The sequence below is a fragment of the Furipterus horrens genome, unplaced genomic scaffold, assembly GCF_987537825.1.
Source record: "Furipterus horrens unplaced genomic scaffold, mFurHor1.1.pri manual_scaffold_5, whole genome shotgun sequence".
NCBI classification, from domain to species: domain Eukaryota; kingdom Metazoa; phylum Chordata; class Mammalia; order Chiroptera; family Furipteridae; genus Furipterus; species Furipterus horrens.
The window spans coordinates 182,858,126-183,365,796 of NW_028327175.1; the positions used below are offsets into that span (position 1 = coordinate 182,858,126).

Sequence of the window (507,671 nt, forward strand, 5' to 3'; positions counted from 1 at the left end):
CAAGAAATTGAAAACTTAATGTGAAATAATAATGAAAGAAAACTTCCCTAATTTGGTGACGGAAATAGACATACAGATCCAGTAAGTAGAGAGAGTTCCAAACAAGTTGGGCCCAAAGAGGACCACACCAAGACATAGCATAATTAAAATGCCAAAGATTAGATAAAGAGAGAATCTTAAAAGCAGCAAGAGAAAAGCAGAGTAACCTACAAAGGAATTCCCAAAAGACTATCAGCTGATTTCTCAAAAGAAATTTTGCAAGCAAGGGACTGGGAAGAAGTATTCAAAGTGATGAAAAGCAAGGACCTACAACCAAGATTACTCTATCCAGCAGAGCTACCATTTAGAATTGAAAGGCAGATAAAGTTCTTCCCAGACAAAGTAAAGCTAAAGAAATTCACCATCACCAAACCATTATTATAAGAAATGTTAAAGGAGCTTACTTAAGAAAAAGAAGATCAAAACTACAAGCATTAAAATGACAACAAACTCACACCTATCAACAACTAAATCTAAAAAACAAACTAAGCAACCAACCATAAGAGGAACAGAATCATAGGTATGGAGATCATTTGGAGGGTTATCAGCTGGGAGAGGGAAGGGGGAGGATGGGGGAAATGGTGCAGGGACTAAGAAGCATAATTGGTAGGTATAAAATAGACAGGAGGAAGTTAAGAATAGTATAGGAAAGGAAAAGTCAAAGAACTTACACACATGACCCATGAACATGAACTAACGGGGTGGGATTGTTGGAAGGAAGGGGAGTACCAGAGGAGGGAAGCAAAGGGGAAAAAACTGGGATAACTGTAACAGTATAACCAATAAAATATATATTTTTAAAAAGAGCACAACAATCTGAAATATCAAAAAAATCAAAACATTATTTTGAAGTTTGATCTGTGGGAACAAAAATAAGTACATAAATAAATAAATTTAAAAAATTTTAAATAAATTACATATGGGAGAAAAAAGGTGAGGTAGAGGAGGAACTAGTGGCAATAGAGAAGAATCAAGGAGTGGTCAGAGGTAGGAAGAAAAGAAGAAAAGATTTGAATCCCAAAATTTAGGAGAAAAGATAATTTTAAGAACATGTGAGCAAGTGGTTCCTGGATTTGTCTTACATATGGATGTGTCTCAGCATTATGTTCTAGATCTTCCTCATTTTGTCCTGTGCATTATCTAGGGTAATCTTATTCATTCATATGACTTCGATCTCCACCTACATGCTGATTTCCAAATCTCTGTCTCCTGCCTAGACTTTTCTCCTTATCTAAACCACGTATGCTCTGTCTACTGGCCAGCTGTCCTTGAATGACCTCCAGGGACCTTAAATTCAACACTTCAAAAAATAAATTCAACCTGGTTAGGGAGGAAAATAATTGAGGGGAGGAGATATTTGTAGATATAATGCTTGTTAAATGCCCAAACTAAAAAAAAAAAGAAAAAGAAAAAGAGAATCTCAGATTGAGTGGGTACATAAAGGGCAAATCAGGATAGACAGAAACATCTAATTCTCGATACATTAGAGTAAAATGAAAGAACATCAAAGAGAAAGAGAAACATCTAAAGAGAAAGAACAGCTCTTCTATGAAGGAACAAGACACAGATTGACCCTAGACCTTTTAAAGAATCCAGAGAAGAGAGTAGTAGGAGAATGGAAGTAGGGGTCAGAAAGGAAGGGGAAAAGAGAATAAAAAATTAATACTGGACCTTGTAGGCGTCCCATAAATTTATCTCTATGGTGGTGCAACAGAAAAACCACTCTATTTTGGGCTAAGTTACCTCAGCTGAAGTCTCAACCCGCACTCTTTGGGAAGACAAAGCTAGGTAAATGGTGGACCCCACAGAAAGTGGGCAGCTGTAATTTTGAGAGTCCAGTTTCTGGGCTTCAGTTGCACACGTGGACCCAGTTTCCCATCTCATAAGCATGTACCATCAGATTCAGGTTCTCTCTCTCCTCCTCAGTGCTAAGTAAATACTAACCAATTCTTACTCATCCCCCCGCCCCATGTTTCATAATCTTATTTTGCATATTTAATTAGATTAATTTTATATTTCAGTCTTGAGATCACAATCAACATCATGATTGGACTTTTAAAAAATATTTACAGAACACCTTTTTTGATGAAGTTAAAATAACCAATTGCTATTTATTATGCGTTAGATATCATGTATACATTATCCCATTTAATTTTCACATAACTTTACCAGGTAGGTACTGTACTATTATTATCCCTATTTTAGAAATTGGGCAACTGGGGTAGAGAGTTGAATAATTTGCTCTATGTCATTCACCTAGGAATCAGGGTCAAAGGAAGCAAGTAAGACCTCAAAACCAACAACCTGCATAACTGCTAGATCTTCCCAACGTCTCAGGTTCACTTTTCTTGTCTGCTCCTATCCCACAGAGTTGTGAGGTTCAAGTGAGATAAGATATGTGACAGCCTTGGTTCTCACGCCATCCCCCCTGCCCCCGCCCGCCTGCAGCTGTCTGAGAGTTTCCCATGACAGTGGGGTACATCAACCCGAGCTCCGAGCTCCGTTTGCCTTGATGAGCCCTAGACTCACAGCTGCGAGATAACGACTGAATTCAGTAATTTTTTCTTCCCCCTATAAAACAGCTCCTCCTTCCCTAGGACTCGGGAGTCGGACAATTCCCTGCACCACCTCCTCCCCGCTTACTAATTCCCTCAAACTTCTTTGCTCTCTGTCTCCTCATGGTTCTCTGAGCGACACCGTTCTTACAATATACACCAGGGTTTCAATTTTATATGAAAAATGGCATATACAATTTACAAATATACAATTAAAATGCAGAAATTTTACAATTTGTAATAATGAATAACAGCATGAATACAGAATGTACAGATTTCAGTCACAAAATTTAGTTACTTGAAAAATTTTCACTGAAAAATAACATGCTGTAAAGTTCACAAAGCTTAGGTGTGCAGCCCAATCTTTCCTCAAGTAAAAACTGCAAAAAACTGCAAAAAAAAAAAAAAAAAAAAAAGGAAAAATAAATAAAAAGTAACCACCATCCAGATCAAATTTAAAATATTACCAGTATCTCAGAAGCCTCCTTCTAGCAAATGGCATATGCTTTTGAGTGAAACCTAGATTCAAAGCTTTCACTTTCTTCTTGTGTTTTTGGCAAGTTACCTAATCTCTTTGTATCTCGGTGGAGCCATCTGTAAATTGAGGATAATAGTACCTCATAAAATTGTAAATGTAAACCGTCTATCACTATGCCTGAAGATAGCAGGTCTGCAATAAAAGGTTAATTATTTTCAGGCAAATTCAATAGGCGCTCACGAACTCCAACTTCCTGCCTTTCAGTTACTTTTGAAAGTTGCTCTTACTCGAATTGCTTTTCTCCTTCTTTCTCGCCCCGCCTACTGCCGTAAATTGCCTTCCAGAGTTGTCGTAAAAGGCTTCTCCCCGCCCTCCATGTGGCGAAAACTCAATCACACTTGACGGCACAAGGTGGCTCAGCCGCAAGATGGCGGCGCTGGCGGAGGAGCAGACGGAGGTGGCGGTCAAGTTAGAGGCTGAAGGACCGCCAACGCTGCTACCTCCACAAGCGGGGGACGGCGCGGGCGAAGGCGGCGGCGGCACTACCAACAACGGCCCCAATGGCGGCGGTGGGAACTCTGCGGCGGCGGCGGCGGCCGGCGGGGATGGTGGGACCCCCAAACCTTCGGTGGCTGTCCCGGCTGTTGCCCCAACGGGGGCGGCCCCGGTGCCCGCCGCTGCTCCGGAGGCCGGCGCTCCCCACGAACGACAGACTCTGCTGGCGGTGCTGCAGTTTCTACGGCAGAGCAACCTCCGTGAGGCTGAAGAGGCACTGCGCCGTGAGGCCCGGCTGCTGGAGGACGCAGCGGCGGGCTCAGGATCCCCGGGAGAGGCGGACGGCGCCGGCGCCGAGGCGGCTAGCGCGCTTCTCAGCCGGGTTACAGTCTCGGCTGCTGGCCCTGCGGTCCCCGACCCTCCGGGCACGGGTACTTCGGGCGCTGCCGGGGTCTCGGGCTCAGCAACAGGTCCCGCGGCTCCGGGAAAAGGTGAGCCTCCTGATTCCGGGGAGGCAGCGCCGGCACCGAGGGAAGCAAGCCGGGAATGCCGGGGCTGGCGGGCCTGCACCTCTGCGGGCTTGTTTTGAATTTCCTGGGCCCGCCTCTAGGGCCACATGCCCGCCCCTTTCTCCAGTGCGCCGGCTGCGCAGTCAAACCCTCCTGGTAGAGCTGTCAGTTCCAGCGAGAAGCCGAGGAGAGCTGTTGAGCACAGGGATGCACCGGGAAGGATGGCTCGGAGAGCCGGGACCTTCAGGGTTTTGGTCTCCTTTCCTCTTACATGGGCTCTTGAGCCTTGGGCAGGTCTGCACGAATACTGACAATATTTGTGTAGTTTTGGACTAGCATACGTTAAGTACCACAGATACTTTAGGTTCTATGTCTTAATTCTCACAGTTCCATGGTAAGGTACACATGACCTCTGTTTTAGAGAGGAGTAAACAAGCTGAAAAAAGCCAAGGGACTTGCTTCGGGACTACACAGCCAGGGAGGGATGGAACACAGTGTAGCCAGTGTTTCTCAAAATAGAGGCTAACTACCTTGAGTGTTAAATCTTTAGGGCAATGCAGATTACTGGGCATCACTACAGACTTAGTGAATCAGACCCTGTAGAAGTGGATCTGGAAATCTGTAATTTTGAATAAATGCGTCCAAGCTATATGGCAAACTTTGAGAACCATTCATTTGGGAATAGGCGTTGGACAGACCTGGGTTCAGATTGTGCCTCTGTTGCTTTACTTGTGCGATGCTGATTAATTTAGTCTTCCTAAGGCTGACTTTATTTCCCTCTATTAAATGGGTTATTGTGAGGCTCAGGTATAATATATGTAAAATGACTAGCATTGAAAGGTTTATGCCTACCCACCCATTTCTGACAATGGAAGGCCCCGTCCTTTTCTCAACAACTGCTGTCACAGAGTCCATGCAGTAAAACTCATACACAATATAAGGTGTCGAAGGTGATCCTGAGCCAATAATAAATGCTTGTTGAATTAAATTATCCGGTGCAGAGCCTCTAGCCAAATTAATCTGTATTTGTGAGACCTGATCTTTGCAGCATTACCAGAAGTGAAGTATGAATACTTGGCATTGTAATCCATAAACAGAAATGTGAGAAATGTGATTGAGAGGAATTTTTTAAATTGATTTTGGAGAGGGAGGGAGAGAGGGAGGTGGAGAAAGAGAGGAAGAGAGAGAGAGAGAGACAGAGAAACATTGATTGATGTTCCACTTATGTATACATTCACTGGTTGATTATTGTTATGTGCCCTGACCTGGGATTGAATCACACTCTTGGGGCATGGGATGATGCTCTAACCAACTGAGCTACCCTGTCAGGGTGAGAAGAATTTTTTCTGAATGCTGAATTTTGTGAATGAAATATAAGACGGATGAATTTTTTTGCTGGCTATTTTGTTATGCTCTCTCATCTCTTTAGAAACTTGACCTATATTTTAGACCATAACTCAAAAACCAGTAAGGAAGAAAAGAAAAGGCCATCAGAGTAACCAAAATAATTTACAGCATTTGTGCAGTAAACGGCGTAACAGTACTATAATTGCAACTTAAAAATTTCCAACAATAAAACAGATTCCATTGACACATGTACCCTTGTTTGGTATTGCTCTGTTACAAATAAATACTTGTGTTGTCTGCCTTGAAATGGTGTTTCTGGAAATTGTTGTAGGCATATCTTTTGGAAATACAAATAAGGCATGTCCTTTCGACCCTTAAAATGTTTACAGAAGTGAGAGATGTACACATATGAAGTTAACACAGGATAGGATGTTACAGGAAAGTTATAAAGTACTTTAGCTTAGAGAACTGGGAATGTTACTGCAGGGCATGGTTTAGTGGTGGTGGGTGCTATTTGCACTGAGCCTTGAGAGAAGATTGATACAGTTGTTTGATTTGCACATACCAAGTTTTATGAAATTTGTCTTTAAGGTAGCTCTAGGAAAAATACTGAATCTTTTGTTATTAATTTGAAAATTTTGTTTTAAGATGGACAAGCTGAAGGAGTTTCGAATGGGTGACTAAACAAAGTAAAAATTCCATTAAAAGATATGTAATGGTGCCCTGGCTGGTGTGGCTAAAAGGACTGAGCGTTAGTCTGCGAACCAAAAGGTTGCTGGTTTAATTCCCAGTCAGGGCACATGCCTGGGTTGCAAGCCAGGTCCCTGGTTGGGGGTGTGTGAGAGGCAACCAATCGATGTATCTCTCGCACATCAATGACGTATCTCTCATACTGATGTTTCTCTCGTTCTCTTTCTCTCTCCTCCTCCCTCTAAAAATAAATAAAATTAAAAAAATAAATGAACTGATGAATGTAAAATAACTGGACAACCGATCCATGTTTCTCTCTAAACTCAATGAAAAAAAGTTTAAAAGATATGTGATTGTGTTGGGGAAGAGAGTTTGAGAGTAGAGAGACAAACATCAGTCACCTCTGGATCTTAGCAAAACAGCCCTAGTTATTTGGTGCATATTAGCTCATTTTCTTGAAAGCTGTTTTTCATTTTTCAAACAGTTGGAAGTGTAGCTGTGGAAGACCAGCCAGATGTCAGTGCTGTGCTGTCAGCTTACAACCAACAAGGAGACCCCACAATGTATGAAGAATACTATAGTGGACTGAAACACTTCATTGAATGTTCCTTGGACTGCCATCGGGCAGAGTTATCCCAACTCTTTTATCCTCTGTTTGTACACATGTACTTGGAACTAGTCTACAATCAACATGAGAATGAAGCAAAATCATTCTTTGAGAAGTATGTGAATTTTTATATATTGTATATATAGCATATGTGTGTATGATGTATATACACATGTGACCACACAAATGTAAGATTGCAACTCAAAAAGTACTTATGAAGGAGAGGTACCTGATGCTATGGGGAACCTAAAATAGGGGAGGTTTGATCTAGTTGGAGAAGTCAGGGAAGGCTCCCAGAGGAAGTAATGCTTGAGTTAAGATCTGAGGATTGGGTGGGAGTTAACCAGATGAAGAGAAGAGGAAGAAGAATGTGTGAAAGCTAAGTTCTGTGGCTATAGGGATCATGGTAGGTACACGGGTAGTATGGCTGGAGTGGAGTATGGGGGTGGGGGATGGTACAACATGAAATAGAACAATTGGTTAGGAGCTGGAATAGGCAGGTTCTTGGGCCACGTTGAAGGTCTTTGTTTATTCTAAGAGTAGTAGGGGGTGTTATTGTATAGGATGAGATTTGACTGAGATTCATTGAAAACTCAAACATAATGGCATAAATAAAATATCCCAGGAGCAACAGGAAGCTGTGTTAGGATTAGCTTAGACTGAGAGTGACTGAAGACCCAAAAAATAGAGGCTTAAATATGGTAAAAATTGTTTTCTTTGTTTCATGAGGTTAAGCAGTCCGAGACTGGCACAGAGCCCTTGATTAGCATGGACCCAGGTGCTCTCCGTCTTCTTGCTCTACCATCGCTGGCATGCAGCTTCCACCTGTGGCACATGGTGGCTCTGAGCAATCACACTTTCTTCTTTTTCATGTCATTAGTCAGTGGTCACACCTATCTACCTGGAGGGTAGGAAGTGTGCTGTTACCTAGATGTCATTGTGCTCAGTCAGCCTGTTCTGTTCAGGTGTTCTGTTGTGGAGGAAGAAAGAAAAAAATGGATATTTGAAGACAGTGAAGTGTCTCTGCTTCAGAAGTCATTGAAGGACCATGTCATTCAATTTGTGTTTTGAAAGGACCTTTATGCAGTGGGGAAAACAGGTGGTGGGGAACAGAGTGACTATGGATTGACCAGTTTTGGAGTTTATTGTAGTGGTTCTCAACCAGGGGTGATATTACTTGACAATGTATGGAGCTGTTTTTAATTGTCATAATGACTAGGGGGAAGAGCAGGTGACTTGGAGATACCAAATGTTTTGCTTTGTGTAGGCAGGCCCAGTTAGCAGAGAATTGTTCTGCCCCAAGTGCCAGTAGCACCCTTATTGAGAAACAAGAGACTAGGGCGAGCGAGGTAGTGTTGGTGAAGGGGAGTGAACATATTAGTGATGGGTGGGATATGGAGGTGAGGGAGATAAAGATATTATTATTATTTTAAACATTTTTTATTGATTGTTTTGAGAGAGAGAGAGAGTCGTTTTGTTGTTTCACTTACTTATGCATTCATTGGTTGATTCTTGTATGTGCCCTGATGACAGATCAAACCTGCAACCTTGGCATATTGGGACAACACTAACCAATTGAGCTACCTGGGCAAGGTATTTTTGATAACCAGTAGGTTTCTGGCTCCCTTAGATGCAAAGGAGTGCCCTTCACTGAGGGAGAAAACCCTAGAAGAGGACCTTGTTTGTCAGGTTGTGGAAAAATCTTGAGTTCAGATTTGAATATGCCTTTGATTTTTTAAGAGATGTCAAGTTGATCGGTGGATGATATGTATAAGGCTCTGGAGCCCAGAGGAGAAGTAGGAACTGGAGCCATAAATTGGAGTTGTGTGTAATATTGATGGATATGAATGAGATTGTCTGGGTATGAGAGGGGTTGGCCTGAGCCTTAAGGATCTCTGACATTTGGAGTAGAAGAAATATAAAAGAAGTAGAAGAGATATAAAAGGAGAGGCCAGAGAAATAGGAAGAAAACCAGGAGAGTTAAGTTATAGAAGCCAAAGGAAAGACATGATTAAGAAGTGAGGCAGTGATCTGAGATTCCTGCAGCCTGACCCATATCTTCTAAAGGTTTTCATCCAGGAAAAAAAATGAAGGCAGTGCCTAAAAGTTTGAAGGAGAGCTCTTTAGTAAAGCGATAGACCTTGATGCCAGGACTTGTCAGATAACACAGGTAGTGATAATAGAGGAATAATAAAACTTGGGACTCCCTGCCTCTATGCCATTGTATGTATTCATTATTCTACAATCCTAATAGAAAGCGTATAGAGCAAATGTTCTATAGTTCAGTGTTTTTGAAAAAAAAAAAAAGTAAGGCTGATGACAGAACTTCTACCCCAAGCTAACTTTTCTTATAGAATTGTCAATAAACCTCTTCTTTTCTCATGGTATAGCCATCTCACATAGGAAGCTGGATTATCATAGGGCACTCCCTGCCTCCTCGTTATGACAGTTCTCAGTCCATGCCTGGACCCAGTGCTCAGATGAGGTTATGGGCCATGACTGATATCAACACTCAGAGGCTGAGATTTCTACTATCATTCAGATCTTAGAAACTCTCAGCTCATGTCTTGACAAGTCATAATAGGGTAACACAGGAAACAGTTTAGGAATCTATTGGCAATGTGTCTATCAGAGCTAGGGCCATAATACGTTTAGTCATTGTTTTCTAAATGTTTTTGCATTGTTTGCTGCTCTTATTGAATGCCAAATAATGTTATTTAATTTTATTTTATTAGGAAAAGTAAGATTTGTATAAACAAAGGTGCACTTAAACTTACTAATTGTTACCACGGCTGAAAGCTTTATTTAATTGCCTTTGGTAATGGTGCGTAAATGGAAGTGCTCGTTCTTTGGGATCAACATTTCTTTGTTCTTTAGTGATATTATTAAAGTACTGATGTTTAACAATATGTATAGTATTAAGAAAATAAGAAATCATTAAAAATGGTGGTTTTATGAAAAATCCATGTATTGATTATTGTTGAGAGGTTGGATGATAGGTACATTGAATTCATTATACTAATTTCTACTTTTGTATATGTTTGAAATTTTCCCATAAAAAGTTTTTAAAAGTGAGTTTTGAGAGAACATAAAATTTGTAAAGCAAAGATTCTAGAATTTTCAAATGTTTACCAGTTGTGGACATCATATCTTTCATTTGCTTGTGATTTATTTCAAATTCTCTTAATGTTTATAGTACATTTCATTAGAGAGTTAAATTGATCATTTTTAGGATGAATTCAGAAACTGAATTGTAATCATTTTGAAATAAGTCACTTCTGATCCTACAGCTTAGTCCAAGATTATTCAGACACGTTGAATATATTCTGGTATGTTTATAAGTATATGGGGGAGAAGCAGATCCCTTAATGATTACATTGAAAAATGACTTTTTAAAATCACTGAAACAGGTTCCATGGAGATCAGGAATGTTATTACCAAGATGACCTACGAGTATTATCTAGTCTTACCAAAAAGGAACACATGAAAGGGAATGAAACCATGTTGGATTTTCGAACAAGTAAATTTGTTCTGCGTATTTCCCGTGACTCGTACCAACTCTTGAAGAGGCATCTTCAGGAGAAACAGAACAATCAGATATGGAACATAGTTCAGGAGCACCTCTACATTGACATCTTTGATGGGATGCCGCGTAGTAAGCAACAGATAGATGCGATGGTGGGAAGTTTGGCAGGAGAGGCTAAACGAGAGGCAAACAAATCAAAGGTATGGGAATAAACCTAAGAACTATATAATGCAGATTATGAAAAACTGTAGCATTTCCATCGACACATTTTTCTTACAGCTAGTTTGGGAATAATTTTACACTGTATCCTAAGCTTCATGTTCTAACGATGGTATAAATATCAGTGAGAGTTGGGGAATGGTTGCATTTAACAGAACCCTGACTACAGTAGCTGAAACAACTAAGGCTTTTCTCTCACATAAAATGAATTACAGGGGAAGGCCCTCCTGGGCTGGCATGAAGGCTCCACAGTGCCATCAAGGACCCTGGCTCCCAGTTTCTGCTCCGTCATCTTTAGAATGTGGCTCTCGTCTTTGTGCTCACATGTGACTCTTGCAGCTCCAGCCTTGCAGCTGCATCCCAGGAAGGCAGAGGGGGAGGACAAAAGGCATATCCCTGCTGAATCTCTCCCTTTTAATTAGGAAAACAGTATTTTTTTCAAAAATCTTACCCTGTATGTTTGTACATCAGTTGGCCAGAATGACATTATATGGCCATTCCTAGCTGCATGGGAGCCCTGGACAGAAATTATTTAATCATATTGCTGCTCCAACAAAATCTGGGTTCTGTTAATGAGGAAGAAAGGGAGATTGGCTAGACAAGTACAGAATCTGCTTCAGGGTATAAATTACTATATTGTAATTGTGATTCATCCTGTCAAGATATGAAAAGGATGTATTAATGAACAAAAAATTAATTAAAAATTAATTTTTAAAATGCTGGCTCTTTTGACTTGTAGGTATTTTTTGGTTTATTAAAAGAGCCAGAAATTGAAGTGCCTTTGGATGATGAGGATGAAGAAGGAGAAAATGAGGAAGGAAAACCTAAAAAGAAGAAGCCTAAAAAAGATAGTATTGGGTCTAAAAGCAAAAAACAAGATCCCAATGCTCCACCTCAAAACAGGTGAGGAAAACACCTCAGGGACGTGTGTGGAGGTATAAGTTATGCTTTACAAGGTCCTGGTTTCTTAATAATTTCCTGTCTGTTTTTCCTTTCACAGAATCCCTCTTCCTGAGTTGAAAGATTCAGATAAATTGGATAAGATAATGAATATGAAAGAAACCACCAAACGAGTGCGCCTTGGGCCAGACTGTTTACCCTCCATTTGTTTTTATACATTCCTCAATGCTTACCAGGTTGGTGATGTAATCAGGCAATTTCTGCCTGGAAAATCGTGTAAAAATGGTGATACACTATTGAAAGAAATGTATTAGTTAAAATGGAGTTTTCTTATTTAAACTCTTGACATAAATATAGCTTAAAGACAGCTGTGGAGAAAGGAGAATTGGGCACTGCTATGAATAGGTAGACGGCTATATTTAAAGGACTTTAGCAACTTGTAGATTTCAGAATTCTGCGTGCATGTGCCCCTGGTTTCACTGATCAGATTCTTCTGCTAGCCTTTGAGGAGGAGGAAACTGTAGTTCATCTCTTTTGAACTTGGTTTAAGTACTTACATAAACTTAGTATTTTTTATTAAGAATTCTATATGTCTTTATAGATTCTTTATAATAGGCTGCTGAGGATATATTTAGTAAAGTGCAAAAATGATTAACATTTGCTTCATGTTATGCACTCCAAATTTGGAGGGCTTAAAAAAGGGATAAATGATGACATGTTCTCAGAGTGAGTGTTTTTACATAGTTTCATAGAAGAATGAAATTTCAACTGATCTTTTATATTAGAAAAATAGCTGTCATTCTCTAAGATGTTATTGTAATTTTCTCTGCTAAAACACTATTGTTTAGTATAAAGCTTCTTCTTCTTTTTTTTTTTTTTGGCAGGGCCTTACTGCAGTGGATGTCACTGATGATTCTAGTTTGATTGCTGGAGGTTTTGCAGATTCAACTGTCAGAGTGTGGTCTGTGACTCCCAAAAAGCTTCGTAGTGTCAAACAAGCAGCAGGTGATTGAGATGACCTGTCAGGATGTCAACTCTTAGTTTACACTAATCTTGGTTCCCATGGAGTGTATACAAGAGATTGTGATCTTAGCTGACTCTCACTTGTTTTTACTTTAACTCAAAATGCTAACATTCCCAATAGCAAAAAGTACTTGCAATGGCAATCAGGGGATTGGGGTGCTAGATGGGTTTAATTTCTCTGGGCCTCAGTTTTCTCTGTAGAATGAGTGGATTAGGCTAAAAAATTCCTTAGGGTTAAAAATCTAACATTTTATGACTGATTGCTTGTGAATTTTAAAAACCTTTGAGGTAGCCTTGACCAGTGTGGCTCAGTTGTTGGCTGGGGATCATTCCATAAGGCAGAGGATCGATGGCTCGATTCCCAGTCAGGGCACATGCCTGGGTTGTGAGTTTGGTCCCTTGGGGATGTGTGAGAGGCGACCGATTGATGTTTCTTTCTCACATCAATTTTTTGCCTCCTCTTTCTACCTTCCTTCCCGTTTCTAAAAATAAATAAAATGAATTTAAAAAAGAGAAAAAAACCTTTGAGGTAAATAGTGGGAAACTACTGTTTTAGCCATAAAAAATGGCTAAAGAAGAGTAAGATCAGGATTTCATTTTAAAGAAAGTATTTTTAAACGAGATAGTATTTTCAATCGTTTAGTACTGCCATACTTTTATTTTTGTGAAATATGGTGATATAGTGGATATCCTGACTTTTAGTCTTAGTTCCAACACTGAACAGCTGTCTACACTCTGGCAGATTATTAACTGTTCTGAACCTTAGTTTCCTTTACTGTACATTGGGGTAGTATCACCTAATTTAGAGGCATTAGCACAGTGGGTGACATGTAGGAGGGACTGTTCCAATGTTAGTTCTTCTTCTGAACTGCGATGTGATTACCTTAAAATGTTTTAATGAATGTACTTAAAAAAAATTATTTATTTTTAGAGAGAGAAGGGAGAAAGGGAGGGAGAGAAACATTAATTGGTTGCCTCTTACACGCCGCCAACTGGGGACCAGGCCCGCAATCCAGGCATGTGCCCTGACTGGGAATTGAACCGGTGACCTTTTAGCTTGCAGCCCGGTGTTCAAACCACTGAGCCACACCAGCCAGGGCTTAATGAATGTACTTCTAAAAATTAATATTTCTGGACCATTTTAGATCTTAGCCTCATAGACAAAGAATCAGATGATGTCTTGGAAAGAATCATGGATGAGAAAACAGCAAGTGAGTTGAAGATTTTGTATGGTCACAGCGGACCTGTCTATGGAGCCAGCTTCAGTCCAGATAGGTAAAGTACAAGCAATAAAAATTGAGTACTGCTGTATTATATTGAACTTATATAAAAGTTAACTACTGGAAATATTATGCAAATGTTAGAAAAATTTGTTAGAAAAATATAATGGTTGCTTGTCAATCATTGTCTTCAGAATCTTCCTATTTGCTAATTCATCTTGGGTGTATAGGATAGCAACTTAATGTATACCCAAATTTACAGACTCAAGATGCACAGCTTCAGGGTTTGCTGGTTTTAAAAATTAGTTTTGGTTTTGTATAACCCTTGATTTGAATTGCTTCTTTGGGTTCCCATTTTGGTTTTGTGGCTACCGCTATCTTCCATCATCTCCAAATTTATAACAGATTCCTGACATTAAAGGCTTCTTAGCTATTGAAGGTTTATCTTTGCATAATCTAAAGAAATAAAGAAGATACTGAAAAGGGAATTTGAAATTCATAAATAGGTATTTGCCTGTTTTTCATGATCTCTTTAACATTCTGTAGAAACAGGGGAAGGGTGTTTTGTATTCATCATACCATTTGTATCTTACTTGGATAGATATTAGCTTCTAAACCCATCATGATTTTCATCATTATGAGCCTTTGAGAATGAGGTTTTTGTTATTTGATAGGGTTTAGCCAGATTATACATTTTTACTTGAGGGAAACTTGATTTCAGTGGAAACCATAATAGTTTGAATAGTTTAGCTTTTGTATTTATCCCTGAAAAAGGCAGAATATTACTCATGTGTCTATAGTATTGTTTCTGCTTTTGTGTAAAAGATATTTCCTTTTAAATTCTTATACAACTCATACAGGACAGGAAAATAGCTTCATTTTAAAATCAGAGATTGAGTTTTAAGTGACATTGACCTTATTTGACTGTAGTTTTTTGTCATTATTCCTTGATATTACTGTTTAAAAAGAATTGTAATTTTCCCAAGAGATTCTTAAAAAAATTAAACCTCATGCTGTAGGTGCTCAGTAGACATAGAATGTCACAGCTAACATTAGTCTGGTTAGTGTTTTCCACTCAATTACTGTGAATTCATGTATAAATTAAAAGTGAGATGTAGCATGTCAGCTATATTTAATGTACAGAAACTGGACAGGTAACTACAAGTTATTCTGGGAATCAATTATTTTCTCTTCTCTCAGGAACTACCTACTTTCCTCTTCAGAGGATGGAACTGTTAGATTGTGGAGTCTTCAAACATTCACTTGCTTGGTAGGATATAAAGGACACAACTATCCAGTCTGGGACACACAGTTTTCTCCATATGGATATTATTTTGTGTCAGGGGGCCACGACCGAGTAGCTCGGTAGGTACATTGTGACCTTACAGCTGAGTCCATTCAAGGAACAGAATGGTTTCTTGTTGGGAATTACAAACTCCAGCTAAACTCATTTTCACTTCTATTATTCAGGATCAACTTTTTGAGATCGTCAGCATTTACAGGTCCTTATTTGAAAATGAATTTAGGAAAAAAGTATTACAGTACTGTCTATAATTATGTCTATATCAAGAGTCTTGAGTTGTTTTTCTCAAGTTAGCTAATTGACATACCTTCCCCTGCCTCCCATTAGCTGTTTAACCTTTATTATGTTTTATAGATACATATATGTATTTTTTTCCAATTCTATCAGCTGTTTAACCTTGCCTTTCACTACTACTATAGTACCTCTGGTTCTCTGTCATCTCTTTAAAAGTTCAGGATGAGGTGGTTCAGGTTAGAAACTATGCGGTGGCCAAAACTTCTATGGGTTAGACTAGGATTTGGGTGGGATAGGAGAGGAGTCAAGTTATAGAATTAAAAAATGTTTGTACCAGATCAACTTTATTTTCTTAAGAATGTTAGTCTCAATCATTCCTTCTTTCCCTTAGGTCTAACTAGTGAGGGGGACCCATTTGGAATTAACATTTCACATGGATATTTATTTTGGATAAAATTCGGTCATTTCATAGTCAACTAATCGTTATCTTTTACTCTTACTAAAAATTTTAAAAGGCTCTGGGCTACAGACCACTATCAGCCTTTAAGGATATTTGCTGGCCATCTAGCAGATGTGAACTGTACCCGATTCCATCCAAATTCTAATTATGTTGCTACGGGCTCTGCAGACAGAACCGTGCGGCTCTGGGATGTTCTGAATGGAAACTGTGTAAGGATCTTCACTGGACACAAGGTATTTTTACACCTTCATTATTCCAACATTATCTCAAAAGGTTGCTTTTGAGATAAAAATATTTAAAAATTGAACCACTGACACATACATTCTCGATACCATTCATACCACTACACTAAAAATTCTTATTTTCTTAGGTATTTTTAGTCCTACTATTGATTCTTTCCATGGACTTCTTTTCTAGGGACCAATTCATTCCTTGACATTTTCTCCCAATGGGAGATTCCTGGCTACAGGAGCAACAGATGGCAGAGTACTCCTTTGGGATATTGGACATGGTTTGATGGTTGGAGAATTAAAAGGACACACCGATACAGTCTGTTCACTTAGGTTTAGTAGAGATGGTGAAATTTTGGCATCAGGTAAATGGCTAGAAATGGCTTTGTGGGAAAGGGTAATAGTATGTTAAAAGGAAACAATGAGTGTTGTTAACTGCAAAATTAAGTCCTGCTGTTTTAGGCTTTGCTTGTCCTTAGCTATGATTCCAGGCTATTACCGTACATGTATATTGACCTCTCAAGTTATGGTCAATTACTGCTTGAAATGCTCCTTTATCAGGAACAGAGTTGTTAATCAGGTTTAGATTTCTCACCAGAAATATACAGTAAATACTTAAAAATGTACTTGGCAAAATGTCAGAAGCTAAATAGTAGATGCTACTAAATTGTTTCCTTTGACTTACCCTTAGGTTCAATGGATAATACAGTCCGACTATGGGATGCTGTCAAAGCATTTGAAGATTTAGAGACTGATGACTTTACTACAGCCACTGGGCATATAAATTTACCTGAGAATTCACAGGAATTATTATTGGGAACATATATGACCAAATCAACACCAGTTGTACATCTCCATTTTACACGAAGAAACTTGGTTCTAGCTGCAGGAGCCTATAGTCCGCAATAAACCATCGGTATTAAAGACCTTTGGAAGCTACTGTTTGGAAAAGGGAGACTAAAAGCAAATACCTCAGTGATTAATATTTAAGCTACAAAGAATGTTTTGTCTATATGGATCTGGAAGTATGCTGCTGGGAAAATCTGAACAGGACAGTTCCACGTTTCTATAGCAACCACATTTAACTAATTTCATTAGTTGAATAAGAGGTATTATGCTCGTGGAGAGGACATTTTTGGTGCTTTGGAATGTGTGGAAACTATGCATTTTCTGTTCAAATGCTGTTTTAATTTATTATGTTTAGAGAAAAATTGATTTCAATAACTCATCCTGCTTCAAGATTCAAATTGAGTAATATAATACCATCTTGAATTTCAGCTGAAGAATTCTATGAGCATATTATGTTCCTGCTGTAAAAAATGTAGTTAACATATGGCACTCAAGTACTATGTTAAATGATCCACTATCATTTTTGCTTGGCCCATGACTAGTGGAATGTATGTAACTGAGTAAGATTTAGATGAAGTACAACCATCTACTGAATCTGAATTTACACTTGTCAGATTTTGAGTGCACCCAAACACTATAAATTGGGTGAAGAAACTTAGGTTCCATGTTCTACTTCAGCTAAAATGGCTATACACAACCTTGTACACTTGAAGTTAGACAGACATTTCAGTTGCTTACCTCCAGTACTGAGCCTTGCTTTGGGAAACTAAAATTCAGACCAAGTCACTGCCAGTTTTTTTGCCTTTGTTGCATTTTGTACAGTTTTTATATTTTTGATATCTTGTAAATAAAGACAACCAGCTTTTCCAGGTTCATAATTTATTGTACAAATTGAGTATCACATGATGAGTTGACTTTAGCTTCTCCAGGCATGGGAAATTAACAGATGAGGTACAGTTTAGAATCCTATAAAGAAAGCAAAAATAATTCAAGCACAAACGTGTTCAACTCTACTTTCAAGACACTTAGTAAATTACCAGTATAGGACTATCCACGAACTCCCTGAAATTGAAGGCAAATTCATCAAATTCTCAAAGGAGTCAGTAGACTCCCCACAAATTAAGGTATATCTCAGCTTTATACAATTTAACCTAATACTCCACCTTTAACAAAAGATCTGCCAACAATTCAGTATGATCCTAAATATATGCTACTGGAAAAGTCAAGTATATAAAGTAACATTTTAAACAGAAAACAGGTTAGTTATCTAGTATGTAACTATTATTTAATATCTGGGAAAGATTTTTTCATTTGTATACAGGGGCTACAGAGTTAGGAGGTACCTAATAGGGGATATTGAGCAAAATATATTTGTCAGGAATAAGTCATGGACCACTACATTCTGGGATTATGCAGTCCCTTAAGGATTGGAAAAACTTTTAAAAAATTATTTTTTTAATTTAGTTTTTTTCTATTACAGTTGTCCCACTTTTCCCCCCATTGCTGCCCCCCCCCCCCCAACCCAGCCCACCCCTTCGTCCACAGTCCAGATTGGAAAAACTTTAAGAGCAGAGGGAAAATTTTCGGTTTGTGGAGAGCTCCATTAGACCTGGATTTGGGGTTTTCTGCACATCATCTACAGCCAAACACAAATACTCAAGCGTAGGGAAATGGGGTTGGGGCCACTACAAGAAGAAAAGGACAGAACTGCTATATAAAAACTTACAACTCAACTACAAAACAACCTGAAACTTAGCTGAATGGAAGTCCTACAACTAGGAAATTAAGCAGTTCCTCTTGAAGGGTGCCATTGCACTTAACTCTGACTCACTCCCTCTGAGCTCCAGCGCTGGGACAACAGCTGGAAAGGGCACCAGGGGCATTCAATAAGGAACTGAATTGTCTGGCATCAGGGAGTGAGCTGGGGCAGGGGGGCAGCTTTCTGCCAGACAAAAGTGCTGGCAGAGGACTTTGTTCCTCCCCCCACCCTTGCCAAAAGCTGGCAGTTGGGTGCCCTGAGTCTCCATTAACCTGGCTCACTCACAGTTCACCCTGCCCTGGTGAATCCCTGAGATCCTGCCACATAGAATTTTTGGGCCCACCCAAGTCATCTAGTGGTTTTTCCATATGACTGGCCTGCCTTGGCTAATGCTTCCGATTCTCCTAAAATTTCTCAAACTGGCCTCAGTGTGCCCCATACTTCTTGCTAAGTGGCCTCAGGTCTGGCCTTAGCAGCAGCCATCTGCAGATTGCTTTGTAACTCATACTGGGTGCCCAGGGCAAAACACGGGACAGCTTCAGACCATGTTGAAGCATCACTAAACCACTTTCACAAGCAACACACTCAAGGGGCAGATTTGGCAGACACTAGAACTCTGCTGTAGTTGTGCTCTGTGGGGTGGGGGTCCCTGCACAGCTGATTCCCGAAGGAGGTTGGAGGTCCGTGATTGAAGTCAGTCCTTGCAGCTGAGTGGCCTGGGAATAAATCCCTGCCATCAATGTGCCAGTAACAAGGCTCAACTACAAGAGGAGGGTGTACACAGCATACACAAAGGGAACACCTTGAGTGCCAAGCTTGGGTGATCAGGGAAGCTGTGCCACTGGACCTTATAGAACACCTATTACATAAGGCCTCTCTACCAAGCCTGGGAGATGTAGCAGCTCAACCTAATACATAGAGACAAATACAAGGAGGCTGCAAAAGTAGGAGACAGACATGTTCCAAATGAAAGAAGAGAATAAAACTCTAGAAAAATAAAATGGAGATAAGCAATCTACTAGATGCAGAGTTCAAAACACTGGTTATAAGAATGCTCAATGAATTAGAACTTCAACATCATAAAAAAATGACATAAAAACCATTAAAAAATGAAGGATACACTAACTGAAATGTGTAGTTTACAGGGAAATCAATGGTAGAGTAAATGAAGCAGAGAATAAAATCATTGATTTGGAATATAAGGAAGTAAAAAATCCAATCAGAGTAGCAAAAAAAATAAAAAAAGAATAAAATAAAATGAAGATAGTATAAGGAGCCTCTGGGACAACTTCAAGCCTACCAACATTTGCACCATGGGAATGCTGGAAGAAGAGACAGCAAGAAATTGAAAACATATTTGAAAAATGACAGCAAACTTTCCTAAGCTGGTTAAAGACCTAGACATACAAGTCCAGGAAGAGCAAGCAAGATGCAAACAAGTCCCAAATAAGATGAACCCAGAGTCCCACATCCAGACACATCATAATTAAAATTCAAAAGGTTAAAAACAAAGAGAGAACCTTAAAAGCAGAGAGAAGTAGTTACCTACAAGACAGCTCCCATAAGCCTATCAGCTGATTTCTCAACAGAAATTTTGTAGGCCAGAAGGGACTGGCAAGTAGTATTCAAAGCGATGAAAAGCAAGGACCTACAACCAAGATTATCCAGCAAAGCTGTCATTTAGAATCGAGGGACATATAAAGAGCTTTCCAGACAAGGTAAAGCTAAAGGAGTTCATTACCACCAAACCAGTATTACATGAGATGTTACAAGGTCTAAGAAGAAGCAGCAGAAGGAGGGGGAGGAGGGGCAGGAAGGGGAGGAGAAGGAGGAATAATAAAAAGAAACAAAAGTTAAAAAAAAAAGGGCAATAAATATGTATGTATAACTATTGAATCTAAAAAACAAAATAAACGAACAAGCAGAACAGAAACAGACTCATAGATACAGAGAACATTTTGATGGTTGCCAGATGGGAGGGGGGTGAAAAAGGTGAAGGGACTAAGAAGTACTAATTGGTTATTACAGACTAGTCATGAGTATGTAAAATACGCATAGGGAATGTAGTCCATAACATTCTACTATGTATGGTGTCAGATGGTACGAGATTTATCAGGATGATCACTTAATAAGTTATATAATGTCTAATCACTGGGGTGTACACCTGAAATGAATATGTCCACTGCAATTGAAAAATAAAAAATGATTAAAAGAAACCTTGAAACTAGCACACTAGGAAAGAAATGATATATATTTGCAACTGATTTTAAAAGTTAGTTAATAATTATTACATAAAAGCTTATACAAGAGAAATAAGGTCTTCACAAAGACAAAAGTCCCAATTGTTAAATGGAAAAAAGCACATTAAAAAATGTTAAAATACAAATGCAAGAAAAATGTACTTCATCAAAAAGATTATTTTTACTCATCAAATTAGCAAAAACCAAAAACTGATGTTCATCAACATTGGCTGGGACAAGAGAGACAATCTCTTATAAAGCTGGGTGCCTCACAACCCTTTGGGAAAGAACTTCAGCCTAAGAAACAATCATAGATACAGACTTCACCTCATGCTCAAAAGTGTTCATTGTAATGTTATTTATATTAAAACAATCTGATAAGTGACAGATTTCCTCTGTAAAATAAACCATATATCCACAAGCACTCATGCATTCAAATTATAGAGAACATATCCGAAATAAGACAAAACAGTCATTAATCATGGCCAATGGAAACCAAATAAAATACACAAGAAAGAGCTAAACCAAAATGGTAATTAAAATTGTCAGGGTACTGGGACAGGGGTAATATTTTTCTTTTTTTTCTTGTATGTAATAAATTTTGCATAATGACAACGATTTACAGACAGGAAAAAACTGTTAACATCAAAATGGCTAAGTTCCATACAAACTTTTAAATGTCAACTTTTTACCTTTTATGTTGCTTTCACAGCTGGATTTTTTTTGGGCTTTAACTTGAAGTATAAAACTAGCAAAGCAATGCCTCCATATGTGGCCAGTACACACTGAAAACAGAAAGGAAAAAGTAAAGAGGTGTTGCTGTCACACTTATTCTAAACTATAACTGCTTAAAGGTATCATTAGTACTTACATTCATTCTACCTGTGAGAGTGTAAGAGTTGAAATATTTTTTGATACCAGTGAACTGGAACTGAGCATCAGCTTCTGGACCTGCCATGATTTCAAGCTTTTAAAAAAAAGAATGCAACAATTAATTGGTTTGGATGCAATTTTAAAGACATTTTTTTTAAGTTTAAAAATGTAAAAAGTTGCTGCATATAAATATTGTAAATTCTTATGTATGTCTTGCCCAATACAGCAGTAACATATAGTGGAAAAAGCCTTGCTGATGAGAAACTTTTGGAAGGAGGACTTTACCCTGGTTACTTTTACAAAACACTCCAGGATGTACATCAAATCACTTGGCATAGGAAGAGAACACAGTGGTCTGTAAGTCCATCCTCTAACCTAATATTGCTTTTGATGTTTTCATTCCTGGCTCTATCTATACCATGGTACAATGTAAATGGAATTAATCAGTTTTAAGACTAGTTCAAAGTTACATCTCGTGAAACTACAAAGTTTCACAGAGGAATAACCGCTAACTAAACAGCTCAACTTACAACCCTTCTTTTTACAATTTTTCTTATAAATAATTTAATACCTCCATGGGAAGGCAGAGAAGGCCTCCTTTACTAAATGGAGTTGATAGATAGTAGCTGGTGGTGTGGGGAAGCTGGAATCCTTATTCCTTATATCAAAAATAGGTAAGATTTAAATGTAAATATCAACAGTAAAATTTTTAAAATTCTGTTAGAAAATGTGGGCAAACATTTTAATCACCTTAAAAGAAAATAAAAAGGCAAAAAATAAAAAATAACCTCATGACCAAGAAATGTAAAGTGACACCAACATTTAACAGACTGGCAAAGATAAAATTATGATAAGCAGTAGCAGAAAGATAGTAGAAAATAAGCACTTCCTCTGTTGCCTAGAGTGTAAACTGGTACAACTTCCTAAACTGCAATTTTGCAGTATCTATCAAATTATGAAATTAGCATAACCTTTTATCTAGCTGGTTCATTTGCTCTGGAGGTATTTACCCTTAGAACTATTACAAAGTGGAAACATGTTACATGGTTGAACAATGGTGACTGAAATCCTGTTTACAAAAGTAAATTGGAGCCCTAACCAATATGGCTCAGTTGGTTGGGCATCGTCCTGTAAAGAGAAGGGTCACCAGTTCGATTCCAGTTCAAGGCACATGCCTGGGTTGTGGGTATGGTCCCCAGTCGGTTTGGGAGGCAACTGATCCATGTTTCTCTCTCACATGTATGTTTCTTTCCCTCTTTCTCCCTCCTTTTCCCCTTTCTCTCTCTCAAAAAAAAAAAAAAAAAAAGAAAAAGAAAAAAGTAAACTGGAAAAACTAAAAGTCCACCCACAGGAGACTGATAAATGATGGTTTCTACTGGAGGAAATAAAATGTGTGTAGGTCTTTATTTATGTATTGACATGGAAAGATGTCCCCATGTAATGTAAAATTTAAAAAAAAATCCTATTTCTGGATATTGTATTATAGAGCACATTAATGGTTCTCAAAGTCTGGTCCTTAGGCCAGCAGCGCTGGAAACTTGTTAGAAATGCAAATTGTCAGGCCCTATACCTCAAGCCTACAGAATCAGAAACTCTGGGGCCTAGCAATCCATTTCAATAAGCGCTCTTAGGTGTTTCTGATGCATGATAAAGTTTGAAAAACACTGTAGTAGCAGAAAACAATGGAAGAATATAGAGCAAACTTTTCAGAGGAGTTCCATCTATAGTACCGATGTATTTTACAGAGATATATATTTCTCTTCTGATAAAAAAAGCAAAGGCACATTCAAAGATTATCAGAACAATGCTTGAAAATTCGTATGCATGACCACCTATCTACCACGACCGACGCCACGCCGAGTCGATTGGCAACACAGACGAGCCGGTCGAGGTCCGGTCGAGATTGGTAGGCAGTGGCAGGGATACAGCTGGCTCTTGATGAAATGGAACAGGGACAGATCTGTGAGGAACTCGTTGCTATGGAAACTGGCACTCTCCTGTTTACCATTCAAAGGCCTTCAGAGGCATTCACGTGCACAGACTTGGCAATGAAATTTCTGAACAAGTGACCTTAATTTTGAACTGTTTCAAGAACGTTCTTTGAGCAATGAAGGAAATGCAAACGTTCTTGGGCCCCCTCAGTGGCCTTTGCCTGCCCATCACAAGCAGGAACATCTCTATTAAAAGAAACCTTTATGATACACCTTTATATGAACTGTTTCATTTTACTAACCTTATTAAAGGCACCCCCCCACCCCCGTTCACCTTAATTTTTGATTCTAATAGTATTAGGCAGGTTTCCAGGAGAAACCCTACAGAAAATAAGGATTTAACTTTGTCAGATTATTAACTGATAACCCCCACTACCTGTACCTAACAAAAAATGTGTGGAGGATGTGGTGTGCAACTGAAACAATTTAAGGTGCTTTAAAACTCCCTCTACACAAAACGGGATGAAGTCTGATGCTTGTGATAGCCCACAGAGGACTAATTCTGACTGAAGAACCTGGCATAGGAAATGCAATATCGTCTGGGTCCTAAAGGAAGACTCTTGGGAGGCTGAAATGGAGCAGGGAGTGGAAAGCATGGTGTCGCTGGTGAGATAAACAATGGCAGCAAAGCCTGGAAACACTTGGGTCTGCACCTTTCAGCAAACTGCCGGTTACTTTTTGGCAAAGATCCGAAACCTTTGTGATAGAGTGCCCTTTATGGAATAACTGAACTGAAACTGGCTTAATGAAGGAGAAAATTACCTCAGAATAATGGTACTACTTGTTCAATGGCAGCCTGTGGGAAAGTCTAAGCGTTAGAGTCTCCGCTTTTGTTTGTCGTTAACTAGCGACAGCTATCAAACAGAATTACTCCTTCCATGCTTTTCTTCATCTGTAAAAGGGGTTTTTCAGCAAAGGCCCAAAGTGATTGATTGCCCTAGCTACTGTCTGTTTCTCTGTCTGACCGGACACCTACCTGGAATCGCGAGATCACGAAGTAAAGGAGGCAAAGGTGAGCGAGAGGCGCTCAGGTACCAGAACCAGCCTCCTGCACGTCAAGGAGTTTACACTTCTCTATCCTGGACTGCCTCCTAGGAAAGGCCTTCTCGTTGATCGAGTACGTTGGAATCTAAATCGAACCCGCTTCCCGCGGGCCTGGAGAACAGCAAGGGCCCAGCCACACTCACCCTCGTTCTGACAAAGGCCGCAACACAGCTAAGGAGGTCTGGCTGGCGAGCTTCCCTAGCACAGCGCAGTGAAAACAAGCTGCTATGGGTATACAGAGGAAGCCTAATTCAGCCAGAGGTAGGGTCCGAAGCTCAAGTTCTCATCCAATATCACGTCACCAGGTGACCTTGGAAGACACCCTTCGCTGCGGGCCTCATTTTTCTCCACTGACAAATGCAACCTCAGGGCCTTCGGGAGCCATGGGAGCCTTTGGGAGTACCTATTAGCCTCTCCCCAAGACCGCCCAGCCCCTCTCCGAACTCCTCGCATCTCCGGCCTTGTGATCTCAAATTCCTTTTCCATTCCCACCACCCTCGCCCCCCAAAGGGATGACCTCGCGGCGTTCCCAGACTAGTAATGGTCGGATCTTGGTTGGCACCGCGAAGCTGTGGCGCGAAGTCTGAGACCGGGCTCCTCTCCACACCCACCTTCCAAAAATCACAAATTCCGCAGGCTGTGTCCTTCAACGTACGAAGCTATACCTCGGCCCGCCGGAAGGAGCCTCCTCCCCCGCACGCGTTCAACCGGCCTCAGCGGTTCAGCCTTCGGCGCCGATTGGCTACGGCTCGAAGTCCCGCACTTCCGCTTCCTGTCTCAAAACCTCCTGCCCCAGGACCCGGCATAGTAACGGAAGTAGGGCGTTGCGCCGGCTCACGCTTCCGGCAGAGCTCCGTTGTGCTTCGGGTGTACGGGTCTCCGCGTGTGTGAATACTGTTGGCACGGCCCCCGAAGTTGAGACTGGCTGGCGTCGCGAAGCTGGTGAGGCGAGGGCGGGGGCTATAAGGGTGGGAGCCTTGTGGCTTCCAGGTCTGTCCAAAGGCTGGGTTCCCTGGGACTCTGCCATGCTCCCCGCATGCTGGGTGAGTGATTCTACCGCCCCAACCCCGCTCAGAAGCCGGCTGTGCTCAAGTGGCCCGTGTAACGTCAGGATCTGTCCCAGGATAGCAGCTTGAGTCCCTTTTTTGCCTCTGGATCGCCTCTCTGAAGCTCCAGTTTCCCTTCGCCTGAAATGAGAATAAGGATCAGATTCTCAGCAAACTAGTCTCTGCACATGCCTATATCTACGAAACAAGATATCGTTTCCTGATCGTCGACTCCCTCCGTCGTCACCCCTGCTACAGTCTCAAGCCTTTCTAGATCCTTATTCCCAAGGCTCTCAGGACCAACCCCTCCTGTCTTCCGTTCTCACTTGTACCAAGTTCTGGTTCTCATGGTTTCTCGGTTGTACTGCAGTTGAATCCTATCTGGTTTACGTTCCTTCAGTTCTGTCTCTCTTCCTGTTCAGTCTGTAGCCTGCGGTATATTTTTTCTTGAATATGTTATGTTTTTTTCTGATTTTAGCAATCATTCTAACTATGTAAGGCTCTCATTGCCGAAGTAAACATATCTAATTCAAGATCTTTCACGAAAGGCCTAATCTTTCTTTTAAAATTTAACTCCAACTGTTATGCCTTATTTGCCCTGTGGTCTAGTTGAACAGTCCTCCGGAGAAATGTGACAGCAGGCTTTTGAGCAGTTGTGTGATAGACAGATTGCTGGTGCTCATTGAAATAATTGGCTTTTCCTGTTTCCATGCTTTTTCTCACATTCCTTCTGGTTTTCCCTTTTCATCTATCAAAATTCCATTAATTTAACATTTAGCCCAAAAGCATCTTCTTTAGGACACTTGCATCCTTTACTGAAACCCCATCACTTCCTCTGTTGATAGTTTATAATTTGATTTGTATTTTAAACTACTTGCACACTTGTTTAATCTTCTTAGAGGTGTTCATGTTCTTTGAAGATAGGGGGTTATTTATTCCTTTGTGTATTTCTGACTTAAATGTAGTTGCTTAATTATGTTTACTACAGTGAATCTATAACTTCTTCCCTTGAAGCAAAATGTGTGGATTGTGATTTGGAAAAAGACCATTGGAAAGATGAATTGTGGATTATTTGGGGCCTGGCATCAAATCGTCTATTCCTTGGTCCTGAATGCTGTCTAGCACATTGATCACAGCCTTTAGGAAATCGGACGCCAAGTTTACATGCCCTGGTAACTCTTTGCATTAATTTTAGGAGACCCAAACATGACAGCCATGGAAGAAAGCTTCCCCCGGGGGGGTACAAGAAAGACCCACAAATCAGAGAAGGCTGTTCAGCAGTCAGTTGAACAAGACAATTTATTTGATGTAAGTGGTATACTTGTTTGGTAAGAGTCATTGGACACTTTCTCTATAGTATTGTGAACAATGAGCCCTGTTTGAGAATTATGTTCTTTTTTTCAGATTTGTTTCTTTTTGAAGTCTATGTTTATAAATTGAACATGTTAGAGAGTCCAAGCCACCACAAGACTATATCTTTTGAAGCATGGCAATTAGTATTTGAGTGTGCAGTGCTATTGTTCCTTATTCTTAGGAACTTTGTGCTGTGTTGATACAGGATGGAGAGAAAGCATTAGATCATTGGGGTCCTTGCTGCCATGTATAATGGTCAGAATTTGCACTAGAAGTCATAATTTTCACCTACAGTAGGCTGTGTTCTAAATGCTAGAGGGGAAGGAACTAGCATTAGATTTTATGGGTTTATGTCTATTTTATGTAACCTTCCCAACTGTGCTGTAAAGTAGAGATCTTCGTTCTATCTATGATGAGGAACTGAGGCTGAGAGAGGTCATATAATTTAGCTGAAACCTCACAGCTTATTGTAGTGGAATTGGAAGTTCACCATTGGTCTTCATGACTCCATTTTCCATTCATGCATTGTTCCAAATTGCTTCTTATTTTGGGGTCCCCCAGTGTTCATCCTAAGTCAAGGGAGGAAGAATGCTGGAGAGAAGGGGCTTTTGAGAACACAAAGGGCAAATTTTGGGCAAGAGGAGCATTGGGGTAGAATGGGAGAGTTGGGATTGAAGGAGGAATTAAAGGAACATTTGGGAGTTGGGTGGAGTGGCAGACTAATGGAGCGAGGTGACAGAGAACCTGAAATTGGAGGGAAAGGCCAGGATTGCTTCTTTTCATTCTTTTCTTCCCTTTAGATTTCTACTGAAGAGGAATCCACCAAAAGGAAAAAGAAACAAATAGGGCCAGTAAAAACAAAAAAGTTGAAAACCAAAAAGAGAGAAAGCCACAAGTCTATAAAAGAAAAGTTTGAAATCCTTAGTATTGAGGTTTGTTAAAGTTTGATTTTATTTTAAACAAAGTACCTGGGTTGATTAAGTTTGTATATGTTCTTCCTTCCCCCTTGCTTCCTTTTTCCTATTATTCCTATCATTTGTGTGTGTGTGTGCGTGTGTGTAGCTTGTGTCTATAGAGATTCTTGCAGTTTGTGCTCAGAATTGAACATCACTTCCTTCTATTACTAACTAATGCCTGGGATCATGCGTTGTTTTTGTTTGTTTTTCTTTTTAGCTCATCCCATTGATATTCTCATGGGACTTACGTTTTAGTAGATTTGTAGGTTAGAACAGGCAATAACTTTAGCAGCCACGCTTGTATTCCCTCATGTTCATAGTCACATGGAACTGAGTGGTGGTTGCACTTTTAGACCTGGCTGTGCTTCAGACTGCCATTATCTCCACTGGCCTCCATCCTTCATTTTGTTGCATTGGGTTGCTTGGGATAAACGAAAAGGTTAAAGAACCCTCCAGTACCCTAGTGCTGCTAACACTGTTCTATAATTTAGATCTTTTATGGTGCTTAGTCAGATGTTTTAAGTGTATTGATATATATACACACATATGTACTCCCTGTAACTTTTGTATGTTAGAGTTGAGACCAGAAGCTGGAGCCCCACCCCCCCATTCCCGCCCCTCACCATTCATTGTTCTCTTCCCTCTTGTCCCGATTTCACTTTTTCTCTTCTAGTCCCTGTGTGAGGGGATGCGGATTTTGGGTTGTGTGAAAGAGGTAAATGAACTGGAACTGGTGATTAGTCTTCCCAATGGCCTCCAGGGGTTTGTGCAAGTAACTGAAATTTGTGAGGCTTACACCAAAAAGCTGAATGAGCAGGTGGCACAAGAAGAACCTCTGAAGGTAAGGGAAATAAATAGTACACAAATAAGTACAAGATTACAGAATTTCTGAGTGCTAAGAAGGAAAGTTACAATGTGCCATGAGAGTTTATAATAGGGATTTTTTTTTTTTTTAATAAGGGGGTTTTGACTTACCCCAGGGAGCCTGGAAGACTTCCCAGAGGATGGGATGCTTGAGCTGAGATCTGAAGGAAGAGGCTCTACTAGAGAAAGAAGGAGGGAGTTCAGGCGGAAAGCGTGTGGTATGGAGCAGAGAGACGTGGCTGGAGCAGAGACAGCAAGGGAGAGTGGTGTGGGATGGGGCTGGAGAGCTGGGTGGAGGCCAGACCGTGTTAAGGATTGGTATTTAATTCTAGAACTAATGGCACGTCCTTGGCAGGTTCTCATTGGGGTGGGTGACATGCAGACAGCATAGAGAACAAATTGGAGAGGCAAGAGTAGTAGCCTGGAGACCAGTTAGGAGGTTATTGTTGTAGCCCAGACTCTGAGATGATGGCAGCTTGGGTTCAGGATTTACTGAGGACTGAAAAGGTGAAGTCACTGCTCAGTGATGTATTGGGAATGGGTGTGAGGCGGAAGTGTCAGGGATGAGTCCTAGGTTTCTGTTGTCCATGATTTGACAGATGTCCATGGCATTCTGAGATAAGAAATCCTAAAAGGGGACCTGGATTGTGAGAGATTATGATTTGCTTTTTGCTCTGTGGAGTTTGAGATGCAGAAACAAAAATGTGTGAGACTTCTTTGTGTAGCCGGTAATTGAAGCTATGAAGGGGGAAGAAGTTGCTCAGAGGGAGCAAAAATAGGAAGAGAGACTAAAGACTGAGCCACAAGACAATACTGCATTTTAGTGGCTGAATGAAAGGATAGTTGCTGTCAGAAGAAGAAGGAGGGCCAGATGGAGAAAACCAATGAATAAAAGGTCTTGAAAGCTGGGGAGGAAATGTTGAATGAAGGAAAGAGCAGTCTCCACTGTGAAGTTCTTTTTAAAATTCATGTAAGAGAAGGACTGCAAAATGGACTGTTGGATTTAGTGAGATGGAAGTCATTGGCGATTTTATTGGGAGATAAAGTAATGGAGTGAGGGTGGGATCAGATTACAGGAAGCTGAAGAGCAAGTAGGAGATGAAGAAGTGGAATAATAAATATAGACAACTCTTTTTTTTAATTAAGTGTAGTTGGTATGCAATATTATAATAGTTATATTGGTTTCAGATATACAATGTAGTGATTTGACATTTTTATGCCTCACGATATGATCACCCCACTAATTCTTGTAATCATCTGTCACTGTGCAAACTTATCACAGTACTATTGACTATTCCCCTTTAGCTTTTTAACACAACCCCCACCCCGTCCCCTCAGTAACCATCCCTTTAGTCTTTGTAGACAATTTTTTTTAATTGATTTTTTTTAAGAGAGCGAGACGAAGGGATAGAGAGAAACAATGATTTGTTGTTCCACTTATTTTTGCATTTGTTGGTTGATTCTTGTATGTGCCTGGACCGGGGATCGAACCCACAATCTTGATGTATTGGGATGACACTAATCACCTGACTTACCTGGGTAGGTCTGTAGACAACTCTTTTGACCAGTTATTATGACAACATTTTGACAAGATATTTGGAGACTTTATGCTGAAATTCAAGACTGTAACTTGGCCACAGACCCATCTTCCTTTGTGGGCAAGCAGTTACTGTCTTCATCACCTTTTGGAATCTGAAAATGAGAGATCACTGAGCCTGAGCTGAGCAGTGGGTTCTCAGTTCAGGAGAAGGATATGTATCAGGGCTTTCTCATTTGTATTTTGTAGGACCTGGCCAGCTTGCCTGAACTCTTCTTTCCTGGGATGCTGGTGAGATGTGTGGTGAGCAGTCTGGGCATCACAGAGACAGGCAAAAAGAGTGTCAGGCTATCTCTGAACCCTCAAAATGTCAACAAAGTGCTGAGTGCAGAGGCCCTGAAGCCTGGCATGGTATGTATGTATCTGGGACCAGGGAAGAGGATCTGACAACATTCTTTTGCCCTGCCCTGCTCTGTCTCCTAGGGAGTGTCTGGATCACTGTTTACTTTCATCCTGTTACACACAGGGGTGGGTCTCTTCCTGAGGGTCCTTTGAATAGACCTGGTAACCTAATCATTTTACCCTGGAGGGGAGAAAGAGAAAACAAGTCAAAGATTTGCTGGTAACAAAGAAAAGCTTCCAAGGAGCCTTAGCGGGGGACTTGCTGATGGTGAGAAGGAGTTCCTTGAAGTGCCTTCCTTACCCAGACTTCTTCACAGGTTAAGTTATTTCAAAGGCCATCTAGCATTTGTGGGGAACGCTTGAGGGTTGCTTGCCAAGAGAGACAGAGTAGATGGGGCAATTTGTCTATCATCTATACTAGTGGACAGCCCACCACTGATTCTCTCCATCCTCAAATTAATCCTGGCTCAGAGCCTCCAAGTCCAGTAGGTACAAAACATTTAGATAAGTTACACTCATTCAAGTACTCTTGTAGTTAAGAGGAAGGAGATCATCATGACCTTGTAGTGTTCTGGTAGAAACAGTAGATGTTGGGTCAGGCTCTGAAAGTTGGGTAGAAAGGGGAATAAAAGGAAGCCAAGGTTCAGGAAATGTCATGACAAGTTGGAGAGCCTGCTATATGACAGGTGCAGTTTTAGACCCTTTATTTGAAGAAATTCTCACAGGCACCCTGTGAGGCAGGTAAATATCCCTCTTGTATATTTGAGAAAGTGGAATCAGAAAAATTTAAGTAAGTTGCCAAAGACCAACTAGTAAGTGTCAGAGCCTGATTTGAATGCTGCATTGCTTCCCATGAAATGGTAAGGATATTGGCAAGATTTTTTTTCCTTTTTTTTTGAGGTCTTAGTATAGTGGTGGTTAGAAAAGATATGATGACAACAACAAGGGTGGTTCTGTATTCTCAGTCACGGTGCTAGGAGTGACCTTACAGGGCTATGTCTCCTATCTTTTGAAAATTCTCCAGGAGAGAGACTCCTCTCTGTCATTCCATTATTCAACTGTATATAGCACTCCTCACTGTCTGGAAACCATAAAATCCTTGTAGCCCTGGAGAATTAAAGTTGATATCTTTTCCTCTTTTATCCTCTAGTGGGACTGAGGTTTAAAGTTAAGTGGGAGGGGTGGGATTATGGGATAAAGTGTTGATATTGATGGTGGGAACATACATTTTGTAATGGATGTTTGTTGTACCCATTAACTTTGGTTTTTGAACTTTTGGGAATACTCTCTTCCTCCAGCTGCTCACAGGCGCTGTGTCCAGTCTGGAAGACCATGGCTACCTAGTGGACATTGGTGTTGTTGGGGCCAGGGCTTTCCTGCCACTGCAGAAAGCCCAGGATTCTATCAGACAGAAGAACAAAGGTGACGAGAAGAAAAGGGGCCAGTGCATGGTAGTGAGGTGGGATGTGGGGGATTATACTATTTAAATGCTACTTTGGTGAGTAAATTACAGAATGGCAACCCTGAAGATTTTGCTAAGATCAGTGGTTAATGCTAGATAGGAAAGGGAGTATGTGGGAAGGGCCAGGGAGTGGCAGGGTCTCGCTAAGATCTGATGGGCCATTTTTACTGTTACTCACCAAGAAGATTCCTCTGAAGTTTGGGCCTCTGAACCAGCCTTCTTCTGCCTTTTTGAAATTTTCATATTTAGTGATCAATTGTAGATCAGTTAGGGTCACTGCACTCTTTTCTTGTGGTTGGTCCCTTAGAGATTGGGAACATAGGGAGTAGTAGATTGTAACTGGGCAAGTAGGCCATGGATTATCATAGGTTTTGCCAGAACCCAAGTTAAAGGTCCTTCTTATAGGTGTTTTTCATTTTGGGGGCTGGATGTACAGGTGCTAAACTGAAGGTGGGTCAGTACCTGAACTGCGTCATTGAAGAGGTGAAAGGCAGCGGAGGAGTTGTTAGTCTGTCTGTTGGTCATTCAGAAGTTTCTGCTGCCATTGCTACTGAGGACCAAAACTGGACCCTTAATAACTTGCTACCCGGACTGGTGGTCAAAGCCCAAGTACAGAAGGTAAGCTGTTCATGGTCACTCCTAACCTCTAAAATAAAAATAACTTTTATTAAAGTAGTACATGCACAAAATCTAAGATTGTACTGTTCAGTAGGGTAGCCACTGATCATGTATGGCTGTTACACACATGAAATCTAGCCAGTGGTACATGTTGAAATAATATTTTGGATATATTGGTTTCAGAAACTATTATAAAAAAAACTTCACCTCTTTTTTGCTGTTTTTAAAATCTGCCTGCTAGAAAACTTAAAATTAGACATGCGGATTGTATTATTGTTGATTAGAAAAGTCAAATGGTATTAAAAGACTTAAAATGAACTATCCCATTCTTTCTAACCTCATCTTTAACTCTTAGGTTATCTTTTGAAATTTACCTCCATATTTCTAAGTTATAAGCTTCTGCTGGTACCTCTTGGTTTATCAATAGTAGGTATTGAGTTTTAACTTCTTATCGAAGTAGACAAAGATTTGCCTCTTAAATTTCCCTTCCCCTGCCCCAGCCTTCCAACAGAGATATATTAAAAGTTTGGTTAAATCATTATTTAGTGTTTAAGTAATTATGACTATGTAAATTTTGTTTATTGCTGAGCTAGGTAATTAATATACTGTGGCTATTAGTTGAATAGCTTTTTTCCTAGAGTTGATAATTAGCTTTTTTTTTGGTAATTTGCTAAATTCTCTTCCTACTTATCACTATTTCACGATATGTGGTCTGGTTTGCACTCGTCCTATGTTTTGAGTCTGGTACAATTTTTGCAGAAAATAACTCGCCTATTTTTTGTAGAGATTCCTGATTTTAGTCTGTGTACCTCATTGGTCTCTTTTGAGGTGCTTTTCATCTTAATTCCTAAATTTTGAGGGGCACTCTGAAGAATGAATCGCCTTACTCATGGTCAGTGTCTTGCTCATTGATTTTAGAGTGAGGAGAATGGAGAGAGAGAGAGAGAGAGAGGAAAAGAAACATCAACATGAGAAAGAAACATTGATCGGTTCCCTCTTGTACGCACACTCTGACCAGGAACTGAACTTGTAACCTAGGCATGTGCTCTGACTGGGAATCAAACACGTGACCTTTCGGTTTATGGGATGACGCTCCATCAGACTGAGCTGCACCAGCCAGGGCCAGTGTCTTTCTTTTGCAAGCATTTGAGTTTTACCTTCTTATTCTGGGCAAATCACCAAGTTTGCAACACTTTGTCTGAGTTGTCAAGCTGGCAGTTAGTTCCCTGAGGATCCTTGAGCAAAGTGCCCTCCATCCCACTGGGAAATCCTGAGGATAGGATTGATGTTCTCTCATTCTGGAAGGGAGGTGAGCTTCCTGAGTAAAGACACAGGCAGGGCCAGGAGTTGTCCTGCCACTTAGTGTTGTAGGAAGAAAGATTGCTAAGGGTTAGCTGGGGAGGAGAGATGTGGCACTAAGTGTTCAGTATGAACAGTAGCTCTCACATTCTTGGTTCCTTCAGAGAGAGATTTTTCATAACATGTTCTGTTTATTCCTAGGTGACTCCGCTTGGCCTTACACTGAACTTCCTCACGTTCTTCACTGGCCTGGTTGATTTTATGCACTTGGATCCCAAGAAAGCTGGAACATACTTCTCAAATCAAGCAGTAAGTAATGTTGCACCTATTTTTTTCTTAATTCCAATTGTGTTCCAGTCAGCTCTCCAATATCACAGTTAGCTTCAGGGCAGGTCCTAGGACTGCATGTGTACAGGTGTATAGGGAGGAGGTGAGGGGAATAAAAAGTGTTTGGAAGGATCACAAGAAACTGCCAGTGGTTATCTCTAGGGACTGAGATTAGAGAAGGAGCCTTTGGAGGAGAAGATTAACTTTTAGTTTTTATTTCATATTCTTCTTTATGGTTTTATTTTATTTTTTTTGGTAGTGAATCTTTTGCTTTTATAATTTAAAGTGTTTCAAAGGAGTATTTAACAGGAGAGAACAAAATATATGTTTAAATAGAAAAATGTGATTTAAAAAATACTAAGGGTATAATGGACCCAATTTTGAAAAAAATTTTAAGGAATACACTTGGTTAAAATACTGAATGGTTATGCAAACAAGTCTTAATAGTGATTAACTCTGGGTGATTTTTCTACCCTTATTTAAAGGATCAAATATTCTACAATTAACATGGATATTTGACAAGAAAATTCCAATATATAGTATTCAGAATATTTTTTATCCTAAAGTGATTTATTTTTTTGTTTTTATCCATGCTAATGGATACTATAGAAATATCTTTGTAAAAAAGTTAAAATAGGCTTTTTCACCACCTAATGATAATACTATTAACATTTGTTGAACCTCTTTCTAGTAATTATTTTCTTCCTGTAGTCATATTTTTGTATAGAGTTGAGACATTTTGCATGCTGATACTTTGTGATCAGAGCAGGCTGTTTCAGGTGTATTTCAGATGAGCCTCTGTTGTAATGACGCCTGCCCATGGTTTCTGTTAGATGTGCATTATTGGCCTCATAGCCTTGAGTAAGCCTTGATGTAGTCGGACATAGTTCCTCTGTGACACTTTGTTTGAATTTTCTGCATGCTGCTTGATGCACAAGTCAATTTTAGTACTTAACATCCATGACCTGGTCAGCACATGGAATCTTGCCCTCCAGAAGCCTGCCACAGGGACCTTAGCTCCTGTGTGCCTCCTCCTGTTCATTATGTCCTTTCCCTTATCTAGGTAAGGGCCTGCGTCCTCTGTGTCCATCCTCGGACCAAGGCCGTGCGGATGAGCCTGCGCCCCGTCTTCCTGCAGCCTGCGCGCCCACTCACCCGGCTCTCTTGTCAGCACCTGGGAGCTGTTCTGGATGACATTCCTGTCCAGGGCTTTTTCAGCAAGGCTGGGGCCACTTTCAGACTGAAGGATGGGTCTCTGGCCTATGCTTGGGTATGGAGTCTCTCTCTTTCTCTTTTGTTTTTAGTATATTTTATTGATTATGCTATTACAGTTGTCCCAATTTCTTTTCCCTTTGTTCTCCTCTGCCCATTTACCCCCCTTCCCTCCAGCAATCCCATCCCCCTTAGTTCATGTCCATAGATCAGACATATAAGTTCTTTGGCTTCACCCTTTCCTGTACTATTCATAATTTACCCCTGTCTATTGGAGTCTCTTTGTTTCATTGGGGTCTTATCTCTAGAAGGACTGTAGGAACACATGGGTCCTTTTCTGCTTCCTTCATTCCTTTACTAGTTTCCTATTTTTGACTATTCCCTCAAGTGCGTCAGACTGTTCATAGGGACCGAACAATGCCTGTTGGTTATATTAGTACCTAGCAGATGCTGGGTATAAGAATGAATTAGGATCTATACCAGGGCTTGGCAGAGTTTTCCCTAAAGGTCCAGATAGTAAATATTTTAGGCTCGTGGGCAATATGGTCTCTGTCCTAACTAGTCAACTCTGTTGTTATAGCCTGAAAGCACCCATAGACACTATGTAAATAAATGTGCACGGCTGTATTCCAATAAAACTTTAATTTACAAAAATAGGAACCAGCTGTGAGCTATAATTTACTGACCCACGATCTAGACTCTTCTCTGAAATAGAGATTCTGCAATGATAAAGAACAGTTTTTTTAGTTAGAGGAATTATTTTAACAGGTTACCAGAGTACTGTTTTTGTGGTAGGTGATAAATGTGTTGTCGTCTTGGTATGTTTTAATGTCTGGTTGCCTCAGATCTATTGTCTCTGGCTTATCCTTAATCACTGTACTTTGTAGCTCAGCCATCTCTCTGATTCTAAGAATACCTTCAATCCTGAGGCCTTCAAGCCAGGAAACACTCACAAGTGTAGAATCATCAACTACAGCCAAATGGATGAACTGGTTTTGCTTTCTCTGCGGACGTAAGTGTTGCCAGCGCGTGGGGGATATGGAGGTGTTCTCGTGGATGTGCATTCATGTTTTCTTCTGGCCTTGCTTGGCAAAGGTTTCTTTTCTTGCCAACATGATTTTAGTAGCCCTGAATTTCAGGTACCTCTGCCCTAGTTTATTTAATCTTGTATTTCCTTTTCTTCTAGGTCTATTGTTGAAGCTCAGTACTTCAGATATCATGACATCAAACCTGGGGCGTTGGTAAAGGTAAGACCTCAAGCATCTAGATACTCCCCCAGCTTCAGACTTTTTTATCTCACAGGTTAACTGTCACCTTGTTTATCCTCAAGTGAACACATTTCAAGTCATATTCCTTGCCCCTCTGCCTGCTACTTGGATCTTTTTTTCTTCCCTTGGGTAACTTGTAGTTAATTTCAAGGTAAGGTCTTACCAGTACCACCCAACTACAGAGGCGGTAGTCATAAACCCTGGAATTTGATGACGTTTATTAGACCAGGTCAAGAGTTAGTCCTATGATAATTAACCTTCCTGGGATATTAGTAAGAAGCCAGTTCCAGTTGCCTGTCCTTTTCAACCCTAAAGCCCCAATTGAGCAGCTCCCCTTTATTTTTTAGGAGACATGGTCCCCTCCTTTAGAGAATGCATGTGTAAGGCAGACAGAAAGAACATGCTCATACAGAAATATGTGAAGGTTCCCATAAGTAAAACCGACTGCATGCAGAACAGTGTGGGTTGGGTGCTTTACCCCTATGAGATTTGAAATAACAGGCACAGTTAGCCCAGGAGCCTGGGCTTTGAAAGAGAAATGTGACATGCTTTGTTGTAAGAGCTGGAGGAAAGGCCATTGTTGAGGTGTCATGGCGTCTTTTCTAGGGCACAGTGCTGACCATAAAGCCGTACGGGATGTTGGTGAAGGTGGGTGAGCAAATCAGGGGCCTGGTACCTCCCATTCACCTGGCTGACATCCTGATGAAGAATCCAGAAAAGAAGTACCACATGGGGGATGAAGTCACATGCCGGGTAAGCCTCCTGAAGAGTCTGTTGGGGATTTGGCCAGATGGGAAGACAGTAATGCTTTTCAGATGAAACTTTTGCCCTTTTCCACAAAATGACCATGTAATGTCTTCAGTGGTATGCCCAGCATTGGGAAGAGAAAAGTGACTTCCTGTCCTTGAGAATTATGCGGCATGATTGACAATTAAAATATCTATACATAGAGAGAACACACCAGTGTGTGACCTGTTGCCACATGGTTTGGTGCAGAATATGTATGTACTCTGATCATATCTCAGAAAGGGGAGGTGAGGGTGGGTTGGGGCAGCAAGAATCGTTGATAACAGCAACAGCAGCTACCATATAACATGTATTCCGTGCCTGTTGCTGTGCTAGGCACATGAAATTTGTTATTTCATTTAATCCTTAAAATAATCCTGTAAAGTAAGTACTGTCATCCTTATTTTGCAGGTGGGGAAATTAAAGTTTAGAAAAGCCAAGTGTCTTGCCCAAAGTTCACAGCTAATAAATGACAGAACCAGTTTTTACATTTAGTTCTATGTAACAGTAATGTATCCTCAATTTCTGGCGGAGGTGGGATTTGACAAGATGGGTAGGATTTTGAAGGTTGAGGAGGAGCAAGGGGTGTGCCAGGCACCAAAATAGCCCAAACAAAACTGCCAAAACTGAGTGGTTTGTTACAAAGGCTTGAATCTCAAGAAAAGCTTTGTAAAGTTGTGCACTTAAAGGTGATAGTACATAGTACTTCTTATTTTCATTTTATTTCATTACTTGTTTTCATATTTTATTATTATGTTTTCTTGTTTTCATTTTATTTCATTATTGTTGAGTCAACAAAGAGATTGATTACCCATTGGCACAGTATTTTATGGTTGTGGGGTCAGGTGGCTTAGAAGTAGAGGAATTTCTCTGCCCTCAAGGAGATGACTGTCTGAGGGATGAGGGATGGTTGGATCTCCCAGTCTTAGTTTACAGCTAATACACAATGGTAAGTTGGTCCAGTCATTCATTCTATTAGACAAGATACTAGTGGTCCAGGAGGAACGAAGGCAGGTAAGTAACTGACAAGTCCGTGGAGGTGCAGTGAGGTGATGAGTGTGGCTGCAGACCCAGGAGGGAGCTTGTGTGAGGCAGCGCATTTGAAATAGAGATGGTGACTCCCTAGACTGGATCCAGCAGGAAGCAGAGAGGGCCTGCAGCTGAGATTATTGTCGGAGGGAAAGAGATAGCAGGTTCTTAGGGACTGACCACGGCATTTGGGTTTAGGGGCTTGAAAAAACCAGCTCAGTGGTTCCCTTGGTAACGGCTAACTTGATGACAGCCAGTATCCTTTTCCTTAGGTTTTGCTTTGTGACCCTGAAGCCAAAAAGCTGATGATGACCCTAAAGAAAACCCTGGTTGACTCCAAACTTCCTGCCATTACCTGCTATGCCGATGCCAAGCCTGGTCTGCAGACACATGGCTTCATCTTCAGGGTCAAGGACTATGGCTGCATTGTGAAGTTCTACAACAATGTGCAGGGACTGGTACCCAAGCATGAGCTCAGTGCCGAGTATGTCCCTGACCCAGAGAGGGTCTTTTACTCTGGCCAGGTAATCCTTTCCCTGGACAGGCTCTGACCCCATGAACACATTGAAGTAGTATAGAGAGCTATTTTTTAAGGGACGAGGAAGAGAGCATATGGGAAATTGGGCCTGAGCCAACTAGGTGGAGGAGTTGGGAACAGAACAAAGAGAAACCCTTAAGGTTTCAACGGAAGCTGGCAAACTAACGGACCTCAGGCCCATAATCTGGAAAAAATTAGTCTTTACCTGTAATACATCAGAAGTTGTTCTGAGGCCACTGCCACCACCAGGGGGCGGTGCTATAAAACGAGAGACTCTGAGTATGTCTAGGAAAAATAATTTTTTTAAATTTGAGGCTGTACCAAAAATTTTATTTGTGTGTTGCTTTCACCTGAGAGCTGATGGGGCGGGCGGGGGGTGCGGGGCGGGTGCAGTTCTATGTAGCTTTCCGTACATTTCTTTTCACTGTGTTCTGATCTGATCCAGGATCTGGGTGGATCTCTCAAGGCCCCTGCAGCGCTGGTGGAGGACGCCTCGCTCCAGGGTTAACCAGGCCTGCTGGGAGGAGTTAGCTAAGCAGGTGTGGTTTCCCATCAGGTGGTGAAGGTTGTGGTGCTGAACTGTGAGCCATCCAAAGAGAGGATGCTCTTGTCCTTCAAGCTGTTGAGCGACCCAAATAAAGAGCATGCAGGACACAGTCAGAAGAAAAGAAAAACTATTAACGTTGGGCAGGTACACAGACTTCTCCAGACAAGTGGTTTCGTTTACTGTTGCCCAGAGCAGGGTGCCACTGCCACAGGGGGCCCTGGAACCTGTGGAGGGGAAGGATCAGGTGCGGGGAAGGGGGAGTTGTTCTTTCCCATGTGTCAAAGCAAATGGAAGTTGTCGGGAAAGTGAAGCTGTGTCATGCTGTGTTTTTTCAGCAGTGTATACTGCTGCCCTCTTTCTTCTCTGGTTCCTAGGGCCACACTGCACAACTGTCTGTCCTCCAGGGCCCCGGGGAGCCACTGGGAGAGGGGTGATGTGAATGCCCTAGTGGGTCCTGGTGTGCATGTGTGCCTGCTGGGTCTGGGGACGGCAGTGTGGAGTGTGGAGGAAAACTCTGATCTTGACCTTGCCGTGATTCCTTGTGCTGGAATTTGATGCCTCTGATTTCTGCCCCACCCAGATGAGGTTGCTCTCTGTGCTACACAAGTGCTATTTTTTTTTTCCTTTCTGTCTCTGATAGTTGGTGGATGTGAAGGTTTTAGAGAAGACCAAAGATGGGCTGGAGGTGGCCATCCTGCCCCACAACATCCCTGCTTTCCTCCCTACGTCTCATCTGTCGGACCACGTTGCCAATGGCCCCCTGTTGTATCACTGGCTCCAGGCTGGTGACACCCTTCACAGAGTGCTGTGTCTGAGCCAGAGTGAGGGACACGTTGTATCCTTTGATGGTATCTGGAGAGCCATGGGAGGTAGAGGAGTCACAGTCACTGTTAGGGGAAAACTCTGGGTTGGGCTGTGCTCTTAGTTGGAAACTCCATGGAAAAAGTTGGCCATTTGACTACAGAAATACTTCCATAAAACCAAATCATTGAGCAGGCCTGCACTTTCCCTGTATTTCCCTGGTGGAAAGTTAAGAGTGGGATTGGAATCCAACCAGTGGATGCTGGTGGTCAGGACAGAGTGGGGTCTAGGGTGTGGGGGAGGTGGTATAGCCTGCCAGGCCCAGCAGGATACTGCCAGTAGCACATCTGGCCTTCTCGAGGTGCTCGGTGCTCACCCCTTGGGCTGGAATACAGTATTCCCTCACTTATCATGGGTATTACGTTCTAGACCCCCCCACAAAGTAGGAACCTTACATTTATTCTACACTCTTAAACCTACGTAACTAACAACATACATATACAGTACCGCAAAATCCCGCGATATAGCAAAAAATCCATGATAACTAATTAAATATAATATTTTTAAAAATCCCGCGATACAGTGAGGCCATGATAAGTGAACCGTGATATAGAAAGGGACTACTGTAATTAATAAGGTAGTTGTTGGCCTTTCCTCCTTTTCCTCCCTGACCCCCTCAAAGGAATCTGGGGCTTAGAATGTTCACTTTGATCTTGGTGTGTGGGTTTTGAAGGAGATACATTGCCTCTTTGCTCACAGATTATAACATCTTCTTACAGTGAAGGTAGGCAGAGGAGGTGAAGTAGGGCTGGTTAGTGTGAAGGCTGTGGAGGGTTGTGTCAAAGCCAGTCTAGCTGCCAAGCTGCGGGGAAGAGCCATTCCTGCTTTGGTTCCCTCCAGTCATCTGGAGTTACGGAAAGGGAAAAAACTGATTCTTCAACTTGACCATGCTCCAGAATCACCTGGAGGGCCTGTTCAAACAGTTTGCTGGGTCCCACCTCAAGAGTTTCTAGTTCATAGGTCTGGGGTGGTGCTTAAGAATTTGCATTTCTTATAAGTTCAGGTAATGCTGCTGCTGCTGGTCTGCACACTTAGAGAACCATGGGGGTAGCAGAGGGTATACAGTAGAAAAAGGTGGGAGACATGGACATTTCATCTGCCCTTTCTGGAATATTCCTTGATGGAGTACCACTAGCTCCTTTGTAGGAAGCCAGCTTTGGTCTCCACAGTAGAGGGTGGCCAGGATCCCAAGAGCTTCTCAGAAATCCACCCCGGAATGCTTCTCATTGGTTTTGTGAAGAGCATCAAAGACTATGGTGTATTCATCCAGTTCCCTTCAGGTCTTAGTGGCCTGGCCCCCAAAGCTGTAAGTTGAGCTGCATGTACAAGGTCATAGGGTCATGGAACTGGAGGGCTGATGGGAAGGAGCAAGATATGCTGATCCCTGGAATAATTTTCAGGGGTATGATATAAAGGCTCCTGGCTGAGGGGGCATGGAGCCGAGATCTAGTCCATGCTCCTCTTGCCCAGCTGTGTCCTCCTGGAGGAGGGGACCCCTTTTCTACTTCACACTCTTGTTTTTATGGAAGGGGTGGTGCTGTGCTCAGAGAGGGCTGGGGGAACTTTTTGGGTCCTGTCTCTTACCTTTCACACCCCTTTCTGGGCACGTTAAGTGGGTTGTCTTAATAGAGACTTGTTTTCCTGTTTTCACTTTCTGCCCATTCATTTTAGATCATGAGTGACAAATTTGTGACCTCCACAAGTGACCACTTTGTCGAGGGGCAGACGGTGGTTGCGAAGGTGACCAACGTGGATGACGAGAAGCAGCGGATGCTGCTGTCTCTGCGGCTGTCAGACTGTAGTATGGGGGACCTGGCTGCCACCAGCCTCCTCCTCCTGAAACAGTGCCTGGAGGAGCGGCAGGGCGTGCGCAGTCTCATGAGCAACCGAGGTGGGAGCAGGAGGGCAGAGGATGAGGGCTGGGTGGGCAGCATGCATTGTAAGCTATTGCCTATCTGTTCCCTTGCGTAATTGGGCATTCTAGATTTTGAAAAGTTTTTGATAGACTTTTCAAGATGGGAGTATGATGCATAAAATGCACAAATCATTTATGGTGCAGCTCAGTTAATGTCTTTAAAATGAATGTGCCTGTTTAACTACCATGCAGCTTCAGATAGAGGTCATTACCAGCATCCCGGAAGTTCCCTTGTGCTCCTGCCCCATCCAGAGTCAAAATTTCCCTTAGTTCTGTGGCCTCAGGTTTGCGTTTGTTGTGAATCTATTCACCTCTTCACTTTTTGTTCCTTTATTTGCCAAATATATGGTGGATGATAAAATGGAACAGGGACTTGTTAGAAGACTTTGTGAGGGATTATTTTCTGACCATCCTAAGCTTTGAACAATTGTGTAGGATTGTTAGAATGGTAATGGGATTTGGGAATAATAAGCTTAGGAGGGTAGATTCCAAACAGAAAGAAGAAGATTCAGAAACCAAAGGAAAGTATGTGTTTCTGGTACTTGTTGGCTATACTCATGAATTATGGCCAGGTAGGATTAGCAAGAGGCATAGATGTCTCTTTCTGTGATAGGAGTTTTCATGGGTATTGAACATTTTTACTGAAAGTGATTTTCCCTTCACAGTGGTCCGAATGCTTCACTGTCCTCTATGTGGTAACACATTTTCAAAGGAAAAGAACAGTAAGAATGTTGTTTCTTCTTGCTAATCCCTGTTTTTTTCTTTGGGTCTTGGGCAGACTCTGTATTGATCCAGACGCTGGCTGAGATGACCCCAGGGATGGTCCTTGACCTAGAGGTGCAGGAGGTGTTGGGAGATGGCTCTGTGGTATTCAGTGAGGGCCCGGTGCCTGGCCTGGTTCTGAGAGCCAGCAAATATCATCGGGCAGGTGAGTGCTTTGGTCTTGTCCGCCACGATTGGTGGCAGAAACCCTTTGCCCATTCCTTCCTTTCCTGGATACAGATTTCCAAATATATAGGGTAGATGAGCTGATTCGGTAGAAACTTCTGGTATGCCAGTCTTGTGTGAATGCAAATCAGGACAACTGACAGCATTTAAAGGAGGTTTAGATATGAATCCTTTTATTGTTATAATTAGGTAAGTCTAGTTTTATGTATCAGGTTGCATAAATTAAGGCACACCTGAATTTGAATCATGGGAGCCAGGCCCTCTGTGTGCTGAGCCCACACAGGCCCAGGACATGTGTTCTCTTTTCTTTTTGTGCCTGAGAGTCTGCAGGGCTCTTGGAGAGATGCTGTCTCCCTTCCCCCTGCACTGGGTGGTGCTCATGTTGTGTTTGGTTCTTCACTGCAGGGCAGGAGGTAGAATCTGGCCAGAAAAAGAAGGCTGTGATCTTACATGTTGACTTGTTGAAGTTGGAAGTACATGTTTCCCTTTGCCACGATTTGGTGAATAGAAAAGCTAAAAAGGTAAATTTGCTGATGACTTTAATTTCCATGCTTTTAAAGGCATTATACACCCATTCAGCCCCACACATTTTGCTCAGAAATTCTAACACAAATGCTTGGAGATGGGTTGACCTTATGCCTGGTTTTATCTGTGTCATTCCCAGTTTATACCTCTCATCCTGGTGCAGTTATTACTGGCACCAACATTCATTCTGGCTGAGATGATACATTTTATGGTCACCTGTCTAAGGGCCAAGCAGGTGATGGGAATGAGTGAAGCGGGGCAGGCGGTTTACAGGGAATGGTAACAGTAAGGCCCTGACAGCCAGCAGAGGGCGTGCCCTGCCGCCAAGGGACCCAGATCATTCGTTTCCATCTGGGTGGTGTTGGGTGGGAGCATCTGGGTCTGGTGTTGATAAATCTTTGATTTTTAAGATCAAGGCAGAATCTGGATTTTTATTTGAAATAAAGAGTGGAGAAGGTTGAAAACCCCTTTTAAGAAATACCATATGACCCAAACAAAACATGTCTGGATAGCTCTGACCTCCAGGCTGCTCATTGATACCCTCTTCTGAACACGATTGTATGAGAGAATTATGGGTTCTAGCGAGATCTCAAATTTAGTAGAATTTTTTCTCTGGGTGATATATATATTTGGTCATTGTCTAAAGTACTTATTAAGCACCCAGTTGAGTAGGATATGGTATAGAGAATTACGTATGGATAATCCTTGACCTCTAGTTGCTTGTAATTTTAAGACTTTGAGAGACAAAGAGAAACAGAAAAGAATACTAACCCCTCACTAAGTGTTCTAGCAGGTCCTTATTCCATTTCATCATCCAAGTGAAGCTGGTACATATCAGAGCATGTGCACAGCTTGGAATTATGGGAAAGTTAGGCTAAATGCCTTGCACATAGTAAGTTCTCAGTAGTGACTATTTGTTGAGTGAAAGAGTCAAAAAACTGTGGGGAGAGCTATAGGACTAAGAGAATGGGGAGTCATAGTGTTTTAAAGCTGGAGTGCCATTAGAAGTCACCTGGTGGATTTCACTAGTTCTAGGACAGGACCTAGGACTCTGAATTCAAACAGAGCAAAAGCTAACCCTAGGTGATTCTGGTGTGGCACTCTGAGTTTAGTCAAGGCACCTCAGAGTACAGGAGGGGAAAGTGAGGTCGAGGAAGTGAACCCAGACTGGCCTTGGCTCCCCTGGACACCAGAGGCTCTCCCAGCCCCACCCACTGGGTGTAGCCCTGAGTATTTGTGCCCTGTAAGAAATGGGGATGGTGGGTCTCCTCTGTTTTTCAGCTGAAGAAAGGCCGTGAACACCAGGCGATTGTGCAGTTCTTGGAGGAGTCCTTTGCCATTGCCTCCTTAGGAGAGACTGGCCACCTGGCAGCTTTCTCCCTGACTTGTCATCTCAATGACACCTTCCGCTTTGACTCGGAGAAGTTGCAGGTGGGACAGGGTGTGTCCCTAACCCTCAAGACGACGGAACCGGGAGTGACTGGTCTTCTTTTGGCTGTTGAGGGGCCAGCTGCTAAGAGGACCATGAGACCGACCCGGAAGGACTCTGAGACTGTCGATGAGGATGATGAAGGAGATCCAGCAATGGTTGTAGGGACTATAAAGAAGCACACCCTCTCCATTGGGGACCTGGTGACAGGGACTGTCAAGTCCATTAAGCCCACCCACGTGGTTGTGACCCTGGAAGATGGTGTCATTGGCTGTATCCATGCCTCCCACATTCTAGATGATGTTCCAGTGGGCACATGTCCTACTGCCAAGCTGAAAGTTGGGAAGATGGTCACTGCCCGAGTGATTGGTGGGCGAGACATGAAGACATTCAAGTATGGAGGCTGTGGGGGGTGGGTGGCTTTGAGGCAAGAGTAATGGTAGTGACTGCCTTGTAGGGAAGCTGAGAGACCAGCTAGAATGTAATGTGCCTAACAGGCTGCCTGACACATAGTTATTGCTCTGTATGCATCAGCAGCTACTGTAATTAATCCTTACTTTAGTTATACTCATTTACTTTAAATCTTGTTACAATATGCTGTTGTAGCAGAAAACTTTGCTACAATGAGAAAAGCAAAAAAGACTTCAAAGTCTAGCCAATAACTTGCATTATTAATTTCAATAACTACCTGTGGGATCTTCAAGAAGTCATTTATTTTTTCTGGATCTTAATTTCCTGATTTTCAGAATGTAGGAGTTGGAGTATATAGTCTGTAAGGAAAGTTATTTTCAGGGTTTCCTATGAAAATCCTGAAAGATCAGATGAGCCAGCTCCTTCACATGTAGTGCAGAGGATGGGAACCCTCAGGCCTAACAGGGCACCAATGGTGGTGTGGCAGGTGGCTTTTTAAGCTTGGTTTGGTGGGGAGAGGAGAGAAACTGATCTCCAGAGTATGGTGTTACAGAGGAAAAGAGAAATGATTTGACCTTATTTGTATCCCCAGGTTTCTCCCAATAAGTCATCCCCGATTTATTCGAACCATCCCGGAGCTGAGTGTTCGGCCAAGGTGAGGGGACTCCCGCAGTGTGGTCTCGTGGAAGGAGCTCTGGGCCTTGGAGGCAGGAACCCGAGTTCTCGTCTCGGTTCTGCCAGGGTTGTGACTGGCTTTGCCTCCCTGTCCAGGTTGACTTATTTCTCTAGTAGGGATTTTTGGCTCTCAGAGGGCTAGTTAGTGGGATTATATGAAAATTAATGTAAAAGCTGTATTCGGGGCTTAAGTATTATTTGAAGCTTGATAGCGGTTCTGTTTGTAGGCATGTAACAGAAGAAACGATTCTGCTCAACCCAATTTCCTAAATAAACAACAGATAGCCAAGAATACCTGTTTTCTGAATGCAGACTACTACTTGGTGACTGGAATTTTAGATCATGCTCTAGTGGATTCTACATAGGTGTGTCCTAGGAGGGATTCTGTGTAGAGAAGAAGTAGGTAGTAGTTCCGTGTAGTGGTGGGTCTAGTTTGCTGGGATCATTTTTTCAGAGGATCTTTAGCATTTTGATCCATGGACCTGTCTGCTGTGGCTTCCTCCATGAAAACAACAACAAAAAGCAAGCCTTTCAGGATTGACAGGCCGTCAGCGAATGAAGCTGGGTACATGGCTAGTAACGGCCTGCAGGGTCTGCCCTGGGACCTGTCCACGTTGTAAGTCGTAAGTGCCTAGGGTTATTATGGAAGGGCCTCTCAGGTGGCTTGGTCCGTGTCCTGAAGGGGTCGGAATGGAATATTTTTGAGAAGGCTTATGTCTGAGGCAGGGAGATAGTCCTGGGACACTGAATTCCAAATGCTAGCAACACTCTTGGAACTTCAAAGTAAGCCCTTTAATTCCAAAACAGTGAGGTTTGGTGGAGCATACATTACTCTTTGTTTAATTTCTAGTTTCTCTAGTTTTGTAGATTTTGATTGTGTCCCCTTCCAGTCTTTGTTTTGGGGTTGGGGGAAGAGACCTCATCACATTAGTCGTTGTATAATGTAGTAGCTTCACCTCTGAGGCATGATGTCTTGTTTAATTAAGGGTTGAGGTCAAGTAGTTTATTCAAGCTAAGCGTAAATGCCTTGAATTAATGAATGTTGCAGGGGAACCCGCTGAGTGGTTTTTGACCTCCTCATTAACTGACAGTGCTGTTGTTAGTTAATGGTCCACCCTCCTGTCTGAGGAGACTTGCATGAACCAGAGTGGTGCTGCTTGTCTGTAGCAGTGTGGGCGAGCCAGGAAATAGGTGCATGTATTGAGTAGGTGGGGGCTGGTTGTTACAGTAACAGAAAGATGGACAGATAGACTCCGGCACACCTGCCACCTCCCCCTGCGCCCATGTTGCATTGTTACTTATTTTAATCAAGGCCTCTGAGAAACATAGTATAAACGTAATAGAATTATTGCCATATTTCTCTAATGTTTATGTTTTAAAATATATATGTTGAAGTCAAGAGGAAAAACATTTAATTAATGATGTTGACTTATTGAAGAAATATAGTCATCTTTATTCCACACTTAAATGCTCAGCTCTTGTGCGCAAAGAGAATGCCATCTGTACTAGAGCTGAGTTCAGGGTGTTGAGGGTCGCTCAAGATGAGATGCTTCCCGCTCAGTTACTCTTTTGTAGGGGCAGAGTTAAGAGAGCAGAGCATTCAAGTCTTAAAATGTGTGTATCTCTGGAATGTGTGCTGGTCAGTGAGTTTTCTCATAACATTAATTCAATTAGGCCAACCTTCTACCCCCCCCCCCCTTTTTTTGCAGTTATTCTGTAGGCAGGCAGTTTAAAATTATTGTAGGAAAAGAAAAAGGATAACACACACGTGTGTGTGTGTGTGTGTTTTCTTCTTTGTGGGTTTTTGTTTTTTGGGTTTTTTGGTTTATACCTATTTTCTCACAATTCTGATAGCTCACAGTCTCAGATAAGGCAGTAGCAGGGTTTGTTCATCTGAGTCCTCTCATTTTGAATTATAGATGGCCGCCTTTCTTTGTCTTCCCATGGGGTTTCCTTTGCATGTATCTGTGTCTTAATCTCCTGTTTCTTTTATTGTGTTAAAAATACATAATATAAATTTATCAACAGTTTTTAAGTTTATGTCACAGTATTGTTAGCTATATGCACATTTGTCATCATGCATGACTGAAACTATACTCAGTGATCAACTCTGTGTTTCTCCCTGCCCATTAGCCTCTGCTTGTGTTTCTCTGAATTTGATTAGGTTAGACACCTCAAATAAGTAGAGTCACGCATAGTCCTCTGTGACTAGCTGATTTCACTTAACATAACGTTCTCAAGGTCCATCCATGTTGTGGCATTAGCATGATTTCCTTCTTTTTGAGGCTGAATAATATTCTTTATCCGTTCATCCACTGATGGACATTTAGGTTGCTTCCACACTTGGCTGTTGTGGATAATGCTGCTCAGGATATGGGTGCACAGATACCTCTTTGAGATCCTATTTCCTTTTATTAATATATATTGGATTGGCCAACAAGTTTGTTTTTGTTTTTGTTTTCCCTTAAGGTAGCGGTATTAGCGCTTAGTTGTCTTTAACTTCATTTGAAATAACTTTATTAGATTGTGTTTGTTTTGTTGTTGCTGAGCTTTTAAGGATGCCAGGCATATTGCATTAAGGCCTGCTCTAATGACCTCGTTTTAACTTAATTACCTCATTAAATTTCCTGTCTCCCTATATAGTCACATTCTGAGGTACTGAGGGGTTAGTACTTCAACATATGAATTTGGATTGTTGGGGGTGGGTGGGTATAATTCAGCCCATAACAGGCATTTCAGGTCAGCTATTGAGTGAGTACATTTTTTTCATTCTAAGTACAGAAGCATTAGCTGGGCTGGGTTAACTTTCAGACCACATCCTCCTGTTGCTTTTCTGAAAAGAAAGAAAATCAAGAAGCTTAGGGGACAGAGCCCTGACTTCACCTCCTGGTTCAATATCATAAAATGAGTTTAATAATATCGACTCTGCCTGATTCATACATGAGAGTGTTGTCACATTCAGTGAGAGATTATTTGTGAATGCAGTTCTGCTAACTATAAAGCAATAGCTTAAAGTATTGAGAGAGAAGTGAAATAAGTTTGTTTCCTAAAATTGTAAAGATTGTTGTAGGCTACCTACCTTATAGCTTGTTCATACCTAGGTGAATGAAATGGGAAAGATTAGCTGTCCTGCGGGTATGGTGAACCTGCCCTTGAAGGAGAGGAAGAGGGGGTGGAGGGCCTGTGTGAGCTGGCGAGTCCTGTATAATGTATCCATGGCCACTTGGTGGGGGGAGGTGGTTTCAAGCCAGAGGCTCATCCAGAGTGTGGTTTACTCTTTCCATTGCCTTTCTGCAAACAGTGAGCTGGAGAAGGACGGCCCCACTGCACTCAACACGCACTCTGTTAGCCCTCTGGAGAAGATTAAACAGTACCAGGCTGGTCAGACCGTGACTTGCTTCTTGAAGAAGGTGAGTAGTGCATGCCTTGCAATGTGATGCCATCCCTTTCTCAGAAGAAAAGGGGAAGCTGGAGACAAGGGCCATGAACACTAAGCTTTGATTCTGTGTTTGCCACCATGCTGGTTTGTGGCAGAAGATGTAAGGCTTCCCTCCTAGAAAACTTTCTGGTCTAATTGAGGAGCTAAATTTACAGCTTACAAACAGCAAATAAGAGCTCACAGTTCAACATGCTTATAGATTAATTGGACAAGATATAAAGAAAAATACATCATACAGCAAAATTTAAAATAAATGCACTATTGGATTTTAGATACTTGCCTTTCATAAAGTTCAGATGAGACACAGAATGATATTGGGTGCCAGATTGTGTGTTCTAACCCCCAGTGGAACAGGGGTTCAAAAAGGGAATAGATCAATGAGACTTGTACTGGTTGGGATATATTGGAGAGAAAGTGGGACTGGGCTTGATCTTGAGGAATGATTCCTTCATTGTTGCCAGATTCTTCTTCCATAGGCATCCATCTGAGCATGTCACTCGTGCTGGATCCCTTTATTTACCTGTGTCTGTAGATATTCATAAACCCCAGATGACTTTAAGGCTCTTCATAATCTGATCTCATGAATCTGGTGTACCAGTCATGCTGAAAACCTCCTCTTTTCCCCTTCTTGTCTTTATTTCTGTACCTGGCATTCCCTCTATTCCTATTGCCTACAGTCCTTCAGGGTGCAGCCCTTCTAACCATCCCTTATTACTAATTCTCCTATATATTCCCATAGCGTATTGTACTTCCTCCATTTTGCTTGCTGCTGTAGTTATTTGCATACTCAATCACTTGGCTGTCTCCTTGTCAGGAGGGCCTGGCTTTTATTTATCACTATCATGCCATGTGCATAATAGCTCTTTGATAGATGTTTTGTTAAATTGACTTGAAAATTGGAATGTGTGTTTAGAGTAGAAGACTGTGTAAATAGTGAAAGATCAAACTCTAAATTGGTCTAGATGTAAGCCATTGGCTCCTGAAGCTTGTTGGCAGTCACTGGGCACAGCAGAGCTTGGTGGAGGCTGCAGAGGTCAAGGGGAGGTGCTGCTGCCTGAGGGCCTCTCCAAGGCCTTCCTTGCCTCCTAATTAGCTGAGCACCAGGAGGGTTGCACGTCCTGCTGAACTAGTGAAGGCTCTGAGCTGGACTCTGAGGGAGCCCTGTGAGAAGTGGAAGTTGGGCAGGGGCAATGAGATGTAGGGGTGGTTTCTTGGAAAAAATGTAGAAGTACAGCCCAGTGATTTTAGGAGAGTATATTTTAATGAAGGGAAAAGAAGAAACGCTTGTATTTGTCTCATTCCATGTCCCCACCTGTTTTTTTTCTCCTCAGTACAACGTGGTTAAGAAATGGCTTGAGGTGGAGATTGCCCCAGACATCCGGGGAAGAATCCCTTTGTTGCTAACTTCTCTTAGCTCCAAGGTCAGTGTGCTCGAGGTCCTGGGGAGGGAGCCCAGGCTGCCTCAGCTTGGCTCGGTGTCTGCTGTGTGTTCACAGTAGGTGCAAGGAACCGTACACTTATTCAAGGATTGGCTTGGAAGATACTTGCTGTGGAGACTTAAATGTTTGGGTAAATGATAGACCTTTCTTCAAACATCAGAGGAGTTTCTATGTCCTTCCAGGTGCTGAAACATCCAGATAAGAAGTTCCAGATTGGCCAGGCCCTGAAGGCCACCGTGGTTGGCCCAGATTCCTCCAAGGCCTTCTTGTGTCTCTCACTCATAGGTGTGGCAATGAAATGGGACCTGGTCAGGAAGGGAGGGGGTCAGACCGAGTGCGAAGGGGTCTTTAGTTATTGCCCAGGTTGAAGGATGCCTTTGGCGTTAGAGTCCTCAGAAAGCCTAAAGTGCTTGGTACCTTCTTAGAACTATTTCTCTTGGAGCTTTATTCTTTGACTTGCATTACTGCATTACCTTCACACAGTTGGTTTTCCTAGGTCTCAGTAAGGGTTGTCTACTGCGTGGCCCTGGGATTTTTGACTACATGGCATGGTCATCTGGGTCTTCATGATTGTTCTGGTCCATTCAGGCTAGGTACCTCAGGTCTGGGCAGCTTCCTCCCTCCCCAGCTGGTGCTTGGTGAGCATTCCAGCTGCTCTCTTGGCTTATTTCCTCTTCCCTGAATCAGGTTCATTCTCCTACCAGGTCCTCACAAGCTTGAAAAGGGGGAAGTGGCTATGGGCCGAGTGGTGAAGGTGACTCCCATGAAGGGGCTGACAGTCTCCTTCCCCTTCGGGAGGATTGGGAGAGTCAGTATATTTCACGTGAGTGACTCCTACTCAGAGACACCCCTGGAAGACTTCACTCCCCAGAAGATAGTCAGGTAGGCTGTTTTCTTCCTCTTTTCACCTATTTGTGGATTGTGGTTTTTTCTTTTGCTTTTTTAAATTTTAATTATAGAGGTAAAATGTGATTATGTACCGGAAAAAGAAAATTGTATAGAAAATGAAGATTTCTGTGGCTTCTCCTTTTCTATACAACTTTTCACCATTATACACTTTGGATTCTATCTTTCAAGACTTTAACATATATATAGGTATAATTTTCCTTTGTATTATATAATATAATATACTATTCTACAACTTGCTTTTTTCTCATAGCAGTTTATTGTGGATTTTTTTCATTTCCCATGCCAGTATATCTAAATCAACCTTGTTCTTTTACCTTATTTTTAACTTTTTTTTTAGTATCCTGTTATGTGGTTTTTAATCCTAATTTATTTAAAATTTTTTTCTGCTGATGGACAGTAATGTATCTTTGCACATATGTTTCCGTGCTGGTGTAAGTATATCTGTGAAATAAATCCCTATAAGTAAAATTGGTCATATGATATACTTTTTGCCAATGTGACATTCAAAAGGACTGTTCTAACTTGTATCCCTATTGACACTAAATGTGACTGTCACACCCCTTTCAACAGTGAATATTCTTATTTTTTGATCTTAGCCATTGAATATATAAGCAAAAATTGATCTCCCATTTTAGTATGCATTTCGCATGTTTGGATTGTCATTTTTCATGTTTATTGACTGTTTACATTAGTTCTGTACTTTGCTTGTCCAGGTTGCTTGCTCATTTTTATACTGAAACATTCATCCTTTTAATTAAAAAACAAAACAAAACCAAAACTGATCTGTAGGTGCCCTCTGGAAAAGAATGGTAACTGTTTGCAGTTGAGGGGTGATCTATTTATGAACCTCTTAGATGTTCAAAAACGAACCTATCTTATAGTTTTAAAACCATTTTATAGCCTGAATAAACAAACCAGCATTGAAGAGGCAGATTTCAGCTTGGTACAATAAAGACTTTTCTGAGAATTGGTGAGCTAACAACAGAGTGGACACCTTCAGGAGGCAGAGACTGGAAAGTAGTCATTTCCTCTTTCCCATCTCAAGTGTCACAGCCACCAACACCTGCCTGAACTCTCAGCCACTGATCAGAGCTAAACAGCACAAAAACATCCAGGGCCTGGGCGAAGAAAACAAAGGAGTCAGAGAGAAATCCAGGATTATCTCTGCTTTTTGTCTCTTGAGGCTTACAGATGCCGGTGTGAGTTTTAGCAAAATCCTTATTTTAAATAGATTTATTTATAGCCAAACCTAAGTAGCTTTATTTAGTAACATTCAGTTATAATTCCTTCATCTGTCAAATGTGGGTAATAAATTAATCAGTTAAAGGTAGACGATCTCTTAAGGCCTTTTCCTGCTCTAGGGGTTATGATGCTGTGTTATAAAAGGCAGACACCTGTTGTGAGGAAAAGTTGGACTGTACTGTTCCTGAGATCATTCTACTGCTAAGATTCTATACTTTGTGACTTTGGGCTACTAATTTCCACTTAAGATGAAATAAGTTTGGAAACCCAGCCAAAGAGTAAACCCTGCTTACTTCCTGGCAGCCTCCCTAACTCAGACCTCACTGCTCAGCTGCGCCGAATCTGCAGTAGTACCTCGGTCATCCCCTGCTCACGGTTTCCTGTGGTCACTGTCTCTCCCCTGAGATCACACATTCCCAGGACCTGATGTAGGGCTGGTCTTGCCTCCTAAATACTCACTATGTGACTGCGTCTGCCAGAAGGCTTTTTGTGTCTCCGCTTATTTTCTTCTCCCAGCACCTCCTTGGGTAAGAAAAGTAGGTAGTGTTATTTTTACCTGACAGACTAGTAATCTGAGGCTCAGGGAAGTGACAGGACTCATCCCGAGTCCCTCAGCAGGTTTCAGCAGGATGAAGAACGGAGCCCAGGTCACATGTCTCCATGCTCTTGCCTGTTGGTCAGCCTTGCAGAGAGGAAGCTGAAGCCCTTTGCTCTCCCCAGAGATGCCGAATGTGAGCATTTCCTTCTCTTTTGCTCTCATTCCAGGTGTTATGTCCTGTCGACTGCAGACGATGTATTGACTTTGTCGCTGCGATCGTCCAGGTGGGCTTCTGTGTTGCTGGGACAAGAGCAGGAAAACCCACTTAGAGGACAGAGGAGAGGCAGGCTATGTGGATCTGACATAGTCTTCAGGCTTCCCACCTTTCTTCTGCTCGTCCACTTTACACCGTACCCTCTTTTTGTACAGAATAGCTGAGGGCTTTCAGGTTGTTAGAAGAACCTGTCTGCTAGACTCTTGTTGCCCAGGGAAAGGTTCAAACAACCAAATGTAGGTACTCAAGGTTGCCAGATGGCAGCCCTGGGGAAGGGAGATTTTTAGTGCCCAGGGTTCCATGGTAGAGGTGTGTCATGAAGTAGACTGGCCTGAAGTCAGCTTGTTTCATGGTTAGAAATGGGTGTTGATAAGGCCAAGGCTTCAGGTTGGAGGCTTGGTCGGCCTCTCCCTGTTTCTGCATGGCCAACTTGCAGACATGTGTCCCCGGCTGGCAGGACTTCAGGAGAGAGTAGGGCTGCGCCCTGTAGCAGTGATTTTCGACCAATGTGCTGCAAGAGTTTTTAAAACATGCACTACCTGACTATTTAGTCAGGGGCACTGACCTCTTTCCCTTAGATTGTCAAAAAAAACTACAATAACCAACACATAGCTGTCTGGTGTGAATGAATCAAAATTGTACCTATTATTTTTATCAGATTGGTAAAAAATATATTTTTTGGAGTGCCTCAGAATTTTAGTACTTAGTTTATGGGTGCCATGAGGTGAAAAAGGTTGAAAATCGCTGCTCTAATCTTACTGGCAGGTCCAGAATCATATTCTTACATGTAAAGTTTGTATCCCAGGTCAGCTGTGGGGAGGATGGGAAAAGCGGATTGGAGGTATGTGTATGTAAGCCTTTTATTCCTTTAGGACAAACCCAGAGACGAAAAGCAAAATCACAGATCCCGAAATTAATTCCATTCAGGATGTTCAAAAAGGACAGCTCCTGAGGGGCTATGTGAAGTCCATCCAGCCACACGGTGTGCTCTTCGGGTAAGTGACGTGGAGCCTGGGGGCGTGGGCCAGGCCCGAATGCCCGCCATGCCTGCCCTGGTTTGCTGTCTTCTCCGAAGGGCGTGGGAAAGAAGGAGAGTCCAAAGGTGTCCACCAGTTTTTAAAATTCCAAGTTGTTTTTACTTTTTAAAAAGTTTTGAATTTTTCTTAGTGTGTTGGGCAAAGAATATGAAGTTCCATTTTCAGTTTTAAATACCTTTTTACTCTGCTTAGTGTTTTTTCCAGTTTACAAAGCAAGCCCCCTTTAATCTTTTGTTTTTGATTTTAGATTTATTTTTTATTTTTTAAAATTGATTTTAGAGAGAGAATGGAAGGTGGAGGAAAGAGAAATTGATTTGTTGTTCCATTTATTTATGCATTCATTGGTTGATTCTTTTATGTGCCGGGAATTGAACCTGCAACCTTGGAGTATCAGGATGATGCTCTAGCCAACTAAGCTACATGGCCAGTGCCTTGCTTTATCCTTTTGAATGCCGGGAACTTACATCTGTCATAAATCTCGGTCACAACTTGGGTCCCTGGGAAAGTGGAAGCACTGGGCATGGCTGGGACTTTGTTGTTGTCATGACCACAAGACCCTTCTCTCTTCTGTCAGCCTCGGCCCCTCAGTTGTGGGTTTGGCCCGGTACCCACATGTCTCCCAGTACAGCCCGTCCAAGAAAGCCCTTTATAGCAGATATCTCCCCGAAGGGAAGCTGCTCACGGCCAAGGTCCTAAGGTAGGTGCCTTCCCGCCCCACCCCTCTCCACCCCTCTCTTTGGGAGCCCTGGGCAGAAATTGAGAGGAAAACTTGAGTAGAATGGCTTGGGTAGTGTTGGGAGCAAGTGTTCTGATGAACAAAGCCCCTTTGTAACGTTCTACCTCAGCTCTTCAAAGCGGCTATGGAGACATTTCTCTGCATAGGCACCTGCTGTTGGGGACAAAGTAGGGAAATGTCACAGCTGTCCCTTGTATTTTACTGCTAAGCCTGGGAAATGTGCAAATCATTCCTAAGCATACTGAATGGATTCCATGGCAGGTGGGGAGGGCCCGGGAAATTGTGGGTCATTGAGGAGAGGAAGGCCTGGGCCGTTGCTATGCCTGTTAGACTCCTGCTGTCCTCATTGTCTGGCCCCCCTCTCTTCCTGTCATAGTGTGAACCACCAGAAGAACCTGGTAGAGCTGTCATTCCTTCCTGGTGACACAGGGAAGCCAGATGTGTTTCCTGCCTCCCGAGGACAGCTACTTCTAAAGCAAGGGGAGAGGCAAGTAGAGGCAGAGGAGAAAGACCACAGAGAGGAAAAAGAGAAGGAGAAGAACCAGAAAGGGAAAGAGAAGAGGGAGCAGAAGGGGCGGGAGGAGGCGCAGATGCCCAGCAAAGAGAAGAAAGAGCCCCAGAAACCTCAAGCGAAGAAGCAGAGCAAGCGGCTGCGCCAGGAGTCTGGCAGCGAGCAGGTGCGTCCCCAGGGAGGATGGCCTCCCTGCTATGAAAAGGAGAGCAATTCAGAAGCCAGCGGGGCAGCTGTTTTGACTTGAACTGAGAACAGTGTGGGTTTGGAAGCCGGGAACAGGGTGGTGCCAGGAGGGGCAGAGGGGGTGTCGTTGCCCTGGGCTGCCCAAGGGTCCTCCTGGGCAGGAAGGATGGCTCAGCATCTTCCCACTTGCCATGTCTCAGGAAGGGGTAAACAGGAAGCGAAAGAAAGCTGCTCCGGCAGAGGAGGAGGACAGTGGTGTTGAGGTGTATTATCGGGAAGGAGAAGAGGACATTGAAGAGATGAGCGTGCTGCCCAAGGTGAGGGGGACAGCATTGAGTGTGGGGTACGGGGAGCTGCTCGGGGCCGGGGGGTTTGGGGCAGTCTTTAACTCCTGCCTAGGAGCTGGGCTCTTTGGCACCATGTGCTTTCTCATGTCCTGTAAGAGATGAAAACATGGGGCTGCCAGTTTCTTCAGTTGGTCGTGAGCTCCCTGAGGAAAGGGACCCTGTCTTACCCCTAGAGTGGGTTGCATAAAGGAAATTATAACCAGATTAAATTCTAATTTACTGAGTGAAACTGGATTAAATTAATGGGGTATGCAGGTAAAGAGGAGGCTTCGCATTCACGAGCCTGAGTCCCCTCTGCAAAGTGCTGCTTGAACTGAGGACTAGGCTTGGAAGTGCTTCCCAGACTTCAGGTGTCGTGCTCCTTCCACCCTCAGAACATATGTCATATCTGTCCTAGTTGACGGTTATTTTATACAATGCATATGTTATTTTGTGTGTGTGCGTGCATACACGCATTTTTAAAATGTGTTACCTAAATGAATTTATTTACAAAGGACGTTTTTTGTTACTACTATAAATTTTCCAGGTGGACTGGAGCCTAGTCAGGCCCTAGGTGGAGGGGAAGTTCTCTGAGCATGGTGGGAGTCCCTGTTCCTCCAGGAGGGATGGGGCTGGGGGACAGGGAGCAGCCTGAGCTGAGTGCTCTCCTCACACACCTCCATGATGCTCTAGGAAAAGCAGACCAGACCAGCAGAACTGCCCCGGCTGCAGCTGTCTTCCGGCTTCATTTGGGACGTGGGACTAGACTCTCTGACCCCAGCCTTGCCACCTCGAGTAGAGAGCTCAGACAGCGAGGAGGACGAGAAGCCACAGCAAGCCACGGTGTCGTATTTTGCAGGGCTTTGTCCTTTTTGCAGGGACCCCTTGGTGTCAGTCTCCTGTGCTCTGTCCTAGCTTGTGGGTTTCTCTTCTGGTGGGGTGGGACAGTCTCAGGCCAAGGAGTATTTAGAGCTTGTGGACTGCTCTGTGGACTCTTGGCTTCTATCACAGACCTGCCCAAGGTCTGAGGAGCTGATGACTTACTTTTTTGCCTTTCATAGAAGAAAAGCAAGAAGGAAAGGGAGTTGGAGAAGCAGAAAGCAGAGAAAGAGCTGTCCCGTATTGAGGAGGCGCTGATGGATCCTGGGCGACAGCCAGAGTCAGCAGATGATTTTGATCGTCTTGTGCTGAGCTCCCCAAATAGCTCCATCCTGTGGCTGCAATACATGGCCTTCCACCTGCAGGCCACGGAGATCGAGAAGGCCCGGGCTGTGGCCGAGAGGGCTCTCAAGACCATCTCTTTCAGGTCTGGGCTTTGTGCCCCTGGTTTAGCAAGGGGCCTTTGGACAGGAAGGGCCATGTCTCCCCAGTTTGCAGGGCTTGCCACCTGTGAGTCATTTTCTCCTCGGCAGACTGACAGCACTTGGGGTGGCTGCCACCAGGGCCCCCAGGGGTTCCTGGGCTCTCTTGTAAATGTGCCATCTGTGAAAGAGATCTGCTCATTTATATTTTATAGTCCTCTTCACTGAAACAGCTAGGGGTCACATTTACAAGAGTCTCTAATTTGAATAAGGTGCCCAACGGGGAGCACAAGTAGAACAGGGAACATACTCTCCACATACCCGGGGGGGAACGCTGCAGGTGCCCATTTTCCAGGCAGAGAGGAGAGGGAGTTTCCTGAAGGCTAATGAAGAGGAATGTCGATCCTTTTTTTTTAAAAAGATTTTATTTATTTATTTTTAAGTATATTTTATTGATTATGTTGTTATAGTTGTCCCAATTTCTTTTCCCTTTGCTCCCCTCTTCCCAATACCCACCTTCCATCCAGCAATCTCACCCCCCTTATTTCATGTCCATGGGTCATGCATATAAGTTCTTTGGCTTCATCTTTTCCTATATTAACTCCCCCCTGTCTATTTTGTACCAACCAATTATGCTTCTTAATCTCTGCACCATTTCCCCCTTTCGCCCCCTTCCCCTCCCAGCTGATAATCCTGCAAGTGATCCCCACACCTATGATTCTGTTCCTGTTCTGGTTGTTTGTTTAGTTTGTTTTTGTTATTTTTTAGATTCAGTTGTTGATAGTTGTGTTTGCTGTCATTATTAATGTTCATAGTTTTGATCCTCTTTTTCTTAAATAACCCCCTTTAACAGTTCATATAATAATGGCTTGGTGATGGTGAACTCCTTTAGCTTTACCTTGTCTGGGAAGCACTTTATCTGCCCTTGCATTCTAAATGATAGCTTTGCTGGATAGAGTGGTCTTGGTTGTAGGTCCTTGCTTTTCATCACATTGAATACTTCTTGCCAGTCCCTTCTTGCCTGCAAAGTTTCTTTTGAGAAATCAGTTGATAGTCTTATAAGCACCCCTTTGTATGTAACTCTGCTTTTCTCTTGCTGCTTTTAATATTCTTTGTTTATCTTTAACCTGTGGCATTTTAATTTACGATGTGTCTTGGTTTGGTCCTCTTTGGGTCTAGCTTGTTTGGGACTTTCTATGCTTCCTGGACTTGTATGTCTATTTCCTTCACCAATTTTGGGAAGTTTTCCTTCATTATTTTTTTACATACATTTTCAATTTCTTGCTCTTCTCCTTCTGGCACCCTTATGATTCAGGTGTTGGCATGTTTAAAGTTGTCCCAGAGGTTCCTAAGCCTCTCCTCAGTTTTTTCAATTCTTATTTCTTCATTCTGTACTGGTTGACTGCTTATTTCTTTCTTATGTTCAAAATCATTGATTTGAACCCCGGTTTCCTTCTGTTCACCATTGGTTTTGTGTGGATTTTCCTTCGTTCCATTTAGCATAGCCTTCACTTCTTCCCTTATGCATTTGCCATACTCAAGCATATCTGTCATGTCTGTGAGCATCTTTATCACCAGTGTTCTGAACTCTGCATCTGTTAGGTTGGCTATCTCCTCGTCACTTAGTTTTCCCACTGGAACCTTGATCCGTTTCCCCTTTTGGGCCATACTCCTCTGTCTCCTCATCTTGACAGGGTCCTGTGTTTGTTTGCCTCTACTTCTTAGGTAGAGCTGTCACATCTGTTACATTGTAAGGGGCAGAGCTTTAGGTATTCGTCAGTACAGGGCAGCTCATTTAACCATGTTGTGGCGCTGTATGTGGGGGAGGAGTCTGAGAGGAAACAATGCCTCTGGCTCAGCACTCACCCCTTTTCTGGGCACTTCTCTCACTTCTGTATGGGACTGGTGCCTCTAGCTGTTGCCCTGACTGTCATTCCCAGAGTGGGTGGGTTTGAAGATGTTCTAAGATTGTGGGGACCCTTTAAATAAGCAGACTCTAGTAAGAGACAGGCAGTATCTGCCTCTGCCCCAACCCCCACTGGTGTGCACAGTCAGAAGCAGTGGGGCTTTATTTTCCCTGGTGCTGGAACCATGAGCTGTGCAGTCTGGTCTGGTGCTGGGAGCGCTCCCCAGGTGTCCCTCTCAACTTTTATAAATGTTCGACTGCACTTTCCGCTGGCCTGCTGCTGCCGCCGCTGCTGCCACTACCACACTGTTTCCTCTCTGCCCTGGCTCCGCCCCTCCTACCTGTCTGGATGAGAATTTCTTCTTTATATCTTTGTTTGCTGGACTTCCATGCAGCTCAATGTTCTGGAACTTCTGGTTGTCTCTAGTTTTGAGGTAGTTGTATTCCTCCTTAGTTGTGGAGGGAGATACAGCCTGTCTGTCTAGGCCTCCATCTTGGCCAGAAGCCCGACACGATTCTTGGAATGGCGAGCCTTTACTTCATTCTCTTAGTTTGGGGAGAGAATCAGATTAGAGATTCTGCTCCTTCCAGCTCACATCTCAGGCCTGTTTGAGGTTTGGTAGGCTTCCTTCCTAGGAATGGAGGTAGAGCTGAGTATAGCCTCTGTTGAGAGCCCCAGACCTGGCAATTGGAGGCTTGGGGTTCTTGCTGCTGTGCAAACTGCAATGGGACAGGGCCCCTCAGTGCCTGTACTTGAGGGTGGGCACTGAGGACTTGGATACAGCCTTGGAAGGAGGAGGGTGTTCCCATTGACATGCCTGGAGTGGAGTGGGGTGAGGGGCCCTTTGGGCTGAGACGATGGAGCTCATGTGCTGACCGCTCTCCCTCCAGAGAGGAGCAGGAGAAGCTGAACGTGTGGGTGGCCCTGCTGAACCTAGAAAACATGTACGGCTCTCAGGAGTCCCTGATCAAGGTCTTCGAGAGGGCCGTGCAGTACAACGAGCCTCTCAAGGTCTTTCTCCAGCTGGCTGACATCTACACCAAGTCAGAGAAATTCCAGGTAGGAGTCTGGGCCAGGCGGCCCGGGGCTGGAGCGTCCCCAGCCACTCAGAAACTGGCTCCTGGGGTCACAGAGGCAGCATGAAGTCCCAGGGAAGAATCCTCACGTCCTGGATCCAGTCCTAGTCTTAGGACCTCCATCCAGGCACAGGACCGGCAGGGAGACCCCCTGTCGCACTAGGGCTCCCTCGTCTCTGTGAGGCTGCCCACCCTCAGCAGCCAGAGCCAGGCCTGCGTAGTGACTGGAGTCTGTGAGCCTGGGTCTGGCTTCTCACAGCGGAGCCATTGTCCCCTCTGTCATATCACTTTCCTCAGCTTGCCTTGTCTGCCCAACAGGAAGCTGGAGAGCTCTACAACCGGATGCTGAAGCGTTTCCGGCAGGAGAAAGCTGTCTGGATCAAATATGGCGCTTTTCTCCTGCGGAGGGGCCAGGCGGGGGCCAGCCACCGTACGATGCAGCGTGCCCTCGAGTGCCTGCCTAAAAAAGAGCGTGAGTGCTCAGTCCTGCCTCTCGGCTCAGTTCCTGAGCACGTTCGGCTCGCTTATGTCTGGGCACAGGGATGGTGGGTCCTCTCATCTGGGGGTGGTGGTAGGAAGCCTTGTTGAGGTTACATAGCTGTCTGTATTTCTGTTGATTATGTGCTCGTGAATATAATGCATGATGCATTTCAAGAACTAAACTCTGACGACGGAAGAATGAAAAGCAATTAGCATTAATTCTGTTGCCCCTGCCCCCCAGGAAGTAGGCTGTCTGCAGTGGGAGTCATAAATCACTGCCCATCTGTGTATCTGGCCCTAAATCCACCTCAGTATCCCTCTTGTTACTGCCTGTGTCTTGGAACCCAAGAGCATGGAGTCAGGAGTCAGACTCAGCCCCTGTAGGACATGGTGTTGTGATGAGGGGTCAGTCTGTCTTGTGTCTGAGCTGTCCTCTCCCTGCAGATGTGGATGTGATCTCCAAGTTTGCCCAGCTGGAGTTCCAGCTGGGGGATGCAGAGCGGGCCAAAGCCATCTTCGAGAACACACTGAGCACCTACCCAAAGCGCACAGATGTCTGGTCTGTCTACATTGACATGACCATTAAGCATGGCAGCCAGAAGGAAGTCCGGTGAGAGGCTGAAATCCCTGGGGGGTGGGGGGTGCTGGGGACATAGGTCAAGTGGGTGACTTAGCAACCACAGCAACTCCCAGCATCTGCAGTTGTCTTATTCTATCTGGAAAAACAGCTTTGACGTGACACATGGCATTCACTTGTCCAGCTTCTTTTTCTGCCTAGGGCCAGCCTCTGGTCAGTCAATGGAACCCTGGGTGGGATACCTGGCTGCTGGCCTGAGAGTGAGGAGTCCTGGGTTTCCCTCATACTTCACACTGCCTGACTCTCACTGTAGAGTGTTCACAGGCATGCTCTCACTGTGGTCTGCCAGCATCCCTGCAGGCAGGGAGCACTGGAGATGGGGAGCCGGAGGTCCGGGAAGAACCCGTGCCTCACCGAAGCCCACCAGTGAGTTCTTAAGTGGAGCTCTTCTCACAGGCGCATGCCTCGTGTGTGTCCCATCCCAGTAGCTTTGTCCTGATTCACTGTGTGACTTCAGGCCAGTTAAGTCCTTTAACAGCTCTGGGTGCCTGTGTGCTCACCTGGAAAGTCAGGGTGGTGTCATCTCTCCCAATTGGCAGTTTATAGAGGTAGTAAAAATAAAGGCAGAGGCGGGGCTGCTGGGTACAGAGGGTCTGCTCCAGAGCCTTAGAGCAAGTGGGGAAGGTCAGCTGGGAGTCGTGTGCTGGGGGACTGAGAGGCAAGTGCTGCCCTGCTCTTCCTCACAGGGACATCTTTGAGCGGGTCATTCACCTGAGCCTGGCCCCCAAGCGGATGAAATTCTTCTTCAAGCGCTACCTGGACTATGAGAAGCAGCATGGCACCGAGAAGGACGTGCAGGCGGTGAAGGCGAAGGCCCTGGACTACGTGGAGGCCAAGAGCTCCTTGTTGGGGGACTAGCGGCAGGTTGGCTCCGGGCAGCCACTGTCCCAGGGGCCTGCAGCCAAGCCTCAGGCACCCTGCAGTTGAAAACTGTGGGCTGAGGACTCAATATTTAAGTGCTGTTTTTTCTGCAGCATCCTTGGGGTAATCCTGTTAGGATAAAAAGACATTTGAAATTTGAAATTTTTTTATAAATTCCTTTTTGTTATTTTGCTTAAAGTAGTAATTTTGTATTTTCCTTTTCTGAAACGGCTCAGTTGTTGCAGGCTCGAGGAAGGCGGAGGGTTTCTCTTTCATGGGTGTCCCGGGGGAGCAGGAATGGAAGGGCTGACTCCGGACGATCTGTGGTCAGGATCTCCCTTCAGCCCTGGCAGGCTCTTGGTCCAGTCGGGGGTCAGCAGGGGCCAGGGAGCAGGCCCACTCTGTCACATCTCGGTGTCTCTTGGCATTCTGTTAGCCTCAGCTCAGCTCAGCCTTGTACCCTTTTGTGGAGGCCATGAGTTGGGACAGAAGGACAAAGCAGAGCCCAGAAAGGAAAATTGGGTAACCTGGACACCTGAGAGGAAAGCCTGCCCACCTAACCACTCCAAATTGGTGCCTCATGTGTGAAAGGGGGTTAAAAAGTCCTACGAGGAAGGGTTTTGTCGGTGAAATAAGAGCAGGTACCATGTATGTTGCCCAGCAGCTAGGAGGCTCAGTGAGGACCTGGACTGTGTGCGGTGTAGCTTTGGGGGGAGCCTCGCAGTTTCTCTTGTGTCCCTTCTAGCTCCTTTGGGGAGAGGTTGCTGGGTGGAGGGTACTGGTTTGACTCAGTGGTTATTCCCTGAGGCCTGAGGGAGAGGAGACAGGACACGGCCGCCACACGCACACCTCCCTTCCTTGTAAAATTCCCAGAATGTCCCTCTGCATCATTTGATAAGTAGTAACCCTGTATGTTCCAGAGTTCTTGAAGGCCAGCACAGACCTAGATAGTTGTTGCAGTTCTTTTTTGGCCTGGTCTTGAGAGAATTAAAAAATGTTCTTTGGCAGAGTTTTAAATGTCCTGAGAGCTAGAGAGCCTTTCCGTGGGCAGTGACTGAGTCATATGCCAGGAAGCAGACCCGGGACGAAGAAGGGCATCGCAGGTTTCAGAAGCGGTGGAGGTGTTCAGGAAAGGGTGGGCATGGGAGGGAGAAGCCGTGTAGGATCTTCTGACTCTGGAAAGTTAAGCTGAGCTTCCCTCTAAGAGTGGCCAGGCTCCCTCTGCTCCCTCAGATCAAATCAGACTCCTGAAGCCGATTGCTAAGAGAGCATCAGCCCCAGAGCTTACCCATGTGCGGGAACACCTGGCCCTCCCGGCTCCCCTGCCCACCCTCCTGTCCATTTCTCTCTTTCCTTCCCAAAGAGATGGGATTTTTTTTTTTAAGTTCTCACCAGAAGAATTTTTTTTTTCCCCTATTGCCCTTAGAGACAAAGGGAAAGAAACATTGATGTGAGAAAGAAGCATTGATTGGTTGCCTCCTGAATGCACTCAGACCAGGAATCGGTACCTAGACTGGGGATTGTACGCCCCCCACTCCCCAATTGGGAATAGAACCCGCAATGGTTCATTCAGTGATGAGACAACGCTCCAACCAACTCAGCCACACTGGCCAGGGCAGGAGATGGGATCTGCCGCATGACCACCAGTCTGCTGTGGCATGGCCCACCCAGTTATACAGACACCAAGCTAGTCCTTTATAGTCAGAAAAACTTCATCAAAAATGTAAATATAGAAAATAAAGCCAGTAGCATATATTGAAGGGCAGCTTCCCAGCTGAGCACCACTGAGCTGGGTGTGCATGTGAAGTTAGACATAAATTAATTGCATGATATGCTATACAGTGAGCCTACTGGTGAGTTTCATTGTCACCTAGCTCCACTGGCCAGGGCTTCTCAGCCTTGGAGTCCCACCAATAAAAGGTCATCCATATCAAAGGATGGGTGTGGCCACTAAGGACCAAGTGGCTGGTGGCAATAGGAGAGGGCATTCCGTCAGGTCTGACTGCCTTCCTGTCAGAACTGACCACATTGTATAGTAGCGCTGTCCTCTGTACCCAGATCACTTGGTTTCTTTCTCTTGGCCTGTTTTTCCAAAACATCTGATGCTGATGTGAGCAGGCAGTGGGGTTCAGCGTTGGACTAAAGACTCATGTGCAAAGAGTGTGGGAACAGGGCCCTTAGGAGACAAGCAGGGCCATCTCCACATTGTCCGGGGCCGTGCCGTTGCCCGGCAGACCCTGGGCCCACTTGTGCAGGCGGCTGTAGAGCGGGAGGCCCTGGTTCTCACGGTACAGATAAACGCCGGTGATGGCATTCCACTGCGGCCGCGGCTGTGTGCCTTCCACGGGGAACTTGGCCACCAGCTCCTCATCTTCCTTGTTGAGCGCCACGAAGCCAAAGAAGCGGCGCACGTTGTTGGCGGCCAGCACCCTCGAGTGCACCTCGGCGGTGCGCTGGAAGAGCTGGTCCTCGTTGTTGCGGTACTGGGCCCAGTAGGCCTCCTGGCGGTAGCTGAGTGGCGAGCAGTAGTGCTTGAGGCACTTGATCAGGAACACCAGGACGGCCACCACACCGATGAGCAGCCACCCGAAGAGCTGGCGGAGAAGGGGTGGGGTGAGGAGGGGCAAGTTGCTGCCTATACCCTCACCCACCCCGGATGAAATAGGGGGTAGGCTGGGCTGACCCTGGGCCTCAGAACCGTGAAGGTTCTGCTTCTGTGAGGGAAGCAGGCCCTTCTGGTTATAATTTCACTGCTTTTTCCTCACTCTCTTGGCACTCACGCTTTCTCTGTTCTTAGACTTTGCCTCTCACGTTTTCTGTTGCTGTTTCTTTAGTCCCAGACCTCCCTCTTCACATCACCTCACCACATGAAAATCCAGCTCAAACTGCCAGGCTCAGCCCAGACGCCACCTCCAGGAAGCAGTCTTGCCTTCCCTAAGTCCCTCATGGCCTGGTTCTTACATCATCACTCTCTGCCCATGTGTTTCTCTTGAACACTCACTTGGGCGTGAGCCTGTTGGGGGCCAGGGCAGTCGAGGTCATCTTTGTTTCCCCATTTGATCCTGTATGGAGATCTGTAGGCTTTTAATCATCAAATTTTATTTCTGTCTTAACATCTCCCATCTCCTTTGATGCTGTCTCCAACCCTGTTTCTGTTTGTGTTTCTCACGGACCTGAGAGGAAACCTCTTTAAAAATCTTGGGCTCCTCCCTGTTTCTCCCTACCCCCCTGCTCCTCTTAAGTTAAGGCTTCCAGCTCAGTTTTCCTGTTTCTGCCTGCATCTCTGCCCCTGCCTTCTCTCCCTGACCAGCCTTCACTCCTTCAGAACTAAGCCAAGGCTGAGGCTCAGCTGGGCAGCAACTGCTGTGTCCTGACTCCACACCCCGTCCTGGCTCCAAGGGCTTACCTTCATGTCAGCAATGCCTGAGGCCAATTCATTGCTGGCTGGGGCCCTTCCTGGGATAGGAAAATGCTCATCCCTGGAGTCAGGACACACCCCACTGTCAACACATGGCCCATAGCAAATGTTTCACAGGCTCGCAGGGGTTTGTGCTCAATCTAGCTGGAGTATCAGGCTTTAGGCTCAGTCTGAGCCAGAAGAACATTCCTTTTAACACTTAAAACTCCTTTGGGACTGGAATTATCTCTTGTCCCACAAGGCACTAACCCATAGGTTATATAGCTCTGGTGCCTGATGCTGATAATCCAGTGATTTTCTGAAGACCTTGGTCCCAAATACCTCCCCACCAGCCTCTACCTGGGAAAGAAAGGCGGCTTCCCTTTGCACTGCCTTACCTGGGACTCATACTTGAGCCTGCGACTGACCTCCTCCCGGAAGCCTGACAGGTTGGCAGGGCCCTCCCCGCAAGGGAACTTGGCCAAGATTTCTGTGGCATGGGCTGGTGGGAAGCCCTCTTTTCCAGCCGTGAGCGAGGAGGGGTCCACAAACTCGCTGAGAGCACAGACGTAGGCCTCACCGCGCAGCAGAGAGATGACAGACCAGGTGATAGGGGCCACGGCCGCGCGGCCCAGGATGGAACTGAGAAGGAGGAAGTTGGGGGCAGCTGAGCAGTTCTTGGTTCTCCGGTACTGGCACTCCGTAACTAGGTTCCAGGTGTGGTTGTTGAGGATGACGCCAATGAGAAAGAGTGCCAGGGCGGGCACCCCGATGGCTGTCAGCCCGTACAGGTAGTTCCTGGCAGGGGAGCAAGGGCAGTGGAAAGCCACCATGGAGAACAGCTCCTGGCTGCCCACTGTGCCCAGTGCCACCAGCCCATTGAAAATCATCACATCCTTGCTCTTGAAGAAGAGCGATAGAAAGCGGAAGTTCTCGACGATCAGGGCTGCCATGGCGATATGTCAGCTAGGGTACCGACTGACTGTAGGGGTGGAGACAGGTTACCAGATCCGATAGTGCCTGGCGAGGCTAGGAAGGAGTGCAGGCAGGTGGGCACCTGAAGGCAGGGCATAGTCTTGTCATTTTATCATCTAGAGTGGCTGGCCTGGTGCTCCCTGCAGAACGGAGATAACTGATAAATGTTTGTCTCTGGAAACAGGGATAGAGGGGATCTTGGGTGGCCAGACTGGTGAGAAAGGGAGGAGACCTGGGGAGCCCCGGGGCCTGGGGCGAATAATGGTAGCCACAGTTCACTGAGCTCCTATTGTGTGTCAGGTGCTTCACACTCCTTGTTCCCCAGCCTCACAATCCACATTGAACTGTCATATCCCTTGTGTACCTGTGGAAGGTGGAGGCTCCCGAGGGGGAGTGGCTGAGATTCACACTCAAGTCTATCAGCCTCAGACACATAGGCTCATGCTGCTGCCACCAGATTCTCGAGGTAGGGGTTAGGGAGGACCCCGTGGGGTTAGGGGTGACCCTGTGGAGATAAGGGTGACCCCACAGGGTTAGCGGTGAGCCTATGGAATTAGGGATGACCCCGTAGGGTTAGGGGTGACCCTGTGGCATTGGGGAATGTGGGGTATTGACTGGCTTTCCCTTTGGGGTTCCAAGCAGTGTTAATGTGCTGAGGAACCCAGGACTGTTTGGAGGATGTGTCCTCAAGGCTTCTAGCCCCAGGGGTGGAAGAAGGTGGTGAATCTGGTTCAGCATCCCTGGAGTTCATAAGAGCCTTTTCATTTTGGAGACCTCAAGCTCTGGACTGGTTTAGGAGATCCTGACTCTCAACATGCTCATGACTTTCCTCTGGGCCTCAAAGGACCTGGAAGATGGAGCAGGGTGAGTAAGGCTAAGTGAGTTCACCAATGCTCTGTACCGAGCTGTGAGAGCCCTGGAGAACCTCTCCTTTCCCTATCCAGCAGCCTCCCAGCAGCCCTGTTCCTTTCAGTGGTGCTTGTGCGGGCGGCCTGCCAGGAAGTGGTCGTGGCCTGGGCTTCAGCCATGTTCTGCCTCAGCTCCCTTTTCAGGCTCCACCCACACAAGCCAGAGACAGCGTAGGGTGTGGCCCCATGTGTCCTCCCCATCCCTGGGATGAAAAACAAAAGTCTGCAGGCCAGATGCAGGCCTCTGAGTAGTGAGGAGGGGTGGGTAGCTAACAAAGGCGAGAAGACCAGCCCATATTCCCTACTAGGCCTCCCCTACACCACCGCCCCTCCTGGCTGCCAGCTGGGCCAGGGCAGAGCTGGCTGACCACGTGGGGTATCAGGAGCTGGAGGAAGAGGACGGATCTAACTCTCCCCAACTCACAGCCCAGGGGCTCCAGCCTAACTCCCTAGAAAAGGGAGTTTGTAATATTGCTGGGTTTGAATGGGTTAAAAGAAGCCCCTTCTCCCTCTTTCTCTTCCCCTCTTGGCTTCAAGGTTCCTAATGAGCTCTCTGTAGGGGACCCTGGGTTTATAAACTGCAGGAAGTGGGGTACAGGATGCCGGAACACTGGTGGGCTGAAGAGGGACCTGGCTAGCTCCTGAGACTAATGCCCTTGCTCCCCAGGCTGGGAGTGGGACCTCCAACAACAGGACAGGAGACAGGAGGCTGGGGGAGGGGCAAGGCTAGCCCCTGCCCCTAGCGGAGTTGGGGGGGTGAGGGGGGTTAGGGGGCACTCAGCTAGGAGCCTCACTCCTGGGGGCAGTCCCTCAGGGAAGCCTCTGACTGGCTCTGCCATGCTCCCCTGCCACCTGGCACACCCTAGGGAGGGGCCCTTCCGTACCTGGGGCAGCCGCAGGCACCAGTGAGTGGCTTTGGCCTCCTTGGGGCAGGGCTCTCCGCGTGGCACTCAGACATCCCAGCTGGGGTGGGGAAGCTGCTCTGCCCGAAGTGCCCTCCAAGACCACTCCCGCTTTCCTTCTGCACAGGAGCAGGGCTGGTGGAGTCCTCAGAAAAGTTTAACTCCAGGAAATAGGAGGAAACAGCAGATGGAACTTGCACACCAGCGAGTGGAAAACATCCCCCGGGCCAGACAGAGGAGGGCGGAGCAGCAGAGGGCGGTGCAGAGGAGAGGAAGTTGGGGCTCCGGTTCAGCAGCTCTGCCTGCACCCGGCTCTGCCTGCCTCTCTGAGCGGAGCTGCTAGGAGCCTGCCTGACAGTGAGTGCTCTACACCAGTGGGACTGGTTCAGGGACCAGGCAGGGGGCCTGCGGGAGAGCTGGTCTGGGCCTGCCCTCCCAGCCAATTTCAGGACCAGCGCCCATGCTTGACAACCCACCTCTCCACCCGGGAAGGGTGGAACGAAACCTCCACGGGGTTAGGGCAGAGATGCTTTCAACCTCCGAGTGGTTAGGGCAGAGATGCTTTCAACCTCCGCGGGGTTAGGGCAGAGATGCTTTCAGACTGAAGCTGAGCCATAGCAGGATACGCAAGGCTAGGCCTTCCCCTTCCCCCAACCCTTCACCCCCATCCCCACCCCTCTTCTGGACCCTCTCCTCAGCCACGGACTGGACACGCCCTTGCCCAGCTGCATCTTCTAGCCAGACTTCAGCTAACTCCTCAGATACTGCTTCAAATCTCAGAGGACTGATGACTGAATTCTGGAGTCTAGGGATTCTCTGAGGCCCCATGGCAGAGCTCTGACTGGTGGGTGGGAATTGCAAGGAGGCAAGTTTTTGAGCGAAGCCCTCTATCTTCAGAGTCATCCAGACTGTCCTGAAAAGTGACCATGGGCCCCTCACCCCATCGGTGGGAGTGTGCAAGCTAAGGCTGAAAAGTCACAGGTCAGGGATTCTGAAGAGGAGAGTCTTGTCCAAGGACAGGCTGCATGACTCCTAGAGTCAAGGGAAAGACCCCAAGGCCCCCATCAGCTCTGTAATGCTTGCGGTTCTATAGCTGGACTTGTCTGTGTGCAGGAGGGAAGGGAAAGGGACCAGGTTTTATTTTGCAGAACCTACCGTGCGGCAAGCACCATTCCAGATTCTCCCTCAAAACTGATCTCCCTTTATCCTCACCATATCCCGACAAGCAGATCCTTTAATATCCATTTTACAATAGGTACACTGAGTCTCAGATGGATTTGATGACTTACCGTAGGTCCTACAGCTCTAGTGTTTGGATCCATGTCTGCCTGACCCAAAGACTTACTCTTCGCATTTTTACTTTCCAATATCTCCTGGCTGGCTCTTCCCACTGGAAGCCCCACCGCCAAAACACACCTGTATTACTCATCTGAATCCTCCCCTTTATTCAGGGTCTAGATCAAGTCCCACACCCTAGAAAAGCCTCCCAGTCCAGCTTGGCCTATAGGGATGGCCCTCCTCCCAAATAATTAAAAGGAGAGAGACTGAGTTTCAGACATGGGAATAGAAGGAGGGGTGCATAAGAAAGAATGGAAATCATTAAAACAATGTTGTAGGGTTCAAGGTCAATATGAATTCTTAGATGAGTGGAACTTTCATCTCAAAGATACGTAAGGGGGCAAGCAGCCCATCTTCTTGGCCCTGTTTCCTCCTCAACAAAGATGGTTCCAGTTCCTACCTCTTAAGTCCAGGGGGACGAGGAGGTTAAGCCCACAGGTTCAGAAATCAACAAACATGTCAGCCACACATACCAAGTACCTACCACGTGCCATGCCTTTTATACACTTCACTCATTTAATGGCTTATGACAACTCCATGAGGTAGGTGACCTCATCTCCATGGTACAGATGAGGAAACTGAAGCACAGAAATGAAGCAACTGGCCTAAGGGACACAATTTGTAAGTGCTAGAGCCAGCACTTAACTCAGTTCTGTCCCGCTCTGGAGCCTTGAGCTGTTTCCACTCTAAGCAGCTCCGCTTCCACCCCTCTACCCTCACCCCTACCTCAAAGCAAAGCCCCTGAGCATTTTAGAGCTCTCAGCCCAGGAGCTGGGGGCTTCAAGAAAATGGGGACTTCAGCTTCTGTTTCTAACTGCTCAGGCCCTGGGCATGGTCTGATTTACCCTTGAAGGAAGTGTTAAGGTAATCAGTGTGAGAACCTTTCCCATGAGAAATCCTTTGGTCTGCGTGTGTCCCCTGCAAAATTCATATGTTGAATCCTAACCCCCAAAGGAGGAGTGGAATCCTCAAGAATGGGATTAGTGCACTTACAAAAGATGCTCCAAAGAGATCCTGGGCCCCTTCTGCCAGGTGAGGGCAGTGAGAAGGCACTGGCTGTGAATCAGGACGAGAGCCTTCCCTAGAATGTGACCATGCCAGTACCATGGGCTCTGGCTTGCAGCCTCCAAAATGGAGCAATAAGTGTCCTTTGTTTAGGACCTACCCAATCTGGGATATTTTGTTAGAGCAGCCCAAATGAGCTAAGACAGGAAGCCCTTTGTGATTGGGGCTAAATAAATGTACAGTTCACCGTGACAACTATTGAGTGTTCTCCTTGGTGACCACATACCCTGGCTTCTCCCGAATGGACCTAGCTTCTGGCACCTGTGGGTCACACCAGGTGAGGCTGGGTGTCATGTCTTTCTGGCTCACCTTGGGCCACTCAGCCTCACTAGGGAGTTGGGCCAAAAACTCAGAGGACTCCCGTTTCATGAGATGGCTGGATGCATCCTCACTCCCTGAGCATTGAGCATCAGGAAACAGAGATCCTAAGTCACCAGCGAGTGAATGCTGGAGCAAGGATGTCTGTAGACCCTGAGCAGAGATTGTGAACCAGAGATAAAATGGCCTGGAGGGGCTGGGGAAGTGGGAGCTTGTCCCCTCCAAGCCAGTTTTGAACCTTTTGACTAACACTGCTCATGGCTCCACTGTCCACTTCCCCGGAGCCACCCAGGGCAATGTGACAGATGCAGAGCAAGGTCCCCTTCCATCTCCAAGTTTCCAGCCTCGAATGTGCAGGTGAACGCCTGGCATGTGAGTCTGCTCCAGGGGCCTACTGCTCAGCACCTGTAGCCTTCATTTTCCCATCTGGTTTGGGGGTCTGAGGGCCTGTGGGCTGAGACCCCCAATTCTTGCCTCTTCACCTGGCCACAGCTCACACTTTGCTGAAGTAGGTGGCCACCTCCTTGCGTGGAGTTCGGGGTCCACCCCCAGCCCAGCCATTGCCCATCAGCGGTTCCTCTTGGCCCAGCTGCAGAGGCGGCTTGCACTTGTGCCAGCTCGTGAGCAGCCTGTTCACGGCGCCTTGATCAGTGATGCCTCGAAGCTTCTCCCTCTCCTCCTTGGCCCCATCGGGGGTAGCCGGGGCAGCTGAGTCAGCTGGGGCTGGGGCCAGCACCCCGTGTGTGTGACCCAGCTCCAGGTCATGGTTCATGGCCTCAAAGAACTGCTGGATACAGACCTTGGCGAAGGCCTTGGCATGCTCTGTGCACGTCTCATCGAAGAGCTTGCGCTCAATGTCAATATAGTGGGACCAGTACTTGCTTTTGAGGAAGGCGGCCTGTGTGAAGCAGGGCCTCACAGAGCGCACAACAAATGCCAGCAGTGTGGTCAGCAGCACAAAGGACCAGCCCAGAGCCTGCAGAGGAGAGAAGAAAAAGTCAGCCAGGCCCTGGGCTGTGTGGCTCAGTGGGTTGGACGTTGTCCTGCATACCAAAATGTCGCCATTTTGATTCCGGGTCAGGGCACATGCCTGGGTTTTGGGTTGGGTTTGGTTCCCAGTCAAAGTGCATGCAAGAGGCAACCGATGGATGTTTCTCTCTCACATTGATGTTTCTCTCCCTCTTTTCTTCCTCCCTTCCCCTCTCTCTAGAATTAATTAAAGGAAGGAAGGAAGGAAGGAAGGAAGGAAGGAAGGAAGGAAGGAAGGAAAGAAGGAAGAAAGGAAGGAAGGAAGGAAGGAAAGGAGAAAGGAAGAGAAAGAGTCAGCTGGGTACTGCCCCTCCGGCACCCCCAGCCTGTCCGCACTGCACCCCCACCCTCATCATATCACACTCTGTCAGAGTAAGTAAAATGTGCTTTGTTGTAGACGTGGCACCCAACACACAGCAGGTAACTAGGAAGACCCTGGAGTTAGCTTGCCTGAGTTTGGATCCTATCTCTACTACTTACTAGCTGATGAGGAGTAAGGTGACTTTGGTCCTTCAGTTTCCTCACCTGTAAATGGGGCTGGTGATAGTACCTATGTCATAGGATTGTTGTGATGGCTAAATGTAATATTAAATGTAGCACAGTGCCTGGTCCATAGTTAGTGCTCAGTAACTGTTAGGCACTGTAATTATGTCAATAGGTCCTTGCTGACCAGGCCTCTTCCTTCAGGAAGCCTTCCTTGACCTCCCCAGGCCACAGGGACCCTTCCTCCTCTGAGTTCTGTATCTCTCTGCTCTCTCCTGCTATTGTCTGCTATTCAGTCGCCAGCACTGAGTGCCTCCTGTCTGTGGGCTCTGAGCTGGGCCTGCGGGGTCACAGAGACAAATCGGACAATCACCCAAACTCTGTGAAAAACAATATTGAACATTTAGGTGCTGGCTCTGCTCTGTCAATAACTCCCTGTGGTGCACGGATCAGGATGCTCCCCCAACCTGAGTTACACAGGGTCAGCCCTGAGTTACACAGAGAAGCATTTGGTCAGATCAGGAGGGAGGAAGCAGAGCAAATCCAGATGTCTATAATGGGTCTGGCAGAGCAGACATCAAATGGGGAGCTGTGGAGCATGTGTTTGCAGAGGGGGCTCCCCCTATGCTGCTCCCTGTGGAAATGTGGGCCCTGAGGGCTGAATCTCCAGAAGTTTCAAATAAAGCCAGAAATCTGCTTGTTATGTGAAAACTTCTGTTTTTTAGATGATGCCAATTAATTCTAACGCTGAATTTTTAATTCAGCCTCTGAAGGCCAAATGAAATATGTCTACAAGCTAGGCAGCCTGTCTCCTGGAGCCCTTTTAGGTTGTGATGTGATGTGAAGGTCAGGTGCAGGGAAAGACAGGACACACACGGGATGGGCCTTTGCATGGTGTTGAAAGAACACACTGAACAGTCACTTCCTCCTCGAACTCCTTTTTCTTTCTCCTCGTGCGTCCTTCTCCCCATTTTCTTTCCTGTTTTTCTTTTTTCATTTGACCCTCCTCACCAAAGGAGTAACAGGTTTTTAGCAAGTTGCATCTGATTGCCACAGATGCGCATCTGTGTAATCCTCCTTGCTCAGAGAGTTTAGCAGGGGGATGATAAAATTCCGAAGCTAACACTGAAAAAAATATCAGGCTGAGAGACAGCTGCCCCAGGCCCTGAGGCCTGGTACAATGGGACATGGGCCCACAGGAGAGAAGGCACAGGTTTGGGAGGGAAGCGGAGTTTGTATCAGACCCTCAGAGTGTGTGATTCACATGGGGGCGTCCGGTGGTGGTGCAGGCTTTCAGCTGAGTTCTAGGCTGGAGAGAGGGAGCTGGGGTGTCTGAACTTGCTGGAGCAGAGTAGACATGTCTCTCCCTCCCTTGCAGGGCAGGCTCAGCTCCAGCCCACACCCCCGACAGCCCCTGGACCACAGGCTGCAGCAAGGACAGGCTGCCCAGGTTGCCCTTCCCACACTGCAATGACTGCAGGGGTGGCCAGAGGGGCTCAGGTGGGTGAGTGCCCAGAGGGGCAGAGGATGTGGGTGTGAGAATGGGGAGACCTGATCACTGAATTTCCCATCAGGGGGCCCTCCAACCCTGCCTTTAGGGCACATCTGAATAGCGCAACACCCTCTCCCAAGCCCTCTGTTCCAGGGGCACCTGGACCTTCAGCTCCCACTCCCCAAGCAGGGAGCTGCCATCTGGGGGCATTTGCCAGGGAAATGTATCCAAATGGTCCATCCACCCACCGGCATCACCACCACCTAGCCTGAAAGAAGGAAAGGATGCAAATTTCCCCAGGCTTCCAAGCTGGAGCTCAGGATGGAGGATAGGAGGCTGGATGTACCATTGGGTCTGCTCTGGAGACCTCAGGACAGGGCACATGGACTTAGGCAGTCATAGCAGTTTCCCTAGGTGGCTCTGATCTGAATAAGGACACATGGCCTTCAGAAGCCCCTGCCTCAGTTGCGAAAATAAGTCCATGCCCCATGGAGCTCCATTGAGGGGGAGCTCCAGTCTGTTGGGCAAACATGACTGTTCTTGGGGAGGCCCCATTTTGAGAGATGGGGTAATTAGGCCCTTGCAGAGAGACCCAGATCTGTGCTAGGAGACCTAGCCCAGGGCCACCTGTCCTCCTCACCTGGGAGATGCAGCGCAGGTAGCGAACGGCCACCTCACGGGCTAGCAGCCAGTCACCGTCATAGATCTCTGGGCAGGGCACCCGGGCCAGCAGGCGGGCGAGCTCTGGCGGAGGCAGGCCAGGCACCAGGCTGCCATTGCCTAGCACAGTCACGGGCACCGCAGTGCAGAAGGCACAGAGGAAGCACTTGCCATCGAGCAGCGTGACAGCCACCCAGACAACGGGAGCAATGAGGGCGCGCTGGGCCATGGAGCAGAACATGTAGCGGAGCACGGCGGGGTCCTTGGCCCGGCGGCCCGGCGGGCGCTTCCACTCCTCAGCCAGCATGGACACGTTGTTGTTCAGCACCAGGCCGAGCAGAAAGAGCACCAGGGGAGGCACCAGCAGGATGCCGGCGCTGTAGGCGGCGTTGTAGCCAGGCAGGCAGGGGCAGTTGAAATCGAAGGCTGAGTATATCTGGGCACTCGCCAGGGCCATGATGCCACAAATGCCATTCATGAAGGACTCCTGGTTGGACTGTAGGAACTGGAAGACCATCCGGAACTTGTCCATTGTGCCCCCCACGGGACCTGGGGGCTCCTCCCACCTCACCGCTGCCTCGTGGATAGGCCCTGTAGCCCACTGTGCCCACGGGGTGCCCACCTCATGGCTGAGATGGACAGAGCTCAGGGCAGTGGCTGAGGTCACTGTCTCTTTGAGGAACCTTCTAGTCAGATGCTGGCTGAGAGGCACAGAGTGGTCAATCCTGTGGGTGTAGCCAGGGTTCTGCCCCGCCCCTCCTGGGCCTCTCTCTCCACAGCCACCTCCGGCACAGGGAAACTACCAGGGACACACCTGATGGGGACAGTTCTCTATGGGTGTGGGAGACAGGCAGAGAGGTTCAGACACAGAGTTGGAGTTTGGGGCAATTCAGGGCTGCTGCAGAGGCCTGAGCTTCTGAACCTTGTCCCCTGGGCTCCTCAGAGGCATGTCACCTTCCTTGTGCCCTTCCCACTGGGTCTTTCTTCCCTGCTGTATCAGGGTCCAAGAGGACTCCTCCATGGGTTCAGATGGTGATGGTATGATGATGCAGCGACGGCAACAATAGTGGCGGCTGTGATGGGGGTGATAGTGGTGGTGCTGGTGATGGCAGTGTTTGTATTGGGGATGGTGCTGATGGAGGTGAAGGTGGTGATGTTGGTGATGGTGGTGATGGTGGTGATAGCAGTAATGACAGCGATGGTAGTGATGATTTTGGACACAATGGGAATGGTAGCGGTGGTGGCAGTGATGATCCTGTTGGAGATGAAGCTGGTGATGGTGGTGATAGCAGTAATTATAGTGATTGTGGTGATGATATTGGTCACAGCGGGGATATGGAGGGGGTAGTGGGCACAGTGTTAATGCAGCATGGCATAGAGTAAAAATCCCTGAATTTGGAGCCAGAGGATTTATATCTGAGAGCTTCCTGGGTCCCCTACCGACTGGGCAGGGAGCTGGGCCTGAAAGCATAATGCAGGGGCTTTCACGTCTGGTTTGCTACTGTCTCTGCGGGTGTCTGTGTGTCTGTAGATTGTGGATGAAAAATCCTTTTCTGGTTCCGCCTCTTGCTTCTCCTCCCCCAGATTAAAAGATAAAGGGGTAGGGTGGTGGGGTTTTTTGCCTGGAGCTCAGGTCTCCAGAGTGTCTGTGGGAACCATCGAAGTGGGGCGGAGCTTAATGGGCTTCCTTTGATGCCCACCAGTTCTCCCAGAAGAGCAGGTCAGACCCAGTTCCAACCAGATGGCTCCTGTCTGGGGTGAGAGGGTGGGGCCGGCAGGGACAGGCTGGCTCCATGGGGTCCACAGATCTGTGCGTCCCTATGTGTGCCGCGTGTGTTCACTGGGGCTTTGGGCCACAGCATCTATGTATGTGCATGTGTGCATGTAACCACGTTAGTGGTCTGTGTGTCTCTGTGTGACTAACTGGAACTTGCATTGACTGGGCCTTCCTGTGCCAGGCCCTGTGCCAGCACTTCACATGCATTACCTCATGTAATCCTCATACAACCCTATGGAATGGGTGCATTTGTCCCCATTTTACTGAGGTGGGGACTGAGGTTCAGAGAGGTTAAGTGACTAACTGAAGTTTACACAAACTAGAAAGAAGTGGCGGTGGAAGAGGGGGCAGGAAAGTGTTTTTTGACCTTTCTCTTCTGGCTGAATCAAATTCTCCTGTTCTACTAGTCTGGGTGGAACAGTTGCTGTGTTACAAATAGAATACAGGTGGAGAAGGATATTGCTCTTTTCAACCCTCAGGCTGGGCCTGTGGCAATGGGAGCCCCTAGGCCCGTGGTCTCTGGAGGACCCTTTCTGGGGCTCCTGAAGGGGCACTTATAGAGGGAGAGTAGGATGAGGGAGATCCAGCCGAGGACATGCTGCAGTGTCAATGTGCATGACTGACAAGGGGTCCGAGCTGCAGCAGAGCCTGGCTCAGTCCCAGGTGGGGAGTGGTGGGGTGGGGAGGGGTGGTGCAGAAGTCCAAGGGCCCAGGATCCCAGGATCCCAGGAGCCTAGGGGCCCAGTGGACCCGGAGCCTAGGGGCCCAGGGGCCCAGGAAGAGCATGGCTCCAGGGAGCCGCCTGGGATCTGTCTTCTCCAGTGGACACTATTTGTAGCTGATGTGCCTATTAAGTGTTCCCTAGCTGGCTGCACAGTGCCTGCTCTTACCATGTATATGCTGTGCAAATTCTAACTCCAGGGTTATTCTAAAATACTTGAAACAGCTTGATTGAATTCTAAACCTGTTATCCTTATTATTACAAGAACCTTGTTTAGAGTTATTGAAAATAAAGGATGAGTGCTGGGGTATGTACATGCCATTCAGACTGTTGTCAACTTTTGAATGGTTGTAAAAATTAGTTTTAAATGGATTGCCTACTTGGGCCAAGTCTTACCAAACATTTGAAGAGATCATTACCAAAGAGTGTTGAGGGCGTGGGTGGTGGGCGAAGACGGTCAAAAGGTACAAACTTCCAGTTATAAGATAAATAAGTCTTGGCATGTAATGTACACCATGGTAATAATGCTGTATTGTATATTTAAAAGTAGCAGGAAAGTAAAGCTTACAAGTTTTCATCATAAGAAAAAAACATGTAACTATGGGAGGTGAAGGATGTTAGATTTATTGTGAGGATCATTTTGCAATATAGACATATATCAAATCATTATGTTGTACACTTGAAACATAATCTATATCAATTATATCTTAGTTTTTTAAAAAGAGCCTTGAATAGGATCTGCCTGTGATCATTTCATAATCTGATGTTAAAAAGTAGTACTCATGGAAGCAAGCTCAAGTTTCTCATTTTAAGAAGCCTGGGAGATTTCATTTGGATGTGTTACACCAATACAGTATTTAACATCTTTTCTGATACTTCACACTACATCTTTCTTATAATTCTATAAGATAAAGAAGACGTAATCGTTTTTCCACTGAGCTCTGTAGAGATGTCTCCAAATTCCTCCCATTTGCCCTGGTGTCCTGTGTCCATCAGTGTTGCTGAGCACCAGCATGTGAAGAGTAGGAACCTCTGCCTCTGAAGGATGCGGGCCAGGGTCAGCACTCTGTAGGGGAGAATGTGAGGGTGGTGTCTTGAGCAACAGCTGAGGCCAAAGCTGTGTCAGTGACCACAGAAGGGACACAAGGCTGCCAGGGGGAGATGCCTTAGCAATCACCCCTGTACTTGTGCTGTCTCCCCACTGGAATGCCATCTGTCCTCACGCTGCCCACCCGAATGCACTTTAAGGCCCTGTCCATTAGCTGAGTATTTCTTTCATTGAATAGTCGACTTTTTTTCTTAGCAAGAAACCATGTTACAGAGTGGATATAAGAGCAACCTACTTAAGGATCTGGGCTCCTGTCTCTACCCTGCCACATACTATCTAGGGACCTTGGCCAAATAATTTAACCTCTGGGTGCCACAGTCTTTGCAGCTGTGAAATGGGGAGAATAAAAGAGCTTACCTTTCAGATTGTCTTGAGGATTCAGTGAGTTTTGCACAGTGCCAAGCCCACAGTGAACTCTCAGGAAATGATTATTATAACCTGGTAATAATAATAATTATCATTTCTGCACCTGAGCTTTACTAGTGCTCTTTGAAAACGTGTGTTAGTTTCCTATTGCTGCTGTAAAAAGTCACCACACACTTAGTGGTTTAAAACAACACAAATTTATTCTTATAGTTCTGGGGATTGGGAGTCTAAAGTGGGTCTCAATGGACTAAGAATCAAGGAGCTGGCTGGCTGTGTTCCTTCTGGAGGCTCCAGGGGAGAATCCATTTCCTGGTCTTCTCCAGCTTCTAGAAGACACCCACGTTTTCTGGCTTGTGGCCCTGCATTGCTCCAGCCTCTGCCTCCATCGTCACATCTGACTCTGACCCTCCTGCCTCCCTCTTCTCAGGACACTTGTGATCCCATGGGACCCGCTGGATCATTTTGGAGAGTCTCCCCATCTCCAGATTCTTAACATCATCACATCTGCAAAGTCACTTGTGGAGGTCACACATTCACAGGATCTGGAGATTAGGAGGTTGACCTTGGGGGCCCCTGATCCCATCTGCTCCAGGAGAGGTTTCGGGTAGTGCATTCAGCACTGCTGAGCATGGCTGGGTGTAGATGGAAAGCAGGACGTCACGGCCCTGCTCAAACTTCTGATGCGTTGGTGGCAAATTCACTTACAGCCACCACTGTGGCCCTTTGCCTCCTGCTCTCAGGAGTGCTGTCCTGGCACCCGCCCCTGTGCTGGAGGAGTTAAGTATCATGAAAAGCAGCATGCAAAGGGGCCCTCTGTGGAGCGGGCACCGGACCTTTAGGAAAATGTCCAATTTGCTTAGCAGAGCAGCAGTGTGAGATGCTCAAGTGGGCCCTGCTCCCCTCAAGCCATGGAGGAGCGCCCAGAGAGCAGGGCAGTGGGGAGGCAGCAGCCGTCCGTGAGATGTGGCTGCTGGGCAGCTCAAGTACTGTCAGGCTGTGTTACCAGAGGTGTTAGGTCTTCACCTAAGAAGGATAGACATATTTGTTGAATGAATAAATGAAACATGTGCTGCCCCTTTCCCGACTCTTTGCCTTTGTTCTTGCTGTCCCCTCCCTTGAGGTGCTGTGCCCCACCTTCATGTCTTCTCTACTGTCAAAACCCTCTCCATCCTTCGAGACCCATTCAAATGAAGCCTTCTCTGATCCCCCAGCTCGGAGCCAGTATGCTCCATGCTAAGTCCCTGTGGCGCCTGGCTTGCCTCTACCATATCACTTAGAGCTTTTGCTTTGAATTATAATGATTTCTGTACCCATCACTGACTCTCTCTCTATTAGACAGCAAGCTCCTTGATGGCAGGCTTTACCATTGTGTATTCTCTCTTCCCTAACCCTAGTACAGGGCTGTCTATGCAGTAGGTGCTCTGTAAGTGCTCCATATCAGAAGGTGAGAGTATTGATGGCCATCAATGGCTTTTTACTGGCCCAGATGCTGCATCCTTTCAGCCCAAAGGCAGGCCCCTGTGCCTCCTTTCCCTGGGCTGGGATCTCACCAGTGCTGACCGGGCATCTCCATGCTCTCCCCCCTCCCTCCCCACCCAATCCCTGCTAACACTTTGCCTAAATCTTGCCTCACCCCAATGCCATTTCTGATATTTGCATGGCCTAACCACAGCAGGGTAGGTGGGGGGAGGCTGAGCTGCAGGGATTGTCTGGTCCTACAAGGTCCCTTGGCAAGAGTCCAGGAGAGCAGATATGGCTAGCCTGATAGGGAGGGGGCATCCCCCCTAGATAGACTGCCTCTAGGCCCTGAGGACCAGAGAAGCATGGGGCTGCAACGTTTGTGCCGATGAAGGCAACAGTGGGATGTGAGAGAGAGAGAGAGTGTGTGTGTGTATGTGGTAAATGAGTCATTAGGTAGGAGCAGGGGCCCAGAGGAGTTCACAGGCTAGATCTTCCCCAACCCTTCCTGTTAGGGCCACCAGACACTGAGTGGCAGATTTTTTGTTGTTGTTGTTTTTCCAGCAAGATCTAACCCTGGTGTTTCAAGGGTGTTCATCCCAGAACCAGACCCCACATCACACTTGGCCCAGAGGTTCTGAAACACTGGAACTCACCAAATCATCTTGCTCAGCGTGGAGATGTCTAGGTCTGCCCCCACCCTGATTTGCAGATCTGGCCCTTCCACTGTACACCAGGGGAAATACTCGCCAGGGTGCCAGCTTCTTGCTGAGGGTCATGGGTAGCTACCCCTGAAAATGCCTGAGGGAGGAGGCAGCCTTACAAAGAGATGCTGAGCTCAGGTGTCAGGCTGCAGCTGGTGGGGAAGGTGGTGAGTAGAGAGGAGGGGCAGGAAGCACCTTCTCACTGATGGTGGGCAGAAAAGCTGGGCTGAGAAAGGAGCTGCACCTCAAAAGGGGCTGCACCTTGAAGGGGTCTGCACCAGGCAGGGCTGCTCAGCCTTGGCCTGCTGGAAACAGAATTGGTGGGATGTGGTAAGTTGGGGGCTGGAAGCGTGAGCCCTCCTGACAGTCAAAAACAGAAAAATCTCATCAACAGGGAAATATAAAGCTATTTATGTGCAATAGCCAGCAAGAGGCACTAATCAGCACTTTCAAGAGGAACTCAACGAGCAGAGCTTGCTAGAGCTTCTCCAGAGAACCATGGGGGAAGCGGCAGGAAACCCAACCAGAGCACTGAAAACAAATACACAGGTGAAACTATCCAGAGGGCTGACTAACACAGCAGTTCAGAACAGACTCTGGAGCCAGACCTCCTGCGATCGGATTTCAGCTCTTACATGGGTGACCTTGGGCAACTTAACACGTAACCTCTTTAAGCCTCAGTTTTCTCCTCTAAAAAATAGGGCTAATAATCATTATATTGCATTAGGTTGTCATGAGGATAAAATAAGTTAAAATACAGGGTGAATAAAAGTAGGTTTGCAGCCCTGACTGATGTGGTTCAGTGGTCTGGGTATTGTCCTGCAAACTGAAAGGTCACCAGTTCAATTGCAGGCCCGGCCCCTGTTTGGGGGGTGTGCAAGAGGCAACTGATTGATGTTTCTCTCTTTTGCTTTCTTCCTCCCTTCCCTTCTCTCTAAAAATAAATAAATAAAATTTATTTTTAAAAAAGCAGGTTTGACATGTACAATGAGGTAGGATTGACTGTGGAAGAAGGGGTGGGCTGGGTGGGGGGAAGCAATGGGATAACTGTAATAGAAAAATAATAAATGAATCAAAAACTGAAAAAAAGTAGGTTTGCAGTTATATGGAAATAATACAAATAAGTAATACAATAATAAATAAATAAATAATACAAGAATAAACTCATAACTATAAACCTACTTTTGCCCACCCCTGTACATAAAGAAGTTAGAACAATGCCTGGCACATAGTAAGCACCACATAGACATGTGTTGTTGTTCTTATTGTTATTATTATTTAGAATCTAGAACCCAAAGTCCATGGCAGACCTATTTAAGATTCTTGCTACTCAGAGTCTGGTCCTCTGACCAGAATCAGCAGTACCACGTGGGAGCCTGTTAGAAATGCAGCCTTGGAGCCAGTCCTGGATGCACAGAATCAGAATTTGCATTTTACAAAAGCCCAGCTGAATGATGAGCACATTCAAGTTTGCCAAGCACAGCTTTAGAGCAGGGGGCAGCCACACCCAGAAACGAGGCTATTTGGGGGAAGGAGGCCAGCAAGGGATCGGCTGCCCTGCCTTGGGATTCCCGCAACCTGGAAAGCCCCCAGCCCTGGTCAGCACTGACACCTGACGTGGGGACACTGAGGGGCAGGGGGCTACACGACGGTTTGCGGGGCTACATGTCGGTTTGCTGTTTGGTGGGACAGCTTGGTACCCGGGACTAAGGTGAGGGCGCGGTGGCTGAGGCTACGCCCCCAGAGCCTGGGAGATGCAGCAAGATCGAGGGGCGGTTTGCTGGAGTACCAGGTGCTCAGGAGATGGTTCACTTGCTCTTGGCTGGAGACTGTGCGCAGGTGGGCCTTCCCACTTCCGCCGTCCACACCCTCTGCGGTCTCTGAGATCTCGGGGGGCTCGGCGCCCCTGCCTGCGCTCTCCCGCCGCAGCCCCCGCGCCTGCATTTCGCTCTGCATGCTGGCGAAGAAGTGCAGCACGCAGCGGTGCGCGAAGTCCCGCGCATGCTCACAGCACGTCTCGTCGAAGAGCTTCTGCTCCAGGTCCACGTAGTTGCTCCAGTATCTGCGCTGCAGGAAGATTGTCTGGTCAAAGCAGGGCCTCAGGCAGCGGGCCAGGAAGGCCACCACGATCAGCAGCAGGGTGATACTCCAGCCGATTGCCTAAGAGGGTGGGGAGAGCAAGGTTAGGTGTGGGCGTGGCAGGCATGGGTGTTCCAGAGTCTCTCCCTTCATCCATCTCATCCATCCTTCCTCAGATCTATTTATCTTCCCATTTAGTCTTCCGTCCTACCAACCACCTCCAACCATCCTCCCTTCCATTCACTCTCTCATCCTTGCATCCACCCATCTACCCAGCTATCTCTCCACTCCATTCATCCAGTCATCCATCCTCTCATCTGACTATATATCTATCATCTTCATATCCAGACATCCTCCCAACCATCTTTCCGTTGCCCATCATCCATTCTCCTATCCAGCCAACTATCCTCCCATCCATCCTGTTCTAATGCTCATCCTTCCTTTCATTTATGTATCCAGCCATTCATGCACCCACCATTCATCTTCCCAACCTTTCTTTTGGAAACCAGAATATATCACCCCAAAGTATGCCTCTTTGCCATAAAATTATTTTGACTGAAGACAATTAAGAAGCAGCAAACATAAGAAAAACTCTCTCTGCCTTCCTCTTTTCTGCCTAAAGGCAAGATGTAATTCTCCTTTTATGGGAGACAGACCCTTACCAGCCCAGAGACAGCACCAGAGGAAGATGCAAACAAACCTTACTCTGTTAGTGAAGACTAAGAACCTCCATGTTTCCTCCCACAGTCTTACCTTCCCACAGTGTCTGCCCCTGGAAGCCTAAAACCGCTTTCCTTTGTCCTGTCATTTCTCTACAAAGGTACTGCTCTTCGTTGAAGATGCTATGTAAGCCAGAATTCTAAGCTACCACTTTGAGTTAATCTTTGGTTTACGTTTCTCCCATGTTATGTTCACTGCATGTGTTAATAAATTCTTTTTGTTTGTTAACGTTTTTTGTTATCACCTCAGCCGAAAACCTAAGCTTGGAAAAGGTGAAGTTCTGCCTTCCCTACACTCCTTTCCATCCATCCATCATCCTTTCCACCCTCACATATATTTATCCACCACGCCTACGCATCCATCTAGCCTATATTTGGGGAGACCCACTCTTTTCTCTCACAGAGCTCACACTTAAGTGGAGGAAACAATTAATAGGCGATGACAGGCTATGTGCCATGTTGAGGGATGTAGAGGGAGTCATAAGAATTTACCCAACTTGAACTTGAGGGCTCGGGGAACAGTGAGGTTTAGGCTGGGACCTGAAGGAGGAGTAACAATGTATAAGATTTGGATAGTGAACAACATTCTAGGCCAAGAGTGAGAAACACCTGGACGTAGTTCTCGAAGCCTGGAGACTACACCTGGCTGACTCCTCTCCCTCCTCCCTGCTCACCCATAGCTATAGTGTCTTCAAGGCCTCAGTTAAGACCTGGCACAGAGACATAGCTCCTCTAACACAAACAAAGATAATCTTTCAGTCGGCCTCTCACGGCTTCCCCGCTTACCAGTGTAAAATACTTGGATGAGTATTTTACACGCAAGGAGCACTTCATGTGCCTGATAAACTTACGACTGAGTCAGGACTCAAGCCCTGGTCTGATAGAGAATTCCACGCTGTTTCCAATGAACTAGTGGAGCCTAGAGTGTTTAAGCCCACAGGAACTGTCATGGTGAAGGAGACCAAACCTCCCTTTATTTTGCAGGAGAAACTGAGGCCCAGAGGGAGAGTAACATGGCCAAGGTCACAGTCTCAACTAGGATCAACTGCATCCCGAGCACTTGTCCTCTCGACATGGCACCACACATCTGCATTTGTCACCAGCTTGTCTCAGCTCCGTGAAGGGATGGGGTCATGGTTTTATACTCCATAGCTCCAGTGATACTGGGCATGTATGGGTTCATGTAAATACTTTTGGAGGACGCAGCCCAGCCTGGGTCTCGGGGCATGGTGGTGGTGGAATCTGGGGTCTGGACTGGAAATGGGGTTGGGGCTTGCTCCCAGGATAATGGGGTTGACACTGTGAAGAGCCAGGCATCTGGGGAGAACCTGCATTGTAGGGGGTGGTTAAGAGGGTCAGGAGTTATAACATGTCTATTCAGGTCCCTGCCCTGCCTCTTCCAAGCTGTGTGACTTGGGCCTAGTGAACTAAACTCTAAGAGCCTCCATTTCCTTATCTGTAAAATGGGATAATAATGATCGCATCCACTTCATAGGGTGTTCTGAGAACTAAATGAAATAATGCTCAATCAAAGGTATTTAGTATCATTTCTGAGGGGTGGGAAGAATGTGTGTATGGGGTAGACAGCGCAGTATATCTCCAGTGCTTTCCTGCCATCCAGCCTCCCAAGGGTGGGCTTAGCTGACTCCTGGAGGACATGGGTGCCTGGTCTCTGTCCGAAGTGAGTCCACATTGATGACCAAGTGCCCACTTCCTAAGGCCCAACAGTGCCCTGTACATATATCATGCTCCCGATCCCCCTGGGGACCCCCTGCTCCTTGGTTGTGTCTCCAGCAGTGGGGAGGGGCAGCGGGAAGTCACTTGTACCTCCTTACCACCCGGAACCCATGTGAGATATTTGGGAGGGTTGGGAGAGGACCTTCCAAATTACCTGTGACAGGCACCGCAGGTAGCGAGACACTGCCTTTCGAGCAGGTCTGTCCTTGACCAGCTCATCTTCCTTGCAGGGCACCTTGGCCAGAAAGAGCTGAACCTGGCTGGGGGTCATGTTGGCAAAGTCCAGAAACTTTTCAGGGTCCACAGAGCTGCTGAAGGCACACACGAAGCACTTCCCATCAAGGAGGGCCAGCAGGATCCAGACAAGGGGGGCAGCCAGTGCTCTCTGCAGCACAGAGGAGCACATATACCTGGGAGCAGAGGAGAACAGGGTGGGTCACAAAGGATAGCTGGAATTCAGCTGAAGCAGGAGAGCTATAAGAGAGATGCAAAGATGGACTTCCCAGGGGGGCTGGGAAAAGTACTCATAAGCTCATCAAAGGAATGGCTGCAGCTTCCACAGCAGGGGGTGCAGCAGCTGAGGGCAAAGAGGAAGGTAGGCTGGGGGCCCTGGGAGTCCCAGGACTGCGACACTGGGGTGCTGGAGGTTCTTCGTGCTCTAGGCCTCACAGCAGGTTCTGCTCGTGCCCTACCCAGCCAGAGGCATCTACAGCTTCCGTGATAGTTCGTGTTCATGTGGAGGTCTGAGGGCCTCCAACCCCAGCAACCTCAATCTGCCTGGTGAATGAATACCCCATCTTCCTAGACCCTCAGTGGGACATTTCTGAGATGTGTTTTACCCACTTTCTCAGGACTGAACCCCAGCTGCCCGCCCATTATCGCATTCTTCCAGGAGTCTGCTTTTGAGGGGAACCTAAACTGAGACAGCCCTGCCCAGTCACCCTCCCTGACATAGCACCTCAAATGCCCCCTCCCACCCGAGGAACGCACCTCTGACTGTCCTTGGGTGCCTTTCCTGACCTACTCCATCCCTCTCGTGGCCTGTAGTGGGCATTGGTCCCAGGATAGGAGCCCAGTGGAGCTGCAGCCACTGGCTCTCCAAGAAGAAGGTCAAGGGCACACTCAGTGCATGTGACCCTCCCTGTGTGGCTGGACGACAGGGGCACAGAGGCCCCAGGGAACACAAAGCAGAGGCTGCTTGTGCACAGGATGCAGAGGTTTCCAAGTTGCACTGTACACAAACATAAAATGGTACATGCTGTGCATGTGCGTATGGCCTACCCAGCAGTGAATTATAAATCCCCTATAGGCAGGGGTAATTCTAGCATTTACTATAGGGGCAATGTGGTCAGAAGGTGGAACTGAGGGCTTGTCATGAAGTTATCTTACACACCCTTGAGGACATCTCAGTTGTCCATGTCAAGCATAGGGTAGGGAGAAGGTTATGAGTGGGTGAAAACCCACCCAGCCCCTCTGGCCACTGCCCACAGGTCTAGAGCACTTAGACATTTTGTTCAAAACACTAAGGGCAGTGGAGTGATTTGTGCTTTTTCCCACTGGTGGGAGCTCAGCCAAGTTGCTTAACTTCTCTGTGCCCCAGGTCCCTCATCCTTAAAAACGGGTCCCCTATGAGAGCAGACCCGGGGCCAAAGTGAGACTTCAGAGGCTGTGCACACCCGGCACTCAGCACAGAGCTTGACACCGAGTGACTGGTCAGTGTTGGCCAGGGAGCAATTCGAATCGCTCAACTCCATCAATTGGTTTTGATAGAGGGCACCCACCAGGTGGGAGGCTCCGAGGACACAGCCCTACCAGCTGCCTTGGGCAGCTTATGGGAGCGGGATGCAGCCTTCAAGCCAGTCATGCCTCTCTCTACACGCAAGCGCTCTAGGCATGTCACAGATGGTCCTTCATGCATATGGTGAGGTATAATCAATCCGTGGCCAGTGTGACAATGTGACCTAGGTAATTCTGTATCACTCATCTGTCTCTAGCATTGGCCACAGAAAGGAGACAAATGACAGGATCAGAAATATCTGTTTTCAGAGTGGAAACTGCAAATGGGTCTTGTAAGGTGATGATGCTTTAGTTGGGGAAAGGAAGGGCACACTTGAGAGTGATTGTGAGGGCAGGTGAGGAGCTCTGACAATGCCCATGGGGGTCATCCTGGCTTGGGGGTCACCTGGCTGTGTTTCTGTGGGTGGGGGAGGGTAGGGTCTGGAGGTGCCCCAAGCAATTCCTATGCAGGTGGGGGACCCTGACAATGCCCACACGCCTCTGGGTGGTAAGGGACTGCACCTGATGATGCCTGGGTCCTTCCTCCGGTGTCCCGCGGGCCGGCGCCACTCCTCCACCATCACCACGGTCTGCCGGTTGGCAAGGAGGCCGCAGAGGAAAAGGGCGAGTGGGGGTGTGAGCAGCAGGCCCAGGCCATAGAGTGCGTTGTAGCGCGCCAGGCAGGGGCAGTTGAAGTCGAAGGAGGAGTACAGCTTGACAGTGACTGCGGCCAGCAGCAGGCAGACGCCATTCATCAGCGACTCTGAGCTGGACTGGAAGTGCTGGAAGAGCATGCGGAACTTATCCATGGCTCCCACCTGATGGGTGGGCAGTGTGGGTAGGGGGTGGTGAGGCTTCAGCTGCCTTCCTGGCCAATGCTGGGGGTGAGTCTGTGCCCCCAGGAGATTCTTCTCTTCCAAGGGCCTGGGGAACAAGGAGGAGGTGGTGCCCAGCCCCTAGCTCAGCTTCTGAGGTCCAGCTCTCCACAAAGGCTCCGATGCCCAGTCCACTTGTCCCCAGTGCCACTCCCCTTCTCTCTGTGACCAGCCAGCCCAAAGCAGCTCTAGGCAAATGCACCCTGCCCTGTCACTCCACCCCTCCCCAGCCCATTCCCTCTTCTCTTCAGGGTGTGGGTGCTGAGGCCTGGCAGTTGGTGGGGTGTCCTGTGGGGGATAGGCAAATTCTGGGTATGGTAAGGCCAAGACACCGATGGAGTCAATTTATATTTTGGGGGGCTTTATCAAGAACATGCCTTGATTCAGCTGATTCCAGGAAGCGTTCATGTTGATTTTCACACTGGGAGGAGCCAGGAGGGGCCCCTTACCTTGCCCAAAGATGTCCTGAAAGAGAAAACGCTGGAGAAGAGTTTAAACCATTTCAGCGTTTGCTAATGAAAGGTGTTGGAAAGGGAAGGCCTTCCAGGCAAAGGGTGCAGGTGTGCAGCTGAGAAGCAGTCTGGTGTGGCCAGCGGTTTGGGGTTGCCGAATGCAGTGTCAGGCGTGGGTGCCAGGAGAGGGGGCTGGAGGATCAGTGGGTGCAGGCAGCCTTCGGCTCCATTTTATTTCATTGATCTATAGGTCTGGCCACCAGCCGGTTCAGGTTTCCCTACCTCATACCTCTGCTCATGTGTGACCCAGGCTGCTTCAGCCTCCATAGCTTGGCATTCAAGGCCCTCTTAGCTGTGCCCAGATGCATCTTGCCACCTTCACTGAAAACCCATGGCCCCTCTTCCCACCTGCTCTTCAAGAGGCAGCTCAAGTGCAGGGGGTGGAAAGAACAGGGCTGGGAGCGTCTGAGCAGCCCCCTCTCCCAGTCTAGTCTCAGGGGAGTCTCCAGAAAAGAACAAGCACTGCTTTTGGGAGAACATGGCAGAAAATTGGGACAGGTCTCACCCAGATTTGTTCAGAGCCCCAACCTCTCACAGTTGAGACAGAGCTCCCAGGCCAGCCTGGGGCCCTGGGCCCTGCAGGGGGTGGCATGCTGTGTGACCACACTGGCCCTTGCTAGGTGTTTACTGGAAAACACTCCAGCAGAGAGAAAAGCAAGGAGGAAGCTCACCACACCTTCAAGAAATATCTCAGGGTGAGGGGGTGGCTTCACATGAAAAAAAATCTGTATTTTCTAAATTGTCTGCTTTTCTAATAATGATTTTTTAAAAAATTCCCAATAAAAGTCATAAAATATTTTTACTGGAAAAACTCAAAAGGATTAAGGAACAAAGTAAAAGGGGAGGGGATTACATTTGTTGCCTCAAGCCCTGGACCAGCTAAACCAGGAGAGGCAGAAACAAGGAGAGAAAAGAAGGAGAAACTTGTTTTACTCCTGTGTGTGGGAAGATACCACCTTGTAGCTCTGCTGCATGGTAGTACCTTAAGTCACAGTTTCTCAGTCCCCCACCCCACCTCAGGAGTCTGCAACCATGTCTTTGTGGGGTCTTTTCATTCTGGGGAAATTTTTAAAATTCACATTTTATTTTAATGATGACAAATCTTTTTAGCAGTCTTAAACAGGTATTAACTTGTCATTGAAAAATCTTTGTAGAGCAGGTCTTTGTTTTATTTTTCTCAAATTAGAGAATTAGGGATATATGCTTGGGGGTCTTCTAGATTTTCTTCCCTTTAAAAAGAATCTGGATAGCCTCGGCTGGTGTGGCTCAGTAGATGGAGTGCTGGCCTGCGAACTGAAAGGTCGCCAGTTCAATTCTCAGTTGAGAACCAGGTCCCCAGTTGGGGGCACGCGAGAGGCAACCAATCAATGTATCTCTTGCACATCTATGTTTCTCCCCCTTTCTCCCTCCCTTCCTCTCTTAAAATAATAAATAAATAAATAAATAAATAAATAAATAAATAAATAAATAAATAAATAAATAAATAAATAAATCCTGACAAAGAAAATAAATGAAAGGAATCTGGATATTATTTGAGAAACATCGGCGTTAGTGTTCTCTGAGTTCCTGTGAAGGAGCGGGTTCTTTAGGACTGGGTGCCCCCTGCTGGAGAAACTCAGAGCTTGATGTGTGAGTCGGGTTTGTGTTGGGTGTGTGTGTGGTGTGTATGCACCTGTGGGTGCGTTCATACACGTGTGGCATGTGTGGCGTGTGTGTCTTCAGGAATTCAGGTGTGGTTGTGTCTCTTTTTTTATATATAGTGACTATACTCTCCCCTGAGGTTTCTCTTTCTCTCCGTTTTTTCTTTCAATTTAAGACATTGGATGCCTGTCCCACTTCTTGCTCAGGACTGGGAGGCAGTTGTTCCGCCCGCCTAGCAGAGCAATGGTGCCCTCTCTGTCCTGAGAGACCTGACTGTCTTTCATCCTGATGAGAGGGGCTCCTGCGGGATCCATGTGACAGGCCCCTTTGGTCTGTCTCTGGCAGACCTGGGGGAAAGCAATGTGGCGCTTATGTGGGCTCCACTCGGGTGACTCTAGAGAGCCCTGTGGCCCCTAAGGGAGGCTACCTGACAAATGGCATTGGAATGGCTGGCTAAGCACTTGGGGAAATCTTAAACTAAATCTCTACCTCATTCTTTATACCAAAAGAAATTCCAAATGGTTCAAAGACTGTAATATAAAAACTAAGGTTATAAAAAGTCTACAAGGAAGTATAGGGAAGGCTTTTGTGAATAGAACCACAATTCTATAGCTATGAAGGAGAAGGTGGATAAAGTAGGCCTCAACTTCTGTGGGAAAAACGCCAATAAACAAAGTAAAAGCAACACACTGGAGAAAGCTATTGCTACACACATCCCACACAGAGGCCCATTTTCCTTAATTTGTAGAGGGAGCATAGAAATCAATGAAAAAAAGGTGAATAATCTTAGAGAAAAAATGGTCAAAGGATGTGAACAGGCTATTCACAGAAAAAGAGACAAGTGGCCCCCAATCCTGCAAAGATTCTAACTCTCATTCATAATTAAACACAATCTAAATAACCAGGTGCCTCTTAAAACTCACCAGCTTGCTAGAAACAAAAAGGTTGGTAATATCCACTATCAATGAGAGCTTAGGGAAAGAGCCACTTTTATATTCTGATGGTAAGTATTCAAATGTTTGGGGTTTCTTCTAGGATAATTTGGCAATATATTTAAAGCAAAATTTTAAATACACATGTCCTTTCACTAACAATTACAAAGCTCTGTATTGACCCAATGGATAGATATGCAGAAGAGGCCAAAATAAACTGAAAACAACCTCTGTTTCATCCACAAGGGGCTGTTTAAATAAATTATGGCACTGTCATAAAATGAGGTCTATACAGCTACTAGAAGAATAAGCAAATCTGTGTGTGTTTATTTGAAAAAAGCCTCTAGATTCTGATAAATTACGAAAGCACAGTTTAGTACACATAAATATGTAAAAATGTCAGTATTATGCATATACTTTTTGCAAGAGATATGGACAGTTGCTACCATTGGGAGGTTGAGGAGAGGGACTGTTATTTTCTTTCCATTTTCTATCTTTCTGTGTTGTTTGACTTTTCAAACAGTGTGTACATATAAATTTTACTTTTAAAAGGTCAACAGAGGTTATCTGGGCAGTGGACTTATGAATTAAAAAATACATTTCTATATATAAATAGATACATAAGATTAAAATAAGGTAAAAATATTATGACTTACACAAAATAAAATGGCCAAGTTCAACCCTGAACATTCTTCCACACTTAAATTTTTGGTCTTCATCCCATAGATTACAGAATGCGGAACAATTTTCTTGGTTTACAATACATTTCTAACTCCTTTCTCAGAAGAAGAAACAAGGTTGGTTTTAAAATATTATTCCACCTCCCCTTTTTTATACAATTAACAGGCTATAAACATGGATTTTCTGACTAAACCAAAATGAAGTTGTTTCCAGACCCTGCTGAGGGGGGCTGAGTTTTTTTTGGTGTGGAGATCCCTCCAGGGGTGGTGTTGGACACTGGATGTGGGGCCAGATACAAAGACTTGTAGTGAAAACAGGGGAGTTGCTCTGGGAAGAGAAGCACCCATCCAGCTGGATTTTCTGAATTTCATTTCTCCATAAATACCAAAGTCAGAATAGCTCTAGGGTCCCTTTTCCCCAGATGCCTATGTGCACCAACTCATAAGAGTTCTGAGACCAGATGTCACCCGTTGTGGTGTGTAGATGCAGAGGCATTTGCGGGACGGTTCTGGAGTGGGTGCGACAAGTCCCAGCTCGGAGGATGATTGTGTGTTCAGAGGGCCAAGCTAGGGAGCAGCTCTCTTGTTGCCCACACATCGTCAAGGTCAGTCCACAGAACAACAGGTAGGTATTCACTGGGCATCTGCAGAGGGCCAGGGGCAATGCTGGTGCTGGGCACACACAGGTGCTCACATCAGGTACAGATGCAGAGAGCAGTGTCTCAGTGTGAACTAGAGGGCTCTGAAGAGGACCTCGACTTGGCCTAAGTTTGGGGAGATCCTCCCTCAGTCCTGGGAGAATCTCTGTTGGTGGGTTTGACCTTCTTTGGTTTAGCCACCGTGGTGGGGAGGGCTCCTCTGGAGATGCAATTTGAGGATAAAACACGAGGTGGCCTTAGTGAAGCAAATATGCCCTGAAGATAACATCTGGGTGGCTAAAGAGTAGGGCTAAGTTCCTCATTGACATCTTTTCTTTACCAAGGAGTAGCTAATGGAAGCTATAAAGATATGGTTCCCCCAAATGCGCTTTTATTTTGAAAGAGGAAAAGAACAACTTGTAAACATTTTAAAGGTGTTTTGATTGATTTGAGGGCTCTCCCCAAAAGATTGCCAGAGGCTAAGGGGATTCTAGTGGAGTTCTAGCGCTACCTAGCGGTGGTTGGAGAGAGAACTTGAGAGGCAGGGGAGGGGCGTGGAGGGATCGTGGTACACAGGATCTGCTGAGACAGCTTTCCACAAGCTACCCTCACCAAGAAGTGAGGCCCCCTGAGGCGCCTTTGGGTGAAGGTAAGACCTAGAGAGCGCTGCTGGGACGTCTCTTGGAAAAGGAGGATAGACGTGAGATGCTTCACGGGCAGCAGTCACGGGGACATGTCTGTTTCCTATTCTGGTTCTAGGGATGGAGGGCATTTGAAGTGACCGAAAGCTAGTGGCCCCCCTGGAGATGTGCCTCTTGACTCTTATTTGTCTTTCAACTTTTGCCACGAAGGAGTTTTACATTTTTATGTAGTCCTATTTATCAGTCCGTTCCTTTATGAAGGATGGTCTTTGTAATCTTCTTAGAAAGACTTTTATTTTTTGCCAAGTAGAGGTCATATAAAATACCTATGAGAGAAAAGGGGTGCTGGGGTATTACCACCACTTTGAGCATTCTTCCTTGATTTGTTTTGTTATCTGCAATCTCTTTCATGTTCATTAGTGGCCGTGTGCTCCCTGGCTAACTTTCAGAGAGCTGAGCCAAACTCCTGGGAGTCTTAAGGGTCTCTCAGGTAAAAAAAAAAAAGGGGCTCATTTGGGAACTCAGTGAGGACACCTTGCCTGCACCAGGTGTCTTCCTTAGCCTGGGCACTTGAAGGACTCTCATTCTGGGGCAGGTACAATATCCCAGGGGTTTGGATTCAGGCCATCCTAGGACTGTACCTTGGTGCTTTACTTACCAGCTTCCAGGCAAGTTTCTTAGTTTCCCCAAGCCTCAGGCTTTTCATTTGTAAAATGGAGATGATGTTCATAATAATAAAATAATAATAACAACAATAATAGTACCTACTTCACAGGGTTCTTATCAGGCTTAAATGAAATAATACAAGTAAAATGCTTAGACCAAGGCCTGGCAAATATAAGTAAGTGCTCCATAAACATCACCTGTCACAGTGGTTGCCAGAAGCTGGGGGGAGGGAAGGATGAGTAGGTAGAGCACGGAGGGTTTGTAGGACCATGAAACTACGCAATGATACCATCACGGTGGATACATGGTATTGCATACACATTTGTCCAAATCCAAAGAACGTACACCAAGTGTGAACCCTAATGTAAACTATGGACTCTGGGTGATAAACACATATCAGTGGAGGTTCATCAGTTGTAACAAATGTACCCCTCTGGTGGGGGATATTGATAATGGGGGAGACTATACCTGTGTGGGGGCAGAGGGCATATGGAAAAAAATCTTTATACCTTTCACTCAATTTCACTGTAAACTTAAAACTGCTCTAAAAAATGAAGTTTATTTTTTAAAAAGGATTATCTTGCCCTCTCCTAGGGTGCACACACACTCTGACTAATGATTCTCAAATGTGGCATGAATCAGAACTGTCTACAGGGGAAGGGACAAGGGAAAAGGGGGAGATGGTCAATAACATGCAGATTTCCAGGCCACACCGCAGGGCCTTCTGGTTCAGTAGATCTGATGAAGGTCATTAATTGATCACACTGGGAAATTGCTCCATATGGACATGTGTTCTAGTTAGAGGATGTTAATTGAAGAATGCCTGCAAGCTTTCCCAGGGAAACCTGGACACCCAAGCAGGGTAGTCACACTGGAAGGTAGGGCAGGACATGGCCATGCAGGGAAGGGGAACTCTAGCTCCTTCCTCTGCCCCAGAGACAGACTTACTCTCTGGGAAGCAACCTCTTGGTCCAGGATCAATTGAAAGACCCCCAAACACTTATCCTTGGAGCTCAGCCTTATCAGGTCAAAATATGACATCCCACATTAAACATAATTTTCCTGCCTTAAACATTTTGAAAGGATTTTTATAAATTTGGCTTTTTGAATCATTGGACTACAAGGAGCTCATTGAATTTATAACTGTTTTGTTTCTAAGCAATCATGCATATAGTGGCTTTCTTGCCAAGTGAGAAAAACCTACTATTGTCTTTAAACATAATGAAATATATACTCATTTAATGATTAATGATGTTGACACAACATTAAGTTTTGTAGGCAAGTAAGTAACATTGGTGAATTTTGATTTTTAAATTTTCTTATCATAATTTGGAATCAATAATATATATCTATATATCTATATCTATACCTATATCTATATCTATATCTATATATATATATTCTGAGTCCTAAGAAGGTGTAAGTCCTGGGCCTATAGTGCCAACGGATAAACCCCAGGCCTGATGCCAAGCATTCCTAAGGTTACCTCTAAAAGGACAGGGGGAGGTCCTTGCAAGAAACAGAAAGGAAAATACCCAACACCAGGAAAAGGACCATGAGTATCCCCTAGGAAACTTGTGTAGTGACTTCATTGGAGTCGAGCATCCCATGACCCATCCTAGGGTCTCTTGCTCACTGATCTTTTTACTGTCTCCATAGTTTTGTCTTTTCCAGAATGTCATATAGCTGGACTCATACAGTACGTAGCCTTTTTAGATTGATTTCTTTCACTTAGTAACATGCATTTAAGGTCCTTCCATGGCTTGATAACTCATTTATTTTTAGCACCAAATACTGTTTCATTGCCTGGAGGTACCTGTTATTTATCCATTGACCTACTAAAGAACATCTTAGTTGCTTCCAAGTTTTGGCCTTTATGAGCAAAGCTGACATAAACATCCATGTGCAGGTTTTTGTGGGGACGTAAGTTTTCAGCTCCTTTGGGTAAATACCAAGGTGCTCAATTGTTGGACTGGATGTTAACAGAATATTCAGTTTTGTAATAAAGCACCAAACTGCCCTCCAAAGTGGCTGTACCATTTTGTATTCCTATCAGCAATGAATGAGAGTTCCTGTTGCTCTATATCCTCGCCAGCATTTGGTGTTGCTAGGTTCTGGATTTTGGCCATTCTAATAAGTGAGTATGGTATATCGTTGTTTCGATTTGCAATTCCCTGATGACATAAGATATGGAGCATCTGTTTATATGTTTATTTGCTATCTGCCTATCTTCTTTGGTAAGGAGTCTATTAAAGTCTTTGGCTCATTTTAAATTGTGTCATTTTTTTAATTATTGATTTTTAAGAGTTCTTTGTATATTCAGTCTTTTATCAGATATGCATTTTGCAAGTATTTTCTCCTAGTCTGTGGGTTTTAAAAAATTCTTTTGACAGTGTCTTTTGCAGAGCAGAAAAATGTAATTTTAATGAAGTCCAGCTTATTAATTATTTTAGTTTATCCTTTTGGTGTTGTATCTAAAAAGTCACCACCAAACCTATCCATGTAGATCTTCTCATGTCATTTTCTAAGAGTTTTATAGTTTTGCATTTTACATGTAGGTCTGTGATCCATTTTGAGTTAATTTTTTGGAAAAATGTAAGGTTTGTATTTAATTTTATTTTTTGCATGTGGATGTTCAATTGGTCATGTACCATTTGTTGAAGAAACTATTTTTGTTCCATTGTATTGTCTTTGCTCCTTTGTCAAATATCAGTTGATGTCTTTGATGTGGGTTTATCTCTGGGCTCTCTATTTTGTTCCATTGATCCATATTCATCTATTCTTTCACCAATCCACACAGTCTTGATTACTATGGCTTTATAATACATTTTGACGTTGGGTAGTATCGGCTCCCCAGTTTTGTTGTTCTCCACTATTGTGTTGGTTATTCTGGGTCTTTTGTCTCTCCAGACACACTTTAGAATCAGTTTGTTGATATCTACAAAATAACTTGCTGGGAGTTCAGTTGGGGTCCATTCAATCTCTAGAACAAGGTGGGGAACTGACATCTTGATGATATTGAGACCAACTGTGTGTTCTGCCCTAAACTTAGCCACAGGAGGTTGGAGATGGACTGAGGTACCCAAAAGCATAGGATGGGCTCTCCCATGGTGCTGGTGAGGACACTGCACCTCACACAGTGCCAGGCCTACAGGTAATGTTCAATAAATGGTCATTGGGGCAATGAGCAATGCCAAATTTCAAAGCACCTGGGATCAGGACAGTATGGTACCCATTCCATGCTAAGATGAGTAGAACAGACTCTCATCCTTCAGAGGGAAGACCTGGCCTCAGGGACAACTTTGTGGGAAAGGTACTGTTGAGAAGGGAACTAGTCAGGTGAGCTGGTTTGATCAAGGCTCTTTGGCTGACTTAGGTGGCTTATTGATAGGTTAATTCACTGATTTATTCATTGATTCATTGAAAGAATATTTATTATCAGACACTCTCCCCCCTAAAATGTCTATATACCCCCTGCAGTTCAGGCAGGATAACCCTGTATAGGTTTTCTGATGCCCTGATAACTATGGGCTGGGCCATGGGATGGCAGGGGGTGGGGGTGGGGGTGGGGGTCTGTATTCTGGCTAGGGATGGTTGTAGCTGCTTCCTATTTTAAGGTTAGTTTCTCGACATGGAGCAAGGTGTCATACTATTGACTAGGGTCACCTCAAGTTTAAAGAGGTCCAGCTTGGCCTAGATGAACCCCACTCTTGCCTGCCTAGTGGGAGATCATCCTTGTGGCCTTTTCTGGGCTCAGCATCCCGGAGGCCAGGGAAGGAAGAAAGCAGACTGTCAGTTCAATTATTATTTTATCAACATGGAGATTCTTCAAGACTTAAACTGACCAGGGAGCTGGGGGAGTGAGAAAGAAGGGGAGGAGAGAAGCGAACCAGCAGGAGACAGGGCAAGGAGCAAAGGAGGAGAGAGACAGCCAGGAAACCAAGAGATAAACAAGGGTGGAGAGAAGTGGAGAATGGCAGAGAGAAGGGCAGAGACAAAAGGAGGGAGGGGAAGGGGAGCGAGAGAGAGAATGGAGCCAGCCAGAAGGGAGAGAAGTGAGGGAGAGAGGAGGGAGAGTGGAGGCCAGAGCGGCTGCTGAAGGGGCCCCTGCTGCTGCTCGCTGGGTCCTCGTGTCCTCGCTGGTGTGAGACTCAGAGCACTCACACGTGCACACACCCAGACACCCGTGCACACACGCGCAAGCACGTGTGCTGCACTCACACCCATCCCCTCCCGTGGGCACCGCCTTCAGAATCCACGCTACTAGGGAGGTGGGGTTGCCACAGTGACAGGTGCTGGAGCACCTCCATGTGGGTATTAATAGCTTCCTTTGAAGCCAGCAAAACTGTGACTTCATCCAGCCCCAGACTCCCTGGCAGGTTCCTTTTGCCTCCTCCTTTCCAGGATGGGGCTGGGGAAGGCCCTCAGGGCCACGCGGGCTACTTCCTTATCTGCTGGCAGCCACCTTGGTGAAGGATGGCTTGAAGGTCTATGGGCTTATTCTGTGCGAGTGCATGCCTGTGCGTGTTGAGGGTGGGGGGTTGGTGGGGGGAGAAGGTGTTAAGAGTTCTTTGCTCCCTTGAGCTGGGTCTAACCATCGCCCCTCTAGTAAAGGGTTTTGAGGCACAGGACCCCTCATAGGGGCCACTCTCAGCTTCTCTGAGGCCCACGCTGTCACACTGCCTTACCTAGGTCTTGGCCTGGCCAGAGACTTGCATCCTGTTGACACTTGACAGTGGTGTCCCCTCCCATAGCACATAGGTCCCTGGAAGGACTGGGGCCAGGGTCCCAGTCTCAGGCTGGAGCAAATTCAGGGCTGGCACTGCCCGGTCCTGGGGCCTATGCCGCCTCACAGTTTCCACCACAGATGCACTGGCCTCATCCTTCTCAGTATCCCCTCAACCCCCCTGGGTCATGGGAAGTTTCTGTCCTGTCCTAAGATCCTTGCCTTGGTCCCTAATGCCTCTCACCTTCCTGTGAGGCCCCCTGGGATCAGGCTGCCCTGAGCTACAGAGCCTGTGCCTGCCTCTGGCCCTCCCTTCTCTTTGACCTTCTTCATCACTCCCCTGCTTTGCCCCAGGTTTAGATCACGTGGGACCTGTGACATCTCTGCTGTCCTCTACCCCCACCATCCCTGGTCCGTGTTCCAGCTCCTCCTCCCTGAAGGGAGGGTGGGGCGCCAGCAAGGGTTGAGCCTCCCCTCAGCCCTGTCTGCTGTCTGCAAATGCTACCAAGGGCCTCACTCACACTTCACACATGCTCCAAGGGAATCAGTCTCCTCTACACAGAGCTTTCAATTTATTGTGATGCCCCACAGCAGCTCCCAGTGACCTCATTCCAGCAGACTTCAAGGGGCATATGAGTGTGAGAGCGTGTTCATGCTTGTGTAGAAGTGAGTGTGCAAGGGAGTGTAGAGGTGTGTGTGCAAATGTGTGAGTGTAGTGCCATTCAGAGCCCACGGATTTCTGACGCATGAGTCACTGGTTGGGAGCCAGCCTTAGGAAGACAGCACCCCTGACCTGCCACGTGCATTCTGCAGCTGGCTGGGCACAGGATCCTGGGCATCTGAGAGGCTAGAGGTGGGGGAGGGGGCTGTCTTTCCCTCTAGACCCCAGAGAGCAGCTGTCATGGATATTTCTAGCTTGCCTGGAGTCCCAGACATTTAAGGATGTGATGCCTACAATGGAGTGGGGATAGAGAGCAGGGGAGAGGAATAAAGGGTGGCTCAGAGGCTTTACTCCCAGGGATCTTAGTGGAGTCCTGTTGGTAAGCAGGGGACTTCATCCATCTCACAAGTAGTTTTTGATAGTCTGTCATGTGCCAGGCACTCTCTTAGGGGCTGGGGACGTCATGGTGAATGGCGTTGACCTGCCCTCTCCCCTCACAGAGCTGACGTTCTAGTGGAGGAGGCAGAACATAAACAAGAGGGAAAGGCTGCTTTCAAACGAATTCTAGAAAATGAAACAGAATAATGGTACGGAACGTGACTGAGAGTGGTGGGGTTCTTTAGCTGGGGAAGGTCAGGAGGTGGCACATGGCCTCATATGGAACCCTCATATGGAGATTTGAGGGAAGAACCTGCCTGTTGTCAGCCCACGTCCTCGTTGATCCTAGATCAAAGTTGTTGAAGCCAGTCAGAGGGCTAGAGGTGACCTAGAGGAACCAGAAGGCCAATTCCCTCTCTGGAGTGGGGAGTGGGGAAGCTTGGCTCATCTACCTCTGACCGACTGAGAGATGGAGATGCCCCACGTGCAGGTAGGAGAATGACTCCCTTTTCCCTTCCTGTAGGCTTCCTGCTAGCAGTGTTGAGCTATAGGATGGAAGAGTCACGTGAGCAGGCAACTTGCTGAAGCCCCCATCCTCCAGGAAGCCTTCTTTGCTTTAGGCCACAGAGGACACCCCTCCCCAATTTTTACGCCTGACAGAGGAACTCAGTTCCGAATCGGTGGTTCTATGAAGATTTGTCCCTGAGATCTGTTTCCCCAGCTTGGCCAGCGACCTAGTCTTCTAGGTTCGGTCTGTAGTCATCCACAGGCCCCTAACACTGTGTGTCCAGGAACGGGACAGCCTGGGGTTCTTGTTCTGAGCCCTTGACCCTGGAAGATCAAGTGCTGGGACTCCGAATTTTACTGCATTTATTCAATCATCCATTCACTCACTAAAATATTTTTCTTGGGCGTTTGCTGTGTGCCAGGCCCTGTACCTGGTGCTTGGGAAACTAAATTAAAGAGCTACCTCATCCTGCGCCTGGCACCCAGGGAGCTCAATGCTCTCTGGCTGTATCGGTTTTCCGTTTTAAGACCGCGTTCCACTGTTCGTGAGAGGAACAAGCCCAACGCCTGAAGCTCAACCTTTGTCTGATATCTAACCCCGACCTGGGCCCGGCACCCACCCCCCAACCCCCACCACGGGCGCGACGCAGACCTTCTGGCAGCCGGGACGCACGAGGAGCGCCGAGCCACATCTGGCTGAGCGGGCGCGCGCGTGTCACTAAGACGCTCATTCACCAGCGCAGCTGTCACCATAACAACCGGAGCGAGGGAATCCCGGCGACGGCTGGGGGAGAAGGGCAGGGGAGGCAAGGGCGGCAGGGGCTGGAGCGCTGTGGCCGCAGACCAACTACCAAGGGAGCACCCAGCACGCTCCGCGTTCCACGGAGCCCCGCTCCTGGCAGACCCGCCGGCGAGAGGGCGCCACGCACGTCGCCGCAGCAGCCGTCCCCGCGGGCGGGGACCAAGCCTGCCGCTGAGCTGCCAGGCTGCGGGGCAGGCCGAGCCTCTGAGCACCCGCGCCGGGAGCCCTGACTCTATGGCCCCGGGGGAGCGCGCGGGAGCCACCGCACCGCCCACCACCAGCCGGAACCCGAACACCAGCCGGAGAAAGGGGGGAGCCCCGGGCGCCACCGGCCCCGACCCAGGGGCCCGCCCGCGGCCGCCTTCCCAGCCGCAGGCAATGGCAGGCAGGTAGCCGGCGCGCTTGAGGACTCCCTAGGCGGGCAGGACCCGCCGAGAACCGCCGCACCCGGAGAGAGGGAGGAGAGGAGCAGACCGCCCGCCCCCGGCCTCAGCCTCACCAGGGCCCTCCCCCGGCGGCGCGCGCCTGTGCGCGCACACGCACTCGCACTACACCTCCGCTCCTGGCCAGCCTCCCCTGGCCCCAACGAGCGCCGAACCCCCTGGGGCCGGATGCCATGGGTAACAACTTCTCCAGTATCCCCTCTCTGCCCCGAGGAAACCCGAACCGGCCGCCGCGGGGCCACCCTCAAAACCTCAAAGGTAAGGCTCCTCCGGGGCCGGGCGCAGCTGGAGGACTGAGGTGCAGGTGGAGGGGCTGGGAGAGATAGGTGTGGTTGGGGAGGACGGACAGGTGCCACCTGTTGTGCGTATTTGGAGGCAGGAGATGTACATCTCTCTGGCCGTGAAGGTGGGCTGGGGTTGGGGGCGGCCTGTGGTGATGGTGGAAACCCGGGAGGATGGCGTTCCACGGGGTCTGCGCAGTTCTCCCTGCCAGTTCTGGGAACGTCACTGGAGTCCCCTTAGGCCGTGATGCTTGTCGAGCGTGCAGGCTCAGGAAGGGCATTTGCTGGGTGGATAGGGCAGTGTGGCAGGATGCTCAGGAGGGCCAGCTGTGCTTCTCAAGGGAGACATCAGTCTCTGTTTTCATCTGCCCAGGGTTGGAGAGGTCACGCTGGAAGCACTAGTTGCATTTCCAGTTGGAGGGTCTTATAGGTAGGTCCAGAACTGATGGACTTTGGGGTCCTCGGCAGCTGTTTACTTTTTGCATCCACTGAATCAGCTTGGTTTGTGGTTCCCCCAAAGGCCAGATGTTCCATTGGAACCCTAGAAAGGAGGGGCTGGCTGGGAACCCTGAAACATTCACTAGGAAAATCTTTGCTCTCCGAGTCCCTGACCCCCTCAGCACCCTCAGCAAGGCCCTAGGCCCAGTTCTCCGCCCTGCAGCTTCCAGTGCTGTCTCTGACCTTTGGGTCCTCGCAGGCCCTCAGACCTTACAGAGTCCCTTCAGGAAGCTGCTTTCCTATCAAGCTCAGAACCGGCCAGCACTTGTTCTGGACCTTGTGATGACTAAGAGCCAGGAAGGGAAGCCCTCTGGCTTTCTTTCGCAAAGAACAATCCACTTTTTCAGCCCCCCAGGATATGAGAAGGATAATAGTGAGGTCCTTTGACATAAAGCATTGACGTTTGCAAATAACTTTTATGTAAGCAGGGAAACTGCTTTGGGCAGTCGGCAGCCCCAGTCAGACCCATTTTACAGTTGAGGAGCACCAGCGCTTCTTTCAGGTTCCCAGGGCCGTGGAGAGGCAGAGCGAGGCTGCAGACCTGTATCTTCTGACTTGGAATTCTGTCGTCTCTTTTGCTGGACAGTTAACCTTCAAGACTGGGGGAGAGGAGGAGAGACAGGACCCTGTCCTGCATTCTAACTCTAACCCTTTCAGAACTTTAGTTCTTACTTGGCTCGGGAAAAATCAATGAGTTTGTTGTGTCTTTCTGCAAATTCATATGGTGGTACATGTCACGACCTTTTAAAATACCATATTCATTGGCCTAGTGATTCTACCTAGAGGAACTGATACTTGTCCACTAGGCTGAGATGTTCACAGCAGTGTTATTTATAGTAGGGAAACAACCTAACAGTCCTATGATCATGGTGTATCTTCTTGGGGGAGTATTATGCAATCTCTAAAATGGTATTTTTGAAGAATATTTGATAACTTGGGAAAATGCTGACAGTAGCAGGACAGTGAAAAAGCAGGATACAACGTTGTGTAGACTGTAAGGTCCCAGTTTTGTTTAAAAAGAAAAAAAAGATATGAATGCCAAAAAACATCAACAATAGAAAGAAAGTTTCCAAAAGGTTAACAATGATTTCCCCTAGGTAACGGGATCATATAAGATTTTTTTTTCTTTTTAATATTTTGCTCATTTCTGAAATAAAGTATTATTTTTTATAATCAGAAATGAAATGTAAGTATAATATTAGCATGAGCATTGGAAACAGATTCCTAATGATGGAGGGAGCTGTGACGTCATCCAGTTAAGCAACAAGTGAGAAGAATGAGCGAGGAGGATAGTGATTGGCCCAGTTACTCAGTGGGTCAGTCAAGACAAGGTGGCCAAGCCAGGCTAAGTCCTTCAAGGGCGGGGGTTAGCTGGGGGTCAGCGAGTTGACTTGGTGCTTTAATGCTCGCAAAATGCCCCCAAAATATCCTGCTCCATTCTTGACCCTTGGGAAGCCCAGAGAAGGCCTTAATAATTGCACCACTTTTTACCAAGTTTGCAATTGTGGGGATGTGAGGTCTTTGTGGCTGGGGTCTTTGGCAAGGGAGGGAGTGGGCAAGAGAGGGTCGGAGGCTCTCTCACTTTCTGGACCCCACCTCTAGCTCACTCCTCTGCCTGACTGCCCACTTATCTGGCTTGGGAAACGCTCCTTCTGCTGCCTCCTTGGCTTGCAGGGATCAGTTCTTCTTTCACGGGAGTCAGTGGTGGAGAAATTGTATCCCAATAGTCTCGCTCTCCCTGCCCATCTCCCTTCAGGCTTGATGTACCAGAATCCACTCCCTCCTTCCCCCACCCACACACCTACTGGAGCTGGTCATGAGAATTTTGATTTCACTTTTCAAAGCCTGAGATGGAGGATTATAGAGCATGTCTCCCACCCTTCATCCAGTGTCTACTGATCCTCCATCTCAGCCTGACCTGTCCCCACCCTGCTAGAGCCATCAGCTCCATTCTGTGATGGTGTTAGTGTTCACTCCAGATTCCTTTCTAACTGTATCAGCATCGATCTGGCGGCTCCTGTGTTCTGTCAGCAGTCCTCCAGAATCCCATTCCCCTTTTACTGGATGTGATCCGAAGATGGTCCACCCAGAGTTCTGCTGGGATTCTTCTTCTATGCACCCTAGTTCATAGAATTCAGCTCTAGTTCTTAGCAGTGTCTATCTAGAAATTTCCTGGGGGCAGGAAACTCTTGATTTTTTTCTTGTCCTATAATTGCAATTCTCTATTGATTTCTCAGCACTCTAATGAAAACAGCTGGAAGGGGTTTGCTGTAATAGGGACCCTGGGACTCACTGGAGAGCTAAGAATAGTTTGGCTGTCAGACTGACATGAAACAAGGCCTGTCCATTACCTTTTGGGTGGTAGACTTTGATTTTCTTCCTGGAGATGCACTGACCTCACCCCGCTGCTGGCAGTTCCCACTGGGGACTGAACAGTGTTGGTCTCGGAGTGTCCAGGGGAGAGGCCCAAGGTACAGCTCTGGGCTTAGGACCAACAGACAATTGTGAGGAGTTGCTCCCTGCCTGGCTCAGAGGGGAGGGCTCCTGACATCCCTGCGCATTCACAGGCTGAAAATCCACTTGAAAAGTCAAGGCTGAGGGAGGGAATGTGATCAAATGCTGGGTTGGATGGTTGAAATCCAAGATGTGTGTGGGCAGAGGTCAGACAGACATGGGGGATTGGGGAAGGATTTGAGCTGGACATGGAGGGAACTGCAGAAACTGGGGAGATGGCAAAGGGGTGCAGCAGGAGGCCTAGGGTGTAGGGAGGAGTGCAAGGGAAGGGACAGGCAGCAAAGGCTTGAAGGTGGTCAGGAGTGAATGTTGCATGTACAGTATTCTCAGTGGTGGGCATAGGGTGACGGGGCAGGGGGTTCATGCTTTACGGAGACAGATACAGAGAATAAGGGTCTTTCTCCTTCCCCAGCTCTTTCCGAGTGCCTGCCTGCTTGTGCTAGGTGTTGGGGGAATGGTAACCAGAAAACCTTTGGGGAGGGCTCCTCAGCCCCAGTGGTCACCTATAGATAGGGATTGGATGGGCCACCTCCTGCCTTTGTGGTAAAATTCACATAGCATAACATAATATTCACCATTTTAACATCTTAAAGTGTAAATTCAGTGACATTTAGTACATTCACAATGTTGAGCAACTACCATGTCTGTCCAGTTCCAGAACATTTTTATCACCCCAAAAGGAAAGCCTGTGCTCACTAAGCAGTCACTCCCCTTTACCCCCTCCCCGGTATCCCTGGCAACCGCTTTCTGTCTCTGTGGATTTGCCAGTTCTGGACATTTCATATAAATGGAATCATACTATATTTGTCCTTTTGTGTCTGGCTTCTTTCACTTAAGCATAATGTTTTCAAGGTTCATCTATGTCTTAACGTGTATCTTTTCTTTTTGTGGTTGAATAATGTTCTATTGTATTGATATGCCACACTTTGTTTATTCATTTGTCAGTGGGTAGATATTGGAGTTGCTTTTGCCGCTGTGGAGATGTGTGTATAAGTTTTTGTTTGGACACCTGTTTTCAATTCTCTAAGGTATATACCTAGGAGTGAACCTTCCATCTCTTCAAAGCTACTGATTATAACAGCCGCAGAGAGATTGTCCTCTTCCAGCTTTGGCTGGGTGTGACACTGGCTAGACACCTGTTGTTTCTTTTATTTTTTTTAAATGTGTTTGATCTTCACCTGAGAATATGTTTTATTGATTTTAGAGAGAGAAGAAGGGAGAAAGAAAGAGAAAAAGAGAAACATTTATGTGAGAGAGAAACATTAATTGGTTGCCTCCCATAAGTGCCCCGACCGGGGTCGAACCTGCAACCTTTTGGTGTACGAAACAATGCTCCAGCCAACCAAGTTACCTGGCCAGGGGAAGACATCTGTTGTTTCCAGAGTCTCTTTTCCATGCCAACTGAAGCTCCTGGCTGGCAGAGGGAGGGGCCTCTAAAGTCGGCTGGCTGAGGAGCCATGATTCTTCAAGGTGGGCAGTGAGCCCTGTGAGCTTGTCTGCAGTCCCTGAACTTCCTCACTGCTCTCTGAGGGTAGGGTTCAGGGTGTATCCTCTCAGGACAAGGTCATAGCCATTTTCCAGCCTTCACATTCTTACTGTTACTTCCCTGATCTGCATCCTCCTCCCAGATATTGTAATAGCTGGCCTTTCTGCCTTCAGTTCCTCCTTTGGTGCAGCCAGAGCCATCTGCCTAAAGTATTCCTTTCATCATGCCCCTCCCTTATACTCAACCTTCAAGGTTATGACCGGGATGGCTAGAGTCAGATATTCAAGGTCTCCGTTATTTGGCCAACCCACAGATATTTCCACAGCCCTTGTCTGGCCTCCTTCCTTGGCTGTCATGACACTGACAGGTTAGGTGAGCTCATCCAGCTTTCCACCCCCAGTGTTGCAGCAGACAGACCTGGGAGAGGGGGCTGGAGGCCCTGCTCTGCCATCCCAAACTTCGGAGAGGCGGGGCTGAGACAGCCCCCTTGTTGAACCCTGAGCGTCTATTCTGACCTTTGAATTCTGTATTGTTAATCATAACAGTAATATTTATGGCTACTGTCTATTGGGCAGTTACTGTGTGCCATGCACTTACGTGTAGATTATTTGCATTAATATCCTTCTGGCAACCTACCGGGGGAGGTATCATTGTCAGCATTTTATAGATGCAGAAAGAGAGGCTCAGAGAGGTTAAGTAACTTACCCTAGACTACACAGTTAGTAAACTGATGGAGTTGGGATTTAAACCCAGGTCCTTCTGACTTTAGAGTTCACTATTGTGACCAGTGCAGGGTGGGGCAAAAGTTTATGCCTTTCTTATGGAAAATAATACAATAATTAACAAATAATAATATAAAAATAAACTGTGTTTCACATACTCACAGCTGTAAACCTACTTTTGTCTCACCCTATATACTGTTCTGCCCCCATAGAATTCAGTGTCGTGAATTCTGTCTTCCACCGTGGGAAAGAAACCGGGGAGCAACCTCCTGTTCTCTGGACAGAGCCCTAGAGGAAGGAGAGGGAGCAGCATTGAGCTTTTGATGCTCCTTCCCAGCCCATGCCCCTTACCCCTCCCTGTGGCGTTTTTAGCCTGGTACACCTGTCAGCTAGTTAGTTATCAGACACTTTCCAGGGAACCTTCTGTTTCTTTGGGCCAGTGTTTCTCAAAGTGAGGTTTTTCTACTGCCTGTATTGACATCAGCATCAGCTGGAAGCAAGTCCGTAATGCAGGTCCTTAGCCCCCAGGCCAGATCCACAGCCTCAGAGTATTTTGGGGATGGGGCCCCCCAAACCTGCATTTTTAACAAGATCCCAGGTCATTCTGATTTACTATCTTGGGAGTCTGGGGACTCTCAAGGCTGTGAGGCCTCAGAGCAGACCCACGCTATCCCTCCTGCAGTGGGTGAGCTCAGGGATCTCAGAGGAGGGGAGACTGGAGTGGTGTGGGGAAGATTTGCAATGGAGCTGCAAGGGTGTCTCACCCAGGGGATGACAATGCAAGGTGTGTGCAGGGACCATGAGCAATTCCTCTTGCCTGGAGTGTGGGTCGCCAGTGGGGAGATGAACAGATCAGTCTCTGAAGGTAGGCTGAGGCCAGAACCTGGAGGGCCTTGGATGTCAGGATGAATAGTTTAGACTTTATCGGTAGGCAGTGGGAGCCGTGGACAGCTCTTGAGCAGAGGAATATAGTGATTTCATTTAAATAGCAGCAGCGGCGGCGGTGGCGGCGGCGGCAGAATACAGGCTGAGGGGAGGAGGGAATGGAGCATCTTGTGCAGCTGGGAGGTTAATGGGAGCTTCAGGGCTCCTACTTTAGGCCATGCTAGGAGGGTTGGGTAGGGCAGCAAAGCAGACAACCTCATCTGGGGTTCCCATGGGTGAATCTGGATGCATTCTGACCTATGGAGCCCAAATCCTGATCCTAGGCACTATGCTAAGTACATTCATGCAGATTAGTTCCTTTAATCTCCCCATTGGTGTGAGGTAGGGATTATTATTCCCATTTTATTGGTGAGAAAATTGAGACTAGTGGGTGTTAAGAATTTTATCCAGAAACCCTGAACTAGGAAATGGCAGAGCTGAGATTTCTACCCAGGATACCAAAGCCCACAAAGGAGAAAATTGTTCTTGGGGGGAATTTCTGTATATGGGGGACCTCTTTTCCCTCACCCTCTGGGATGGTGTGTGCCTGCTTCCGAGATGTGCACAGTGAGGCCCAGGCATTGGCCCTAAATCACAGAGCTCAAGATGCAAGCAGGATGAGCACGAGTGGCAACCAAGGAGGAAGAGTGGGGAGGAAGGAAGGCAGGAGCTGTCACTGCCCTGGGGATGCCTCCACCCTGCTGTGCCAGTTTCCCAGACCTATCTCCTGTCCTTCTGTGACTCTCATTTCTGATCCTGCACACCCAGGAGCTAGAGGATGAGGGGCTGCTTCTTGCTGAAACCCGTTGCTTTGGCAACCCTGGCCAGGATGCAAGTGGTCTCCTTGGTAACACCTGGGAAACCTGCCTGCAGGGACGGAGAGGAGTTGTCTGGCCAGCGGTCAGGCGGGTGGTGCAGGCAGAGCCAGGCCAGGCCACTGAGAGCTCAGGCTTGCGAGGAGGCTCAGGCTTGTGGAACGGCCTGGCTGTCTGTTGGCCATTTTCCAGCAAGCCAGAGTCCATAGGTCCTCGGGGACTGCCTGGTGAGACCAGAAGCACTAATGGACCAGCCCAAGAAGTGAGGGTGGTAGGGGTGAGGTGGGAACAGGATGTGAGGGGGCGACCAGAGCCCCTGAATGACAGATCCAGCTACAGGGTGTATTAAAAGATGCTTATCAGCGGTCACTCCCCGAATCCCACTGCTTCAGGAAATGAGCAGGTGCTGACGCCTGCGGGGGGTGGGGCTGAGAGAAAAGACGGGCTAGGAGAGGAGGAGGAGGGAATAGATGGAGTTGCTGGGAAGCAGGTGGGAGGCCTTGGCTTTATGCTCTAGCTGTGGTTCTGGGGGTAGTCAGGGCTCTGTGCTGGGCTCGTGATTAAAGCTCTCCCTGAGTGAGGTTGGGGTCCCAGGGATGCTGTGATGGAGAGGGCTCCTTCTGTTGTTTAACAAGCATATATGGGGCTGGCCAAAACGTTCGTTTGGTTTTTTTCTGTAGGATAATTCTAGAAGGGCTTAGCTGTCTTTTAATGTCATTCAAAACAATTTTGTTAGATTGTGTTGTGACAGCTGCCATATCAGCATGTGTTTAATAGAACATCAAAATTGGTGAATTTTTGTGTGGCCATTTTAATATTGAAGATGGGAGAAAATAGGCAACATTTTTGGCATATAATGCTTTATTATTTCAAGAAAGGTAAAAATGCAACTGAAATGCCTAAAAAGACTTGTGCAGTGTATGGAGAGGGTGCTGGGACTGATCGAACATGTCAGAAGTGATTTGAGAAGTTTCTTGCTGGAGATTTCTCACTGGATGATGCCCCACAGTTGGGCAGACCAGTTGAAGTTGATAGCAATCAAATCGAGACATTAAATGAGAACAATCAATGTTATATCATGAAGGAGATAGCCAACATACTCAAAATATCCCAGGCACTCAAGTTATTGGTGAAAATGAAAAATGTGTTTTATTTTATGGAAAAAAACTTAACAGAGTTTTTGGCCAACCTGATACTAAGCATTGGCGATGGGCCAGATGCTGTCCTAGGCATGAGGATGCAGGGGTACACAGTGCAGATGAGGGTTCACGGCCACAGAGCTTCCCCTCTAGTGGGGGAGGCAGGTGGGAACAACAATGACAGGAACAAAAATGAATCAGAATATGACAATAATTGCTACCATGCTGTGTTCCAGAGCCTGTGCTATTATCTCATTTAATCTTTAAAACAACCCTGTGAAGTCAGTACGATTATTAATCCCATTTATGCCTGGAGAAACTGAGGGTCACATGGCTGGTATGAGGTAGAGCTGGGGTTCCAATTAAGAGCGCTCTTGATTTTGGATCTCTCTCTCTCTTCCCTAAAGCAATCTTTTTATTTTAGAACAGTTTTTGATTTACAGAGTTATTGCAAAACAGCATAGAGAGTTTCCATATACCCCATACCCTGTTTGCCCCATTATTGACATCTGACATTAGTATGGAATATTTGTGACAATGAATTAATATTGATACATTGTTATTAACTAATGTCCACACTTTGTTCCGATTTCCTCAGTTTTCCCTAATGTTCTTTTTCTGTATCAGGATCCCATGCAGGATACTTACTGCATTATATTTTTAGTCAACACATTATATATTAGGTCGTCATGTTTTCTTAGACTCCCCTTGGTAGTGACAATTTCTCACACTTTTCTTGTTTTTGATGACCTTGACAGTTCTGAGGATTTCTGGTTAGGTATTTTGTAGACTGTCCCTCTATTGGAATTTGCTGCTCTTCTCATGATGAGGTTTGGTTATAGGTATTGAAGAGAAAGACTGTAGAGTTGAAGTGCCATTTTCATCACATCATATTAATGGTACATGCTATCAACATGATGTTGACCTTGATCGTGCGGCTGAAGTAGTGCTTGTTAGGTGCCTCCATGGTAAAACAAAAGATACACTCTTCTCCCTTGTCCATATTGCACACTTTGGAAGAAAGTCCCTATGTGCAGCCCACACGTAAGGGATGGAGAGGGTTAGGCGCCACCTACTTTAACTGCCCCACTCAACTACTCTTTAGTTACTCACCCAAGAAGTTATGTTTGGATAAGTGGTGTGAGAGAGAAGCCTCGGGAGCTATAATGGGGGAACTGGACCTGGTCTTGAAGGTCTGGGAAGGTTTCTTTGGAGTAGTGATCTGCAAATGAGCAGGGGTCAGCTTCACATTCCTAGAGAGGGTGCTACTGACATGTTGGGCATGAAACTATTCATTTAGCATCCTTAGCCCTGCCTTGTAAATGCCACTAGTCATCTTAAATGTCATTGTGACATTAAAAAAAATAGTTTTACCATATTTCTAAAAGCACCCAGAGGGGGCAGTACCACTCCCAATTGAGAGCATTGAGCTGGGTGTAGAGGGCACTGGTGAAGGGTGTTCCTGGTAGGGACCTCTCACTTCCCCAAATAGGGGAATTGACTTGCCCAAGGTTATACAGCTGGATTGGACCAGGTGTTAACAAGACCTCAAGGCTCTGGCTTGGTGGACAATGCTCTCAGGAGCTGGCAGAAGTTAACTCTAGGACACTCTTGGGAGCCAGGACGAATATGATACGCACCCCATCTGTGATGTGTACTGTCCTGAGGGGACCTACTGAAGGGCTTTAAACAGAAGAGTGACAAGATCACTTACTTAGATGTCTTAGGAAGCTCTGGGGCAAGAGAGGAGCAGGGGAGGGGCCAAGCAGGAGGCTGCGGCAGTCCTGCAGGGGAGAGATGTGCGACTCCTTCCAGGGTAGGGCAGAGAGCAGAGAGGATGCAGATTGATTTGGGAGAGCCTCTAGAAAATTCTGGCTCAGAGCGGCTGGGGGTTTAGCACGGAAGAGCTTGGATACACTGGGAGGGTGAGCCTCTTGGCAGGTCAGCAGTGTGCATGTTTCCAAGAGCTATGTCCTACCCCAGGCTGTGAGGTATTAGAGCCAGGAGGAGAGACAGGTGAGGAGGTAGGGCTGGCCCAGAGCTCTTGGCTGCATCCCTTCCCCACCATCAATAATTAATGTCCCCTCTGCTTTCCATAGGTGGCTTCTTGGTGGGCAGAGGCAGGGCCACATATCTGAGGTGTGATGTGCATCTGACATTTGCTGTTCCCGGAGCTAGGGGTCTTCAGTCCCACCCTAGCCAGGCTTTCTCAGGTGGCTCCTCGCTCCCTATGGGGCAGGTCCCTTGCATACACACACAAACCATAAAAGATGGCCGTAAATCAAATGGGACAGGCCAAGGCTGCTCTGGTTTTCCCAGAGTTAAGATCAAAGCCCCAGACCCTCACCCTGGGGCTCAGTACTTGTTAAATGATTAAACTGTCAAGGGAGAAGAAAGCTGGAGGAACTAGATGGATGGCCGTCCAGTGAAACAGAATGCGGAAAAATGGGCCAAGAAATAAGGCAGCAGGTGTGGAAGGGGAAGAGAGGAGAGAAAAACAGCTGTGTGCCCTGGGCTTTGACAAAATTGTGGTATATTTAAAGCGTACAATGTGATGATTTGATATATTTATATTCAATACATTGTGAAATAATTCCCACAATCAATTAATTAACACATTACTTCATGTAGTTACTATTTTTTTTGGTGAAAATTCTTAAGATCTACTCTTCATGTATACAATACGGTATTGCTAACTATAATCACCATGTTGTACATGAGATCCTCGGAACTTAACTGATATTTTACACACTTTGATCAGCCTTTACCCATTCTCTTACCTTCCAGCCCTTGGCACCACAATTTCACTCTGTTTCTGTGAGTTCAATTTTCTTTTTCTTCTAGATTTCACATATAAGTGATACTATACAGTGTTTGTCTTTTCTCTGTTTTACTTCAATTAGTATAATACCCTTCGGGTTTATCCATGTTGTTGCAAATAGCAAGATTTCCTTTTTATGGCCAAGTAATATTCCATTGTATATATACCACATTTTCTTTCTTCACTTAGGTTGTTTCCATATCTTGGTTCTTGTGAATAATGCTTCAGTGAACACGGATGTACAGCTATCTCTTCAAGATAGTGATTTTATTTCCTTCAGATATATACCCAGAAGTGGTATATTGCTGGGTAATGTGGTAGTTCTAGTTTTAATTTTTTGAGGAAACTCCATACTCTTTTCCGAAATACTTGTTCCAATTTATATTCCTACCGACAGTGTATAAGGGTTTCCTTTTCTCCACATCCTCATCAATATTTATCTGTCCTTTTTTGGTAATAGACATCCTAACAAGTGTGAGATGATATCTCATTGTGGTTTTAATTTCCATTTCCCTGATGATTAGTGACATTGAGCACCTTTTCATGTACCTGTTGGCCACTTGCGCATCTCATTTGGAAAAATGACTATTCAGGTTCTTTGCCCATTTTTTAATTGAGTTATTAATTTTTTGCTATTAAGTTGTGACAGTCCTTATATATTTTGGTTGTTAACCTCTTATGAGATGTATGGTTTGCAAATATTTTCTCTCATTCCATAGATTGCCTTTACTTTTGTTGACTGTTTCCTTTGCTGTGCAGAAACATTTTAGTTTGATGTAGTCTCACTTGTTTATTTTTTCTTTTGTTGCCTGTTCTTTGGGTGTCAAATGCCAAAACTTGCTGCCGAAATCAACGTCAAGGATTTTTCTCCTATTTTCTTTTAGGAGTTTTATGGCTTCAGGCCTTATGTTCAGATCTTTAATTTATTTTGAGTTGCTTCTTGTATGTGATATGAGATAAGGGTCCAGTATAATTCCTTTGCATGTGGATATGCAGTTTTCCCAACACCATTTATTGAAGAAACTTTGAAATGTTCGAAATTGCTTTAGCTATTCAGGGTCATTTGTGGTTCCATACAAATTTGGAGATTGATTTTTCCATTTTTGTGAAAAATGCCATTGGAATTTTGATAGGGATTCCATTGAATCTATAGATTGCTTTGGGTTGCATGGAAATTTTTAACAATATCAGTTCTTTTAATCCATGAACCCAGAATTCTCTCCATTTATTTGTGTCTTCTTCAGAGTCTTTTATCAATGTTTTCTAGTTTTCAGTATACAGATCTTTTATTTCCTTGGTTAAATTTATCCCTAAGTATTTTTTGTTGTTGTTGATGCTATTGTAAATGGATTTATTTTCTTAAATTTTTTGGATTGTTTGTTGTTAGTGACTTTTTGTATGTTGACTTTGTATCCTGCAACTTTACAGTTGTTTATAAATTCCATTGATTTATTTATTTTTTTTGGTGGAGTCTTCAGAGTTTTCTACGTAGAAGACCATGCCATCTGTAAGCAGAGACCATTTTACTACTTCCCTTCTGATTTGAATGCCTTTCATTTATCTTTCTTGCCTAAGTGGTTAGGACTTCTATTATTATGTTGAATAGATGTGGCAAGTATGGTCACCCTCTCCCGGGCTGGGGCTGGCAGATGCTTTGGGGCCAGGGAGACCAACCAGACATTCTGGTGTGGAGTCAAGAAGATGAAGGAAGTAGTGGAATGAGGCTGTGGGTGACCAGGATGCCACTCCCATGGACATTTCTGCATCAGAATGGAGTCCTCCTAGAAATGGGGGTTCTGGTTGCATGGCATCCCTCTGGTTCTGTTATAGAACAGAAAGAGTCTGTCCATCTGCCGAGAGCAGAACTAGAAACTGAAAACACCGAGAACTGCAGTAGAGAAATATTGGCTATTTTATTGATGAATGTCGCCATCCAGGAGAACGAGAAGTGGATGCTCAAAAGCCCAATCTCCTTGATGCTGTGTAGGTTACAGATTATATAGGGTGAAAGCACCAGCTGCCATAGATTTGGGGTTTGAGGTTGTGCTGAGAGCTGTTGGGTCAGAAGTGAGGTAAGGGCAAGGAATCATTTCTTCAGGGCTTGAGGACAGCTCTGAGATCTTTTTTAGTCTCACGGAAAAATAGCCAAGGGGTCTTTCTCCCTTAGGGCTCCAGAGCTGAAATACATCAGGATGTTATCTGAAGCCTGGAAGAGGCCCAGACCATGTGACCATTAGTTAGGTTGTGTGACCATTAGTCAGGTGGTGTGACCATTAGTCAGGTCCCGGCCACTGTCTTCTGCTGCCTTGGGGGATGCTGATTATCAAGAGGAAAAGGCTAGGTCTCTGGGGGAAGGATTGCTGGGTGTGGGGGAGGGGAGAGAGAGGGAGAGGTGATTCTTAGAGCTAGGATTTAAAACTAACTTTAATCCAAGTCACTGCAGAATGTGAAGGAAACCGTTTAGGGAATTTGGGTTTCATCATCTGGTACCCAAGTCGAGGGTGTGTTAAAGAAACAAAATCTATCACCACCTGGCTTATTTCATTTAGCATAATACTCTCCAGTTCCATCTATGCTGTCGTGAAGGGTAGGACAAATACCATATGATCTCACTTATAAGTGGAACATAATGAACAAAGCAAACAAATGAGCAAAATAGAACCAGTGACATGAAAATAAGGAACAAACTGACAGCGGCCAGAGGAGAGGAGGGAGGGTGATAATGGGGGAAAGAAGAGGAAGTGTCTAGTCAAGGAACAAGTGTAAAGGACCCATGGACATGACCAACAGTGTGGGGACTGACTGTGGGAATGACGGTGTGGAGTGGGTGGAGCAGGGGAGCGCAATGGGGAAAAAATTAGGACAACTGTCATTGACCAACAATTTTAAGAAATGTTTTAAAAAACTTAAAAAAAGAAAAAGAAACAAAATCTAAGCCCAGAGCAGCTGCTGAGAAGTTTCCCTGAGATTCAGGGCTTGTTCTGAAACTGGGGGTTTACTGTCTGGTGCTAAGGTTCAGTTCCCACGGCACAAGATTCTATTTTGAGGTGAAGGTGCCATTTCTGCAGGCAAGATTCTGGCTTGGTATGGAGGTGCCTGTTTGGGGGGGTCTGAGTTCCATGTTGGGGTGACGGTTCCATTCCCGGGGAGAAGTTTTCACGTCAGGGTCCAGGATTCATGATTGCAGTTGAACTTTGAGTCTTGGAGCCAAGAGTCCATTTTTGTGCTCCATAGCCTAGGATTGGGTTGAGGTTTCCTTCTTGGGCTTTGGATTTGATGATCAAGCTGGAGATTTTATACCTTGGGAGGAAGGAAAGAGCTAGAAAGTGCCTTTTGCTTCCAGAGAAGACTTTCTGGGACTGGCAGCAGAGGGATGGGCCTGTAGGCTCACGCATTGATGATTGGAGGCCTGAGTTTCATCCCTGCCTGGATGTGAGCCTGAGAATAATTCACTTTAAGTTCTAGGTCTCCCGCTGGAAGCTTGGCCAGGTAGTGGTATTGACTCGCAAAGCACCATCCAAGTTAGTTTGATCCTCCCACAATGACACTAATGATGGGCTCCATAGGCACTGATGACCATTGCTCCATGAGCTAAATCCATGATGACAGCGCTCAAGGCGCCCTGGGCACTGCCAGCTTGGTCCAATTAGTGCCAGTCGGATCTTAACTTGTGCTGAGGGGCCCCTGAGGGGAGGGAGCACACGCTGAGTGGGACGTGTTAAATCTGGGTCCCTGGGGCTCGGCATGTGGCTCCGGCAGGCGGGAGCGGGGCTGGGCCAGGCCCACAGCCTCCTCCCCTGGTGGGCACGCTCTCACATGGCCCCGGCAGTGGGTGTGGACATGCCGTAACTGTGATCTGAAGGGCCCTGGCTCTCTGTGCTCTGCGGAGCAGCTGCGATGCAGAGGAATTGTTGCGCCCTTGGACCCCGAGACTGGTTGGTACCCAGCGGAGAAACATCTGCCTCTACAGAGGGCCACCGGCCTACTCTCCTCTCCCATTTCTTTCTCCCGTTACCTCCGTGTGGATGCCCCTCCCAGGGAGCCAAGTTGCCGGGAAGAAGAAATTCCATTATGTTTGTCCCGAGCTTTTTGCTTCGTGTCGCCCTCTGTCTCTTCCCCCCAGATTCTGCTCCAGCTCTCCTAGAGGTTGCTGAGACTGGTAGTGTTGGCCCTATTTCCTGGAGGTACAGTGGGGTGGGCATTTCCAGGGCACCCTTCTTGTTGCCTGAACCCACTTGCTTAGGGTCACACAGCTGGCTGTCGGGCCTTGAATGGGTGCGGCTGCTGCCTGGTGGCCTCCTAACTCCCGTCCACCCCTATGGCAGGTGGACTTTCCTCTTTTCTTTCCACACAGAAAACAGCGGTGAATGATGTAGAGCTGCCAGGGTGAGGCCGTGCGGGGGAGTTTCCAGCTCAGGGGCAATTTCCTGACGTTCCAGAAGAACTTCTCCTTTGGGACAGAGCCCCTTCCCTATGAGTCAGGACATTCAGCACCTGAGAAATGGGGGATTTTTCTGTTCCAGGGATGTAGGGTGGCTCTGTCTGGCTCTTCAGGGACCCCCCAAATCCCACTCTCTGGGTCTGGCCACGGTACATGGGAATCCTATTGTGCTATGGAAACCCAACCCAGATGTTGAACTCTGGAGTTCCCCAGGGACCTCCGGGTTGACCTGGCCAGTCAGTTGTGTGTTGAATATGAGGATGGAGGAGGAAAGACAGGCAGGGTAGGAGGCAATGTGGTTGAGGCATGAGAAATGGAGTCAGACTTTGTCTCTGTCACCTGTGTCTCCTGGAGCCAGAGGCCTAGCTTCTGCATACCCTAATTCCTTCTTGGAGATAATGCTTGACTAGTAATAAATACTAAGTATTATTGTCATCAGTAGGTTCAACCTTCAAATCTTGGCTCAGACATCACTTCTACCAGGAAGCCTTCCCTGACCACCCCCGCTAGATGAGATGGCCTCTGTCCTCTCCCACTGCTGTCCTGTGCTCTCCTCATGGCACTGATCATAGCAGTTGTCAGGGCCTATTTACCTGTCTGTATCTTTGGTTGCCTGGCTTGGTCACTGCTGCATCACTCCCGTCAGTGCTCAGCACAGAGTAGTCACCTGACAAATATTTGGAAATGAATGCAAGAACAGGCTGATTCTGGGAAGTCAAGCTTTTCTCCTACAGGCCCTCAGGGCTGCTACAGTCCATGTTCTGTTCTTTGTTGAAATGGCGTTTCCTGAATACCAGGCTCTGGAGCCAAGACAAAATCAGGTGAGAGCAATAAGGAACCTTCGGTCCACTCATTCATTCCCCTATGGCACAGATGTTCCTTGGGTGTCTCCCAGGTGCCAGACCTGTGCTGGCCTCTGGGGACAGACATGCCTCTGCCCTCATAGCACTTATAGTGCTGATAGCTGGGGCTGAGTGAGGTTGAACAGGAGTGGAGTCAGGGAGGGCGCCCAGGAGGAGGCATTGGTTTAGCAGAATGGTGGGGAAGTTTGGATAGATATGGACAGGCTTTCTCTTGGGGGTGGGCAGAGACAGATGGAGGAGGCAGAGCTGCCTGTGTGCACACTGTGGCCAGCCTGGCTGATGACAGTGTGGTCTGAGGGTACAAGGACCTTGACTGTCAGGCCCAACACGGATTCAGAAGCTGTGGGTGCTACTGCTCCTGGCTCTGCCATCCACACACAAGTGACCCTGGGCAGGTCATGTCCCTCCTTTAAGATGGGAGCTGTGATGCCTGAGTGACTCAGGGTTGTCAAACCACAGTGGCAAAGAACTCTGTGAAAGGACATGGGCCAGGTTAGCGGGGGTTGGAGGGGCAGGGCCTGCAGGGTTAGGCTAGAAGGCAGGCATGTCTGGATGGGGGTTCTGTGGGAAAACAGGAAGGCAGTCCTGCTTCACTTATCTGTTTTGTAAATAATTAAATCCTTATCTCAGGTGTGTGGTGTTCACACTGCAGGAGGCAGGTGTGCAGCCAGCCTGCAACAGGAGCTGTATTGTCCAGGAAACGGCGGAGTCCCTTCCCTCCCCTTTTCCCTCCCTCCTGGCCTCCTGGTCATGGCAGGTGGGGGTGGGGGTAAGAAGGAACCTTCTAGGGTCTTCTTGTCGCTGGCTGCTTCACTACTTCCTGCATTTCTTCACGTTCTCGTTGTCGGCTCCCCCTTCACATTCCCGCCTCGGCAGACTCAGGGGACCGCTTGCCCCTCCAGCCCAGGCCCCCTGCCCTGCGTGCAGTTACCCCGTGGCTGCCCTGCATTGCTGCCTGTTGAAACCCTTCTCCCTCTCCAGCGGCCCCTCTCCAACACCCCTATCTCCACGAGCCTGACCCCCCAGGTGTGCCGAGCTCTTGAGGGGCCTCAAGGGTGTGCTGGCCGATCCCTCACAGCAGGCCCCAGAGACAGTCATTTTTCCGCTTTTTGTGCTTAATCCTGAGAATGTGAAGTCTGTTTAGTCTTGTCCAGCTAACATAAACCAGCCGGAACTGGGCTGTGGCCGCGACTATGCTGGAAGTTCCCTTATTTGGAGTGAAATTCATTGTTTTTCACTGAGAGACACGGGGGCTTTAGGGAGGCCTGAGTGGCCCCTCCAAAGGTCACTAAGGTGCCTTAGTGTAAAGTGTAAGGAGACCAGTGTAAGGTGCTGGTGACACAGAAGCTGGCCCTAGGACACCAGCCACACCCGTGCCTTAGGGATGGAGAGGGCCTGGAGTCATGTTGTCCAACCCTGTCCATTGACGGGGGAAAAACTGAGGCTCAGAGAGAGGGGACCTGCCCAGAGTCATGGGGCAAGTTGAACCAGATGGAGATTCCTGGCTCCCTGGCTCTCAGTGTGCTGCCGTGCCAGGGCGCCTCTGGCCTGGGAGCTGGTGGGAGTTGGGCTGTGGGGTGGGGTAGGGGCGCTAGGGCTAAGCACAGAAGCCTGGGGCAGTGAACCGAGGTTGGGGGCATGAGGGAGGAGGCAGGGGAAGAAAGGAAGCGGGTTGAGAGGTTCAGGAGATGTGGCTTCTTGTCCCAACTCTGCTGCTGTCACTGTGACTTTGTGTCTGGAGTGCCTTCTATCCCACCTGTCCCAGAGGCTTGGCCCCTTTTTTTGCACACCTCTTAGGGTGGGTATCCAATGAATCGAGGTCAGGGAGCATGTCTTACCTGTGATGGGCTGTGTGACGGAGCTCACTACACAGGTTACGAAAACCTGGGGTTCTAGAGGGAGCAGGAAGGGTCTTGGCAAGGATAACATCAACTTGTGTATTGGGCACTTGTGCCTGAGTGCCCAATAAATACTGTGGGGAGTGGGGCCAGGAAGCAAGCAAGCTTCTCCAGGCCTGCCCAGAGCTCTCTGTGGCCCTGTTTCCTTTGCTCTGTCCTGGGCCCCATCCTTACTTAGCTCCATCCCAGGCCCCTGCTCAGATTTCATCAAGTGCATGCTTAGATAATCTCTCTAGAGAAAGTTCCCATTTAACATTAAATTATTATTTTTTTCTTATTTATTCACTCATTCTTTTCACAGAGAACACCCCGCTGAGACATAGTAAGGTGTAACTGACCAGTGCAGAGATTCCTGAGACTGGAAAAGGAAAGAGTGCACGCCTGAGAAATCCTAAGTGGGAGGCCCCTGGTGCTGCGGAAATCAGGGCAGGAGACATTGCGTGGTTTACTGGGAGCATCCCATTCACTGCTCTGTTAACAGTAGTGCCAGTACTAGTATCCACGGTTGTTTATAAAGGGACATTAGTCATCTGCTTCCTCGCGCTTCGGGAGGCGTTCATTTACAAAAGATCACCTTGTTGCCGAGAGAAAACCACCACCTAGTGAAACATTAAACGTAGCATTAAAAGTGGAAGGAAATGATACAGGGACCAGCATCCACACTGGCCCTTGGTGTCTTGGGGCAGTGGGAGGCCTTGAAGTTCTTAGATTTGCTTTATGGATGGATCAGGGAGACCAGTTATGATGGGAGGGTGGCTGTCTGGGGGAATGATGCCAGAGTCTGAACTATGATTTTGGGGAAAGAGAGGAAGGGACGCAAAGGAGACACAGAGGAGGTGTGCTTGGAAGCACTGGGAAACGAAGGGCAGGATGGTAAGGGAGAGGGACGAATCCAAGATGGTGCCCAGATTTTTCAGGGGGCTGGTAACATGGTGATTCCATCAGGGACCCAAGCAGGAGAGGCGGTTGGAGGGGAAGATGGTGCCTTGAGTTTTGGGATGTGTTAGAGGAGCCCTGAGACATTCTGGGGGAGATGTTGGGTTGTCAATGCCTGGTGTGAGCTCAAAGCTCAGGGTAGAGGTCATGGCTGCCACTCATTGTCAGTAGTGGGTGCCACTTAGACCTTGAGAGTGAATGAAGGGCCCCAGGGTGGAGAGGATGAATTTGTGAAGGAGTCATCGGAAGAGTTCAAGGAGAACCAAGAAAGGGCAGAGGCCAGAGAGGCCAAGGGAGGCCATCGGAGTAGAGTTTAGAGGTCATGTGATGACACAGAGCAGTGGTTCTCAGACCTTAATGGGCGTATGGAGTGTTAGAAGCTTGTAAAAATATAGGTTCCTGGGCCCACTCGAGATAATCTGGTTTTAGTAAATCTGGGGTGAGTTCTTGGGATCTGCTTTTCTCCCCACATTTTTAAGTATATTTTATTGATTATGCTGTTACAGTTGTCCCAGTTTTTTCACTTTTCCCCCCTTTGCCAGGTAACCCCCTTCTCTCCAGCAATCCCACTCCCCTTAGTTCACGTCCATGGGTTGTGCATGTAAGTTTTTTGGCTTCACCCTTTCCTATATTATTCTTAACTTCCCCCTGTCTATTTTGTACCAACTGATTATGCTTCTTAATTCCTGCACATTTCCTCATTTCTCCCCTTTCCCCCTCCCAGCTGATAGCCCTCCAAATGATCCCCATACCTGCGATTCTGTTCCTATTCTGGTTGTTTGCTTAGTTTGTTTTTGTTTTTATTTTTCAGATTCAATTGTTGATAGTTGTGATTTGTTGTCATTTTAATGTTCATAGTTTTGATCTTCTTTTTCTTGAATAAGTCCCTTTAACATTTCATATAGTAATGACTTCGTGATGATGAACTCCTTTACCTTTACCTTGCCTGGGAAGCACTTGATCTGCCCTTCCATTCTAAATGATAGCTTTGCTGGATAGAGTAATCTAGGTTGTAAGTCCTTGCTTTTCATCACCTTGAATACTTCTTGCCAGTCCCTTCTTACCTGCAAAGTCTCTTTTGAGAAATCAGCTGATAGTCTTATGGGAATTCCTCTATAGGTAATCTTCTTTTCTCTTGCTGCTTTTAAGACTCTCTTTATCTTTAATTTTTGGCATTTTAATTATGATGTGTCTTGGTGTGGTCCTCTTTGGGTCCAGCTTGCTTGGGATTCTCTGTGCTTCCTGGACTTGTATGTCTATTACCTTTGCCAAATTAGGGAAGTTTTCTTTCATTATTTTTTCACATAAGTTTTCAACTTCTTGCTCTTCCTTGTCTCCTTCTGGCACCCCTATGATTCAGATGCTGGTATGTTTAAAGTTGTCCCAGTGGTTCCTAAGTCTCTCCTTGTTTTTTTGTGTTCTTGTGTCTTCTTTCTGTTCCAGGTGAATGTTTCTTACTTTTGTTCCAAATTGTTGATTTGAATTGCTCTTCCTTCCCATTACTGTTGGTTCCCTTATATATGTTTTTTATTTCACTTTATATAGCCTTCACTCCTTTATTTTGTGGCCACATTCAATAATTTCTCTGAGCATCCTGATCATCAGTATTTTGAACTCTTCTTCTGATGGGTTGGCTATCTCGATTTTATTTACTTCTTTTTCTGGAGTTTTGATCTGTTCTTTCATTTGGGCCATATTTCTTTTCCTTCTCAATTTGGCAGCCTCCCTGTGTTTGTTTCTCTGTACTAGGTAGAGCTGCTTTGACACCATGTTTTGGCAGTATGGCCTAATGTAGTAGGTGTCCTGTAGGGTCCAGTGGCACAGTCTCCCCTCTCACCCAAGCTAGGTACTTGAGGTGCATCCTTCATGTGGGCAAGTACACCCTTCTCTTGTAGTTGAGCCTTGATTGCTGTTGGCAGATCAATGGGAGGGATTTACCCAGGCCAGTCAGCTGCAAGGACAGGCTGTGACCACTGACCACCAACCTCCGCCCTCTGTGGGGGATCAGCTGTGCAGGGGCAGGGTGGTGGTACTCTGATGTGGTGTGTAGCTGTCCACTGGGTGTGCAGGCTCTGGGGTTTCCTGAGTGGCGCAGGCCAAGGTCAGCCCCCAGCTGTGTTTTGCCCGGGGCACCTTGCCTGAGCTATGAAGCAACCTGAGATGACTGCTGCTTGTGCTGGGGTTGGAGATTCCCAGGTGAAGCCAAGCCATGAATCCAAGCTGGCTGCTGCTAGTGCTGGGCCTGGGGCTCACTGAGGCCAGCTGTTGCTTGTTTGATAGTTGTGAAGCAAGAGCCAAGAACCAGCCATTTATATAGAAAAGCAGCTTAGGTGGGCCCGTAAGTTAGCCAGGTTGATGGAATCTCAGATATGGCACCAGTTCGTAGGCTCTGTGAGGGAGGGTTTAGAAAAGAGACAATGGCCTCTGCACCCCTTAATGCCAGACACTTCAGTTTCTCCCTGTGTATCACTGGTGCTTTTCAAGCTGCTACCCTGGTGTTGGAGCTCAGAGAGAGTGAGTCTGAGTAGGTGAGTTCCTGTGTAGATTCTTTAAGGGGAACTGCTTGGGGCTCCAGCAGTTTCTTCCACCAACCCAATCCCCACTGATTTTTGCAGCCAGAAGTTGTGGGACTTACCTTCCTGGCACTGGAACCCTGGGCTGGGGGGCCTGGTGTGGGGCTGAGATATCCCTCCTGAATTTTCATCCACCACACCTGGGTGAGAGACCAGCCTGTTCAGCATCTGCGCCCCTCCTACCCGTCTGGATGGTTGTGGTTTCTTTAACTCTGTAGTTGTCAGACTTCCATTCAATTTGATTTCTGATGATTCTGAGTGACAGTTGTTCTGTATTTTAGTTGTAATTTTGATGTGGTTGTGTGAAGAGGTGAGCCATGTCTGCCTACACTGCCATCTTAACCAGATCTTGAGATCTGCTTTTTAAAAAAACTATTGCAGGTAATACTGGTGTGAGGGATCCATGGACCACCCCATTGTGAAACACTCACCTGGGGTCAGTCAGGGCTGGGTTTAAATTTTGACTCTTGGGTCTGGAACTTGGGCAAGTCCCTTGAACTTCCAAATCTCAGTGTCTTTATCAGTAAGTAGGCATACTAGTTCCCCGCAACAGGGCCATCATGTGCATTAGATGAGGTCATCAGTGTAGGTCCTAAGGCTCAGGATCAAACAGTAGGTGTTTCTTGCTTATTACTAAAAGTTGAAGATGGTGAGCAATAGCACAGGGCAGGCTGCTGACCACACGTCAGCTTAATGGGGGTGTTCACCTGCCCAGCATCTGGGCCCTGGCAGAGCTAGCCCCAAATTTCCATCTCTGAGGTGTCTTACCTGAATTGATAGAACTGGAGGCTCCTGGTTTGTCTAATCAAGTCCACAAAAACTCATGAATCAAGTCAGAAGTCAATATACTACTTCTTGGTGAGAGACTTACTGTGACATGGACTGGGCAGTGTGCTGGCTGTTGGTAGCTTCTCCCCGTGCAAGAGGCTACCCCCATGCTGGAAGAACCTGGCATCCGGCCTGGGAGCTGGGGACATAATCTGAGGGTTTAATGCCTTCTGAACCCTGCCCAGGCCACTCCACCGACAGGGAAGTGCCTGCCAGGTGGAACCAACAGTTGGGCCAGCCTAGCAGTGCACCATCTCCCTGGCTGTGCTCCCATGGGCCTCAACGTCACTCCTCTTCCCTGATTCCTTGGCATCCAATCAATACATCTTTTCTTTTGGTTTGTTAATACCCCCAGTTGGATCTTTTTTAAGTCCAAGCAGGTCTGGGGCTGTTTCATTTCTTGAGGGTAACTTTGTTGCTTTGATCCATGACCAGCCGATATCATAGATTAAGTGTGGGGAAGGCTCATTGCCAGGTGCCATGGGGAGCATCTTATTGTGGCCCTCTCTCCACTTACTGCTTATGCAGGTTTTCGAGAAGGAGGGAGTGATTTAAGTCAATGATGGCCCCTCCAGACACAGAAATACTCTCAATATTATTATGAGGTACTGTGATAAAAATGTCTACCATATTTTAAGAGAAAAGAGCAAATTGCATGATCTGCATAGTGTGCATGGTATGATCCTATTTGTATTTAGAATATTATATTTTTCCTTTCTTCCCCCTCCCCTCCCCTCCAACTAATATTTATTCAGTGCCTACTAAGTGCCAGACACTTTTCTAGGCACTAGGATAAAGCAGTGAACAACTTATCCTATCTTGTGGAGTTACATTCTTATGAGGAGAGAGAGATTAAAAAAAAAAAAAAAAGGTGCCATATGGGATGTCAGATGGTGATAAATGCCATGAAGAGAAGTAAATCATGGGGTGTGACAGGGCTAGGGATTATGAGTCTGGGGCGGGGCAGTCAATGGATGTGTACATTTTGAATAGGTTGGCTAGAGAAGGCCCGAGAGCATTTGAAAATGACCGGAGAGGGGTGAGGGAGTGAGTGATGCAGATATTTGGGGAACCACTGTCTGTTCTGGGGCTTGATACCTGGGTATCCATCTGCACACCTGCTTGTCACTCATCCTTCCCTTTGTACAGATACAGACCCAGGCAGAGTGGATGCCCACCTAACAGTTACCAGTGGCCACCTCTGGGGAGTAGGTTGGGAATGGAGGGGGGAGGGGATGGGAGGCTTGTAATTTTTTCTCAATACTAGTTGGTACTATTTTTTAAGATTAAAAAAAAAAAAAAGCATGTACTGCTTTTATAGTTCAAACTTTAAAAATGAACTTGTATATATCCCTGCCCTCTCAAAAGAGAGGGTGGTCTACATAGTCAAGTCCCTGCTTTGACAAGTTGTATTCAGGAAGGAATGAGGTCCTTGGTATAAAATAGCCAGTGGTTGTTTAATAAAGGTTAAATTCCTGTTCCCTTCTCTTAATTCTTCCTGTCAGTGCCCAGGACAGGGCTAGGTGTCCAAAAGTGCATAATAAAAATGGGTAGAATGCGAACAAACCATGGATCACTTGCCTTATTGGGAGCCCTTGGGAGTCAGTTCCAGGGCTCCACCTCTTATGCCTCTGGGGGCTGTTGGGATCTGGTTCCCGACTGTAGAGATTAAGGAACCCCTTTAGGAGTTACCTAGAAGACCCCCAAATCCTCCTAAAGCCTGTGTGCGGTTTGGACCTCCTGTCTCAGAAATCACACTGCACCCTCCTCATTATTTCTGTCATCATTTAAAACTATTACCGCCACCAGCAACAGGTGCTTTAATAACAGTTCACTGATTAAATTAGTATACGAATAATATTAATTTTTGACCAACATTTCCTCATTTTCCCCACCCCTCAGCCCTTGGCAACTACTATTCTACTCTCTGCTTTTATGAGTTTGACTTTTTTACATTTCACATAGAGGTGAGATCATGCAGGATTTGTCTTTCTCTGGCTTCTTTTATGTAGCATAATATCCTCTAGGTTCATCCATGTTGTCCCAAATGGTAGGATTTCCTTCTTTTTCAAATCCCAATAATATTCCATTGTGCATATATACTACATTTTCTTCATTCATTCATCCATAGACAGACACTTAGGTTGTTTCCATATCTTGGCTATTGTGAATAATGCTGCAGTGAGCATGGGGTGCTGATATTGCTTCAAGATAGTGATTTCATTTCCTTTGGCTATGTGCTCTGAGGTGGGATTGCTGGATCATATGGTGCTTCTATTTTTAATTTTTTGAGGAGCCCCCATGCTGTTTTCCATAGTGGCTGTACCAATTTATATTCCCACCAACAGTGTGTACAAGTGTTCCCCTTTCTCCACATCCTCACCGGCCCTTATTTCTTGTCTTTCTGATGGTAGACTCTTGACATATATAAACTGTTATTTCACTGTGGTTTTGATTTGCATTTTCTTGATGATTAATGATATTGAACACCTTTCCATATTCTTGTTGGCCATTTGTATGTCTTCTTTGGAAAAATGTCTATTCGCGTCCTTTGCCCATTTAAAAAATTGGGTTATTATTATTTGCTATTGAGTTATTTAAGTTTCTTATATATTTTGGATTTTAACCCCTTATCAGATGTATGGTTTGCAAATATTTTCTCCCATTCCATAGGCTGTCTCTTTATTCTGTTGCTTGCTTTCTTTGCTCTGCAGAAGTGTTTTTGTTTGATTCACTCACATATGTCTATTTTTGCTTTTGTTGCCTGTGCTTTTGGGTTCATATCCAAGAAATAATTGTCAAGATGAATATCAAGCTTTTTCCTTTTCTTTTTGTTTAGTAGTTTCACAGTGCCAGGTCTGTTTAATCCCCTTTGAGTTAATTTTTGTATACAGTGTGTGAACCATAGAGTGTACAGTAAGTGGAACCATACAGTGTTTGTCATTCTGTGATTGGCATATTTCACTTAGCATAATGTCCCTATGGTTCATAATTTCATAATTTTCCATGTGGATATGTTTTCCCAGGACCATTTATTGAAGAAACCATGCTTCCCACATTTTGTGTTCTTGGCACTGTTGTCAAAGATCAGTTCACCATAAATGCTTGGTCTTGTTTGTGGGCCCTGCTCCATTGGTCTGTATGCCTGTTTTTATCCTAGTACCATACTCCTGATTATTATAGCTCTGTTATAGTTTGGAATCAGGCTGTGTGATGCCTCCAGCTTTTACTCCTCTTCCTCCAGATTGCTTTGGTTTTGCAGGGTGTTTTATAGATCATATAGATTTTAGGATTGTTTTTCTATTTCTGTGAAAAATGCCATTGGAATTGTGACAGGATTTGCATTGGATCTGTAGATTGCTTTGGGTAGCATTTTAACAATATTAGTTCTTCCAGTCCATGAATACAAGCTATCTTTCCATTTATTTGTGTCTTCTTCAATGTCTTTTATTGGCATTTTCTAGTTTTAAGTGTACAGAGATCTGTCACCTCCTTGGTTAAATTTATCCCTAAATATTTCATTCTTTAAAAAACAATTTTTATTGTTGTTCTATGACAGTTGTCCCATTTTTTCCCCTGTTGCTCTCCCCCGCCCCCCCCATCAGTCCCCACCCTGCTCTCCATGTCCATGGGTCATTTATACTAGTTCCTTGACTAAACTCTTCCCTTTCTTTCCCTCCTTCTCCCCTCTCTGCTGTGTGGTCACTGTTCATCTGCCCTTTGTTTCCATGCCTCTGGTTCTGTTTTGTTTGTTTGTTTGTTTTGTTCATTTTAATTATTTTTATGACATTGTAAATGGGATTGTTTCCTTAATTTCTTTTTTGGATAGCATTTTGCGGTTGTCTTGCCTACATGTAATTTGACAGCATTTGGGGAGGGGGGACAGCCTTTAGTGACCCTTCCACAGCATTCAATGAAGTGTATTTTTATTTTTAAAATAATTGTGGTAAAGTAGACATAATGTAAAACCTAGCATCTTAACCATTTTGAGACGTGCAGTTTAATGGCATTAAGTACAGCACTTCCACATTGTTTGCAGCCATCAGCCACCCTCCAGCTCCAGAACTTTGTTCATTTTCCCGAATGGCAACTCTGCCCCCATTAAACAATAACTCCTTATGCCCCTGCTGCCGGCCTTGGCAGCCCCCATTCTACTCTCTGTCTCCATGGGTCTGAGAACTCTGGGTATCTCATGTAAGTGGAACCATGCAGTGCTTGTCCTTCAATGATGGGCTTATTTCACTTAGCATAATGTCCTTAAGGTTCATCTGTGTTGTAGCATGTGTCAGAACTTTCTTCCTTTAAAAAAAAAAATTATTTATCTTTAGAGTGAGGGGAAGGGACAGAGAAAGAGAGGGAGAGAAACATCAATTGGTGGTTACCTCTCACAGGCCTCCAACTGGAAACCTGGCCCACAACCCAGGCATGTGCCCTGACTGGGAATTGAACTTGCGACCCTTTGGTTTGCAGGCTAGTGCTCAATCCACTGAGCCACACCAGCCAAAGAAATGTTGATTATTTTTTTATGTGCTTATTTTCCATCTGTGTATCTACTTCGCTGAAATATCTGTTGAAATCTTTGCTGATTAATTTTTTTCAGCTTCATTGAGATATAATTGACATATAACATTGTATAAGTTTACGAGGTAGGATGTGTTGATTTGATACATTTTTATATTGTGCAGTGATTACTGCCACCATTAGCTTTCCCCTCCATCCTGTAACACAGTTACCTTTTCTTTTTTTGTAGTGAGAACATTTAAGATCTACTCTCTTGGCAACATTCAAGTGTATATTGGAGTATTATTAACTATATTCACCATGCTGTGTAGTAGATCTCCAAACTTTTAAATTGTATACCTGGAAGTTTATACCCTTTGTTGAGTATCTTCCCATTTCCCCTGACTCCCAATCCCTGGTACCCACCACTCTACTCTGTTTCCCTGAGTCTGACTATTTTAGATTCCACACCAAAGTGATACCGTATGGTATTTGCCTTTCTCTGCCTGACTTATTTCACTTAGCATAATGCCTTCAGTGTTCACCCAGCTTGTTGCAAAAGGCAGGATTCCTGTCTTTCTCGTTGACTTTTTAAAAAATTGGGTTATTTGGCTTTTCTTTTTCTTTTTTCTTTTTAGTTTTGAGAGTTCTTTATATATTCTGGATTCTCTATTAGCTATGTGTTTTACAGACTTTCTCCCAATCTGTGGCTTGTCTTTTTGTTCTCTTAAAAGAGACTTTTTGATGTTTTATATGTAATAGTTAAATAACTTAACATTGTTTCCTGGAATACCAACCAGTCATAAACAAGTTAAAGGACAACTTCCCATATGGAGCATATAGTTTGGCTGGAGGGTGCAGAAGGCTATGTGGGGATACCAGGGAAGAGCCAACCAGTTTTGAAGCTTCTGTGTGCTGTGGGCATCAGTCATAACATTTCCCAGAGGGAATGGAGCTTATCATTATGGTTGAGGCCCCGTTTTTATTTGAAGTGGCATTGTGTCCAATGAAAAGACTACCTATTCAGCTTCCCTTGCAGCTTGGTATAGACATGTAACTACATTCTAGCCAGTGAAATATAAATTATTAATAGAATTGTTGGGTGGACTTCACATAAGCCTCCTTTAAAGAGGGGCAGCTAGCTGGTGTAAGTCCTCTGATTTTGGGTTTCCCTTCCCTCTTGCTTCCTGCTTGGAATGTGGACAGGTGTGTGGAACTTCAGCAGCTATCTTGAATCATAAAGTAATCTCAAAATGTCATGTGCAATGGAGCAGAAAGATAAAAGAAGCCTGGGTCCCTGGTGACTGCAGAGCTGCCACAGTTTTACTGTACATGAGAGAAAACGCCTTATGTGTTTAAAATTCTATGTTATTTCTGGTATTTCTTACTAGCAACCAAATGCAATTCCTAAAGAAATTTGGTTAATATGGCAGTGGGTACAGGAGAAATCTGCTGCACACATGTTTATATCATTGAGGTTATACTGTGAGAATACTTTTATTCCTGCTTTTCAAACTTACCTGTATCATTACTACTGTTTTCTCCATGATCACAACCATCTTCAGCTTTATTGTCCTCCTCTTCATGTTGTTCTTATTGTGAATGATAATCATTTTCATTATTGTAACAGTCGTTGAGAGGATTCACCTCTTGTTGATGGAGGGTTGTTCGTGTGTTAAATATATTTCTCCTGTTAAATACTCCCCTGCAGGGGGGAGAGGGAAGGGAGTCTGAGGGAGGCTTTGTCATTGAGGAACATCAGTGGTGGAGTTGGTATTGGAGCTTCAGTGTTCATTGGGCAGAAGCCACGTCAATCATTTCTTCCCTGAAAATAGCCAGCATGGGGAAAAACCCCACATGGGGAAGCCCTCCAGGAATGTAAGTGAAACAATAGGAATGGACTTCAGTCCTCTGCCAGGCTTGGCTGGTGGGGCAGGTCCAAGTCAACAGTGCCTGTAAAGAAAGGCAGAGGAGATTAAACTTGATGGTGTCAGAAATAAGAAATGATTGAAGATTCCTGAGTAGGGGTCTAGCATGGTTTGTGTAGGAAGGATCAGGGAGGGGGCAGAGAGGACTCAAGAGTGGGTAGGCCACTTAGGAGGCTCTCGTGGTGGTCCAGGCATGAGGTGATGATGGTCATGTGTTAGGTGGGTCATGTATAAAGCAGTTAAGCAGGTGCTAAGCAGTTAAAGGGGATGAAACATAAACAACAGGTAGATAAGTAGATAGGTAATTAATCAAATCATCCAAGAAAATGCCTGTGTGAGGAAAAACAGAGAGGAAGTGGGGAGAGGCTGGGTGAGGCATCAGGCCCCAGCGCCCGTGTGGCCCTGAGGAAAGAGCTCCAGACCTGGGGATCCCAGGCAATTATGATCCCCATGGTGGAAGATCTATGTGGGGGACGTCTGGGGTGAGGATAGGAGGAAGGTGACTGCCTCAGGGTTGTCATTGCAGGTAACAAATGCTGGCTTGGCCTGGCTCAGTGAGGAGCTGCACTATCTTAGCTCATGGGAAGTTCAGGGGTGCACGGACTTCCAGGTTGGTTGAGTCAGGGCTCTCAGATAGGGCCAAGGATGGGGTACTTTCCATCTCTCATGGGTTGGCTTTCCTCTGGACTGGTAGTGACATGGAATCACAACCAGGCACAACGGTGTTGAAAGGAAGAAGGACCTCTCTCTTGTGTTTTTTTCTCAGGAGCAAGGAAGGCTTTCTGAGAGGGGTCTCTGTACATTTCCCACTATGCTTCATTGGCCAGAAGTGGGTAACATGGCCATTGTTGACCCAATCACTGGCCAGGGAAATGGAATCTTTGTGATTGGTTTCTGTTGGAGGATGGCAGCCCTCGCAGCAGATTAGAACAGCCTGGAGAGTCCTTAGAAGAACCCATGCCTGCCCCCACCCTCCCCCGCCACCCCGCCCCACCAAGAGTTGCTGTATTAATTGGCCTTTAGAGGGACTGGGCATCTGTAGTTTTATAACCTTTTTAGGTGATGCTAATGCACAGCCAAGGTAGAGAACCCCTATCATCTTGGGGTAGATTAGATGCTGGGGAGTCAACCACTTGTCCATTACTGTCACTTACTAGTTTTGTGTGGCGTTGGCAAGTCACATCACTTCTTGGAGCCTTGGTTTTCTCATCTATAAATGAGGGCTGGCAATAGCTCCCTCTGGCAGTTCCTGGGAAGACTGAACGGACTCTTGGACATTTGTAGACTTTGCAAACTCTAAGTCACTGACACCTGAAGGATAGTTTCTCATCCTCCTCTTTCAGTTCAGAGGGAAAATTTAGCTTCTGCGCTGCCTGGAGCAGCCAGGGTAGGGATTTCTCCTGAGCACAGCTTTCTGCCATTACAATTAAAAAACGAAAGAGAAGGGAAGATGACAGACGGGGAAGCCACAGGCAATTGCAGTGGCTTTCCTGTTGGTGACGCGGGCTTGAATGTGCTGCTGTAAGTGGTTTATGCAGACGAGTTGGAGGGGCTCTTCTCCTGCTGCCTTAAGCCGGGAGAGGCCGGGAGGGAGCCCAGTGCATGTTTGCAGCATCCCCTCCCCGACGTCCTGCAGTGGCTGTTGGGGGCTGGTGGATGCTCTGCCATTGACTCCAGGGAAGATGGTCAGATAGGCTGTAGCTCCTCAGTATTCCAGGACACGCCTGGCTACTTGGGTTCGTGGTTGTGTCTGCCTGAGTGAGCATGGGCTGGTGCTGCCCATAGTACTGAGGGAACAAGGAGGGCCACCTGGGAGGCTGTGAGGTCACGAGTGAGGTGGTCTGTTGCTTTTGGGTACCACTGGGTCCACAAGTACGTGGGGCATCATGGCTGGGAGGGTGCCCTCAGGTCTGAGGCCTGGAGCCTGGAGAAGGGGCAGGTGGGAGCCAAGTAAAGGCTACCCACCATCAGCCCTGGCCCCTCTGCCTCCCACCTCCTCCCTGTTTTTCTTGCTTGCTTCATAAAATATGCTTTAAGCACTACCCATTGACTGCCATGTTGGGGGCTGGGGATCCAGAGATAAAAAGCCACCTGTCTGCTCTCAGGTTGCACCCGGTGTTGAAAGGGGACCCTTGTCATCACTGCTGGGCTGGGGCTGAACAAAGCATTGGACATGCCTTGGAGAAGGATGGTCTGGTATGCCCTGGGCATTGGGATGACCTCAGAAAGATACCTCCGAGCTGAGCAGTGAAGGTGAGGTAGGAGTTTCTGAGTGACCAGTGTGGCATGGGGCATTCCACGTAGAGGAACAGTGTAACATGTGCAATGTGGCCATGTCCTGGGACACGTGGTTCATGGGCATGGAGTGTTGATACTTGGGGTGGGAGGTGAGGCCACACACGTGGGCTGAGGCCAGTTCACAGAAGACCTTGAGTGCTCCCCAGTGGAGGGTGGAGTTTATTCACTGTGGGCTATCTGAGCTGGGCAGTGACTCAGCTGGATCTGTCAGTCAGACAGGTCAGCCTGGGAGCCCTGAGGAAGAGGACGGGGAGGCCAAAGGCTGTTGTCAGAATCTTCCCGATCAGGGTGATGCTGGTGGCCTGATCTGTGCAGTAGCCAGGGGATGGACTGGAGGACAGTGACTGCCCAGGTGGGGGAGTCCAGGCTGACACCAGACTTCTGGCCCGGCTTGTTGCATGCAAAGCAGAGACCACGTGTGGGACCTTGGGGCGAGGCCCATGCTGGGTGGGGTCAGGAAGAGGACTGAGAAGCAGTGACACCCAGCTAAGAGCGTGCTGGCTCACCCTTGGTTTTCCACCAGACCTGGGTGGAAACAGGGTGAGAAGGAGAGGCTGCTGCTTCACACAGTGCAGTTGTTGATTGCCTCTCCCCCGAGGATTCCCTCCACACCCCTGATTCAGCGAGCTCCTGGTCAGAGCTAAAGGCACATGAATCCAGGGCCTCCATTTTACAGATGTGGAAACTGTGGCCCACGGTCACACCGCAAATTATGGAGGTGGCATCATGACTAGTAACAACAGGCTATTGTAACCCACCTCCCTTAATTGGCGTTGAGAATACAGCTCTCCTCTGAGCAAGAAGTAAGTTTGTTTGAGCAGGGCTGAGGTTGGGTGGGGCATTTGTTTTAGATAGGAAGGGGGTTCCCTGGGGGGAAATTCCTGCTTCTATTTGCCTATCCCTGCTCTAACACGAGAGCTGCATTAACCCACTTCCTGTAGCTCTAACCAGCCCCCCTCCCCACCCCTGGGAGGAAGGGACCTATGCAGACTAAAAGAAACTGCCCTTCCTGAGTCTCCCCAACCCCAAAAAGCCTTCCCACACCTTGGCTGAGTTTGACCATGGGCCACAGGACCTGCCTGGATCCCAGGAGTCCTGATTGCAGGGAAGGCTTTGTCCTTTCAACGTTGATATTGGAGAGCCCACCCTGTGCCTAGCTAGGGTCTCTGGTAGCTTGTCTGACGCTGGGCTCTAGCAGCTGGAGTGAGGAAAGAAGGGAGTGAGCCACCCTGAGGGCTGTGGCATTGGTGGGGAGGAGCCTGAGTGAGCTATGTCACTGGAGAGACAGGAAAGGAAGGTGGGAGCAACAGATGAACATACACATTAGGAGATGGGTGACTCCAGGGAGGAAAATGGGTTTTCGGTCACTGCAGTTGCCCTGTGGTGGCTGCTCTTCTGGGGCTGTCCTTTTGGCAGGAGGACCACAGCCCCAATAGCCACCTTCAGCCAGCCACACCTGAGTTCTTGCTCCAGAGGGAGGGGAGGCTGCCACTGAGCCACCCACATGCTCATGGTCCCCAGGCCTTTAGGGGACCGTGTGTTGGGGGGCTCCCTGATGATGTGATGTGTGATTGTTTGGGGTAGGGGTCAGGGACTCAGTCTGGGCCCAGGGCTGGAGGTGTAGTGGGAGACAGGGCACGGAGTTCCTCCATCAGCTCAGTGGTCGTGAAAGCCACCAGCCTCTCCTGAGAGGCCCTGAATGGCCCCCAGGACTCACAGAGGCCTCTGTGCCTGGAGCCCCTACCCTCGGCCCTGCAGCCGGTATGGCCAGTGTTCACCAGGATGCAGGTCACAGCCCCAGGTGGTGGGCACAGAGCTGGCATAGTTCAGTGGCTGGATCTCAGGTCAGCCTCTCAGCTGTGCTCTGTGAGGAGAGAAGGCCCTGTCTCACAGCAGCCCCCCCCCCCCCGACTCTTAAAAAGGACCTGCGGTCCTCTCTCTTCCCAGAGCTTTGGTAGGTTTGTGTCTCAGGGCCCCTGGTGGCTGGCACCCCGCTGCATTACTCCCCCTTGCCCTTTGGACACATAAAGCTCTGGCTCCTGGAGCTCAGATGATGCTCTGGCCTCTGTATGGAGTTCAGGACTGTCTCATCAACAGCACTACCACGGACAGGGCACTGGCTGTGCATCCCCCCTGAGCATACTGTGCGTGTGGACTCATTTCGTCCTCAGCAACCCTGTGAATTAGGCACTGTTGTCACCAACCCCGTTTTTCATCAGAGGGGAGAGAAACTGACTCGGTGTTAGAACCAGGATTTGAACCCAGGCATGTGACTCCCGGGCCAGCTCTTAACCACCACCCAGGCAGCACCTGTGTGGATACAGTCAAAGGTGGCAATGCACAGCAGGTGGTGTAGGCGGATTGCTGGGGTGTGGCTGCCAGCAGCCCTACTGGGAGGGCCCCGGCCCTGGAGGGAACTGCACCTCACTCTCTTGTGTCCCCTGTGCCATTGTCTGAGCCCACGTGTTGGAGTAAGAGGTCCCCGCAGTGGGCAAGAGGCAGGGCCAAGAAGCAGAGGTGGGAGCCAAGTCAGATGGCCCTGGGCTCTGTCATCCCTCAATAAGTCAGACCTGGGAGGGCAAGGAAACAGGAGAGCCCCCGGAAGCTGACTCCTCAGAGGTGGGAGGGTGGGCTGAAGTGGGGCGGGGCTCCCATTCTGGGGGTGGTTTCTGCTGGGCTCTGGGCGGCAGAAGAGGTGAGTTCCAGGAGGCCTGGCTGAGCCATCTGAAGGTGTGTGTGTTTGTGTGTGTTTGTGTGTGTGAGAGAGAGAGAGAGAGAGTGCACTATGGATGGGCTTGGGTGAGGGTGGCAGAGGAGGGATTTAATCTGCTCTCGGCTGCCAGCTTTTTTCATAATCCAGCCTGCCTGGCAGGATCAGTCAAGTGTGTTTACTCATCTCCAATGGCTGATGGACAAGGCTCATGTCTTGCTACAGCCCGTGTCCTATCTGTCCCCTGCATCACCTTGGCTCTCCTCATCTCTCTACCTCACCTGCCCCGTAAATGTTTCATTGTCCACCCTGCCTGACCCTCCTCAGCAAGGTTATAATTTAGGTCACTTATCACTTGTGACTTCCAGTTTAAAGTTCAGTCTACCGCCAAGCAAAAACAGGGCACTAACCAGGAGACAAGGGGTGATGTTTAATCTGCTTACTTAGAAGAACCTACTGTTCACTCTGCAATGGTATTTGCATAAAAGGCACATGCAGTAACACAGGCAAAGCCTAGAACAGTGTGACTGGCACAGGATAAGTGGTGCTGAGCAAGTGGAGTCAGATGATGATGAGATGGTCACGGTCTTTTAAAGCTGGTCCTCCCTTTCCTCTCCTTGGTGCAACATGTATACTTGTACTATACTCATATCCCGGATCCTAAGCCACTCCTCTCTGAGGTTGGGGTAGCCATCTTAGCTCCTGTGGGTTCTACCTGGGTTCCCAAGTTCTCTGAGTCTCTGGACAACAACATCGACAGCAATGGTTACTATTACTTGTTGAGCCAAGCACTGGGCCTCAGAGAAGCTCAGTAGCTTCCCCTGTCATGTGACAGTAGAGCTTGCCTGGCAGGACCTCATGGCCAGAGCTCTCAACCTCCATGGGGGTGAGGTAGGCACATCCATCCACCCTTCCTGGCCAGGGACATAGATCTTATCACAGGCAAATGTTTGCTTCCAGCTGGGGGCTCTGAGGGTGTGGGTCCCGTCTGGCACACTCTGTCCTGGGAATTGAAACCTGGTTTCTTCCTCATTCTGGCCTTTCTGCCTGGTGTGGATGGTGACTCCCGGGTGGTCTAGTCTGGCCAGGATGACCCTGAGGCCCAGATCTGGGGAGCAGGAGTAGGTATGTTTGTGTCTGGGATGGTCTGAGAAAGGGCTGCTGGGCACTGGGCCCACGGCCTGGGAGGGGCGCCCAACTCCAGGCTGTTTTCACAGATTCCCTTTCGGTCTCCGCCCCCGCCTCTGCACCTGTTGTATTCCCATCATCCCAGGCGGGCGGCTGGCAGCTGTCACTGCTGGGGCACCTGTCTCAGCCCAGAGGACGCCCTATGGGCGCCCTGGCTCCAGTTTCCCTGCAGCATGCAGCGCATGCTCTGTCTCCCTCTGATTTCATCCTCATCTCCACGCCCACACTGCTCTCCTCCGGACTCCAGGCGGCAGTCTCCACTCTCACCCTGGTTCCAGGCATGACGGGAAGCTTTGAAAGGGTGTGCTCCGTGCTCCCCATTCTCCAGCACCGGCCCAGTCTAACAGGGCAGGGACAATGGCCCTGGCAGCCTGGCCTTAAGCCCCATATGCCAGGTGACTCATCAGATCAATCAAATTAGCCCTTGTTCTTGATGAAAAGACTTAACAGCAACCAGGAGCTCTCCCCCGGCTCCTCCAGCAGGGCCACCTCCCCTCCCCGACTTCCCTGTATGGCCCGCTCCAGATACCGGTCCCCTCTGCCCTCCTATAAAGAGAACTTGTCCCCTCTCCTTGTCCAGCCTTGTCTTCCATGCCTTCTGATGCCCTGACCTGTAGGTCATGTTACGCACCAGAAGACATTAATGAGCTCTCCCCACTGAGCAACTGTGGGAAAATCTACAACTTCCTAGGCCTCCTTTGCTATACCTGTAAAGTGGGTACATTATTTCTTGGCCTGCCTGTAGACAGTGGCCAGACCCAATGCTCTCTTTCTCTCTCAATTTATTCTGTATTTATCATGGCATCTGGTAGAGAATAAAACCAGAGAGAGGGCCTGGTTTGGAGGTGACGTGACGGGGAGGCCACCAGGGTGGGCTGCCTGGGGGCTACAGGGGTTGGAGGGGCAGGCAGACAGATTCTCCTGAGGGATGAGGTAGGATGCTTCCTTCAGCCAGCCACGGCCAAGAAAAAGGGCAGAGAGCAGACCCCAGTCAGGTGTGGAAGAGCTCACTTGGTGCAGTCTGTCCCAGCGGGCACAGGGGATTCTTCGCCACCAGCGCCACGCACAGCATGCTGTAGACGTGACACAGCGCCTCTCCGGTGGGTCCCACGCCCAAGTCAGTATTCATGACAGCAGTGATCCCAGTGGGTGTCTCATAGTAATGGAGTTTGTAAAGGCTACTTTGGAAGGCCAGAAAGCCATCCTTCATGTCTAGTGGGGACATTTTGCTGACAAATGAGCACCCCGTACATCAGTGTGAACTCCTCTTCCCTGGGGGTCCCTGCTTGCTTCTCGTGGGGCCGCTTGCTGTAACGCAGACACACTCCATTTTGGTCAAACAGGTACAGATTGTGGACAGTTATCTGCAGGACGCAGATTGTGAGCCTTGTTCCGGGACCACCCACCCTCTCTGGGTCCCAGTTTTCCATCCTGGATCCCTCCAGCCAGACCCCAGGGCTCTCTTGAGGCTCCTTTCCCTCAGAGATCTTGGCGCCTCTAACTCTGATGGTTTCTATTGTCCGGTGAACTTGTTTCGTGTTCTGTGCTGCAGTTGCTGGCTCTGCCCTAGACTGAGTCCTAAGCAGGCAGGCTCGGCTTGGGGCTCCAGGTGCTGGACCTTGGGTGCTTTGGATAGAAAGGACTTAGTGAGGAGACAGTTGAGCTGGGTAGCCCACCATGGAGACCAAGATGGCCCCCAAGAGGGAAAGGGGTTGGCAGATGGGAGATGGCAGAAAGAAGAGGAGAACCCTGGTGGTGGAAGGGTTTGGGGAGCTGAATGGGTTCAGAGAATCAAGGGGGCAGGGGTTCCCTGGGTGGGGCCAGAGAGCGGATGCAGCTGGGGGGCTCGCCAGGAAGGGAGGTATTTTTCTGAAGGCTGGCAAGGTTTCTACCAGACCAAGTGCTCCCCATGGCCAGACCCAGTCCTGCTTTCTGCCTGTAGGCTTTGAGATATTGTAGTCCTCCTCCTGTCCTGCCCAGCTCACGGACGGTCTGCCTTCTGCAAGATGTCGGGATGAGCCACCTGCTAGTGGACAGGAAGTGCGGTCTTATGCCAGTGCACAGTGTCCTCTGCCTTCATTTAAGCTCCATCCCTGGGATGCTACCCCCTGTCACCTGGAAAACTCCTAGGCTCTGCCTTTACATAGAACCCTTCTGATTCCTGAAAAAGAAGGTCCATTATCCCCTGTTGTCTTATCCCCAAGCAGGAAGTTCCCTGCCCTATGACCTTTTCTGTCTAAAGTGTGAGTCTTCACATCAGACAGATCTGGGATTGAACTCTAGCTGGTCTTGCCTTCACTGTAACCTCTCTGAGCCCCAGTTTTGTAGCCTGCAGGATGGGCAAGATTATAATCCTGCAGGGATGTTGTGGGATTGGGTGAGATTATACTTAGCATGGTGCCTGGCACACAATTAAGTGTTCAATGAATGGTAGCGTTTACAGCTTCTCCCTCAGGTTTGCTTGTAGAGTCTCCATTCCCCTTTCACGTCCCTTCCCCCCTTTTCCATCCCCTTTCACATCCTTTCATCCTTCTCCTTTTTTATAGAACAGAATGCTGAAATGATTCAGCCAGTGCCAAAGGAACCTCATACCTTGATCCCAGCATGGCTTCTGCTTGGCTTCTGAAGGACGGAAGTTGTGTCTTGCTCACCAGTGGGCCCAGAGTTTGGCACTCAGTGAATACTGAATGAATGAATGAATGAATGAGTGAGTGAGTGAGTGAATGATGTAGGTCAGCAGTGCTCTCACCCCTTTTAGTAACAGAATTCTTTGGCCAAATGAAGTTTTATGAATTTCCTCAATAAAGCAGAGAAGGGGTGCAGGGCCGGCTGCCACATCACCCATAGAAGCCTGGACACTGCTCTGGGTGGGGGGATGGGGGACCCCTTAGACACAGGATGTTGCCACTTCCTACTTAAATTGGGGAAGTGGCTTATGGAAAACAGGACGTAAGGAAGTCTCCTACAGACAGCGGTGGGGTGCAGGCCCAGGGGCCGCCCAGACTGCGTCTAGTCCCCCGCTCCACTCTCACTTAAGTGGCCATAGTGAGGGTGCCACCCACCTCAAGAACTCCTGGTTAGCTGAGCCTTCACCCTGCCCCTGCCCCTGCTTGCTTACTTGCCCCAGTCCTGTTTCTGGAAAATTCTGTGCCATCAGTTCCATCTGTGAGGTATTTTCTGAGCACTTGCTCTGTGCAGGCATGACGCTAGGCCCGAGGAGAGTGTGGGCAAGTCAGGGACAGGCCCGACCCAGCTGGAGGCCACTGCTTCCTCCCCTGGTGTCTTTTGCCTCCTCCCATGCATTCTCCACACCAGATGGCATGGTGACCTTTTTGAAATCCAGTCTGGTCTTGTTGTCTTCCTGTTGAAACCTGTTAGAGGTTCCCTGTTGCTCTCAGAAAAAAAAGGCCCGTTTTTAACCCTGCTCTTCGAGACCCACCTGCTATGTCTCCAACCTACGTTGGCTTGCCATTCGAGAATTTCCCCAGAATTCCCCTGCTGTCCCTGTTGCAGCAATAGCAACCTTGCTTCTCAGAGGCGTGGGGCTCGCTCCAGTCACAGGGCCTTTGCACATGCTGTGCTTACTCTCTGGAGCACTCTCTCTTCAATCTACCTGCAGAACACAGGGACGTGTCTGCTTCTCCTTCACCGTTGCATTTAGGAAGGCCTATGCCAAGCTCCCCAGACCCTTGCTCCTTTGCTTCAGAACACTTTTCCAGGACTGTGATGATATTCCTTAGTGAGGCTCCTTGATAAATGTCTATTTCCCTCTGGACTCTTAAGTCCACAAGAGCCAGGGCCTGTCTGTTGTTGATCATCATTGCACCCCCAGTGCGTAGCTTAGTGTTTGGCACAATAAATGTTGGTCCCCCTGAATTGTTGAGATGTACCCAGGAGAAGCCGAGGCAAACAGACAATGCCACAGCTAGGGCAGAGTAGGATGAGGATTGGGAGAGGCACAGCTTGGGTTTGGAGGAGAGACAGGCTCTGAGAAGGGGGACTTACTGTATATCCGGGGCCCTTGGGGAGGCTTCCCAGAAGAGGGAAGACAAGGCTGGCCATTGGAGTGGATGGTGGGGATGGGCCCAGCCAAGTGCATTAAAAGGCAGGTGGGATGAGGGGGGTTGCCGCTGCTGCTGCAGGAACAGCCTGCAGAGCAGCCTCTTTTTGCCTCAATTTCCTCATCCATAGAATGGGTATAAAAATGCAAGCTATTTCTTAGGGTTGCCATGAGGATTGAACAAGTTAATGCATGTAATGTGCCCAGCACAGCCCCTCATGGTGCCCAGGCCTCTGAGTTCCATCTGATAGGGGGCAGCCCCCCCTCTTTCTTACAGCTTCTTCCCTAACCCTCACCCCTCTGTCTCCTGACCTTCCTTCCCTACCCAGTTCTTACCCTCGGAACCTGTAGAGAGCCTGGGACTGCGATATTGTCTCACAGACTTGGGCTTGAGTCCGGCCTCTGCCTCTGACCTGCTAGGTAAACCTCAGGCAAATTCCTGAGCCCCTCAGAGCCCCGGCAAATTCCTGAGCCCCTCAGAGCCCCCAGTTTCTTTTCTGTAAAATGGATGGAGCAGTGGCCCCTGCTGCCTGAGTGTAAATCGTAGTGCATGCAGTGCCTGGTGTGGCGTGAGCGCTCAGGGCACAGTGCCTCCTGTTTTAACGGCGACTTGAGCTCCCAGTGTGGCTGCCTAGGGCTACAGGGACCTGCCTTCCCTCTGCTCTCTGCCCTCCCTGTCTGCACCCTTCCCTCTCCCCCAAGTGTGGGGCGTTGGGTCCCGCATCTCAAGATCCCTCCAGAGGCTGCGTGATCTGTGGCAATGTGCGTGTGCTGAGTGTGTACATTGTGAGGTGTGTATATGCCACGTGAGTGTGTGTCTGGTGGGCAGTAGGCGGCAAAGTGTGTACCGTGGTGAACACTTGTGAGTGCTTGTGAGCCCACGTTTGTGTATATACATGTGACGTGGTATAGGTGGGTAGTGTGGTCTGAATATATCGGTGTGTGTTTGTGTGTGTGTATGTCCAAAGAGACAGTGTGGTGTGGGGGTAAAAGTATGGATTCTGCGTTTGCACCCCAGCCCTACCACCTTCTAAGGAGGTCACCTCTTTATCTCAGTGTTTTCATCTGTAAGGTAATAATAATAATGGTACCTAAGGATAGTAACAATAATACTGATCTCCTCATTCAGCCCAAGGGGCCCAAAGGAGTTAATACTTTTAAAGCACTTGCAATAGAGCCTGGAAGAAGATAGAAGTGGGGTCAGCATTTTGTCATTAAGCTCCACTAGCCAGACTGTCAGCCCCTTGTGGGCAGAGGCAATGTCTGTTTTGCTCACCATGGTACCATTGCCTCACCTGGTATCTGCATGTAGTAGGTACATCATGACATGGGAACAGCTGAAGGCCTCAGTAAATGGTGAAGTTGTGTGTGTATGTGAGATAAGGTGTATGATAGGGAATGTGCATGTGTGTGCATGTGTGTACATGTGTGTGCATGCACTCAGGCTGGGGCATCTCCAGTGCTTTCTGGAGCTGGCTATTTCAAGAAGCCTCCAGTCTCCTCCTCCTTATGTAAATAAACAGGACAGATCCCATTGCTTGTACCAGCGCGGGAGCGGGGGGAGGCTCTGGGAGTGGGTGGAAGCTGGGAGGCAGCGGTGAGCCGGTGAGCCTGGCCACAGTGGTGTGCATGCCTGTGTGGCTGGCCTAGGCAGGCAGCCTGCCGTGTGCGTGTGCGGGAGGGAGTGCGGGAGGGGCAGGCTCAGCCCTGCCATGCGGGCGGCCAACCGCAGGGGAGGAGAGGGGGCAGGAGGAGGGGAACTGGCAGCCAGGGCGGCTTGGTGACGAGGCCTGCTAGCCAAACGGAGGTGGCTGTGCTGCCTGCTGCCCGTGATGGGGGGACAGATCACCCGGAGCACCCTCCACGGTAAGGCTCCAGCTGATGCCTGGGGATCCGCCCACCCCCAGCCTGGGGATCACCTGGGGAGCCTAGGCCTGAGAGGCGCTGGGGCTTGAAGTCCCCCTGCTTCTTCACTCCTTGTGGGGTGGAGGAAAGCAAGGGGGGGGGGTTGGGAAGAGCAGGCAGGTGGGGGAGGCTTTCCCTGGCAACTGGTAGGAAGTTAAGCAGCTGTGTCTCCCCACAAAGTCTCCTGGTCCTCTTATCTCCCCGGGGTGCTGAAAAGCCCCCAAATGGGATGTGAGGTCCTGGGTGTCCATACCCACCTTTCCCAGGACTGGGGCCAAGCAGTTTGACATCTGGAGGGACCTGTTTGTGGATCCGGGGATGCACTGAGTTCCATGATGGAGCTGTGGAGAGGTGTGTGGGCACACGCAAGTATGCATAGCATACGTGTGTGCCTTTGCTCATAAGTGTACATTAAAAGTGACTATGGATGTGTACCTGTGCCGGCTCCTCATAGCGTGTGCTCTGCTGGGGAGGTCAGTGAACTTCTGAGCCCTGGGGTTCATGTCCACGGTCAGACAGAAAAGATCGGCGAGTGGGTGAAGGGGTGGAAGGGAGGAGTGCTGGCTGGCTCCCTATTCACAGGGCTCTTGCTTGCCCAGCTCTTGTCCCTTCATCCACCTGGCCTGAGGGCTGTGATCTGGGGAGTAACATGGCTGCTGTGGCACCATAACCAGAAGCTGGGGTTCCTATAAAACCACCTGGTGCCAGAACAGTGAAGGCTGACCTTGGGGAGTCCCTGCCACACTCCCCTTCTGGGCCCTTCTGCCTCCTTGGACAGGGCACTAGGGGATGGGGCAGCCTCTGTCTGCTGAGTCTAGCGGGCACTGAGGAACCAGGGGAGGCCCAGGAAGGAAGAAGGAGTGGCAAGCCGTGGCCAGATTGGTGACCAGGTGGTTTCCCTCTTCTAGGCTCTGGACTTCGAGACAGTAATTTCTAATTAAAAAAGAAAAAGTCAGGGAAAGAGATACGGGAAAAGCAAATCATTGGCTCTCCTAAAAGGAAATGAATTTTGTCCTGGGCCTAGAGGGCTAAGTGACAGATGGAGGGCCCTGCAAGACACATAATCCAGAGCCAGCCAGGGCCAATGCCAGTGGCCTGGGCCTTGGCCTGAGACGGGCTGGCTGACCTGGCCCTGGCCTTGCCTGTCTGTGGGGTGGGGGCTCCTCTCAAGGCCCATTGGCCCCAGCAGGGCCTGTTGGCACAAGGGCTGAGGCAGACTGGCATTTTCCACTGGAGTCAGACTGGGCCAGCCCATGGCCTGGGAAGGACAGGAAGGCCCTCAGGACAGGCTCAGGACACAGCACACTGTCCTCTGGCTGCTTTGGAGCACAGGCTTCAGAGGGGAATAAGGACCCCAAAACCACCCCAGATGGCATATGGCCGTCAAGAGCTCATGCACAAGAGTATCAGACAGACATGTTGTAGTGAAGGCAAGTGTCTCCCTGAGCCTTGGCTTTCTCATCTGTTGATGAGATTAATAATAGTACCCTCCTCGTGGGACAATTGTGAGGACTTACCATGGGGAAAACCTAAAGGGCTGGGAAAGGCATTCTGAGGCCAGAATCATGTTCATTCCCTCTCCCCCGGGGACAGGAGGACAGCTTGAGTGTGCTGAGAACTAGGAGTTGGGCATCCAGGCTGGGTGGCCCTTGGTGACTGCTAATGTCCCAACTGCTTTGGCTCCCATTCTTGCCAAGACTACCGTCCTTAGTCTGGGTCTCTGATGAGCTGGCCCTGGCCCCTGCCTCAGCCTGCCGTCACCACGAATAGGAAATGGCAGTTGGGGGTTGTGGAGAAGGGGGTGTTTCCCTGTACCCACATCTGCATGCATGTCCTCGCATGTCCTCACCCATGTCTACGTGTACCCATACCTGTCCCAGTGGCTCTGGTTTCACTTCCTTCCCTCTGGGAGGTGAGTTGGGGGAAGTGGGAGATGCAGGGAATTTGTCCCTTCCTGGGGCTCTCAGCCCACAGCCTGCCTGCTGAGGACATGGTGATGCAGTTTCTAATTGTATTCTGCCCGTGGGCCTCAGGGTTTGGTTTGCTTCCGCTGAAGATGTTGGGTTGCTGGGTTACAGTGAGAGGTGAGGGGGAGATGACAGAGAGTAACCCCATGCTGTGTGTGTGTGTAGTAGGGGGAGGGTTTGCAGACGCATCTGGCTGTGTTTCTGGTGTCTGCAGATTGCGTGTCTGTGTTGTAGGCCTCTCTGTGTGATATGTATTTATCTGTAGAGTATATAGGGATTGAGTGCTGTTCTGTCTGCATTTCCATGTGTGAGCAGCCACCTTTGTGGGACTCTGAGCCTGTGATGTGTTCTTGTTATTCCATAGATGTCTGTGTTTCTGCACAAGCCATGTGTCTGTGTGTGTGTGCATGTGTGTGTGTGCGTGTGTGGTGGGGCTGCTGCTGAGGAGTTGGGCTCCTCTGGACCAACCTGGCAGGGGACCCATGGGAGAAATTAATTCCCATTTGAAAAATGGTTTTGGCACTTACATGCTTGATTTCTTTCATTGTGCAGATTTCCAGAGCTCCCCCATCTTGAGGGCAGATTGGGGGGTTAGGAAGAGCACAGGGGGAGGCAGCTACAATACTGGGAGCCCTCCCCTCCCCTCCTCTCCGCCCTCTTCCTCCTTTTCTTCCTTCTATGCCCGCCCCCCAACCTAGGGCAAGGCACTGCCCCGTGGCTGAGGGGTTGATGTGATGAGTGGGTGACAAGCATATACACACCCAGACATACATGTCACCCCAGATTGGATTCTGGAGGAACAGACCTGAGGTGCTGGGGTGCAGGGACCTGAGTGATTGGGTCCCACACTGTCCTGTCACAGAGGGGCTGCTGTGACCTAGAAGGAAATGGCCGGTAGCTCAGAGGGAAAGCCAGGCCTTGTCCCTTCGGCAGCTGACTCCCTACTTCTCCTTGGGTTCCTCAATTCTCAAACAGCAGGGGAGAGGGCATCAGATGGATTTATGAGATCGGGGATTAGCATAGAAGGAGCTGTCTGTCTCCTGGCAGCAGCTCCGGAGGCCAAGGTGAGCCTGGCAGGTGTGTCTGTGAACACAAGCACACATGCTCACCCCCCTCCCCGCCCCCACTGGTGCGTGCGGGCTCCAAGAGGGCAGGGGTCAGGTTGATCCATCTCTGTATTCTCTTAACCCAGCGAGTGTCTGGCACACAGTGGCTCCAGTGGCTGCTTCGTCAGCAGGTGAGAGGGCAGAGTGTGGGGTACAGGCCCTGGGCCTCTGGGTCCCGTGGCAGTTGGAGCTGCAGGTGGCCTGAGGAGGCAGATGAGAGGGGGCCGTCAGGAGCCCTTCGGAAGGTGTGAGACCTGAGACCAGGTGAGGCTGGTGGGCTGGTGTTCCTGGCGAGAGTTTGAATCCTGCCAGTTCCCTTATCTGTCTGAGTCTCAGTGCACTTCTCCATAAAACTGGGGGTGCTGGAGTTTACCTGGAAGGGTTGTAGAAACGAGTGAGTGAGCTGCTGGGCATAGGGGCAGCACATGTACTTGGTAAACGGATGTCCAGGCCCGTGTGTGCTTGTGAGTGTGTCCGCCACATGCATCTACCTGGCTGCCTCCAAGGACCAGGACTGCATCTTCTGCCTCTCCAGCCCGGACAGAATACTCTGTGGGTGCTTGTGTCTGCTGTTAGGCACGCATGTACACGCGAGTGAGTGTGGATTTGTGTAAGGGGAACTAAAGTTGATATCTGCACTGTGTGTGGATTTGTGTGACTGGGACATGCTCCCTGTCATTCTCTCAGGCCTGGCCTGGGGGCTTTGGGAGGCACTGTGAAGAGAGGCACAGGGAACTGAACCCAGAATAGTTCCCATCTGGAATCCCCTCTGAAATCTTGGGGTGGGATGGGAGAGTGGGAAGAGGAGGACAGTTTCCCTCCCAGCAGCAAGGATATTGGGAGGCACATCTGTATGCACATCTGGCTGCTGGAAATATCAGAGACTGGGATGTCACAGAGGGAGTGAGAGCGGGAGGCTCAGTGTGGAGATTAACTTAGCTCTGAGGGTGCTGATGCCACCCATTCCCTGCTACTCGCCTTTGCTCACCTTGTCATCATGAAGTTGCTCAGTTTTCCAGGGAGCAGCAGGACCTGCTGTTTGCATAGCCGGGCACACTGGGGGAGGTGATGGGGTGCTTATACGGCCCCTACCCCTAAACGACAAGGGTGTCTGTGTGGGAGCTGCAGGGGTCATGGAGAAGCTGACTAGGGTGCGGTGGTCATGGAGGGGAGAGGGCACTGAACATGCCTGCCAGCTTGCGGGGGCCCAGGGAGGGCATGTGTGCAGTGAGACAGACCTGAGTTCAGAGCCAACCCACCACTGACCAGCTGTGTGACCCTGGGCCGGTTATTACCTCTCTCAGCTTGTCTCCTTATCTATAAAATAGGTCTAGTTGATACTGTATCTGTTGCTGCATAACAAATTACCCCAAAAGTTAGTGGCTTAAAACAACATTTAATTATCTCATAGCTTCTGTGGTTGGGAATCTTGACACGATTTAGATAAGTGTCTCCAGCTTCCTATGTTGTGAGGTTGCGGTCAAATCATTGGCCCAGGCTGTGGTCTCTCCCATTTGAAGGCTTGCCTGGCCAGGGTGCACGTCCAGGCTTACTCCCATAGCAACTGGCAGGCCTTGTCCCTCCCCGTGTGGACCTCTGCTCAGGATTACCTTACAATGCGGCACCTGGCTTCCCCAGAGGGAGCAACCCTAGAGAGGCAAGCGTGAGTAACCAAGACGGAGGTTGAAGGCATTTTATAACCCAGTCTTAGGAGTGATGCCTGTTACTTCCGCTGCTTTCTGTTGGTCAGAAGCTAGTGGCTAATCCACTTCACCCTCAGGGGAAGGGGATTACACGAGGAAGGGCACGACTGCCAGGTGGTGAATGAGGGGATCATGGGGGCCATCTCAGAGGCTGCTTCCCACAGACACCTTGCCTTTCAGGGATTGGGAGGGGGTGGCCAGGTTGCACATGAAAGGCATCTGGTGCAGCGTCTGATGCACAAGAAAGAAACCAACCCTCAAGGCCTTGCTTTTCTCCTTTTTCCCACAGGCAAGTGGAAAGCTACTAAAGGTTTTTGAGCAGGCAGGGCAGTCATCAGGCATGTAGTGTGGGGTCTTGGTGCTAGGCAGTGAAGGAAGCTGTCCCTTTAGTTCTCTCTTACTTTGATTTCTCCACAGGACACCAGAAAGGGAAGGGTACAAAATGGGTGCTCCTTGGACACTTTCCAATTGATCAGTAGATTGAAGAACTGAATGGTGGCAATTCATTCAGTAGCTTTTACTGAGTACCTGCTATGTGCTCTGAGCTGGGCACTGGGGTAACAGCAGGAAAGACAATGGCCTCTGTCCTCCAGAGGCTCACAGTCCATGCAGGAGACGCACAAATAACCCCGAAGGCTTTTCTAGCCTGAAAGTGGCCCTGAAGAACACAGAAAGTGATCTGAGTCTCTTTCTCAGCTGTCCCAAGAATGGCAGTAACCTGAACCCCTCTGGGTATGGGGAAGATAAGTCAGTGCAATGTATAGGGGGGGGGGTGCCCTGGGACACTTAGTTCTGTGGAGAAATCAGCATTGAGAAAGGCTACTTGGGTGCTGGGTGCTTGTTAGGGTGTGTAGGGTGCCTGGAGGTCCATAGGAGGGCCCCTGACCTAGTCTAGGGTCGGAGAGACTTCTGGGAGGAAATGAGGTTTGCCATCAAGGCCTCAAGGATGAGTGAGAGAAAGGCATATATGGGTGAGGAGGAGGAAGAGTTCCCAGCAGAGAAATGGGCTCAGGTCAAGCCTGGAAGCAAGAAGCAGGTGAGGGAAGCGGGCTCCTTGAAGAAACCCAGAGAAGTCACATCTACCAATGATCCTCTGCTGCCCAAGCCCTCTCCCTACCTGCTCTCCCACCCTTAAATTGGCTCCTGAAGTCTTGCCACCAGAGAGAGCCTTGCTCAATGAATGCATGTAAGCTAGTCCAAGTCAGGACCACCCTGACAGTCTGGGATTAGGGCGTTTGGGATAAGAAAACAGAGGTATCTGGACTGAAGTGAGCTGATCATTTTCTTTGGTGGTGATGGTTGCTTTTATGTGGAAAATAAAAAAAACCTTGTGTTGGGATCAGGTGTTAAAGTTTGTAAAATTCTTTCACATCTGTGAGCTCACTGGGTCCTCACAACAACTTGGAGAGGTGGGTAGGGTAGCTAAGATGACCCCGTTTTACAGAGACACACATCAAGGTCCAGAGAGGTAATGTAACTTTCCCAAAGTCACACAGCAAGTCTGTGGCATGGCCAGGATTTGAACCCAGGGCTGCCTGCCTCAAGTGCTCGAGGTCATTGCTCCGCCCCACTGTCCAGAGAGTGAGACGATGCTGCCTTGTGAGGGATGCAGCCCAATTCAGCCGGCCTGCAAAAACAGGGCTCTGCCAGAACGGTTCTGGGGCAGAGCTTGGTTGAGGGCAGTGGGAAGGTCACTCTGGAGGCTACATTTTGTCTTCCCTGGGACCCCATGGAGAGACAGGAGTGTGGTCCAGAGCTGGTTGAGGGTCACCGAGAAGGCTGACCAGGCCTGTGTCTGGCAGCACATAAATGCCCAGGAGGAATGGGCTGTGGGGACAGTTTCCACTGTGTCATCAGCACCCCCAGCTGTGGAGGGTGCCCCACTATGGCTCCCAAGAAGCTTTCAAACCTGTCACTAAGCAAGGGTGCTTGGCTGGGAGCTCTGCTGGGAGCCAGATGGCAATATTGGGGCTTCCCCCAGGCCCAATACCTTGAGGCCTCAGGCTGGGACTGACTAGCACCTCCTACATCAGCCTTTCCCCGCTATACCTGCTGCCTTGGACTCAGGGGGAAAATGAGTGCTGGTATTAGTTGCTGAGTAAGGTAAAGGACCCTGAGCATGGCATGGGAAGACCAGGGTTCAAATCCCAGCTCTTCCACTTAATTGCTGTGTGACCTCGAACAGCTTGGTCAACCAGCCTGAACTGGAATTCATTCTTCCATAGGATGAGGACCTTAAGGGGTCATAGTATATATCAAAGTGCAGGGAGGGGGCCCATTTGGATGGCATAGGAAAGAAGGCCTGCCCCCAGCTGGTCCTTGGTATCTGAGCTGTTCTCAAGATTAATTCTCATTTTGCTTTCTTTCTTCCCCCCACCCCAGATCATAAAGTCAGCTGAGATGGAGAGGGGGAAGAGAGCAGAAGCAGGGGCACTGGAGGTTGGGGTGGGGACACCTCTGGTCAGGGCTGCCATGTTAGACACCTTTGAGGACACCATTCCTAGTAAAACCCATGAGAATGGTGCCCCCTGGAGGCATGCAGGGCAGAGCCTACGTGGCTACACATGGGGCCTTGGCCCTTGTTCAAAGAGAAATGATGTGGCCTGGGCTGAGGCCATGGCAGAAGGGAGGACAGGAGTGGGCAGGGCCCAGGGGTGTTTATTTCTGTGGAAGGATTGGCAGGTTGGGTGCTGGTTGCTCAAAGACTCCACTGGGGCCCGGAAGCATGGTGGAGCTGGAGGGTTGGGGTCAGGAGTTCAGCTGGGGCTTGCCAAGTCACAGGTGACCATGGCCCACGGGCAGGAGATGTCCAGGAGGAGAGAGGGTTTTCACATTGTCCCCACAGAGGTGGCTTGGTGACAGCTGTTCACACATAGAGCTTGAGTACAGAGAGAAGGAACTGAGGACAGCTCCCGAGTCAGCCCCTGTCCCCAGGGTTGTCCTGACAGCCTCGGAGACCATGCTGTGGGTGGGATGAGGCAGGGGACTTTGCAGGCCCAGGAATCAGTGAAGGTGCTTTGCAGCTGCCAAAGAACTCCCCTCTTCCCAGAGAGGTCACGGAACAGCACGCCACTTCACAGACGTGGAGGGAGCTTAAGGCCGAGAGTGGTAGGACTCCCCCCGGCTTGGAGGCTCCTGTTAGTCCAGACCCTTAGCACTGCCTGCGGTGGGGTGATGGGGGCTGGGCTGGTCAGAGATCCTAGCCTCCCTTTCCTGCATCTAATGAAGACCTGGTTAATTAGTGGTCATTGTTATTCTTTTGAGGTGTAATTTATAGACAATAAAATTCACCCTTTTAAGTGAATAGTTTGGTGAGTTTTGACAAATGTGTAAATTGTATAACCACAACCACAATAGGAACACTGAACACTTCTGTCACCATGAAAAGCTTCCTTTGTGCTGCTGTGTGCTCATCTCTCTCCGTCTTCCCCAAACTCTGACCCTTCTTCGTGTTTCGAATCAGACCCAGGTAGCCTTTTGAGTCCGGCTTCTTTCACTGGCATGCTCTTGGAGTTCCTCCTCCTGTCCGCCTTACCGCAGAGTGGTGTTTGCTGTGCGGATGTACCACGTTTTATCCGTCCACTCACCAGCAGAAGGACATCTGGGCTGTTTCCAGTTTGGGGCTATTATGAATAAAGCTGCTTTGCATTTATGTACTGGTCTCTGTGTGGGTATGTTTTCATTTCCTTTGGGTAAGTGTCCATGAGTGTGATTGCTGGGTCGTGCGGTGGGTGTTTAACTTTATGAGAAACTGCCAAGCCATTTCTCACAGTGTCTGCACCATTTTGCTTCCTAGCAGCCCTGGGCGAGGACAATGCGTGAAAATATGGTTTGCGTTTCTGTGTCTTGGTAGTAATACACATATCAGAGACAATATAATATTGAATATAATAGAATGCTGGTGTGCTACATGTGATGGTTATAGGTGGTCCATGAATGAACATTTGTTTCCATATTTTACCAACTATGACCATATTTTAATGTGCATTAAAAAAAATATACCCAGCACACCAGGCCCATGCTTTCTTGGCTATTACTACTAAATGTCCAAACACAACCTTGCAGTCAGATCCCCTGGGTTTGGCACCTAGAGCTTCTCCCTGCTTGATGTGACCTTGGGCAGGCCACTTAATCTCTCTGAGGCTCAGGTTCATCGTCAGTAACAGGGGCTACTAATGTCCTTCCCTACCTCCTAAGGTTGCTGAGAGGGTGAAACCAGTAAGTGTATGTAAAGCTCCTAGCTCATAGTCTGGCACATGTCAGCCCGTGAAAAGTTGCTGCCATGATTATTAGATGGGTATGGCCTGCATGTGATGGGTGTGTGTTTTATGTGCACTGTTTTGTACATCCATGTGTACGTGAAGCCAGGCGTGTGTGCACCGTGCATCTGGAAGGATGTGATTCCTGGTCTGAGGAATAAGGGAAAGGATAAGTCTCTCTTCCTTCTCTGTCTTCTAGGGCCTGAGTTACCCTCCTGTGCTCACAAGTGTATGTGTACACTCATGAGCGTGCATTTTGAGGTCATAGGTCTGGGTGCACATGGTGCCTCCAAGGACAAGGGTTCCCCTGTCCCTCTTCTCCATGTGTTCTGCGGTCAACCAGGGTGGCTGGGCTCATGCTACCCTTGCCCACCCCACATTGCCCCTGTGGAAGGGACACCCTGGGAATGACCCTTCCAGGACGTGGGTCTCTGGTCCCTGGGTGACTCCACTGTATTTACTCAAAGCCAGTGATTTCTATATCTTTACCCAGGGCCTCTGGGCCCCTGAGCCCCAAGTGGGATGGGTAGGAAGAAGGGGATGGGTAAGAAGAAGGGGAAGCATTTTGAAGGAATCCGAGATCCTGCAGTTGGTCCATGGATTGGAATCTGAGCAGAGGTTGGGAAGGGGGTACCCATAGAAGAGGCTCTAATCAGCTGCTGGGCTCAGAAAAATTTTTAAAAAATTGCTTTATTGTGGTATAATTGACACACACTAAACCACAAGTATTTAAAGTGTGCAATTGAATGGGTTTTGACATACACATACTCTCATGAAACCGTCACCACAATCAAGACATTGAACACATCCGTTAGCCCCATTGTCTCCTTGTGCCCATGGTAATCCCTCCCTATCTCTCCCCACCATTCCCAGGCAACCAATCTGCTTGTTTTCACTATAGCTTAATGTACATTTCCTAGAATTGATACAAATAGCACAGGATGGAGGGAGAGGAAGGGTTTTGAAAGAAATGGAAGTCCTGCAGGTGTATGCATTTTTTAAACTGGCTTATTTCATTCAGAATAATTATTTTGAAATTCATCCATGTTACTGCCCATATTAGTAATTCATTCCTTTTTTATGGCTAAATAGTATTCCATTGTATGGATGTACCACCATTTATTATCCATTCACCCAACAGGTATTTTTTTTTATGCTTTCATTTCTACATATGTATACATCCCTAAACAATATGTAACATTACTTTTTACCAGAAGTATTTTTTTGAAATTAAGAGTTAAGCTGTGCCTGAGGCTGGCATATGGGGTGCCTCTTCCAGGCAGGGCACCTATAGCCAGTGCCACCATTTGCCCTTCACTTCAGTTGTTCTCTTCCCTGGAATGACCTCCCCTGCTCTGCACTGTCCGGGGCCCACTTAGCCTCTTCCAGGTAGCCTTCCCAGACTGGGTCTCCTCTGAGCAATTCCAGCCCTCACTGCTTGATGGTTTTCAAAGCCCTTGAGCATTGTCTGACAATTCCAGTCCTGTCCCCTTGGTAAGAGCAAAGCAGCAGCCACCCCCATCTCCCACTTCATGGGTCTGGCACACAGGAAGCTGCTCCGGAGAGGCCTAGAGGTTGAGCCGTAGGGTATCTGGTTGGTCCTGGACAGTGGACACTGGTGTCTGGGGCCCTCTGGGAAGGAGGAAGCAAAAATGTAAAATGATGCAAAGTGATACAAATACAGCCTGGACTGAAATCTGGGAGGCCTTCCTCCTACTCTCTTCCCTCCCTGTCTTTCTCTCCTTCCTGGAAACCCCTCCTCCCCTTTAGGGAGCAGCAGGCTTCTGGGCAGGCCTGATGCTAACCACACTTTCTGCATTATTAAATTCCTGCCTCAGAAGACCAAAAATTGAAACATCCCAGGCCTCTGTCATATTTTGTGGCTTTCTGCTTCCCCACCTTCATCTCCCCCTCCTCCATGTCTCTTCTCAAGATGATGGGGTGAGCCCTGGCTGGTGTGGCTCAGTGGATCGAGTGCCAGCCTGCAAACCAAAAGGTCACCAGTTCAATTCCCAGTCAGAGCACATGCCTGGGTTGCAGACCAGGTCCCCAGTTGGGGGCATGTGAGAGGCAGCTGATCATTCTCTCCCTTTCTTTCTCCCTCTCTTCTTCTCTCTCTAAAAGTAAATAAATAAAATCTTAAAAAAAAAAAGAAAGATGATAGGGTAGGAGGGAGCTGCCCTTTCTGATGGATGGTGCACAGATCTTAAGGAAGAAATAAACATACCCCCAGCTGCCAAGGCTGTGCATTAATGCTGCTAGTGATGCTGATATATGTCTTAGGGCCACAGGGTAGAGGACACCCATTGTGCCAGAGAGGGGAAGTGACTTCCCCATGGTCACACAGCCAGTCTGACAGACACCAGTCATCTGACACCTTGTTCTATGTTCTTTCCTCTTTTTGACTTGTCTCCTGGACACCAAACTCACCTGTTTGTAAAGTGCCTTTTCCTTGACCAAGCCCTGTTCCATACCCTATCCCTGTCTGTAGAAGAAAGAGCTGTAGCTCCCTGGTTAGGGGTTCTTGAGTCAGATCTGATTTCTGTTAGGAAGTCTGAAGGAAGAGGCCACCTGTGTCTAAGATGCAGACAGGGCAGGGTGAAGAAGGAATGCAGCTGGGGTGGAGGGAAGTGGCCCTGAATGAGGGAAGGGAAGGGCGTGGTCCTGGGGCTGCAAAGCCTGCCCCACCCACTTTCCTGGTCTCCAGTGGCAGCCTGGCCTTGTCTGTCCAGCTCCAATGCCTTCTCCTCCTCCTCCCCTCCCCCAGGAGGCCTTCCTGAGAAGACCTGCCTGTATGTCCTTTTGGCACTTATCACTGCCTACCATTTCTACTGTAATTTCTGTCCACGTCTTATTTTCCTTCCTGACTGTTGGCTTCTTGAGGACAGAATCCATGTATGTTTCATGCCTATATTTTCAGTGCCTAGGACAGGGCTTGGTATTCAGCAGATACATGATTAATATTTGTTGAATAAAATAAATGATGGCAGTAGTGAGTGGCAATGTATGGCGGTAGATCTTGGTAGTAAATGCTGATTTGACACAAAGGTCGATGGTAGAAGGTAGATGGTCGTAAATACTAGTGAGAAATAGATGGTAGTTGTTTTTGGTTATGGTGGTGATGGGAGGTGATGGGTGAAGGATGAGGGTAGATGGTAATGGGAGGTGATGGGTGGAGGATGACGGTAGGTGGTAATGGGAGGTGATGGTTGAAGGATGAGGGTAGGTGGTGGTGGGAGGTGATGGGTGGAGGATGAGGGTAGGTGGTGGTGGGAGGTGATGGGTGGAGGATGAGGGTAGGTGGTAATGGGAGGTGATGGGTGGAGGATGAGGGTAGGTGGTGGTGGGAGGTGATGGGTGGAGGATGAGGGTAGGTGGTAATGGGAGGTGATGGGTGGAGGATGAGGGTAGGTGGTGGTGGAAGGTGATGGGTGAAGGATGAGGGTAGGTGATGATGGATAATAAATGGTGGTAGATAGTGAAGTGGGAAATAGCAGTGTAGGAGGAGGCTGGTGGCAAAAGGTGGCAGTGGTGGTAGGTTGCCATAATGGTGGAAATACTGGGCAGGGGGTGACTTCTGCTTACGTCCCATCTGTCTGCCCTTCCCTAGGAGACCCTAGTCCTGCTCTTGGACGGCCAAGTTCTCTGACACTGTGGCTTTTATTTATTTATTTATTTGCAGACTCCATTGGAGGTCCCTTTCCTGTCACCTCTCACCGATGCCACCACAAGCAGAAGCACGGCCCACCGGTACTGCCTGGCGGGGTGCTCCTGGCCACGCCGCTGCTCTTCCACCCACATACCAAAGGCTCCCAGATCCTCATGGACCTCAGCCACAAGGCCGTCAAGAGGCAGGCCAGCTTCTGCAATGCCATCACTTTCAGTAACCGCCCGGTCCTCATCTATGAGCAAGTCAGGCTGAAGGTGGGGCTTCCCTCCCCACTCTCTGTCGCTGCATCCCCCAGACCTCTGAACTTTATCCGCCCCCCCCCCCCAGCCCCAGCACTGCCTTCTGTTATAGCCACTGCTGTGCCCTGCACCTCCTTTCCTCTCTGCTGCCGCTTCTGCTCTTCCTTGCCCTTCTTCCTGTTCCCTCTTCCTTACTCCTTTCACAATCTTCCCTGCATGGCAAAGAAGGAAGCTGGGAGGGAGCGGCCATGGACTCTTGCTCTTGCCAGACTGGTGGGAAGTCTCCTGGGGAGGGAAAGGAGCCCAAATAGTGGGCAAGCTGGGCAGTGTGATTCTCCAAGGGTATCTGCTTGGGGGTGGTCTGCAGCGAAGGGCACACTCCCTTCCCCTTGGGCTCGCTGAAGTTGGGGAGAGGCTGGGCTGGGCTGCAGGCTGTCTGAGGCCACCCTGCTACCATCCAGATCACCAAGAAGCAGTGCTGCTGGAGTGGGGCGCTGCGCCTGGGCTTCACAAGCAAGGACCCCTCCCGCATCCACCCTGACTCACTGCCCAAGTACGCCTGCCCCGACCTGGTCTCCCAGAGTGGCTTCTGGGCCAAAGCCCTGCCTGAGGAATTTGCCAACGAGGGCAACATCATCGCCTTCTGGGTGGACAAGAAGGGCCGTGTGTTCTACCGCATCAACGACTCAGCCGCCATGCTCTTCTTCAATGGGGTCCGCACTGCCGACCCGCTCTGGGCCCTGGTGGATGTCTACGGCCTCACGCGGGGTGTCCAGCTGCTTGGTGAGTGCCTGCTCTCTTCGGCCCCTTAGGTGCAGGGCACACATCTAGGTGTGATTTGAAGGGGAGCTTAGATTCTTCTGGTTGCTCCGGGGCCCCCAGCACGGCTCCCAGTCCAGGATCCCTCCCACCTCGCTACGCTTGTGCACAAAGACTCTGGGAACAAGTGAGCCCATTGGCAAATTGGCTGTGTCTCCAGAAGGAGCCTGCATGAGCTTCAGCTTTCTCATCTGTGAAATGGGTTGGTGGGAAGAATAAAGTTGGTTAAAGAGGCTGCAAGTAAAGTGCCCAGCACAGTCCTGGGTCCCACGTGAGGGCTCTGCCAATGCCTGTTCTTCTCATCTCCCACCCTGCAGAGAAAAATGACTTCAGAGACTAGAAGCAGTGCAGCTCTTCTTTTCAAAACACCTTTATTTGAGTAGAAAAGATGGGGTAGGGGGAGACTCTGAGTGTAAAAACAAGTAATCGTCAGAAGTCTTTCTGTTTGTTAAGTTCCAAAAACAAGGAGGCTGTTTTTATTAATTGACAGTTTAGGAAGTTTCTGGTTTTCAGTTCAATAAAGGTGTTTTTACATTCACACAGACATGCTAAGGCCCTTCTGGGTCTCAGCAAGCGCAGCTGAGAGCTCAGGCTGCCCAAGGATAACCTGCCTTTTGTTCCTTCTGTGACATGGCTTACCTGTAGGGCTCCTCCATGCCAGTGACAGAAAGGGCTACAGAGTCAGGCAGGCACTGGCCTCATGCTATTAGTACAGCTAGTGCTCTGAGACCTCAGTTCCCTCATCTCTAAAGTGGGGGTAATGATAACTCTTTCCCGGGTTCTTTTGAAGGGTCAAAGAACTGAGTTATGTGTGGCTGATGTACAGTAGGTATTCAATGACTGTCACTCACCCCTACTCATCTTGGAGTGGGCGGTGCTTAACCTAAGGTTCAAGTTCAAGCGAGCACCTTCCTGCTGCTCTGGTGTCCTCAGGGCCCCACACTTCAGGCCACTGGGGTCCCAAAGCTTGATCCTGTGCTCCAGCCTGGAAACTTCTGTTTGAGCCTCAGTCTTCTCATTTGTAAAGCAGTTGGGAATACTATGACTTAGCCCAGGGCTTGGCCACATGGTGGGAAACAGAAGAATGTCTCAGTTTTTGAGGAAGTCAGTCTTTCTCAAGTTGTGGGGGTGGGGGGTAAAGGAAGAGGGGCAACATTCTTGCTTTCCCCTCAGCAAAGACTGTCCTTTCTCATAGTCCCAAAGATCAAAATCCCCCTTGGGCTTCAAGGCCCAGCTCATAAGCCACCTCTTCCCTGAAGCCTTCCAGGGTAGGATTCTCTTCTCCGTTCCCCGTGTCCCACCGCATGGCCCCTGCACTTCTCTATGTGCTGAGGCATTGACCGAGCCTTGGTACAGCCATATGTCTGTTCCCACACCAGATGGGGACAGCCCTGAGGGAGAAACCTGTGTCTCAACCAGCTGGTTCCTCTCCAGAGTGCTGTCTTGTGCTGGGCGTGTGGAGGATGCTAGGGAGTATCTGCAGGGTGGGTAGGGAAGAGTGCTGGGGTGGAGAGATGACTTTTTAGATAAAGGTAAGGATGTGGGGGTTGCTGAGGTAGACCCAGCCTTGCTCACAGACAGCCCAGGCCCACGGGAAATTAGGGAGGGCAATGCAAACACGCCAGCCATTATCAGAGCATAACATAAGACAGTAAATCGCTAACTGGTATGGTCATAGGGTCCCCTCCATCTGCCAAGATGGTTTCTCTCCAGTTATGTCATTTAACCTCTCAGCAGCCAGCCTGGAGGGGGTGATTTTTTTATCCTCATTTGACCGGGAGTGAATTGAGGCCCAGGGAAGGTCTGGCTTGCCTTCGTAGGGATGTGGCAGAGGTGAGACTTGAACTGGGTGTTCTGATGCCAAAAACAGTTCCTTTCCAATTACCCTCCAGTGGGTTTAAGCATGAAGGGAGGCAGGAAGTCAGAGGAGGTGGAGGTCAGTGAGGGAGGATGGAGTCCAGGAAGGCTTCTTGGAAGAGGAGGCTTAGTCTGGGTCTTCAAATTCCAGGACAGTGGGGTGGCAGGGCGGGGATGGGATAAAGGTAGTGGGGATAAAGGGGACATGCCAAGTGAGATGGGGCTTCCAAATTTCAGAGGCTGAAGGAGGGGCCTGGAGAATAATTTGAAGGGCTCCTACTTGAGGCAGAGCCTAGACAACCGACCTGACTCAGTCCCATTCCCCTCTTTGACTATAAATGGGTTTTCATGCAGCATTTTTAATTTCATTAGGATTTCCCGTCAGGCTCCTCTCTGTACACCTGATAACGCTAAGGCCCCAGCTGATTCCCGTCCCAGCTGTAAACCACCGTAATCCCGGGGCATTTTCAAACACCGAATATGGCCCCTAAATTCAATTAGCAGATTAAAATATCTTCATTTTGTTCTTCCTTAGTGGATTTTTAAAAAAGATACATCCAGGATATCTCTGGCAGCTGGCATGCGGCTCTATACCCTCATTTGGTGCCCTGCCCTCTGGGTGTGCCCGCTGGCTGACACAGTCTCGGGGTCCGTTTTCCTCCCTCTCCTCCCCACTGTGCATGTCCCCCTCTCTTCTTTCCTGCCACTTCAATGCACCTGGGTCCTCCTGAGCCTCCGTCCCTCCTCTGAAGACATCCCTCTATCTTGGTGGCTCTGAGGATGGGCCTGTCTTCCCTGAGGTGAGTGTCTTCCACACAGGTTCCTCATCTTTAGAGGTTTCCTGTCAAGCCTGTCCCTTCCCCTCCTGCCTTTTTCTGGAACCTGTGGCCAAAGCCCTCCAAACCCCACCTGGCCAGTATCTGCTCCTCAGACCAGAGACACCCTGGGGTCCCTGACATATAGTAGGTTCTAAAGGTAGGCCATGGATGGATTGGCATCTCCCCTGACAGAGTGGAGGCAGGGTTGCTGTCTGTCCCTGACAGACACCTCCAGGAGGGCACCCCATCCCCAGCTCCCCACCATAACTATAACCTGAGGCCAGTGGGGGCTATCCACTGGCACCCACGCCATAGCCCCCGGCCTGCTTCAGGCCTTCCAGGCGCCTGTATGCAGCACCCTTTTCCCTTGGCGCACCCTGGCCCGAGCCTGGCTGGTCTCTCTAAGAATAATAGCTTCCTAGCTCCAGGAAGAAGGACCTGCCAGCAACTAAATAAATACAAGTTTTATGGGGTAATTAATATAATACTTGGAAAGATAAGCTCCTTTCCCAGTTTTTCAAACCCTCCTGCTCTTCTCAGAAACGTTGGCTTCGGAAGAGCAGCCATGGGTCATGGCAGAAAGCTGGTGAGCCAAGATCCACTTATAGGGTGCTCCTGAGCACCTTTCTGTGACCACCACAGCCGAGGCACTATACAGGGGTCGGGGGAGACACAAGAATTGGAAACCCCTCTCCTTGAAGAGTGTTTATGTGGTGGTGGGGAGAGGCACACCATATAACTGTTCTGAGGTGACCTAAACCCAGTCCTGCAATTAGGGGTATGGCTGAAGAGTAAAACTGAGGTGGGGGTGGAGGGGGTGCAGCTTGGAAGCAACCCAGGAGGACTTCCTGTAGGAGATGAGTTTCAAGTCAAGAACCAAAGTAAGTAAAAAGAATGGACTGGTTGAGGAGGAACAATTTAGGCCAGACAGGAGGGGTGTACATAGGCACTAAGGCAGGGTATTAGCAGTCACTCAGGGAGCAGATCCTTCAGGGGAGGGGGTGAAGTGGAAAGGTAGTGGGGTGGCTTGTGGAGAATGGATGTGTACAGGTGAGGGAGTCCATGAAAGTCATAACTTTCCAGCAGCTTCTGGACTGTCAAGTTTTTCAGTAAGAGGAAACGTGGCCCAGAGATGGGGAGGGGCCTGCCCAAATTCTCCCAGCCAGTCAGAAGCCAGGCTGGGCCTGGATTTCAGATCTCCCAGGCTGATCTGGGCATAGGGTCAATGTGAGAAGATTTATTGCCACATCAAAGTGATACTGGCTGAGCCCTGGAGGGCATTAGGTGGGGGCTCCCAAGGGTGTGTGGAATTCTGCTTCTTCCCAACATCTGTCTGAGTTCCCAGGTGTTGATAAAAGACCTCACCTTCCTACTGAGGAGAGAGATGTACAGAGACTCTCAGGGTTAGCTCTGAGGGTCAGGCTGCTGCTGGGCCAGTCCCTTGGGTGGCGGGCCAGCCTGGCTGTCCTGCAGGGAGAGGCTTAGGCCTCTCTGTAGATAGGCCGTGGGTCAGGTCTCCCCTCCGGGTGTGCCCAAGCTTGGAGGCATAGAGTGTGAGCCATCTCAGGCTGGCTAAGGACCACACTGCCATCTGCGGCTTCCGCTTCTCAGGCTAAACCAATATTTACCTTCAGCTGTGGCTGCCAGGGGCTGAGAGGCAAATATTAGTTTAAGGAGCCTGAGCCAAGCTCCTGGGATGGGAAAAGAGCTGAGGATGCTGATCGCGATTTCTTTCTCTTTGATAGTTTTCATTTCTTCTTGATTCAAAAATTATCTTGTTGTCCCTTCTGCTTCAGACTCTTCCAGGTACTTTCTTTCTGCTCACCCCAAATTCTGCCAAATATATCAGGGCCCCAACCCAAACCCATCCCTCCACCAGGAAGACTTCCCTGACCTTCTCTGTTCTGGATAACCCTTCCTTCTCTTGGCCATTTGAAGCACACACAGGTCGAAGTGGTATTGGCAGTTCTGCATCATGCCCTGCTCCCCAAGGACTGCATAAAACCGCTATGTGTATATAGTGTAAAGAAAGTTATTATTGTATCCATTTTGCAGATAGGGAAACAAGGCTCAGAGAGGTCTGGCACTTTGCCCAAGGTTACACAACTTGGTAGAGCTGCACCTTGAGCCCTGGAGTGTGTGCTATATTATTTCCCAGCTTCTCTAAATATGAGTCCATCTGGTCTCTCTATTAAGTCTAGATTCCACCAAGTGTGGGGACTGTGGCTCTCCTTTGTCTTCTAAAATAGAACTTACGAGAGTGCAAACCATCAGGGATCAGCTGCCTACATTAGGTACAGATAGGCCACCAGGGTCCCAGCATGCTTGAAGAGGGGCATTGGGTTGCCCAGCATCTTGATTCGGTGGTGAGGATTGGGCTGCCTGTCTTGCAGCTCCGTGAAGGCTCCTGAGGGCTGTACGTATCTGGTTCTGTTGTTCATGGTATACTCTAGTTTTCTACCGTAATGAATATATAAAGTGCAACCATATATCATTGCCAACATTGAATTGTTTCTAATGTCCAGAAATGACAATTTCATATGTTTCCACCTAGTATTTCTTTGGCTCCAGATTTAGCTCCTTTAGGACCTTGGAGAGATCTGTAGGAGAGGGGCCGGGGCCTGAGGGACAAAGCCCTCATTTCAGAAGCAGGACATCTGGCTGAATCAAAACTTGACTCAGCCACATACTAGCTTTTGGCAAGTCTCAGCTTCTCTGTGTCCCAACCACTTCATCTATTATTTGTATATAATTTTACACGCACCATTTACGTCACAGATAGCCTGTGAGGCTCACAGATATGTAAAGGTGTTTACACAAATGGGAAGGGCTATTGTTTTTAGGTTAAAAAGGAATACCTAATTTATAAACATCACCAAAATAGACAAAGCCCCAAGTGAGTTCTCTCAGGGGAAGAGGGAGCCTTAAAACCAAGTCCCTATATCTGAATGAAAGTCAAACCATGAAATCTAAATTGTTTCTTGGACCAAGATCTATGGTTCTGCAGCTGGGTTCCTTGGAATGCTGGGGCTCTACAGAGGCACTTCTTTGGTGGCTGAGTGACAGGGCTCTGTGGCCACCTCTTAGACTTCAACCGGAGCTTTTGGCTCCATTGGACAAAAGGATTCCATTGCTTCAAAAAAGTTTCAGAACCACCAGATCGGATGATTCTGAGACTCTATACATCTAAGATTCTATGGCTTGAAGATTCTATAAATCTAGGAGTCTATGACTGGGACATTCTGCCCTGCCCTCTATGAGCCTCAGAAAGTGTGTGTGTGTTTTCTCCTAGCTTTCCTGTGGTTGGATTTATATGGAGAGGGTGGAGGTGCATGTGGGTTCCGGGGTACTTCCCAGAGGGGTGGAGAACCCCTCACCCATCCAAGCCATGCACCCGCCCTCATGGCTCCTTTCTGTGCCCGGTGCCAGATGGAGATCGGCAGGAGGATGTTTATGGAGCCAAACAGGGGCAGGCAGATACCCGCCAGCCGGCTTGGAGGCTGCAGGCTGACCCGTGGTTAAAGATTATCCAGAGCTCTGGACGTGAGAATCTAAACAAACAAGACTTGGGCTGATGGCAGGCCCTGCTTCAAAGGAACACCCCCCCGACACCCCCGCCCGCCCGCCCGCCGCCACTGCCTGCCCCTCAGGCCCTCTGCACTACCAGGCCCTGCTTTGGTTATACCCTGCACTGGCTGTCAACACATGGGAGGGCCTGGGGGGCCCTGCGTGAAAGCCGGCCCCAGTGCCCTCCGCCTGCCCCTCCTCCTTTCCCTTCCTTCCTCCTCACCACTGGCCTTGCTCAGACGATTCTATGGGCGTTTGCTAACACACTTTTCCCACCCGAATGCCTCTCACTTCTGTCCATCAGTTTAAACCGTCTTGTCCTTCAGGGCCGAGGTCAAATTTTTTTTTTTCCAAGATGCTGTCTCTGACTCACTCTGAAACAGGAAGAAGGACCTCAGCCTCAGCTGGAAAAGGGATATTTATCCTAAAAGGGACTTTTATCCTAAAGAAGAGAAGGCTCCTTTTCCTTCTAAAGGGGACCCCAAGGAGTAGATATAGGGCCACATATGGATCCACACAAGGAGAGGTGTCTAATAGTCATAGTTGTTCAGAGGTAGGAAGGTGGCGAGCTCCTTGTCCCTAGGGGCATTTTAGCCAAAGCTGGGTGAGAATCTGGCAGAGATAAAATAGATTTCCTCCTCCTTCTTTAAGGTCCTGTCTAACCCGAGATACTAAGAATTTTTGTAATGAAATTGTATTCGAATATTTTCATGCCTCTAAGCTTTCAAACTATCTAAGGGCTACTGGCTCTCCAGGGCCCAGGTCTTGGCTTCTCCCTCTCTCCTTAACCGCTGCCCAGGGTTGTGCACACCATGGGTCAGTGTGCTGGTGCCGCAAGGGGAGAAAACCCCTGGCCCGGGCCTCCCTGCCCTTTGCAGGGCCTTCTGTTTCTGCCCTGCCCAGGGGATCTGCAGAGCCACCGCCAGGCAGCAGATTAGGCAGAAGCTGAAGACTAACAAATGCCTTCCTGAAAAAGGGGACAAGGGAGGGGGGCCAGCTTAGCAGCTTCTCCCATGGCCTTGTGCTGCCCCTCCCCCCATCATAAAACCTCCAAAGTGGGCAGCCATGTGTCCCAGACACAGATTACATAACTTGTTGCTTCCAAACGTGGGGCCATCCCACTGCTTGGGGTTATAGGTTGCCTGTCTGGTTTTTTCAAGCTGTCTCTCTGGGCTCAGTCCTGGGATGCAGTTGGTCCCATGGTGTTCTCCCCTGGCTTTGGGAGTGGGGACCCTTCCCTGACCTCTGACTTGATGTCAGCTCACTCAGCTGTGACCCTTGCTGTTCCTTTGGAGGGGGCTCTGGCCAGCTCTTCAATCTCAAGTTTCGTCTATTTCAGGGCTCTGGCTCAGTTGGGCACACCGATGGGATTGTTATTTTGGAGCTTGCTGGCGGCCGGCAGCTGCTCCTGACCCCAAGGGGTGGAGGGGATGGGAGAGAAGACATAGCTGGGCTGGGCACTGGCCCCAGGGATTCCGTTTTTAGCTGTTTCCCAGCACCTCCTAACTCCTGCAATATTTCAGACAAGGTCAACACTTCCCTGCCTCTTCTCCTTTCTCTCTGTCCCCTACCATTTCTCCTTCCTTCTCTTCTTTCTCCTCAAATCTCCACTTGTAGCTTCTCCTTCCTGGTCTTCAGTCAGCAATGTCATTGAGTGATTTTGTCTTGGGTATCCATAGTGACTGCTATAAAGTCCTACATCAGGGTCCAAAAAGTTCATTTCCTGAGTGCAAGTGGACCTGACTTTGGCTGGTAAACTCACCCTGACCAAATACTAATATCTGAATTTATCAAGGACTCAGGAACCAGGGGCTTCACATGCTACCTCTGATCCCTGTAACAACATTGAAAGGCAGGTGTTATTACCCCTGTCCTCTCCATGAGGGATCTGAGGAGGAAGGTTTCTTCTCCACAGGCCACCAGTCAAGTGCTAGATCGGACATTTAATCTTGGGTCTGGGTCATCCCAAAGCCCCTGTGCTTTCTTCTGAGCTGCTTGGCCTGTAGAAGATAATAGTGTCTCTGATATTAACCTAGTAATTGTTATATGGCAGGTGTCTACTAGGTGCCCCGTGTACCTTATTCCACTTCATCTTCTAATACTCCGAGGGGAGTATTAGAACACAGATTTTGTACCAATCAGTAAATGCTGATTTCACTGCTGAAGAAGAGGGGCCTAGAGGTTAAGCTGTTTACCCAAGGTTGTATAGCTAGGAAATGGCAGAGCCAGGATTTGAATTGAAGCTGATGACTTCAAAGTTCTTGCATTTACGCTCTTGTCTTGTTTACCAGTATATAGAGACTGGTTGCTAAAAAACCTGAGCTACTCTTAAGTTGCATTATTAGAAGTACAGTGTATTTATCAAGGGAGATGATGGCCACACTGCCTTGAGCTGGTCAGGGCACATCTAGAATACAGAGTCTGGTTCTGTTCATTTTCTAACAGGTGGGAAGTTATGTGAGGAGTTGGAGTATTCCCTGAGGATCGTTGTCTTCAGTATGGGGCTAAAGCAGCAGTTATAAACATAAGGAGGTATATTTTAGTTTAAGAGAAGGAAACACTTTTTAAAAGTCCGAGTAACTCAACAACGGCACAGGTTGCCTGGGAGATAGTGAGCACCCAGTTGTGGGCATATTCAAAGCTCCGTGGGCTCCGACTGATTGTCCTGAGTGTGTGGGGGTGGGGAGAGGAGTGCGGGGTGCACATGCGTGTGGGCCCCTGTGACAGCCTTGTTCCTGTAGGCCCTCGCTGGGCATCTCTGAGCCACTTGCTTCTACCTTACCCAGCTGTCCCTGTTCCTTCCCCTCGGCCTCGAGTCCTCAAGGCCACCATCTGGAATCCCTGAGGGGTTGGGGAGCAGGGACCCTCTGTGGTCCAGGTCAACCCACAGCCTTCCCCAGGCCCCCACTTTGTCTCTTGTGCCTCCTCCTCCTGCTCAGGCCCTCCTTGCCTCTGCCCCTCTGCAGCCCCCCAGCCTGTCTGCACCATCTCTGTCGCAGAGTCAATTCACTGGAATAATTGCATTTTCCGGTCGGCTCCCTTCTCCTTGCCAAGCACAATGCTGGGAAATCCCAACCAGCCAGGCCCCAAGAGGCTTCTCCAGAGAGACAGGGCACTTGGGGGAGGGCCTGGCACCCTCTCCTTGCTTCAGCACGAACAGCACTGTGCCTGGAAGGGGCAGGGGCCTGGGTGGGAAAGAACAAAGACAGGAGGCTTTAGGGACTGTCTCTAGATTCAGCTAGAGCTGGGTTCTGGCCTCTGTTGGCCATACTAGTCCAGGCCCCCCAAGTCCTGCTCTCACACCAAGCTTCCCAGCCATCTTTACCGCGTTCCTGGAGAGAAGCACAAGCATAATTTCTCCCATGGGGAGGCTCAGAAAAAAGGCTCCCAGGGAGGGATTGGCCCATGATGTGGCCCACGGTGGCATTAGCCAAATTTGGGAACTCCCACAGAAGGGGTTCAGTAAAAAATGAGGGCTTGAAATGAAGACTGTGGCATCGGGAGTTGGACAGACCTTGCTTCAAGCATGGACCTGCCACTTGGTGGCTGTCACGAACACCTCTGAACTTTATCTGCACAGTGGGAACACCTCCAAGGGAAGCTTTAAGGATGAAATGCAGGGCTAATTCATTGTGCACAATGACTTTTATTATAAATTACAGGACTCCATAAAGGTGGACATAACACAGCCATTAAAAAAATATGGTGTTAGCTCTGGCCAGGTGGTTCAGTTGGTTGGAGCGTCAACCCGTATACCAAAAAAAGGTTGCGGGTTTGATTCCCAGTTGGGGCACATACCTAGGTTGCAGGTTTGATCCCCAGTCAGGGCGCTTGCTGGAAGCTACTGATCGATGTTTCTTGCATCGATGTTTCTCTCTCTCTCTCTGTCCTTCCCTTCCTCTCTAAAAGCAATAAAAATGTATCTTTGGGTGAGGATTAAAATATATATAAATATAGTGTTAGAAACATAATCATTGGCATGAAAAGGTATATAGGACATAGTAAGCAGAAAAGCTAGCTTTGAAAAGGGAATCTTTGTGGCATTGTTCTTAGTCTGGAGTCCATGGCCATGGATGGCTTTATGTGATTCATACATGCTCTAAAATTATCCGTCAAATTTAGGGAGAATGTGCATTTTTCTGAGGAGGGCATAGGTCAGAGTTATCGCATTTTCAAAGGGATTTGTTACCCATACAAGGTTAAAAACTACTGGTGTTTACATAGCATGATTCAATTTTTGCATTAAAAAAATGTAAGCAAAAATTATTTTGAATAAAAGACTGCAAGGTCCTGCATCCAAATATTAATAGTATTTTTCTCTGGATGGTGGGTTGACAGGCGATTATTTTTTTCTTTTTGCTGAACTGTCTTTTCTACAAAATACAATCTGTATGACTTGTATGATTAAAAAGAGACAGGTTTTGATTTCCTTTTAAGTCACTTTCAAAAAGGACAGCTTGGATAAACTCGCTCAGTTTCTCTCAGCCGCAGTGTCCTTCTGTGGCAACAGTAACTTCAAAAGGTAACTGTTAGGACAAGATGAGACAGTTTATGCAAAGAGCTGTTCTAGGGATGTCAGCGGTGCATTGAACACATTTATTTACTGCTTGTCTACGAAGTGCTCAGGCTGTTCTAGCTGCTGAGAATAGAGAGAGGGCTACAGGAGTTAAAAGTTAAAAATATCTTTTATAAGCCAAACTATTTAGAAGAAATCATTTTAAATTTTGTTACTGGGACCCCCATATTTGAGTCCCTTTGTGCATAGTGGCCCAAAAGAAATGCATGAGCAGGAGTTTGCAGTATAGACCCCAGTGGAGTCTTAAGTCACAAATTATATAGGGCAAAATCACAAGACAGGGTGTGTGAGTGAGTGAGTGAGTGTGTGTGTGTGTGTGTGTGTGTGTGTGTGTGTTAGGGAGTTCCAGGTTGTGCTGGAAGCTGATTGGTTGTAAGTGAGGTAACCGTAATAAATCCTTCAGGTCTTGAGGACAGCTTTGAGCTCCACTCTGGCATCCCTCCGATTTCATGGAAAAGTTGCTGGCGGGTGTTTCCACCTTAGGGTTCAGGCGCTGAAACATAACTTAGGTCAAGATGTTATCTTTAGCTTGCCAGAGGTCCAGACCTGTGACCATTAGTCAGGTCCTGTGTATTGTCTTCTGCTGCCTCTGGGTTGAGGGGAGAGGCTATGTCCACAGAGGTGTGTGTGTGTGTGTGTGTGAGAGAGAGAGAGAGAGAGAGAGATGATTTCTAGAGCTGGGATTCAAAGCTAAATTTAAAGTCATAAAGACCCTTGGTTTCAATTTCGGTGTCTTTGCTTCCTGCCTTAATCTTTTGCTTAAGCAAATGGATGTTCTGCACAACTTTGGTTGCCTACTTCCTCCTTAGTCCTTAGCGTTTTCAATGCCTTTAAAAGTCTGGTGTTTCGTTGGTGAGTACTTTAAAAACTAGTTGGAGGCGCAGGCAATGGGGACTGACCCCTTTGTGGCCTGCCTGACGGTGCCGGTCTCTTCCCTCCCTGGCCACAGAGAGCGAGCTGGTGCTGCCCGACTGCCTGCGGCCGCGCTCCTTCACCGCCTTGCGGAGGCCGTCGCTGCGGCGCGAGGCCGACGACGCGCGCCTGTCGGTGAGCCTGTGCGACCTCAACGTGCCGGCGGGGGAAGGTGACGAGGCCACCCCGGCCACCGGCTGTCCCATCCCGCAGAACTCGCTCAACTCACAGCACAGCCGCGCGCTCCCCACGCAGCTCGATGGCGACCTGCGCTTCCACGCGCTGCGCGCCGGCACACATGTCCGGATTCTGGACGAGCAGACAGTGGCGCGCCTGGAGCACGGGCGCGATGAGCGCGCGCTCGTCTTCACCAGCCGGCCCGTGCGCGTGGCCGAGACCCTCTTCGTCAAGGTCACGCGCTCGAGCGGCTCGCGGCCCGGCGCGCTCTCATTCGGTGTCACCACGTGTGACCCCAGCACGCTGAGGCCTGCTGACCTGCCCTTCAGCCCTGAGGCCCTGGTGGACCGCAAGGAGTTCTGGGCTGTGTGCCGCGTACCCGGGCCCCTGCACAGTGGCGACATCCTGGGCCTGGTGGTCAACCCCGACGGCGAGCTGCACCTTAGCCACAACGGCGCCGCTGCGGGCATGCAGTTATGCGTGGACGCCTCGCAGCCACTCTGGATGCTCTTCGGTCTGCATGGGGCCATTACACAGATCCGCCTCCTTGGTGAGTGCTCCCGGCCACGTGCCAGTCTCTTCGACAGCACCCTGGGGCTGGCCTCAGCTGCCCTCAACACAGCCAGCACTGAGCGTTTCCTGGAAGAGAGAGGGGGCGACCCTGGTAGGGGAAGAGAGGGGCCAGCCTATCACAAGGAGTTGCCAGACAGCCACAGACACTAAAACGAGTTCTGGGTGGGACTCCATGGCCCTCAAATGTCACCAGATGCACCCTGGGGATGGGAGAAAAGCGTGGAGTTTTGAGTTTCACGCTCAGAATCTGATTAACCTACATTCCCAAAGATGTATAATACCATAAACAGGCCAGGTACACACACTCTGGTGGCCACTTAAAATGGAAAAAATAGTGTTTCCACCAGCAATTAACTTTTTGGGGCTCAGTTTCCATTTCTCCCAAATGATAATAAAGGCTTCAGCTTCTAAGTTGATTGTGTGTCCAAATAAGAAGAGGTTGGTGTATCAGTAGCCAAATGCCTGTGTAGGGTGGTGCCGGGGTTGGAGGCCTGTGGGGAATCCTTGGCAGAGGGCCTTGGAGGACATGGGGCTGCGGAAGTCTGAGCTTTACTTTCCGGGGTTTGAGTGGACAGACTTGGATGTGGGCTTGGGTAAGCCATGTTTCCCAGAGTGTCCTCTGGGTTAGTTGTCTATGGAAAAGGGCCCTTGGGTCAAAAAAAGCTTGGGAGATACTGAGTTTTTAAAAACGGCACTTCTCAGAGCCTTTAGTATGCAGTGTGAATCTTTAAGGTAGGAGTGGTAGGGGTTATGATGCACAGTCTTTTGAAACCAATTGGATCAGAAACCTTTTTTGCACAAAGCAGCCCCTGGAATCTCTTACCCCAGAGTGGGCTAGTATTCATGCTTTCCAAGGGCTGGTCTGCTAATCATTTGCAGCAGACCTGGCTGGTTTCATTAGGCTCACTTGGAGAACCCACTCAAGTGCAGATTCTTGAGTACCTTCAGAGATTTTGATCCTGTAGATCTTGGATAGGTACTGGGCATCTGATTTTCTTCTTCTTCTTTTTTTTTTTTTTAAAGCAAGTTTGCTTAGACAAGTTTAGAGACCCCTGGGCCTTACAGCCCCCAACCTACACCTCACCCCAGGGGGCTTCATAGGCAAGATAATGTGTGTATGTGAGTGTGAGTTACACTATAAGATTGGCATGCTGTGTGTAGGCACATGTGAGTAACTAAATGCATACGTACATGTATTTGTGGATGTAATGCTGTTGGTGAGTGTAGGAGTGGGTGAGCAATCAGATAAAATCAGTGGGAAGTTCCTACTCTGTTCCAGAGACCAAATGAAGATGACGTTAGAAATAAATTTAAAAAGAAATGAAAAGCAATGAGACTGGCATGCTAAGATGTTAGGATTGAGGGAAGATAACTCAGGAAGGAATGGAAAGAAATCAAACTGGATGAAAGCCATCAGGAAGGAAGGAAGTTGGGGGTGAAAATTCAGGATAGAGTAAAAAGAAATCGGACCCTGTGCAGGAAAAACATCAGGCTGAGGTGAAAAGATATTTGGCTAGACTCACCAGAAGCCACTGCTCCTCAGATGAGGGAGATGACATAAGGCCAAGGCAGTCTCTTGCCTCAGCACCATCTAATAATAGATAAGTAGCTTTCCGGTGAGGCTTCTGTTACCCAAAGAGGCTTACTAGACCTGAGCAAAGGAGCAGCTTAAAAAATAAAAATAAAAAATCAAGACTTAAATGTCTCAAGAGGTAAGTGGGTCAAGATGGGTGTTCAAGAATAATCATTCAGAATTCAATATATACTAAAGAGAGTGCTCTTTAGCTGCTGGAGAATTGGGTGTCCTAACCGGCAAATTGGTGTGAGGGGATCCTGACTCTCCAAAAGAAAAACAAATCAGTGACAATGTATGAAGCATAACTGTTTACCTTATAGAGGAATGCTTTGCTTTGTTGAAGCCTAAGTGAACTAAGAATAGAAGACTATTTTTTTCACTCTAAAACTATAGCCAATTTCATAGTTAATGGTGAAACACTAGAAGTATTCTCATTAAAGTCAGGACTATGCTAGGGATGCCTTTCATTATTGTCTGGAAAATGCTAGGCAGTGCAATAGGTAAGAAAAGCAAGTAGGAGATATGACTTTCTAAAGGAGATAATAGTTAACTTGAAAACTATTAACACTAATAAGAGGAATCCTCTGGATATCTAATGAATAGTCCTAGAAACAATGACTATAAAATGGATTAGAACAGATAATAATAAAGATCTCATTGAGTACTTCCTTGTGTCAGGCATTATGTTAGGGGCTATGGGAGAGTCACAGGTAAATAAGATTTCCTGCTCTTAGGAAGCTCATGGTTTAACTATAGAAACAAAGCTGCATTCCTGGGCAAAGGACAAATAATACCCCAGAATCTGTGGTGGTTTAATCCTTTACATATGGTGTGTGTGGCTGGTCAGCACTGAAGAGAATAGTATGGTTGTGGTGGTGGTGGTGGTGGTGGGGGAACAAGGCTTCCCAAAGGAGAGGAGTTGAGGACAGCCCCAAGAGGCTCCTTGGATTGTTAGTTCTTTGTGGGCCAGGGCTCTGTGGGTCTCATTCCCAGTTTTATGTATACACAGTATATGGTACCTGGCAGGCCCTAGGAGAGGCCTTGTTGGAGGGAGAAGGGAGAGGGGAGGGATGAGGAAAATAAGCAGAAGAGGGAGAGGTGTGAGGGAAGGAGGGAGGGAAAGAACATGGGACAGACAAGTGTGGGAGGTGGTGAAGGGCATTTCAAAGGTGCCAGTGCAGAGGAGAAGGTGGGTGATATCTGGGGACAGTGAAGGAGAGCACAGGGCTCTGAACAGGAGGGTGAGGCTAGGGCAGAAGGGTCATTCTGGGCTGGAGGAAGGTGACTTGGTTCTCTGGTGTGGGAAACCTTGAAGGTCAAGGGTGCATGGGGGAGGGTAGAGGTGGGCATCTGGGCAGGGGGCTTGTCTGGAGACAGCTGATGTAGTAACACCAGAGGACACGTGGCCCTCCAGTTTGTGGGTGGGAACAGAGAGCTGGGGCAGTGTGCGGAACCCTGACCTGAGCCCAGTGACTTTCTCTCTTGGGGACCTCCTGGAGGGGCAGAGACCCCAGCCTTCTCCCAGTGGGCCTCTGAGCTGCTAGTGTATCCCTCCTTCCCCTTCTGCAGGCTCCACCATCCTTTCCGAGCGCGGCATCCCATCACTTCCATGTTCTCCCGCCTCCACGCCAACCTCGCCCAGTGCCCTGGGCAGCCGCCTCTCTGACCCCTTGTTCACCACCTGCAGCTCGGGACCTCTGGGAAGCTCTCTTGGCGGTAAGTGGGCCGGCCCCTCCAGGTCGATGGTGTCTGTACCAGACCCTCTAACCTGAGACGCTGGTGGGGGAAGGCAGGCAGCCTGTGTCAGGGCTGGGGCCCTGGAGGAGCTGGAGTGTGTTCAGCGAGCCCTTGTTGGGTGTGTCCCATCCTGTCCCTTAGCTGGGTACCATTCTCCAAACGACATTTTTTTTTAGCGCACAGGGAACACCAAAGGATAGGACAGGTGGGGCCTGCCTTAAAAGATTTTGGGCCCCCTTTCTTCCTCCATCTCTCCTCTTTCTCTGTCACTGCTTCATGGACACCCCGGCCCCTTGTCTGAGAGCTGAGGGGCCAGCAGTGGGGCTGCCCAGAGCACGTCCCTCCCCTCTTGTGTCCAGGAAGTTGGGCTGTCGGAGTAAACAGGTAGCTCTGATAGGGGGTAGGGGGAGCAAGAAGCCAGGGGTCTTTATTCCTGTGAACCCGGGACTGGGCTGGAGCAAGCCTCCCCTTGACTGGTGCCCTCTCACTCCCAGGGACAGCTCCCAACTCACCGGTGAGCCTGCCCGAGTCGCCCGTGACCCCGGGCACAGGCCAGTGGAGTGATGAGTGCACCATCTGCTATGAGCATGCAGTGGACACAGTCATCTACACGTGCGGCCACATGTGCGTCTGCTACGCCTGCGGTCTGCGCCTCAAGAAGGCTCTGCACGCCTGCTGCCCCATCTGCCGCCGCCCCATCAAGGACATCATCAAGACCTACCGGAGCTCCTAGCCCGCTGCGGCGCCCCGCCCCGCCCCGCACGCCCGCCACCTCAGACTTCGGCCCCGCTCCAGCCGACGGGCAGACCAGCGGGGGCCCTTCTCTTCTTCCTCGTCTTGGAAACTCTTTTTCCTTCCATATTAAACCTGGGAAACTGAGGCCCATGAAGGTTTGGGGAGGAAAGGGGTATCATGCAGGGCGGTGGGGGGCAGAAGCGAATCGCCTGGCAGAAGGGAGGGAAGGCGCCTACACTTTGTCTGCTTTCCTCTTCTCTGCACCCAGCTCTTCCCTTCATGCTGGGGGACTAAATTGGGGTCTCAGCCTGTCCTAATCCTTCCCCGTGTGGGACCGACCTCTAGGAGGTCCCTCTAGTCCGTGTGGCAGGCACCTTTGTGAGAATTAGAAGGTGTGCCCTTTCCTCTGGGCAACTGTGGCCCTGAGGCAGGGCACGTGGCGGGGCTGGTGGAGTGTGGCCTGGACATCAGCTCCAGTGGCTCCCTCAGCCCGCTGCCCTTGAGCAGTGCACAGCCTGCTCCCCAGCAACCCTGGCCGGCAGCCCCTGGGCTGCTGCCTTCCTCTGACCTGCCCCCACCTTCGTCCTCTCTTCCGGGCCCCTGCCTGGCAGCCAGGGAGAGAAGACCAGCGACTCCCTGTCACCATGCAGGCTGCCGCCTCCAGGCTGCGCCGCCTCCCACTCGCCTGGGAGAGGTGGACGTGCAGGCCGCGGATGGCTCCAGGTTCTGAGCCCCTGGCCCCGTGCCCTGGCAGAGATGCGGAGGGCCCCATCCTGGTCACAGCCTTTCTGCCCCAATCATCTCGCCCCTGGGGTGGGCTGGAGAGCAGGGTCTGTCTTCTGTCAGGGTCTCTAGGAATAGTTTGCATCTCCTCTCAGTGACCAGTCCTCCTGCATCTCAGTGCCGGGTGTGGCCTGGCTGATGCTGAGCCACTGTAGGGCCCTGGGCTGGGGACAGGGAGGTTTCCTGGAGTAAGACCAGGCCTTTCTTTTAATTTATTTATTTGGGTTTTTTTTTTTTCCCCTTGAGAGGGGGTGAGTTCCCACCCCTCAGACCCCTGAAAATGATGCCCTGGTGTGCAGGATGCCTAGAGGGCGGGGGGTGGGCAGCATTTCCTAGACTCCAGCCCGAAAGTCCCGTCCGTAGTTAGCTGTCTGTGCTTATCATGAGTTAGAACTCCTTGAAAAAGGACTGAATTGGGAGGCCTCTAGGCAAACTGTGTCCGTTTTACACAGAGGCAGCTTGAGACCCCTTCATTCCCTGGGGCTGGTGGGTCACCCGGAGCCACCAAGTGCCCTTCCACCTGGGGCTGGAGCAGGGTTATTCTAGTTGGCTCTACTATGTCAGGAGGCCCAGGAGCTGGGAAGGCTGAAGGAGGGGAGTGTGGCTTGGGCCAGGGAACTGGGCTGGGGAGCCTAGTGATAGCAGACAGGGAACCTGTTCTTAGGAAAGGCATTCCACCCCCAGGAAAGATGGCGGGGGTTGGGGCTGGGCCCCAGCACCTCTGAGTTCTTCTCCTGGTTTTGGGTGGAGGGCGTGCCCCTCTGCCTAGGCTACAATCATCTCTGCCCTGCCCGCCCTGTCCGGATAGGCCATGGGCTGGGCCAGCCCTCAAGAGCCTTGGCCTGGTCTCCCCTCAGCCTCCCAGCCCTCTGCCCCCTCAGATGCCTTTTTACGTCCATCAGAGACCACTTTTCCCTGTGGCTGGCAGAGCGTGGGACTCTGGACCTGGCAACTGACCAGTTGTGTGGTCTGGTTAGGTCAGAGAGGTCCTCTGTGCCTCAGCTGCTGCCTCTGCCAAAGGATTGTTTGGGGAGGGGGACGACTTTGTGACCCTTAGGAGTTCTTTGGTGAGGGGCTGCTGTGAGGTGGGGTGGGGTGGGCCAGCAGTGGGGGTCAGGATGCCAGGACAGGCCTTTGTCCTTGCCTTGCAGTGGGCCTTTGAGAAGTGATAGTTCTGCTATGGGTCTCCCCAGTTTCTGGCCCCCGGTGACCCCTTCTATGGGGGTGGGGTGGGGGAGGTGGTGGCCCCATCTAGTCAAGGGTCCCATTTCTGAGGCAAGGCTAGGTCTTAAGTGCAGGAGCTGCCTGGCCTGTGGGTGGGGGAGAGGAAGCCATTGTCCCATTGTCTGTTAGCACAGGGTAGTTGCTGCCTCCTTTGTGAACTTGGGTCGCTGTGATTGTCAATAAAGGTGATTTGTACCAGCCTGAGGGCTGTGCTGTGCTGTGTGGACAGCTGGGGAGGGAGGGCCAAGTGTGTGTGGTGTGTGTGTGAGTAGGGGGGTGGGGGGGCGTTGGTGCTAGAGGGCTGGGTGTCCTGGGTATGGAGGGGAGTCAATCAGGGTTGACTCCCTGGAGTGGGGAGGCTGAAGCATGGCCTGGGGCTTGGACCACAGGGGCCAGAATGCCAGGTGAGCCTTGTAAGTTGAAAGGGAGAAGCCACTGCCCTTTGGTAGCCTCAGGTCCCTGGGCTGTTGAGGTGCTGTGTTTGTTGGGGCAGGAGCAGCAGGAGTCCATAAGGCTGAGCTGGCACCAAACCTGGCCAGCCACCCTGTGGGCTGGCAATGCCACCTAGGGGGTAATGGAAGGATGACAGGACCTAGGTCAGCAGGGATGGTGCTGATCTCAGCAACGGGGTCTCCCCGTCCCTCACCCCTGCCCCTCAGCTGAGCTCCCATTGGTGGGTGCTGACGCCTATACCAAACAGATGGCTCAGCTGGGCAGAGAAGGGAGGCCTCTGGCCAGATATCTCTAAAGATCTCTGGCTGGCTGCAGAAGCTGGAGTGGCAGAGAGGGTCTAGACACAATGAGGACACTGCCTGCCCAGGATCTGCCTGGGCTACATCAGGACTGCCCAGCCCTGTTCACTAGAGACCAGCAAGAGTGGGGAGGGTCGGGGGCTCCAAGCTCAGGGACCAGCTTAGGCCGGCTGGATGTAGGTTTGGCTGCCCCGCCCCACGCCCCCAGTTCTGCATCACTTTCAGAGCCCTGGCACCACTGCCCAGAAAGCTTCCCCAAGGTGAAGGTGGTGAAGGGGGAGGAGCTTGAGCAGCATTCTCACCAACAATGGTGGGAACTTACCTGCCCCATCCCCCACTGTCCTCAGAGGGCCCAGATCCTGTAGTTCATTCTACACTGGCGATAATTTTGCCATTCAGCTGGGTGGGTTTTCTGGCATCAGGGAGAATTAAGGGGTGATTCTGTTCAGTTAAAAAGGCCAAAAACTTTATTTAATTTTCAGGGAAATACAAGAAGATGCATGTAAACATAAACAAAATACAAAACAACACAACCCAAATCTTACAGTCTAGAAGCATGCCAAGACAGAGTATTTCTGCAGACCAAAGAGTCCCATCAGAATGATACAGGACACCTGGAAAGTTGCAGGTCAAGGGGCTGGGTCTCTTCCCCAAGGACACTGCATTTTTGTGATGAGAACAATTAAAAACAAAACCCACTATTAAAAATATCAGAAACATGGAGATCGTTTAGCACCACCATGGATCCTGGAAATTTGTTAGCACTCAAATTGACTGCACCGAATTCAATGTCCTTTCCTTCAGTTTCTCTGCTGAGGAGGAAAGAGGGAAACTCCTCCAGACCCCCAAGGAGCCCGCTAGGAGCTGGGAGGGGTTTAGTGGACACCATGAGGAATTCTCCGAAGTTCTGACGCCCAGAGACATCTAGCAGTTCACATGCAACCACGCAGTCCACAAACCCACGCTTCGGGGACCTGCCATTCACGTCTGCGTCACTCGGAAGTCACCTTCCTGCGGACCTCAGTGACTAGCAGTGAAACCCTTTCCCATCCTACGTCCTGCATTTAAGAAAAGCTGTTGCAGAGAACGAGATGCATATTCACGAATGGTGGCTGTTGACCCTTCTTTCTTGGAAACAAACACTTAAGAGCAGTGTGCCTCGGTCACAGGCCACTAAAAATGAAAGGCCACATTCACGGAGGAGTGCGCATGGGTCCCGTCTTCTGAGTCACATCAGTGGGGCAGGCTCAGCAAACTGAATAACCACAAGTATCCTCAGAGATACCCGAGAATAACAGGTCGACAGAGGAACAAATGAGGTTGCCTTCCTCCCCGATAAGCTTGATGGTATCTGGACCCCGAGGTTCCACTTTGGGGTTGGTAAGGCCTGACTGCATGACCCATTTGGTCACTAGTCTCTGACTCAAGCAAGTTGAGAGGCTACAAAGAAAGGTGGGCAAAACCAGCTGGGAACTGGGAAATGGATGAATATGCTGGAGCCAGGGCCTCCAAACTCAAATACGGTTTGTAGCTGGGGACATCCCCTCTCCGCTAAGTAAATCAATGACCATTAAGAACCTGCTGGGGACCCAGCTTGTGGCACAAGCAAGTAGTCGTTTCCTCTGGCCAGCTTCTCTTATGGCCTCATTTTGGGGCTTTCCCAACCTGCTCTGGCTGGACCCTCGGGTGTTGAATCACTAAATTCCCTCCTTACCTGCTTGCTGCTACCTGAAACATTCAGAATCAACATGTTCCTTCTTTTTAATAAAGACAAAACTCAAGACTCCAAACCTTCTCTCAGCCTTCTCGCTTCCCTTTCTGCCTAGACAACATCCTCTTCTGGAAGCTGCCTTCCCAGGGAAGGGACGGTCAGTCCCAGACATCGCAAACATGCCACACATGCACATACTCATGTTGCCAACATGCGTCTTCTCACTTCCAACATGCTCGATCCATCCTTTTGCTTTAAAACACTTCTTCCTTTCTCTCTCTTACCTCCTGAAGTCCAGCCCCATTAGCCAGGATGGAACTGGGGGCAAAGGAGGAATCTTTAGTGCAGGGACCCATTCTCTAAGGCCACTAAGTTCTAGGACTGGTATGGGAGAGGGGGCTCATTGTCAAGGTTGAGTGCAAATTTAAGATTGAAAAGACAGGATTGGGGTAGGGGAATCTCAATCTTACAGGCAAGTTGGGATTAGGCCTTGGGAGATAGGGCCCTCTACCCAGTCAATAAGCTCCAATGTGCCCAATTTCTTGTCTGGGAACCCAGGTGCACAGGACCAGGGGGAGGAAAACAGAAGGAAAGCTAAAATCAGTGGGACTCTTTTTCCTGAAATGAGGCAATAGGTCATTGACCTCAACCTTCTCTGATCACGGAGCATGAGAGCCACGGAGGCTACCCCAAATAGGGATCATGATTCAGGCAAAAATCTCAGTAAGGTCAAGGGGAAATACTGCACACCATTCCCATGCTGTCAGGGCCCGACGTCTAGACCGAGGTGCTGATGTACCTGCATGGGCAGGTCTGCCGAGTTCTTGTCCTGACCAGCCTGACGACCCTCTGAAACACAGGAACCGAGGGCCAGCAGCTCCTGTGTTACGTGGAGATTCCCACTGGGACGACACCCATGGCACGGGGTGGAGCCAGGTTGCTGCGTAACAACCTGCAAGCAGTGACCCAACTGAACCGCCTCAGCGCCTCCATGCCCAGCGGCATCTCTTCTGCATCTTTATTTGGGAGCCTGGGACAATGGCCTAGGCTGCTTCTGCTAGATCTGTTAATGCCAGTGTGAAGTTTCCAACTAAATACTTAAAATAATTACAACAACAACAAAAAGACACATTGCACTCTCCAGCCAGAATTATGTGTGAGAAGAACACACACTTGCTGCCAGAAGCTGTGAGTCCCATGGGGCCTGCCCAATGCCAAGGACTTGTACAATGGAGACAGCTTGCCCAGTATTTTTCTTCTCTAACCCCATTTTATTTAGTTCAAGTGGGAAGTTACCAACACTCACACATGTGTGCACGTGCACACACAAACACACATGATTTCTCAATAGCACACGGCCCTCAAAAAAGTGAGGGAATCTTAATTCTTTAGCTATGTGGGTGGTTCTCTTTCCAGAGAGCTCTGTGTCAAGGTTCTCAAAGATTGTACATAGATGTATACACTCCAAGGAGAGACACCCACTCATGGGGCCCCAGTCCCACTTGGCATGTAGATCCACATTTGTACAGAAATTCACCAAACGGAAGGGATGGAGCAGCAAGCGTACAGTACTGGAAGTGGAGGGGACAAGCTAGCGAGGATGTCCTTGTGGCTGAGGAGCAGAGCTCCAAGGGCTTGGACCCAGAGACTTCCCATCCTGCTGCTTTCTCTACCTGTGCCAAGTTAGGAGGTTGCTTTGGTACCTGTTGTGGGCAGTTCTGTCCAGATGCTTCTCCAAGACCCTCTGGGGACTATTGGGGTGCTGAGCAGAGGCGGGGCTCGCTCCCGGGCTGAAGTCATTGAGATGAATGGTGGCCCAGGCTTAGCACCGGGCCCAGCTGCAGGCTTGTGGGAACTGGTGTCTCCCTGGGATATATAGGGCTGAAGGCACCCATATCCCCCCCCCAAAAATTTGATTATATCTAGGGTTCCTGCCCATGAACTGGACTTGAGGTTACATAGTATTAGAAAGACTCAAACACACACCCAAAGGATCATGGCCCAAACATCAGGAGACTGGGGTGAGAGAGGGCTGCTGAGAGTGATTTTTAGGAAGTCTTTCTGAGCAGCTGGCTGACAATCAACGGAAATGAAAACAAGGAACAGTTTCTGGATGTCTTTGCTCTGCTCTGAGGGCTTGGGCCCCAGGACATCAAGAGCCCCATGCTACTTCCCTGAATTCCTTTCTTCTGGGTGGATGACACCCACCAGAAAAAGGGGCTGCCCTCTGGTGGGGACCCCTGTCATCTTACAAGGGAAGGGGGGAGGAGGGGAAAAAGATCAATACCCATGAGGCCACCTGTCTGTTCCACAGCACTGACTTCTCCCAGCAGCCCAGCCTCCCTCTGCCAACAGACTGGGCCACTGGGTCTCCTTCCACTGTCCCCACAAGCCCTGGCATCCCTCTTGATAATATTGCACGTTTCTTGTCTCTCAGATTGTTTTCATTTTCGGTTGAGAATGCAAAGTATTTGGAGGGACTAGGGGAAGTGAGTAACCTTACAGAAATAATATATTAGTTAAATACAAAAAAGTAGGGGTTACCTTATCTTTTTTCCCTTAAAAACAAAATAAACTACCAAACCAAGGTCTAAACTTAAATAGTTCTACGCCTATTCTGCAAATACTAGTAATATGAAAATAATGCTTGACCAAAATTCCCTTGTCTTTTTTTCCTTAGATGATAAGAGTAGTAACATGCCTTGCTGAGGAAAGCGATGGATAAATGCCAGTAAAATATGCTGCTCTAACATCTGAAAGTGATTAAAATGATTCTATATAATGCCTTCGTCAAGATGGAGAATCGAGGAGGAACAAAGAGAAGCTGTTGGGGCCAGGCTGGGGGTGGATGGGGCCAAGGGCTGGCAAGGCAGGGCGTAGCCACAGCTGGGAGCAGATGGCACACCTGCTGTTCAGGGCTCCCCCTCCCAGCTCTCTCTTGCTGCCCCCATGGTCCCTCGGCTTAGTGGAAACCGCATGGTGGGGCCAGGAAACCCAGCCAGGCCCACTGTTATAAAGTGGTTGAGAGATGAAGACTTTTTTCTTTCCCTTGTAATAAAAGAAAAAGTCTTTCAACGAAAAGAAAAAGCACCAATGATGAATCTTCGGGCATTATATAAACCTCAATAATGACCTCAGAAGGGCTCATTATGATTAAAGTTGCAGTATACAGCCATACAATGTCATTTCACATTTTCAATCGCAACTAATGGAAAACTCGGTTTGGACACTGCTGAGATTTCATTTTTCTTTTTCCTTTTTGAGTCCGATCTGGTTTTCCTCCAGATGGGTCAGAGCCACAGGCCCCTCCCTCCTCCACCTGCTGCCAGCAGTACCCTCCAACATCACAAAGCAGCTCAGTAGCTCTAGGGAAAGGCCCTCTCGCCCTGGGCAGGGCTAAGAGTCCAGGGGCACGAGGCCTGGCATCCCCTGGCCATGTCTGAGAGGGACTGGCATGCACCCTTTTTGCTTCAAGTATTAATATTCTCTTTCGGTTTGCAGGGTTTGTGCTGTGCTGTGAATTAGGGGGTGATGGTGAGGGGCGAGGGGCGAAGATGGGGCACGGCAATCCCTGTTCACTGCCCAGATCTACACTCTGTCACCAGGTGGCAGCGTTCCCCACTTTGCCTGGATGCCTGAGCAACTCCCAGCCATCCTTAGGGCTGGATGTCACAATGTAAACACGATGACCACACAATAAACTATAATGGGGGGTGGGGAGGAGTGCAAGCATTGATGCAGTGGGAGTCTGCCATCCCACTTAGCTATGTGATTTTGGGAAAGTCGTTTCCTGTCCTTGGGCTGCAGTAACAGGAGGGGATGGGACGGAGTGGCCTATGAGGTCACTCTTAATGACCATCACTTAGAGCACTGGGGATCAAGGAGAGAAGGTCCTTGGGGGTTTGGGGGAATGGGGGCTCTGGTGGTGGTAGGGAGCCCCAAAGGGCAGTGCAGACAGTGAGGAAGGGCAGGGAAAGACAGGCTCTGGGGAGCACCGGGGTCCAGTCCAACTGAGATGCTCTGTGCTTAGCAGATGCGTCCTGCACTCCTTCCTGGCCTGGCTGTCATGTGATCGAACTGGCTCAGTGCAGACATCTGAGGAGTGAGGCCGCTGGGGCCCTCCCCCTGGAAGATAGCTACGTGGAAGGTCCTTTAACCCGACAGTCACTCTACTTTTAAATTTATTTTAAATAATCATAAATTACTTTTTTTTTCTTTTAATAAATATGTGCTGCTTAAAAATGAGAAAAGTATATACTGCATCTTTAAGTAATGCACTTTGCTCTCTGGGTTTCTTTCCATTCCACCTTATTAAAGTGCATTAATTAAAAAATAATGAACCACTTCTTTATCATTATTGTTCAAAGAAGTCCAAATAATATTAATATGAAGACACTAAACCACTACCATTAGTACTGCAATCTAGCAGATTAACTCAACATCCTGCTCTATTTAATACTGTCCAGCAGAAGAAAATAACTAATTTCAATTTTAGACAAACTCACAAACAAAAGGAAACAAAATCTCACCATGGCCCTTTAACAAAGAACACGAACAGTTTGCTATAGCTGCCAAGCCTCAGTGTAAGGGATGGAGGAGGGCTGGGAGACCCCAGGTGAGGTCTGGAGGGTTGGGAGAGGGAGGATGGGGTGCTGAAGGCACAAGACGCTAGGTCCCATGCTCATCTTCAGGCAACATGTACTTCCTGGGTGGGAAGCGGGGATGGAGAGAGGGCCTTTCCTCCTCTGCAGGAAACACCAACCCTTAGCCCAGGATTCTGGCAGCTGAATCTGGCTGTGAGGCCTGATCTGTCTGAAATCAAAGGCACGTGCGGAAATCCACTCCCAGCAAAGGGTGAGTCCTTGGGAAGCCGCTTTGGCTTCAGGAGGGTCCCCTCTGAAATGTCAACAATTGCAAGACCGAAAGTTGACAGGGGGCTTTAATCTCTCGCTTCTCTCTTCTTGGGGGCACTGCCCCTCGGAAAGTTCGGGCCAGCTCCTGGCCTGGGGTCCTCTGTCTTCTTGGGTATCTGGGGCATCACTTGCAGGCTGGGGGGCAGCTGGTGGTGTTTGCTCCAGTCTGGCCCAGGGGGCCCAGTGGGGTCCCCTCAGCCCAGGAGCGGGGGTGATGGCTGCTTCTCCATAGTTCATATGCAAGGCTTTCAGTCCCGCCCGAGTGGGACAACACAGAACAGCTGTCACCCAGCAGCCTGAGAGCCACTGTCCCTCCTGAACAAGCCCCTCCCCCCTCCTGGGGTTGGGCTTCATGTGTCTGGGACCCTGGGCTTTGCCAGCCCCAGTGCCTTGGCAAGTGCCGAGCTCCGGTGCTGTCCACACAGAGGAAACCAAATGAAATGACTCTGGGGGAGCATGTGAACACAAATAACAACCAAGCTCACTGCAGGAGTACGACAGAAAAGCCCGTCCATTACCCATCCCATCCCCCGTGAGGCTGACTGTCCTTAGGCCCCCAAACAACCCCTAAAGTAAGAACAAAACCCAACGAACAAAGAAGCCCAAAATCAATAAACCTCCCCCAAAACATGCACAAGAACCGCGCACCCAGAAATGTCCAAAATAGTCTGTGCAGACTGTGAAGAGACCCATGGCGCTGCCCATCCTCTCTGTACATTGGGCTGGTGGTCCTCCATGGCGCCCCGGGCAGGGCGGGCTCTCTTTTCAAGGTCAGTGATGGCTAAGATAGGTGGTCCCTGCTGGCACCTGGGGAACTACTTTTTCTTCAACTAACAGACACCCACGGTGGCCTGGCCAGGGATAGGTGGAGCTCACAGGACATGCCTCCAAGCCCCACAGCCAGTGGTGTCTTCCCGGGGTGGCAATCCCTGGGAAACCAGCACAATTCACAATTACAGATGAGGACAATACAGGGGCCACCTCTGGTGACAAGATGCCAACAGCTGGAACTGGGCTAGGCCGGGGCAGGGCACGGGAGTCCCCTACGACCACATCTTTTCCAGAATTGTAGCCAAGGCACAACTGGGGTTTCCCACATGGCCTGACCCAAAGGGCACCGAGCCCATCAGCAAAGTCACCACAGTGTACATGTGGGGCTCCGCTGTCTCACCCCTGGTCCCAGGCCTCATGTTCAAGGTGGGCCACCACTGGACCCTCCCTTCCAGCTGCGGAACAGCCTGGAGGGGAGTGTCCTTGAGGCCACACATGCTGCGGGGTTTAATGTAGCCCCCCCCTCCCCCCCTCCCACTACCCCTTTCCCTACTGTCTACCTCACCGCTCACCCACCCTCAGGCTGGAAGGACCCACGCCCCCCCATTAGTTCTTTTTCTCCAGGTAGTTGGAGGGCACCCAGCCTTTGAAGGGCTTCACCCCATCCAGGATCTGGCAATACCACCAGCCATTGGGGTTCCTCTCCAGGACCTCCATGGACACCCCCTCCTGGAAGCCCGCCGTCTCCTCGTCCCCCTCGTAGTCCGCGATTGAGACATACACATCTTTGAGGTTGTTGTGGATGAACTGGGACTTCTCGATGGGCTTGGGACGCACAGGGGACACAGGGATGCCATTGCGCTGGGTGGGCAGCAGGGGCGCGTCCGAGCCCTGGCTGGCGGCCCGCTCGGCCAGGCGGCCCTTGGCCTCCGCGGCAGCGGAGCGGGCGGCACTGAAGGAGGAGTTCCGGCGGACGCCTCGGAGGCCGTCGGTGGCTGTGAGTGATTCGTTCCTCCGAAGAGCGCAGGACAGGTTGTTGTCCTTGGGTGGTGGGGACACGAAGACCGACTGGGGCCTCACTGCCACCTGCCTAACACCATTCCTCATTTTCACCACCCCAGCACCCGAAGTCTTGCTGAAGCCCCCGGGGGGCTTGGACGGTATGGGGGGCGTGGCCCGCTTGCTCTGGTTGACGGTGTTGAGCGCCTGAACCCGCTTCTCGATCTTCTCCAGGCTGTCTGACTTGCCATCCTGCTTGCTCTTGGTCGCGACTCTGTCTAGCTCTTTGCCAGAGGGGTCAGGTGGCTCGTTCTCACCCAGCACCAAATAATGGGAAGGGGCCCAGCCCTCCAGTTCCCCAAACCTCACATACCACCAGCCACTTTCCAACTTCTCCAGCACCTGCACCTCCACACCTGCGGGGAAACTGATCTCCGAGTCTTGGACCTTCTGGTAGGCACTACATGTTGTGTAGGAGGTGGCCTGCCCTTCTCGTCCCTTCTTGGTGGGACATGGGGACGTGGCAGCTGGGAGGGTGATGATGTCAGCTGAGCCTCTCCTAGACCCCTCGCTGGGACCCTCGGAGGCTGTCTGGGGGGGCAGCTCTGAATCCTCACTCTTGGATCCCTTGAGACCTCCCCGGAGCTGGCCTGTGGGTCTCAGCTGGCGCCGTAAAGTGCTGATATCCATCTTCTCTTGACTCTGGGACTCTGCTCTGTTCAAGAATGGCTTGGGCCGGACCGATGGCTTGGCCCGAGCACAGGTCAGGCCTGCCTTCAGGTCAGCGTCCTTCTTTGCCCCGACCTTGGGAGTGCCACGGATGCCTGCGTCCGAGGCAGAACGGGGCTTCAGGTCGCCGCTGTGCTTGGACAAGGAGGAAGAGGAGGAGGAGGAGGAGCAGGTGGTATTAATGGTGATGGACGAGGAAAAGGAGGCCGAGGAGTGGTTCTTCCCCAACTCTGCCTGGGCATTTTTCTCTGCCTTGAACTTTAGCAGCGAGGAGGATTTGGGAGAGTCTGATTTGGGGGAGTTTTTCCTGGCAAGGGACAGAGGGGAGCCTCCTGGGGAGTCACTGTCCCGGGAGGAACGTCTGGCTGACAGGGTGTCCTCTGCACATGGCCGGAAGCCCTCATTCTCATAGATGGTCTCCTCTTCCGGGGCTACGTCCTCTGAAGATCCGCCGACCCTGAAGCGGGCCCGCTGCAGTGAGGGGGCAGGAGAGGGCCTGTGGGGCTGGGCGGGTCGCTTGTCCTCCATGCCTCTGTCCTCTGCAGGCTCCTCATTCAGCTCTGGCTCTGAGTCAACGCCAAAGGCAGGGATGTCATACTCGGGCTCCTCGTACTTGAGCTTCAGTGGGGAGTCCTGGTTCTCGCAAGTGCCTGCCGGACCCTCCTCAGCCTCCTTGGGCTTGCTGGGGGGCGCTGGGGGGGGTACCTTGGGCCGGGTCAGTGTGCTTGTACGGCGGCTCAGGTTGGGCTTTTTGCGCTTATCGATGTAGGATGCGGGGGCCCAGCCCTCCTTCTCACCGATCTGCACGTACCACCAGCCACCTGAGTTCTTGTCGATGACCTAGGGGGAAAGGGGTGCACAGGCCAGTGAGTGGGGAGGATTACTGGGACCCTGTGATGTGCCAGGCTAAGAGCACCATACTCTGGCACTAGGAGACAGTATCTCCATTTCCAGATGCGCAAACTGAGTAGGTGGCCCAGGACCCAATGTAGTAAGTGGTAGGCCGGGATTCTAACACAAGTCTCTGTTACCTTCTAGTTGAGGGGGGCTCCCACTGTTCATGTCTTTCTCCCCTGGTCTTCCAAGCCTCTGTCAACACCCTGGTCCAGCTGGCACCCTGGCCGACCACTGCTTCTTCCCCTAAGCTGCTATACTTGGAAGAGATATTGTTCCCAGTCCCTACCGAACCCAACTTGCCAAGGACCCACATGTATAAAAAAACTACCATTCCACCACTCCACCACTGCCATCCTCCTCCACCTCCAATATTGCGAGGTCCTCCCCTGGTGACCCTGGAAATGGTTTCTTGGGTCAGAAGAGAATGGGAAGACACAGGTGAGTTGAACTAGGAGACATGGCCTGACTGAGGCCAGAGCCTCCCTACACAGCCACGCCCTGTTGTCCCCACTGCCTGTGGTCATTTCACTGCACGTGGAGTCCCACTTGAAAAGATTTCCCTGGGTTGAATGGGTTTCCTATGGGAAGGATGAGGGGCTTTTAGTCATTTCCATGTTAGTATAAACTAGTTCAAGCAGCTTTTTTCTTAATGGCTATTTGAGACTGGCTAAAAGCCAGGTGTGCTGTGGTTCATTTGGATTGGGGAACAGAAAGGGGAGATAATTTTGTGTTGTGGAACAGTCCTGGAGGAAGAGGTCCTGGGGAGGGGAAGGGGAAGAATGAAAATATCGTCCCTGGGGGAAGAAGGGCAAGGAAAAGAGGACAGGGACTCCCAAAGGCAAGCCCAGCCTGAGGCCAGACCTCTGCAATTGCCACCCAAAAAGAAAGATTCTTCTTCTTCCTTTTGCCCATCCTTCACCCTTGCCCACCCCTATACCTATAAGTCAAGCTTAGATACATCCTAAGTATGATAGTTCTGTGACATTACAAGCTTTGCAGGTTCTTTCAGAAACCTAAGCATCGCTGAGAGAATGACTTCTTGGGGCAATTGAGTTCCGAGTTCCAGACATGGCATTTAAAACGTTCACACTGCGGATATCTTCTTCAATAGGCAGAGCCTGCCCAGTTCATCTCCTGACAGGTTTACATGAATTAATTGGATTTAACTCCATTAGTACACAAAGCTGCTCAAGAGAAACAACTGTCTTAAATCTTTTGTCTTCTGGGATGTCATGCTTAGCACCCACCACAAAGTAGTTCCATGAATGCTAGGAGACAGGCCAGGAGGGGGCGCCGCAGGGTATACTGCCCCCGTTTGCAGAGAGAAATCATCGGAGCCTGTGGGGAAGAGGAGCCTGTGGTGCAGACGTGGCCAGAACCTGGCTCTCTGGTACCTTCCTTCAGCAGCCTGGACTATGTTCTCCCAACAGCAGCACTTCCGAACGTGCTGGCCCCGGATGTGCTCCTGGGAGAGAAAGTGTGCCGGGGCCAAATGGGCCTGGGCAATGCTGCCTAATCCAGTCCCCTTGTAGAGATTCACAGTGGCATGTCCATATCACGGGCTCTGAGAAGTTATGCAACTAAAACGGTAAAACTGGTTGAATTTCATTGAACCCACTGTCCTCCAAACTTACCCAACCACAGAAGCCCCTTGTCTCATGGCACCTGATCACTGTCTCCTGCAACATGCTTTGGGAAATGCTGCTGTGAGGGCGCACCGTGAGCACTGGGTGCCAGCCCTGAGTGCAGCACTTACTAGCTCTGTGGGTCTTGTTTCTGCATGGACCCGGCTTGCCCCTCAGGAACAGTGCCAGCGAGACAGAAAAGGGAATTGCAGCAGGTCTTCGACCAGCCTGAGTTAAAACACCCCTGCCCCCTGGCTCAAGGCTCACCTCTGCCTTCTGTCCACCCCGAAAGCTGATCCCGTCAGAAATGCACGACTGAAATTCGGCGATGGTATAGTACTCCACCTCAACAGAAGGGGGCTCTGGTGGCTTCGGCAGCTGGAACCCCTGCATTAGAGAAGGACTCAGTGAGCGAAACCCACCTGATCAGAACAGGAATGGCAGGGAGTGTGGCAGTTACATTAGCTGGACGGCAGCTGACCCGAGGACGTCTCTGTCACCTGAGTCACTCTCCTGACTAGGATTTCTAAGAATATCTCGGATTCACTTGAGATTTGTCTGAGCCTTCAAAATGATCACTCAATAATTTCTACCCTTTCATCCCTGGGGGTCGAATTTTCTGAAGCCTCAACAGCTAGGTACCAAAATGAAAACTAAAAAACAGAGAAGTCATTGTAACAAAGTCTGTGCACACTGCCTTGTGGGGGAGGACAGCCACTTCCTTAAATCTCAGGGAGAAGGCTGCACAGGCGACGTCCAGCTGTAGGGGCAGAGCTAGGGGACAGCCTTCTCTCCGCGTGGGGTGCAAGTGTGAGGGAGTGTGGGGCTGGGTGAGAAGAGCCCTTGGTCGGCCATCACAATGCTGCCACACATCAGGCAAGACAGAATAAAACCCGGGACCCTCTGCTCTGTGAACCATAGAGCACACTGGATAGCCTGAATGTTTTTCAGGTGTTAGCACATCAATACCTAAACGCAGCATTCAAGGACACTTAGAACTTGGCCATGGCCGGTGACTTGTGAGCCTCATTTATTTATTTTACAAACGTTTGCTGTGTCTACTGGGTGTCAGATGATGGTCTAAGGCACTGGGCATCCAATAGTGAACCAAAATGATGACCCCTGTGCCTTCACGGAGCGGATATCCTAGCTCACCTGTTGTCTATTCCAGCCACAAGGTACTCTGTGCCTCTCCATTACTCCTAGTATGTCCTGGTATCATACAAAGGGGTTAAAACAAAACATTTTTCGAATAAAGATGTGTGTGTGGGAGACCAGGGAGGGGTAAGTGGCTGTATTGTAAGAAGAAGACCTCGAAAGACCTCTGCCTTGCAGCTGGGCACAGGTGAGCTCCAGTCCCAGCTCAGCCATTCATTCACCAGCTGCATGACCTTGCACTTGACCTCTCTGAGCCTCAGTTTCATCATCTATAAAATGGAATTAAAGCTGGGTCATTAAGAGGATTACTGAGATAATGTAAATATTGACTTCTGGCCCAGCCAGGGGCACAGGAAGAGAGAAGCCAAAGCTAAACACTCCTGCTGAAATGCCACTCTGTCCTCTGCACCTTCCTTATTTTCCAAGGCTCAGCAAGTCCTGATTCGGCCAGTTATAGCTCAGCTGCCTAGGCTCAGAGTGAGCAAAGGCTGGGAAGAAGCTGGTTTTGAGGGACTGGGTATGATTCAGTCAACATTCCCTGCCCTGGAGCCTGGCCCTGCAGCCGTGCATGTGAGCAGATGTGGCCCAGCCCAGACGCTGGGCCAAGTGGGATTCAGCCCGGCCTCACTGGAAACAGCCGCTCTGCCTCACAAGCCCTGCATTTGGTAAGTGTGGAAGGAATTACCCCATTCTTGCCAAAATCAAGTCTGCCTGAAAGCAATTAGCTGGGGCTGAGAGAAAAGGCAGGAAAGACGTCGCTGTCGAATTGTGCACCACACAAGGGGAAAAGGAGACAGAAACCCCACTGGGGCGGGTGGCGAGGGCAAGCACGGTCTCATTTCCAGGGGCCAAATCTTCAATAATCCTCTTTACTGAAGGCACTGCTGCTATCCCCTCCCCTGAGGAGACGGCACTGCTCCCAGTAACCCTTGCTTTCAGCCTAAACGTGACTTCAGAAACCTGTTTGCATGCAGTGTTGCAGGTAGTGCCTTCCATAATCCCAGCCAACACAGGAAAGGGACACCTGACTGCCAGCCTGCAACACCCATTGGCTCATTTCACCCTTACAGCAGCCCTAGCAAATGGTCGGTACCACCCCATCTTACAGATGAGGACCTTGAGGCTGGTGGAGGGTAAGCACCTTGCCCTGGGGCTGGCTGCTGCTAGGTGTCAGAAGTGGAATATGAAATCAATGTCTGACAGGCACAAAGCCCCATTCTTTTCACTGTATCCCATTTCCCTCGATAAAAGTTCTGTTCTGGGGCTCTCGGCCTGCCACCAGCATCACTGCTGGCCCAAGCCCAGCACCCTGCGTGCACATCTGCCTCCTTGACAGTCTGGCTACCAGGAAGCCCCACCAACAGAAGCCAGGCGCCCCAGCAGCACTGAGCATCTTTAAGCTCCTGTATAAGCCAGTCCAGGCCCTTGACAGCCCCCAACCCCAACTCCTGGAGGATGCTCACTGGTCTGCCCTTCATCCACCACCTCCATCAGACATTCCCAAGCAAAGAAGGCAAAGCTGAAAGGTGTCCAGGCTTACATGGACAGCTGCATTTCAAGCCCCTGGCAATGCCCCGGCCGGACACCCTTGCCGGCCAGTCTAAATGTTTATGTCTGCCAGTGCAGTGGCCGGGATGGATTTATTTAGCTTTGGAGTGCAGAGTGTTTTCAATTATAAACGGTCTAGCTAGTCCCCCACCCAAAGGTTGGGATCTGCAAGCTTCCCTCTCTGCCCCCAGCCCCACACAGCTGGAAGGCCCAGTGGGGCCCTGGGAAACCTCTGGGCCAATAAGCTCTGCATGGAGACAGCCAATTAACAGGCTGCTACAGCGCATCCCCAGAAAATGAACAAAACAAGGAGAAGCGATATGGCACACATACCAGGCTGGATTCTCTGCGAGGTGGGGGTCTTGTCCTTAGGTTTGGGGAACCTAAAAGAAAAAGCATGGCTTAAAAAATGCCAACCAGACCCTGAGCAACATGACCTGTTCCTGCCTTCCCTAGGTGTGACTGCCTCCCGACACTATCCCACGGTCATGGAGGACCCATGTTCTCAGTCATAGAGGCACCAGTTGGGCTTCCTCAGCAGGAAATCATGGACCTTTAAGCTTCCTAGGCTCTGTTTCAGGGGGATCGACAGGCCCTCTGCAGTGATGTGCACATTGCTAAATGTACAGACACAGGGGAGGCATGTTTTAGGAGGAAGGGTATATAGCTTTATCAAAGTATTGGGTTGGCCAAAAAGTTTGTTTTGTTTTTTCCCCCGTAAGATGGCTCTAGTAGCACTTAGTTGTCTTTAACTCCATTTGAAACAAGTTTGTTAGATTGTATTGTGACAGCTGTCACATCAGTGTGCATTAAAAATAACATCAAAATTGGTGAATTTTTGTGTAGCCATTTTAATATTGAAGATGGAAAGAAATATTATGCCAAAAACGCAACTGAAATGCAGAAAAAGATTTGTGCAGGTATGGAGAAGGTGTGAAGTTTCAAACGATGCTCCATGGTCAGGTAGACCAGTTGACGTTGATAGCAATCAAATTGAGGCATTAACTGAGAACAATCAATGTTATACCATGCGGGAGATAGCCAACATACTCAAAATATCCAAATCAATAGTTACGAGTGAAAATGAAAAATGTATTTTTTATTTTATGGAACTGAACGAAATTTTTGGCCAACCCAATATATAGATTTTCAAAGTGTGGAACAGAGACCATGTCTATTTTGAGCTCATTATTAAATCCTTAGAAGCTAGTACAATTCTAGGCAAGAGGAGAGGCCCCCAAAAGATTTCCCTACACAATGGAATACTACTCAACTATTAAAAAAGAAGAAAATTTTACCCTTTGCGACAGCATGGATGGACTTGGAGAACATTATGCTAAGTGAAAGGCAAATACCATAGGATTTCACTCATATGTGGCATCTAATGAACAAACTGAACTAACAAGCAAAATAGACAGATTTGTAGATAAAGAGCAGGCTGACAGCAATGGTGGGGGAGGTTAGGGGGTGGGGGGATGGAGCAAAAAGGAAAAAGGACTCATGGGCGTGGACAACAGTGTGGTGATTGCCGGGGACAGGGGCGGAAGCGGGGTGTTTAAGGGGCATGAATGGTAATGGGAAAAAATACAATAAAAAAATTTTCCCAACTGCCTGCCTAAAAGATTTCAGGCACAGAGCTAACTTAACCAAGTTTAGAATAGAAACAGCTTTCCTCCAGATTTTAAGTCTGGCTGGATACAAACAGAAGCTCGTCTTTCATAATAGAGAACAGTTTAACCCTCAACCAAAGGCACTGTGAGCCAGAGATGCGTAGATTCAGGGAGATGCGTAGATTCAGGGCATTCCAGAGAGCGGGGTTTCTCCTGTAAGAATGAAGGGCAACCCTGAAGAATGCCCCTTAAAAATATGTGTGTACAGAGAGGTAAAGCTACCCATCCAGGTCTCGTAGGTTTCTAGGAGTTGGTGAAGGCAGTTGGGAAGGTGGGGTAAGGCCCAGGACGATGCCCCTCTGTCTGCAATGTTTCACTGCCCGGGGACTATACTTATCTACAAAGGGAGCATTCCTGGCTCTCCATTAGAGGAGGGAATGCTAGCAGCTTCTATACTGATGTAATTTATCTTCAGTGGAGGGTTTGGGAGGAATTGCCTCGTCCACTCCTGTAATTAGCATGAGACAAGTTGACGGAGTGAGGCTGGGGTCAGGGGTCCATCTATATCTCAGGAAGAAAATCACGTGGGGGTCCTGCATGCCCCTCTGGCTTTCCTTGCAGCCCATGCCCACTGTGTAAATAGCTTTGCAGCAGCAAGGACCTGGGGCTCGGCGAGGCTCTTACTGATCTGGGCCCTCTGAGGGGCAATCCTGGCCACGGCCGGGGAGCTCTGGGCCAGCTTGGACACGGTCCTCTCAGGAACCACCAGGGCGCTGCCATTGGAGGCGTTGCAGAGGATGGGCAGGCTGATCTCTTTCTTGGCAACGGGGGCCTCTGGGCCCTCGCCTTCGGCTGGTGGAGTCTCTTTGTCCCCCGATGCCTTTTTGTTCAGCAGGTTGCTGATCTCCATGATGTTCCCAATGATCTCCACTGGGCCCGCCAGGTTCTTCTTCCGTGCTGGCAGGTCATCCTTGGCCTTCTTCAGGTAGGATGCTGGTGCCCAGCCTTCTTTGCCCAGGTATCTGTGGGGGAGGTGTGAAACATGGGTCATCAGAGCACTGAAGCCTGATGTCACTCCCCGCTCCCAGGCCCAGGCTCCATTTGGCTTTGCCCAGCTGAGCCTTTTCGACCATGCTCAGCAGACACTTGGCAATCTAATAGCTCTGGAAAGACCTGGAACTGAGGGCAGGTGGAAACGATACCTAGAACACCATTTCTTTCTGTTTCCTGGTTCTTTGCCTGATCCCTCTTGGTGTGAGTTCTCATACTCTGCCAAGTCAGGCAAATGTGGAACCTCTAGGTTAGAAGAGTTCTCAAATTTTGGGTTGCCTGAAAGGTAGCCTTCATAACTGCCTGCTACTCTGCAAAAAGTATAAGGCAATTCTGGAGATAAGAAATAAGAAGGTGTCTAGAGCTAAATGTCCTATTGAAAAGGGACGTATTATCAGAGAGGCAAAGAGGTAGCCCAGGTAAGTTAGAAAACCTGAGTTCTGGTCTACAGTGCCTTGAACAAGTCCCTACCCTGGAGCTCAATTGTTTTCTCTTCAGCAAAATGCAGGGATAGAGCACAAACTGCAAAATTTTATCCAGAAGGATGAACACATTGAGACTGAATAGGAAGATGTCTCTAAAGAAGAGTGACTGAGTGGAGAAAGTATCTGTATTATGCAGAAATAGCAGAAGGATCAAGTTCACAGAACAAGTTCACAAACAGACCAACACTAAAGGGGACATTTCATTTTTAACTTATTGATTGACTGATTGATTTTTTTTTTTTGAGAGAGAGAGGGAGAGAGAGAGACAGACAGAGATATCTATTGTTCCACTTACTAATGCATTCACTGATTGAGTCTTGTATGTGCCATGACCAGGGATCGAACCTGCAACCATGGTGTATCTGGACATGCTCTAACCAACTAAGCTATCCGGCCAGTGCAAAGGGGACATTTCAAATTAGTGGGGCAAGGATGGATTACTCAGTGATTGATCTGATTATCTAGTTAGGAAAAACAAGTGAGACCCTGGCCTCACACACTATAGCAAAATTAAAAATGCAAGTTGTGAATACTTGCCTAATCTTGAGGGGCTAAGAAAGCCTTTCTAAATGGTATTCTAAAAGCTGAAACCATAAATGAAAAGACTGGAGCATATGACCAGGTAAAATGAAAACCTTTGGTATTGCAAAACAAAACAAAATGAAAATAAAACCAAAAAACCAGGAACAGGAGTAAAGGCAAAGCATAGGGCTGCCTTAATTTTAGATGGCTTCTGAAAACAAGCTTTTCCCTTTTTTCTTCCATGGTGTTGAGCTTCTACCCCACCCACTGGGAGCTCACTTCCTAGTCCAGCAGTTGTCATTGCCCCTGAGTTGGGTTGTAAGGTCCCTATCTGCTCGCTGGGACACATCTGGCTAGTTGGACTGGCTCCTCCATGCCAGATGTGTGACAATTCCCCTCCCCTGCCTCCCTATCAGACCTTGTTTTGCGGCACTCCTTAGGTGGAGAAAAAGAAACGTGAAAGTTAAAGTTTCTAGCGATGTGTCTTGAGCTTTGCTGACAGCTCAGGTAGGGGCAGCTTCTTACATGCATGTCACAGAAACGTGCAGGGGTTGGGGCAGGGCGGGAGAAGGGAGAGGCCTGTTTGGGGCCTGGAAGGCAGACATCAGTGAACAAAGGGATGGAAATCAGGGAGCAGACACACAGCAACACAGAACTTCAGGGCAGGGTGCAAACAACTAGTTGAGATGCCTGATCTTACATAGGAGGCAACAACCAAGGCTCAGAAAAGCAAAGCAAGTAGCAGAGGGTCACACAGCCTGCAGCCGCATCTGGCTCAGAGGCTGCTACTCCTCCCATAGGAGAGAAGAGGGTGAGGAACCTGCTGGCCGGCAAGTGCTCTGCTACAAGCGCTGCTGAGAGATGGGTCGCAGTGCCCTATGGGCGTGAGGGCCAGGCTGGCTCCCTGCCCCGAGTGCTCCCATTTCAAACCTCATGTATTCCTTCGGTGTTACATGGATAAAATTAGATTCCAGGCGGAGAGAGGAAAGGGGATGGGGAGCGGCTGTGTGTGTGTGTCTGCGTCCAGCTTTGCTCACATCTGCTTTCCAGCTCTGGAGCATGGAATGACTCCAGAGGGAAGCAAACTGGAAAACGAGAGATGGAGAAAGAGGGAGAGAGTGTGTGTGTGTGTGTGTGTTGGGGGGTGGGTGGGTGGAGAAGAAAGACAGGAAATGAGGATCAACACAGAGCCTGGAATGTTGGGAAATGGCATATTTAAGGGGGTGTCTGGCAGCCTTCTTAAGGTGGAAACTTCAGCAGGGTTTTCTCAGTTGAAGCTCCCGCTGGCTAGAGGGCTGGGCCCTGGGGACAAGAGTTGACTAGAAGAAGCAGTGCAAAGTGGCTTTGTTGGTCATTTTAGAAAACTTAAAAAACCAAACGAAACAAAAAGCCAGCAGCTCTGTAAGATAACCTCCAGGCCAGCGGTTCAGGTGTCCAGCCTGCCAGAACGATCGCGGGCCTTCCTACGCCACACATGTGGCTGTTGGGTGGGGGGTTCCCTCTAGTTTCCACTGCTGAGGGAACACGAACATCTAGGGGCAGTGGCTTTGGGTAACACATGTCCAGGCACACAGTCCCGACCCACCTAACAGGGACACCTCAGCCCTTCTGACTGACATGCATGGGGTCAGGGCAGCTATGTCCGGTCAGGTCACACTAAGGTTCAATCCCGAGGCCAGTGACCTTCATCCTACCCATTAGCACAGACCATCCCTGGTGGCTGGTTGGCTGTGGTCGGAGCAGCCATGTTGTGAGTGCCTGCATCACCTCAGCCAAGCCTGGCCCCACTGTGGGAGACAGCCTAGAACGTGCATCCTGCCCACAGTGGGTCTAGGGGTCCTGGGTGTGGGGGGCTGGCGAGGTAGTCCCCAAAGCCCACAGATGTGGGACTGTCTCTGCCAGCCCGGTTATGAGCAGAAGAGAGAGAAACTGACTGAGCAAAATCATCACCCCTGGGTGGGTCCCAACAGAACCAAAACATGTCCTGAGAGCAAGGCTCCCTGAGGGTGGCGCTGCCTTGAAGGACCGGGGCAGAGAGGACTGGAGGAGCAGGACATGGTAGGGAGAGGCAAGTGAAGCCCACAGGGTTTGTTTCCAAGAGCATTGGGAAAGCTCCCCACCCCCCTCCCCTTTCTCCCCAATAGGGTTCTCAGCTGGGAAGTGTGATTAGGCCTTGGAGAGGGAAGGGCAGGAGGAGGAAGAAGCCTCTGAACCAGGCCTGGGCTCAGGCCTCACTTTTGCCTCAGCTCTCAGAACTATGTGGACCAACACTGCAGAGAGGGACAGGCTGGGACAGAGCCGGAGGGCTGATCCATGGGCGGCCTGCTGGGACCTCAGCAAGGCCCGTGGATGCCAGCACTCCAGGCGGCCTGAGCTGCGGAGCACACCAGGCAGCCAAAGCTGGACGCAGAAAACCACACTCAGATGTGCTGGACCCTCTTGGCAGCTGCAGGGGAAGGTATTGCACCACCGCCTGCAAGCTGAGCTGGGGCCCCTGTGCCCCGCTGGCTGCAGCTCAGGCTCCGCTTTACGTGTCCCAGGACAGAATCTGCAAGATGAACAATGTTTGAGCCGTTTGGCTGTGCAGATGCAGCGTGGCCAAGCCTGGACCGTGGGGGCAAAGCTGCCATCACTATCTACTCGCCATCTGGTGTCCCCGGCCACTCTGCAGTGTCTACCTGCTCTGCTGCTCAGAGCACCTTGCTTCTCTGCTGGGGCTCCTACCTGATGTACCACCAGCCCTCCAAATTCTTCCTGATCACCTCCACAATGACGCCCTTCTCAAAGCCAATCTCGTCCTTGCTTTGGCTGCTGTAAGGCTGCACGGTGACATACTTCTCCTCTGTGGGTGGCAGGCAAAGCAAGAAAGCACCATTATTTGAGGTCGGGATGTGGCTCCTCCCTCCTGACTCTTCCTGCCCCTCCACCCCACATGGCCTTTGCAGAGCTGGTTGCCAAGGTGCACTGGGTAACCCTCTGGCTTTTCCAGGGAAGGGAAGAAAAGGAACCAGGCTTCACTGCTGCTCCCAGTGTGTGCCAAAGCCAGCCAGGGCCTCCGGCGGTCTGACAAACCCTGGGCAACATACAGGCTCTCCCAGCCTGGGGACAGTAGCCAGGCTGCCAGGGCCTGGAGTCCTTAGGGCCTCAGAAGCTCTCTGAGCTGAGGGCAGAGTTAGGAGGAACCTGCCCTTCATGGGGAATATGTCAGGAAGTCTGAGACCAACCTTAGGTGTTCCCTGAATGTGCCACACTTCCGTCTGTGTCCTGGACTTGCCCTTCTAGCCCTTCTCCACCTCAACTCCTTAAATCCTTCCTGTCTGGTCTTCTGAATGCTCCAGAGCCCTGTCCTCGGTGAAGCCTTACCTGACTACTGATCTGACCACCTGATCATATAATTTCCCCAAGAGGATTGTGGGGAACACACATTCAATGAAAGAGGTTACGTGTGTCTTGTTAAGATGAGGGTCCCACAGCCCAAGGAGCAGTGGCAGTGCTGAGCACAGCCCAATCAGGCAGGAACCCCGGAGCCCTGCCTGAGCCCACATGCCTGTGCGTCACCCGGAGGACTGTACGCCAAGTTCTCCACACAGTGTGGCAGATCCCTCCTGGGAGCTGTCTGCTCTGGCCTTGCAGTCTGACTGTGAGCCTTGTTCAGGGCTTCCCAGGCACTAGGCAAGAGCCACCTGTGGGAGCTCAGGAAAAGCTCGGGAGGGCAGGCAATGGGGAGGCTGGGTCACCTGCGCCTTCCCTGGTTCCTTCAGCCTCTCTCCTGGCAAGGGGTCCTGCTGCCTCCACATGGGTCCTTGTTTACGCTTCCAGGGAGGTGATTCTTCTGTGTCTCCTGGGGGCAGCTCTGCCCGTCTCCAGGAAGCCCCTCGATGGCTAGCCCCAAAGCTGGCTGGCCACAGAAACCCTGCCTCCTGGCGGAGAGCCTGCTGAGGAGCGCTCAGGCCTCAGGAGGGAGTGCACGTCCCCACTGTCACCCTCTAGGGAAACAGGGAGCAAAGTGTAGGCGGGGAAGAACTGGCCATCTGACCATGCACCCTGAACCTATGCTACCTTCTCTGGTGTGGGTGCCACCCAGCAACACCCAGCAGGAGCTCCGAATGGACCACACAGTGCACAAGTGAAGGGGCAGGCGGGGCTGAGCAGGGGAGCTGAGTGGGAGGCCTTCTACAAGCTCAAAATAGCAGGATGCTGGCACAGGACACCAGCCTCTAAGACGCCTGCCCCTCACCTCCCGGCTCCCAGCTGTGATAATCACCCTGACTCCTCAGCGGGACCCTGGCGGGCGGCCTGCCAGAGCCTCTGGCAGCAGTGTGGCAAGGGGCAGCTGCCACCCCAACCCTCTGCGACAGGAGGGTCAACTGTTCACTCCTCCCTGGATTATCGGGGTCCTGTCTGCAGCCCTGTCCTGGGCTGAGATAGCAGCTCCCTTTGGGACGGAGGCAGCTGCCCTGCCAGGCTGTGAGGATGGAGCCGATGGGCTGCTGGCCGAGTCTGAAAGGCTGCCCTAAGGCAAAAGGTGGGTGACAACCCATGGGAGTCTCTTCTCGACTGCAAGCCTTTCTCAGCATTGACTAGCTGCTGGAAGCTTTCGGATTCCAGGGCAGCCATGCTGGGGAGAGCTGCCAAGACCGCCTGAGAACCTCCTTCAGCCAGATTCTGACTCGGTCTTTGAGAAGTCCAGAGTGCTACAGGCCAACCCTCCACGCTCCTGCCTGCTCCTGGTCCCGCTCCATTTTCCAGCAGGCCACGGTATATCCTGGCCCCGGCAGTGGCCCGAGGGGCAGCGCCAGGCCCCGGGAATCTGGAGTCCTGAGGTTAGGGTGAGGCGAGGCCTGCAGTCCACATTTTGCCTTTGCTCAGCTGGGCTATTTTTAAAAGCTTGTGGTTCAAGCAGGAAGCCATCATTAAAGTTTTCCTAGGCAAAGTGGCTTTTGCAGAGAAAAATTATAGTCCCCCTTGTCTTGGGAAGATCAGAGGAGTCCTGCTGGGCCACATGGCAGAGGACCAGGCCTAACCTGTGTCCCATGGGCTCAGGCTCTGGAGCTGCCAGGCCCACGCACCAGCCTCCACAGCGCCCCCCCCCGCCCCCCCCAGGGCGTGCAGCGCTCAGGGGACAATGCCCTGCAGGTCACAGAACTACCCTGCTGTCCCCGACCCTCTTGGGGTGGGCTGAACCAGTGATGTCAGTTTGACCCAGGAAAGCTGAGCTGCTTCTGCAAAAGGCCCTTTTCGTGGTGGCCCTGGAGTGGATGTGAACCTAGGTGTCTGGGAGTTGATGGGCTCCTAGTAAGATACTTGGCTGGCTCAGAGGCTTGTCCTGCCCTGTAGCTCTGTAGGTTCCAGGTGATGACAATTCAGAGCCCCAGTTCCAGGCAGGGCAACTCTTCCAACTGGTTTGTCTGGGGGCTCGGTTTTCTGCCATGGTTGGCTCAGACGGCAGGGGCATGAATTATTGCCGGGTGAGCATGTGCTACGTGGGCCTCAGGCCCCCAGCTCACAGGTTTCCCCAAGGGAGAGGCAGAGCTCATCTCTCACAGGACTGGGGCCAAAACCCCACCTGGGGACCAGATGGGAGGCTGCCCAGTCAGAGGGAAACGGCCTCAGGGGGTGGCTGAGTGACTCAGGTTGGTTGGGGTCTCAAGAGATTCCCCTTTGGAGCTGGGTTTGAGGGAATGGGGGCTAGGAGTTCTGGGGGTGCACCGCAGGGCTTCTGAAAAGCACTGAAGCCATGGTCACTCTGATATGCCACCTGAGGAGGTGGCAACCCCGCCGCAGGAAGGGCCGACCAGGCCAGGCCGCCTACTGGGTGAGTGGGTGGGTGGCTGGGGGGAGGTGGACAGGCCTATTTTGGTTTTGGAGGCAGGGGCTGGAGAGCCCTGCAGTTTCCAAACCACAGACGCCTCCTCTTTCCAAACACTTTCCCCTCCGTCAGCAGTCTCCCCAGCTCCCCTCCTGGCCCCCACAACTTACCCAACCCCACTGCAAGGGGCCTTTTGATTCCAAAGGCCTGGTTAGCTGAGGGAATGGGGAGTAGAAGCCCCAGGGAAGCGCTGCTCTTCTCTTGTCTAGTTAGACATGACCCACTATCTGACTCCCCCCATCAGCTTGGCTCTTTGCAGCAGAGCGTCTCCTAGCCAACTTCTGCACGTTTTTCTTGGCTGCCTGATTTAACTTAGGGCTAACACTGGGAAATAGTATTGTTTAGATCTTATTTAAGAGAGAAAAAGAAGTTGTAGGCTTGTATTTGTATCCTATGGGTGACCGAAGAATTATGTATTTGGCTGGGTATTGTGTCTATGTCTATATGATATATGTCTGTGTCTGTGTGGCATAAGTGTCATGTACGTGAGACTCCATGAAGCTGCATGTGTACTTGTGGTATCGCTGCAGAGCTGGCTGCATGTGGCCATGAGCAGTTTGTGTGGCTGTTATTTGTGACAGTCTCTGTGTGGTTGCATAGGTGGAATCATGGATGTGGATCCACGAGTGGCTGTGTGCACAGGCCCGTAGGTGTGCAACTGTGGGGTCGGCTGTGACAGTGTACTGACCATCAGGGCTGTGCATGGGCAGACGCTCTGCTGGTTGCACGCATCCATGTGGTTGTAGAGACAGGGCTGTTTTGGGAGCTCAGTGTCTGATGGTGTTTGAAGCAGATGCTGGAGGGGATGGGGAAGACCGAGGCTTTCTCCCAGCCAATGTCTCACTGTCCTTTGCCACCACAGCTTGGGGCTGTGTCCCAGCATGGTACCACATCAATGCCGTCCGCCCATCCTAGCTCTAGGTGCTTTTGCTTTACATTCCACCTGTTCTTGCTGTTTCCACGATTTGGCTCCTGTTCTGTGCTAGCTTTCAGGGTTCCACCCATACTCCATCCTCAGGACCAGCTAGGCTCCTCCCAGCCAGGGCTCTGGGCCTGACACTAAGCCAGCCACAGGCAGTGGCCACCTGAGTACAGACTTCCTGCTGCCTGGGGCTTGGGGGATGATACCAAAAATGGTCCTATGTCTGTTCAGGAATAAGCTCTGGGGTGGGGGTGCAAGTCACCGGGCATCTCTGCCATTCCAGAGAGGCCAGCACTTATCACGACCCTTCCAACTATGCTGTCACTTCCCGAGACAGGAGAAAACTGGCCACCCATGGTGGGGGCGCTCTGGAGGTGTGTTGGGGTTTGTTCAGAGGCCCCCATCCCCTGTGTCCCAAGCTCCTGGATGTTAGAAAGACCCTGAACCTGCAATGTCTTGGTTCCTGATCAGCCTGCGTGGCAGACCAGGGGCTTCCCTGGAATCCTCTTGGGCAACTGCCCCTCCCCTCAACCCCAAGTCCCAATGGCTACTGCTGGAGATGCTGGGGGCTCCTGGCTGGGCCTGACACCAGAGGGGCCAGGCTGGGTCTGGCTCTTGCTCCGTTTCTAGTTTCTTGGGAGCTGGCCAACAGAGATGGGTTGTGGGCTGGTCCTTCTTCCTACTCTGTTCCTAAGTAATGCTGGAACAGCTTTTGCCAAGGGAGCGCCTGCTCACAGGAGGAAGGCAATGGAGGGAGGGAGGGAGTGAGTGAGTGAGTGAGTGTGTGTGTGTGTGTGTGTGTGTGTGTGTGTGTAATGGCCCATGAAGAGATTCAGAAACACTCAGTTCTCTTAATCTGCAGTTCCCAGGGCAAGTATGGCCTTTCGTTGAGTCCAACTGCCCCCACAACCGTGTCTTAGGTCCCACGACCCCCACCCCCCAGACACTGACAGAAGCCAGAACCACCTCCAAGTGCCATCCCAGTTCCCAAGCAGACCCTGTGCCGCCTGCCACCTCCCGCCCCCAAGCTGCAATAGGCGAGAGAAAAGTCAGGCCAGTGGATCTGGGTGAGGAGGTCATAGGGCAGAGCCCGGAGAGGAGAGGGGTGTTAGTGAGGGAGAGGAAGAGGCGGCAGCTGCAGGGGGGAGAAGCTGGCTCCCGCGGTCACCTCGGCTGTGCTGCCTGTTGACCATCCCGCCCAGGGTCCACCGGCGATCCAGGCGCCGCAGATGGGCCTTGCGTCTCTTGGACACTGGAGTGAGAGATGGCGATGGAACACGCGGCCGACAGGAACAGGCGGAGAGAATGGAGATGAAGATGAGATGGGATGGGGCCGGAAAGGGATGAGGAAGGGAAGGTTCATGCTCCCAGGCCAGCGGCTCATGCCTGCTGGACGGGGGCACATCTCACAAGTGACATCATGGGCATATGGGGAAAAATTCAACCAAAGCCGAAGGGTATGCCCCTGAGCCATAGACTGGCCGAAAAATTAGAATCCCAACACCTCGGAGGTGAAGAGGGTCCTTGGCTCCAGCCAGTGCAAGGATGACCCTCTGCTGCAGCCCCTGGGAGAGGCTACTGCTCCCGCCATTGCTCGGCAGTGCTGGTTCCCAGGGTGGTGGGGGCCCCGTCACACTGGGACTTACAGCCCCACCACCCACGCACTCACCAAGTCCTGCTTGGGAACCTGCCATCATGAGCCAGGCACCGTGTGTGGAAGAACACACGTGTCCAGGGGAGACTTGGGGCCCCTTCCTCGCGGGGCTTATAGCTCTTACTGTTCTGCGTTCATGTCTCCCCTTTCACAGTAATCCCCACGGATTGAGTCTGTTGAGGGCAAAGACTGTGTCTCTGCATCCCCAGGGCCAGCTCAAGGCCATGCACACGGCGGACCTCTAAGGAATGGTGCTGAGGGAAGGGCACACATGGGCGGGGGCCACAGGCCTTGGCTCTGCTTTCTCCATGTGAATTCCTGATGACAGAAGCTGCCTCCCCAGCTTCTCACTGCTCCAGACCCCTTTTGTCCAGACCATTCTCTCTGGGGTGACATCCTGCGCTGGTCATCTGGTCACTTCGGCACAGCTCCTGATGCCCCCCCACCCCCCGCCTTCCTATGGGACACCCGGTAGCACAGGCAGGCACCAGCCCAGGACTCCAGGGTGCACAATGACACTGTAGGAGGAGGGTGCTAGGTTGCCCAGGTCTAGGGAAGGTAACACCTGAACCAAACGCCACCAAAGCTTCTTGGGAAATGTTTGGTTTCCTGGAAGGAGGACAGTGGCCTGTTTGACCTTACTTCTTGTAAGCAAGAGGCTTGGACAAAAGGTTAGGAGGTATGGATTCAGTCCAGGCCCCATTGCCAGGTTACTCTGTCCCCCTGGGCAGACTGCTGTCCCTCTCTGAGCCTCTGTTTCTTTGTCTGCTATTGGGGTTGACACCACCTGCCCTGGCGAGAAACAAGGCAAGGGACTGAATGAGCCCTGGGTGAGACCAGATTGGGAGGAGCGCTGATGGCTTGAGCTGTGAGGGAAGCTTTGATGGGATGAAGGCTTTCAACTTCTGTCCACAGGGCTCAGGTGACCTATGATGGCAGGGCAACGGGGCTGGGGTAGAGATGGCCAGAGAGGGGACCAGGGCGGGCTATCTCTACCCCAGCCCAGGTGAAGCCCTGGGTCTCTTGACAGGGTACTGAGCACTGGGCACTTCTATAGAGTTGGGTGAATATGTCCAGATGTGATGGTGGAATTCACAGCTGCCCAAATGTTGCAAGGAGTATTGGCACACAGGTCCTATCAAAAGCATGCAGAACAACCTATTTTAAGGAGGGTCACTGTGGATGTGCGCGCGAGCGCGTGCACACCCCACTTCTGAATGTGGAATCTGCAACTGGTCACTTGATTCTTTGTCAAAGCCAAATCCTCTACAACCTGCTACTGCTTGTTCTGGGCCAAGCACCGTTCTTTCTTCCAACCAGGCCAGCATCTGTGCCCACACGCCTCTCAGGCTCTTTCCTGCCGTGGACTTTTCTGCCCACTCGGTGTCCCATTCTTCCATCATTCACCCAATTATCTCCACTCTGACATTCTTGGTACAGCCTTTCCAGGGAGGGCTCCAATGCCACATACACATCCTCTTAGAGTTGCTTACAAGCAAAATGCTCCGCGGAGGGGCGTGTGGCCCATTGCTGAGGACCACCGGGCAAAGGAGGCCAGCCAGGGCTGAAGCCTTACAAAGACAAGCATGTAGCTAACCATTTTGAAGCCTCAGTTCCGGCATCAGGAAAATGGGGATCCCAACAGCGCCCTACTGGGGTAGTGGGGATGGCATATAAAGGACCAGCTGAACATCTGGGAGCAATTGTCCCCAACTTTTTGGGCACCAGGGACCAGTTTTGTGGAAGACTGGGCAGGGGGCCGGCTCAAGTCCGCCTGCTATAGGTGGCGGGTTGGGGGAGACAGAGGCGGAGCTCAGGCCTGGTTCCTAACAGGTCCGCGGCCGGGTGTTGGGGATCCCTGCCTGGGAGTGAGCAAGACCTCAGTATACTCAAGGGGCTATTATTTCTGAGGCCCCAGGATGACCCTCAGAATGTGGAACCGGGTAGGAGTTGAGGCCTGATGACGGCAGACACACTAGACCAGACCCAGCTCAGGGGCCAAGACCATCAACTGCTGCAGAAGTGCAAAGGGAGCAGGGGAGCGATGGGCTGAGACGGGGTGCAGGCTCAACTCCAGGGCTTAGGAAGCAGCCAGGAAGGACTGAGCACCTGGCCTGAACATGCGAACCCTTCCTGACAGGGCCTAGTCCTCAGAAACCTATTGCAAGGTGTACGCACATTGCAGGGGCTGCAATCCTGGCCAAGGGACTGAAACAAAGCATTACAGGAGGAAGGGTGGGGCTTCAGTCGCTCGCCAAGTAATGGACATTTATTTAGGGGAAGGATGAACAGGGAGCTGGCGCTTGGCGGGCTGCTTATTTTGGCCCAGGCACTGGGGAAGAGGGGGGCAGGGGGGAAGGCCTGGAGGTGGCCTGCGCCCCAGGTGGCAGGCCTCCATCCCTGGCTCTCAGACATGCCCATTTGGACAGTTCCCACTGACCGTTAGGGCAAGCGTTCCTGCTGCCAGCACATGGGAGGTTTGGAAGACATTAGGAGCAGGCAGCCGGGAACTGGGGTGCTTCACACTCGCTGGGCTCTGGCAGATTGCTCTGGGGAATACCTGAGTCCATGGACAGGCCATCCAGGCCAGTGCTGGCCTGGGGGCAGGCTCTTTGAAACACAACTAGCAAGACCCGGAAAACCACATTGGACCAGAGTTCATCAGAGAGGCTGATGGTGCAGGGGCTGGAACCTCCCCTCGGTGTCTGCGATACTGAGAAATGACTAACACACCTGCCCTCCGCGTCTGACTAACACACCTGCCCTCCGCGTCTGCACCTCAGCTAGACTAACAGATACCAGAGCAGAGGCGTCTGAGCAGAACAACACGTACACAGAAGTTGTGTGCACACAGCGTCTTGGGGATGTTGCTGCACAGGGAGCACAGTGTGGGGTGGGGGCAGGCAAAGGCGGCTCTCCGTGGGGTCCCCCAGAGGCACCCAGCGGTTCTGGGGAAGAGGGAGCTTCAGGGGTCTAGACCCAAGACTATTTTCCCAGTCTCTGTCCCAAAGGTGCCAAACCCTGAGATCTACACCCCAAGGGAATTTCCCCATTAATTTTAGCCCCACAGGGGGGCCAGCAGAGACAGAGCTGGGATAGGAGGGGAGCTTGTGGGTCGTACTGAGAGAGAAGGGGCTTAACATGGTCCAGATCTCTTCAGGTGTTCTGATGGTTTTAGGGAGAAGAGTTAGAAAGCTGCCTCCAGGAGGAGCTGGACTCATTCTTGGGACCAGGGATGGGGTGGGCACCAATCCCTGGGGATCCCAGGGGCAGCTGGCTCCCCAAACCTACCTCATTACCCACCCCCGCAACCTGCAGGCCCTTACCTTCCCCAGACTTGGAGGTGTTGATGTCTGAGTCGTCTCGAGTACCATTCTGGGCCTCTAGGTAGGTGGCAGGGACCCAGCCCTGCTCCTCAGAGGTGCTCACAAACCACCAACCTGCAGAGGGGGACAAGAGAGAATAGGGCCATGAGAACCCAGAGAGGCCTCGATGAGGAGGGGAAGGCACAGAGCCAGCCAGCCTAGGAGCCTGGCAAAGGCCTGGCCCCCGTCCAACCTTGAGGAGCCTGTGCTTGCCTAAGGAGGAAGATACAGAGCCACATGCTCCCTGAGAAGGGGGTCTGACGGACTGCGATGCCCACTTCTTCAAGTGTTTGGTGAAAAAATTTAAAAATGGAAACAATAATATGCCCAGTGTGTGAAAGTCATCTTGTAGGAAAGGCCAAACTCAGAACCCATTTAGGGTCTGTAGGTTAGGACCACTGGCGTGGCCTGGAGTTAGGCCTTTCTCTGCTTCAAAGGTATCTAGGGATCAGTGCCTCATGGACACCTTCTCACGGGCACCGTTCCCGTCCCTATCACGGGTCAGTGGCATTCCCACATCTGTGCTACTCACAGCTGCCCTTAAGTGTGTTGACATTTCAATCACCATAAGTGGGCACTGCACCCTGGAGTGACCCTTGACGGTCATGGCCAAATGACAAGGGCCCATTCATTTTTTTCCCCACTCATTGGTTCATTCATTCATCATTTAAACAAACGTTGACTGAGCCAAGTCCTCTGAGCACCCAGGTCATCAAAGTCTGCTGAATGCCTTCCTCCCTTCCTAGTGGGTACTTGTCACAGGATCCTGTCTTTGTCCCCAACGCATTCTGATCCTTCTCTGTCCTCAAAGCAATCTGGTACCAATGCTTTCCTGTCCATGACAGAGCTCACCAATTCCAAACCTGTACTGTTCCTTGCTGAGACCCAGGGCTTCAGCTGGGCAGCACTGAGGCCCAGGAGGGGGCACTCTGGTGGCTTCCCAGGCGTTCCCAGCTGGCCTTGGCACTGGGGGGCGGGGGGTGTGTGTGTGCAGAAAGCTGCCTGAGGGCTGCTGCAACAATGGAGGGGGACAGAGGAAAACACCCCACCACTGCACAGGACTCAGAAGGCAGGGTCATCTCCTAGGTCTTCAACTAGGTCCTCACTGCCCTGAGTGACAGGCCTGGGACAGCAAGTAGCCTGGCATCAAGTCCTAAGTGCCCACCCTTTCTGGGGAGGTCAACTGTCTGCAGCTCTGCCAAGCCCCTGAAATGCTGTAACATCTGCATGGCACTATAATGATGGATACATGTCACTGTATGTTTGTCCATACCCACGGCATGGACAGCCTGAGTGAACCCAATGTAAGCCTAACCTGGGTGATCAGGACATGTCAGTCAATATATGTTCATCAGTAGTAACAACGCACCACTCATGGGAATATGGATCCCATATGTGAGGACATGGAGCTCTGCACCTTATGCTTGATTTTGCTGTGAACCTGAAATTGCTCTAAAAAACCAAAGTCTTAAAAAGAAAAAAGGAAAAGAAAAATCTCTAGGTGAGGGGTTTGGACTCTGGAGGCCCAGGTCTGTCTGCTGCAGGGGCCTTAGCTGGGTCACCACCCTCTGGAACCTGGGATAGATGCCTTCCTCCCCGCTCTGCCAGATGTAGGTCAGTTCCCTTGTCTTTCCCCCATGTGAGATGGGTGGGGGTCACTTTCATTATACCCACCACCACTTGCACATTCTGGGCCTGCCAGCCACGGGGCCATGGAGTGGGCTGCTTAGATCAGCATGTCCATACTCCCTGGGGACACCATGGTGTGGCTGCAGCTCAGAGAGTCTCCAAAGAAGCCAGCGGGCATGGACTTTGCAGGGGTCTCTGCCTGGTATGTCCTCCCCTTCTTCTCTCAGCCTCTCAGGGAGTACTTTCAGGAACCCCCACAGTATCTGCCAAGAAGACCCAGCCCCAGCTATTCTTCTGCAGAGCCCAAGTGGAGGTCACAGAACAGGGACTCCCATCTCATAGGGCTTTCCGCCATGTGGCTCTGCCTCCTTCATCTTCTGAGTGGTCTGTTATTCCCCTGAACATTGTAATGGCTCGGGGGCTTTTTCAGGAATTGATATAGGTGCTTGATAATATGAACCGTAAGTCCTACATAAACTAGGAATCACAGGAGTATGTGGGAAGAGATGGCTTGAGAGCTAAGTCAAAACAGAAGGAGCAGAGTTGCAAGGTAGAGAAAATCAGTTCTGATTAATATCATTTGAGCTCTGGGTTCCAGGTGTCCTACAGTGACCTTTCAGGGCTGTTTAACTTACCAGAGCAGGTTTTAATCACTGGAACTAAGCTAGTCCTCACTAATGCCATCGCTCTCCGGCAATCACCAAGGTTCTGGATCGAAGGTCCACCATTGTGAGTCAAGTCCATGTGTGACTGCTACCACAGACCTCAGCAGAGGATGGAGCCCTCCAAGGCATGCTGGGTAAGCCGTCCTAGCCCAAATTCCCACTCACCAGGGCCATCCTTGAAACTGGTCCCTGGCTCCAAGAGCCTCATAATCCCAGGATTTAGGCCTCTTTCCTGCTGGTGGCATCATTGCCCCTCCCCCTCACTTCACCCTTTGGGAACCCTTCCATGTACATTCTGCTCCTGCCCTTCCCCTAGGAGCCCGGAATCTGGGATGGAGGGACGGGCCTGGACTTGCGGGCACAGGGAAACTTCTGGGGCAGGGCAGGCATGGCCCTCCTCCTACCTCTGCTGCACAGGCTTGTCACAGAGCGGGAGCTGGGCAGAGGCTTGCTGAGGGGCCGAATGTGTGGACGAGATGCCTACTGGGTGGGACCGTGTGATGCACCTCACACTGCCTGGGTGCCCCACGGATGTGCCAGGCTACCTCGGAGTCCTTCCCACCTCAAAATCTTTGCTGCACGAGAAACTTTTGGGAAGCCTGGGCCACATTATCAGCTGATCGTGAGCATCTCCTCACTCGAGGGCAGCAACTTAGAATCCTGCTCTACCCCCAAGACCTGGGGCTGAGACCCTCATCATCTTCCAGGTCTAGTGGTCCCTGGCAACCTTGCCTGAGAACACTGGCCTGGCCTTCTTCCATGCCAGCCTTAAAGGGTGCAGTGCTGGGCTATGCGGCGTCAAATCTCAGGTCACCTGCTGCTGGCTTGGCCGTGGGCACCTCCACTGAGCAAAGACGGACAGGCTTGAACACGGCCCAGGTGGGCATGGGTGAACATGGGCAGAGGTGCCCACCTCAGCTCCATGCAGACCTCCCAGGAGCTCTGGCACATGTCACACAGTTGGACATCTGTGGGAGGTCTCCCTGGGGCTGTACCCACCCACGGCTGCTGACAGGCCTGTCCCAGATGCCAGTAGCTCAGACGTCAGTGGCTGCAACCAGGGCCCCAAAGTCACTGCTGCTCCAGCAAGGAACAATGAGAGCCTGAGCCCCTGGGCATGGCCCAGCTGGCCAGGGGACTCTGGTGTCAGCCAGTGCCACGGGTCTGCCAGGCTCACCCCCAGTGCACACGGAGTCCTCTTCCCTTTGGAGCCTGGAGTGTTTTGGGTGTGCGAGGGGGAGGTGGGGACAAGGCTGTGCCTTTCTGAGAATGTGGGGGATAGTGTACGTCCGTGTACATATCTATGTATACCTGGAACAAAGGTGTTTCTGTGCACTGATTATACACGATGATGATTAGGGTTAGACACTGAGAAGAGCACACGGGGACAGGCACTAATTTTACACATAATACTGAATTTAATCTTTAAGAATCTTGTGCAATAAATATTACCGTCACCATCATCCCCATTTTACAGATGAGAAAACTAAGGCTGAGATAGATGACAATGAGGAAGAGGTAGAGCTGGACTTCAAACCCAAGCAGTCGGCTCCAGGACCCGTATTCTTAACCACCACAGAGATGGTAAGGTACATGTGTGCTGTGCGGTAGAGGTGGTTCCTTGCGAAAGTGTGTCCCTCCATATTGGCACTTTACCTATGGGCCTGCCTGTGAGTGGGTATGGATGCACCACTGGGCATGTGCTTTGTGTATATACTGTGAGTAGAGATGCAGGGTGGTGTGTACCTGAGTGTGGGAGTCCAGGGGAGCGTCCTCTGGGGGTGGAGGGTGATAGTTAGGAATCTGGGGGGAGAACAATTCAAATTCACGTCCTGGCTTGAGCCTTCTCAGTTGTGTGATTATGGACAAATTACTAAACTTCTCTGCGCCTCAGTCTCCCCTCTATGATATGGGTGTAATTAATGAAGCTGACCTCCCGAGGTTGTTGAAGTGAATAAAGAAGATACAAGTAGCTTAGCTTGGGCCTAGCACAGAGTAGGAGTTCAAAAACCCTACACTACTATCAGCATGACTGTGGTTGCTTGTATCCTCCTAGACGAAGAGTCAGCACCCATGGGTGGCCAGGTGGCATCTGGGCCTGAGGACTGTGTCAGGAGTCCGCAGTATGTCTCGGTGAACTGGCCTGGATGTGCCTGTACCCTCCCTCCGACCTCTGGGGTGTGGGGCTGCCTTCAGGGGCACCAGAAGAATGGAAGGCACTGTCTTTTGCAACTTGTCTTGTTCTTTTTTCTCAGCTGATACGTGACAGCAAAGCATGCTGGGAAATGGGGCCCAAGGGGAGATATCCCTGGGATTGCCCTCCTTGCCCAATATGTCTCAGAGCCATCCTCAGACTGGCCCCTGTCCTTCCGCTCATACAGGTCCCCAGGGCAGAGATCCTGCAGCGCCCCTATCCTGCCCTAACCTCATCTAGGAAGCCCTTCTGAACCAACCTTCTCCAAACCCCAACAGTCCAGACAGTTGACCCCACGACTCAGAGCTGCGTGTACACTCTGAGAATTAGTCTTGTTTGGACAATAAATGACATCCATGTCCACGTGTTCTCTAGGGCAGAACTGAGCTTGCAGGGAGCAGCCTGGCAGATGAGGACACAGCCTAAGTTCTGGAGCCTAAAGCCCGAGTTTGAACCCTGTCCCTGCCACTTCCATGCTCTGTGTCCTCTGGAAAGTGACTTAATCTTCCTGAGCCTTTTTTTTTTTTAAATTTAATCCATAAGATGGGAAGACTACCTTCTACCTTGCAGGTTAGGATGATAATTGGATGAGATAAAGAACAGCACCTAAGGTCCGGCACACAGCAGGCGCCCACTAAAGGAAAGCTATGTGCTTTGCTGAATGAAGGACTAAAGTCACAGGATGTGAGAGGTTAGGTGGCCAGCTCTTGTGGATGCCCAGGGACCAGCCCAAGCCACCTCTTGTACTTTTTTTGTCCCCAGGAAGACGGGTCCAAACTCCAAGCTTGGAGTTAGCCTCTGCTAACCTTCCTCTTCCATTTGCCAGCCTCTGTGCTTGGGAAAGGAAATTCAGTGAGGTTTTACTAAAGGAATGAACTCTGAGTGGATGAGGGGCCACTCCTGTGCCCAGTTAGAGGTGGCTGTTTCCCGACTGTCAGCCAGACCTGCTCGCCTTTTCCTGAGAAGTCATCCTGGTTTCTAGCTGGAAGGGGAGCATGCTCTTTGGGGGACGGGCAGTGTGGTAGAGCAGGATGGTAGAGCTTGCTGGGAGACCCCTTAGTACAGCCCTGCACTGCACCCTGTCCTGGCAGCCATGCTCAAGCAGGTCTTCCCACCTGGGCTGCCTGTATGCTGAGATGCCCCCTTCAGACAGGGCAGGAGAGGGGCTACCATGTCTATTCCTTTGACCAGGAAACTTGTAAGGGACGCCTGAGAGAGGAGCCCATGCCACTGAACATGCAGGAGCAATCTTCACTGTGGGGTCTGGGCGTGATCTTTGGAGTTGAGCCCTAGACCGGAGAAGCTACCTGGGAGAATCCCAAACTGGCCAACCTACTGACAGCTGCCTCATTCTGGCTTCTCCTCCTGTGAGGGCCATGCCTCTGCAGCGCCAGAAGAAGAATGTCATTCAGCCAGGTTGGCTGAGAGGCTAGGGCCTGGCCCTTTCCAGGAGGCAGAGGCCCAGAAAGAACAGCAACGTCACCTGTCACAGGAGCCAGCTCTGCTCCCTGGGCCTCCATAAAAACCTACTTCACAATGGCCCAGAAGCTGCGGGAAGAAGGCGCAGCACTGTGGGGACCTGACCAGCCCCTCCAGCTCAGGGCTGGAAGAGGGCCACCTATCCCAGGCAGGGAGAGAGACCCCCTAGCCCCAAGAGAAGAAGCTCAGGCCCAGAAGCCAGACCCTTTCTTTCCATGCTGAATGTGAATGCCCTCTCAAATGGACTCAAAATTAGGGCTTCCCAGCACTGGCACTGGTGGAAGGATGGGAAGGGTAGAAACAAAGAGAGACAAGGAAGGAGAAAGAGGATGAATGGTCTGGGTGGGTGGCTGGAGGCCTAAGTCTCTCTAGGAGGGGGCTGGGCCTGGCCACGGGTGGCAGGAAGTGACGAGCACTCCCAGGCCATTTCTGTCCCCAGGGTGACCAGGCCACAATGGCCTCCTTAATGAGAGAGGATAATGAGCTTATTAGGGCCAGAGGAGATCAGCTGCACACAATTACTTGTTAATAAAGTCTTAGGTCACAGCTCAGCCTTGGACAAAGAAGCTGGTGGGGGAGGAGGACCCTGCCCCTCCTATCCCTCTGAAATCTGCTCCCCCCCACACTTTGTCCTTTGAGGTGCTGTTCTCCATGAAGCCTTCCTTCCCTGATTCCCCACACCCTCCTGGCTCTGCTCATCCCAGGATTCAGCCTACAGGCGCTTCTTAGCCCCTCCTCCAAGAGAGACCTCAGTTCTGATCTTGGCTTCCCCTTGTGTGGCTGGGTGACCTGGGTCAGTCACCGGCTCTCCTCGAGCCTCACCATGCCAGGGCAGCATGACCTGCCTACAGAGTTGCTGGACATCAGGGACTATGCTGTTCTCGATAACCAAGTATTCACTGAGCCCCTGGTACATGCCAGGCCCTGTGGCAGGCACAGGGACACTGCAAAGGACACACACTCAGGACTCAAGCGCTCCATCCCTGCCTGCCTGGGGGCACGTAGGAAGGGTGTGGTCACAACCTGTGCACTGGTGCTGGGGCCAGCAGGAGAGAGCCAGCTTCCACCCACAGCCCTGGGCACCACCCCGGAGGGTATCAGGCAGGATGAGAGCAGAGTTTAGAGTCTGGGAGAACTTGGCAGCCTTTAGGTGACTTCCCAGCCCTGCCTTTTGTTTCCCTCCAGGCCCTCCTTCATGTGCTCTGTGGGGTGCCCCCACACACTGGCCCAGGCCTCCAAGGAGGGCTTTGGTGTCTGGTAGGGGGAGGGGGAGCTAGAGGCATAGTCCCAGGGCTCAAACACCTGCCTCCTTACATGAGGTTTGCCTTGCCTTGGCTCAGGCTTTGGCCCCTTGGGAGGCGTTATGTCCAGGCATCCCCATGTTCTTTCCTTGGACTGGTCTGGAGGAGAGGCTGGGTGAGAATTTGTGAGCACCAAATGGCAGAGGTGGGAAGATGCTGAGAGGAAGAAGGGGGCTGAAGGGGGCCTGGCCAGGTACATGTCACCAGTGCTGGCCACACCACACACCTGGCACAAGGCTGGGCCCTAAGGGACTTCTTCTGCCCTGGAACCAGCTTGACCCCTTTCCCATGACCTTGGGGCAGATCTGAAGCTTCGACCTGAAAAGGCTCAGAGACACTGGAAGTGCAGGCTGCCCACGGCGCGCTATGCCTTTAAGAACAATAAAAGGTGGCCCACCCTCGGCCAGGCCTCCCCTGGTCCGAAGGCTCTGTCACTGAGCTTCTTGCCAAGACACACTCCAGCTCACAGCATGCGGCCTCCATGGTCCAAAGCAAACAGGAGTGGGTGAGAGGCTCCCCCAGTCTCTCCTGATACACGGTCCCCTACCTTCCTGCCTGACCCGTTCTTCTGGTCCCACCTCTGGCACCTACCCTCCTCTCTGTTACTCATGGCCTTCCCTGTCCCCAGATGGGCTCTCAGGCCACCAGGGTCCCAGAACCTTCCCTGGGCGCCTGAGGCCTGGATTCCAAGACCATTAGCACAGGCTGCTACGTCACAGTTTGGAAGGCTCCGTGGAGCCCATGGCAAGAAGACAGCAAGAACTGGGCTGCTGCCACCCCCTCCCCACAAGCCCCACTCCAGTGAGCCCCCACCTCACTGGACAGTCCCAGAAGCAGTGCTGGGCCTGAGCAGACTGAGCCCGTGGGTGAGGCACCCAGGAGAAGGCCTGGCTAATGAGCGTTTGCAGGCAGAGAAGGGGCACACGAGCATACAACAGGGTGAAGAGAATTATGGTTTTAAGCAAAGGGCTCAAGAGCCATGTTGCCTGGGTTTAAATCCCAGCTTTGCCACTTACTAGATGCATTAATTTGGGCAACTGCCTTAATTTCCTCACCTGTAAAACGGCCCTAGCGTAGTAACTACCTCTCATAGCGTTATAAGGGGTTAATCTAGGAAAAGCGTTCATAATAGCACCTGGTTCCTAGCAAGGCACACCAAAGAGCTATTGTTGAAGTTAAGTGCACACCAGTTCTTTTAAAGAAGGAGCCAAGACCTCTGTGCCGCTCAGTGACTGGTGCCAGGGCTGGACAAGCAGGCCTTAGGTGCCTGGAGTCTCAGGGACATGGAGCCTCTTGGTGCCACTGTTATTTGGGCTTGACCTTGGAAGCTCTCTGTTGAAAATTGTGGGTCTGGTTCTGTGCCCACCCTGGATGGGAGTCGGGGGCAGGATGAAGTCGAGAATGCAAGATGGCACGAGGCCCATCCAGGGGCGGCACAGAGGGTGACCAGACAGCCCCGTGCCACAGGCACTGTGGTTGCTGATGCAGCGTTTGCTGAAGGAGCTGCGGACATCCACGCTGAAACTGAGTAGTCAGGTCAGGGAAGAATTCTTAAGAGGAGGAGACCTGCACTGAACCTCAGATCAAATCTGGAGGGGGAGGTGGGGGAGGGGGCAATCTGGTGGGAGGAACAGGACAGGTAGGTGGTGGGAGTACATGTGGCTCAACCCACTAATGCTCATGATGCTTCATGGTGGGGCTGTTTCCGGATGAAAGCGAGTGGAGCACTCACCTTCCGCGTCCCTGTCCTCCACCTACCCCGTTACAGAGCAGCGCACAGAGGTGTGAGCCTGTGGCCACAGGTTCCTTAACAGAAGGTGGCTCAGGAGGGAGAGAAGACGCAAGATGGTATTTTCAAACACAAGTGTAAAAGACGCAAATGGTGGGTGAGACGTGGCTGCACAGGGTGAAGCATTGGAAGGTGGACTGGGTGCCGGGGGGCAGGGGCTCCGTGCTTGTGAAAGGGCAGAGACAAGGCGGTGTGAACCTCTGAGAAGCACAGCAGGAAGGTTCACGCCTCATAAGCAGATCCTTGAAGAACTGCTCAGGGTAACAAAAAGGGCATGTCCCCTGATGCTCTGGGCAAAAGGAGGAGAAAGAAAGAGGTTAGCCGAAAGCCACGAGAGGGCTGTGCTGGGAGGCCGGCTCCGGTGGAAGGGGGTCCGCTGGACTCCACACGGGAGGCTTCCTTGCAGAAGGCAGGTGGAGAGTGGTGGCAAACGGGCCCACGGCAGAGATGGAGGTTGTGTCGATGGACCCTCTCCTGGATCTCTCATCAGTGGGCCGTGAGCAAAGGTCTGGAGAGCACTTGACAAGGACCTGCCAGGCCACTGTGAGAAATCCTGGGAGACCCAGATAGAGGGCCAGAGGGCACAGAATGGGCAAAGGTTCCAGCTTTCAAAGAAGGTGAATTCCAGGGTAGAGACCAGCTACCTCAATACTGGTCCTGATCAAGAGAGACGTGGGTTCCCCGGGGATGGCTGGAGAGCCTGGAAAGCAGTGAGTCAGCAAGGCAGTGCTGGACAGAAAGACTCTGCAGGAAGGAAGGGGCCAGGCCACCCTGGATGCTGATAAAGAGTGAGCTGCCGGCAGGTCTGGGATCTGTGTCAGAGCTGAGCCATCCGGGCCTTGGACTCTCAGGATCCCCCTGGGGCCGCAGGGCCATGCCCATGGATTCACGGCCAAAGGGTGACCACATCCAGAGACGGTGTGGCAACTCACTGGTTACAACCTAGAGCAGGGATTCTACTGGGAACCTGGCCTGGTGGGTGTTCTAATCAGTCCCAGGATGAGGACAGCGGTGCCGTGGGGTGACACCATCTCATTGAATGAAAGCTGTGCCAGGACCAGGAGCCAACATAGAAGGTCTGAACAGATGGCAATGACAGGTCAGATCTAACAATGGAAAGTAGTAAATGGAGAGATGAAAGGACACGGCTTAGTACAGCGATCTAATAATTTACTGTCCAAACTTCCTGGAATAAGTGGGTGTTGCCAAAATGGCAGGTACCCACCGGGCATGTCCTGGGCCATCAGGTGATATGGATCACCCTACTTGGCAGCAAGGATGAGAAGGTTCCTGGAGTTTGGGGGACCATAAGTCCAGTGACTTGTCTCCTAGTGTGTGAAATCTTAGGCTGCTTCAGGAAACGCCTGGACTGGGTGACTTACCCAAGGTACCTGGCTGAGAAGGAGCAGCGTGAGGACTAGAGCCCAGGTCTGACACCTGGTACACCATCCACACAGCTTCCCTTAAAAACGACTCCAGCTGTTTCTACCTTTGCATAAAGAGACCAACACCGTCTGCTTGTTCTATTAGGTCCCCCAAATTGCCATCTGATAGAGGAGCCGGGAAACCAGTTCCTTCACCTGCTTCTCTGTCCCTCAGTGTCTACAAAGCAGACCTGATCCCCCTCACTGGCCCATGCCTCTGCGAGCGGGGGTGCTGACAGGTGGTTTCAGGCACACTCTCCAGGCTGCCTCTCCCTCACCCTCACTGGGCCCATGGGGCAGGGAGAGGCAGTGGCATCTAGGCTGACAGTTTTCTGGCACAAGATGTTCCCCAAGAGCTTCGCCAGGAGAGAGTGACTTTGGATCAGCATTTCTCAAACCTCAGCTATTTCCACACCATGCGTGACTTTTGCCATATCCTTGAACTACGTACTCTGTGGTTCACATAGTAAATATATATTTAAAGCAACTCACTTTTCTTCTTAACTGCAAGAACCTAATTTGTTTAGGACACTCCAGATTGCCACCACGAATAAACAACTAGGACCACTGGCTCCAACCATAAAATTACAGAGAACAAAGCAATGTGGTCAGTTTGAACGGTGCAACAGCAGAGGCCGTGCCTGTCGGCAGCTCGCTCTTGGCAGCCAAGGGAGGTTTAGTAGAGAGGGGTCAGAAATAGTTGACCATCCAGCTGAGATACATCAGAAGGCTTGGAAGAGAACTATAACAGGACAAACTTCTTTCACTGTGTGTTGCAAAAGTATTTAACACGGTTTCTCTGTGCCATTTAAAATTGCTCCATGTACCTTTTTAGGAAACCAACCTTGGACTAGAATGATACTTGGCCACTTGCAAAGTGGTTAGAAATAGAGGCTGAAGTGTCCTCATTAGTGAGATGACACTAACCAGATTGTGATGAGAAATCAAAGAGAAAGGTTCAGAAAGCGCCCAGTCATGTGGCTGGTGCCTTACAGTTCCAGTTGGGAGGAAAGAGCTGAGGGGACCTTCCAAAGGTGTGATCAGTCATTTGAAATATAAGTCCAGGGTTAGCCTTTCCCTTTTAACTAGCTTACTCCAGTGTCCAAGAAGTACACATGTCTGAGTTTGGTATATTTTTTCTTGTTTCTTTCTTTGCTAAAAACAGAGACTTCTTGGCCCCAGAATCAAGGTGGTGGCAACAGAAAGCCTCAGGCTGACACCCTCCCCTCCCTTCCAGCTGAGTTCAGCCCCTCTTCAATTGGGGCAAAAATAAAACTGGGGCAATTTCAGCTTTAAAGACCATCTCCATAAACAAAACAAACCCACCCCACAATTTGCCTAGGGCATTCCTCCCTCCAAACCCTCCTTATTTGATTCCTGGGGGAATTTTAAATAGAGGCCTTGCAAAATCCTGCACCGCCTGACGTCAACAGCCCTCTGACAACGTGGATTCTTCCAGGCCACGAGGGGAGCAGCCTCCGAGGCCGCTGATGCGTTTCCAGGCTCCTTTCCCACTTGGAATTTGGAAGCCACTGGCGTCATCCTAGGGGACTGCGGGAGCAGGAGGGTCACGTGGAATGTCCTGTAACTGTTTGCCAAATCTAAGGCGTTCTAGAGTACCAGAGAGCCAAGTGAGCTACCCAGGTAGTACCTGCACTAGTGTTTTTATTTTTATTATTTTTTAAAATCTTAAATACCTTAGTATTTCAAAAAGATGTTTTCCTATGCTACACTAAATGGAAAACCAGTATCGTCTGGTGTAAACAGAAGATAACTAGAAAAGTGCTATGGCCTTCTGACACGATATTAAAGCAAATTCTAGCAGGACCCTAAAGCTGGGGCTGGATTTTCTCTAGGTCAAACAAACAATATCAGCAAGTGTTAACAACACAAGAGCCCCACATGGAGACTTTCTTCTTGACCCAGCCTGGAGTGAAAGAGAATTACAAGGAAATAACATTCTCATAACGTTCAAGGCCGTGTACTGCTGTGCCCGCCACACATCTGTATGACCCACTCGATGGGAAACACTGATATTGCAGGAGGAGCCTTGGGTTAACAATACGCATGCAGCCCCAAGCTTGTCACCAGCAAGCTGTGAGGTCTTGTGCACACCACTTACCCTTCCAAAACTGTTCTGAAAAATGGCAACAAAGCACCTGTCCCACTTGCCCCTGTAGAATAACTCTAAGATAGGAGATGGGGGAAATGCTTTGAAAAGTCTCTAGTTACAGGTTGATGGAACTGGAGGGGTTATTGTTCTGAGTAACTTCAGAAACCTAATGGACTCCTAACTTCCCCCTGCATGCAGCCTACTTCCCAGACTGGATGGTGGCCCATCCCTGTGTTTTAGAGACAAGAAAATGAATATGCCCCTTGACAACTTTCAGTTAAGTTCTCCAATAGCCACATGGGTTTCAAAATACTATTCCTATTTGATAGATGTGGAAATTGAGGAACAAAATTGCCACGTACTGGTGACTCAGTGGCAGAGTGGGATTTGAACACAGCTTTTCATGGGGTTGGGGTGGGGGGATGCCCTTTATCTTGCTTGTTGTCCACACAAGCAGGGCTCAAGAAGCCCCTGAATGTGATGGACTCTCAGATCCATTATTGTGTCCAGGCCTCACCTTTCCAAGCCACCACCTTTGCAAAGTTCCTGTGACTTCCCCCAGCTGGGATTCTGCTCTCCTACCCTTGTGCTTCCCTAGCGCCTTGACCTTAGGTTTGGGTTAGCTGTTGCTCCCAGCTTGACCAGGAGCGCCCTGAGGACAAAGGCCAAGTCTTGCTCACCTTGGCATCCAGTCCAGCCCCCTGCCTGGCTCAGAGTTTCGCATAAAGAAGAGGCTCAGTAAGCAGCTGTTGAAAATGAAACGCACTGACAGAAGAGCACAAGGTTTCCTTCTCCTTCCCTGGCTTCTCCATCCACCCCACAATCCCTACTGCCTTAGTATCTCAAGTCCAGTTCCAGGGGTCAAAGTGGCCTCAGCACTGGGCATTCCCTCTGACTCTCACCGCTCTGGCCCTGGGGCCCCTGCTCTGCTGGAATCCAGTGCAGCTATTCAGCCCTTGCTTGGGCAGCATGCTCTCCTCCAGTCCGCCCCCCCCCCCCCCATCCCCTGCCCCGGCCCCCAATGCAGGCAGTACCTCTGACAGCTCACTGAGGGGGATTTGTGCACAGGGGCCTGAGGCCTGGGCAGTTTTATTACTTATTGTGTAACTTGCCGGAGATCACCCAGTAAGCTAATACTCCCACTCGCCAGCTCTCTCAGTGTGCTCATGCACCTGACTTTTCATTGGGGCCTCTCCCCTCCCAGGAATGGAAAGGCCAACCTCAGGGAGGTCCCAAAGGCCAAGCACCAGGCACAAGCCCACACCCTGGGTGCGGCTCTTGGAGGAATGCAGAGGGACGAGCGGCCCCTCCCCAAGCTCATTCAAAGCGCCTTACTAGCCACAGGCCCCCACAGGGACTTCTGGTGCCCTGGCTCCTCCTGCAGAAAATGCCAAAGCCCTCCTTTTTGGTGGGTGCAACTTGGAGCTCTGGAATGGGCAGCCCCAGAGATCTGCTGCCCTCAACCCCCAGAGGGTGGGTGGGGAGAGAACTTAGGCCGAAAACAGCTTCCCTACCACGAGGCCCCACTCAGGGCCTATGGAGCTGCAGAGGATGACCCAGGAGCACCAGAGCACGTGAGGAGGAGCTCTCTGGGCCTCAGCTTTCTCGTTTGTGAAATGGACGCTACTGCTTGTGCTTTGCAGGGCAGGGGTGTTGTTTACAGGAAAAACGAGGTTCGGCTTGCTGTCGGATACATGGGAGGCCCTTCAATCACCCCTTCCTTGCCTTTCCCATAGTTTCTAGTATTAAAAGTCTCTGGAAAACTCCAAATGAGCCCTGACTACCCTGTCCCCTGAAATAACCATCCTGAAGCCCCTGCTGGGTTGTGGAGGTTTAGGCACAGGTTTTCTCTCTGAGCTGTTCCTGCCCCGTTTCCCTTGCTCTGTCTCCTGCCTCTGGACACTATCTTGTCCTCCTAGTTCCTAACTGCTGATCTAGTATAGATCCTATCCCAATTCAAGGAGAAAAGGCCACACTCAGAAAAGATCTACCTCTAGTCCACAGGCCTCATTCTGGACTTGCCATAGTTACAGTAATTGCTCAAGCAGTGTGACTGACACCCACAGACACCAATCAGTGATGGAGCCCTTTCTATCTCTACCCTATCAATCTCTGGTGCCCAGCATTCCCAACAGTCAAAGTAAAGGGGTCTGCAGAGAGTCACCATCCTGCCTCAAAACACATCATCAGCTGCAGTCAGGTCAAAAGCCTCCTTCTCCAAGAGAGGCTGACAAGCTCCACGCCATGGAGATCAAGTCTTCCTTTTTCGGCTCTGTGCTCCCGTGCCTGGCACATGGCAGGAGATAAAGGATGGGGACTGAATGAATGCCTGATCTCCAGCTCCTGACTACACACTCGCTTGCTTGCTTGGTTTGGTTTTCTCCACTTTGAATGAGGCCCAGACTTTGATTAACACCCCATGATGATCAGCAGGAAGATCCTGGTATCTGATGGCAGAGAGAGAGATGGGGTAGGAAGCTGGGAAGTCACTGATCTTGCCTGCTCTCCATACACCCACCTCCCAGCCTCCATGGATCATCCCACCATGGCTTAGCCCTTGGGAGGAGACACCCCATTCTAGAAGTGGTTCTATGGTGGGGAGGCCTGAATAGACTAAGACAACAGATGTCTGGGAGCTGAGGTGGGCCACGACTGGCCCAAGGCACCCCAGCTGAGTTCCAGATAGGCCATAACTTTGCTCCCCAAGAAGTGAGCAGTATCACCATTGGCTCCAGTTCCCTGGCTCTGGCCTGTCCGTTAGATGCATCTCCATCCTCACTTTGTCCTGGTCTCTGGATCAGAGCTCCACCCAGGCTCTGACTCCATCTGGAGCCCCTAACCCTGAAACCACTTCTAGAATAAAATTTCTTCTCCAAGGGCCTTGAGATGGTGAGTTGGCCCCATGGAAGCTGAGAGATGGGGGTATGGAAGGCAGACTAGGCCTTTGGGGTCCAGAATCTTCCTTCCAGCTGCCCCATCAGTGCTGACAGGTCTCTCTGGCCCCATCAAAGGCGCAAGCCCTTTAAGTCCAAGAGGTAGGTGACTTTGTGTCCCACTGTGTAGTGAGGCAGGGATGCAGGGCTGAGCTCAGAAGCAGAAGATGGGGTCAAACACTCATAAGGGAGGCACTGAGGCAGAAGCTCTGAATGCTCACTCTCCTCATGCAAAGCCCTGATGATGAGACCAACTTCCTTCCTTTCCTCCCAGGAACAGTTAAAAATCCTGCTTTGTTGGCAAGGAGATCTAGGCATTTGCCAACCCTGGTCTTGCTCCCATACCAATGCCAGGGGGAAGTACATCTCTCATAGTGTCAAAACTCTGGGGAGCAGTGTTATTTATACCCAAGCATGAAGGAGATGATCTGATGCGTGCCTAGAGGGTGCTGGTTGAGATGGAGGAGGGGGAGGAGAAGCTGGCTCCCAGGGCTGCGTTGGGGCTAAGAGGGTTGAGAGACCCATTATTTCTTCATTTTTAAGGGCGGTCAGTCCGCTCCAATGTGCTGAGCCAATTTCATTATAACCCCACTTGACCTCCCACCACCCCAGTGCTAGTACATGGCAAACACACACACACAAATGCCAGCTTAAATATGCATAAGGGTCAGACCACTTGGTTTATGGGCAAGATGAAGGTGAGGAGGCCCCAGGAAGACAAGAAAGACTCTGGGAAAATAGGTTTTTCCCGTTTACCCCAAGGAGAAGTGGGGACAACAAAGAGGCCAGGCAACCCTCACCGCCAATCCCTGTGGAGGCTGATGGAACCGTCCCATTTTGGGCCGTTGAGACCCCTTGCTGGCTTGAGTTTTGGCCTCTCTTTAAGCCCCAGATCTATTGCTTTCACAGATCTTCTTGAACCTGAGAAGGACAGAGGAGGAGGGGCAAGGCAAGCTGCATTCTTCCTCAGCAAAGCCAAGAGTCTAAAGTAATACTTCTGGTTGAAACTGATCTTGGCCTGTTTGTGATTACAGCCCCATGCTTGCTTTCTGGCAGGATGTCCCTGGAACCCCACAGCACCGCCAATGGGGAGAGACACCCTTGCTTGCTCGGATAATCTTGTCCTCGTCTGACATGACCAAAAAGCGTCCGTCAGCCTCTCTGCTTTCAGCAGTTTTCCAGGGCAAGTCTTCAAAACATTATTTTAAAAAGGGGGGAATAAGCCACCCCCAACCCCTACCATGAAATTCCACAACACTAATCATATTCCTTCTGTTACCAGCGCCGTCCTGGACAACACAGCAGCACAAGTAGCCCCATTGGCTGATGCAAATTGAAGGAGAAGGAAGGCTGGGGATTGGACTATCTTCCTCTTTCGCCTACACCCCTCCTTTATTAGGGGAGAACACACACACACACACGCGCGCACACACACGCACACACACACACACAAACACACACACAGCCTTTTGCTGCCATAGCCCAGAAGTAGCTCAGCAAAGCTCAAGACTATTTCTCAGCTGCTCTTTCTCCGGAAATTTAATCTGCAAAGCATTTGGCCTCACAAAACCCATTCCAAAGGTGTCCAGGAGCCCAGGAGCCCTGTGATCATCATTACAAACCAGGGACATTTGCAGCCAGTGACCCATTTGGCTGCTCAGGAGAGCCGGCTGAAGGCTTGCCAACATGGTCAAATTCCCCTCCCCTGCTCCCTCGAAGCTGAAACTGGCTTTTTCTCAGAGCCCCAGAGGTGAGAGGGCATCTTAGGAGCTCCAGAATCACAGAGATGAAAGGACCGCTTCTTACCTGGCCAAAAGCATGCAGCATGGGGAAGCCTGGTATCTGGAAAGCAGTCGCGGTCACTGTCTTCACTGCTAAACACACCCCCGCTTTACAAGTGAGGAAAGCCAATGCTCAAATATGTAAAGTGGCTTTCCTGAGGTCACCTGGTCAGTGGGTGGCTGAGCCTAGAACCTAGATTGACCGAGGTCCTCTTAAAATCCTGGCATTCCTTCCATGAGGGCACACTGTCACTCTGCCCATTGAGATGATATGCTGAGCCCCATGCCAAGTGGCAATCCCTTGACCCAGTGCCTCAAGCAAGAAGTGGGTGGCTGGAACTGGCAGAAAGCCTCCCAGAGCACAGGGAGGTCACTTGGCCAGGCCCAGGAGAAGCCTTTCGCCAGCACCGCAAGCCCTGGTGCAGGACCGGAGACCCTGGGTCTTGCAGTGGGTGCCTCCTGATGGCAGCAGCTCAAAACCCTGCCATCTAAAGATGGGGGTGGGACATGATGAGCAGAAAGAAGGCTGCAGCCTTAAGGGGGTGTCCATTATAAGCACAGACAGTAACCGAGAAAGACAGAGTGTCCAGAAACCCCCGGGGCTGGAGGTCTGGCCCCCTCAACAGCGACCTCACCACCTTCCTGGGGGAAGGGATGAACAAAAGGGGCCAGGAGACAAAGTCCCTGATCTGGGGGTAGTCGCGCAGCTGGCCAGTGCGACAGCCCCACCTTGGCCCTGAGAATAGGTATCGCTAAACAGGGGAGTCTGCTTTCTCAGGCAGGTGCCCCTGAAGATGGCCGTACAGGGGGAAGTCACCACGTATAAAAAAAGGAGTCTGGTTGAATATGCAAGAAGCACCTCCAAGTCTGGGGCCTGCCTCTGCGCTACCTGTCTCCAGGCTCCAGCTTTAGCTCCAGGCTGAGGGGCCCAGGGCTGGGGAGCTAAAGAGTCTGCTCACCCCCTACCCCACCTCACCTGGGTCGGGGCTGGGCCTCAGTCAGTCAGGGGTGAGCTGGGGTACACCCCGCCCTGAGCAGGCAGTGAGGCTTCAGTGCTGCTGGGAGATGCTAGCAGCCCTCAGAGACAGCCACCTCTGCACCAGTGGCCTGCAGCTGTGTGACATGGGCCAGTGGCTTCCCTTTACCAGGCTCTGTTCTTCCCCTGACAAAGCAGCAGTTCGGGCAGATGATTAGAAACGTCTCCCTCAGCTTGGTAAGGAAGGACAGGGGAAACTTTCCTTCACCTGACATTGGAGGCCCCTCAAGGCCCTTGGACCTGCCCCTCCAGCCTGTTTATGCTGGGTGAACGTCTTCGCTCGGGCAGCCCTGGGCACTGCAGCCAGACCCTGCTTGTCCACGCCACCCTCCACACCTCTGCATGTGTCTTTATGGTTCGCTCAGCTTGGAGCAGCTTCCTCCTCTAGCTCCTTCCTTGTTCAAGGCCCACCTTTTCCAGAAGACTTCCCTGACCACCACCCACCCCAGCAACACTGTGCTCTCCACCTTACATGCGGCAGGTGCACAGTGAAAATGATAATGACTCATTGCACTGAACCTTTATCTTGCAGGTAAGAGAGAGCGCTGGAATGCTGTCACTTCAGTGATGGGAAGACAGGCACAGCTGTTTCTTGTCAACTGCTGCACCCCAGTGCTGGGCATGCCATGGAGCATGCAGTGGGTGCTCCGTGTCTGTTAATTACATGAGCAAACCGCATGCCACGGAAGCAGGCCCTGTGTGTAGGACCAGGCTGAGACTGCTGAAAGTCGCGGCGGAGGGGGAAGGAGGCAGGATGGCACCCCTCCTTGGGCCCTGTGGGGTTGGGAGAGGGGCCAGGACAAGTCTGATTATTTGGACAAAGGGGAAGGCAGAGTGAGGGGGGACCTGACCACCACTGCCCAGGCACAGCCCAGGCTCTGCCCTCTCACCCTCAGGCCCACCTGCCAGGGCCTGGGGAGCAGCTCTCTGGGGAGTCCACAAGTGCCCTGACCACTCACCTATCAGGTCTGGCCCAGCCAAATGCTGGAACACTCACGCGTTTCTGCGGGAAACTGAGTCAGCATGCTCCCCTTCCCTTTCCTATTCCCTCTTACGTTTCCCTTGGCTTTTCTCCTACCTCAGCCAGGGTTTCAGCAGGACTGACCTCTATTCTCCTGGGGAATTAACACAGCAGAACACTCCTGAGTTTGGCTTTCCAAAGAAGTGAAATCCACAAAGAAGAGATTTCTACACATCAAGATTTCCAAACGCTGGAAATTTCCATGCCCCACTTCCCAACTGTGCAACCTTGAGGCAAATCACTCAACCACCCTGGGCTTCATTGCTGCCTCACAAAGACGAAATGCTAACATCTTCCCTTCCTGTTACCAATGTGTTTTATAAACCATAGTTTCATATCTTATAAAACAAAAGATTCTGATATGGAGAGAGGTCACCTTGAGAAGTCTCAAATCCCTTACTATGTGGCATGAGCAGGCACTCTCCAGGTGGCCTTGACCTCTTCAATGACATGCCAGCAGGAGTCTAAGGAAACAGACATGCAGACTTCAGGCCCCTGTGCTTAGAACGTTTCTTAAAACACAAGGTTCTGGACACGGTGCTCTGAGGCGGACTGCGGCGATGCCGATGGGCCAGATACAGCAGGAGAGCGGGGGCTGCTGTCAGAGCCCGCCAGTCGCAGCCCCGCTTGTGGTTCGCTCCCTTCATGGCCGGTCCTGGGCAGACTCTTCCCCTGCATTTGGCTCTCTCTCACCACCTGTGGTGCCTGGGCCACTTCCCCATAATCCAGTCCAATAAAAGCTTAGGGGAGGCAAATGCATTTTTGCACGAGCCTGAGAGGTGCCTAAGAAGGGAAATGTAGAAGCTGGGGCTGAGGCAAAGAAATGAAACAAAACCCCCAATATTTTCATATTGCATACTTGAAACGTACACAGAAATGAACTTGGGAGTTACACAAGCCAGCAGCTTCTCTCCTTTCACTGGGATTGGACAGCTCAGCTCCCAGGATGGGGAACCCCAGTGAACACTGGCTCCCGCCAGGCTTCTTGGGGCAATTGGGTTAACTGGGTCACCCTGGCCATTCCCCCACAGTGAGGCCAGGGAGTGCAGGCCAGCACTGGGAGTACAGAGGAAGAGGTTATGGGCTCTGAGGAGATGCTGACAGAGATGAGGGCGACTCCCCTGGGTAACCCTGCTACCACCAGCGCTGTTACTGAAAACCCCGTGCTGATGGGGTAATACCACACGGCTGCAGGGTAATCTGGGTACAGGATAAGGCGCAAATTCTCAGCCCGAATTCCCTGATCCTGACAAATCGTACTCCCCAGAAAGTGCCCACTCCAGGGTGGAAATCTATGTAAGAGTGAAGGAAACCTTGTGCGGAGAGATCTTTTCCCTGCCCTTCAGCCTTGTGGTGAGACCTGCCACTTCTACTGGGGACAAAGGCACTGTGTGAGTGTGTTGGGGGAGGGCAGAAGGCCTCCAGCGTTGCCTGCTCCCTGGGCACCTGGGCTAAGGTCTGTCTGGGGAGGGGGGGTGCAGTCACCTGTTGGCTTTACTGTAGAACTCCCACTGGTGTGCGGTGGCCATCATACCTAGAACTACGTGCCTTGGCCTGGTACCACCTGGCCTCTCCTCCTTCTCTGCCCTCACTCACCACCACTCTCCCCCAGCCCAGCTGCCCCCTGTTCTCCCTCTGTCCGCCAGGCTCCAAGCATCTCAGCTTTCCTGGCACCTCTGCTGAGAGGCCTCTCCTAGCCACACTCTACCCCTCCTCCCCTGTTTATTTGCTGTCGGCACCCTGTTTATTTCCTGCACTGCATCCTCAACATCTACAATTACTTTCCTGGTTTGCTTGTGACTGGCTCCCCGTACATATGAGCCCTGAGAAGGTGGGGTTTTGTTCAAAGGTCTCCATCACCTTTGGGCCCTGGCCTGGCACTCAGTCAACTACTGTACTGTGGATTTAGTGTCAACTGATCGCCTGGAGATTGGCCTTGCTGGGGTCTGAGCAGTGTGTAGTTCAACTGGTCCCCTGGTGTTCAAACCCAGAAGAGTGGCATTTTGGAGGTGCTTGTGAACAGACTCAGTGAAATTGTGTCTGCCCCCCAAAAAGGGAAGGCAGCCAGGTATTGCCCTGGGGCTGAGGCTGGGATGAGCACTTTGGTACTTCAGCTGGATTTCCAAAGTAACCACTGAGTCATATTTTTTTTTGCCCAGGAATGACCGTCCAAAGAAAATAGCCTTGGCGGAGTTTGGGACACGACAGGTCCACAAAGCCAATGTAAAGTCAGAGTGACTGGCCACTGCACTTGCCCAAACTGAGCAGGTGGAAACCAGGCAGAGGGAGTGCCGGGAGCCCACTGCCCCACCCAGTCGCCTGGCAACTGGCTCCAGGCAGGTGGCTGGCAGTGCTCAATGCTGAGAAGCCCTTGGACACCCCCCTAACGACAACCTGTGAAGATCTGGCTAAAAGAAAGGGCAATTTTCAGTCCCTGGACACATGTTCCCCTGCCACCTTCCTCCTGTAGCCAGGATCACTTGCTTCAAAGTTCCACTGCTATTCTCAGGTCCCAGTCCTGCTCCCCTACTTTCCAGGGCCCCGTCCACCACGTCCCAACTTCTACTTTCCCCACCAGCACACAACCATATACCCACCATATGCCTTCTACCTAGCTCTCCACTCACCTGGAGCTGAAATTCCCTCCCCTCTCTGTCTGTCTAACCGTCCTCTCTCCAGGTCCCAGCTCAAGTCCTCCAACTCCTCCACACCGCCCACCTCTGCTCCCGGATCCATGCACCATGGCCCTTTCCCTTCCAGCCAGCTCTGTGAAGTGCATAACAAGTACACACCAAAGACAGTCTTGGACCAGAACAGACTTTGGAATTGCTGATTAGGCTGATATAGCAGGAACACACATGTGCTCCATTTAGAGAAATGTTGTCAGAGACCAAGGCCTTCTGATGGCTGAACAGGACCTCATAGGGGCCGGTCCTCCCATATCCAGATGGGGCTGGCTCATTGAAACCAAACTCTTAGTCTTAAACAGCTGATACAGAGTTAAGAGTGTTAGTTCACTTATCTGCAATGCAGACTGCAATAAACCTGCCTTTCTAGAAACAGCCTATCCAGTCTTTATTGGGACATCTCTTTTTTGGGGGTAGCTGGGCAGTCTGAATTAGCAAGCAACTGGTTTCTTAGCAAGCACATAAACTAAGCGAAAATATAGAAGAAACACAGAAGTCCACTTAAGACAACAGAAAGTGTGCCAAGCTACCTCAGCCTCACCTTCCAGTCCATCCCTTCAGTGCCCAGAATGCTCACAATTAGAGTCTAAGTCCCATATAAGTAGGAACCTTATGGGGCTCCACCCAACCCACACCAGGCCTTGGGCAAGGGAGGTATTTGAAAATTGTGAAGTGAATGAATACTATAAGTAGTACATTTCTCCCTTACAAAAAAGCCCATGTAGGATCAGTTATGACAATGTTCATGAAAATAAATATCTAAGTAACAGAAGAGATACATCCTTAATGTTGAGATTCCAACACAAAGAATAGGTAGCTGAAAATGCATTATCTTTTGACAACACAAAATAATCATTACGACACACAACTTTGAGGAAAGCTTATTAGTTTACCTTGGTGATAAGATACTTGCTGAATGATAAATAGTTACATTTTTTTTTTAAAGGCCACATAGTATGTTATCATTGCCCCCTTATACTTATGAGGAAACTGAAATTAAGGGACTCCAGCTTGGCTCTCTCCACTATGCATGCAGTGACAAAACAAACAAAATAGTTGCAGTCAACATGTTTTGGGGTGCCTTACTCCCTCTGTATCTACCCTTTCTTTAAAACCTGCCTTCCAGCAGAGCAGCCCCTGCTGAAGAAGTTGGGTAGGAAGTCATGACACTTCTCCTGGACACAGCTGATTAACCCAATCCATTGGCTGGCTAGGAACCAATAGAATTCAAACATTAAGTTTTGAACTCAGAGAACCAGAGGTCATTGTCAATTGGCTAGCTCCACTGAAAAGTTATACAGAGTCTAGTCTAGTCCTGACAAACCAACAGCAGGAGAACAGCTGTTCTGCGTGAATAGGAAGAGAAGAAGGCTGATCTGTAGTTAGAAGTAGTTCAAAGCTAGGCTTTAAATCCACATGGTACCTGAGAGAGACAGACACAAGAGTAGCTGCTTTGGCTCATGTTGACTTTCTGGTCCCCAGTTCTCAGGCCCTGTGAGGCTGGGATGGACTTCCCGCCCTTGGGTTTGGTGAGAAGTTCTCGAATCTGTTTAATAATCTTCAGTAATCCTTTTCACAGTGAGCAAGTCAGAGTGGATGTCTGTCCAAGGCTTAGTTTTCTCACCTGTATAGTTTCTCACCTGGGTGGGCCAGCGGAGCTCAAAATTGCTTACCAGACAATGCTTTGATCTTTGATCCTATAGCTGTGTGCCTCCAAGGAAGTATAAGAACTCCCAATGTTATCACGCCGGTGCCAGGAAAGAAGCAAAGACTCAGAAAAGGAAAGCTAAGGCAGGAAAAGAATGAGCTTCTGCTGACTCACATCCCCACATCCTTCCTTGGCCCCTAGTCCTGAGAGAGAAACAATCCTGGAATGTTGCATGCAGCTTTGCTCAACACAGAAATCAGAGCAACTGGGACCTTGCCATCACCCCTCTGTTAGAACTTAGACCAGATTATGTCTGGCCCTGGCTGGGTAGCTCAGTTGGTTAGAGCAGCATCCCTGATGCGCCAAGGTTGTGGGTTTGATGCCTGGTCAGGGCACATACAAGAATCAACCAATGAATGCATGAATAAGTGCAACAACAAAACAATGTTTCTCCCCTTCTCTCTCTCTCATCTCACCCCTTCCTTCCCCCAACCCCCCTCAAATCAATAAAATATAGACCAGATTATGACAGTTGGAAGGTGAAGCCAATGTGGTCTTTAAGCCATAAGAACGTCCTACAAAGGATGCATCTTGGACACCACTGTTCATGTCAAGAGAGGGGTTTCCAAAGACAAGACAGCAATGGTGGATACATGCCTGCTAGTTGGCAAAACTAACAAAAACTACTGAATCTTTCTACTAGATTTGTCCCTGTTGATTAACAGAGAAAAAGAATCCTTTCCTGGTTGGGCCCCAGGCCCACTGCTTGATCAAAAAATGTTTTCCCTGAGCCACTCAGGTCTCACTTGGACTGTCTTGGACTTCTGTCCACCTTGTTCCCTAGAATGGGCTTGTCCTAGGTGCTGAGTATACATCCTACTCCTCTAATCCTCTCAGTGTTGCTTGTGCGCAAGTTCAAAGGAACAATTAACAACATTGATTCCCACTACCGATCAGCCCCATGCTGGAGGGAGGGACACAGAGGCATCCTTCCGCAATGACATTCCAGGGAGCCTTCTGGTCATCTCCGCTGGCCCTTGTCATTCCCTGACGCACAGCATCAGCAGCTGGAGGATGACCCTACCCAGGATCAGTCCACTCTCCCCCTCCCCCAGTATCCTCTGCAGAGGGAAGAGATCTCGGCTGTTGGACTCTAGGGAAGTGACTTAACCTTTTAGCCTGTTACATTAGCCATGAAATGGTTAAAGTGCCTTCCACTTCCTGGGGCCTTTTCATAATTGCAGTCAAATGATACACATGAAGTGCATGGCCTGAAACCTGGTTTTTGCTGTTTATGGAGTCTCCGTTGTCCTCCAGACACATCTCTGTTTAGACCAATAAGATTACAGAGTGCTGGCAAAATCACAGCTCCAAATCACTTGGTGACTAAGGTCCCAGGCAGAGGGCTCTGTGAGCAGGTGAAGCCAGAGGTGGCTGGATTTCTCTATGGACACTCTGCTCAAGGGACTTCCAGCTCAGCGAAAAGGGGCCACAGGCAGAGTCCTGGCTCCCAGTTGGCAAGGCAAGGACCTGGGCAGGGAGTGGGGGCGCGCCGGGCAGGTCTGGCACTAACTAGAACTGCTATCCTAACGATTGGAGTGGAAATGGCTCAACACACCCACCAAGTACCAAGGTCAAAGGCATCACAATTGGGTCTTTGTTTCAGAGTTCAAAAGCCTCACTTACCACTCCTTCCAAAGCCAGCTTGCAGGATGCACACCACACCTCCCCTCCCCCACCATCAACCATCCAGCTTCCTTGAATTGGGAAACCACCCACCCAAGGATCTGTAGTTTGGCCTTCTTCCTTTCTCCCTTCCACCCACTTAGTTTCTCTGGTTAGGCTGGTTGTACAGTCCAGGCCTCCTGGTTTTTAATGGCAACAGAGAAAGTGGGTGTGCATGCTGCACACAGCACTGCAAGGTCCCTGTGCAAACATCTGCTGCTGAGCAGCTGTCTTCACCAAGGGTTAAGGCACAAAACTCCCAGAGAAGTGGAAAAGCCACATCCCGGAAGGTCCTCCCCACCTGACACCTGGCTGTGGAATTCAAGACCCGGCATAGGGCTTCAGAGAGGTCATCTTCTCTAGGCCCCACTTCCAAGCAGTCCCCGACTATCTCCATTCTACAGAAGGGACAACGGAGGCCCAGAGGGATTAAGGGGGTTGAAACCACCCAGCCAGTAGGCGGTGGGCAGAATCCTGCTTCCAGGGACAGCAGCGCCCTCAGAGGGTCTGTGTGTCAGACTAGGCTGCTCTGGGGAGTCAGGCTGCCTACGCCCCCCTCAAACAGCCTTTCGGAAGCCTCTGAAGAGGAGGTGCCTCTGTGCTTTCTCCAGGCCTACCCCAGAACCCCCACTTTGTCGACGCTCTTCCTCCTCCACTCCTAGGCAGGACTCTTTGTGTTCCCAGGGCCCTGGATGTGGGATGGGAAGGCAGAGGACACACCCATCCCTGGGAACCAGGGAGTCTCTTATATAGCAGGCTGACCTCCTTTTGTCTGCGGTCTCGTCTTGAGCCATCCTGGCCACTGGCTGGTACCCATTTCTCCTGCTGCTCCAAGGCAGTGAAGTGGCAGAAGGGTCCCCAAGCCAGAACTCTACTTCTGAGCAGACTTGACCTTATACGGAGAAGTGGGCCCGCCTTTCTTCGGAGCAAGCTCCAAAACAAACATCTCTCTCTCCTCAGCTGGTGTCTCCAGTTCCACCAGCAGCAATCCCTCCTTTGGGTGGTTAGGGTTTCCAGAGCCAGGTCCCTGTGACAATGCTGCTTCCCTGGGGGGCGGGGAGGTGGGACTGGTACTGGGACAAAGGCTCAAGGCAAAACTGTGCAGAAAGGAGACCCATGTGGGCACCTGGGGTGAAGGGCCCAAGCCTTACGCTAGGGATGTGGCTCTGCCGAAGGGACTGTTGGTGGTGACTCCAGGCACAAAGGCAGAGCCTGGCCTCTCTGAGAAGGGAACAGGCTTCGAAGACCCCAAACCCAGAAGAGCCATGAGTCAGGTCTATGTTGGCATCACAGCCTAAGCTTCCCTCTCCCAGGAGGCCTGCTGGGATTTTCTTAGCACCTCTGCAGCTCTGGGCTGCCCACAAGCAGAGGAATCAGGGGCCCAGGAACATTCCTGTTCTGTTCTGCTTCTGACCTCAGATGACTCACTTCCCCTCAAAGTTTCTGTGTGTCAGTTAATCCCTAGAATGGGTATAGTCATCCTTTGGTCTGCCTTGCTTTCAGAACTCCAAATATTGGAAAGGAAATGAGTGGGACAGGAAAAGAATAGGCCCCTCCCCTTGGGGAGCATCCTCCAAACACAGCCCAGAGAGGCTCCTGGGCATGGGCCTTCCCTTGCAGCAAACCGAAACCAAAACAGAACCAATTCAAGCCAGCAGACTTTGGGCAAGCTGCTGGTGAATGTCCTCGGCCAGAGTCGTCCCGGCCCTGCTGGGAGCCACACAGGCCTGCACCTCCAACCGGCCTCCTCTTTCCACTTACAGAGTCTCCTGCTGCCAAGGGCACTGAGGCACTTGGGTCCACTGGGCGAGGACCTTCGAACCAGCAGCCTCCTGGATGGCCCCAGTCAAGACAAAGCCTCGGCTTCCAATGACAGGGTGACCCTCCCTGGCCCCAGGACCTGGCCTCATCCCCCTGTCTGGGCCCTCTTCCCAGGTCCTGGCAGCCTTCAGCTCAGCAGGAGGCAGTCAGCTCACTGCCCAGACACCAGCGAACCCCCACAGGCCTGGCCTTTCCTTAGACAACACACCAGGGGCCCAAGGACCCTGGACCCCACAGTGATGTCATGGCCTGCCCTCCCCCAACCCTGCCTGGACCCTGGCTTCTCATGTGACCCTATGGGGGGAAGCTGCTCAGGGTGTCCCTGAACTGGGAGCTACCTCCCCCAGGGGCCTCAGAGGACATGGGGTCCCTGAACGTGGGCTGGACAGTTATCCCCATACTGCCACCCTGGCTTTGCATTAACACAGGCCGGTTAATCACCCCGAGCGGTGGAGACATTCCTCCACCACCAGGCAAACTGCTGGCCTGCAGCCCAAACCAACAGGGGAAACTTCAGCCTCCTCAGCCCTCTCCCTGCCAGATGGAAATAACGTATAGCTGCAGAGGTGGGGGAGGAGGAAGGGAACAAAAAGCAGCCGTCCATCCAAGGAGCTGGGCTGGAACCCCAAGGGGCCAGCCGTGGCACTCACCGCTTTCGTTCTTCTCAATGACATCCACCACCTCCCCGGCCTGGAGGCTCAGCTCTGAGTTCTCCTGCTTCTTATAGTTGGACACCACCACGTACTGTTCCAGGATCATGGGCTCGGCGCTGGTGTCGGCACCTGGCGAGGGCAGAAAGCACGCGGTGAGCCAGCGGCCAGCCATGGCCCCGCGGCCGGGGCGCCCCCTGTCCATCGGCCTCGGGGGAGGCTGCTCTGTCGCCAGCGCCGCTCCGAGGGGCTGCCTGCAGCCAGGGTTCGCAGCTCGCTGGGCCCCAAGGACAGGCCATATAGCAAGGCCCCGCACCGGCCCGCTGCACCGCGGGGGCCGGGGGACATGGGGAGCTGGGGAACAGAGGGAGGGTGCGGGCAGGAGAGAGACAGACAGAGACGGGGGCCAAGGAAACTCAGAGGAGAAGCCTGCTGCTGGGATGGGTTAGTCACAGCCCAGCACGAGGGAGGCAGAGGAGAGGCCTGGGGCAGACGGGGTCTCTCCAGACCCCTCGGCGACAGGGGTGTGAGGGGAGGGCTGCAGGAGGGCGGCCCATGAGGGCTGAGGCCAGAGCAGAAGAGAGAGAGAAAGGCAAGCCGGGAGGAGGGTTCCTGCCTCTCCCTCAACCCCTGTAAACCCAGAGAAAGAGTCAGCAGCCCTCCGCTCAGGAGGGAGAGGGAGAGAGCGGGAGACTGTCCCGCAGCCCGGCCCAGGCGAGAAGTCAAGAAGGTTTGAGGCCGCCAATCACTGGGGTTTACTCTCAACCCTTAAATAGAAACACATGAGACCCATCGAATGAGCAGCCGGGGGTGGAGGCAGGGGAGGGGGAGGAGGGCTGAGACTGTTTACTTGAAACCCAAGAAGAAAGCCAGCGGCAGGCCAGCCCAGCTTGCGCGCCCCCTCACCCCCCCCCATAACTTTTCCTCAAGTTCGGCTCCTTGCCTGCCCCTTAGGCTCACCAGGGTGCTGCCACCGAGCCCAGGGCCTGGCACACAGGGGCCAGCCTCAGGCGGGCTCTCTCAGACCCCCTTCTGGAGGGGGCCCTGGTCTGGCCTCGCTGCTGCCCACTGGCCACAGGGGAGACTGACTCAGTCTCCCTCTGCCTTTAAGCGTTGGGGCGTGTGGTCAGGCTCCTGGAAGCCTCCAGCTGCCCTTTTGTGGCAGTGCCATGGAGCTTAAGGGGTCAAAAGGTGGGGCTCAGCAGGAGGGCAGGCTCCCAAGGAGCAAGCGACTTCTCTGTCCTCCTTGGTCACAGAGGCAGTGCAACATTCATTAAGTAATCACAGGACTAGGAGGTGCACAGCCTGGATGCCCATCTCAGCGAACTGGCTGCGTGGCATTGACCGTCCTGCTGAAGCCTCTGCGCTTCACTATTACCATTACCATCACCATAACTGGGGTGGGGGTGGGGCTAAAGGACCCACAGGAGGCCCTCCCAGACCAAAAGGAATTCCTAGTGCCCTTCTTAAACTATCCGTCTCCCACTCTATACATCTGCCAGTCTCCTGGAAGCTGTGGACTTCGCACCGCCAATCTGGCTATAGAAGCAGCGAGAGGGTTCCCAGGCTCCAACGGTCCCCTTGGTGCTTCAGCCTGCAGCTGCATTCCCTCTGTGCTTGAGTCTAACTTGGCTAATGCCCTGTGCCGGGCACAAACACTATCCCAGGTTATCCTAACAACAACCTTCTTAGCTTCCCATTGCACAAAAGACAGCTCAGAGGCCCAACGAGGCCAAGAGGCTGGTCGTGGCTCTGCTAAGGACAAAACCAAATCCACTGTTTTAGGTTCAAGCCCATCTCTTTGGATTACAGAACTGCCTCTGATGTCTGTTTTCAGACATCCCATTTCTTCTAGCACAATGATCCCACAAAATTGCCTGGGGAGCCTTTAAAGAATACAGATGCCTGGGCCCCACCCCTAGAGATCCAGATTTAATTGGTATTTTTTAGACAGCCCACCTGCTCCCATGGTTCTTGTTTATAGCCGGGGGTGGGAGGGAAGCACTACTTAGATCTTTGGGTCTTTCCATGGCTGAGGATCCGTCCAACCTAGGGCAGGGGGGCAAAAGAGGGCAAAGAATCCCACTGACCCTGACAGTTTTCTCCCACCAGGTGTGGACCCTGCAATCCCAGAAGGGGCCTTCTCTCAGTTGAGGCTTGCCACAAATGCATATGCATTCATATTGTCCCAGGCAGCCCCTCCAAAGCCAGGATTGTATTTCAGGCAGAAAGGCAACCCACAACTGGACGGCAGGACCAGCCTGGCTCCGTAGTCAGCCATGGCCAGCTTCTGCCCCTGCCCCTGTCAGCAGGACAGACTCAGTGCTGACAGACTACCTTAATGAGTCCCTCAGCAGGGGGAGGGCACTGGTGCTTCTGTGGCTAAGAGCACATCGTAAGTGCACCCAGCATGCGAAGGAGCTCCCTTTCCATTTTATGGTAAAGGAAAACTCAAGATGCAAACAGAAGAGGAGTTCCCCAGCAGCAGGTTAGAGAGTTTCCAAACCCTGAGAGCATCTGGATTACACCGTGAATCAACCGCAAGCCTCGTTAGTGCTCACTTGTGGGCAGCACTGTGCCAAGTGCCGACTGCACCATCTCGCCGTCTGGTTTGATCCTCACAACAACCCGATGCACTAGCCTTGTTACGGCCCCATTTTACACACAGGTGGACTGAGGCTCCTGAGAGTAAGCCGTTTTCCTAAGGTCATATGGCTGGGATTGAACCCAAGCCCACCTGGCACTGGAGCCTGTGTCCTGAACTTCTGCACTGTGCCCAGCCTACAGAGAACCCCTGACCCCTGGTTTCCAAGGAGGGGCCCTGCTTCATCCTATCCCCAGACACCTGGCACACAGTTGGTGCTTGAGAAAGCCTGGAATGTGGGATACTTGTTGACTCTTGCCACACCTATTGACCAACCCACAGGGCCCACTTAGGTGGCTGGCACTCAGCAAGGGTTTGTGAAATGAGTGAGATGAGGGAACTGGCAGGCAGAGGAATAAAGTGACTTATGGTTTGTTTTGAGCCGACGCAGATAAACCAGGTAGAGCCTCACTTCAGAAATTTGGGAAAACCAGACAACTAAACTGTGGAAGGGGGTAAGGGGAGACAGGAAACAGAGGTACAGAGGAGCAAGTGGTCAGAGGCTGCCAGAGAGGACAAGCAGCGGTGTGGGGGAGTGGAGAGACATCAGCTCATTTAAATCCAAGCCAAGGAAATCTGAGACAAGATTTCAAAGAGGGGAAAAATCGACATACTCCTTCCCCCCAGCCCCTTGGAATATTGGCCTGAGCTTTCTGAAGACTGACTCTCTGGGACACAGGTAGAAAAGTTAAAGAAATGTTCTGCAGGCATTCCAGAGCACTTCTGGGACGCTACTCCAAAGGCTGGGGGACAGGCAGATGGATACACAGACACTCTGCCCTCCTGGCTGCCCTTCCGGCCCCCAGCACATGCAGGCTCCCAGCTTGCTCACTCAGGCATCTGCCTCTCAGGGTGTTGCCTGCCCAGGGCTGCCCTGGTGGGCGTGAGCTGCGAGCAGGTATCCGAATGAGAAACCGCTCGGCAGGCGGGCGGGTGGGTGATGTCATCCCTCAGAGGCTGGATCCCCTCCCAGCCAAGGCCTGGAAAATTAGGGGCTGAAGGAGTTGGCCCCAGGGAGGAGGAGGGGCAGTGGAGGGAGACTCCTGTCTACAGATGGAAAGGGTTTGGCAGAGGCATGGGAAAGGGGTGGACCCTTCTGGGGAGGAGGGCTCCTCCCAGGTTGGAAGGGGGCTTTTCAAGAGTCTCATCCAGGGATGGGCCCTTGTGCCTTCATCAGTGCCCCTGGCTCCATCTGCTGGGGCTCTGGTAGCTCCCCGGGGCTCTGCCCACCCCTGCCTCACACCTGCACTCCTCCAGCTACCACCTGGATGGATCCCTGGCTCTTGACCGATCTTGGCTGCCAACTTAAACTTCTAAACGAGGCTTTTGCCAAGTCAGTCCCCTGCTCCGACACCTCCAGTGGATCCCTGTGGCCTATAGAATAAAGGCCAAATTCAAGTTCGCTCTTTCTTGACAATCTGAGCTTCCCCAGTTCCCTGACACAGGACCCTCCTATTCTAGGCAACAGTCATCATCCGCCGTGTGCGCCTCGGGCATCGCTGTGCCGGCCACACACTGTTCTGCGCAGGCACTTCCCTGCAAGCCTTTGCTGCAGCTCTTCCCCCTTCCTGGGATGCCTTCCTTTCTACCAGCCCCCATTTCCCCCAACTATCTCTGCCCTCCAAGAGTCGCCTGATCACTCTACCCACAGTGCTTGCTCCCGGCCTGCACTGAATTTTTTGGGGTACTGTTGCCCAGCCAGACCACGTGCTTCAGACAAGTCTCCCTCCTGGGAGTAGACGGCCCAGGACTGGTGCCGTAGGACACGGCCCTGGACATAATTGCCTGAGATGCATGAAGCAAAAGCATAAAACTGGAGTCTGAGGGTCTGAGGTCCAGTCCTGCATTGTCCCTGCCAGCCCTGTGACCTTGGGGAGGACACTTACCCTCTCTGCGCTTCAGCTTCGTCATCTGTAAATAGGAACCATCCCTACCTCCCAGGGTGGTTCCAAGCATGAGGTGACAGGGTTAATGCCCTATGCAAACTGTAAACAGTGTTTACAAAGCAAACAGCAGTGGGAAGTTTGGGGAGCAGCAGGAGGGGTTTAGGTGCCTCTACAGCCTCGGAACCAGCAGGCACCTCAGGGCAAGGGCCACAGGTGTCAGGAGAAGGGCTGAGGCTGTGTCCCTGGAGTAGGACCCTCTCAGATCCCACCTTCTGGCAGGTGCTGGGTGCTTGCCAGAAACAACCTGAAGACCCTCACCTTCAAGGATCCCAGTGTCATCTCTGAATTTCCTGGCTCATCAAACACTCCAACATCCCAGATGGGGAAACCAAGATGGGGAGACCTGGTGACTCACCCAAGACCCCAACCCTAGAGTCTGAGTTCAGCTGGTTTCCCCAGGCCCACCACTGCCTCCTCTTAGTCTCTCGCTCCCCAAAGCTGGCTCTTCCTGAGAAGCCAAGCCCTGGGGTGGCCCCTGCCCCAGGCTCCCCACAATCTCCGTGCCCTAAGACCCACAAGCCCTGGGCATCCCACCGAGGTTCCTCCCGTCCCTCACAACTGGTTCTTCCCAGGCTGGACTTGGCCTGTCGGCTTCTCCACAGGCCCCCGGGCGGCCAGGCTATACGTTTGGTGAATAAAATGTATTGTTGTGGGCCAAGTGGGCTCTGGCTCACTGGCTCGAGGAGAGGGGAAAAAGGGACAGGAGCCCAGTTATTAGCTCAGGCCCAGGACCTCGTCATAGGCAACACTAGGCGGGTGACTGCAAGGGGCTTGGGACAGGCAAGCTGCCTTCTGCTCTGGTCCCCCTCTCAGGATGTCTGCCTCCTCATCCCTGCCCACAGCTATGGTAGGGAGCGGCTCAGCCTGGGGCTGTGACCCCTGGGGCTGGCCCAGATCGCTCTGACCTCTGACCCTTCTGCCTTGTTCCCCAATCTTCAAGCTAAAACCCCTGCTTTCAGGTTTGGGCTGGAGAAATGGGGGAGGGGGGTCAGGCAGCACTCTCAGAAATGGAGGGGCTCCATTTTTTAGAAAAGCCTTCTGGAAATCCCGTCCTCTTCCTGCCTCCGTCTCCCTCTAGCAGCTGAGAACCCTGCTGTCCAGGCTTTTCTGCAACTGTCCAGTAGGATCGAAGATGAAGAGCAAGCAGCCCAGCTCACCCGGAGAGATACAGGGCACAGGCCCCAGTCTCTGGGGGCCATCCTGGGCCAGGCAGCCCAAAGCTTGGGAAGCGCCCTGAAGCCAGAGGCAGCTCCATGCTCTGTACCCCTGGGGCATGGGGGCTGCGACCTCCATCACAGTCTCAGGACTCCCCCTGTTCTGCTGCAGCTCCCTCCAGCGCTCCAGTGAGAACCCCAGGGAGCCAGGCTTCTGCACTCCGCCTCAGGTTCACTGCCAGCCTGGAGTGAGATTAATAATCCCTGTGGCCCATTTCACAGGCAGCCCATTGAGTTAACTATCAAAGATGGTGATAGAGACACACTCGCTGTGTGCCAGCCCCCCACGAGGTGGCATGGCATCCACCTAGGGAAGTTAAATAACCCAGCCAAGCCAGCACAGCCCAAGACGTAGCAGAGCTGGGATTCAAACCCACACACTCTGGGTCCTGAGTGCATTTGCTTACACACTGAGCGGTGTAATTGTTGCCCATCAGGAGGCTCCGAGGCTAGACCAGAGACCTAAAAAGGGTCAAAAGACAGGCAGAGAGTACAGGCAGCAGAGGAGCAAGAGAAGGCAGAGAGGATGCCGGGCATGCCGACCAATGGCTGCTACGCATCTCAAGGAAGCATGTGGCAAGGGGCCGGCAGCACCGGCTCCCACACACGGATGCCTGGGACGCACATGTTCACACACATGCACTCACATGCACAATGGGCAGTACCTGTCACGTCCTTTTTGGGAGACTCAGCCCAGCTGGACAGCCACACTTCCGAGTCCCCGAGAGCAAGCAGCAGAGGAGAATCAGAGGAGAGAGAACCGTTAGGCAGGCCGGAGGTCCACGGGGTGAGTGGAGTGAGTGGCTTTAGACGTCAGTAGAGCCCGCTAGCGGAAGGTGGGGGAGGGGAGGGGAGTGATTTCCTGGCCCTGGGCTGGCTGCTGGGCGTGGGCTGGAGTGATTACAGAGGCACTGGGACAGCCGGCTGGGACAGGGATAATGAGGTGTCTGCCGAAATGCAGGCGTCCTCTGGAGCACAGAGAAGCCCACACAATCCTCGATTGGAACAGGGCCCGTGGGTGATTACTGCCCTGGAGAAGGCAGCCTGGACCTTCCTCTCTGGCCATGTGGGTGGCTGGCCCCACAGGGCTTGGTGTCTCTGAGGAGCCTCACCAGGCCAGCAGGCTCAGCAGCAAAAGCCTGGAGCTTCAAACATCAGGGCTGGAGAGCCCAAGGCCCATCTGCAGGCTTGGGGGACCACACCACTGGGCCTTGATGTCTGCTCTAGCCCTTGCCCCAGCCCTGCGCTCTGAGGAAGAAAGAGGCCCTGACAGAATGGGAAGAATGCTCCTTTTAGAGTCTTACACCTCAACTCCAACACAGAAGGACAGGGACCTTTAGTGACCAGAGGAGATGAGGGTCCTATTCCAGGGTCAGAAGTCATGTTTGTTCTGGGCCTCAGTTTCCTCATCTGTGAAATGAGGTTAAAAGTTGTCGTCCTGCCAAGAGGGAGAAGCAAAGTCAAAGCACCTGAAACAACCTATGATCGTGAGATAAGATACAGTAACATTATGAGGCAGAAAGCTCTTAGTCTAATCAATGGGGTGAACATTTCTAGAGGATCAACATGTCATAAACACTGACAGTCTACTCCTGGTGGACAGTGGCTCATTTACTCCCCATGATAATCCCTTGATTTTTTTTGCCCCATTTTACAGGGAAGGAATGTAAGTTCAGACAGGGGCAGTAACCAGCCCAAGTTCCCGCAAGTACGGAGTGGCTGGAAACAGAACGTGGTCTGGGAATACCCCGGCAAGGGCTCTCTCTGCTGAACTTCTCATCCCCTCCCAAGGGGCAGTGTTGGCTGCAGTAGGGACAGCGAAGGGAAAACACTGAGATGCAAGCTGAGATACAAACCCTTGTACAAATGTTGAGAGAAAAACCTTTGTACTGCCCACCCAGCACTGGCCGGGACTGCTGCGTGACCCAATGACAGACAGTCATCATAATCATAAAAGCAGCATTTACACGGCATGTACTGTACACTGAGCACCATGCTCAGCACTCACATATAGTAACTCACTTGTTTTTCACAATATACCTACAATGATAAGGTATTCCCTCCGTTTTACAGATGAGAAAAATGAACTAGAGAGGTTAAGTAACTTGCCTAAGGTCACACAGCTAATACAGTGTCCACCTCTTGTGGGGACACAGGCTTCCGGTGACCAGTTTGCCACTCACCATTGAAAGCACCTAACTTGCCCTTGCGCAGCAAGCCGCCTTCTGATGGCAGGCTGGCTCCCCGCATGTCACCGTTCTTCCTGTAAACCAAGAGTGGGGCTCCGGTGGAGAGGTTCAGCAAGGCTGCTGGAGCCTCTCTGGATTTGAGACCTCTGGAGTCTGACCGTCTGGATCCCAGTCCAGGCTCTGTCCCCTTGAGAAAGTTCCTTAACCTCTCTGAACCTATTCCCTCACTTGTAAAAATCCAGATGAAATGATAAGTTTACCTCCTAGGTGGCTGTGAGGATTAAAAGAGTATGTGGTAAGTGCTGGGCACCGTGCCTGGTATACAGCCAGTGCTCAGTGACCGTGAGCTGCCGCCTCCCACGAGCTTGGTCCAATCAGCTCTGGGGCATCAGAAAAATTGCACTCCTGGAGCTGCAAGGATGAGAACCAGATGGTGCTCATGCTGGATGTTCCCCAAAGGTAACCCCAGCTGTCAGGCCATTTGGAAAAGTGGGGGTAGAAGGACTCCCAGGGAATGCACCCAAAGACATGCGTTCTGTGGCCAGAGCCTCCCACCGGCCTGCAGTGGGAAACCTCCGTGGGCAGAAGGAGCTATGCTGGCCCTGCTTTCCTGCCCCAGTAGGGCCAGACAAGCTAGATGCACCTAGGCCCTCCAAGGCTCTCAGCTGAGTTGGCCAAGTGGGTCTGAGTTCAGAATACGGAACTTCATTGCTTGCTGCCATATCTTGCTGGGGCTATAACTTCTTGCTGTTATACCCCAGATGTGGCCAAAGGGACTGCCCCCCAGCAAGGCCATGCCAGGCTCAGCTCGACCCCATCTGGCCCCACCCAGCCATGTGCCAACTCAGCAAAGAGGTTACCCATATCTCTCTCTCCCTCTCTGCTCGCTTTTGTTACTTTGCACACCTTCCTTTTGGGTTTCTTTTGGGTTCTTCAGAAGAAAACCTTTTGGAAAGTGTGATCCCCTTTTAGTGAGCCAAGGGAAATTATTTGGCTTGGACCTGGAGAAGCCAGGAAGACTTGTTCTGCTAGAATAGGAGCTGACAAACATCTTTTGTAAAGGGCTAGAGAGTCAACATTTTAGGCTTTGTGGGCCATGTGGTCTCTATGGAGACTACTCAACTCTGTGAGTGGGCAGTATGCCAATAAAACTTTATTTATAAAACGATCTGGTGGGCTGGGAATGGGCAGAGGTTTGTCAACCCCTATGCTAGAAGATGAGAGCCATGTGAGAAGGGGAGATGCCCAAAAACTGTAGGAGAGAAGTGAGGACCCTTGGCCCACAAAGACTAAATGCGAACAAGGTCTTGGCTGCTAGGATAATTTTTTTCAAGAATCATTTTGAGCCCTGGTCAGTGTGGTTCAGCTGGTTGGGTGTCATTCTGCAAACTGAAAGGTCACGGGTTGGACTCCTGGTCAGGGCACATACCTGAGTGGTGGGATTGGCCCCTAGCCGGGGTGCTGCAAGGGGCAGCTGATCACTGTTTCTCTCTTATATCCATTTTGAATCATTTCGAAGAGTCTGATGCCCTTGGCCCCTGGGGTTTGGGCATTTGGGCAGACAGTGCAGCTGGACAGGAAACTGAGCCCCTACTAAGTGTACAGCCTGAGCTCATGTCAACCCCCACAAGCAGGCCTTCCCTTCTTGCTCCAAAGGAAAATGGGAAGCGAACCAGAAATGAGCCTGTCTTTTTTAAAAGAAAGTTTTTTAAAAACATGATTTATTTCCCAGTCCCCTGGATCCGCAGAATTAATCCAGTTCCATGGTTCCCACCCCCAATTCATACCCCCCCCCCATTTGGAGTGCTTTCTCTCCAACCCACCCAAGCAAGCTGTCTCCCAGGGTGGGAAGGACCCCCTCAGACTCATTACAATGAGCAGAGAGCCCCTGGCCTGCACTCCCCAGCCCTCAGCCAGGAGGCAGATGAGGTTGCTGGCTCGGGGCTAGGAAAATGGGAAGACAGAGATGGGGTGAAGGCACAAGAGGCAGGCGTAGCCAAATGAGCAGCTGTGACTGACACAAACCAACTGCTTCCTGCCCTCCCTGTGGTCTCTGCCTCCCTCTCCTTTGGTGACAGAACCAAGGGCCATCCAGAGCAGTGTCACACTGCCTGGTGCAAGTCCAGGGGCATCAGATTGCGAAGCTGCACAACCGATTTTGCTGAGAACTAGCTTTGTGACCTCAGGCAAGTAGCTTGACTTCTCTGGGACTCAATGCTCACATCTGTGAGATCAAGCATGAGGGTTCATGGCATCTCCAGGGCACTTCTCTGATGTTCTAGACTCTTCCAGCACAAACCTGCTAGTCTCCATAATGCCAAGTGCACCACAGCTGAAAAGAATCTTTCTAGAGAAGCAGACTGCCTTTCCAGGGAGAACCACTTGAACACATGCTTAATATATAGGAACTCAAGTAAAAAAAAAAAAAAAAAAAAGCAAATAATTCAGGAGGTACGGAGGGCAGAAAACTGGAGCAAGAATTTTTTTTCTTTTAAATCTTTGCTCTTATGATTACTTTTTTAGCTCAGATTCTGGGCACTTGGCAAATATCTGAGCCTCTTTTCCTTCTGTAACATGAGGATAAAAATACCTACCTCATCTCCTTTGTACGGTTGTTTTAAGAGTAAAATGGCCTAATGCCTGTGAGAGGTTTTGGAGGGGGACACAGAAGTGGATGATAGTGGGAGAGCTGGTGACTAAAACAGTGTGTGCCTGGAGGACACCCGGCGTGGAGACAGAGTCCTCTGCTGGCCATCCCCCCAGTACTTATGTCCCTGCCAAAACCATTCCTCTTGGCTTGCAAGACCTGCAAGAACCTAGGCCCAGAGAAAACCAGGTGCCTGCAGGTCCTGGCCAAATACAGTGACCTGAGGACACTTAGATGCCAAACCTGATTCTCACCAGATCCAGGGGATGATGAGAAGTCAAAGAACAGTACTACAGGTGCCCCTGACGTTAAGGCCACTTCTCCCAAACACACATGCACCCAAGCTCTACATTAAAACAAAACAAAACAAATCACCTGCATAGTTGAGGCTCTTACTGGTTCATCATAAGGTTTCTTTCATCTTTGAGTAACTCCAGAGCAGTGAAAATTCGGTTCAATTTACCCAAATCTAGTCTCAAACCATGTTTCCAGGAATCCTTCCTTCCCTGGTGTAAAGCAAGTTCCATCCATCCAAACCAATAAATCCAGAGTGGGCTTCGAGCCCAGGTGGGAGAGATGGGAGTGAGAACAGCCAACAGCACAAACCCCTCAGAGAATGAAAGCAAACGAGGGCTCAGGGGACCAGGGCAAGGTCACTCTCCTTATCTGCTTACACAGCCCCCGCCCTGGGCTCCAGGGAAGTGGGGAAGAAGCATAGATCTTGCCAGGGGTCCCAAATGGAATGAATCCATCCCCCGCCGCCATCTTGTCCACATCCTCCCATTCTCTCTCTTTGGGAATTCTTTTCTTTTGACCTCACGACAGCCTTGAACTGGTCTCTAAAGATGTGCTGTGTTTCCATCTTTTCTCTCCTTTTGCACAACTAAACTTTGCACAGGGCTGTTTCTTAGGTTTCCGAGAGACTCCACATTTCTTTTCCTTTCTGACTAGGCCACCAGGAAACTCAGCCACCGCTTTCAGGCCATCAGCCAATTAGGGCTGACAACTACTAGTCCTGTGCTTTAAAGGTAGTAATAGGAGGAGCTCCGCTTCCACCGAGCACATCTCTTGCTGTAGGGACTGTACCGCCACAGGCACACAGTAGCTCAAACCTTTACAACAGCCCCGCAGGGCTAGAAGTCCCTCACAAAGGAGGAGTTTGGCTTGCTTATCTATTCACTTTAGGGGGCCTGAAATAGGCCATCCTGCTCAGAGCAGCAGGGAAAGAGAACAGTGAAAGCGATATAAAGCCATCCAGAGAAAGGATGGCCCAGATTAAGACAGCTAAGCACGCGAGCAAGCAACAGCTCAAACATGACTTGCAATCCAGTCACATGGATAGAAGTCTGGGAGTCTGGAAGTGGGGGAGCTGTTGCTCACGCGGGATGCAGCTTGCTCCAGGGTGAGCAGCAGCTTCCAGCTTGTCATGAATATTTATGGCATGAAAAAAACATGGCCTTGGACTGGGGTGGTGGGTGGGGGGTGGGGGTGGGGTGAGGGGTTAATGATGCTACAGCAGCAGCGCAGAGCCCTGGCCCAGCATCCCGGGCAGGACTTGCTTCCGGTGGCTGTAATCTGGGCAAGGGCCCACTCTCACTTGGTTTAATGTTCTTATGTCCCCCATTTGAAACCTTTAATAACTTATGAGCAAGAGGCCCCCCAAATAATATAGCTCGTGCTGCAAGAGGTTTCTGGGTCACAGAATTCTGTGCTAAATAGATGGAAGTACTGAAGAAGAAATTTAGTAGGGTTGAAATTTCTGGTGGATGTCATCTTAAAGACAGAAGGCAATCCTAAATGGGAAGAGAGGCCATTGCTTGTCTCTAGGTCCCCTCCTTCCCCAACATCTCTGATTTCTTGGTAACCGAAAGGCTGGAAGAAGCATGTGGGGATTCAGGCCCAGAGAGGGAAAGAAATTTGCCTAAGATCACACAGCAAGTGAGTGGCAGGGCTGGGGCTTGAACAGTTATACCAGTTGCCACCTTCTCAACACTCATGCTGGGCACTGTGCGAAACATGTTGAGTCGTATCTAATTTAACCCTTACAACAATCTGCATTTTACAGATACAGAAGGTGGGACCCAGGAAAGTGAAGGTTGTTCCCAAGGCCCCACAGCAAGGAAGAGGTGAACCAGGCCTGAGCCTAGGCAGGCTGGCTGGGAACCGGGAACAAAGGGGCCTAAAACAGGGAACTACGTTCTCTGGATCCTTCCTGGCCATTGGCCAAGGGAGGTGCATTTATTTCTGCAGGGCTTCTCTTTGTAAATGCAGCCATGTTCCTATTCATTTTGCTGTCAGTAAGACAGGGCCTGCCTCCTTCCCTGGAGCTGCCTTTCCCAGAATCCGGAGTCTGTGTGGGGCAGCCCAACCCGGGGAAGGAATTCACCACTGACCCTCTGGCCACTCAGCCATGCAGTCAGAGAACAGTCAGTTTCCCCCGCTCAGGTGCGGAATGGGTGGGGTGGGGGCTGGGCTGGGCCTGAAGCCACTCCACTGTCTGTTAGGGACTAAGTCCAAGGGCACCAGCCTAGGCCAGCGCTGGGGCCAGCAGGGACAGCCAGCCTACGTGGAGCAGGCAGAGTGGCCAAGGATGGTGAGGGGCACTGCAGCTGCCTGGAGGGGGTTACACTGGCAGGGGTGGTGGGCAGGCCTCCCATCCTCCCTTCACCTGCTGAAATGACCTGAACCTTGGTTAAAGACAGGTGCTGTGGTTACTCAGAGGCACCGGGGGTGGACAGAGGGTTGCTGGGCGGGGAAGCCGGCAGGGTTCTGAGCCTCCACTCCCAGCAGCTGCTGCCTGACCCCGCAGCAGCCCCTTGGGTTGCAGCCTCCCCCTCAGTTCTCAGGTTCTCCCATCTCCCCATGCTATGGCACTGGTATGTGGAGATGAGACAAACTCAACCCTCTTCAGAGTTCCAGCATCCCAGCCACTTCCTTCCCTGGAGTGGTCTGCCTTGGTGGTCCTCCCCTACTCACTGGGACATCTCCCAGACAAAGCCCGTAGCTGTGGGGACACAGCAGCAGCAGGATGGAGTGAGAGCAGCTGCTGGCTCTGCAGGCCCTCAGCTCGGCAGTCTGTCTCCCTCCCTGGCTGTCTCTGCAAGAGCCACAAGTGAGCGATGGAGTCAACAGCAATGGACTCAGGACCTGACATTGTCAGCCCAGGGCCACAGCAAGTGGAACGCCTTGTTCTCAAGACTGGACTCTTGCTATCAGATTATCAATACGTCAACTGGTAACTATGTAATGAGCATCTACCACGTGCACAGCTTGGGGCCCCTGCTATGACCAACTGACTCTCTACCATCCTCTCTAAGCTCTGGACCAAGGCACAGATGCTCATGATCACAGATCCTCTCCCAGGTGTTCCTGTCTGTGTCAGGAGTCATGTAGGTCTGGGGAAGCAGCGGGATGCCCTCATCTACCTTCCTGGCACAGCTGGGGCTGCCACTCCCTGAGATTGCCCAGACCGACCAGAGGGCATGCTTAGGCCAGGCAGAGTGGGCTAGAGTTGGGTGGGGGATGCATCAGGGCTGAGTCTTGAGTTTGGGGCAGGGCTCACAATGCTTCAGCTGACAGCTGGCTGGATGCTGGCACCGACAGGAGCCGAATGGGGGTGGGAATGAGGGGCAGAGTTGAGGATGACCCACTTTGCAAGATTTGCCAGTCTCCCTCTCCCTGGGCAGGATCTCTACTGTTCACAAACTGTGTCAACTGGCACCAGAATGTTTGGTTAATACTACAGTCCTAGCAAGTGTCTGGCACATAGTAGGTGCTTAATCAAAATCTGTTATGAGTCTCTCCAACCAGATCTTAAGTTCCTTCAGAGTCAACCCTGTCAGCATCCCCACAGCACCTGAACACAGCAGGATGTGCCCAACAAATCCTCAGCGGCCAATGGAAGGATGTGCATTCACTGTGGTCAGTCCAGGTTTTGCCTGGTAAGCCAAATACAGGCTGGGGTAGACCCTGAGCCTAGCTCACGCTGGGCAGGGTGGCTCATGGGCAGGCTTCCAAGCCTGGCAGAACATCCCTGGAAGACTGCTGGCTTCCAGCATCTGCTATAAAGCCCTTCAAAGAGACTTAAAAATAATTATCCATAACCAGTATGGTCTATGGCAAGATGGATGTAGCAGGAAACGGGAGTCTAAGCAAGAACAACTGGCTTATCTATGATGTCTGGTGGGAGCAGGGCTCAGAGTGCACCCGGAGCCCCTGGGCCTCCCTCCACCCCCAGCCCTCTCCTGCTCTTCGAGGGCCAGGACTAATCCCCTGAGCTCTCAGATGCCACGTCAACACAGCACATGTGTGCATATGGGCATGTGTGCGTGAGCGCGTGCACACACACACACACACACACACACCAATGTTAGGGAAATCCCCACATCGGGCTCTCACGTGACCCAGCTATGCCCAGAAGGCCGCAGCTGGGCGCGTCAGGAGTCTGAGAGCTCCCTGGAGAAGACAGGGTTAATCCTTTGGTACACAGCTCAGGGCCTCTCGATAATGCAGAGCTTCTCCAGGGAGAGAAGCCAGAAAGAAGACCCAGTGTTCAGAGGGCCCTTGTCCTGGCCTGCCACCCAAGGGGTAAGGGTGGGACCACTTCTCTGGGTCCCCCTGGTCTTCACTTGTGACATGAAAGGGCTGTTCTTTCTGTGTTAATTCTGGTCGATCATCAACTACTGGAGAGACCCACTGGATGGAGATCCTTTCTTCATCGAGACCAGTTATTAGTCAGAGTTAGTCAGCCCCCTCCTAGTGCCAGGCATCTGGCTGGGGGCCCATGGCCCCGGTGCTGTTAAGTCAGGACTGCCCTCCTTCCACAGGCAAGGACCTGTATCACCCAGGAAACTTCTGGAAGTGAGTCCTCCTAATGATAAGGAAAGGGTCTTGGGGTAAGTTCTCGCCAACCCAGGCACATATGTTCATTTTATGCTTAGAACTTTAGAACTTCAACAACTTTACTGAAGGAGTGGTCTTCTGCAACAGAATCTCTGAAATAGCACCACTGGTCGGTGCTCCGGGATGCAGAGGACATGCCTCAGCCCAGTTTAGAAGATGCGGCGCACTCGGACAGCTAATGCTGAGAGCGCCCAGCGGTCCTGTGCACGGTGCTCTCCCTCTTCTCCAGGCTGACTCATTTAAACACCTCCGCGAACCAGGGGCAGACGCCTCCCTCAACACCCCCAGGCAGGGCTGTGTGCCTCCCTCTGACTCTGCCCCACTGCCATCCCAGCACTTGGGCATGATATTATAACTGCTGTTTACTTTCCTACTTCCCTGACTTGACTGGGAGTCCTGAGGACAAGGATCTCACTGGATCCACCTCAGTGTCCCCAAGCTTCCACTGCAGAGCCTGGTGCAGAGGAAGTGCTCAGATGTTCACTGGACAGATCTACACAGCAGCCATGGCAGAGCAGTGAGGTCAGCTATAGGTCTGGCAGAAACCATCTGGTCCTAGAAGGGAAGCCTAGTACCAGCGTCCATGCAGAAACCTGCTTCCCATCAATTCGGCCCTCAAGGCCTCCCTCCTGCCTCCAGGAGAGCTGCTACCAGGGTCGACTGAACCATGGGCTTAGCAGAGAGCATCAGGGGCCATCGAAGAAGTTGGGGACAGGGCCCTCTTAATCAGAACCCCATGATCAAGTGCACATGAGAACCCATGGAGGTGCCCTTAGAGCCAATAGGCTCCAGGGAGGCTGAGAGAACAGAAGACAGAACTCGGACAAGGGGTGTTAAAATGTGCACGGTTTCCTCGGGGGGCCGTGGTCAATGTACAAAGTCTTGGTTTGGCCTCTTGTCACCGGCCTGTCATCACAGCTTTACAAGGACCTCACCCTCCTACCAGGAACAGCTATACACCCAGCCCTGACCCAGATCCAATGCTCCAGAGCCTAAGGTGTTCCAAGGCTGAACTGGGGCGACCTGAGATAACAAGAAAGGCAGCTCCAGACACCTTCCGGGGCTTCTATGACACCACACGTGTGAGCCAGGAGCCACTTTGGGGAAGGAGCACAGAGGTGTGTCTCTTCCTTCTGGGCACAGGGAAGTCAAAGAACTTCTTGATGTGGCTGAGTTTTCTTGGTATAAGACTCCAGGTCTAACATTAACAAAATCCATCTTTATACCAGCTGCTGGGGTCACATGTGGCAATGATAAGATCCAGGGGGCAAAGCAGAAAGTCAGGAAAAGCCACTCTTTTCCATGAAAACATCTCCATCTTACTGAAACTTTGGAAAGTTTTTCTTTGCCTTCACATTTCAAAACTGACCAATTACAAAAATGCCACAAGCCAACTAAGTTACACACGCCACATTTCTATTTCTAAACAAAGTAACTTTAGATCAGAAAAAGGTGCTAAAACAATAAGTAGAGCACATTTCCCCAAATCTCTGTTTTTCCGCTGGCTTCGTCATTACTGGAAATGTTGCCTCCTTTGTCACATGTCTATAAACCAAAAGCCGAAGTGAGAAACAAGTTATTTTCTGGCTGAGGGCCGCGGTGGGAAGGATTTCTGCGCTGGACCACGATGCGGGTGCCTCCTCTCCCAAGAAGAAAAGCCGTATGGAAATAAAAGGCAGATGGAGTCTTGTCATTGCCTCCCGATGAGACGAAAGGGAGGCCAGCGGCTGGGCAGGCCCCTTCCATAGCCATTCTCCAGGCCCCCAAATGCTGGGCCAGTGCTCTCTGTCCTCTGACTGGCCCCTCTATTCCATGCTGGCCCAGCCCCCCAACTTGGGAGACGAGCGAATGCATCTGCAAGAAAGCAGTCCCGTGTAGTCGCTGCCCATCACCAGGACTCCAATCCTTCTGCCGCCCCACTGCCCGTCTTCCCTGAACACCACCGCCAACCCACGTGGATGACCCATCCAAAATTCAACCCTGGCTTGATCTCAAATCCCTGGGAACCTGTCAAAATGCTATTTCCTGGCACTGCCCCCAGCGACGCTGATTCTGTAGGTCTGGGAAGGGCCTGGGAGCCTCTTCGTCAATAAGTAGAGCAGGATTCGGAAGCACACTTCCAGGCTTTGCACACGCTGCTCCCTCCCAGCCCACCTGCCTCTGTGCCCAGCAGGAGAAGCTAGGGCAGAGAGAAACTAAGCAGGGCAGGGAGGGCGAAGGGACCAGCCAGCTGCCGCCATCCTGGGAGCACGCTGCTCATCCATCCCCGCTCTGCGGAGCCGAGGGGCTGTGCTGCTCTGGCCGTGGGGGCCGTGGCACGGGCACACACACGCACACACACGTGAGCAGCATGCTTCCTTTCTCCATCACATCGCTGCCATGTGCGCTGGCTGTGGAGCTGCCCAATCAATCAGCCTCCTTTCGTTTCTAATTAGTGGGCTTTGAACTCTAGGGGTGACATCAGGCCGAGGACCTGGAGCCATGAAAATTAAAAATTGTTTTAAAACACGAGGCCGGGTGAGATGTGCCAAAGACGATGCCTTTGTAAGACACGTCCACTTGTGGAACTGGCCGCTGGACGGTGCCAGGAATATCCTGGCCATGTTTGCTGAGCTTCCTCATGGTGGATGCGTGGCTCCAGCAGACAAGAAAGCCTTGGAAATGGCTTTGAACAGTCTTGCTGATACACTGTCCAAGGCTTCCTTTCCAGACTCATCTCCTGCCTCCCCTTCCCTAGCCCTCCTCTCCTACCAAGCTGGACATCTCTCCTTCCCTCAATTGCTCTCACTCAGTCCAGCCTCCAAGTCCCTGCTCATGCCCGGCCCCCTGACCAGAGGGACCTGCCCACCTCTCTGCTCACCTCAGTCTCTTCTAGCCTGCAGGACATACCTTTGGCCTCTTGCATCTTGGCTAGCCCCCCCTTTTATATGGCTCCCACAGCTTGAGGATCACAACCAATCTTGCCTTGTATTTTTTAAAAAAATTTATTGATTGACTTTGAGAGAGAGAGAGAGAGAGAGAGAGAGAGAGAGAGAGAGAGAGAGACATCAATTTGTTGTTCCACTTATTATGAATTCATTGGTTGATTCTTGTATGTGTCCTGACCAGGGATCGAACCCACAACCTTGGCATATGGGGATGATGCTCTAACCAACTAAGCCACCTAGCCAGGGCTCATCCTGTCTTATATTCTTTAATGATTCTCTGACAATGCCCTGCTTTCTCAGTTGAACTGTGAGCCCCAAGAGGTCAGAGACTAGCAAGGCTTAAGAGGAATAAAAGCCTCAGGGAACCCTGTACTCTGGAGGGGAGTGAGGCTGCTGCCTTCCATCCGGCTGCATTGTCTGCGTCCATCTCCCTCTGTGGCTGGTGAGCAGAGCAGGCCCGTCCATGGCTTTGCTCCCTGTCCTACTAGGGCATCACCTTGGGGGAAGAGGAGACACTGGAAGTCTTACAGAGCTGCTCTCTCTGCTGCACAATGGGCCTCCTCACGCCTCCATCCTGTCCAGGGCTTGCGGGAGTGTGGCAAGCAGGACCCCCCAGGTTCTGCCCACCCCTCACCTTAGGCGGGCAGCAGCCCCTCTCTTAGTTGTTTCATTTATAAAAAGAGGGGGCAAACTAACTTTCTATAGCAGCTAGTACGTATGGGTGGGTTTTGCTTTAAGAAAATTCACTTCATCAGGAACTAAATGCATACAAAGAGAAATTAAGGGAATATTAGTCACATTCTGCAAAGGCGTTCTTTATCTAGTTAGGAATCCTTTGTGATCAAGGGGTTCCTTCTAAAATCTCAGGAGGCTGGTTCTTCTTGGGATAGGACCCTCCCATAGGAACTGCCTGCTAGAGTTCTTCAGAGCTCAAGTCCTGGTCACCTGTGGATCATCTGGCCTTGACTCAGGGAAGAAAAGACTTCAGCAGAAGGAGGTTTGGATCAGAAGGACCAGATCTGAATCCCCTGCCTACCTGGCCAGGTGACCTTGGGCAAGTTCTCTGACCTGCTTTCCTGGTCTATAAAGTGGGGTACAAGACCACCTGCCTGGGTTGTTGTGAGGTTCACTGGCCATTATGACATGGTGCACGCCCCACCTTCCCTCGTCTGACGGAGGAGGGCAAGTGCCACAGCCAGTGGTCTCTCCTGCTTGAGAGCTGGATACCTCAGGTGCTGTCTCCTACTTGTAATCAAAGGAGCTTAGCCCTTAGAGAGTGTTTACTGTGCCAGACACAGTGCTGGACTTAACACTTCATAGGCAGTAACTCGTAACCTAGCCCCAAACAACCTGGTGAAGTGCTATCGTTATCTCACTGCACAGACAAGGCACCTGAAGTTCAGTTAAGGTAAGGACTTGCCCAAGATCGCACAGCTGACATGGAACTAGGTGTTCTGGCCCCTGGGTCTGTGTTCCTAATTCTGCAGAAAGCTCTGCAATGGCTGAGTCTAGGTCCCATCTCCTCTGGGGCCCAGCCAGGGCTCACGGAATGGAAGTAAATGCTTCTAGTGGGTCTTTTTACTCTCACGTCAAAGGTAAGACCAAGTTCTCCCCTCCTTTCAGAACCCATCAATAATTAAAACAAAAATGGCAACTACTATTATTGGGAGCTTGCTATATGTGTCAGGCCCTCTGTTAATTTAATCCATACATTTAATCAAGGCAGGCACAATTTTTGCGTCCATTTTCCATATAATGACATTAAGGTCAGAGGTCACATTGCCAATTACAGTACAAACGCATGGCAAAGAAGGGGTTCAAACCCTGTTGGTCTGATGCCAAAACCTAAACTCTCACCTACAAGCAAAACATGCTTCTGCTTGATGTAACTTCAGTAACGCTGATTTCATTAACTCTGTCCAATAATAATAATGCAAGTTTTATGAGCACTAAAATCGAAGCTGGCCTGAGCTCACCACATTTTCCAAGGAAAAGTATAAAGTAAACAGGATTTCATGACAAACATCAACACTTGCCCAAGAGAACAAACTCAGAAACACTCTTGAGCAACCTCATTTGCATTTAAACCAGGGGCAGCTTCACAGAACTCCTGGGTGGGATGGAGCCCCAGCCCCTCTGCCTGGCAAGGATCCCAGCACCAGGTCGATTCCAAGGGATTCCGTGGCCTTCTGTGCCCACTAGTGGCGCAACTCAGAACTCCCCAGCCCTGGGCCCTGGAGAAGGTGGCTTCTTAGGACCAAGAGCACTATGCCACCTTTTCAGGTCTGCAGAGAGGCCCCTGCTCTGGGGAGCTCGCTCCAGCCCCTGAGCTCCTGGTGCAGTGCTCACCTTGGGGAAGCCAGTCCTGGCAACAGGCCCATCCTACTGCCAGGCACGAAGCCCTCCACCAGCATCACCGCCCTGAGCCCTCTGCACCTTCCTGCAGGCAGCTGCTCTGATAACAACTGCATGTTATGCATCAACTCGGCTAGGCTATAGACCCTGGTTATTCAGCTGCACAAGAACCTAGGTGTTGCTGGGAAGATATTTTGCAGATGTGATCAAGCCCCTAATTAGTTCACTTTCAGTGAGATTATGTAGATATTGGGGGAGGGGAAAAGGAGGGCTGAGTCAATCAGCTGACAGGCCTTAAGGGCAGAGCTAAGGCTTCACTGAAGAAATTTCACCACTGACCACAACCCCAGCCTGCCCTTGAATTTCAGACTTGCCTAGCCAGCCCTATCCAATCATGTAAATCAAATCCTTACAAGAAATCTCTTAATATATAGTATATAGCTCCTACAGGTGAGGGAACAGAGCCCAGGTGAAGGGGATCTGCCCAAGGTCACATGACCAGCAACATGTGGGGCTATGAATGGAAGCCCAGATCAACTGCCCCTCACAGCCCCACTCCCCCTAGTCGTCAAAATCTAGCCCCTCCACTGCTGCTGGAGTCCTCATCTCTCATCTGGCTGCCTGCCTGGTCACTCTCCATTCACCAGTCAGAAAAAAAGCTTCTGAAATCTAAGTCAGATCATGTCTCCCTTTCTTCAGGGCCCTTTAGTGGCTCTGCATCTCACGGTGAAAGTCAAAAATCCTTAAAATGGCCTTCAAGGCCCTACATGGTCTGTGCTGCTCCCCCCAGCCCCAGATTCACCTCCGTTCTCATCTCCGACCACCTTGCCCCTCTTTTCTACCCCAAGACTCCCCTGCCCTGTCTTGAGCAGGCCAGTGTGCTCCCACCCCAGGGCCTTTGCACTCACTGTGCCATTGACCTGAACTGCTCTCTTCCTCCGGTGACCATGTTGTAGCCTCTGTCTAATATATATTCTTATAAATACAGTTCCTCACCCACAGCTGACTGCAAACTCCTCAAAGGCAGAAAGACACATGCTTGTAACCTCAACCCCTGACACAGTACCTGGCATACAGCTGGTGCTCAATAAGATCAGTTGAAATTTCTGGTTTCCAAACAAGCCACACTCAGTCCTTCCGTCCCCAGCCAGAAAAACTCTTCCTCTTCCCACGAAACCTCCCCGATTTGAGGCCACAGGGACCTTTCCTTCGTGACCTGCAGGCCCCAGCACCCTTCCATCCACCCACCCGTTCAACAAGCGCAAGGCAGGAGTGGGGTGGTAGTCCCGGGTGTGAGGCCTGCAGCGAGGTCTTCACTCTCAAGTTGGTGGGACACAGGTAATCCAGAAAACCCAAGAGATAGAGTGTGCTCAGTGCTGTGCATGGAAAATGGAAAAAGTAAGGCGGATGGAGGATGGGGGCAGCTTCTGTGAGGTGATAATTAAGCAGAAATCTTGAGGAGCCAGCCAGGTGGGAAGAGCATTCCAGGCAAAGGGAACAGCAAGTGCAAAGATCATATGGAGAGGATGAACTTGATGTGTTTAAGATATGGCTGAGCAGAGTGCTGGGGTGGGAATGGGGTGGGGAAGCAGGAGAGGGTAGAGGCTCAGGGCAGGATGGCGTGGTGGGGGGGGCAAAGCACACAACATTCTGTAGGTTGGGATAAGGTGTTTATTTTGGTTGGGCTAGGAAGGCCCTTGCAGGGAGGGGATTTAAGCAGAAAAGCTCATTATTTGGTACGTTTCCAAGTACTCACTCTAGCTGTGACGTAGACAAAAGTGTGGAGAAGCAAGGGTGAAAGCAGAGGGGCCAAAGAGGAAGTGAGGGTCACCGGGCAGAGACGAGGGGAGCTTTCCAACAGGGGGTGGTAGTAGAGGCAGGAGAAGTGGACGGATCTGGAGCTAATGTTGGCAGGTGAGAGAAAGGGAGGAGTCAAGGGTGACTTCTGCATGTTGGGCTTGAGCAACAGGGTGGATGGTGGGATGGGGAAGAAACAGGAAGGAGCAGAAGTTTGAGGCTGTTTTCAAGGTCACTGGTCCTGCCTTGTCCGTGAGGCTATAGTTTGTCTAATCTTCATTATAACCATATGAGATGTGTATTAGTCAGGGTTCTCCAGAGAAACAGAAACTTATATTTACATAAATATGATTGTGGAAGCATGGTGAGCCCAAAGTCTGATGCGGTCAGCTCACAGGCTAAAGATTCAGGGAAGATTTGTAGTTCAAGTCTAAAGGTAGTCTTCTGGCAGAATTACTGCTTGCTCAGGAGAGGTCAGTCCTTGTTCTATTAAGGCCTTCAACTGATCAGATGAGGCCTACCCACATTATAGGAGGATTATAGAAGGTTAGAAGGTCATCTACTTGACTCAAACTTCACTGATTTTTTAAAAAGTTAATCTCATCCTGGTGTGGCTCAGTTGGCTGGGCGTCCTCCCACAAACAAACAGCTGCAGGTTCCATTCGTAGTTAGGGCACATGCCTAGGAGGCGGGTCTGGTCCCAGTTGGGGTGCGTGTGAAAGGCAACCAACTGATGTTTCTCTCTCACATCCATCTTTCTCTCCCTCTTTTCCCCTCTCTCTACATTCTCTCTCTCTTCCTCTCTCTCTAAAAGCAATGAATGTCCTCAGGTGAGGATAAAAAAATTTTTTTTTTAAAAGTTAATCTCATTCTAAACCCAACTTCATAGAAACATTCGGAATAATACTTGACCAAATATCTGGGCACCATGGCCCAGCTAAGTTCATTCATAAAATGAACCATTACAATGTGTATGAATAATATCCCCAACTTACAGACGACAGAACAGGCACAGAAGGGGTAAGAAATCTGCCCAAGGTTTCAGAGGAGGGAAGCCAAGCTCTAACCTCCTGCTGTCTGGCTCCAGAGCTGGCATTTTAACCATGGCACTAAGTGGCCATTATCATAAGCACACCAACATAAATTAAATTCCTCCATCCATCCTTTTTCTGGCCTGAGAGTGGAAGGCAGGGAAACCGGGGGTGGTTTACCCTGGGTGGAGCCCTGCCTTGCTTAAGAAGCAGCGTAGAACCCAAGCTTCAGAGACTGGGAGTGGGGGAACCTGAGGGGTTACCTGGTCCAGCTCTTGACTTTACAGAGGGAACCTGAGGCCCAGAATTGAGAAGGGACTCACCTGAGGTCCCACGGCTTCAGAAAAAGTAATGATGATGAGGATAAACTAATACTTCTATAGTAGTTACTATGCACTATATGTGAGGTTGATACTTTTATCGTCTTTGTTTTAGAGGAAACTGCAAGAGAGGTTATGAAACTTGCCTAAGGTCACACACAGCCAGAATCTGAGCCCAGGCTCAACAAGAGCCCTACATCTCTGAGACCCTGGGCAAGAGTCCCCTGGAGAGGGGGCTGTGACAGAACCCAGTCCCAGGTTTGCATGTCCTTCCCACGTCTCCCTGTGGGGTTCTGACTGCAGGTAACAGTTGAGGTGATGTTGCAACTCCTCAGGCAGCTTGCCCTTCTGGACATGGAGGAAAGGCCTTCTGCACCAGTGGATGGGCACACCTGAGACACCCCTGCCCAGCTGACAGGGCTGTGAACACCCCAAACAGGGACACAAACACATGAACATAGACTCCAACCCACAACCAAATACAGCCCAACACACTGGCACACATACCCAACATCTGTGCACCCAAACAAGTAAACATAGCCTCACATCACACAACTATGTAGACCCACTCAACCCGACATACACACGTGCTCCCCAATGCATCAACCAGGACACAGCTTTCCACATCCCAATAAACATATAAGCAAAGACTTGGACACATAAAACATATGAACCTACACTCAGAAACACACACACTACGCAATCATACTGACACCCCCCACCCTCAATTCACATCCCATCCATCACACGAAGGCACACACACCTCTACTGATCCCCAGACCAAGGCACTTGGACACAGATATCTCCCCACAGGAGCTATTAATGTGAGTCACATGTTTATACACATTTCCCACATCCTCAAGGGCCAGACCCTACCCCTCATGGCTGCTCGCCCCCATAAATACAGGCAACACACGTGCCCACACAGATCGCTCCAATCTGGCCACCCCCCAGCGCCCATCTGTACACACACATTCCTATCTCCTAGGGACCATCCTCCCCCAACCAACTACACCCCGCCCAGGCATTTGCCTAGCCCAGCCCGCCCCACCCGGGTAGGACCCTTCCCTGACCCCAGCTGACAGCTCCCTCCCTCTGGTACACAGCGTCCGTTGCAGGGCTGGCTCCGCCTTTCTCTCTTACTCGACCCGCTTCGCAAACTCTGGGTGAGCCCTAGCACCTGTCAGGCCGAGGCCTGGCGGGTGGGCCCCTTCCCACCCATCACACCCGCTATGCTGCCACCGCGCAGAGCTCCCACCCCCGCAGCAAGGAGAACGCACTCAGTTGGCTGTAGGAAGAGGGGGAGGTCTGCGCTGCAGACGTTAAAAACTCAGTCACTCAAGTACGACCCCTTTTCCAGTCCTGGATGTCATCTTCCCTCCGTGAAAACCCTGCGTCTCTATTAACCTTTCCATCAACCCCCGCACCACGGGAAGGACCCAAGGAAAAGTGGGTACTGCAACCCGGGGGGCGGGGGGAGGAAAGGCTGCCAACGTTGTAGGGGCTTAGGCCCTTCAAGAGACACCCCCGCACTCCCCATGCACCCACCCCCCTTGCCAACAGGGGACAGCGAAGGACTCAGTGGACGGAGAAGGCGCAAGTACCAAAGATCTTGGGGGCATGGAGGGGGTACCCCAGCCCCACAGGACCACGGGGCAGGCGGCCACGGGCCCCTCCTGCCAAGAAAGTCCTCCGCAGGTGAGAAAGGCGGGAAGAGAGGTAGGAGGGGAAACCGCCCAGAGGCTCCCTTACCTGATTTCCTCTTGGAACTGCCATAGTCCCTGAAAAAGAAGCAACAACAGATAGACATGGTTAGGGCGGGGCGGGGCAGCGGGACTGCGGGGCTGCGGCTGCAGGGCGCCCACGAGCAAGCAGCGGGCTGCGGCGGACGGTCCTCGCCGCTGCTCATGTGATCCCCGCAGCCGGCGAGCCGCGCGCTCTGCAGCCGCACGCACTGCGCGCAGCGCCTGCCCGCGGGCCCCCAGCCAGCCCGGCCTCCGGGCACGATTCGCCCATCCCGCCCCGCCCCGCAACCCCGCCCCGCCCCGCCCCGGACTGGCTTTACAGAAGGGGCTCTATGGGCCACTGTGCCCTTTCCTAGGCACCTTTCCCCATCCTCGGATAGGGGAGGACAAGGCAGGTACCCCCCCCACCCCAACTCCGTTAATAGTGAAGCTGAGGCTCTGCAGGGTGATTGCTAGAACCCAGGCCCTGCCCGTTCCCCACCCCTGCAGGGTTTCCCCTCCCAATTCTTGGCATTACTAGTTTCATGCCCACTCAACCTTTAAGTTGCAACTGAAATGTTGCCTCCTTAACGTATCTTCCTCGGCATTTTCCCCCTCTCCAGATTGGCCTCTGAGTAATTAAATATTTGTGTAACCCTTTGATTAAAGTCTGCCCCTGTCCTAGACCCAAGCTCCCTGCTAGGGATTAACCCGGATAGGAATTCGGAATCCTGCCTCCAGGTACCCTCTGGTGCTTGCTCCTGCCTTTGGCCCCTCCCACTCTTTCTATTCATAATCCTCAGGGAAGCCTCACAGGCCTCCAATATGCTGGAGGTTCTGTTAAGTGCTCAGGAGCTGGCAGGGGTTTTCTCTGGAGACCAGAGGAAATGCCTTTCATTTCCCCTGGGGATCAAAGAAAATGCCCATTTCCGGCTTTAGTCAAAGCCCACAGGCCAGCTAGGTCAGCCTCCTAGCAAGAGGGGACTCATGCAGGAGGGGACTCATTCAGAAAGGGACAGCAGGTTCACAAGGAGGGTGTCAACCTCACCAAGACTCCCCAAGATTCCAATTTGGGAAGTCTGGAGATGGGGTAATCTGGGCTTCAGAAGGTTGTTTAGTAAACTCCAAGATAATTCGCCCACACAGCAAAGGGTGAGGGGCTGCCTGTCTCCTAGAGTCCTATGTTTCCTCAAGTTTGGGCTCAGAACTCAGTGAATCAGAATGCTGGGGCCTAGGCCCAGGAACCTGCATTTACGATGCCTTCCCCCATGCCCCACTCCCACTCTCCTGTTTTGAGAACTCCCTTCCAATCCCAAATTCCATGCCTCTTTTGATCCTCACATCCACACCACGAGGAAGGGCCTATTGCCTCCATTTTACGACGACAAAACAGAAGTTCAGCCACTGCCCAAGGTCACCCATCCTGGGGAAGGGCAGTGGTTTACAAGCCCACCTGCAGGAATGAAAACTTCGGGGTGGATGGGGTGGAGGAAGATCTGTTGAATCTGTTGCCTCCAAAGGATTAGGAAACTGGGAGAGGTCCCATGTGCCCCTCCCCCCCACCTGGCAGTTTGATCTCCTTGGGGCAGAAGATAGGGAGAGACCATGTCCCAGAGGGCTGGTGGGGAGAATTCCCAGGGAGGAAGAGGAGAGCGTGGTATGGTGGTTATGTCCTTTCCAGCAGACTTGCCACTCCCAAGGAGGGAATTCATTTCTCTTGCTTTTTTGCAGTGAGGCCCAGGAAAGGGCAGAGAATGGATGGCAATGAAGAACTGCCCCTCCTGGCCCCCCCTCCCCTTTTTCCTGCTGGTCCTTCAGGAGAAGCCCTTGGGGCCTGGGATCACAATGGCCCACTGACCATCCTCTGGCTGCCAGTAGTCCAGATAGGGGGTAACTTCGTCAGTGATGGCTACCTTCTCCCTGTTAGTGCAGCTGCGGGCTACCCAGGATTCTCACTGAGCTTGTCAACAGCCCTGGTTGGGGGTGGGAGGAGAGCAGCATGCAGACAGGTCATTACACTGTGACAGGGGAGCACGCTGAGGCCTAGGAGTGGGAGAGGGACATAATCCACAGGAGCTGAGTGCTCCTCTGTGCCAGGACAGGTCAGTGATTCTCAACCTGGTCATTCACAATGGGATCCTCTGGGGAGCTGGTTACAAACTCAGATGTGGGGCCCCACCCCAGCCTGTCTGCATCTCAATCAAGTCCCCGGCCAGTGTTGGCTGAGATCCTGGGACCCAGCACAATTTCTGCCCCCTGTGCTACAACTGTGATATGCACGCAAGGGTGGTACCAAGGGGCGCTCTAGTCCTCGCACATGGTCTCCATCAGACCCAGCCACCCCTAAGAAACATTTATGCTTAGCAAGAACAATGTACTTGCAGTGTCAAGCCAGCTTCCAGCTGAATCCCTTGGCCAGCCTGTCCTTCAATCAGATTATAGAGTCCTTCCCACCAAAGACCTGTAGATGGCTGCAGGGGGTGTGGCCCCTCATGTTGCCCACGAGGAGTGCAGAATTTAGACGAGCTAACAGTGAGGAGGTGAGGCTACGATTGGGCACTGAGAACCTAGGCCTTGCTCTGGGGGCTCAAAGCAAATCCCCCAAAACTGCCAACCCCTGGAGTACTAGTGCAAGGGGGGAGGGGAACGCAGGCCCCAGGGCCTGAGAAGCACAAGGAGTTAGTGGAGTGGAGGCTGAATCCTGCCAAGGGGCCCCCGGGCTGTGATTGAATGCAGGGAATGGCAGACACAGGACTATTTCCTTCATAGCACCTGGCATCCAGCCTCTTAGCAGTTTCTGGGTGGGCACCTTTTAGCAAAGCCCTTTCATATTTTTAGCTGCTGAATAGGCTGAGAAGCAGCTTAGGTATCCAGAGTCTGGGACCCCCCTTGTCCCACATACTGGAGCATAAGGGGAAAAGGGCAGGGCTCCCCGCCTTTGGCACACCTACCTCCCACTGCCCTGCACAGGATGGCAAGCCCTGTTTGGGTCCAGGTCCCAAACAAATCAGGATTGCCCTCACTTCCCCTCCTTGCTCCACTTCTCGCCCTGAGCCGGTGCTGACAGCCCCCACCCACCGATGAGTACACTTGGGGTAGGTCACAGTCTAGCCTGCATCCGACCTGCTGCTGAATCACTATCTCCCAGGGAACCACAGGAAGGAGAAGGGAGGGAAGGGAGGGGAGGCAGGGCCAGCATCTCCCTCTAGTGCTGCCAGAAGCTAATGTAATTGAAAAGGCCTCCCTGGTGTCCTCACTGTGTCCTCACATCAGGCCACGTGGCCTTCTCTGCAACTGGTCCAGAGGTGACAAAGACCATGGGTACAGGGACCAACCAACCCAGGCAAACCAGGACACAAGACTTTTAGGACACAAACTGGGAAAGTCACAGATAAACTGGGACAGCTGGTCCCCCCATGGTCCACAGGTCTGGCCTGGCTGGAGAAGATGGGAGGACTTCCTCCTACCCACCCTGCCCCCACTTAAAGAGGGACTCCTGAGGCCTCCCTCTACCCCACATGATATAAACAGTTCATTTCTTGGCCCTTCTTCACTGGATGAGGTTCTGAATGAAGTTCACAGGGCAGGTTCTGGAAGCAGATAGACTCCAGGTCAACCCTCGGCTATTTGCTAGCTGGGTGGTCATCTTGAGCTACTTGCTCTACCTCTTGAGCCTTTGTTTCTCTATCTGTAGAATGAGGATAATAACCATATCAGCCCCTTGAGATTTGGATAGTATGGTATAGAAACATATAGTACACATAAAGACACTCAATACTGCCCAGCACAAAATGTGCCATATAACTTATCTTTGTTATTATTCTTCCACAGCTGGGCTGGACCCAATCTTAGCTGCTACCCAAATGGCAAAGGCCTGCAGAGCCTCCTAAAAAGGAAGTGGCTTCTTCTAAAGGACTTTACCACGATGCTGGCAGCACTGCCCAAGAGGAACAATTCCAGCCTCATTTTCAGAGTCTTGGGCTTTCACAGACACCAAGGCAACCTGGGTCCCTGTCTAGCCCAGCCCACCAGGAAAAGCTTGTTTCTGCACCCCAAGTGTTTGATCCAGGCTCCTCTGGCAACAGTCCCGGTTTCAGGGTGTCACTGACCCATAAGAATTGGCTGCTCTGGACTTGTTGACTGGGATGCCTTTAACCTCCCAAGGAGCGGCCAACCCAGCCCCAAACCAAGAGATACAAAGGACGCTGAGTTTTCATGCTAACAGCCCCCAGAGGGTCAGCTTTCCTTTTCTTCTTCTGGTTTCCCCCTTTCCATTCTCTTGGTGGGAAGGGCTGTGCCCCAGCCCCCGACAGTCTAGAGAAGGGGCTGGTGTTGGAGGAAGCAAAGAGGGAGAGGCTGGAAGGAGGGAGTGGAAAAGGCATCGAACAATTCGTGTTAGCCTCCCGCTTCTGTGCATGCCTCCCACCTGCTGCCCTCCCTAGACAGTTCCCAGCAGGCCTCTGACCTCAGTGCTCTGAAGCAGGCACAGATGGTGTTAATCCATTATATGGATGAGGGAACTGAGGTCCTGAGGGCTTAAGTGGCTTGCCCAGGTTTGTGAAGCTACACGGACAGTCCTGACCCAGAGTGCTTCCCACACTGATGCCCCCGGGGATTGGGCCGCAAGGCGAGGACACTCAAGCTGGGGAAAGGAAGCCACACCATGCTGCCGATCAGCATTCCCGAAATGAGAGGCAAAGCCAGGGAGGGCCACAGGCAAGGGAGAAAGTAGGAAAGAAAGCCCCATCTGACTGGGCCAGTGCTGGGGAAGGATGCTGAGTTCTGCCAGGTGAGTGCTGCGGGCCGTGTCCTCCACTGCCTGCCACCCCCTCACATTCTCGCTCCCATCGGAGTGTGCTGGCAGAGGACACGCAGGCACAGACTCCAGCCTGATGTTCTCACCCCTGTCTGCTGGCTGACATTGGCTGCAGGGCCCAGGACGCCGTGTGCACGGCCAACTGCTGCTGAGAATGGCTTGAGAGACTGGCTGGTCTGCCAGATGGCTCTGGGTGACCTTGACAGCTAAGTGGTCTTGGGGATATGGGTGGTACCTAGAATATGGGGACTGGGGGACTGACACGGAGCCCTGAGGTACGTAATGGTGACTCTGACTGCTGTTCTCAACCAATAAGCACTTCTCGGCTCCTGCTATAGCCTCTCTCATGAAGGCCTTGGGCAGGCAGGTAGAGGGGAAAAGGAGGACATGCTTCTGGCCTGCAAGTTTGGGCTGAAGAAGAAGAAACAAAACCACCCAGCACAATGAGAAATGCTACGTTCTGAGACATTCCACAGGAGTGGTTACCCTCCAAATGCAGAGAAAAGATCCTGGGCTGCAGGCCATCCAAGGCAGCTCCCTGGAGGAGGAAGCCTGACCTAAGACTTGATGGATGGGGGGTGAGGTGGGGGTGTGTGATTCCATAAGGAGGGTAGAGAGTGAAAGGTTCTAGCAGCAGGAACAAGCACCTTTAACCAGAGGTGGGCGAGTAGAGGGGCAGCCAAGGAAAGGGCAGGACGGGGTCCGGGCTGGAGGGACTTTGGTGTCTGGCTATGAAATCTAGAAGGCTTCAGAATCAGGGAGTAACGCCTTGGTGCAGTGAAGGAAGGTTTTTGTTAAGAGGCAACGTAAACAGCAAGGGGGCAGGGGGGAAGAGAGTTTGTAACAAGTCTGGCAATGATGTCACCAGCCCCAGGGTCTGGGCCTGGCTCTGCCCCTCAGTGGCTGGTAGACTTGGGCAGCCCACCTTCAAATGAGAGGCTGTCACCTATTAGTGAGTTTTGAAATCAACTTAGTGTATCCCAGCAAGCCTTTAAAAAAAGAAGAAACTAAATGATCATATCACCCATAGTAAGGTTAAATACTGTTTTTCAAAACTTCTATTTCAGATGTCTACCTGCCTACCTACCTGTCTATCCGTCTGTCTGTATTGGGTTGGGATGTGAAATTTCTTAGCGTGGCAGAAAAAAGTTTTAAAAACACTGACAAATTCCTGGAGCCTCAGTTCTTCCCTTGCACTGCAAGGCTGCTCTGAGTATCCTCGTGGGCAGTTAATTCTTTGTGAAACCAACACAGTGGGACGACAGTGTGTTGGTCCCGAAGCCAGGCAAGGAGGGTCTGGGCAAAGGGGCGCCCGGTCAGCTGAGGTCTGGAGAATGTGGAGGGATTTTTCCACCCTGCGTAGCCCCTAGTTAGGTTTTTATTCTGACTCCTGAGAGCCTTTGCACAGAATGATCTCAAGGGGCAGCAAGCTCCAGGGAAGGGAGAGGGGTGTGTGTGTGTGAGATGTGAATTCTTTGCCCCCATTTGTGCCCTGGTCTACACTGTGGCACTGAGGGCCCTTGTGTGCAACAAGAATCTGTCCTTTCTCCTCAGGGGCTGTGTTATCCAGGGTTCTGAGAATAGGCCCCATTGTGACTATGTGGACAGTCCAGAGAGGCCGGAATTCCTGCCCCGGGTGAAAAAGCTGAATTCCTGGGGACAGAAGGGGTCTCATGTCCCCCCAGGCTGGGTTCAGAGAGGCTGGTGCTATAGCTGTCGTGGACCCCAGGCTCTGTGCTTACGTCCCAAACGTCCCGCAGGGTCTGTGCCATGGCTCCATCCGCAGCAGAAGGACAAAGCTCTGTCTGTCTGCCCATCTCCTCTAACTCGCCTCGCCATCCTGGGCAAAGGCGCTGAGCGGGCCTCTAGCCCGGCGACCGCTCTGCCGTGGCCAGGCCTCCGAGCTGAAGGCCGAGAATGTGAGTGGAGCGCAGTGTGCTTCAGCCTCTTACTGTTTCGTGACACAGGCAAGTTTCTTCACCTCCCTGTACCTGCCATTGTCGAATAAAAACAGCTCCTCCCTTTGTTGTTGGGGGGATTACCGGGGATAATGTGCGAAGCTCTTAGCGCCACAGCTGGCACTTGACGAAGACCCCTGGGTTTCTGTGAGAGGCTAGGTTTGGAGGGTGGACAGTGGCCACACACAAGAAGTGCTGACCGGCCCCCTCATGGGTTTGGACTTGTAAGACCCTGGCTCTGTCCCCTGGGGCTCCAGCTTAGCACCATGAGAACAAATGGGCCTGGGTTCCGACCTGTGTGCACCCCAAGGCATCCCACCCAGATGCTGACCATAAGTATCCGTGGGAGCAGAGGGGGCAGGGGCACACCCAGCTGGTTTCCTGGGTGGGAAAGGAAGCCACGGAGCGCTGTGAGCTCCCCGCAGGCTGTCCGGGCTCCTGCTCTCTACTCTGCCAGGCTACTTCTGGCCACAGGGCTCCCTGGATGTTGGGGGACTGCATGCCAGATCTGGAAAACCACAGATGGACCAGCGACAAAATGGGGTGACAGGGTTCAACTCTGAAGTCCCTGGAGAGAAGAGAAAGGAGGGTCTTCCATGTTCGGAGGCCTTCGCTGTCTCTCCAAGTCCATTTGTCCAGCTACCCATTTACCCACCCACCCACCCATCCCTCCGTCCATGTCTTAACAGAGGGGCTGCTGTAGACCCAGCCCTGAGTCTGAGCCGAAGAGTGATGGAAAACACAGTTCTGCCCTCAAAGGGCACACGACTGGTTGGAGGGACGAGATAAACAGGCAGCAAAGGAAACCATGGAAGTCGCTTTTTGATCAGGTGCCCCTCAGCCCGGTCCAAGGGTAGGCTGTATAGGAATTGCCAGGGAAGGGAGGTCAGCGTGGTCTGGGGAGGCTGCTTAGGAGACAGCGTGCTGCAGCGACCCTTGAAAGATGAGTATTTAGAAACAGCAGAGGCAGGAAGGCATGTCAGAGTGGAAGGAATGCTGTGAGCAAAGGTGCAAGGGCAGGAATGCAACTGGGACTCTGCGTGTGTGTGTCCGTGTGTGTGTGTGTACGAGAAAGACAGACAGACCAGACAGACAGACACCAGGGCCCCACTGCTGAGCAGACCTCCAGGTTGCTCTTTGGCTGCGGACACCTCACTTCCCAGCCCTGGCCTAATTTTGAGCTGGGGCTGGGAAGCTGGGAGCCTGGGCCAAGAGCTCCCTGCTTCCCAAGCAGGCCCAGGAGCCCATCCAAGGCTCAGCTGTGCTTGTTTCTGCCTCGGCCTCCTTGGGAAAGGGTGTTTGGGGCAGAACCCCAAGCTCCCCCTGGGCACCCAGCCCCGCTACACTGCCTGGGAGGCCTGGGCTCCTGGAGCTCATGTGGTCGCCTCTTGCAGTGGGAGAACCCTGCATCTCCCAGACTCCTGAACTGAACCCCACAGATGCACAAGCATGGAGCACCCAGACGTGCTAGGCCCTGTGATGATGCCTGACTGTCTCTCAGGCAGGTGCTTTAGGACCATTTTACAGAAGCGGCTCAAACTGGTTCAGTAACCTGCCTGGTGCCACACAGCTAGCAACTGGGAAACGAGGCTGCAAACTCCGGGTTGTTTGTGCTTACAGCCACTACACACCCCTTACTGCCCTCTCTAGTATTGTACTGCCTTGTGGGGGTGGTGGGCACCTCCTGCAGAAAGCCCACTCTGATTTTCACACCCAATGACACAGAGTATCCCAATTCTGCCCCCAATACCTAGTGGTGCCATACCTGGAGCTACCCAGCAGAATTCTCTGCAATCATCCACGAAAATGACCTCCATTTGCACTGCCAAGTACAATGGCCACCAGCCACTGTGGCTGTTGGGCACTTGAGAGGTGGCTAGTGTGACCCAAGAACTGAATTTTTAATCCTCTTTCATTTAAATTAAAATTTCAATTGAAATAGTTACAATGGATTGGCTAGTGCATTGGACAGGGCGGCCCTGAATGGTCTGAATTGGGTACCAGCAGGAGGTCTGTTTGGCTCACAGAAGGAAGGAAAATGTGTGTGTTCATATCCCAGCTCTGCCAGACAGATTACTTAGGGTCTGTTCCCTTCCCACTCTGTAAAAAGAAGAGACCATTAGGACCCATCTAACTGGGTTGTTGGATAAAACAGGTTAACACAGTGGATTAAGTACCCGGTGCACCCGTGAGGCTCATAAAGGTGACCAAATACTCTGAGCTTCCAGCCCCCTCCTCCATCCCATCACAGAGCTCTGCTGAAGGCCTAACAGCAGGAAGAGGGGGGAGGGTTTCTCTCTGGAGGAGCCAAGATTTGTCAGTGACACGAACCACCTGGGACAAACTGGGCAAGGTCCGGGTAAGGGGCTGCTAGAGAGGGAGCCTGGAAAGGACGCGGGGAAACTGGCTCAGCTGGCCCCACTCGGGTGGGCCAAAGCTTGGGCTGCCTATTTAAAGAGGAAGAAACCCAGGCTCAAAGGGGTAAAGCCACTTGCCTAGACCCCATGGCCGGGGGATGGCAGAGCTGGGGGTGGCAGGACGAAGGGACTCAACTCCATCAGAATGACAGTTGTTCCTTCCACAGTCCCCAGGAATTCCCACTGCTGCCAAGCCGCCAGGCCTCCTAGGGCCTTGGGCCTCACTGATCTGATCGGCACAAGAGCGAGGCCTGGATCCCCCTCACTGCTGGACCTGGGTTAAGGTAATGAGGTTGTTGCATGGAGGGGCAGGTGGCCGCCACACTGCTCGGTGGGCACGGGAAGTGCAGGACGAAGGGACTCTCTGCCCAGGGAATCTGTGGTGCTTCTGGGCCAGCCTGGGCTGGGCGGGCTGGGAACTTCCCAAAGGTCTGCACATGAAACACAGAGTCTAATGAGAAATCACAAGACACCAAACTGGGCCAGCCAATGTGGGGTCACGAGCTCTGGGGGATGGCAGCCCTCTCTGTACCTCAGTCTCCCTGACTGAGAAAACAGGGCACTGCACTGGGCCCCATCCGACTTCCGCAAAGAGGCTTCCAGCTCCAGGCCTCGGACAGGCCTGTGCCCTTCGTGCCGAAGGGGGGGCCATCTGGGAGCCCCGAGGGACAGTTTGCTACCCCAGCCTTCCTGTCTGCACTGGGCCGGCTCTGTCTCCTCTGGGTCAGCCTGGCTCCAACGGCAGGCAAGTCGCTGTTCACCAGGACACCCGTTAGATCCCGGCGGGCCAGCCCTGGGCCACTGCTTCCATCTTCCACTATGTAATGAAAGCTGAGCTTCTGCCACCAAGAAGTCCCCTGGAGCCCTGGAGCCAGCATGAACCCTTGAACCTCAGAACATGGTGGGAAATGGGGAGGTGAGGAGAGAGTGGGCGAGGCCTTCCTGGGAGTCACCACTGAGAAGCCCCTCCCCGCTGAGTAATCCTTTCCTTCCCAAAGGGTATCATGCTGCTATTGTTGCCATTGCTATTGTCATTAATATTACTAATACCTGTACTGTAATTGACAAGAATGATGCATTTTTCAAGCATTTACATTATAAAGGTACCAAACCACGCATGACCAATCTGCTCATTTTTATCCTCACAACACTCTTCTGTGGCAAGTTCTCTTATTTTCTCCATTTTACAAGACAGAAATGGAGGATCAGAGAGGGCATGTAACTTGCCCAAAGTAACACAGCTTGTGAGCACTAGGGACAGGATCTGAGCCCAAGCTGCCTTAGTCTAGCACTCAAATCATTTGCCACCTTGTGGCTGATAAAGGACAGCTATAAAATCTGGACAGTGAAGCTGAATTAGGAGCAGGTGGGGAAGGGAAAGGTAAAAGGCAGACAGAGACTCAGGACTAGAAATACCCAGGTCTAGATACTTTCTCAGGGAGCCCACAACTTAAGCTCTGGTGTGAGTGAGCATAGCCTCCAGGAAGAGAAAACCCGGCTGTGACATGCGGCAGTGTCCATGACCACACGGTCAGACAGGCACAGTGCTTTCTGATTCTATGTGTCCTTCACCTGCCCCAGGTCCAGAGCGGACATGTTTTCTGGGCTGCTTCTTGGAAGCTCTGCCCTGAAGTGGTACCTGGCTGGGTCAGCAGCCCAAGACTGCCAGGCTTCAACTGGGCAGGCTTTCCAGTCCAGAGAGGCTGTTTTTCTCAGCAGAGGTTTTATACATCCTGGGCACAGTAATGCTGGGTAGATGCTGTCCTGGGCTCTGTGCCCCTTTGACCTCCTCTCCTTCCCTGTGTCAGCTCCCAGCTCCCCCAAACCCAGCCTAGAGCAGCACCCTGTCCCCTCCCTTGGTAGCTTTTGCCATCACTATCAGGGCTTTGCTGTTTCTTCCCCTCCACTCTAGGTCCCACGAGGCATGCACTGCGACACCTCCTCAGGCCTCGCACGGGCTGGGCACAGTCGAGGTTTGCTGAATGAATGCACAAACGCATTCTGGGGGGCCGGCCAGAGCAGCGCTATTATCCTGAGCTGTCCTCCAGGCAGACCCTGGGTCTCTGCCCTCCCTTCCTTTCCCCCTCCCCCCGGAAAGCTCAGTGGAAGTGCCACTTCCTCCAGGAGGTCTTCCCTGATAATTACGGATGGGTCAGCAAGAACGGATGTCAGTGTGCGTACAATACAAGAGGGCCTGAGTAGTCTCTGATGACACGGGGCACTTCCTGTCCGTTTGTGAGGACGGCCTCGGTCTCTGTGTTCCATCCTCTGTGACATCACCCAGAGTTGTCAGGAAACTGCTGCGGCATCACGATGATCCTGCGTGCTCTGGCTGACATCCTATGTGACAGTTTCACCTGTGTCTCTGTCCTCCCCCTTTTGGACTGGTGTCTCTTTTGTCTCCCCCATGGGTCCAAGAACAAGGGCACGAGTGCAGGCAGGTGATGCTGACTCTTAACTTCACATATATCCTCTCAATTCTTTTGACCACCCCAAGAACAAGGTACTATCATTATACCCATTTTCCAGATGAGAAAACTGAGACATAAAAAGCTAAGTCACTAGACAGTGGCAGAGCTGAGATTTCAACCTGGTGCTGCGTGACTCTTAAATCCGTGCTTAGAACCTTCATGATAGTTCCTGTCTCTTTCCTGGCCTTCCCACCCTGCAGACCTCCACTAACACCCTCTGCCCCTGCCCACCCACGTGTGCTTAGCAGCCTCCCAGCATGCACTCATAAGTCCCACTTGGCCCAGCCCTCCCCCTCCCCCTTCATCTCCAAGTCTCCCTCAGTATCCAAGTCCAGGTGGAGATTCACACCAGCCCCCCCCTGCCCCCCCCCCGTCAGTCTTCCCTGCACAGCCCCAGCCCCCAGGGGTCTCCCTCCCTCTGCAAGGCTCCCCTGCACTCCTGGTCTGAGCATCTCTATTGGGCCTGTTTAACCACCTGCCCCTGGCGCACTGGTCAGTCCCACCCTCCTGGGAAGAGGACCATAGGGGATTGTCCCCTCAAGCAGGCCGTCCTGAGAGCTTCCACCTGGGCTGACATCAGCCTTGAGCAGACTTGCACAGTCCAGGCTGGGGCGGACCTTCCCTGCAGCTGCCAGGCTCTGCCCTGATCCACTGCTGACTCTCTGCCTGTCAATAGCATTTAGCTGAGCACCTATTATGTGCCAGGCCCTGGGGCCACAGGGTTGAGTAAAACAGACTCATCCCCTAGGGTATGTTGGAGGGCGTAATAAACAAAAGCAAATTGAAAAACTGGGTTAAGAGCTGTGAAGAAAATGAAAAGGTTGCACAGATGAAAAAAGAAAGGGAGATCTCTCTAGAGACAGGATTAAAGGAGCGCCGAGGGGCAGCTAGAAAGGCCCTGCAGCCCAGAGCTCTCCACTGGCTCCCTGCGCTCTCTGCTCTCTGTGAGTAGAGCCCCAGAGGCAGGCTGATAATGCACCACTCTGGCTGCGTTTCCTCCCCTACCTTCCTTCACTCCCTCACTGGTGTTCCCACCCAGAAAAACTGCTAGGTCTCAAATCTTCATCCCCAGATCAGCTTCTGGAGGATTCCTACCTTTCCCTGTCTCTGGCCCACCAAGATCTTTGTAGCCCGCAGGACCCAGCACAGTGCCCAACACACAGTGGGAGATTTACCCATGTGCAGGGTGTGGGCCAATGTGGGGATTACCTATGTCCTCCGTCCTCTGCCTCCTGAGGCAGCTGCCTGCAGTGTGACAAGTACGACAGGCTCACAGGTGCCCTCTCACGCTTGGGGTGAGGATCTGGGCACTCCTAGTTACAATGTTAACCTTTAATTCTCTGCCTTGGCAAGTACAGCCTTCTAACCAGGAGCCGGATGTCCCTAATTGAATCAGACCTGACCCCAGCCCAGCTCCTGCTTCCCTGGCCATTTAGAACAGCTGGCCCCTCCTTCCTGTCCATCCACCAGGCTCCTTTTCAAGTCCCCATTTCAAGTCCCCATAAGGGCTCAACTTTCCCTTCCATGCTCCAGCGTTCGGGATGTTCCAAGCCTTGGGGATACTCTGGAAACCTTCTGGGAAGATTTCTGAGAGCCAGAAAAAGCACCGGATTTTAAGCCAAAAAACCTGGTGCTCGTCCAGTTTTCTGGGTAACCTCAGGCAAATTATGTTCCTGTTCTGGGCTGCAGAACCCGTGAGTGCAAAGCGAGGGCTGGGCTGGAGGACATCTCCCGTCTGGGCTCTAGGTGCTGCAAAGCTTCGTATCAGTCAGGCGAGTGCTGCATGGGTGTGGCTGTCCACTCTGGCTTTTCCTCCAGCACGTATTAGCCCCTCAACAACAGCGACAGTAATAACAGGTCCCATTTATTACAAGCACAGGCCAGGCAGTGTGCTAAATACCTGACAAGCTTTCCTAAGGGGCAGAACAGGTAGAAGCCAGGCTTTTACACTGACTGGGCTGCCTGGGTTCTAGCCATCTCTGCCATTGAACCATCTTTGTGAGTCACGTGACATCTGTGCCCCGGTGGCTTTATCTGTAAATGGGGGGAAATAACTGTACCCACCTTATGGATGGAAGCAACCAATCAATGAGCTGAAACATGAAAATTGCTTCCTGCTCAACACCTGGGCTTCCCAGAACTTGCCTGGACAGAAAGTCAGGCACCTTGCAGCCCGGGCCCTAGGTATGCTGCTTGTACCCACTGACCTTTGGGGGTGCTCAGTGGAAAGTAAGCTCTGATGTTGGTGTAGCCAACCTGTGGAGCCCAAATGTGCCATGGGATAAAGTTAAAGCTGGGCACACAGTGGGCTACTGGAATCAATAGGTAGGGAAGTGCCCCCTGGAATGGGTACTCAGAGTCACACCAAGAAGTCCAGGCAGGCCTTGCCCCTGGGTTAGCAGGCAATGTGTGCAAAGGTCAAGCAGCTGGGTCTACCAGAAGACCTAGAAGTTAGAGCTGTGCTCAGGTGGGGAAAGAACTCAGTCCCGGGGAACATACATTTCCTCTTCCCAGACAGGAGCAGAGGGAAGGAGAGCCAATGGGGGTCCTAAACCCTGGAGGTTGGGAAGAAGTCAAAAACCACTCTCTGGAATCTTTTTAGGGTGACGGGAAATTTCTAAAATTAGATTGTGGTGATGGTTGCACAACTCTGTAAGCTTATTAATAGCCATTGGATTAATTGTAAACCATACCTCAGTAAGACTGTTTGAAAGGAAAAGCTCCCTCTGGCCCTAAGTACTGGGCCAGGCCTTGCCCAAACAATCTCTGATAGTAAGAGTCTCAGGCTGGGGATTCTCCATGTGACAAATGGGCCATGTGTCAGCGTGGAGGACTTAAAGGCTTGGTCTTGGGCTAGGGTCACAGCTGAGGCCAAGATCAGGTCTGAGTTTGGTTAGGCGAAGGGAGACCTGTTTTGGGGGGTGCTTGCAGAACCAGCCTCATTGTACCTGTTTTGTCAGGGAAGTCAGGCAGCACCCCTCCTCAGAAATCTGACCCCAAAGCACGTGGCAGCTCCTGATCCTGGGGGAGGGGTCTCAGTGAATGCACCCTGAACTGGCCCCAGAGCTCTGGAGCCTTACATTCTCAAGGACTTGGGATCCCCAAATGTGGAGAATGCCCTTAACTATACCTGCACTGCCCTTCCCCCGCCAACCCCTTGACCACAGACACCATGGGGTCCTGGGTTCCATCTTGCAACTGGGAGCTAGTCTCCCTGGCATTGCCCCCCATGCTTTTCATCACACCTCAGCTGGGGTGTAGACCTGGAGTTGGAAGAGGCTGAATCTATCCTCTGACACTTACTAGCTGAGAGGTAACTCAACCAATCTGAGCCTAAGGTCCTCAGCTTCAAAAAGGAGGCATGAACCTCACAGGATTGTACTGCAGGTTGAACAACACAGATCATGCTCGTGTCCAGCATAGCTTCTGGTAGGATCAGCTGAGTCTGCAGGCAGCACCCGCCAGCAGGCTGGCAACTGTAATATCCAATGGTGCCACAAGGTGGAGCCAGAAACACACAGATCCCAGGACCTAAGGCTCTCGGAGTGAACAAGTTAGCGGTGCCTCAACTCCAATCAAGGGTCTGCTGCATGGGCAACAGCAGACCCTCCATATCACCCTGCCCAGGCTCTGTAGCTTCAGCTTCACTGGAGAGGACACTCCAGCGTCATCGCAAGATGTCGATTCAACACGGGAGGAGACAGATACCGTGTCACTCCTGAGTCGGACTGCACAGCCATTCTCGGCGGTGCAGATAGACTCTTAAGAAGCTACACCATCGTCTCTCGAGACGGACGGCTGCCGACGACGAACTCCAATCAACCTTAACACGGAACTCATAGGGTCTGTGAAGAGCAAAAGGTCACACGATCTCTAGAATGCTTGTCTCTTCCACATCCTACTGTTGCTATGAATGTCTTCCATTCCTGCTCCAGATCCTGTTCATGCTGGGACCACTGCAAAAGCCAGGGGGTTCTGATAGAATCACAGAATTTCAGAGCCAGCAGGGACCCCAGAGACCCCCAAATTCTTTCCCCTCACCTGATGCGTAAGTATAGAAAGGGTTAAGGACTCTTCAAAAGTCACTGGCTGGACAATGGATGCCCCAGGCCCCTTCCTTTTAGCCCAAAGCCAATCCTCTCCCTCTCCAGGAAGACAATCTCCTTCAATTCCTGAAACTGCCCCTGTCTCGGGGACTCTCTCTGACCTCTTCAGGGGTTCACCTGTTGCTATGGGTCTCCATTGGCTCAGCAGCTGCGGTAAGCCACATATTACAGAGGAAGAAACTGAGGCCTTGGAAGTTTAGATATTTCCCAGGTTGGACAGCAGTAGGGGAGGAGCCAGGGTGCCTGCCAGAGCACCCAGCCAGGCCACCTGTGCCACCTGTCCCCCCACAGACCACAGCTTCCCACAGGCATGGCAGAGCCATGGCCACTTGCATGGGTCCCCTGCCTCACACCTGGAAACAGACAGAGGAAGTCCTGGTCTAGGAGGCCGAAGACTTGGGTTTGAGATTTAGCTCTGCCATGGACCTCGTGTGGACAGGAGGTGAACCAGAGGATTGCTTACAGTGGAGGGGTGGGTGGTAATTACAGGGTGGGAGAACTAAGACTCCCCTTGCACAGGACTAAACAGCAAAGCCGGCTTCAGGGGCTCTTAGGGCGCTCATGCCTCCAGCTGGCACCTCAAGGGAGTGAGCACGTGGGGCCTTGAGTACCTGCGTACCATGACCGTCTTCCCAGGGCTGAGGAGGAACAGAAAGCACAAGCCTGAGGAAATAAGGGGCACCCAGGCCACCTCACACCCCTGCAAAAGGATGCCGTTCCCTGCTCCATCACCTCCCTCCCACTGCTAGTTGAGGGAGCTGAAGGTCCCGTGCCAGCCCTGAACACAGAGCAATCCTCTCCCCAGAAGCGGCCCTTCTGGGCCTTTGCTCTAAGAGCTGGGATGGGACAGGCGGGTTAGTCGGCCTCCCTGCATCTCGCTGACCAGGCACGACAGCCAGGCTCTCAGAAGCCCTGTTTCCTGGAGCTGACGCCCCTTTCAATGGGTTGGGCACAACTGCTTGTGGGCACCTTCCTCCCCACTGCCCACCCAGGGTAAAGGGGCCATGGCAGCAGCTGGGCAGGGTCTACGTATGTAAAGTCCTGTGCCGTTCTGGCCTCCAGCCTCCCACGGACCCAAGTCCCCTTGTCCAGCTGGCTCTCTCGTCCATCAGCATAAAGAGGCTATTTGTGCAGCTGCCAGGGGCAGAGGGGCTGGAAGGACAGTGTGGGCCATGTCCAGGATGGGTGGTGGCCGGGACTGCTGGGTGTGGAGAGCCGTCTAACCAGGGCTCAGCAAAGCATGGGGTGGGGGTAGGAACATGGGTGCATTGCAGGTCCCATAGCTGCTGGGGTGCCTAGTGGTGGGGGGCCAGCTTCCCCCCGCAGTCCACACCAACACTGGTGAGAACTCTCAAAGCCGAGAGGGGCTCAGGGAGGTTTGGCCTGGCTCCCGTGTTCAGCGAGACCCAGTTCCATTCACCCCGTCTTTTCTGAGCGGCCACTCTGCACCCAGGCTGGGCTGATGGAGGAAAAGCGCAAATAGAACATTCTCATCTACTGAGTATCTGCGAGGGCCAGGCACTGTGAGGCATTTGTATGTGTTAGTGCCCTGTGAACTCACGACTGTCCTGTCACATCAGTCATTCACTCGGTCCTGTTGGCCCCACTCACAGGGGAGAAACTGAGATTGAAACTGAGGTGACGTGACTGAAGGCCAGGAGCACAGCTGGGTGTTCGACTGTTGTCTCTGAAGTTAGTTAAACTCAGTTCAAAATTTCAACCTAGTGGTGACCTTGAGCCCACGTAGTCGCTGGTACGTAGTAGGTGCTCAGTGCCCGAAGGTCACAGCAGAAGCTCTCTCCAGTGCTCTTCCCAGGACCTTGCATTTTCCTCCCAGGGAAGAGGAAGGAAGAGCAGAAGAGGGTCACCTGGTTCAGCACCTGTCATGTGTCCCACACATCATGTTACTGACTTCTCCTCTGTGCCAGGGCAGGTAGGCATGACTCACAGAGAAAGAGGGGCTCCATTGTCAACCCAAGGTCACCCACTGTCAGCAGGGGAGCCTGGATCCTGAGATCTGGAGTCAGACTCCTGAGCAGGCCTGACCTAGAATCTGACCAGATCGAGGACATGGGGTTCCTGGAGGAGCCCCGCAAAATTCTCAGGGCCACCCCGGCTGCACTGCCACACACGCGCGCACGCACACACACACACACACACACCCCACGTCTTCCCGCTGGGCCCCGAGGCAGTGCTGGCGAAATCCCCTCTGTCCTCCTGGATTCTGCTTTCTGCAGCAGGGTGGGGGCAGCCACAGCCTCAATCCCCTTCCGGAATATAAAGGGAAGGAAGGCTGGGGACACCTTGCAGAAGAGTGCCCTTCTTGGGTCTGACCCTGTGCCCGTGCCAGGCCCAGAGCAGCTGCCCGCCCTCTGCCCTGCTGCTGTGTCCGCAAGCCTGACTCAGCACCCTCCACATTAGCTCCTGGGCCACCTCAACGAGCCCCTGGCCCAGACCCAGATGCAGGGCTCTGCCCCAGTCAGGTATCACAGCCTCCATCCCTTTCTTGTTGGCCCACCCGGGTGTCCCAGGGACACAGCAGGTGGCAGAGGTGTTGTGGGGGACCCCTAGGGCAGAGGGACCGCAGCTCTCTGGGCTGGCTGGGTCAGGGACAGCTCTGGCTGAGGCAGGCACAGCACTGATCTGGCCACGGGCCCAATGCCTCTCACCCTAGTCCCTCTCAACATAGGACCATTGTTCTAGGCCACAAGAGGGTGGCTCTGTGGCCCTGGGGCTGAAGAACAAAAACCTGTTTAGCAAGGCTCTGGTCTACCCATGCAATTTCAAGAATTTAACCAGGATCCTGGCTGGCTTCAGTGGGAAGAATGAGCTGAGGAGACAGGCCCAGGCCTAGAGCTGAGAGGGGGTGGCAGGAAGCAGGGGAACCTGGCCCATTCCATGGCCCACCATGTGCCAGCGGTACTCTTGTGGCTGTAGACAGGCAGCAGGTCAACAAATAGGATGCTCACTGCGTGATGAGAGAGACGTACAGCAACCAGCCCTGGCCTCGGTTTACCCCTCTGTGACACAGAGAGCCAAAGGCACGTGTGGCCGCCCTGCCTCAGTGGGTTAAGTGCTGGCCTGCAAACCGAAAAGTTGCCAGTTCGATTCCCAGTCAGAGCACATTCCTGAGTTGTGGGCATGTGAGAGGCAGCCAATAGATGTTTCTCCCCCTCTCCTTCTCCTTCCCTTTCCCTCTCTCTAAAAATAAATAAAATCTCTGCCATTGTTGGCAGAGAGCCAACAATGGTTAGGCCTCAAAAGGAGGCTGCAGCCCCCGCCCTGTGGCCATGAGTGGCAGATGTAGGGGTGAGCACGGGGATGGCGGGGACCTCATGCTGCTGTGCCCCCTCACGCGGGCTGCCGTGATGATAACAACAAGCGCTGACCTTGGGCAGTGCCGACCATGTTCCAGGGCTGGTCAGGTGTGTGTGCTAATTCCCACTCTACAGATAAGAAAACTGAGGCATGAGAGGCAAGGGGCAGCGCTGAATCCAGCCTGCCTGACTCCAGAGGGGTCAAGAGTGCTCTGCACTCTGGTCCCTCTGTAGTGGCCGGGCGCCAGGTCCTTGGGGGTATAGAAATGTGGTCAGGGCCACTCCTGAGGCAGCTGGGATGGGCTTTCTGGAAAAGCCTAAGGGCTGAGCAGGATTCAGTCTCAGGATGGGTGGGGAGAGGGGACCGGAGAGGACAGTACCCTGGGGGGATGGAACAGCAGGGCATAGGCTCGGAGGCTGGGGACAGCAGGTGGCACTCCTGGGACAGGCACCTAAGAATGAGAAGGTGACCGATGGGCCAGGGAGCAGGAGAGATGGAAAGGTGGGTTACAGGCCCTGAGGGCTTCCTGGGACTGGACCTGCCCCAATGGCCAGACCCTTCTCCAAGAGGAATGTGCATCACCCATGGGTCTGGGGACATTGTTTCAATGGGATGTGGCTTTAAACATTATTAAGAAGAGGCATCTACTGGGTCATTGGTTGACTAAAATTCAGTCCCACCAGGCCAGCCTGGGCCTGCCTGAGCTCCATCTGCCATCCAGAACACCCCATGGCAATCAGAGCAGAGGAATCCGCTGCTTGGGGGCTCTCGGGCCTGCGGAAACCAGGCCAGGCAATGCCTGGTTCCCAGTCCAGTGGCCCAGCAAGGGGTGTTCGGGTGCTCAAACACTGCAAAGCCAGGGAGAGCTGAAACAGCCCATGTGTTCCCAGGACACTGTGTTGGGTGGACCATGTGCACAGCTGGGGGTCACCTCGGGGTACAACAGGGTGCTGGAGCATGGCTTCCACAATCCAGGCTAATCTGTCAGAGTTAATGCCTAGGGACCACCCAGGACTTGTCCTGCACTGAGTTCCCTCGAGCTCTGGGGGGGTGTCTATCCCCTTCCTTCATTCAGAACTTGGTGACCAGGGGTTCTCCCTATAGTAAGCCAGCTACCCAGCAGCCCCAGAATTCACACAGGAGGAGCTAAGAAGCATCATCCCACCATCTCTTACCTGCCAGTCTGCTTGGGTTTGGATTCTGGCCCTGCCACTTGCTGGGTGAAAATCACATCAAAAACTACCTTCCATGGGGGACTATAATGAAGGCTGAACAACGTCAGTCATTCACATGGCAGATGTCTCCTGAGCACCTGCTCTGGGTGCTAGTTTACAGCAGGGACAGAACAGGTACAAGTTCCTACTCTCCTGGAGCCTGTGCTCTAGACAGAGGGACCGACAATATCCACAGTGAGTGAAAAGGCCACCAGTGAGGTATGAAGAAAGATGAAGCTGGGGGAAGGGACAGTATGTGCTGGGGGATCTTAAATAGGAAGTCCAGAACAGCCTCACTGGACAGCTGTCCCAAGTAAAGATTAAAAGGAGGTTTGGGAACAGGCCAACAGGCTCCCCTGGGGGGGGGGACTGAGTGTTCCAGGTGGCGGGAAAAGCCAGTGCAAAGGCCCTGAGGCAGGACCATGTCTGGCAGGTGTGTGTGAGAAGCAGCAAGCTTCCAGTGTGGCTGGAGCAGGCAAGGTGGGGGAGTGGCAGGAGGTGCTACCAAAGGGGCCTTGACTCTGAGTGACATGGGAAGCATGGGGGATTTATGGAAGGTTTTAAGAGAGGAGTGACATTATCGGTGTGGATCTTTAACTGATCATTCCTTCTGCTGTTCTGAAATGGCCAACAGAGAGCAAAGGGCAGAAGCAGGGCCCACAGTCATGAGGCAAGAATCCAGATGGGAGCTGATCAGGGCTGGACGGGGTAGCAGCAGGGGAGATGGCAAGGTGTGGTCAGAGTCTGGGCATACTCTGAAGGTAGCTTCCGCAGGGTGTGCCGATGAGTCGGAGGAAGAGGTCAATCTAAAATGATGCCAGGGTTTGGGACCTGGGCCAGGGCCCCAGCAGACCTCAGCTCTGCTCACTCACAGCAGCAACACTTGCTGGCCAGAGTCCGTAGTCAGAAGGTGGGAGGCCAGGGCCCAAGACCCACTTTCCTGGGGCAGCGGCATGAGGAGGCAAACCACCATGGCTGCTCCGTGGTAGGCTCGCCAAAGTGTCTGTAAAGAACACCCTTTCTGTGCGCGGCCAGTGGCCTAGAAGAGCAACCGCCAGCAGTGGGGAGGTGGGCCCCTCTCTCTACCAAGCAAGCCAGTGGGCGGGCTGGGATCAAAGCCCAGGGGCTCAGGCCTACTGCCCACCTCCCCCGCCAAGGCTGGGCTACTGAAGGCTTTGCCTTCCCTGCAAGACGGTACCCCCCCACCCAGCCCCCCGCCCCGCCCCTGTGAACACCCAAGGCTCCTGCAGCAGCACACTTGAAAGAGGCCGGGGGTTATCTGCAAAGCTCCAATGAAATCCACAGGCTTTGATCATTTGATAAGCCAATCCATAGTTGCCCCAGAGTCAAAATACGCTGTTACCTGATCCAGTGTTTATGTTCAGGATGGTGGCCTGGGAAGGTACAAGCAGCTGAGAAAGAGGGGTACAGGCACTAGGCTGACAGATCACCAGCCTACCAGCCCGGGGTCACCTATGGGGCTGGGCTCTTTTGGGAGCACACTCTACAGTGCAACACGGGTCTCTCTGGGTAGGTCCTGGAGGCAAGTGGGGACAGCGGAGGGGAAGTCATTTAGAACTGTCCGACCACAGCTGACCCCACTCCTGAGCCTCAGGCCTGTTTAGTGCTGAACGGGTTCCTGTTCTCAGGCAATCTCTTGCTAGACCAACTGTGAAGGGGCCCAGGTGACTGATACCACCTCAGGGAAAGGCAGATAACCCCACTGTTCTGGTGACTCGGAGGCTGAATGCTTTACAGCTGCCCCCTGCAGAAGCCAGGCTGTGGTCCACAGGGGTGGAACACGCGTGGAGCCACATTCCATGCTGGTCCACGACCTTCCTTGAACAACACTGTTGAGTGTTCCTATGTGCCCACGGCACCTGGCCGGGTTTCTCGGTACACACTATCTCCGCAAGCCCTCCTGACCACTCTCTGAGTTCTGTATTATCTCATCTGAGAAATGGAAACACAGAAAGGCATACAGGATGAGCAATGGTCGGAGAGCACAGAGGTGAGTGGCGGAGCTTGACCCCAGAGCCTGACCCTGCAAAACCAGGCCCGCTGCCTTGCCAGTGCCCAGCTGTCTCCCTGAGTCTGGAGACAGGCAGAAGGCCACCTGCCCTCAGCACGCAGGCCAACAGGTGAAACAGGACCAGTTTCTTCAGCGGACTGGTGGAGAGTGGAGTGTGCAGAGGCACAACTCAAAGCAGGGTCAGTTGTGGTAGTTCACCTGCTACTTCACCCACCAGCCGTGATCCCTCTCCCTCCTGTGGGCACATGTTGAGACTCCAACGACAGCCTTCTGGAAAGGGCATCTCTGTCCCATGGAAGGAAGGAGAGCCAGAGGTTCTGAGAGGCCACCCCAGCTGGGCTGATCTGGGTACAGACTGAGGGATGGTCTTAAGAGCCTTCCCCTGCCCTGGGAGAGTGAGGAAGGCCTGGCGGGGAGCGTAGAGAGGGAAGACAGAGAAGATGTATTGAGAGGCGTCAGGCCCATGGTCTGGTCCCCCGACTCCTCCCCAAACCATGGAGGCAGGTAGGAGGAGTGGGAAGACTATGGGCCTCTGTTTGACGCCAGCAAGTTGTGGGTTCAAGTCCCGGCTCCAGCCATGAGCCTCTGTTTCCTTATCTGAGATGTGAGGATGAGGATGTAAAACTCCTCCTGCAAACTCTCACAAGCTTGGCACGTGGCATGTACAGTGAGAGCAATGCTTCTCCCTCTGGTGAGAACACACACTTGTATCTCATTTTGACACCAACCAAACTCTTGTCCAGCCCTCATGTCATCTGAGTTTCATGGACAATCCTTGGAGGTAGCAAGAGCAGGGATTAATCACTATCCCTTTGTACAGATGAGAAGGGAGAGGCTTAGGGAGTGATCTGCCTCAAAGTTGCGTGACTAGTAAGCAGTGGAGGCAGACTGTGAACTCGAGACTCTGTAGCACCCTATACTGGCAATTCTCAACAACTACACTTTGTGAACCAAGTCAATGATGAGTTTCTGAAGGTTTGTAACCTTTGCTTGTTTCTTATGCCTGTGGCAGCCGGCAAGGGAGATGGCCTTTGTCAGGCCAGGTGAGCCTCTGAGGCGGATGATGCTTTTTCCTGCCTCTAAGTGGGGAAGGGCCCCTTTCAGCAGGACTACAGTGCACGGGTGGGCAGGCTGTATACTGCACAACCTTCGTGTTTCCAGAAAGTGCCAATCAATGGCACCCCGGAGCCATGCGATGCACACCCTTGTCCTCAGGCTTTTTCCTCCCTATCACCAGATGCCACCCGCCTCCCCCTGCCCGTCCCTCTGGACTGTTCTTTCCTTTCCCTCCATAGCACCCACCCCATCTGCCTCTCTGTCGCCCACCCGGGTACTTTAAGATGTCAGGGGAACAGAGGTATGAAGTTAGGTGATTTGTTAGCATCCCCTTCAAGTCCTCCCCCTTACCCAACACTCTTCCCTGGCTGCCAGTGGAAACTAAGATTTTCCTCTTCACTGAGAACCTGCTCTAGAGGATGTAGGTGACAGAAGTGTTCTAAGCGAGAGAGGGTGGCCCTCAGGATAGGGTTTGGTCATGTGTGTGAGAAGCCAACATGACTGGATGGGTCATCTTGACCACTAGGTCCAGAGTATTCTGCTTCCAGGGAGAAAAAAGACCTGCTTGGCTCCCCATTTCTCTCCAAGTATGGAAACAGCAGCCAGCTCTGAGTCACTAGGAATCAGAGATTTTCGTTCAAGTCTCACACCTGTGACTACACACCCAACCAGTTGTATGACGTTAGGAAAATTCACTTCACTGGGCCCCAGTTTCCTCCTCTGTAAACATGGTTACTAATGTCTATCATAAAATGCTACAGGAAAAGGCGGTTTGGTAAACACTCCATGCACAGCCGTTGTTATTTTCGACAATGACTATAAGATCGGTTGTAGCAGCTCAGGACTGCTCAGTTATTCAGCGGGCGAGTTTCCAGCCCGAGCAGCAAATGTCCTCCTAGGCTTGCATCTGCAACTGGGAGGGTGGTACCATCAATGATTAAGAGCAATGACTGCTAAGCTCGGGCATCTGAAAGGCATGACCACTGTATCTTCTGTTATCTCGTCTGCTCCTTCCAATAACCTGTGAACTAGAAAGAGTCTGCAGGAAAACCTGCCGCCCAGGTGCACAGACACCCTCATTTTCTAACGTTGGGATAAAGGGAGGTGAGGGGTAATCTTTGGCAATAGGAGTCTGGGAAGTGGTCCCCATTCCTTTGGCGCATCATTCCTCCCTCTCCTTGTGTCCCCATATCCTCAGTATTAGCCCACACCTGCCACTTACTCTTTTGGAGGGTTGACATCCTCTGGTCGGGCCTCAAAGAACTGAAAGACTTCATCACACTGTGAAATGTGGGGAGGCAGCCGGACAAGTGCCTGTGGAAAGATGGAAGGAAGGACATTAGGCCTGATGAAACTGGAACCAGGAAAACCAAAAGCAGGGTCAACTTGGGCCGACAGTGATCAGGGAGGCTTGAAAACTGTGCTTTGGAAGAGTTAATGAGTCACCCGCCCATCCAACCAGACAACTAATCAGTAGATTAACCAATCAGCTAATTAATGAAACAGCTCTCCATCCATCTGTCTGTACATCCATCCAATCTGTACATCCATCCCATCAACTAACCAACCAGTCAACTAATAACTAAAAAAAAAAAAAAAAAAAAAAAAAATCAGTCAACCAATCAACCTATCAATCATTCAGCCAACAATTCAACCAACCAACCACCAACCATCCAACTAGACAGTCAACCAATCAAACGAAAAACAATAACCATTAACCCTAGGTCAGGGGCCTAAGAAACACTCATTCTGCACGAACCGTGAAAGAATTCCCTTCTGCCCCGAAGTCCAAGATCCGTAGTCTGACAGTTCAAGGTCTTATCCCACCAGGCTTGTCTCCCACCAGCCACTGTCCAGCTGCACCAGATACAGACCCTAAACACAGGCTGCACAATTAACCTTTTAACTACAAATTGGTAATTCTACCAAGGACAAGAGGGTACTACCACGTTGTTTGACAGGACCTAGTTAGTTTAAAAGGGAGAGAGGTTTTAGAAAGACTCTCCAAAGCCGAGTTCCAAAGGGTAAGTAAGAATTAACTGGTCAAGGGCAGCGGAGACCAAGCCAGTGGTCCCAGGAGCTGAATGAGGTCAGGGTGCCCTGAGAGCACCGGGCAGGGGAGAGGGGGCAAGAGCCTGACAGAGCAGGGTCTTACTTAGGCTAAGTTGCGGATGCCTGGAGGAGAAGTGTAAGCTGAGGGGTGTAGAAAGACTTCCTTGAGGAGTGGGCCTGAGCTGGGCTGGAGGGGTTGGCAGAGAGGCGAGGAATGGGTGTCCCTGGGGAGTAACTGTTCAGGGAGGGCGTGTGCCAGCCACAAACTTTTTGTCCAGGGAAGACGGAGAGTCTGGGGCAGGAGAGTGAGGGATTACGGTCAGACGATGGCCAGAGTTCCTGCCACACACCAACATGGACACCACACCTTGCAGCCTGGGGCACCAAGAACCCCTGAACGGGCCAATCGAACATGGAGGGCAGGCGGGGGTGCTTCCTCAGCCCCTCAACTCAGTATGGAGAGGAAACACTGGAATGATCCTTTGGTCCAAACAGGAGAGGTCACTGCCAAAGCAGGGCTGAGGGACAGGGCCAAGGAAACTCCGGGCTAGAGCCAGGAGAAGGAAGAGGAAACCCCAGGGCTGTGAGGAACTGCTGATAAAGAAGCTGTGGTCAGCGGTCAGTTGGACAGGATCCTTTCACAAACCTCTGCCTCCCCAGCCCCCTCCACCAGGGCTGCTTCTGGGACAATGACACGGGATCCCACCGCTCCCCTGTGCCAAGCATGCTGGGACCTTGGTGTGTGGTCACTGGGAACCCTCAGGATGAAGTCATGAGAGCAGATCTCATCCGCATGTCAAGATTTGGGGACAGAGGCTCAGGGAGGCCATGTGGCCTGTCTATAGGCCCCGTCAAGGGTGGGAAAAACCTCACTGGAAAGTAAGTTCCATGTGGGTGGGACTTTAGTCTGATCTGTGGACGGTGTGTCCAGATCCTAGAAGAGTGCCTGGCGTAGAGTAGACATTCAATATGTATTTGAATGAAGGAAGGCAGGAAAGAATAAATACGGGTTTTGGTGTGCGGAAGCCAACATCCAATAGTAGTGGGACATGATAATGGGGCAGAAAAAGCACATGTTGTCTTAGGCTGCAATGGAATGATCGTGTCGAAGAAGACGGAGTAACAGTTTAATTCTTCTCTGAGCTGATCAGGTAACAATTCAAGTGCAGCACTGAGCACTAGGCGCCCTGCCACAATGGCCCTTCTCAATGCCAAGCCCACAGCTGGGCAAGATAGACCAGGTCCTAGCATAACAGACAGGACAACACTATACAACTCCCAGCTGTTCCTCTGGAGCCTGTGGCTCTCCCTGGACCTCTAACAGGTCACATCCCCATGAACAGCCAGAAAATAGAAAGGAAGGGAAATGAACATGTAATGAGCAACTACCACACATCAGGCACTACTCTAGGCCCCCTGACTCTCCAATTACCCTACAAACAACGAAGGCTTTTCAGGGTGTGCCTGACCCGGGGCTGTACCCTGGGGTTACAGGGATGGGCTAGATACAGTCTTGCACCCATGGGAGCACATCTGATGATGTGTCACCTGTTTTGTCCCCGAGGTAGACATCATTGTCTGTTTTTCGTGGGGACACTGAGGCTATTGGATGGTGAACTGCAGCTAAAGGAAGCAGCAGAATGAAGCCCTGTGCTCAGAAGGTAGAATGGGTGGAACTTGCCCCCACGGAGTTCAAGTTTTCATTTAACACACATGGAATGTGCTGTTTTCTTCCCTAGGAAGGGTAGAAGGGAAAGGAAAATAAAAACGGAGGAAGAAGAAAGGAAAAGAAACAGAGAGAAAGAGCAGAGATGGGGACATGAAGGGACAGAGATGGCTATACAGGGAGGTGGAGACAGAGAGACCGAGACAGAGAGACAGAGATGGAGGGAGAGACAGAGACAGAGTGGAATCAGGCATGTGCAGACCATGTGCTCCCGGAAGGAGGCAGGAGGGTTTTAGAAGGGAGCACTAATGGGCAGGGCTGGGCAGGAGGCACGAGGAGCCCATAACCAAGGACTGGGCTGTAGGCAGAGTCACTGCCAGGGTCACCTCCCTGGCAGGGACAGGGCGGGGATGCAGGGCAGGTTTCCAGGCAGCCCAGAGCCCTGCCACCCACCCAGGCGCAGGCCCCGGCCAGGCACAGCTCACCCAGCACCACTGGTGAACACAGCGGCTCTTCATGCTGACAGAGACCGGCACTCCGGGGGCAGAGGACACGTGGGCTGTAAGGGCCTCAGACAAAGGGGCCTTTAGTCGAACCACTGCAGACATCTTTATTTAATAGGGAGCCCGAGGGGAGCAACACTGAGGGCTCGTCCTGATTTCAGGCCGACAAGAGGCTCTCAGCTCAGAGCAGCTCCCATCAGAGCCGCCGCCAAGCCCATCTCTGGCCAAAATCACTTGGCAGCAGAGCCGGTGCTGAGCAGTCTGTCCTGGAGGCCTGGGCTGGGACGAGTGCCAGAGCCGGGGAACCCCCATGCCCAGCCGTTCTGAGAGGAGCAGGTGGGGTCCAATAGGTGGGTAATTCTAGGGCACCACCCCTGGCTCAGGCCTAAAACTCTGCCATTGGACATGCACGATGTATGCCAGGGGGTGGTTAAGCCAGGACCTCGGAGCCAGACAGACATGGGTTTGGGTCCTGGCTCTGCCACATGCAGGCTGTGTGATGCTGCCTGCAGTATCTGCCCTCTCTGAGCTCAGTGCAGTGGATTTGATATGGCACCTACCTTTTTGGAGGTTAAGTGAGATCATGAATAGGAGCCTGGCACGGTGCCTGTAAATGTTAGCAATGTTAGCTGTTGCACTATTGTCTTCACTGTCATTATTCTGTAGGTGAAAGCAATGAGGTGTACTAGGAAGAACACTGGAAGGGGAGTCCAGAGACGTCAATTCTAGTTTCAATTCTGCCTCCATATATATACCTGCTGCATGACCTTAGGTGGCTTACCTCACCTCTCTGGTTGTCATTTCTTCTGAGGACAAAATAGACTAGCTCTGGACTCTCAAACTATATCTCCTGGAACACCTATTTAGTGAGGTCAAATGAGTTCTGTTGGGCACATGTGAAATGAGGTCTTGTAGATCCCCATTTAGGTCTTGGAGCTCACCATGTTCATTATCATAGCAAAGGCTCTGAGAAGTCCTGCAGGAAGGAAACCTGTAGAGTTTTGTTCAGGTCAGCTATTATAAATCATAATGACATCCTAGGGCATTGCCTCATTTAATCATCACATTAACCCCAAGAGATGGGTATGACTATGATTTCATTTCTGCATAAGAAGAAACTAAAGCACAGAGAGGTTAAGCAATTTCCCAAGGCTGCAGAGCTAGAGAGTAGCGAGACTTTGGATGAGGCCGTCTGGTGCAGAGTCTATACTCTGTCCAATCTACTACTCTATACCGCCTCCACCATGCCCACAGACCTCTGACTGTGGAGCTGGTTTCCCAAACAATTCCTATTGACAGCCCATGGGACACATTCTGAAGTTTCTTCCGGCTCTGACAGTCAGTGGCTCTAGGACTGTAAACAGTACCATGATCAGTGAATTCCATTTCAGACCTATCAGTCAATCTCATTGGGCCTTTCGAATAGAGCTTTGACTCAGGCGAGGCTGGAGGGATCTGGAAGGCCCCAAAGGAGGGAGAAGTGCTGGAATGAGCATGACCTCAGAGCCCTCAGCATCCAGGGGGAGGCGGGCACTGTCCTGTGGGGCTGCTTAGAGCAGGCAGGATGTCAGCGGAGCGAACATCAGTCCCCTTCCGACCTTGCCATTCTGTGGTGCAGGCGGTGGGTGAGCTGGCTGAGAGCAGAGCTGGAGAAACAGGGTGACAGAAGGGGCCGAGGGCAGTGGGTGCCTGGGACTGGTAAAGGCACTAAAGTGCCATCCAGGCTTGCCATCGGCCCATACTTCCAGTGCCTCCCTCTCCCAGTCCTAACCTGCCCTGAAGTCTCCAGCTCCTGGTCCCCCAAGACCGTTTTCTGGGAGCCAGTGACATGGGCCACCACTAGGCACCATGTTGTCATTCGGATGGTGCAGGTTTGGACAAGGGAGAGGGTGGCCGAACGGTGTGTCTGAGGCCTCCTTGCAGAGACAGCGAGCCCGAGCTGGGTCTTTGCAAGGAGAGCAGCATGGGAGGGGCCCTCGTCAGGCTGTGTTCAGACCTCGGCTCTGGAACAAAACCCCCTCCATGAATGAAGCCCACAGTTCTGGGTAACGCCTGTCCCAGGACAAAAAGCCAAGTTCTGTGTCTGGCAAAAAAAATGGTGGGTGCCCTGCTCTTTACTCAGGATCAGACATTTTCCTCTCTTCTGCAGAATCATTCTGGTTTCTCATCAATGGACATATTATAGATAAAAGCCCAATGACTCTGGGTGGGGTGGGGGTGTGTCCTGGGGGTTGGAGTTCTGCCCGTTTGGCCCCTGACTATTGGCCCCCATCCCCACTCCAGGGGCTGCCTCTATCCTGGCCCGAATGTTCTTCCTAAATCACCTTCCCAGAAGCTGGGGAGGCTCATTGAATGTCTGTAAATCAGAGTATTTCAAACACACAAGTTCTCTTTTTGAAAGATTTAGGTAGCAAATCCTTTGGAAATGGAAATAGCATCTAATTTGCGGTTGCAGTTTAAGCCATTTCACGAGGGATCCTAATATATCAGGGCCTCGGGGACATGTCACCCTCTTCAGAGATTTCCTCTGCTTGTATGTGATCTTTGCATCTTGTCCTCAGATACTGGCTGGACACCCACGTGGGGCCAGGCTCCCTGGTGGTTAGTGAAGACCCAAAGATAACAGAGGTGGCCTTCCGGGAGCTCCTGGCCTGGAAAAGAGGGACACACAGAAATCACCCTCCTATGGGGAATAAATGTGCAGTGTGGAGGCATGCATGGGGCTTTCTGGGGGGTGGAAGAGCAGGGGTGGTCAGCTTTCCCTGGGGAGTTAGGGGGCTTCTGGGAAGGGCACCATGGAAGCTGAATGCTTTCCCAGGCGAGGGGCTAGCACAGGCCACGGGGCAGACACCTAAGGGAGTCTGGCTGGCTGGGAATGGCCACACTTCTGGCAGACTAGACTGCAGGGTGTAGAGGAGAGAGGTGGGGGGCTCGGGCTGAGGAGCACCTGGAAGCACCCCACAGAGGGCCTGGCTGAGCCTCTCAGAGGTTCTTATGGGCCATGGGGCTCCTCCGAGGGCCTTTAAAAAGAAAGGGACAGGCTGGAAACTCCTTTACCTGGGTCTGTCTGGACCAGAGCAGATGAAAAGATTCTACCAACCGGGTTCCCCCAGAGAAGCAGACCGCTGGGGAGGCAAGGACGGATCGGTCCTGGCTCTCGGCTTCAGTTTTCTCCGTTAGCCATCAAGTTACTCCCTCATCTAGGACTGAGCAGGCCAGGGAGTCTTGGTGCCTCTTAAGGAAGTCCCTTTTGCTTGCAACATGAACTTTCTCTTTACCAATGAGAACCAATGATGGGCCATGGTGGGAAATCCCCACAGTGGAAGGGAGAATACCTGGGTCTAAGAACCACCACAAGGAATAGCCTCCACTTTTGAACAAAGTAGGCTTAAAACTGAATGAGCCCATGAGATGCCGAGGGTCGGGTGGGGAGATCCTTACCCCTTCCAGGCTGACCCCCTTGCTGGATTTGGAGTCCCACTCCCAGTCTAAATACAGCCAACCCCTCATCCCTCCTACAAAAAAATGTTATTGATCCTGAAAGCAAGCCTATTGCTGACACCAGAATAATAGAAGCAAGCTCAGCCTTTTAGACAGGAAAAAAAAAGTGTCACACCCACCAGGAAATAGAGGTTTGTATAAACGTCATTAAGATGGCAAAGGGGGAGATGATCATTCTCAAATACCACCCCCACTTCCCCACCCCAGGGATATTTATATTATCCCCTAGACAAGTACTGCAAACATGTATTTCACAGGTAGGAACGGGGTACATGGAGTCATTTATAAAATCATTAGTCTGAACCCCTAATGTATAGCTCATGCTTGTTAGTGAGATGGAAGTGTTCAACTTGTTGAGGCCATGGAACCATTAAATATTAACCACATAACTATGTTGCCTATTAAATTAATTTATGGAGTTAAAGAAATGCCTTTGGAACCCCTCTTGATAGACACCTGGTCCTCAAGTGCCACATAAAACAATCACTGGCTGGCGCGCGGTAAATTTTCCATGATGCTCATCCAATCTGCTCCATGTCGGTTTAAAATGAACACTGAGACGTGGGCTGTGAAATCACCACTGGGCAGGGGGACTGCCTGGCCGGCGAGGGCAGGGAGCCTCAAGTCTGGGGAGGTCCACCGCACTGTCAGACTTTCCACGTCTGAGTCCTGGCTGCTCCGTGCACACAGCCAGCTTCGCAATTTTGGGTGCGTTTGAATCCCCAGCAAACCCCAGACTCGGAGTGCACTTTGTCTAGCACGTCCAAGGGAGAAGGTGTTGCCCAGCCTAGCAGAGCTGCATATGCAACGTATTGCAAATAAAACCCCCAGAAATTCTAAGCTGTGAGTCCAAAGACAGGCAGAGACAAGGGGAGGGCTGGCCCATGGACTGAACTACACATGGCGCTGACCGTGGACCTTGCTGTGGGGCACAGAGACGTTGAGAAAAATGCTGGATCCTGAGTGGGCACAGAGTGGGCTATTGGGTGGCAGAGCTGTGAAATGCAACTCTGAGTGGCAGTGACCATGGATTGTTATTGCCTTATCCCTAATGACCATGCCAAGGTCATTCTAAGGTCTCAGACAATCAGACCACAGATTCCAGCTTTCTAGTTCAGCAGAATTAAAGGTCACTTCTGCCCTGCCCTGCCCCCCCACCATTCATTCTCAGAGTAAATTACAGCCTGTAAGATGTCTGGCTGCTTGGTGAACCCATGACATTACCCCTCATCGCCTGGCTCTGAGCCCTTCTCGTCTGAGCTAATCAAGTTAGGAGGCTCCTCCTCTTGCAGAGCCCTCTTAAATGGTTCCCTCAGCCACGAGCAGCACCCCTGGGGTCCCAGAGTCCCCTGAATCTCATCCTGATTCAGGAGTCCTGTTCCAAGGCTACTCCTGGGAGATAAGATGCTTTCAGTTCCTCCCTCCAGAAGATCTAGGCGGCAGCATGCTCACAGAGACCAGCTGCAGATGCCTGGGCTCCGCCACCGAGGCTAATGTGCGCCATGAATCCCAGCTGGGAGATGCCTGCTCCTGCCCTTTGCCCCCTCCTCCATTAGCTTTGCCCATTTATTTAACTCCTGGGAAAGGAATAAAGAGAAATTAAAGCTCAGGCTGCAGCCATCAATTTAACTGGAAATGGCAAATGCCCTTTAAAAAGAAAAATGAATACAGGCATACCTCCTTTTATTGTGCTTCGCTTTTTAATGCTGCAGAGATGTTGCCTTTTTTACAAAGTAAAGGCCAGACCCTCCACCAGCAAAAAGATTACAATACTTGATTTATTGCAGTGGCCTAGAACCGAACCCACAGTATCTCCGAGGTCTGCCTGTATTGATCTGAGGAAAGGGAGCTCGTGGCTTAAGGGAAGTCATCATCGGGGCATCCTTTTAGGTTAAGGCAGAAAATGTGATGAGTATAATCTGCACAGTCACTAAATTCAGACTTAGGTTAATGGAGAATATGTGGGGCTGCCTGTCTTCCCACAGGCTGGGAAGCACCAGTTATTAAACTTAGCAACATGATTCTTATTTAAGCATTTTTTTTTAATTGCCAAACACAGTGATTGAGAATTACCAAATAATGAAAAAGGAACTTTATGGTCACAACTCTGTGTGGTACAGGTTATTTGAGAAGTGACAAACACTGCGATAGACATTCCCTTAACTCAACCCTTTTCATGAACCCTGTGAAAAAGCTGTTTTCATTCCTTTTACAGATGAGGAAACTGGGGCTCAGAGAGGTAAAGTAACTCACCCAAAGTCACAGAGCAAGTAGGTGGGGCAGTGGGATCTGACCCCAGCTCTGATACTGGCACTCCCAACAAAATGTTACCCCTCTTGCCTCTCCTCAAGATTCTTGAGTCTGACTCCACAGTAGGCTTCATTTAACTGAGAACGTCCATCTCCGTTAAAGCCAGTGATGCCTAGCAGTTACACTCAATTGTTTCTGCCTTGTAATAATAATAACAACAAAAATGTAGCATCTACTGAAAGCTTCCTCTGTACCAGACACTAGGCTCTGTTGCCTTTAATGTGTCAGTTCATTTCATCCTCAGAACGACCTTCTGCAGAGGAACTAGTCTCCTCCCTAAAGTACAGGTGTGGAAACTGAGGCTCCGGGAAGTTCAGTAACTTGCCCAACCAAGTGCACGAAGCTCATGAGGAGCTCAAGCCTCGCTTCATTTTCACTTCAGGGATCCTAGGCTCTAATCAGAGTAGAAAGACAAATAAGCTCTGCCTCCTTATTCACTATCAAACCTGCTCTTGGCATTGGCTGTTATAACGCACACGCACACATGTGCTTTGTGTGTGTTTGTGCATACATGTGTGCATGCACGTGTGCCTATAAAGATGTGTCCATGAACATCTGTAACTATCAAGACTTCTGTCAATAAACAAATAGTACATTTCAAATGCTCTTGAACTCAGAGCCAATTCCAACAATATACTAAAAGAAATTCAAAGCAATAGGTCTGTGTCTAGCAAAATGCCACACACAGGATCTCTTCAGCAGGAAGCCCCTTAACTGAGCCCCCAAGCCAGTGGAAGTGATTTAAAATAGCATTTTGTAAACATGGACATGTCCCAAAAGGAGGAGAGGCTCAGCTGTGAGTCCGATGCCATCTTGCCCTAGAGGCGTGGCCCAGTCATGGGGTGGCCCCTCCACCTGGGACACCCACACCCACCCCTCTGGCTAGGAAACACCAGACTCCAGGATGCATCTAACCCACAGCAGAACGTTGCATACAGACAGCCCTCCTTCACAGATGGACAGATGAGGAGCCCCTCCTGCCCCTGCAAATCCCTGGACACAGCCTTACCCGGCAGTATTCGTCAATGGGCTTCAGCCTCCTCACAGCTACGTCCCGGATGTGGCTTCTCCGGAAGAGGATTTTACCTGGAAGAGAAATGCTCATGAGCCAGGTGATTCCAGGTAAAGCTGCCACAGGGACCTGGCACCCCTACAGTCTCAGGCCCCTTTCCCTTGGCCACCACCTCTGCTCACTGTCAAGGCAACAAGGCAGTAGTCACCTCTTTTAGGGGGGAGGAGGCACCCAAAGCTGAGAGCCCAGGCCTTCTCGGGCAGATGAGGAGCCCTGGAGGCTGCCATCTTGTCCAGGTCACTCTGTCTGGGTCTGATGATAGAATCAATGCCCAGATGTGGGCGCGGCTCCCAAGGGACCTCGCAAATAAATACAAAGGATGGCCCAACCCACACGCTGTGTTTTGTTTTCAGGCCTGTCCCTCCTTGAGAAATCAGCCTTAGTTCCTGCCAGCCAGGCAGGAATTCTTAGTCTTAGTTTAGGTGGGTGGCTATTTCCAGGGCGGCACAGGCCAACGCCAAGGGGGCCTGGCTGCCCCAGCCTGACTGTTCCCCATCCTCTCTGCCACACAGTCTCCAGCTGCCTGGGCCATTGCACAGTGGGGCTGATTGACCCTGACAGGTATGGGCAAGGCATAAGGAAATGCCAGCTCCTTAAACCTTCCCAGAAGCCTTCTCTGAGCTAGCTGACTTCAATGATGACAAATAAATCAATGCGTAGTCCTTTTATAGTCATTACATTTAGAATATAAACACTGGCCCTGCTGGGTAGCTCAGTTGGTTAGAATGTTGTCCTGATACACCAAGGTTGTGGGTTTGATCCCAGGTCAGGGCACAAACAAAAATCAACCAATGAGTGTACAAATAAGTGGAACAACAAATTGGTGTTTCTCTTTCTCTCTTCCTCTTTCTCAATCTACCCCTTTCTCTTTCTTTTTCTCTTAAATCAATTTTTTAAAAAAGAAAAATCTTGGAGCTTCTAGTGGCCATCTTTATTCTTGCCTGAGAAGGAAACCAACTGAGAGAAAGAATTGGTGCTCATAAGTGTTTATTGATGATTGAAAAGCAAAGCCAAGAGATAGCAAAGGGCAGATGGCTCTGACATCATTTGAGCACCTGGGCCTAAATGTTCCTGAACCCAGGGTTTACCTGGTACTTTTCCTTGTATAAAACAATACAATTATTTTTTTTTATTTAGATGAGCTAGAGGTAGATTTCTATCACTTGCATTAAAGGAGTCCTAATGAAGATTACCGCTATTGCATGTGAAGAAATATGTAGACCACGCATTAATCCACTTAAGTAAGCTTCCTCTGTGAAGGTCCAACTGAAGTACAAGGAAAGGCATTGCTTCCCCAGGTTGTTTCCCCAGAAGCAGACCCTGAAGCAAAGAGTCAAATGGTAGGTGATCCTGGGAAGTACCAGTAGAGGAACGGGGAAGGAAGGCAGGGAAGGAGAGGAAATATTAGAGCGCCAGTTAATCACTGTCGGCCCCAGAGCCCAGTTCTATTGGGGGGATAATGCAGAACACTCCTCAGAGCTATCCCAGTCGAGGGCAAGGAGGCTCAGGTATTTACCTGCCACCCCTGGCTTGTCATGGAGCTTCAAAGAGCATTAACTCCATGGCACTTCGAGCTGAGTGTATCCCTTGTGGCTAGAACAAAGCCCCCAGTGGCTCCCATGAGCAGCAACCTCTGACAGGTAGAGGTGAATAGTAAGGGAACTGGGGGGGGGGGGGGGGGGCACTGACAGCAACGGCAACAGCCATCCCTGACTTCCCTGTCACCACAGATACTGGTCACCAGCCCTGCTACAGGGGAACATCTAAGGCATCACGTTCAGGTGACTTGTTTCCCATTCGTGCCTCTCATGTCTTCCACACGGTGTGAACCGGGGGCCATGTTCTGCAGCTCCTTCCTCTCTCCACACCATGTACTCCGCTCAGCACAGGCTTTGCATACAGCAGACGCCCAGTGGGTATTTGCTGGCCCACTCACGCTCCTCTCTGAGACTCTCCCTCAAGCTCTCCTTCCTCCCTTTCTCTCTGAAGCCAGACAAAGGGGCCATCTCCCCACCAGAGCAACGACACTGTGCAGACTGGACAATGTCATCAAGATAAATAGGCTGTACCACGTGTTCCTTTTGAAAGGAGATAAAACGTGATTTATCAAGACACTGGAGATGGCCGCTTTTTCTTGTGGGAAGATGTCACAGATTTGGTATTCCTGGCCTCTTTGCCTCCTACCCTTTTTTGGTTGCTTGTCGCTTTATTGCCTGCATGTTGCAGGAGCACATGTGTGTAGCCATGGGGACAGCATGTAAACATAAATGCATGGCATGAGTAGACCCACTCTCGGGATGGACAAAATGACAGGCAGCCCTGAGGCCGAGTTTCTCAGCCTTTGACCCAAGCCAGTTACCCACCAGGAGCTGGAGGTCGCCCAGGCCCAGTGACACCAGCAGTCAAGAGGTGTCTCGCAAGAACCCGACGGAGTCATCTAAGAAGCAGAGGAAACCAAAGGAGGCCACAGGAGGGGCTGGGGCCCACAGAGGTAAAATCTGACTTAACCATTCCCCCAAAATTGCATCTGCCCTTTCTTGTCTTGTGGGAGGACAAAAAGGAAAGGAGGGGGATGGGGAGACAAACTAGGTCCCCCTCCGAGACCCCCAACTCCAGGCTGGCCAAGCCTCTGACTAAGTTTGGTATCTCAAGATATAGATATAGATATATAGATATAGATATTGATACAGATATAGATATATATATCACACAGGACCTGATCCATTTGCAGAGATGGAACTGGCAAACAACAATAGTTAAAGAACAATTATGATTGCTAAAGCACCAGCGGTCAAAATGAAGATCAATCCCTTTGTGACTTCTGACTGGAGCAAGAGCCATAAAAGGCATTTCAGTGCACCTTCCCACATTTGCAGGAAGATTATGTCTCCTCCCCTTTCCAAAGAGCTGACACAGAAGTGCAATGTTCGATCCATGCCCATCTGAAAGTATGATGACGTTTAGGTTGTGCAAGGACATTACAAAGGGCAGCAAACTGGCAGAGCAGTTCAGGTCCACAGGAAGAAATATGTCGTCTATACGGAACGAGTGCGTTGGGAGAAAGCTAATGGTACAACTGTTCGTGTGGGATTTCACCCAGGAGAGGTGGCTCTCGCCAGGCTAAAGCTGGACAAAGACCACAACATAAAGCCGAATCTCGCCAAGTAGAGAAGGAAAAGGGCAAAGACAAGGAAGAAACAATTGAGAAGATAAAGGATCAAGTAATGTTATATACAACTTTCATTAAAAACATGAGGTGAAAAAAAAATTGAGGCCTCTAGAAAAGGTGCAGAAGGGTCTGAGAAGGGAGGGATGGGGGAGGGGACGGCCAGGGGATAGGTGGGAGGGCTCTTCACCCACGCTGGCATGGGTCCCCCACCTTGCCCCGAGAGCCCCCTCTGCAAGTGAGGCAGCCGTGCCTCTGGGCTGGACACCCCCCCGCCCCCACAAAGCTTGTGGGGCTGCTGCTCAGGTGCAGAGTCAGAGGAGGATTTCTTTGCAGTACAAGCCATTTCTCGGTTGATGTTTTGGAATCCCAACAGGGCTTCTCTCTTTCCTGCTGAAACCCTGACAGGAGCAACGTTTTCTTTTCTTGGGGCTTTGGCACAGACAGCGGGGGTTGGAGGGGGGAGAGGGAGGGAAGATCTGGAAGGGATTCTACGGCCTTGACTTCTCTGTTAGGAATCCAAACCGCAATCTGAAAGCCAAACCGGTGACCGTATTAAAAGAGAGAGAGAAAAAAAAAGGAGGAGGAAAATCCCCATTAAGGAAGCTGAGACCACAGGGCATTAAAGGCCGCTTGTAAATGTAATTCAGCCCGTTTATGGGGAGGCCAGACTCCTGGCATCTTCAAAGCCAGGCAGATGCTGCCCCAGAAATATGATAAGCATCATAAGGAAGATGACACGTGGGGCATGAAACAGACCCCAGGGCTTAACTGATTCCTGAGAGCAGAGAAGAAAGCAGCCAAGAGGTAAATGGAGGTCCCTCTTCCTGCCACTATGGACTGGGCTCAGAAGATGGGACCAGCAGAAGGAGCAGGGGCCTTGGCTGGAGTCCTGGGCTAAAGTCCTGCCTGGGCCGCCGGCTGGCTGTGTGACCTTGAAGCAGGTTCCTCTGCCACTGGACCCTCTGGATTCTCATCTGGAGACTGAAGGGCTGGGGCTCCACAGCTGCTTCTCCAAAAGTCCTAAGATGTGTTCAGTGGGGACGATGGAGTTGAGAGGAGCAGAGGATGCGTGGGACAAGTGGTAATAGTAGCTAAGGGCTGACTCTATGCCTGGCACATGCTAGGAGCTTTCCACTCGGTTCTCTCCTTAATCCTCACAACGACTTTGAAGCAAGTACTTTCATGATCCCCACTTTGTCCAGGAGGAGGCAGTGGCTCTGAGGTTGAAGGACTTGTCCAAACTTACACAGCTATTAAGTGGCTGAGTTGGCATTTCAGTCTGGGGGTTTTGGAGCTTGGATAGTGAAGAGGAGGAAGAGGCATGAATTCAAAGAGTTCTTTGGGCTCTGATCCCACCTTGAGAGCCATGGGGAGGACTTAGGATTTTAACTGTGTGATGGGCACATTATGAACATCTCCTCCATGCCAGGTGCTATGCCGAGGTCTGGGAACAGCCACATCAGGGGCTGGCTAGGAATTAAGTCAACAACTGTGGTGGGTGTGGATATGCCATGGTACATGGAGTACTGGCAGCCCTCCCAAGGTCTCTGCCTGTCACATACAAGTGAATGAATGAATGAGTGAGTGAGCGAATAGGTGATCGTGAATGGGTGAATGAGAGTGAAAGGATGAATGAACCAACAAAGCAGGGAAGAAGAGGTGGCCCAGTGTCTCAAGGACTTAGCTGAGAGAAAGCTCCTGAAACAGCAAACCTACCTGTCCTTTAAATAACCCTTCCATCCTCGCCCTCTCGTGCCCTGGCTGGGCAGCTGCCAGTCCAGCGGGACCAAGGGGGATGCTCACTCTTACAGATGGGTGAGCATCAACTGGAGGAGGTTGATTTTTGTGCCCCCCCCCCATCTGGCCTTATCTTCTCCCCACAAGCGTCCACTTGGGGTCAGAACACACAGTGGGGCACTGACTAGACGGTGCACGTGCTTCTGTGGCAAAGGTGTTTCCCTCTCCTTCCCCCAAATACCAGGCACCTAGGGAGGCATCTTAGTGGTATCTGATGGGTCTTTGTAGTTGGCATTTCCTTCTAGAGAATGAATTATTTCAAGAAGGTGGAAGATGAGGATATAGATCCTCCTTATTGATACAGTGAGATGAATAAAGAAAAGACTGAGGCTTCTGAAAACAGTTAAACCCCTAAGCCCACCACAGCCCCCAGGGTCCTTCTTGTGAAATGTGGCATCACTGGGTTCCTTGAGCAGAAGTAGAGGAACAGGGGCCCAGAAGGACAGAAACAGCAGATACAGCACCAGGGAAACCCCCTCCCACCCCAGTTGGGAAGGGTCTGTAGCCACCTCCACAAAGTAGGTGCATGTTCTTACAAAGAGGCAAACATCCACTGTACAGGGGCGACAGGAGAGCCCTGGCTGCAGGGGGTAATAGGACAGGGCTGGTCGAGGGACCGCTTTTGGTCTGTCCCAGCTGATCTAGTCTGGGCAGCCTCTCCTCTCCCTCTGGAAGATCTGCAGTGTCTAGCTGTGAATGTACGTGTACTCTTAAAACTCCCTCTTCCTTGCTTTTTCTTCTTGCCACCTGGAGTGCCATCCATCCATCCATCTGTCCATCCATCCCTATCTTTATGAAGCCTGCTCCAGGTGCCGGGACCACTGCAATGACTGAGACAGATGGGGGTCTGTTCTCAAGGTGTTTACTTTCTAAGTGGGAAGGGGTGAGCATGGAAGGGATACAGTACATGATTTCATATGGAGTAAGAAGTTTGGTCACACATATGTCTTCCCCTACCTCTATAAGGGGGATACAACACAAGATGGGACAGGGGTTGGATGGAAAAGGGAGAAGGATTAAGATGTACAAATTGCCAGTTATAAAAACAACCATGGGGATGTAAAGTACAGCACAGGAAATAACAGTCAATAACTGCAATAACTGCGTATGGTATCACATGGGTACTCGACCTATTGGGGTAAGATCAGCTGATAAATTATATGAATGTCTAATCACCGTGTGGTGAATCTGAAACTAATATAATACTGAATGTCAACTATAATTGAAAATTTCAAAAAAGCAGAATGGTAAGCACATAAAATAGAGAAATTAAAACGGAGAGAGAATAAAACAGGGTAACGGGCAGGGGCATGCCTGGGAGGGGGAGAAGTCAGTTCATGGTCAGGGAAGTCTCTCTGATGTCGGTGGAGACTTGGAGGAGCAGAAGAAGCCAGCCGGGCAAAACTCTGGGCCAAGACAGCTCTCCACCAGAGGCAACCACAGAGCCAAGGCAGAAGATGGAGGAGTCTTGTAAGCCACAAAAAGGAGTTCGGTTTTCTCCTAAGTGCCCTTGGGCCTGCCTGCCCAACCCCCACCCCACCCCAGGAGACACTTTCACGCCCTGAACCCCTCCCCACGAAGCCTTCCTTGCCTACCCACCTCACCCTCCTTCGCCAGCCTCCTGGGCCATATCCCCCACCTCCCAGGCAGTCATCCCTCTCTCACCCTCCCTCTCCTGCTGTCCTGGAGAGTTTGTCAGGGAGCCACCACCCTCAGGGCCCTCTGCCCTTCCCAGCCCTGGCCCCACCCCATGGCCATGCCCGCTGTCCCCAGCTCCCTGGCCTCCAAGGACACAGGTGTTCCTGACCCTCTCCCTCCAGTGTAGCCCAGACAGCCTGGAGCATCATAGGGGATTCCCCGAAGAAACAAGAGAGCCCACAGACCACAGGGTGCAGAGGCCTGTTCTCCACACTCCTGCCCCTCTCATTGGATCTGAGAACAAAAACAAAGGGGGGAGGTTGCATTTGTCTCCTAGGGCGATTGTAACAAAACACCCCAAACTTCTGTAGCTTAAAACAACAGGAGTTCATTCCCTCGCAGCTGTGAGGCCAGAAGGTGAAATCAAGGTGTCAGCAGGCTGTGCTCCCTCGGAAGGCTTTGGGAGAACCCTCCCTCACCTCGTCCAGCATTTGGTGGCGCCAGGAGTGCCCTGGCTGGTGGTTGCATGGCTCTAGTCTCTGCCACCATTTCACGTGGCCTGCCCGCTCTGTGTCTGGTCTCAAATCTCCTTCTGCCTTCCTCTTACAAGGACACTAGCCTTTGGGTTTAATTCGGGATGATCTCACTTCGAGATCCTCAACTTAATTACACCTGCAAAGACTCTTTTCCAAAACATGTTATAGTCACAGGTTCCGGGGGTTAGACGGCAGACCTATGTTTTGGGGGTCACTATTCGCAGGGGCTCCTGGGAGAGCCCACAGGACTGGCAGACATGGGGCGGGGTCTTGTACTCCTGAGCTGCACTTGCCCTGAAGACAGGGATGGCTTTCTGTACCCATTTTGTCCCTGGCCATGCCTAGAATGGAGTTGGGTGTCAGGAATGTGAGTCCTGACTGGACCCTCAGGAGGGACAGGGGAATGCATGGAGAGTGGGTCAGGGGTCTCGGGACCCTGAGAGGGGAGACGCAAGCTATGAGATCCGAGAGCTGAGCAAAGGCTGAGGTGGAGGGGGCCTCTCTGGCTCTGCTGGCTGACGTGGCCCCCAGGGGAGAAGAGACAAACTTCCCAGATGAATAAGAGGAAGCCTGTGAGGTTACTAGTGGGCTGCCACCCCCACCAAAGCGACAGGTATGCTCACGGGGTGTGCTATGGTCTGAATGTTTCTGCCTCGGCAACATGGGTAGGCTGAAACCCTAATGCCCAATGTGAAGGGATTTGGAGGTGGGGCTTTGGGGAGATGATTAGGCCATGAGGGTGGAGTCATCAAAAACGGGATTAGTGCTCTCACAAAAGAGGCACCACAGAGCTCCCTGACCCTCCCTCAGGTGAGGACGGAGCAAGAAGTCTGCAACCCAGAAGAGGCCCTCCCCTGGCCAGGCTGGCGCTGTGATCTTGGACTTGCAGCCTCCAGAACAGTGAGAAATAAATCGTTGTTGTTTATACCCTACCCAGTTTGTGGTGTTTCATTACAGCATCCCAAACAGACTGAGACAGGGTGACAGGGCACAGGCAATGCTCGTGGGGAAGAAAAAGGACTAATCAGTCTTCCTCCGTCTTCTACTCCCACGGCTCCCTACAGTCTTAACACTGCAGTCTGGAGATGGCAGGCCACCTGCTCACCTGCTTTCAGACCCTGATATGGCTGAGATGACACCCCCACCCTCGATAACCTTGTGCCTGGCTCAGATTATACCCTACCACCCAGTCTTGCTTCTCACCTGCAGTAGCTGGCCTTGCTTGTACTTTACACGAACTGGTAGAGACAGCGGGCCGTTTTGGCTGGGGGAGGGCTGGGGTGAGGTCTAGATGCTAAGGAAATGGGCACATGCAGGTTCTGGAAGGACATGGTCTCAATGGGGAAGGTCCATAGCCCAGGGGGTCCTCATTCCATGCCCTGAGCTCTGGCTCCCACACATCTCTCTAAGATCCATGGCAAGAACCTGCCTCTGGTTTAGTCTAGCACGGCAGGCATCTGCGGGTTTTGCCTGTCAGCATTTTTGTTACGGTGCCCAATTTTCTTTTGAGGAATCATCCCTCCTTCATTCTCAGTGTGTATGATTTTAGTTGGACACATCTCACCCTGAACTCTTGGGACTATCAATCACTATAGTTCAGCTATGAGCATGTGACCCAAGTTGCTGGAACAAGCAGAAAGAGAAGTGTTCTCTTTCTACAGGGGCTACTAACTCATAAACTGTAAGCCCCAAGTTGCTAGGAAGCTTCTTTGCATGTCTCTGTTACCATTGGGGAAAAGCCTGTCTGAGAATGAAGTCAACAAAAGAAAATGAAGGTGAGAACTTGAGACACATGATTTGGTCTCCTAGATCCACCCATGCCTGAAATCGTCGTCCCTGAAGTTTTCAGTATAGAGGCCAATAAATCTCTTTTTTTCCTTACATCAGATTGAGATGGGTCTCACCCTTGTCACCAGGAGGCTCCTGACCAGTATATCTGGCTCTGGCATTTACTGTTGTGTGATATAGGACACGTCACAACCTATCTGAACCTCAGTATCCTCAAATAGCTACATGGGCATAGTAATGCCTAACTCAAAGGGTTATTGTGAGGACTCCATGAACTACTGTATAAAATCATCTCATGCAGATCTCAGCCCATAATAACTATTGAACAAATGGGATCTTTTATGAGCTGACGATTTTAAGTCAAGTAGGTGGGGTATGGCTGGGCTCCTTGTTGGTCACGTGGACTCCAAGCACTGTAGTGTCTCCCAGGCACCCATCTGTGCCCTGGCTTCCCCACTTACGGCCCAATGCTAACTCTCCTCAGCCTGCAGCAGCCTCTCCTGATTCAAACCCGTACCCCCAAAATACACTGTGTCTCCCACATGGACCCCATTCCTCCTCTGGGGGACGCTTCTCCTCCACTGGCCCAATTCAAAGAGCAGAGAACACAATACCGTGGAGAGGCAGTGATTACTCACTCCATCTGTCTACCCTGGGGCACCCTCGGATGATTCATCCAGGTGAGTCTCCCTACCTGGCACCCTCCACCTCCTCTCCCACACACTCAGGAAGACAGATTTGCAAAAGTGCACTGGGGTTTCACCACAGATCAAAACCTTAACCCTCCTGTAGCCACAGCATGCTTACACTAAGAATTAGCACACATCTAGGAGGGAAAAATCGTCTCCCAAGTTCTGGCTTGGAGGTTTCCATACCTAGTGCACAGAGTCAGACTTAAGGGAACAAAGCCTTCATTCCCTCATCTTCAATGGGGTCAGTGGGGTCTGTGGGTGTCTGCTAGAGATAAAGCACCTAGTACAGGCACATCAAGGGTTAATCCATCTTTCCTGAACTAGATGGAACTGAAGGCTTTTTGGACAGTCTTACAGAGCTGTGGGGCCAGAACAATTTCTTTCTTTCTTTTATTAAAAAAAAAACAACAACTTTTTTTTTGGTCTGAAGTATAAATATCCACGTGGAAAAGCGCACATGCATGTGTATAACTCAGTGACTTTTCACAAGCTGAAGCTGCCTAACTAGCATCCAGACTAAGAAACATGGCATCACCGCACCCCAGAAAACCTTTATTGCTAAGAAACAGGTTCTCGGTGGTGTTTGTTAACACTTCTGTACTGGTATGGACCCTAGAACTCTAGGCCCACTGGGTGATAGCTATTGCACAATCTCACTTCCTAATTTTAGTGCTATTAACTTCTTTTTGTCCAGGTTTATTTAAAAATATATGCTTTATGATTTGATTCAGTTTCAGCAAATTTAGTACATGTGAGTCTGGATTCCTGGAACGAGGTCCCTTTTAAATGTGAAATGTGGACACACGTCCAATTTATTAATTGTTGTATACAAGGGGGAAATTCTTACTGATCGGGTTAGCCTTGGGAAAACTGTGTGAACAGAAACCAAACCCCAGAATCCGTAAACTCGTTCTCCTGTGCTCTGGAGAAAGCCCAGGGTTGGTCTTTAGTCCTGACACAGACTGGAGGGATTTCATTAGTGTTAAGACCAACTTTGGTTATGGGCTGCCAAACAAGGGCGGCCCAGGTTTTATGAATCGCCTATAAGGCAGTTGGCATCCAGGGATTCCCAACAGATACCAAATCAGAGAAGGATGCTGGTCACAATGGCACTGTGTGTGCTGGCAGGGGACGTGAGCTGAAGCTATAACTGACCTCTGGGGTGGCCCTTAGCCCCAGGGGAGGGAGAGGCTTTGTGATCAAATATAACAGTAGTTAAAGAGACCAAGCTGGGTACAAATACCCCTTGAGTGTCACAGGCTGTGGTCTCATTCAGAACTGGACTTGAACAGGGCTAAGCACACCCTGGAAAGTGCTTAGTAAACCCATGTAATATGTGCACTAATAATAGTGGGAAAAGTGGCAAAGGCTAAGGGCACTGGCCTTCATAGCCACAGTCACACTGGTCTGAGCTCACCTTCAAGCTGTGCTTTTCTATTCTTGATCCAGTGGGAAGGTTTAAAAAAAAAAAAAAAAAAATCAGAACCTAGGACCCTTCAGCTGCTGGCAGTGAGAACAGAGGGTGAGCTGCAGAGTTGAGAGGCCCCAGATCCCCCAAACCCTGTGTTCCGGGTACAGGAACCTTCCTGAGCATCAGTCTTCCCATGTGCCAGTAGGACCCTAGGGCTGGGGTATGGATTAGCAACAGCACGTGGAACGAGCACAGCACACAGTGCTGGGCACATGGGAGGGTTTCAATACAAGACGCCTTTGGTTATAGGGAAGGGTGAGGCCCACGACCCATGTGAGTTGTATGGTGACTTTGTCTGACTGATTCCCAATCATTTCACCACTTGCACTCCATTTTCCACCCAGGAGCCAGAATAATTTCTTAAAATGAAACTTGTGCTTACACCTTTCAGTGACTTCCCAGTGCACTGAGAATAAAACCTAAACTCCTTTTCATGGCCTGGGAGGCCCTGCAGGATCCGGCTCACACCTCCCTCTCTCTGACCTCACGTCATCATGCCAGCCACGCTGGGCTTCAATCGGCGCCAGAAGCATGGCCAGTTCCTCCATCTCGGGGCCATGTGCACGCTGGCCTCTCTCCCTTTGCACGCCTAACGCTTCCATTCTTCCGTTCACCACCTCATGGGAAGGCCTTAGCAGGCCACTCCGAGTAAAGGAGGCCTCTCCTCCCTCTCTCCCAGGCCTTGCCTGTTTCCCTCCAAGAATTCACCATGATTGGTGATGATCTTGCCTCTTTATATGAGATCTTATATCTTATATGATGTCTTGTTTATTATAGTATCCTCAGGGCCCAGCACAAGACTGGCACACAGTGGCCCTGCGTTGACATTTGCTGAATGGATAAACAAGTGTGAGTGTGTGGGTTGACATGTTCTTACTTTAGACTGTCTCCCTCATTTAAACACACACACACACACATACACACACACACACACACACATGCATGCTGAGCTGCTGGCTCAGAGTGGGGCTGTGGCAGGAATGGACTCGCCCTCCAGGACCCAGACAGAGCGGGGCCAGAGAGTGTGGTTAACTCAGAGCCGGCATCAGGGCCAGGCTGTCCCCACTTGGTATGGGGTGCGGGTGTGGCAGGCATGGAGGGTGTGGTGGGCAGTGGCTCAGCACCCTCCTTGTGGGAGCCCGGAATAAAAGGGCCCTATTCAGCCAGGGCAGCCTTAGCTCCTCCGCTGCCTGGGAGGCTGCCCTCAGGAAGGGACTGTGGGACGCTGGGCAGAGCTTCCTGGCAGCCTCTCCCTGTGGCATGGCCCACAGTGGGAGGCAGGGGGCAGGGGCACAGGTAGGAATGAGCCAGGCAATGGGAAGTGGAAAAACTATTGCAGGCAGAGGAAAGAGGCTGAGCAAAGGTCCAGAGACAAAAGAGATGAAACACATTTGATAAGTTGCAGTACGGTCAGTGTGGCTGGATAGTGAGTGAGAGAGTGTGTGTGTTGGGAGGTCACAGGGTGTGGGTGTGGGCTATCAGTGGTGCCGAAGAGGCTGAATGGGGAACAGGGTTTTGATCACATGGGCCACACAAAGCCAAGCAAAGGAATGGAAGTTATGTATTCAATAGTTTAGAAATACACATCTGACTGAGTTCCTGGACCTACAAGGCTGAGGGGACAGAGCATCTTCAGGGGTCTGAAGCCTTTTTCCTCAAGGATCAGCAGATGAAGAGGGGAGGTCAAGTCCAGCTTTTAGAAGGTTCTTGACTATAACCTGAATCAAAACCATGCAGTCAAGCCATTCCTGAATTCCTAGCCCATAGAAACTGTGTGAGATACAATAATAAATGTTTGCTGTTTTAAGCTGCTAAGCAGTAGTGGTAGTGGTAGTGGGGTATTTGTTACACAGCGATAGGTCACTGATACAGGGCCCAGCACTGCTCATGAAAGTGAGTGTCTGGGTTACCTGAATCAGATGTATTTGGGGTGTTGGTTACATGGTTACAAATGCAAATTCTTGATATTTACCCAGATCCCCTGAATATTGCATAGAAGGGGATGGGGGTAGGGGAAAAGTCTGCATTTTTAATAAGGCCCCTGAGTGACTGTCATGTACCTTTGGGGCTGAGAAGTACTGAGCTAATCTAACTCGCCTGACAGATCTGGAGAGGCTCAGAGTGCTGGTTTGATCCTTATCACACATCTAATCTGAGGTAGGTGTGGGCCAGACTCCTGATTCAGTGCTCTTCCTACTGATTTTCTCCTTTGTACATTTCAGGTTGCTTTTTGGGGAGGCGTAGGCTTTCTTTTCTTTTTCTTTTATTTACCTTTAAAATTTGCACGTAGAAAAATGCTACCTAGTTAATTGTGTATCTGCTTAAGAGCTTGCTTTGCTTGAGAACAACTATGTCAGCATTACCCAAAAGGTGGGTCTGATGTTAGAAGGGCAGGGGGTACTAGGCTACGCAGAGAGCCTGGCTCGGCTGCATGACATCGCCTTGGAAAAGGTACTTCTCCCTACCATGGTGCCTCAGCCTGCACATTTCTCCCAGGCAAACAGATGCAGTGTGTACAAGGCTGAGATGATGGACGAGGACAATGGGGGCGTGTACCTTAGCCCTGACAACTTGTCACCCAGGTAGGTAAGAATAATAACCTAATTTCATCTGTACAGCATCTGAAGGCTTAGAAAGAACTCACACAATCTTACCGAAGAATCTTTGCAGACTGCAAGATAGGCGGGTCTGGTACCCATTCAGTCATTCATTCAACACATTCGCTGAGCAGCTACTGTATGTCAGGTGATACTCTACACATGGGGGATATATGGGTTTCTTTATGTAATAAGTATTTATACATGTGTCCTATGTGCCAGGCACTAGCTTAAGCAGTTTACAAATATTACCTCACTTAATCTCACAACAGCCCAACAAAGTACATACCATTGTTCTTCCCACTGGACATGGAAACTCAAGTACAGAGAGGTTAAGTAACTTTCCCAAGGCCAAAGAGCTGGTCGGGTGCAATGCGAGGACTAGAACCCAGGCAATCTGGCCCTAGATGCCACCCTGTTGACCAAGAGAAAATAAGGCATGGTTCCTGCTCTTCCAAAACTCCAATGTTTAAAATCCCTGTAGCCACAAAAGAGGAAATGGAAGCTTGGAGATATCTTCTGAATTTCCCCAGGTCATTCACTGCAGGACCAAAAGCCAGGCCTGGTGCCAGGCAGCATTTCTTTGTTCCACCACATGTGTCTGTCCACAAAGGTTTTGCAGCAGATAGGCACAAGGGTGGCAAACAAGGAGAGTGCTTCTAGAGCCCAGAAAGAGGGGGTTTCTGCAAGCCCTACCCGCAAGCTTGAAGTATCCCACCCAAGAGACACCAAAGCAACTGAACAAGCCTCACTTGCTGTCCTGGCTGTCTTGATTTGTGACTGTCTGCTGCCCTGCCGGTATTCATACCTCCAGATTTGGGGGGCAGTGGTTATTTATAGACCATGTTTCTATTTATATTTTCCTTTAATTCTTGCTAACGCTAGCTAGATTTCCCCAAAAAAACCTAAAGAGGGGAGGATAAGAACTCTTTTTTACCAAGTCAGTCAGGGGGCAAAGGTGAAGGTCAAAGTCTTGGCTGTGTGTGTGCAGTCTTTCAGCAGGAGCTCTTTACAGGGAAGTATTCAAGACAAGGGGGCTTTCTGCGCTTTCCAAAGGAAATGGGGGGCAGGGTGGGGAAGGGCACAAAGCTGGCCTTATACAGAGGCAGCCACATTTTGCCAATGTGGTGGGATTGGAGGTGGGCTTAGAAGACCTCTGTTCCCCTAAAATGTTTTCCCTTCTGCATGTTTCATCATTAGACATTTATTCCTTTAGTATTCATATCTGTTAGATCACAAAATGTTGGGACCATGAGAAAACCTAGGCAGTATCAAGACCAATCCTTCCATTTCATACATGGGGAAACTCAGGCTGAGAGAGAGGCTATGACCTGTCCTTATGACGGAATCTGAATGAACAAATGGAAATCTATGACAATGCACAGGAGACCATCCCGACATTGTAGGAAGAACTGTCAGACATGGCAAAAGAAACTGGGGATACCAAAGTACGCTCAGATTTTCTCCCTCAGCAAGTTTTAGGGAAGAACAAGTAAAACCATGTGCTATTTCCTGAGGTTCCCTTTAATGCCCCCAATGTCAACTTCCTGATTTTAGGATCACATAGAAAAATAAAGGTAAAGAGGGACTTCTTTCTTCCTTATTTTTAGTCCCTAGTTGAACTGTGGTTTAGTAAACACTATCTGTGATGACTGTCAGTAAATGATTACTTTATAGGTTTGTGTTTACAAAGCCAGTTTTCCCAAAGTCAGTTTATTCCCTTCTGGGCACTATGCCTGCAATTCCAGCATCCACCAGTAGATGTCTGGTTCAAGTTAGATATAGTAGGTTAAGTGAAAGGTACCAGAAAATGATGTAATCTAGACCTTTACTGTAGAAATCAGACACTTAAAAATAAAATAAAATAAAATAAAAATAAAATTTAAAAAGAACAACAATTGATCAACCTTTAATTGCCATAATAAAAGAAAACATGATACAAAACTTGAAGCAAAGCTTAAAGAAATGCAAACGCTCTGTTGTAGGTGGCATGCCCGCCATTTTATATCAAACTTGAACTGTTCACCACCAGGCAGTACATCTTTGGTCAGTCTCACTCTGCAGCAAACACTCTAGGACACAGAAAACAGTTGCCTAGAGCTTGGGCTTAGAAATGTTAAAACCGGGTTATGAATCCCAGCTCTGTTTCTTACTAGCAGGGTAGCCTGTGAGTCTTCATCTGTAAAGAAGGGTTGCTGTCATTAATTGATATAATGTAAGCACATGTACATTATCTGGGAAATGTATGTACTTAATAAACAGTAGCTATAATGCCTAGGCAGAAATCTTCTCTCATTTACAATTGTTAAAAGTTCCAAGCCTTGCACACGGTTCCTCAGAAAGCTGTTTAAGTAATGAAAATCCAAAACCTACAACCACGAATACTCTATCCAGTGAAATTGTCGTTCAGAATAGAAGGGCAGAGAAAGTGTTTCCAGGACAAAATAAAACTGAAAGAGTTCATTAGATCCAAACCACTGTTATATGAGATGTTAAAGGGACTGGTTTAGAAAAAGGAGGATCAAAACAATGAAATCTAAAATGAAAACTGCATCACAAGAAACAACAGAAGCTAGGGAATTGAAACAAAGGCAAACTAAACAGGCAACGAGAGTGGAAAAAGAACTATAGGTACGGGGAACATGTTGGGGGGAGGTCAACAGGAAGGGGGAATGGGGAGAGGGAGGGAGATGATATAGGAATTGGGGATCATGGTAGGAGGGAATAGAATAGACAGAGAGAGGTTGAGAAGAACTATATGCACAACTAATGGACATGGTCTAAAAGGGGGGGGACAATTGGAGGGAGGGGGGCCACAAGGTGGAGGGGAGCAGAGGGAAGGGAAATTGGGACAAATGTAATATTATAATCAATAAAACACATTAAAAAAAAAAAGAAAGCTGTTTAAAACTTTTCCCTGATAACCAATTCAACAAGAAGTTCTCTCTGGGCCACTCAGCTCATGTGATAACAGCTATTCCACTCTCTCTCTTTCCGGAACAAGTATTACTTAAGCCCATCTTCACCAATGATCACTATTAAAGTTGTAAATTCATCTTTCAGTTCAGAAATAAGAAACCAGAATGAAAACCTTGCCCATGAGAGAAGGCATCAAATTATCAGTTACCGGTTCTCAACTGTCCTCCTCTGGCTCCCTCACTTCGAAGCTTAGGTCTCTAAGTGCTTTGTACAGAAGAGCAAAAGATACTCCTTTAAAATTGGGTTATTTCTTTGTTTTAATCTTTTGCCAGAGACGCCTTAAAAGAGACCCAAGCTTTTCCCTCTCCTAACAGTACAATAACTGGACATGTGCCATGCTATCTTCAAAACCACAGAGGGCTCATAGGCCACTCTCTGCCATCTCCAATCAAAGAGGCTTCTGAAATTAAAAACCTTAGCAATCGCCTTGGCCCCAAACTTCTCCCCATCCTGGAAGGGAGGGGAGAAAACTTCTGACTTCTGGGGAGGGAGTGTGGCTGGGGCCCCAAGCAGCCTCCTGGTTAGGCTGGTGATGGGGGACAGAAGGCTGTGCTGTGACTTATGCCCCCTCCCCACAGGGTGCCAAAAACAAGCAGGCAACTCGGGGATGGGAAGGATGTGAGGCCCGCAGACCAGCCCTCAACCACGGTACTTGCGTGAAGCCTCATCTCTCGATACACCTCTTCTGAGGTCGGAAATTGATTCACCGATACAGATTCAGTGGCTTATATGGTATCAGGTGGCTGGACAGAACAGTGCTTCTCCAACTATCCTGAGCATCCAATCACCTGTGCATATCACTAAACTGCACACTGTGACTCTGGGTCTGGGTGGGGCTGAGACTAGGCATTTCTGACAAGCTCTCAGACAACGGTCATGCTGCCGACCTGCAAACTGCATTTTGAGCAAGAAACCTTGAAATGAGACCTTGTGCTTGGGAAGGATCATGGGGGAACAGCTTATCATTTTGTGATGAGCCAGATACTAATGAGGAAAGAGTGGAGATAGGAACTATGTAAAATGGAGTTGTTTTAATCAAGCTGCCAAAATTATTAACATTATGAATGTTGAGGCATGAGGAAAGACTCCGTCCACTCTTGTTCTCAATAGCTTGGGAACTTAAACTTTTTAAACTTTCCAGTCCTGTGTCAACGTCTGGATTTATATCTGGACATACACCAGGCCTCCAGATAACCCTCTGTGACCTCCCTGAAGGACTCACATATTCGGACCACCTGAATCCATCTTCCAGACCACTAGACATAACCCAGTCCTCCTGAGACCAATCCTCTTGACCACCTGGTATCCGTTATCCAGACCCCTGACATCTGACTGATAGCCCTAGGACTGGTCCAGGACAGTTAAGAATGCAGGACTGATTATTCTCAAGAACTCATAACTTTCCTTTCTTCTTCAGAATACTTCTGGGTTTTTGCCTAGGTTTTTCCCAGTTTGCAAATTCAAAGACCTGTGAATAAGTCCTTATCATTAATTTCTAGCCAAATCCTCCAGACTTTTAGAGTTCATTCAACACTAATAATCACCAATCATTATGTGCATACTGTGTGCTTCACAGATAACCTTTCATTTGGTGCTCTCAGTAGCTCTGGGGGTATCACACAGTTGAAAGTTATGAAGAAGATGCAGAGGTGCTGAGTAAGGCTGGTCCAAGGTCACACAGCAATGGAGAGGCTGAGTCAGGATCTGAGGGTTGTCTAGCTCTAAGGCCTCTGGTGCTGAAATGTAATGCCTCCAGCAAAGAAAAGACACAGAGCTTCAAGTCAGACAACTAGCACCAAACAGAAAGACCCAGGGTGAACCCAGATCTGTCTGAGCCCAAAGCCAGGTTCAGATCAATTGGAACCACCATGCTCTGGGGCTGCTTGAGCGGAGGAGTCACGCGGCTTCCTTTGGCAATGCAACTTTGGAAATTCTCCCTGAAATCTACCCAATTTGTTCTCACTAAGGTGAAATCTAGCTGGCCCCTTGTGCTTTGTCCTGAGGGGAACCAGAAGTGTAGCTCTTTTCCTTCCACCCCACGAGCTTCCTCCCCTGCCTTCTGAAGGGGCATTCAGGTGAACAGACTCCATGTTCAGGCTGTGCCAGTCCCTCAGGCCCACTGTGGTCTGGAGGCCAGGCAGCCTGGCATCTGCGGCCTCCTCAGTGGACATCGGTCCTCGGAACTGTGGAGGTGAAGGGGGAGGAGGTGTTTTCAGGGCCCAGAGCAATGGTACCACTCAGGATGAATGGTGCATCAGTTCACATGGGCCTGGGGAGTCTGCAAGGGTCAGCTCCACTCCTGCCAGGGAAGAGCTCTGGCTTGGGGCTGTGTCCTCAGGCCTACGTCCAGTTGGGATGAACTTGACAGGCAAGGGAGGGCTTACACTAGGGACACTGTGCAGACCCACCACCAATGTCCCTCACTCCTAAGGAGGGGGGCTGAGCTCCCTCTCAATGGACCCAAGTGTTCTCCCTCATCTACCACCCCTCCTACCCCTGGATCCAGAAACCAGAATGTCCAGGGCCTGGAGGCTCCTGGAGACGGAGCCTGATGGCAGTGACTCTCCACCACAAAGCATCTGTCATATAAGCTAAAGTCTTCAGCTGTCTCAGGGTGGAAGTTATTTTCTTTTGGCTCCAGGGGTGATGTCCAAGGTGGGGGTTAGGGGAGAGGTGCTAGCAAACGCTGGTTTCCCGTCTGGGCCAGGGCCGCCCCCAGCAGCACCTGGACATCCCCATTCTTGACCTCTCCCTCATCCCTAGCACCAACCCATCAGCAAGGCCTCTTGGCTATTTCCCTAAAATAATCTCAACCCTGCTTCTCTGCACTTGCTTGCCCAGCCTCGACCAAGCCACTCTCCCCTCTTGCCGGACCTCACCCACGCCCAGCTGGTCCTCCTGCTCCGCGCGTCCTCCCTCAGCCTCGGGTCATGTGGCCCCTCAGCCTAGAACCTTTCAGAGACCTCAATGCACATAGGACCACAGGACAAATCCTCAGCCCAAGGAGTGGTCCATGACAACGACGCAGCCTGGCCCTGTGTGGCAGCCACACTGAAAGCTCGCATAGCCCAGCAACCAGGCTTCCCGTGGTGCTGAGGCCTCGCTCTCCCCCCGACCACCCCACTAGCTGCCCTCTTGCTCTCGCTTCTATCACACCTGGGCTCAGGTAACTGACCTATGAGTCGTCTCCCCTTGAGCCTAATTTACTGACAGCACCACTCTCAGGGCATAGCACAGTGTCCTCTCTAAGCATGAAGTGGAAAAGGATGTTTGGGCATCATGTAAAGAAACTTTATTTCTGAGGGGTGGAAGGGTTGAGGGAGAGATGAGTGATGTCACAGAGACCTGTAATCCCTGAAATCTGGTGACTTAGCTAACATGCAAGGGATTCCTGGTTGCTCTGATTTAACTTAGTCAATTTTGTGCCACAGCGATTAGCAAGCGTTACACCAGAATCCAGGACACTAGAACCCTGTCCAGGGCACATTTTTCTGCATGTTAAATTAAATGGGCTAACTGAGGCCGTGGAAAGAGATACATTTCTGCTTAGATCAGAGGCTTCTTGGGGAAGACATCCCAGGATACACTCCATTCAGGGCTGAAGATTTGGGGTGAGTGTGTGGGAGGTTGATTCCCTTCGAGCATTAACCCTGCATAAAAAAAGGCACAGGGCAAGTTGTAATAAGTGACCTGACTCTTTCCCTGGTCTTGAAATGTGGGGTGACACAGGGGAAGGGCTAGGGGGCCCAATCCCCATTTACTTTTAAAAGTAAACAGGCCCTTGAGTGGCTGCCTCCTGCAAAGCTCATTATTCCCAGGGAGGCCTGGCAGCTCGGAGCGGAGAGCTGCGCAGCTAGTGGCCCTGCTGTGTCATCATGGTGACAGTGGGTACAGGGCTGCACAGCCCCCTCTCCACCATGCAGGCCAGATCAGCCATCTGAGTCATCAACTCTTCAGAAACAAGCTCCTTGCTGCTTTGCAAGTGGCCACAGGCAAGGAAGGAGAGGCAAGAAGTGCAACTGGGGCGGAAATGCAATGGGAAAAGCTGAATCAGCAGAGAGGGCAGGCGGGCACAGGGCATGGAAGGGAAAAGCCACATGTGTGTCCTGCAGCAAAGCCACCATGAAGGACAGGCAGGCTTGCAACATGCTTCTCACTATGTGGCTCACACAGCGCTGTCTATGTTTTAACTGCTTGGAATGTCGTCCTAAACCAAGATTAACCCATTTGACACATGAGAAAACTGACCTCGGAGGCCGTGTGACAGAGCCAGAGTCACACAGCTTATGCATACGTGTGGAACCCTTTTGTTCCTGGGCAGCAAACCACCCCCCACCCCCAACCCCACTTCTCTGCTTATTGCTGTTCTTCAAATGCACGCCCTCCGTCACACTCAGGTCACTGTCTTGCTGGGTCCCCAGCCTGACAGTTGGGGCCCTGACCTGCCCATGCCAGGTTCAGAACAGGTGTCACCTCTGCAAAAAGGCCTTCTTTGACTGCCCGGTCTCAGAGGCCCTGAGCCCAGTTACCTGCCACTCGACCTGGGTATTTTTTGTTCTAGAACTTGTCACTATCGGATTTTATTTGTTTGCTTTCTGACTCCCCCACTGGATGATAAACTTTCTGAGAACAGTGACCCAGTCTACCTTGTTCTCAGCTACATCATCAGTGCCTACAGCTGGGCGCAGCACAAAGCAAGTGCTCAATAAGTACCTTTGGCAGAAATGGACACGACAGCAGGTCCTGAGAACCGCCCGCCCAAGATTACAGAGCAAGGGGATGATTTCAGGGGTGGGGGCAGTAATTACAGCAAGAGAAGACCCGGCACTTTCAGAAGAGGTTAGAGGAGGCCGCTTTTAACATAGCACACGGTGCCTCTCAGACCTATAATCTCGTCGATCTTTTTAAAACCCTGGCATTACCAGCAGACCCTATTTTTCCTTCTCCATCACGTAGGTTTGTCTTTTCCTGTCATCCAAGGTCATCAGTGGGGCTCAGAGACCTCTGAGGCCCTCTCCCTTGGGGGCCAATGTGTCTGCCAGCTGCCTCCCTCAGAGCTTCCAAGGCCCTTCTGGGAGGGCTTTCTCCGGGGTCGCTACAGCCCAGGGAGAGGGCCAGCTCTCCCCCACACCAAGGACCCGCTCTAGCTAAAGACATCCCTCCCCCGTTTCCTTCGGCTCTGGAACAAACACCGGATTTGCTGCACAGGGCTCTGGGGGGCAGGGAGAGGAAGGCCCTGGAGACCCTGCTTGCAATTCTCCCCGGCACCCTCCTGCACTGTGATTCCAGACTGCCTCTTCGTGAAGGGGCCACTGTGTAAACTGGCGAGCCAGTACGGAAGCACCAAGCACACCTGCTGTCTAAAAATACTTGCCTCTAAGCTGGTAAGGTCACGAGGCTGCCTGCCTGCTGACGGCACCTACTGATTATGATTATAGGCTCACTTTTCTTCCTAAACTATCTAGTTTCTCCATGACTCATGGACCCAGGAATACATGTACCTATGGTGGGATGACTCAGCGATTAGGGTAAAGGGGCCTTCGGAAGCCTAGAGGGCCAGTACCAGCCAGCACAGGAGGCTGGGGAGGGGGAGCACAGTCTTTGTAGAGTGAGTTCACCTCTTTCTGCTCCCCTGCCTGGCTTCTGAAGTCCCTGGGTCCCTGGTCACAGTTGTTTGCTTTTTACATCAGCAGCTACACACTCTGGTTCACTCTGTAATGACCATTTCCTCCCAAGGAGCCTCCTTGAGCTGGCAAACTCAGGATACACAGGAAATCGACTCCAATCCCAGGACGGGCAACAGGAGATGGATTTTCCACAATAGTCTTTTAAAACAAGGCAGAAAGTTCTATGTAAACAATAGGCTGCTCAGCGAGGCTGCTGACCCCACCAGGCCTGGCCCAGTGTCCTGAAGAACTTCATTTCTAACCACAAAGCAGGAGACCTCAGAGAGCACAAGATACGCACGCTTGCTGTGAGAGAATTCTCCCTGACTCCCTTCACTGCTGTATGTCTTGTCAACAAGGCACCAACTGGATTATCTTTTCAAAGGTGCTTGTATAGCAAACAGCCTCCGACAGAGGCAGTGTCTTGCTCTGAAGTGTGCAGCAAGCTTGCATTCAGCCTTGAGAGACTGAGATAGTGTCTTTCTGCAGAACAAAAGGGGGTAGAGGTTGGCTTACTCTCTGTTCCCAGAGAGGTAAGCTCTCTAAGATCCGGTGAGGTAACCCACGACCTGTACAGGCAAACACATGGGCTCCATGGACTTGGAGGCAATGAAAACTGGGGGCCATGGGACTTGGAAACAATGGAATTGATGCAAATGTGCTGATCCTCACGCTGCTGGCTGAGCTGTAACAGGCTTCTGTTTCTGACCCAGGAGTCTCCTGTTTTCTGCTCTATTCATGACAGGGAGCAGTAAGTTTCTCGGCTTGCAAATAGGGTAAAAAATCTCAGCTCTTTTACAGTTCTTGAGTGGAGCAGTTCTGCTCCTCCTGGGGTTCATGCCCAGTCTCTAAGCTCCAAGTTTGCCCTCTATTTCTAGCAAACTCAGAAAAACACCCAAGTTATAAAAATATATGTAAAAAGAAAGAAGAATTACTTAAACAATAAAAAGAGTGCTCTGCTTGGCAAAATGATTTATTACATGCCTTTGAAACAGAATAGCATTTAGAACACCTAAAAGATGATGTGATTTGTCCCAAAGAGGTGAATTTCACAGACGTTTTTGGGACTATGCCTTCATATAAAACAATCCATTCCTGCTTTTCTTTTGGAGATGGGAATGGAGCTTCTCAGGGATGTCAAACCACTGGCTCTTCCTAAAGACCGGCTGGCACGCCTACTTCATAGCACCCTCTGCCATCTTATAATAAAAAGTAATCACTTGGGTCTGTCGACTAGTGAACTGAGTCACGCCATATCAATTCCCTGGGTTTGATCATGTACTATAGTTACATAAGATATTGCCACTGGTGCTAGCAGGGCAACAGGTTCACCATTCAATGGCTATGGAGGGTGGAAGTGATCTGACCTCTCCCTAAATTGGGAACAATGCCACCTACCCTACAGTATGGTGGTAGGATTGGAGGGGAAGCAAGTAAAGTGCCTAGAATTTCTGCTGCATCTGTGAGTCTATAATTATTTCTAAACAAAATGTTTTTAAAAAATGCTGTGACTTAGGAAACCGAATAGCCAATCATAATTAAATGAAGATCATGCTTTGGAAGCCTTGGGGCTATCCTGTTGGCAATCATATTAAAAGAATAATTAACTAAATGGTTTCATTGCAAAAAAGAAAAAAATGAATTACTTGACATGGGTGACCTCACCCAGTCAATGGAAGGAGAGAGACACTGTAGCTCACCGAGTCCCCACGAGATTCACGTCACCTCCCTGCCCCACATGGTGTGCTCCTGAAGCACAAGATGGCAATCAGTGGCAGCTGGAGGGACCTCTGGCAGAAAGTCCCAGATCCCTAGCGTGGGATACGTGGAGGCAGGAGAGACATTCTAGCTGAACTGGCCGTGGTAGTTCCTCCCCGCCCAAGGAAACACATGGGGCTTGGGAGGAAGGAGCCCGGCTCTGCCGCTTCATAGCTCAGTGGTGGTGGAAAATGATCTGACTACTCTCTAAAATGGGGAAAATGCCAACTACCCTGCAACGAGGACTGGACAGAGGATTTGTAGAGTGCCTAAAACAAGGCTAGGCACATAGTAGGAGCTCAATAAAAGGTATCTATCTGTATATAAGGGAGAATGCTCCATTTGTGACCAATCAACAAGTCTCAGCGAAGCACCTACTACATGTCCAGCTCCAGAATGGAAAGTCCTGCCCAAGAAACTGCTTGGGTTTTCTTTCCTGAGATGCCTTGATGGAGAATGGCCTGTCCCACATGAGGCCCCTAACTTCCCCTCACCCCTCCTGAGGGCTCTGCAGCGCCTCACAAATGCTAGTGGCCTGGGCAGGGGAAATCTTCACCCCTGGGGCCCAGAAAGCAGGTTCTAGCCCTGTTGACAACAACCGGGGGTACCTCACTAAGGGCAGATCCCCTAAAAACCTTTATATAGGATTTGATTGATATGTACTGGCTCACCCCTCTGCCATGTTGTTGACCCTGCTCACAGCCACCCACACGCTAACCCTTACTCCAGCAGAACTGTAAAACAGACACCTGTCCCCTAAGAGCCAATGGGTATGCCTGGGGTGTGCTTCTCCTGGGATGAAGCCTCTGCCTCTGGCCACAGGAGCCCCCAGCCTTCCTCAAACCCACAGGCTGACCCTGAACTCAGGCCATACACCACCCAGACAAATCTGTGCCCTGCATCCTAAGATTTATGACTAGTGCAGAATTTTCTGCCAGGATTTGACTGGCAGATAAGCAAGCGTATATCCATGTGAGCCTGGATTCCCTTTCTTCTCTGTTTCTCTACTTTCTCTGCGACTTCCACCAGCCAATGAAACGTCTAGAGTCCCCAACCACAAGCCTGCAGCCATGTGGGCCAGAGCAAAACAGCTGGCCTAATGCTCCAAACAGATCCCTAAGACCAGACCCCAGACCGGGGCAGCAGAAATGCACATCACATCCCAGCATCTCCGAAGCTAAAACAGACTCTTCTGGAGATACTGAATGGGTTCTCTCTGCTTCCTCCCCTTGGGTTTTGCTTGCTCTGAAATTCCAGACAAGGCAGAGGGCTGGCAGAGCTGTTCCTGAGAACCCTTCCCGGAGTTGTAAGAGTGAAAAGGGATGTATTAGCTTGGTGTATCTGAACTCACTGAGGTTCTGCTGAGTCACTGCTGCAGAGACAGCCTGGGAGGATCTGCAGATGACGGCAGCCACCTTCCCCAAAGGCAGGGAGGTAGAAACAGAGACTTGAGCTGGTGCTAGGTAACAGAGATCTGTAGGGACCCTGCCCTGAGCCCCTTACCAGCTCATACGTCCACCCCTCTCTGCTGTACTGGCTGCTAAGGGCTCACAGCTGTCCCTTCTCTAGAGGCTCCCTCTCAGCCCTTGAGTCCTCGGGAGCCACTTTGCCACACTCTACACCCTCTGGGGCAGGGGGCGGCCCACAGACAATAGATGACTGACACAGCGGGTATAGTTGTCCCCTAAGACAGGACAATTCTGTGGTGCCATCTGCCCTCAGGGTCCTCCCTGCCCTGTCCTGCTCCCCCCACTGAAAGCAGCCCTCAAAAGTCATTTGCATAAGAATTGTTGTCACGGGCTCTGCTTTTAGGGACCCTGACCTAAGACAGGCAACATTCATCATTGCCCTTCTCCGATGCCCTCTCCTGGGGGACCCCTTTGACCTGGGGCTAGAGGGGTGGGTTAGGACTCCTCATGTCCACCTGGCTCTCCCTGGCTTGGTTCTCATGGTGTTAGGTTGTTTTTCCTTAATCTTTTCCCATCCTGTCCAAGCTAAGTAGAGTATGAAAGGGTTAAGGTAGTTTCTAGTGGGGAAGAGGGGAGCGGGGAATAGAGCCTGGGAGTCCCAAGGTGGGGTTCCAAATGCCCAGCAATGTTAAGGAGAGCAGTGAGCAACAGGGAACAATCCCCACCGGAGGCAGCAGGGGAGAAAAGCAGCAAGACTTCTGGGATAGAAGGGAGTGGAGGGACCAGCCTACTTCATCCCTCTAGACCAGCGATGTTGAACCTTTTTCACCTCCTGGTGCACATAAACTAATTACTAATATTCTGCGGCACACCAAAAATTATGTTTTTTGCCAATCGGACCAAAAATAGGTATAATCTTGATTCATTCACACTAGGCAGCTATTGCTGCATTGGCTGTTGTCATTTTTTATTTGACAATCTAAGGGAAAAGAAGTTAGTGTCCTTGACTACATAGTCAGGTACTGCATGTTCTAAAAATTCTTGCAGCACACCAGTTACAAATCGCTGCTCTAGACAGTGTCACCCACTGTGCACAGGTCACAGGTATGTGGGGGCTGGAAGGGGCCCTATGCTTGCCTTTTCCTGGGAGTTGGGGGTGGCATGGGCCAGGTGACTTTGTTTATGAACAGCTGTCATTTATTGAGCATTTACTACACGACAGGCACTGTGCAAAGTGCTTCACATGAATCCTTTTCATCCTCACCACAATCCTATAAGAGCACCTATAAGGGAGGCCCCCAGTCCTGTGGCAACTGTCAGGTAATCCTCTCCTGGGGTAGCGTGTGTGGAGGGAACCCCGGCCCAGCAGTCAGAGATAAGAGTTCTGGTGTTGTCTACACTTCCTGGCTGTTGGCTTGTGCAAGTCTATTAGCCTCCTTTGGCCTCAGTTTGCTAGTCAGTAAACTGGGAGGATGAAATGAGTTGCTTATGTGGCTGTGCTGTGTCACATGCTGGGCACGCATTAGAAGCTGCTTATGATAAAGGCTAACTAACATTTATTTAGGTCCCACTAGAGGCCAGCCATAGGTCTAAGCACCTAAATATTCATTTCATCCCTACAACAGCCCCATGAAGTAGACATTATTATCATCCCCACCTTCCAGATGAGAAAACTGAGGCATAAAGAGCATTTGAGCCCTGTCTGGTGTGGCTCAGTGGATTGAGTTCCAGCCTGAGAACCAAAGGGTTGCTGGTTCGATTCCCAGTCAGGGCACATGCCTGGGTTGTGGGCCAGGTATCCAGTTGGGGGCACACAAGAGGTAAACACACATTGATCTTTCTCTCCCTCTCTTTCCCCCTCCCTTCTCCTCTCTAAAAATAAATAAATAAAATCTTAAAAAAAAAAATAAATAAAAAGCATTTGAAAACCACCAGAGCCAGGGTTTCCAGAGGGTGAAGCCAGGCAATCTGACACCCGAGACACTGGACTGTGGTAGCAGCAGGACAGAAGCCTTGTGCTTCACCCCACCCTCCAACCCCACCCAGGCTTCCAGGTCAGCTCCAGGCTCCCCTCTTTCAGGAGGCCTTGGCTGCCTTCCTCAGCTCACCACAAGCTCCTTCTCCAATGAAAACTGGAATTTCACAGTGGCAGAGAGGGTCACAGCCTGTCGTAACTGGTTCTCTAACTAGGGAGTTGGTCTTGTCTCTCTCTCAGTAGCTCGAAGATTCCTTAGAGAACAGAAACAAGTCCAGATCTCCCCAGACCCCCCAGGTCGCCCCAGCCGCCACCCCGGGAACTTATGCCTGGGCCTGGCACAGGCTGAACCCCTTAGCAACACCCATGGATTGAATGACAATGGGATGCTCTTTCCCTAAAGCAGTGGCCCCTTCTTCTTGAGCAAACAGGCAGCCTTCATGCCCAAGGCCAGGTCCACCCAGCACCAGGGCACCCACTGGTTTCATGTTGGCTCTGGGACACTTGTGTCCATAGCATCCCAGCTGGGGTCTGAAGCCCCTGGTGGTCAGAACAGCTGGACTCTACTGGAGAAACATCTAAGATCATTACAGACCTGAGTGTTGGACATTCTAAATTCCCTCATCATAGCGCCAAGGCGGGCAGGGAGGGCATGGAGCCTTGCCTGGGTAATGGTGCTGGGAGGACTGGCGGAGAGCAGTCAGGGAAGTGCGCTCCATTTCAAGTTCTCCATGAGTGCAATGGGAGCCGCTGAAAAGAATTCTGCCTGCAAGTGTTTGTGCTTTTAGAGGAGAACTTGATCTCTGTGCTTTTTGTAAAAAGAACCCTAAGTCCAAGAGCTTGAGAAACTCCTCAGCAGTCACATGGCCCAGGGCCAGAGATGGCCCTGGGATGGTGGGAGAGGACCCTATGAGGACAGTGCAGGGGCCTTCAAAATCCTGGGGAATTGTTAACATGCAGATTCCTAGGCCTGATGTGCACAGAATTTCTGGCTTAGGAGCAGGCTTTTCTTGGCCCAGGGACTGCCCCTCCCAGGCTGCCCCCTATCCCACCAGCAGGGCCATCGAAAGCTTACCTGGGAGGAAGGGGATGATTCTCTGCTTGGGGTCCTTCTGTCCACCTTCGATGGGAAACTTATCCAAAAGCTGCATCTGAAACGCCAGACAGAGGGACAGGACTCAGAGACTGGAATGGCCCTCTGTACTCCTTACCCGCTCCACTCCACGCCACCACTCCGGGGCCTCACTGTCCTCACACGGATGAGTGACGCCTCAAAGCCCTCATTTCACAGACGATTACCGAACCACATGGGGCATGAGAGGGAGGCCAGAGCTCTCTAGGCATCAAAGGGGGTCTCTGAGCAATCTTGAGGAAGGATGGGGGCCCAGGGGGAGGAGTCCGCAGATGCCCCTGAGCAGGCTTTCAGACCAGGCTGCAAGTAGTCCTTCTAGAAGCTTCTCTGGGCCCAGTTTCTTTACATTGTATGCTGCAGGAGCCCTTGAGCCACCTGCCATTCCAAACCCTCCTGGGCCAGGATGGAGGAAGGCCCTGCCTGATACTTCAGATAAATCCACCTTCCAGAACATATTCTATGGAAACAGACCCAGATGCTATTTTCATTGCAAAACCAAATCCAGCCCTTTGCCCCCCAAGGCTGGAAGAACCCCCTCCTTCGTTTCCTACCTTCCCACCCTGAGATCGCTGCTGTTTTTCCAGGGACAGACCCACTGGAAGAGTTTCCAGGGTTCTGGAGGAACAATGTATTTTTTTTCTTCTGCAGTTCTGGGCTGAAATTCTGTATAAACTGGAAAAACACACAGAAGACAGGATGGCCAGGGCTGCGGCCCCTGTGTGAGTGGTTCATCTCCCTTCAGAGGCACAGGCACAGCTGGGCGGAGTGCAGAGGGCGGGGCTAGCCCTGCGGACCGCCCTGCGGGCCCAGCTGCGTGACCCTGAGCAAAGCCCAGGCACTCCCTCGGTTGACCCTCAGGCGCCTCATTGGTAAAATGAGGAAGATCAGTCACATGACAGCTGAATCCATTTCTTCCTTCAAATATTGTATTAGTTGAGCATCTACTTGGTGCACTGGGCACTAATAAAGGGGCAGTAAAGAAAAAATATAAAGCCTCTGCCCTCAGAGTTTTTACATTTTCGTGGAGGGAGACAAGCAGTAAACAAATAATATGTACGCTGGGGGGAGGGGGGCTAAATGCTATGAAGACAAATGAATTAGGGTAAGTGTTGAAAATGAGCCTGGTTGTTCTTTACTACAGGGTGGTGAGGAAGGCGAGTCAGAGGGCAATTCAGCGGAGACCCACAGGAAGTGCAGAAGCAAGCCACATCGGAAGGGGACAGGGAAGTGCAGTGTTTCTAGGCTGGGGAAAGAGGAAGTGCAAAGAGCCTGGAAAGGCCAGCATGGCTGCAGGGGAGCGAGCGAGGGACCCAGGTATGGGCAACAAGAACCAAGAGGCAGGACCTCCCAGATCATGAAGAGGATGGCTTGAGCTACAGGGCAGTGAATGGGCCACAGAGTGAAAGGACCCTTTTGACTGTGGCTTGGATCAAAGTGCTAGCACTGGAGCTGGCGAAAGTGGTCCTGTGCTTGATTTCACATGTGTGCGCATGTGCACTATGCCTACCCATCCACCCATCCATCCAGCTCTAACGCGTGACTTTAAGATTCCCTCTTGCACAATCATTATCCAACATACACAGGCTATTTAGAGCCCATACATGAAGGGCGGGTCATTGTCGGGTTCCATTCAAAACAAAACAGAGACTCTGCACCATTATTAATTTTCACTTCCCTGAACACAGGCTGAAATTTATGAAAAGCTGGCTTGTGAATTTTCAAACCCTAGGTCTGTCTCTCAAACACTCAATAATTACCTGCTACATGAAAACAGGGCCACTGTGCCATGATGCTATAAACTTGTAGTGAGGACTTAAGAAAAAAATTGAAACATTTTCAAATGAATTCTACACAGAGTAGGACTCTGACATTTTTTCTTTTTTCTGATTTTCCTCGCCCATTTTTTATTTTGTAAATTTTATTTCTGTATCATACAAAAATTCACGTTCACCGAGGGGAAAAACTAGAAATTAGAGAAGCAGTGGTTAATCCAAAAGAGAGTAAAAACCACTCAAAATCGTTTCCCCTGCAAAAGCAGCATTAATATTTTGGGACATAAATCCTTTCCAGACATTCCAGGCACGTAGATAAAATGAGCTCGGCGATACTCTTACGCTATGTAATGAGCACACTCCCGCGTCCGTGAATACCTCCATTGCGGCATTCTTAATCGTGACACAGAATTCAATGTTTGGATGGGCTGTGGTATATTTAGCTACTTTCCTGCTGTTGGATATTTAGGTTGTTCCCAACTTTTCAACACTATATGTAACACTATAGTGAAGATCCTAGCCCACGCATCCATGTACACCTCTTTACTACTTTTTCCATTTTTGTTTCAATTTGTTGAAACTGAAGCCTATTTATAGGTGCCTTAAATCTTTCTGGAAGAAGACTGAGAAACAGACAGGTAACTACTATGTGTAGGCCAGACCTGGACCTCTGAGCAATGGCTCCACAGAATCCCTGAGGAAGAGTATGGAGACATCTGCAGAGAAAGGCAGGCCCAGTAACATGCCCTGATGTGATTTGCCCTCTCAAACCACATTTCTCTTGAAAGAAGGTCACCAGCTCTGCCTAACAAACTGGGGGACTTACCCAAGTTGGGGTTCAAAGGGAGTAGGTTACAAAAACTTGAAATTTCCTATCAGGTCTGACACACACTTGTTCTCTGACTCCTGAATTCTTTTTCAGATCTAAGATTCTGAGATGCTCGTTAACAGTGCATAGGAAACGTGGTGCCAAGGGTAGGCGGGGGCAGGCAGGATTCAAGCACTCAGCCCTTTTCTTCCAAAATATACGCTGTGTACCTGCTAGATGCTAGGCCCTCTGTAGGTGCTACGGAGAAGGTAAGTCACAGTCTTTCCATGAAGGAGTTCACGATCTAGATCTAGAGCAGAGGGATTCCCAGCCTTCAGCACACATATGAAGCCTCTGCCAACACATTAAAATGCAGGATCTGATTCAGTAGGTCCAGCAGGAGCCTGGGATCCTGCATTTCTACCAAGCTCACAGGTGGTGCTAAAACTGCTGGTCTGTGGACCAAGTTTCTAAAACAGTAAAAAACAAAAAAGAAAGGAATGCAAAATACCTCATTAACAATTTATGTACTGATTGCATGTTGAAATGATATATGATATTTTGGATATATCAGGTTTTATAAAAATGCTTTAGGAATGATTTCACCTGTTTTCTTTTACATTTTTAAGAGGCTACTAGAAAATTTTAAACTACAATGTGGTTCAGATTATTATATTTCTATTAGGACAGGCTGCTCTACAGCAAGACGATCCTCAAAGTATAGTTTGAAATCTGCCCATACCTGATTTGCCTGAGGGTGTGAATGTTTGTTAAAAATGCTGTTTCCTGGGCCCCATGGAGAAGTTTGTGAACCTTTCTCCTGGTGCTAGAAACAGACAAGTTCTTGAGTGACAGAGAATGATGAGGACATGAGAGCTGAAGGAGGGGGTCAAGGAAGGCTTCCTGCAGGAGGTAAAGCCAGCTTGGCAGAGTGACAGTCTCATGCCCTGTGCCTTTCCCGCTAAAGAGCAGTCCAAATCCCCTCAATGGGTTCCTGAGCCACCTGGAAGGCTAGGGTCATCTGTCAGCCCAGGAGATTTGAGTTTTCCCTCAAAAGGCTCCTCGGAGGATGCTTTGCAGCTGGGCTCTCCTTCTTCCATTACAGATTCTCCTCTCCCCCCACCTCTGGCTTAAACAGGGCCCTCCTGGGGCCAAGATGAGCCCGTCTCCTGAGAGTATGCCGTCTACAGGTCCTGTCCAGAGCCACGAGCACCCAGCTGGCCTGCTCCTTTCCAACCCTAGCTCTCAGGTGCCGAGCCAAGCCACACCTGTCATTAATCCCACCACCACTGCTGAGCCAGCAGAGCCTTGGTGTCTGTCCTCTCTGTCATCCCTGAGGCTCACCACTAACCAGCTGCCTGCCATATTCTCTTTGCCCACAGGTCATACTCCAAAGAAAGCAAATCCCCTTGTTCAGACTCCAGAGCAAACCAAATAAAGGCGGCCCAGCTGAGTTTACTCAGTGTGGGGGGCTCGCAAACTGCACTGTTCAGCGTCTATGGCAGAGCGGTGGGCGGTGGAATAAAGAATAAACATCTGGGGCCATGTTTGATATACAATCCAAATGTCACCCCACCGGGGAGGCCAGGCAGGCTGCAGAGTGGTCCTGTAGCCTGGTCGGTGCCCAAATTGCAGGGCTGGGTCCGATAGATAAAACACTCAGTGAAAGGTTAAGGGAGGCTGTCTCCTGAAAAGGCCTCCCCAGGCCTTCCGTGAGGAGGAAGCCTGGGTGCGTGGGCAGGGAGGAAGGAAGGCTCCGCCCAGCACAGACTTCTGCTGCGGCCACCTTTTGGGGCAGGAAGTGGATTCTCCTGTCACTCCAGCAAAGGCCTGACTCAGGATAGAAGAAAAAAGCAGGGCCCGTTGCCAGGGTCCTTCCTAGAGAGAGAGGCGTTCGGCTAATGCAGCCCTTTGCAACCACATCAGAACCTCTCAGTGTGTGGAGGATGCCGGGCTGTTTATCTAAGGGGTGGATAGTGTGAGAGATACAGGACAGCCTGGCTCCGAGAGCCAGGCGCCCCCACACCCGCCAGAGAAGGCTGAGTCAGCAGCTCTTCTAAGGCAGGCCCGAACAGCAACAAACACCGGAGAGGAGAGAGAAGTGTGGGCCCCGGGTCCAGCTGGGGCACATCTGTAAACCAAGAGGCTAACTCCTCGCTCTTCCAAGAGGGTGGAGGTCCCAGGAACTCCAGCTTTGGGCTCCAGTCCTCAAACCTTAATCCACTTTTTTCAGCTCAGGAACAAAGGGAACATTACTACAAGAATCTGGTGGTACCCTGACCTAGAAATTCCCTTTACAAAGAGGCAATGGCACCCAATCTCCCTGGGGATTGACCATAAAGAGACCAACGGAAACCTCTGCATTGGTTTGTCCAGTCTACTGACTGAGTGAGGGCTTACCAGTCCCTGTGGTAGATACCAGGGACACATCAGGAAGAATCACAGAGACAGAGAGGGACAATAGTGCTATGTGTGGCTTTCCTTAACATTCTCATCCATTGTGGCCTGAAATGTGCTTCCCAGTTCTCTTCCTTCTTTGGTGACCTTATCAAGCGACATCTACTCTGGATGACCTTCTTAGACCATCCCAGTCTAAGCTCACACCACCTTTCTTTGAATTCAAAAAGCTCTCCTGGTTTGAATTCCCTATTTTAGTACTTCACAGTCTTTTATGTGTTTTTTTTTTTTGTCTAAATTCTCTCATTGCGCATGGGGAGCCTCTTTCTCTTTGAAAGGCATTAGCACCCTTGTAGAGAGCATCAGCTCACTATAAATGACTTGGTTAGGATGTATTTTCCTTTTTAAATACTGCTGGACTTGATTTGCTAATACTTTTGTGAGGAATTTTGCATCTATGTCCATTATGGATATTATTCTGGTTTTTCTTTTCTTATAATGTCTTTATCAGGTTTTTTTTAAGTATATTTTACTATGTTGTTAGAGTAGTCCCAATTTTTTTTCCCTTTGCTCCCCTCTGCCCAGTATCCATCTTCCCTCCAGCAATCCCACCCCCCTTAGTTCATGTCCATGGGTCGTGCATATAAGTTGTTTGGCTTCACCCTTTCCTATATTATTCTTAACATCCCCCTGTCTATTTTGTACCAACTCCACTGAGAGACCGGCAGTTTCTGCCTCCATCCCAACCCCCACTGGTCTGCACAGTCAGAAGCAATGGGGCTTGATTTTCCCCGGTGCTAGGACTGAGAGTTGTGTAGTCTGGTGAGGAGCTGGGAATGTCCCCAGGTGTCCCTCCTGACTTTTTAAAACGTGGGACTGTGCTTTCTGCCAGCCTGCCGCTGCTGCCACCACTGCTGCCACCACACTGCATCCTCTCCGCCCCTCCTACTTGTCTGGATGAGTATTTCTTCTTTATATCTTTGTTTGCTGGACTTCCATGTAGTTTGATTTTCTGGAACTTCTGGTTGTTTCTAGTTTTGAGGTAGTTGTATTCTTTCTTTTCTTGGACGGAGACGCAGCGTGTCTGTCTACGCCTCCATCTTCGCTGGAAGTCCTTATCAGGTTTTGATACCAAGATTATGCTGGTTTCATATGAGCTGGAAACATTCCTTCCTCCTAAGAGTTTGTGTATAAAATGGTATTATTTCATCCTTAATGTTGGATAGAATTTACCAGTAAAACTATCTGGGTTGGAGCTTTCTTTGCAGGAAGGTATTTGATTATAAAGTCAATTTATTTAATAGCTATAAAGGCACTTAATTTTTTTTTTTTTGAGTCAACTTTGGCAAGCTCAATTTTTCAAGAAATTTGTCCATTTCATCTAACTTATTGAATTTATTGGCAGAAAATTGTTACTAATGTTCCCTTATTATTGCTTAACTTGAAGTAATAGCTTCTCTTTCATTCCTGATATGGATTTGTGTTTTCTCGCTTTCTCTCTTTGATTATTCTTGATAAAAGTTTATCAATTTTATTAATCTTTTCAAATAGCCTGTTTTGGGTTGTTTGTTTTCTTTATGGTTTTCTGCTTTTCAATTTATTATTTCTGTTCTCATTTTATGATTCCTTTCCTTCTACTTATTTTAGGCTTAGCTTTAGATTTTTTCTTGAAGTGGAAATTTAGATTGTTGATTGTAAACCTTCTTTTTAAATTTAGGCATATAAAGATATAAAATTCTCTCTGAACAGTGCTTTAGCAGCAACCCGCAAATTTTCATGTGTTTCAATCAATATGTTTTCATTCAGTTCAAAATATTTTAAAATTTCCTTTGTGGTTTCTTCTTTGGGCTCACAGACTCAAGAAACTTGACCCACTCCAAAGACAAGAAACATAAAAAAAAACTATACCAAGGCACATCGTAAGCAGATTACTCAAAATCAATAATATAGAGAAAAATCTTAAAAGCAGCCATTGAAAAATAGACATATTTACCCTTAGAGGACCAAAGATAATGACAACAAAGATTTCTTGTTGGAAAAAATGCAAACAAGAAGACAGGGGAAGGCTGTGACACTGTGAGGTCCTGAGGAACTTCGACCTTGACTCCAGCCACAGCTTTGCTTCACATTAGGGAAGCTCAAGTATGGACTAAGTCCAGCCAAGTCCTCCACATCCACAATATGAAGATCTTTTCATCTATCAGTTGGTGAACAAATCATTTATTATGCCAACTGGGAAGCTTTTGAGAGTTAAAGTGAGTGCTGGTAATAATTATGTTAGAGCAAGAGGTGATTAATGGGGTCCTGTGGTTCCCCTAACTAGGAGTTTCCAGCATCTAGCACAGGTCCTGGTATAAAACAGGTGCTCAGTACATGTCTGATGGTAAAAGTAACATTTATTGAGAACCTTATGTTAGGTATTGTGCTTATCTCATTTAATTCTCCTACCAACTTTTCGAAGGAAAAGTTATTACGCTATTATTATGCTATTTTCCAGAAAAAGAAACCTAAACACAGAGAGATTAAATAGTTTGCCACACTAGCAAGGTGTGGAACTGGAATTCAAACCCAGGCAATATGGCCCCTTGACCACCACCATCTGAATGAATAAATTCAATGGAAGAAAGAAGTCAGAAGTTTCACCATTAGGGTTACATTTCTAGTAAAGTTCACTCACAGTATAAGAATGGCACATCATTAGAAGATCTATTAATATAATTTACTACATTATCAAATAAAGGATAAAAACTGTATGATTGGTCTCACATTACAGATAAAGTATTTGATAAAACTCAATATCCATCTATGAGTTTTTAAAATTTAACAAACAAGAATAGGAATAAGCTTTTTTATTCTGAAAATGTTTGTCTACCCAAAACAATCCTCAGTGAAGAAGCAAAAGAAGGACGCTGCCCACTATCACTACTTCTATCCATTATGGTACTAATGATCCTTGCCAAGATATTAACACAAGAAAAAGAAATGAGAGGCACACAGACTGACTGAAAAGGAAAAAAGTAAACCATCAGTATTCACAACCAATATAAAACTATGTACAAAATCAAAGAGTACCCTCGAGAGATGCATATCTTTGGACCTAAAGGTCATTTACACTCTTATTAAAAAGAAATTAACCCCTAGAAGGTATAACACACTAGGCTTAAAAGAGAAAATAACATCAAAAAGTTCTGGAAAGGATAGTGATGATGGTCACACACCAATTTGAATGCACTTAATGCCAGTGAACTGTACACTTAAAAAAAAAATAGGCTAAAATGGTAAATTTCGTATTATGTATATGTTACCACAATTTTTAAAATAGTATGTTTTATCTTATGTATATTTACCATAATAAAGAGAAAACAGGGGTGGGGAGAGAGGATAAGATCCTACGGCTGCAAAGCATGGCACGGACTAGGAGGAGTCGTTAAGCATTCTCTCCTGCAGCATCCATGGGAAGAGCGTGAAGCAGAGGATTCAACTTTTAAGCCAGGGCTCCAAACTGCACCGGCTGACTGAATGACCCATTACAAAACACTTATCCTTGGCCACACAATTGGGGAAGATGATGCAGCTCACAGGGAGGATGTGAGAACCCCAAGAGGATGCGGTGGTGTTCTATAAACAGAAAGGAGCGACATAGGCATGAGGCAGCATGGCAGTTACTCAGAAAGTTCCAAAAAAGAGGTGAGTTTGAGGATGAGTAGACATGAGCGATACAGACTTTCTTGGCAAAATCACTACAACCATTAGGGAACAGAGCTGACACTCCAAGTATCCCTGAGACAGCAGCCAGGGAGAGAGACAGGAGGCAGAGAGGACTTGTCCACCCTGGCAAGCAACTGCATGCATTGGCTGCATTTGGCTGCTGGGGCATGGGCCTTCACCACGCTGAAGCCAAGACTCAGGGTGCAGGACAGCACACCCCAGCTTTGAGAGGGAGGCCTGTCCAACTTCCAAAAGTCCTTAATAAGTCTAGAAGGTCTTCCCTGACCATTTTCTAAAAAACATGCAAGCCTTCACTTCTTCAAATCCCTTTCCAATCAAGTCATTACCCACTATGCCCCCTGCACTGCATTAGTGTGACTCAGAGAGTATAAGTCACGGTCCTTGGCCCGACTGGGAGCTGGGAGAGCCAGGGCACAGGGATTGACCTAGTAGCGCTGAATGAGTGTCAGCCTGCTGAGAGGCATGAAAAGCCATGCCATGCAAGTTTGGGCAAGGATGAGATCAGTGTGGCTGGGCTGAGCAAAACAGACTTCTCAGACAAGGACACAAATAAAGGATAGCCGCAGAAAAGGGAAGGTGGCTTTCCAGAGGGAGAAATGGCATATACAAGAGCTTGGCACTGGGAGGGTCAGGACTGCTACATGAAGCAGTCAGGTCGGAGTGAACGGACTTGTTCATGGATTCCATGAAATGTCACCATGTGTCAGAGAAAGTGATGGGATCCAGGGCGGAGGCTCTTGATAATTTATTCCAGCAAGCTGGGGATGACTATATGGTTGGCATCAGAGCTGGATAAGAACAGATACCCACAGGCAGAATTAGAACATTTTAAAGCACTAGAAATGGGACAAGGTGGAGAAAGAGTCATTTCCAGAACTCATCTGGAGGACAGTATTGCATGTGGTTGGAGTCTCTGGGGTGGGGGGTGGGATGGCAGGAGAGATGCCCCAGATGCCTACTCAAGTAGTAACACTCACTAAACTGCTGCCTACAGCAGCTGGATCTGGTGATGGATTGGTCATTTGCTTTGCTATCTGAGATGAACCTATCAACAACCTTAAGTGAGTGTGTGTGTGTGTGTGTGTATGTGTGTGTATTTTCCCACTATATTAACCTGCGTATGTGTGTATTTTCCCACTGTATTAACCTGCTAGGGTTGCTGTAACAAAGTACCCACAAACTGAATGGCTTAAATGACAGAAATTTTTGGTCTCAGTCCTAGAGGCTAGGAGTCCAAGATCAAGGTGTTGGCAGGGGTGGTTTCTCCTGAGGGCTGTGCAGGAGGATCTGTTCTATGTCTCTCCCCTCACTTCTGATGGTTTGCTGGCAATCTCTGGCGTCCCTTGGCTTCGAGAAGTATCACCTCTATCTCTGTCTTCATCTTCACATGGCGTTCTCCGTGTGTGCCTGTCTGCATCCAAATTTCCTCTTTTTTATAAAGACATCAGTCATTAAATGAAGGGGCCCACCCTACCCCAGTATGACCTCATCTTAACTAATTACATCTGCAAGAACCCTATTTCCAAATAAGGTCACATTCTGGGGTCCTAGGGCTTAGGACTTCAACATTTGAATTTGGGGGCTGGGACACGCAAGACTCCAACCAATAACACCAATGCACATTAAAACCCTGCTGTTAAACGAGGAAAGACTTGCCCATATTCTACTACCAGAAAAGTCTCTTCCTGAACTCACAGTGATGCCTGCTCAACACTTTGGAAAATGTACATAATAACAATAAATAGTGTACAGATAGTCAGATCTGGATTCAAATCAGTTGCCTCATCTGTAAAATGGGGACAATGATAGAATCTGCCTGATAGAGTGGGTGAGAGGATTAAATGAGAAAATGTGTGTGAAGTGCTTGGCACAGAGCCTGGCCCAGATTAAGTGCCCATAAACGTTAGCTAGTATTATCATTACTGTCATCATTATCACTCTATGATGACGCCAGGCTGTGTCCCCAATGCCAGGCAGAGTGCTTGGGAAACTATAGCCCTGATCAGAGAGGCAGCAGGGAGCCCATGAGGTGAAGTTGAATCTGAGAGGTGTCTTGGCCAGGCCTGGCATGGCTATTAGTGTCTAGGGTCCCCATGGGAGCTGTCCAGCTGGTGTGCGTGGGCCTGGCTTAGGGAGGAGGCCTCCGGCTCTCCCAGCAGCCCATCAGGTACTTGGGGGCTGGCTGGGCTGTGTTTCACATTAATATACCGGGGCCTGGGATAATAGCCCAACACTCACTGTGAGATGCATGCAGAGCAAGGAAAGCAAAGGTGTGCAGGACAATGCCATCCCAGGGGGACTTCTGCAGGCTAAAAGGTGTCCAAACCAGTGGCTACATGTGTCCCCTTGAAACTACCACTGGTCTCAATCCATGTACCCCAACCATGCTGACCCACAGCCTTCAGAGAAACAACATTCAATGGGTATTAAGAGAGGAACGTTCCAGTCCAGTCCAGGCAGCGGCAGCCTTATCTGTGAAATACTTGCCCTGTCTCCATGGATGCTGTAAAGATCCAAGGAGAAGACACGTGAAAAGGTGCTGCCAAATGCCAGATGCAATTATTCCTATTTCACTTCTCTGAGCCTACACTACTTATCTGTGAAATAGGGTCAAGTTTATTTTCTCCTTCCTGGGGCCTGATGAGAAGTTGAAAAGGGAAAATGTGTACATAAAGCATTTTAACACATGTCAGAAATGGGGGAAACTATCAGAAGCAGATGCCTCTCTTAGCACTGTTCTACCACTATTTTAATACTGTAGTTAGTGATGGAATGCTTAACTGTGAAGTCAGAATTGCAGCTTATTCCTTCCTAGCTACATGACCTTGGCCATGTCACTTAACCTCTCTGGGACCCAGTTTTCTCACCATGGTGGTGTGTGGATTAAATGAGATAACACAGGTGAATCGGTGCTTGATAAACAGGGTCAAGGTGAAGAGACTCCAGCAGTATCTTCCTGCTTCTGGTGCTCTCCTGCAGCCCTTTCTGCTTTTGGGGAGCTGCTTAGGGCTGTCAGTCAGGTCACCCGGCCCTCACTGTCAAGGCAGAAAGGACTTTAGGGTCCCTCACCTGTAACTTCACAACCTTCACTGTTTTAAGGCTCTTGCTCTTTGTCCTAGCATGAGATCACTTGTGTTCCCCTTGGCCAGGAGGGGGAGGGCATGATGCTAAAGTAGCCGACCACCTGGAAAGCCAGTGACCAATGGGGCTGGGTCAGAGATCCTGGATTCAATCAGCTTTGAGCCTGGCTTCAGGGAGAACACATAAAGCTTCCCCTGGATTCCCAGAGCCTGAAACGTGGTTTCCTAGTGTGGAACTGGAGCTGCACTCCAATCCTCTTCAGCTGCCCAGTGTGTCAGCCCTGGCTGCTTGCTGACCCTTCTTTCCTCTCATCCCCAGGAAGGTACAGGGCTATAGGAGCCAGGAGCTGGGGCAGGAGAGTGAGTGCTGGGCAGTGTGAGGGGCAGGCCTGGGGGGTCATCTGAAACTGAAGGAAGAGCTTGGGCTTCCTCCTTTGGCATCAGGAGCCCCTGGAGGACGCTGATCAGGAGTAACCCTGCACAAGTGGAATTCTAGGAAGATAAATCAGCCCAGGACATAAAATGGAACAGTGGTGAAAGAGACATCTCTGCGTAAGACAGATCGCCAGAAAGATGCTGGCACCAGCCCAGGGCGTTGGCAGTAATACTTCCCCACATAGAAAGAGGCTAGCCTAAGATGAGTCTCTGTCAGAGAGAGAGAGAGAGAGAGCACGTTTTCCAGCAGGGTCCTAACTAAAGTCACCCCATTCCCTCCTGGGGGGGGTCTCTTGTTCTCCTTAGCTTCACCAGAGACTCCCTAGGTTTCAGAATCCCCACCCCCAAACTTCCCGACAATTTTCTCTTTCACATGGACCTCCAAGGACCATCCACGAAGAGCACAAGGCCTAAAGAAGGTGGAGAGGGAATAAAGGAAACCAAACCTCCACCTCTTATTCTGGCTAAACCACACCCCCAGAGCTAGTGTTTCTTAATCCCTTTCATCCTGATCATCCCTGCAAATGGCCCAGAACTGTAGTCCCCAAAGTGCCCTAGACACCATGGGATCAAATTCAGGCCAAAGTTTGGGAAAAAGATAGCACATTCTTGGCAGAGATGAGGCCAAGAGGGACCTTCAGTGGTCCCGGGCCCAGACTGCTGTCCAGGGCAGTGATATCACAGAGCTGGTCCCCAGCATGCTCCCCTGACGCTGCATTCTCTTGGACAGAAACCAAGTGGGACACTTCTAATCGACAATCCAACATCCTTGCTTCCTCCTTCCCCCTTTCCAAGCAACTCCTTTCCCTACTTTTTCTCAATTCCAAATGGGTCAGTGTGCTCCCAGGCCCTATCCTCATCCCTCCCTCCACCCACTCAAAGTCTTGGGCAAAAGGAAAAAAACAAAAGAAGAGGCGAAAGAAGAAGGCTGGGATTCCAAGCGGAGTCCAGCCCTTCCCTGTCAGTACGGAACCCTCACTTCCCAAGAGCTCGCCTTCTCCTCTGCTTGGGAGTCAGCCTGCAGCTGACAGTGGCTGGGCCATCCTAAACCTCAGGAGCGGGTGCTGAAAGGTTCCTCAAAGACACTGCAAGCTGCCAGTGAGGCCCACACTGTCAGGTGGACCTGGCAAAAGCCAGGCAGGCCCAGGGAGTTTCAGCCAGGAGCACTGTTATAGCAGATGACTTGGGTAGGTCACCTGCCTGCCCCTGCCCCCAGTTCTCTCCCCCAATAGAAACTTCAGAGGCTAAGAGACCTAAACACACATGAAACCTCTTTGAAGGTTCTGGTCAGGAGGGCACTAAGCAGGTATCACCTCTAATGCTGCTTCAATCTGCTCCCATCTGATGGTTTCATCTCTAGCTTCATGCCCTCTGTTGGCCCTCTGCCTCTCACGAGGCACAGGTCTAATTCATGCCCTCTGTCCTGACTGACCTCTCCAGTTGTATATCCTGCCACTGCCTCATGACCCCACATACTGCACAGCCTGCCTCCAGTGCTCCCCCAACATAATATGCTTTTCCACAGCTCTGTGCCTTTGCACATTCTGTTCCGCTCAGTTGGAATGCCCCGCCCCATATGATCTCTTGCTGCCATCACCTCTGAAACCTTTGTATACGTCTATCCCTAATTTACTCCCTCCTTTAGATTGCTTCTGCCATTTGGTCACACTTTCAGAACTGCATGTACCACTGTATTGTAATTGCTTGTTTATACACCTGTCTCCTTTCAAAAGCCTGTGAGCTTTTTATAGACAACATCTATGCCTTGACATGCCCACTGTCAATCAGTGTCTGACACACAGCTGGTCATACAACTAGACTACATTTCCCAGCCTCCCTTGCTGAAAAGTACAGTCCTGTGACTGAATTCTGACCAATGAAATATGAGTAGAGGTGATGTGTGCTTCCTCTGGAAAACCTATAAGATCTCCCTACAGAAATTTGGGTACAGAGATCCATGGGGGATAGAGTCACTAGATGGGACAGTCTGGGTTCCTGAACGACTACCTGGAGCAGAACCCTCTGGTAATTTGTTTTGGTTTTGATCTATGACATGAGCAGGAAATAAATCTATTGTATTGAGCCCTGGCTGCTGTGGCTCAGTGGGTTGAGCGTCGGCCTGTGATCCAAGTGTTGCAGGTTCGATTCCCAGTCAGGGCACATTACTAGGTTGCACATCAGGTCCCCAGTTGGGGGCACGAGTGAGGGGCAACCACACAGTAAAGAAAAAAAAAAAAAAAATCTATTGTATTGACTGACTGAAGGTTTGCTACACAGCAGGTAGCCTATTCTGACTAATACAAAGGTACTCAGTCAAGGTCTCTTGAATCAAGTTGAAAGACGGAAGACAATATAAAATGCAGAATCGCCTAGATCCAATCCAGTCAGGTATTACATTCCTGTACATGACTGAACTCTTCCCAAAGTCAAGCCATCACCCTTCCTCCCCCTGCCCTACCCACCAAATCACACACACGGTATGGAGTGCCAAGCATTCCCCAGTTAAGACTGAAAAGGGTGGGGATTGAAAACTTGCCAGATGACCTACAAAAGCCACCATAAACAAATGAGCCCCAACTTGAGATCCTGGTTCCACAAGTTTGCAGAAGGCACATAAAGACACAAAGTTGAACTATAGGGAGGGGCCAGCTCCTCCCCACACAGGCATCAACACCCCGGACATATGACCATTTGAGCTCACAGGAACCCTTCCAATGATGGGAACCCACCATCTCTCTGAGGCAACCCATAGCCCCCCCTTGGCAACTTCTGAAAAGTGCTGGAACAATGTTCCTCACACAGAATCCAAATTTGCCAGGCCAAATCCCCCTCTGGTCACAAAGGGCTACAGTAAATGGTAGAAAGATCACATTTTCACAGAAGGAAGAAAAAGAAAGGAATGGAGAAGGATTTGAAATGTACCTTTGCAATATCTATGTCTTTGCTACTCAAGGTATGATCCTGAGACGAGCCATACCATCACCTGAGAGCTTGATGGAAAAGCCAAATATCAAGCTGGATATTCTGCTGGATCAGAATCTATTTTAACAAGACTGCTCGAGTGCTCCCAAAAGCAAGGCACGCCTATTAGTAAAGACAGGCACACAGAAGGAGGATCAGGAGCTAAACGATAGAACTTGCCTTTAGAGTGGAGGAGGGGGCAGGCCTCTCTCGCCCCATTCCCTTACACGGTAGTCCCCCCTCTTATCCACCATTTAGCTTTTCAGTTTCAGTTACCCCAGTCAACCTTAGCCCAGAAATATTGAATGGAATATTCCAAAAATAAACAATTCATAAGTTTTAAATGTGTGCCATTCTGAGGAACAAGATGAAATCTCTCATCACCCCCCTCCGTCCTGTCCAGGTGTGAATCATCCCTTTGCCCAGCATATCCACGCTATATGTCTCCCATCTGCTAGTCCCTTAGTCACCTCAGTTATCAGACCAGTTATCAGACAGAGACAACATACACATAACCTTTTTTACAGTTTATTGTTATAATTGTTCTATTTTATTATTATTGTTACTTACTGTGTCTAATTTATAAACTAAACTTTGTCACGGGTATATATATGTAGAGAAAAAAACATAGCATATGGGGGCTCTGGTACTACCCGCGGTTTCAGGCATCCACTGGGGGTCTTGGAATGTATCTGCCACGGATGAGATAGGACTACTCTACTCAGTTCCAGCTGGCCATACGTTCATTTATTCATTCAATGATTTCTTGAGCACCTGCTATGTGTCAGGCACTGTGCCAGGCACTGGGAAAACAAGCTAATGTCAGGCAAGGTCCTGCTCTCCTAAAGCTCACACTCTAGCAGGGATGAGACAGTAAACAAGCAGATAAATAATGAAATAAGATGAGGATAGATTGTGATAAGTGTAAAAGACAATAGCATGTGATAATGTAACCACAGTGACGGGGCTAGGGGGCCTCTTTGAGGGGAGCTCTAGAAGGAAGTGGTCAAGAAGGCCTCTCTGGGAGGGTGCACACGAGCTGAGGCCTGAGTGCCCAGGAGTCAGCTGCTGGAAGATCTAGGGAAAGGGAGTTCCAGGCAGAGCAAACAGCAAGGACAAAGGCCTCAAGGCAGCTCTGTGCTCTGTACTCCAGAAGCAGGAGGGTGATTGGCGAGCTGAAAGCCAATGAAGGGAGGATGGCAGGAGACAGGCCCGGAACAGTGGGCAGGGGCCCATCGCACAGAGCCTGCAGCAGGGTAAGGTGTTGGGAGTTCATTCTGAAAAGAAAGGAAGTCTTTCAGAAAGGTTATCACCTGGGATGTGATGTGAGCTGATTTATTTAAGAGTTCACTCTTCTTGGTGGAAGGCCAGAGTGCAAGTGGGGAGATCCCTGAAGAAGCATTTGAATGCCCAGGTGGGAGATGACGGGGCTGGGCCAGGGCGAGGACAGAGCAAACAGAGAGGAAGAGGGTGGACCCAGGCTACATTTTGAGGGAAGTCTGAGAAGACATGCTGACTTGCTGTTGGGTTGGATATGAGACATGACTCACCAGGTTTGGGGTGGTCCCAATGGGTTTGAATCCCTTTGGCACCTCAGGTGATTATAACAACTGACCCAGGAAGCCCATGGGTCCCAATCTGGCCTGATAGCATCAAGGGCTGATTTGGGCACCCTCTGCTTCAATGGCTTCCCTCCCTGTCTCTGAGGTCAGCCAGTTAGCCCACAGAGTCTTTTCTTAAAACGTCTCCTTTCTAGAGGACCCTTAGGCCAAGGACTTCCTAGCGTCTCTTCACATTTGCAGAAGGGCAGGACAAGGTGGGGTCCAGATGGTAAAAGGGAAAAATCCCCAAAGCAAGAACTAAAACTCGGGCAGAGTTCTAGAAGTGGGGGGCTTGTGATGCATGCCACGTGACGAGACAAGCCACCCAGGGACAGCCTCGGGCTTCCCAGGCTCTGTTTAAGCAGGCTTTCCTGGTGGGGGGAAACATGACTCCTGCCAGGGAACAGGGAAATTCGGTAGGAAAAATTCCCCAGTAGGGCATGGTGAGAACATGGTGTCCTCTAGCCACCGCGGTGCTCAGCTGGTGGTTGCTTGGCCAGGTGGCAGCCCTGCTGACCCAGGTGATGGCTTCCTCTCAGCATCCTCATAAACAAGGCAGCCGCCCACCTAGGATGAGGTTCGGAAGGAGGAGGAAGTGCAAGGAGAGAAAGGCGTGGCTGCTTGAGGATTGCCGGGGCCCCTGTGTGCAGGCCTCCACTCCTCTCAGGCTCCATCCTCCAGAGAAGGGATCTCCCTGGCCCTGGCTGTGCCCCCCAAAGTCCTGCCTCACCCCTTCACCCATGCAGATCTCCCTGCCTGGACCACCTTTTCAGTCTACCCAAACTTTCTCCTACACCCACCTCCAGTCCCACCTTCTGGTAAGACCCAGGGCAGGAGGAAGGGAGTCTAGCATTGATCTGGCACCTTCTCTATCTGCACCATGTTTTTTTTTTTTTTTTTTTTTTTTTTTTTTTAAAGTATCTGACGCCACATGCGGCAAAACGTGAACATTTGTTAAACCTGGGAGTAGGTCCACTGATGTCTGCTAGGATTGAAATTCTTCACAACTAAAAATAAATATTGGGTTGGCCAAAAAGTTCGTTTTTTTTTTTTTTTTTTTTTCCTGTATGATGGCTCTAGTAGCACTTAGTTGTCTTGACCTTCATTTGAAACAATTTTATTAGGGTGTATTGTGACAGCTGTCATAACAGCGTGCATTAAAAAACAAACTTATAAAAATCGGTGAATTTTTGTGCAGCCATTTTAATATTGAAAATGGAAGAAAACAGACAATGTTTTCAGCATATTATGCTTTATTATTTCAGGACAGGTGAAAATGCAACTGAAACGCAAAAAAAAAAAAAAAAAAAAAAGAAAAAAGATTTACGTGGTGTATGGAGAAGGTGTGAAATTTTGTATGATGCTTCACAGCCAGGCAGACCAGTTGAAGTTGCTAGCAATCAAACTGAGACATTAACTGACAACAATCAATGTTATACCACGTGGGAGATAGCCGACATACTCAAAATATCTAAATCAATAAATTATTGGTGAAAATTAAAAATGTGTCTTTTAGTTTATGGAATAAACTAAATGGACTTTTTAGCCAACCCAATAAAAAAGGAAAGTTGACCATCTGTAGGGGAGAAGCGGCGGGAAGGAACCACACTGGAGCATGGGGGGTCCTGGTAAGAACGCTGCGGACGCAGGTGTAAAATCAGCAGGGCCTGGCCCAAGGGCTGAGAGGAGGGACCCACAGGGGCAGCGGTGAGAGGTGGTACTGTTGACAGAGAGGGAAGGGAGGAGGAGAAGGGAGAGGCAGGGCTCTAGAAGGGAGCTGGGTTTAGAACACGCTGAGGGGCAAGCACTTATGTGACTTATAAGGAGAAATGCCTTGAAGAGTCAGCCTGCAGGTCAGCTCATGTTCCATCTGTCCCCACTCCTTCAGCCCCACCCTGAACCAAGTGATGTGTCCTTGGCAGGTGTTCAACAAACATGGTCAGTGCTCATCCACCACCACCCTCCAGTGCATGACAGAGGCTTGGACCAGAGAGAACTGCCCCTCACTTGGAGAAGATGCCCAAGGGAGGGCAGAGCCCTGCCCCACGCCTATTCCTGATGCCCTACCTGATTCAGACGGAAACAGCTGGTAGGGTATTTTGGGGGCCAGTGTGACCCTACAAAGGGCACTTCTTTTCCTGGGCAAATGCCCACTGCTCAGCTACTTCTAGCAGGGGACAGAGGTGCGGCAGGCATGGCCACAGAGGAACAGCTAGCGTGGGGCGAGAAGGGATTAGGTGATGGAATGGACAGATAAGACCCAGGAGACCCCATCTAGCCAGAGAAGGGGAAGAGGGGAAACAGGAGTGGGAGATCCCTGCCCTCCGTGCGCCCTCCTCTTAGGGGCAGCCTGGGTGGGGTCTGGGAGCCCTGCAAGCCCCCTGCACCGTGGGGCTGGGCACAGCATGGGACAGGGAAGTGAGGATGCAGTCGCATCTCTTTGGAAGGGGAAATAGCCAATGGTTGGCCATCATGGGTGTCCCTTGGAGGCAGGGTAGACTTCCCATCAGGACACAAAAACTATCACCTGCTTCCAAAAGGAATGCCTACACAGGGCCACTCTCAGAAAAAGGTCTAATTAGAGGCTCCACACTCCCCTGGAAAGGGGAAGCAGCCCCTACCCCTCCATGGAGTTTTGCCTTGAGGGTACAGACTTGCCAAGCCTCCCACTCATCGAAGTCAGGGACCCCCGCATAGGCCCTTCTCCCAGACACCTGCTTGGGACGTGGCAACATCCAGCTAGGAGACCTACAAACAAGAGACAGAGAGACTGGCAAAGATATATACCAGCACAAGAGAGGCAGACAGCCACTGCAGACAGGCCTGGACTCAGAGACCCTGGGGGAGCTAGAGAGACAAGTAGAGAAACTGGAGAAAGACAGAGAGAAGGCCACAGGGAGAACCCAAGACTCACAAGCAGAGAAAAGAAAATGAACATCCTCACAGAACGCGATGCTCTCTCTCTCTCTGCCCAGCCCCACCCTCCCCAGTGAAGGTGGGGGTCAGGGCAGCACCCGTCCCCAGCAGCCGGTCCAGCCCCACATGCTCTGAAGCCTTCCTGGCAAGAGAGGGAAAGCACCCCTCTCTTCTCTGAGGTGCCAGGGCCTCCCAGGCCACCTCTGCAGCGTTCTGGCCCATGTAGGGGCCACATCCTATGTATGACGGGCAATTATGGACAAGAGTGATTTAGTAGTGGATTCCAGAACCAGACTGCTGGGTCGGAATCCTGCCACCTTGCTTGCTGCAGAGAAGGTGGTTCTGCAGCTCCCTCATTCCATGCCTTGAACTTCACGGCCAAAAAACCCAGATGTTCTGGACTAGCCAGCTACTCCCCGAAGTACATGAAACAAAGGACAGACTTTCACATTTTTGAGTCCTCTTACATGTGGAGATTTCTGGGTCCATCAGCCCATCTTGGTCCCACCCCAATACAATGAAGGATGAAGGGAGAGTGGATGCACACAGAAGGGTTCCTCCACCCTTCCGCTGAAGCTTCCTCCTCACAGACTCCAAGATGAGAACCTGAGGATAAACAACCCGTCTCCTTGGAGAGCCAGACAAGCTGGCCTTTAGCAGAGATGCCCCCTAGGGAGACCAGCAGGCACTGTCTCAGCGGGAAGAATGGCTGCTTGTTGCGCGCAGAACCATCCTCTCTGCAGGCGTCTCAGCTCCAGCCCATACACCAGCCTCATGCTTCCTGTTTGGTTTGGGATTTTTTTTTTTTAAGGTATATCTGAATGTGGTCCATTTAGCCCCAGGGACCCCCCCCCCCCAGCCCCATTCCTAGCCTCCTCCCCAGCCCCCCGCCAGCACTGAGCTCAGACTTCCAGTGTAGCTGAACTGGCCACTTTGTTCTGCTGGGCACCAGATAAATGCTCCATAATTAGCAGACGGAGCCAAACCCTGGCCTGGGTTTCAGGCTGTCTCCTGGCCAGCCCCAGAGCATTTATTTACTGCAGCTCAGGGGTGGCTAAGACCCATTCACGGCTGGGACAATGTCCCCCTAGTCCAGGCTCAAGAGACATAGTAGCACAGGGGACCATCTTGCGCCCCTGTTCCCTCCAGAGGGGCCAGAGGCAACAACAGGAATGACCACCATCCTAAGGATGTTCCCTTGTGGTTCCAGGTTCAGTGGGGAAGGTTCCTGAGCCTGATCTCCTGGAAATCTCACAACCACACTCAGCAGCTTCTGCAATTAGAGCCACCTCACAGATCAGAAGGCTGAGACTCTGAGTGGTTAGGTAATCGTCCAGGGTCACACAACTGGTAAGGGGTGGGGCTAAGGCACACACCCACAGAAGTCTGTCGGATAGAACCTGAGTTTCCCACCACTACGAGACACTGCCCCACTCAGAAATTTGGGAACTTGGCAGCAGAAATCCCACAAGCTCTTCTGAGAGCCTGCTGTCACCCACTGTGGGGGTCTCAGAGGAATCTAAAATCTTTTCTCCTTGGCTCCAGCTAAACGAGGTCATGAAGGAAACAGTGCCAACTCTCCAACAGCTCCTACAATGGCCTGGTCCGAGGGACCATCCTGAGAGGCAAGAATCACGGACCCTATCATCCCCTGGGGGCTGGGATCGAGCTGGGGTGGCAGGCATCTGGGGAAGGGAATCATTGCAGCTGGCATCTCTGGGTCACCCAGATGGCGGCAGTTCGCCTGCCGGAAGGAAGAACAAACTCTTCCCTCAAACAAGTCACAGCCCAGGCTCTCACAGATCGCCACGGCTGCCCCACATGCCTCGCTTCCTACAAGTCAAAGCTAAAGCCACTGTTGCCAAGACTGCCAGGCCCCAGATCCAGGAGTTGCCTCTACAAGCAGGCTGGGCTGCCCCCAGCACGCGGGCCTGATGGCAGAGGTACGTGCCTTGGGCAGCTCACCCGTTCTGAGCCTTCTCCCCGATTCTTCCACCAGCTGGCAGCTCCAGCTCACGCCAAGGCTGACAGCCTGGCTTTTCCACCCAAGACAACCCTGACTTTTCCTTACAGGGTCCCCAGCACCAAACCTAGCACCAGGCATATAGCTGGCACTGTTCCAAAGTGGCCTGAAATTCCCTCCTTCGGTTAGGGATTGACTTAGTCACAGCTGAAGGCTTCACACAACGTACTATGTACACACACACACACCACTCACCTGGCCACCACCAAAGGTCTTCCTTCCCTCCATTCTCCAGTTTGGAGGGGGACACTCTCCCCCACCAGCTTTCTAGTCAACCTTCCTGTTGGTTATATAGAAAGAAGGGGAGATAGGGGCCCGGACGAGGCAGAGCTAACCTGGGATCAGAGGAGGAGGAGGTGATAGAAGCAGCCAGACGTAACATGCAAACACACCCTGACATGACACCCTTATGCTGGGAAAACAAGGTGTGCATCTCCAAGTGGTCATGCAGGTGGTGTGGCCTGACTCACACGCTGCCTCTGGCAGAGCTGGGGTTTATTACCCAACGAGAGAGGTGGGTGGTAGTGGGCAGGGCATGTGGGCTAAACTCCAGGAGGCAGCCGAACTGGTGAAAGAGGTGCTGTCTGAACTTTCTAGGAGCTAGAGAGAAATCTGCTCTCTGCACAGGTATCTCCTCTCCAGGGAGGGTGAATGACCCCCCTCCCCCGCCAGGAGCTCCCTCAGGAATGCTTCCTGCCCTCCTCAGCCAAAAACAGTAAGAGGACTTCAGCACGGGAGCCTAGAACTCCAAACTCAAACAAACTAGAAGCTAGACTGCCTGAGGTCCAGTCCTGCTGCCACTTGCTGGCCCTGTAATTTGGACAAGTCACTTCTCTTAGAGCCTCATTTCCTCATCTGTCAAATAAAGGAAATGACCTACATCGGAGGGTGGACAATAAGTGTCATCTCAAGGTGCCATTGCCAATTGATAGGTAGTGTCTTCCTGAAGACAATTAGTTTTGTATTTTTAGAAAGATTCAGAGGCCACGTCTGGGCTCATGATGGATGACCAATGTCTGCCATGGGCACAGGATGGCAACGTGCCGTGATCAATCAATGATGCCTGCTGTGGGCATGACTGGACAGTGGCAGCATGAATCCCCAATGCTTACCACCCTGCTTGATCATTTCTAAGAGTCTTCTGGTTGTAAAACTTACAGTTCCACTCGGATTCCCCAGTGGATATGGTTAATGCTGGCTGGTGAGCATGTACCTTCCATGCTGTGATATGTGCACACAGCTGATTTCTCTCCCTGAAGTGATGCTTTTGTCAGCCCTGCAGGACAGTCACTGGGGGAGCAGGCAGCCTGCTAGGCCCCCATGCCCACATTCACTTCACCCAGAGGTCAGAGCCAATGAGCAGTGCCAAGGTTTAATATCCAACAGACAGTCTCTTCTAACTTTCCCCAGGGTCCACAAAGGGGCCTCCCCACCCTGGTCCCAGAGAGAGGCTGAGTGCCCAGCAAAGAGCAGAGTTGGCTCCTGACCTCCTGGTGCACAAGCAGGGATCTCATCTGACAGGGCCTTACGTCACTTAGAACTCCCTAGAGGCATGTGGCTGGATCACCTACAGACCACCGGCCATAAGCACAGGTACCTAAAAAGGTGCTCACAGATCAAGATCTCATCTGCAGAGGAAAAGATTAATTTGTGGGCTGAGGGTCAGGCAAGCTTCTCTCCTCTCTCGGTATCCTGAGGCTCTGCCCAGTGGAAAGTTCTCCTGATAGCAGCCCCGCCCCCACTGGAGGTGGTTCTGGTTCCCTGCCCCCTTCTCTGGGGCTTATTTCCCTTTATGCACAGATGAGTGCAGGCCCGCCCCAATGTACTCTGCTGACAGCCACCACCCCTCCATTGATTCTGCACCTGCAAGGCTCCTCGTGTACAATGTTGCTTCACCCACAGGGTTGGGGAAACTGCACAAAAAGAGGTCACCATGCAAACTGTGCAAACTCCATCTGCTTGGACTTCGAGTACACTCTAGCCACGCACCAAGTAACTCCAGGATTCCAACTCAGTGGTGAACTGCGTTCCATCCTGAGTGGCCTGGGGCTACCATTTCACCAGGCTCTCGCTTCCTGACACCGCCTGGAGAAGAGACACCCCACCGCCCTCCCCTATCCCCAGTCCATTTCTGCACAGAATCTACCAGAGGGGAAATCAGGAGACAAGAGGGAGCTGGAGTTCACCCTTGGGCCACAGGGGCCAGATGAAGGGAGTGGCTGAGACATGCGCTGGCTTCCAAGGGGAAGGGAAACCAGACACAGAATTTCAGAAACTACTGGAAGGCCCACAGGGCTCCCATGGAATCCCCCTGTGTGCCATCAGGGATCTGAATGATGCCTCTTTCCAAGAGCAAGGAAACACTGTCAGCCAATAACTACTTTTTAAAAAGCAGTGTTTTCCTAACAGTGCTGCTGAGAGAAAGGTGGGTTGATAATTACACTTTGGAGGGGAAAGTATTTATCTGGAAAACCCTGAACACCACTGGCTGCCTCCCCTACCTGGAAGCAGCCTGAGCTATGTGGTGAAAGTGAAGCCCATATAAATGGGGCACAGGAAGAAGCCTCTGCCTTCAGATGGAGTGGGTCATGTCCAGTTATCTTCTCTTGTAGTTAAGTTTCTAAAGGCCCAACTGGTGAGGCTTCAGCTTCCCTGTCTGGTCTCCATGCCAGTCACGATACTAAGGACTTTCTTTATATGGGTTGTCCCATTTTATTTATTTATTTATTTATTTATTTATTTAAAGAAAGATTATTTATTTATTTTTAGAGAGACGGGAAGGGAAGGAAGAGAGAGGGAGAGAAGCATCAATGAGTGGTTTCTTCTCGCGCGCCCCTAACAGGGGACCTGGCCCACAGCCCAGGCATGTGCACTGACTGGGAATTGAACCGGCGACATTTGGTTTGCAGGCTGGTGCTCAATCCACTGAGCCACACCAGCCAGGGTTGAGTTTCCTCATTTTATTCTTAACCTATTTTGAAGAACTTTTCTGGTTGTAAAACTTACCATGAGGCAGGTTTTTTATTATCCCCATAAAACAGACGAGAAAACCGAAGTGCAGAGAGGTTCAAGAACTCACCACAGATAATATACAGTTAGTAAGTGCTGGAGTTGGTCTTGGAACCTGACCATCCTGGCCCTGGAGTACCGGCCCTTAAGCACTGTGCTCTACAGCCAAGCAACCCAGTGTGTTTTGTTATGATGCAAGAACCGCAGCCCAATACACAGCTCACGTGGTTGGAGCAATATTTGAGTAGAGGATTAGATTCCAGTTTGACAAGATAATATGAACAGACCCCTGGGGTTTGCTGTTTGCTGTAATGAGTTCTAACCAGCTGTACTCCATACGAATGACCCAGAATGATGGTTCAGGAAATAGGAAGCAATGTAATTTTAATCATTATTTTAATTTTCTTTCTCTCGTCAGGTATGTTTTTAATCTGTTTGTTTTTTAAAAACCAGTGTGTTTTCTGTCCCATTACAAAGTAATGACCGTGAGAGATATATTTTATTTTAGACCGCCCACTTACTCTACCTCCCCCATAGGTGTCTTTTAAATTATTAAATACTGCAAATTATATATGAATTTTTGATTCTTAAAAAAACCACATTACAAATAAGGCTAAGGTTCCTCTCTGACTGAGCTCCTTCTCCCACTGATGTCCTCAAACCATTTCCAGAGATAACTCTATTACCAATTTGGAGGGCATTCTTCTACATTTTTAAAAATATTCATACATGGACACTGTACATGTACTTGCAAAAGATCTTTTTGTTGTTTCTGCATAATTGCTGTCATACTATAAATATTGTTTTGCAACTTGTATTAGGCAAGTTTCATTAACATTTCCTGGAGATGCATCCACAAAATTGAGATTAATCTCACTGTTTTGACTATTGTATAAAGTGGAATGGGAATACCCCAGTTTACTTAGCAATCCTCTACAGCTGGTCACTGAAGCTATTTCCCATTTTTGCCATGGCAAACAGTATGGCTTTATGTGTGTTCCTGGGACTGGTGATGACCTCAGTCAAGGTCAAAATTCTCCTCTGTCCAGGGTGAGCAATCACAATGATCTATAGCTCGTCATACTGCTGGAGCTAGAACTGCCACACTGGGCACCGGAAGTCTCTAGAATACGTGGTACAAAACTGTTCTTGGAACTTGGCCAGGTACGTCCCCAGGCTTTGGTCCCCTTGCCATTAGTCTAGTGTCAATAATCTCAAACAACACAGAGCTTGCCTAGATCATTAAAAGACAGAGCCTACAAGAGAGACACTAACCACCCCCCCCTCATTTTATACACCCAGGTTGATCCTGGGCACACACCAGGATCACCCCAGTCTGACCTCAGTTGAGGTTTGCTCTGGACATCAAACCAAATTAAAGCTTGTATAAATCTGATGAATAGAAAAATTAACACAGATGTTTACCTGCAAGGTGAGGGCCTTGAGATTAAACTCTTCTAATTCTAAAAATGCATTGATCTTCTAACTCTCCATAAATGACATCATACATGCAAACATACACATTCATTTCAAGGCCAGTTATTAGCGACTGAGGATTATACTTTGTTTGCCCATCCTCAGCCTGGCTATTTGAGAACTGAAAGGGAGTGTGACCCTCAGTGGGGTAAGCAGGTGGAGAGTCTGGAGAGATGAATAAGGAAGAGAGCAAAAAGCTCTTCAGAATAGGTTAAGTTCTTTAGAGCAAACAGGCAAACCTAAACAACCTTCTTGACTCCATCTTCCAAGCAGTGTGGGGGGAGCTAAAGGGCCTCTTCTGCCTCTGATCAAATATTGACCCTGCCCACTCCCTGGCCAGAGTTCAGACTAAAGGGCCAGCAGCACCATGGAGCCAATGTTTGCAGAGTAATTACTGCTGCAGTAATTGCCTTGTAGGTCAGATTGTGAAACAACCTTCGATGGAGCCTTCCGGTCCTTCCTCGATGGGGCCAGGCCTTGGGGGAGATACTTAACAGTGAAGGAGCTGTGCAAGGAAATTTAGAGAGACTCCAAATGTGGTCCAGCTGCCAGTGAGAAGGCCACTTAAGAGCATCTGTGGCCCTTCACCCTCCTCCTTCCCCCCCTTAACTGCTCTTCCAAGGAATCTAAGCTCCTTAGAACCAAACAGGCCTCAACATCAGGCCTTCTTCTGGCCAGCTCCCTCTAGGACAGGTCTCTTCCCTGGTCAGAAAGGGCTGAGTGGTGGACTGTTTTTAGAAGAAACCAATTTCCACTTGAAGACCAAGAGCCTCTCCTCTCCCTGTCCCCAACTTGACATCTAAAACGCCCTTAGAAGCCCTCTCTGTAACTGACCTGGTTTTTAAAAGAAGTGTTTGAAAATACTGTTGAATTTGAATTACTCTGTCAATGGGGAAAATCATGATGCAACTTGGTCTCCGTCTTCCTGCTGAGGCTCTGGAAAATTTTAGAGAGAAACTGGAAAGGACTAGGAGGTAGCAGAGTGCTCTGGGGTGAACATAAGGCCAGGTCAAGCCTGTGCGCGTCCCAGATGGTCTTAAAGCAGCACAGTCCTACAGAACTTTCTGGGATGAGAGAAATGTTCTGTACCTGCTCAATACCTAGCTACTAGTCACTACGGCTGCTGAACAATCTCAATGTAGCAAGTATGGCCAAGAAACAAAATTCAGTTTATTTTTAAACACTGATTAAACTTAATTTTTAACATTTAATCTTTAAGATTTTTAATTAATTTAAATAGCTGTATGTGGCTAGTGGCTACTGCATCTGAGACACAGGTCTAAAGCCTCCATACCCAGCACCTCCTAGTGGGCAGGAAGAGGGGCTGGGTTCATTCAGTGAGCAGCCCCTTGGGTGTGGAGGAGGCGGAATCGCTGGATCTGAAGGCTCAAGGCAGAACCTGTGGGGAGAGAAGAAGGTTTGGAGCCAAGCAGAGGGTCTTATCTGGTTAGAAAGTCTTATCCTTGTGCCCATGGAAGGATTTCAGGAGGGTGTGAAAGACCAAAAACGCTATTAGAGTTGTATGTGTATATTCATGTGTCTGTCTGGGGACAAAGTCTTGCTTTCATTAGAAGCATAAAAGCATCCCTGGTCCCCAAAATAAAATAAGATAAAATAACTCATTGATCTGTCCAAACAAAACTTAGTTCTTAGGGAAGCCTATCCTGATCCCAAAGGATAAGGTTTCCCTACACTATGTTTATGGTACCTTTCTTTGTAGTGTTTGGAATAGTATAAAAGAATATATATATATATATATATATATATATATATATGAACAAAAATCTGTCTTCCCTCACTAAGCTATAAGTCCCATAAAAGCAGTAACCAGATCTGCTTTTGCTCATCAATAAATCTCCAAAGCTTGCCATACTGCCTGAGACAGAGAAAGCAGGCTCTTAAGACTGGACAGACTGAGCACAGAGGAGTGAATGGACAGACAGAAGAAAGCAGGTAAGCAGGCATGAATCAATGAACAAACGAAGAAAAAAATTAGGGGCGTTCTTTACCCTGATAACTGTAATTCTCAAAAACAACCAAATTCCCCCCAAAGTGGATGGCGGCATGTGGCTATATCACTCTTGGCTGCTGTCACCAATCAAAACCATACGGGCATCTTCTTTGTTCCCCTTCCCAAGAAGAACGCTCTTTCCCTCCTTCGTCCCATAGCATGTTGCTCATATCTCAATACAATATTTATTTCATCTACAGTGGACTCATTTCTTTTTAAGTTGACTTTTATTGTTTTTCTATTACAGTTGTCCCACTTTTCTCCCCATTGCTCTCTCCGCCCACCCAGCCCTCCCCTTCTCCCACAGTCAGTCATACAGTGGACTCATTTTCATTTGCTAAAAGTCTACATTCCACGCAACATATGGACTCCTAAAGGAAGAGATCTTGTCCTTCTCAACTGAGTGTCCCCAGCCTATACCATCTCTGCCCTGTAAAAGTGCAAATACGTTGAAGGCCGGTCCACCTGCACCCTGAGCCAGCTTGGCTCACTCACCTTTACACTTCCGGCCTCGCTGCTCACAGCCACAGCAAGGCCGCCAGATGTAGCAAGTGAAAATATAGGACACACAATAAAATGTGAATTTCAGATAAACAATGAAGAACTGTTTTAGTGTAAGTATGTCCCATGCAATATTGGGGGCATACTTACACTACAAAAAAGTTACACATTGTTTATCTAAAATTCAAAATTAATTGAACATCTCATATGTGTGTAGCGGCCCTAATCACCAGATAAAAAAGAGTGTGAGTGGTGGGGGTACAAGGGGGATACCAAATACAAGGTCTTCCCTGTACAGCCCATAGGCTTCAGGCAAGTGTGGAATGGGCAGTTAATGGGTCATCTGTGGCTTCTCTCCCCCCCACCATAAACAGCTCTCCATTGCTCCACCAGTGTTCAAAGTACCCTGTAGAGGACTCGTGAATGCCATGGGTCACATCAAAGAGACGTTGGCTATCCTGGAAGCACATCCTCCCTGTCCTGCCTCCAGCACTGGTTGCCGCGGTGTGTGCCGGAGATTTTTCATTCCCTGGGATCTCCCGAGAGCACCACATGCAGAGCAGGCAAGTCCTGGCAGAAGCTTTGAAAATGATAAGCCAGGGTGATGTTCAGCTTCAAATCTTAGTTTGCACATAGGCTGGGGACAGGGGCTGTGCCGATGTGGACGTGGCAGTGGAGAGAGAGGGAAAAACCAAGATCTACGATGGCATCCTTCACATGCTTCCTGGCGGTGGAAGGGCAGGGCAGGGTTGTCCGCCTCCAGGTTAGCCCCACAGAGGGAAAAGGACACTGGAGGTACCCGTGCTATTCCACGTGGAGTTGGATTTGCACACACTCTCGGCCCTTGGCCCAGTGCCACAGGAGCTCAGGGCCACTTGGTATCACCTTGCACAGGATTCCCAGGTTATAGTAGAGAGCTGGGAGCCCAGAGCTTCCTTGTGGCAGGTACCCTGACCTCTACCAGGAGCAAAAGATACTGTTTGAAGCAGGAGAAATAAGAGAGGTTAAGTGTGGGGAGACCCATACCGGGGACAGGGAAACCAAGTTGTGGAAGGGAAGGGACCTAGGGCCCTCGAAGGGGTAGCCAGGTCCACTGCTACGATGTGAATACTGTGTATAAACCTCCATGTAGTACAATATGTGGCTGTGTGATTAATGATCCGACTGGTTCAGCTCAGGGGTTCTTCACTGGGGGTTCCCCGGGAGGTCTGTAAACACATGACACTGTAAGTAAAATTGTACATACATACTCTTTTTCTAGGGAGATCCACCAGATTCACAAAGGGATCTGTGGTCTCCAGAAGGCCCAGAACAGTGAGCTGGTAAATCCAGCTTAGCAGCTTCCTCTAGGCTGACTTAAGTCAGCCCAGGACTTGTAGGCTTCCAAGGTAGGGCTCCACCAAAACTGGGAGGGGCAAATGATTCTGAGAACAGCCACTTGTGGGCCACACCCCCACCTCCCAATACACTTCCATCCTGCCCCAGTGGCAAGCTCCAGAGAGAGCCATGGCTTACAGGACTCAGGCCACTCAGGCAGAGAGCAGCATCTCAGCTCAGAGTGAAGCTGAGTAAGGAGAACAAGAAAGCAACGCCAGCCCCATCCAGCTGCAGCCCAGCATCCTTGTCACCTGTTAACACCACTAGACAACCAAGTGGGTCACTCACTAAAGACAACCACCAGTCAGAAGAAATGTGGATTTGCTCATTCAATCCTTTCAACAACCCTACTGGATGGGTACTATCTGAATCTTCAATCTACAGATGAGAAAGTAGAGCTAGAGAAGTTATGGAACCCGTCTAGAGTTACATGGTGACCAGTTGCGGGCAATGTACCCCCAGTACCTAAACTCTAAGCCACTCTCTCACACAGCCCTCTCTGAACACTGAGTTCTGAGGGCCACCAGTGACCAGAGACAGGGTTAGCAATGCCATGTGTTCTTCCTCTAAAGAAGCTGCCATATTAAAATCAGTGACCCTGATAAATAAGAAAGGCTTTCCAAAATGCACGCCACTATGTCATCATGCCATGAGTTTTGTAAAATTGGCTTCACAAAGATGCTACGCTTGGCTCAAAGGTTAAATTCTGAAAAGCCATCCCAAGCCCTTTCCCAAGGGCATCTCCAGGGTGACAATGACGCACATGTACAGGCCTGGCCATGCTCATGGCTAGGGCCAGCATATCACACAAGCCATTCCATGCTACATGTCCCCTCCCGACACACAGGAAATGAGCCTTCCAGGCAAGGGAGGAGTGGGGGCAGCAGCATTCATTTCTTGTGAGATTCTGTAATGAGGAAGGGGGTGGGGAACAGAAAAGAAAGGGGGGAAGAAAAGTTCTGATCTGAGAGTTTCTGCTGACTCTCAGACCCCATCTGGCTCATCAATGAGTCCTTTCAGGGTTCCCTCTCCCCAGCTAAGTTATCATTTCCTGTGCAGCACACTGCACTCATTGATGGGGTATCAGCAAATCCCACCAGTTTATGCCGGAAGGGCCCCAGGAGTTTGGACAGGAATTGAGGGGGGAAGAGGAAGAAGGAAGGAGGGTAAGGAGTGGCTTTCAATCCACATTCAATGGGATATTCAATTCCATATTGTTGGATTAAGAGAGGATTTGTAATACAGGAAGCTAGCTCACCTCACAGGTAACATGTTAAGGATAATAGGATAAAATCAGGTACTTGGGGGCAAATATGCAGGCCTGGCCTCTCCAAGATGACTCACCACCAAAGGCCTACAATGGAAGGAATGGACCTTGGTTGAGAGGGCCAGGGGTGGGTGTCTCTTCTTTGTGTTTTTATTGGCCTAAATTAGGCTCATAGCCCTGAGGAAGAATCTAGAATCTCTCGGCTTTCCTATACCCGGAAGGGTGGCTGTCCAACTCACAATGATTCTGCCTTGTCTGGTGCCTGCCCCCTACACAGGGGTGGGCCCCCTAGTGCCCATGTCTGCGCTACATGACCCTCTACCCGAGCCATGCTAACTGGTCCAGAGAGGGCACCTGACCAAGTGGGGTCAATCAGAGTCTTCCCTGAGGTTTTTCAATCTGGAAGTGGCAGGCAGTCAGTCTCTCTGCTGTCAGAAACCACAGATAGGAAATTCAGGAACTGTTGACAGCCAAGTTCCTCAAGCTATGAAGTAACGAAAGCCAAAGACAGTGCCCTGAGAGAAGCAGAGATAAGACAGAGGAAGAGTGACCCTGGTTTCAGGTGTTCCTGGAGCCACTGCCTAACAACCCCTTTTCACCGTACAGTTGACTGCACGAGATTCTCTGGTATGTCCTTCCAACCAAGTCTCCTTTTTGTCTAAGCGAGTATGAGTGTAAAACTATCACTTGTAACCCAAAGAGGCCTAACCAGATTAGCTGGCATCAAGGGACGTGTTTGCAATGGTGCTGTGGAATTCATATCATCATCCCACGGGAACACGCCTGCGTATATTAGAGAGACACACATACTGTCCACGTGGACAGACAGGGCAGCAAGAGCCTTATCTGGTTAGATAGACACAGTGGTACACCCAGTTTGTGTCTCTAGTTCAAGAAATTGCTTATTTTCTGTTTCAGTCTTTTCTGTATGTTTGCCTTTCTTTGCTTGCTATGATGTGGTGGCTTGTGTCTCACCCTGGATGTTTACCGACATGTCTGCTCATGCACACAGCACCCACAGCCATCTTCCTGCCTCTCCACCCTGTTTTCCTACCAGCCAGGCAAAGAGGGTAACAAAGCATGACAGTTAAAGCCATTCGAAGAAGCCAAACAAGCCCCAAGTGTTTCTCTGCAATGTCCTGAACTGAGCCAAGCTCAGCTTGACCATCCAAGTCCCCTCATCTGTCCCTCTGCTCCAACCAAGACTCCGACCCTGACAGCTCCGTGGGAGTTCTCTGAATGAGTGAGAACATGAGCGAGGCCAGCCCTCAGCATTTGGGTGAAGTCTATTTGTCAAACAGGCACTGCCCTTGGTATTGTGTCCCCCTTTTATTTCTGATGGGTACACAGGTGGAACTGGGCACCATTTGAGCTCAGGCCAACTCACCTGCAGGTCAAAGAACTTGCTGTACCTCCGGTAAATGGTCTGGGATGTGGAGTCAGACCAGGTCACGTTGATGATGTATACCTGTGGGATAAAGTAAGAGCAGGTGAGTGGATGACTAAGGCTGGGCTTCAAGTGGTAGCAGGCACCATTTAACATGACTGGACCATTCTTTTTCTCATCTCTGTCCCCAGGGCCTAGGACAGTGTCAGGTACACAAAAATGCTACATATATATGTCTAAATACATACACACATATACATCTAGAGAGGTACTCAATAAAATGCTAAGGATGATTATTTTAGGAGAGTAGGATTACAAGGTTTTAATTTCCTTCTTTTAATTTATATGTACTTTATACAATGAACATAAAATTGGGGTTGTTAAGAAATTTAAGTAGCTAATTTCCACTGGTTCTCAAACTTCAGGATAAATGAGATTTCTGCAAGGGACCTTTCATAGTTGCAAGTGCTGGGGCCCCACCCTCTGAAATTCTGCATAAGTAAACTTGGTTTTGGGGGTTCAGGCATCTACATTTTTTTAGTTTAATTTTTATGTAGTAGTTGTAGGTTCATAGCAAAATTGAGTAGAAAATACAGTTTCCATACGCCCCCTCCCTCCACCCACATGCACAGCCTCTGCCATGATCAACACCCCCCACCACAGTGGTACATTCGTTGCAACTGCGGATCTACAGTTTTAACAAACCACTCCAGGTAATTCTGCCACAGCTGATTCTCAGAACTTGCCTGGAAAACCATTCAGGAGACCACAGCATTTCAGAAAGGTATGATTCATCTCTATCCCTAAATCTCAGCTCAGTGCCTGGCACAGAGCAGGTGCTCAGAAAACATTTTGCAATAAAAAGGAAATTAAGCATGGAATGGAAATTTTAAATTATTAGAGGCTGTTCAGGAACCTTTATCGGTGGCAGTTACGCACTACACCCGGGCATCAGAAAGAAGACACTGAAGTGGGTAAAGGAAACAATGTGGCTGATTGAGCAGTAAAAGGCTACTAAAAGTACATTTATAATGCCTTTGGTACCTGTTCTAGACTTGTCACAATTCAACTCTGAATATTCAACTGCAGACCTAGAGAAAACTAAGAGCTGGGGTTTTGAACCACCTATGTTAAACCATGGTTCATAGGTCTTGGAATTTCTAAAGCCACGTGTGCCAGGAGAACAATCCTAAGACAGGTACCCATCAGAAAAAAAAGGAGGACACAATACCAAGGGCAGTGCCTGTGTGACAAATAGACTTCACCCAAATGCTGAGGGTCCAAGGATGGAAATATTTGTTAACCTTCATTGGACACTTTTTCAGGATGGGTAGAGGTCTATCCTACTAGAACTGAAGAATACTCAAAGGTAATGAAAGCCCTACTGAAAGAAGTAGTTCCTTGCTTCGGCATACCTGGCGGCATCCAGAGCAATAACGGACCTGCTTTTGTTTCAGAAATTACATGGAAGGTTAGTAAATTGTTAGGAATCAAGTGGTGACACCACACAGCATGGAGACCTCAGGCTTCTGGGTAGGTAGAGTTTTGCATCTTGAAGAAAAATGTAGTCAAACTGTGTTAAGAAACTCATCTCTACTGAGATCAAGTGTTACCTCGAAGTGGGATTCAATCGAGTCCTTATGGAATTGTGTACGGGCAACCATTTCAGGCTATGATTGGGATGGGAGATATGTATGTAGAGGAAGGTAAGAACTATGTACAATATTTAAGTCGGACCATAGCTGTGATTAATGACCTTAGCTGTATTAGAGATCCCTCCCCTATAGGTTCACTACATAGCTTTGAGCCTGGAGATAATGTGCTACTCAAGACTTGGAAGATAGGATCCCCAGAAAGCCAACTAGAAGAAAAGTGGACTGGAACGTATGTCAAACAAACTTTCATTTCATGTCTTGTAGGTGTATGTACTCCCCTGGAAAAACAGCTAGGGGTCTATGGTAAATCTAAAAGACAGAGAAATGTTTTCTTTAAAAACGCTAATGGAGCTCCAGCTGGAAAATGTGGAACTTTTGTCAATTGTACTAAAAACTGTTTCAGATGCATTGCAACAACACCACGAATATATCTTATGCCTTTAGTCACATCAAATTGCTGGTAAAAAGGCTTCTAATATGTGGAAGGACTGTTTATTCAAGAGCAAAATAATTTTTAAATATTCTTATCTGCTTTTATGTTTTGGTTTGTATTTTTCTAATTAAATTAATCTGGTAGAAATAAAGATGATTAAAAACCGACAGTGGGGAACGATAGGGGAACTCAAGAGTTAGATTTCAGCTTCAGTCATATTTGATAGGATTAAGTGATTAAGGCCTGTGGAAAGCTGCTATTCCAGGACCTGGACTCCAGGAAGCTGACAAGCATCCAACCTTGTGCCCTATGGGTCTGCAGGCGGTGGAGATGGTATCCAGCCATTGTGTTCCTGGGAGGGAAGCTGGTGATGCAGGTAAAGAGTTGCTGATCAACAGATAAAGAAGTACCAGGGATACTGCCCCAGGACTGCAGCTCTTATCCAATTGACCTTTTTTCCAAACTCCTTACCTGCCCTTTCTTCTCCTTATAAAAAGGTCGGCTTGATATGAGATGTTAAGATGGTTTTTGAGGGTATGTAACCTACCGTCTTCTCAGATCACCAGCATCTGAATAAAGTGCCCATAAAGATTTGTAAAAACCAACACATTTTGCTCTGTTGAACAACGAAACTGACCCTCTGGATGGCAACAGATTTGCAGGAGAGATGTTGGTGCATGGAAGATTGGTCAGTGTTTCAGAAATAAAGGCATGTCAGGGACTCCACTTCCAGTGTCACCTCCGTCCCCAAGCTCAGTCAGGCTCTCCGAGGCTGCTCCTCAGGGGGCTCTGGAAGGCTCCCTTGCTCAGGAGGTAGGCGGGGCTGCTGGTGGGAGAAGGAGAGCAAGTCCCCTGCCTACACAATGTGGCTTACTGCTCCTACCACTTTTGTCCTTTTACCTGAACCCTCGCCAAAGGCACACCTTCCTGGGAGAGGCCTCAGTTAGAGGAAAAGTTCCCCTCACCTCAGAGCTGTTCTGCTGAAGGAGAATCACCTGGAAGCTTAATAAAAATTCATATCTCAGGCCTCTGTCTAGTAATTTCAATTCTGTGGTCTGGGGGACTCCACCAATGAGTATAACAAAGTGGGCAGAGAAGCTGGGGACCTCGACCACTGTGAGAAGGAAGAAACATTAGCAAATAGGAGTAGCATTTAGATACCTTGGCATCCGGGTAGCGGACTCTGCCATGAAGCAGAGCTGTCTTAGTCTGCTTGGGCTGCTCTAACAAAACACCACCTACTAGATGAACTAAACTATAAACATTTATTCTCACAGTTATGGAGGCTGGAAGTCCAAAATCAAGGTCCCTGGTGAGGACCCATTTCCTGGCTTGCAGATGACCACCTTCTTGCTGTGCCCTCACATGGTAGAGAGAGGGGGCGCTCTGGTCTCTTCCTCTTCTTATATGGGCACTAATGCCAGCACTGGGGCTCCACCCTCATGATCTCACCCAAACATAATTGCGTCCCACAGGCCCTAGATTGATAACATCACACTATGGATTAGGGCTTCAACAGTGAATGTAGGGAGGAACACAGATTTGGCCTGTAGCAAGGGTTTTGCATGAAGGAGTGTGAGGCTTTCTGTTTGGTTGCTCAGTTAACAGCCAAGGAAGTAAGCTCTGAATCCAGGCCCTTCTCCCCTCTGATCTCTAAGTCACAGAGTTCGCTTCATGCCGGGCAGAGTGTTTGTTCTGAAACGCACCCAAGGAGAGAGCCACCAAGCAAAGCAAATAGAGCTAAGTGATGCCAGCCTAAGATGGGGTATTTAAGGCATGTTTTAAGTGATCCCGATAAAAAAGAACATAAATAAAATAAAATGCCATCCCTTTCCTCACGAACCCAAAATAAGCTATCGACTATTATAATAATAAATAGATAGAGATATGCTGTGCTTTATATCCTATAAACATATATCTCATACAATAAATTGTAGAAACCATTTAGGTACTGCTTACTACATGCCAGCACAGTGTAAAACAGTCATATGCATTAGCTCTGTAACCTCCAGCTTAATAAGGCAGCTACCATTGTTATCCCCACTTTGTACAGGAGGAAGCCACGGTTCAGAGAAGCTAAGTAACTTGCCAAAGTTCACACAGGTAGAAAAATACAGAGCAAAAGACTTGAACCCAGGTCTAGCTGAGTCCAATCCCCATGATTTAAACCATACTAGACTATCTTCCTATGTGTAGATTTAGAAAAGTGAATATTTAAACCAAACTACTTGATCAGAACTAAATGACATCTTTTTAAGTAAAGCTTTAGATGGTCTGAAGAGTCTGTACATCCCTTGCTTTGGGGGTGAGCCTAGAGGAACATGGGGGAGTTACGTTAATTCTGAGAGCCTGAGACCAAGAAGAGACAGAACTTGGGGCCCAGGCAGAAGTCAACGGTTAGGAATGCTACAAAACCAGACCAACACCGAGGAAACCCTCATATACAACTGGCTAACGATGGCAGGATGCTCTGGGATTTTCACAGGGGCTATAACCCACCCCATCCCCTGGCTGACTCCCAAATCCTGCCAGCTGTACCTGCCCGCCCACCTGCATCCGCCGCCCTTCCTGCAGGTTCTGGGCAGGGAGCAGATGCTGGGCGTGCCCAGGTGCTGCCTTCCTGACCTCTGCCTGGGTGGATGCACCTCTAGGAGGCCTCATCTGCAGGCCATCAGACAGCAGCCTACCTCCCTCGCCAGCCAGGCAAGGCTCAGGGGAAGGGCTTCACTGGGACCTAACATATTCCAGGCTCCATCCTCTCTAGTAATTAGAGGCTTCGCTTCACCTCCCAGGGAGAATTAATCCCAGGCTCAGAGCATCTGGGAGGTCTCTCCTGTAGCAGAGGAGGAATCTAGGACCCAGGAAGTAGATCTGTCAAAGAAGAAGCAGAGTCCAGTCAGCCTTACCTGGGTTTCTCTCAGGACTCTCATTATTGGCTATGAGACCTCAGTGCAGCCTCTCAGACCCCCAGGCTCCCGCCGGATTCAAAAGGCTTTCGGGACTGACTGCCCTGATCAATTACACTGGTTATCATCACGGTGTGCTCACCTGCTTAGTGGCAGAGCAGACAGGAACCCAGACCAGTTTCCAGTCTGTGACTGACCAGCACATGGCCAGAGAGCATGCCTCTCTTGGAAAAGTCCTTTCCTTTTTACTCTTCAGAATAGTTGAAAAGTCACTGGGAATCACCTAGATCTAATTCTTGACTTCAACCCACACAAAAGACAAGCCCTGTAGAAAAATAGCCAGAGGACAGGGGTGAGGGGAGGACTATCCATGGGACCCTTGTCAGCCACAGCTACCAGGACAGGACAGACCTGTGCTTCCCTTCAAACATACTTCTCTCCTCATGAGACAAAGAACTGCTCCTGCTAAAGGGGGAGGGGCAGGTGGAAGAGGATACAGGTGATGGAAGGAGACTTAAATTTACACACAATACAACATATAGATGGTGTATTACAGACATGTACACTTGAAATCCCCCTGGCTGGTTTGGCTCAGTGGATTGAGCGTCGGCCTGCGAGCTAAGTGTCGCTGGTTCTATCTTCCAGTCAGGGCACATCAGAGAAGGAAAACTCTGACTCCAAAAAACCTCCGCTGCCTTGCGGCATACCTCTTCAGGGGAAAGGCTAAGGGAGTAAACCCCGACAGAAAATCCGGAGCCGGAGTCCCTAAGGCGGTTTGACGTTGTAGTCAACACCGGCAACTCCTGCGGCGCACCTGAAGCCAAGCTGTATTGACTCCGTCTTTCCCTTGGACCCTTCAGCTGCGAAGAGAGGGGGGGTCTGCTGCATGGGCAACAGCAGACCCTCCATATCACCCTGCCCAGGCTCTGTAGCTTCAGCTTCACTGGAGAGGACACTCCAGCGTCATCGCAAGATGTCGATTCAACACGGGAGGAGACAGATACCGTGTCACTCCCGAGTCGGACTGCACAGCCATTCTCGGCGGTGCAGATAGACTCTTAAGAAGCTACACCATTGTCTCTTGAGACGGACGGCTGCCGACGACGACACTTGAAACTTCTATTTTTATTAACCAATGTCACCCCAATACATTCAATTAAAAAACGTTTTTTAATTGCTCCTGCTAACATTTTGTACTTCCTCAGGGCATGAGGGAGACTCCCATGTGGGGATGGGGAAATGAACCCATATTCCCAGGTTCACCCAAACCTCTGGGATTTGGCAGAGGTCTCCAGAGCCTACCCTCCTGGACCGTCTGAATCCTGAGCTGAGGAAATGGTCAGAGGCCTTCCTGGAGATGAGCCCAGAGATCTGAGGCCAGTCTCCAGGCCCTTTTCTCTCATGTGAGCAGGAGGCACCTCTGCTTTCTCCCAAACCTTGGACATCCTAGATTATCCCTCCAGATGAGCAATGGGTGCACAAAATTCCAGCCCAGCCTGCATGCCCCCTCCTCCCCACATCAGAGTTTCTCACGCCTCCCTGAGCTGGCGCTGGAAACCCTAGCGATAAACTACAGAGAAAGAGCAGGTGGAGGGGAAGGGGGACAGGGCAGAGGTCATCTGAGAAAGCCAGCTCTGTTTACCAGGGCCCAGATAAATGTCTCTGGTCACAGGAACAGCCAAGATAACATTACCCAGCAGCTGTATCTCCAGAAAGGTTTGCAACTAAACACCCTGCTTCCACACACTTCGGAGTTATGTTTCCCAGATGAAGTTTCCCTTCCTTCTGGATTTAAAAAACCCATGGATTCTATTTATCCCGTCTCTAGGCATTTAGGCAGATGGCAGGCGTCTCGGAAGCCTCACTACAGGTCAGCAACTGCACCCAGCTTTCCTGGAGAGGAAGCCCCGGAGTCTCGTGTCCCCCTGCCACGCTCAGCCTCTACAGAGGAGGATCTCCACCACAGACAGACAAGGCTACGGAAACACCCACCAGACATGCACACAAGGTTCAGTCCCACCAGCCCACCCACTCTGAGGCCGTCTTAGGCCGCCTTCCATCTGCTCAGCTCATTAAGCTCGGAAGTGTCTGAGGCTTCCGAGACTTCCACAGCTTCCAAGCCTTGCTCCTTTCAACAAGAAAGCAGCCTTGATGCACATCAGGCCCGCAGCTTGACTCCGGAGCACAGAGGAGGGAGCGCAGCCCCATTCCTGTGGAGGGATGAACGTGATCGGACCCAGGCTGCGACCGATGAACAGCACAAAGCTATGGCCCAACCAGTCCTAGAAGACCTGGGACCTGCCCGTATTTAATTAGAATGTGCCAGCAAGTACCTGATGTTCAACTTTGCTGCAGGGAAGTACACCGAGAGACAGAAGTTAGCCACTGTGGAGGAAACTGTATCTTGTGGCACTGTGGCTCCGTCTACTGAGGAAGGCCTGGCCAGCCGCCCCTGGTGCCAACCTTCCTTCATCTGCTCACACCGCCATAGGGTGGAATCAGTGGGCTAGGACTAGGGCTGTTGATTTAGGGAGCAGCCACCACTTAGAAGTCTGGACTTGGAGGGCCACTTCCACCCCAGCATGCACACGCACAGGTTGACTAAGGGTTAACTGGTTCTCTGAGCACCCTATGCCAGGCTCCCTCTGTACCTCATATTTATGGGGCAGTCAGAGTATCAGGGAACCCCAGGTGAGCTCTGGGCGGAGAGGGGTGTGGGCTGGCAGAATGCTCCTCCCAGAACCATGTGTCCAGCAGTCACCGCCCAAACACAGGGGCTGCAGCTGCAGACCATTTGGCCCTCCTCAGGGAAAAGGGCTTTTTATAGGTGCACGGAGGAGGGGACAGTCACTCAGCTCCTATGCAATATCAAACAACTTTGAGAGAGTTTTTCGGGCACCTATCACACTCATTGCCTGCTGTTGTTTGCATGAAATCATGGGCCTTGGTTGTTTGTTTAACTTGGAGGGCAGAGCGTAGACAAGAGGGTCCAGAGGAAGCCTCCATATCACTGGGGCCTCCATTTATTATTCTACAATATGGGGACAAAGGTACGTCACTTTGAGCTGTGGTGAGGATTCCGTGAGCGAACGCTGTACGTCTCCCTACCAGAAGGGAAGCTCAGCACAACGTCGTATACCTACGAGGCACTCACTTCATGTCCACCAAATAAGTGAAGGAACGAAGCAACCAGAAAATGTCTAATGCTTAGCTGGTGCCAAGCTAAAGATTCAGGCCAAGTCCCCAGCCTCCTTACAGCTCAGCTGGGGCAGCCAGACTCACACGGTACAAGGTGGAGGGATGGGGTGCCCAAAGGTGAGGCTCAGAAAGGATCCAGGGCAGTGTTGGCATCGCAGAGAAGGAAGAAGGCGTTAAAAGCATTTGATGGGTTGAAATGTTGGTTCCAACACTTCCACGCTCTCTGAGTTGGGGTTTCCTTAGCTGCAAAGTGTGGCTCACAATGGGAGCTTCCCTTCAAATGTGATCATGCAGACGGGGTGCTCAGCACAGGCAAACAGTAAGTGCCCCATGCACACTAGCGATTTAGACATCCAGGCAGAGGGAGTCAGTGAACTGGCTTGTTTCCATTGACCATGGGATAGGCTGGGAGTAGGAAAAGAGCACCGAGTGGGGAAACAGGGACAAGAAAACACACACACACACACACATACACACACGGAGGCAGTGGACCTACCACTAATAACAAGCTGGCCTGGAAAAGTAGAAGAGCAAAAATAACTCTGTTGCCCAAGCAGGGAAAACAATGGCCCCCTCAGGAGTACCTCTCTGAAAGGATTGGTGAGCTGGGGCAGGCCCCTCTGAGTCAGAAGCATTTTTTTTATTCTTTTTCTTTTTCTTTTTTTCATGTTTCCTGGAGGGGAAATGAATGTATAAAGTATGAGCTCCCAGGATTTCCAAACCATACAAGGACCATAAGAAAAGGTTCAACATCAAAGCTTGGTCCTTCTGAAAGTCACCAGAACTAGGAGAGTAACAGCAGGAAGAGTCTATTTTTACCGACTTTTTTCTTATATGTTTCTTATATTGGTTTCGTTAGGAGTAACAATAACAATCATGCCCATTGATTGAGCACTTACAATGTCCCAGGTATTGCAAAGCACTTGATTCCGATGATCTCATTTAATCCTTACCGTAATTCTATGAGGAAGGTTTTGTTAACGTCGTCAGTTTATAAATAAAGCGACCTAGAGGGGTAACTGATCTACCTGAGGTCAGATCCGTGGCATGTGCTGGAGCTCAGGTTCAAAGGTGGCGTTGGCTCCTTGGCCTGACCACTCTGCCCTCCTCAATAGCTACAAAAGAACAAGGTAGAGCCCCTGCCACAAGGGTTTGCCCTCGTGATTCACTCTGCTGCTCTGACACCTGTTGTTTCATGCATGGGGGACTAGTCAGGACTGAGGCCACCCGTATAGCGGGCGGGTAAGGAACCCTCAGTGGAAACCAGTGCTCTAATTTGTATGGTTTAGACTCAATCAGGGCGGCTACGTGAAAAGTTGTCACTCTCTGAGCCTCCATCCCCCATCCAGAAAACAACGGTAGTAACACCTGCCTCGCTGTGAAGGTCACTGGGAACACGAGTAGAGACACAGTCACTGTTCAATGAAGGTGACCCCTGCTCCCCTCTTCCCCTTCAAAGTGCCTGGCACAGCCTTTTGCACTCTTGGAATTTCAGCCGCCTCTCCCCTAGAAGTTTCTGGACTCACCAGTTAGCCCTGGTTCTAGGGAGAAACCCACTTTGGGTTTCCAAAGCTCTAGGCATGGTACCTGAGGACACGTGGTTGGACCTCTGTACCTTCCTCCCTCCAACTCTGCCTCCACCCTCTGGTCTCAAGCCACCTTATCAGAGCAAATGAGTCTGACCACCTTGAACCAGCAGGTGCTCCTACGAAAAGGCCCAGCAATGGGCAGTGCACTTCTTGGGCAATGCCTAGGAGCCCAGAAGGTAGCACGGTGCCAAGACTAACAGAAGGAGGCTCACCCTACTGTGGAAATTGAGAAAAACTCTAGACGTACATTGACATTCTGGAACTAGAGTCCTGGAAACCTTAAACGTATCCTCTCCTGAACTGTAAAAAGGATCATGCTCCTGGGCTTCCATGGGCTTGGATGCAGCCCAGTGGATCTAGGAAAGGGTTAGAAAGGACAACTGTCGCCCACACACACTCCCAAATCAATGACTGACCTGGGCCTGCTGACCTGGATGCACACATCCTGTAAACGTGCCTCACCCCATCGTCACACCCTGGGGAGCAAGGCAAAGGTTAACACACACAGTCTGGTTTCCTCTTCCTGGGAAACACAGCCGCCAGGCAAGGCCAGAGGCCAGCACCCCCTCCCCACACAGCCTGCAGGGGGAAATGACCCCACCGCTTCCTCCCCGCCAGCTGCCACGCTCACACCTTCCTCTGTGCTGTGCTCAGCAAAGCTCAAATTTTGACACGAGGCAAATAACTGTCATTAGGTATCTTATTGCATGGTGTAGACTGAGACAATCCTTTTGGAGAGCATTCTGGCAATCTCTATCCCAAATTTGCCTTCCTGTTCCCTCAGCAATTCCTCTCTAAGAATTTATCCACACAAGTGTGTTTATGTGTGTGTGTGTGTGTGTGTATATACGTGTATGTGTTGATGTGTAAAGATGTGCATTGCTGCACTGTTTATAACCACAAAAAGTGATGAATATTGAATGTCTATTGATTTTAAAACAGTCAAATTATGATCCATACATGTGTTAAAGATAAGATGGGTCTTTCTGTGTCTCTATGGGAACATGTCTACAGGATAGAAAGGAAAAAAAACAGTTTACAAAACAGTATGTATACAATATAATTAGATTTGGGGGGAGGTATGTGTATGGGAGTCTGTGTATGCACACATACATGTACATTATAAAAATCTGGAAAAACACAACAAACCGATGTTAGTAGTTATTTGGGTTAAGATAAGGAGAAATGCAGTAGTTTCACCTTATATAGTTTGTACATTTCTTTATTATTTTATTTCTTTTGTGTATGGCTTTCACAATTTAAAACAAGATTCCATCTTATAAAACATTGTGTCCTCTTAGCCTGTTCTCTGGCTAATGCCAGCCTTAGAAACCAAAGTCTGAAACCCTGTCTACACATACAATTACCCGGAGTGCTTTAAAACACTACTCCCACCCCGCACCATTGAAATCAGAGTCTTGGAAGGTGGGGTGAACCCTGGTGGTTCTCAGAGCTCCCAGGTGAGTCTACTGGTTGTTCCAGGTTGAGAACCACTAAGGTGGACCAATACAAAACCGATCACTGGACTAGCTGAAAAAAATACTCTTTAGATAGAAAGCAATATTACAGTGCAATCTGGGTTATGAAGAGTACATTCTGCCTTCAAGAGGTCTAGTTAGGAAGTTTGTAGTCAGTGCTTTTTCTCAACCTTCTGCCTCTGGTTTGGAATTCACAGGCTCAAATGGGGAAAAGGAAACAAGGAGACTGGGGTGCATTCGTTCCGAGCTGTAGCTCTGCCTCTGCGTTCTTTGGCAGCCTGTGGCCTTCCCCACTTCCGTGGGGCCTACATTGACTGAGGGGTCAGAGTCCAGCTCTTCTTGGCTCCAGGAGGAACAGCTGAAAGACTTATTAGAGGTGCTGAGCCCAGAGAAGCATCCGGGAGACACGCGACAGCTGGTTCCAAACATTTCAAGGACTATCAATATGGGAGGTTCAACTCCAGCTGTAGCCAAAAGAAGGCGATGGATAGTAAGTGCAAATTACAGGAAAGCAGATCTTTGCCCAGGGTCAGGAAGAAGTTTCCAACCAGAGTTGCCCGAGGGTGGAAGGGCTGTCTTGTGAAATAATGGGATTGTCAGGGCAGGAGCTGAGTGACCACCTGTCTATGATGTTGCTGGAAAACCCTTTCCACTCAGCCCTCCAACTTCCAACTCCATGAGGCCAGCAACACTTAGAAATGTTTTAGCAAAATCCATTGGGAATTCGGCTCCTTCAACAAAAAGTTTTCTGCTCTCAACAGATGAAGCCCAAGCAGCAGCTGAGTGCCAGGCCCTGCACTAGGTGCTGGACATCCCTGCAGGGAGCCAGGCAGTCTGTCCTCAGGACGCGCATGGGAAGTATCAGACATACATATAATCATCTCTGATGGTCCAATGAAATGGAGAGCAGTGACAGAAGCTGACTGCAGTGAAGGCTGCTACTTTAGGCAGATGGTCATGAAAGGCCTCTCTCAGGACAGAATGTTTGAGCTGAGACCTAAATTCAAAAAGCAAAGCACTACTTGCCAACTGGGGGCGGGGGGTGGGACCTCAGTTTGACTCGATCAGAAGGGAACCCCACCTCACATCATCTATAGAAATCAACCCAAAATGGATCAAATATCTCAGTGTGAGCAATAAAACTATAAAAGTCTAAGAAGACAGCATAAGCACAAATCCTCATGAACTTGGACTAGTGAGTGGTTTCTAAGATACAACACCAAAAATGGCGATCAAAAAAGAAAAAGATAAATTGGAGTTCATCAAGACTAAAAACTTTTGTGCTTCCAAAGACACCAGCAAGAAGGTGAAAAGACAATCTACAGCAGCGATTTTCAACCCGTGTGCTCCTGCACACTGTTGTGCCACAAGAAATGTTAAAACATGCAATACCTGGCCCTGGCCAGTGTGGCTCAGTTGATTGGAGTGGCGTCCCATACACAAAAAGGTTGGGGGTTTGATGCCTGGTCAGGGCACATACCTAGGCTATTGTAGGTTCAATCCCTGGTCATGGAATTTAAGGGAGGCAACCAATCGCTGTTTCTCTCTCTCTCTAAAATCAATAAACATATTTTTTTTTTTAATGTAATACCTGACTATTTAGTCAGGGGCACTGACCTCTTTTCCCTTGGATTGTCAAATTTAAAAAATGACAACATCTAACACAACAATAGCTACGTGGTATGAATGAATCAAAATTATACCTATTTTTTTGGTCATACTGGCAAAAAATATTTTTTGTGTGTGCTGCAGAATTTTAGTAAATAGTTTATGTATGCCAAGAGATGAAAAAGGTTGAAAAATACTGATTTACATAATGGAAGAAAATATCTGCAAATTATGTATCTGATAAGTAACTTGTTCTAGAATATATAAGGAACTCAGTAATAAAAAGATAAATAACCCAATTTTAAAATGGGAAAATAATCTGAATAGACTTTTCTCCAAATAAAATGTATGAATGGCCAATAACACATGAAGAAATGCTCAACATCATTAGCCATCAGGGAAATGCAAATCAAAACCACAATGAAGTACCATTTCACACCCATGAGGATGAATATAATCAAACAGACAGATAATAATAACAAGTGGTGACAAGGATGTAGAGAAATTGGAACCTCCATACATTGCAGGTGGGAATGTAAAATAGTGCAGCTGCTATGGAAAACAGTCTGGCAGGTCCTCCAAATGTTAAACCCAGCAATTGCATTCCAGAGTATCTACCCAAGAGAAATGATATGCATGTCCACACAAAAAACTTGTATGCCAATGTTCATAGCAGCATTATATTATAAAATCATGTATTTATATTATGTTATATTATATTATATTATATTATAACCAAAAAGTGAAAACCCAAACGTCCACGGCTGATGAATGGATACATAAAATGGTGTGTTACAGTCATACAACAGATGATTACTCAGTTATAAAAAGGAACGAAGTTTTGGTATCTGCTACAACATAGATGAACCTTGAAAACACCATGCTCAGTTAAAGAAGCCAGATGCCAAAGGCCACATAGTATATGATTCCATTTATAAGAAATGCCCAGAATAGGCTTAAGGACAGAAATAGATTCATGGTTGCCTAGGACTGGAGGTGGCAACATTGAAGAAAACGGGAAGGGACTGTGAATGGTGTTACTTCTTGGAATGATGAAAATGTTCTAAAACTGACTGTCATAATGGTTGCACATTATCTGTGAATATACTAAAAACAATTGAATTGTATGCTTTAAATCGGTCAATTGTATGGTATGTGAATTACAACTCACTAAAACTGTTTTTAAAATATTAGAAGGGAAAAGATGTCACTCTTGATTAAGAAGTTCTTACTAGGAAGGACTCCATTTTTCCATTTTCTCAGCCTGCCTAATCCTACTCAAGACCCACCGCCTTCTAGAAGCCTCCCTGGACTCCTCTGCCCCTTCATCTGGTACGCAACAAGCTTGTTTAGGTAGAGATCATGTGACGTCCATTAGCCTCGGAGGAAACTTATATTGGGCCTCTGAGATCCCCATGTTGCAGGTCACCAATACTGGCACATAATAGCTGTACCCAGCTGATGAAGGAGAAAGCCTGGTTTGAAATGCACCTGGTATCCCAAGCTCATTAAGGGGAAGCCTGGTCTCTTCCACCGCGGACTGGAAAGAACTGATGACGTCAACACCTTCTCTCTTTGCCTGGAGAGTTCGCTGGCCCTGAAGAGCCTGGTGTGTCGCAAAACTTTCTCCATCAAGCAGCAAAACTGGGAACGCCGTCAGCTCCTGTTTGGCTTCCAGGATAGAGAAACTGCACTAAAAATCTGCTAACCCTGCCCTGACGTTAGAAGCACCCACAGGAGAGTTAACTGCAGAACTAGGTGAAATCTGTTCACCCCTAGAAACGTATCCCCATCCATCCATGGTCCTGAGCCTGCAGTTTGGTCTGGTCCCCTTTCGTCTGGCCCCACCTTCCCTGCGCCCTCCAGGCCAAACAGCCTCTCTGCCCACAGCCTTCTCTCTCTTTTACAAAAACCCTTAAGGGTACCTGTAGCTACAGCACCCACTTCAGCACCAGAGGGCCAGACTGACAATTTCATGCATGACTATCTTCCCAACCCATGCCTAGAACTGTCTTCAACTGCGCCATGAACTCCTCAAAAGCAAGGATTTTATCCTGACTTCCCTTGTTCACCCAACAATATCTAAGGACACTGGGCACAAGGTTGATCTTCAGTAAAAACACATCACTCCTGTCTGATAAAAGTCAGTGCAGTCCAGTAAAGAGGCACTGACTGCTTTACCATGTGCTGGGCTCCGCTGTAGGCACGTGAACCCAAAGTCAAAGAAAGTACAATCCTGGCCCCAGGGCAGCTCCCAGACTGGCGAGAAAGATCCACACCAACAGGTAATTTGCTGTGGAAGCTAGATTGAGAGACATGCCTGCTCCTTGGGGAACCCAGAGGACAGGTACCGAGTGCAGACGGCTTCCTGGAGGAGGTGATGCTGGAGCTAAGGTGAAGTTGAAAGATGCGAAAGGTAAGCAGGGCTAAGACGAGGGGTTGATAGGGAAGGGAGAGTGTCCTAAGCAGAAGAAAGGTCACAGGCAAAGGCTGGAGGGTAGGGAAGGGCGTGTAAATGGCCTGAGCTGGGGGAGAACCAGGAGCAGCTGGGGTGGCTGGAGCCTCAAGCCCAAGGCGGTGAGGGGCCTTGGCTCTGAGGCTTGTAGGAGTGAGAGGGGCAGGAGAGAGTGGGAGGGGAGCGAAGGCCAAGAGGCAGTTTCGTGCGTGGCAGACTTGGAATGGTTTGGTATTGGAGCGCGAGGGGAGAACAGGCATGTGTGGGGAGACTTAAGGACTGAAGGAGAGGAGATGAGGAGGAAGGGCCCCCGAGTAAGGAGCAGGCACAAAGGTGAGGCCAGGTCTGGTGATGGGGGAGGGCAAGCGGCAAAATGCGTGGGGTCCAGGAAGGAGAGAAGGGGAGATGGGGAGCTTAGGAGGGGACACCTGAAAATTGAGAAATCCCCACCCCCAAAGGCTTCTGGGGCCTCAGATGGACCACATTTGGGCTGCAATGGAATGACTGGGGCAGATCTCAGAGATGAGTGGGGAGACCCCAGTTCCTGGCAGTGCACAGGTTAATAAGAACACATGCAGCTCACTGCTGGACAGTACAAAGAGTGACAGACCTAGATCATTCGATGCAGGGAGAGCATAAACAACTTTGAGAAAGGAAAGAGACCAAGCAGTAGAAGTCAGAGGCTTTGTTTTATGCTCATTTCATTCCCAGTCCCCAGATCTGAGAGCAAACCTTATAAACCTCCTCTCCCTCCCCCAAACTTGGCTCAGAATACAGAGCCATTTGGAATAAGGAAAGGGGTACAGGCCACATCTTCTGGGCCCCAACCCACATCTCCCTGCTCCTTCCTACTGCGTGACCAGAGGAGACCCTCTTCTCTGCACAGCCAACTCCAGGACGTCATTGCTCCCTGTCCCCTTTGGGAGTGGGAGGAGGGACCTGCCAAGCCGGCTGGAGAAGAGCCGAGCACAGCGGCCAGGGAAGCCTGCCAGACGCTGCATCTGGCTGGGCTTCCCACACTGATTCCCCTTCTCGCCAGGCACGGAGGTGAGACAGAAACACACAGCCGACCTCCTCCCCCACTCCCCTCCTCAAAGTCACGTCATCCAGGCATTCCCTTGGGGAGGGTGGTCCCCTTCCTCTGACCTCAGCCTGTTTCCTTTGGCCAGAGCCCACCCCCAGGGAGCAGGCCCCCTCCCCACACCCTCGCTCACACCCAGGCCCATGCAGGGAAGGGCGTGAGCTATAGATTCCAGCCCTCCCAGGCCGCACACCAAAGCCCCAAGTAAGGGCCCCCCTCTCCCAGCCCTGTACTCTGAGATGCCAGCTGTGCTGCTGAGGGGGGCAGGGGGGCTGGGGGTTTGGGGCACTTGGCCAGAACACCACAGCCCCACCTCCTACCCTTAACGTGGAGTCTCCCCCCAGCTTTAACCAAGGCGTCAGGGCTGGGGAGGAAAGACAGGGAAACCCAATGCATGGCGTTCAGCAACTTCCAGTATTAAATCCCGGCTTTGCCCCCTATTTAGTGTAAGAGTTTGGACAAATTATCTAATTTTCTCTGAGGCTCCATCTCCTTGCTTATACATGAAGGTTAATAAGAACACATGCCTTGGACGGTTTGCGTAAGGATTAAATGGGAAAATGCGCGCAAAGTGCTTACTTAGCTCACGCCTGTCCCGCAACAAACACCCTACTATGGTAGTCCATACTTTTTTATTTCCTGGCTTCCTCCTGGTAGTGCCAAGAGAGGCACAATCTCTGTCAGCTTGCTCCAAATATTGTACAAGTGGTAGATCTGTTCTTATTGATTTTATCTTTCTTATTTATTCTGTTATTTATTTATCCAGGGAAAGAGACAATTGACCTTTTCTGGATGTTATACCTACTATGCACATAAGTGACTTGAGTAAATTTGTTATTTGGAATACACTCTCTAATAAAGTGCTTCCAGTGCAGATATAACCCCTAGCTACCCAAGCTCCCCACAGAAATTCTGGACTCTCACAGCTGCACACACACACAGGTTCTTTCTTGTCATCCCCCCATGTCCCCCACTCCCCTAATCCCAGAAGCAGTGGGTCCAACACCAGGCCCCCAACACAGCCATCCAATCACAACAAGCCCTGCTCTGATGAACTGCCCAGCACTGGGGTGGGGGTGGGGCAGGACTTTGACACCTGTTAATATTGTTTGCCCCAGGAAGCTCACAGCAAGCTCAGGACAGCCCTTTGGGGACCAGGAGGCAGCCCCAGAGGAAACTGATCTGAACAGCACCAGGCCCCCTTGGAGACCACCCGCCACTCCCCAGAAGCAATCCTCTAAATCCAAAGAAATAAGCTGAACCTTCCAACAGAAAATGTTTAAATGGGCCAAGAACATAAACAGCATTTATCCAAAAAGAAATGCAAATGGAAGCTACATCATGAAAAGACACTCAAACTCATGTGTCATTGAAAAAAGAAATCAGAACTACAAGACATTGTTTTTCTTTAGCTGGCTGGCAAAACATTCAAGTTCGGTAAGCCCCAGGGCTGATGAAGACATGGGGAAATAGATACGTCTCATTCGCTGTAGGAGGGATGTGAATTCTTTTAGGAGGGCCATTTGCCAACATATATCAAAATGAGAAATTTAAACCCTTTGACTCCCCAATCCCCCTGCTAGAAACTGATCCTGGGATCATCTCAAAAAAGTGTGTCAAGTTCTATGTTCACGGACATTTTCAGCATTATCCATCAAGTTATTCCAGGACATTGTCGGAATTAAATACTTTGCAACTATCCCAAGAGCTAAATTGTCTACGTTCGTCCATAGGAGCATTACCAAGGGAGAAGTAAGAAGAGCAAGGTGCAGGAGAATCAATTCTTTTTGCACAAATACTCTTTAAGGCAGTGCTGGCTTTGTCTAAGAAGGTGTCATTCCTTGCTCCAGCTTTTAGATGTCTAGATTTAATCAATTCCCTTCTAGGACTGGGAGTCTGCTCCTGGTCAGCCAAGTGACGGAGCACAGTAACTTTCATGGTGGCTGAGGAAGGGATGGGAGCCACCCTAGCAAGTTCCACGCAGGCTCGATGCCGAAGGCAGCCATCCACACACAAGCTCAGTGAATGCAGACACAAACCCTGTGCCTCCAATCTTACAGAATAAGATGCTGAAAGAACAGTATAGCAAAGGGTGAAGCCAAAGAACTTACATGTACAACCCTTGGATGTGGGATTGCTGGAGGGACGTGGGGTACTGGGCAGAGGGGAGCAAAGGGGAAAAATACTGAGACAACTGTAACAGCATAATCAATAAAATATACTTAAAAAAAAGGAGAAGAAGAAGATTCTGAGGTTCCGAGATGTTGACTTGTCCAAGGTTACACAGTCCGGATGCAGTAGGCTGGGATTCCAACCCCTGTGTTCTTTCCATTCATGGCACAGCCTCAGGCCTCACACTACACCTCAGACTCCTCGAAAGCGGAGGGAGCTTGGGGAACGCCACGGGCGGGAGGCAGCGAGGAGCCTGTAGAGGCAGCTGAGCTAAGGGAAGGAAGGCCAGCCATAAGGGGCAGGCCTCTGCTGGGACAGTGGGTTTGCCAAGGCCTCACTCGCTACTGCAGTGATGGGAAAAGACATCTCAGCACCCACACCCCAACACCCCACCCAGAAGCGCTCCCTCGGGCTGTCCCCTTGCCAGCTGGAGGCTACTCTCTGGTTCCTAGGAGGAAGCTCAGGGGCTGCCAGGCTAGTTTGAAAGCTTGAAGCCTTGTGGAATGTGCCCAATGGCACTCTCCTGAGCGACCTCTCCCCCACTGACCCTCAGGAGCAGACACCTTCCTTCTGCAGAGACCTGCAGAGGACACAGATGTCCTGAGGGCAGAGCGAGCGGGAATGGAGTTTGGTTCTCTCACTGGTTTTAGCCAACTCAATGCACCCCTTTGGGCCTCCGTTTCCTTGTCCTTAAAATGCGAAGATGAGAAAAAGGGCCGAGTTGAGATCTGACTACAGACGGACTCTCCCTCACCTCACTTCTAACACTCTCTGTTTTGGGGGCTCTTCTGTGGTTGGGGGAGGTTTATTGGAGGTGTGCCGCAGCAGGCCAGAGCTCGGCCCCCACTGCAGGCTACTCCAGCTTCCCGGGATTCTCATCCAACTTGGTCCCTACGGGCTCTGCGACTTTGGACCAGACTTGCTCAGGTTCTAGAGGAGGTTCTGGGTATGAAGAAAAGATTCAGCAAGCCTGAGAACAGCCTGCTCCTGTGGGGGCCCTGACACCACCCCCCTGACTGACATGAATGGGAATCTCAACAGAGGAGCTGATGGAGCGCGGGTCCCGCCCCAGGAGTTTCAACCACAGCTGGGAAGGGCCATGCTGGCCAATCAGAGGACAAGAGAACGAGGCTCTCAGGACCAGAAAGGAGCCGAAAAGGCCCCTGAGTCCGTGCACACATCAGTGGTGATGGGGAGGTCACAAGTAAGGCAGCCCGTCCAATCGGTGGGCAGCAGACCATCAGAACATTCTTCCTTAGAGTGATCTGAAACTACCTCCGGCCAGCCCCAGCTCACAGCTACTTGTTCCACCTGGGATCACAGAGGATAGGTCAAACTCCTCTCCTGAAGGAAAGCATCTCACATGCCTGTTCTGCCCCTGTCTCCTCTGCTCCAGGCTAACTGCCCCACATCCTCCCGGGTCTTCCACTGCCGAGACTGCCCTCCTTGTAGCCTGCCCTCATGGTGTGTACTGGGGGCGACCCCGCCTTCCAGGTGCAGACACACAGGGCAGAATGGAAGCAGATCCTTACCACCTCCCTCCCTCCAAACTTCCTAAGCCCTGCCCTTCTGTGAGTGCATTCGAAGAAAAGTGAATTCTACGAACACACATCCAGGATTCGAAGTCACTCACACTGCTGACTTCCACTGAGCTCCCAGGCAACCCAAACCCTGACCGACACCCCATACTCCTGCTTCCATGAAAGCCAAACCTGCTGCCTACACTTGGGCCACTGATTTCTCAGGCAAAACCCCATTACATGTATGCCTATTTCATTCCAGTCTTCTGCAAGGCAGTTTTGGAAGCTGGCTTGTCGCTCTCCTTCTTCCCTGTGGCACCTTATAAATCTGAGCAGGGTGACATCAAAATCCCATCCAAGTCTTTAACAAACATCTTTGGTCAGAGTCAGAGGGCAGAGCCCTGTGGCAGAGTCCCTGAGGCTCTCAAGTCTGCGATGACACACTCAGCTCAGTTCTGCGTGATGCTGAGAATCTGGGTGCTATTGAGCAAACCACAGTTACATATAACAAACCATTTTATTTTTCAAGCCATAAAAGGAGCTCTCTCTATAAAAAGAATCATCAGCAAATTTTTTTCATAAAACGAGAAATCCTCCTGTAAATTAAACAAATCACAAATTGACCTGCTCTGCACACCCCGAGTTTCATGAAATGTAGCTACTAAAGACACCCACATTTGCTCAGACCTCACTGCATGCTGTGCGCTCCAGGCATGAAGTCAGACCATTGGTGTCATCACTCCCATTTTGCAAGCAACGGCACCTGGGCTCTGAAAGGTTGCATGATATGCCTAAGGCCACACAGATATAAACCCAGATGCATGCCCAGGTCTGTCGGTCTCCAAAACTGCTCTTTCCACTGTGCAACGCTACTGCTTTGGTTTCCCTGCAGAAGTCTACACTCGGCTATGTATGTTCTCTGGACTGAGCCCAGAGCCCCATCCCAGCCCTGCAGTGTGCTCCACAGCTCCTTCCTGCAATCAGATGGCGTCAGGCCTACTGGGAACATGGAGACCTTGGGAAACAGAGAGGAGCTCAGGATTTTGGTGGAACCAACTCCCAATGCTGGGATGTTTTCCCCTAGAGAGCACAATTCCTTCCAATGCTCCACGCACATAGTAGAACCTGGCAGCAACCCAGGGCCACTTCTGTTCAGGGTCTACCCACAAAGCAGGCCCTGCCCTAAGTTCAGGAGCAAAGGCCATTCCTGGGTTTCACCTAAGTGCCCATAAAATGGGTATCACAATGATAAAAGGAAACTGACTTCACTCACGGGGTTGTGGTGAAGACCCTGCAATCCCCACCTCCCTTCCTCCTACCACTGAGCCTTTGCCAAATGTTGTTCCCTCTGACCAGAACACCATCCTCCCACCTCCCAAATTTGCACAGCTGTCTCCTATTCATTCTTCAAGCATCCCATTCCTTTCCGGTTGGTTCCTGATCTCAGGCCATCGCTGCACATCCACGTATGTGGCTCTGGTTAATGTGTGGTCCCAGCCAGTCTATAAGCTCCCTCCTCGCCTGGCATGTAATTGTTTTGGTTTACCCAGGAACCTGCAGCACTTGACATGGTGCCTGGCACACAGTCGTCGTCGTCGGCAGCCGTCCGTCTCGAGAGACGATGGTGTAGCTTCTTAAGAGTCTATCTGCACCGCCGAGAATGGTTGTGCAGTCCGACTCGGGAGTGACACGGTATCTGTCTCCTCCCGTGTTGAATCGACATCCTACGATGACGCTGGAGTGTCCTCTCCAGTGAAGCTGAAGCTACAGAGCCTCGAGAGACGATGGTGTAGCTTCTTAAGAGTCTATCTGCACCGCCGAGAATGGTTGTGCAGTCCGACTCGGGAGTGACACGGTATCTGTCTCCTCCCGTGTTGAATCGACATCTTGCGATGACGCTGGAGTGTCCTCTCCAGTGAAGCTGAAGCTACAGAGCCTGGGCAGGGTGATATGGAGGGTCTGCTGTTGCCCATGCAGCAGACTCCCCCCTCTCTTCGCAGCTGAAGGGTCCAAGGGAAAGACGGAGTCAACACAGCTTGGTTTCAGGTGCGCCGCAGGAGTTGCCGGTGTTGACTACAACGTCAAACCGCCTTAGGGACTCGGGCTCCGGATTTTCTGTCGGAGTTTACTCCCTTAGCCTTTCCCCTGAAGAGGTATGCCGCAAGGCAGCGGAGGTTTTTTGGAGTCAGAGTTTTCCTTCTCTGATGTGCCCTGACTGGAAGATCGAACCAGCGACACTTAGCTCGCAGGCCGACGCTCAATCCACTGAGCCAAACCAGCCAGGGGGCTGGCACACAGTAGGCACTTAATAAATGCTCATTGGATGAATGAAAAAAGATCAAAGAAAATGGATATAGGCGTACTCTTCACAAGGCCAACATGGCTGAGCCAATGGCCACCATTAGGGAACTGGGAGATGGGGGGTGGAATTAAAGGGTGTGTTTCAGATTGCGCAGAGGTAGAGAGAAGCAGAGCATGGAAATGATCCAGGAATGAATCCAGGTCCTTCCAAATAAGACGTCCCAGGGCTAATCTGTCATCCTGACAGGTTCACACCCATTGTAGATGACCACACCTAATGAATTACCCAGAAAGTTCAAGGTAGAGGAGAGGCAGGAGGAGATGGAGGGAGGGGAGGTGGCTATCACTTCCCTGGAACCAAGGAAACTTGGCCTTCAGCAGCCACGACCTGTCGTTAGCTATGATGCGGAGGTGATGAATTTGGGATGGTGATGAAGACTGGGCCCCTCACCATGGGAAAGCTGGTGGAATTCCTGCCGTTCCCCAGGCCCTCTTGCTTTCTCTGGCTTAGATACTTGCTCCTTCCTAGCTCACTCCTTACCTCTTACCACCCTCTTCAAGACCTTCCGTCCCTGACAATTCCACTAAAATGGAGCCTCAATCATGGGGTTGGGCAAGAGAATGTGCTTTGGAGTTAGACAATGGAGGTCAAGCCCAGCTCCACTTCCCCTGAGCTGTGTGCTGTTGGATAGGCTTCATAACCTCTCTGAACCTCAGTCCAGTATTTGTAAAATGAGCCCCACAGGGTTACTATGAGAATTAAAAGAAGTCATGGATACAAGGCATGAAGCACAGAGCCTGGCTCACAGGATGCTCAATGCCCCACGAGTTCCTTCCAGTCCCTCCCTAGAACACTCATGTAGTTTTGGTACCTGATTCTGCTGCGCCCAAGAATTATCTCTCCACATGAAAGAAATGTTCTCTTGACACTTAAACTGTGAGATTGTTGAGGCAGGGCTCTGTCTTGGCCATCTCTGCGTAGTCCTCAGACAGAGAGAGCAGTGTTGAAAAGCACAGGCCTAGGTTTGAATCCCAGCTCTGCCATGTACTGTCTGTGTGACCATGGGCAAATGTTCCTATGCTTGCCAGAGCCTCTGCTTCCTCTCTGTAAAAATGGGGATAACAAGAGTGGATGGTCAAGTCCTGCCTTATATAGAGAGCCAGTGTGAGGCTTAAATGACAGTCCCCGTGTGCAGAACTTTGTACAGTCCCCGGCAGAGAATTCAACCAAAGCTGGAGCCCATGCTTATCGCCCTGGCAGGACCCAGCATGGTGTGTTGGCTCAACTTCTGGGAGTGAGGGAGGGAAGCTGTAACTTGGGGCTTTGGGCCTCTGTTGCTCCATTTAGAGTAAGGGCGGGGCCCACTGAGCTGCTGCCTCACCATCTAGGTAGCCACACCCGACCGAAGGAGAAGGCTGGAGCTAAGGAGGAGAACGCCAGGAGCCAGTAAGAGCACAGAGTCCACATCAGCAGAAGGAACAAGAGCCCATTTTCCATACCTGAGAATTCTTCCTGATGGTTCACGGACAACATTCTCAGGTTTAAGAACAACAGTCTCAGGTTGCAAGTCCGGTGAGGGATTTTACTGCCACTCCTCAAATGAGCTTCCCCCTGCTCATTAAAGCAGACAGGCCAGCTGCTTAGAGCTTGGTCAACTTTCAAGCACTGCCCTCCCTGAGATAACCCAGCCTAACTTTTTAATAAAAGCAAGATGATTCCTGGTCTCTTTCCAATGAAAGTTAGGCCTCCTGGCCTTACAGCTTTCCCCCAGAGTCACGAACTCAACCTGGTGAAGGGAGGTGGGTGGGAGAAGTCAGAATCTCGTCATTTAGAGATTCCACTACTGGGTCAGAGGGCCCCTCCTTGGCGGAGACACTGCCTGGAGCCCAAGGACAGGGTCTCTGCTAGAGCCATTGGCCCTGTAGCCAGAGTGTCCGTCTTCATTTCAGACCTAGGATGAGGAGTCTCTTCCTGCGAATCTGCCTTTTGTGTCTTGGGAGAACAAAGAGTGTCTCTGTTTGGCACTTTCTCCCCCTTCCTCCTACTCACCCCTGATCCAAGTCACAGTTGGACCATTGCTTGGGTGAGCCACGCATGATGCATACATTGGTGCATTAATTTATTTCCCAGGTGAAAGGTGCTGTCACAACTTCTGCAGCTGCATATGGAACACACATACACTCTCTCTTTTTTTCAGTGGAGCAGTCACCGGTTTACAACTTATGCTGTCTCGATAGTTCTTCCACCTTTTGAAGTCTCGACCACATCTTTTGCCCACTGAGTGGCAAGTTCCAGAAGGCCGGGTTCTTATTTTCTTAACACAGTGGAAATATTTGGCCTTTTCCCTAATATTTAGCTCTCCTGATACAATACATAGACGGCACTCTTTTAATGTTGTGCTTGCAAGGGACTGTTTATTTAACGGCAATCTGTAGGATACCACACACTGCCATGGGGGCAAGCCCGGCGGGCGGGGGCGGGGTGAGCAAAGGAACCCTCTAGAATGTTGTGCTCCCAACCCAGCCTGGGACACACGCGGGCATCCAGTCTTCTCTAGAGACTGCAGTTTATTATGACTCTTTTAAGTTAAAGGGGCTCTCAGTCACTCCCCCAAGACCCCACCCACCCCAAAAAGCAATAAATGAGACTAAAATGAACAGCTTGTGAGGGTAAGAAGGTAATGCCACTTCTTAAAGGAAAGATTGTTTGTTTTTGTTTTTTAATAGGTCTGGCTCTAGTCTTTGAAGATGATGGATTAACATGTAATCCTACATCAACCACCCAACAAGTATTTACTGAGCACCTGCTAAATGTAAAGCTCTGTGGAGCGAGGTGGGGGAGGGAGGAGGGGTACTCACAGTGTAATTGAAGAAATCAGGCAAACACATAACATGTACCGAACATAGGACCTAATGCCACATTGATGCTTTTCTGGAATCAGAAAAGGTGTAAGACTTCGATAACAGCCCACTCTGGTAACTGTCATAGGACAGTTATAATTATCAATCAAATGGTTCAAGCCAAAAGTTGGATAGTAGTTAGTACTTACGATTCATTTTCCTGTAATTATCCCCTAGCAAATAAGCCCAATTTATTTCCATTTGCAAACAAGGCTGCAGGCCACTATTTAAACAGAGCTCAAACCCAAACCTGGCTTCTGCGATGGGAGTGACATCCGAGGAGGGTCTGCAGCCCTACCCCCCGCCCTGGGCAGACACAGGTGAAGCAATACCTTTCAGGGGCCATTCCTGCCGCAATACGAAAGAATGACCAGTGAGGCTTCCTGGCACTGAGCAAAGGGGGGAAAACAAGATAAGAAGGGCTTATTTCAGATTAAGTTGAAAAACAAAGGCGGTTTAGTTTTGAAAGGCTGGCTGAATTCTTACGATAATGGAGGGAGGTTTTAGGTTTCTGGTCCCATTAGTAAGAACTAGGTAGGGAATTATGAAAAGAACTTTCATTATAAGCAAGGGAGACAGGCCAGGAAGGAATGATATGAAGACATTAACATTCACTATGTGTTCCAACCTCAGTTGGATTGGTCCTCGGGAAGCAGTGCCAACAGCCTGGCAGGTCCTCTCTGGAAGGGAGAGAGGAAAGTGACCTACTCTCCTGGATAATCCCAAGTGTTGGAGAGGAGGTAGGGAGATGGGAACCCTGGTTCACTGCTGGTCGGCGTATAAACTGCACAGCCGTTCTGAAAAGCAGCGTGTAGTACCGACGGGTCGTATGCCCTGTGCCCTAGCACTCCCCCTCCTGGGTATACACACTGAAGAAATCTCTGCAGTCCCCGGGGGTGCAGTCTGCCGGATGGTGGCTGCAGCAGCGCTGGCAGCAGAGCACTGGAGGCAACCTCAGTGTCATTGGGAGTGGGGGGTTGGATAAGTACTCGGTGCTGGATGCCACTGTGGACCTCTCTGCAGCAGTCAGAAGCAACAGATGCATAGAACAGGGTAAAAAGGTTTTATAAACAAATTATGGAGTAAGAGGGGAAATCGCCAAACAAAAGCCACGGCACAATACAAAGGTAGATTACAAACCACACACACAACGAGCACAACCTATTTTCTGAGGATACATGTGTTTCTGTTAAACAGGTTAGAGTGGATGCATAAGGGAAAAAGAGATAGAAGTGAGGATTAGGGATGAAGGGGGGAAAAATAAAAGTAAAAGCAGGAGGAGGGCTTTGCAATGATAATGGGCAATGAATTGAAAAATATGATTAACTCAACTTGCTGCACCCGAGGTCAGAAAAACCAGCATGCTACCTCATCTTTTAAGAAGAAAAGGCCATAATACAGGGCAGGGTCAGCAAATAGTAACAGAGTGTTACACTCAAGGTGTCCCATTGACCTTGTCCTTGCAAGGCTAGGACTTCCTTAGCAGCTAGTTAGTAGCCTGCAGCTCAAGAACAGGACCCTGTCCATCCTCTCCTCATCCCATGTGTCTGGGACAGGGCCTCAAATATACTTGTTCAATTAATCTTGCAGAGGAAAGACATCTATCCACTAATAATTATTACAAGATGCAAGTAGAGGAAACCCGGATGCCAGAGGCAAGTCTGGAAGGCCCTTTAGAAGACACATCTGAGATGAGCCTTTAAAGGGTTTCAGTCGCAGGCGGCACATTCCAGGCAATGAAAATGGCTTGAGCAAAGGTGCAGAGAGAGATGATGGGTGACCCAAAGGTGACTGCCCTGGTCTAGACTGGCTGCAGTGACCTGCAGGAGCCCATTTCGGCTGCCTTGTGGTCTGGAATCGGGGTCATGAAGACAGGGGTGCAAAATGGAAGTGAAAAGCTAATGAACCTATGAGACAGGACAGCAGTAGACCCTGGGCCATGCTTCCAGCACTTGGCTCAGTATCAGAAGCTCCTGGGAAGCTTTGGAAAAGACATGAGCTTTGGGTCCCACCCCCCATGTCAGCCTAACTGAATACTGAATCAGCCTCTGGGTTTGGAGTGGGTGAACCACTCATCAATAGACACAGAATCCAAATGAATACTGGAGGAAGAAAAGTCAAAAGTCACATGGAGATTTTTGACTCTGGGGACTGGAAAATTGGTGGTGCCTTTAATTTAAATACCGGGCAGTCAGGGAGTAAGGTAAGGTAGGTGGGGAGGGAGGGACTGCCCTTGGTGAGAAGGTCCTGCTGGGGACACAGACCTGCCCAAAGTCACAGATTAAATGGAAAAAAGGGTCCAGAGCAAAAGAGTACAGAGAAGAAAATGGAAGCACAAGGATTGGGGAAACACCTTCAGAGAGGGAGTAGGAAAAACCAGGACAGAGAAAGGCCACGAAGCCAGATGCCAGATGCTTGGAGTCACAGCCCTCTGGTGCTAAGTTCTCTCTCTGGGTCCATCTTTATCATCATAAACCTCCTAACGAGGCTGCAGGTTGTAGAGACTTAATTTTAAAGCAGAATGGCATCAGCCTTGCAGGCTGCAGCCCTGAGGCCCCACCTTCCCTGTTAGGTTACAGGAAGACTGGTCTGGATGCTGCATGCAGGCTATTGACTTGCCTTTTTTGTCTCTCTTGACCCAGTTCAGTGGTTCTCTGGCTGCACAGAGTCAAATACAAAGTGCCCTGGACACTGAACTGGATGGGCCATTTAAGAGATTTTTAAAGGTAATATTGACCTGCCTGTCTGACCTGAGAGCCCGACCCTCACACATCAGATGAGACTGCACCATGCTGCTGTCACCTCCCACCTGGTCTTCCAGGTTCCTCTGGTCTCTTGAGTTCAATCAATCCTTCACACCACATGTAGGGTTTCATCTTTAAACACACACTGGGTCATGTCAAGCAACACCTCCAGAGGCTCTGCGTGGTTGCAGAGAAGTCTGAACTCCCAAGCACGACATTCCAGCTCCATACGCCAGTCTCTCCTAGCGCCCCAAGTTGCCACACCTGGGCTCCTCACTGCTCCCCAGCATCTGTCTGCTCTGGCCCTGCCCCCCTGGGGACAGCCTATCTTTCCCCCTTTCCTCCTTCAGTCATCTAAGGATTAAGGGCACAAGCTCAGGAGCTCAGGGTGCCTGGCTCTGACTCCCAGCCCCACCAATCATGGGCTCTGCTACCCTGGCTAAGTCTCCTCCCTCTTTGGTAAGATGGGATGAATTAATACCTACCTCGCATGGTTGTGAGAATTCAATGGGAGGAAAGAAAAAGCACTCAACAGTGCTGGGTACATAGTAAGTGGCCCATTAAAACAGGTATACACGTGCACACAGATACCTGTGCACACATGCTAGCTCCTCAGGGGACCGATGACACTTTATCTCCCTCATTAAGGTGAAAAGTTGATTCCCTCCGGAAGCTTCCATACCATCTGTTGTTGTATCTATCTCCACAGAGCAGTCACTTTGTTACAGAAACAGGGGTGTCCAAAAACAAACCCCAGAGTTTGCGGCTGGGGGATGGGCAAAAGGAAGCAGCTTTTAAGACGCCTTTGCATGCCTGGGGCTAGTTGCTAGTGTCTTTGTTATGCAAAATGGCTTTGATACTTCCAAGGCCCAAGAAGATGGGAGGAGTCTTGAACTGTGGGATGGTACGAAGTAGCCTACAGAGCCTAAGTAGGGTTCTGTGAATGGTCAGAACTGGTTGCAACACCCACTGCGTCAGAGGACGCAGTCAGGGGTATATAAGCAGCTGAGGACATTTTAGCTCCGGCTGGCTCGCTCCCTCTCACGCTCTCCTACCGTGTGGTTTGGAGGAGGAGGCTCTCCAGCTTGCTCTCTCACGCACGCTCCCTCCATGCGGCTTGGTGAAGGGGCCTTCTCCGTGCGGATTAAAGAAGCTGAGTTCTCCATGCGGTTTTCAGAGGGCTCTCCAGGCTGCTTTAAGAAGCTCTCGCCATTCGGTTTTGAGAAAGAGAGGAGATCACCACACGGTTTGCAGGAAGAAGGCAGTTTACAAGGAGGCTGAGAATCCAGGCAGTTCAGCATTGAGAGCTGGAGGGCACCACAGAGCAGAAAGGACCTCCCCAATCAGATTTGCGTGATTGGCAGCTACTGGTAAAGCTAAACTGTGCCTAGGAAGTAGGGAAACAGTGTTTCCGACTTTTCTAAGGCTGGCCTGGTTTGGTAGGGGGAGGCAGAACTATGTGTTTGTGGGTATTTTAAAGAATATAAGACTCAACAGCAGACATCCACAAATAATCTAAATCTATTTAACTGTTAAATAAACAATTCTTTTTCTTTTCACTAAATTCTAGCACTAAGAGTTGTAATTCTGGCGGCGGGCAATCGGGCCCCTAACTAAACGGCCTGTGGGTTCTGTTTCAATCGGAGCAGCCCAGAGGTTCTGTTACAACTTCATCCTCCTTAGCTAGCCCATGTGGGGGTCTCTCTTAGACTGTAGTTCTACAAGGGCAAGAAGGGAGTCTTGTAGTGACTCCCTCATCCAGTCCTCCCACCCTACCCAAGCCCTAAATTCCTAGCAGAGGCTAATTTAATCTGCCGGGCAAGGGGGAGCCACTGAGCAAGAAAGCGACCCCACTAAAGCAGTGCCACAAGACGGTTACTCTGGTGTGGGTCTGCCCGGTCCATTGGGAGCTGTCCTGAGCACAAGGCTGGAGACCCCTTAGGAGGCTCCAGATGGAAGGCCGGAGCTAGAGTGGTGCCTAAAGGAGAGAAAAGGGTGGAAAATGATTTCCCAGCTGACCACAGCAGCAGTGAGGGCCCACTCCAAAGGGACAACGACACCCCTGTCAACGCTAAACTCTTCCTAACACACAATGAGCTCCACCCCCATGTGGGCTATTCACCCACCCATGTGACTAAAATAATTCATCCTACAAAAATTATAGCCCAACTTCCCAAAGATATATGTGGATGTTTAAGGCAACACTGTGTACAATGGCAAAAAAAAAAAAAAAAAAAAAAAAAAAAAGTTGGAAACAATATAAATGTTCATAGGGGTATAGTTTTTTAAAAGAATTCTTACTCTGCACTTGTGAACTGCCTCGAAGGTGTGTGTGGGTTGAGTTTCAGATGGGATTTTGTTACTTGCAGCTCAACGCCTCCTAACAGATTCACCAGTTTTGCACTGGACCAGCTCTCGCTAGATTAGAAATAAATGCAATCTGACTCCACACACAGAGAACTCCAAAACACTTAGCAACTTCCCCATGCACTGCCCCCAAGAGAGAAGTCCCATGACCCTGCGTCTCGAGGGAAGACAGTCTGACCAGAAACCCAGCAACTTTCACCAGAAATTGGTAAGGGGGCTGGGGCATTAGTCAACATTAAAAAACAAATAAAGATGCTTTTCTGTTTCTCTCCCCATCCCCTCCAGGAAGGAGAATCCCTTGGGGGCAGATCAGTAAAGGCTTTGCGCAGTTTCCACCCTTCCCCCATCTTGCTCACCAGACAGGAGGAAGTAATGGGACTTTAACTACAGACCAGTTCAGTAAGACCAGCCTCAGCCAGCTTCAGGGTGGTAGGGTAGGTGAGAAACTCCACTAATATTACTTCTAGGACAGCCACCAACTCTGTCAGTCTGTGCTACTTTTATTGTCCCCATTTTACAGATAAGGAAACTGAGGCTCAGGAAGATTAGATAATTTGTCCAGTGTCACATGGCTGTCGCAGGCTCTAACACACTTGTAATGACTACATATACCATATCACTTCCTAATCCAAATCAACGGAGAGCCAAACAAATCCAGAAGGGTTAACAACTGCATTAGGTTAACACCTAATATTAACAGTATTAAGGCTGGGAACTTCTTGGAGGGCAGCTTTTGAAAATTCCTGCTTCTCAGGCTAACTTGCATAAGTCTGCCTGCTTCCCAGGGTGCACCTTGGCTGATGTTAGAGGCGCATGGGCAGGGCAGAAGTCACCCTTTAAGGTTCTGGGGGCACTGGCAGGAACTATCTGTTCTGGAGGAGCTGGATTCACTACGCTGGCTTGGTTGGGTACCAGTGAGCCCTCTCCCAGCAGCTCTGGGAACCAATATCTGAGCCCCATAAGTAAATCCCAAGTGCCCCATGCAGAGTGACATCTGGGACTGCAGCATCCGTGGGATTTCCCACTCCCTGATGTGGGCTCCCATGGCCGGGAGCAGCCAGGCAATCCCCATGGCCGCACTGCCTCTGTCAACCAAGAACTCACACTGACAAAATGTCCACCCTCTCTGTATTCTTTCCAGGAATCCCGACTGGAAAGGCCTGTTTCTCTGCTCATCTCTTTATTGGAGGTTAAATCACTTAACATGTAACGCTGACAGATATGCAATGCCCCATCAGGTGACCTTTCCACAGTAACAAACAGAAAGAAGATTGACGTTCACTCTTGGAGATTTAAAACTAGACATAAGGTTCTCAGCCAACTGAAATGTTTACAGTATCCTCTCCTCGAGGTCCAGGGTAAGAACTCTAGGACTTCTCCAGCTTCCTCTGAGCCCCTCCTCAATGCTTCCCTTGCTTTCTTGCAGTCCCTTCTGCATCTTCACCACACTGTGGGTCACAACAACTTTTTCCTGGAGACACGTCCCCTGGGCTCGCCTACACCGGCCTCCTTCCCGCAGCCCAGCCTCATGGCCTTCCTGCTCCCGCACTTTCTATCGGGCCTCCGCTGAAGCTGGCAGTAGTTTCAGAGCAAGTGCCCTTCCTGCATGTGCAAAGCCGCGGGAGAACCCCACCTACCAGCTCACCGTGCATGGGCATGGGTCCAGGAAGCAGGAGAAGACGGGAGTGAGGAGGTGGGTCAAATCCCAGTTCTGCCACTGGCTAGTAAAGTCACCATCAGTGTGTGAGTAACCTAACCTTTCTGATTTCCAGTTTCCTTACCTAGAAAATGGGAGAAACACGATCTCCTGTGAGAGGGAAATGAGGTCTGGCATGGAAGAGGCACTGGAGAAAACTTTTCATAGTTACTGTAAGTGTATATGTGAGGATCTATGAGACCGATTTTATACTAAAACCTAAATATTCTTGGACCCCTTAGCCTGACCATAAGGACGCCTGAAAGATAAAAGATGACCCCGGCAATATGTCACAAAGACAATGATCCAACAGCATATGACACACACACACACACACTCACATCTCCAGACACCCCACCCACACATACAACATACCACACCCAAACACACACAAGTAAACACACCCCCTAAACACACATTCACAAACACCACACCCAAACACCTGCCAACACACATATGTACACAACACATTCCCAGATACACATGCACTCCACACTCAAACACACACACACACCTCAGATCTAAACACATACACACACAGACACTCCTCCTGTTCTCCCTTTATTTTCTTAAAGATGTTTTGCCATCTATAAGGACATCCAGTCTCTCCACAATTTCAAACATTGTCACAAAAAGCTTTAAGGTCCAACTTCCTGCCAACTAGCCAGATACAGACAGGAATTTTACGACAGACAACGAAGTATCTGATCATAGATGTTTCCTTGTACCTGAGCACAGACGCCAGGAGCCCCCAGCCTCCATTTCCTCAGACATTTACATGGCTCCCCCCAGCCTGATCTGTGATGGATAAAGATACTCGATTTCTGTTTATCTCTAAGTCCCCTGTTTGTTTCTTTCTTCCCTGTAAGTCTATTTAAGGTCAGATCCCCACGTTTCCAAGGCCCAGCTTCTCTTGGGCCTGTTTACACTGACTCACTCCTCTGATGAGCCCCTAGAAGCTGTTGTATCGATCAAGTGTTCTTCAGTCCTGTCCATTCTGATTCACTCTTGAAATCGCCCCCTTCTTACTGCAAACGACCTGCATCAAACAAGGCTCTTTTCTAACTCCTCTATAAAAAGGGCCCCGGAAGTCTCCAGAAAGAGAGCATGGCCTGCCTGGAGAACCGAGTCACAGACAGAGGTTTTCAGGTGTGGCTCCGCAGCTTGCCAGTAGAAGTTCACTAGCATGGCTCGGGTTTGTCCCACAGCTGACTCTCAGACGAGTCTTTGGGTGCAGGCTGTTTGCTAGGGAGCTGATTCCAGGCAGTGCAAGTGAAGAAATACCAATCCCCATCTCCCACTTTTTGAGGGCAACCTCCTGGGAGGACAGGTCACCTCTTCATCCCCCCTCCCCGGCCTTTATCGGGTATACCTGCCGGGGCAGAACAAGCTTCCACAGTGCCACGGGGCTGGAGAGAGCGCTCACAAAGAGAGATGAGGAGGGGAAAGCTTCATATCGGGGGTGGTTGGCGGGGGTAGGTATCAGCAGAACCCCTGCAGGGGAACTCAGGTAAGTCCAGGGGACATGGGGCAGGGCATCAACAGTGTCCTTCGCACTTGGAGAAGTCACATGCCTTGCCTCATTTGTGAACAGGAAGGAGCCTCATATCACTTCCTGGAGGGCCCCTCAGAGGCAGAGATAATGTTTGTGAGGCACATGGCAAGCTGGGACACTGCCGACACCAGCAGAAGGTACGTCACCCTTTGGAAGGGCAGCCCAGCTGCAATAAACACCCAGAGGCTGCTCTGCATGGGCGAGAAGAGAGTGTAGTGGAAAAGGGTGTAATTTCAGGCTCCGGGCCAGAAAAGTCAGTCTGGAGCCCACCGACCGTCCTCCTGGTCCCCTTGCCAAGCCTCGCAGCTACTTAGATGGCCCCTATGAAGAAGAGTGACTGCTGGATGCTTTATGCCGTATCGAGTTCTCAAAGGGACCCTACATGGACGTAATGGGCACGGGAAGCTGGGAAAACTGAGCGGAGGGGGTTACTCGGCTGAGAAATAGTGGAGTTGTCCTGTCTGAATCTTTACACTCCCTTCCTCTGGAAGGTGCCACAAGCCCCATCCAAGATGCCTCTGTCACAAACACCGAGGGTGAGAGGGCCTCTCAAGGGTTCTAAATATACCTCCCTCAGGCCCCAGAGGCTCTGGCTGACTCCACCTGCTGTGCCGGTTCCTCTGCTCAGATGACAATAGTAACACTAACAAGCAGGTAGCACCAACTCTGCCACAGGCATCATTGTAAGTGTTTTTTAACATCATTATCTCCTGTAATCTTCCCAGAAATCCTACCAGGAAGGTACTGTTATTATCCCCATTTTACACAAGTGAGATGAAGTGATTTGTCCAAGGTCACACAGAAAGAAATGGTAGAGCCGAAATTTGCACTTAGGCGATCTGGTCCCGGAGCCGCTGCTCTGAACTCTACTTTGTGCTTCGTTCCTCTGTGAAGCGCAGGCTCCATTCTCTTCACTCTCAGTAGGCCACATCCCCAAATGTTGGGAACAGAACGGCCACTGACCTCTTTCCTCCGACAAGGACTGACAAAGGCAGCAGGGGCGGGGGATGGACAGCATGCCCAGCCGCCTCTCTTAAAGGGCCAGGCTCCTAGGGAGACAGGGCAAATGCTCTGTCCTGCGTGAGGGTTTCTTTACTGGGGGCAGATGGGGGGATGCCCACAGTGGCATCTGGCTCTGTAGCCCAACACAATGAGGGTCAAGAGCTTTCTTTTTAGAATGATGACTTTTCAGTCTGGATGCTCTAATGGGGGTTCCCAGTCCAATCTTTCCAAAAGGGAGGGTAAATGCAAAAAAAAAAAGTCAAAGATAACTAAAGTTTCCCAGAGTACGGAGCCAGGGAGAAGCCAAAGCAAGCTGGCCCACGGAGAGGTTGTGGAGATCATATGGAAGAACATCTTGGGGCTCACACATCAGCAGAGGCAACTGGTTGACCCCCAGGGGCTCTGCCCACCAGCTAAAGGCCATCCTGGCTGCAGGCAGACACAGTCTTCTTTCCATTGATTACATCAGCAGAACCTTAGCCAAGGAAAACAGAAATCCAGCTCTCCTTTTCTGTGCCTCCATCTTGATTTACAGCCAGTTCTACCACCACCCCAGCCCCTTAAGTGGAGGTTCTGATCACAGGCTACAAACAAAGCCAAGCAAATTAGCTTAGCCACACAGACCCAAAAGTTGGGTTAGGGGAAGAGCCATCGCTCAGATAATGCACCCGAGAATGACTCTTTAGGGGATGATCTGCCTTATCTGCCAGGTGGAGCACATGCTGCTCCATGCATTGAGCGCTCATTCTGCCTGGCATTGTCCTGAAGGCTGTACATGTATATATAACCCACTTAATCCTCACCACCAGCATGGGCGGTGCTTTTCTTACCCAGGCCGTAGAAATGAGAAGACTGAGGTGTGGAAAGCTTCAGCACCTCTCCAAGGTCACGAAGCTCCTGAGTGGCAAAGCTGGAATTCAAGTCAGGCAGTGTGCCTTCAATGATTCCACTCTAGCTCCACTATGGCACTGGTCTTAATCCTCATGACCTACTGTGATATAGATACCACTACCTGATTTTACGTAGAAGGAAACTGAGACTCACTGTTAAGCTGCCTGACCAAGGTCACCAGCTTAGTGGCAGAGCCATGACGTCGAACTTTGGAGCCTGAGTTTGTGACTACCAATGAGGACCCACAGGGCAGGAGAGAACAGTGCCAATGGGTGGTCAATAGCCCAGCGCTGCCTGGAAGTGGGCATGCCAGCTGGCCAGCAAGGCAGGCTCTGCAGGGCAAAGCCAAAGGGCCCAATAGCCCATGCCATTAAACCCAAATGGGGCAGGACCGAGCAAGTGCCAAGGGCTGTTGACAGACTGGTAGCAGACAGAGACTATGGAACCAACAGCTGCTGTGTTATTTTGGGGTGCAGGAAGAGGGGAAGGATGGGTTAGGACCCACCTCATTCCAATAACAAACTGAACAAGGCAGGGTGGGGAGGGTGCCCCCTCCCAGCTAAAGCAGCAGCCCCAGGCACTGCTGGGCTTTGCTGAGAGCTGAATGGTCTAGGTGTCAGAAACGTCTTGCCAGACACTCTAATCTGGCCTCTACCAACAAACACACTGTTTCCCACCCACCCCCTCCCCAGCCCCATGTGCTGGACTTGTAAATGGCCTAGGAAGACAACCAACACAGCAAACCCACCCCCTGCCGTGTCAGGTTCCAGGAACAAATGGTTTTTCCTGCCTCAGGAACAAAGAAGGGCTGCTCCCGTCTGCCACCCTGGCTTTGGTTCCCTGGCGCTGACATCTGTTAGCTCCACACTTGTGGTGGGCACCTAATGACAAGGGTCCTGCACATAAGGTCTGCAGACAGCCAACCTGGCAGGATTCCTCGGAAGGCCAGGAAGTAAGAAATTTGCTGAAGGACTTTGGAGACCCACTGCGTGGCTCTGAACCCCTCCTCCCAGCTTACGACTTTTGATAAATTTCCTTCTCTGTGTCTCCGTTTTCTTGTCAGTACAGACCACAGCAGTGCTTTTCTCATAAGGTTATTTTACAGAGTAAATGAATAAGGTGCTTAGAAGAACGGCTGGCACATTATTATCATCATTTAGCTTGGAAGGGTTCTTCTCGCTGTGAACAGCAGAAGACAGTTTTCCTGGATATTACACAGTTTAGTTTCCCAGGCTGGCCCAGCATGTGATAATCTATAGAGACATCTAGTCCTTGGTACTATAATTCCATCTACTCAATGGATGAGTAGATGGTGGATTGGCCTGAGAGTCTTAACACCATTTACAATATTCTATCTATAGGAATATACATATATATTTTAAATTTCAAAAAGCCAATTTCCACAACTGTAAATAAGTTAAAAGTTGAGCTGTGGCCCTTTTTAAAAAAAATTAAGAGTGGGATAGGAGGAAGGGGCTTTAATAGAATAAAGCCTTCATCCACAGTTATTTCACTGATCAAGGACCTAGGTGATCCAGACCTCCTGCCAGCGTGGGGGAGGGGGTGTTAAAGATGAAAACACGCGGTGGCTGCTGCCTTTGCAGAAGCTCACCACACTGGCTCCCAGCTGGAGCAACTGCTTTCAGCATGGTTCCTGGCACACAGCAGGTACCAAACTACTGTTCACTTGGTGACATTCCCTAACATGTGCACTGTGTTTGGGGTCCTAGAGTTCCTGCCCACGATACTGCTGGCAGAGGCTGCATTTCCCCAGAGAGTCCCTCTTAGGGCATCAGCATTAAACCCCAAGCATAGCTCCCAGAATGACCTCTCCAGCAATGTTTGGGCCAGATCCCACCATCAGCAGGTCAAGAGGAGGCCTCGCTGCTGAGCTAGCACCTTTCTCAGGACTGGGAGAGACACAATGCCCAACTTGACCCCTTTACCATTCTGACCTCAAGACCCACTGCCCTCCTGCTGCTCACTCCACTAGGCGATCCCAGCCTCCTTGCTTCTCCAAAAAGGCCAAACATAGTCCTACCTCAGGGTCTTAGCACTTGCTGTTCCCACTCCTTCAATCACTTTTGCTCCAAATATCCTCATGCCTCACTCCCTCAGATCTTACTCAAAAGTCAGTAAACAGTGGGCTGTCCCTGGCCACACGCTAAAAAATGGCACAGCAACTCCTACCACTACCACCTTCCCTATTGCTCTCACCCTGCTTAGTTCGCTCTACAGCATTTATCCCCATTTAACATACTGTATGTGTTACCTATTTGGTTTGTTTATCGTTTCCCTGCACCTACCAGAGTATAAGCTCCAAAAGGGCAGAGATTTTTATCTGCTCTGCTGTGTTCCCAGTGCTTGGCACATAGTAAACATTCAAATGTTGATTGATTGAATGAATGAATGAATGAATGAATATGAATAAGTATCAGATCAAGGTCCATCCCTAAAGGGGCTCTTCCATCAACCAGGCACACAAGACACAGGTTTGCCAAAAGCTGACCAACCCAATGCCATTCTTAATAAGTGTTACATGAGAGGTAAAAATAATAAACGTAAAAATTTACAACAGGAAATATTGTTAGATAAGAAATCCGAAAGCTTCCAGGAGCTGGCAGAAACTGAGCAAACCCATGAACGGTGGCCATGATAATAATTGTAATAATAGCTGTCATTTATTGAGCAGCTGTCATGGGCCAAGCACTATGTAGAGTAACAGCTCTATGGGCTACGTAGTATTATAATTATTCCCATTTTACAGATTGGAAAACTGAGGCCCATGGAGGTAAAGAAATTTGACCAAGTGAAACAAGGCAGTAAGAGGCTTCAGAGCCTGCGCCCATGTAACAAGAGGCCATCAGTGCCCTGCCCTCACTCTCTTGCCCTCAGCTTCTAACTTCTGGCCCTGAGGCCCTCTCTAGGGCTTTCTCTAGTTGCCTGAACCTAGTTTAGTCTGAGCAAGCAGCAGGCTGAAAATGCCCTTTAATTAAATTCCCCCCTGTTCCCAACCACAATTCTGTGCTAGCTACTAGCCCCAAGGACAAGATGTAGAGCTCCCAGCAGCCAGAGCTCCTGAAGGGCCAGGCTTTCAAAAGTGGCTCTGGACAAGAGTTCAGTGGGAAGAAAAATTTAAATCCCAAAATAGAGGCCAGACCTTGCCAGGGTAGGAGAGGTTTGTTATCTTATCGCCACCACCAGCTCCAACCACATCACATGTTAACGGAGGGGCTTGGAGAGAAGGGTAGGGCAGACAGATGAGCCAGTGTTTAATCCAGACCCTTGATGTTTTATCTGGAAGCCCACACAATGCCTTCCCTAGCCCCCCAGCCTCTCAGGAAGCTCTTGGAGGGGAAACCATCTATACAACGGCAGGTCCTCAGCCTTCCAAGGGCAGGCCCACTGCACACCCTCCCTCTGGATTCACTGTGCTCTCGGTGTCCTGTATCACAGCACAGCCACGAACCAGGGCTGAGACCCTCATGGGTGCCCTCAGCAGAAGGAGGAAATACAGCCAGAGACCAGAGCCTGATGCAGTGCAGAGAGCATACAGAAGGGGCAGCTAGTCTGACACGTATGGATGCTTCCAGCTGGAGGCAGGGAAAAAATAAGAAAAGAGAACCCTCAACCTTGGCACCTGGGGGGGTTGGGGGGTTGGGGGCAATCCATCAAATCCCCCAGGGGCACAGTGAAACCATCACAGGCTTTGCTGCTGCACAGATCTGGGTTCAAACCCTGGCTTCTCGCCATTTACTGCCATGTGACAGAGAGCAAGATGCTGCACCTCCCTGAGCCTCAGCTTCCTGGCCTCCACAAGAGGGACAATGGGCCAGGGTTGGTGTGGGGCGTAGAGGAGACAGTGGGCGAGAAGGCGTAGCCCAGCGCCTGCACCTATGTGGGGCTCCAATCACGCATTCTCTGACTCAACGCCCCCACCCTCCCCCCACTTGCCCTGCTCAGGAGCTGCCACGTCCAGCAAACGTGGGGAGAGCGAGGCTGCTTTTCTCCAGCTGCCAATGAGTGATGACTACAGTACATAATTAATCCCGGCTTGAAACCGAAGTTCAAACATTGTTCTACCACGGACCTTAACTCTGCGAGAGAAGGATCTGTTTGGCAATCCACTGGGGCTTCGAGCTCCAGAAAACCCTGGGCAGCCACCTCTGGAACCTCTGCCCTCGCTGACAAGCGACTGGGTCCCTTCCGGGTGCCCGGTGCTGAGAGCTCGATGAATCGATTCCAGCGCATGGGGCAGAACTCAGGAAAGAGTCTCTCTCTCTCCCGGAGCCCCACTGCCAGCACCATGCCAGGCCAGCCAGGCCTCCCTCTCTGTTGTTACAAAGAAATTCTCCCACACAGTCAAGTCCCTTAAAATAGCCCTTTGGGTCTGGGCCATCAGGAAACGGAATAAAGCTGGATCGGGATGGGGCCTACCATGAAAGAATTTACAAAGCAGCCACTTCAAATGGCTGGGACAATCCCTTCACGCTCAGAACCCTTAGGTGGGTGAAAGCAAGGCAGGCTTTCTCAACAAAGAACATTATTCCGCAAGAGGACAACATGCCGGGCGGGCAGAAGCCCCCACTACCTCAGGGCAGACCTGGAGAGGGACCACGTGTATGAGGCACAGAGACAGTGTGAGAGAGGCACAGGCTGGGGGCGGGCCAAACACCCCTGACCTTGCATTTGACTGACAATGCGCCCTAAACTTTCTCAACCTCAGTCTCCACACGAACAAAATGGGGTTAACAGTGCATGCCTTCAGGGCTGTGTTGAGGTCAGAAATTATCAGTAAAAGGCCTGGCTGTTCTGGCACAGAACAGAAATTCAGTATGTGGTAGCTGTGTCATGATGGTGCTCACGTAAGACAGGTCAACGTCTCCTTTACTGCCTGAGTGAGAGTCGTCGTCGTCGGCAGCCGTCCGTCTCGAGAGACGATGGTGTAGCTTCTTAAGAGTCTATCTGCACCGCCGAGAATGGCTGTGCAGTCCGACTCGGGAGTGACATCGTATCTGTCTCCTCCCGTGTTGAATTGACATCTTGCGATGACGCTGAAGCTACAGAGCCTGGGCAGGGTGATATGGAGGGTCTGCTGTTGCCCATGCAGCAGACCCCCCCTCTCTTCGCAGCTGAAGGGTCCAAGGGAAAGACGGAGTCAATACAGCTTGGCTTCAGGTGCGCCGCAGGAGTTGCCGGTGTTGACTACAACGTCAAACCGCCTTAGGGACTCCGGCTCCGGATTTTCTGTCGGGGTTTACTCCCTTAGCCTTTCCCCTGAAGAGGTATGCCGCAAGGCAGCGGAGGTTTTTTGCAGTCAGAGTTTTCCTTCTCTGATGTACCCTGACTGGAAGATCGAACCAGCGACACTTAGCTCGCAGACCGACGCTCAATCCACTGAGCTAAACCAGCCAGGGCCTGAGTGAGAGTACTCCTGCAGAAAAAGGAAAACAGCAAGGGCTCTCTACCAGGGACCACACAGTGATGGGTAGAAGCACTGAAGGGCCCATACCCACGCAATCCCTTACCAGCATTGGGTAGCACCTCCATCGCCTACTCCTTGGAGATGCAGTCAGATCTGATAGGAGTGATCAATTCCTGCCAGTTCTAAGTCCCCGCTGGAGGGATCCCAGAGGCAGGCTGGAGGGCCCCACACGTTCCATTGCATAATTTATGTTGCACTGACACACACAGAGGAAGGGATTCTGCCCACCCCACCGTACACCTCCACCCAGGCGTGGGGAGGGTGGCTTCCTCACCACCCGAAGGGAAATGACAGCAAAGGGCCAGGGAAAGCAACCGAGTGCAGAGGCAGAAAGCACAGCTGTTTCCCCTTTGCTAACTCAGCCGCCTGGCCTGGACGTCACTTCCTCCCCTCAGGTAAGAGCCGGGAGAGAAGGGACTGGAAATAGCTCTGTCTCTTCCCATTCACAAAAATGACAGGCTTGGAAAGAAGCAAAGTGTAATTCCTTGGGTGGCTTTCTAGAAGCCACCTTCACTGAGGGTGTCAAGTGATCCTGAGTCAACCCTGGCTGCAAGGCTTTGGGGCGGGGGCCGGGGTCAGGAACAGTTCCCTTTTGTAAAGCATCCCCTTCCCCAAATGATTAAGAAAGCAGATTGAGGGACCGAGGAACCCTTCACACAGCTGTTTTCTCTGGGCTCAGCACTACCCGAAGCATCTTTCACACCCACCCTCGCCTCTGCAAGGCAGGCCAGAAAGGAAGCAGTCAGCCAATTTCTGGATGGGCAAATGGAGCTCTAGACGGGAAAGGTGACACGTGGAAGGTTTCCACCTGCCAGGCCTCAGGTGGGATTTCCTTGGGGGCCAATCTCCCCAGGTGTATCATGTGACTAAGGGGTTGTGAGGTCTCTGAGGGGACAAGGTAGGCCCCTCTCTACATACAGCTTATTGGCTGCGTGGTGTTTGGCAATTCATTTAAGCTCTGTGGGCCTCCTATCCTGGCCTGTGTGAGGTGGGTGCCAGCAGTAAATGCACACGTTCGGGGCAGTTTTGAGCATTTCTATAAAACTCGTACATGGAGAAAGCATTCAGAAAGGTTAGCTGTGATTTTTATCATTAGATTTTCCCTAAAGAATCCGACTTACTAGAATGTCTGGGAGTGTGGTGGGGTTCATTACAAGAAGAGGTAGTTGAAGCATTGTATTTAGAAGTAAAACAAGTTCAGAGAGATGTGGCAGGAGACGGCAACATTAGTGGGACTGTTTCGGGTATCACTGAGACTGCAAGACATCCTGGGCCCCCAGAGAGCTGTTTAGTATCAGCCCCCAGGCCCTACAAGGATTGGGGTTTCCTCTCTCTTGCCCTTGGGGTGCTGCAGTGGCCATAGTGTTGGCTGGATGGGAAGGGCTCCACTGTGACATTCTGCAGCTGCACTGGGCCCTGCCAGCCAGGGTCATCCACCCATGAGGCCCTTGCTGCTCACCCTTCTCCTCCTCCTCCCTCTGCAAGACCTCCGGGGTGCAATCACCTTTTATGAGGCAGCTGAACCCCTCAGAGTAAGAGCTGTAAACAGAGAGGCCAACTGGAGTCCCCAACGTAGAAAGAAACTCTGTTCTAGCCACGGCTGCAGGAACAACCCTAGAGCCAGCTCTGGAACCCACCTAAAGGACCCCATCGTGACAATCAGTTCCCCTTCCCCCGCAATCCTTGGGAGAAAAGGAAGGTTCAGAGGGGTCTACCCAGTAAACTGACTCCCCTCAGTTCGTATTTGAGGCTCTCAGAAGCTGGACTGACCTTTCCCTTCATCCTTCGCCCCCATGTGGGTTCTGCCCACCTGGGGAGTACCACCTCCAGCACCTTTGCTGTTTTCCCTTTCTTGGAATGCCCTTCCCTCTTTTTTCCCTTCTAAATCCTACTCTTTGCCATTCACATCCTAATTACTCCTCAAGGCCTGTTGGGAAGCCTGCCTTCTCTAGCCAATCTTTCCTGAAACTCCAGTTCACAGAGAGCTCTCCCTCTTCTGAACTTAATAATTATTATGGCAAATGCCTGTGTTGTGCTTAATGCACACGACCGTTCTAAACTCATGACATCTATTAATTCATTTAATCTTCACCACAACCCTGAGTGAGGTCCTATCCCCCCCCCCATTTTCTATTTTTACAGATGAGGAAACTGAGGCACAGAGAGAGAAGTAACTTGCACTGGGTCCTATGGCAGTAACTGGTGGAGACAGGATTCCAGCCCAGGGATACCAGAACCCAGGTACCCTCCAACAACAGACTTCCAGGTGCACTTGTCATCGCAGGTGGTGCTGCCTGGACTCCATGGTCTTTTCCATGCCTGGCGCTCACTGACCTTGCTCTAATAGGAAAGAAGGTGACAAGTTCACAGATGTGGGTGTCAGAGAGCAGAGTGAGGATCCCAGCTTTGCCCCTGAATTACTGAGTGAGAGTCACATAAACTCTCTGGCCTCAATTTCCACATTGGTAGAGATAAAAACACCTACCTACCTCAAGGGGTTGTTATGAAGTTCCCGTAAGATCCCCTCTAAAAGGTGCCTTCTGCCCTGCCTGGCATGTAATAGGTGCGTGCAGGCTAGTTCTCGCCCTCCTTTTCTCCCTGGGCATCGGGTCCTCCCTGGACTCTGTTCAGCACCTTTGCTGATGTGGGAACTTCCCTGGAGGTTACTCGGGGGCATAAGAGGGGCCTTTTGGTGGCTGACCGTCCTGCCCCCATTTCTCCCCTGTCCAGGCCTCTCTATTCACCTGCCTTCCTACAACTGACTCCACTACAATGTAGCAGCTGGGAGAAGTCCCACGCAGCTCTGGGAAACCACTCTTGAAATGCTAGTCACCCTACTGGATGCTTCCATTATTTTTGGCAATTGCCATGGCAGAGTAAACCTCTGGCTCTGGCTCAGTACCTATTTCCAAAGCCAGAATCTCCACCTCATTTCCCACACACCCCCCTTGCCCTTCCTGTTCCCTGGATCCCTGTCCTAATCCATTATCCCCTTCCTGGATTCTCAGAACCCAAGAGGAGTAAATGTAACTACTGTATACATAATACTATTATTTGTTTTCTTTTGTTTAATCAAGAGGCAAAAGAGGACAAGTTGCCTATTAGACTTTTTTTGGCCAAAAAATAGTCTGGTCAGTGACTCAGGCTGAGGAAATTAGAAGCAATTTCCCGGGGACTTTTGCGCAAACCCCAAGTCAGAAGTCCTAACTACACTCCTCTAATTCAGAGCCTCCACTGGCCATTCACTCATGCTGGCCCCAGAATATCTCTTTGGAAAATGCAGCAGCTGGCACTTATATTCCTGGAGCTGGAACCAGTCTCCTATGACATCAAATAGGTTTATTTTTCCCTTCCCCTCCCCTCCCCTCCCCTTGGCCTGCCACCACACACGGCGATTCCAATCCTGATCTGCCCCCCACCCCAAACCCTCACTCAGCTCTAAAAAGGGCAATGATAAACCGTTGGTGTGCTCCCCGTTCCAACGGTCTTGAAGGATGTGGTTGGGTGTTCCATAAGTAGGGAGCCTTGTCAGACCTGTGAATCACCCCTAGATCATTTCCTTCCTTGGAGAAAGAGCAAAAACTGTTTTCGTGTGTGTGACAGAGAGAGAAAGCAGGCAAGAGTACCAGCCTATGTGTGGCGCTGACCTTGGGGCCGGGATGCCATTAGACCTTGCCCTTTCCTGGAGCACCCCTCTTCTCCTTTCCCCCAACACATGTTCATTTCCTACTCCTTCCCAACTTACCAGGAAGCCATCCAGGTCTGAACAGCTGTTCCTTGCTTATGCTGTTTCTCTTGTTTGTTGGGTGTTTTCCATGGAGCTTGTAGCCCAATTTCCCACCAGACTATGAACAGCTGGACCTTCTTTTTTGCCTCAGTCTTCCCTTTTCCCTCTGCTTCACCTATCAGGTCCTAAATGTACACTGGTGTTTTGGTGACCAGGAACACCAGATGGAAACTAGTGTACGTTGAGTGCTCACGATGGGGGCCAAGTACTAAGTGGACCCTTTACCCCAAATGATCTCAGGTCGATTTCCCCAAAGCTCTGTGAGGTTACAGGTAAGGAAACTGAGGCCCAGAGTGGCTGGCCCCAGGTTGTGCAGCTAGGAAGAGCCCAAAGTGGGATTCAAACCCTGATCTGTCCAACACCACTCATTCCCTAATGGAACTGGCCCCGAGAAGACCCGTCCCCTGCCGCAGCTGCACATCCTTCCTCCCGTGGAGCTGGATCCACATTCTAAGAGCCCAGTGGGAAACTGATGGGCTAAGAAACGAACAGGTCTGGGGCCAATTCCCAAAAATGTAGCTCCCAGGATCAAGATAGAAATCTGTAATAATCTAAACACACAGGAGAATGTATTATTTTCAGAGGGTCACATATCACCCTGGATTTGTTCCACTCCTCCTGCCTCACAGTGACCTCTCTCCATGGCTAGAGGTGAATGTCCCTCCCAGGGCGGCAGTCCTCAAGCACCACCCTGCATTGCTCTCTCACTGCCGTGCAGGCCTGAGGCTGGTCTCCCCACCAGATGAAAGGAAGGGCCCCATTTTAGGTTCACTTCCTCCTTTGCAGGTTAACTGACCTGAGTTTACCCAGATCCGCCTTAACTAACTAGAAGACCCTGAGCAATCTCTAACTTCTTCAAGACTCAGTTAACCCATCTGTACAAAGGCATCAAAGGACCAACCCCATCTTAGGGTACATTCAATGAATGGTAGGAATCACGTGAAATCATGCACGTTAAGCATTTGGCTCCGATGGTAAATGCTAACACTCGCTATTATTTGCATTCCCTCAAGAGTCCTGTAGAGGATCAGAACATTCATGACTGGTATTTGTCTGAATTAAACAATCAGGAAAGGAAACGAGAGTGAAAGCACAATGCCTCCCAAATCCAAACAAATAATTTCGTTTGTTTTAGATAAACAAGCTTCTTCCACCACCTTATGACTTGACGTACACCTACACGGACACGTGTGTGCAAAGAATTCCGTGGACCTGGACCCATATCCTTGTGGAACACTTCCAAGTGAAGACATCTGCAGTTTGCACCCAGCAACACGAGGATCGTTTTAAACGCAAGTGGTCTGGGGCCAAAGTCAGTTTACCTAAGGTCTCCCCAGTGGCAGTTCATATAAGCTAAGAAAGGAGCCCAGCTCCATGCCAGAGAGCCTGGCCTAACCAACAGCTGCCCACCCTCCCCGAACCCCATCCCAAGCAAGGGCTTGGCAGAGAGAAAGGAAGCCAGGGGCTGACAGCCCCATCCAAACGATGGAGGCCACATGTCTGCCTTTCATAAACAGACCAAAAGCACAAGACCCTCGGTGTCCAGGCAGCTCCCCCTCTCTGTGGGGAAGAGCACATCCTTCGCTCAATGTCCTGAGAGAACCTTTGCATTGTGTCCCCAGCGTTCTGGAGCCAGTAGAGCCCCTCCTGCTTAGACCCCAGGCCTCTCATCAGCTCTCTCTAGCTAATGTGCACATCCCATAAAACCTCTCTGCTCTGCAGTTTGCCAAAACACAGGCTCAGAATTCACCATCAGTGGAGGAGAGGTGGGAAGAAGGCATGCTTCTCCAGTACGGAGGCTTCCAGAACACACGCGACTTGGGCACAGTGTGTCCTGCCAGCTACCCACACCAGAGTGCCTTACCCAGAACACTTTACCTTCTGCAGTATGGTGACCACTGAGCAAGAGCCAAGAAAGAAGGAAACCCTGAGTTTCAGAAGCACAGCCTCCCCAACCTGCTTCTCCTGCTGCTGTGAGCCCCACCTAGACTTCCTATTGCTGGGCACCTTCTCCTTAAACATTATGCATTTATGCCCCAGTTGTGTTAGGAACCTCTCGTCTTTCTGGTCAACCCCAATTAGATCTAGGATACGTCAATGAACAAAACCCACACCATAGGCAAAAGATCAGTGAGACCCAAGTGCTGTGACTAGCTGTGTTGCAAGTGACTGGATCCCATTTGGTTCTCAGTTTCCTCATCTGTAAAATGATGGCATTGAGCCTGATGAGCCTTTGGGTCCCTGCCAACTCCACAATTTCTCAACATGTAACACTTTTTCCTTTAAATCTTTTCCACAGTGTTAGTTCATGGCTCTTTATGACCCCATCTATTTAGTGACATCATTCCCTGCCCCAAACATAATGTCGATTTTTATATAAGAAGCAGAGATGTCCTGGGAAACATCTCTGAAATGATCATTTCAAGGGAATCGGACAAGACTTCTTTTGTATATTTCACATAAAACAAGTTATTATCAATCTTAAAGCCCAAATTCTTTCTTACTTTTTGCCAAACCATTAATAGCTGCTTTTCAAAAGTGCTTCCTTAGTCAGAATCTCACCAAAAATAAGCTACCATTTAATGACTGCTTTTGTGTGCCAGGAATGGGACTCAGTACTTTGCATGGATGATCTCATTTAATTCTCCCAACAACCCTATGAAGGAGGTACTATTATTATCCCCACTTTAAAAATGAGGAAACTGAGGCCCACAAAAGTTAAGTAACTTGTCCAAAGTTACTCAGAGCCCCAGCACTTGACCACCTCTCAGCTCTCTGCAGTGGGTCACTGGTCGCTTTAGCAACACACCTGGCCTGTTGCCAGTATCTCCTACATCTGCAATGTTGGACGGCGTTGGTCAGACTGGTAAGATTTGATGTTTCACCTGAAAGCCAGAGTTGGAAAAGCACGTGCCTGGGTCTCAGAGCAGAGAGTGCCATCTGTTGAAAGTAGTGCCAATCTTAACTGGAGACTAGAAAAAAGAACCCCTAAAACTCAGCCTGCAACATTTGAGGAAAAACAGGAAGGCTGACTTGATAAGAAGTCCTGGGATGTGCAAATGGACTTCTGTCCCTGGAGCAGGATGACCACCTGGTGACCCAAGTCCTCCAAAAAATGTTGCTTGCTGAGCCTAATAATGAAAAAGGAACAACTCTAAGACCATGTCAGGGAATGTCCCCCAGAGTTTACCTTTTCTCCACCCTAAGCGCAGACGCATTTGCTCCTGTAACAAACCAAAAGTTCAGAGCTATTGGTGACAAAGGCAGAAAGAGTCCCCTGAGGCTGACATTAGTGTAAACCCCAGTGCCCTTCCAACAGGGAAATAAAAGGCATTTCAGAGATCAGTGTGCCGTCTAGGGCAGCAACCAACAGCCTGTTTTAATTGTTAAAATTAATGCTTTGAGCAGTCTAAACGCTCCTTTAAGTACTTCATTTGCAAATAAGATGCAGTCCTTCTGCTTTGGATGCCCGACTGTCTGCCTCTTCCATGCCAAGCACGGGCACACACACTGCTCAGCCCGGCGTCCTCGGGCGTCAAGAACACCCAGTTTACTGCCGAAGGTGCGAAGGATGGGACGACAGGACTGGCTGAGATGAAAGGGGGCCGAGTCACACAGACACCGGAGCTCGGCTCAATCAACCTTAGCCCTTTCTCATTAAGTTTGGGGAAGAAAGGGGGAGGGGCAGCCGTTCCTCGGAGACCGCAGCCAACATTTGCCTCCTCGCGTCTGGAGATGGAGCATCACTTCAGAGGAAATGAACCCGGTTAAGGGTCACGTCCAGGGGAGGGATAAAAGGAAAAGCCACAATTCTCCTCGCACTGACAGACACAATGACTTGAAGAAGGAAATCAAAGCTCGGAGCGGAGGGCGGAGGGTGGAGGTGGGGCAGGGGGCGCGGCGGCTTCTCTCTGCCCGCAGACCCAGGCCTAGAGAGGCAGAGGCCAGAGCGAGCGTGGGGCCGAGCGCGAGGCTTCCTTCCCCAAGGCCAGCCTCGGAAAGCATCCTGGTCGGTGTGAGCAGGAGCGACCCGAGCCCCCAAAGAGGGCCGGGAAGATGCTCTTTCCTAATAGAGCTTCTCAGCAACGGTTTGACTAACGTCCCCTAGCCACCCATCAACGCTCAGGCGGACGGATGACTTCACCTTTGTAACAGACAAGGGCAGCCACTTGCCAATTTCAAAGCCAAAAAAAGAAAACGCGGGGCTGGGGGAGGCAGTAGGTGGAGGAAGGATTGAAAAGGCTGCCCCGGAGAGCACAGCCCCGCAGAGAAACTTCACAACGAGGTCTGCCCTGTGGGCACTTAGCTCCGGGACTTAACTGCGGGGAGGGGCGGGGAACCACCCGGGCGTCCCTGGAAAGCCCCCCGCAGAGCCGTTTGGGGCAGTACTCACGTAGTGCTTGGAGGGGTTCCTCCGCTTCTCCACGTCCACCACGGTGGCATCTTGCACGCAGTAGGCGAGCATCTTCTCCCACAAAGCGAGTGGCGCCCCCCGGCGGCGTCACCTTCTCATCCCGTCCGGGCTCTGGCTCCTTCTGCTTCCAGGGTCCCCGGAGCCACCCTCCACTTCGGCCCGGCGCGCCGCTGCTTGGGCTCCCGGCGCCCACGGGTACAGCACCGGCCGGGGCGGTCCCGGAGGGCACGCGGGCTCCGTGCGCCCCGGGCGGCTCCCCTTGGGCCTGCCGCGCTCCCCTTCCCTCCCGCGCCGCCGCCGCCGCCGCTCTCCGGCTCGCCCGCCCGCTCTCTCCGCCGCCCGGTGGGTCCGGCGGGAACAGGCAGAGCAGAGGAGGGGCGGGGGTGTGTCCCGCCGGCGAGGGGATGGGGCGGGGACCCTGGAGCCTGCTGTCAGCGCGCTGGGGAGGGGCAGGCGGCGCCCCTTCGCCGGGCTCCGGCTCCGGGGGGCTCGGCGCAGGCGGAGGCTATGGGCGCAGGAGGCGGAGGCAGGGCCCGGCAGGCAAGGAAGGGAAGGGAGGGAGGGAAGGGGAAGGCAGAGAGGGGAAGCGCGCGGGGAGGGGCTCCAGACCCGGGGGAGGGGCGACGAGGAGGGGGCTGCAGCCCAGCCGGAGAGGCCAGGAGCCGAGAGCGCAGTCGGCGGCCTGTCGAGGCCCTGGGCTATTTCGTGGGGCCCAGAAACTCTGGGTGGCTTCCAAGAGAGAGAAGGGGCGGGAAGAGTGCGGGTGGGGGGCTGAAGCCAGCGCGCCCCAACCCTGGCTGTCCGTCTTGGAGCAGATTTGTGTCTTTTTGTCCACACCTTTATGTGCCCCTCTCACTCCTGTACCCAGATCTCTTCAGTGAAAAGTACTTTATTACCCTGCTGTTACCGCCCAGGCCCCCGAGGAAGAGACGGGAATGGGGAAGGGTCCGGCATTGAATCCTTCAAGCCTGAGCCTCTTTTGATGAGCCACCAGCCCCCCCCACCCCACCCCCACCCCTACGGGTCACGAAGGATCAATTCTCCCCGGAAATGCGATCGATCCGCTGTCCGAGTCGTCCAACGATCTGGGCCTCTGTAACTAACCTGTGACATCATTTACCAGTGAGGTTACAAGCCTCTGCATAACACCACTGCCTCAAGCCCAAGACTCCCCTGGGACCCTCCTCCCGGCAGGGGAGGAGGGAAGGGAGCACACAATGATGGGAAAATCCACTGGATTGGGGGCCAGCTCATCATTGGCCCCAGACTCCGGCTTTCTCACCACCTCCCCTTCTTGTATGGAAAACTGACTTTCCAAGCCACTTGTCTGTCCCTGGACCTAGAGCACAATTACTATTTAATTCAATTTAACCCCATTTACTTCAACACTTTTTCCCATTCTAGTCTCAAATATATTTAAAGAAATAGTGTTTTCACAATGAATCTTATTGCTTCACAATCATAATAAAGCTTTGTGACTATGGAACAAGGTGAAACATCTGAATTAATTGCATTAATATTTTTTCTCTGCACTGTCAGAACCCATGTACTGAACTCAGACTTTATTCACACATTTGCTTCATACAGAGTACCCCACTATTCCTCCAACCTTCTTGGGGAAGGATGCTAGAACACCAAGCGATGCCACTACCTAAGTATTTGACCTTGACTAAATATTTAGGGTCACTTTAATGTTCTCATTTCTAAAATGTGGTTGCTGAACTAGACAGTCTTTTAAGAATCTTTCCTACATACACTCCAAGCTCTTAACAGTAGCTATTCCTATGGGGACATTTTGAGTTCTTTGTTTTTCATAATTAGCATGTATAGATTTTGACAATAAAAAAATATTTTTTAAATTTCCTCTCTAAAATTCTAGAGTTTTAGGATTGATTGAGCACCTACACTATCTATGCTCATTTACAAGACATTGAGGGACTGAAGAGAGTGATAAAATCCAATTACTGTTTGTGGAACTGAAAACTGAATCCCATTGAGAAAAACTTGTCCCTTTCCTCAAAGAGGAGAGCGGACAATTGAGAAACAGGAATACCATTAAGACTGTATCTAATATAATGTGATTAAGATTCAAGGAAATGGAAGCCTGAAGCAATCAAGGAGAGCTTCATGGAGAACACTGCCCCTGTGCTGGACCCTGGAGGATGGGCAGAGTTGGGAGCACTTTGGAGTACTCTTCCCCCTCTGAACTCTTCCAGGCCAGCAGCTGCTTGGGCGTGTGCCTGTCTGTCCATACCACACTCCCTTTCCTCTGAAAGCACTGCGTGCAGAGGGACCGGCTTTAAGTTACCTTATACTTCTTTGCACTCCTCATATAGCCAACGCACTAACTTACACATAGTAGTAGCCACTCTATAGTAATCTGTTGAATGAATGATCGGTGGAAGAAGAAAAGGTGGAGTGAGGAGATTGTGTGTAACCTGAAGCCTGAACCAGCTGGCAACAGGGAGAGAGAGGGCCAGGAGGACAGTGAGTGCCTACCTAGGGAAGGGCCAGGGAAGGGAAAGGGGCATGGAGAAGGAAATAAGGAGACTATAAGGGATCTTGACAGTAGACACTGGGCTTCTGTACCAGAGAAGAGGATAGAAAAGCATTGTAAATGCTGTAGCAGGAGTCCTGGGAGAAGGTGATCTGGCAGCAATGCTCAGTGATGAAGAAAAAGGAGAGTCAAGGCATCATGCCCCAGCAAGGCCTGTTGGTGTGCACAGGGTAGATCCAGCACAGGCCCTCAGCACAGAGCTCCCCTCAAGGGAAGGGCCTCTGATGGTGAATCGAGACAGCCTGTGGGTTCATGGAAAAGGCATTCATAATGGCACTCAGTCCCTCCTCCTCTGTGGACCACAAAGCATTCTGAAAATGCTAATTAAGCCCAAGAAGCCGCTGATGAGGGAAAGAAGAGGAGGGGGCTTGGCTTGCCCTGGGTCCCCTTGTGAGTCAGAGCAGTCAGCTCACCTAAGAGGCACCAGTGGTTGTCCATGCCCCTTCCTGCTTCTGATTGGGACGTGAGCTTGACCCAAAACACAAGCGGTCTGGGGGAGAGTCAGAGGTTTTCCATGCTCCCCTGCTGTCCTGGAGACGAGGTGAATGGCCTTCTTACAGCCTAAGACACCCCAGGCCACCTGACATCTCCTAAATTCAGGGTCTTGAAGCACAACTTGAGTGCTTCCAACTCCCTCTGAGCTCCCAGATTACCTCGCTTGGAGGGAGCAACTGAGTGCCAGCCTTCACCCCTACCCCATGGTGCTAAGATCTCTGGGGGTTAGATGGCAGAAGTTATTTATACCTGTGGGAGAAAATCTCCTTTCCCTCCTGGGGACATATGCTCAAGAGTCTTTAAGTATAAAATGGTACAGGCTCTCCCTTCTTCCTGGGTACATTTCAAACTTTTTTTTTCTACCCCAGCAGTGCCTTAGGCATTCCTTGCTGTTCTAAATAGTATACTGAGTGCCTGCCTCGCATGTGCCTGGCACTCCCCAGAAACAATTGAGACCAGCTAAAGGCTCCTTGGAGAACAGACTTTGTCTGGTTTATTCAATACCCCAGCATGACTGGCACATAGTAGGTACACTGTGTGGTCCATGTGGAAGACATCTGCCCAAGGAACTAGTAGTGCTGCAGAGGATGAGGTAAACCCTTATTTTGCCACCCCCATCTATGAACTGCAGATGACTCCAATCTAAGGACCTTGTATGAATTCAAGTGACAAAATATAATCATAAAGATACAAAAAAAAAAAAAATGGATGAAGGGAAAGAGGACCCAAAATAAAGATGCATACTGACTGATACCTGAAAAGCATATAATTCTCTCTTCCTCCTCAGAAAGTTTATGGCCACTGCTAAGCATTCATTTGGTTACTAATTGTGCATTGCCTTCTGACAGCTCAGCAGCTACTGTATTGAACACTTATTTACGTCTTTTATTGTTTCTTTAACTTTGCTGTGCTTAGGTTGTGCCTTCTAAACAAGTAAGAAGCCAGTGAGGGTCTTGAGGACCGTGAACTTAGACTCTGGCACCACCCTTTCCCTCCCCACCCCCACCACCTAGCACCTTGGCCACCTGCCACACAAACCCCACCCACCTCATCAGCACAGGGCTTTATATATATAAAGACTCCATAAGTGGTTGTCTTTTTTAACTTTTTGAGATCTCAACAGACATTTGTAGATGCTGCTGATGGAAGTGATGTCTAAGAAGTTTTGAAGAGAGTATTGGAGCAGGACTTACCCAGCCTGGGTTCTAGTCCTACTCAACAACAACCCAGCCTTGTGACCTTGAAGTCACTTCCCATTTCTGGGTTTCTGGTGACCTTTCTGTTTCTTTGCATGCCATAGCATGGTACATAAGTATTATGTAAAGTGAGGTCTAACTGGACTATTACGCAGAAGTGTGCAAATTTGAGTGAAATTTGGGGCCCCCTCCTGGTCAAAATGGTTTTAGCATCTTTAACTCCAGCAGCTGGCCCAGGTTGTATCCCTTTCAGTCCCTGACTGACCACTGGCAGAGATGAGCAGGAAGGCCCGGCACAGATAACCTGTTAATCTATGTACTATAAGCTGTCCAGGGCACTCTTGCTTCTTTCCTTTCTCTCTCTGTCTCTTTCTCTCCCTCTTTCTTCCCCTCTCCCTCTGTCTCTCCTGCTGTCTACCTTGCGCTCTCTCTCTCTCTCTCTTTCAAATCAGCCCTAATAGATGTATGTATGGGGAATGTCTTGAGGATGGTCCCTGCTGGATGTGGAATAGACAGCGAAGCCAACTTCCATTCTCTCCAAAGGGAAAGTAAATTGCTGGCCAGACTTCTCCTTTCCCTGGCTGCTGGGGAATGAGACCAGGATGAGGCCCCAGAACTGCCCTGTCTGCTGGGCCCCATTGTTCACTAATTGCAATCAGAATAACGATCCCCTCCCCCCACTTGCCAAACCACCTGGTGGTAGAAGCTACCACTCTCTAACTCCCAAAATGGTAAGTTCATCAGCAAAATCTCAGCAGGTTTCTTTACATGGTGTCATTGAGTCTCAGCCTCCTGTGTTAGCCTTGACTCTGGTGAGAGTCATTACGCAACAGATTTTTTTTTTTTTTTGATGAACCACTTGAAGTTCCAGCCTTAGCAAATGACTATGCCCTGCAATACCAGAGGGAAATCTGGTAACATGCATGACCAAAGAGAGGCCAAGGACACAATTAGATTTACAGAGGAAAAAATATTATTACATAACTCTAGCCTGCATCCCTAATATTGACCAGACATCTTGTCCTAAAACTAGTGCACTGTGTTTTAAGACATTCAGGAATAAAAGTGTGAAGATGGTTTCTTACCATCTCTCTCAACTATTAAACGTGCGTTCAAGTGTATTCCTGCCTCATATGGGGTTACCAGCATCACCTTAGTATAAAAGACCAGTCTGTATAATTCCATTGTAACCATAAGCCACCCTAGATTTTCTTTTTCAAAATCCCCTGGATTTTCCAGGATCCAGCAAACCCTGAGTTGGCCACTGAATGACAAAAAGAACATGGGGAAAAAAAATCCCTTGGGGAATTCAAAGGCAGTTCCTTTAAATAACCTGAAGCCACACTCAAAATATGAGTCTGGTTTTAGTTTGACGTCACCCCACCCCTTTTTTCCCAGTTCTCTATTCAGAAACATCACAGAAATCACTGTTCTTTGTCCTGTTTGGATCCATATGTCTACTTCAGGTGAAAGAGCCAAGACTCTCAAAGTCAAGTCTGGCTCTATCTCACATCCCACCCTCTCTGTCTCAAGCAGAAGATAAGCAGATATCCCCATGTTACAAAGCAGGGTCCCCAAGGAGATGGGAGGGGCTTTGACCATAGGATGGTGACAGAAAACTTATGGGCGCCTGCGTAAAATTCTGCAAGTGGCCGCAATTAGTCACCCTGTCCACTGCGTCACAGGCCACGGTCAGGGATTTAAAAATAAGTCAGCAGCCATTTGCAGGGGGAGAACCGTGTGGTTTTGAAAGAACTCCACTTGGTTTGCAAGGAGGCTGGGAACTCCACCTGGGTCCTAATTAAGAGCTGGAGAACACCGCGACACAGGCAAATCCTCCTCAATCAGACACAGATAATTGAAAGCTGCCACCGGTAAAGCTGAACTATGTCTAGGAAGTAGGGAAATAGTATCTCTGACTTTTCTATTCTAAAACTAGCCTGCTTTGGCAGGAGGAGGCAGAACTATGTGTTTGTGGGTGTTTTAAAGAGAGTAAAACTTAATGGCAGAAATCCGCCATTAATCTAAATCTGTATAAACTTTAAATAAACAATTCCTTTTCTTTTCACCAAACTCTGGTATTAAGAGTTATACTTTTTGGCGGCAGGCAATTGAGCCCCTCATAACTAAACAGCCCCGTGGGTTCTGTTTCACCCATAGTTGGTTCATTTTCAATAGGCTAGAGAAGGCAGAGGAAGCCTCAGTAAGATGGGTTTTCCCATCTAGGTGAATCGGGCTGGGATTTGGACTGTTATCAAGAAGATATTGCCCTAGGCAGATTACTATGATCACTTTGATGAATCTTACCACCTAATATATGAATAACACATGTCTTAATTGAGACGCTTTGGTCTACACGTACTAGAAATTGAGCTGAGCCAGCTAAAAAAGGAGAGAGGGCTTTATTTTCAATGTACAGTGGTATCTCATTATTACAGACATGTGGGCTTCTTGGAGTAGAACCAGGAAGTAGCATATCTTTGAGAACATGATCATTTTCTCCATCTCTTTTCTCTGCTTAGCACTATGTGTCTGTTTTATTCTTCTCTATCCGTAGATGGTTTTTTCTCTGTTTCTTCAACCACATAGAAGGAGTCCCCAACCACCCAAGTGTCCAGCAGTCCATCAGTTCCTGACACACTAACACTCACTGGCTGCCTCTGGAGTCCAGACTCCAGTTCCCAGGAAAAACAGTCTGATTGGCCCAGCTTGGGTCATGTATCCACCCTGACTCAATTAATTATCATGAGTTGAGTCATGTAGTACAAACATGACTATCATGAACCAACTCATTGGGCTGTAAACTTAATTTTAAGAAAGGGCTGGTGTGAGTGGCCCACACAGCCCAAAATATATCCACCAAATTACTGTTTACTTTTTTAAGAACTTCACTCGTTTATTCACTCAATGAATATTTGTTACATTACCAACATATGTAATATACTCTGCTAGGATCTGGGCTATACTTGGGGCAAGCCAGACAAGGTCCTTGTCCTCAGGCAGTTTTATCATCTTTGGGGGAGATACATGTTTGTTTGTTTTTCTAATCCTTACCCAAGGACATTTTTTTTTTCATTGCTTTTAGAGAGAGAAGAAGGTTGGGGGAGAGAGAGAGAGATAAAGATAGAGAGAGGTCTATGTGACAGAGAAACATCGATTGGTTGTTTTCTCATATGTGCCTCAAGGGGATCGAACCCACATACTGGGTATGTGCCCTGACTGGGAATCAAACCCTCAACCTTTTGCTGTACAGAACAAGACTCCAGCCAACTGAGCCACACCGGCCAGGGCAAGATGCACATTGTTTTTAAAATCATACAAATAAATGTAAAATTGTAACAAATGCTATCAAGGTGGGGCAAACATATATTAAAGTATGAATGATGATTTTCTGAGGGTGGGAATGTGAACTTTTAACATTTAAAAATTTATTTATTTAAAAATTCTATAGTGCATATGCCCTTCTATAATAATGGAAGGGTTGTCTGTTTGTTTTTATATTTTGCATTTTGAAAGCATCACTATGGTCCTCTGGTGAAGGGGTGTGGTGGATGATGGGCACAGTTAGGAGTTCTGCAGTGGAATGCAAGAGGTAACAACAGGTTGGAATAGAATGATGGTCTTGAGGGGAGCAAAGGGAACTTTAGAAGGTAGAATGGCTTCTATCTGGTAATGTTTGTCATGGAGGGACACGGATGTGCTAAAGACAATTGTAGCTTCTTGATCTGCATAACCGGGGGGGGGGGGCTGCTGTTCAGTTTTCTAACTTATCTTTAGTCTATAACAGGGGCTGATCTAGACAGTATCAAAAGTTCCCTTCAGCTATAATAAAGATCATGATAATAATAACAGTGACAATAACTGTTACTGTTATTACAACTACATTACAACAAGTAATATCAACGATTTTTTATTAAGCCCCTTCTCTGTGTGGTGCTGAGTAAGCACTATGCTCATGTATTTATTCCACAAATGGGAAGTTAGTCATAAACAAAAATGTCCTCTCTTCTGGAGCTCAGAGTCTAGGTGGAGGAAATAATGAATTAGTGAAGAAAAAAGAATAAGACTTTGGGATCCCTTCAAATCTCTACTTTAATTAATTTATTTTTAACCCTCACCTGAGGATATCTTTTCATTTATTTTAGAGAGAGAGGAAGGGAAAGAAAAAGAAACATCAATGCAAGAAACATTAATCAGTTGCCTTCCATATGCACTCTGACTGGGGATTGAACCCACAACCTAGGTATGTGTCCTGACTAGGAATCGAACCCTCAACTTTTTGGGGTATGGACTGATGACCAACCAACTGAGCCACTCAGACAGGGTCAAATTTCTATTTTAAAAATATTTGTTCTGTAACAACATAATCAATAAAATATACTTTAAAAAAATAAATAAATTCAAATATCAACAGATGCATTAGTTCACAAAAAAAATAAAAATAAAAAAAAATAAAAAGATTTGTTCAACATTTATTTAATGATAGCTGGAAGAAATTAATTTCCTACTAAGTGTGCACTTTCTTTACATTCAAAATAAAGCATTTACTATGTAATTGAATACAATGTTTTTTCTAATTTGTTTTTAATTTTATGGGGTTCATACCTGGATAATGTCACTCACATGCTTACTATCAGTAACAGTAACTTACATGGGTATAGCTTTAAGAGTTTTATTTATATAATTTTGCTTGTTTTTACTTTCATGGAGGTCAGATGTTACCTATTCTTCCGGAGTTCTTGCTTTTTTCTTTAATTTGGGGGGAGGGGTGGTAAGGAGGAAGTTTTCAGAACAGTTAACTTCTTGGGAAGCATCTTAAAAGAACTGAGCTTTAACACAAATCATTCCTTCCTAGAAAAGAGCACTAGGCCACGTGTTACTGCACAGTGATCCTGCACCTAGCGGTGACTACTGCCAACTGCTGGGCTGTCCGCTGCCAGGGCTCAGAGCTGGCCCAGCCCAATCTACAGGTGCAAAGTATTCTACACAGGGACACAGCAAGAACACTCCGTGGAGATGGGAGGTGCTAGCGAGAAGGGAGTCTGAATTTCTACTTGAGGATGCTGTTTACTGTGGTAGGCACTGGGCTCTTTGTGCCAGGAGATCCTTGGAAAATCCCACTCTTTCGGGCCAACTCTTACTTAGCCATTTGTCTACCCTGCTGGGTTGCCACTGCTCAGACTTTTAGAAACAAAATAGAAAAATCTCACCAATGGACAGCCAAAATAAAATGTAAATAATGTCTGATTATTAATTAAGGATATTACTAAAATATTAGAATGCCAGCTCCATAAGCACAGGGGATGTTGGCCTGTTTTCTCGCACATCCCCAGTGCTGAGAACAATGTCTGACACCTGACTTTTCACTAAATGGTTGTTTAAGAATGATAGTAAATAATTTTTATTTTGGAGGGCTGTGTAATCTCTGTTGCATCTATTCAACTCTGCCTGTATTATGACTCTCAAGTAAGAGAAATTAATGCATGTGTTCACCAAAAATGTACAAAATTATTTACAGCAGCATTATTCATAATAACTCAAAAGTGAAAGGCACCCTAATGTCCACCAATGCTGAGTGGTTCAATAAATGATGAGCCATTCATTTACTATTCAACAGAATACTAAAAACCAATAATCAAGAACCAAGAACTGTTACACGCAACAAACTGGATGAAGCTCACAGACACAATTGACTGAAAAGGACAGACCCTTAGGGTACTTACAGTATGATTTTATTTACATGATGTTCAAAACAGCCAGAAGTAATTTATGGTGCTATAGGTTATATTAGTAGTTGCCTCTCAGAAGTATGAACTGGAGGGGGGCACAAAGAGCTGTGGGGTGCTAGACATGGCTTCACCTTCATCTGGGTGGGGGCTTTAAGCTGTGGACTAGAGTTGTGCACTTCAGCTTATGTATGTTACACCTTGCTGTGGACTGAATGTTTGTGTCCCTCCCACCCCAAAGTTCATGTGTTGAAACCCTAATCCCAGGTTGATGGTATTTGGAAATGAGGACTTTGGACGTAATTATGTCATGAGTATGGAGCCCTCGTGATGGTATTCATGCCCTTATAAGAAGAGACACAAGAGAGCTTGTTTCCCCTCCCACCACCTGCCCCCCTACCTCTACCCTCCAGGAGGAAAGAGGACCCTTGTCAAGAACCCAACCACGTTGGCACCCTGATCTCAGACTTAACCAGCCTCCAGAACTGTGAGAAATAAATGTCTGTTGTTTAAGACATCCAGTCTATGATATTCTTGTTATAGGAACCAGAATCGAGTAAGACATACCTAAAGAAAAAAGGAAAAAAGAATGAAATAAAACTAAATATATCAGCCTGGATAAATCTCCATAAGAATCTGGTGAGTAAAAACAATGTAAGCTGTAGAAGGATATGTACAGTGTACCACTTCTATAAATGTTAAAAATAAAAAACATTGAGAACCACTGCTCTGGGTCCTTCTACTACTCACAGTGTATTCCATAACAAGGCTTCCTTTTAAATAATAAAACTATCCCTTATTAGAAAAAAAGAAAACAATACTAGTATAATATATTATACTCATTTATGTTTATGGATATATACATCTGTGGTTAAAGTATTAAAATGATGGAATGATGGGTGGGAAGTATTGACTTCAGGATAATGATTAGCTCTGGGAAGGGAAGGGAACCAGAAGCTTCTGAAAATTATAGTAATACATGTATTTTAGAAAAGGATTGAATGTGGTAAAATGCTAATATTTGTTAAAATTGGGTAGTGAGAACTTAGTTTTCATATTGTTCTTTATCCCCATGAAATATGCTTGAAATATTCATGGTAGTTAAATAGTTTATTATAAATGGAAAGATAAAATTAATCAGTGGGGACAATGAATGTGTTTTGATCAGCACAGAAATCAGAATTCTGTAGTTATGAATGTCAGGTCCAGTTTTATATCAGTGTCAGTAATCAATTTTTGTATTATTTCTGTATTTTGTTATTGTTTTACAGTATCAAGTAATTATTTTTAAATTTTATCGATTTGAGAGAGAGAAACATCAACTTGTTGCTCCACTCATCTATGCATTCATTGGTTGATTCTTGTGTGTGCCCTAACTAGAGATCGAACCCCAAACCCACAACCTTTACATATAGGGACAATGCTCCAAGCAACTGTGCCTCTGGCTAGGGCTCCAGTAATTCTTGATTCATATGAAGACAGTCCTTTCAAATAGTAACAGTCTTTAAGCACTTTTGAACACTCTTCAATAGAACTGATCCAGAAGCTTGAAAGGGGAGTAATCAGAATTTTCTGTTTCAAAGTTATATTACTAATAATATCTAGCAACTGCTCACATTCTTAAAATGACTCCAGTTCAACAATGTCAGTGAAGAGCTCTTCTGCTAGTTTTTGCCTTAACTTCTCAGCGAGAAAAAAATAAAGACTTTTTTTCAGATATATGTAATTTGTAACCTTATGAGATGTATAATGGTGTCATTTTAAAAATCTGATATCTTCAAGTCTTAATGTATCAGGTATCTTGCAAAGTTTTAAATTAGAATTATTACTTTTTAATAGAGAGCTATTAGTTTTTATTTTGTTGCTAACATTAAATGGTGACCACAACCAAATCTGCAATGCAACTTCAGCCTGGTCAGGCTTGCAGAAGTACCAGCTGTAGCATCCAACTTGGAATTTAACTCATTTAAATACTAGAAGGATTTAGCTCACAATAGGTTTTTCTTTAAACAGATAGAGAGTAATTTCTTGTAGTAATTTATTTTCTCACTTGAAATCATGATACCAACGTCTTGCTTTGGCCTGAAAAGTAAAAGAGTAATTCCTGGATCTCATTGCCTTTATCATTCCAATAACCCAAAAATGTCTTAGAATTCTTCAATGTGAAGACTGTACCTCACCATCATTAAAGTGCTATATACAATGCATTTTCAGATGCTGTCTTCTTGATAGTGGCTAATGCTTGATGTGTGTATCCTATGATGGTAACCTAACCTGACACATGTACAATGTCATAGAAGGCGCTATTCTCTCACTCCCCTCCACCATTGTTTTCTCACCATTTAAAGGTCATTACTACATTTTTGCCAGCATTTCATGGTGTCGTTAAGAAAACAATCTTCATTATGGTAGCTTTACTGAATGCATATACAAGGTCTGCTCAGAAGGTATCCAGCCATGTAATATAAAAAATAGAAATATTTATTGAAGAAGGTACATGATACAAGAAACATACATAGGACAATGACACCTCAGTCCCCTTCAAAGTAGGCACCTTGGGACTTCACAGTTCTCCCAATCGCCATCAGCTGCCCTGTCACATTTTCCTGAATCTCACTGATGGTCTGAAATCTCTTCCCTTTCAAAGGTGATTTTAGTTTTGGGAAAAGCCAGAAGTCGCAGGGTGCCAAATATGGGCTGTACTGGGGCTGAATCACTTGGGTGACTTGATGTTTCGCCAAAAAACCCTGCACGAAATGTTGGTTCATGAGTAGGAATGTTGTCATGATGAAGCTGCCAGTCATCAGTTGCCCATAGCTGTGGCCTTTTGAATCATCGGAATGGTTTCCACAGAGGAATGTTCAAGCTTAATGCAAAATCTGATGCAGATTCGTTGCTCTACTTGCTCAGTCATTTTGAATGCAATGGCCACACAGTACACATGCTCACTCAATGGCATCTACTGCCCCCACTGACTAGTGCAGTGAAGTCGTCATTATTCACACATGCACATTCCAGCCCACTCTCCTTGGCTGCCAGGTTACATGGATGTCACGCAAACTGTTTTCATCATATTAACAATGACTGGACTTTCTCTAGACAGGCCTCGTATATCAGAGGAGTGTGGTGGGGAGAGTGGGTCTGGGTTTGGATTCAAGCTCTCTCATTATTCTTTGTGTCACTTTTGCAAGTTATTTGATCTTTCTAAGCTTCTTGTCTATAAAATGGAGATAATAATGCTTACCTTATGAGTTCATTGTCAGATGAAAATGAGATCATTCAAATAAAATGGTCAGCACAGTGTGGGCACATAGTGAATTCTCAGTAAATATCCATCATTATTTACTAAAAGAAGCATCACCTGCTCCTGGTTGGTAAAGATGTGCATAACTTTAATCTTCAAGAGTACTTCATAACTGCTGAGTGCTTTATGAATAGGTAGACGTGCCCTCAGGGAACTTGCATTTCTAGTGCAATTTGTTTATTTGCAAATGTCCCTCTGGGCAGGGTGATCAGGCAGAGGTTCCTGTGGTTTTTTCACAGCAGTCCGCTCTTTCGATGTTCTTGTTGCCCGATTACTAGTAAGTCTTGTTAATAATAGCTTGAAGTATCCTAAGCTTTTCCTTAGTAGCATGTTCTTCTACTTCACATGCAATGTGTTATTTATGTGTGGCGCTGTCAGTGCATTTTCATCACCAGACTTCTTTGCATATGTTTTTTTTATTTTCAAAAACAGTAAGCTGTTCATTTTTCATGGGATGAAATGGAAAGCCATGTTTTCTGCTCCACTGTGTTTAGTCTCAAAATGCCATTGCAACTTGGCAGGGTCTATAAAACTAATTTGCAAAATTTACTACACAAAATATATTTAGGACTTGAGTAACTTTTATTGCCATAAAAGGTTGATTCCTCAAAACAACAAAGTATCATTATACTCTCTGGTCTTGAGTGTCTTTGCATGAGCATTTTTGGCACATTGTTTTCATAAACGATGAGGCTGATGCTTTGAAGAACTGGTCTAAGGCGGGGCATTTGATATTTTAACCCTGATCGAACTCAGCACACCCATCACCAAATTTTCTTCTTAAATACCCTTCTTTTCACCAGTAAAATTCATTGTTAGTTTTAAGAGTAATTGTGTAAATTACTTAAAGAAAATATGCATTAGCTATTCAGGCACTCACATGTAGTAGCTATAGTAGAACAGTGTCTCAATGAGAAGTGTAACATTATTGCAGGATTGTGACACGTGGGTTTGACCAAATTGCTGAGGAACAGGGGAGACGCCAATCCGGGAGAAACCCCCATCCAGCACAGAGGCTGCACTCCGCAGGAGAAAGGGAAGGGTCAAAGGTAGTCTCAAGGCAGTGGATTGAAATTGCAACAGAACTGTGTGCCAGCCTTCCCACACCCTGGAGCTACTGCAAACATCAACGCGGCTCCTGACACAGGCTGCACGGAGCCTGCAAGAGCTGTGGGGGCTGGGGGCCCCGCCTTAGGTGGAGAAGTTGCATCTTTGTGTGTGGCTGGGAAACTTCTGCACCCTTTCACAAAACAGTGGCTGGAAGAGTCAAAGACACGGGGGAGCTGACAAAAATGGCGGACATTAGCCCACATGAATAAAAAGCCAGATGTCCCATTTGATTCTTTTTTATAGTTTCCAGAACTCACCTGAACTTCTCATCTCTTCACCAAGTTTATGCATCATTTACTATAGGATCTTTAACATATTTATCAAAGTAATTTAAAGTCCTTGTCTGTAAATTCTGACACCTGGGTTGTTTGTGAGTCTGTTTCTATTGACTGATTTACCTCTTGATTATGGCTCACCTTTTTCTTTTTTCCCCCACATATCTAGTAATGTTTATATAGTGAACATTATAAATACGTTCTAGAAACTGAACTCTGTTATCTTCCTCTGATAAGTGTTTTTGTGCAATAATAGGTAGGGAAATTACTGGTGGATCACATCATTTAAGTTTGCTTTTAGGATTTGTTAGGATGGGTCTATTTTAGCTTTAATTTTAATGCTCAGGTGAACGCCTTAGTCAGTCATGTACTCTTTACTCTTAGGTTATGGCTCTTCCATTGTTCTTATTTTTATTTTTTACAGATTTTATTTATTTTTAGAGAGAAAGGAAAAGAGGGAAAGAAATATCAATGTGTGGTTGCCTCTTGCATGTCCCCAACTGGGGACCTGGCCTGCAACACAGGCATATGCCCTGATTGGGAATCAAACCAGTGACCCTTTCATTTGCAGGCCAGTGCTCAGTCCACTGAGTCATACCAGCCATGGCTCCGTGGTTTTTATTGACATTTTGATCTAAATCTCTAAAACTTGGTTAGCATTTCAACTCCAAATTCTCTCTCCTCTGTATTGGGCAATTGCTGAAATTTCTGCTCCACCAACTATCATTTTCCCCTTGGACACCTTGAAGTCTCACCTGAAGGTGTACAGTTCAAGGGTCAAGCAAGGGTTTGAGAAGAATTTATATACATATTGGTGTGACTCTGTCCTTTCCAGAATTTTCTCAATTTCCAGCCACGCTAGCTGCAAACTCCTTCTCAGAATCATCAGGCTTTAGTTCCTCAATGACCCCTATCCAGAATTTATAATTATTAATCATAGGAGGGATTAGCCTTAAACAAACTACCCTGTCAGCTGGGAATTTGAACATTCACTTTTTAGTATATATTCACACTGTATTCTGTTTGATTTTTTCCCCCCAAGCATAGTCTTTGTAATTTAAAAATAAATTTAAAATATTTTTGAGATTTGAATAAAATGTTTGTAAAGCCCTGGAAGCACCTTATAGTTTTATGGAACACAGCTTGCAAATCTCTAGTTTAAAGCCTATGATTAACAGTATGGATGGGATTAGCTTCAACCATGCGTAGGAGTATCTCCATGGCAACTGTCACCATAGCATCAGGCCTATGACAGAGGTAGTAAATGAGCTTGTGTAGAGCGGGGAGGAACACAAAGTGGTATCTTCCTGGATCCATTCTAGAGTATACCAGAGACATACCTTGCACCTTGATAAAGGAAGCCCGCAGATAGTGACCACATGACAGTGGCCTCTTTGCTCAGAAGATCCACACTTCCAGCATTCCACCCTGTTTTTGCACTTCATAACCCCCGTGGGTTAGATTCCTATCAGCTTTGGTTCCTCAGGCCTCACACGTTCACCTTACCTGCTCACATTCCCCAAAGTGCAGAGGATCCCTGCTCCTCAATGAAAAGCAGCAACCCCCCCACCCCAAGAAAGAATTGACCACATGTTTAGAGTATTCCCACCCTACCAGGTGTATGAACGGAGAGACAGTTTGTCTAAAAGATCATTCCAGCCTTCTTCTCCTTTCCCCTGCCCCATTCCCAGACAGCCCTGCTGGTGTTTTATCCACTGACTGCAGGCACTGGGCAGTACTTTTCCAACTTTCATGTGCACACGAGTCCCATGGGGATCTTGTCAAAATGTAAATCCTGATTTAGTAGGTGTTATGAGCTGAACTGTGACCCCTCAAAACTCATATGCTGAAGTCTAACCCCTAGTACCTCAGGAACGTGATTGTAGTTAGAGATAGGGTCTTTAAAGAAGTGACTAAGGTTAAAGTGGTCATTGAGGTGGATCCCAATCTGACATGACTGGTTGCCATAGAAGAAGAGGAGAATGCGGAGAGACACAGAGGAAAGACCATGTGAAGACACGGGAGAAGACGGTCATCTACAAGCCAAGCACAGAGGCTTCAGAAGAAACCAATCCTGCTGATACCTTGATCTTGGACTTTAAGCCTCCAGAACCATGCAAAAATACATTTCTGTTGTTTATGCCCCCCAGGCTGTGGTACTCTGTGATGGCAGCCCTAGCAGACAAATACAGTAGATCAGAGGAGGAAACTGAGACTTTACATCTCTAACAAGCTCTTTCCTTCCTGGATGATGCCACTGGTCCAAGGACCATACTTTGGGCAGCAAAGACCGGGGGAATCTGGTTCCTTGTTTTATGACATTGTCAGCAGCTTCCAAATCACCTAGCAGGTGGGGAGGAGGACACTTTTCCACAAACTCTGCTTTTCTTAAGATGGCTAAGGCAACTGTTCTCAAGCTTTTTATGTTTGCAGCATGTTAGAACTATTATACATTTGGTGGTACCTTTCAGGGATGGGCCACAGGGTAGGGTACGTAACCGAATGAAGCAGGCTGGATATAACGTGGGTGCAGCAGCTACCGCAGGGAGCTCATGTCTCGTCTAGTATGGGCAGCTGCTACTCTGTCTCGGACCCAGAATTTGTGTTTTGTGCAGTCAGATTTTCCAAGATTTCAAGAGAAGCTAGAAATTTTGATTTTTTACATTAAAATCTCTAGATTTTTCAACTTTTAAATGGTGACAACTCCATCAATTTATTTTTGAAATGTGAGGCAAAGGAGCTCCTGAGGCCCTGAAGATATTCTTGATCCATATCTTGTTTTAGCAGTATACATGTACAAAAATTCATCAGGCTATATGAGTAAGATTTGTATAATTTACCACTGTGGGTAACACCACAATAAAAAAAAAACTTTATGGGAATGATGATACACATTCCCTCAAGGTACTTGTTACCTGTAGGGGCAGAGACAGGGCAGGAATGAAGTTGGCTTTAGTTGAATCTCTAACATTGTTTCTTTAAAGATATAAAACTGAGACATATGTGGGAAAATATTAACAGCTGTCTCCTCTCAGTGGAATTTAGGTTTTCTGCTTTATTATTTTGTATGTTTGAAATATTTTATAGACATCTTTAATATTTAAAAACACGCGCACACACACAGTCTGAGAATACATACATTGCACGGGTGCAAGCAAACCCGTTGGAGGTAACTAAACCACTCTCTTGGCTTCCCTCTGGGACTGTATTGCTGTTTAGGTAGAAATGTTGGTTGTCCCAACGCAACTTTTCTGCATGTTGAGTAAATACCTGCCCCTCCTTGCCAGGGGTTGTGATATCACCCCTCCCACTCAGCCCAAAGTCCGATATGACCTTTATCACCAGAAGGGGCATTCTCAATGCAGTCTCAGCTGTAAAAGTAATGTTTATACATCAACCCAAATTTGAGGACACTGCAATGGCTTCACAGTGTAGTTACCAGAGAACGGGCTTCTCTGAGCCTGAAAGCAATATAGCCCAGTGGTTAATTTCAGTGGGTACAAAACTGGCTCTTCTGTTTAGTAGCTGCATGCCCTTGGGCAAGTTAGTCTCAGCCTCAATTTCTCCATCTGTCACGTGAGAATAATAATAGTACTACCTATTTGGATTTATATGAAGAGTTAAGTTATGTGAGTGACTGATGCATAACTGTTCACTCATCATTAGCTATTATTAAGTACTTCACGTCAGTGCACTTTTACTTCCAATATCTCTCTTACATCATCCATTAAGTCTGAGGCCACAGCATTACTAAACTGATAGCTTCAAAAAGAAAATATTAGCCCTGGCTGCTGTGGCTCAGTGGATTGAGCATTGGCCTGTGAGCCAAGTGTCGCTGGTTCGATTCCCAGTCAGGGCACATGACTAGGTTGCATGTCAGGTCTCCAGTTGGGGGCATGAGTGAGAGGCAACCACACAGTGATGTTTCTCTCCCTCTTGTTCTCCTTTCCCCTCTCTCTAAAAATAAACAAACAAACATAAATAAATTATTTAAAAAAAAAAGAAAATATTGCCAACTCCAATTTAAGCAGCAAAAGTGATCAAATGTTGTCATGGCTGCTATGACAGGAGCAGAGACAGTTGAAACTCAACTTTCTGCCTTCAAGGAACCATCTGTTTCTGTCCTCGGTGGAGAACCCCAAACTGCTCATCTGGAGGGAGAGAAGAATTGCAGAAATTCCAGGTCGGTTCCTCGACTGCCTGCCTTAAACCTCAGGGGTGGGGCTCAGCCCCACCCTTCAGATGACAGAGTTGCCAGGGCAGCCTGGCTTGTTGACAGGCTGGGTTGCTGTTTGGGGCTGTTGCTCAAGGTAATCCTCTCAGGAACAGCACCCTGCTGGGAGCTTTGTAACCCAAAAAGGGTTTTCGTGGTGACTAATACAGCTGCAAAGGATACACACAGATCCAAGAAAATCCATTCCTTAAAAGAATATGATTTCAGCTACTTCTCAGTTGGTGTTTCTTTGCCTTTTAAGCCACAAGCATTAAGTTTCTATGTTCAGAATTCCAGTTCTTCCAGTGAAGCTACCTTCTCCGGTGGGTCACTGAGACACTCACTACTGGTGCCTGGGATGGGGGAGAGGAGCCAACCGCCCCCCTTGCACTTCAGGAGATTCACTCTTTCAGCATTTCTGTTGTCTCCGGTTCAGAACGGAGATGTGTGGGCATCCCCCAAGCCCAAGCCCTGCTTCCCTTCCATTAGTCTAAAATGCCCGTGGCACTTAGTGGGTCTGGCAGAACCTGGGCATTACGTGGCCTTTCCCTCTACCTCAGTTACCCACGTCTCAGTTCTGTTTCATTAATATCTGACATCGGTGTCCCTGTCACGGGGCAGACAGGCCCTCTCTGGCCCTGAATTCCTGCAAAAGACGACCTGCCCCTGAACCTGCCCCCATGCAGCTCCTCCACTCTGCTGCCGAGACCCAGATCGTCTTTCCAAAAGGTAAATCCAACGCCAGCTCTCAACATAACGTCCTCTGTAATGCTGCTCCTCCTCTGCCACAAGAAGTTGCCCGACTACATGTTCCCAGCACGGCCAGAATTCTGAGTTGTCAAGGAAAGACTGAAATTTGGAGTTTTATGTGAATTTCCACATCACTTTCTGTTTATTTATTTTTACAGTTATTACATTTTACACATTAAAACAATTACAAAACATTGTAATAAATCTGCCACCCATTCCTGGCCCCAGTTCCCGATCTGAAGAGGCCAACCCTGTTACCAGTTCCTTCTTTAGCTTTTCGGACACAGATGTACATTCCCACATACACCAGTGCCTTTTTGTTATACAGATGGTAGCCAATTTCTAAAATTAATTAATTAATTAATGTATTTACTTCTAGAGAGGGGGAGGGAGGGAGAAAGAGGGGGAGAGAAACATTGGTATGAAAAAGAAACATCAATTGGTTGCCTCTTGTATTCACCCTCACTGGGAACCGAACCCACAACCTAGGCATGTGCTCTGACCGGAATTGAACCAGCGACCTTTTGTTTTGTGGGATGACGTGCAACCAAGCCACACCGGTCAGGGTGGCAGCCTGTGTTTTTATGTTGGTATAAAATTTTAAAACTCTGAGAGACAAACAAGACACATTTGCATCCATGGGCTATAAATCATGTAGCTACAACTGAAAGTTCCCTGAAGACAGGGGTGGTGCTTTGTCTTAGCACCTACCTCTACACCTGGAGTGATGCTTTGCACACAGCTGGCACTCAGTAACTACACTGCTCTTTCACTGACACAGTTATTAAGCATCCCGCTGTGTCTACAGCTGGACACAGACTTCTGGGTGAACTGTGAGGTGGGCAATCTCTGGTGAAACACTTGGGGACAGGTAAGTTTGGTTAAGTCTCCAGCCCTCTGGAAACAACCAGAACTCAGCTATCTACAGGTTCAGAACCTGCCCACCTCCCATCTTCCCAGGTTACCTGGGTCTACAGCAAATGGACAGAAATAGCAGATCACTCCCTGTTCTGGGGCTCGCTGTGACAGGGTGTGGGCCTGTGCTGACAGCTCAGCCCCGGACAGAGTGCTGACACCAGCATACCCAAGCCAGCTGTCATTGCCAGGAGCAGGGTTTCCATTTCTTGTCCTCCACCGGGTCAAAGCAAGCCTGGACAGGACAGAAACCATAGGACAGGCAGCCTGCCGACTCTCCCCCAGGCACTGGGCTGGGCTGGCTTTGGCTGAGCAAGGCCTTTGCAAGCTTCTTCACGTTGGAAGCAGCCTCATTGCTCGGGTGGTTTGGGGTCCTCTCCTGAGGTAGATTCTATTTGCTCACTTGCCTGTGTGCACAGGTTGCCTCTGGCCAGTCAGCCTGCCTGATGGTCGTGAGACAGGATGATACGTTCAGTTCATGATAAGGTGGAGCCCAGGGAGGAAACATAACAAACTCTTACCCGCAGTCTCCCTCTCACTCTCTGAGGCGGTGATTTCCAATGGCTGCTGCAGGGATGTGACATGCACTCATGGGTGTCATGAGCAATGTCCCTGGAACTGTGCTGTTTTGCCATCCTTTTCTCTCCCACTCAAGAGAATATTCTGGAATGCAATTTGACCTTGTTCTAAGATTCACCTTGAGTTTAATTCTGATTGTAGTGCGATATGAATCTTACTCCTGAAACTCAGGTGGGAGAGACTTGTCATATTTTTTTTTTTTTTCACTCTATGTCACCTCAGGCTTGGAGACCTTGCCTGCTGAGCTGGCAGGAAAGTGATATTGCTGGTAGCGGGGTGGAGTGGGCTCTCTTCTTCTCTGGGAATGTGTGAAGGTCTAGGACAGTGATTTTAAGCTTTTTTCAGCTCATGGCACACATAAACTAAGTGCTAAAATTCTATGTCACACCAAAAAACATCTCTTTTGCTGATATGACAAAAAATAGGTATCATTTTGATTTATTCATGCCGATGGCTATTGTTGTGTTGGCCCCTGTCATTCTTTTATTTGACAATCTGGGGAAAAAGAGGTCAGTGTGCCTGAAGCAATAGGTAGTGAATGTTTTACAAATTCTTCTGACACACTGGTTGAAAACCGCTGGTCTAGGAGGTGATGAGGTGCCTGGAAAATGGGACGAGACCACTCTTCTCCTGAGACCAAAGCTTGCTGATATCCCGCCAGCATTTCCCTTCAGAGGAGGCTTGAGAAAGCTACTGTTCCAAGCTTGGGAATCTGGGCTGAGGCTGGGAACCCTAGGACAAGGTTCTAAGCCATTGGAGAGACACCACAAAGCCCCTGCAGAAGTCCGCCAACCTGCCACCTGCCGAAGGTTCTGCAGGGGGCACACTCCAGTCTGCAATGCCTGGAATCCACGAAGCTCCATTCCCTCCCAGGCTCCAGCCTTCAGAAAATAGAAGCCAGCTTATCTGCACACACAACTGCTGCATTCGCCCAGCAAACCGAACACACCTGAGACAAGGCCAACTCCCTACTTGAAAAGAAAAAATAAAATACAATACAGGAGAAACAAGCCCCATGCTAATAGCTCCATATATTGTCCTGCCACCTAATTTATAATTAAATAATCATTCACAATTCAGGACTTTTCACAATTTAATTGTGTCACATATCACAGCTTATGAGAGAGACATCACCGTTGCTTTGCTCTAAAGCACACGGTAGCCCTGGCTGGTGTGGCTCAGTGGATTGAGCATTGGCCTGCGAACCAAAGAGTCACTGGTTTGGTTGCCAGTCAGGGTACAAGCCTGTGTTGCGGGCTGGGACCCCAGCTGGGGGTGTGCAAGAGGCAACCAGACATTGATATTTCTCTCCCTCTCTTTCTCCCTCCCTTCCTCTCACTCTAAAAATAAATAAGTAAAATAAAATAAAGTCTATGGTAGCTCTAAAGTAGCTAAAAATGGAACTTTGTCTTCACTCCTGCTTTCTTTCCTCCATTCACTGATTATCTTCAGAACAAAAATAATAATAATAACCCCTCTCCCAGAGGAAGCAATTTCTAGCCAATAAGATTATCAAAAGGGGCATTGCCCAGTGCCCTAATTAACTATACCAAATCCAGTCAATGAGGAGACTGCAAGCACAGCCTTATTACCATTAGGCTATGTTGATTTAAGTGGAAATAGCATTAAGATCATTTCTGTTATTAAAACTATCTTTTCCACTTAGCACTTTCTTAAAAGCAACCTTAGTATTTCACATTAATCTGACTGCGGACGGAGTTATGGAACCAGAGCTGAATGGCATCTGGTTTATGAGAGGTCTTAGTGGCTGGTTTTTAAAACATTGTTGCCTTCGTGTATTGTTATAGATAATATTCGGGCAGACAGGTAACCGCTTGAAGTTGCAAATTGGGGACCTTGAGGTTTGAGTTCTTCAGGATGTTTATCACAGCTGTGTGTTACCTAAGACCTCAGCAGCCTGCCTCAGGGCTGGTTCTGTAGCTGATACCACTGCTAGAACATATGACCCTGGTTGCCCTTGGCCTCTGCTGCCAGCAATGGCTAATGTCCAGGTGAGAACTGTGTCTGTATAAAGGTTGCCCATAATGAGCTGATGCTCAACACCACTCATACCTAAAGAAATGTAAATGCAAACAACACCCAGAAATCATTCTTACCTATCAGATGGACAGTGATTAAAACTCTTGATGATACCAGGTGTGGGTGAGCCTGCAGGCAAAGAGCAGACTTATAAATCACTGACAGGACTATGAAGTGGATCAGTCTTCTCAGGGGGTAATCTGTCAATGTCTATTCAGATTTTTAAATGCTCATGCCTTCTACCAGTTGCATTGCTAAAAATTTATCACACAAATACATTCACAGATGTATGCCAAGAAAAGAAAAATGTACAAAAATGTACAAATCCTGCAGAATTGGTGGCGACAGTGACAAACGGGAAACCAATTAAATGTTTCTCAGCAGGGTCTGGTTAAAACATTTAAGGGACAGCCATACAGTGGAATTATGCAACCATTAAAAAAAAATGAGGTCAATCTTGAATGCTGAAGTAAAAACCAACAACTCTAAGATATACTATTAAATAAAAAAAGCAAGATGATTATAAAATGTTGACGTATTTTTTGGAAAAATGGATGAAACATTATTTTCCTAACAATATACATATAACCTAAAAAATGATAGACCATTCCCGCCCCTTTTTATACTTTCTGATATTAGACATTTTTTTTAAGTGAGGCTGTATGTACATCAAGTTGAAAGATGTCTGTGAAAGACTGTGTCTTCCAAAAATGGCCAGAACAACATTGCCAATTCTACATGCCCTTCTAGAACCCCGTTATTTCCTGTTAGGAGGTAGTTTATTCCTTTCCTCTGGAACTTGGGTGGAACTGTGTTGACAGCCTCAACAACTATAATGTCATGGGAGTGACAGTGTGTGGCTTCTGGGGCTATGCATAAAATGGCCATCGAGCTTCTGTCTGGGTTGTGCTCTCTTGGGATGCCTGCCCTTGGAACCCGGCCACCATGCTGTGATGAATCCCATCCAAACCCACAGTTCAGTGGTTTTGAGTATACTCACAGGGTTGTGAAGACATCACCACTATCTAATTCTACAACATTTCTGCAACCCCCAGAAGACCTCCTATACCACCCACTCCCCTTCTCCCCCCATGCCATGGGAACCACTGATCTATTTTTTTTTGTCTCTATAGATTTTAGACATTTTATATAAATGGAACCATGCAATTCATTGTCTCTTGTATCTGGCTTCTTTCACTTAGTTATCAAGATGCATCAGTATGTACTTCATCCCTTTTTATGGCTGAACAATGGTCCATTGTATGGATACACCACACTTGTTTTTATATTTTATACATTCACCAGCTGAGAGACATTTGGGTTGTTTTCACTTCTTGGTGATTAGAAATAATACTGCTGTGAACATTCACTCACAAGCTTTACAAGGACATGTTTTCCAATTTCTTAATGTTTAAGTACTTATAAATTACTATTAATATTAAATGATACATAATAAATGATACTGCATAATAATGACACACAATTTTTTCTTATTCATTACAGCAGGTTCCCTAAGAACAGCAAATGTGTTTCTTCATGGTAATTTAGATGTAATACAGAACACCTACAGTATTAAAATGACACTATTTCAAACCCAATTTTTTGGCTGGTTTACGCAAACCTTCCACCAAATCAGTCTGAAGTAATGAGACATCAGTTTACTGTCTCTGTCTAAAAATAACTAGGGCTATTATGTGGTACTCAAAATTCCTCTCTGCATGTTCCAAAATGAAAACCTATCATTTTAATTTGGTATAGAGGGAGGGACTTGAGTCTCTCCAGGAATGTGAAATTTGACTTAGAATTCTTGTGACTATAGAACCTTGGGTTGGGCTGTGACTTAACTTGTTTGGGTCTACCGAATAAAAGTTCAATAAGAATGGGCTACATTTGAAAAATAAATTCTGGATTGCATAAAAAACTCTCTTAGGTGGGGCTTTGGGCTCACATGTAGAGCCCCTGCCAGTAGACCATCATGCAAATAAAAACTGCTGCAAGGTTCATCCTTCACAGGTGTCATTTCCCTTGAGAATGGCCCCGCTTTTCTCCCAGCACCCGCTTCTGGCTTCTTCAGCAAGCCTCCTCGTGGCCTGTGAGTTTGCCCATATGCTCCACGTAAATTTAATATGGAAATGAGATGCTTCTTTGGGGGCAGTTGCTGTAGAGGCCACTTGTACAGAAGAAACCACAGTAATAAGAAGAAAGTGTGGTTGTTTTCTCCAACGGAAAAATACCAGTGTGCTTGGTTTCAATCCTTGGCACCACGTCTTGGGTTCCTCATCACTGAATAGACTTCTTCCCACTTGGCTTCTCTCAGCCAGTGTCCTGGCACAGCATCAGAAGGAAAAATAATTAGAAAGAAATGTCTGAGAAGGATGAGAAGCACTAGTAGCTTCCCAGATGGGGATAATCAGGGATCTTCAAACAAATCCTTGACCAGATGGTAGCATCATTTGTCTTCTTGCTTACATAACTCTATCAGTGTTCACACCTCCTGAAACATGTGCGCCCTGAGAATGGAGTGCTTGCTCCATTTCCCTCCTCTTTGGAGGAACCCTTAGTGACTCTTGAGTACCGAAGTGCCCCGGCTGTGGTTTGCCCCAGGGCATTTTCCAAGAATTTCCCTCATCTTATCAGTTATCATGTTGCTGTGGGACGTAAGGTCCACCCTATTCTTAGTTCACTCATGATTCAGGTAATGGGAGTGTGGGGTTGGGAGAAAAAGCTTTATTATTTTTGTGACTCTTGTTAATTGTAAACATGTCAAAGTATAGACATGTAGTTAAAAAGCATCTAACATCTCACCTTTCTGAGGTAGCAAGTGAATCACTTTGGTGAGCATTTCTAGTAATCCCTGTTTGATGTGGGGAATGATTCATACAGCATTTCTCAGATATATCTGTGAGCATGGTGTTCATTTGTGCTCCTCCAGAAGCTGACCCTGAGACAAGGACTGGAAGGTGTGTCACAGTACTGGGGAGTGGGGAAGGAAGGGAGGGGAAGGCAGCCAATTAAGGATGGCTGTCGTTAGCTGGTGGTGTTGTGGATGGAGCTTAATCCCACAGAGAAACTCTGGGAAATGGTGTGGAACACATGCCTCAGAGACAGAGCATTTGAAGGGCAAATGGCGATGTCAGCAGGAAGCTGGAAGTAGGGGTTTGGAGTTCAGAAGAGGTCCAAACTGTATGTGAATGGCAAAATTTCTCAGCATATAAATGGTCGGAGTCACAAGACCGGTTGACACCCCCAGGAAAGCAAGCTAGATAGAAAAGTGGTCTGGGACTGAACCAGGGGACCTCAGCGAGACGGAAGACTGGGCAAAGGAGACTGAGAGAGAGCACCCAGAGTGGGGTGTCTTGAAAGTCCTTCTAGGAGCAGGGAGTGGTCATGTGGAACGAAGGCATCACTCCATCACCTGTCTGGGCACATACTGACTCTCTGTCTGGATGGGGTCAGGACGTTCTGCACATTCAATGGTAACCTTGACAATAACACCTACCACCGCTAGATAATTGGCTGAAAGCCTCCAGGAACTTCAGGGCATTAAGGGGCAATGTATTTAGTCATGTATGTCTAATGCAGGGAAATGTATTGAGACACATTTTAACCCAGAAAAAAAATACATGTGTATATATGTGTTTCTTTATATACGTGTATATAAAGAAACACTCTCTATACAGATATACTGAATACATATGTACACAAAAGTAGTTTTAGATCAGTATATTATACTATATAAACAGATCTGTAACTGGATTTTATTTCCCCTAAATCTATTGGGAAGAGTGCTCCATGGCAATAACATGTCTGCTCCTATTATTTTAGTGGTTGCATAGTATTCATTTTATTTTATTTTTATTTTTGTTCTATTACAGTTGTCCCAGTTTTTCCCTGTTGCTCTTCACTGCCCCTCCCCAACTCCTGCTCCCCTAATCACTTCCCACCCTGTTGTCCACAGATCATCTATATTAGTCCATTGGTTGCACAGTATTTCATTGTGTACGTGTACTATAATTATCTTTCCCAATAGAGAATTCTAAATTATATAGCAATGGACATTTTGTGCAGTTACTCTTTCACAACTGTGTGCTCACCTCCTTGGGATAAACTCTAGAAGTGGGGTAGCTATGTGCGAGGTACGCATGCCCTTCTAATGGTTTGATTCAAGACTGCTTCCTGGCAGTCCCAAAAATCTGAGATGTATTCAATATGGAACCTCCAATGACCTCGAGGAAGGACTTCTGCGGTATCATTCCAGGTAGACCCTGTTCTACAACACAGGGAGGACACAGGGTAGCCATCTGGGTAATAGCTGTTAGAAATAGGGTAGTGGTTTGGGTCAAGTCAGGCCAGATCACAACAGAAAGCCATCTGTGAGTAGTAGCCCTCAGCCTGACACGAGGAGCTGCAGCTGACTCCTGAATGTGGAACCACTTCATCCCCACACATAGCAGAACAACTATCCAGGCTGTACAGTCTTTGCGGCAGAGCCAGCGAGAGCTTATTACGTCAAGAGCAAATGCAGCAGACTATAATTAACTCCAACTCTTTCTCCACACTTGATTTTTGCTGGCTGGATTTGTCATCGTGCTGTCAGAACAAGCCTACTACATGTCTCCGATTTGTCCCCTTTACCTTGACATTCAGAGCAGAGGCATGACTCCATCATCTCTCTGGGCACATACCGAGTCTTTGCTTTGAGATACCTTTCAGCTCAGAAAAACAATGGACACAGAGCTGTGCCTTGGATCCATGGACTGCCTTCTCTGGGTGGGTCTGTACAAGCACTGAACCCAGGACTCATGACCCACCGCTGGTGCCTGACTGTTGGGAATCGTAGTTCTGCAGCACTCATTCTGGGCGAGCTGGTTTCCTACACTGGGTCCTTAACCATTAAGCAGACACACAAGCATGTTCCTGATAGTCTACACTTAAAAGGTGCAGATTCTGTGTGATCTGGCTGCATGCTCTTCAGTTTCCAGTCCGTGGGCTACACCATGTGATGTCCCTTTACCACGAGAGCCTCATCTACATACACCCTGATTCAGCCACCAACACTGTCTCCTCCGCTTCTGCTTCACAAGAGACGCTCAGTCCAGTCAGGAGGTCAACAGAGAGGGTTATCTTGTATGTCACGACTGAGATAAAGGTCACTGTACCCCAAGAACACAGCAGGTAGAAGGCAGTCTACAGATTTACACCAAATTCCATTTCTCAGATGACCCCATTTCACAGTTGATTATAAGATAATTGCCTCCTGCCCTGTAAGCAGGGCCCGGAAATGAACAGCACTTGGTCCTTCTCCCTCGCCCAGCTCTGCCCTGGCAGCCTGTGGCCTGTCCTCAGAATGCTATGTAGTACTGTTCCATTGTGCTGACGATGTCACTCTGGTCCTCCAGGAACTCCAGCACCTGCTGCAGCACGGGCTCACTCAGGCCTGGGCTGATGCTCAGGTGAGCACAGGCCAAGATGTGTCGGAAGTGGCAGCCCTTCTCCATGTCTGCAGGAAAAAAGCAGTTGGCTAAGCTTGGACACACCTGTCAGACCCCCCCTCTCCTCTCCCTCTAAACCAAAGCTCTCTCTGTAGATCCTGAATCAGAACCTGCATCTTAATAAGATCTCCAGATAATTCTTATGTGCATTAACATCAGAGGTGCACTGGTCTAGATTATCAGGAAACAGAAAACAAAGAAAAACAAAAAACAGCCCTGTTCTCAGACCTGTCTATGAACCCATGGCTCAGGGACTCAAGCTTTCAACTTTCAGGGATTCCCAATCAATAATTCTATATCCATAACCTAATAGATTTTTAGTGCTTGATAACCTTTATTCTCCAATGTCATTATGTGTATAAGTGCATGTATTCCGTGCTGAACCCCAAGCTTCCCAGGTGGGATCCCACTTGAGGTTGACGGCAGAGTCAGTTTACAGAAGCCTCCATCTCACAAGCCCCCACTGATGGGACCACCATGCAGAATGACTTCTGGCTTTCCTGCTTCGTTCCTTTTGGCACAGGCTTCCAAGGAGGTTTGTCTCTGACAGTTGTATTCTAGTAGCCTCTTACCCTCTCTCTACCCAAAATTTAGACTGTTGCATGTATATTGATCAAAGTTCAGGATTAGTAACCCCTTTCCCAGTTGAAGTCGATGATCTAGAGTAGTGGGGTGTACCTCAAGTTGTGACCATTATAGGATCATGAAATCAACTGAGTGGGTTGTGATGAGCATTCTTCTTCTTACTAAGCAGACTAAAGTAGAAAATTACAGAATGCACTACATTATAGGCAAGATTAATCTTATTTTGTGAAACTATTTCTAAATGTATATAATTTATACCTATCTATTGCATTATAATTACATAATTTATTGGACCATGATGCAAAATGCATTTATAACTCCGAGTCAGAGTCAAACCACATTACTAAAAACAAACTCTCCCCAGTTTTCACCTTATGGCCCCATGGCAGGGCCAGGCTTGGTCTCTCATGTTCTACACAGTCACTGAATGTTTTCAGATGACAAAATGTTTTAAATTCCAAGAAGGTGCACCAAGAGGTATCATGGTGTTGGGCAAAGCGTGGTTTGGGAGTTGGTGCACACTTGTGGCTTTGGGCAAGTCATAGTACCTTCAAGTTTCAGTTTTCTTACCTATGGAGAGGAGGCTAGGGAGGAGGTAGAGGAACCTGTGAGGTCCTTCCTGGCTCAGAGGGTCAGAGACTAACACAGGCAGCTGCCTGGGCTAAGAAAGACTTGCTCAATTCTGACCTCTAGTGGCTCTGTCAACTCAACATTCCTCCCAGCAGGGCTTCCCTGGGAAAACTTGCCACCTTCACTTGTCTCCACATTTCCAGTCTGTTTCTCCAACATTGATTTGATAAAGATTTCCTGAACACCTACTATGTGTATATTATCTTTAAAAAAGGGAGCATATAAAGAGTACAGATGGAGAGCTGACTCTGGAGTCCAAGAGGCCCAAATTCAAATCCAGGCTCTTTGGGACAAAGTGGTTCACGTCTCTGTCAGTTTCCTCATCTGTAAAATGGAGACAAAAATCACCTACTTCACCAGTTGTCATGTAGATTTAAGGAAATCTGTTAGGTGCTGCTTACATGGGGAATGACTGTGATTCTAATGTCATAGCCATAACCTAAGAAGATGCTCATAACCTAGTCCCTGCTCTAAAGACCCATCCACTCTTCCCAAAGGCCTTATCCTGTTTCTTCAGAAATGCCATTTCTGCTGTCTAAGAGGTGTCTGGTAAGGCTGTTCAGAAAGTGACCTTTTGGTTACACAGAGAGAAGGACTGGTGTTAGTTCTTCTTTAAATGTTTGGTAGAATTCACCAGTGAAGCCATCAGGTCTAGCGCTTTCCTTTGTTGGGAGATTTTTAATTACCAATTCAATCTCCTTACTAGTTATAGATCTATTCAGACTTTCCATTTCTTCGTGATTTAGTTTTGATAGGTTTTGTGTGTCTAGGAGTTTGTCCCTTTAATCTGGTGTACATTTGTTCACGGTATTCTCTTATAATCCTTTTTATTTCTGTCGAATCAGTACTAATGTCCTCAATGCATCTCTGATTTTAGTAATTTGAGTCTTCTCTCTATTTTGTAGTCCATCCACCAAAAGGTTTGGCAAATTTGTTGATCTTTTCAGAGAACCAACTTTTGGTGTCAAAGATTTTCTCTATTGTTTTTTTATTCTGTTTCATTTATCTTCACTCTAATCATTCTTTCCTTCCTTCAGACAGCTTTGGATTTAGTTTGTTCTTCTTTGTCTAGTTCCTTAAATTGTAAAGTTAGGCTGTTGAGATCTTTCTTGTGTTGTTTTTTTTTTTTAATGGTTATAAAGTTCCCCTTAGCACCCCTTTTGCTGTGTCCCACATTTTGGTACATGGTGTTTTTGTTCTCCATCATCCCTGCATATTTCTAATTTCCCTGTGACTTATTTATCTATTGGCTGTTTAGGAGTGTTATTTAATTTCCACTCATTTGTGTGAATTTTCCAGCTTTACTTCTGTTACTGACTCCTAACTTCATCCCGTTGCGACCAGAGAAGATACTTTGTATATCTATCTTTTCAAATCCATTGAGACATTATTAGTGGCCTAACATACGGTCTATCCTGGAAAATGTCCATGTACACATGAGAAAAATGTATATTCCGTTGTCAGGTAGTATTTTGTATATGTCTGCTAGATAGAGTTGATTTATTGTGAGAATGTCCCTATTTCCTTCCTTATCTTTTGTTTGATTGCTCTATCCATTATAGAATGGGGTGCTGAAGTCTCCAGCTACTATAGAATTGTATTTCTCCCTTCAAGTCTGTCAGTTTTTGCTTCATATATCTTGATGGTCTGTCATTAGATACATAAATGTTTATAATTCCTCTATCTTCTTGGTGTATGACTCTTTCACTGATGCACAATGCACTTATTTCTTGTAATCTTTCATGACTGGAAGTCTATTTTATCTAATGTATAGCCACCCCTACTCTATTTTGGTTACTATTTTGCACTGGGTATTTTTTACCCCATTCTTTCACTTTCAGTCTATTTGTGTCTTTGGATCTAAAGTAGTCTCTTATAGACAACATATAGTTGGGTCGTTTTTTAAAAACACTTTCTCCAATTTCTGTCTTTTGATTCAGGGGGTTTAATCTGTTTATATTTAAAGTAATTACTGATAAGGGGGGACTTATTTCTGTCATTTTGCTATTTGTTTTCTATATGCCTTTCACCTTTTTGTCTTTCATTTCCTACATTACTGTCTGTTGTGTTTAATTTTTTTTAGTGAAACATTTAAATTCCTTTCTCATTTCCTTTTGTATATATTTCCTAGCTACTCTCTTTGTGGTTACTATAGGGATTACACTAAAACAATTTGAATTTATTCCAGCTTAACTTCAATAGCATACAAAAACTCTGCTCCTTTGTAGCTCTGTCCCTACCCTTTCAGTTGATGTCACAAAATTACATCTTTATACACTGTGAGCCTAAGAACATAAACTAATAATTCTTTTAAAAGTATTAATCTCTTAAATTATGCAGAAAATAAAATGTGGAGTTACAAAGTTAAAATAATATAAGTTTTTAGACTAATTTTTTTGTTGTTAAAGTGTATTAATCTCTAAAATTATGTAGAAAGCAAGCAAAAAAATGAACTTACAAACCACAGTTACAATAATACTAGCTTTTATAATTGCCCAAGTATTTATCTTTATTGAAGTCTTTATTTCTTCATATGGGCTCGAGTTACTGTCTATACTGTCTTTTCATTTTACCCTGCTGGGCTCCTTTGAGCATTTCCTGCAGAGCAGGTTTAGTGGTAACAAACTCCCTCAGCTTTTGTTTATTGTAAAATGCCTTGATTTCTCCTTCGCTTTTGAAGGACAGTTTTGCTGGATACAGGATCCTGGTTTAGTTTTTTTCTTTACCACTCGGTCTATATCAGCCTACTGCCTTGGGTCTCCGAAGTTTCTGATGAAAAACCTGCTGCTACTCTTACTGATGATCCCTTGTATGTAACAGTTGCTTCTCTCTTGCTACTTTCAAGATTCTCTCTTTGTCTTTTAAAAGTTTGATTATAATGTGTCTTGGTGTGGTCTCTCTGAGTTTATCTTACTTAGAGTTCATTGAAGTTTTTGGATATCTATATTCATGTCTTTCATCAAATGAGAGAAGTTTTCACCGCTATTTTTTCAAATATTCTCTCTACCCTTTTCTCTCTTCACCTCCTGGGACTCATACAATGCATATGCTGGTCTACTTCATGGTGTCCCATTCATCCTTTAGGCTCTGTTCACTCTTCTTCAACTGCAAGTTTGCTGATTCTTTCTTCTGCCTGTCAAAATCTGCCTTTGAATCACTGTAGTAAATTCATTTTAGTTATTGTACTTTTCAGCTCAAATTTTTATATCCAAGGTCTGTCCAGAAGGTATCCAGCCATATAATATGAAGAATAGAGACATTTATTGAAGATACAAGAAATGTTATACATAGGACAATGACACCACAGTCCCCTTCAAAATAGGCACCTTTGGTTCTTCCAGTTGCCATCAGCTGCCCCATTGTATTTTCCTGAATCTCATAGATGGTCTGAAATCTCTTCCCTTTCAGAGGTGATTTTAGTTTTGGGAAAAGCCAGAAGTCGCAGGGAGCCAAATCTGGGCTGCCGGGGGGTTGAGTCACCTGGGTGATTTGATGTTTCACCAGAAAACTCTGCACAAGACATGATGCATGAGTGGCCGAATTGTGATGAAGCTGCCAATCACCAGTTGCCCATAGCTGCAGTCTTCTGAATCATCCGAATGATTTCCGCAAAGGAATGTTCAAGCTTAATGCAAAATCTGATGCAGATTCATTGCTCTACTTGCCCAGTCATTTTGAATGCAATGGCCACACAGTACACATGCTCACTCAATGATGTCTACTGCCCCCACTGACTAGTACAGTGAAGTCATCATTGTTCATGCATGTGCATTCCAGTCCATTCTCCTTGGCTGCCAGGTTACATCAATGTCACGCAAACCATTCTTGTTATATTAACAATGGCCAGACTTTTTCTGGACAGACCAATATTTTTAGGTTTTCTATCTCTTTATAGTTCCATTTTGCCCAACCATTTTTCTTGACTTTTTACACAAATTCCTTCAGTTTTCTGAGCATTTTTAGGGCAGTTATTTTAAAGTCTTTATCTAGTATATCTGCCATTAAGTTTTTCTCAGGGAGGGACACTTTCTGTTGATATATATATATTTTTTTCATTTGAATGGGTCGTACTTTCCTGTTTCTTCGTATGCCTTGTGATTTTCAGGTGAAAACTGGACATTTGAATCTAACAATGTGGCAACTTTGGAGATCCAGTTCTCCCCTTCCCCCAGGTTTGCTGTTGTCTGTTATTATTATTGTTATTATTGTCTCTGTGCCAAGGATCAGACTGAGGTGTAAAGTTAAGGTCCTTTCAGGTCTTTTTCTGAGCCTGTGTCTTTCTGTGGGCATGTGTGGCTGCTTCCTAATTTCCCCCATATATGCAGTAGCTTTTGAATGCACTAGTCTTTCTTTTCTGGTTCCCAAAAAGGAGAGAAAAGGAAAATAAAGGAGATTAAAAAGAAAAGGACACCAGTACTTTCCCTGGAAGTAACTTCAGCTGTTGGGGCAGGGGCTTGCAACATTGGGATGAGATGCAACAATAGCCACCTACCTCTTTATCTGCACCTCTGTAATCAGAAGCAACAATCAGCAATCAGAGTACGATCCCTGATACTTGGAGGATAGGCTCTTTTTTGCCTACTCTAGCTCTCGCAAGCTCCTTGCAGGCTGCTCCCGAAACAAATGCACAGCTGTCCACTATGTGGCTGGGGTGGGATAGATAGCTGTTACCAGGAGGTGAACACTGACTGAAATTAACACCAATTTACCTCCCTTGGAAGCTGCAAACTCTCAAAAGCCTTCCGAGTTCCAAAAGAATTACATCAGACAGATGCAATTGTTTCCTCCTAAGTGGACAGAGAGATCCCTAGTGCCTCCTCCTCTGCCATTTTCATTATAGTTTTATAAAATACCGATTTATTTAATCCTCATAACAATCTATCATGTAGGCAATGTTATCCCCACTTTACATATAAAGAAACTGAGGCACAGACTTAGTCACACAGCTGCAAAGTGGCAGAGCTGGGATTAAACCCAGGCAAGGTGGCCCTAGAGCCCAGCTCCCCACCACTATGCTATGCTGCCTGTCTTTAGATAAACCCAGCATCAGTGCTTTAGGAACCTAAAACAAGCCTCGAGTTTACAGTCCTTTTATTCGTGTAGGTTTAACCTTTGTGGAAATATTCATAAATGACTAAAGATTTTAAGTTCTCTCACCAATCATCCTGACAAGGAAAAACTCAATGCTATATTTTGTATGAAATGTTAGTAATAAACAAAAGGTCTAATAGGAATGGTTAAATAAATGGTTAAATATCTATTTATATATATAATGGAATGTTGTGCAGCTATTAAAAAAGACTGAGACACTTTTATATGTACTGTTGCCAAATGACATCTAGAAGTCAATGTGAGATTTAAAATAACAACATGTGGAACACTGAGTATTGTATGCTAACCTTTACTTGTGCTTTTAAAAAAGGGTAAACTATATAAATATACTTACAAGTATATATACATTTATAGAAGAATATGCAGGAAACTAGGAACAGTTACTGCCTTTGGAAAGGGGAACACAAAGCTTGGGTCTCAGTGCTGGGAGGGAGTCTGACCTTTTTGTGTATATTTTTGCACCATTTTATCATGTGCATACATTATTATTCAGAATAATTTTTTTAATGTCATAGATATTTCCTGTGAAAAAGAGTAGTTTTAGGGGATTTCCCGACAATCTCTATAAGGTATTTTTATTGGCATCTTCAGTTATTCAAGCTCCAGAATTCAGCTCCTAGGAGTTGACTAGTTCTGGGGCATTGGTTTATGGCTTTTAGAGGTTCCCACTTATAAATGGAGTGACAGAGACAGTTCACTTTAACACACACATTCACCAAAGCAGGAGCTGGCTTGTGCATTAGATGTGGATATAAAATCTGCCACTTTACAGACCCTCAGATCACTGAGGCTACTTGGTTCTCCTAAGCAATAAAGTGTGAATTCCTTCCATTTGCTGTACCAGGCCCTAGGATTACTTTAATCCATTCTGTTCCTAAAGCAGATCAAAATAAGAATCTGGCCATGTGACCTAGAGCTAGGATGAGTGCAGGGAAGTTACTTAGGGAGCAGCCTCTCACCCCTTTTCGGCTAAGAAATCCCACAATCCACTGCTCTTAAAAGCTCCTTAAATTGTGGATGGACAAACTTCCCCCTGCCCCAGCCCAACTAAAGGATATTTGTTCTTATTGTTCTCAATGCAGTGAACAACCAGAAACCTTGCATTCAAATAATCGGTTGCTTTAAGTTTATTTTAAGATCTGTCATCATGCAACTCTGGGCTCTGACCTCATAGGTTCCTAAAGGCTAAATAGGGCTGCATATCAAACACCAGAGCCAGCGACCTGGGCCAGCGACCTGGTCCAGCTCTACCCAGTGACTCAGCCTGGAATAGGGCCAGGCCCCAGTGATGTATGGGCTAAAAGGACTGGAGGGAGACTTCCCTGGAGAGAAAGAAAGCAGGATGAGGAGACCTGCAGTCATTAACAAGCCTTTTCACTTTTCTTCTAGTGCCGTTTGTTGACACAGTCCAACATTTGTTATTAGCAGATATTTGTAAAAGATAGATTTTGAAAAGTCACCTTTAAGACTGATCAGTTTTTATAGAAAAAGATAGGATTAATACTTTCCTCTCTAACTAGTAAGAAAATAATAATGTCTGTTGTCAAACTATCTACAGTTTGAGTTTCTAACCACTAGGGGTTGACCTAACTTCATTAAAACCAACTATTTTCTAAACCACTTTTGCAAATTATTGGGTTTCAGGATGACAGAATTACACTGTTTATAAACTGTAATGTCTAGACTCATTCTTCCCAACATTGAAGGGCTTGAAGTCAAAAGAGAAGAAAATTTCAGGTTTGGGTTCAAAGACAAGGGGCAAGAGTAGAACAAGAAATAACACAAATCAGAGAGAACATTAGAACCAGCAGGACATCAAAAAGTCCTGGCTCAATGGCTTGCCTCACTGTATCAGGATCACCTGAGGAGCTCACCTGTCACCCCCTCACCCTACCCCTTGTGAATCAGAATCCCCAGGAGTGGGATCTGAGCACCATATGTCAAAAAAACCTCCAAGGCTGGATTTTATGTGCAGCCAAGGTCAGGACGACCGTGTGAGCCTAACACTCACTTTCGGAAGGAAGAACCTGAGGCTCTGAGGGGGCAGGGGTCCTGATAAGTCATACTTCCAAGTCACTACTAGGGAAAGCCTCAGCCTCCTGACTCTCCATCCAGTACTCTCTGGGAGGAAACATGCCCTTCCAGTGCACCAGGACACGTGTACATTACACACTTACGGTTTGGTTTCTGGCAGTCTTCTAGAATGATACGGTGGATCTTCCTGTGCAGTTCTTTGTCTTCTCTGGTTACCTAAAGAGGAAAAAAAGTTCAGAGAGAAAGTGTTCTTAAGTAACACAGAGGTCATCCAGACTCCCAAATTAGTATTTAAGATAGTTTCTGCAGATTTCGTGACAACCATCATCCTGACACCAACAACATGGTTTTCAATACTTGGCCTATTGTCAAACCAGTTCTGACCCTCAGTAGCTCACTGCTCTGTCGCTGACCCAGGGATACACTCTCTGGGGGCTGGTCCACTGGGGCCACGATGTAAAGAGAAACTAGAATACTTTTAAGGAGCAACTTTCTTCTTATTCATAACATATTCATAAAATTTCTCTTATTTATTATATTTTTGAGAGAGGCACAAGTGACTGAGGTCTCTGATCTCAACTCCAGGATTCTTTCCTCTGGTCTCTACACCTGCCTCCTGATGCATTAGTTTTTTTCCTTTTTCCAACCACAAGGGAAAAACAAAAGAACTATGAGGAAAAGCTAGCAAGGGAATAAATCTAGCCTATTCCTCAAGATCATTTGTCTTCAAAGACAAACCTAACCTAGTTCCTGTCTCAGCCAGGTCAAGTAAGAGGAAAGCAGCAACCACTGGGGTCCCCCTTCATGTAACAAAACAAAGGAGAACAAGAAATAGAAAGGGAAAAAGAGGAAGGAAGGAAAAGAGGAAGAAAGGACAAAAAAGCATACAAACACATACAGGGTGGGGCAAAAGTAGGTTTATAAGTTATTCATATGGGAAAATAATACAATAATTAATAACTAATACGAGAACAAACTGTGCTGCCATAGCTGAGTGGCTCAGTTGGTTGGAGCATCATCCGTATTCCAAAAGATTGCAGGTTTGATCCCTGGTTGGAGTGTGTATGGGAAGCAACCGATCAATGTTTCTCTCTCACATTGACATTTCTCTCTCTCCCCTTCTCTCTCTCTCAAATCTATAAAAACATATCCTTGGGTGAGAATTTTTTTTTTTAAAGTGTTTTGTGTATCACAACTGTAAACCTACTTTTGCTCCACGCTATCAGGAGTGCTTGTTTGATGGGACTTGGAGTGACCAGATTTAAGAATGGGGACATTGGTAATGCCTGCCTTTCAATAAGGTTATTGTAAAGATTAAATACGGTAATGTGGGTGAGAGCTGCTGAAAGCTGGAAAGCAGTATACAAATATAAGTATCTACACCGCTGTGATAACTATAACTACATGGAAAGGGGAGGAGTGAAGTCAGAGAAGGGGGTGGGTTCTACTGAGGAAAAGAGAGCAATTGTTGCTTGGTCACCCCGTTCCAGCTCATACTGACTCACAGGAGGAAGTGCCCCAGCCCCGCCACACCTCAGCCATGGACTGCTGCCCCTGGTTCTGCAGCTCCTCAGGAAGAGATGCTTTCGACACTCTCAGTCGGCTAATGCCAGAGCCTCCCGGGGCCATGTGAGTGGGGAGGGCGGGGCTCTTAAGGCGAGCTGCCCATCATGAGCCTCTGCAGCCCCGCAGGAGGCAACCGACTCCCACCTGGCCTTCTCATCCTGGGAGGGAGAGGACTGCACTCAGCCTTACACAGATTGGAATACCCTTTTCAAAAGCTATTCAAATAGTATTTAAAATATCTCTTAATTTTTAAAAGTGTTCTAAAATGGGGCCCCACTAGAGTAAATCAATATCAAGAAAATGTCCTATTAAGGACAGCTTCCTTTTGGGAATCATGTCTTTAATTAGTGAGACTTCTGGGATGCTTCAGATGTCTGATCTGTCTCCCGGACAATTGCTTGTAGCTGAAGCCACATCTATGCTACTGATATCAGTGGTCACAAGGACGCCCGATTGCAGCCTGGCTCCTCTGATATTAAAGGTAGACAGTGAAAGGTGAACTTCTAACTCCGCAATTATGAGAAAAGCAAGCACTTATACCCCTAGTGAGAATGTCAACTGGTACAAGCTTTTGGACAGCCAATCAGACTATGTTGACCAAAAGCTTAGAGGTACATGCCTTTGCTCCAGCAATTCCTCTTTTAAGAGTCGGCCTTACAGAAATACGTACATTCACAAAAATAGTTGCGTGAAAATAGCCACAGCAAAGTTGGAAACAACATAAATGTTCATCAGAGGGAAGGGGTTAAAACATTTATGGCAGGTTCCCATAACATGCAATTCCATGCAGATGTTAAAAAGAATGAGGTACATTTATAAGTACTAACATGGGCCCTGGCTGGTGTGGCTCAGTCGACTGTGCGCTGGCTTGTGATCTAAGAGGTCGCCAGTTCGAACCCCAGTCAGGGCACATGCCTGGGTTGTGGGCTGGGTGCCGCCTCGGGCTCAGGGCGTGCAAGAGGCAACCAATTGCTACGTCTCTCACACATTGTTTTTGCCCTCTCTCCCTCCCTTCACCTCTAAGAAATAAATAAAATCTTAAAAAAAAAATGTTTTGTATAGGTACTAACATGGAAAGATGGTATAATGTGCTATTTTGGTGTCAAGAATAAAAAGTTGCTGAGCATTATTTAGAGCAGTGGTTCGTAAGTGTCCCAAGGGACACTTGGCAATGTCTAGGGACATTTTTGGTTGTCACAACAAAGCAGCTGCTACTGGCATCTAGTAGGTGAAGGCCGGGGAGGCTGCTAAACAGCCTACGATGCAAAGGACAGCCCTCCACAGCAAAGAATCACCCAGTTCAAACAATGTTGAGGTTGAGAAACCCTGACCTAGAGAATGATCACATTTTTTTGTAAAATAAAAAATGCCAAAGCAACACATATTTATATGTGTGTATTTTAAATGCACAAATGTCTAGAAGAATATACTATTAAAAGTAGTACCTTGGGGTTCCTTACTTTATATACTTCTTTAATGGTTGATTTTTAAAAACAGTAAATAGGTATTCTTAAGTAGTAAATATATTTGTAATTGAAGCTAAGAAGATAAAGCATTAAGTTGTAGATCTCTTACATAGAAGAGGTTATCAAAGCCACCGTCTTTCTGGTAAATGAATCCTTTTTCCTGCAGGAGCTTTATAGCATTCTTAAATATACTATGGATTGCCTTGGAATCGGTGTCTTTCTTAAAATCTGCCTGTGGGAAGAAGAAGAAGGAAAAATAAAATAAGTCCCATCTTACAGCACCTGAGAAGCAACTCCCTAGACCAACTGGTTTATGGATCCACCCAACAGGCTTTTCATCTGGTGAGTCAAAAAGATCCAGGTACGAACTGGCCTAGCAAGATGGTATTTAAGGAGGATTGGGAAGTTTTCTCTAGCAGGATCATGTCCAATAACTGTTCTATACCTTAGTTATGACTTGTTTAATTCAGTGATATAAAATGGAAAACTCAAAAGGACAATCTTTATTTTATTTTTTATACAGAACTAAAACACTGTATACACATTAGCTGGTGTTTTCCCCCCATGAAAATCATGGCTATAGACAACCTCTCCCTACAGACTTTAAAGAATTCCATACACATTGAAATAAGTTGGGGATTCCAGCATGTAGAAAGTATTAAATAGTCTCCTTATTTTACATGGAGAACAATGGTGGCAAACAGCTCTGCAGAGACCTGTCAAAGGTGGGTACATGGGCTGAAGATGGACAAGGGTCCTAGAGTGAAGCAAGGCCATCATATGGAAGGAAGCTCAGCTGCTGTCAGCCAGTTTGCTGTCTCCTCAGTGTCAATATTTCTACCCTTCTCTAAGAGACGGGTTTACCTGGAGAGGCTACTAGGTCATCCTGTTTCTGATTCCCAAGGAAGCCAAATGTTTTGGCTATGTCCCATGGTTAACTAAACTGTATGGTTTTGGAGCTGGGGACTTTGTATTTCATCTCAGCCACCTTCTCCCTGGCACACAGAGGGTGATCAATAAAGCATTTGTGTAATCAATGCAAATATTATAGAGGCTGTGTCCTCTATATTCTATTAGGGATTTTCATTTTATTCCTAAAACAAATAAAGTGGTGAACAATAATTGTTCTTCCAGGTACAGATCCATTTTTAATGTGACAGAAGTTTGTCAACATAGTGAGATGATTAGAGCACCAAAGAAATGGGGCTAAGCATCCAAAACTGTTTGAAGGCCAATTCCTAACTCCAATGAAAGGTGCCTATGAAGAGGCTATCTGGGGCAGCACCCAGAGATGCTGAAAAAGACAATGAGCGTGAGACCTGCCAATGACACTTCCTTCAAGTGATATGGAAAGGAAGGAAACCCCCAAATGGCCTCAAGTGTTGACAATACCATCCCTAAAGAAACCTTCTCTTTCTAGGAGAAGCCTCCCAAACAGGCATTGTTTTAACCTAATAGATCCTGGCAGTGTTTCACAAACGTGCTCTCCTGGACTAAAGAGCAGAGTCTAAGACTCTTAAATTATAGTCTAATTCTTTCCATAACAGAACAAGCTGAGGAACCTGGTCATTAGAACATTAGGGCCTAAAGACCGACAAACACTCCAGGTTACGACAGCACCCACTTTGAAGGGACAATAAGGCCCAGAGATATTTGATGACTCCCATAGGCAGAAAAGTTATCTGGGTGTGTTTAGAATCAACACCTCACCTACCAATCCTTAGTCACACATCTTTTTATTCAGGGGGCTTCAGACAAAATCATTTTTAATTTTATACATGAGTTCTTTTACTTAGGGGTAGCACAACCCAATATAGGTTCCCCCTACTTAATCTTCATACTTCTAAGGAGATTCGTTTTCTTTAATCAATTTAATATAAGGATCTTAGGGGTCGAGGTAGTATTACATCTCCATTAAAACAGATTCCCTGTCAGGACACATGCCTGGGTTGTGGGCCAGGTCCCCAGTTGGGGGCATGTATGAAGCAACTGATCAATGTATCTCTCACACATCTCTCACACATCAATGTTTCTCTGCCTCTCTTTCTCTTTCTCTTCCTTCCCTTCTCTCTCTATAAAAAAAAAAAAAAGAAAAAAGAAAGAAAAAAATCTTTAAAAAGACAGAACTAAACTGGAAACTAACTAGAAACATTGTTACACAATTATTCCTGTCATTAAAAAAGACTCTTCAGACTTCTGGTCAAGATGGAGGCGTAGACAGATATGCTGCATCTCCCTCCACAACTAAGAAGGACTACAACTACCTCAAAACTAGAAACAACCAAAAGTTCCAGAAAATCAAAGTGCATGGAAGTCCAGCAAACAAGGATATAAAGAAGAAATACTCATCCAGACAGGTAGGAAGGGCGGAGAGGACACGGTGTGGTGGTGGCAGCAGTGGCAACAGCAGCAGGCCAGTGGAAAGTGCAGTTACACGTTTTAAAAAGTCAGGAGGGACACCTGGGGAGCATCCCCAGCTCCTCACCAGAGCAGCTCACTGTACCAGCTCTGGAGAAAATCAAGCCTCATTGCTGTGACAATGCAAACCAGTGGGGGTTGAGACAGAAGCAGAAACTGCCAGTCAGCAGAGTCCGCTTGTTTAAAAGGCCACCACAGTCCTAGAGCATCCACAGACCCACCCACCCTGGGAACGACGGCCAGGGCAGCAGCTGGAGTGGCACCAGTCTGGTGCGAAAGTGGGAGAAATGCCTGGAAAAGGGGCGAGTGCTGGGCAAGCGGCATTGTTCCCTCTCAGACCCCTCGCCCACACACAGTGCCACAACATGGTGAAACGGGTTGCCCATTACTGACCAATCCCTAAGGCTCCGTCCCTTACAACGTAGTAGGAGTGACAGCTCTGCCTGGGACATGGAAGCAAACAAACACAGGAGACTTCTGGCCAAGATGGAGGCCTAGACTGACATGTTCCATCTCATTCCACAACTAAGAAGGAATACAACTACCGCAAAACCAGAAATAACCAGAAGTTCCAGAAAATAAAAGGAAGTCCAACGTATGAAGTTATAAAGAAGTGGTGCTTGTCCGGACAGGTAGGAGGGGCGAAGGTGGGGAAGAGAGGTCAAGCTGTGCCGGTGGTGGCAGCAGCTGCAGCAACAGCAGCGGGACAGCAGTAAGCACAGACACCTGTATTTAGGGGGAGGCGAGAAGCGCCTATGGAGCACCCCCGGCTGCAGACCAGACCCGTCAGCTTGCAATTCCAAAGCTGGGGAAGGCACTCCCCCATTGCCTTGGACTGTGAGGCCCGGTGGGGGTGGAGACGGAGGAGGAGGCTCCCGGTCTCTCAGCGGAGATTTAACGGCAGGAATCCATCTTGGACCCCCACCCCTGCAGAAAACGCCAGGTAGTTAAGAGTGCACAGGGCTCCGTTCCCTATAGCATAGGAGGTGTGACAGCCCTGCCCAGGAAGCAAAGGTAAACACAAAATGGTCAGGATGGCACAGATCATGATAGAGATCCCAGTGATGCAGCTGACCAGACAGCAAATTTCTAATCTAACGAAGCAGCAGATAGGAAATCTTTCTGAGGCACAGTTCAGAGCTTTGCTTATAAAAGTGCTTACAGACCTAACAGCAGATATTAAATAAGACAGGGAAGGAATGAAGGCTAGTCCTGCTGAAATGAACAAAAACACATACAAAACTAGTGGTGAGGGCAAGAAAACCAGGGATCAAATCAACAAATCGGAACATAGGGAAGGAACAAACACTCAAACAGTACAGAAAGAGGAAACGAGAAATGAGGAAAATGAGAAGAGGCTCAGAAACTTATTGGACAGCTATAAGTGGGCCAACATCTGAATCATAGGGTTGCCAGAAGGTGAAGAAGAAGAACTAGAAATTGAAAAATTATGTGAAAAAATAATGAAGCAGAACTTCCCTAACTTGGAGAAGGAAATAGACTTACAGGTCCAGGAAGCACAGAGAGTTCCAAAACAACTGGACCCAGGGAGAACCACACCAAGACACATTGTAATCAAAATGTCAAAAATTAAGGATAAAGAGAATCTTAAAAGCAGCAAGAGAGAAGAAGAGAATTACATACAAAGGGGTCCCAATAAGGCTGTCAGCTGATTGCTCAAAAGAATCTCTGCAGGCAAGAAGGGACTGGCAAGAAATATTCAAAGTAATGAAAAGCAAAAACCTACAACCACAATTACTCTATCCAGCGAAGCCGTCATTCAGAATAGAAGGGCAGAGAAAGTGCTTCCAGAACAAAGTAAAACTGAAGGAGTTCATCAGATCCAAACCACTGTTGTATGAAATGTTAAAGGGACTTGTTTAGGAGAAGGAGGATCAAAACTATGAACATTAAAATGAAAACTATCACAACAACCAACAACAGAAGCTAGGGACCCAAAACAAAGGCAAAAGTAGGCAACGAGAGTGGGAAAAGAACTATAGGTATGGGGAACATTATGGGGGGAGGTCAGCAGGGAGGGGGAAGGGGGGAAAGAGAGGGAGATGGTATAGGAATTAAGAAGCATAGTAGGAGGGAGTGGAGTAGACAGGAAGATGTTGAGAAGAACTATATGCACAACCAATGGGCATGGACTAAGGTGGGGGGACAACTGGAGGGCGGGATGTCACTGGGTGGAGGGGAACAAAGGGAAAAGAAATTGGGACAACTGTAACAGCATAATCAATAAAGCATATTTAAAAAAAAAAGAAAAGGCTCTTGGTTATCCCCAGACCATACATAAAGCCTGGCTCCTCCTCCTCACAGATTTCAGTAAGATCAAGCAGCAGCAGGAAGAGAGGGCAGTAAGCCCGCCAGCTTAAAAGCACAGTGCCGGGCTGTGAACAAGGACGACCCAACAGAAAAGGCTCTTGGTCAATATAAACAACATGGGAAGCTTCCTGTCCAAAAACATTGCCTCAGCTGACCTCAAGGCATATCTCCCTGCTGGTTATAAAGACACAGTCTCAAGGGTAAAACCTCCAATCATCTCTTCTAGCCAGTAGCTCTTCCTGGCCTGGAATTTGTGTCTTTCTTGTCCTTTTCTAAAGAGCAATGACAGAGTCATCCGATTCAGGAAACCGAAACTGTGCAGAGGAAAACATTGACTGGCTGAACACGCTGAGCCTTAGCAGGCCTCTCCTGGTTGCAGGTCAGGAACTGGGTGGATCTCTGAAACATATATAGTCTTCATTCCCAAACAAACTCAACATTCATCCAGCTGTCAAACAAACAATGGTTTTGCAAGGCCTGCTTATCAGGTTTCTGGATTTGCTAAGAAGGGCCCCGATGGAAAAAAAAAAGAAAGGGCAAAACAATCAAACCCTCTCCCTCGGCCTATCAACTAGAACACTTTCACAATGATTTTTTGTGAAGCTTTCATCTGGATGACAACACAAAGCACCGAAAGATCTAAGGTTTCACCATCATTGTAAAGCATCCTTAGTCTCCCAGGCTCAATTAAACAGGATTCAATTGAACGATGATGACCTTGCCAAGCAGAGCCATGTGAGGGAACAATTTATAATTGATGGAAAAATAGTTTCCAAAGACAAAACAAAGTGCCATATTCATTTCTTTCTAAGCATGCAGCACTGGGCAGACACAAGCTTCTCCTCTAAGCATTTTCAAAAAGATATCATGGCAAAAGTTCTCCATGAATTGTTTTGAATGGAGGAGCCTTTGAGTCCTCAAAGACCTCAAGTCTCTCTACTTAATTAGAGTCATCACAGAAGGGCTGGTTCAGAGGAAGAATGTGGTCTTCGCTAGACTTCAACGTTTCCTTCCCAGCATGCCAATAGAGTGGTCAGAAGTCCTACGAGGCCAACTTGGCATTGAGCCCCCTCTAAATGACTAAATAAAAAAGGTCAATCTTGCTGTCAGGGGACAGCTGGAGGGCTGCAACTGTTTAGAAGCAACAATGACACCGGACAAAGCGGCCAGTCATGACCCTCTCCACCTTGGTGTTTCCTGAAACAATATCCCTCATCTCTGTGTTTGAAATTATGGGTCACTGGACACACAGCCTGGTGCCAGGAAGAGGTAATTAAGTTCATGAATGAAACTGAGAAGCAGTGGCCATGCCTAGGAAGTTGGATGGGGGCCTGGTATCCATCCTACCAGAATCATGAAGATTAACTTATGTTACCTAACAAGGGAACTCAGAGCAGCCCTGTTGGTAATGGCAAAAGAGTGAAAAACATCTAAACAGTCCGGAAATGGAGAGGCTGGTTATATAAATTATGGTACATGTAAGAAAAGATAATTGTAGCCCTGGCTGGTGTGGCTTAGTGGATTGAGTGTCGGCCTGTGAACCCAAAGGTCACCGGTTTGATTCCCAGTAAGGGCACATGCCTGGGTTGTGGGCCAGGTCCCCAGTTAGGGGCGTGCAAGTGGCAACCGGGCACATTGATGTTTCTCTCCCTTCCTTCCCTTCAAAAGTAAATAAAATCTTTTTTAAAAAAGATTGTTGTATAGTGGCAAATCTATGTATGGCTAGGAAAGGATCTGTAAGACCTACTCTTCAATGAAAAGCTAGGGACAGACTAGTGTTTAGCATGACACCATTTGTGTAGAAAAAGGGGATACAACTACTTCTACTTTCTTATGCACAGACTACCTCCAAATGGATATTCGTGACACTAGTAACAGCGCTTGTCTCTGGGGAAGGGGCGGGAGGGAGGATGGAAGGAAACATACTTTTAACTAGATATTTTCAGGGACTATTTGAATTTTTAAAAACCATTCATTCTTCAATTAACTATTAATTATTGAAAACCTACTTTATGACAGACCAATTCTGGGCCCTGGTTCTAGAGAACAGAGAATAAGACAGATGAGCGCAGGGCTCTCAGAGAGCAGACTCCGGGGAGGAAAAGGCAGGCTGGCAAACAAATACCTGTGATGTAACGCGATATGAGAGCAGGGTGACAACACAAGGAGGAAGGAAGTGGCCATCACAGCAGATGGTCAAGGAGGACAAGAAGGTGACATTTAAGCATATCCTCTGGTGGAATAAACGAAATAAATAAATACAAGTCATGTTACAACAAAAAATCCAAGAACTGCAATGAAAGGGGAAGTCTAACAGCAAAGTCTCAAATGATCCTTAATTCCAAGCACAGATGGCAACACCAAACTACTTCAGGTCACCTTTAAAAAAAAAAAGATTTTATTTGTTCATTTTTAGAGAGAGGGGAAGGAAGGGAGACAGAGAGGGAGGGAAACATCGATGTGAGAGAGAAACAGTGGTCAGATTCCTGGCATATGCGTTCTGAATGGGGACCAAACCCGCAACCCAAGCATGTGCCCTGACCAGGAGTCAACCCATGACCTTTTGCTTTGCAGGATGACGCCCAGCTGAGCCACCCCAGTCAGGACAAGTTCACCTCTAACACCAGGGGTGAAAAAATGGGGACAGCTCTTTCCAGAAGAAATAAAAATACAAAGTGTTCCTTGAAGTTTCTACTTACAAACCAGAATGAATATAAATGGCCTGTATTCAAACTCCTAAAATGCAATAGGTTAACTTCATTCTGAAGAAGAGGCAGCAGGTCAGTAAAAGCCTTGGTTCAAGTTCAATGAATAATCTTGGAAGGATAATTACCTCCTCTTCTATTTCCCCCATATTTGGCTCCTCCTGAGATTAATGAAATACCCTTCTCAGTAAGTACTAAGACCTAAGTACTATGAAGTTTAGACTTTTTTTTTTTATACCCGAAGATTAAGCTTCATGAGATTAAGTGAGAGGAAAAGGTCAGGTCCATTCTCATTTCAAATTCTTAGAGGTCCGTGGTCTTCCCAGAATAAAAAGAACATGTAATAGAATAGAACCATAACCTCTATTCCCTGGGTCCACCCTATGAGTCTTAATACCTCGCTCGCACCTTTCAGCTGCAGAGTTGGGGCATGGGACTTGAATCCTCACACGGGCCTGCTGCACTTACTTGCTCGGAGCAGGTGCTGTGAATCACGGGCTGATTGGCAAGGGACAGCAGAGACTCCACCATTTCCAACTCCTGCTGGTAAAAGGTTTGCACTCTGTTCTTCACGAGGAATTCTTTGACTTTTTCGTTCAGCAAACATGTGAGATTGGCAAGGTCCAGGGTGCCTGGATTTTTGCTGGGGAAAGTTTTTAAAAAACCTTATAAAGAATTATCACCTCTGTTCCTTTTTGGTGTGTGTAAAACAGAAACAGCTAGAAAACACAACACTATATTAATGTTTGTTTTTGACATAAAGGACAATTCTTACTATGAACATTGTGTGGCTGTTTAAAAAGAATGAGACAGACCTACAAGAACTAAGATATTCATGATAGCTTAAGTAAAAACATTGCAGAATAGTACGTGACGCATGATCCCATTTTTGTAAAAGAGCAAATGACAACCCACAAAATATACAGGTGGATATTCCCACTTGCATGTCACAGAGAAAACCATCTAAAAGAGTACCCATCAACCTGTGGACAGTGGTCACCCTGAGGGCATGGCTCTGAGGCAGGAGACAAGACAACCAAAGACTTTCACTTCTTACTTCATAAAGGCCTATAGTTTGGGGTGTTTTTAAATATAATTTTTAAAGATATGTAATATATACACATTAAAAAATTAAAGTGTACACAGTAAAGTTTCCTTTCTCTCCTCCTCCCAGTTCCCATCCCCTTGACAACCGCTATGCCTTACTGTCTTCTCCCAGAGTTCTTTGATGCACACATATGCTAGAAAACACACGTGTTCTTACTTTTCCTGCCCCTCCCCTCGCCCCCTGCAAACACACAAGAGTAAAATCAGCCCTAGTTGAGAATGACTGGCATCATGTTTTGTAGTTTTTCATTATGACGTGTTATGGTGAGGTATTTTGATTAGGATGCATCTTGGTGCAATTTTCTTCAGGTTTCTTGCCTTGGGGCTTGTTGAGCTTCTGGGATCTATGAGTTTATAGTTTTCATCAAACTTAGGAAAATCAGTCTTTATTTCTTCAGATATTTTCCTCTACTCCCTCACTCCTTCAGGGACCCCTGTTACACATGTATTTTCCTCACAACAACCTTAGAGCCTCACAGTGTGTAAGATGATAATTTCAAAATTTGAACCCAGGGCCACTCCAGCATCCAGGCTCCCTCCCTCTTGCTTGGCTTCCTGCGGTGGCCTTATCTGCAGCAGTGATGGGCCATATACTTACCTTAGTGCTTCTTTTTCTAGGGCTGGGCTGTGGAAAGGCTGGTCATAAACCTTCCTGTAGATACTGGGCAGCTCAAGCATCCTTGCAATTTGAGTGCTGCACACTGGATCATCTACTTTATCTAAGAAGCCATGGGGAAAAATATGCCACAGAAATTACACCAAGATCAGTTCTTTCCCATGCCAAATTGCTGCTAGGATGACAGTCACTGAGGCACTTGTGGGTGCCCAGGAATCACACAGTCTAGATGCACTAAATAGACCCCAGTCATCGGCAAAAGGAAATGCCATGCCCTAAGCATCATATACTTGGCCAGGAGTGGATAGGGGCCAGGGAGAGCACATTAGCTTATTCATTCATCTGTTATAATGGTGCAGATTCCCCAGCAAAAACCAGCGAGAGCAGTGCAAAGCACATCACTCAGATGAGACAGGACTGCCATATATGTAATGGGCTGTTTTCTTTAAGGATTAACGAACTTAATGGAACTTAAGAAATGTCTGTCATTTTGAAGAATATGAACACTCTTCCCTATATGGATTCATACTTGGAACTTCAATGTACTTTAGAAACTATTATGATATCCAAATAAACTTTTCAGCTATACATAATAAATCATTTGTTTTCTTTCCCAATTTATTTATACTTACCTCCTCTCTTTAAAATAAATTTAAGAAATGCTGCTTTCCCCCCAAAAAAGCATGTTATAAAGTATAATTTCCTCCATTAAATAATTAACCTTTTTATTTGAACTTATTAGAAATTTGACTTTTAGCTAAACAAGTTTACTAGACACACACCCAGTATAACAACCAATCTGGCAAAAATATCTTGTACTTACAATAGATAGTGGCATGAATTTCTCGCTCTTCTCTGTATGTGCGGACATAACCTCTGACCCGGACAATGTCCCCAATTTCTATCTTTGTTCTCTGCTCAATGGACTCTTGCAGCTTCTTGAGCTGTGAGGTTAAGCTCAGTTCTCTTGCACTCGGAGCAGCTGTAGTTGTTATGGTCAGACCGGAAGGAAAGAGAGAAATGTGTAACACAGTCAACTCTGCCACATTTGTACAATAGTTTGCACAAGACATTTATTTATTCTATTTTGGATTAGTTGTTCTACTGGAGGAAATCTGCATAACCTTGTGAAATCCTCCACTGAATAAAAGGCATTAAGCTGTAACGATTCAAAAGCAAGGTGAAGGGGACAGTCTAGAAGCCCCACATTCTCTCAGGGTTCAGCCAGATTTGGTGGCAATAGCTCTCAACAACTGCAACTCCTTGCAGGGAGACAGAGGTCTGGAGTAGGGGGCAAGGTGGCCCAAGAGTCTCTCTTTGTGATTCTGTTTATGGTGAAGGCAAATTCACCTTCCTAGGTGCTCGACACCCTAATCTCTCACCTCTCACCTTTGTTGAGTCTGATATCTCTCTCTCCCTCTCTCTCTCATACACTTTAAAACTATAAACTTAAGCAACAGAGTTCACCTTATACATAGAATTGTTGTGCATGATCTAACCTAACCCTTACATCATGAGCTCAGCACAATGTCAGATCCACAGGATAAATTCAATAAATGTCAGCTATTTGGACAAAATTACTTAAGTTTTCTTTGAGGTTTTTTATTGGAGATTAGTGGATATAAAGTACAAATAGGTCCATAGTTCATCACATATTGTCAGAATGTTTGCGAGGAAAAAAAAAGTATTCTCTTTTTATAAAGTGTCACCAGCCATGTGTGCATGCTTGTGGCTCCTACACAGGCTTCAGTCATTGGGATTTTTAATACCTTAGAAAATGTGACCCTGCTCTGACCCATGTGGATCAGTGGTTTAGGCATCATCCCACAAATCAAAAGGTCGCTGGTTCAATTTCTGCTCAGCGCGCATGCGTGGGTTGCAGGTTCAGTCCCAGGTAGGGGCACGTTCAAGAGGCAACCAATCTATGTTTCCCTCCTTCTCTTTCTCCGTCCCTTCCCCTCTCTCTAAAAATAATAAAGTCTTTAAAAAAGAAAATATGGCCCTGGTTGTGTGGCTCAGTTGGAGTGTCATTCCGTGCACCCAAGGGTTGCTGGTTTGATTCCTAGTCTCTATCTCTCTCTCTAAAAATCAGTGGAAATATGTCCATGGGTGAGGATAAAAAGAAAAGGAAAAAAAAAAAAGAGCCCTGGCTGGTGTGGTTCAGTGGATGGAGCGCCAGCCTGTGAACCAAAGGGTCACCAGTTCAATTCCCAGTCAGGGCACATGTCTGGGTTGTGGACTAGGTCCCTAGTTGGGGGGCGCATGAAAGACAACCACACATCGATGTTTCTCTCCCTCTCTTTCTCCCTCCCTTTCTATCTCTCTAAACATAAACAAATAAAATCCTTAGAAAATAAAAAAAATGTAATATTGTATTTTTTGCACTATGAGACGCACCTGACCATAAGACACACCTAGGTTTAGAGGAGGAAAACAAGAAAAAAATATTCTGAACCAAATGGTGTACTAAAATATTTAATAAAATATAACAGAATAATATTTCAACCATGTAAAGTGAACAGCAGTCATCGGCCATCGGCAGCCGTCCGTCTCGAGAGACGATGGCGTAGCTTCTTGAGAGTCTATCTGCACCACCGAGAATGGCTGTGCAGTCCGACTCGGGAGTGACAATCCCTGCCGCACTTGTTACAGGTGAAGGCAGATGGCTGTTGTTGCTGCTGTTGACGCTGCTTCCGCCTCGATCTTTTCTGGACCGCCTCCTCGTTGCGCGCAGCCTCTGCGCGTGATGTACCTTGCCTGACCGCGAGCCTCCAGGCTAGGCGGTCGTCTGCTTGAACTTCCCATGTGTTGAGATTGATGGAGCATTGTGTCATATCCTTTTTGCAGATGTCTTTGAACCGCAGTTTTGGGTGCCCTGTCATCCTCTGGCCTTCTGCTAGCTCGCCGTAGAGGAGGTCTTTGGGAATACGGCCTGCATCCATTCTTTTGACATGGCTGAGCCACCTGAGGCGTCTCTCACTAAGAACTGCATGCAAACTGCTCATGTTGGCTTGCTCCAGCACCTCGGTGTTGGGGACCTTATCCTGCCAGGCGACATGCAGGACGCGTCGCAGGCACCTCATGTGGAAGCTGTTGAGTTTCCTTTCGTGCCTTGCGTAGGTGGTCCACGTCTCGCTGCCATAGAGGAGAGTGCTGAGCACGCAGGCTTGGTAGATGCGCAGTCTGGTTTTCTCAGCGAGGCTGGAATTGTTCCACACTTGCCGGTTCAGTTTGGCCATAACTGTGGCTGCCCTGGCAATTCTCCGGTTGACCTCCAAGTCAACTGACAGAGAGCTCGAGATGGTGGACCCGAGATAAGTGAAGTCGTTGACAACCTCCAGGGTGTATCCGTCGATGGTGATGCATGGGGGAGTCCCCGTGCCTTGAGCCATAACGTTTGTCTTCGTCAGGCTGATGGCTAGTCCGAACTCCTTGCATGCGTGGGAAAGGCAAGTGACTAGCTGCTGGAGTCCCTCTTCGGAGTGTGATGTCAAGGCTGCGTCGTCGGCGAAGAGCATCTCACGGATGAGCACCTCTTTGACTTTGTTCTTGGCTCGTAGACGGGCCAGGTTGTAGAGCTTGCCATCGGATCTGGTGTGAATGAAGACACCCTCGCTGCAGTCCTTAAAGGCGTATTGGAGGAGCATGGAGAAGAAGATTCCGAACAGCGTAGGCGCGAGGACGCAGCCCTGCTTTACTCCGCTGCTGACTGGGAAGGCCTCAGAGGTTGCGCCATTGTAGGACACCGTGCTGTGCATGTTGTCGTGAAAGGACATGACCACGGCAAGCAGATGTGGTGGACAGCCAATCTTCCATAGCAAGTTGAAGAGTCCGCTTCGACTGACCAGATCAAACGCCTTCGTGAGGTCGATAAAGGCGAGGTAGAGTGGTTTATGCTACTCGTGACACTTCTCCTGCAGCTGGCGTAGGGAGAAGATCATGTCCACTGTTGAGCGGCCAGCTCTGAAGCCACACTGGGACTCTGGGTAGACGCGGGAAGCAAGGGTCTGCAGGCGGGCAAGAGCGACCCGGGCGAATACTTTGCCGACGACGCTGAGGAGAGAGATGCCCCGGTAGTTGTTGCAGTCGCTGCGGTCTCCTTTGTTCTTGTACATGGTGATAATGTTGGCGTCTCTCATATCCTGAGGGATGTAACCCTCCTTCCAGCAGAGACAGAGTAGATGGTGGAGCGGCTGTAGCAGGACTGGTTTCCCGCTCTTTAGGATTTCTGGAGGGATTCCGTCGCTTCCTGGTGCTTTCCCGCAAGCGAGGTGGTCGATGGCTTTGCCGAGCTCTGCCGCAGTAGGTGGGGTGTCTAGCTCCTCCATGACTGGTAGGTCTGGGATGGCGTTAAGAGCAGTGTCTGTTACGGTGTTCCTCGTTGCATACAGCTCGAGGTAGTGCTCGGTCCACCACCGCATTTGCTGTTCCTGGTCAGTGATGACCTCACCTGTCTTGGACTTAAGGGGGGCGATCTTGGAGGGGATTGGGCCTGTTGCCTTCTTGATACCCTCATACATTCCTCGTGCGTTGCCTATATCGGCGGCTTCCTGGATGCTTCTGCACAGGTTTAGCCAATAGGTGTTGGCACAGTGGCGGGCGGTCTTCTGGACTTTGTTCCTGGCAGCCCGTAGAGCTTGAAGTGTACTGGGAGTGGGCGTGGCCTTGTAAGCCAGTAGGGCCTTCCTCTTAGCCTCGATCACGGGTTCCATTTCTTCCCAGTGAGCCTCGTACCAGTCAGCGTTCTTCCGCTCTTTCTTCCCGTAAGCAATAATGGCGGAGTTGTATATGGCGTCGCGGAGACGTGGCCAATTGGATTCGAAAACAGCAGTCAACAGCAGTATTAAAAACCATCATCACCGTCATTAACAAATGAGGAGAGACTTTAAGGTTCAAGTACTCTTCTAGTTTTCTGGGAACCCCAAGAACTCATCATGGCTAGTGTCAGAATTTATGAAGCTCAGTTGCTCACAATCATTGATATCACTTTCTTCACTATCTTCATACTGACCAGACGCCCTGAGATTCAGCAGTAAAGTGGGACATTTAAGCATCCCCGGGGGTTTCACCTGGGCCCATCACTTCCTCTTCTAACAGCTGTCGCCACCGCTGACAGGTCAGGTAACACACATCACTGTCTGTGATGCAATATTTGCTCCATAAGATGCACAAGCATTCCCCTCCCCCCATTTTTTGGGGGAAAAAGTGGATCCAAATATACAGTAATTCCATAATGTTTTGTTTTGCTTTTAAGTTGGAAGAGAGGCTATTTTTATATAAGTGTAAGATGATATGCTCTCTGTATTCTTTCTATATAAGCCCTTCGTCTCTTTTGAATCCTTTACATTGATTTCTGAAAGAATCTCAGGAAAACTTTGTGAAGTTATGCATACTACATCCCCTTTCCCAATTCCATTGCATTTTTTGTCTTTCATTTTGTTACATAAAAATTTGAAAAAAAATCTTTTAGTCTTCTCTTGTCACTGATGGTAGCCTTTAGTGCTTTAACAGGGACTCAGGAGAGCTTAACATATATATCCTGATCTTTACTGGAATAAATTATACAACTCTACCTTCTTTGGGTTATTTTATGAAAGCTGCAAGGTAGGGACGGCAGTTACCCCTTTCTCAACGCTGTTAGCTACCTAAACCAACATTTGTTAAATGCTGATTTATTTCCTACTATTGTATTATTTTTGATTTGTCAAATATGTGCTAGGGTTCCTACAAGGAAATAAATCTCTCTTTCGGTTAAGTATTCTGCTCTTTAATTTAAAACGGCTTAGAAAAGTGTGACTTTGCAATGTGCAAAGGCATGGCTTTTCTTTTAACACATCTATGATACCTAGGGAAACAGCAGCCTTAGGAGCACAGAGGAATCTAGACACAATCAACATTAATGTCACTCAGCTTACTGGGTTTCTTCAGAAAATACCCAAGTATTATTTTTTAAAAGGTTTTCCATGTGTGTTTCTATCCCCAAGTCCTCATCTCCTTAGGCTGAATTTTAGATGTACTTATAAGTTTCACTGCCGTTAGTCAGACATTATAGGTGATAAAATGCTTCATGTAGGACCGCTGAAATAATCAGACTGACGGCTGATCTGAGAAAAAGAGGCCCGGCTTTCATTTAAAGGGTGCCTGAAATTACCAAAAAAGGTGCTCATGCTGTATAACTTAATGAATATAATGAGATGGCTGGAGCCTGACAGAATCTCATTGTAAGTAGTCTATTTCACACTGAAAGATAAGCCCTTTTAAAAATTCTAATATTAAGGGCCAACCTTTCTTAACTTTCCTCATAAGCTAGGTCCAAATGGGACAGTCAACGTGACATTTATAAGAGTTAATATCATATTCTTATACCTCGACTGACTGGAACATGATTTTGACTCAGACTAAAATTTTGTTTTTTAAAAAATTAGTCTTTTTTGGCCACTTTCCAGTGAATAGCTTTAAAATTGAGGACAAATAAATTAAAAGGAGAGACTGGCTGGTCAGAAACAATTTAAAGATTTCACTTCATATATAACATGATGAGAATCATATCCAGGCTTTCTTCTTGTTCTCTTACCTGCTCTTTTTATTCTCAAAGCAATTTTCGATTAAGTCTATCCACCCAGACTGTTCATCTATTCATCTGAGAAAAAAGTTTAAAATCTTATTCTCAGTATTGAGAGTAATTTTACCTAAAAAGTTACTAAGTATAAGAGTTATATAATATTCCTGAGGAGGTCATTTCTTTAAAAAAGACTTGACTCTGAAGATTAAAACAATGTCTAAAATAGGGCCTGCAAACTATGCATGGTTCTGGGCCAATTCCACCCACAACCTGTTTTTGTAAATAAAGTTTTATTGGAACACAGCCATGCCTGTTTATGTATGGTCTATGGCTGCTTACAAAGGCAATGCTAAATAGTTGAGATGCAGACCATGTAGCACACAAAGCAGAAAACATTTACATTTACTATCTGGCTCTGTACAGAAGTTTGCTGAACCTTGGCATGGAACAAGTATGCATATTCAAACTACACCTTCTGAATGGAGACTGTGACAATACAACAACCACAAATCTGCAAATGATTTTAATATGTTAGACATACATAAATTCAAATATCTGATTATCTTATAGGTGTATTTCTTGCCTGTGAGATATCTGCATAAAAGTCTGTTGTCTGCTTTTTAAAAAAATCTACAAAGCTTCCTAAGCAAACTTCTGCAGTGCCATTGATTCAGGTTTTCCCAAATTGGGAAATGGGAATGTGAAAGTTATATGAAACTGATGGCCAAACTGTAAATGTAAATACACCACAATATTAAGCAAAGGAACATCCACTGGTTAGTACAGTCAAAGTAGGGGGTAGAGATTCTAACAAGAAGGAAAAAAGAAACCACTCCAAATATTACATTCTCACCATGTATAACATGAGATAGATATTATATGTTATGACAGCAGACAACATATTTTGAATAACCCCACTATGTATGGTACCATACTGTGTATTTCGTAAAAGAGAGGAAAAACAATGTTCCACTTTCTGTAGCTTCTCTAGAATCAAAATAACCACACACAATGCACCATATTTTTTAATAGTATTAACTTAAGCAACTAAAAAAAAAACCCCACCAAACTATTAAAATATTGTATATCCAAGTCCTGGTCAGATGGTTTACTCAGTTGGTTGGATCATCATCCCCTGCACCAGAGTTGCAGGTTCGATCCCCGATCAGGGCGCATACCTAGGTCGCAGGTTTGATCCCTGGTTGGGGCACATATGTTAGGCAACCAATAGATGTTTCTATCTCACATCTATGTTTCTCTCTGTCTGTCTCTCTCTCTCTCTCCCTTCCTCTCTCTCTAAAATCAATTAAAAACATATCCTTGGGTGAGGATTAAAAAATAAAAATAAGTAAGTAAATAAATAAAATATTCTCAAGAAATTCTAAATGCTGTTTCAGTTATAGTCAATTTATTTAATATATAATTTTGAATTCACTTTTCAGTTTATATTACTTAATGGCTACTGTCAAAGGAATCCTATTTTACCACCTCATCAATCTTAGAATTCCTGGTATTTCAGGAATTCAGTATTCCCTCACTTATAGCGGGTATTACGTTCTAGACCTGCCTCCCGCAATAGGTGAAAATCCACGAAGTAGGAACCTTACATTTATTTTAGTATTTATATATATATTTTAAGGCTTTACAGACCCTTCTCACACACTTTTAAGCTGTTCCCAGCCCCTTATTAACCTTTCCCACTCCCTTATTAACCTTTTCCACACTTTTATAAACACTACTTATGTTCTTAAACATATTCTACACTCTTAAACCTGCGTAACTTTAACAACATACATATACAGTACCGCAAAATCCCGCAACATAGAGAAAAAATCCACGATTAATAATTAAATACGTATAATTATTTTTAAAAATCCCGCGATACAGTGAGGCTGCAATAAGTGAACTGCGATACAGAGAGGGACGACTGTATCTGGATCTGAACGGCGGCATAGAAGTTAGTGGCAACCACCTAAGAGGAAAAGACTTCAGAATCTTTGGTGGTCAAATGACATGCCTCGAGCAAGGGAATTCTGACCTGACTGGCAATTAAGCTATGACGTATTGACTTGCATAATAACTGGCATGGTAAAAGTGAAAGGCTGAAATTCCTAATAACCAAGTCCTATTCCTGCAGGCTTAGGAAGAAGGGAGCAGCAAAGAAGTGGGAGAAAGAAAAACAAGTGGTTCCCCTTTAGTATCTGTTTGCAGAGAAGCCAAAGCGCGGAGCTCTGGGCTTCAGGTTGGTCAGTGTAACTTATCAGGGGGTAGATGCGAAAATTTAGGCCTACAACTGATCTGATGCACTCCCTTGAGTAAAATCCACTGGTTAGCTGAAAAGCAAAGGTGCATGGTAAATGAAATTACCTGAGGAAGACTCGGTATTATTCAACTTTTTCCAGCAGATGCAGTTTATAACTCCAGTGCTATCATCCACTGCAAGAGACATGTAAAAGATTAGAACAGAGACTTTGTGAATATAGCACTTTGCGATTGCGTTCAGCCATACTGAAAGATGGCCTTTTCCAACAGTCTGGTTGGGCAAATCCCTTATTAAATTCTCCTTTCACTTTTAGATATAATCTCTCACCCTACACCAGTGGGAACTGCTTGTCTGCAATGTCAAAGTGATACATGAGCCTCATGGAATGCAGTCAACATTTCACTTACCCTACACCTCAAGGGTACTCATGATGCTAGTCTATGACTCTCCTAAAAATTGTGCCCTCAGGAAGTTAAGGGCAAACATCTCAATGACTGCTAACAGAAAAATCAGCCTCGCCCTCCTACCCAGCAACAAGACAGTGTCACGTGGTATGTGGTTGGAGGCACTTAGAGTGCAGCCTTCTGTCACCATTTGCTCTTCCACTAGCTTGCTGACTGATCTAGACAAAGCTCCCCAAGCTTCTGGCCTGAGCTTCTCCTTGAAAGAGCTTTGCCCAGTCCTTATTACTGCAGGGGATAGAAGAAAAGCTAAGCACAGCACAGAAGGGCAGAGTTTTATTTTCATAATAAAAACTAATTCCATCTTGGTGACAAACAATACTGGTCTGTCTTAATTTATTCCTAGTGAAAAAAAAAATCAAAATTTCCCATTGTACTTGGATTTATAATTGTAGAGGTATTGGAGATGTTTGCTATGGGAAGATAGGTCTTTTGTCTTTGCTTAATTTCTGACCAACTCAGAGCAGGGGTTACTAAACATGGGGTCAGTGGGCTTAATGGTTTTTAAAAAGTCATCAGCTAGACTGTTGTAAAAGCGCATGTAATATATGAGAAACATAAGGCAAAAAATTTTTTATTGCTGGTTTAAATCTGTGTTGAAAGCCAAAACTGAGAAGACTTCTTACACTAAAATAAATTCTAGATGGATTTTATTTTATTAAGTGTAGTGTAGGTAAACATAAGAAGATGAGAAGAAAATTTGGGTGAATACTGTTTAACCTTGGGCTTATAGTTAGTGGGGAGAGAGTTCTTTAAGAGATTTGAAAATCAGAACTCATTTTTTGAAGTCATATATTTGACCAACTAAAAACTAATACTGTATAGCAGTATTCCAAATGAAAGGGTTAGTGTCTTAAATATATAAAGAGGTCATACAAATTAATATGGAAAAGACCAAGGCCACAGAGAAAAAGTGGTCAAAAAGAAAAGAATATGCAATCCATGGAATATATAAAAATGGCCATTAAATAGGTCAGCAAGCTAAATTCACTAGTTACCAGAAAAAGGAAGCAAATTTAAATAATTTCCTCAACTACTACAATGACAAATATTAAAAATACAGATATCCTCATATGCTTCTTAGTGAGACTGTAAATCTTTATCAGATTTATAAAGAGGAAGTTTGGAAGTATGTATCAAATTTTAAAATGTATACAGTGTATACTTTGATGTAGCATTTCTTTCCAGTAATTTATCTTGAGGAGAAAAACAGAACAAATATATACATCTTGTATAAGGCCATTCACTGCAATACTGTTTGCACTAATGGAAGTTGAAAATGACCCAAATGTTTATAAATATGGAATTGGTTAAATAAATTCCATGCACAGCATGAGAATAAAAAGTAATAATAAAGATTGATCATTGCTGTTAAAAGATACTCGTGTTTCACTGCAAAACAAAAATTGTATACATTATCTAATTTACATAAAATTTTAAATAGTATATTTTGACAGAAATGATTTTAGGACATTAAAATGCTAATAGTAGTTTCTTTTGGACCATGGGGAAGGAACCCCATATTCAATGTATACACGGACTGTAAGCCTAATTTCAGGACTATTAAGATGAGAAAGAAATGTAAATAATAGTCATGAGGAAATAGGCCTATTTCTTCAATATCAGGACCATCTTAGAAATATTAGGAAGAGTGTTCACTCAAACACTGACATGGTTTTTTGTTTTTTCACATTTACAGGGTTTCACATGAATTTTATGTATTTATTAAAAATTTCTCTAGCTTTAAATTTTATTTTATAATGAGTTAAGTATCATTTTAAGAAGCAAAAAAATTAATAAGGGCATTTTCATCTTTAAAAAATGTATGATACCTTTAGGCATACCAATTCTCTGGCCAGTTTAAAACCTTGATTTATAATGGGAAGTCAGAAAATGTTAGCACGTGAATATTTGTTCTAGAAAACGTGAGGTCATTCTGACCTTGACGGTAGTCTGCCAGGACTCTGGGTCTGAGTTTGAGTTGTTGCCAGGTGCTCTGTGTGCTCAGAGCAATGCCACTAAACCCTTCGACTTCCTGCTTTGCAACCTCTCCAGACAGACCTCTCCTGGTGCCCTGAGGTCTGGCTCCTGGAATGCCCCGGAAGGGCAGCATCCTTGCAGGGCTGCGTCAGGTCATTTCCAGCTGGCACTGCTGCCTGGACTGCCAGTCTTTTGTTCCAGCCATGGGATGGGTCCGTGTGAGCAGGAAGCACCCCCGCATCGGCCTGTGGTGAGTCAGGAGGAGCAGGACCCAGGACAGCAGGAGTGGCTGCCTGGCAGGTAGCCTGAGGGCCAGGCTGGGTCTGAGGACAGCTGGGAGAGCACAGCTCCCCCTTAAACAGGCTCACATGAATTAAAGCTGCAGAAGTGTTTCTACTCTCAATTATTTCAACCTTCAGATGCTTTCTGTTTTCCCACAGCTCACCGATGTGTCACGCTTTCCTGACATCCACTCTAAGGGAAAACATTTTTGGGGAAGACGTACACAAATCACCTTCATCTTTGTATAATTGTAAAGAGGTTAAATGAAGCCCCTTTAGGTCACAGGCATAACATCTAGCCTAGTTCTAGCACCAGGACTGATGTCCTCAAACAGCCTCATTTATTTCACTTAAAAAACAGAAAGTTAAAGCCTAGATGTTGCTGACTGGGGGCAGAGAGGCAGGGTGAGAAAAATCAAACTGAGTTACATGTGGGCTACATAGCATGCTGGAGTCAGCAGATACATTGGACCCAGCGGTGGAACCTGGAACAAGTAACTGAGCCTTACTTTTCTTACCTATAAAATGGAAATATCTGTCCTTTCTGTTTCAGAAGGTTAGAGGGAGACTAACAGAAAACTATGCACATGAAAATGCTTTGTAAATTGAGGCCCTGGCTGAGTGGCTCGGTTGACTAGAGCGTCATCCCATACACCAAAAGAAAAAAAGAAAAAGAGGTTGTGAGTTCTAGCCCCAAGTCAGGGCATATACCTAGGTTGCAGGTTTGGTCCACAGGAAGGGCACATATGGGAGGCGATGGATTGATGTTTCTCTCTTTCTCTCAAGTCAATAAACATATCCCCAGGTGAGGATTAAAAAAATGCTTTATAAGTTGAAAGATACTATTATTTCATCACTGGTATTTGGAGAGAAGTACTGTATTATACTATGAAGTACTTCCCCACAACTGGGTATGCTATAGGAACTTAGTGACTGCTTATTGAATTGTCTGAAGAAAAATAAAACCAGTATCTTTGGTAAAATCAGGCAGGTGTAAGATCCAGTAAGGAGATGCTGACAAGATGATCTATTTCAGAGTTTTAAAAAATATATATATATGCTGGGAGCCCTGGCTGCTGTGGCTCAGTGGATTGATGGCCAGCATGCGAACCAAAGGGTCACTGGTTTGATTCCCAGTCAGGTCCCCAGTTGGGGGCGTGTGAGAGGCAGCCACACATTCATGTTTCTCTCTCTCTCTCTCTCTCCCTTCCCCTCTCTCTAAAAGTAAATAAATAAAGTCTTAAAAAAAAAAGTCAATGAAAAAAAATACACCCTTGACACTGAAATCATATTTCGACAATTCGCTGGTATCCAAACTACAGAAACCCTTTAGTTTCCATCATCATGAGGAAAGGGAAATTTTCTGATAATGTATACTTTGCCCTTTGAGCAGCAAAAAAGTGTTGTTGTTGTTTTAAAATTTTCTGGATATAAAGCTTATAAATTATTTTTCAGACCTCCCTGCCTTCTTAAAAGGTCTACTTTAACATTAATCAGTCCTTTTCTTTTTATAGACACACATTACCATCCTTTGCTATTTATAGCTATGCCCTCAGGTGTCAGGTGTCTGTCTCTGATCAACCAATGATCCTAGACAGCCGAATTTTAATTCCACCTCCTAACCAACCCTCCCGCAGCTGCCATGTGACAGCCGTCATCAGCATCATTCCTATCTGTTGCCTCACTTTACACATAGCCCATGTCAGAAGCTCCAAGGGGCTCTCAGTAGAGGCAGGTGTATGGGGTCTACCCTGAAAGGCTGGGGTTTTTTCAAATTCAGCATTCAACTAAGTGGGGTCCTTCCACATAAACTCAGTGTCAGACGCAATGGTTCTTACCTCCATAACTGTAGAAAGCATTTCTTTCTCTCACTCCAATCACAGTTCCCAAGATATCTACCTGTTTTATTGGATGTCCATTGTAAAAAAATACACCTGAAATGTAAAAAAAAAGCAAAGTCCATGTAATGTATGGTTATATTTTCTGTTTCTGTCAATGTTAACTGAGGGAATAGGGGTGGGGGTAGGGTGTGTATCAAAAATCAGTGGTATGCTGCCCTGGCTGGTGTGGCTCAGTGGAATTAGCACTGGCCTGAGAACTGAAAGGTCGCTGGTTCGATTTCCAGTCAGGGCATTTGCCTGAGTTGAGGGCTAGGTTCCCAGGTGGGGCCATATGAGAGGCAACAAAATGATGTGTCTCTCACACACACACTGATGTTTCTCTCCCTCTTTTTCTCCCTCCCTTCCTCTCTCTCTAAAAATAAATAAGTAAATAAAACTTAAAAAAAAAAAAATCAGTGGCATGCTGCTTGCTGAAATTCTAGACTTAAAAACCGACCCTTGACAAATGGCAAGTCCCAAGAAATCAGAAGATGTCTTTTCCTTGGGGATCATACAGAGAAAGCCTGGCTTTAAAGAAGCTTATAGTAGAACAAAGAAAACCAATGTTGCCCAACTGGATTTGGTTAATCTTCCTTCCACTTGTGGAAATGAAATGCACCTCCCTGTAGAACTCTCATAAGGGGCCTGAAAACAGTCATTGTATTACAGAACCAAACACAGTACTGCACTGAGGGGCTGGAAAAGGAGAAAGAGGAAACCACAAGAAAGGCCTCTCTGGCTTTTTTACTGCTGGGTTTCCAGGAAACCAGTCATCACTTCTATGAATTAGCAGTAGCTTTTTTTTTGAGGAGAAGATAATTAGGTTACCAAACACTATGCTTTGGGGCCAACACATTACAACTCCAAAACTCTTTGAAACTCTATTTCCAAACCAGATGACAGATGCCAGCAGGCAGGCTCCGGCCAGAGGGGAAAGTTGAGAGGAGGGGCCCTCCCTACCCACTAACACCTAGAGGCCTTTTCTGGACTCAGGGACTGGACTCTGACAGAGGGACTCCTGGTGGTGATGAGTCCTTGATGCCAACCCAGGCCCCATTGCTGTCCTGGCTCCTGCAGGCTTCCATGCTGTGCCCTGCCCCCATCCTAACAGGAACTTTTTGGCTTAAGCTACTTGCATGGAGTTCCTGTCACCTGCAGCTAAAGAGTCCCGACTAAAATCCTCTTTTTTTCTCTCTACTACAACTGAATTCTTTACTTTCAGAAAGAAGCTGTAAACTTTTAACTGGTGACTTCTTTAAAAAAAAAAAAATGTAAACAAAGAATCGGTTATCCCTTTAGGCATTCGGCCACCTCCCACCCCCGCCCACCCCCCTTATGCCTGGTCAGAGCCTTTCTTTTCCAAGTCCATGGGGACCCGTGGTCTGAACCGCAACACCCTTCAGAAACCCCAGACTGGCCTCCACGGACCACTCCCTTCTTTTCCATGTGGATAAAGGGGCTGGGGATGAGTAGTTCACAGCAGAGGTCCAGGGGGAGGACAGGGAGGCTCTGGACCCCAGTGGCCAGAAATTCTAGAACAGTGAGATGTGGTCTGAAGAAGAGAAAAGGTGGCAAATTTAGCCAAAAGAAGGGCCGCCTACAGGCATATTTCAAAGGATACTTAGTAGACTAGAGATCATGCCCAGGGCAACCTTGGGGGCCATCAGCTGAAATGGCAGGGCCACACAAGGGAAGTAGCCTGGGTCACTGTGTCATCACTGGAGGAGAGTCACCCTCAAAACCAGAAACACTTGGACTGAACGAGGACAAGAGTGAGGCAGTTTCAGCTGACTTCTCGTGAGTTCTTAGGATTAAAATCTGGGTCTTAAGTTACCACCTTGGGTGAGACCCTCAGTCCTGCCGCTGCCCACTTGCGCTGATCAAACACAAGGGAGAGAGGGAGATCCCTGCAGGACCTTTGCAGACAACCTTTCCTGCTTCTCTGCATGGCAGAAGGGAAGTTAAAATTGGGAGAATGAGCCTTACCCAGGAACACGGGTATAGAGTCCTCTAGTGAAGTGCACCCCAACCGTGCCTTGGCATGCTCTTGTGCAGAGACCGGCTATGGCATGGCAATGCTCTGGACCTCCAGGTTTGTTTTAGGGCCAGGTGGGGCTCAGCACAGCCCAGGCTGGTCTCTGGCTGAGTCAGCACTTTCTGCTTCCCCAAATGCACTGGACAGGTAATAATTCTTTCTGGTTAGTTGAGTACTGAGTGCAGCAAAGTTAGAGAGCAGTATTTTCTAAAACCAACTCAAGGTCTGTCCTGGTTGTCAGGCAGTTGTTTGTATCAGGGGCCGAGCACACCACAAGGCTTCCTGTGGTTAGTGGTGGCCCACAGGGCATTGGCCATCAAAGGAAGAATTGGGGAGCTGTTCAGACCTATGGAAGGCTTACTGCCTACCCCTGAAATGTCCTTCCAGTTGGTGCTGGAGGCACAACGGATATTCTGCTGGGAACGTCTGAAAGCTTCTGACAGTCCCAGGACTCTGGGTTTCCTTTCGGCACCTTGGTATGCACTGCTATCTACGGTAGTTGTTAAGAGTAAAGAGCCGACATACTTTAAGAAGGTAAAAAGAGCTAGCCAAAAGGCATTATGACTAGATTGAAGCATATGGAAACGGCGATGAGAAGATCAGACTAACGACACAAGCCAATAAAGTCCCCAAGTCACTGGAAGGCTAGTCAGCCAATGTTACCAACTCTGTGCTGGGCAACACTTGATAAAAATCTGAACAGGTCTATACCTGAGGACACAAGAGACTTTTCTGAAAAAGCACAGAAAAGGGAGCTAAACTTTCATCTCATGGACTGACAATGGCTCACCTTCAAGGGCAAAGTCACTCAAGGTGCGAAAATCCTTCTCATCCCAAGTCACTGATAGAAAAAACATCTTAAAAGCATCACAGAACAATGGAGAACAAATTTAGGAGAAAATAACAGATGGGTTGAATAGAAACACTCTGAGAAGATCAACTGAGGAGGAAACACACTGTGTAGAAATAAAGAAATCTCCTAAAGTATACAGAAACATGAACTATCCATATCAGAAGTGCAACCTCTACGAGAAGATGGCTGAAGACAAGGAAAAAGAATTGGAGAGAACCACTTCCTTCTATCCACACAAGATTCTCTTCTATGGAAAAAGAGCCCAAGAAAATTGGACGGCAGCTCTGTTGACAGCTTGGCGAGTTAAGAAAAGAAAGTAACCACAAGAAACACTGGCTAATGTTGAGTTAAAGTTGCAGCCTTTCCCAAATGGCTCCTTTGTTCCTATTGCCTTTTGTTCCACATGCTGCTCACAAAGGCCCAGACGGATCAGAGGATCCATGGGTCATCAGGTTCCACAGAAGAAGGAGGGTCATGCTGGGAGGTTTCCAAAATCCAGGGTCACAGGCAGTTCTGATTTAGCCTGGACAGCCACAATCACAGCAAAACATTTGCCTGCGTTTTCTCTCTTAAAAGTGCTTCCAATTTATTTCTTTTAGTCTAACTGCTGTTAATTAACTGATGATGCAACTGCTGTTACTGAAGTTTGATAGTATTAAAATGCCTAAGAAAATATTTTTAAAATACAGGTGTATATATTCATTTCATATAACCCTTGTGGATACAGATTTCTACTTCATTGAACCCTCTAGAATTAGACAATATAAGTATTGTATTTCAATTTAAGAAAAGTGATTCAATATTTATTCTGTGGGAGAAAAAGAGCCACACACTAAACCCGGCAAGCTCAGGGAGACCTGTGTGGCAGCCTTACAAACTCAGACACCTAAAGTAACCACAAAGGACGGTCTGAAATTAAAACTTATTAACTAAAAGCAGTTCATAGTGGGTAGTCATGTCCTAACAAAGGTCAATCTCTACTTAACAGAGCCTGTCTATAGTCTTTTGGCATCTATGAAAACATACCTTTGAAGCAGGGGGAGACCACAAATCCCCTCCTGGTTATTGTTATCATGTTAATTGTTAACTGTTAACTATTCTATATCCACCTGTGTAAAAGTATGTGTCTATTATTTTACCTTTTATCCAATCCAGAGGTTTCCCCCACTACTTTGCTTTCTCCCGCCTCCCTAATCTATCATCAATGGATCAAGTCTTCTTTGAATCTAATGTACAAAATAAGGTGCTAAACTACCATTCTCTGGAGCATTTTCTCAATTCGTTGAGATTTTGCTTCCTGGCAATTGTCATCAGTTCGGCTCAAACTCATAAAAATTCTTACAGGTTTGGCTGTTTCTTACGTTGACAATCCTATCACTAAAGTTCGCTATGGATAGAGACATCTGGAATGATAGACAATTTCTGTGTTCTATGAGCTATAAACAAAAAGGCAAAACAAAATAAGGCACCCCAAACCTAAACACCACCACCACCACAGTCAAACGTCATAATATTTTTATTAGTTTAACCCTAGATTCACATGTTAATTTAGAGGAGTCGACACTTTGCAAAGCAATTCTAAGGCTACCCAGTCTAAGGTCAAATTTTACAGATTAAGGGCACAGTCTCCCATAAGACTGATCTCACTTCAGTCACCAGCCCCAAATTTGGGGGTCTTCAGGACACCCATAATTCTGACTAACTGGCTACATATTTGGGAATCCTATGACTCCATCAGGTTTGACAACTTGTTAGAATGGCACATAGAACTCAGGAAGGTGCTATACTTACAACTATGATTTTATAATAGGGCATAAATCAAGACTAGCCAAATGAAGAGATGCATAGGACAGGGCCTGGCAGAGTCCAAGCAGAAAGTTCCCTTGTCTCCAGGGCACATGGATGTAAGATACCAACCAGGAAAGCTCACTCAAGCCTCAGTACCCAGGGCTTTTACTTGGGTTTCATTACGTAGACATGATTGATCGAGTCATTGGCCACATGACCACTCAATCTCCAGGCCTCTGCCCCTACCAAGGAGTCAGGCTGAAGTCACATGGCTCAAAACTAAACCCTTTAATCACATGGTTGGTCTTTCAAGCACTAACAACCCTCATCCTGAAACTACATACGGGTCCAGCATGAGGCAGGTGGTAGGGTAAGCCCAGGTGTAGTTCAAGGGTCCACTGAGATAACAAGGACACTCCCACCATTCCAGAAATCCAAAGATCTCCTAAGAACCATGGACAAGGGCCAACCAAATTCTTTCTTACACATTTGTTTCTTGTTTTATCATTCTTTGGTTAACTTCTGTTATTTTGTTTAAGATAGTCTTTGCAATTTAAACGTTTCTAAATTTTATTCAATCAAAGCAGTTTTTCTTTATGACAAACCAAACCAAAACAACAAAAACAACACAAAAGTAAAAGCCTAGACTAGAACCCTAAAACCCTATGTGAAGTTAAGGTTGATGTCTGCTTCAGCCACGAGGTTTCATTTTAAAAACCGCATACAGCAGAGATCACTGGGGCCAGTCTTCCTTGGTTTGTGGTTAATCCTTCCTGAAGTTCTTTATCCACAGGAAGAACCTTATGAATACATACTTCTACATCACTGAACCCTCTAGAATTAGACAATGTAAGTACCGTGCCCCTGCTATGAGGCAGGATAGTTAGATGTTAGGAGAATTTTTGACAAGTGGGAAAAAGGAATCAAGTGGTTAGACAAATAGGGCCAAGTGAGTCAAGCAATTTACAGCCAGTTAGTAAAATGCAAGTTCTTATCTTCCCTGACCAAGGACACTTGAGAGCGAATGGTTTCTAGCTCTTCTCCCTAATCAGAGAGTAAGTAGCTTCAAGCGCCCTGGTCAGGGAGATGGATCACAGAGACCCAATTAGTGCCAACCAAACCCAGGGATGAATGAAGTCAGGGGAATAAATAACAAACACTCCAATTAGAGTCAAACAAATCCAAGCTAGAGGCAAAGCAGGCCAGCAAATGGTTCCTCTACGCACTCATTTTAGCCCTTTAACGTATTAAAAAACACACCCGGAAAATGGATAAACGCTCTGCTGAAACCCTCCGCAGAGACCTCCCCTAAGATTCCCACCTGCAAAGGAGAAATAAAAAGTCTGAAGACAAAAGACCCAGTGAGGGGCTTCTTCTGGTGCACACCATGCTCTTCCTTTCTCCTAAACTCTAAGGGTCCCCACTGAGACATTCAACCGGAGGAACAGCGGGCAATGGCAGCTTATCCGGGCTTACCCCCTGAACCAGTCTCCAAGGTCCCCCTTCCCCTTTTCTCTGACTTCTCAGTGAGCTAACAGCAGCCCTGCGTAGTCTCTCTCCTGCTGCTTCTACTATCCTAGTCCTTCCTTTGTTTCACTGTCCCCAGCTTAGATAAACATCCTCTTAAAATCACCTAGACTAGTATTGTAAAAGCTTTACTGCACAAAGTCAAGAATTCACACACACCATGCCTGCCCAAGGCAGACCTGCTCCAGGCTGGTCCCTTTCCGGTGACAATAATTCCTTGAGCACCTACAGAAGACCTTGCTTAAATAAGTCTGGCTTCTGGTGTGAAATTAATTTCTTCCTGAGGAGATGAGCTATTTAGAATACCAGACTGCTCTGGAAAAAGGACAAGTGTTGGGGAGTTTGGCCACCTTCCAAGGAAAAAACAGAACATTTCCAACAATAACGAGGAAATAAAGGTGTGGTGAAAAAGCTGTACAAAAGGCTTTAGAATAAGGTCATTCAAACACATTTGTACACAGAACATCACCTCATTAAAACTGCATAGTTGAGATTCTTGACTACTTCTGACTCACAGCTTGCTATTCATTCAAAGTAGCAGAGTTTAACCAGACTTCTCACATAGAACAGTAAACATGTGAAGATCCATCCACTGCTATGTGAATTATTTAAATCCATCCCACAGTATATCTGTTATATTTTTAGGTATGAAGAGCCCATTGTTATTGACCACCACACTAATTTTTTTTAAAAAGCGATTTCTTTAAATTTACACTTATAATACTTTATTGCTTCAATTACTAATTCCTGAGGGCCCACTACATGCTTATGATGATGTTTATGTTATTTTGATATCCAAAACTTGACATGAATTCAAAACAAAACCCAAGGAAATCAGGTTAATCCCCATTTTTACAAAGAAGCTCTACAGGTGAGTCACATCTGGGCCAGGTAAGTGGTACATTTAGGAAAGGCAGCAAAGCCTAGGGATGCCTGGTCCAGTGAGCTTCCACCAAGAACAGCACCAGGAAAAACAACCGAGCATCTTCAAATATGAAGGATTTCAAACTCGGTAAAATATACTCATCAGTACAAAGATTAACTCCCCCAAACATCTATTTTAAAAAGATTTAGGCTGTTTTTAACTTGCATATAAATAAACTCACTTGAGAGTCAGGGCTAGGTTATTTTCAAAGCCTGCAGGAAGGAAGGCTTTCACGAAAGCACTAAGTCCCAGATTTCTGCAGCTTTCGGGGTGAGTTGGGGTACAGATGCTGCACAGGGCATCCACCAGGACACCAGCCACATACCTCGCACCTGGCAAGACTCTTTCAAGTCCAGGATATCCTTGATGTAGAGTTTTGCAAAGGCTAGAAACACAGGATCCAACCCCCACCAGAGGGAAGGGGTCTCCTCTTCACACCCGCTGGATTCAGACTGCATCGGTCGGCTGGGCTGTGGCTTCCAGGCAGCCCTGAAATCTCTCATCACTGAGTTGAGAATCTAGATAGGAGACACAAAGTCAGGATGCTACGCGGTTCAAGCTGGTGAAACTGGCATGGCCCCAAAGCTGTTCCCCAGCGGGCATCCATAACTCTACCAGGGGTAAACCCAGGGGTCCACAACCTGTCAAACTGCCTGCCACGGGTTAAAAGGCGTTCCCAGGGGGAAGATCCCTGAGTTCCTGACGGCTCTCCCCCTGGAATCTCCTCTGCGCCACGAAACTGTGTCTCCTTCCCCAAGAGTTAAACACCAACTTTTCATTTTGGGGAGAGAGATCCAAGAGGTGTACCCTGAAACCGCTCTAATGGGTGGGGTCCAGAGAGGAATTGGCGCCCTTGTGGCCATACACGCGTTGGGCACAGTGGGTGTGTCTGTCCCTCAGCCGGCTCCCGCGCGTCCCGCTTTCCGGAAGAAACGGAGAACGGGAGAAAGCGGAAACGCAGACTTGCTCGTAGCCCCTCCCGCCGCGCCCGAGTCGCTGGCCCGCGGGTTCCCGGAGCGCGCAGGCGCAGCCCTCTCGGCACAGGGCAGCCGGTGCCTCTGAAATTCCGGTGGGGCCAACACCGCCGCAGGCGCGGGATCGGGCCACATTTCCCAGCCCAGTGCTTTCCTCCCGGCTGGTCGCCCTCCCCTCCCCTCCCGCAGCCACGCTCTCTTCTAGGAAGCTGCGGGTTGGTCTGACTCAGGCAGCCCTCGGCTCCCTCCACCCGCCTGCACCCCGCGGGCCTCCTTAGGGACGCAGAGCCTAAATCTCCAAGATCTTGGGAGGTGGCCTTGAAATTTCTGCTGCCTAAACCCCACACAACCTTTCATTACGCGCCTCCCACCCCCACCCCGGGCTGGTGGGGAGACCCTGAGCCAAGACCTCTCCGAGTTGGGGCTGGGGTTCGGACTTATCTTTTTCGGGGGAGGGGGAAGGGGCTTCCTGGTATATTAAATGAAGAAGTGAATAAAACAATACCAAAAGCAGGATTACATTGTGGCATATTTTAAATGTTTATTTACACTCAGTAAATGATGTAGCACACACATTGAGACTCTACATAGTCTCACTTGGAGATAATGTCGGTATCTAAATTTGAGCCCTTGTATGAATGTGAGGAATTCCTCTCTGTCTACACTCCGAAATGTTACATATTTGAGAATTTCGAAAGGCTGGCATTTTGGTAAATTATGGCCACCTTGATGGTGCTTGTTCCCAGTAATCTTAATTTAAAATAAGTAAAGAGAGGCATGTTCCACTCCCATAAATAAGTAATAAGCTATATTATGACATTACTTGAGATGACAAGAGCTCCTAATTTACAGGGACTATAAAATGGCAGGAGTACAGGCATTTTGGCAGGGCATTCCTGGGGGTGGTAGGTGGTGGCCAAAAAGTTCATTGCTAAACCATTTAGCGGAGAAGGCACTTGAAGCAGCTGGAATGGAAAATGTGTGTCATTAGAAGGATGGCATCTAATTACAACCCTGGCCGCTGAAGAAGCTAAAACACAGAGTCCTTAGTGAAGTACAGCATTGCCCAGATTCTACTGCAATGAACAGTTGGGTCTGTGGAGTTGAAGATTTAGTGAAGTGAAGACACCCTTTCTAGGAGGGGGAGTCTCTCTTGGAGCAATAGCACCTGGGAGGACACCTGTGTGACAGGGCTTCCAGCCGACCTGTCAGATAGGGAGAGACAGGTTGGGTGACATTTTCCTGACTGCATACATCTCCAAGGTGGAGCCCAGGAAGAAAATCACTGTGGGGTGTTCTCAGAGCCTGAGAAGATTTTGGGGATGACTCTCATGGCTCTCAGGGGCAGAGTGGTAGAAACAAGGGCCCTTGAGGACTCCATGCTTACTGCCAGGGCCACACCTGAGAGGAAGGGGGTGGTGGTGAGCAGAACAGACTGTACTCGAAGTCGTCTTTCACAAGGACGACAGTGCTCCTTGGAGTCTAGGGATGCTTCTTTTGACTGAGCTCAAAACATGAAGGAGTCAGTTGCAGCTGAAACCTAAGGTGAGATGTAGAACAGAATTTCTGACTACAGAAGCATCTAGAAGAGTTTGGAAGGGTCTTCTTCCCTGACATCTATCAGGATAGATTCCAAGTTCCCCAAACCACTGCCTAAAGATGAGCAGAATGACTCCTGAAACCATGAACACTGGAGGGCTCTTCAGCTTGGGATTTCAAAACCCTATAAAGCAGATATTGCAAAGCCAATAGTCTTTCACAGAACTAGAATAAATATTTCAAAAATTTATATGGAACCATAAAAAGCCCCAAATAGCAACAGTGATCCTGAGAAAGAAGAACGAATTTGGAGGAATCACGCTACCAGGTATCAAACTATAATACAAGACCATAGTAATCAAAACAGCATGGCACTGACATAAAAACAGACACACAGATCAATGGAACAGAACAGAGATCCCAGAAATAAACCCACAACTTGAGTCAATATTTGACAGGAAGTGAGCACATACAATGGTGTTGAGAAAATTGGACAGACACATGCAGAAAAATGAAACTAGACCACCTTCTTATGCCACACACAAGAATAAACTCAAAATGGATTAAAGACTTAAATATTAGACCCCAAACCATAAAAATCCTAGTAGGAAACACAGGCAGTAAAATCTTGAACATTGCTTGTAGCAATATTTTATCTGATACATCTCCTCAGGCCAGGGAAACAAAAGAAAAAATTAACAAATGGGAGGGACTACATCAAACTAAAAAGTTTTCATACAGCAAAGGAAACAATCAACAAAATAAAAAGACAACCCATGGAATGAGAGAACATATTTGTCGATAAATCTGATAGGGGGCGAATAGCCAAAATTTATAAAGAGCTTATAAAACTCAACCTGAAAAAACAAAAAACACCAAACAATCCATTTTAAAAATGGGCAAAGGACCTGAATAAACACTTCTCCAAAGAGGACATATGAAAAGATGCTCAACGCTCAACATTCAACGTCACTAATCATCAGAGAAATGCAAGGTAAAACCACAATGAGATATCACCTAACACCGGTCAAAATGGCCATCATTAATAAATCAACAAACAAGTGATGACAATGATGTGGAGAAGGGGAACCCTTTTACACTGTTGGTAGGAATGAGGTTTGGTGCAACCACTGTGGAAAGCAGTACGGAGATACCTCAAAAAATTAAAAATGGATCTGCCTTATGACCCAGCAATTCCACTTCTGGAAATTCATCCAAAGGAACCCAAAACACTAATTTGAAAAATTTGAAAAACATAAGCACCACTAAGTTCATTGCAACATTATTTACCATCGCCAAGACGATAATGAATATTTTATATGAATAATGAATAATTTTAAATGAATTGAGTAAAGTGACATTCAGGCTAAGACCTGAAAGATGATAAGGAGACAGCCACGCACAAAAAATGCTAAGGAAAGAGCATTCCAGACAACAATCAGATAAGAGTGAATGTCTGGAGTCAGGAAAGTATGTACTTCCCAGTTCTAGGAACGGGAAGAGGGTGTAGGGGAAAATAGTTTTGTAAGCAATTGGAGAGAGAAGAGGAAGGCAGATCCCAAAGGACCTCCTAGGACATGATAGGTTGGGATTTTATTCTGCTTCCCTATACGTAAAAAGGGGGATAACATTGTGATGGGGTGGGGGCAGGGCAAAGGTAGCAAGATGAGCAAGGCCCCTTTGTGGGCAAGCCAACATAGCAGCTGGCCAGAGAGCACTGCTATGGAAACAGCTGGAGACCTGGATTTTAGCTAGATTTCGAAGAGGTTGAATTAGTTTCTACTTTTATTCCCTGTGAGCAATAGGTTATCGATTATTGATCAGAAGAATAATTTACTGAATTAAAAAAGAATTGCAAGCTTGCCTGAACATCTAACATACTGTGGTAGGGAATACAAAAATGTGTAAGAAGACTTCTCTATCTAATTTACAGAATCTATTCTAAAATTTGTCTTAGGAATATTCGCCAAATGATGGTAAAGAATCTAGAGTAAGAAAATATTGCTGGGCCTATTGCAGTGGGCATTGCCTCTATCCCCTCTCCTCTGGCCTCCTCAACAGTCTTGCTCAACCCTCTGTGATGTCACCCTCTCCCTCTCTCTGGCTTCCCCATGGCACATAAGTATGCTATCCCCTCCATTTGAGTGTCCACTAGCTTTGAGCAGGAGGCCCTCCCCAAAAGTCCACACAGCTCACAGTTTTGGGGATGGGGAAAGGAGATAATACAGCTTTTAAGGTGCTTTGCATGGGCAACAGCAGACCCTCCATATCACCCTGCCCAGGCTCTGTAGCTTCAGCTTCACTGGAGAGGACACTCCAGCGTCATCGCAAGATGTCGATTCAACACGGGAGGAGACAGATACCGTGTCACTCCCGAGTCGGACTGCACAACCATTCTCGGCGGTGCAGATAGACTCTTAAGAAGCTACACCATCGTCTCGAGACGGAGGGCTGCCGATCGAGGTGCTTTGCATATCTATGGCAAGTTGATAACTAGATAATAGCTGTGCTGCAGCCCAGGGCAGAAGGGCAGATGACAGGCTTAGGATACTAGCCTTTCCTGAAAGGAAGCTGTGCTGCCCCCAGGCAGAAGGGCAGGTGATGGGCTTAAGATACTTTTTATAACAATAACCTATGGTGCTCCGGGTCAGCATTTAAAGTTAGGGAGAGCCATGAGGATAAAAGAAGAAAAGCCATGGGGTCTGAAAGGGTGTAGACCGGAGTTGGCTAGGAGGTCTGGTGTGTAGGAAGAGAGCTATGTGTTGCAGCTAGGCAGCTTTGTAGGAGAGCTGGTCTGCCATGGGAGAGGGCCAGGTGGGCAGAGTGAGTGGAGAAGAGAAGAGGAGTAGCCATGAGGAAGGAACCATGAGCCAGAAGTGGATCTAGTCATGCTGCCTGTAGAGAAGAAGCAGCTATACAGTTTGTAGTCAGGACTGGGCCATGCGGCCTGGTCTAGTAGGAAAGCAGGCGTGCTGCTGCTTTGATTGTCCCTGCTCCAGCTGACTGTGAAGCCACCAAGGACTCTGCCTTGCAGACCTGAACTCTAGCAGGACTACTGGGACTCAGGACATACAGAAAGTTCACTTTCTTAGGACTTGTGCCTTTCCTGGACTTCACCATGATCCAGTGTAACACGGCACATGCTTTCCTGGACTATTATATGGAGGCTGATCACAATGTACCCCAGATCCTGAAGAAGAGAGCTGACAGACAAGGAATAGGAAACTATTCAGTTTGGTTTTGGTTTATAGCCTTTTGGGGAGCAAGGGAAGCGTTGGGTGTCATGGGAGAACAGGGCTCTGAGCTGAAGTGCTCTCAGCCCCCCAACCCCCCACCTCCAAGGTTGGAATATGGTAAATAAAGACCTATTTCTCTCTCTCTCAAAAAAAGTGTCTTCTAGCTTTAATAAAACAGCCCCTCTAAAGATCCCAGCCCCTCTAAATACTGCCCTCTCTGCTCCTGCTCTCTGTTCAAAGCTCTTGGAAAAGTCATCTGCATTTCCTATCATCAGTTCCTTTGTCTCTAGTTCAACTTCCCATAATTTATTTGGCTTACCTTAACTTTCAACTAACTCCTCCCCAGTCCACCACTCCACTGAAACTTCTCTCCTAAGGTTAACAAAGGTTAACAATTACAGTCAAATTCTTGTATACAATGACACTTTCCTTATCATTCTTTGTCTTTATTTCTGATTATCTGGCATTTGATGTTGATCTGGCCATTTTCTCTCTCTACTGCCCCTTGGCTTCCTAATGTTTTTAGCTTCCCTCTATTTCTCTGTTTCTTCCTTCTCTATGTCCTCTTCTATTTATTTATTTATTTATTTATTTATTTATTTATTTATTTATTTATTTGTCCTCTTCTATTTATCTCTTACTTGTTGATGTTCCCCAAGGTTCAATCTCATGCCCACTTCCTTCTCACCCTAGGTGCTCTCTCTGAGTAGCCTCATTCAAACCCATGGCTTCACCTGAACCAATATTCCAGTGACTTTCACCTGTTCACAGTTACCCAGAACTCTGTCGCGACCTCCACATCTGAATTTCCAACTGGACTCTCCTAGGTACCTCAAACTAAATCTCTTCCCCCACAGTTCTGCCTCTCTCTTTCAAGTGAATGCCGCCACCACCACCCACCAGTTGTCTAAGTCAGAAAACTGGGAGGTTTTATGGAGACCTCTTTCTCTTTCACCCTTAGATGCAATCAATCACAAAGACTTGTCAACTCTGCTTCTTAAGCATGTTTTCTTAATTTAGTCCCTCCTCCTGTTGTCAGTCTTTCATCATTTATTGCCTGGATCACTCCCACCACCTTCCAACAAGTCCTCTGCTTCTAGCCTGACCTCTCTTCAATTCACGGTCTCTGCTCCTGCCAGGGTGATCCCTATACAATGCAAATTGGACAGTGTTACTCCCTCATCTAAAGTCTTTCAATAAGTTTATGTAGTGTGCAAAATGAAGTTTAAGTTCCTTAACATTTAATACATTCTTGTGGCCTGGTCATGGCCCACATCTTGCCTTCTTTATTGTTAAATATTTTCAGGGTAACATTTAAACTACTCTGTTAATTTAGGGTGAAAAAGGTTATTTTTCTGATTTGTAATCTAAGGATTACAATACTCATCTTAATGTATCACAATTCTACTTCAGGTTAATACTAATTTCACTCTGGAAATGTAAAAACTTTGCTTCAATATACCTCTACTTCCTTTACCCTACTGTGCTATTATTGTGATATATATTATATCTATGTATGCTATGAACCCAACAAGATGATGTTATAATTATTTGTAAAGTCATATGTCTTTTAAAGAAGGTAAGAACTGAGAAAAAGACAACCACAGTTTTTTATATTAGCCCATATAATTATCATCTCTGGTGCTACTTATTTCCCCCTATAGGGGTAGGTGCTACAAATTGAATGATTCCCTTGGACTATGGCAGAGGTACTGTTGGTACTCACGGCCTACCCTGCCCTGACAAAACATCTATATTAATCAGTCTGGGACTAGAGGTGGGTGTGGGGAATGAGACCAGCCCCCAGGCCAGAATGCCACAGACTCCCATTGTTCTTACCTGAAGTTCAGCTGTTTTCAAGCATAGATGCTTTTCAGATTATGTGCCTTTGATCTATTCTCAGAATGCTAAAATGGTTGTCTTGGACAAATTTGCCCAGTTTTGTGGTTGTATTTTGGGGGTACTATTTGCTGATCTTCTCAATCAGCTATGGCTGCAAGTCTCTGATGGCAGGGCTTGTTGTTAACAGTAGGTCCGTTGAGTCAGGCATATTGTTGTAGCTCAAGAAATAAGTGCTGAAGGACTAAATTGTAGAACAAGGTCAGAAATTACCTAACTGGAGAAAGCAGTTACAGCTCATCCCACCTCACGGAGTTTTAAGAATTTCTACATCAGCAGAAGGCATGGTGTGAACCAGGGTGTGATTGGCTGGAGCACTTCTTGGAATGAGAAGAATCAGAAATGATGTAGACAGATGGCTGAGGGTGAGATACCCTCTAGGTCCTTACATTTAAACGAACTAAGTCTTCCTTCTCGCCCAAATGGTCTGATTTGACCAAAGCGAATCCAGAGATGAAGCTGATGACCTTTGCAAAGATGAAGAGATCAGGAGGTAATGGGCTGAGTTTCAACTTGGAGAGCAGAGAATGACTTCCTCATTAGGAACACTGTGTTCCAAGAGTCTGGTTTGACTGCATGAGAAAGAATTTTGCATTTTGTATTTTAAAAGTATGTGTCCTGCCTTGGCTGGTGTGGCTCAGTGGATTGAGCATGTGGCCTGCGAACTGAGGGGTCGCTGGTTTAATTCCCAGTCAAAGCACATGCCTGGGTTGTGGGTTAGTTAGCTCCCAAATTGGGGGTGTGTGGGAGGCAACCAATTGATGTTTCTCTCACACATCATGTGTCTCTTGCTCTCTTTCTCCTTCTCTTCCCCTCTTTCTAAAAATAAATAAAATCTTTTTTAAAAAGTCTGTGTCCTGAAGAAAATAGAATGGTGGTGGTCAGGGACTAGGAGGAGGGAAAAATGGGCAGTTGTTTTTTATGGGTACAGTGTTTCAGTTCTGCAAGATGAAGAGTTAATGGAGATAGAGGATGATGATGGTGGTACAACAATGTGAATGTACTTCATATAACTGAACTGTACACTCAAAAATGATTAAGATGAGAAATGTTATATTATGTGTATTTTACCACAATAAAAAAAAGCAAAAAAAAAAAGAGTTGTATCTTAGGGCAATGCTGAGGACGGTTTGTCGTTTGTGCTATGTAAACTTATGTGACAGTCACCTGTGCACATTATAATTGGTCATTTAAGACACAAATCTAAGGGTGGGGGTTCTTGTGAGAACTGGGTAGACTATGAGACAGGTGGCTATTTTGAATTGGACTCATCCTGAAAATGAGCTGAATAGAAACAATTATACCTTGGGTCTTCACCTCAAGTCTTAGAAGCACATTCACTTTTCTGAGAAAATCCCAGAGTGTTGCTGTGACAGATGTCCTTCCACGGACAGAGCTGGTAACACAACTGCTTCCCTAGAGACTACCAGCTACCAGTGAGCACACCAGTTGAAAAATAAACTGTGTCTTACTCTTATTTTCCTATTTTTATTATAAAGATGCTGCTGGTGTGGCTCAGCGGATTGAGCGCTGGCCTGTGAACTGAAGGGAAGCTGCTTCAATTCCCAGTCAGGCACATGCCTGGGTTGCAGGCCAGGCCCCCAGAAAGTGTACAAGAGGCAACCAATCTATGTTTCTCTCTCACATCGATGTTTCTCTACCTCTCTTTATCCCTTCCTTTCCCGCTCTAAAAATAAATAAATAAAATCTCACACCCCCCCCCCCAAATTGTAAGGCACTTGGAACTAAGGATTAAGTTTTGGAGAAATAGGATTAATAGTCATTAAACTAGGCTAGGATAAAAGGATTAGTAAAAATGTTGAAAAAGAAATGAAAACTTCTTTTTTTATCCAGGACTTTTATAAAAGCTTATAATTTTGGCCAAATAATTTGTATATAAACATACATACAATTTTGAAACTAATTTAAAATGATGGTGTGTTTTCTAATTTTCAAATGTTGGGTATATATTACTTATTTAATAATTAAAATCATTTTAAAATCAGCAACTCTTGACTCTCACAACTGTAATGTTGAGTGAAAGAAGCCAGACATATGAAAGTAAATATTGTATGATTCTATTCACATAAAATACAAAACTAGGCAAAACTATTCTATGGTGTTGGAAGTCAGGATAGTGACTACCCTTTAGTTGGAGGTGGTGCCTCAGAATAAGGAGTGTAAAAGGGGCTTCTGAGAACATTCAATTTTCTTGATCTATAACTACTTCAGTAAAATATTTGTTCATGTTTTCACCCTTAGTATTTGAATTTGTTGCATTTAAAGTTAAGAGAAATTAGAAAGTAAAAACTTATTAAATGTACAAAACCCCACATTTTGTGTTAATGTCCCTTGCATAGAAAAATAGACTATTTTAAATGTTAATGCAATTTAAGAGATGAGATACAGCATCATCCTGAGTTTTTCTTAATTATTTGACATGTACCGATAAGCTCAAGTAACCATGGCCTTTCATAAGCATTAGCATAAAGCTAGCCAATGGGATAGAATTTTGCTTCTCTTATCAATTTATAATTCTCCCCAGGGCTACTTTCAATCAAGGAAAAATTGAACTCCCCAATGATATCAAAGACAGCGTACTGCAGAGGTTAATTAACAAGTCCCCCAGAGAAGATTGAACAGCCATTGTGCTGACATGTTCAAGAGCTAATCGGTCCTGATGATGTAATTTGCAGCAGTGCTTGATGTATATTAGCTGGACAGGGGACAGCTGCTGTGAGCCCTGATGATTCAAGTGCAAAGTCTGGGCCCTGAGCACTTTCAAATAGAGAGAGACTTGGACAGAACCAAGTGAATTCAACCTGGTCATGCTGGTTACTCTACTTGGAAAGCCTGCCCTACTCCTACAGATTTCACCAGGCCTAATACAGTCTCAACTCCAAGCTCACTGCTACTTCAGTCAACACGGATGCTTCCTTCTTGAACTTCAGTAGCACTTACAGTCAGCATGACACACTTAGCACCCACTTCTTGAATATTTGTCATGTTTCCTCAACTTGATGGTAAGTTACCTAAGAACATAATTATTTTTGTATCTCCCACATTAGGGAACATATTGGTAGGCACCAAAATTCAAAAAAATACTAACTGGAGCAAAATGTCGATAATTGTCCAAGCAGAGGGATGGTTACATGTAGGTTGATGCTACTAGTCTTTCTACTTTTGTGTGTTTAAAAATTCTCTCGAAGGCAGGATTGGCAGATTTAGCAAATAAAAATTCAGGATGTCCAGTTAAATTTGAATTTCAGATAAACATTGATTAACCTCTTGCTATTAATAATGTATATTTTGTTATAATATCACCTATTTCATACATTTTAACTTAATCATATAATTTATAATAATATTAATATGTACTATTTTATAACATTATGTTGATGTTATATATTTATATTATTTTATTAAGTGTTCCCATGACACATATTTATACTAAAAAGTATTGTTTATATGAAATGCAAATTTAACTGAATGTCCTGTATTTTACCTAGCAAACTGACTTGCTAGAAACTTCAAAATATAAATAGCTAAGAGAAATGGATGGTAAAAATAGTACAATGTCTCTTAGATTGTGATCTGCTTTCACTCGCATCAGAATCCCTATGAAGCCCGTTAATAAGGCAGCTCCCTATGGTCTCCTTCCCTCAACCTCTAGGTGCCAGATCAGTATTTTTGCTGGTGGGGCTCTGCATTAGCAATAAGATCTGCAGGTGATTCTGGTGCTGTTGTTAGCTGACCTGATACCTATGCTGTTGCTAGTTTCTCTGATATGATCTTTGACAATATTTCCTTATAGTGGCCTTACTTGAGCAACTTCTACTCTGTTTTTGTGTCAGGGCTGCTTTAAGAGATGTTAATATTCCTGTCCCATGACTCACCCACTAAAGATTACAAGTCAAATACTGTCACAAATATTCTAGAAGCCTTTTGTAGTTAAGCTACTCATTGAATATTCATCCAATGGCTCTGCCTCTTAACTACTGATGTATATTCTAATAATACATATTCATTGTTATCAAGAAAATGATAGTTGACAAATCCATAGCTCCTTTTAGTATTTTAAGGTCAGGGTTTCTAGGGCAACCAAATCTCCTGGTTTGCTTGGGACTGTTCCAGTTTTAGCACTGATATCCCCATGTCCTGGGCTACCCTCACTCCTGGTTGCCCCTGGTCATCCTATCTGTAGTAGGTGTCACAGTATGCCACCCAGATCCCCACTTCATGGCTAAGGTGCTGTTTTCACCAGGGTCACCTTTGAGACCCTGCTCAGTAAATTGCCTCACTCAAAATTATGCCCTGTTCCCGGAGGCAGTAGCCTATAGTTGCAGCCCCAATCTTCAATTCACGACATCTCTGATTGTCTATTTCAGCTTCAGAGCTCCCTGGAGGGTCTGCTGAGGTCTCTGTTACACCACTGCTACAATTCAACTTCTCCCTCTACCCAATCCTGCTTCCTTCACCTCCCCACAGGAGCAGCTCCTGAAAGCTTTCCCTAATATATACCTACAAGCAAATCTAGAATCTGAGATCCTCGATGAACCTAATCTCCAATCATTGGAACAAGAGTGGGTGGTCTTAGGAAGCAGAATTTAAAATAAGATTTTGGAGTTGGATCACCTGCAGACTGGCCGGTAACAAGAACCCCTCACTAGTGGTAGGCAGAGTCCCTGAGGAGGTAGCAGTGCAACTGTAAAACTTTCAGCAGTGACAAACTGAGATGGGATGCCAGTGGAAGCGAATGAGCTGGAGGGTGCTATATCCTGGGCATCCAGAGATTCAGGGGAAGGAGTAATTTAAGGCCAATGCACTGGGATGGCTCTTCTGGGAGAGAGATAAGGAAGGGAGAGAGTGATTCATCACCAATGGACGAGACCAGACCTCCTGAGGCTGAGGCACAGAACATAAATTACAAGGTAGCAGAGCTCCAATGAAGGCAGAATTCTCAATCCTAGCAAGTCAGCTATGTCAAAGTCCTGGCCTTAATTGGGAAGGACTGAGATTTTGTGATCTGGGATGAAAACATATGGGTCGATGTTCTTGTAAATCTTGACTCCCCAGACTTCCTCTCAATCCTCTGGGATGTAGAAGGGCCTACGCTCCAGGTTAAAAGTTTGCACTCCCCACTTCTGAAGTTGATACAGAGATTTTTGCCTTCCAAGAAAATACCTCCTTCCCTCCAAGACTTTAACTCACTCCAACTACTCCCACTTCCTACAGCAAACTAATAACTAGAGTTAAGTCACAGCATAAGTGATGGTCCTGTTAAGGAGAAAATAGACTATCCCTCCATCACTCCCCTAAAATCTTCAATAAAGAGATATCTCTCTCCTACTGCGGGTGTAAGAGGAGGTGGAATTTGTTTTCCAAACTCCTGTGCTATAAGACAAACTCTAACACAGAAGGGTAAAGCCCCAGGCGACAGAGGACCTAAGTACATAACCTGAACTTTTCAGACAACCGTGGAAATTGAGCCAAATATGGGATGAGCAGGAAGGCCCCAGCCGACAATTGGATGGCACATCTAATTCATCATTATACAAATTGGGAAAGTGATGAAGAGTTGTTAAAAATGAACCCAATGAGTTATAAAAAGCAATAAAATGTTAACTTTTTACAGTTGTTCTCAAATAAAATATACATATGCTGCTGAAACTTTGACCCATGTTTCCTGATTATCCCAGAAGGAGGATAAAATTAGGATCCCAATATAAAACCGTGTTTCTCTGGCTCTTCCCTGAGATACCAGGTGGCATCACCATTTCCTCCTCTGGCTCTGCTCCAGGGCCCCAGAATTCTGTCTGCAGCTGAGGTGGCCAGCGCGTGGGCCAGCAGTGCCCAATTTCTCCTGCAGATGCCCTGGCTGCCCCAAAGGCAGGGAAGCCACTGTGGAGGCTGCCAGCACCCATGCTGTCCTTGCAGCTGCTGCCATTTGCACTCTCAGAGCCCCACAGAGTCCAGAAAGATTGCCTTCATGGTCTTGACCATCACAGACTTTCCCTAGGACAGGAGTGGGACCGGGGGATAACACAGGTAACCCACGCTCACTTGTACTCAGGAGTGCCATTCCCAGGGATCTGATAGAGGGCATAATGTCTTTTTTAAAGATTTTATTTATTTAGTTTTAGAGAGGGGGGAAGGGAGGGAGAAAGAGAGGGAGAGAAACATCAATGTGTGGTTGCCTCTCATGTGCCTCCAACTGGGGACCTGGCCCACAACCCAGGCATGGGCCCTGACTGGGAATTGAACCAACAACCCTTTGGTTCGCAGGCTGGTGCTCAATCCACTGAGCCACACCAGTAAGGGCAGGATAATTTTTGAACACCCTTCCATATGATAAAATTTTTTCAATATTAACCATGCGACTTGGGGTGGTAAACACACAATACAGTGTACAGATGACATGTTGTCGAATTGTGCACCTGAAACCTGTATAATTTTTTTAACTAGCATCACGCCAATAAATTCTATTAAAGAAAAACAAAACAAAAAAAACCCCAAAATATTAATCATGCAACAAAATGAATAACGATAGTGACTAAAAGAGAATTGCAACAGTGATGAGTAATAACATTTCTTATGAGTAATAATATTAATTTCTGCAAACTGGCTAATGACTTCATGAAAATTATCTTTGCTTCATCATAGTCAAAGCACATTTGACTCATAGTTGATCAAATAACACTTTTTATTTATTTTAATTTTGGAAGCTTTTTCACATAAAGCAACAGATGTGAAAATTTCACAGAAAAGGTAAAATCTTATGGCCATTATAGCTATAGGAAAAGATGTTTAATCTCGCTCTAAGAGAAATGCAAATTAGAATTGTGCAATAGTATTTATACTTCCCAGACTGTCAAAGATATGAGTTTGATGACATAATATGTGGAGGAAGTTGTAGGAAAGCAGGAATTCCAATATATTGCAGATAGAACTATAAACTGAAGTATCCCTTAAAATTATGGCAATAGCTATCAAAATTACAAATGCACATGTTTTTTGGTTCTACATTCTATTTGTAGGATTTTTTTCTACAGAGCTTACATATGAGTGAAATGGAGTATGTAAAGATTATTTACTGCAGCATTGTTTGTATTGACCTATAATTGGAAACCACATAAATATCCATCAAAGGGCAAATTGAATAAATTATACTAATTAAATTAATTAAATTGTATGCTATCATTAAAAAGACTATATGAAAAGATCTTCCAGCTATATTAGGTGAAGAATGCAAGGTATAGCCTTCACTGGTTTAGCTCAGTGGACCGAGTGCTGGCCTGCAAACCAAAGGGTCTCTGGTTCGATTCCCAGTCAGGGCACATGTCTAGGTTGCAGGCCAGGTCCTCAGTTGGGGGCGTGTTAGAGGCAACCAAAAATGAATACATAAAATATTCTTTAAAAAAAACGAATGCAAGGTGCATCTATTGGTCAGGGTTCTCCAGAGAAACAGAAACAATAGGATGGGCAGATAGATAGACTGACAGGAGAAAATTATAAAAATTGGCTTACCAAGTTATGGAGGCTGAGAAGTCTCCAAATCTGTCAGGAAAGCTAACGGTGTGATCTGGTCAGAGTCTGAAGACCTAAGAATCATGGAAGCCAATGTTAAGTCCAAGTGCAAAGACCTGAGAATTAGGAGGCTGATGGTGTAAGTCCCAGTCCAAAGCTGAAGACCTGAGAGCCAGGAACATCACCGTCTGAGGGCAAGAGAAGATGGGTGTCCCTGCTCAAGCAGAGGGAGTGAATAGACCTTTTTTCTGCCTTTTTTTCTCTATTGAAACCCTCAAAGGATTGGATAATGTCCACTTGTGTTGGTAAGGAAAACCTTCTTCACTTAATCTACTAATTCAAACTTTAATTTCTTCCAGAAACACCTTCACAGATGTACCCAGAAATAATGTTTACCAGTTATCCAGGCAAGTTGACACATAACCCTAACCGTCATAGTTCCTTCCATTTACTTACAAAATACTTGCTTGCATATGCGAAAATTATCTCTGGAAAGGTACTCAAGAAATTTATAATGGTGGTTGCTTTGAGGAGAGGAGGTAGACTACTGGCTGCCAGGGTGGAAGGAGACCTATTTGTCATTATGCACCCTTTTGTCCTTGTGAAATTTTATACCATGTTAATGTCCATGTAAATATGATATAATAAACTAAATGTAAATTTAAATTTCTTAAAGAGTATAAAATAACTGCAGAGAATAGTAGGGGGTAAAGCCTTGTATCTCTGGATTTAGCATCTTCCTGGCTACAGGAGAAAAGAAAGAGAGGGGGTGTCAAGTGAGGGTTAGATGTGGCTAATATCCTGATGACTCCACTGCCAGGTAAGGAAATATTTGTGTCTAAGGATTAAGCACCTATGCAAGGAATGTGATGCATAGATACTGGTGTTTTTGCAAAACTACCTGAGAAAAAGTATTCTGATAGTATGAAAAAAATATTTATATTGAAAACTGGGCTTGGGAGTCATCCTGGACCTCCGTCTCCCTCCAACTACATATCTATGATCCATCAAATCCTATCAATTTAGCCACCAGGAAATATCACTAATATGCAGACTTACCTCTACCACTTCCCTAGTCCAACCCACTACCAGTTAAAACCCCAGATGGTATTCCTTAATCCCTGCATTCTAAATTAAAAACCCCTAGTGGTCTCTATTCTCTTTCACAACACCCTTTATTTTTCTTTGTAACTCTTGTCCATATATGAGATATTTGTGGGGATACTTGTTTGATTAATATCTACTTCACTAACTGGACTATAAGCTCCATGAGGTCAGAAACCATGTCTGTTTTGTTAAGCTCTATATCCCCAACTCAAAAATTCATGTTAAATGAATAAATGAACTAGATTATGGAACTCATTGAGAAACAGTTATATGAGGGAGAACCCCCCCAAACCTGGAATTTGTTTATTAAAAAATTGTATATTTATTCTTACACATTTAAACTTCAGTCACCTTCAAAGTACTGTCCATTTGATGCAATACACCTATTGAGACTTTTTTCTACTGCTCAAAACAGTTTTTGAACTTGTCAATTTTGATACCTTGTATGGCTTCTGCCATTTTTTGTTTCAACTCTTTCACATTGGTAAAATGTTTCCCTTTGAGGACTTTTTCAACTGGGGGAAACAAACAAACAAAAGTTGCCTGGGGCAAGATTGGGTGAATAGGGAGGGTGGGGTACAGGGATCATGTCATTTTTTGGTGAAAAACTACTGAACACTCAGCTTTGTGTGGGCAGATATGCTAGTAAATCAGCAATTGTGAAATGGGCAAACACATTGAAAGAGTCTTCAAAAAAACTCACTAAAGCCAAACATAGCCTCTCACAACACCATCAGCTAGTGCACTAATACAGATGGGTTCCTAGAACACTCATCTAGCAAGGGAAACCTGTACTACAAGGGGCCTGCCCTCCAGAAGATAATTCCAGTTTGTTGGGTCCCTCTCGTATATATAATGGGAATATTTTTAAACTACATCGAGGAGAATATAAGGAGATAAGTCATTGGAAGCAATTGTTTCCTTGGTCATGGAGGATGCTCTAGAAAATATGGTAGTTCTAGTAGACAGACACACTGCGTCTCCCTCCACAACTAAGAAGGAATACAACTACCTCAAAACTAGAGACAACCAGAAGTTTCAAAAAATCAAACTGCATGGAAGTCCAACAAACGAAGATATAAAGAAGAAATACTCATCCAGACAGGTAGGAGGGGCAGAGCTGGGGAGGAGAGGACGTGGTGTGGTGGCGGCAGCGGCAGGCCAGCAGAAAACACAGTAACATGTTTTAAAAAGCCAGGAGGGACACCTTGGGAGTGTTCCAAGCTCCTTACCAGCCTGTGCAGCTCATGGTCCCAGCACCAGGGGAAATCAAGCCTCATTGCTTCTGACTGTGCAAACCAGGGGGGGTTGAGGCGGAGGCAGAAACTGCCGGTCTCTCAGCAAAGTCCACTTGTTTAAAGGGCCCCCGCAGCCCTAGAACATCCACAGACCCATCCACTCTGGGTATGACAGCCAGGGCAACAACTAGAGAGGCACCAGTCCCATATGAAAGTGGGAGAAGTGCCTGGAAAAGGGGCGAGTGCTGGGCAGGTGGCATTGTTCCCTCTCTGACCCCTCCCCCACATACAGCACTACAACGTGGTGAAACATGTCACCCTCTACTGATGAATCCCTAAGGCTCTGCCCCTTACAGCGTAACAGGAGTGACAGCTCTACCTAAGACACAGAGGCAAACAAACACAGGAGCCTGTCAAGATGAGGAGACAGAGAAGTATGGCCCAAAAGAGGGGATGGATCAAGGTTCCAGTGGGAGATCTAAGTGATGAGGAGATAGCCAACCTAACAGATGCAGAGTTCAAAACAGTGGTGATAAAGATGCTCACAGGCTTGACAGATATGCTTGAGTATGGCAAATGCATAAGAGAAGAAGTGAAGTCTATGCTATGTGAAATGAAGGAAAATCCACACAAAACCAATGGTGAAGGGAAGAAAACTGGGCTTCAAATCAATGATTTGGAACATAAGGAAGAAAAAAACAGTCAACTAGTACAGAATGAGGAAACAAGAATTTTAAAAAATGAGGAGAGGTTTGAGAACCTTTGGGACAACTTTAAACATGCCAACATCCGAATCATGTGGGTGCCAGAAGGAGAAGAGGAAGAGCAGGAAATCAAAAACTTATGTGAAAAAATAATGAAGGAAAACTTCCCAAATTTGGCAAAGGAAATAGACATACAAGTCCAGGAAGCATAGGAGTCCCGGGCGAGCTGGACGCAGAGAGGACCACACCAAGACACATCATAATTAAAATGCCAAAGGTTCAAGATAAAGAGAGAATCCTAAAAGCAGCTAGAGAGAAGTGGAGAGTTGCCTACAAAGGGGTGCCTATGAGACTATCAGTTGATTTCTCAAAAGACAAGAAGGGACTGGCAAGCAGTATTCAATGTGATGAAAAACAAGGACCTACAACCAAGATTACTCTATCCAGCAAAGCTATCATTTAGAATGGAAGGGCAGATGAAGTGCTTCCCAGATAAGGTAAAGCTAAAAGAGTTCATTATCACCAAGCCATTATTATATCAAATATCAAATGGACTTACTTAAGAAAAAGAAGATCAAAATTATGAACACTAACATGACAACAAACTCACAACTACCAACAACTGAATCTGAAAAATAAGAACAAAATCCAACTAAGCAAACCAGAATAGGAGCAGAATCATCAGTATGGGGATCATTTGGAGGGGTAAGGGGAAGGGAGAGAAATGGGGAAATGGTTCAGGGATTAAGAAGCATAATCGGTTGGCACAGAATAGACAGGGGGAAGTTAAGAATAATATAGGAAAGGGTGAAGGCAAAAAACTTATATGCACAGACCATGGGCATGAACGAAGGGGGGTGGGATTGCTGGAAGGAAGGGCGGTACTGGGCAGAGGGGAGGAAAGGGGGAAGAAATGGAACTACTGTAACAACATAATCAATAAAATATACTAAAAAAAAAAAGAAGAAGAAACTATGGTAGTTCTTTTTAGTCTCCAAACTCCACAAGTGTGCATTGAGAGTCATTGGCCTAGATGTTCCAATGAAGCATAAAAACTTCAATACTAGTAAGTTGAACAATTCTCCTTTCCATTGGAAATGTGTTTTTCCCTATTCTTCTTTTGTAGAAGAGCAAAGAACTTCTTATTTAAAGACATGAGGTTGAACAGGACTGAATATATTATTTTAGCAGCACCTCCCTAACAAGTCTGTACAGGCTGAGCATGAATTGGGAGGAGTTCATGGTGAAGTTTTAATTTAGGAATTTCCTGAACTAACTCTCCACAAAAGTTTGGTTCTCATAATTGAAGATTACATTGACATCATGAACAGCATGTGCACATTTAAAACTTCCTGGGAATCAAGACCATCATAAAGAAGTTTCCAGTTATTATGTTATCACATTATAATGATAAGGACTACTTTGAACATATTTTTCTTCATATTCCATTGTGTTAATTGTAATATATTATAATAATTTGTATATGCATCTGTCTCTTCTACCACTGGACTGTGCCCTCCTGAAGGGCAGGAATATAATAGAAACTCAATAAATATTTCTTAAATGAATAATATGAAATTAATACTTGGATTTGACTCTTAAAGGAAGAGTTTCTTAGAGAGAGACAGTTCTAGTCCAATTCACCTCTTGTTATCTCTGTAACACTGAACAGATCATTTAACTCCTCTTTATTCCCCACTCCCTTTAAAACAATTATGACATCTTTAAACAGACAAATGTTAAGAGTAATAAACATTAATATCTGTCTTCCCCCAAGTTTTATAAAATTTTGATATTTTGTCAAATGTGACAGAGAATGACATGTGTTCATCAAATCCTATTCCATTTTCTTTTTCCCAGGCACACAAAGGGACTGCATGTCCCAGCCTAGTTTGCAGTTAGATTGGTTCCATGAGACTAGTTGTGCTCATGGGCTGTAAGCAGATGTGGTGTGTGTTACTTCCAAGGTAAGCACAGAATGACTGAATTCTCTGTGTTCTCGTCCCCTGCTGTAGAAACCATGGAGCCATGTTTTAAAACGGTGGTATCAGAAGGTTCTGGAACCTCCATCAGCCTCTCCCTAAATGGATCAGTGTTTGAGAATCTCCCTTGATCTATTTACATCTTCATCAGCACTGAGTTTTGTCAGCTTTTAAAACTTTTTTGCTGATTTGATTATGTGAAATCATTGTTTTAATTTGTATTTTGCTTATGATTCTGAGTGACACTGGGCATCTTTTCAATTGCTTGTTTGTCATTTGGGTTCTTCTTCTCTGAGTACCTGTTCATATCCTTTGCCCATGGTGGTGGTGGGGTTCATTATCCTGGTGTTTTGTGGGAATACTTTATATACAGGGTGGGCAAAAGTAGGTTTACAGCTGTTCATATGAAAAATAATGCAACCATTAATAAATAAAATACAAGAATAAAGTCTGTGTTTTGTGTACTCACAACTGTAAACCTACTTTGCCCACTCCTATATTTTGGAAACTCATATTTTATCAGTTACATTTATTGCAAATACTTCCCCCAGGTCTGTAGCCTATATTTTTACTTTGTTTAAAATATCTTTGATGTATAGTTTAAAGTTATCAGCCTTGTTCTTCTGCTTTGTATAAGAATTCTTTCCTATTTCAAAGTCATAAAGGTATTTTCTTAAATTTACTTTTGAGAACTTTAAAGTCTTGATTTTCATAAGTCTTTAATCCACCAGTAATTGTATGTGTGTGGCGAGGGAGCATGGAAGGTAAGAACACTGGGTCCCAGCAGCCAACTAGCACCAACTGCCAGGCATGTGAATGAGACCATCTTGGACCCTCTAGCTACAGGCAGGTGGTCATATGGCTACCCAGCTGAGCCGGAAAAAAAGAAGCTTGATTATCAACACATAGGATTGTGAGACATAATATAACATTGATATTTTAAATTGCCATGTGCTGGGGTGGTTTGTTACTCAGGAATAGATGTCTTAAAGACTACTCTTCAGCGATGTCCCTAGAGCTTCTACTTCATAGGGGCTGCAGAGGAAAGGGATTTCTTTCCAAACATATTAATTTATTGTGCAGTTAATGCAGAGTAAAAAATCACTTCCTTTTATTTTTGCTCTGTGACCTGAATTTAAGCTTAAATTAATGTTACTCTATACAGTTGTCACCTGGTAGGTATATTTCCTCAACTACCCACCACTCCAGGGACAAAAGTGCTCATTTTCAGGATTTCAGTGTTTGAAACTTTTGAGAAACAACATTTTACTATCACTCTCCTGTTGTATGACCCAATATTCTGGTGGCACGCTGGCTGGTATATCAAAGGATCAAACATTTATTTACTCATTTGTTACCAGATAATATTATCATTTACTATTCATCTGTTCTACTGGGGTATTATACAGATTCATGAAAATATCATCTTGATGGATTTTGAGTTACTCAGAACATTTAAAATATATATTTTTATTTATTTCACTTTTAGAGGGGAAGGGAAGGAAAAAGAGTGGGAGAGAAACATCAATGTATGGTTGCCTCTGGCATGCCCCCAACGGGGGACCTGGCCTGCAACCCAGGCATGTGCACTGAGTGGGAATCAAACCAATGATCCTTTGGTTCACAGGCTGGCACTCAGAACACCAGCCAAGGCCTCAGAACATTTTTTTATAAAAAGAAAAAGAAAAACAAATGGCCAAGAAAAATACTAAAGATTGCATAGACTTAATTTGTAGTTAAAAAAAAAAAAAGCAATTTCAAGCAATGAGCTTCCAGGGCTGCCATGCATAGTTGTTCAATTTAAGCACTGTGCAAAGATGACTGGCCAAGGGGAGAATGGGGTAGAAATAGAGTTTTGAATGACAAATTTCATATTCTGGCATGGCCTCTCTCTACCTAGAAGGTTGGCGGCGGTGGAGACAGGTTGGTGAAGGGGTGGGAGGTAGTGTGAGGAGTGTGGGGTCGAGAAAGAAAACTTAAACTTCATTCACCTAGAGGTGAATTCATTCACCTTTTAAAAATTCACGCGAAGGCCTGGCCAGTATGATTCAGTTGGTTGGAGCATCATCCTATAGAACAAAGGGTCTCAGGTTCAATTCCCACTCAAGGCACAAATCCAGGTTGCGGGTTCGAACCCTGGTCGGGGCACATACAATAAGACAACCTATTGATGTTTCTCTCTCCTTCTTTCTCTCCCTCCCCATCAAAGTAATGAAAAAGTATACTTGGGTAAGCATTAAAAAAAAAAAAAATTCATACAAAGGCTCTGTAGGTTTATAGGGGCCCTGTGAAGTAATATTTTCAACTTTTCATTTCTGGAGAAGACTGTCCCCCATCACCCAAGGGAGTAAGTCCTTCAGTCTGAAGGGGTATTGGTTGGCACATTTAACACCACTTCTGCAGCAAAGCCAGCTTTCTGTCATTCTGCCCAATGACACTTGAAATTTGTCAGTAAAACCCCAGTTAGCCCTTTTAATGACAATGGACAGAGCTAAGAACAGCACTGGTTTTGGCTCTTGCTCCTTACTCTGGCTTTTTATATTAAAATATTGACCAACATTGTTTAACTGCTTGTCCTCTCAAGTGCTTAACTTCTCATGTTAAGCAAGTAAAAGATAAAATGTCTTGTACATCAGAAACAGCACTGTTTTTTTTTTTTTTTTTTTTAATCCTGTTTCCCTGCTTCCACCATTTCATTGTATAAGACTCATTGAAGTAGTTTTAAATCCTCTGGTTAATTTTCCATCTGCTCTTGGGAATTAAGGAAATACAGATTGTTTTCCTTCTGTGTAGCACACAAGTAAGATACACTCTGACTGCACAGAAACCCTCATTCTTTAATTAAAATTGCATTTTATTAAAGCTGAAAAAGCACACCGCCTTATAGTGCTTTTATATTAATAACTGAGCTAGCTTGTTTCGCCAGCTCAATAGGGTGAGTAATTTGAAAATAATTCACTTGGCCTGGTTTACAGAAGTGTACCACGTTGTGAATGAGTTTGTCTGCAGAATCTGGATGCTATCAAAGCATAATGGAATATAAGCCCCCTTTGGAAAAGTAAATCCTGCAGCTTGAGGGGAAGACAAAGGAAAGCCCTCTGGGAGAGAGCTAGTGCTTCTGAGTTTGTGGGTTTAGCAAGATTGGTCTGGGGTTGGATGGCAGTAGTAAAACTTGGTTTCCAAGCAGTCTTAATCCTTCAGTAATTCCCTAATCCCTGTTGTTATGTGAACCAGCAAACATTTGAAAGGTAAAGCTGTAGAGTAAAATTATGATGGTCTCCTGAGTGAAGTAGAAAACCTCAGTGGGTGCAAAGAACTTGCAGGATCCCACCTGGAGCTCACGTTTTGAGGACTTTAGTGATATCGATTAGAATAAGCAAAATGTTCTATAAATCTCTGTATAATTATTGGCGCCAACCAGAGACCACCAAAGTGCTTCCATTTATAGGAAGAGTCACAAAAAAGGGGAGATCCTCCACATTTAAAAAACATGTCTGAAATGCCCCGGAATAGGACAGAACCTAAGACAACAGAGAAGATAGAAAAAAGAACATCCCAGATGTTTAAATGATGACACTGGTTCTAAGTCAGAGGCCAGTGCTATCTCTACTTTATAAATTATCTTTGTTAAGACAAGAAAAAGGTGTTCCTTTGGGTAGACAGACTCACAAGCTCTTAGCCTAGTTAATAAAATATGGGCTGAATTTCAGTCCCCCCCCCCACCCCCATGCCTCTTCAGGGGTGTGCCTTTGTGTGGTGCTTTCCACAAGCCAAAAAGAAATCTAGAAACCAGAATTCCCAACTTGGTTGTTTGGGGAGTGAGGCGATTAGACTCAGCACAGTTTGAACAGAAAATAACTTTCCTAGCAACAGGCATAGATCAGGATATATTAGACCTGGCAGTGAGGCCATGGGATGGAAACCAGGGCACTGTTGATCTGGGGTATATCCCAAGTGCAATGAAGAAGACAGGAGAACTCCATCTCCAGGAGTCAGGCTCTGGTAAAGGATCTGAAAGGAGAGCGATGACAAAGGGCACCTGGGAGACTGGTCAGTATCCTAGTCTGTATAATCCTAGTCTGTATTGCAAAATTCCCTTGTGTTGAAGTGATATATCTGAGCTGAGACATGGGAAAACGGAATGTGTGGGGAGGGGGGACTGGGAATTGGTCTTTGATAAGAAAACCAAAACAGCCCTGGCTGGTGTGGCTCAGTGAATTGAGCGGTAGCCTGCAAACCAAAGGGTTGCTGGTTCAATTCCCAGTTAGGGTATGTATCTGGGTTGTAGACCAAGTGCCTGGTTATGGGTGTGAGAGATAAGTTGGGAAAGGAAAAATATTCCTATGCTCCTGAAAAGCCTTCATCTGTCTTCTGCCTGTTTGGCTCTGAACATCACCCAAAGGTCAAAAGTGAACACTCCGGTTTATCCACTGGGGATACTACAAAAAATTGGGTGAAATGGGGCCTGAACAGTCAGTCAAAGATAAGTAACTATATGAGCAAAAAGTAGCTGAGCTAAAGGAGATATATGAATAGGATATTGCTGCATACTGCGGCAAGGGCAGAAGCGAAGTGGGAAAAAAGGGCCCTGGCAGGCCAGCAGCCTCAAAGAAGAAGAAGGAACCAGAAGATGAGGAGGAGGAAGAAGAGCAAGATGGCGATGAGGAAGAGGATGAAGATGAAGAATAAATGGCTATCCTGCAGTGATGTGTGTGGAGTGTGTGTGAGTGCTCAGGCAATTGTTTTGTTAAGAATGTGAACTCACATACATCTCAATATTACAATAGCTTCAGTATAAAAACTGTACAGATTTTTGTGTAGCTAATAAGGTTCTTTGTAGAGAAGAATACTTTTTAAAAAATGCAGGTTGTAGTTTTTGAGGGGCTACTACATACAGTTAGATTGTAAGGCTTCTGGTGTTAAATATTTCTAAATATGTAATGGTTTCTTTAGGAATTAGTATCAACAGTAAATGTTGGTTTTTTTGGAATGTTGCATTTTGCTTTCAAAGAAATTTGTCATAAAATTATGTATCTTAAAAAATAAATAAATGCAGGTTCTGGCAGTAAAAATGTTTGAGACATACTAGATACTCTTGTGCAGAAATACAAAACACATTAGCCCGTTAAAAGTTCTGTAGTAAGAGAAACATTAAAACTTTATTTAACCAAGAATTTCCCAAAGTTATATGGCTATAGTGCTCCTTTTTAAAGTAAACTTTTGATGTACTTAATATTGTTTCAGTTATAGATTGTTGCTTAAGCAACTTCTCTAAAATTAAGTACCTAAAGTTAACAGCAGTTGCTTATTTAGTTGATGAGTATGCGATTTGGGCAGGGTTCGTAGGGAAGACTTGGTTCTTCTGCACCTGATGTCCCCTGGGGTCACTTGACTAGAGGCTCGAAGATAACAGCATGATTTACACATGTGGCTGTTAGTTGGGAGCTCAACCAAGACTGAGGGCCTGGGGTTCCTCTCCAGACAATTCCCCCCACATGGGCCTCTTCATGGGTTGTTTGGGCTTTCTCAGAGCCTGGTGGCTAGTTTCCAAGACTGAGTGTCCCAAGTGACAGGAAGTGGAAACTGCCAATTTCTGGAGGAATGGGTCTAGAAGCTGGGAATGTCACTTCTGCTGTATCGTATTGGTTAAGCAGTCATAGCTCCAAGATTCAAGGGGAGAGTTCACAGACCATCACTCCTTCACCTCTTGACAGCATGAGTTTCAAAAAAAAAAAAAGTGTGACTATATATTAAAATTACACATACAAAAAAAACATAGAAATCATAATAAGAACAGAGTTTAGGGAATTTTTGTACAATAAACTCACCCATGAAATCAGCATCCAGAGGTCTCCCACTCTGTCCTCTTCTAGTCACTGTCCCCTCAAGGGTAACCAACATCCTGATCTTTAATACTGAAGATTAGTACAAGGTTGTCAACCTGAGCTGGATACTTCTTTGTTGGAGGCAGGGATGGGCAGCTGTGTTGTGTATTGGGATGTTTAGCAGCATTCCTGGCCCCTACCTACCAGATGCTAATAGCTCCACCCTGCTGTCCCCCCACCCCCAGTTGTGACAACCAAAAAGGTCTGCAGAAATTGCCAAATATTGGGGTGGGGGCAGGGGGTAAGGCGAAATCACCCTCAGTTGAGACTCACTGGGTTAGAAGATAACATCTGCCTTTTCTTATTTGTCTACACCCCACTTAACCATCAAGAATATGAATTCCAAGAGGCAGCAGGTTTTTTAAATTAGTTTTTCTTAATGTTTTGATTCTAACCAATTTTCCAGTCTCCCTACTGGGGTGTATAGTAGGGTACTGCCTAGCACATAGCACAACATTGAGACCATCTGTGAATGAAGGAGTGGATAAAAGGTGGCAATTCTAGAAAGTGAAAGAGTCAACCCTGGAATATATATTTTTTATTCAGCTGAACTCTCAGTTGGTTCGTTTTTGTTAGAAATGGCCATTTTATAAAGTTTACATGGATAAGAACTTGAAAATAGATACGACTCTAATAGGAATCTAGATTGGTTGATTTCCTCCTGCAGCAGCATGAAACGTGAGCCACAGAAATAGGGAAGATTGTGATTTCCCGGACAAGTAGGCAGAGTCACAAATTTTGGTTTCTAACTGTTGTGGCAGCTTTGTGAAATAGGAATGCACAGCAATAAAGTTTTTATTAAAAACCTGCTGCTCTAGAAGATTAGAGGAGTTAAAGGAGGGCATGCTGCAATGTGCAGATCTTGTATGATAATGTATACTTGAAACCAGTATGATCCTATTGACCAGTGTCACCCCAATGATTTAATTAAAACATTGAAAAAAAAAAGTTAAAAAGGAAGATGATAAGACGATAATAAGAACTTGTTATTTCCTTGAAGGGAAAACCTGAACATTTCTTCTGGAAGAGAGCCACTGGCATTACTTTGAAGACATCCCACCCAAGCCCCAGTGCGTGTGGCAGGCTTGCCGATCTTACTAGGTAAATTTCTGAAGGGTTATCCCAAGAATAGTTTTCCATAAAAATGGGATTCTCAATGAATTTCAACAGACAAGCCCTCGTTTTTGAAATTCCTAACTGCATTTATTTACTCTTCAGTCACAGTTGTGTCAGAAAGATGGTCACAATTACTAGTATGTGTATAAGACAACTTAAGTTAGGGGCACAATGAAAACAGAATTTTCCAGTTGCAAGGGCTCTTAGAGATAATATTGAAGAAGCAATCTAATACTAAAATTTTCCCTTAGTGAAACCAGAAAAGCCGGTGTTCTTGCTGCCTGTCACCTATCAGACCCAATAAGCAGAGACAGGGATTGAATCTTTATGGGCGCTTTATTCAGGTGGTCGGCGATCTGAGAAGATGGCGGGTTTGTACCCTAACAGACCGTCTTAAATTCCATTATAAATAGGCCCTTTTATACAGAGAAGAAAAGTGTAGGTAAGGGGTTTGGAATTCAGGGAAAAGGTTAATCGGATAAGAGCTGCAGCATTCCTTCAGCTCTGTCCTGGGCGGTGGTCTTTGTGTCCTGGGTGGAGGCCGCCTCACCCTGAAGCACAATGGCTCAGACACCGTCTTGATTGCTTGCCGTCCTCCTGAGGCACAAAGGTGGAACCGCTTATGGTCTCCTGGAGTCAAGGTGGCTCATACCTTCAGTTCCTGAAATGATAGCTTCTTACATACATTGATTACTAAGCTTATAAACCATTACCTGAAGCTAAAGTTTTCCAACATTTGAGTACCCCATCATTAGCAGTTATCTTATTTTCTGGGTCATTCCAAATTGTTTCATCTCCCTGAAGCCACCTCTGTTAAAAGTGAAACTCACAGAGTAGTGACTTGCCCACAGAGCTAGTTAATGACAGGACAAATAATTCTGAGCCAGTGCTTGAAACTATTGTTACAGAACCCCTGGGCTGCTCCAATTGAAAACAAACCCACGGGCTCTTTAGTTAGGGGCCCGATTGCCCGCCGCCAAAATTATAACTCTCAATACCAGAGTTTGGTGAAAAGAAAAAGAATTGTTTATTTAACAGTTATATAGATTTAGTTATTTGCGGATTTCTGTTGTTAAGTCTTATGCTCTTTAAAATACCCACAAACACATATCCTTGCCTCCCCCACTTCCAAACCAGGCTAGTTTTAGGGAAGTCAGAGAAACCGTTTCCCTACTTTCCCAACACAGTTCAGCTTTACCAGCAGCTGCCAATCATTCAATCTGATTGGGGAGGTCCTTTCTGTGCTGTGGTGTCCTCCAGCTCTCAATGCAGGATCGCCTGGATTCTCAGCCTCCTTGCAAACTGCCTTCTTCCTGCAAACCGCACAGATCTCCTCTCCTCCTCAAAACCACATGGCGAGAGCCTCTTAAAGCAGCCTGGAGACCCCTTCTCCAAGCCACATGGAGAAGGCCCCTTCACCAAGCCACGTGGAGGGAGCACACGGGAGAGCGAGAGAGCGAGAGCCCGAGAGCGAGAGTGCGAGCCCGAGAGCGAGAGTCCCAGAGTGAGAGCATGAGCGAGAGCCAGAGAGAGTCAGAGCGCCAGAGCCAGAGCGCGAGAGAGCCCAAGTCAGAGAGCGAGAGTGTCTCAGAGTGAGAGCACGAGTGAGAGCCAGAGAGAGTCAGAGCCCGAACGAGAGCTTGAGAGAGAGTCCGAGTCAGAGAGCGAGAGTGTCTCAGAGTGAGAGCACGAGCAAGAGCCAGAGAGAGTCTGAGAGCGAGCATCTGAGAGAGTCTCTGAGTGAGAGCCCGAGCCTGCCAGAGAGAGTCTCAGAGCGAGAGTCTGAGAGAGAGTCTGAGAGAGTTCCCGCTAAAATGTCTGCAGCTGCTTATATATCCCTGACTGCGTCATCTGATGCAGTGGGCGTTGCAAACAGTTCTGACCATTCACAGGTCCCTACGTAGGCTCTGTGTGCTTTCTCCATACTGTCCCCTGGTTCAAGACTCCTCCCATCTGCCTGAGCCTTTGGATGCATTAAAGCCATTTGCATAAGAAAGACAGTAGTCACCAGCCTCAGGCATGTGGAAGCATTTGAAAAGCTGCTTACTTCTCCCCATCCCCCAGCAGCAAACTCTGGGGATTTTTGGACTCCCCTGTTTCTGTAACACTATCACATCCAAATTGTTTGCCTTATGAAACAAAAATAGAACTGCAATACATGAAAGTACGGGCAACAGAATAGCACAAAAGCTTTTATTAACCCCAAAGGATTGGCTGCCTGAATGCCGCAGCTAGTTAATGTCTGAATGAAGTAAATCCAACATTGACTACTCAAGTCCTTAAAGCTCAAAAGAGGTTATGGTGTCTAGATTTTTAAACTGGAATGTGAGTGCCACTTGTAAAAGAAGTATATCTGTACAGTTTTATTTTCTAACCCCCAGGTTTGAATATGTTAAGACTTGCCATTACACTGCCAAATGTTTATGACTCATTTCAGCAAGGGATGAGGAGAAGGTGGGAGTGAAAATGTAATAATCCTGTGTGACGCAGAAAAGAACATTAAGTCAAAAGCAAGGTATTTTTAGATTCCCTTTTTGAAACAAAAATAGCTTACTAGGTGATTTGTTTACTTTTAAAGTAGGGAAAAAAATGACCAAAAATCTGATTTGGAATTTTTTGAATGACACACAATCCTATTTCAGGAGAATAATTGTCATGAGTGCAGGTTACTTTTAAAAACTACCTGAAAAAAATTCTTTCTAAAAACATGACTCCACAAGGATAGACAAATGTAGTTACACCACAGTCCTTGTACACCAGAGGAATGTGCTACTTCCGTGTGACCTTCACAGTAGCGTTTAAAGAACTTACTAGTAAATATGCTGCCTAAATTAGAAATAAGGAAGGGAAAAGAATTGGCATGTAATTTGTGTTCAGTAGGAATAGGAGATAGGTGGCTGGATGCTGGGGCTGTAGGGAAGAAGAGCAAGACACAGTCCCTGTCCTCAAAGAACTCCCCTTCTAGAGGGAGAAATACATATACTGTCACAATATATTCAGATATACACACGCCTACACACAAACATATGCTCAAATACCCTTATACACACAATACACACATGTTCATACACATACATGCTCCCATATATTGCCACACATACACGTATACTCATACATATTAACACACACACACATATGTCTACACGTACACACTTGGGAGCTAACAAAGGGGAGACAGTGAGTAGAGTATCTTTTCAAGTTAAGAAGGAAAGGAGAAAGAAACAGCAGTGACTGGCAACAATCCAGTGAGACAGCTATTACAGAAGCTCAGCGAGGCTAAGAAGACAAATCTTAGTTGTTCAATGCTAGGGAGCCTGGTTTTCCGAGATCCGGATTCCAGTTGAAACCTGTGATTACTGTCTCTGAGTAACTGTGTCTCAGTTTTCCTCTTTTTTATGGGGGCTATCGTAGTACCTACCTCATACGATTGATACGAGCTTTAAATGAGATGGCGTGCGTAAACCGCTTAGCACAGTGCTGGCATGCAGTAAGCACTCAATACATATTCAATTTAAAAAATTTTTAAAAATCCTCATCCAAGGGCATAGTCATTATTTATTTATTTATTTATTTTGAGAGAGAGGAAGGGAGAGAGAGAGAGAAACAACAATTGGTTGCCTTTCATATGTGCCCCAACAGCATATCTAACCTGCAACCCAGGTATGTGCCCTGACCAGGAAACAAACCCACAACCTTTTGGTGTACAGGACAACACTACCAACTGAGTCACCTGGCCAGGGCAACACATATTCAGTTTTTAATTTTTAATGGTATCCTTATTATTTTCAGTGAAGGTTAGTTACCTGGCAAATTGTGAAGATAATTCTCCCCTTACTAAGCTGTTAGTGAGCATGTCTTAAGGTATTTTTAATGTGAGTGGAGCCAAAAAATTGTGTAATAAGTGAGTACTTTACATGGTCACTGGTTAAACTTCACTTTTACAAATAACACAAACATCTATATATCAAGGTTATTATTGGGAAAATTTGAATCTGTCTAAATGATATCTTACCGATATCATTAAGTAATTTCTGTGGCTATAACTTCATAGAAAAAAATGTATAAACTACTATTAACTCTATCATCACTTCACCAAAATATGTTAGACTTGATCACCTCATTTATATCATACAATACTAATAATGCCATTTATTGTTATTCACTGATGAGTCAATTCATAAAATAAGAAACAGAAGTGGCTAATATACATATGAAAAGGTGTTACATCACTAATAACTAGAGAATTGTAAATGAGAGATTATTTAGGACTATCAGCTTGACAAAGATTAAAAAGATGAGATAATACCTTGGTACTATTCAGGGTGTGATGAAACCAGCACTCTCATATATTGCTAGTAGGAGTATGAATTAGTACAACCTTTCTAGAGGCCAAATTGGCCATACAGGTAAAAACAATCTGAATATGGTCTTTGGCTCAGCAACTCTACTTCTTATATTTTATCTTAAGGAAATATAATCAGACAAATACACAAAGATGCTTGTATATGCATGCTCACTGCAGTGTTGTTTATGATAATAAAAATTTGGAAACCACCTATATGTCTACCAACAGGGAAATAGTTAAATAAATTATGGTAGAGCTATACCCTGGGACTCCATGTACTTATTAAAAAGGATTAGATAGATCTATTTGTGCTGGCATGGAAATATATCCATGATCTGTATTGGATAGCATCTTTGTATTAAAAAAGTGCATAGAAAAAAATCTAGTTAAATATCTACAATATATCTGTATCTAACTTTTTTTATTTGTATCTAACTTTTTAAAAGCAGCTTTATTGTAGTATAATTTACATACCATAAAATTCAGCCACTGTTAGTATACAATTTAATTATTTTTAGTAAATGTATACAGTTGCGCAATCATTACTACAATCAAGTTTTAGAACTTTTTTGTTACCCCCCCAAAGTTCCCTCATGCTCATAGGCTTAACTTTCACAGTGGTTATGTTGGGGCTGAAGTTGGGGAAGGGGAAGGCAGAAGGAAAGAATTACAGACAACTTCCTAGTTTATTATTTCTGTATTATTTGATTTAAATCACAACAAGGATACACTATCTTCTAATTTGAGAAAATAGTAAAGGATTTTTTTTTTTTTTTGAAAAGAACAAAAAGAGGAAACAGTCTTAAACCCTTTGACCCAAATTTGCTTCTGGTAATTTGCTTAAG

General features: G+C 48.2%; 9 protein-coding genes and 1 pseudogene across 13 annotated transcripts; 3 read left to right on the plus strand and 7 right to left on the minus strand.

Annotated features, from left to right (window-relative positions):
- Positions 1 to 3,493: 3,493 nt before the first annotated feature.
- TAF5 (TATA-box binding protein associated factor 5) lies at positions 3,494 to 17,562 on the plus strand. Its single transcript, XM_090278538.1, has 11 exons — positions 3,494 to 4,058; positions 6,598 to 6,835; positions 10,131 to 10,446; positions 11,205 to 11,368; positions 11,466 to 11,601; positions 12,250 to 12,370; positions 13,534 to 13,663; positions 14,809 to 14,973; positions 15,661 to 15,838; positions 16,023 to 16,200; positions 16,527 to 17,562. Exons 1-11 carry the CDS (start codon positions 3,500 to 3,502, stop codon positions 16,742 to 16,744), a joined length of 2,403 nt encoding a protein of 800 aa, XP_090134664.1. The 5' UTR covers positions 3,494 to 3,499; the 3' UTR covers positions 16,745 to 17,562.
- On the minus strand, positions 17,547 to 25,329 carry ATP5MK (ATP synthase membrane subunit k). Of its 2 annotated transcripts, none has more exons than XM_090278539.1 (4): positions 25,203 to 25,329; positions 21,555 to 21,650; positions 21,376 to 21,468; positions 17,547 to 17,650 (listed from the first exon to the last, which is right to left on the minus strand). In XM_090278539.1, exons 2-3 carry the CDS (start codon positions 21,639 to 21,641, stop codon positions 21,379 to 21,381), a joined length of 177 nt encoding a protein of 58 aa, XP_090134665.1. In that variant the 5' UTR covers positions 21,642 to 21,650; positions 25,203 to 25,329; the 3' UTR covers positions 17,547 to 17,650; positions 21,376 to 21,378. The 2 variants fall into 2 exon arrangements, with proteins under 2 accessions (XP_090134665.1, XP_090134667.1); XM_090278541.1 differs by lacking the exon at positions 25,203 to 25,329 and adding an exon at positions 24,524 to 24,811.
- Positions 25,330 to 25,432: 103 nt separating this feature from the next.
- Positions 25,433 to 63,696, plus strand: PDCD11 (programmed cell death 11). The gene is made up of 36 exons (XM_090278542.1): positions 25,433 to 25,533; positions 26,833 to 26,945; positions 27,791 to 27,922; positions 28,620 to 28,787; positions 30,597 to 30,758; positions 32,048 to 32,171; positions 32,648 to 32,829; positions 34,330 to 34,437; positions 35,519 to 35,725; positions 36,555 to 36,679; positions 36,854 to 36,914; positions 37,542 to 37,688; positions 39,023 to 39,274; positions 39,845 to 39,979; positions 40,476 to 40,670; positions 41,832 to 42,002; positions 42,368 to 42,587; positions 43,390 to 43,539; positions 43,965 to 44,080; positions 45,366 to 45,907; positions 46,517 to 46,579; positions 49,901 to 50,009; positions 51,370 to 51,459; positions 51,660 to 51,762; positions 52,182 to 52,359; positions 54,394 to 54,450; positions 55,313 to 55,435; positions 56,052 to 56,174; positions 56,590 to 56,890; positions 57,111 to 57,227; positions 57,930 to 58,079; positions 58,298 to 58,542; positions 61,335 to 61,503; positions 61,839 to 61,992; positions 62,445 to 62,610; positions 63,324 to 63,696. The coding sequence occupies exons 2-36, from the start codon at positions 26,844 to 26,846 to the stop codon at positions 63,493 to 63,495; spliced, it is 5,619 nt and encodes a 1,872-aa protein (XP_090134668.1). The 5' UTR covers positions 25,433 to 25,533; positions 26,833 to 26,843; the 3' UTR covers positions 63,496 to 63,696.
- Positions 63,697 to 64,943: 1,247 nt separating this feature from the next.
- CALHM2 (calcium homeostasis modulator family member 2) lies at positions 64,944 to 69,905 on the minus strand. 2 transcript variants are annotated; one of them, XM_090279542.1, is made up of 3 exons: positions 69,663 to 69,905; positions 67,294 to 67,693; positions 64,944 to 66,092 (listed from the first exon to the last, which is right to left on the minus strand). In XM_090279542.1, the coding sequence occupies exons 1-3, from the start codon at positions 69,734 to 69,736 to the stop codon at positions 65,676 to 65,678; spliced, it is 891 nt and encodes a 296-aa protein (XP_090135668.1). In that variant the 5' UTR covers positions 69,737 to 69,905; the 3' UTR covers positions 64,944 to 65,675. The 2 variants fall into 2 exon arrangements, with proteins under 2 accessions (XP_090135668.1, XP_090135667.1); XM_090279541.1 differs by having other exon boundaries at positions 67,294 to 68,010; positions 69,663 to 69,725.
- A 2,989-nt stretch (positions 69,906 to 72,894) lies between these two features.
- CALHM1 (calcium homeostasis modulator 1) lies at positions 72,895 to 76,597 on the minus strand. Its single transcript, XM_090279543.1, has 2 exons — positions 76,046 to 76,597; positions 72,895 to 73,377 (listed from the first exon to the last, which is right to left on the minus strand). The coding sequence occupies exons 1-2, from the start codon at positions 76,595 to 76,597 to the stop codon at positions 72,895 to 72,897; spliced, it is 1,035 nt and encodes a 344-aa protein (XP_090135669.1).
- A 7,243-nt stretch (positions 76,598 to 83,840) lies between these two features.
- CALHM3 (calcium homeostasis modulator 3) lies at positions 83,841 to 89,319 on the minus strand. Its single transcript, XM_090279426.1, has 3 exons — positions 89,033 to 89,319; positions 86,889 to 87,144; positions 83,841 to 84,359 (listed from the first exon to the last, which is right to left on the minus strand). The coding sequence occupies exons 1-3, from the start codon at positions 89,317 to 89,319 to the stop codon at positions 83,841 to 83,843; spliced, it is 1,062 nt and encodes a 353-aa protein (XP_090135552.1).
- A 13,248-nt stretch (positions 89,320 to 102,567) lies between these two features.
- Positions 102,568 to 174,248, plus strand: NEURL1 (neuralized E3 ubiquitin protein ligase 1). The gene is made up of 6 exons (XM_090278543.1): positions 102,568 to 102,870; positions 156,658 to 156,899; positions 157,346 to 157,667; positions 169,471 to 170,160; positions 173,329 to 173,475; positions 173,991 to 174,248. The coding sequence occupies exons 1-6, from the start codon at positions 102,786 to 102,788 to the stop codon at positions 174,227 to 174,229; spliced, it is 1,725 nt and encodes a 574-aa protein (XP_090134669.1). The 5' UTR covers positions 102,568 to 102,785; the 3' UTR covers positions 174,230 to 174,248.
- Positions 138,923 to 139,405, minus strand: LOC150010586 (trafficking protein particle complex subunit 1 pseudogene; annotated as a pseudogene).
- Positions 174,249 to 184,991: 10,743 nt separating the features above from the next.
- On the minus strand, positions 184,992 to 405,785 carry SH3PXD2A (SH3 and PX domains 2A). 3 transcript variants are annotated; one of them, XM_090278545.1, is made up of 14 exons: positions 405,477 to 405,785; positions 356,260 to 356,340; positions 323,453 to 323,528; positions 294,840 to 294,916; positions 285,021 to 285,112; positions 260,439 to 260,467; positions 234,715 to 234,846; positions 206,780 to 206,893; positions 202,968 to 203,051; positions 197,733 to 197,850; positions 193,636 to 193,973; positions 191,675 to 191,724; positions 188,903 to 189,022; positions 184,992 to 186,953 (listed from the first exon to the last, which is right to left on the minus strand). In XM_090278545.1, exons 1-14 carry the CDS (start codon positions 405,546 to 405,548, stop codon positions 184,992 to 184,994), a joined length of 3,345 nt encoding a protein of 1,114 aa, XP_090134671.1. In that variant the 5' UTR covers positions 405,549 to 405,785. The 3 variants fall into 3 exon arrangements, with proteins under 3 accessions (XP_090134671.1, XP_090134672.1, XP_090134670.1); XM_090278546.1 differs by lacking the exon at positions 202,968 to 203,051 and adding an exon at positions 241,184 to 241,228; XM_090278544.1 differs by lacking the exons at positions 202,968 to 203,051; positions 285,021 to 285,112; positions 294,840 to 294,916; ... (1 more) ...; positions 356,260 to 356,340; positions 405,477 to 405,785 and having other exon boundaries at positions 260,439 to 260,496.
- A 26,580-nt stretch (positions 405,786 to 432,365) lies between these two features.
- On the minus strand, positions 432,366 to 476,301 carry STN1 (STN1 subunit of CST complex). Its single transcript, XM_090278547.1, has 10 exons — positions 476,082 to 476,301; positions 475,600 to 475,792; positions 468,105 to 468,200; positions 463,649 to 463,717; positions 455,543 to 455,707; positions 454,702 to 454,822; positions 453,465 to 453,639; positions 445,652 to 445,774; positions 442,654 to 442,726; positions 432,366 to 434,157 (listed from the first exon to the last, which is right to left on the minus strand). The coding sequence occupies exons 2-10, from the start codon at positions 475,775 to 475,777 to the stop codon at positions 434,000 to 434,002; spliced, it is 1,158 nt and encodes a 385-aa protein (XP_090134673.1). The 5' UTR covers positions 475,778 to 475,792; positions 476,082 to 476,301; the 3' UTR covers positions 432,366 to 433,999.
- Positions 476,302 to 507,671: the final 31,370 nt, after the last annotated feature.

Bases quoted from the DNA above. Each gene is read 5' to 3' on its own strand.
- CALHM3 (XM_090279426.1), bottom strand. From the start codon at position 89,319: ATGGATAAGTTCCGCATGCTCTTCCAGCACTTCCAGTCCAGCTCAGAG. The intron at 87,145-89,032 runs GTGCAGTCCCTT...CTCTGCTCCCAG, and splicing joins AAGGACCCAGGCATCATCAG to GTATATGTGCTCCTCTGTGC. The intron at 84,360-86,888 runs GTAATTTGGAAG...CCACCCTCTTAG, and splicing joins ACCTGCGGTGCCTGTCACAG to GCAATCGGCTGGAGTATCAC.
- SH3PXD2A (XM_090278545.1), bottom strand. From the start codon at position 405,548: ATGCTCGCCTACTGCGTGCAAGATGCCACCGTGGTGGACGTGGAGAAG. The intron at 323,529-356,259 runs GTGAGTTGGCCT...CTGGCGTTTCAG, and splicing joins GCAAGTTCTTTGACCTGCAG to ATGCAGCTTTTGGATAAGTT. The intron at 197,851-202,967 runs GTGACCGCGGGA...TGCCACCCACAG, and splicing joins CAACAGGCAGCACAGCCGAG to AGGAGAAGTATGTCACCGTG.
- CALHM1 (XM_090279543.1), bottom strand. From the start codon at position 76,597: ATGGACAAGTTCCGGATGGTCTTCCAGTTCCTACAGTCCAACCAGGAG. The intron at 73,378-76,045 runs GTGAGGAGGACA...TCTCCTCTGCAG, and splicing joins ACCTGCGCTGCATCTCCCAG to GCTCTGGGCTGGTCCTTTGT.
- CALHM2 (XM_090279541.1), bottom strand. From the start codon at position 67,848: ATGGCAGCCCTGATCGTCGAGAACTTCCGCTTTCTATCGCTCTTCTTC. The intron at 66,093-67,293 runs GTAAGGCAGTGC...CTTCTCCGCCAG, and splicing joins GGCTCAAGTATGAGTCCCAG to CTCTTCGGGTGGCTGCTCAT.
- NEURL1 (XM_090278543.1), top strand. From the start codon at position 102,786: ATGGGTAACAACTTCTCCAGTATCCCCTCTCTGCCCCGAGGAAACCCG. The intron at 156,900-157,345 runs GTGGGGCTTCCC...GCTACCATCCAG, and splicing joins ATGAGCAAGTCAGGCTGAAG to ATCACCAAGAAGCAGTGCTG. The intron at 157,668-169,470 runs GTGAGTGCCTGC...CCCTGGCCACAG, and splicing joins GCGGGGTGTCCAGCTGCTTG to AGAGCGAGCTGGTGCTGCCC.
- TAF5 (XM_090278538.1), top strand. From the start codon at position 3,500: ATGGCGGCGCTGGCGGAGGAGCAGACGGAGGTGGCGGTCAAGTTAGAG. The intron at 4,059-6,597 runs GTGAGCCTCCTG...TTTTTCAAACAG, and splicing joins TCCCGCGGCTCCGGGAAAAG to TTGGAAGTGTAGCTGTGGAA. The intron at 13,664-14,808 runs GTAAAGTACAAG...CTCTTCTCTCAG, and splicing joins GCCAGCTTCAGTCCAGATAG to GAACTACCTACTTTCCTCTT.
- ATP5MK (XM_090278539.1), bottom strand. From the start codon at position 21,641: ATGGCAGGTCCAGAAGCTGATGCTCAGTTCCAGTTCACTGGTATCAAA. The intron at 21,469-21,554 runs GTAAGTACTAAT...TTCTGTTTTCAG, and splicing joins CTCTCACAGGTAGAATGAAT to TGTGTACTGGCCACATATGG.
- PDCD11 (XM_090278542.1), top strand. From the start codon at position 26,844: ATGACAGCCATGGAAGAAAGCTTCCCCCGGGGGGGTACAAGAAAGACC. The intron at 37,689-39,022 runs GTAAGCCTCCTG...CCTTTTCCTTAG, and splicing joins GGGATGAAGTCACATGCCGG to GTTTTGCTTTGTGACCCTGA. The intron at 62,611-63,323 runs GTGAGAGGCTGA...TCTTCCTCACAG, and splicing joins GGCAGCCAGAAGGAAGTCCG to GGACATCTTTGAGCGGGTCA.
- STN1 (XM_090278547.1), bottom strand. From the start codon at position 475,777: ATGAGAGATTTCAGGGCTGCCTGGAAGCCACAGCCCAGCCGACCGATG. The intron at 442,727-445,651 runs GTAAGAGATCTA...TTTCCTCTTTAG, and splicing joins GCTTTGATAACCTCTTCTAT to GTAACCAGAGAAGACAAAGA. The intron at 434,158-442,653 runs GTAAGTGTGTAA...TTTTTCCTGCAG, and splicing joins AGACTGCCAGAAACCAAACC to ACATGGAGAAGGGCTGCCAC.